At 38.6% G+C, this 576,716-nt stretch overlaps 9 protein-coding genes, 1 long non-coding RNA gene and 1 other non-coding gene across 13 annotated transcripts; 7 read left to right on the forward strand and 4 right to left on the reverse strand.

Annotated features, from left to right (window-relative positions):
• Nucleotides 1-21,316: 21,316 nt before the first annotated feature.
• LOC147602024 (uncharacterized) lies at nucleotides 21,317-21,857 on the reverse strand. Its single transcript, XR_015257568.1, has 2 exons — nucleotides 21,596-21,857; nucleotides 21,317-21,470 (listed from the first exon to the last, which is right to left on the reverse strand). It is a non-coding gene; the product is annotated as an uncharacterized LOC147602024 (long non-coding RNA).
• A 214-nt stretch (nucleotides 21,858-22,071) lies between these two features.
• On the forward strand, nucleotides 22,072-23,720 carry SNRPF (small nuclear ribonucleoprotein polypeptide F). The gene is made up of 4 exons (XM_086740070.1): nucleotides 22,072-22,201; nucleotides 22,350-22,475; nucleotides 22,651-22,715; nucleotides 23,588-23,720. The coding sequence occupies exons 1-4, from the start codon at nucleotides 22,199-22,201 to the stop codon at nucleotides 23,652-23,654; spliced, it is 261 nt and encodes an 86-aa protein (XP_086596196.1). The 5' UTR covers nucleotides 22,072-22,198; the 3' UTR covers nucleotides 23,655-23,720.
• A 5,121-nt stretch (nucleotides 23,721-28,841) lies between these two features.
• AMDHD1 (amidohydrolase domain containing 1) lies at nucleotides 28,842-40,449 on the forward strand. The gene is made up of 9 exons (XM_086740071.1): nucleotides 28,842-28,982; nucleotides 30,079-30,185; nucleotides 31,199-31,263; nucleotides 31,863-32,140; nucleotides 36,016-36,241; nucleotides 37,205-37,329; nucleotides 39,100-39,193; nucleotides 39,563-39,723; nucleotides 40,182-40,449. The coding sequence occupies exons 1-9, from the start codon at nucleotides 28,846-28,848 to the stop codon at nucleotides 40,294-40,296; spliced, it is 1,308 nt and encodes a 435-aa protein (XP_086596197.1). The 5' UTR covers nucleotides 28,842-28,845; the 3' UTR covers nucleotides 40,297-40,449.
• Nucleotides 40,450-43,210: 2,761 nt separating this feature from the next.
• Nucleotides 43,211-57,333, reverse strand: HAL (histidine ammonia-lyase). The gene is made up of 20 exons (XM_010116369.2): nucleotides 57,087-57,333; nucleotides 56,596-56,656; nucleotides 56,391-56,418; nucleotides 56,023-56,097; nucleotides 55,846-55,918; nucleotides 55,695-55,761; nucleotides 55,472-55,509; nucleotides 55,266-55,391; nucleotides 53,755-53,894; nucleotides 52,252-52,299; nucleotides 51,055-51,202; nucleotides 50,879-50,974; nucleotides 50,702-50,760; nucleotides 49,802-49,882; nucleotides 48,819-48,884; nucleotides 48,516-48,681; nucleotides 46,565-46,699; nucleotides 45,263-45,371; nucleotides 45,089-45,158; nucleotides 43,211-44,017 (listed from the first exon to the last, which is right to left on the reverse strand). Exons 1-20 carry the CDS (start codon nucleotides 57,331-57,333, stop codon nucleotides 43,868-43,870), a joined length of 1,983 nt encoding a protein of 660 aa, XP_010114671.1. The 3' UTR covers nucleotides 43,211-43,867.
• A 1,528-nt stretch (nucleotides 57,334-58,861) lies between these two features.
• LTA4H (leukotriene A4 hydrolase) lies at nucleotides 58,862-74,126 on the reverse strand. Its single transcript, XM_086740072.1, has 19 exons — nucleotides 73,943-74,126; nucleotides 72,661-72,791; nucleotides 70,416-70,536; nucleotides 69,761-69,829; nucleotides 68,878-68,982; nucleotides 67,722-67,774; nucleotides 67,011-67,083; nucleotides 66,561-66,701; nucleotides 66,339-66,362; nucleotides 65,246-65,316; nucleotides 65,021-65,132; nucleotides 63,904-64,048; nucleotides 63,722-63,825; nucleotides 63,285-63,355; nucleotides 62,673-62,727; nucleotides 61,700-61,795; nucleotides 61,088-61,170; nucleotides 59,705-59,809; nucleotides 58,862-59,384 (listed from the first exon to the last, which is right to left on the reverse strand). The coding sequence occupies exons 1-19, from the start codon at nucleotides 74,093-74,095 to the stop codon at nucleotides 59,264-59,266; spliced, it is 1,833 nt and encodes a 610-aa protein (XP_086596198.1). The 5' UTR covers nucleotides 74,096-74,126; the 3' UTR covers nucleotides 58,862-59,263.
• Nucleotides 74,127-74,407: 281 nt separating this feature from the next.
• On the forward strand, nucleotides 74,408-74,479 carry TRNAD-GUC (transfer RNA aspartic acid (anticodon GUC)). The gene has a single exon. It is a non-coding gene; the product is annotated as a tRNA-Asp (tRNA).
• Nucleotides 74,480-117,483: 43,004 nt separating this feature from the next.
• On the forward strand, nucleotides 117,484-156,921 carry ELK3 (ETS transcription factor ELK3). The gene is made up of 5 exons (XM_086750605.1): nucleotides 117,484-117,865; nucleotides 134,625-134,833; nucleotides 145,037-145,831; nucleotides 151,413-151,535; nucleotides 155,295-156,921. Exons 2-5 carry the CDS (start codon nucleotides 134,627-134,629, stop codon nucleotides 155,391-155,393), a joined length of 1,224 nt encoding a protein of 407 aa, XP_086606731.1. The 5' UTR covers nucleotides 117,484-117,865; nucleotides 134,625-134,626; the 3' UTR covers nucleotides 155,394-156,921.
• Nucleotides 156,922-160,940: 4,019 nt separating this feature from the next.
• Nucleotides 160,941-257,522, reverse strand: CDK17 (cyclin dependent kinase 17). 3 transcript variants are annotated; one of them, XM_086750619.1, is made up of 18 exons: nucleotides 257,432-257,522; nucleotides 219,504-219,652; nucleotides 214,859-214,897; nucleotides 204,357-204,521; nucleotides 197,811-197,944; nucleotides 181,081-181,206; nucleotides 177,052-177,108; nucleotides 175,296-175,410; nucleotides 174,682-174,776; nucleotides 172,602-172,664; nucleotides 169,341-169,464; nucleotides 168,228-168,348; nucleotides 167,587-167,684; nucleotides 167,211-167,316; nucleotides 166,358-166,400; nucleotides 165,068-165,158; nucleotides 164,759-164,836; nucleotides 160,941-164,340 (listed from the first exon to the last, which is right to left on the reverse strand). In XM_086750619.1, the coding sequence occupies exons 2-18, from the start codon at nucleotides 219,619-219,621 to the stop codon at nucleotides 164,303-164,305; spliced, it is 1,611 nt and encodes a 536-aa protein (XP_086606745.1). In that variant the 5' UTR covers nucleotides 219,622-219,652; nucleotides 257,432-257,522; the 3' UTR covers nucleotides 160,941-164,302. The 3 variants fall into 3 exon arrangements, with proteins under 3 accessions (XP_086606745.1, XP_086606753.1, XP_086606760.1); XM_086750627.1 differs by lacking the exon at nucleotides 214,859-214,897; XM_086750634.1 differs by lacking the exons at nucleotides 204,357-204,521; nucleotides 214,859-214,897.
• A 74-nt stretch (nucleotides 257,523-257,596) lies between these two features.
• LOC147602027 (uncharacterized) lies at nucleotides 257,597-268,782 on the forward strand. Its single transcript, XM_086741900.1, is given in 5 exon segments — nucleotides 257,597-257,812; nucleotides 260,873-261,021; nucleotides 263,473-263,612; nucleotides 268,424-268,732; nucleotides 268,735-268,782. Coding segments are annotated over 5 exon segments (816 nt in total). The 5' UTR covers nucleotides 257,597-257,642.
• A 13,296-nt stretch (nucleotides 268,783-282,078) lies between these two features.
• CFAP54 (cilia and flagella associated protein 54) lies at nucleotides 282,079-399,684 on the forward strand. The gene is made up of 69 exons (XM_086740073.1): nucleotides 282,079-282,275; nucleotides 287,796-287,901; nucleotides 292,054-292,200; nucleotides 294,331-294,502; nucleotides 296,374-296,432; nucleotides 297,824-297,967; nucleotides 298,391-298,504; nucleotides 298,592-298,693; nucleotides 304,585-304,789; nucleotides 305,870-305,938; nucleotides 307,013-307,125; nucleotides 307,242-307,410; nucleotides 308,053-308,138; nucleotides 310,162-310,296; nucleotides 311,003-311,153; nucleotides 311,763-311,818; nucleotides 312,813-312,941; nucleotides 313,632-313,776; nucleotides 314,597-314,674; nucleotides 315,488-315,609; nucleotides 318,971-319,144; nucleotides 323,089-323,181; nucleotides 325,408-325,593; nucleotides 326,593-326,735; nucleotides 329,240-329,387; nucleotides 330,360-330,515; nucleotides 332,130-332,252; nucleotides 334,208-334,345; nucleotides 335,735-335,831; nucleotides 339,345-339,434; nucleotides 340,525-340,651; nucleotides 341,521-341,632; nucleotides 344,954-345,102; nucleotides 346,685-346,915; nucleotides 347,283-347,416; nucleotides 348,935-349,116; nucleotides 349,813-350,040; nucleotides 350,236-350,459; nucleotides 350,556-350,691; nucleotides 352,379-352,493; nucleotides 353,509-353,661; nucleotides 354,183-354,380; nucleotides 355,266-355,353; nucleotides 355,812-356,018; nucleotides 357,601-357,667; nucleotides 359,794-359,976; nucleotides 362,141-362,227; nucleotides 363,251-363,373; nucleotides 364,092-364,145; nucleotides 365,551-365,767; nucleotides 366,118-366,212; nucleotides 367,758-367,927; nucleotides 372,682-372,784; nucleotides 374,241-374,379; nucleotides 375,305-375,462; nucleotides 375,658-375,843; nucleotides 377,119-377,245; nucleotides 380,507-380,662; nucleotides 381,142-381,250; nucleotides 383,704-383,809; nucleotides 384,592-384,684; nucleotides 385,216-385,357; nucleotides 387,428-387,628; nucleotides 388,829-389,037; nucleotides 393,056-393,241; nucleotides 394,604-394,710; nucleotides 395,441-395,630; nucleotides 396,982-397,059; nucleotides 399,565-399,684. Exons 1-69 carry the CDS (start codon nucleotides 282,079-282,081, stop codon nucleotides 399,682-399,684), a joined length of 9,537 nt encoding a protein of 3,178 aa, XP_086596199.1.
• A 5,136-nt stretch (nucleotides 399,685-404,820) lies between these two features.
• NEDD1 (NEDD1 gamma-tubulin ring complex targeting factor) lies at nucleotides 404,821-431,574 on the forward strand. The gene is made up of 15 exons (XM_086750647.1): nucleotides 404,821-404,997; nucleotides 406,137-406,280; nucleotides 408,018-408,112; nucleotides 409,736-409,852; nucleotides 410,969-411,109; nucleotides 418,465-418,694; nucleotides 419,703-419,904; nucleotides 421,264-421,450; nucleotides 424,388-424,519; nucleotides 424,715-424,762; nucleotides 425,228-425,451; nucleotides 425,740-425,896; nucleotides 426,681-426,837; nucleotides 429,171-429,237; nucleotides 429,900-431,574. Exons 2-15 carry the CDS (start codon nucleotides 406,145-406,147, stop codon nucleotides 430,002-430,004), a joined length of 1,998 nt encoding a protein of 665 aa, XP_086606773.1. The 5' UTR covers nucleotides 404,821-404,997; nucleotides 406,137-406,144; the 3' UTR covers nucleotides 430,005-431,574.
• The last annotated feature ends 145,142 nt before the right edge of the window (nucleotides 431,575-576,716 follow it).

Genomic DNA, 576,716 nt, shown 5'->3' on the forward strand with positions numbered 1-576,716 from the left:
TCAATGCCCTGCACTAACTTTAATAGTGTTTCTCTTGATGAACACAAAGACAAATATGACCAGACTGTCCCTCGGACAATCTTCCTGCAATACCTGGGCACGTATCTGGTTTGTCTTCCAGCCCTCCTGTGCAAGCAGATACCTCACACATCTGTGAAGACAGGCATATTTTCCAGTATGGGCTGGGAATGCTGCTCCCACATTTCCTTGGGTAGGTTCAGGCCAGCATCTCAAATTAAACTGAACTTAGCCCAACAAACGGCCTCACTTTCCCTTTCCCTTTTTTTTGAAAGGGATTTATTCTAGTGATAAATGAATTTAACAGGCAGGCAAAACCACAGATGGGCAAACATGACAGATTGATGTAGCCAGATGGAATCATGTTTGTTTTAATCCACAATCAGTAGGCACAGTAGCGACAGCCTTTTCATGTCGCTTTACAGGAATCAAGTGCTCTGAAACTTGATTGGAATTATGTCATGAGAAATAAATAGCCTGGATTGAGCCAGAGATAACGGAGGGTAATGATGGCGCAACGTTGCTTCAAGGGGAAAAATGCAACTAGAAGTTACTGAATGTAACAAATCCAAGGACTGAGAGGAATAAGCTGACCTGGGGGGGGTGTTTTGGCTGTCACTGAAACCCTAACAGCCAGCAGCAAAGGTCTCCACAGCCTTCAGGAACAGCAAACACAAAGCAGCATTGAAATAGTAAAAGATATTTCTTGGCAAGTGCTATTCATCTGCTGCTACAATTTCTGGCCTCCTGCTCCTCCTCCTGCCTCACCATCAGTGCCAGATGTGGACCCCACTGTCCATGGGCCATCTCCACTGCACACACCCGCTGCCTGGGGGCTTTCCGTCAACAAGCAGGGGCTTTGCATCAGGGCAAGGTTTTGCATCAGGGCAGAGTTTTGCTCACATGAACCCTTCTTTTGGTTTGCTCATCACTGGATTTGGAAAGAGGAATACGGTTCACTGACGAAGTTCTCCACTCTCTCCCCGCCGGCGCCTGTCATGCTTTTGTCACGAACAAGCCATAGTTGTTAGCGCTTTCCAAGAAAAGCAGCAGTGTTTTGCTAAAAGTGCCGGCTGGCAGCAGGTTGGCATTGGGTTTCTTTGTCAAAAGATGACAGAGCTTAGGTTTTCCAGGAGAAAGAAAAGTCTTATTGATATAATAATATCATGCCAGGCAGACAGCCCTGCTTGTGTAATCCGCTTTGAGCACAATGCCGTGTTGTGGCTCGAGCATTGTTTCCAGCTGAAAAGTGGCTGTGATTTGCCTGGTCAAGGACGTTATCCTGACTGACAGGTCTACAAAAGGAGACGGCATGTGTGGCGGGCTGAGAGGCTGGGGGAGTCCACCTGAGGGGTGAGGGTATGGAGCCGGGACGAGGGTGCAGGAGCTCTCCCATGTGGTTTGAAAAGGTTCTGGGGCATCCTGTGGTGCTAGTGGCATCCCATAGTGCTGGTGGCATCCCACGGTGATGGGCTCCTGCTTCCCTGGAGCAGCAAGGATTCAAAGCAAGGCTCATCAGATTAAGTAGTTTCTACCAAAAGGCGCATGGCCAGAGCAGAGGAGAAGGAGGAATCCACACTGAAAAAGCCTCAAGCCCAACCCTCCTTAATGGTGAAAGTTTGATACTTTACCAGAAATACGTAGATGTCTCTGTTTGGAAAGACTGAAGGTGGATGGTACCTGCCCCAACCAAGATTTTCCTCCTCTGCAGCAGTCAAGATGTTTCCACATAGGCTTTCTAAGGGGTTATTGCTGAAATCCTGGTATGCCAGGGAAATACCAAAGCTAGTTTACAACTGCAGTGGCAGACTTCCAATACTACTAAGACTTTCTTCTTCCTTTTCTTGCTTTCTCACCAGGCCTATAGAAGTACTCACCTTAGACACTGAAATGGCCCTTTGCTCTCAGAGCTATGACCCTTGAGAAATGTTGGGCATTTAAAGTGTTACTTGTTAATTGGTCATTGACAATTGCAAAGGCACTCAGGTTTTGGATGAGTACTTTCTTACTGAGGAGAAGTAAAAATGGAAATAACGAATTAATATTAGACTACTACATAGCAGTGGATCTGTCATTACACTCCAGCGCTAGCACACTGTGTTGTTCAAGCAGATGTCCTAGAAGTCACAGTAAACAATGGAAAACATGAGCAAAGCTATGCTGAATATGCACTAGTATATAAAATATATATATATATATATAAAAGACAGAGCTTTTTTATGTTCAAATTAAAATGTTCAAATTAAAATGTTCAAATTAAAACACATTGATAGTTTTTGCCTACCGAGTATTAGCAAACAACAAAACGACATTGATATTTCTAAATCCAACAGCATTATGTAATCAGAGGTAGAGAATTTGCAAAAAACTTAATTTTCACTTTGCATTTTAAAAAATATTTTTTTTTTCTGTTTACAGGCTATTGAAAAGCCAATCTTGCTGACACTCTCAAAATGTGTGATGAATGTGACAATGTTTCTTAACAGAGAGTTAAAAGATAGTACCATGTTGTAGGCAGGAATCTGCCTTTGGTTTAGAACTGTAAATTCCCCCTTTACCTTCTATCTCTTTTTGACTTTGGTACAATTCAGGGGAAATCAGAAGCATGTCATGACTTCAAGATGTTGACCTTGGGCTTGCTTTGGACCAGACATCAATTCTGAGGCAAAGATGATGATCCTTGTGGGCATTTCTGTCATCTGATGGGCTGAGCTTTGTGTTTGCAACATAGCTAGGGAGTTACGGAGTTGTTAAAACTTTGTAGCAGAAAGTCTGCTTCAAAGTTTTGCATGTATATGTACTAACCTTTCTCCAATTGTAGAGCATTTGTCATTGACAAAACCGTGTCTTCTATGTAAAGTGGTTTATTACAACCACTTGTATTGTAATGACCATCCCTAAACTGTCTGTAAAACCTTCTTTAGGCCTAAACTCAGCTATCAGCTGCAAAGCGATAATCAGGATCATACTGAAGTCTTACACAGCTTGTTGGCGGGTCTCACGCTAGCCATTTAAACAGAGGCTGAGTTTCACTCGAACGTGAGAAGTGTATAACAGCAACACGGCCAGATGAGAGCAGGGATCAGATGGATAAGCAGGACAAAGAACACAGGAAAGAAGAGAATTGTTCTCCTCTTTGGAGCTTGACATCCTCCCTCTAGCAAAAAACATTGCAGTATTTTACTGATGATAAATGAGCATCTGCACCAGCCCAGTCTGAAGCATCAGCATTTTCATTATGCATTCAGGGGACGGCACTAGGAGATGGCACTGCAGATGGCCAGCATATGTTCTGCAGCATCAAAGTCCTTCTCTGCCCTCTGGATAGAAATTTTGGGATTTAAATGCCAAGTCGTTCTGTGCTGGTCTTAAAAATCAGGCTGGATTTCCCTCTCTGCATGGAAAAATGGGTGTGAAGTGCTACACATGTAGTTAAACCAAACTCTGCTCCAGATGTTCAAAACTGACAAGCTAAGCATGGCCAGGACAGTAGTTGATTGCTGAGAGAAGTGCATCACCTGCAGCCTCTGAGACCACACCCAGCTAAGGCAGATAGTTCTTTGACAACTTTCCATCCAGTACTGACCAGGCCTGAACATGCTTAATTAGTGAGATCTGATGAGTGCTAAGCCTGAGGTTGTATTAGTCTTGCTTCTAAATTTGGACACGTGCTTTGAACTAGTAATACTGGAGTTAAAAGCATCATATAAACAGGATTAGACTTGGCTCACAAAACCTTGGCTTCTTCCTTGTTTGAGGGAATAAGAGACAGCAAGAAAGCACTCAGCAGAGCAGATGCTTCAGACAAAAATGGCTAGTAACTCTAAAAACACACCTTTCAACATCTCCCTCTGAGAGTGTAAGAACATGGTATGCCTGGGGTCCACGCTGGAGTCAGCCCTTTCAGGTGGGATGACGTGCCTGGGAGGGCAGTGGCACTCAGCAGCAGCAGGGAGGGAGTCTGCCTACGGCCCCTGCTGAGCACAGGCCTGGCCGTTCCATTCAGAAATATGTGCCCATGCGACGGCGTTGCACATTTGCAGTGACTGGAGCAGCCAGGGCTGTGGAGCAGGCTGGGAAGGTGCAGCATGGTCCAACCTCCCTGCTGAGAGGGAGGGCAGGAAATCCAGGGCCCATACGAGAGCTGGCAAAAGCCACCTGAGCACCACTTCCAGGTGGAAAACAAAGGAAATGTCTGGGGAAAAAAAAACCCATGGCTGCAACACAGCGCTCTGGCTGTTCCCTGGATACAGACCTTCTATTGCTGGACTTCAGAGATTACGGACCAGGCAACCATTGCCTCCAACCAGGGTACAGACACAACGCAGGGAGCACTGGAGGAAATAAAATACTGGAGCCTTCCACTCAGTGGTGTGGGGCAAGCATTTATCCAGGGATTTGCTGTCTCAGCAGGACTGCACAAAGAATACATGGAGCTTGAAATGTTTGAAAATATGTCAGGCAGCACTCAGACGCATGCACTGATGGATGTGCATAGCTTAGTGTGTTCTGTATATCTCAAACACAGTTTCATGAGAGAAATTCAAGCTTTCAGGAGAGGAGTGGCTTTCAAGAGTGTCCTTATATGTGTGAATTTAGCCTAGCACGTGAGAATGCAGATTCTGACCTGATCTCTTGACATTTCCCTATATAAGCACTAAATGATAATTTATCCTGCCTTCTGAATATGATCATGGATGCCTCCCAGTTTTGAAGCTCTAGGTGACATGGATACTCTTAGAAATGTATGTTCATATCATTCCTGTCCAGTTTCCAGCATCGAACTCCCTGAGCAGGGATCTCCCAAACTAGCCAGAATCCCTTCATTTGTATTTGTTTAAGAGAGAGTTAAATCCCCTTTATGTGCTATTTTGCCTTTTTTTTTCTTCTTCTTCTTCTTTATCTGCAGATGTTTTGGGGCTGGAGTAGAGTGCTTAGAAGAAATCTCCCAGCTGATGAACAAAAGACAGTATTTAATTTACTTACTTTCAAGTAATCCAGCCAAGCCACTCAGACATTTGTTGCCAAACAAGATCATCAAGGCTAAGAAGCTTGTATATACAATTCCTATTGTTCTGGTGAGTTATTTGCCTTGTACTTAGAGCAGCCTGAAAACTATTTCTCACTATATAATGAGAAAGAATTTTACACATGTATGGAGTTCTCCGTGCTTCAGTTTACAGATGTGATTTAGCAGTTCTTGCCTTCAGAAAGCTTGATGGAGAAATATCTGAGGTATCTAAAACATTGTAAGAGAGGTCAGAAATGACACTGAGAACTTAGGGCTGGCCGCTTTTCTGGACTCATTCAGCCTGGTGCAGTGAAAGAAGTGCTTTGACTCTGGGAAAGTGTGTTGAATAGGCTTGGAGGGAAGTGTACAAAAGCCAAAAACATCTCCTGGAGACTTTGAAAAACATCCTCTTTTTTATCTATATGTTTGGTTTCCCATTGAAAAGTAGTTTCAGTGGAACATATTGAAATAGCCTACTGTGGAGGCTTTCCAAACATTATTAAAACACATTTTATACATAGCCTCCGTATTATAAAGTGGGAAGACTCATCCCCTGAAACCATTTTTAGCTTGTCTTGTACACTTCCATACGAACACCCAGCCAGAAAGTGGAGCTGTTCACACACTAGGAAAAGTAACACTAGCTCCTTCCTTTGCCCCTAGGAAAACCAGATGAGCCGCTGTTTGTTGCATTCACAGAGGTGGTGGCCCTTAGCATCAGTCTCCTCTAAAGGATCCTTCTCCTCTGTGGATTCCTGCTACCTTGCTCCCCTCCAGACTCCTACATTTCACCAGGCTCTTTCGGTTTCAAATATTGGACTCCACCTCACTTGCCAATCTGTGGTCTGGATCATATTCAGGAGAATATTGCTGCAGATATTTTATTTGACATTTTAAGATGTGTGCATCACCGGGGGCTGCAACCAACGCAGCTCTGTTAGTGGCTCTGAGCTGCAACACTGAAATCTTTGCTCCTTTGGACTACGTCTCTTCTGGCTTTGTCAAGTTTTTCATTTCTTTTTTTTTTTTCTGTAGCCTTTTTGAGCCCCTTTCAAATTGGGTGCTGAAAACAGACTTGGAAGCAAACCACCTTTTTTCTACTTACAGCTGTACTGTTGGAAGGCGGGGCACCATCAGCTGGAGTCCATCCACATGCAAGTGCAGCAAGCACTTCAAACAACAGCCTTCACCAAGAGTGCAACCACTTTCAAGTTTGAAGGCAATTCAAAGACACACAGTCATCTCCAGGAAGATCAGTATTTTCCATCCTAGAAGAAATTTCCACACTCAAGAAGATTGCTATTTACAAAACACTTAAAGACAAATAAATCCAAGAGAATGTGCATTTTCACAGTCATACATTTTTTTTTCCTGCATGAGCATTAGCGCTTGAAGAAAGCTTCTTTTATATTAGTTTGGCAAGCCGGAGTTCCTTGAAAATAGGTAATAAAGCTTGTTCTCTGCTTTGTACTATGTGCTTAAAGGCAAGTCAGGAATATGAATCTGCTCCAGAAAAGGGGACACTGGTGTCATTGGTGAATCCCCAGGAAGGTTTCCAGAGGAAAGCCATTGCTGTCTCCCTCCCAAGACCATTTTACTCTGTGCAAAACCCCAGCTGCACTCCTGCCTACACCAACAATCATAATTCCTTCTTCACGAAATTAGAGTTTTTCCCTCTACGAACTGAGCCTTTCTGGTGGGAAGGACAACATAGTTCTGTGGTTTACCCCAACAGCAGCATCTGACTTTCCCTGCCTTTGACAAAACACACATCCACAGCCATTTCATTCCTCTCCTGTTTGAGTCTCTCATGAAGGACTGCATTTAGGGGATTTTTTTCACATCTTTCTCAAAGCAGTCTGGGAACAACATATGCCTTGTTTACTTAGCAGTATCTCACCACAGCCTTAGACCATGTCAGTCAGCCTTTTCATTTGGATTATTTTAGTTTCTTTTTCTTTCTTTGCACCTTTTTCCGTCAATAGCTACATTTTAGGCCAGCAGGTAGTGTCACCTTGATGTACGTCTGCTGGGCCTCTGTTTTTACAAAAAGTCAGTACCTCTGGCTCTCTGGACAGACTGCATGTTGTGAGAAGCAATGGAAAACCTAGATCAATATATTTGGCTTCCTCTTCCACATTTAGAGTTCCCAAAACTGAATGACTTCAATCCTGCCAGGTCATTTTACTCTCCACATTTATCTTTGAGCAATTTTTCCGCCTGCAACACAACCAAACTGAACATTTTCTACTAATGTTATTGACATGCTTCTCCCTTTCCAGTTCATTAATAAAGTCGTTAAAAACCTTCCACTGGCCTCCAGTATGATTTACTCTTTGTTGTTGCTTCCATGACTAAAGGGGACTATTAGCTTGTCTGGAATGTCTCCAGTGTGCCTGGAATATCTCTGTATCTTCATACTTTAAATCTTGCCTACAAAATAGGATGTTTAGAAGACAGAAACAACAAAATAACACAGTTTTAGACCACTGCATGTGGATTTATTCCTTCCCATTTCCTTCCCTTCTGAAACAGAAGTTGTTTCATTGTGATTTTACATCTCCCCAAAACTTCAGCCATACCTATGAGGCTTCCCTGACCACAATGCTTGAGTTTGAGAGTTCTGGCTCAGAAAAGTCTTCATTCTTATCTCCAAAGCAGCTGAGCTATGGGAACAGCACACTGTGATGATTCTTTTTATTTATTTACTTATTTATGGCCTGAATTGGTTTTTACTTTCTTTGCTGTCAAATTGGTTCTTGCTGACATTTGCTTTACAGTGACTGCCTCTACTCCCAGTAGATGATATTCTCCCAGTAGTGCTGAAAATTACTTTCCCTAGTGAAGTAATTTCTTATTTCTGCACTAAAATTTGTAGAAAATCCATTAAATTTTCATTGTCTACCAGTATGCAGCTACACAAAGAACTTATAAATCAACTGTTTTGCCCATTCGGATCCTGATAATTAAACTTGAAAACATCAGTTAGAGGAAATACAGTCCAGGCTTTCAGTTTCAGAGAAAATGGCCTCTGATAACACACAAGATATATTTAGCAAAGGCAGAATATGTGACCTCCTTTAAGATTCCCCATGTCTTGCTCCCATCCCGTTAGAAGCAAGGGCATCTCTTGCCTGTAGTGACAAGTTTACTCCACATTGTTCTTGTTCGTAGAATCATAGAATGGCTAGGGTTGGAAGGGACCTTCAAAGGTCATCAAGTCCAACCGCCCTGCAAGGACCAGGGACATCTCCAACTAGATCAGGTTGTTCAGAGCCTCATCCAACTGGGCCTTGAATGTTTCGACGGATGGGGCATCCACCACCTCCCTGGGCAACCTGTTCCAGTATTCTACCACTGTTATTGTAATTTTTTTTTCCTAATATCTAATCTAAATCTATCTCCCTCTATTTTGAAACCATTACCCCTAGTCCTGTGTGAAAATCTCTCCTTTGCAAGCATCACTCTCCAAGCTGAAGGTAAGGTAACAACACTCCACGACAGGCAGAAAAAAATGGCTCTTCATTGACAGCCCTCCACATCCCCTCCTGCTGAACCAGCCTGAGGAGCTTGTAGTTTGCTGTTTTTTCCACGACAGGCAGAAAAAAATGGCTCTTCATTGACAGCTCTCCACATCCCCTCCTGCTGAACCAGCCTGAGGAACTTGTAGTTTGCGGTTTTCACAGACCAGTTACACCCCAAGAGCATTTCTGCCAGACTCAGAAGTGTCCCCTCTACCAGTCCAGGGGAGTGGGCAGGATCTCACATGTAGTTCTCAAATGGGCCAAAAAATCACGGAGTAGTTCAGTGCACCTGGATTTTAAAAGACTGCAGAGGCCAGTGAAAAGCAATACTAAATAGAGTCTTCCTGGTTCTTTTCTTGATTTCTTTTCCCAGGCTGATACCTTGATCATGGTGTCCTGGTGAAGTCAAAGGAAGAAGAGAGACAGCACTACAGGAATCAGACCCAGGACCTCAGAACTGAACTGCTGCCTCGAGGGTGGATGACGTGTACATATGTGCCTAAGCGGAGGGCAGCCTCCCATCCCTCCGAGCAGCTGTAGTAGTATCATACAACTCTCTACTGGCTCCATTTTTCTCTTCAGCACTTCTGGCACTGCTGGTTTTTCTGTTTTTTCCCCTCTTGGGATTCTTCATGGAGCCACTCTTCACAGGCGCTCCTTTCTAAGGAAAAAAGTAACTTTTTTTGGGGGAAAAGATGGCTCTGAGAGGGTCTGACTGGTGTTGCCCCACATCATCCTGCTCCCTCTGCAGGGGTGGTGGCAATCCCTGGCAGGAACTGACCGTATCTCAGGCTAATGAGTTGTCAGAAACCCGTCCCCGTCCCTCGCCTCCCGGGCAGGTTATTATTATGAGGGCTGTCAGTGACGGGTGAGGATGGGGCAAGCAATCCATTTCTGCAGCCAGCGGGGAGCTGCGAATCTGTTCACAGGGGATCAGCGGGGTGCTGTGGGAACGGGCCTGCCCTGCAAGCATCCACCAAGGGCTACCATTCAAGAGAGTGCTGTGGGTTCATGGCGAGCGCAGCGAGTTTGCCTCTAATGAGTCAGCGGAGGGTGTTCTGCCTGCCTGAATGTCTTTAGTGTGGCAAAGCGGAGTGGACATTCCCATACAATAGTGGGCTTAAATTCAGCTTCTCACCGATGTCTAATTCATGGGCGGAACGGCTTTTGTAATACCTATAGAAGAGAAGTACAGTAGGTCATTTCACCAACTAATTGGAGTTGACAATCCCATATCTATCCATACCTCAGAGCCATTTGCATCTGGAAGGGATGCATTTTGTCTTCCCTCTTGTGGTCAGCCGCCAAGAAGGGAAAAAAATTATATGTATGGGTTTGTGCTTTAGACAGTCACAGGTTTGCAACAAAAACTGGTATATCCTGACAATGACTTTTACACTTCCTGAATGGCAGGTAGAGCATTAAGGGTTGTCTTTCTTGTCCATGTTCTCCACCATTTCAGTGATGATTCCTTTTCCCCACCCGCGGTCTGACATCTCTGCAAAGCACCCTCTTCATGTTTGCTGTGTGCCCCACACAGCAGAGCCTCAGTCTTGCATAATAAGTCTTCTAGGTGCCATCATAACATCAATAAAATAATGTGATGACGGTCAGAATAACAAAAAATGTCCCTGCTTTGCAAACGGGAGTTTCACAAGGCCACTTGCTGGACCAGTAGTAGGGGTAAGACAGGTCCCTGACCCCATGCCCATAATGACAGAGCGCATCAAAGCTTACACACGTCTTTTGGGCCATAGCATGAACTTCTGCTATCATCAGCACTTTATCCACTGGCCAGTTCAGATACAGCAGTTGCCTTTGAGTATACACCCAGATAGTATTAATTCTCCCATTTTAATTAGGCAGATAATACCTGAAAAAGAAAACTTTCCAAATTCTCTGTAGAAGCCAAATGGGCACTGCGGATTGCTGTGCTAGTTAAAACTGGACCTTCCCCTTTCTTCAGTAGACCATTTTGTCCTTAAAAACATCAGCCACAGAACTAAGTCCTATCCTCACCTAGGGCAGTATTTTGGAAGAATTAATTGTAGTTTGAGCTAGCTTGGGGGAATTTATATATCCTTTTCAACAAAAAAAACTGGCTTTGTCCATCTGTCATGCTAAAACCTCCAGGCTTTTTCAGTGCAACCCTCAATTCCATTAACAGTCTATGATGAAATCATGTAACTAGATTAATGGCTTCTTCCGTTCACTAAATGTTTATTCCACATGGGATCTGAAATGTAAAATTGGTAAATTGGGTAAATGATAAAATTGCCTGCTTGGTACTTTACACTGGGACTGAAGGAGACTGTAACATCACTTGGATGTGGACAAATAAATTTTATGCATCAATCCTATCGACTCAGAGGCAATTTAGTTGTTCTTGATTTGACATGGAATTTTTCCAAGATGCTTTAGAGCTAGGAAGCAGAAATATATTCAACAAATAGAACCAAGATGAGATAACTTGCCACGATTTTTTTCCTAAAAACGTTCATTAAGGATATTACTTTGCTTAGGATGAAAAACTTCACTATGTTTTCCTCTTTAAAAAAATGATCTGCTAGAAGTGTGGGAAATATGTTTTAAAAAATCCAGTAAATGGAGCACACGTCAGTAAAGACAGCTCAATTTCGTTACGGTGGTGTGATCACAAAAACATTTTCTACCATGCAACTTTTAATTAGTCTCGCAAAAAATTATTCTGCTTCACTTATACAGAGTACAGTAAATGGCTACGTCAATGCATAAGGAATGAAATAAATATGCTTTGTTCAAATGTGGTGACCTTTGGGAGACAAAGATGATAAGAGAATGAAGTTTCTTTCTGTTTCCCCTTGTATTTATCATGCAGCAAGTCAATGTTCCCTCATGAAATACAGTAATTATGATAAAATATAAACTGAAGTGAACTTCTTCACTTCACACTTCAACAATCTTCCAGCCATACAGACGCATTCATGCATGTATGGCTGTCATTTCCAATCCAGACAATTTTTGATAAGCTTTAGCTATTCTGAGGTGCTGCCAGTTTGAGTGACAACCTTGATACCTGCAACTAAATGGTTAATCTGTTCACCATTGTGAACGTAATCAGTGCTCTCAGACACAGCAGAATCCCACATTTTTCTGATGTCTGAAATAAAATGGTTGTTAGTAAATAATATAGAGTACAAATAAATATGTAGCACAGAAATATAGATTATTATGCATGGTATTGACTCTGTTGTTTTGTGGTACCACATATATATAATATACACATATGACTATTAAGCCAGAGAAAATATGGAAAGTAAAACATATTTTAAATGACATAAAATGGATTTGCCTTGGCTATAAATAGTAAAAAAAAAAATCATTACAAGAATATTTTACATGTACAATTCAAGTCTGAGTCATGTGTGCTCTGTGAATTTTTAGTATAATTTAGCATCCAGTTCCCATGGAACTCAGGGGCATTCTGCCCTTGAAAGCACAGTCATTACTTCCACCCTGCTGCTATTTAAACACACTTGGAGATGATGTGTACTTCCAAATGTGAATAAAGCAAAACCAGTGAAGGCAAAGGTTATGTAGGCAAAGGGAATTCACTTTCCCTCATTTGCTAAAGACACTACAGCTCCAATGAACGTGCTTAGCTTGCACCTTTTAGCCCATTACCTGAGGCTGGAGTCAATTTGGTAACATCAAAAAGGTTGTATTTTTCATTTGCATAAGCTATTATATACTCAGATATTTGCTCAGCATCAGAAACACTGGTCTGCAGTATTTTCCATCTATACTTAATTTACTGATGTTGACTATTCAGAGGGAAAAAAATCAATTTCATTCAGATTCACTTTTTCTGTTTCAGAATAAACTCCCTGAAATTCTGCCAAGTTTAGCACTGCAAGTAATGGACCCAAAAAGAAAACCTATTTGTATGAACAGTGAATTAGAGAAATGGCGATCAGGTACATATAACCTCAAAGATACCTCACAAAATACAGGTTCCTAAGTCTGGTAAGTGTTGCTCCCTAAACACCATAAAAAGTAAAGGTCATTGTCAATATGGCCTGTGGGAAAGTCCTAAAGGCCATTGTCAACATGGCCTTTAGGAAAGACCTAAATTCAACTAATTATTAAATGGTGAACAAGTATCACAGCAGCCAGCTTTGCAGTCACTCCTATCTTCTGGATGGGTCAAGTGTCTGCCGGTGTCTTCCAGTGGGACCTGGCATCCCAGTGCTGGGACAGAAGCATTGTCACCTGCCACCAGGACTGTGCTTCTCCTTGGACAGCTCAGGTCAGAGTGGTACGGGAATTGCCATCCACTTGACTCCAGCATGAATTATCTTGTTGAACACTTTATATTAAGTTATACCTCCATGAAAATTCTTGGGGTTCCAACATGATGGTACTGTGAATTAAACAAGACTGCTCAGCTGTAGGTTTGATGCCTGTTGTTAAATAAATCTTTAACTGTATCATTTAATCCTCTAGATCTCTTTTCCCAAAGCTAAAAAATGGTAAGAGCTTCTTCTTGAGCATTTAAAGGAAGAACCTACAAAACCACAGATGTGGTGAAGTGTTTTATGTCCAACTCACAGAAACATGTAAATCCATAAAGTGTCACAGGTATGAACTAGCCCTTTCCCCCTTCTAATTACATATCTTTTACAGTCTGTCAAAACAAGTACTTACTTGCCTTACGTGAAGCATCATAGGAAAGGAACATCAATATCAATCCATTGCCACCTACAACTGATCAAACAACCTTAAGGATAATTTTAGAAAGACAACTTTTGCCAGAAAATTAAACATTGTGCATGGATATGCTAAATCTTTGTTTATTGTGCAGCAAAAAAACCCCATGGTACAATAGTTTCATATCTAAGCTAGTGTTTATTATATAAAATCCATATTAAATGCATTTGTTTATTAAGCAAAGTTGGCAATGCTATCCTTAAGGTTTCACTATTTTCCATTCTAAGCTACCCTTTCTTAGCGGCTTATAACTTTGGCAGCCTTTAACTGTTTGTATAAACATTTATAGGAGGCAGATTTCTAGAAAAGCTTTCCTGGAAGCAGGAAATATCTGCACCAAGCTGATATTTTCCATGAAAATTTCAGCCAAGAAGATAATTTCCAAGAATGGTACTTGGGAAAAAAATAGGTTCCTTTTCCCTTATTTAAAAAAATAATACAATGTTTCTTCTGGAAAAACAATAATGAGCTTTGGAGCAAAGACTTGAGTGTTGCAATAAACGGTCTTTATTAAGGGTACACCTTTTGCTATGCCTGTGAAAATCTGCTGAAATGTGGCCACAGCCTAACCCTTGAACATACCCTAATCCTTCAAATTATCATAGTTGCACGTGCTGGTCAGAGCAAGCTGGCTCACACACCAGAATACATTTGTTGGCAGAGAGGCAGGCTTTTTTCAATTGTTTTTATTACCCAAACTAGCTTAAACATCTGCATTAAATATCCTCCATGGCAGCAAACAATATGGTTCAGTTGGAGACCACGGGGACAGGCTGTTCAGTAGGGCCTGTTGTGACAGGACTAGGGATAACGGTTTCAAAATAGAGTGAGATAGATTTAGATTAGATATTAGGAAAAAAAAATTTACAGTGAGGGTTGTAGAGCGCTGGCTCAGGTTGCCCAGAGAGGTGGTGGATGCCCCACCCCTGGAAACACTCAAAGCCAGGGCTCTGAGCAACCTGATCTAGTGGAAGATGTCCCTGCTCCTCGCAGGGGGGTTGGACTAAACGACCCTTGAGGGTCCCTTCCAACCCTAACATTCTATGATTCTATGGTCAAGGCCTGATCTTCTCTTCACTCACCTGGTCAGTACCTGCCCTTGCCAGTGTGTTTGTCACTGCATTCCTGGGCAGAAGAGTGGATCCTCTATTGACCATCTCTGGGTTCAGTTACAAGAACCCTTTCCGCTTACGTACTTGGCCCTTCCCACTACCTGTGGTGTAAACTGCCGCAGAGAAGACATTGCTCTGGAGAAGGAAGGCATCAAATGGAGGCAAACATCCATGCTATGCTGCTGAAGCCAGCCATGCCCCAGGACAGACATGCAATATTGGCTGCCAATAGAGCGTAAAAAACAGAAGAGGATCTGAAAGGAGCAGTGTGGCCATGGGGCCAGGTCACCTAGGACATGTAAGAAGCATCAGAAATTGTCAGTGCACCATTGGGAGCACTGAAACTGCTCATTGTGGTTCTCCAGGCTCTTGGTTCCCACGCAGGGAAGCCCATAGTACCTCAGCTGCCTCCTCAGAAACACCCGCTGGGCAAAAAGAGAGGCCAGCTGCCACCCTCTGTCCACTTTGGAAAAAAAAATTAACAGTTCTATAAGCGATCTAACAGAGTACTCAGCAAAATGAAGGCAGAAATGGTAAACTAAATAGCAATCTAAAGTGTTGCAGAAAGCACTTGTGACAAGGGAACACCAGCACATCAATGGCCTCCTGGCTAGAAACGAGGCAGCTAGAGCTGCTCTCCGTGAGCACTGTTGCTGTTGACACAACACACTGGAAACTTGACTGGCCAAAACTCCAACTTACTGAACTCTTAAAGCATTTTGAAGAAAGGCATTTCTGTGGTGACACACTGCACCCAGCACATACAGCTGGGCACTGCCCCAAGAAGTATGAGAGTCAGGGCACCAGTAATTTGGGAATGGTTGGCATAAAACCAGCATAAACAGCTACAGTCATGCTCTCTCTCCTGGATTTGTATCAGATGATGTATGCTGATCCATGGGATTTCAAGTTACTTTTGCCTGGAATATGCTGCAGTCTTCTGTGCTGTCGGCCTTGTGTGTCTGGTCCCAATTCACTGACCATTCCCGCAGTTAATTCCTGGTCCCTAAACCCCTTCCTACTTCAGGCAGGCTAAGCCTCTGGGGTTTGTGAGGTCTGAGAAAAGCTTGCCCACCTACGTAAGCCTGGACTTCTGCCTGTATCAGGCAGGCAATCAGATGCTCAGAGGTTCTGGTAGCTGACCAGAAACTGGCTGCATGAAAGCTTCTCCTCCAGTCTGCTCCATGGGAAAGGTTTGTACACGTACATTTGCCTTTACAGCAGACCTTGGACACTCCCTGGCTCTGGAGAGGCCTTCACAAAAGGACCACCAGTTTAGCGGAGAGGCAGAAGTCACTGTTCTCAGATGCAGGGCAGTGATCGCTGCCCCCCAGCTGGGACATGGGTCTTGGGCTCAGGTTCAAGTCAAACATGAAATGCAGACACCGCCTCTGGAATATTTTCAGAGCACAGGGGGTTGGGGATTTTTTCTGTCTGCAGCCCCTTCCTGGAAATTAGACTTTCTGGCTCAGCTGCCCCAGGATCTGCTCTGGCTCCTCTGGGAGACGTGCAAACAGCAAACTGCCCAGCAGACTTCGCAGAGACTCCAACCCCAAATCACTCTTCCCTTTGGCTATCACAAAACCAGACATATCTGGCCAAATTAATAAAACCACAGCACATTCACAGCCTCACAGTGTACTGGAGGGAGTTCAGGACAAATTTGTCCCTACAACTGCCAATGAGCCCTGATGACTCACTAGTTTCTTCAGGGCCTGGGCTCCTACTTCTCCGCCTCATCTCTCCAGAATAATGCTTGGGCTCAGAATGAGTTTTCTAAGAAGTTCAGGAATCCTGGATTTAGGTCCTCCTTTTAACCCAGCAGCGTTTCTCTCTTTTACTTTCTCCTCTACAGCTAGTTTCCTTCTGCTCTTTCTCTGAAACAGTGAGGGAACCTCTTGACCAATGTCTAATCTCTCTTGGACAGTGACTACCGGGTGACCCAGGTACACATCTGACTGTCCTCTTGCCTGAACATTCCTTCTTCTCCACTCCCTCCTCAAGATTCACTGTTAAAAATTACTTTCCTCTGTTTGTCAGGGTAACCGTTTGTCCAAGAGGGCTTCACGGTGAATAAAGGACTATTAAGGTTTAGAAACTGTTGTTAGGTTTGTATCACCACTGCTGGAATTTCAGCCATGGCTGGAAGCAGAAGGACAAGCGAAGAAGCAGACGAACTCCTCTGTTAAAATACAGCTTGCCACCTAACACAGAGAGCCTCCAACACCAGCCAGACTTTCTGAGCTCTGCTCAGACAGATTTCTTAAAACACCAACTCTTGAATCATTTTTGTGATTTGGAGCCAGCTATTAGTTTCCATTAAGATGTTTGTGTGAAAGCACAGTTTCCAAATTCCTTCTGCACAATGCTTGATCCTCCCCCTTTTTGACACACACAAGAATGCCATTTTATTATTTATACAGATCACTTTGTTTTCCTCGGCACATGATTTCAATTCCAATTCATTAATGTCAAGGCACAAAAGAAACAACAGCACATAAAGCAACAAAAGTTTGCCAAAATCAGAAGATAACAGCTGATAATTAAGGAAGTCCCATTATTTCCTGGCAAGGGAGCCTGTGTTTTCAGAGGGACATTCTTAAGGGCCTCCCATTAGTGTAGCTGCATAATTTACATGAATACTATTTGTACAAACAAATAAAGGTTTTCAATACGCATAAAAGGAGGCTTTAACATTCCCGTAATTTCTGTACAATACCCATCCCATGCCCCTTCTCGTTGGCACAGCGTGGCCTGGTGACAGGTTCACAGCGGAGCCACTCCAGCAAACCTCCTTGAGGAGAGGCAAAAAACTTTTGTGACTCCATCAAGACTTGGTCTTTTGTTAGCACATACCTACCACCCCCCAAATCTCATTTCATACCGACATCACTCTGTGTGCAAAGGGCATTGTGTTGATCTGAAACTGCACGCAAATCCTCCATTCGAGAGGCAACACTGCGTTCCCTTCTTCCCAGGATCACCCCTGCCTCTTGCACTGGGAGTCCTTGACAGTACGATCTCTGTGCATTGGGCAAGTCCACCCCAAACAGACTTCTGCGTCTCGCTTGTGTTTCCTCACGTTGGTACACCAGTCACCGCTGGGCATGCAGGGCTGATGGCAAGTCTCTCTTGGATTTTACGGTTCCCCTGTGCTCTTTTCTTCAGCTGGCTCCAAGCGTTCAGCAAGACCAAATATCTAGTCTAGACTACAGCCTTGCACCAAAATGTGAATGTGGCAGCAAGCGTAAAAAAGCACGTTAGTTGGATCCAACCTGAAACAGGTTAAGCAGTTTTGTGGCTCCTGGCACCTGGATTCTATATACCCATCTCTGCAGCACAGCTCCGCCTTGGGCCAGCTGATGATCCTAGGATATAAGAGAGAAATTAAAGACCTCTCTTCTTCTGGAGTCTGATGTCACCTACTGGATCATAAAATCACAGGATCATTTAGGTTGGAAAAGACCCTTAAGATCACCAAGTCCAACCGTTCACCTAACACTGCCAAGCTCACCACTAAACCACGTCCCTAAGCACCACGTCTACATGTCTTTTAAATACCTTCAGGGATCTCAGTCCTCATCCATGGTGAAGGTCAGTGGGGGACTAATATCCCCTCATTCATGGAGATTTGATCAAAGACGGTGTTATTAAAATGACAAATCATCAACAGAGAGAGTAAAGATGTTTTACTGTTAGAGATCCCTGTGAAAATACTGCTTGAAGATAAACTGTTTTATTCTGGCAAAGTCGCAGAAGGTCAGGATTATACCTGATGTGAGGGCTGTCGACAATCCACACAAACTGCCACAGTGGTTCCCAAGTCACCAAGAGCTGATAACTGATACAGGCTTTCTGAACATACAAAAATTTCGGATTTCTTATTGAAGATTTTTAGACAAAACTTCATCAGATATTTTCTACAGAAAATTTGTGGGAAAGAGTACATTTTCCATTACAGTATGATTTATAATGGCAAATCTTCTATTATGCCTACTACTGAAGGAAAAATAAATTTATTTCATGGCAAGATTTGGCCTTTGTCCTAGATCCTCTTCACGTTTGAGCTGCTATGGCAGCAAAACTCTCCAAGGGTGCACACAGCTTCAAAATCCTTCTAGGTCCCTAAGAGTCATAACCACTGCATCCCCGCGTAGTTAGAATAGAAAACTTGTCAGAAACCAACTCTTGGTCTCCACAAGGCTACTTAACAATTGGCTAGCTTAGACTGAGGCATCATATCACCCAATATTTTCAAGAAGCGGACACTGTGGTTTGGGAGTCTGGCAAGGGGGAGGAAGGAGGGCGGTACATCTTCACCTGGGACAGGTTTGTATGGGGAGAGCAGCAGGTTCTTACATGGCTTTGTCAATTAACGAAACCAACTGAACCAGAAGCTGAGGTTCACGCCTTGCACAGCAGGGCTAACTTCGTGTTGCTACACTGGATTTATTTTGATGCAAACCCGACCTTTGAACGTACTGTCTCCTGGTGGAGCTTCCTTTTTGTTAACTCAGCTCTCCCCACTCTTAATTCAGGGCTGTGCCTTCACAGCAGCTTCCTCTGATTGCAACCGGTGCCCATCTCATGGTGTCTTCGGTGTGATGGCAAAGTTGATGCTGCTACTACTCCAGTGGAGATGAACAGCGTGGTATCAGAAGTAATTTGGTTGACGTGGGAGAGCAGTGCTGCAGAGCAAAACCCCATTTACACTGGCGTATTGCTAGGAAAAGGCACAGGATGGTCACTAAATGATCAGCCCAGAAGCTGGAACACAGGGCAGCTCTGAAAGTTTCCTTAAAAAATGTGTTTATGGCAGGCAGAGCGGGGTTATTGCAGGGAGCTCCTGTCTCAGCAAACTTGGCTCAATCAGGAAACGTTTCTGGGCAGCTTAGCTTTCTCTCAGCAATGTGAGGGTGCAGGGGCTAGTCCTCTCTCCCTGGCATTATGGTGACATGGCACGTTAATGATGTCAGCGAGCATTTCCACTTACACAGATAACGCCATCTAATCAGTCCCTCCACCAGAAATGCTGCTGCCATTGGGGGTCCAGCTGCTTAATGTGTTTCCTTAGGAACAGAGTGCAGGCAGTCGTGCTAAATTCCCACCCCTCAGCTGTAAGAGAAAAATCCTATCCATCCACCCAAGATCTAAGGTTTGGATTAATCTATGACAAAAACTCTTTCCTGTTCATTTCCTGTTGAGCGGCAGCCCAAATACCATGACTCAAAGGGAGAAAAGAATGCAAACCATTACTTCCCCTATTACACAGGGAAATACAAAGAGGACAAAAGGTGAACTTCACCCCTGTGCTGAAGGTCAGGAGAAGACTCGTGTAAGTAAACTGTCTCTGAGTCAGAATGATTCAGTCAACAAGGTAAACAGCAAATTCCTCACAAGGGAAAAAAAAAAAACCCAAAAGCTAATTTGTTTCCTGATTAACCAAGTTATTCACTTAACTACATCAGATGTAGTCACGCATTCTGTGCTTTCCGTACTCCTGCCGCACGAAATCGCTGCAGACCCAGTCTACAGCTGAAAAGACTACTGATGTGTGAATTCATGCACCGATTATGAAACCAGAAGTCAAGCACTCTACACTGATATCTACTGACTTCTACACAGATATCTGTGACACTGGGAAATTCTGAGTTTTGCTAACTTTGTAACAACAGGACTGAAGTATTTACTCATCTGTCAGAGGAACAGTGTCTTAAAAGCTGACTGTAACTGCTCCTGTATTTCTTGGTAGACAAATAGTTGTCCAAACATTAGTAGGAGACATTGTGATCAAAACTGGTTCAATATGTAAAAATAAGAAGTGCTGTTTACAGATAACATAGCAAACCTGTTATATTGCCATTCACAGACATACATATTTATCCTCGGCAATTGTCAGCAAAGTGCAAAAATTACTCCCGCAGTATGATTTTATCCGGGACACTCACTCTAAGCTCATTGTGTTCTGACACGTTATACACATTATCACTTGAAATCAGCTATTCTTTACTCCAACTGGCATGGAAAAAATGCTACATATACCATTTTCTGTTGTGTTCATGTTTCCCTATATAGGCTCAACAAAGACTTCCTTACAGAAATCTTATAACTTAGTTACTCTTTCAGCTGGCTCATAGTCTTACTACCAGAAAGACTATTAGCATAATTTTGACCTTGTCTCTGTTGCCCATCCAATACACCTTAAAAGAAAAACACACTCATTTCTAATGATCACGAAAACAAGTATCTGAGCGCACTTCTGATACATGTCAGTTAAAAATAATTACAACTCTAACTCTTATTCACTCCTACCAGTCCGTAAAGGTATCGCAATCACTGTGCACGAGGACAGTCTGGATCTGGAAAAGACAGGTTGTTGAGTCAACAGCACTAAACACTCAGATTTAAGCAGGTGATGACAGTTTTGCTTTCAATACTAGGGCACTAGACTGACCTTTCAAAGGTAAAGTGCACAAAAAATCTAATAGTTCTGTTACAGAAAGGTTAGTTCCTGAGTGTATGTTTTCCACATTCAGCATCCAATACACTAAAGATGAAAGGAAGATGCTGTATGCAGGAACATAAATACACATTGTGGTGTGTGATGACTTTAGACATAGAGTAGATAGTAGTGTAGATGTGACAAATTAGTAAACGGCCCAAAGATTGATTCAACATGTTTGCCTGTCAAAGGTTGAGTCACAAATTACAGCTAGAGCAGGACCGATGTTTCACGAGTGCGAACAGGCTGATTCTTTCTACAGCCAAGAAAAACTCTGGCAGCTTCTTTGCCTGGGAGTCAAATGAGACGGAGTAGAGGACTAACACTTTGGCAAGGACATGGTTTACGTGTCTTATAAAAACTGAGGCTTTCTATCCATGCATGTGGAGGAACAAAAACGCATTGGTCTGCAAGCTTATTCTTAAACACGAATCGGAGTCGCCACACTTTCAATGCCTGCAAGGCTCACAGGTAACATCGGGAGAATTTGTCGGAAGTGTCCCGTTATGTGCCGCAGCCATCCAGCAAGTTAGGCACTGCCACCTCGTGGAGATCTACTTGCATAGAGAAAGACGGAAACAGCCACGCCGACCGCTGCCGAGCTGAACACGGTGCTCAAAGCTGGTAAATCTCGAGGTGAAAAGTACGCAACACGCTGCTGGGAGGGACACACACACACGCACAGACTCGACTGCTCTGAAGCCGTCCCCCCATCCCCGGCGGGGAAGGCAGCTGCTGCTCTGGCCCTCCGACTTTCAAGGTAAAATAAGCTTGCTGTCAGCCCGAGGGGGGTGAAATCGGCCCCTGCGGGCCTCTGGAGCGGCGAGGAGGTCACAAGCCAGCAGACAGAGAGGGAGGAATGGCCTTACGGGCTTGGGGTACACAGGAAGGAGCTCCCTACCCCCGACTTCACCACAGCCTGCACCAAGATGGCGGCCCCAGGCTACCAGAAGCCGTAGCGCAGCTCCGCCCTCATCCCGGAGAGCAGGAAGCACCCCACGGCGCTGACGATTGGTCGGCAAAGGGAGGCGGGCGGCCAGTCCGACCAATGAGAAAGGCCCGCTACGCCGCCGAGCCAATGAGCAGCACCGCTTTTTCCTTCGCGCGTGGGGGCGCCTCAGCCTATTGAAAGTGCGGAGGAGGGTGAGGGGTCAGAGGTGAGAGCGGCGCCCCCGGAAGTGGAAGCCGGAGCGGTGCTGCCTCCCATTCTCTCGCAGTCCGCGGCGCGCACGAGGGATTCCCGCGTGGGCCTGTGTCTCTCTCGGGCCGCTGCCGCGTCGCCATGGTGAGGGCGGTGCCTGCGGCGCGCGCGGGAAGGGGGCGCGGGGCGGGGAGCGGGCGGGCGGCGCGGCCGTTAACGGTGCGGCCGTTAACTGGGCGGCGGGGGCGGGGCGGCGGGCAGGCGGCGCTCACCGGCTGCTCTTCCCCGTCAGAGCCTGCCCCTCAACCCCAAGCCCTTCCTGAACGGGCTGACGGGGAAGCCGGTGATGGTGAAGCTGAAGTGGGGGATGGAGTACAAGGGCTACCTCGTCTCCGTCGACGGCTACATGAACATGCAGGTGAGGGCCGGGGTCGGCGGAGGAGGGGCGGGAGCTGACGAGGTTCCCTGTGAGGTGTCTGGGGGGGGGGGGGGGGGGGTTGTGCCGCCACTAAAGGATGAGCGGAGCGGGCTACGGGCTCTGCGAAGCTGCTTCTGTTACTGCCGTTTTCAGTGTTGCTGATTTTCTTCTCCAGCTTGCAAACACAGAGGAGTATATAGACGGTGCGTTGTCTGGACACCTGGGTGAAGTTTTGATAAGGTAATTACGGTATTTGTGGCAGAGACAGGGTTTCTTTAAATCTTCTTATCACTTGCGTTAAAGCTTGTGTTGCTGGATGGTGTGTTTCTCGTCTAAGATGCTAAGTGTTAATGTAACTCATGTGAAGGCTGTGAGATCCTATCTGAGGGGAGGAAAAACTAATTTTGAAATATTTGCAAAGAAGTATCAACGATCTCTTTTTCAGGTAACTAAATGCCATAGTTTTCCAGATTAATGTTTATAGAATTATTGTCCCTTGTGTTGGAAGGGACTTTTAAAACTATCTAGTCCAACCCCCTTGCAAGGAGCAGGGACATCTCCAACCAGATCAGGTTGCTCAGAGCCCTGTCCAGCCTGACCTTGAATGTTTCCAAGGATGGGGCATCTACCACCTCTCTGGGCAACCTGTTCCAGTGTTCCACCACCCTCAGTGTAAAAAATATCTTCCTTACGTCTAATCTAAATCTACCTCCTTCTAGTTTAAAACCATTATGCCTCGTCCTATCACAACAAGCCCTACAAAAGAATTTGTATCTAATTGTATCTGTTAATCTCTTGGCATTAGTAGAGTGTTTTGCCACTGAAAGCATTTTGCATGCTTGGAAATTAAACTTGACTATAACTGTTAGCCCAGGAAAAAAGATTTCTTGTACAGCATTGTCATCCAGTTACTGCTTTTATAAACTTGGTGTTTTTACAATTGTTGTGAACTTTGTGGAAAGCTATACAAGGTCAATAGCAGCAATTTGTTATGCGGTATCTGGCTGTTGCCAGGCTACACTCAAAGCAGGAAAATTCTTAAAAGTAGTGTATATAAGGGGTGGGAAATTAAAACATTTACAGTTAAGGCAACTCTTCATTTCTGTTTACAGGTGCAATAATGTTTTGTACATCAGAGGTGTGGAAGAAGAGGAAGAAGATGGAGAAATGAGAGAATAGGTGTTTTGTATATCTGGAAATAAACTTTTTTCTTTTTTTTTTTTTTTTTTCCTTGTTTTTCCATAATTTTGTAACGATGTGTTTACTTTTTTCCCCCCATTGTATTTTAATATGGGGAAAATCGACTCTTCAAAAGGTCTCTAATCTGTTATTGCATCCAGAAAACTAATGCTGGAGGAATAAGCAATTATTTAAATTTAAAACAGAAAATACTAGAATGAAAAGTAAATTTTTAAAAACAAATACTGCCACCCCACCCTCTTCCCCAAACTTTTTAAGTATTACCACCGTCAACAAATGCCTTTACTGTCAAGGGAAATACCAGAATTTAAGTGATTCCTGGAAGAAATTAAGTCTTCAAAGTTGTGCACTCCAGAAGAAAATAGCTGGTTCGTTAATATATCGGCTCAGTTTAGCATCAGCGTCAGTACTCTGCCGTCAGGTAGTTACATGGAATGCAGACTAGCCTATAATAGAAGGTAAAAAACGTTTCATCCTGTGTATGTGACTTTCTGGTGTCATTCTAAGCTGCATCTCTGAGTGGATGGAAGAAGCTGCAGGAATAGCCTTTTCTCCCTGTAACGATGATCATATGGGCTGTGGGATGAGCAACAGAAAACTATTCTGATGTGCCTGCTGCAAACTGCTGATGATTTGGTAATGATTCCTCCAACTCTCAATTGGTTAATTAAGAGGTCTGTCATAAAAAGAAAGTATTTCTTTGTTGTCAGGCATCTTGAATATTAAAAGTTTTTGGTAGGAACACAGTAACCATATTTTCAAATGTTTACTCTTAGACACTGAGGTTAACTGAATACCCCTGATCTATCAGCATTTCTTAATGAAAGGCCATTGCTTTGCCAGTGCCGCCAGTCTGGGGCTCCCTGTTTGAGGCTCTGGCGGAGCTAAGAATTGCTACCTGTAAGATGTGGCTTGGAGAGGCATTCTGCAAACCAGAACCTGGGCAGCCAAAGGTACATTTGGTGAACGTCCATTACAACCATTGTGTTACTTTGACCCTTCTCTGATCAGTGGTTGCTTACCATAACGCTGTCAAATACGGAAGTATTATCCCTGTTTTGCACATGGGGAAAATAGAATTCTTCCTTTATCCTTCTGTGATCTCAACAGCAGAGCTTTGAAAAAATTGCCGTGATCCTGGCCTGCCTTAGACATGGTTATAGGGTGGAAAAGGGAGAGGAAGGGACCCTTTTCTACTCTTTGCGGACTCCAGCCCCTTCCCTGACAGGCCTCGTACAGTCACATTGCACTGAAGCCTGAAATGCTACAGAAAAAAAGTTTTCCAGAAGCCTTCAACATGCCACAGGTTGTGTCATGAGCTTCCTTGGTTTGCATAAGGAGAGGAGCTATGTGATGATGAGCTAGTTAGGGAAGAAAACCAGGGTTGTGGCCAGCCTCCCATCTTGGGCTTGAACTCCTCCACAAAGCACTGAGTAGGAGCTTGGAGTAAACTACTCAAAGAGGAGGGTGATGGGTCCTGCTGCTGGCATCCTGCAGGCACCATGGGGTGCCAACTCCGCACCAGTCCCATCTCCGTGCATCACCACCACCAGCAGCAGTTCAATGCAAAGGTGTCTGAAACAAGGTTTTGATGTGAAGGACATCTATAAACTCCATCTCATACCTCAGCCTATTCACGAAAGAATTTATCTTTCAGGTTAAACAATATTATTTGTCACCTACAGGAAACCATCAGTGTTTTGAAGTATTTAAAGTGAAAGCCTCAGACAAGTCAGTCATGAGTGCAGTTTCACAAAAACTCAGCTAGTGCTGGTTGTTCAAGTAAATGACCCCACGGAAATCACTGCATGTAGATCTCAGCTCTGCTACCTGCCCACCAAATGTGGTAGGAGCTCCACAAATGCTCTGGTTTTCATTCATTCATTTCATACTGCAGTTCACAGTTTCTTCAGTAGCAGACTGTAGGAGCTGTAGTCTACAGATAGGCTTTGTGATAAACTATCATTTTTCTTCCTAGCAGTCTATTTAAAGGTGGGTATGGTTCCAAATTTTTTTTACTGTCCTCTGAAGGACAAACTGTGGAAAGAAATAAAATTGTGCGGACTGCTGTGTTTCTAACAGGCCCAGTAAAATCAGTAGTTTTCTGTGGAGGGACAGCATTCTAAACAAAGACCTTGTCCTTAAAACTTGTATCAAGATTAAGAAAGTCAAAATTCCGTGAAAATCTAGGCTGAGATTAATACGAAAGACCCCAGCCAGAACTAAGAAAACAAATATATTATTCTTCTGTCGTCTGTCTCCCTCTTTCAAAGACTGAGATCACCTGCCTTATAGTCTTGAATTTTCATTCTCAGTGGAAGTGTGGTCCTTTCACCCAGCTTCAAATTATTTTCAGGTTTTTTGTTGCATAGCTACAGGTTTTTTTTTAATATGTACATTCATTAGACTTGAAACTCAGAAAGATGCTTTTATTTTTGCATAGCACCAGGTGTGAAACACAGTGACTAAATAATACGTTGGTGTATAACTTCATAACCAATCAGTTCTTATGCCCTCACGCTGCAAAGATGGCTGCATGTGTTTATCTTTGCTACCATAAAGTGTTACGTTCATCTCAATGAGAGAACCCACATGGGTAAAGTTAGACAGACTTACACATGTGCTTAATTCAGATTTTGGTCCTAAGCAGTATGAAAAGAATTGCAATACAGGTGAAGGTAAGGTACTCTTGAGTGTATCAATGTAATTGGACCTGGTCCTTAGTTGGTACGGAGTAAGACCCATTAATACAAACAGATTTTTTCTTTCTTCTGCAGCAAGTCCAAAAGGCAGAAGAATTGCAGCCATTCCCTTATATTATGTATGTATTAAACATACAAATAAAAGGGCTCGTGATTTTACTTTTGAATTATAAGGTAGATAAATAATTAAAAAATAAAATGCTTTGATGTGTTTAAGTTGTTCAAATTGTTGTTAGGATAAAAGCAGTTGGAGACAAAGTAGTAGGACACTTCATCAGTAAAAGATTATACCCTGCAAAACTACTGACTAAATAGTCACATAGTCAACAAAAGCCTAGAAAGATATATAGAAAGACTTGAGACATGTAGTTTCAAGCTTATTTTTTTTGTATTATTCATTTGAATACAGGTTGTTTGCTGTTTATTTTTGACTTGGAAACCTTCCCATTCCTAGGAGTAGGCCAAAAAAAAAGAGTATACAACCTAGCTGAGGAGACTCTAAATTTTTATTGTTGCTAAGAGACAGGATGCTGCAGACTCCAATTGTCTTGTGCAGACAAGCTTTGGCTGCAAGGCCAGATGTTGGAATGATAGCAGTTCCTATGTCTGGGTGTGTCCACATCCTCACTCCTGACTGGACACAGGTGCACACAAGTTCTCCTTTCCCCCTTTGCTGTAGTTTTTGTGACAAGGAAACTTAAGTGTATAGGTTAGAAAGGTCCCACTATGCTCAGAGAGAACCATTCCTGCTGAATTAGGTCCCCTGGGGGAGATTGCAGTGTTCCCCAAAAAGGTTCCCCCGTCACGAGAGGGTTACAGGCTTTGCCGAAGAAGTTGTTAAACCAGAACCTGGCAACAGATGGAGGATTCATAAAGCTTGTCTGGGCAAATGCAATGTTTCCATGGCTTGAGAGACACAAATTTTTTCCAAATAGGAAAAAGAAAATGCAGAATTACTTCATTTTTACTTTTGCAAAAACTATTTGTAAATCTAATGTAAAACTCAATCTGATATGAGGGGAGCCAGGAGTACACAACAAACTTGCAATTTTGTTTGGGTCCATCCCACATTTCAAAGTCAGTGTCATCCATGTGATGCAATTTCTATGTTTGATCCTGAGGGTCCGGTAACCTCAGCTGCTTTTGTAAACAGGGAAATAGCATTCAGTAATTTCCACTAGTGATTAACTTTTCTTAAGACACGCACAATGTCTCCTTTCAGGACTTTTCATCATGGTATGTGTCTTATTGTAAGGGACAATTTATCAGAAGAAAAACCCTAACATACAAGTGTAACGAAAATGTACCTAATATTTGGATTAAGACTCATATCCAACCTTGGGTCTTCTGTATTTAATTACATGTTGTTTACAAGAAAAAACACTCTGAAGTAATCCTGACAGTCTGTTTGAAAAGATGTTCCTTGAGGAATAAGTGTATCGTACACTTACACAAAGCATCAGCAAGAAGAGATGAAATCTCTTAAATCAATAAGCAGAAATTCAATTGACCTTTTTACTTCTCTCTATTTTTACTATTTTTTCCTTCTCTATTCTTTCTGCTACCTTACTCTGTTTAATTTTTTAGTAAAATGAGTTATTTTCCAACCCAAACTGGCAAATGCAAGGAATTTAAAGTAACCAATGATAATAACATAAGTAAAATGAGCAGAGAATATTATCCCTCAAGCTGTTTTAGGAACTTTTTCAGTAGACAAAGACCCACCAACTCTTCTGTCCTTTGCTTTCTGACTCTCCCATCCCTAATTCTGTAGGGGGCAGCAGAATCACACAAACTTTCTGATTGTGGACTTCGATAAATTAACATCTGCCTGTCTGGATATCCAGTGCAGTGAGAGCTGTTACGGTCCCTCAGGAGCTGGTGCTGAGATGCTGGCAAGGTGATGGATGCTGGTGAGGTGATGGATGCTGGCAAGCTGATGGACGCCAGGGAGAGGGGACGTGGGCAGACAAATGCTCCCAATTCAGAAGTTCCTGTTGTCTTGGCAAAGGGAAATCTCGAGGTGGTGCAGTGTGGGCAGAGGGCTCTGGGAATCCCCAACTGGCAAAACCGGTGCTTTGGAGCTTATCATAAACCCACACAATGTATGGATGTCATCATGTCATCCCGGACCGCAGCAAGAACAGCATCGCTCGCCTAGAGCAGGCTGCTGCCAAATTCACTGTTAAAGCCCTGTAGCTTTTTCAGCCCAAATTTCTGTCGTCTGCCAAATATGCCAACTTGGAGAATTTCTCTGGCCTCTCCCTGGCTTTGCTTCTCACCTTGGTGTCTTCGCCCTCTGTTGGGAGGTTGGTTGGCAAAGACTGGCCTGAGCAGGGTGAGGGTCAGGGTCGGGTCAGGCTCAGCCTCAGGCCGGGCAGGAGGAGCCCTCTCCCGCACCGCCCCAGGGGACTTCGACCTCATCTCTGGCCACCCCCCGCCTGCCATTTTTCATGCTGCCCGCTGCCATGGCAGGTCGGTACCGGCTGCTCGTGGAGAACGCCGAGCAGCTGGTGCTGGTCTGCGGCCGGGGCGAGGAGTACCTGGGGCGGGAGGGCGCGGCCAGCCTGGCTGTGCTGCGGGACGCCAGCGTGGTGGTGGGGCGGTGAGTGCGGGTGGCGGCGGGGTGGGCTGGGGACTGGGCTGCCAGGCTGCCTGCGGCCGGTGCTTGCCTCTGGCTGTGTGGAAATGCGCCTTCGTGATTTTGGTTATTTCAGTCCATATCCTGATAACTTCTCTTCTCGTGCTCTGTTAGCACTTCCAGCCTGGTAAAGACAACTTCTAGCCCCGTGTTGATTATAACTGCTACCCTCTTCTGCTCCCACCTTTCTAGGAGAACTGACGTGAACTAACAGCAATCCTATAAATAATTGGTGTAATTAATGAAATCATTTAACATATATAATTACATCTCTTCTTTCCCATTTCTAAATGCTCTACCTGCTGTTTGCTTCTTAAAAATTCAGCCGTGTGGTGCAGAGGTACCTTCAGCGAGGTACCCATGATGACTCCTGGTTACTGGTCCAGTGGCTTGAAAAGAGCTGGAGAAAGACAAAGATGAAAGGGCAGAGGTGCCCTGTGCGCCCCAGGAAGCTCCTCTCATGTAGGTGAGGTGGAGCTCCATGCGTGGCTGGAGGGCATCCCACAGCTGCAGTGTAGGCTTCCCAGTACTATCCTTGAGCTCCACTGGGAGAATGTTGCTCTTGAACCAAAGATCAGCCCCAAAGAGGTTTATCCCTGTGGCTTCCAAGGGCACAAGGGTGTGATTCAGGTACAGGCAGTGAAAGTTGGAGATGACAGTTTGATTTCCCCGAGGAGAAGAGTGCAATGACAGTTTGATTTCCCCGAGAAGAATGCCAGGCAGATAGTTGCTGGTGGAATGCCGTGTATTTGCTGATCCACAAGAGAAAAATGATGTTATCTGGCAGAAATTAGAACAAAAGAGTATTATGCTATCATCTTGAAGGACCTAAGCAGAAGGCAAGGCAAGTGCTACGGCAAACAACTTGAAATATATGGCATTACCCCATCATTTTCTGTGCATCTCTAAGCTTATCAAGACACCTCCTCTGTGCATCTTCAGTCCTGCTGAAGATCCCTGCCTCTGCTTCCAGAGAGTTATTGCTCCAGGAGCTCTGTCAGTCAGCATTTGACTTTTAAACAGGCTTATGCTTCCTTTGTTTGTTGCCTGTTGTTTGCAGAGATGGTTGTATCGAAGCTGTGGGCCAGGCAGATGTTATTCGCAATCAGTTTGCAGGAGCAACATTTGAAAGAATAATTGACTGCACTGGGAAGTGTGTATTACCAGGTAGGTGTATTTTTTCATAATGATATAACGCCAAATGGTGGCAAGTGCTTAAGAGACAAAGTTAAATGTGTATTAAACATCCCTCCATCCTTTTTCCTCTGTATTCAGTACTGGTTTGATACTATCTTATGTCGAGGGGCAGAGTATCATATCTTCCTCATCAGGAGTGCTGCAAGGAGAAAATGTCAGCACTTGAGACGGCTTTTTGGGCTTCATGGTTGAGCTCTGTCTCCTCTTGCTTCGTCTTACCTCTGTTCCTCTGTATCATAGATAACAACAGTAACGTAGCTGGCTCGCCGAGTGGCTTTTCAGATTCATCTATGTTTTCCGTACCATTTCCACTCATCAGCTGTTCAGCTGTGGAGCTCAGCCTCTGTCCTGCCCGCAGCCTGTTGGAGGCAATAGGGCAGCACAGGATTTTGTGTCACATAATCTGCAACTTTACCTAACAAAAAAATAAACCTGGGCAAGTCTATTGCATGTTAAACTTTGTAAGTGCTGTTAGCACATGAGCTGTTAGACCTCTGTTTCGTTTACAGTGGCCTTGGGCATTCAGTAGTGTTGGTTTCACAGCTCACAGAAAAAGCTCCTGCTGGGGTAAGCGGATTATTGCTAGAGTAAGTGTCAGCGTACTAAGCCCAGCCTAAGCGCTTTGCTTTTTTTTAAAGAACACAGACTTAAAGTCTAATGAGCTATTTCAAAGTTTTTAGTTTATCACTTCTCCCACAGTTTGGAAACATCACCAAAACAACATGAGAAACTGAGCAACTGATGCGTTTACCTAGAGATATTTTGCATATGGTCTCAGCCAGTACATCTGAAATATTTGAAAGAAAATTAGTAGCCTTTGAAGAAAATTTTAGATTTTTGGCTGGTTGGATTTTTCTTTTTCTTTAACCAATGGAGGCTTCATAAGGGAGCTTCTGCTGTCCATTTCATTTGCTTGCATGTTCATAAGCTTTTCTCTTACACAGTGAAATAACCTGAGTGTACATGTACTTTGTTTTCTTTAGGCCTGGTAGATGCACATACACACCCAGTGTGGGCTGGTGATAGGGTTCATGAGTTTGCAATGAAGGTAATGGCATAAAATTACACAGCTGGATTTTTCTTCCTCTTTTTTTTTTTTTCTTTTAAATGCATAACTATTTCTACTTTCTAGTGACTACCATCTTTCATTTGTAGAAGAATACATAATTTCTGTCAGATAATCTAACTGAGGGAGGAGGGGTGATTTTTCAATACTGGTAGGCTGAGCAAGGAGTGTAACTGCAGCCTTTGCAGCCAGCCTTGACGTATCTTTGCATCAATTGAAGCAATACAGGAGTGTCGACTGCTATTACCATCTAAATCTTGATTTTTTTTTTTCTTTTTTTTTTTCCACATAAGTGAATTTTTGAGCTAGAGAAAGGTTTTTCCCTTGGGCTCAGGGGGAAGCAAGTCTTCAGGGTAATTCTCTTTATGTTACTTCTTACATAATTTCTCCATTTAAGCAGAGGGGTGAGAGAAGAGGAAGGGGAGGGAGGAGGAATTAAGCGAAATTTTGTCCCCCTTCTTTTTCTCTCTTACTGCAAAGAGACCTCAAAGCACTCTCCAGAATCGCTTGGAAAGAAAGTGCACATTTAATAGCTAATTGTATGAAGAGGGGTTGGTTTTTCTTTTCTTTCTTTCCTCAAGCTGGCAGGTGCATCCTATATGGAGATCCACCAGGCTGGGGGAGGAATACATTTTACAGTGGAACACACTCGGAAGGCCACAGAAGAGGAGCTGTTCAATACTTTCAAATGCCGACTCGAACGCATGCGCAGAGCAGGATCTACGTTGGTTGAATGCAAGAGTGGATATGGCTTAGAGTTAGAAACAGAGCTTAAAATGCTCAGGGTGATCGAAAGCGCCAAGCAATCCATGGATATTGGCATTTCTTCAACGTACTGTGGAGCTCATTCTGTGCCAAAGTAATATGACTTGATTTTTTTTGCGTTTGCTTTGCATTGAAAATTTGCTGTTGTTTTCAGAAAGGTTTCTTCTGCCCAGCTCTCCTAAAATACAACATATTTGAAACAATATCCAGTATTTACAGAAGGTTCTCCTAAATTTTAATTATTTAATAGCTACTAAATGCCAACATAAGCTTAGCACAGAATCCCTGCCTCCAGCTGGTGCTCGCACTGAGTGTAACGTGGATTATAGTTTCCTGTACAGAAGATTCTTCTGCTTGGGTTTGCTGCTACCCTTCAAGCTTAGTCTCTGCGATGAGGTTTTATTTTGACCAGCTAATAAAAAAAAAAAACCTGTATTTAATCCTTATATACCTCTGTAAACAAAGCTTAATTGTGCTTCCATACAGTGAAGAATTGCGTACATCTTGTAGGTATGAGATGAGTAGAAGGTTAAAGTAAATGTGCTTAATCACAACAATTTTGATGGCTAAAGTAGACATACCATAGCAAGCCTTTCTCACTTTGACATTTTTTTTCCCTGTGATGATTACCAGATTTCATTGTATGAAAGAATTAATGAGGAGTTTTAGCTAGGTAGGTGTGTGTGAAACATGTATTTTGATAGACTAAGCGGTAGGCTGCTGCAAAACGAGGCATGTGAGATGGAGGCAGGCCTAGCATCACAGGGATACTGTGGCAATATTTGAGAAATGTTCATTAAAAAAAAAAAAAAAGCATACTCAAAAAAAAAATCTACCTCTTCAACATTCAAGAAAACATGACCTAAAAAAAATTATTTACAATCTAATTGTTGTCTGTTTGGGGCAGGATGGGAAATTATCTTTTGTTAATGTAGCTGTTTGAAAGGAATCCTGTATCATCTTCATTAACTGGAAGATGGTTAAGAATAAAGTAGCTAAAAACTGCTGAAAACCCCAAATAGTTCTTTCAAGAAGTTATCTTAAAATTTGGAGGACTTAGTGGCAAAATAAAACTGTGGTTTTACTCCAAGCTATATGTATTTCTTAGCCCTTCCTTTCCTTTTCCCCTAAAAGCCTTGGGACGATTTTAGTAAATATCCCGATAAATAGTCTTTCCCACCAAAATATTTCAAGCATTTCTATAAACTAATAAAATAAATTCCAGTGTTTTTACAAATATATAAAATCTTACATTTCGGAAAGGCAGGTGTACTGTCTCACTCTTTGCATGGTTCTGTCCCCACTGATGCACAACAAGCGTAACAAAATATAGTTAGTGAGGATATGGTATTTTAAATAGGGAAAACATGTAGTTGGGCATTTGAGGAAATTTCCTAAAGGAAATACTGAATTATCTGTGTTTTCCAGTTTGAGTCTTTTTGAATCCTCTTCTGTTGTCATTCAAATGTTCCTATCTAGAACGTTTTGAATTTTCTTCTCTCTTCAAATTTAGTCTCTGCCTCAGGTTCTTCTTTTGACCAGGAATAATTCTGCAGTTCTTCCCTGATTCAAGGCCTGATGTTCAGAGCCGTGGTCCTCAGCCTTTGGCTGGCTCCTGAACATCTGGACCAGTAAAGTGCTGAGGGAAGCATCCTGCTTTGTTGAGCTCCAGTTTTAAGGTCTGAATTTCCTGTGGCTTCAGTAACAGTGGAGGATTGCAAGGGGAACATGTTGCCCACAGACTTGGGACAGGGAATTGTTCTTTGATATTATTTATGCAAATAAGATGGTGATCTTGTGGGTTCTAGAAGCTGTTAAACAGACATCTTCCAAGTCACTTAAGTTCGTGCCAGTTTTCTTTCATCTTTATATTTCATAAAACTGCCCTCGTAGTTCAGCTATGCATAAATCATACAAGCCAAAGAGTAAGATTGATTTGACTGTTTTTATTTAAATCTTCTTGATTTATGTAGGTCTTAAAATGTAATGCTGTTTTTTGTTGTGGGTACTTAATGGCAACTCTTGACTAGCCATTAGAAGCCTAATAATTTTCTGATTATTTTGGAATGATCATAGTCATGAAGATTTATTACTGCCAATCTGCTAACATTGAATCAATTTAAAATGATTCTATTTAATGTGAAATAAGAAAGCAATGTTATGCTTGTTCACAGAAAATGCTGCTTAGACCTCCACGTTGCCAAGTCTTGCAGTATGTGCATGTCTTGTAAAGCTTCAATATGTGGAGTCTTAAGAGGAGCCTACCTCCAGACTTGCCAGCACTGGTTATTCTTTTTTCTCACCTGGAAATTAGCTTCGGGCAGATATTGAGAACTCGCTACGTCTCTCTGTTCATAATTCTAGGTATACAGTAATTCAGTCTGATTTTCTGCTTCTAGAAGGCACCATTGACACATGATTCAAATTGACCTTGCTCTGCACCAGGGGCTGGATCAGATGAGCTCCAGAGGTCCTTACAAACACAGTTATTGTGTGGGACTATGATACAGAGCATTGGTAACAGGCCGTACTTACTGTGCCAAACGGTGCAGGCTGCTTTAATCTGAGAAAAATAAGGCTGCTCTGTTTATAGTGATCCTTGTTCCCACCCATTGCTTTTAAAATATATTTTGAGCCTTGGAACTTTCAGACTCAGAGTATCTCCAGTTCTTCAGGAAATGAACCTAAAAGGTTCACAGCAGAGGAGCAAAGAAATAACTGCTCTGTCATCCCTCCAGTCATCATTTTGAAACAAATTAATGATTTTGAGGATGTCTGATTCTAATTTCTTTTTTTTTTTTTTTTTAATTGGCAAAGCTTTGCTGGGCCCTTTTCATCTTTAGGAAGATATTTTCAAAGTCATTTCCTGAGCAGAAGTCTCTTGCATTAAAACAATGGCAGTTTTGCATTCTTGGGCATTATGTCCCCCCAAAAGTGAAACCACGACTTACATTTCCCTCTGTTTTGTCTTGGCTCTGGTCCTAATCTTTCAGTCCAAATTCCTCCAAAGGCTGCTGAGTAAAAGAGGGAAAGGCAGAGTGCCCGGCATGATAAAAGCCTGAGCAACCCCAACGACTGTTTCAGTGAGAGGTGAACAAAAGAAGAGCCATAAGCCAGGTTCTGCTCTGCTTTATAACCACACAACCTTGTTTATAAATCTGAGCAGAATTTGGCTTCTTGACTTTGCTGCCACTGTAAAACTCCTAACTCGCCCACACGTGGCACTCCTGTAGTGCCAGTCTGTGCGTGCCTTACAGTGCCTGGAATGAGGATTGAGATGTCACAGACATTTAGCTGCAGTACATCGCTTGTCTTTAGACCTTAAAATTGCAAAATATTAACTCAGCTGCAGATTTGGGGGTTGTTTGCTCTTTCAAAGGCATTTACTGATCTCTCCTGGGTTATCTTTCTGTAATAGGGGGTTTATAAATGGTTCTGGCTTTGACAAATCAAACCTCAGGAGGCCCCTCTGATTTAGAAACAGTTAGCTGTCACTCTGAATTATATAAAAGGAGGAGAGGTCAATTTAAAATAATGATTTGTGCTGCACATCGCTCTTGAGCTTTGATACTTGCATAAAAATATTGCATGAATACCAGTGAAAATATTTAAATAATAATTTGCGTATCTTAAATGTGTTTTAGAATATGGTATAAGTAGGTATGAATATATTAATAGGAAAGTAGAAGAATTTATTTTTTAAATTCTCATGTTTTGGTTAGCATCCAAGAAGGTAACATTATTAAAAATATCTAGTAATACAATCTAATATTTTTTGAATGGAAAGTAGTTGATGTTTGAGCATACATGAATTACAGTAGATTTAATTTTTTTTAATCTGAAGGTTATTTGAGTGATTTGTATTTGCATCATTTTCTAAATAATCTAGTAATTCGATGTGCAATTTGAATGTTTCCCAGACTTCAAGGATGTTATTCTTACGGGTCTGTAACATTTTCTTTTCATTAGAGGGAAAACTGCTGCTGAAGCCACAGATGACATTATCAATAACCATCTCCCTAAACTGAAAGAACTCAAACTGAGTGGTGAAATACATGTTAACAATATAGATGTGTTCTGTGAGAAGGGAGTCTTTGATCTGGAGTCTACTAGAAGAATTCTTCAAGCTGGAAAAGATATAGGGTTGCAGATTAACTTCCATGGTGATGAGCTCCATCCGATGAAATCTGCTGAGGTACGTCTTCTTAGCATTCACTTAAGCCATTTTTGCCCTTGCTTTGCTTTTGTGGGAGCTGAATCTTTGAAAGAATTGCAGTTTTCAAAACCAAGGTTTTCTTTTTTAAGACTTTATAAAATAGACCATTCATAGACATGTGTTTCTATCAGACGATAGAAAGTGCAGTCCTTGTGCAGCTTTGGAGTTAAGGACATGGGAGGAAGCCTTGACCTCTGGGACAAACATATGCTGACTAATGAAAGGTTGACTTTGCTTATCCTCCACATGGGATACAGATGGGGAAAGTGGATATCCGTGAACCCAGGAATGACAAAAACATGGTTTCTGTGCAACTTGAGCCATCTTTTTTTTTTCTTAAATGTCCTGTTAGCAGCAACAAGTCAAATGTGCAGTGAACACACTCACAAGGATGGGTTAGTCAAGAATAGGCTTCCAAATATCTGGATAAAGAAAGTAACTCTGAGACCATGTTTCACCCTCATTTAAACATTGCTTCCTTCCTGTGGGGTCTGCTCAAGTTATTCTCTGCTGTATTAAAAAAAAAAATGCAAAACAAACCAAAAACTCTATTGAGCATAAAGCCTTTTTGGTGCTTGACCATTGAGGGCAGCAGTTGCACTACTCTTTCTGCAAAGTGTCAGTTTTGTCAACTCTTTTCTGCTGGATACTTCGTGAACAGGACTTGATAATGGTTTTATCTGTAGCTATTCCTTAGTGCACTTTCAAAAAAGAACTTTCGCTCAGTGGGTGGTTAATACCTTTTTGTGATTAACTTTTCCTGCAGTAAACTAGCAAATATTTTGTCTCTGTATTTCATTTGTTCTTTCAAGCATTCTTTATGATTTTTCCTTTAGTCAATTTTACATTAATAGTGAATTGTCTCCTTCAGTCATTTGAAAACAACATTCCTTTACTGAATTAATTGAGAACAATGAGTAAATTTCTTGAAAATTTGCTTAGCTTGGAGCTGAACTAGGAGCCCGGGCTATCAGCCACCTGGAAGAAGTTAGTGATGAAGGTATCACTGCAATGGCAAGAGCTAAGTGTGCTGCTGTCCTTTTACCAACAACTGCCTACATGCTCAGGTAAGGCTGCTAGATTGGAGGAAAATTTTTGTAACAGCAAAACCATATTTGTGGTTTTAGGATCTTTCAATATAAAAGTGTAAGCTTGTGTCTGTGCCTTAAGGGTCAGGCTGGATCAGTGAAGACAATCACAAACAGAAAGAGCTGAATGAGCCTCCCCATATCTTGTTCCTGGTGGAGATCCTAAAAAATGAGGCAATAGCCTAGTTCTGAGAAGCTTTGCTGTAGATTTGGAGTGCTTCAGTCAACACTGGAATTTACCCATATGACAGGCTAAGGTGATAATCAGGCATTCATTTAAGAAGAAAACTGGACTGTTTTTTTTTTTTAATCCATTTAGACTTTGAAAACTGAATTGGCTTCCTTTCAGGTAAGTTATATCTGCAATATATGTATTTGCTCTCCTGCAGAAGATTTTGCTGGGAAGTGAACCTTCTGGTTATCTAAAGAGCTGAAAGACCGTGGGTAGCATTTTAAAAATCTCATCTGATTTTACTCACGCAACACTGACTAGAATCGCCTTGAGAACACTATTTTCCATGTGCAGATGTTCCAGATAAGCATAGATGGATCACCTGCTTACCCCTAATGCCAAAAATAAACCAACTAGATGATGAGGACCATGACCCAATAACACCTCCTGTGATGACAAGATCCCTGCGCTGATTTCGGTTTATTTTCACCAGCCCACTTTCCAAGGCATTGAGGCTTGTGCAATTGCCACCTGTGCTGACTTCTAGGTTCGTCCTTGTTTCTGTTTGTGGTTAGCTGTCTGTGTCCTGCACCAGTGCTTTTGAACCCACTGGCTGATTGCAACTACGTGCACCACAAGAATACAGGTCTCAGGAAGGACATGTGGCCCTACAAATTGATCCCCGGCAGGGAAGTAAAGGACACAACAGAGGTGCAGCGACCCGTGGAAAAGGCTGCGGCTGTAACTCACGCATTACTCCAGAGACTTCATGTGGTGGAAAGTTTATAACCTCAGGATGAGTCTAAGATGGAGATAATAACAAGCCATAGGAAATGAGGCCTTGTTTGTCCTGGTCTGTCTGGTGCACTATTTATTGAACATGGGCCTCGCAGTCTATGCACTCTAAAAATGAAGAAGTATAACAGATAACTTATTAAAAGAATGTTACGGGCTGAAAGCTGTACAATGTACGAGAAGTTGCTATGAGGTGATGTGGTACATCCTTTGCTGCCCTCCCTCAGCTCCTGCAGCACATAGTGAGGGCTCAGATCTCAAGAGGTCCTGCCCCTATACTGTCCCCTGGTTTTAAGAAAACCAGTAGTGGCCAGGACTTCACCTGTTGGCCAGGACTGGGCCAAAGAGTGCAGCTGGAGAGCTGCTTAATGGTAAGCACGCTGTCCTTTTAGCCTTTGCTAACTGTTGCTTGCAGTACTCCTAAGGAGCCTTTGAAGCTGTAAGGACTAGAAAATTACCTTTTTGATAAATGAAAATTTTCACCTTGTAAATCCTTAAGTGCTTGAGGTCAGGATAAATACCAGAATTTCAGTGGCCTGGAGCCTGATGCTTGATACTGGCTGGTGCCACACGCTGTTACTGCAAAAGCAGTGGATCACACTTCCCATTTCTGCTGTCCATAGGGTGACAGGTAGGGAGCCAAGAGGAGAATTTGCGCTTTGTCTCCAAAAGGGTTATTGTAACTGAATGCATGAATGTAGCCAAACCAGGTGATGACGTTTGCTCTTGTAAATCATCATGCAATAAGTGAGCTGTACTAACAAGTGTTTTTTTCCCACTAGACTGAAGCAACCTCAAGCTAGAAAAATGTTAGAAGAAGGAGTTATAGTTGCTCTTGGCAGTGACTTTAATCCTAATGCATACTGTTTTTCAATGGTAAGCTATTCCTAATACTTATGACACCACAAAATTGTGAAATCTCTTACCAGTACAACTTGTATACAGAACTTGTGCACTGAAACAGACTTTGTATCTACAGGGAGCTCTATGCCCAGCTTATGCTTATTTATGTGGGTTGGTACTTTTTGCCAGAAATTCTTGGAACCAGCTATTCTTCATATGCACTGAGAGGCTTCTAGAAAAGGCTCTCAAAGTTCCTGATTTTTAGAGTTGGCAAGATTTACATTATGCAGGATGACTCCTTCTGTTTCACAAGGAGGGATGGAAGGGCTTAGGGATTTGCGGCATGAACAGCTTTATTTGTGTTACTGGTAACTCCACTTTGCCACTTAACTTGCCTGCTAGCCCATGGTGATGCATCTGGCCTGCGTGAACATGAAGATGTCAATGAATGAAGCACTGGCAGCTGCCACCATTAATGCGGCTTATGCTCTGGGAAAATCGGATATGCATGGCTCCATAGAGTCTGGCAAGCAGGGGGATCTTGTTATCATAAATTCATCAAGGTTTGTTCTTTCATTGTTGTTTGAAATGTAATTTAGCAAAAGGGACTTTGTTTTTCACCATGTTGTGGGCAGAGGAGAGGTTAGTGAATTCCTCATGCTTTAGAGATTATTTTTGTCTGAGAAAAAGGGACACTGCTAGCATTTCAGACCCACTTTCATTCTTCTTAATCCAGTGGAAAATATAGCCTAAAACTTTTGGGGCTGATATTACAAGTAAGCTATGCCTAATTACAAATTATTTAAAGATGATACCTCTTTATTTTGTGGAAGGAATTATCTACTGATTTGTACATTAACTCACTGTGTTCATCCAACAACAGATCGACATGTAAAGATGCAATAGTGTTTTCTGATGGTTCAAGCAAATCTTTTATAATTGCCAGGTATACTAAGCACGTGACCTGCTTTTATGCAAGTCTGGATTTTCTTAACCATCTTGTTTTTTTTTTTTTTTTTAGGTGGGAGCACTTGATTTACCAGTTTGGGGGACATGAAGCTTTGATCGACTATGTTATAGTTAAAGGAAAAGTCGTCTATCAAAATGAGAGGTGTGGGACAATAAGCAGTTACTGAGAGAAGATAGTAATTTAAGAAGCTACTAATCAAATTAGCATGGAATATTTCAAACAAACAGACAAATCAGATTTGTATTTACTGGTAAATTACTTGCCTGCTCACCTTACCAGCCCTCTTATTCAAATAAACTTTACCAGGCATTACTCATCAGGTGCATCTTCATGTCTGTTGTCCTTCTCTCCACCGCATGAAAATAACTTCTAATTGTATCCATTTGAAATAAGAGAGTTTCCAAAAATGGTTTCCTATACAATTTTAATCTATAAAATTATTATATTTGATAATAACTCCAACAAACCACTGATGAATGAAGAAGTTTTAATCCAGGTAAGATTTACTGGGAAGTTAAGTAACTTGTAATGGAGGGCCAGGGGCTCAGGCACGTGGATTTGGAATGGCCCTTGGTGGTGCTGGGAGGCTACAGCATCTCAGGTCTGCTTGGTCTCAAACTGAGACAATACCAGGAACCACAGTTGTGGTAGGAAGCACAGTATCTTACCTCTCTGAAATACCAAGTCTCCTGGTTTCTGCAGATTTGAAACTCAGTGGGAGCCAGCAGCTGGGAGCCCAGCAGGGTGCTGCTTATCAGCTGATATGCAACATCTTGCCTTGCTAAGGATCTCACAGCGCCTTCAGTGCTATAGAGGCACAAGAAAAAGGAGGAGAGGGAAAGGCAGTCAGGTACACCACTCACTGGGCTGCTGGAAGTTGGAGTACATGGTAAGTTAGAGGTTGAATCAGGCCTACTGTCAGAAATTAGTGATGCCAAAACCTTACAGTTTCCTTCTAGAGGCAGTTAGCCCAGTGAGGTCTCGTGAGTACAGCCAACCTCTCAAAATTTCAGGTACCTTGAAATTTAAAAGAAGATCACATGCAGTATCATACAGGTGTTCCAAAAAAGACCTGTTTTCATTTATTCTAGACTGAATCTGCAGTAACACAAGACATAGTTGTTTATGGAAGTTTGAATGTGCTTCTGATGACAAATTGAGTATGAATTTAATGACTCCTATTCAGAGCAATGTCAAACCTTAAGATCCCATTTTTTTTAAAAAAAAAAATCTCTCTTTTTCTTTCAACTACTACTTTTTTTTTTTTTTTTTTTCTTCTGGGGCTTGTACCATCATTTGGAGATGTGGTATATAGTGAAAAGGACAATACAGCTCTAGAGTTCAAGCTGCTGCAGTGTTTAAGCAGAGAGTCTCTGAATGCACACTGACTGAAGATTTTCTTCAACTTTTCAAATGGATAGTGGCCACAGAAACAGAAGGGCTTAACTTTCTTAAGATGAAGTAATAAAACTACACTTGACAGGCATGAAGAACTTAGCATCAAAAATAATTAAAAGGGGCAACATAACCTGTGGGACAGAGAAGAGCTCTTTAGCAAACTAGACCCCTGAGGCAGGTCTCATGCTGATTAAGATACATTTGAAAGCCATCACCAGCATGTATGAGCTTTATTATGACCTTCTCATCTCCCTGAGCCTTGGGCTCATCTGTTAACAGCCAAAATATGTAAGCCACTCCATAGAGTATCTTTGTTCATGCTTTATTTGAGCCAGGCTAGCCAACTAAATCAGTTTTTAAAACAATTTAATGGCATTCCTGCCACTAGATGCATTTTCCTGCAAGCAGATGTTGCACCAGGGGTGGGTGTGAACATTTGTTTTTATAGAGCTATGTAATGGCATGGTCCATTCTGCCCAGGACAGCCTTCATAAATAACATTTATTCAGGCAGTTGGGGAAAGCTGTCAGGGTACAAGCATAGGCATTCTGAAATGCAGTGTGCAGGGGTGCTGTGCCCCTCGGCTTAGCGTAGGTCCAGTGCGAAGCTGAGGCCATCATGCTGTGGTGGGTGCTGGCCGTGCCTTGGTCCCAAGCAGCCAAAAGCAGAGGTCAGCAGGAAGCAATGCCCAGCGCCTTGTCTCTGAAGTGCCTAAGGCATTCAGGGGCCCAAGATTGCATAAAGAAAACCTCAAATATTCTCTTGCTGGACAGCAATAGGCATGCCTGGCCTGAAACAACTGACGTGAGGGGATTCTGCGCTCATATACAACCTCTGATGGGAACATGAAACTATGTGCTTGCCCAACCAGCTTGGCTGCATCCGGTACCCACTTGGGAGTATGCCCCAGGGCTGTAATTAGTGACAAGTTTACAGTCAGAGGATGTGGTTATACTTCAGCGGTGCAGCTGGCTTAAGTGGTTCCTGATGCCGGCTACGTGGTCCTGCCATTGCGCAGCTTGCAATGCCGTTACCACCACAGCTGTGCAGCTGCCAGGGGAGGCACACCGCACTGAAATGGAGGAAGATTTTGTTTGCTTGTTTTTAAGGTGGCTCACTTCAGTGATGATGTTCACTGTGCTGGCTCCTGCACTGGTCAGAAGCGGGATGTAGGGAACAGGACAGCAGGCGGGAACTTCTACTGGTTTTGCTGCTAAAGGAACGACGTTGTTTAGTCATAACATGAGGCTAAAGGCAAATGGTTGACCCTACAAGATAGAAGGCTGCCTGTCCATTCCCATACTTGATTTTAATTAATACCTGATTTTATACAAAATGGAGCAGTTTCAGGGGGAGATTGAGATATGCCTGCTACCGAGAGCCTCGAGCTGAAAAGGCAGGGACTTGCTTGGCACATGAAGGAGAGATGGAGACTGGAGATGCTGCAAATCAAGTGCAGAAGGAAGGAGCTGAACTGGTAGCTCACGCACCATGGGTAGGTCAGCAGATGCCAGGTAAGCCATGGGAGTGCAGATCTTGCACTGATCCACATCCACCACTCCTGCACCTCCTCCTCCTCCCCCTTTCCTGGTCCCTGTTCCGCCTGCCCTCCTTATTTCTAAACTAAGCTTTTGCTTTACATTTCCATCACCACACATGACAGGAAAAGAGATGGCTAGAGCTGTATGTGAAGCCTCAGTTTATTTATTGCAGGTGTAAGCCCACAGCTCTTAGAAAGCTGCATTAAGTGTAGTCCATCACCAGAATATATTTGATCTGCAGCAATGATCTCCATAGTACATTTTTATGTGTACAGATATTCTGCTTTGTGAAGCACCTGCTCTAAACACGCTCTTGTTATACAAGAACTTGTACCTCACATATGGTCTGCCAAAAATAAGATAATTAAGTGTAAAGATAATTTTACTTGTGGCAGAATGAAGGGGACCACAGCAGTTACCCAAAGCAAAAAAAAAAGTAAAGTGTGAATATCAAACCTAGGTTGTTTGGTATCACTGGCACAGATGAAAAGAAAACAAGTGAAGAGCTGACAAAACAAAGACAGGAGGCCCTGTATAAAACATCCACTGGTTTTAGCAGGAGTCTGAATATTTTGTGTTGGGAAGCTCAGAAAATTCAGCCAAAACCAGACTATCATGACAAAGCTGCCTTTTACACATAGAGGAAAGTAGTGAGCCATTTCTCTACAATCTGTAGGAGCTCCTGAGACAGTCAGGTCCTTTGGGTCACCTGGAGAAACCACGTTGATTTCTAGTAGAACGGCCAACCTTAGGCAAGGTCCTGGAAAGGATCTGCTCTGTACCAGAGGACCACAGCTCTTAAAGTTCATCCTGATGCTCATGGTCATGACCAACACCTGTATTCATTTCCAGTGATCCCAGGGAGAAGGCTGTTGGTGAAATTGGTCTTGATTCAGGGATGTGTTCTCTCCTGTACTTTTCAATGTAAGGTTTAGCCACTTCCCACACCTGTGAAACAAGAAAGCGAAGCAGCAGAGTCAGAAGCAAAACAAAAGGTCAGGTCAGGCATCAACATACAAGTTCGGGAAACTCTGTGGAAGAGTTGCTGGGATGGCGGCGAGAATGATTGACCTACATGGATAAGCTGTATGCAATCAGCAGAACCAGAGAGGCAGCCAGAGTAAGGTTTAGGGAAGAGCATGTGGACGGAGGACAGGAAAAGATACAGCTCTGGGGGGACAAGGTGAAAGGATTCAAGGTGAAAATATTGTGTCGTGTCTTGTTACCAGGTTAAAGCTCTATGTGCAACAGCTGGGAGAGGATCGCTGTAACTTACTAAAAAAAAAAATAACTTGGTCACGAAGGGGACAGGGAAGCAAAATGGCAGGTGGCATGGACAAAGAAAAAGGGAAGGGATGGCAGCTGGGATTTAAGGCAGAAAAGGGAAATGTTCTATAGTCTCCTTTGTCTCTCCTCCTGTAAGGGCTGCAGGGCAAACAGCCTTACAGAAGATGGACTGGGATTTTCTTCTCCCATCCGGTTACTCTCCATGATTCTGTTGTTACTTATATTTCACAAACAAATAAAATAGATGGATCACATAGCTGTACAAACACTTGGCCCAGATGAACATGTTTTGCCACTGCTATTGCCTCATCAATGTCCCGTTATTGCTTCCAGTGGTCCACCGTGCCCAAGGGCCTCAAAGCCTGAGGAGCACTCACTGCCCCAGAAACAAGGATCACCGCCTGGAGAGATCGCTGATTTCTCTAGAGATCTGCGGGCGTACAGGACCCTGCCCACAAATGGTTCAAAGCTGGCCCTATGTCTATGAAACCCCTGCCAGAATTAATAATGTAAGCTATTTATTACACAGGGCAACTTCAGGAATTGATTTCTAAATCTATCCCATTAAAACTAAGGAAAAACAAATCATAGAAAATCTGGTGGGTTTGCCCCAAGCAGAGAAGCACTTTTAGCCAGGCCAGCCCCTGAACGCATGGAGGGGTATTTCCAAAGCAGAGCTGCAGTGTGCTCTGCAGGACAGTCCTGCCACACGTGCCAAAAGTCAACACTCACCTTCTGCTCCACGAGCAGCCTGTGAGCTGCTTCAATATCCGGGGCCATGAAGCGATCCTTCATCCAAGGCCTGTAATGAGACACATTGCCAACATTGGCCAAACATTAACCACCACTGCCAGCAGCCGATCTCCATGTGGGTAACCTCTAGGGGAGGTATTTATCTGGTCTTACCTCACAACGGAGCGCACAAGGTCATAGACCTTCTCCAATGGGGTTGTTGTTCTCAGAGGGCGTAGGAATTCAATGCCCTGACAGGCCGCGAGCAGCTCAATAGCCAGAACTATGAAATCAAAACAGCAAAAAGGATTTTCGGCAGGTACAGCTCAAGGCAACCTGTCCCTTAAAAAGCCATCCTTGGTGTGTGTTCTGACTAATATGACATGGTTTCAGGTAACGTGAAAAGCCTGGTGGATCGACACACCCCAGAGAGGCAGCCCAGCAGCAGGATCATTTTATGGATGGCGCTGGGGGTAGTATCCAACATTTTAGCAAGCAGATTTTAGGTGGTCTGCCAGACAGACTTTTCAGTGTACCAGGAACTCCTGGTTACCACAGAGTCTTAAATCCATAAAAATATCTCTTCCAGGGAATCTTGAATACCCAAAGAAATGGGCATCAGAAAACATCTTTAGGGCTGAGAAGAAAAAAGGAGCCTGAGCTATAAAAGAAAGTTCTGCCCATCCCTGGAAACGTTCAAGGCCAGGCTGGATGAGGCTCTGAGCAACCTGATCTAGTCGGAGATGTCCCTACTCCTTGCACGGGGGTTGGACTAGATGACCTTTGAAGGTCCCTTCCAACCCTAACCATTCTATGATTCTATGAATCTTGCAAGACCCCACGTGAATGCACCAGTAAAACTAGAGCTTTGAAAGAGTCTTCTTTCTGGAGAAGTTTGCACCAAATCTGTCCACCTCACACTTGGTCACTATTGGCATTAGTTCCTCATTTTCATGAGCCAATTCACCCAAGGAACTGGATGAACCAACTGGATTTAGGACACACTGTTTCTCAGCATGTTGTTGAAACACGTGGTTTCTGAAACTCATTTCTCTGCACAGAAAAAAATGTATTTCTGTAAAACAAAATCTTCAGAGCACTCAAATGTATAAACTTAAGTGGGCAAGTGAATTCAGTATTTGTTTGCTGTGTATCACTCTGCTCTTCCACTAGCAGCTGAGATCTGTATCTAAGCAGATCATCTGCCAAATAAATAAATAAAAAGCAAAAGAGCAATCTGTCCTTGTATGCATGAGAGGAAAGTTTTGCTCAGTGTCCTGCAGTGCTGGATTTACCTCATTTCTGTTAGAAGATCCAAATGCTTGTAAAATATGTACTTAATATAATATGTTTAGATAGTTCTTCCAGATGCATTAACTCTTTTTTTTCTTAGAATATATCTAAAAAGAATGGCACTAATATCTTAATCTGGTTACACACAAAAGGTCTGTCTGGAAATGAGTGTTTTAATTTTACCTTGTTCCACGTGTTCAATAACTCTCAAAGCTTTTCTTGCAGCCCATCCTCCCATGGACACGTGATCCTCTGTAGCAGCACTGGTTGAGAGAGAATCCACAGAAGAGGGGTGGCACAAGGCTTTGTTCTCAGAAACTGCAAAAACCCAGTGCAATGAATGTAGGACAGAATGGGCACGAGACAGCAGCAGCAATGGCCAACCTGGAGCAGAGAGCCTGTCCACCACCTCAGATCGCAGCAGGGAATCCAACTGTTGCTCCTCTTTTGAGGGCACACAGATGTTTTACCTTGACTGAGTAATTTGTAATAAACAACTTCAAAACTATCATTGCCTTTGAAAACAGTAACCAATATCAGTCTCAGGTGCAAATGTTAACCAGTTATAGAAAGACTGCTCACTCCTCCCCCTCCCTGGAGTTGGGTTGCTCTGGCTCAAGGACCTGATGGAAACTGAAGAAAAAGAGTGGACAGCGTAACTGAAATACCATCCTGGGGATGGTCTTACCTGTTACTCCAAAGCAATTCTTTCTAAAGAGCATTGGTTCACTCTGGTTTTGGTCACAGATACTGCCCCTCCCCTGGTTTCAAGAGGAGAGCTAGAGATCAGCATCTGGTCTCTTCTCATCAGAGCTGAGGCATTTGCAAAACTTGCTCCAGGATGATGCAGGAGCACCATACAAATCCTCTCCCACCCTCCTCGCCTTGCTACAAGGCCATCCATGTCCCTCCTCTGGGGACCCACACTCCTGAGGGTGAGAGCGCTCCAGCTTTGAATGCCAGATGCAAGACCTGGAGTAAGTCTCTCAAGCTGCACCCAAAAGCGAGAGGAATTTGGCTGCAGGAAGAGCTGTTGGCACCATCGGACAACAATTCAAGGTTGAGAATTGCTCTTTGGAAGAGAAGAAATTAAGCCTGCATTCACAGTGCTTCTGCTATACATAGACCTTTTCTTTCTGAAGCCCAGCAGGACGCTGCGTTAATGCCATCGCCAAATTAGGGGCTTCAGAAAAGCAACAAGAGCAACAGAGAGGTGGTGACACCAATTGCAAATGGGCTGCAGTGACACAGGCCAGGGCCAGAGCCCAGCTGGCACGTTCAGGCAGGCAACAGCAGGTCCCACAGAGGCTGCATGTGGCTTCTGCAAACAGTTTGGTCTGGCAGGCACAGCGCTACCAGAGAGAGAGAGATGCATCCAGTGGCATTGCAAAATATGTGTAAATTTTTTGCGGCTTTATCTATTAACCCTGGGAGCAAACAACATTAGCCAGTACACAAACACCTTAGAAACCGGCAGAGTGACTTTAAAATTATGTGTATTATCATGTTAAAAAAAAAAAAAAAAAAAAAAAAAAAAAGAAAAAAAGCTCAGATTTCACTCTTAGATAAATTCCTGGCTATCTTTACCAGGGAAAGATGGCTTTAACCCATGGCCTCACGGTGTCAGCGCAGCAATGAGTTAGGAGGCAGGGCTGTTATTTTCATTCCCCACAGCAGAGACCACGAACACCCCAGAATCTCTCGCTCCAGACTGCAGAAGTGAGCTGTGGGACCTGAAGCCAAGCAACAGTTGAGGCCTGGAGCCACCCTAAACTCTACCCAGCCAAAAGGAAAAGACTACTTTTTTTCTGCAGGATGTTTATCTACACCTTTATCTGACATCCTCTGTTCCTTTGTCTGTTTGCATCTCTTATAATTTACCCTCTACTCATAACACGTTTATCTTTATGTTGGTTTGTACTTTCTTGAACCTATGAACTGTAATATCCCAGCGGCCAGCGGGTTTCTTGTTCCCTTCGTCATGAGTACGAGAGGAAAAAATGTACTAATGCTTATGGAGAAGAGATGGAAAACAGGAGTGAGATGCCTTCGTATCTACTATCACATTACAACTGCCTTGATATAAATTGGTCTTTCTAGCTTGTACTCTTGATTATGTCAGTCAAGCACTCACCCAGGGCAGCTGCTGTGCAGTGTGCGATCATGAAGCCAGAGTTCAGACCTCCTTCAGTGACTAAAAATGCAGGCAGTTCGCTGAGCGAGGGGTTGCAGAGCCTCTCTATTCTTCTTTCACTAATTGCAGCGAGTTCGTGCACACCAATTGCCAAATAGTCCAAAGCCTATAAAAGAAGATCTCATTAAACCAAATGACAGGGAAAACGAGCAACCAAAGAAAACCAAACCCGTTTGTTTTGGTTTTTTGTTTGTTTGTTTGTTTTGTTTTTTTTTTTTCTCCTTTCTCCAAATGCTTAATTACCTTTGCAGGATATTCACCATGAAAATTTCCTCCAGAAATGGTCTCTGCTCTTTCAGCAAACACCATCTTTAAGGAGAAGTTAAGGCATAAACATGAGCAAAATATGGTTTACATGACAGATATCTGTCAGTAACTGGAATATCTTAACTGAAGGAATATTTGTGCTAATAGGCTTTTGTTTGCAAGCACGTTATATTACATACACATATTCAGAAAATGAAGACTCAGTCTCAGTTGTCCAAACTTGTAGATACAGTTCAGACATGTATTTTTTTCAAACAGACTACATAAAATTAGGTCTTTGATTGAGAAGGGATGGAGGAGGAGGGCAGGAAACTATTAGGGGTGCAAAGAAACACATGTATTCAGATCCTAGTATAGTTTCTCCATTCCTTGGTAGATTCTCCCCAGGGTAGGCATAATTTTAGACAGGTTACAAGCAATAATGTTCATCTTCTATTGATGTGATATTACACACAGCAGCTCTATGCTGCTGAGGGGAACTCAGCCTTGCTCAGTGCCAGTGCAAGAACTGTGCACAGAGTTTACCAGGCTAAGCTGTGATGAGGCTTACCAGCCACAGGCGTTATGCCTGCCTTCCCTGACTGAGTGCGAAACTTGCTCTGGAGTGCAGGTTTCACTCATGCTGCACCACCAGATGTTTCACACAACAAGTCACCATCCGTCTAAGTCCATTTGGTTGCCAAGTTCCATCTATCTACATATTCAGTACAAGTGTATAATCTCATCTCGGAAACATTTAACATTTGCTAAACTGTATGCACACATGGTTTCCTTGGCCAGCACACACTTACACGCACCAGTGCAGACATGGGGAAGAGAGGAGAGGTTGCTGTTGCGAGCAGTAGTAGTTATTGACTGAAGCCAATTATGACTTTTTTTGCCTTCTATGCAAATAATTTTTAGGAGACAAAAAAAGACAAGCAAAATTTTACATAGAAATAAAGTCATCAAAAAGATACAGGATTGTCCGTGGCACTGTTGATTTCAGTCATCATGATGTCCTTCACAAAAGCAATTGTATCATTTACAACTCCGTGGACCTAAAACAAAAGCCATTAGCACCTGAGTTGAGTGTCTACACTTAGTTCATCTTCGGGATGCTGATCGAGCTGCAGGCGCTGTCTTTCCCATTATCCCAGTCTTTACCATCCACACCTGAAGATGGTATTGGATCTGCTCTTAAAAATCAGGAGCACCACTGTGGGACACTGCCTATCCTAGACACTTGAAAGACTTTATTTACTATTATTATGGCGATATTGCCGAAAGGGTGATCTGATACATCATTTTTTACTCGTTTGGGTTGATTTACCCTAAATGGAAGATAAGATACTTATTCAGTGGCGGAAGTGTTATTAGGGGAGAAGTAACCTTCCAAAGGCTCCACAGAAAACAAAATCTCGTTAATGAATTAACTTTCATTAATTCCACTGATTTAATAGCTTTGCTTAGGTTAAAACTCACAAAATCAAGTTCTCCCAGTATGTTTGAGATACTACAGGTAGACAAACAACCTGTCACTCTGGTTGCTTCTGTAAACACCTTTCTCCAATTCATGGTCTTAGCATCAGTGCAGAAGAAATGCCCTACAACGCATGCAACCACCTTCCCCCTGGTTCTGACACTTGGCCTCTCTCAGATCCGAACACAGCACTGTCAGATGCTGCCTGACGGGCACATGCATGGGATCAATGAATTACGTGTCTCCATTAATACTAATTTTGAAGTGAGGGATAAGAAAAATAAACCCGCTTTCCCTGATCAGTCAGACAGTGCATAAAAATTGACAGTATTTCTGAAATGGGAACTTCACCATTGTTTACCCAGTGCTATGAAAGGAAATAAAAGTCAGTTTTTACCTGAGGGCAGCAGCGCATTGTGTATGCATCCTGAACTCTGTCACAGAATCTATGGCTCTCTAGAAGGAACAAGGGAGGAAAAAAAACAAATATTCCTCACACAAAAGCATATGGATTACTGCTGAAAGACGCAGCCTGTCCTGGTAAACTAAGAGGGTGAAGGTTAAGATTGTTCACCTGCTATTTCTGATGGATGATGGTCAGAGTCTAGAAGGGACCTGAATCGAAACGCCACTTCAGCCTGCCCTCGATGTGGGCGCACTGCATGTATATCTAGTAAAACAAATTAGACTATTAGATTTTGCCTCTCTTGTCACCAGCTGTTAAGCAGACAGGAAAGGCACAGTACCCACCAGTGTCAAAGGCCCTTGTTGTACCCTTCAAGACTTCAAGTGTAAGGGCAGCGATTATGTCAGCTTGCCTAGCAATAGCACTGGCTCTTTCAACCGCTTCGCATCCCAGCGAGGTGATCATTTGTGTCCCATTGATGAGAGCCAGACCCTTCAGAGAGAGAGAGCATGCGTTAAACAAGTTCATGCCAGCTATTCCACACACTGCGACAATTCCCCATCTCTGTGACAATTCTCCTTCTCATGTGGATGAGTTAAAGACCTTTGCTCAGCTTCCTGGATTGTCTCAAAATAATAAAATGCACAGCTTGCCTGGATATCTTTGCTACATAAATTTTCAATGTTCATGACCCTACTAAGTCATCATAGACACCCTCGGAGCTCCAGTAGTTCCAAGCAAGAGGTTTATTTCATGTTATTTCAAGCTTAAGCAAGAAAAATACAGGAAATATTTATTCTTTCCCAGTTATTTGGAAGTGGAATGCTGTTTTTATTAATTTCTTCTTAAGTCATTAGTTAAATCAAATAAGTTATGAGCATGGGGGTGTGAAAACTACTCCTACTAAGAAATTGGAGAATTAAAACAGCATTAGAAGTTATAACTGCTTTAAAAGATTCATTCAGTTCAATTAAAAATATCCTCATGTTTGTTCTAAATGAACTTGAGGCCCATGGGAGCCTTCCATGTGCCTTTAGGAGACACTGGATTAAGTTTCTTGTTTCTGGGGGTGTTTTACCACTACTGAAGTCCCTTATCAGACAGCTCCACAGCCCTCAAATCTGTTGTGTTCCCAGGTAAACTTTAATACCTGGAGTGAGATTCATCTCGCCTACTTTTAATGACCTAGAAGTCAAGTCAGTCATCTGAGCTCCTGTTATGGTCGAAGTGCAAATAGGTATCTTGAAAGGGCTTCTCAGGCAGCTGTTTCAGCATGATATAAAGTGTTTTCTGAAGATGCCTGTCTCCCTCCACCGACCACAGAACCAATCTGAACATCAAGCTTGAGACTTGACATTTCAAGTCAAGTAGAGTGACACTAGGAGAGATGAATCCCACTCCTGATAATACTTCATTAATATCTTTCTGGAGCTTAACTTAAAATGTCTGTTAATTCATTTCATGCTTAAATTGTAAGTATAAAGCAACTAGTGATTGACTATGCCTGTTTTCCATCAGCTGGCATCATTATACTTTATTACCTCTTTTGGTTTCAAGGTAATTGGTCTCAGACCATGGGCTTCCAGGACCTGGAAGGAGTTTAATAACAAGGTAATTAATGAAAAACGTTTTTCAGTAATTCAGTCACCACATTTTTAAAATCTTAAATGTTTCCATAAATGAAAATATTAACAAATTCCTTAAGTGAAGGGAGAAGAGCAGCTTTATATCACAAGCACTTAAAATATTTTTTTCTGCTAGGTCAAAATAAAGGACAGTAATTTTGGGCTTCCAACCAGAAACCTCATTTCCCAGGCCCACTAAAAGAAGGTAGTAGGAGTACTGAAGCGAGATACTGTCCCAGCCCATTAACATCTACCGTGTGTTAGCTGATGGGAGAGAGGAATAGGAGAGAAGGCTGGAAACATCTTTGGGAGGTAGTTCTGCCTACACCCTGCCTCATAGCAGGTAGAAAATCTCCAATGACAGGAAGAGTCTTACTCAGTTTACTCTATATATGTATATTCCATAGGGCAATTGCTCTTGTGGGAAATGGAGGAATGGTATAACCTTGATTCTGATTAGAGGCCTCTCAACCTTTCCAACTGAAGAGGTAACACATCTCAGAGGTGTACAACTAACTTCTGGTCCTGAAGGTGCAGGACACACCGACCTGCTTCACCCCTACTCCTTTCCCTGTGTAGCTCTCAGTACTTCTCCAGCTTACAGTGACGGTATTCAATCCATGAATAGATCTGGTGTTCAAATATTCATGGATAGGAGTGATAGATGCAGCAGAACAAACTACCGTGGAAGACTTAGGAGGGGCAAGGCGTGGAGATTAATATGATCTACTAATACATGTATTGCTAATGTATTAGTTACAGAACTAATTAAAAAATTAATTAAAAACTAATTCCATTGTAAAGCTCCCATCTTGTAAAGGAGGATGCTATAAAGGTTCCTTGTAATCCTAAATTAATTTATCAAAAATGAAACATCCAAACCCGTGTTAACTCACTTAAATCCATTATAAAATCAGTAGAAGTTTTACTGGTAAGTTCCTGCCTTCAATAAATGTCCAGTTACTCTCAACATTTGAATTTTTTGAATTTCAGAGGTGATCTTGGGTTTGTTGGAATAGTGTTCACGTTTACGGAGCTGGGGACTTAGTAATATTCTTTCAAAGCTGGTATGACATCCTGTCCCTCTCTCCAGGTCCAAACTGATGTCACTGCAGTATCTCGTATTACGATACTACGGCATGGTATTTCTTTAGGACTTAATAACATACTGCATATTCATATCTGATTCAGTGACCTGTGGGTCAGTTATTCCATTCTCATGGATCCACCTTCCTCAAGGTAGAGGATGAGCTGCTAAAGGCAACCTAGTCCCAATCCAAACTGGTACAAAAAAAATCCTCAAATGTTTACATGTTATTCATTTGAGCAAAATCTCTTTCTCTCAAGGCTACATGCAATTTGGCAAATAAGCCAGCAAGCAGAAAAAAAACCCAAAACAATCAGCTGCACAAATCTTACGTATTTAGCATCAGCCCAGCCACTCTTTGGGGACCACATCTTTCCTTCTCCAATTAATCCTAGAGCAAGATGAGAGAGGGGGGCCAAGTCTCCGCTGGCTCCAACTGTCCCTTTCTCAGGGATATAAGGAAGACAGGATGCTAGAAAGAAAACAAAAAAAGACTCCTGTTAGAGCCTCCCCTTGATACACTCCTCCGAAAACAGAGAAGCCAGCACATGAACGTGGTCACAGCAACATCCTGCAATTGTGGTCAATGGCACCAACAGGACTACTCTTGTTGCAGACTGGGATTTGCCCCTGCTGGGAGGCCAGATGCAATTTATGAAGAAATCAATTCTCTTCTGCACTTAGTTTTGGAGTAGGGGGACACAGCTCAGGGTAATTGCATCTACAGCCACGCAGCCAGACAAGTAGAACATCAGCCCTTTCAGGGTGATCACCTGGTGTGGAAAAAGCTACCTCTTCATTTCTCACTCCACTAAACACTGGGTAACTCCTACAAACCATCTTTGAGCCTTCTTTCCCCCACCCCAGCCCTCTGTGCACTGAATGTGTGGAAATGAAGAAAGAGATTGGTCTGTTTCCTTTCTTTTGCGGAGTTAAACACTGAATCTCCTCATCCGCTGGAGGGTGCAACAGAGGGCAGCACTGCACAGAAGGTGCTCTTTGCTTGTCACAGCCGCACTGACATGCCTCACCAGAGGGACCATCAATGGACAGAAGCTAACAAACAGTACAGCTACCCATTTGCTTTCACTGTTGTGGCACCCAGCAAGGGCACCCGGCTTTCACTGCTTTGCCAGCCATGGCCACATCAGCTGCTGACCAGCCGTGTGCTTCTGCGTGGCTGCGTTGTAGGCCTTCCTCATGAACACTTGTGTAGGCCTCAGGGGGTCTACTCACAGAAGCAGGTGCTGCTTAAGAGGGTCTCCTTGACAAACACCAACACATGCAGTTTTCTACATGCTAATAGGCCCACCCAAAAATCCTGATGTCCCAAAAGATGGTGGCATAAGCGACAGGACAAAGGTTAGAGACGTGAGCCTTGGTAGAAGAGCTTGCCCAGAGTCAGTCAAGCTTAGTCTTGAACTAATTACTTGACCTCTCAGAGGCTCATTTCCCAAACTTCTGCTTGTTGCATCCCTTTCTCTCAGCCTTTCCTGTCACTTCCGCTCACACCTCATGTTCTTCAACAGTCTCTAGCCATGACCTTTTAGAGGATTGGTGTCCTGGTTTTACTTAGTGAGGGGAGGCTACGGTGGCAGCTTTTGTAAGAAACTGCTAGAAGTTGTTTCCCCTTTGTCCAGTGGACTCTGTTAGGCCTACGGCGGACCCGCTCACTAAATAAAACCATGACAATTGGTCACAGCCGAGCTTTGGTCCTGATCTGTCACAACTACCAAGTCAAAAGACCAACATCCATAACTCCATCCGTTGACCACCCTTTAATTCAACAGCTAAAAGAAAAAAAAGGGGGGGGGAGGGGAATTTTTTTAAAACATCTTTTTACCATTAAATGCTTCAATAACTTGCTGGAGCGTTTCTAGGGATATTCCACTGTATCCTTTGGCTAGAACATTGATCCTCAGCGCCAACAGCATGCGAGATCTCTCTGGGCTTAAAGGTTTCCCCACACCTGAAACAGTAACTGTCTTGGTTACTAACCCACTACCAACAGTGGCAGAAAAGGCAAAACACCAAGGGATTTCTTATTACCTGCAGAATGTGAACGAACCAAGTTCACTTGAAGCTCCCTATGGGAAAAAAAATATATGTAAAAACTCAAATAAGTCTTGTCAGGTTTTATTTTGCACAAAGCAAAGGGAAATACTGAAGCAACCCTCATCTAACCACAGAGTATAAGTGTACAGGGTGGAACTGCTCCCTGCTTTTCCTTTCCTGAAAAGAAGGGATGGAGAAAGCCACACACGCAACTTACCTCAGCTTACTGTTTGGGATGACAGTCCTGGCAAACTTCCCAAACCCCGTGGTGATTCCATAAACAACTGCAAGAAACATACACTGCTGGTTAAGGAGGGAACCTGATGAAGTTTTCTAGACAATTAGTAGTTAGAGGTAAAAATACTTACCCGTCTGTTCCTTTATGATCCTTTCAATCACTTCTCGTGATTGTTTGACTTTAGCTTTAGCTTCACGTGTGAGCTAAAACATGAGTAGTTTAAATATCAGTTTATCTATCATTATTGAATTTTAATTGTAGAAAAATAAACATGTAAATTTTAGCCACGTTTGTTCAGAATCTTTACCTTTATCTTGTAGAGTCCTTTTCCTAAATTGACCAAGTCTTCGGTTGTTAAGCTGTTGCCATCTAAAGAAATATACTACACCAAAGAACCACTGTTTAGTTTGAGACACATATGTGTATAAAGCTGCTTAATAATCAGAACAACAAAAAAAAAAACCCCAACAGTCAAAACTCAGCAATGACAGGAAGCTCACTCACACTAATTCTAAGACAGGAACTCGCTAACAAAAACATAAGCAGCACGTTATATTAGATTCCTAGACCGAGCCAATCTAACAGCCCCTGAATGCTGCAGTGGCTGAACTCTCAGCACGTTCTGGTGAACAGCAGGATTTGTTACCAATGTGTAAAATCATTGCCAATTCCTACCTGTTCAGGTTCTCGGTATTTGCTGTATCTGAAAGTTCTGTAAAGGAAAATAAAGGGCAGACAGGGTCTCACAGCTAGTGACCATTCGATTGCAGCTGGCAATGTGTTTTAAGAATGAAGAAACACTAAAAGAACAGGGAAACCTAGAAAATTATAAATCTGGAATTATAAAACATTCAAAGTAAAGTGCTCAAAAAAAGGATACAAATGAACTCCTTCTGGCTGAGATGGTATGAAATCTGGAGACATTATATCTCCTTCTATAACTAGAAGAAATATGCAGAATAAACAGAAACAGTATTAAATTGCATTCTACATAAAAATTGTTTTACATTACAATACACAGCATTAAGAATTCTAATTTACAGTTATCAACCCTGAACATACTTTTATGCTTCTAGGAAAATAACAAGGAAGTATGTATTTAAGACACACTAAGGCAAAAGCAGAACAGTCCAACCCAAGCATCTACTACATATATGACATCATATACAGATGAGGTACATAGAATCCTGTATGTTCTAAACCTTATATAGTTCTATTCCTAAGAACTAAATATTCTTAACACATTTTGGCATTTTTCCATAAAAATGGTAGACACTATCTCAGATGCAATTTTAGATAAACTAAGCCACGGTTTGCTGACTCAGATGCCAATGCAGTCACACCGCTAAGTTTGCTTGAGATTTTGCTTACCAACTTCAACAAATTCATTGTCCTCTAGAGCATCCTCCACTGTATCATCAAGATCCAGCAACCCAAGTCCCTTGCACCTCCGAATGTAAAATTTCACATCTTCCACCGAGGCGAATCCCCCGTTGTCGGGTTTGTTTTTCATGTACCGTCTCACAGCTTCCTTTCCCAGCCACCCGATTGTATTTGTGCAGTTGAGGCACGGCACTGCCAGCCATTCTCCTCGGACATGCACCGTGTATCTCGGCATGCTTCCTTTCCAAACTTGTCCCTTGACCAAGACGGGCCGCTGTGTACAGTGGCCTTACATTTACCACGCGAGGGCCTGAAGAGCAGTGTCTAGCTGGAATGCAGTGTTGCAATCAGATAGAAGCAAAAATCCGCCCTCAAAATCCCCACCTTTGTAAATAAGCGAGATCGATGTATTCAGCTGACTTCATCCAATCAAACCAAACCCACGGAGCACACCCTTTTCATGGAAAGACAACCCCCCCGCTATTACCACAGTAATTTTTTTTTTCAAAGAACACATCAGGAACACAGAAATGAAAGTGTAGGAGCTGGAGTTTATGTTGCAAGCATAGAAAAATAAATCAGTATAAGATGGAATGCAACTGTTCTAAAAACTTAAGGGTTTAACAAAAGTTAACAGAGTTGTCACCTGGCACTACATCACACTAATGAAAACCTTCATGAGGGACAGAGCTGGAAGAAGCATTTTATTATATTTATTAAAAACTGAGTGGCACAACATTCATAGGGAGAATTTAAACCGATTTTTGAGTCTCAGTCACCTAAGAGTTGATTTTTCTATCATTTTTATTTAAACTACTTTGACATACGTAGGTTAAAGCTGAATGGAAGAACTTGGGATGCCTTGAATCAATACAATCCAACAGGATATGTTCATGCCTTAATTTGTATTAGAGCTGCCAGCATGAAAAGATTAATCTCCTGCTAAAGTATGTAACTTAGTGCACTTGAAAGCTTATACAGATCAAAACTCAGACCAGAAAGAAATTGATTGACACACTCTACTCCCACTCTGTGCTATTATTACATCCAAACCTTTTGCCATGACCTGTAATTGGTTTCTTCCTCCTCTAAAATAGCATTTTTTTTTTCCTTTGTTACTCCTCCATATGAGGTTACCTCTATGTCAACAAATTTACGCTAACTGGTAATTTCTAGGAAAAGTCAGTCCAAAATACCACCTGTAGATGGCAGCATTCACAACAGTGTCACCTAAACCATCGACTGAAGTGCTGCAGCGATTACAGCAAACACAGCCCTCCCATTGTTTTTAACCTTATCTCGAAATTGTTTTATTAGTGTAAGTGGTAGTGCCCAGAACTGGTTAAAAACCGAAAATATTAAAAAATTCAAATGGGGGAAAAGACTTGGGCTTTAGTCTCCCCTGTAATAAATAGAAGTTTTGAAAATACATAGTGCGTTGAAATAATTTAAGTTACTAGAAGCATAGCAAGATATTAAATGTGAAATATGGTATTTCAGACAACTATTAGTGCACAGCTTAGGAACCAAGAGCAATAACTAAGTAAAACCATCATATCATGATTCACGTGAGGAACTGACTACCATAAAGTCATGACAAATATGGCTAGATGGAAATTCTGCTTTAACACCAGAATGGTCTGGTCCATTTAGGTTTTCATAGTCCTCCTGGACCCATAATAAAGATTTCTCCCACAACAAAGAGAAATAAAACAAAACTATTATTGCAGAACTTATCATACAGATCAATACATAGACACGTAGACAATGAAAAGATTTATTTTTCAGTCTTCAGATACTTGAAGTTTCAACCACATTACTAGAAAAAGAAAGCTGTGCACAAAGAGCCATACCATTCACCAATTTTCCACATTTTTAAATTCCATGACTGACAAATGACTACATCTCAGAACGGCTTTTTGTGTGTTCTAAAAATTGCTGGTAACAAAATCAGTCTCCCAGTTCCAGAGATTTAGCAATTTTGCTGTTTTACTTGGAAATGCAAAATAGAAAGTACTGAACTTGATTTGGAAAGTTCATTTTAAGCTAAATTAGTACCAAAGCAGCAGAGCATTTTACGGCATAATCAAGCACATCATCAGCATTTTGTGGAACCAGTCTCTTCCTTCAGCACGAAGAACATTTCAAAGAGATTAGTAAACTTGTCACTGATCTTGTTTCAAGTCTTTGCCCACAAGCATTGAAGTGACAGGGTGCATAGAGGCTCTATGCTCCAGAAATGTCTTGACAGCCAGATCTCGATACTTGTCAAAACTGTAAACATCTCTGTAAAAGGGGAAAAAAAAAAAAAAAAAGGACCATTACAAAAAATCTGAGAAAATAGTACAATGGGGATTTTCTCAAGGTTTTACTTTTCCCTTTAAAACCTCTCATTAAAGCGCATAGTGGGAGACAAAGCGTTCTTCTGTTAAAAAAAAAGTCAGGAAGTGGAAAGTGTCTCTGAAGATAAGTGTTTTCACAGTATACTGAAAATGCTGTATTGTATCACTTTGAAGTACAACAAATACATGTACAATGTATTATACATTCCATTGTAGTAAAAATGCCAAGAGCAAGAGGGCCTACAATTTCAAGAATACTTTTACCTGAACAAGGGTCGAGTAAACTTCATCCTGCCCTGATCTGTTGCCATTTTTAGAGCCAGAGGAATAGCTTCTTCCCACTTGGACTTCATGCAGAGGCGCAGCCATCTGGTGAGGGGGGGCGGGGAGTAAGAAAGAAAAGGTGCACTTTTATTTTCATTTGTGGTGGTTAGTTATTTTACGATTCTATTCCCATAAACTTCCACTTCCCATAAACACACTGGGCACCGCTGTATCATCATGGGAATGAGATTCTAGCTAAATTCAACATAAAATATTTAGTGTCTGACTAGCACGTTACAAAAGCAGACTTTTCTATAAAATAGGAAAAAATTGCTTTGAAGTTTCTCCAAAATAGTCTGTTTATTTTCTGCAGCTATGCGTTTCTTTTATATTACAGTAGTGTCTGGTTGCATCGCTCAGAATTAGAGCTGAATTATAAAGCACTTGTCCTACGTGATTAAAAAAAACCCAACAAAAAACCCAGACAAAGTGTCACCAGCAACTGGCATGTGCTTGTTTTGTTTTAAAAGTAAGAAGAAATTGATCTTGTTACAAGAAGTAGAAACTATACTGTATGTTTAAAATACTTAAGTTTTTAAAATAAGAAATAAAGAACTCTGAGTTAGTTAAGGCAGAATAACTCTCACTATTGCAAATGTATCCAAGCATGTAACAGTAGCAAAATATGCAATACTTCAGACACTTGTAAAGATTACTTCTGTCCTCAACAATACCTTTTTTTAACAAGTTACATGTGTAAACATAATGTGTAAATACAAAATAGAAGAAATTAGGATGGCATAAGAAGCAAGCAATTCATCTAGAAGCATTTCCGACTTGTTTAGAAACTTCCTTTGATATTTACTTTTTTTGATGAGTCAAAAGCTTTGTGATAGTGAGCACTAAAACATGACAAAAAAGTTTCCAAGCTATGTTGAGAAATAAAAAATAAAAACCAACCACTGGCACATCAGCAGAAAAACTGATTACATCAGTCCAGAAGACCTGGTCCTGACTAAATTTTAGGAAAGACTTTTCAAGGACATTTGATTCATAGAGAGGCTCACTATTGTATTAACCAATACCACTCCCAAAATAAGTTATCAGGTTCCTTTGCTAGCCTGACAGATGAAAATAAAGCACAGCTAATCCACTGCTCACTTCCAGTTCTTCTACTAGACTCTATTTACCCAATTCATAAGTAACAGAATACCACTCTGGTAAGCCTGCTTGCATGTGCATTTACAAAAAACCCACAAAAAAATCCTCAAAAAACTTACACCAGTTCTGTACAACAGTATGTCTCAGATTATCTATGAAGCAGGACACTTGGTTTTATGAAAGCATTTTTAAGATTAGAAAAATGCCCATACTAGAACAAACCTGAATCTTATTTCAGAATTGTTTATAGCATTGAAGTCATATACTTGCTGCATTCGTTGGACATGTGACAGTGGAAGAGGAGCCTGAAAAAGGAAATTGCATAGTCAGAATAAGCCAGAGGCACACTTCAAGCCACATACTTCAAAACCAAACAGGTTCATTCAAGAAGATTGATACTACAAAGGAACTAAGAGCTTACCATGACAAATATTTGTGTTTGCTCCTTTCACCCTCTCATAGTATTAGGGAAGGGGCAAGGAATAAACATTAGCAAATTCCCACATCCAGTACTACCGAAATATTCAAACCGAAGTATTTCCATTCTGTTCTATTTATAACTTATTTGCTATAACATCAAACAGAGACAAATTCAAGCACCTTATAGTTTTGTTTTTACTTTTCAATGCAAAATACTCTACATATTGCTTGTTAGCTGAAGAGTCAGCCATAATCAGGGAAGCACGGCTGAAGGTTTTAGTAACTATGTACAGTGATAGTACATTATTTTAGCACAACTCAAAAGGAAATGGACAATTTAATTCCCAAGCACACTTGGGCTTCTGTGTCTGCTTTTGTGAGATCACAGTCAAGCTACTCCAGGCATCCATTTACCTCCAGAAACAACAGTGCCAGGAACTCAACCAACTGGTGAGATGACATTTCCTTCAGGTCTTCTGAGCTGAATGAGTCCAAATCACTCTCTTTTGCCTAAAAGAGAACAGTTTCTAAAGTTTTTAATAGGTATTTCAAAGTACAATCAGGTGTAATTTTTTGTTTGGACATCTGTATTTACTATTGAGCCTTTCTACATTTAAAAAAATACTGATTTGTATTTGTGCAGGATGTTACAAGAAGGGGAAGGGAGGGACTTAAGCTACTGTCTGATGTTTGGTATTCTTCACTTTAATTTTCACTTGTTCTGTCTCCACTGATCTTTTCATCTCCACTGTCTTTCTGTTAAAGTTAAATGAAAAATCAAATAATTTTAAAAGTAACATTGAGAAGAAGAAAGTTAAAGATAACATACGAGTACAGTGAAAAGCCACAGAGCTAACAAAAGGAAGGTACGCTGAATTCTCTGTTAGTTGTACAAGTTTTACAGTTAAAATTATGAGAAAATTGTATGGTATTAGTTACTTACTGTTATGTATGTATTTCAGTTTTTTATGAGAAATGCATACTAGCTCCAGTATAATGCAGGGGAATTATTGCTAATGCAATATAATACAATATAATCAGCAATGTAAAGGTATCTCGGCATTGGTTTTTAAATCAAGCCATAATATCAAGGTTTCAAAAGGAATATTCTCAGCTTGGTTACTACCTACACGTAACAAAAAGCTGGTTCTGTGTGCGTGCCTTGTTAAAATACGTACTGCACTTCACGTACAGAAGTAATGGCAAATGCACAGACTCTATGATGAAAAGCTAGTCTACGAAACGCAAAATCCCTGGCAGCCATACTATCCCCATAAACACACTTTCTCTCAGCAAATGATAGTTTTCAGAAGAGAATGGGTCACTTCGTATAAAAGAGAATTAGCTTTTCAAGATACAGACACCTCAGTATTCTTTAACCACTCACTTTGATCCATCTTTGGCTCAAGGCAACACAAGCATTTGCTAGTGTCATATCATACCTGCCAAACATTAAAAACAAAGGATCACACTTTGGAAACACAAAAAGCTCCTGTAGTATTTTTACAAGAAATTGTTTTCAACATTTGTTCATTGTAGGCTCCAACTCAATATTGCAACACAATTTACAAAAGATCTATTATAATGAAATATACTTCAGTTTTAGTTAGAAGCACTTTGTGCATAGCTGACACTATCCCTTGGATACCATACACTCCTACAATGATTAATGCTTCTGAGCATATCTGCTTGTACATACATTATAGCTTATAGCTGAAAAGAGAACATTGTTGTAACAAGCTGTCAGAAATATTAATCTTTCCTGGCAACTTTAAAAGCAGAATGAATTTCCATTAGATTAAAAAGCTGAAAATAATGACAGCAACATTTTTTCCTCCTATATAGACCTATATAAATTTCTACATAGTACTAGGACATTTTCTAATAAAAGGTTTGTGGAAAGACTTTCACCTTGTTTAGAAACTGCTTTCATGACTGTTTGGAAAGTCATGTGCCATCTAGAGAAGGAAAAAGTGAACTATAAAAGAAGGCAGCTTACGTAGGCTTCGCTGGTGGCATTCCTGGAGCATGAAACCACGAGTTCCAATCAACTTTATCAAGAACATCTACCTACAAAGCAACACAAATTCTTATTCAATTTTAAATGTTATTTTTAGAGAAAAAAAATATCCTACAAACACTACGTGTAATCTTTTTTTTTCCTTTTTAACTTCCCTCCCAACTAACCTGGAGAATCCTACACAAATTACTTCAAAACAAAATATTCCATTCTAGGGAAGAAAAAAAAAAAAAAAAAAAAAAAAGCACCATAAAGCAAACCCATCTTTGTAAGATTCCAGACTACATCATATTAAGATCTTGAGAAAAAGAAGAGAAAGATAAAGGACTGGTCCTTAAAGAATGTAATTCCTGAGCTATGCCATAGTTTCACATAATTAAAAGGCTTCAAGCAATTAGTTTCAAATACTACCCAACCTTATCCTTGAAGTAGGAGTACAAGAACTTCTTCCAGTCCTCAGTTACTATGCTCTTATAAGCAAACTGCTGAATGTAAGCCTTCAGGAAGCCCATGAAGACATCTAACAGTTAGAAAACAAATGTTTTAGTGTTTGAAATTGAAATGGGAAAGTAATAAATTAAGTTTGACTAGCACTTACCTGGTCCTCCAAGAAGTTGTTCAAGGTAAAAGAGCAAAGCAAAGCCTTTCTCATATGGAACAGATGAATAGGCATCATCAGGATCTACTTCATTCAGATTAGGGACGAGGCTAGACACAGGATTTGTATCTCCGAGAGTATTTATCTGTGACAAAGACACAAAAAAATACATTTATCTAGGAAAACTTGCAAATCACTTGCAAATCACTACTAATCCTATTTATAAAGGTATAATCCATCCAAAACTAAGATAGAATGCTTTGAAATCAGACTTTCTCATTCTTTTTCCTGAAGTTCTGAATCTGCACAGAACATAGTTTAGTAAACTTTTTTTCTCATTTTATTTTATCAGTGTCTGACCATACATCAAACAGAAAGATGTTAGGATCAATCACCCTGTGCTGCAGCCATCTCAAAGCAGTTAATTACCGCCATGTCTGTTACAATCACGAGCACCTAGTAAACTATCTATGTTTATCCCCTTATTAACAAACTATTTAAACTACTTGATTTAAATAGGTGATATAAAGCATAAAATACAACAATGAAATATTCATAGTAAACCGGGTAAACTGCATCACCAAACTGAATAAGAGGAAGATGTACTGTCACAGGCTGGAAATCTGAAAACTAAAGTTTAACCATGCTATCTAAACTGAAAATTGAACAACTCTCCTAGACAGTAACAGACTAGAAATCTCCTCAACTACAATGCAGTACACAGGAGAAAAAGTAATCCGTTACTTGCATGGGGCACTGGAAATTCTGGTCATGCCTGCAGATCACTTCAACAAGCTTTCAGCTGCTTACTGGTATGCTAACAGGTAATACTGCAGTTTAGCCATACTCAGAAAAATCAAGAGAGTCTGTAAAGAAGTTCATCCTTATGGTACAGCTTAAAACAGTTCAGAAAACTTTATCTAATCTCTGAGTATATTAAGCTATGACCTTGAGAAGAGAACTTACACCTTGGAATCAAAGTTGCACATTCTCTCATAAGAAAGTGTTAGGATAACTGACTAGACAAGTCTTACTTGTGGGAAACACAAGTAATCAGCTTTATTTTATTTAGGTATATGCCTAAACATAAAGTTATTATAACTTTAAAAATATTTACCGTATTCTGCAGTTCCCTCCAACCTCCTAGGGCTTTAAAGTGCCTGAACTGCTCACCAAACAAGCGACCAGTAATCCTGCGTTCCAGGTATACAGTATGTCCCTCATTCAGCCTGGAAATACATTGATAAAGTCAGCACTAGGAGGATGGCAAAATGAATTTAGCTGGTCTCTTTACAGATTAATTTTAAAATATGATTTGCATTGCATTGAACATCACACCTACCAAAAATGCTCCCACGTTTTGTTTGTTACCAAGTTTCCTGTCCAGCTGTGAGAGATTTCATGAGCAATAACCTAAAACATGGAAAAAAAATGACACATCTACCATTTAGACTCCTCTGGAAAATCAACATCAAATTCCAGCAGAAAGAAAAAAATCTTAATGGGATCTCACTTACTGCACTATATTCCCAAAGCCAGTTAGCACTCACGGCTCTGTAAACTTATCCATATGAATTTTATTTAGAGGACTATCACTATCCTACTGAACCTTCTTCAGAAATAATTTTGGATGTGCAGCCTGCAACTCATAGAGCCACACTGATCAACAAAAATAATTCCTCTGGTAGCATGATGCAGATACTTGTTTATGAAATCGCATTTCAGAATACTGGATCCATGCCAAGTGACGGACTAGCACTACTTTCCCACCTAAGCAACTGCTGCAGTGCTAGGATGTTCTAAAATATCAAACAGGAAGAAAACAGTCACCCCTAGAAGGATAATAATGCATGATAAATTAAAAAGTATCCATGGCAAATATTTACGTATTCTCGGGATAAGACAATCATTCTTTTTTTTTTAGCAGTATATCAGTCTAGTAGAAAAACATATGAGATAAAATAGCATCCAGAGTACTCAGCTTCCCAGGAAAAAAGGAATTTACTCAAATTCTACTCATGATTTCCCCTTTAAAAGAAAACTGTACACAAGATGAGCTCCAGTGCACAGAGAAACAGAGAGGAGGAAATCCCCTACAAAAAATTTCAATGAGATCAATTCAGTTATGTGTTTTTAAACACATTTATACACAGGACAGGAAAAGAGCTACTGAGCAGCTAAATTCAGTCAGTCCCCTACACATAGGCACCAACGTTACTTTAATCTGCTTATTATACAAAACAGATATGTCTCCAGTTTTTCTGGAGTTCACTTAGAACTAAAACTCACTTTGTAAGATTTCTTGAGCTATTGCCTTAACTTTTAATTCTCCCAATTAACAAGGGACCAAGTTTTCCGATATCTTTTACAAAGGAAGTTAAGATGCAACCTCAAGTTTTGTTCTACTTGAAGACAGGAAACTACTTTGCACTTACGTTTGATAGAGATCGATCACCTGCCTGAAAAAAAAAGAAAGGCAGTTGTCAGTTCAAGTAAACTGCAAAATACACCACTTAATGCAGTTTCATGCATGATCTCTAACTCAAAAGGAGGCAGGAACATTTATAGCTCTTTCTAGGGGGAAGATTAATCGAATTTGTGGATTAATATTAAACAAGTCCTAAGGAAAAGTTGACTTTTGTCAGTGTTGCACTTACCAATAGTGTTGGAGTTACAAAAGTAAGACAAGGATTTTCCATACCACCATAAGGAAAAGAAGGTGGCAAGACTAACAAATCATACTGTCCCCATACATAGGGTCCTGCTAAATCTTCTGCTGTTTGCAGCATAACTTCAGCCTGAAACAAGAATTCACATTAGTCTCTAACATAACTTCTGACTACAAATACCAAACAAGTTATAAGCTATTTATCCCACACTTGATTCTCTTTCACCTTGGGATGTCCCACATGTAAAATGAGTACAAGACTGTATCAGTATTTAGGTTCAGTAGTAGTTTTGTGTTGTGATAGAAGAACATCATTTTTGGGTTTGGGAGGTAGAGAAAGGAGAGCTACAGATGAACAAAACACTGAACTACAGCCTGTTCCTTTTCAAAAACAATGTGAAACAGTTAGTTTACAAAACATTTTTTGTTAATTACTCACCTCAGCAAATTCATAGGCCGATTTATCCACTAGCTCCTTTTCAGCCCACACCAGTGTCCTTGGGCCAATCTTTCTGTTGAAAGTAAAAATGCCACTAAGACACCACGAACTGGAAATAATTCTACGGAAAACTAATCCAGACAGCATACATTTAAACGTGCTCATGAGTAGCCCATGTTGCTGAAGAAACTCATTAGAGAGTCTTCCTCTCTTTATCCTCTCCACTGTTACAGTAACACCAGAAAAAGCTTTAGAAAACAAACAAACCACACACTGTTCAGGACAAATAAATAGGAAACACATTTACAGATTTTTAAAATGCTGTAAAGTCCTCATATGGGCTAGATTAACACATCTTTGTGCAGACGAGCAACAAGGCTGAAGCTATCATTTTCTGCCTTTTGTACATGACAAGGCTTCTCTGTTACCAGAGGAAAAAGATACTATTCTCTGAGCTAGAAAAAAAGCCTTAGTGGTTCTAATCAATTCCAAACTCTTCATGGTATTTCTTTAACTTACAGTAAAAATATGTTCTATATAAAAAATGATGCAAGAGTGACTAAAGATATATGCAGTTTGATATAAATAAACAGGCTCGTTGAACCTCTAAGATGTTTTAAACCTAGAAATAAGACCAAGAAATACACAAAAAGGTAACTCTGAAGATTTATTATGATTATTAACATTTACACTTTGTGCAGATTCACTCACCTGCTTTCTAAAGCTCCAACTACTAAAGCAATCAAGTAACAAGGTATGGGAACCTAATGGAGAACATGAGAAAAAAAAAAACAAACAAACATATTGGTAATGTGAGCTATCAACAGCACTGACTGAAATAAAAACAAAGGTATGTAAGTAAAGAAGCGTGCACATTTCCTCCACAGCTTCCTGCTTTATGTCATAAAAAAGGCATTGCTTTTTCTCCCCAGATGATATTCCTTTGTCTACAAGACGTACTTGTACACTGCATACTGAAGAGCTCACAGATAAAGTAACAATTTTTTCTCTCTCTCCCCTCTTGCCTCTCTCAGGTTTCACATGGCAGCCAAATCAACCCAACAGCTGCTGCAGTTCAGAATAGGTTCCTCTCCTCTCTCCCTTAGTCACACAATTCCATCTCTCCTTGCACTCATGCAGTCCCTCAGCAGCCCAGATTACCTTACTGAACCAGTTTCTTTCTAAAACTTCTGTTAATTTTTATCTGCTTGTTCAGCAAAATGAACCAGGCTCACCAAGAGATGCCACAAGCATCAAAACTGTAACCCAAAAAACTGTGAGAACAAAAAAGTCAGGACAGTAAATTGAGACTGCCACCACAGGAGCAGTGGAATGATTAAACTAGCTGCACCACTTCATAAAACTTCATCCTGAAAATAGTAATCTTTAATTACCTGGAGATACTTTCCATAAAACCCAAAGTTTTCATCTTTAAAAAAAAATAAAAATAAACAAACAAAATTTTAAAATCTCTGTTGTCAGAATTTGCCTAACTTGAAATTAAAAATTGTTTCTAATGCTCGGCTTCATTGCTAAGTTCTCGGTGAGCTTAAAATTTGCAGAATCTGTTTTCCAAAACCCACTCCCATGTTATTCAAGTCCATGTATTATTTCCCAAGAATCAGTGCAGAAAGGGTTTTGACAGTACTAGCTTTGAGTATACTAAGCATTTTGAAAACTCAAATTTGGCTTTTCTGGGAATGCCAAAACACCCAGTAAACATCACCAACATACTGGTTGACTTTTCAGAGCTGGAGATTCATAATACCTCATATTTCTACAGTGGCAAAGACCCATCACAAGACTCCGAACTGCATGAGAGAGGAATAAGACCTCAGGCATCTGTTTACCAGCCTGGAGCACTTACGTTCTGACTGAAACAGTATATCTTTCGACTGCTGTCCTCCGGGTCAGGCATCTCTCCATCGCGGTTCGCGCTCATAAGAGCCACCAGCTCTTTAGGGACGGATATCTGAAAGGTTACCCGACTATGAGGAACTCGGTTGGCACACAGGGATTACACAATATACTAGAAGCAGCGATAGCAAAAAATGTAGCTCAGATTTGTTCTGTTGTTAAGTTCTCTCCATCAAGTAGAATATAAGGCACATAAAAAAATTTGCCTTACAGGCTGGCAATATTTAGTTAACCAGGATTACCTCTGAGAGAAGTTAAAAGTTTCACCTTGTTCAGACTACTGAATTGTAATGTCACATCGCACACCCCACTTTTTGCTTCCTTAAAACAACAGGACTATTCGTGTCAGGACTTTAAAGATCCCCTAACTACGTACCAGAATATATTACTTAAGGCATATGTGAAAGTCATCTCAAGTATTTTTACTTTACAGCACTCTTTGTTGTCTTACTGTCAGCTTTTCCTCATTTCAGAACATATTTATCTCCTACTACAGCACTTTTTTTTTTTTCCTTTGGAAATAAAGATACACGTGAATGAAAAAAGATATTATATATACAAAAGAAAACAGTAAAGCTAGAGAAGTGCCATGGGGAAGATAAGCAGCTTTTGGCTCTTACATTAAGCTAAAAGTCAATGTTCTCTGTTTTTATTTTAGGCTACATGCTGGCAGCTAAAAAAAAAAAAAAAAAAAAAAAAAAAAAAAAAATCACTCATTGTAGTAGCAGTTGTAGTAGTACTACAACTACTCGTTGTAGCAGTTGTAGTAGTACTACAACTACTCGTTGTAGCAGTTTTCTTTAGTTAGACACAGATGACTTAGGTTCACCTACCTCTGCATAGTAGGTTAGTTTCACAGCAGGTGTGTCTTGGCATGGAAAGATGGCTCTGCAGTGGGCGGCCTGAAAAGGGGGAAGGGGAAAAAAAAAATAGAAAAAAAAGCTAAAACATAACAATCTTTCTAATGTAGAGGACTAGAAATAAATCAAACTAATATAATATATTAGAAATCTATACAGCTCCTCCAGAGATTTCATTATCTACAAACCAATGCTTCCTAGCACTTATAGCAGCTTCCATAGTTAGGGGTTTTCTAAAATAATGGCAGGCAAGACAGATTGATAGCCACATACAGTGATTACAAAGGACTGCATGTTCTTCAACAAGAATACTGGAGAGTGTAAAGCAGTTCTGGAATTATCAAATTGCTGAGATTTTATTATATGTTTGCAATGTCCTGACTTATTAAGTGTTTTCATTTAGGACCTTTGACACACACAATTAGAAGTTATGGGCTACTGGACTTCTCCCTACTAGCCCTCCTCTCCAACTCTTTGTAAACTAGAGGGAATTTACAGTGTTATGTTAACAGCAAGTCTGAAAAAGAAAACAAACAAACAAAACAAAACAAAACCAAACAAAACAAAAACCAAACAAACAAAAACAAACAAACAAAACAAAAACAAACAAACAATTAATCCACTCAACCTGACACTGGCTGAAGAGAAATGGGTGTTTCTTTCCAGAAGTTTGCTCTGGAGTAAACCACTGGAGAGCTGACGACTTTGGAGAGCTTTCAAAAGAGATTTCGAGAATTGCTTCTTGTCCCCTGTGTGATAAAGAATACAGTCAGACTGTTTTGACACAACACCCGATCACTACTGAAATTCCTCTACAAGATTTCTGAAAACAAGTCTACAGCACTGTCTCAAAAGCACCAAAAATAAGAACAAGCAGCATATTAAAAACAACTTTTCCCTCTCAATTATGATAGTAAAAATTAGCTGTTTTCTTTTAATGTCCCAAGATGCTTCCATTACTGTTTTTACTAGCCAGAAACTTTTCATCTCCTCTCTTCAAGGAGAACATTGACTTTTTCTTTAAACTATTTGGACCAGCCACATACATATGGTTTTCTCACAACTATCTAACATTGTACACACAAGTATAAAAACATATGGTTTTCTCACAACTATCTAACATTGTACACACAAGTATAAAAAACCCACTGCAATAAGCAAACAAAAAAGTGTATAAAGCCTACATAAGAACATATATGCCTTAATAACACAGAACTTGTGTATTCTGCAAATAAATAAATTTAGATTTTGCAACTGATGTTATGTTCTGCAAGTATGATCCTTAAGCAGCAAAAATAATTACTGAAAACAGTAATCACTGGAAAACCCTACTAACAGTAGGGTTAACAAGAAAAATTAAAAATGCTCAGATTTTTTTCAGGGTTTCAGAACTGCTGTAAAGTAAAAACTAACAGCTCTGTGTAAGACAGGTACCAGCTTGGTAACAAGAAAACACACACCAATTTAAAACATTCATACTCTTATTTTTTTAAATTATATCAAAATCATCACTGACACCAAAAGTACACAGAAGTCCTTGCTTCTGTTATCTGAAAGTTCCAGGTTATGGAATTAACAACCCAACCATAAATCAGAACAAACTTCAGCTACGCAGAAGAGCTGGACCAGGTATACCTACCTGGTTTATAATCAGTATTCCAAAGTACACATTTGGCAAGAAAGGAGAAAATAATTTGTATTACCATAGTGCACACTGCTTACTGAACAGTCAGACTTTCAGCTGTAATTCCTGCCCTTTCCTATCAGTGTTTTATCGATACTTACGTGGGGGACTATACCTCGCACAAGATTTTAAGTTCTTAGGATCATGACCCATAACTCCCTCTTTGCAGCTTTTTTTTCTTACAAGAAAATCTAGTAATAAAATTTTTAAAAAGCTGAAAGTCAAACAAAAGAAAGAGGCCTATGTTTCTGCTGCAGCCTGTTTGTTCACATACTTCATTTGTTCAGTTTCATATCAGATCATAAGCATTTCCCCAGGAGGGACAGCTATTGTACAACATTCCTTTCTCTTCCACATTACGCGTGTTTCTAAATTGCACTAGTTCAGAGAACAATAACAACAAAAATTAGAAACCAGACATGAGTTTGTAGAGGTAGTACCCAGTTCTGAAAACAAAACAATAAGAAGCAACTTAGTGTACAATTCTATTCAAACAAGGGAACCTCCTTATACAATCACAGTTTTTAACTTTGGCACACAAGATATTATGAAGTTACAATACACAAAGCAAACTGCCAAAATTGTATTGTAATTTGTCAACAACTTTTTTATTTCATGCAACTTAAGAAGCAGATGATGGTTAGTTTATTCTTCATCACGGTGCCAAAACTCAAATTCCAGTTTTTAGGGACTTGGGCTTAGTGTAATCAGTACAATAAAAATGTTATTATTTGCAAACATGTTTCTCTCTAATCATAGCGGTAACCTGCAGTTCTACAGAAACGCAGGATCAGCCCTTGTACAAAAGAAAGGAAAAAAGGGTCCATAAGTGCCATACCGTAGCAATTCTGAACTTGACGAAATTCAGGCAGTTGAAGCAGAAAGAACATTACTGATAAGCAGCACTGGAAAAACTGTGATACTTTACAAATAATTTCACTACTTAGTTTGGCAAGTAATTTATGTAAGTAATGATATAAGACCTGGAAACAGGTACAAAGAGTCCCAGAGTTTTGGGTGTCTAATGAGAGCCTGATACTAAATTCATCTACAAGATCACATGCCAAATAAATGCAACACCTAATTTACAAATCCCTTTGCAAGCTTTACACAATGACCCTACAGGCAGACACGCAGCTTACACAGTGCATTTTGGAAACTACCTAAAGGAACAGGCAAAAGCATGTACCTTCTTAGTTCAAAAGGAAGTGTGATTTCCAGGGGGGTCCCCTTGAAACTGTGCTTTTCTCCAAAAGCATATTTTGCATCCTGTCCATTTACAGTCACTTTAAATACCTGTAGGTCTTTTGTATCCAAGACCTGTAATGAAGCAAATGTTACATACTTGTTAAATTGTGTAGCAATTAACTTAGCATTCATAAAAGCTTAAACACAAGTCCCTCATAAGAAAGAAGTAGTTACGCTTACTAAGTAAGACCAGAAAAACTGAGTAACTATGTTGAGTACTAGGATCCAGAATTTGAAGATCACAGCACTGAATTTAAAAAACTGGAGTGGAAAGAGGAAGAAAAGCAGATTCTGACCATTAAAGTGGAAACAGGAGTTTATCAAGTATACTAAAAAGGTAAAAGACTTCACAGGGCTGCTATGAAATAAGAAGAGAATGACAGAAGAGCCCCTGCCAAGGCTTCCATCCTGTAACTGGCCACTACGAATCAAGACTTCCACGCAACAGAAGTTGAATTAAACAATGCAGCACTCCCATACACAGCATGAGTAAAGCTTTGGTCTTTGTTATTAACAGGGTGGATTTTTTTTTTCCTAAAAAATAAGCGCCAATCACAAAAGCATTTTATGGAGCCAGCATGAAAAAAAAGCCCGCAAATCCCCAAATTCACTTTGCACATAAAGCAAAGCTGAAGAGCTTCATACGTTTATTTGCACAGCTAACCAAGAAAGGAGTTGGCATAGTAAAACACACACGTGAAAGGTTACACGCGTAGCTTTTCCATGGTTTATTCCCATCTTCTCGGCAGCTGGCTCTTCGCCATTTTCAGGGGAAAAACACTTATTTCTACCCTTCCCTTGCACAACGCTCCGGCTCTAGGCGCGACGAGCGGGTAAGCCTGGGCCTCCCGGGGGCTCCGAGGGCGCTGTTAGCCCGGGGGACGAGCACGCTGGGGCCGCAGCCGAGCCCGGCCAGCGCGGAGGCTGCAGCCGAGCAGGCGGCGGCGGGGGCGGAGGGGCCCGAGAGGGCGAGGAGGCCGCCAAAGGCGGCGGCGGCGGGAGGGTCGGCCAGAGCGGGACTACGGCCGAGGGGACAGAAGGCGGCCGAGGGGACAGAAGGCAGCTGAGGGTGGGAGGCAGCGGGAGGCAGGGTGCCCCTAAGCACGGCCGCCGGCACCCCGCCGCTCCGCCTCAGAGCGGGGGCTCCGGGGGCCACCCCTCACAGGCCGCCTCCAGCCCGAGGGTCGCGCCTACAGCTCAACCCCAACCCGCCCCGCCGTTACCAGGCAACGCAGCGCCTCGCGCTCGGCGCGGGCGGTAAAAGCCGCCGTCCCCCGCAGCGCCTGCGCGCCGAAGTCCGCCCGGCAGCGCAGGTAGAGGTGCCGCGTCAGGCAGCGGGAGGGCGAAGCGAAGGAGCAAGGATCCTCCGCCGCCATCGCTCCCGCGTGGTTTGCCCTGTGCCGCCCGCCCGCGGGCACGGCCGCAGCCGCCCCGCCCACCGCGGAGAGGAGTGGAGGAGGAGAGGGTGTGGTCCTGCCCGCAGTGGCTTCTGGGAGGTGTAGTTAGGCCTCACTGCGGAAAGGGCGAAGAGGGCGCAAGAAGAACTACGACTCTCGTGGTGCATTGCGGAAGGGGGCGGTGCGGAGCTCGCCGGGAAAAGTGATTGGCTGTGGGGGGCTGGCTTATCGCCGGGCTGTGAGCGAGGAAAAACCATCTGGCAGCTGTGGGGAGGCCTGTCATCGTACAATTCCTCGTTAGTATAGTGGTAAGTATCCCCGCCTGTCACGCGGGAGACCGGGGTTCGATTCCCCGACGGGGAGGTACAATTTTTTGTTTGTTTTTTTTTTGCTGGTCTGCGGCGTGGCCTCTAATCCCAGAGGCAAAAGGCTGCAGCCAGACAGCCGTTGGACGAGTACGGCGACTTTAAAACAGGAAGCGCAGAAGAAAAACACGTCCGGGGCCTGGCTGCCTACCTGTCCCAGGCCTGAGGTGGTCTGGGGGCCTGCGGGGCAGCTGCAGGGTGTTACAAACTCAGCTGCCTAACTGAGAGAACGTGCAGGGAAAGTGTTTCTATACTTAAATGGCTCAATTAAGCCTTCCAAAAGCATTCATCCTTTTTCTCAAACTAAGATGGGCCCCCATTAGCTTCACCAAAAGCTGTGAGGTAGAAACAACTGGAAGAGGGACAGGTGTAACAGACATGGCAGAAGAGGGAAGGTGGAAGGTCAAAGGCCGATCTCCTGGCCTGTAGGAAAGCAGCCCCTCATTTTAATCGTCAAAGCAAGAACTTTGGAGACCAGGAAGCCCTGAGGCTGCGCCAGGTCCTGGCCTGAGCCCGTGCTTCCAGCCAGCAGGCCAGTGCCATCTGCTGCACTAGTGAAGAGTCCATTGCAAAACAGCTGAGGACAAGAGGCCAAGGCATGGACCGTGAGGGGTGAGGTGTGTGAGTTGTGTGTGCCTGGTGTTCACTGCAGGAGGCCTATGGGGCCCCACTCTGGCCCCGGCTTTGTGCACTTGGGCAGTTTTGGTAAGGTGAATTTGATGCCCTAACCTGGGCATTGAAAGCAAATTATTCTCTACCATGAGCAACGTCGCATCAACGACACAAGGAGAGCAGCAAGTACTCAAGGACATACACAAGAAAAACTATCTTTATGTAGTAACAGCTAAGATCCAATTTGACAGCAAAGTTTGGCAACAAAGGGTGATTACTTTTGACAAAACATTGCCAGAAGCCACAGACATGTAATGTCAAATGCAGAACCTAACCTTTGTCACCCTTAGAAATGAGTTCCCGAAATGACACGTCTTCAGCCTGTGCGCACAGCCATGGGAGCAGCGCATCAGGAGCTACAGGGAGCTGCAAGCGCAGGAGGGATGTAAGGCTTGAGGTACAGTGCAAGACCAAGAGGTGTGTTCCATGGGGTCTCTAGCTGGTGGCAAAGCCCATAGACCTCCCAGGAGCATCCCACTGCCCCTGCTGTCCCATTTGGATGTGACCCTGACATGGGAATGTGAGGAACACATGAAGAAGAGGAGACGTGACTCGGAACACCATCCACAGTGACATCCTGGAGCTTTGTATAAACTGACTGGACAAGAACCACATGCAGACCAGCCCAGATAAACCCAGGCAGGAGAGGAAGGGAGTTTCAGTAGATCTGTTGCTACATGTGTTATAGAAAGAAGAAAGAATAACCCCAACATTTTTCCTTTTGCAATTTCTGAATTTCCTCCCATGCCCACTTCCCTTTCTCAAAATCCACATATATATGGCATCAGAAACACAAGGAAACTGATTTTGTTTAGTAAGCTGTTTATTTCAAAACAGAGGATGGCCCATAAAATATGATGTAAGAACCATTTAGCAGTTCATATGTGTTGGCATCCAGTCAGGCAATTTCAGCTGTCGTAAAACAATAAGGGATTAGAAAGGCAATTAATTCAAAACACAAATATACTGTCAGTGCTTTGCAGGCATAAAAAAAAGAGTCTTGCCAGCAACTCCATACCTGCTTAGTTGGGGTTCCTGTTTTCAGATTAACCTTTCACAGCACACAAGGAAACTACTTAAGAGGCAAAGTTTTGCCATATATGTGCAGCTCCTAGAGTCCTGGGAAGTCATTCTCATTTGTGCCTGGGCAAAGGTTAAAGCAAGAGGAACGAGGAGCTCAGAGCATTGAGCAGGATTTTACAAGGTCAGACTTTCTCCCTCTGCGGGGTACTTTGTTCTCACCTAAGTCTACCCCAGGTCAGCTCAACCTCTTTCCCCTCTCCTGCGGCACCAAATCCTTCCCACACAGCCCCACAGTGCTGTCGCACCCCACCTGGCACCACCTTGGACCACCGTGAGAATTCCAGTGTGGTCCAGTCTGGCTTCCCCATGGGTAAAGTCCACATGAGGCACAAGGTGAGGGAGCCCCAGCAGGAAGCCGCCTGCAGTGTTTGCAGAAGGAAAGTTTGAACGAGGGCTGGCACTAATGAAATTTGGAGGAGCAAACACTGCTGCATTGCTAGTAGAAATCTTGCCCTGATTTCTTCTTCAAATGCCTATTGAGTTATCCACATACAGCTTTCATCTGCATCTCTTTTGATGTTTCTAATCATCCCACTCACGTTGCCCTCACATATGTCTTATTATCCTCACCTTACCAAAAGCTCACGGGGAGCCAGTATCAGCCTTACGGCTCGGAGAGAAAGCTGTGGCCAAACCAGCAAGACAAGAGCGGGCTGGAAAGTAAACTACACTTGCAGCCTTGCTGCTCACACAGCGTGGTAGATAAGCAGCGCTAAAGGGAGATCTGGGCTGGAGGTTCAGCCTGAGCATGTTAACAGCAGCGTGTTAAAGCATCTTGTTTAAGCATGTTCAAGCACTGGGTACTGTGTAACTCTTGTGTATGCTCTCCTCTGCGTGTTGTATCCATATGTGTGTTTTACGTACGCTTAACTCTGGCAGACGTTTTAATTAACCTTTATCAAGGAGATTTTCGGAAGGCAAAAAATTACTTGCAAATGTTGGAAACTGCTTTGTGTCATTAGTAATGAGGAAATACAAACTTCTGAGCACTGACAATCTTGAAAGTTTTATGTTGTTTGTTACTCTAAGGGCAAGGAAAATAAGAGAAGACCCTCTTTTTAAGCTTAATAACTGTAGCAGTAAATTCACATTTTAAGTCTAGTTAAAAATAAGTTCTCAGCAATTGTTCTAGCCTGTCCCAATGGGGACATGTAAACAGAACAGCTACTGAAAATACGCTAATTGTGTTCTCAGTTGTAAGGAAACTAATCAATAAATAAGGGGATCAGATAAAGCAGAGTAAAAAAAATTGCTTTAAGAGCTCAGCAAGGGATAATAGCAGGAATAGACAATGCTCACAAGCTTTCTTGCAGGTCAGGAGATCCAACGTAAACATGATGAACTGATAATTTAGGAGGATACAAGCTCTCTACTCAACCTTGATTCTTCTACAGAGACTCCTGGTGCTAAACCTTTGGGCAGGTAAGGGGAGAGAAGAACGTGGTTACCCCTCAGAAGGCACTGAAACAATTTCCATCAGTGGCTGCTATAGGCTTCTATATTCCTACATGTGGTGAACCAGCTGATTGTATTAAAAAAAAAAAAAAGCATCCTGGAAGAATTTCATCTTCATTTGAGAAGTTTTAGGCTGTCATCATTAGTATCCACTAACTGCTGGCCCCAGGATCTCCAACAAGCTCTGCAGTCTTCTCCCTGCACTCAGGAGTCTGGCTGCTGGTGCCCTTGACCAGCTCCATGATGGTGGCAGCCTTGGATCAGCTCCTGGGAAAAGAGCTGTGTGAGGATGACAGCTGGGCTGTGGCTGTCGCTGGTTGCTGCCACTGTCCCTGTCCTGCTCGCCTTGTGCAGGTGCTGTGAGGCTGCACCCTTGTCAATGACAGCATGGCCCTGCCTGCCCCGCCAGCCCCTGGGGAGCAGCCCACTCCTACAACTCCCTGGCACACTAGCCATCGTGGAGCAGGATGCAGGGTCTGTGAGCACAGCGTGCCACCGAGAACTTGGTGGTGGAGTCCTTTCATTGAAAATTTTCAATCTCTTTACACAAGTTTCGGTCTTCAGGTGCTGCACAGTGCTCCAGCCCCACTTGGATCAGTGGAACAATGTTAATCTAAGCCAGATGGAACGCCGACCTACCCACCAATTAAAAAATACGCAGGCCACCATCAGGCATTCAATCCCAATGCATGCTGTGGTTTTACGACTCCTCCAGAGTAGCCTGGCATCTTTCCATGTGAGCTTATAATAAGGGTAAATGAGATGTCCACTTTTCTCCAGTAGCTCTTAGCGTATTGAGCACTTAATACTTGATCATAAGGATTTACAAGGAACTGTTTGGTTTTGTACATGAACAACCAGTTGTGGATCCAGTTTTCTGGGACAGATAGGGTGGAAAATATTTTAAAGCAATATCTTATTCATAGTTTTATTTTTGAGCAGCTTTAGAGCATCTATTCTATTTCTGTTTTTCTGAGACAGTTTCTCAGTCCTATCTTCCCTGTAGAAGCCAACAACCATTTCATATAGCTGTATTTCTACATGTCAGATGGTCTGTTAAATATAATTTCCATCAACCTTCTTTTCATTTGGAGGGAATCTGTTTTGTAATTTTTTCAGTTCCTCCTTTCTTCTGAATTTTAAAATATTTTTGCACAGTCTTTTTCTTTTTTAACTTGCATGTTGCTAGATATGCACATAGCTTACACCACCAGAATGATTTAGCCTCAGCTTTTAGATGCTATGTTTAAGGTATTATAGAGACCTGATGTTTAGAGTCACTCATATTATTTCAAAATTAAAGAATCCAAAAACCACAATACACATTTGAAAGCGTTAACCTACAATTTTGGGATACACTATTAAGTAACTAACTTTAAAATTGCCACTTGAATGGCCCGCATTTGCATTTCTACACAGTTATGATACAATTAGTTTTTACCACTTGAAGGTGTGCAGTGTTTTCTTCTCCAGAGGATGTTATTTAACTGTACACAGAGATCTAGCAACCTCAGGGCGTCATCATGACAGGCTCAGGTAAGGACAATTCCTGCCTCAAAACCAAAAATCCAGATGATGCACAATTAACTCTTTTCTTAATTTGATGCTAAATGTCTATTATATCACTTAGCCTGCTCAGGATTTCTTTTTTTCTCACACATTTTCTTTGTTAAACCTTTTAAAATCTCCTGGATGGCAACATTTCCTCTTTCTTGCCATGTTATTCACATTTACCAACAGTGGGTTGCAGCATCCTTCTCCATCTGAGAACCCTAGCGCATACAAAACTTTATTATACAGACAGAATTGCAGTATATGAAGAAATAATCTATGTTTTCTATGTATTGGCTTCATAGTCTTCTCAATTATCAATTTTAAAATGATGATTGAGTCCTTTCTGTTCCATAAGGTACCAAACAAACAAGCTCATACCAAATTTTAAGCATCCAAGAGTCGACACTTAAACAAAAGGGATGGTATATCTGTTTGACACAGACCATATTCATCAGCACTTTGTTTGAATAGGACACAGATGCTCATCTTCTTGCAGAATAAACCCCGTGATCACAAAAGGGATTTTTGGCTGTGTTGTTGAAGATGAGGTTTCATGTTTGTTTTCATAGGGTTCAGCTTTAAGTTGCCTTTTCCCCGGTGTTCAGGTTTTGACTGGGATGGAGCTATTTTTTTTCCCCAGTAACGGCTGTGTTTTGAATTTAATATGGGATTTGGTATGCGAAGAATGTTGATAATACACTGATGTTATTAGTTGTTGCTAAGAGATAAGGACTTTTCTTAGCTTCCCAGATTTCTCTAATGTGCAGGTGCAAGAAGCTGGGAGGGGTATGGCCAGTACAGTTGACCCAAACTGGACAAAGGAAGTATTCCATACCATAGATGTTATGTTCAGTATATAAATGGGGGTTGGCCAGTGGGCAGCCCCCTCTCTCTCTCGGGAAATCGCTGTTCCAAGATCGCTGCTTGGGATCATTCTGAGATCGCTCTCAGTTCTGTTCTGTGATCATTGCTTGGGAAGGGCTCAGTCGTCAGATCATCAGGCAGTGAGAAATTGTGCATTGTTAATTTTGTATATTCAATAATTATTATATTTTTTATTATAATTATTATTATATATTATTCTTATTATCTTTTCCTTTGCTGTCCTAGTAAACTGTCTTTATCTCAACCCATGAGTTTTCCTTTCTTTCAAATTCTCTTGCTGGATTCGAGTGAGCGAGTGGCTGCGTGGTACTTAGTTGCTGGCTGGAGTTAATTGACAACACCTGGAAATCAATACAAGCTGACCTCTGGATAAACCCGGGGTATTATTTTAGGGATAGGAGTGCTGTTGAGTTGTGCCTAGATCTGGTGCTGACTTTCACCAACAGATGCGCAGAAAAACATCCATTTCCTTCCACTTCCACATGAGGCAATGCCTTCTTGTCAGTGTAACATGGAGTAATTAGGCTGCTTTTGAGCTCATTGTGAGGCCAATAGCCTACAACTGTAGATCAGTAGGTTGGATTTCCCTTAGCTAGACTTGGTTTTTTAAAATTTAGATACGCTTCTCTGAGCTTTTTTTCTTTTTCTTTTTTTTTTTTTTTTGTGATGGTGCAGAGCTTTTGCATGTAATTAGCTGGATATTTGTCCCTCATTTCCAAGTTCAGAGCAAACCAGAGCAAGAACACAAGTAGAGATGAAATAATTTTGCAGGAAAATACCTTATTACCCAAAGGCTTCAGCAAAAAGCAGAAGTCTCACACATCTCAACTACAGATGTCTTTACTCAAGAATGGGAGCAGAAAATAAATATTTACTAAACAGCAAAAGCTTCTATTACCATTTCGGAAGAATAACTTAGTCGTGTGCTTTCCTCACAACAGTCAGTATCACAGTATCTCTCTGTATAATATTTGAGGTTGCAGAAGTCTGCGTGGTTTGCTACATTCACATCATCTACAGCATTCTCGTGTTAACACAGCACCAACCAATGGAAATTTTCACAAACCATTTGATTTGACATTTCTGCCTCCTCTTACATGTAGACTTGGAGTGTGATCTGAAGACTTGGCATTAGAACAATGTTTATATTACTACACATGCTTACGTGGTGTTGCCAATCTTGCCAAATTTCAAAGACTTTGAGTCTGGCACAGAAGAATCTCATGTTTTTAAGTTGGAATTTGCCTTTGTGATCCTTCTGCTAGGCTTTGCCTGGCAGCAGCATTGGCTTCAACTTGTAGAGGTCAAGCTGGGAAAATGGAATTATTCCATGCCAGTACTTAACAAACTCTGCTTTTTCACAATAAGCAGTGAAAGAGGTTTAATTAAGCAATACTTTATTATAGAGGAGAAAAAAAAAGGAGAAAGGAAGAAAAAGAATTTTCAAAAGAGGCAAAGAGAAATGCTTTCTCCAGAATCACTGGATGACAATGTGAGTCTTCATCACTGCTCAGTGAAGGGCTGTGAGGGTGTGAACAGCAACCGCTTGTCTGCAGTTTGTTGTCCTCTTATTTCCCAAACCCAAGTGCACCTTCAGTGATCCTCATTTAGGCTATGGGTTAACAAGTCCCCCCATTTACCCTGCAGTGATGAGCAGCTCCCTGCAATGCTCCTCATTAGTAATTTCTGTTTGCTATTCCTTTGCCCCAGAGATCTCAGCTCCTTTGCAGGAATACCCACAAAGCCCACACTGTGTTCTTGCCATAAAGGTAGGACTCCCTAAATAGATGTACTAGGAGACCTCCCCCTTTGTAATGGAGATATCCCAAGCCTGAGAACAACTGGAGACAATTACCACAGACGTCGTCAGCTTTTCACAACAGGCAGTAACGTTCATATTTCTCTCATAGTTGTTTTTGGCATGGCTATTTCATAAGGAAGAAGTGCCTTCCTGCCTCTCCCCCAACTTACTGTATAATGTGCAATATAACACGCAAACTGAGTAAGTCTGCTATTCAGGCGGCACTCTTTTCCCTAAAAACCTATGGAGCACCCCATCCATCCGGCTTTCCACACCTGTAGTGCTCTCAGCAGAGGGACTGATCTTCTGCTCTTGGCTCACCAGGCCAAGATGGCAAGTGATATTGCTACACCAGGATGCCTGTAGCCCTGCCCTTTCTGTGCAGGGATAGCTCCAAAACTGTGAAGCAGGACCTTCTTGGAAAAGACCACAAGCCCAGAGGAAAGGGCTCCTGTGCAGGTTTCTGCAGACCTGTTTTGGGCCATGAACTGCAGATCTTTCCCCCTCTTCCCATTGGCTTCCCTGCTGAAATAGGTGAGACACATCTCCAGCCGAAGGTAAGACCTTGGGGCTGCATCCTGATGTTGCTTGAGTTCAGATGGCCAAGGGTTTACTGAGATGATTTTTCATTGTACTCAGCACACAACCTGAAGAAAGGTCTTTGCTGAGTTGTCTGGGACCATGTTCAGCAGAGAAAAAGTTTCAAGAAAGCCCAAGAGATCAGAGCTGAAAATTCCAGCTGAACAAGAATAGCATTGAGGTACAGGCAGGCCCTCAGGTATGTTAAGAAATACTGCCTGTAGCTGGTGAGACTCCTCTGAATTGGAATCCTCTCATGCTGGGCACTCACCAGGATGCCTGCGCAAACACCGCACAGCCTGGACTGAAGAAATGGCATAAATGGCTGTCTTTAGCTGCTGTCAGGAGCTGCTGTCATTTTGTCTCAAATGGTCTTCCTAAGGGGAAATAATAAGTTTGAGAGACCTTTTCAGAAGACATGCTCAAATACATTTATTTTGTAAGTGCCTGACTTCTGCAGGTCTCTGGCTGAAGTCCTGGGCAGCCTATTTAGCTGTCTGGAATTTGGTTTCAGGCACTCCAGGGTGGCCCCTTCATACCTTTGGGAACTGGGATGTGTCAGAACCAGAGCTGAGACCTTCCTTCACTCGTGAGCCAGGAGAGCCAACAGTCAGCAACAAAGGATTTGAGCTTTTGTGAGGAATACAGCATGCACCCCAGCTCCCCAGACTGGCACCATTTACCCTCCTGGCCTCTGTTAGCCAGGGCTGGGCTGCAGGGAGCACCACATGGCACTGGCAGGGGACATCCCAGCCACCCTCCAAGGAGCCCACAGCCCCACTGAGCATTGGCCATACCCACGGAGGTGAGTCTCAGGAGCAGTGCAGACAGACCACGAGTAGTCTTGTGCCAAAACCAGGTATAACCCCTTAAAGCCTCCCCAGCATCCCTCCCCACCTGCTTTTCAGAAAGCACAGCACAAAGCCTTCTTAATGTCATTCCACTCCCAGAATATAAAAATGAATATTTCTACTGAGAGTCAATAGATTTTTCTTTTCGTGCTGGCTTTTTTTCCTTTTTTTTTTTCCTGGCTGATTCCCTTCATTAGGTTACCAGCACCTCCTGGCAGGGTAAATTGTACACCAATGTATGGGCTGCCAGAGGGAAACTAAAAGTCTACCAAACACTTCAGAGAAATGAACAAACAAACAGGCACAGATGTGCTGGGCAGCCCCCGTTTCCTCTGGGGCCACAACGTATGTCTTACCAAACAGAAATCCTGCATATGACCTTTCACACTGCACAGCCTCACTCCCAAAATTTATTAGAAGTAAGCAGCTACACCCAGTTTTGACTTTATTTTTGACTGCATTTATTGTATAATTGCACCCCATGCCTATTCCCAGCTGGCAGCAAACCTCAAACCACGGGGGAGAATCCCTGTGTACGCAGAGAGGTGCTGGAAGTTAAACTGCCTTTCTGGAACTCGCGCCTGCTGGCAGGTGAGATTTTCCAGCCACCTCTTCAGCTCATGGGGCACGCAGTGCTTGCCCATCCTACACTGCCAATATCCAACAGGATTCCCCCTACTCCCTGCTTTTCTTCCAGTTAAGCTCTGGAACACCCTGAGTGTCTGAGACAGTCCAATGAGGGAAGTATTCATCCAGTCTTGCTTTTAAATAAATACTTCCTACCAAACCCTAAAAAGGAGGAAGCAATATCGCCAGACAAATACAGAAAACAATGCAAGATGCTTGGCTGGACATAGTTATTTTTGTTGCTAAAATATGTAGCTGGACAATAGCCATGGCAGGCTTCAACCCAAGTAATACGAAACAGGTTGTATGTTTATGTGAAGACATTGATAAAAGCTTAGGGAATGCATTTTTAAACATTTTTTTAATATAGATGTCTATAAAATTGCAAGTGGTCTGGAGAAGATGAGCTGGTTATTTATTGTTCTTCATGAAAGGAGAACTAGAAGGCACCCAATGAAATTTTTGGCAAGCAGGCAAGCAAAAGAAAGCACTTTTAAAAATGTAGTTACATGAGTTAAGTGCAGCCATGTAAACTATGAAACTCATTGTCACAGGATGTTGTGAACACTGGGAGTATAAGCAGGATCAAAAGAGTTAAATTGTCATGAAGCCCACATCTGACAGTACCTTTAAAACATTTTTGAGTGGATGCAGCTTCCAACTCCTGAAACCTATAAAGTGCAGATTTCTATAACCTGGGAGGTTATACCACGGGAAAAATCACTCCATACTTCATCTTTCTTATGCTGTTCTCCTTAAACAGGGAGCAGATAGCTTCCTTTCTGAAAGGAAAGAAACCACTCTAGCTTCCTCCCCAGATGGGAGGAAGGTGGAAGGTAGGAAGAGAAGACTGTTACCACAGAGGGCTTGCACTTCGTTATGTCAGTGTTGCTTTCCCAGCAGTACAAAAGAGGTTGCCACATTGGAGAAACGAGTCTGCACGGTTTCAGGCCAAAATGAGGTTGTTGGCTGCTGTTAGCGTGACAGAGCAGTCGCCCATCAGCAAAGGTTACAAATATTTTTAATTCCACATTGTGACTCGCGTTCTGTCCTTTAGTCGCTTATTTGTGTTGCTAAGGAAATATTCGTTACAACAGGAAAATTTTACCTTGAATTTCCAAAGAATTCATGGTTTTTGAAGGTATTGAATTCATTGGAAAGACATTGCCGGTTGCAGTCTAGCAATTCATCCCCCTTCCCCAGCCACTCTGCTCAGGGGGCTGGAGCTCTCCCAGCCTTCAGGACTGGGGTCGGGCAGCAGTGCCAGGAGCCAAAGACTTAACAGCGTTTGCCTGAGGTTTTGTTAGGAAGCCAAGCTTGCATGGATCTAATCTGGCTGATCCAGACATTTTGGACATTGTTTCCAGTTGATGATGAAAACTTCTACGTAAAGAGTTACTTAACTCCATGAAAATTGCAGTGGGAATTGCTGGTCATCCCCATAATACAAATATTGCTGTAATTTCCAAAATCTGTTTTGCTAAGCAGATGACATTTGCTTTTCCTAATAGTGGTTTTGTACTAACAGTGTTTAACTCCCTGTAATAGGGTCTCATCTCATGTGGAAGCTGTAGAGCATTAAGGTACTTGAGACAGACAAGAGAGAACACTATTCAAGCAGTGTTTTCCTCAGGAAGCAAACCTAGCTGTGTTAACCCTGCTCATTTTGGGCCCTAGACTAGTGGCCTGTTGGATGAGTGCAGAAGATGTGAAGCCAAGTTGTACCACGTGCGGGCTGATTGCCCGTCCAGGGCAGCAGCAAAGGCTCAGTCCCAGCCACGAGTGGAGAATGATCCAAGAAGCAAGGCAAGCGAGGTACACTGAAAGCCAGGCAAGAGCCTTGCTCTGCAGTGTTGAAGCTGAATGTACCCAGAGTTTGAACTTCAATATTAAGAGCCTGAAACCAAAGCATTCCAGAAAGAGCAGAGCCTTTTGGGATCTGCCCATTCTCATCCAGTACCACTCTCTCTGTTCACTGCAGTAGCTTAGTTTGTTACCCAGAAAGATCCTCTTGCAGGAGTATCCTGGGAACCCTTAAATAAGAAATACTGGATTTGCATTATTAGACCAGACTCTCTAGACTTATGTCCTCAGAAATCTATTGCTGTGGAGTGGTGACACCTAATGGTTGGGACACAATGCAAGCCATGGATACAGCAGTGGTGCAAATGGAGTTGAAAGAAGTGTCACTCTTCTTGGCTATGGATATGTCTGGGTATTTTATATGACTTACACCTCCAACTGTGCAGAATTTTCATGCAATGTCTCCTTTTCAGTCTTCCCTATCTCAGTGTAATGTCTTATTAAGATTTGCTCATGGAGACTTCCGTTTCACATTCTGATAGTATCCTAGCCCTTTCCCCCTCCTGTGTTACCCCCTGCTCTGCCGACTCTGGCCTACCGTTTTTATTAAACATTGCAATTTGTAGCTTGTCTCAGAGCAGCTTGTTCAGATTAGACTTGCCTAGGGGCCAGTTTAAATTGCTCACATGACTTCTCGTAAGAAACATTACACACATGTTAAATTCATGAGCCAAAGTATGCTTGTGTGGCGCGCTCTCCATTTCCCCTTGCCCTTTCCAGGTGGCTTTTTCCCCATCTTTCCACACCTTTCCCACATTCCCCTTTGCCTCCCCCCACCCCCCTTCCATGCCTTTGTATGGAAACAAGCAGAATCTCTTCCCTGTACAACGAGATACAGCAATCCAGTCTGACTATTTAAATATTCAGGATTGGAATCTGTCCCTCTAAAACCCGTTTGTAGATAATCACAATATGGCATGCAAACATAGCTGAGATGTAGAAAGAGAGCAGAGGGAGCCATTCACATATCCAGTGCGTTAAGACACTAAAGAGGCATTTTTGCCTCTGGTTCTGGAAAGCACAAAGCAAGAGTGGTTGTTCCCACTTAAATTTTGTTTCAGATTGCCCTGTATAGCTCGCAATGCAGAGAATGGCTTTCTGCAGTCCTACTCTCAGTATGACCCAACGTGTCTTCCAGAGCTGGGAGAGCATCCCTAGAAGGTCACAAGCACCCACTTACAGCTCAGTTACTCTGCTATATCAGGAATACAGCTGTCTTCTGTCTTTGACTTCTTTGCTGGAAGGCTAGCAGGTGGTCAGTATGCTGGTGAGGGCAGACAGGTTGGTTTGGCTTGGAGGTGAGCATCTAAAAACCAGAATCACTCTCAGTGCGTCTGAGACTGGTCACAAATAGGGGGGTAACAAGCACCTATGCTTAGTCCAGCTACCGTGAGCTGAAGCAATGATGGTCACTAAAATTAATTAAAATAAGCAACTAGGAAAGCAAGAAAAATCCTACTAGTGCCTGCATTGAGGGGAAGGCTGTGACATTCGCCCTCTTTAGGTATCATGGAGGACAGCCATTATGAACCATATCTTCTCAACAAGAGGAAAATAATCTGCTAGAGTTCACAGCTCCTTAGATGCCAGATAGTTCAAATGTTAGGCACTGTTGGGCCTTCCTAGTTCCGCCTCACACAAAACTACTCCTCCTGCTTGTAGTTACTTAACAGATCCTGGCTAGCTCAAGCGCAAGTGGCAATACGGCAATGCAATTAAGCCAGTCGTCCTTTCCAGCTAGCAGAGCATGGGCAGGCTGTTTCCACAGCGGGGAGAACTGGCTGAAGGAATGACACAGCCACACTGTTTTCCCATCTGGATGTAATCATCTGAGCCGTTAGCGCTATATAAAACTGGATGGTAAGTCGGGATGGTAAATGGTTTAGAGGCTGGTCCTGAAGGACCATGTTTCCCTCCATGGACCTACATGGAAACTTAGATAATTGTCAGCATTTTTCCTGAAAGTCTATAAATGTGTGCCCAGGACATGAATCATTTTCAGCAGAAGGACCTCAGCTGTGCAGCACCATCCTCCCAGCAGTCTGCTGGACCTTACTGGCCTGCAGTAACACTTACCTAGCTGGTATCATGCCTTGATTTGCCATCTGATTCAGCTGCCCTAAGCAGGCTGGGAAGCTGCTGTTGTGCTTTTTGGTCCTGTGCTGGTTTTGGCTGGGATGGAGTTAATTTTCTTCTTAGTAGCTAGTATGGGGCTATGTTTTGGATTTGTGCTGAAAACAGTGTTGATAATACAGGGATGTGTTAGTTATTGCTGAGCAGTGCTTACATAGAGTCAAGGCCTTTTTTTGCCTCTCACACCACTCACCAGCACAGGGTGCACACAGTAGGCTGGGGGTGCACAAGAAGTTGGGAGGGGACACAGCTGGGACCCCAGCTGACCAAAGGGCTGTTATGTACCATATGACATCATGCTCATCATATAAAGCCAGGGGAAGAAGAACGAAGAGGGGGACCTTCGGAGCAACGGTGTTTGTCTTCCCAAGTTACCATCATGTGTGATGGAGCCCTGCTTTCCTGGAGATGGCTGAACAGCTGCCTGCCAATGGGTAGTAGTGAATGAATTCCTTGTTTTGCTTTGCTTGCATACGCGGCTTTTGCTTTACCTATTAAACTGTCTTTATCTCAATCCGTGAGTTTTCTCACTTTTACCCTTCTGATTCTTCCCCCTATCCCACCAGAGGGGAGTGAGTGATTCTCTGCCTGGTGCTTAGTTGACAGTTGGGGTTAAACCATGACAGATAATTTGGTCTAAAGCTCTTCCAAATTTAAAATTCAATTACAGGATCTTCCTGCCCCATTCCCAGGGCTGGAAGACCTCTGCCAGCCTCAGACCTAGACCTAGACCTAGACCTGTCAGCCCTCCTGTGCCCTGTACTCTCCTGCTCTTCCAGCCTTCTTGCTGACTTGGGGTATTTCACTTCAAGAAATGTAGTCCAGAAGAAATCTCCATCCTTCCTGCAACAGGCTGCCGTCTGTGTGGCACAGAACCGCAGGCTGATTGCCTTCACTCCACACCTCTTTTTGTTTCCCATGGCCTCTTCCTCCACAGACTTCCCTGTGATCTTTCCTGTAACCTCAGTGGGGCCTAATGCTTCCCTTTACTGAGCCACAGAGAAACATCCAACCCTTCTGAAAACTGTTCCCATAAATGACCTTAACGAATGACTACTCACTCCCCCGGCACCCCGACTCCTATTGCTTTCCACTGTAATGAGTGTCTCCTTTTAAATTAATTACTGGGAATTATGGAAAGCTCTTTTTCATACAACCAGCAAAGGACAAACATCTCCCAAAACAGCTCACTCTGAAAGCCAGGCCCTCTTGATTGAGGACGGCAAAGGTTCTTCCTAGAAATTTTTTCAGTGCTTGGTTACGCAGATATTTGAGTTAAAACAGTAAAGTCACAAGTGCTTTCCTTAGATCATATATGATGTCATCGGACAATGAGGACCCAGATATGCACTTAACTGCTGGCAGTAAATACCTACTTACTGTTAGTATGCCTTAAAAATATGTACTTATTTGCTTTGCTCGCACACTCCCCAGGGGTCCTGTGGTGCTTGGCCATGGCAGCAACAGCAGAGTGGTGGGCTGGAGCTGCTACACAGTAGGTAGAGAGCTACTAATAATAAAGGAGGGTAGCTTACCTTCTTCAGGGAAAACAATTCCAGTTAAGGCCCTTATAATTTTAATCTAAAACATACAAAACATACTCATCTGGAATGGGACATTGTTTATTAGGGAATAAAAATAAACAATAACTTAATGCAGCTGAGGCAGTAGAGCACATGCTTTCCTGGCATGCTTGGTTGTAAAAGCAATCTGTGTATTGCATTGCAATGTACTCAGAAACGTCTTTATTATTTATTGTTGGATTAATGATTCTTTATTTGGCCTACACAAAGCTACCACACAAAACTATACAGAGAAGACCAAATCCTCTTCTAATATAAATCACATTAGAAGGAGATAATTTCCATCTGATGACACTCTGCCCAGTGCAGCCTCGATCAAGACTTCCTGATGATAGCCATGTACCAAGTAGATGTGGTATTTTCTGGCTATATTTGGTGTTAGATAGTTGACTGTTTCATAGGAAATTGTGACTGCATTGGCAAAGCATCACAAAGAACTTTTAAAGGATTTAGATTTCCAGGTTATATGAAAAAGCTGACTGAGCATTCATAAATACAGTCAGTATCTATGTGGAAAGAAGGCAGTCTTCAATGAGCCATACATCTTGTACTAAAGTATAGGCAAAGATATTCTTAAAGTCTTTAGAGTGTTATTAGTAGATGCCTCTTTAATTTATGTTCATGAATATGGGCAAGGCAAGTTATTTTATTTAGATTTTTTGTTTACTGCATGACTATTGCACAAATTACAGAAAAAAACCCACCATACTTTTCCTTATGGACATCTCTCTGGAGCGACATACTATTATAATTTCCAATTCAGTACATACTGTTTTGTACATCAAAAAGATTTATATCCTAGTCACGTTTTTATTGGATATACTGACTTGGCTTTGATGCTGTGTTCTGTATAAAAAAAAAAAAAAGTATTTTGTATTTTGATGTCCTGATGGTGGCAGTAGGAGATTTTACAACAAAGTTTGCAGAAATCAATGATCCAGCAGTAAACAGCCTCATTATGTCTTCAAGAGGAAAAGCTGCCTAACACGTTGTACCATTACTTATTTTGTTCTCTCCATTGAACACAACCCAAGTGACACATTCTCATTTACGCATATCAGATAAATAACCAGGAATCATGAGCTCTTCAAGAAGCACTGATAGAAGTGAGCCTGAAATACAGAAATTTCCCTCGTAAAGTTTTCTTAAGAAGAGAAAGGAAGAAGTGTAAAGGAAGAGGAAAGCTGCAGACAGAGGCCCCTATCCATGCCCTTTGGATAGCAGAATACATCACGCAGCAACCATCTCCAGGAGCACTTCGCTGCCCGTGTCAGGGTATTCACCCTACCTTTCCCTGGGGAACGAAAGGAGGTTATATCCATGATGACCAGAGGCTGTCTGTTGGTGACAGCAGGTGAGCTGTCACCATACATGATTTGTACAGGAGGCAGGAGCAAACCTGCTGTGTTGCAGGCACGCAGCACTGAACAGCGATGTTTTCACCTGCTTCATAGCTTGCTGCAGCTGGGTAGTGTAAAATCAAGACCCTTTTCCCCTCTGTTTTCTCTTGCGTGCTCTGTGCTCTGGCACCATGTCTAACTTTGCTGACTTGTCCCCTGTCCCAGACATGGGATGACTGGGACATCCGTAGCCCGGACTGGGTCAGCCCCAGTGCCTGGGCTGGGGATTCCGAGCAGCACCAGTCCTGCTTGGAGGTAGGAGAGGAGACACACTGGGTCCTTCACCACCCAGGAGGCATCGCAAGGGTGGCTCTGAGCTGTGCTGGTGACCGTGGCAGTGTGAGGATCACAGGTAGCACGGGGCACCACAGTTGGGCATGGTGGGGACCTGTGGTCCCGGCATGCCACCAGCAAAGGCAAAGACTGTCTTGGTCCTGCAGACCTTATAGTGCCAATTTGTCCATAACACAATTGGATAAGGACTAAAAAGACAAAAAAACAGGAAAGCACGGGTACAAACATGCCACAAAGGGACATGAGTGGGTAGATGCACGGTCCCTGCCTCTGCTGCCCTCTCCTTTGTTTGCCTTGCTGCTGACACAGTGACCATGTTAACTAGGGGCAATTAATGAAAGACTTGAGCAGCTCAACAAGTCTGCCAGATTTTTTGTCCTTAAAAATTAAACAGCGGTAATTAAAAGTGGTAATAGGGCTTTAAGAGAGATTAAAAAAAAAAAAATCTTTCCACTGAACTGCCAGAGACTCCTTAAAAGTTATGTTACAGGAAATGAATGCCTGGAAGTGGAGCAGAATGGATATATTCACTACCCATATCGCAGAGACAGGCTCTGCTGCACAAATCCTTGGGAAGAGACGTTATGAGTGCCAATAGCCTGATCCTTATCCTGCACTTACCTTGGTGTGAAGGAGAAGCAGCTCCACGGGGAGCTCAGGGAGTTAAACCCACTCCAAAATTGATTTGCATGAGACCTGAATCACCCTGTCTTGTGCCCAACCCAGAATAGTGAACTGAGCTTGGTAAAATTGTTGCTATGACTGTTGTTAAAAAAGTGATCTCAAACAAAACTGCGATACTACTGAAAATTAAACAAAAAACTGTAGTAAGACCTTAATAACTGGGAAAATGTGCCAGCTATTGTTTCACAGACTGAAATCATAAACCTGTATTAAGGCTATCAGAAAATGAATTTGGAGCATTAAAAATTTATAAAGCCTTTTGAGTTCCTAGAAGGATCATTACTAGGCAACATATTGCTGTAGTTCCCGTCACAAGGCGCTGAGATGGTACAGACCTGGCTTCGCATCAGCTGAGCTCCCTCCACACTCACGGTGTGGAAGAGGGAGCCTACTGAACACTCCAGGGCCGTAAAGTGCTTTTGTGCGAGAAAATCTTTGCCACCGCGAGGAGCAGCAGGTCAGCAGGAACCTGCTGAGGCAGGCGGGGTGGGAGGACTGAGGTCTCCAGTGATCAGCATCCCTTGGGTTGAACCACAGACAGCCTGGTTACTTCCCACATTTGCTAATCAGTGTGGCTTTGACCTTCCCCTTAATGAGTGTTAGCATGCTTTCCCTCCATTTAGCAGGTTGAATCTGACTCAAAATGCTCCACGGGAAACACTTCAAATGAACAGGTTTCATAAAAATTCTTTGACTCTAAAATGGCTTAGTATTTCACAGGTACTGCGACTGACTTCGTTCCATGTGACTACCCCTTTTTTTGGTGCATGCAGTTTTCTCGTTTACTGCTGGGTGGTTTTGTGGCAAAAGCACTCAAGGGGCTCGCAGTCTCCTCAAGGCTCTGCCTTTCTCTTTCAGCCATAAACTGAATGTGACACTTTCTCTGTGACAGCTTCTGTAGTTTTGAATAGGGAAAATAATACACCACCTCTCAGAAGTATTAAAAAGCTCCATTCCTCTTATTTATGAAGTGCTTTGAGTTTTCAAGAGAAGGTACAATGAGCTGTAAATTGAAATTATTAGTAGTTATTACTTATGTGAGTAAAAAAGGATTTTTACTTGGCAGGTCTCAGATGAAGTGGAACAGTCACATCAAATATGTGCTGTGTTAGGAATAGATGGGTGAAAGGAAAACCAACACCTCAAACTGTTGGGATTCCTGCTGAATCCACACACAAAGGTACTGGCAGAGGTCAGCGTTAGGTCTAAGGCTCTGCTAAATGTGAGATTCGATTTACTAGGCTGTTGCTCTCTCAACAAGATTTATCGCCAAAAGGCTGTTTTATTTCTTATGTCCTTGTATACATTGCTTTTATGTTGTGTCGGTTGTTTAATTATTTGTGTGCATTCAGGAGCAGCAATATCATCTCTCTAACAGAAAAATGTTGCAGCTGGCAGTGGCTCTGGGCCAATAATACACAGGATGTTAGAGCAGTCCTGTGTTCTGTGTTCCTCTGCCCCAGCAGTCTGGATTATATTTTTGTAAATTTATTTGATCATGGCACTCATGAAAATTACAAATTAACATAAATAAGTAGGAGCTGACATGGTCTCAGTGTATCTCGCGTAATCTTTGCCACAGCCCTTCTGCTCGGCTCGGTCCTGACCTGCCACACTCCTTCCTTTCTTCAGGTTACGCTCCTTTCAAGACTGGTGCTGGTGGTGCACCATAGAAATTACAGATGCTAAGAGAACTGAAGAAGGATGACAAACTTTGTGCAGTTCGAGACTAGCATGAAACCCAGCCAAGTTCCCTATAATGAGAGGAATATGAAATAGTAATACTTCAGTGACCAACAATCAAGATTTTCATTAAAGCCCTGAGCATTTAAGAATACATTTAGCTACTTCCCTACTTTGCAATGCATTCCTGTGTTAGCTTAACCTCCCTCATTTGCACAAACCTATTGATTTTTTTTTTTTTGTTTATGCTTTAAATGAATAGTTACTCTTGAACGTGACTGTAAGATTTGGTCTTTGGATGAAGAGAGTGTTAGTGATTGAAGAGTGATAGATGGCAAAATGACGCTGAGAAACCTGCAGTACTGATTTCAGACACACATACATCACATCAGTCTTTGGTTTTCAACCACTTTAAAAATTGATTCACTTCTGCACTGGGAAAAATATTAGTCATCATCATGGACTTTGGCAATGCTGAAATAAAAGAATAACAAAAATTTAGCATCACATAGCAAACATCCATGCTCTACATTCGCTAAGATGACATCCCAAGTGTGCCCCAGGATGGAGGCAGGCAAACGTGAAGTTGCCTCAGTGAAGCCATTTAGAGGAGCAAATAATCACCTCACAGTGTGTAACTCCAGATGAAGCTCATGTAACTAACCAGAGGAAAACAGCCACTTGTTTGCTGAAGAGCTGTTCAGTAGGTTAGAGCAAGAGAGATCAATAAAATCAGCTTTTGCCTGCATGTTCATCATGAGAGCTTACAGGAAATTAAATGGAATTTAATGTAACACCATAATACCATACTGCCATTTAATTGCACGGTAATATATCACATAAAGCATTCCCCAAAGTTTAACTTGTTAGTTCATTTGGTTAATTGAACATTTAGCACTTCCTCCCATCTCCCAACCCTCTGTTCCCTCCTCTCGAAAAGAAAAAATTGATCGAGTCATTCATTATTGACTCCTGCTGCAAAGTAATTTGCTCTCCTTTCCAATGTCCATATCCAAGTGTCCTTAAAGAGAGTGAAAGAGAGAGAGAGACTTTTTAAAAGAATTCACAAGTGAAAAACCATAACACTTGCAGAGACCAGTACACTTCAGATTTTAACATTAGTCTCCATTTCTTTGACAAGCTAAACAAATCCATCACATCCGAGCATCCCCGCACTCAGAGCTCAGGCTCACCTTTGCTCCACAATTACTGTTCTAACGGTTTTAATGGTCAGGGCAGTTGGCTTAATCACATCCACCTTTCCAGCAGCTGGGGAGGAAGGTAGCCTTGCCGGCACATTCCCCGTGCAGGGCTATTACTGCCTTCTCCCGCCGAGGTGCGAGCCCACTCGAGCCACTGTGCTGGCCTGTGTCCCATCTGTGTTCCTGCTGGCACACCTTGGGCTGCTTCTACCCGTGCTCTTCGGTGCCAGGCAGCAGCTTTAAACTCCTTCAGCCCAGTCCTGAGAAGTCAGCAGATAAGTGACTTTCATTTGAAAATGAAAATTCTAGGGAAGTTTTTCTCACAATATTTTTTTTTATTAGAAGAGCAGAAAAGTTAGGAGGAATGAAGATTCATACAACTGGATTTCCCCAGACACTTCCCTCTTCTGCTGAGAAATTATGCTCAAACAAATTTTGAGGCTTTTTCATGGTTATTGCAGATTTCCAGATGTTTGATAGCTGTAATTGATTGTACAGCATTATCTCGGAGGTGGAACTTGGTCCCTACCATTAAGAAGATTTGACCATACTGTGGCAAGGTGCGGTCTGAGCATCTGCTGATGAGGATGAGACTTGCTGTTCTTCAGCTTGGGGTTCTCTTGGGCTCTGTCCCATCAATGTCACTACCTGCAAAAAGTCACAGCAGGGGACTCAGAGAACAGGATAATTCACTGCACAGTTCTGTACTGCACACTGCTGCACAAGATCAGTGCTTCCCAAATGTTGCCTCTTAACCCTTGTAAAGGTGGCCACATGGGAATCAGGTGGAAAACAGAAAGCATTGCAAAAAAATTAATGCAATACCATAAATTTTTTTTTGCAAATTGAACATAAGCCCTGTAAAGAATGTCCACTACTTTTTGTAACCCAAAATGCTCAACTAGCATAAGCAGCAGATCCTGGAGTTACAAACAAAATATTTCTAAAACCTGATCTGGGATTTTGCCTCAAATTTCTGCCTGCATAGCATTAAAAGTCTTATAAAATGGCAGAAAGAAGGACCCCACACAGAGGAACCATAACCAAAGCTGGTGGAGTGCTTGTTGCAGGTGGCAAGATGGGATAGTTGTGCAAGCTTCACAGAGCACAGTGTGCAAGCTGTCTGCTTTTGCGTGAGAGCATCGGTCCAGGTAGCACGTGAAGACAGGCTGGTTTATGAAAAAGACATTGCCATGTTGCTCCAGTGGTGGCTCGAGCTGTGAACAGCAACACTCTTTTCTTTTTTTTTTTCTTTTCCTTGAAAGACCACAATATGTCCTTACTGAAATGTAAAAATCTGTTGTAGCTTAGTTTTGGCCTCTCTTGGGAGCCTCGAAACAAGACAAATGTGACTGTTCTGTCCACACAAGGCAGAGCAAAACCACGCGACTGAAAAGCTGGAAGCTGTTCTTCCTGACCTCGGGGAGGAAACTCCAAGCTCCTTTTAGCTTTGTGCTGGTTTTCAGTTTTCTCAGTAAGCCGTTCACACCACATGGGAACTCCATCCAGGTGGCTCCAGGGAGGGGAGAGGAAGCAGTCACCAGCATCACTGCAGAGGCTGCTGAAGGAAGAACCTGTTACACCAGGTCCAGGGGAGCCTCTCCAGAACTAGGCAGGAGGAATAGCAGCCTGAGAAGCAAGTTCGTCTATTTTTCTCCTCTCCTCACCCACATCTCTAAACTTTAGAATATGCAATGAGATATTACTGCTTAACACTCCCTGTATACGCCCGAAGAGCTGCTTAAGAAACACTGAGTTGAAGAAATGAGTTTTGCCTTCATCAAAGGCACAAAGCCTGCAGTCATTCCTGTCTCTTACATGAGTAAGAGGTATGGTTTAATCCATTCTTCCTAATGGTGATAACATTGCTGCTCCAAGAGGATGCAAACGTTAAAGGAAGGTGCTGTCATGGAGAGAAAGGAGTGATCTGTCTCAGGAAGGACTTTCCCATCTGGACACTTGAGCTGGACTTTATCACATTTATTGGTGACCAGTGCTAAGATGAGCATCAGTGTGATGTGTCTGTGCTGCCTTGCTCAGCAAGAAGAGAACCAAGCAAGTCAAATTTGCATTGAAGGGAGCTTTTTCCCAGTGTACAAGTACAGGTACACCTACAACAAATTGCAGCTACCAGATGAATTGCTGGTGCTAAAGATGCTCTGACACTATGTCCAGAAGCACAACCTGCAGCCTATTACAGGGTTGTGATTTTCTCAGCAGCTACAAGGTGAAGATGAAGTTTTAGCAGTCTTGAACATTAGGATTATTCAGAAGCATTCAGAAGACTAAACAGGTCAAAACTTAATAAATACTTAGGTTATATGCACAATGTTTATCAAAATGACATTGATGCAGGCAGACATTATCAAGAACTGGGAGATGAGGCTGAATTTTTGTGCTGCTTATTCCAGAAAGATTGAATGAGGATGGCTAATTCCTGCCATTTCTCCTCACCTTGGAGCCTCTTGAAGAAGACCTATACCGAACACCCTGGAGACTTTCTGCAGGATGGGACTGGATGGAGATGACCTGGGAGAGGTCGCTCACCAGCGTTACAAGTGCTGCCTCTGCACCATGATCTGGCTAGTAGAAATCCAGCAGTGAGCAGGATGTGTTGGAGGCTGGGTTTAGCTACTGGCAGACCTCTTGATGGCAAAGCCCTTTCATAAGCAGCTGTAAATCAGAAAGGAAACAGATTTTAGTTGTCTCTGTAGGATAGGGCATTTAATACTTTCATTCTGTCTAGGTCTTATCTGTGCAAACTGGGTTTTTTTTCCCCAATGGGTAGACATCAAATCTAATCAGAAATGGCCTATTGCTGTCTTTGTTATCCTATTGGAATAAAATTTAGATGTTCAGAAAGTAATAGCCAATAAATATCATTATCTCTTTCCTGAGAGTAAAGTACTCAGAAGTAAGAGGATGAAATACATAGACTAAACCAAAGCTGATGGTTGGGAGCAAAGAAAAATTAAAAAGTTGGAGCATACCAATGTTCAGCTGCATTGGCTCATTTGTCAGAACCAGTGGCTCTCTGATATGAAAATGTCAGATTGAAGGGTTTGTAAATCACTGTTTAAAGGGTCTGTTTCTTCTGCACTGTGATGAACAGAACGCTGTGTAAACAACACCACATGTAAAAAGATTAAAATGCACAGTCACTTGAAGAGCTGTACCATTTCTGTGCATCAGCGTCATGGGAGCAATAGAAGGAAGATGTGTAGGAGTACAGATGGATAGAACAGAATATGCAGCAGAACAGCAGAATGACTTAGATGTGTTAAAAAAAAATGACTGACACACCAGCAATGGGCAAACACTAAGAAATGGTAAGACTAACAGTTCAGAAGCCTGAACTGCCTTCAAACATGAGCTGAGGATCCAGCTGCAGAGCCAATGGAGATGCTGACATGGCTTCTACCCTCACCAAATTAGCTTAGTGACTCAATAAAATGTTTCAGCTACCTTCAGCTGGCTCACCGGCCAGGAGGCTACACTGCCGCAGGCACTCACACCCACAAGTATCATGCGTGGAACGAAAAAAAAGCCCCGTTGGAAGAGCACTTACTGAATTTGACGGGTTGGCTGAGGCAGTTGTTCTGCTACTCCAAGGAGATGAATTCCTTGCATGCTAAGTTATTACTTTTTATGTTGTGCAGGAGGTGAATTATTCAGGATTAGGAAACAAACTACTGAAAAATGTTGCAGGTCTAAGTGCCTTTTCACAGTTATAACGTCCTAATTGTTCTTTGAAAGCTACTGGAGGGAGGGTCTCACCCACTGAATGTTGTGCCTAATCTAAAATGGCTCATGCTAACATTTCCTGTAGCTTGAAAACAAAATGAGGAGGGAAAAAAAAAATAAAAAAGAAAAAAGGTCAAGAGGAGAAATAAGGAAGAAGGAGAAAAATATAGAAGAAATTTGATTGTGTTTTTAATGAACCTTTGAATTGCTACTTTTGATGTTCACTTTTTGAGAAAAAAAGAAAATGGGGAAATGAGAAAGATTCTCTCATGCTATTTCTAACACATCTTATTGTCTCAGAAACCTACGCTGTATGCTGAGGATTCTGTGGGACAGATGTGCTAGAAAATAGAGATAATAATGTCTTTGCAGCAGAAGAGGTTAAGCCAAAGCCTATAAAAATCAACAAAAAACTCCTGGTGTTTTCAGTGGGCTTTGGATCAGGTGCAAAGTAGGTGATGAGGAACCATGGCTCTACTCCCTGCCCAGCTCTACCACAGGGTTCCAAAGTGACCCCACCAACTAATTTATGTTTTGTGCCTCAGTTTCCCTACTTTTCTGAGTCTTCTAAAGTGGCTACCCAAAGGCATAATCAGGCTTAATGGCTAATAAGGTGATTGAACAATCTTAGAAAGTGCTATAAGACTGCAAGGTACCCAGCAAATGTGTTCTTTTATGGCTGGTCAAACACTTAAAACTTAAGATATGGGGGGCTGGTGAACACAAGCATTAATAACAGATTCCCATAGACTAGGTTTTCTCCTGTGGGTCTACTTTGAACTTCACTCCTGTGTTTATTTAGCTGTGCGTATGTGTGTGCATGGCCCTGTGTGTAGCAAAGGGCCAGAAGGCCCGAGCCCCTCCCTGAGGAAGCTCTGACAGAGGATCTGTGCAAATGTGCTTCCCCTTCCTTTCACTCCCCAACCTTAAGGTCAGAGGATCTGGAAAATCCTCCTCCACCCTGTGACTTGATCTGACGATTGTAAGGGAACCGCGGTTCCCCCTCGCCTTCCGCTCCCCACCCTTCCCTCTTGCAGCCCGGTAACCCTTTAAAGCCTTCTCCAGATTGCTGCCTGTCGATCCTGGGCTCCGAGGAGGGACGTGGAGGTGTTGAATGCTTGTGTTTTCACAGCCTGAGCAGCCCTGAGCATCCCAGGTGGTAGGCTGTTTCTGTGACCCTCATGGGCCAAGGCAACACATGAAAACGGTGTCTCAAAGGGTGTTCAGGGGCATTGCTTCCTGCTTCCAGACAGACAAGAGGCAAGCCTGGAAAATGCATCAATTATTAGCTCAGTTGAAAAGAGTTAACTGCTTTTTTATTTATTTTTTTTTTTCATGTTTAATCTCAGATATTTGGATTCACGTCAGCCGAGTCAGGAATTCCTGTCTTTGGCTTCCAGTGGCGCTGTGGCATGAGGGGGCCCCATGGCGGCTGGTGGCACCATGGCCGGTGCTGGTGGCCAGCATAGACAGGAGCATTGGGACTGCGAGGATGCCGTTTCAGGGGTTCCATTCTGGGTGGATCTCTCCCATTGGAGCACTTTCCCACAGTTACTGGCACTGCCCTTAAATAACTGCTTTGGGGACTCTTAGAAAAGCCTTCAGGGAGCTCCGAGTGGAAATCACAGGAAAAGGGACAGTTGGCCAGAGGAGCACCGAACCAACCTTTGGAAAAATCACAAATCAGGCTTCTATGGGCTGCAGATTTCTTAGGAAAAAAAGCAACCCCCCCCCCCAGTATTTGGAGTTATTTTTATATGCCTTCCGGCTAATGAGCCTTTTAGTTGCACTGGGCTTTTCTCTGATTCTGTCAGAGCTAGAAAGTGGCTTTTTGCTTTCAATGGAAGGTGCAATTTCCACAAAGAGGAGCTGTGACAAACACACCAGCCGCAGGCAGACAGTAAAACCACGAGTGCGAGCCGCTGGCCGGCCATGGCCCAGAGGCCTGTACTGTCATTCAAGATGGAGACTGTCTCACCCAAATGGTGGCCGTGGGCTTGCTGAGGAGAGCAAGGCTGAGCCACAACCCAGTGTGGCCCTTCCCACCACCCGAAGCCAAGCGCTCTTGGGCACCATGGGGCTTTCAGATGGCAAATACCCTAGCAGTTGGGATTGGCTGCCATTTTTAACATAGCTCCAGCAAAACGGGGCACCCAGCTTGCCAGCAAAGGGGAGGGAGGCAGCAGCTGCAGCAGCCCCTCTCACGCCACAGCCCGCAGGGCTCATGTCCTGGCCCACAGCTGCCTGTCTGCAGGAAGAGACCTCGCGTTGGTGACGTTATCCTCAGCTGCCTGTTCAGGTCGCAGGTTCAACCCATCGGCCAGCCGGCCAGGATGGCTCTTCCTGCATGCCTGCCCTTGCAGGAGCCGGGGCAGGAAGGGACGCCAGGGCCAGGATGCCACCAGGCACAGCTTGGTGTGTGTCTGATGCCAGCCTTTGCACCTCCCTGGCTCATTTCAGCTAGCGAAGGACCAATCTCCTCTAGCACGGGACGGTGAAGGTGGCAGTGTCCCACCTGCTGCTCCTATTTGTGGGTGGGCAATTGACCCAGCACTTTCCAGAGACACTAAATGTGCTCCCAAACTCTAAAAGTCCACATGCAAACCCGATTATTTTGTATTAATGTAAATTATTTTTAAGGAACCACCTGGGACTATTAGCATTTGTTGCTTTTGTGCACAGTTGGACATTTCTGGTACCGTGTGTAGACTTTGCCTCCTTAAAAGGAGCAGAAGGTACTCCCCAAAGAGCAAATTCAACGTGCACCTCCATTTCTCCGCTCAGTCTAGACTGAACAAACATTTTAGGTTCTATCAGTGTTTGTGGACTGCAATTAAAAAAACTGAGAGAGATATATGTTCATCTAGTTCTTCTGTAGAGTGATTTATCACGGACATGCAGGCCAGGGACTGCACACTGCAGCAATGCGTCTGACCCACAGAATAAGTACTTACTAATATTAGCATTGACCCAGACAAATTGCACAGAGATGCCTGTGTAATTATGCCTCTTTGAAAGGCCTTTCAGTAAACATATATGTGTATAAAATGTCTTTCATTTAAAGAACACAAAGTCTGTTGGGTCTTACTCCACTCCATTTACACCGAGGCGCTATTAGCCTTCCGTGGAGGTGAAACTATACTGGGCTTCAGCCTGAGGAAAAACACAGGTGTTTGTGTCCTGCAACAAACCTTTCTGGGTGCCTACACTGGCATTTGTAGAGGTAATCACGGCATAAGTTACCATGGAGCCACAAACCTGGCTATAAATACATGCACAAATTTCACGTTTCCTGAAGCAGGAACTGCTATTTATTGTGTACAGCACCTGACACAATGCAGTCTTGAACTGGTTAGAGTTCCTGCGCTGTCCTGCAGTGAAATGGTAAATAAAATAGCAATAATGATGTTTTCTGCTTTCCTTCTGGATGGTGTTATTGCTGGGGTGTTTTTGTTTAGCGGGTCTAATTAGCAAACTTGCAGATTTGCTACTGAATGAAAAGGATTTGGAAGACGGTGTGTTTCTTCCATTTGTGAATCCCATCTACTTTAAAATAGGGCACAGGTTTCTTGAAATTTTGTAAGAAACAAAACCATGTTTTTTACAATAGTAATGAATTCTGTGCAGTGCAAAAGGTCATATAAAAAGCAGCAGGAGGACAGGATGCTGGGATAAAACACTGAGCAGATTTACTTCCTAAATTAACATTTTTTTTCTCTTTTTTTTTTCACTCTCTTTGGGACTGTGGAATAACAGCATCTTGTGCTGGACAAAGGAAATGAAAGAGCATTAAGTATAGGTGTACTGCAAACATGGTAGGCAAAATACTGGGATATTTCTGAAGAAAACCAACACAAGGACCAAAACAAGGAATGCAGATTTAAGTGGAAATATGCAATTCAGCTTATTAGCAACTTTACATTTTATTCATTGTCAAATGCATTGGGAAGATATTAAGTGGACAAGTATATGTAAAAGCTGTCAAATATGATCAACAAGAATGAAGTAATTGAATTTATGAGAAACTCATGTGCATCTACTCATGCAAGTATGAAGTAGGGTTATTATACCTGGCTATGTATTTCCTGATTCTGAAGAGACTGGACCAAATTCTTCTCTACCACAATTTCATCACATCTTCAGACTTTATTAAGCTCATATTTATCTAGTGTAAGCCTGAACATGTAAGCTTCAATAACACTTCAATCCAACAGATGTATGAAAGTTTGGTTTAATGTAAGGATCACAAATTCAAATGTCTGAGAGGTTTGGAAGAAGTTTCAATTAAAGACAGGTTTAGCCTGCTGTAGCAGCTAATGATTTGCTTGTACAAGGTGTCTGACACCAAGAAAAACCTACAGCAAGGCATAAAATTTCACAACATAGACTTTGAAAACCTTGCTAAGTTTACGAGAAATGCCCATACACGTTTGTCACTTTGCTGGATCCTTCTGAGGTCTCAGAGGGACCCTGAGCTCAGCTGCCCCAGGCCAGGAGGAGCGCTGAGATACGCTGGCAGTGAGACTTCTTCCCCAGCTCCTCATCCCCTTGGGGAAATGATGGTGATGGGAGTGACTTATCTCACTGTCCAGCTGTACCTTCTGGCCAATGCCAATGGGGGTCAGCACCACTCCTTGCCTTTCCCTGTCCTTCTGCGTGCCAAGGAGGTCTATAAAGCACAGTCATGACATCTCCGCCCATTCTTCTCTTGTAGCCTCTTTCTTCACAGGACTGTTTAAAATTTCTTGCCTTACTGTCACACTTGCTGGGCACACCCATTCATCCTCAGGTTCCTGTGGGATAAAAGGAGAATTAAGTTACCTGTTTTCTATTTTGGATAAGACTTTCAGAGCCCTTTCCTGTCACAAATCCCCAGGACCCTGCAGGGCTCTGCAAGGATAAGCTCTTGCAGGAGAGAGGAAGCAAAGAAGACTCCCATTGCAAAGACACTCCTTCCTTCTATCTCTCTGCATCTCTCTGCATGCATCCTCTGGGTTTTCATCTGCAGAATGGAAAAAGATAAGCTTTGCACCATTTTCCTTTCCAACAGGCACTGGAAGATTACCAAGAGGGCTGAGAGCTATGAAAAGGATAAATATTAAGAAAAAAGAGAAAAAGCCGCAAGATAGAGAAGTATATAAGCAAAAGGAAGAAAATGAAGAAATGAGACAGTGAAGAAGAGGAAAGTGCAGAAAAGAAATCATGATCCCAAGTATTTGTATAGCTGAGGCTTCCTCCTCCACGGTAATGTCCACTTCCTAGATGGAAATAACTGTTCAGGAGCATTTTGTGCTCAGAAACACTAATTTCATATAGAACCTGTTGAAAAGACAGTCTTTGAAACCTGTTGAAACCCAGTCTTCTGTGAAATGTGCTGGAAAAGCTATCTCCAAGTTATTATTCCAGGGGACAAGAAGAAAAAGTCAATACAGTGCGGTGGACTACATGCTTCCACGTTTTGCCTGGGATTGCTCCCCAAATACCTCCTACCGGGCTAACTTAAAACTTTGAAGATCTATGACCAGTGCATACAAATCGTATCCTCCTTTGTTTTTTCTTTATCATCTTCCTCCCAATCTTCCTCTTAGTTCTTTGGGTCAAAAGGACATAACTTCCTGTCTGCCTCCTAAAATCATAGTCTTTTTTTTTTTATTTTGAAACAAGAATGAGCTGAAGATTAATTCTATTTTGCAGATAGCTGAACATGAAAACAATTGAAATAAATAGGAACAGAATTTGAGTGCTTTTATAAAGGAAAAAAATGCAAGCAAAGTGATTCCCTCAGAATACTTGCAAAAAAGAAACAGATGTGAAAAAAATCTAAATGTGAACATAAAATAAAATCCAGACCTGTAAAACCTCCTCTTTTTTTTTTTGGCAAAGAAAGCCAGATTTATTGATATATCCTCAAAATATGGAAAGAACATATTTGAAAAAGTGAAAAATAAGCTGAAAATACAGCATCACAGGCCTGAAAAAAAATCAATGAAAAGAACAAAGTGAGTGAAGATTTGCAGAAGCCAAATAAATGCTGACATGATTTGAAGACAGCAAATAAAGTAATCCTAGCTAGCAAAAGAAAGTCTCTGCATCATAGCTGAAAGAAAATTGGAAAGATGACACTTCGAAAGATGATCTGTTATCTTCATCAAGAATTTCCTTCCTAAATTCTGACCCTAATGAGGCTGTAGTATAACATTTCTGCAGCTGATCATCATGCTACATAAAAGGATGCTTGTTTATTTTTTGTAAATCAGAGAATAAGGCTACTTTGAAGTTTCCAGCTATTAACATCACATACACTCCACTGCAACGTGTGGCTTGTTCCCAGGCTGAAAGGTTTAGAAAAATGTACAACTGATCTGCGAAGCATAAAATTCTTCCCAGTGAGATATATAAGTAAATCAATGTAACATACATAACATAAACTGGGTTTTTTTTTCTCACTGTTTTGAGGAAGAATGTAATAAAAGCCACACCTGAAAACCCACACAGAAAAAATGGGAGGTTAGAGGCTTCATCCTTATCTGTTGAACGCTTAGCACGCACAGCTACAATCCTTATTCCCACTAGCAAATTAATCCTCATTCTCACTGAGCTTTGATGTTCAAAATACAGAGTCACTCAAAAAATCCCAAGTATGTTTCTGACTGAAAACAGGGATTTGGTTGTTACCTGATTTTCTTCTTCACAATTTTAAGACATGTAAGATGTTACATACACACAGGTACAAAGTCTAATTCTTTGATGCATTTGGCTTAAAATATACAAGATGTCAACTGCCAAAATACTAGAAAGAAAACGTGACAATAATTTTGATTCTTTTTTGCAGATGTTTCATTGGTGTCATTGACCAAAAAAAAAAAAAAAAAAGGTGAGTGCTTTAATTATGACATCAGTCCGAAGACTTTCTGAAACTTCTTAAGCAATGATGACAGCCCAAAGTAGTCACTTCTAAACTTTTTTTTCAGTTCATATCTTACAGATCAATAATTTTCTGCAACCTCTAATGTTGGACCCAGTAGTGTACTGTAGTCTCATACAGTAGCACAATCAGTACAGAGCAGCCCTGTACATAAGCATTAACGTTAGTGAACACATAGAATTCCTGTTGGGTGTATAAGCCCACAAACAGCTAAATTTGAGTGTGTAACTCCTGACTTAAGATACTAGTATATACAGTGCAAACTGTCAGATATAGCTGAACACAGTTTAAATCCTTTCCCTTCCCTTCCCTTCCCTTCCCTTCCCTTCCCTTCCCTTCCCTTCCCTTCCCTTCCCTTCCCTTCCCTTCCCTTTTCCTCTTCTTTTCTAGAATGTGCTGTTTGCTTTACAGCTCTCTAGAGTAGACTTTTTTCATGCTGTATACAAGGAAGCTGGAGACATTAGATTAAATGGTTTTTGTGTCCTTTCCATCTTTGATCTTTTCTCTTCTATACCCTGGAAGAATCTCATCCTCATCTCACAGACAGATGAATCCTTGTCATGTCTAGACAGAATATTCAGTATAAGTCTTGCATGAAGTCACTCAAATAGCATATACCTGTTACAGAGTGACAGGGTGATTGATATCTTACCAGCAGAGACTGCCCACCCCTTACTAAGCAATTTAATTGAAAAGGTTAGCAGATAATGCCAGAAGCCCCAACTTTGACATCTGGGGCTTCACCTCCTCCTCATATAAGTACAAATACGTATTTTCCAGGCAGATGACCTCCTTTTGTCTCCAGACCCGAGAAGGGTGACAATACTGTAATTTGCAAATCACTGCAAGATAATATTCCCTTAAAGATATAAGATATTCTCACAGTTCAACAATGACCTTGAAACAGTTAAGTTCTCCATTCCTGAAGCAAAGGACCATTATCAATAACTGCTCCTCACTTCCCCACACCCTTGCCACAAGTCAAAGAACATTGTAGTTCCCTGTTTGACCCCACTCAACAGTCATGTAGAACTTTGAAGAGAAGTGATGAAACAACACTCATCTTGAAAAAAAAGGCACTGACTCTATTTTGGTACAGCTCCATGGAAATTAAGCAGTTTCGTGAGCAGAAAGCTCATTTAAAAGGACTGAAATGCTGTCATTCCAGATTTTCTTTGTGCCTAGAGGTGTCTAAACTGGCAGACCTACCTTAAAAGAAGCTGGCAAAGCTGCAGTGAGGCAAGACAGAGGTGATTCTTGCTGGGAGAAAGACAGGCATCATAGAAGTTGCTGTTTCCTCTGCTATACCACACATCCTCAAGGGCATCTGTTTCTAGATTATTAAATTAATCTTTAGCCTGTGACTCATTTTTGTTTCTTGACAAACATAAACTCCTTTGACAGCTGTTCTGCTCGACTGAGGAAAGTATCAGGCCCCAAAGGAAGGTTTTTGCATGTGGGAGAGAAATGGAAGTGGAGATTGTGGGACCTGCAGGGGCAGATGCAGCCCTGCTTTAAGTATGACTTACAGCCATGATTTAGTGATGTGGCCCTTGAGTGCATGGAGGTCTTGCAGACCATATTAATTGGGGAAGTACAGGGAAGAGGAAGGAAACCCTTTCAGCATCATGGTAAATGCCCAACTTGGTACCTCCCACAGGAGATGCAAGTCATGATTCTGGCTTCGCTGCTTTCAGAATTACACAGAGCACTCGTCTTTTTGATGTGTCTTTACCTCAATAAAATCCTCGTAGAAACACACGCATAGATCTTTTCTTTTTTAAATTTAATCAAATTATGAAACAGTTTTTCTGGGGTGAAGAAATAATTGTTTGGAGCTGCTTGTAATGAGGTTTAAACAAATAAACAAATCTGAAAATGCGGGCTCTGAAATGGTTGTTAAGCTTTCAAAAGGTTGTTCTTGCCTTCAGTAAAAAGTCTTTCACTAGAGCATCCCCCGTCTGCTTCCATGGAGCCCAGGTTTCCCTTGTGACACAACCGAGTGATAACTTAGTAATAAAAATATGCTGACATAAGCATCACATGAAACTAACCATCTATGTGTCTCATAACTCCACTTTTACTAATGCTGTGTTGGGTACAAAAAAAGTTTCCACTTGTCCTAGAGGAAGCAATGAGTTTACAGCCTCATGTACATAGGTAACTGGGGAAAGGAGTTCAGAAAGCCACTGGTTCAAAGCTGGATGGCTGGCTGTGCAACAGGAGAACCCTCTGAAGACTGAAACACACTGTTTACCAAGCTACTTGTTTATATTTTACTTGTTTATATTTTTTTTCTCTATAAAACTCAGCTGAGACTGTCTTATCTAATATAACTGATCAGAAGTGTAACTGATGAATTAGGGTAAAATACACATTTCTTTTGTTTTCATTGAGTTTTCACCTTGTTTTTAATAAATGTTTTTCTTGTTAAGATCACTAGCACATGTGCAATTTTACACTGATGCCCTCAAGGGAAGAAGACTCCTTCAATTTCTGGGGGAAGGTATTGAACAGTTTGCACTGCTTTTGAGGTTAATCCAGAGAGCAGAACAGAGAACCTTCTGAAATGTGGTTTCATGTGGCTATGATAGGCAAACCAAGATTATCAAGAGAATCAGAAAGACCAAAGAAGAAAGATATAATGAAGGAGACAGCAGATTGAAGACTGTTGAGTAATCTGTGTTTAACTGGCAGAACACTGGCCTCCAAGACAGTCCAGTCTTTCCTAGTAGCCTCTTGTACATGTTGGACAAGAGGAGAACAATTTATATCTCTGTGGAGCTGTGAAAAAACCCAAGTTGTTCCAGAAAGGAAGAGATCACGAAGTCTGGCTTCGTGTGGCTTTATATATTTTGACTGAGTTTTTTGGTGCCTAGTGAGTACAAACTCCAGTTGACTCTACTCACATGATTACGGCATTTACAGCATAACAATCATGTGGCCTCACTGGTGTCCATGACTTGTTGCATTCAGTTATACTTCCTCCTGATGTGGCATTAACAGGGTCTTCTTTCTAAGAGCTAATTTTCACAGAATTTTCATGGATCTTAAAGTAATGCTGGTTGGACCTTTGAGACCATTCCTGTCCATTTGGCTGCAATGGGAAAGCTGGGTTACCTGTTGGCAGGGGCAACTGGCAAACATATCAACGTGTGCAAATCTACAGTCACCCAGACATAAGTTCTCTCACCCGCACTCACATAGTGTGTGATTACAAAATGCTAATTTCTTTTAAAAAATGAGCTAAAGTGATTTCTGTCTCTTTGGGACTGGGAAGCCAGTATTTATTTCTGAAACACCAGCAAGGGTCTGCAATTGTTCATAATTAGCCCAATGAAAATTCAGAGTAACACCAATTATTTCAGTACGGTTCTGTTAATTTAGACTTGAGGGAGCCTAAGCAGAACAGGAATTGGAGTCAAATCCATTAACAACCGAAGCAGAATGCTCTAACACAATCATAAATATTTGCCACATGCAAAAGTATAGTTCCCACTGCTAACTGCAACCTTATGATTTGCTTAGAAAAAAAAATCACTCTCATCAATTTACAGTGTCATTGTATCAGTTTTAAACACAGGGGTTTTTTTTAGGGACCATTGTTTGTCACATGTTAGCCTTGTGCTAAATTAGTTATTGTTAAATAAATAATTTTTATAGAAATAAAGGTCAGGCAAGAGCATTACAATATAAATAGGGATGACAAATAAAATAAAGGTTAAACTGATGCATACTTCTTAATCAGTTTGGTAATCAGCAAAGGCACAAATTTTAAATAATGAATTTTGCTGGCTACATCCTTATTTTGTTCTTCATACTATTAATTTCCTAGAAGTCAAATCATTTCCCCTTATTCTGTTTGCCTGTTCTATTTAGCACAAAAAGAAAGATAAACAAGCCAATAAAATATATACATTTTCAGAAAAAGTGGAGGGGAAAATAAAAGACTGATAACTGTAAGAAACTTTTAGTTCAGCAGATCTTATCCATACAGAGGGAGGAGTTTTGTTCTGTATTATTTTAAAGGCAAATTTTAAAACATCTACTTCCTATTTGCCATGCATTTCAACAAATTATCTGAAATCTCTGTGTATTTTTAAGTCTCTGCCTTCTTACGCTACTGTAATTTGGTAGCCCTGTGGATCATTTATTATTTTACATACATTAACTTCATTTGAAATTAATAATAGCTTTGTTTTCTGATCTTCCCTGTCCACCAGACTGCAGAATGACTCTCTTGCCTCTTGACAACCATCAGGCCTTATTGCTATTGCTAGGGAAGAACTGCTAAATGATCTAAATTAGAAACATACATATATACATCTGCATTTATATGTGTGTAGGGTTATAAACCAGGCTTCCACATACAGAGGATCAGTACAACGGTAAAAGCCTTCGCTGTCCGCTCAGGAACATGGTCCATTAACATTAACTAAGCTTTTAGAGTCCTGTTCCTTTATTTTATTGTAAGTATTGACTTTTAGAATGTATTAAGACTGGAACTCAGATCAAAGGCCCTTACTAATTTCCTTATTTATGACTGGGAGTTAAGAAATTCCTGTACAATTCCCACAAGGATGCAGACAGAGTCTGGACAGACAGACAAGTGAAAAGTGGGAGCTAATGAATATTGCTCTGGTGTCAGACAGGTAAAGCACTCCCTCCTTCCTGTTAATTCAGTTGAAACAATGAAGAGAAAAACCCAACCCACCCTTGTCTTGTTTGGCTTAGACATGAACCCTTGATAAGACTCTGGAAAACAAGAAACTTTGTAATAGATTTTAGCTACCTTTGGCTAAGAAACTCATATGTCATAAAAATGTAAAAATAGTGGTGTGCTTCTGCAACCAATGCACACTTCAGCTTGATAGGTTGTAGATAACAGAAAAGGACCGAGATAAAGAATAATGTAACATTTTAACTTGAATATTACATACTTCACATTTCTCTACATAAAGGATATCCCAGCAGGAAGGAGAAAGGTGGAGCACAATCCCTGTAGCATTTCTGGTTCTGCATTGTACAAAACTGGTAGGGACACAGGAAGAGGATACGGAAGTTTCTACAGGAGAACGGAGAAAAGTTTAAACATAAACAGCATCCAAAAATTTACCAACAGTTTATAACATTTCCTTTTTCTCTTTAAATGTTTAAAGACAGTTACATTACCATATGGTTTACTATACATTTCTCTGTGTGTGTATTTTTGTAGTTTCTCTCACAATGAGATTTCAAAACAATTTTTAACATGAATTATGCAAGCTATGTTACATGGAGTAACATAAGCAATAATCTGTTTGGTATAGCACCCTCCTTTTAACAGAATGAGCAAGTGTCAGGCTAAGAAGTTTATGCTACAATCTGTGTTGGATTTTGAAAAAACTTGGTATTTAACCAAAGTCTTCCTGAAAACCACTTCCACAATAAACCCCTGATTGAAACCCGCTGAAGTAAAAAGAAGCTTGCCATAACCTCAACACCTTTTACACAAGGATGTAAGATCTTGCTTCAGCAAAGCTTAGGAACGTGCTTAAATCTGGCGTTGCATGCAGTAGAAATGTGGAGGAGAGGGTTATAGCCCAAGACTTGTCCTCTCACCTGGAGCAGCTGTGCTTCACTGGATGCCACAAATGGTGGCCTACAGCTACGTTAGCTGTTCCGGTAGGTTTGTGGTTGCTTGAATGTATTTTGTGTTAAGCACAAGATAAGAGCATATGGTTAACTCTTAAGAACTTGTTTAGTAAGTATTGCCTTGCACTTGTGTTTACGGTCCTTTGCTAAATCTAGTTATGAAGGAGCCTACAGTTTGTATTTTAAAAGCTTTCCATGTAAATATGCAATATTCGTATAACTGTAGTTTTGGCTACACATCAGCAATCTTCTCAGAACTGAAACTATCACTAGTATGTGATAAAAGGGTGTCAGATGGGCAAATGGGTATCAGCTTTGCAATGTGTATATTTAAGGTACAGGCAGGACAGCAGTCCTGATCTAATATAGAGAAAACCAGTATATGAAAGATGTATGGACTGGGAACTTTTGGAGGAATAAGACACAGTTTGCATTGCAAGCTTACATTGCTTGAGTTTTTAGAAGGATCAAAGTGCTGTTACTTTTAAATTACTTAATGTGAGTATGTCTATACTGAAAGCTTTTCATACTTGTAGTTCAAATGTATAGCAAAAAACTCTGAATAAAATCCCCTCATAGACAGCTGGAAAGCGATTCCCATTTCAGCTGTATAGAAGACAGAATGTGAATCTAAGGGATATCCATGTCTTCTAACTCTAAGCACCTAATATGGGTGGCTGAGTTCGCTGGGGATGCTTCCAGGATCCCTGCATAGTCGGCAGAGAGAAGCAGACACCTCTGGACCATTCATGGCAGGGTGCTAACTTACATACTTTGAATTGTTTTCTGAAGTCTCTCTCCGTTACCGTTCATCAAGAAAAATGAATGCACATGCACATGCAAGGTAAAGGTATTAAGACACATTCATTTTTTAACTTTTTTTTTGGTGTGTAATATGACTTGGAAAAATTATTTTCTAGCAAGCAAAAGGCAGTTACAATTGTGCAGTCATTTCCCATAAGAAACACATAATGCATGTACTTTACGGTCAGCACCAATGACTGGTTAAGGGGTTAGTTTTGACTTTTAAAAAAAAATGAAGATATTTTGAAGATTTTTTTTTCTTTTCCAAAGTGTCTTTTATATGAGGTTTATAATTATGGCTTTAGAGTAGAAGAACAGGGAGGGCGTTAAGAAAACATGGATTATTTTATCAGAAAATGCACATCACCAAGAACATGTGTAATTAACTTTGTAACTACAAACACGATAATACAATCATTGGAACACCATAATCAAATATACAGTATTTAGAAGAGAAAAAAATGCTGTCCTTTGCACCTAACTGAAAATTGTTAAGTAGGGATGTCTCCCAAAAGTGTGTGTCATACTGGGAAACACAAAAACTATAAGGTCACATGTTGAAGATAAAATCTGCACAATTTCATTTGTCATCTAAAAATCTTAGAATTACTGTGGGCTGAACAGAAGTGGCAGTGAGTTGCGCTCCATTTGACCAAAAGCATTTGAGAACAGTAAAAGCAGTTTAATTATATTCAGATGCTATGGTGATATTTGGCAGTAGAAATATCTTGGTTAAGTTATATTTAGAGATTAGGTTAGAATAAAATAGACAGATGGGAGACGGAGGGAAAAAAAAAAGAGAGACTGATAAGATGCAACTAAAGTTCTAGCTCAGACCTTTAATTAATTAGCCTGGAAAAGAAATTGCAGTAGAACAGATTGAAAGACTTAAGAGAAGGTCGGTGACCTCTGAAATATTTAATCTTTGCAGTTAGATTAGACCTCATGGCTATTCAAAGATTCTTGGAATCTTCCTTCACTGTTTTCATGGGCTGCTCATTTAGGTGCTATAGGCTCCTTTAACACACAGTGACGTGACATTCCTTAAATGACAAAAAATCATAGGCAATTACACTGCACACAGGAGGTAATTCCTTATAAATCTTTCACTAAGAAGGCAAACCTAATGAAATCGCACATGCAAGTGATGCTCGAAACATGTTGGGTCATGTGCTTTCTTCCACAACAACATTCAGGGAAAGCAAAACATTCAGGAAAGCAAAAATGTGCCAGAGGAAGAGGAGTGTAAAAGCAGTAATTTCCCCCAAACACTCCTTCCTGATCAAGCATCACAGCCTTCCGGGGGTGGGTAGGGGAGAAGAGGAAAACCTTGGGGTCTCCAAAACATAATTCCTGTAAGACTGAAGGCAGATTTCTAATTGCAACCCAGCAGTAATTTTCACTCCCAGTGCTGAGATCCTACCATCTGCACAGTATACTTGTTTCATGGTGTGAAGAAGCACTTAGCCCTTCTTCTGCCTCTGACAGGAAACATTTTAGGTTAAAACTTGTAGAATTTCTTTATTGTAGAAAATGTGGCATGAGGTTTTCAACCTTTTGATGATATCATGCAATTGTTTTTCCCACTGATCTGATCCAACTTTGAACAAGAGGTTTCTCAACAGTGAACACAGTTCTGTTGATGTCTGCCATCTAAAATCTTTTCTAAAGCTCACAGTTTTACTCTAGACGGCTCAGCAAAAAGCCCAGGAAGAAATAACACTTGTCAGGGAACAATGTGCAGCTGGATCTCTTGAGTTTCCATGGGTTTAGAGTCAGCGTTGCACCTTGGAGGCAGCACTGGCCAGTATTGCTGATGGGACTTTTCTTGCCAGTGAAGCTGCCTGCGAGGTGAGATAAAACTGAGGACCTGACCACTTTGTGAGTGTATGGATGCCCCCGGGACTTTTTGCAATAATGAAGTTGTTGGCCCTGCTGCCTGTGTTTGTCCAGCTACAGGAAAGTGTGAAAGAGAAAAGCCAAGCCTGCTAGAGGAACATTCATCAATATTGATGCAACATTTGCAAGGCATTTAAATAGTATGTTGTGAAGGGCAACCAAGAATCCTACATGAATTAGGCTGTCATTCCAACTCAGGTAATTAGTTTCTGTACACCCACCTTCCAAAATCCCCAGGAAATCCCCCTGTAACCTGGCAGGTGGTTATTCAAGCTAGAATTACTAGAAAATAAGAGAGAAGAATGGTTATGAGTGATTCTCCCACAGAACATATTTTGTTAGCTGTTGTAAAGGCAGACACAAATTTGAAGCCTCTTCACTACAGAGCCTGTAATCTAGAAAGAAATACAAAACGTTTAGAGAGGGTGAAACAATGTATACATTCATTAAATATATTCACAATTACAATAGTAAATGAAACAACAATTATTTCTAACAGCTTTCAACTTTGTTCTTGATAATTACACAATTATAAGCATCTATGTACATTTAAGGAAAATAGCGTACCGCAAAGTGACATTACAATTATTTAATTTAATTTAATCATTTAATTACAGTGGGACAAGAGCTTGGAGTGAAATTACACTAAAGCCTGGACCAAGACAGCTATGAACCTCAGTTTGAAGAGCTTGAAGAAATCTGGAGCACAGCAAATCCACCTTTTTTTTTTTTTTGTTTCCTTGTTTCAGATTGGTTAATTACAGCGGCCCATGAGATTTATGAACAGTTTAAAAAGACAGCAGAAACAATCTGAAAGGACAGACAAAGCCTGGTTTCTTAATTGATGTAATCTAAAAAAAATGAGGCAGAATTATAGTCACTATTCTTAGGAATGCTTTGGGGCAATTTTTCCAACAGAAGGACAGGTTTATAAAAACAGGCTCTTTTACAAACAGCACTATCCCTAGACAAACAGGACACAGAGACGTCCTGGGTGCATATGTTTGTTCAAGGATCGCCTAAACCCATCAGATTAGGGCTTTCAGCAGCAGTAACCTGCCTTACTGGTTGAAGGAGAGCTGTCTCTAGTTACTCTTAGTCCTTTAAGAGTGCGACAGCTGTTGTCTGGACCAACTCTGAGCAAGGGACAACAATTTCCAAAGCTAAACCCCCAAATCTTCACAGCTTGAGGACAGGACTCAGGCTTTATAATTAACAGTTGTAAAGGTAATATGCACTGATGAATGGATGTAAATTGAGACACAGAAGTTGACCAGTGACTCTACTATAAACATAACTAGTATTTTTATGACTATATAAACAAACAGGTTTTCTCAATGGAATTGCTTTTGCAGAAGAAAAAGGCTCCTACACAATACAAACCTCCAATTTTCCTCATTCATCATCTTGTATTTTCACATCAGATAATCCTTAAGGATAACTATAAGTCTAGATTAATTTAGGCAGACAGATATCACAGATGAGAGAGTTTTGGTAACTGTTCTGTAAAGCACAGTGTTTTTATCAAGCACATAGATGTAGTTTCCAAAAATATTTTCCTGATGACATCCATAGTGCTAGAACCAGTAGCCTTGGCCAAAAGCTCCCATTTTCTTCCACTTCCAGCAGAGCTTTCTGAATTCCTCATATTTCCAACATGTCCTGGTGGCTTTAATCCATTAAACAAGTTCTGCACGTTCTTCTCCAGTATCCATAGGGTAACATGAAGAGCCCTCATCCAGTGGCCATCCAATGTCCAGCATGGCAGCTTCATTTAGCTTTCTACCTCATTATCCAGACAAAAAAAAAAAGGACTGATGCTGTAAAAAAAAAAAAAAAAAAAAAATCTGGTGCTGTCAACCAAGTTACAGCATAACAAATAAAATAAACATTTTCATTTTAAAACATAGCATTATTTACTTTTTGTAAAAGAAAATAAGTTACATTGGTTTTGATAGTTTGTTCTCTCAGATCTCCACACCAATAACTGCTCAAGGCAACTCCAGAATATCTTTGTTTCGTCTCTTTTTCATAGAATCAATGAAAGATAAATATAGAAGATGAATGCTGGTACCCCCAGCTGTCAGTCCAACATTGCATATTGGTACCATAAAAGCTCCTCTGGCTGCCCTGGTTTTGCAAACCTCAGTCTTCAGTTCTAGTTCCCAAACAGAATTTGATTCCTGCATCCTAATAACTTAAACTAACACTTACAGCAAGGACTTCATCTACTGCGCATTTTAATCTAGGAAATATACTGTCTCAAGTTAAACATTTTAATCACAAGATGAGGATTTAGCAGACCTCATATCTGTATTCTAAAATTTAGAATGACTTCTGAAACTGAATTATTTAAGGAAAATAACAGTTACATAATTTGGTGCGCCAGTGTCGTGTTATTCTTGCTCCTCCATGGGTTGTTAGAAGATGAGAAGGAAGAAAGATGCCCCATCCTTGGAAACATTCAAGGCCAGGCTGGACAGGGCTCTGAGCAACCTGATCTGGGTGGAGATGTCCCTGCTCCTTGCAAGGGGGTTGGACTAGATGACCTTTAAAGGTCCCTTCCAACCCCAACTATTCGATGATTCTGTGATTCTAAGACACCGGCAATTTGCTTACTGCCAGCTGTTCAGACGCTATTGACTAATGCTTAGTGGCCAACTGTGATGATCTTTTCAATTCTATCAAAGCATGCTTTTGTTCCCAATGACATCGTAAGCAACAAGCCAAAAGAGTGACAGAAAATAACCATAGCTTCTGTGTCACTGCATGTCAAGAACATTTTGATCTGCAATTACTGTGCTGGAATGATAAATCTTGTGTGTGTTAAATAGCAGCGGAACATTGATTTTAAAGTATTATGCATTGAACATCACTGATGCACTGGGCAGACATAAGATAATGTCGCTCAGTCTGAGAATTTCCAAGTAAAGTTAGAAACAGTACAATGCAGATATATGAGATACACAAGAAAAGACGTAAAGGATGTAAACTCCAAATACCGGAAATGTGTCTCTCTTAATAAATCCAGACCAACAGTTTACACCTGAGGTCTATAGCTTGAGAGTCAAAACATAAAACCCAGTCGGCAAACCACCACTGGTGTTCCGCTGAGATACGATCCAGAGCTGGGAGATCCAGCTCAGATTTGACAACTTGGGTGCCCCTTGACTTTTAAGATGTCACTTCCTTCAATTTATGTCGCTGTGCAATGTTGCTGCGTTTCTGTATTTTGCTGTCAACGTGCGGTCCAGCTCGGGAAGGCGGCCAGGGCATCAAGTGAGCCACCAACCTCCATCGACCCCTGAGCCTCCGCTGACCCGAACTGGAGGTGCCCAGCCCCTCGCTCCTCTGTGACCTGAGCCCCCAGCTCGGTGGGGGCCTCGCCCAGGTCCCCTCGCCACCCACCGGGAGGGCGAAACGCCGCTCCTCAGCACCCTCTCCCTTGGCCCCCGGGGAAGAACGGGTCCCTTTTGGCCGAGGCACCTCGCTGGCCGCGGTGGGCCCAGCGCGGGGCTGGCGGGAAGCTCCTCCCCAGGGGTGTAGCACAGGAAGAGGTGGAGGTCGGGGGAGGCGGTGGAGCCGCCGGTGGAGTTACCGTTACCGCCCCCCCCCCTTTTTTTTTTTTTTTTTTTTTTACTATGTGCGTGTCTTATGCTAGAGCCATGCAGCACATCAGTGGCCAGAGCGAGGGGAGAGGGGAGGAAAAGCCTGTTTACACAGACTGCAAACCGCCTGGGGAATAATGCAGGAAAGGAAGTGAGCCGGCTCTCTGTCTGACTGCTCTGACTTCCTGCTCGCTCTCTCACACGGGCACACACACACACACACACACGCCCCGGCCGAAAAAAAAAAAAAAAAAAAAAAAAAAAGAAAAAAAAAAAGAAAAAAGGAGGAAAAAAAAAATCAGGATCTCGTTACAAGAGCAACAGAGCGGTTGCAGAAGACTGTCAGCATGGAGAAGCGGGGGATTTTACCCAGCTCCCTCTAAACTACCAGGAGAGAGCGGAAAAGTCCCTCAGGCTCTGGGTAGGTACAAGTGCTGCGGCGCCCGCCCCGACTCTTGCAAAGTTTCGGGGGGCTTCGGGGAGGGGAGGCCGGCTGCTGCTGCGGGGGCCGGCGCCCCCCGCCGCTGGTGGGGCAGTTGGGATGGGGAGGGGACGCGACGGGGCCAGCCGCGGGTGGGAGGTGAGGAGAGCCCGCGGGGAGCGGGGCTCGGAGCCCCACACGGGGCCGGGGGGTCCGGGGGTCCTGCTCCGGGGGTCGAGCCCGGCCAGGGCGGCAGTAACGAGCGGGGCAGCGGTTGGAGGGTACGGGGCGTTGGGGGCGGGAAGGGGCTCGCGCTGCCTCAGGGCCCCCCCCGCCCCTGCCCCGGTCGACGGTTGCCCTAGGGGCCCTGCCGTCCCCTCCGGGAGCTGCGGGTGTAGATGAGGGGACGTCCCCTCCGGGAGCTGCGGGTGTGTGGGGGGCGCGGGGGAAGGGGCCGGGGTGTGAGGAGAGGCAGGGCTGGGGAGGGGTCGCTGCCTGACAGGGCGCAGTGGGCCGGGGGGAACCCCGGGACCCCTCGCCGCCTCGCAGCCCCCTCGGCTGTGCTGGGTCGTATCGTTCCCCCCCGACCCTTCCCCGGTGGTGTCCGGCTGCCGGGGGCGGTAGGGCCTGCCCCGTACGAGCAGCATCGTGATAACGGCGTGCGGGGCGGCGGGGGCCGCGCTGGTGCCTGTCACGGTGGGGGGGGTTGGAGGGGGGGGAGCCGCGGGGTCCCCGGCGCCGCTGCGAGGCCGAGCGGGGCCGGGGCGGGGGGGCAGGGGGGAGGGAAGGGAAGGCTCCTGCAGAAACTGCAGAAGGGGCTTTAAAAAAAAAAAAAAAAAGTGTCGGGAGAGTTTCTGGCTTGTCTGGAAACAGCAAGACTAATTGCCATGCGCTTCCGGTTTGAAACTGGCAGCAGACAACATCTTGAAAATGAGTCACTGCAGCTCACAAAGAAACTCTGTGGTTTTCTCCCTCTCAGGTTTATATATTTGCTCCTTTTTACAGTTTTCTTTGTAGTCTTCTGCTTTCTCCCTGGCCCTCCCTGCTTTTCATAGCCATCCCCTGCCCCAAGACCCCTTGGCCAACGTGGATAGTTTCCACAACCAACCAAAAAAACACTTAAAATGTTTGTAAGAGAATGAAAAAAAAAAACAGGAGAGAGAGAAAAGGAGAGAAAGTGGAGAGTTGTTTTTGGATCTGGCCTTGCTGAAGGTTAGAGGGACTCTGATGCTGCAGGGGGAAAAAGTTCCCTGAATTTTCCACTGGCTGCAGGAAGAGAGCCCATTTAGTCATGGCTAAGTAATGTCTGCACACACACCAACTAATCTCATTAGGAGTTTCCGTTCCCTAACACAGGAGGGTTTTGTGAAGCCCTGTCAGCCTTTCTAACATTGCAGTTGAAAGGGAGAGAAGTTACATCTTTATTTACTTAGGGGTGTAGCGCTAAGACAAGTCTATACAATGCAGCATCTTTTCAGTCATGAGGACTCCAACTTCCAAAGTCAATGGTTTCATTTAATTTAAAGCAGAAGGTCATGGTTCATCTCATATTTTGCTCATACAGACTTTTAAATTATTTCACATTACATGTAATTTCTGCATAAATAGTTTCGTAGGGTGAAGTGCAGAAATGGGGTACGCAGAAGGCTGTGTTACGATAGGCATGTTCTGTGCATCTGTGACCATTGTGTGTAATTGCATGATTAAAAGACTCTTGTGCCAAGATACCGAGGTGATGGGCATGTCTGAAAAGCATATTCACTCACCTAACCTTGCTGTATTGGTGCTTTGTATATCTAATCTACAAGATATGTCTATTTTGTATGTATCACTTTTGATAGTAGTTTGTGTAATTATTTCGTGATGACTTATTTTCGTAGCTGTCATGAAAAAAGGCTGTGTTCAGAATTAGAAAGATTTTTGCCATGCCCCACTTGATGGTTAATATAAATTAGAAGTTAACATGTTTTTGAAAAAAAGTCTGGAGCAAACAAAGAAAATGGAGTCTTGCTTGCGAGTGGGTTTTAACTTAAAGACATGTCAAAAATGTGAATAAAATTGGAAGTAATAGGAAATTACACTTAGCTACTTACTTGAATTATCATGTGATAGCATTAAACTAGCAAAATTTGTGCAAAAACGTAGTAGTTCGATGGAGAAGTAATTGCAGCATACCACGTGTTTACCTTTGAAGATCTTCAGTGTTTCCTGGACTTCCTATGTCCAAGCCGCACAGAAAAGTTCTTCATTAACATCACTTTACAGAGGACTTTTATTAGTGGATTAGTGACACAGTCTCCAGCCACAGATGCCTCTTGATCTCCTAGTTGGGCAGAGAAGAATTTTTAGAATAGTATGTAAAACAGAAAATGCCTAATCTCTGTTTCAGCCAAATGCAGTCATCAGGTACTCAGAGCTATTTTCTGGTTTTGGAGTTTTATTTCTTTTGTAAAATTTTAAATTTCAGAGGGAGAGGTGCATTACTGGGCATAATGTTCAAAAATCTGTTGAATATATTATGGGACAGTTACTGTGGTGTACAACACTGAAACTCTTACTGAAGAGTGTTCCCTAGCTCTTATTGTCTCTCTTTGAAATATGAACATTAAATTGTCCACTTACTGCGGTAATATATTGCTGGAATTTCAGTGTGCCATCTGCTGAATCAGTGTAGATGAAGTGCACATTCATACGTACAGATATATACATAGAGTCTATCTACACTATATAAATTTCATGTATTGTATTCACTCAGCATAAGTAAAAACATCTTGATGTCCTCATAGAAATACAGATGTAGTAGTAGTAGTGTTCTGTATATTTTGAAAGAGTGAATGAGAAGTAATCCATAGATGTGTTAAAAATACAACAGTTCTGTTTGGAACAGGAAAAAAAATCCAAATATCAAATAGAGCCTGATGCTTTCCACTCAAATAATAAAATTACCTTTAAGGTGTTTTCACTGTAAGTATAATTTTTATTCTTTATGTTTTTTAATTTACAAAATATAAAAGTGTATGAGAAGAATATGTACTATCTGCTAGGGGATGAGATATTATTGTAACTGCTTATATCTTGTTTTTCCAAATCACCTCCATGAGTTGTTCCTAAAAAGAAAAAAAACCTACAGGCTTATATGCTTTCTGGCATCAGCAATTCCACCTAGACACAACAGCTGAAATAAGCAACACTCATCTCAGGGGGAGACACTCAGCTACGGCCTTCCTTGTAGCTGTGTTTATACGCATGTGCATGCTTTCATATGTAGAAAGAAATATCTATTTTGTTTTATTCATTAGCAGTTCTCACTGCTTACTGATTCACAATGGTTCTTTGCTCCTGTTACTTAATGTTATTTCACTGAACTTAAATCCTGAAAACAAATCAAGTATCTCACTCCAAAGACTGAAGTATTCCCCTTTGCTGTGCATGAAGTCCAGTCATGCAAACTTTACCACCTCGCTGTAATGCCCTTCTTGGGATGGAGGCCAGCTTCGGGGTGTGTTGTCATAGAGGTATTCTCATCAGAAGGTATTACAGCTCAAGTGACTTCATATAACTGAAGCTGAAAGCTACCTTAGTTTAAAAATCTGTTCTGGAGGACTTAGCACAGAATGAAAGTCATTTTGCAGGTTCACCAAGATGCGTGGAGCTTGTTGCTTGCTCTGAGGATCGGATGTTTACATGTAGGAAGATGATACTTACGGACACTGAGGTCCATCAACTGTTACAGAAAATACAAATCTTTGACTGTGGAATGCAATCACATGACAACACGCTGCTTCAGAAAATCAAAGGAAAGAAATAGATGCCCAAATAAAAAGTCATTTGGCTACTAAAGATAAAGGAGAGTAGGATAAGGCTGGGAGAACCAACATACAGTTATTTGTGATGCGTGTATTTATAACAAGTTATTTTAGCAGGCTTATCTTAGTGACATCGTATTGGTTTTTTATGTTCCTATATTTACAGTTATCTCTGTGAGTGATTCTCTGTCATAGTACCAAATAATCTAAGATGGCAAAGAACTGATAAATTAAGTAATACTTCCCACAAAGATATAACAGGTTAGACTCATTGTGCAATTCAGACTATTTATTGGGCCATGGTTTTGTTCTGATGGCAGCGGCTCGAACATGCAGCATGCCTGGACGCTGCTGCTTGAATCCATCTTAAGAGCAGTGACGCAGCCTGGGCCTGTTTCAAAGAGTGGTGTTGGTTTTGAGCTGCTGTGTATCTTTTGTAACCACACCCGATGGTTCAGGCAGCTGGCTGTCACTTACGGGCCTTTGAAAATGATGTTGTGCTGTGTATCCCCGGATTGATTCACCGTGACTTTCTCCTCGGTGTTTCCCACAGTGGGGAATCTCGCCGTCTTGAATCGTCAGACAGATGTTTACTTCATCTGTGGCTTATTAAATGAATCAACTAATATTCTGGAGGCTGTTGAGAGCTCTTGAAAGACTGAATAAGTCTGTGCGCATGTTGAAGTATTTTGTTGAATAATAATGATTAAAGAATTACGCACGATTTTGAGGAGAATGTCAAGGTGTAGGCACAGGAAGTCTGGCTCACTGCACTGCAAAATACAAGGCTGCGTGTATGGAAACAAAGCAGATGAAGCACAAAATACCTCTTATCTGTGCACTTCACAAAAACAAAATGCATCTTTGTCCTTAAAACGTTCTTTAACTCACTGTGGTTTTATATGCCAGTAATTATATCAGAATTCAAATTTTAAGGGTTTGCTGTTAAGAGTTGATTTTAATTCAAAAGCTCTTTGAAAGAGATGTGCTGCTTTTCTAAAACGAAAAACTAAAGAAAATACCTAACATAAGTATTTATATGCAGATATTGCTAAGGCACTACGTGCCAGCTAATTCAGTGCCAATTAATAATTGTATAGTCATTCTGCAGTTTTAATTTTGTGTGAATACTGTGGTAGTTTTTGCAGTACCAAAAAGTACCCTGGAATTGTTCATCTGCTTAGTCAGTGTAATTCATGGTCAGCATCTCACAGTGTAGTGAATAACTAAATATCTAAGTAATCATTTTAAACTTATATTACAGTTAAGAAATCGGGGGCAAATGTTTCCATACCCTAAGCAGATACAACTCAGCTGAAAATTATACTTTTTTACTCCTGTGGAGTTACAGTTACCAACACCATGTCTGATTTTGGCCTGTTTGCTGAAGTAGCATTGCTGTGGCTGCCTAGAGCAGCAGGGTTTGTCCTTTTCGTACTGGTGGATCCGTAATTATTTTAGAGGGGGTGTGCAGGTGCCTATGTTGCCGTAGAGCCTACTGTAGTAGTACTGTGGTGCTCTTGCCTCTTCTTCAGGAGGAATCCATTGACTCCTGCATGAATGGGCCATGTATTGAAAACTGCTCACCTGGATGATGACACCTATGAACTTTTGAGATAAATTGACACCCATGAACTTTTAAGATAAATATCAATCAATTAGGTAAAGAAAGGTTTCTAAAAACTGCTCTGTCTACATCTGAGTGGTTAGATACAGCTTAGAGTCTTCAGGAGAAGAATTTCTGTAGGAAGCCACAACCTTCTTAGTTTTGATCTTTTAAAGCACTTAGGCATGTATTTACTTTTGAATATGTCAGCACTTCTGTTAAGGTGCTGAGACTAATTGCATGTTGCAAACATTTAAGTGCTAGCTTAGACCTTGAATGTAACTAAGGCATTGGAGTAGCTCTTGCTTGCTCTGTGCAAGCGTCCTCCTAGTCTTCCACAGCTTTGCTCTAACTGTTGCAGCGTCAGGATGTACGGAGTGCGTGAAGGGTACTGCCCATTCCATGGCTTCCCCCAGACCCATTTCAGAGTCATTTCAATCACATATGTGTCTCTGCTTGCCAACTTACTATTCCATATTTGAAGATTCAGAATATAACTTTGATAATCTTTGCAAATACCTAGTACTACATGTTAATATATTTTTGGGTCTCATGCCAAGAACACTGTCTTAGTTTCTTCAGCTTTAAAGTGTATGATGTTTTTATTGTGTGGATCCGAACTTGAAGATCATTTAAGGTACTGGAGAGGAAGACTTAGATCTTACGTGTTGTCTTTTAGTTTTAGCTGTCATTAAGTTATGTAATGAGTAATTTGGTTGTAATTTTTATGATTCTTACCAGTCATTCAAAATCGGTAAAACCTTTCTAAGCACTAACCTAAGTATTAAATTCTGTTAATACAATTTTACAAGATGGGTCTTTCTCTGAGAATATTAGTGAACAAGCAAAGAAGTTTTTTGTACAACTGTGGAAGCATATTTTACACGAAGAGTAGACTTGGATTATATACTTCATCTGAAGAATCTAGATGTTTTTAATCAAATGTCCTTCTATAAGTTTCCCATCCTCATTTTGCGAACCAGCTAACAGTTCATCTGGAAAACAGATTTCTATTACACATCCATTTGCCTCTAATGTGGTGACAGCACCTCTTTACTGTATCTCTGTATATTTCTTCATCTTTTTTTATATGAAGAAAATTGATCAGATGCGTTTCAGTTTAAGCTTTTTGGGAAGGATGCTAATGAGTGTTATTGTTTTTAAACGTTTATATTGTGGTTATGTTGAGTGTTCTCTGTTGTATCAAGTCACAATACAGCACTAACAAAAAGTTTATAGACTCAGTACTGTATTATCTCTTCCCAGCAATTAACAGTAATTCATGAGAAGAAACAATCTTTAAAAAGCATTTAGAAAGTAAGAACAAATTCCCATTGCAGCTCTGTTAGTGAAATCTGGAGAAAGTTGACTACTTTCAGAGAGTTTCTTCCATGCTATACTAATATAGCTGAGATGGGAATGTGGGTTTAGATTCTAGATATAGACCTTTGTGAAGTCTGGTGACTCAGAGCAGACTCAGAGCAACTGGCGCGTGTGGTTAGTTTAGCAAACTGCGAGCATGGAATGAGGCTGGTGTAGAAAGTATGACTGCAGCACTCCTTCAGTACTGCTGCTTCAGAACTTACTGCAATGCAAATGCTTCCAAACCAGAGCGGTATTACGGCTGGATTAATTCCCTGGGAGTAGGGTACAATAAAACTGACTGTGCAAACTTGTCCAAATTGAGGAGAGGGGATGGAGTCTTTACTTTTTATTGAAACGTGGAATCTTATCCAGGGCTCAGCATGCAAATCAAAATAGTGGCTGTTGTGTATCCTGAGCAGCAGGGACACTAACAAACCAGTTGGTGTATTGATGTCACTTCTAAACATAGACAATCTAGGCACTTTATATACAGCAAGGTTTGCTGTAATCATTGAAATAATGTCTCATTTGTCTCTTCTTCATAGTTTGCAGCAGCTATGGGAATTAGTTTAAGTACACAGGGCACAGACAGTACAGGAGAGTAACAACCACATCTTCTGTTGGCTGAAATCTCGTGTATTTTGCGATACATTCTGTTGGATAGTCCAGTGTTTCGTGAACAATGTTGGGGGAAATGTGTAGGTGTGACCTTCAGGTTCTTGTACGTGTAGTAGGCAAGTGAATAATGTCAGAAGATAAGAATCTTTTAATTGAGTTTCAGTTTAGCTTAGCACATGATAAACATGTGTATCAAAACTTTGATTAGCACTGAGAAAGGAGAATAGCTGATTTTTGAGATTTTGACATGTAAAAGTGATTCTTCATTTAGGTTTTTACTGTGAGACCATTGCACACAGAAATAGTAGCATTTAAAGTGAAAAATACGAACCTTGACGAGCGCTGTGACTAGTTCCTCATGGCTAAGGAATGGCTAAGGAATTTACACTCTGGCTCACACTCCAAGAACTGTTGCAATAGTGCTGACGTTTTGGGAGGGAATTGTCCATGTGAAATGTCTCTGTATGTCAGTCAGTTACTGTCTGCTGAATTGGGTTACAACTTTTTCGGTATGATGCTATGACTTGACTCCCCTTGCAACATGAGAATATGCAAGTAACCCTGTATGTTATTTAATAGTTTAATGTCTCATTTTGCTAATCCAGCAAATTCTGAGAATTCAGTGTGCATAGGAAGGTGAGCCCTGACGGCCAGTGTAAGCTGCGATCATCTTGCTGTGCTTCAAGTCTCGCGGAAATTGCCAGCCTGAACAGAACTCCCAGGACTGCATTTCCTGTCCTTTTGGCCAGGTTCCTCTCCGCTCACAGTATTTAAAAGACCTGCTTGTTTATCTAAGTTTCTAGTCTAGGAAAAATCCGTTGAGAGGGGAAGATTAGTGTAAAAATCTGAATATGAAATGTATTAAAAGCTGCATTTTAGACAGTTGATAGTATTAATACACCATTTCAAACACGAGAGCTGCTAGCATAAGTTGCAAAGCATTCAGTCTGCTATCACAAAATTGGAAATTTTAGTACTTCAGTTAAAGAAGGGAGTACAGATAAGGAAAAAGCCTTTACAATTGGGAGTAGTCATTGCTTGGTATGTCAAGTAAACTTTCAGAATAACCGCTGTTCCTGAAGGCTGTATCCTCTGCCCTCTTCAGCTTTTTTTTTTCCATTTCCCTGTGTATTTTCTCTGAATTCATCAAAAGGACTATCAGAAATTTTATATAGGACAGTCAAACAATCATGATCTGTGTCCTACTGATGCTGGCAAAAACGTAAGAGAAAGTCATATGGGGAAAATAAACATATAGGGCTGGCTTTGAAAGCAGAAGTCCCTCGGATTGCAGTGCAGCGTATTGCCAGCGTGCCACAGATGTGCACCACATGAGCAGACAGAAAGCAGCGCGAGGAGTCTGCATTCATTTTAGGTCTGTCCCAAGGTGAATGGTTGGAGCCATTATGGATTTATATAGTTCTGTTTACGGCTAGCTTTGGAAATAAGTTGAGCAGGTTGTTTTTTAAGCCTTTCACAGGGAGACAAACAGCCATGTTCCCTCCTGCTTTTACTCCAGTTGGGTTAAAACTGTTTCTTGAACTGCATCCTTACGGAGAATCTGAAAACGCTTGTGTTTAAGAGGCGGTGTCATCACACCTCTCCTTGGCCGGCGACCAGTCCTTTGTTGTATTCATTTGAATGTTGCAGAACTTTCTTCCTTTGGACATCTGCCTCAGCCTTTCTCTGACTTAGTTAAAAAAAATTAAAAACTGCAAACATTGTATTATCAAATAGACCTACTGAAAGCATTACTGGATATGTATGTGTATGCTTTATTTTCTGCAGTGGAACTTGGTGTTATCCTATACTATTTTGCTAGATCTTGCTGCTGTCTCTTTTGTGTGGCTCTTAACCACGGGAGTCTTTATTTTTTCAAATGTGCTGGGCCAGAAGAGTGGGTATTCCTGCTTGAGAAGGAGACCTTTTAAATTATTAGTGAAAATAATCTTAAAAATTGTAATATAAAGTTAAGAGAAGACTATTATGCAGGAGCTGCAGAGTAGGGATACCTCATGTGACTCTGTTAAGTACATAGGCCAGCAAAACCCTCTGTGCTTTTTTGGCACGTCCTTAAACCAGTCTGAGTTTCTGTGGCAATATTACTGTAGTTTTGCAGTAAATCGGAACTCATGTACTGGGGCACTCTGTAACTTTTTCTAATGTTTCCACTGGGTGGTGCTGCAGGAATTCCTATTTTTTTTTTCACTTGAATCTGCATTTCCCAGAAAGACGCCTCTAAAATATAATAGGAGGAAGTCCTGATTTAGAAAGTTTTTGCAGTTTCAACACAATGGAAGAACTCAGAGGATGCTCTGGCAGGAAATGTCCTGGTTGCTGGATGTGGAAAAATTGCCAGCATTCTGTATCATACACACAGTCAGTTCCCTAAAGTGCCCTGCGTATGGATTGCACCAGTAGTTTGATTTATTACATTTAACAGAGAAAGTGCCACATCAAGTTAAAATGGGTATATTTACACACTTAGTTGCGAGCTTATTTTTTTAAGGTCAATTAAATTAGCAGTAAGATCTCCTTTGATGAGTATTTGAAAACTTTCTGAGTAAACAAATTGATATTTGTTTTTCCTCCTTTCTGGTAGAATGACTAACTTCTCACCAACCACATCCTATTTATCACCCTTGAAGCATCTCTGTTGAGAAATAAAGTGTGAGGACTGACTCAGATTTTTGCCCTGTCCTTTCAAATGTTTCTGAGCAAATATTTGGGCAAATTTGGCAGTTGTCTTTAACCTCTCATGATATACTCATTATTATACAGATGAATTTTCAGTGGAAAATGTTATGGCTGACTGATTTTTTTATTATTCTAGAAAAGTTTCTTTCCTTGGTCAGCACCCTTTTGCTTCAAATGCAAAACAAGCATGCCTCAATTTGTTATAGAGACTAAAATGTAAAAGAGAAAAATCAGCCTAGAGGATTTGTAAGCTGTTCAACTTTCCATACGGACATTCACTTCAGAACTATGTTAAAAATTTATATAGCTGAAACAGCTGGAGACTGCCTTATACTGTCTTTTTCTCTAAATACACTCTTTGATATTTGTCATTAGGGAATGGAGTTGTTTTGGTAATTTCCAACAAAAGTTTTTAAAAACTCACATAACTTTATTTTATAAGTATAAATATACTAATATAATTATTATGATTTAGCAAAATCTCGATTTCTAGTATGGAGAAACAGGGGTTAAAAAAACCAATGACAGAACAGGCAGGCTTTTTGACATGTTATTGCAGCAGTCACCTCAAGGGTTAAAATAAACCTGAGACACTTAGAAAAATAAAACCAGAGCTGCTATTACAAACTGGGACAGATGTAGGAGGCCAGGTTTCCTGTGGCCCATTTTCCAGTTTCCTGGCTGCAACCTGCAGAAATAAAGGAAGCTGAATGCTAACGTGAATGAGAAGCTAACAATGCCCCACGTCACGCTGCTCAGAGAAACGTGCTGTTGGCCAGAATTAGGCTACAAAAGCAGTAGATGGATGTACAAAAAAAAAAAAAAAACCACACATTTTCCAGAGCAGTTGAAAAAGAAAAAAAAAAAAAATCTAAAATCTGTTACAGAGAAATGCTGTATGTTTGCAAAAGCACACGCTTGCCTGTAAGGGAAATGTGAGGGAGGTGTGTGCCTGCTGTGGTGGGGCATACGAAAAGGAGCTGAATCTTTTGCAGCTGCTTTGGCTACAGAAGGAATCGGCAGTTTCTTCATACACTAAGGGAGATTAATTTCCCTGCCCTGACTCTGCCTCTTAATCCTTTTCATGTACATGTCTGATCACCATCTCTCTGTGACTGCCTATAGTGCATAAAGCTGGCTAACACCTTTTATGTCTCCTGATTTAATTGATTTCCAGGTGATTTTTTTCTGCCTCAGGGTTCCCCAGCTAGTCCGTCCCCATCATCTGCCCCTCCTTTGCCCCAAGTCCCACGATCTGGTTTATAGCTCAGAGTCCCAGATGTTCCTCTGCAGACCCTCTAAAGCAACAAGGGACTGGTTTTGATCCTAATGCCTGGAGGATTTCCTAGTTTTAGCCTTCAGAACTTGTTCATGTTGCTTGTCCAGAATATATATCTCTATTTTAGAGACTGGGGGGGAGCTAACATAAGAGTGGGGAGAAAATTCCAGGTAGGAAACCTTGAGTATGTGGGAGAACAGACGACAGGAATGCAGCTGTAATATAGATGTATGGAAGCTAAGGACCTCTGCAGAGGTCTGAATGCTACAGAGCTGCTTTCCAGCTTTCTGCCTTTTTCTTCAAGCTTTTCCTATGCAAGAGGCCTACAAAACTTAATGCCCCAAAGAGTATCCTACTTATCTCACAGTTCATGTCATAAATCTTTCTGATACTGAGCTTTTTATTTAGCTAGCTTTGTCTCTGAGCTTCCTCGTTTTCTACTGCTTGGATTTAAGATAACTTGCTTATTTGTTTTATTGTTTTATTTGCCTGGCAAGTTAGTGACTTTTTTTTTTTTTTGGACCTTAATACCACTTTACTGATGTTTTGTTGTATTGTGTGTATTGTCTTGGTAAAAAAGAATGGTAACACAGCTCATCAGCACATATATTCATACGTTTTAACTATTGCTAGTGTAACTTGCATAATGTTTTCCTAATGCTTGCTTGTGCTGGTAGAAGTCCATGCACTAAGGGGAGAGCCAGTGTTTGGCATTTGGGCCCCTCACCTAAGTGAAGAATTTGGGCACCTCCTTTACAGGAAAATCATCTCTTAGATGGGATGCTTGGCGCTGTGGGTATCTCTGTCTTCTTCTATTATTCTCTTCAGGGAGAGGCTGAGGGCTTACGGTGTTGCCTTTGCTGTTGCTCCAAGTTTAGGCATTTCTGTTAGTCCCTTAATTTAGTTGAAATGAATAGGGGCAGTAGTATCAGCACAGATCCTCTGAGTTGCATCCTTCCCACATCAGTCCCGAACTTAAAATTTGATGTGTGGAGATCATATTTTATCACACTGATTGTGCAGTTGGTAGGGTTTTGATGGGGGGTGCACATTAGAAAGAAAGTAAACTTAACATAGATGTGAGTGCTAGTGTGGTTACCTGTCACAGCTGCCTGAGAAATGACTTTCAGAAAACTCAGTCCTGAAGCAGCCTTTTGCTGTCTAACACAGCATTTCCAAGTATAATTCCTTCTAGCTATGCCAGTGATTATTTGCATCAGCAGTAGTGGAGCTGATCACAAAGTAAAATTATTAGGCTATTTAGGTCAGGCCAACCTAGCAAATTTTGTGATTTTTCTGTTTGTTTTTTTTTTTTTAAAACTATTTTTCTTCTAATCTATGTAATTCAGTATGTGGTTCCTTGTATTATTTATTGCCCACCATTCAAATCCTGAAGCACAGAAGTTACAGGAATATTTATTATTAGTGTTTAATATTAATAAAGCGTTTAATGAAATGTGAAACATATGCCCTGTAGGAAGTGACCACACCCGTATCTGTCAAATTAAGGCAAGACACTGAATTCCCTTTGAATCAGTAAAAATTCAAGAGAATAAGAAAATACGTAAATGAAATACGTTTCTGAAGATTTCCAACTCCTCACAATCATAATTTATAATAACTTTTAATACAGGCAGCACATTTTTTGTTAAATTACGTATCTTGTAATACATCTGTCATGTGATTTTTTTTCTCTACCACTCACATGAGACACAAGTTAAAGCTTAGTACACCGTAGGGCCATGTTGTCCTCTCCAGAGGATAGTTAATGCTTTGTGGAGCCCCAGAATAGTGCCCACAGAGAAAGGCAGCTTAATGCTCCCGTTAACCTGATTGGAAAAGAAGTATTTTGCATCAGTTTAAAAACCTTGTTGCTGCAGGATCTTGAATTTTTACTGTTCCCCTGCAAATCACATTTTAGAGAATGGAAATGAGATGCAAAGATTAACAGCAGTTAAGATGTTAGATCACCATATATGCTGAGCAGAAAGCTTTTGTGAAAGGTAGTTAAAGCTGTGAATATTCAGTGGAACTTAGACCTGAACGCCTCCAGTTGGATGCTTGGAAGAAAAGGACCATACAATTCATGATCAGCTGAAAGTGTTATTTGCATAATTTGTCTCATGTAGGAATCCTATACATACAGTTGTTGTAGAAGCAATATGGGAAGCTTTATACAGGAACTCAGTGGCAGATGGAGGGATGGAGGACAATGCTACATTGAGCTGTTTCAATCTAATTTCTGTCAGACTGGGGTCATATCCAGTAGAAGATTTATGCACGTACCAATTAAGCACATTGGCGTTGAATTCTGAGGTGCGCAGTCCTTTATAAAACCTGTTCAGAGCTATGTGCTAGGAGAGTTGATGGTAAGGCAAGCAGGGTGATGAGGAGCTGCCTAAATATAATCCCACCACAGCCATCTGCCCTGGATCTGGCACTTAAAGTGCCCCTCAGAGATTATGTGTCTCTTGGCTGGTTGAAGATCAAGAACTGAACCACTTTGAAAAAAGGTGACACTAACCTTTTATAGGATAATCTGATGGAAGTCACCTCTCCATAGTCACCGGGATAAATGGTGTGGAGTGTGTACTCCTGTAGGATGTTCTCACCCAGACTTGCGCTGTTCATGCATCTTACCTTACGCCTATGGCTAAGCCACCATGAGGCCCATACTCAGTAGGTAAAATGGAATAAAAAAATGCATTTCACAAACAATGAGCATCAGAAAACAGGTTCATAATGGAAAGTGTAGTGCAATGTTATCTGTAGGTTATTCGGTTAGTGTTCTTGGGCAGAGGTGAATGGGGATGGAGGAGACTGCAGAAAATATGCTTTACTGTCAGTTCAGTTCCACCTAAACTCTCTGAAGAGGCATAAATGCTGATGATCTGAAGGAAGATGTAATTTAAGGTCTGGACGAGACCTCTGAGATCTGCATCTGTGAGATATTGTACTGTTTTGGCTAATGGTGTGGTGATGGAGTTTGTATTGGTGCTGGTATAACTCTCTTCTGTCTTTCATGTCCTCAGCTGAAGTTCTGCTCACAGGTCTTTGTACCGTGGGACACCTGTACACTTCTTAATAAAATAGTTATAAGTTACTTCTAACTTTCCAGACCAAAAAAATTCTATTTGTCATTTCTTGTTCAGAAGAGTTGTATGATAGAAGCTGAAATTATGCAGAGTATCACTGTATAATAAGTGATGTACAGAAACAGATGTACATTTAAAGTAATATGGCTGTATATACTTATACATGTTTAGTGAATTAAATTGCAATATTCATAAATATTAATTTAAAAGTATGTACATGTGATGCCAGACTAGTAGAGATACTTTATTAGCTATGACATTATAGATAAAAAGTCCATTAAAGATGTTAATACTTGCACAGATGGTGTAGCTGAAAGGAACTTTTAAAGACTGTAAAGAGGGCATATAACTTTCAGGTGTACTTAATTCTAGCTATACATTTTTTTTCTTGCTTTACACTATGTGGAAAAGGATGATAAAAGTGATAAAAAATGCAACGATGCAAGTGAAAACCTTTGAAAGTGCCAAGTGGTCCATAAAGGCAGTTCTGTTTCAAGGACACTGAACAGACCTGGGAGCCTCTGCTGTCACTCAGCTGTGTAGTAACTGTGTTCCACAGCTGGGTGTCAGGGATAGGTATTTTTGTCCTTGTCGTTCAGACTGGATTCTCAGTTCGAGAAATGAGGCTTTTGCGGGGATAGTAAAATAGTAATTAATTCTGCAAACCCTTGTTTGGCCACTGTGCTTAGAAATTATTTTGGACGAAAACAGAGCTCCGAATTGTTTTTCTGTAAAACTATTGGCAACATTCTCTAGTATCTTTAACTTGCTTTTACACTAGTGAAGCTTCTGCAATTTATTTTCTTTTATACTGGTGAAGCTCCTGCAATGTGATTTCCTTAGTGCTGGGGCAGACCTTCCCTCAGCCGCCTGCTGTGTTGGTCCATGTGGGAGATATTTGGGAGGCTTGTGCCCTCTTGTGGTCAACACACCAAGGATGCCTGGCATATTCTGACCGTGTGCTCTATTAGGACACAAAGAGTAATATATTAGGAAACAGAATGAGCAGGAAAGTTAATAATCATCAGCTTGTTTAGAGAAAGACAAAAATATCCATTGTTACATGTACAAAGAGAAGTCATGTAATAATTAGCCCCATTAACACCGTAGTCAGTTAACCCAGTAATTCTGACATCTTTAAATCTGTGTTAGGCATAACCTGTCCAAATTAAGTATCAAAGAGGGCAAGAAAAAAAAAAAATCTGATACAGTGTTGACACGCTAAGGCTGGCAATGTTGTTGAAAGTGAGGCAAGAATCTCGTTTTCTAGTTTTGTAGTTTAAATAGTCAATTTTAGCTATATCTTTGTTACAATAATAATTGTCTTCAGAGGTAATGCTCTCAAGTTTTAAGTTGTGTATATGCCTGTGTTGAGTTGGAATATAGTCATTCTTAAGTTTATCCTTCTATTGCAGTGCCTGAAAAAAAAGTTTATTCTAGGGAGGCCTTAGCAGCACAGGCAGTTAGCAGAGAAAAAATATTCAAACAACATTTAGCAGAGAAAAAATATTCAAACAACCTGAGAAGTGAGACTTGGGCACTGGTAGAACTATTCCTACTTCTCAGTCGTACGTATGATAATGAAAGGAGAGATCCTTGTTAGAGAAAGGTTCAGGGTAAACATCACTTACTTTACTGTGCTTAAGTGTACTGAACTGTCAGCATTTCTGCGAAATAGATAATATCTTTTGAGCTCTTTGAATTAGCAAATAAAAGCAGCAAGAGCCATTTCAGGCCCTGGAAAAAAAAACAAAATAGCCATATGACACTGGGAAGGCAGGTGGGAAGGGGAAAGAGTGTGATTTCTGGTCCTCTAACCAAAGACAACTACTTTGGTCTTCCCTTTTCATCCTCTTCTTCACTGTGACATATCTGAATGAGTTCAGTATACTTTTCATGACAGTAAACAGCAGTTTTTCGGTGCATTTCATTGGATAGTTACATCAAGTCGCCCCCCGCCTCCATATTTTCCTTTGAAGGGTAGTTGCATACCTTGAATTGAAGATACCAACTGGAGATGACCCTGTACCGTGTGACCTATGTGAGCAATGCGTTTCTAAACACTTACTCTATTTTATGTATCCCTTCAGAAAATATCAGTGGGAGAAAATACTGAAACAGGAGTGCAAGACCTGTAGATGTTATGGATGTTTGGTTGTAGATGATATAGTAGCTTCCTTTCCTCAGTTACGTAGGATGGCTCCTGCATAGACCTTATTACTGAAATGAGCGTTGGGTGGAACATCTGCTCCCAAATGTTTTTCACACTGTTGCTCTCCTTTGTCCCTTGTAGGTATGGAGAGTGCAATCACACTGTGGCAGTTCCTTTTGCAGTTGCTGCTAGACCAGAAACATGAGCACCTGATTTGCTGGACGTCTAATGATGGCGAATTCAAGCTACTCAAGGCAGAAGAAGTGGCTAAGCTGTGGGGACTCAGAAAAAACAAAACTAATATGAATTATGACAAGCTGAGCCGAGCGCTCAGATACTATTATGACAAGGTAAATTTTGTTATTCTCATGCAGACTAAGAAAATAGAAGCACTGCCTTTTACTATTTCATCTGTATGTGGAAGCTATTCAAAAGTTCAGACAGTACAGTAGTATTGTATTGTACAACAGTGTTGAAGGCAATCACAGCAGAGGTAAGAGGGCATGTAAAAGATGCACAGGAAAACACTGCACATCCCATTCTTTGAGGAGGGGAGGTTTTGACCTAGGTTTACACTTATGGATGCTTTCATGTGTTTATGCATTTGGCTACCCAATATTTTCTGTAGCTTTTGACAACAATAAAGTAACTGTTGATAACGGAGAATTGTTTCATTATTACAGCCTGCACAGGATCTTCTGGAATGCAGGGAGGTGGTAGAAAGCAGTGATACTGCAATGCAGCAGGCAGAGTGGCAGCTTTATCAGCAGGTATCACCTATGCCAGAACAAGAAAAGGACAACCAACCAGCCCAACAGCATAGAGGGCAGGGTTGAGTTTTCACAGTTTTCATCAGACACATCTTTTGGAGCATATATCCTGTTGGTCAGTGTTTTAGCTGCTCTTGCCTGAGCTTTCAGGTGAATCTTTTCTACAGTTGTACTGAGTCCTAATTTATTAGCTGGAAATGCAACAATGAGACGCTCCTACAGTTATGACAGTGCAGTAATACCTCAGCAGGATCTCACTGTAACTATTCCGTTGCTAATGCTCAGTGTTTCTAAGAGTTTGGAAATTTTCCACTATGTCGTTTTAGGAAAAAGTCTGTATTAACTTCAACAGTAGTCTAGATTATATGTTACTATCATTTAATTAGCAGCAATATATATGAGAGAGCACTAATGTGATGTCTTACTGGATGGAGGTGCAGAATAAGAGTAGCAAACAGAGGGAAAAGCAGCTGGTCAGACAGTGTGTGTCTGAGCAGGGATGTGTTTGGGTCCATTTATCAAGATGGTAGTCTCATACTGAGCTCATCTCAGGTGAGGACTGCATCTGCTGTAGAATGTTAAATTTACTCCCACTTGGGAACTTATCTTCTGGGTATGTCAAGTAAAAATAGTGAAAATGTGCTTTGGTAGGGGTTTCTTCATCCAATTTTTCTGCCCTTGCAAGACCTACTGAATTTTGCCCCTTCTTCATGGATACATCTGTTGATGTTTGATGGAACTAAAAAGACCCAAGGAGCCAGCACAGTTTAGGCAGCAACCGTAAAACCGGGAAGCTGCAGTTATTTGTGCACTCACAGAAGCTGGTTACAGGCAGATAGTGTAGGCGTACACTTAGTGCAGAGCTGTTGGCTGTTGAGAGCTCCACTTTCAACCTCTTTATTTAAAACTGAGATCTGAAATAATAACATATTGAACCTAGTAATCTGGAATTATTTAGATCACTCAGTTTGCTTCTGATTTTAAGACATCATGAGCGTGACCACAATCTAGAAGAGGTCAGTAGAGGTTCCTGGTGGCTAGCACCTCTGAAAATAAAATTTCTGCAGTATAGGGGGAGTTCATAAGATCACTGTCACTCTCATGAAACAGTCCTTCACTTTGGCCTTCAGTCCTTGGGCTTATTCTTCAGTGTGAAGCAAGTTTGCAGCAGCACAACAGAAAATACAAAAATGAGAATGAGGAGTAACTGGGATATGTATTAGATTGCTGTAACAGAAAGATATTTGAAGGGAAAGTCTCAGATGTGTCAAGATACTAGAAGGAAAAAAATGTAGAACACAAATACAGAGGTGCTAAAATATCTTGCATATTCACCTTTCTCAGTTTTAGACTCCAGCAAATTCAAGGAGTTTCCAAATTGTTTCTCCAGCCTTTTTTTGATGAGCATTGTATTGTTTTTACTAATGAATATTAAATTTTTTCAGGATTAGTTCAGCTTAAATTGATTTTTTTTTAATAATATGTCTAAATTAATAGGTTTTACTATTTTCTGTAGTCTTGAAGATTAAATATTAAAAAGAAGGACTGTTACTGATTTTTTATATTAAAAAGGAAAACTTCATAGCCATGCTTAGTGGTCTGTTCTCTTCTTGATTTTCAGAAGAGGCAGTGAGATGAGATTATACAGTGAGTAACGCCAGTGTTCAGCACAGTTATGTCATCCTTGCTCCCTGCGCAAGGCAGAGGAAACTAGATATTGTTGCTGAACTGAGCTCGGAGTGCTGTTGTCATGTATTATTTGTGATGCACTAATTCTTGATGGGCACAGTGGGGCTTGGCGTTGTGCAGCCAGTGTAACATGGCAATCAGAAAACATGTTGAGTGCGAATAAACTGTGCACAATTTGATGGCCAGACTTTTCATTACTCAAATTGGAATTTGGAAGGATTCATCTTTCTCCTGTAAGAATTTTTTAGTTTCAGATTTAGAGCTGCGAGTTCTGCAATGAAATGCTTTTAGTATTTTATCCACCAGAAGTCAGATTTTCCCACTTAACATGTTTCAAAGGTGGCCTGACTGAGAAGGCACAAAAGGATTCAGAGAGGACGGTGCAGCGGCTGTTCCAGGCGCTTGGTGTGATGAATTCCCCTTCACAAAGTGCTAAAAAGGCTTCTGCTCAGCATGGGGAAGCTCACTTCATTATATGACTCCAGCCCCTCTGATTATAAACTTGACTGGGATAATGGAGACAGAATGCCTGCTGGTGAATGAACAGCGTATCCAGGCAGAGCCCAAATACACAGTTAGCGACTGAACAGACATTGCTTAAAAACAAGGGACAAGATATTTGTAGCACTTGTCTTTTGAAATCTCTCTGATCTCTTCAAATCAGTGGAATATAATGGCTCCTCACTTGAAGCTCCCTTTCTTCTTTTATCCCTTAACCTTTTTTTTTTTTTTTTTTTACCCTTGTACTGTTTTCAGTTGCCCTCCCCAGCACACACACACCTCTGTCATCTGTTTTGTTTCTGCTCATGCAGCATCTGCCACAAGAGTGGCTGTACTAGGGCTCTGGCTCAGGTGATTGCTTGCTGTTCTTACTGCTGCTTTCTTGGACTGTGTGTTCTCTTCTGTCTGCAAATTTTGTCTAGGTGAGAAGGATTTTGGCCATTTTTCCAGGAGTTCTGCAGCCCAGTGGAGGTTGTAGCTCCTAGACAGAAAGAAGGGTAAGCTCTTTCTTCCCCATGTATTGTGATCAGGGTTTGAACCCCAAACCAAAACCATGGTTGTTGCTATTTAAATTGAGGGAGTAACTCCTTTAGCAGAAAACAATGGGAGCTTCTCACTCTCTGTGTGGGTACAGTGTGTTTTGTCCTGTTGGTTCCCATACAGTGGAGAAAAGCAGATTATTAGGAGAGTGCAGAGAGACAGGGGAATGCTTGCAGGTTTTGAAGTGTGAGAGCTACCGGCATAAGATAGCAGATAATGAATCCTGGTAGGCTGGCAGGGAGTGGTCAGCAGGGGATTCAGTCCTAAACGCTTCCTTTGCCTTCAGTTCATTCTATGATGCATAGCAGAGAAAGGGAAGAATTCGAGGAGGGAAGGAAGGGCTCCTTGGCATTCTTCTTTCCCTTCTGCAAAACCAAAGGGGAAAGACTGGTGAGGTGAAAGAGCCTCTCTCAGACTATTGCACTCCTCTCCCCTGGACCATTCAGCAATTTGTGGGATAAACAAGAGCAGGCTACACCCTAGGGTAGCCTTAAGGAGACTTCTGAGATCCTTGTCCCCTCCCTTGCTGTTGGCAGTGATGGATATGTTGGCAGCTGGATGTGCTGGAGCAAACGGGATGCACACTGAGCAAATGGGATAAACATTGTCCTGCAGGCTGGGGAGCGGCAGCAGGAAAGGCAAGAGGCAGAACTCTGGACAAGACTTTGCTTGAGTTGTGGAATTATCAACAGGGACTTCTCTTCCTATAACCCAAATGATCTGGCAGCACGTGAGTTTGAGGCAAAGGGCAGTGACTTTAGAAATGATGGTGGCACGTGGGATGGGCCTTTCTTTCTTGGGCTGCCCTCTGCTGCTGCTGCATACAGCTGACAGTAACTGAGCTACTGTTTCATGGGTTGTCTTTCAAACTACTCACCGTGGAGAAATAAAAGCTGATCACTGGATAAATGGAGGTTTATGAGCTCTGCCGTTTTGCTTGAGGGGAACACTGGTTTGTTAAAATTCATCATCTGATTCATCTGAACTTAAAAGTAAATTAATTCTGGTACTGGAGAAAAAAGTAACACCATTAGGACAAGTTCCTTAGCCTGGCTTTGAAAGCAAGCTTGATGTGCTGTTGGGGCTGATGGCTAGGTTTATGTTAAATTCACATATAAAGCACCCCAGGAAATGTAGAGTGTGGCATGTCTTGATTGTAATTTGCTGTAATGATTCTGGTTGCTAAAGGTTTGTAGATAGGAAATGGAAAGTCTTCAGATTTTCTCGTTTGTTACCCCACTTCCCCTCCCCCCTTTTTATTTAGTGCATTTCCCCTGTTGCCTCAGCAGAGCAGCAGAACAGATGAGAGATAGCGCTGAGGAAAGGCATCCTGCACTTTCTCTACCTAGAGCTTGAGCAGCGTGTCCATCGTGTCACACTCTTCTGCCAGTCAGAAATCTCTTGTAATGTTTTCAAGCAAGGAAACCCTTCACATCTATTCCCGCACAGAGCACTTTGGTTTGAAGTGTAGAACTAAAATACCTTTGTAAGTAGGATTAGTAGATTTCTTTTCGCTTGAAGTTGCCCAGTTACTTTGTTTTTCTGATAGCTGTAATGACAGATACTTTTTGGAAGTCTCTAGAGACTTCAGGACTACTAAAGGTCCCCATGAATATTTCAAGATAACACCACAAGAGGGAAGCTGGTGAATTTTCCCCGTGAGCTTTTTATTTTTTTTCTGAGGGAAGGAGGGCGAATCAAGGAAATTACATGCAGATACCGACGTTAATAGGATGTAACAGTTGTTGAAGTCAAGCCCTCGGAAGTTAGGAAATGCAAGAATCACATTTCCCTGGGTAACCTTAATGCTTGCGTGAGTTATGCTGCATCTTTAATTACACAGTCACATACTGTTGCGATGAGCAGCTATTCAACATTTTTGCATCCTCTCTGAACAGTATTTGGCTCCAGGCTTTAGTCAGTGAGTGCTATTCAATCTGTCTTCTAAAGACAGAATAAATCATTTTCGTTTCAGTTAGTGGCTGCCCACTTGTTTGGATGAGTTGGCAGTATGATGTATAGTATGTAAATAGTATGAGATACTTAATGCCTGTTGCAGCGCAGTGGACAGAGCTTCTCAGGTGCTCTTAGAATTCAGGCGTGCCCATGGCATTCCCTCCCCTCCCATAACAGGTCAGACCCAGTAGCCTGGTTACTAGTTCCTGTTTTTAATGTCTAAGTGTAGGTAGCAGCATGGAAGAATTGTTTTGGGAAGACAGTCCCTTACTTGGTCTGCTTACAGAACTTTGGGATATAAAGTGATAATGGAAACTATTATTTTACTTTTGGGAAGGTCTTCTATTGAGTTACCTCAGGGGAAATAGAATATTACAATAAAACAATAGTGGTGTGATGGTGCTAGAGTACCAGCTGTACGTTTTGTAGTGCTACAGGTGAGAGGTGTTATAAAGAAAGACTTGAAGGAGCATTAGACAATAGCTTTACAGAGAGCTGGAAGGAGCTGCTTTCAAGAGTGATGTGTGGAATCAAGAAAGTGCTTGTCTGAAATGGCATAAAAGTGGTTGTTGAGTGCTGTCCATATGGAAGATGGGAGTGAAGAATTTGATACTCAGTAAGAGGTGATAGGTAGGGGAGAAAACCCAAGAAACCCCTCAAAAGGAGTGACAAATAGTTCATGTTTGGTGTGAGAGGAAAGGGATGCCCAGTGAACTGCAGCAGAGAGTGGAGAACCTGGCCAAAGGTGCCAGCCAGAGGAATGGCCTTTGCCTTCCAGATGGAGGTGGGTGAGGAAAGACTGAAATCCAGCAAAATGAGAGCCTTGCACGTCCAAAGGTCAGTACAGGAGCATGATGCAGTAGCACCTGCGCCTCCATCAAAAATTTAGCAAAATCTAGCTTCTATGCACACATTATAATAAGCGTAAGTGCATAAAATATGATGTTAACAGAATCTGCCTGCCTGCACATGCTGATGTGGACACACGTCCTGTTTTTTGGAGCAAACCATGCAGCCAGAGGTACCTCCTGCCAGCTTACGTACTTCAGATATTGGAGTGTGGGCAGCCCTTTCTCTGGGCAGGGTTCCCAATAACTGGAAGCAGCCCAGCTCCCTCCTCATACAGTCCTGTGAGGAACGCATAGCCTAAGTGTCCCTACACATGTTGCGTACCTCTGTACTCTTGGAGCCAGTGAACTGGCAACACATCCAAATGGGAGTTGAGTGCAGCAGCTACAACCCTGGTCCTTCTTCTTTGCCAAGCAGGGACGTTTAGTACCTACAGACAAGGTCATCCTGTTCTGACAAAAATTTTGAGATCTCAGGCACCCTGATTATAGGTTACTTCCTGGGAGGAGGAAAAAAGTCCCAATCTGTTCTTCCTGCCCCTGAGGCTTCTCATTAGTCTGAAGTTCAACTAGGAACTGGGTCCCATTTCCCAGCTCAGTCTCCCAAGTGGCTCCTGCAGCCAGCAAACTTGCTAGCTAACAGGTCTAAGCCAAGCCACTAAAATCCTTGTGTCACACTGGTAGCTCTGAATGGTTCAAACAGGGAGTAAGAGTCAGAGTTTATAAAAATAAAACACAAACACATGACAGAAGAAACAGTCTGAGATGCACCAATGCCCAGGGAAACTTCTGGGAAGAATAAAAAAATGGAAAGAAACCCCTAGGTCGTGTGTTGTTGAGATGAGAAAACAGCTACTGTGTATTTCAGGAGGGCTTCCAAAAGTAGTAGTGCATATGCATAGTTGACAGAAAAAAAAAATCCAAACACATCATAGCCTGGTTAAGCTGCAGGGGGAACAAGGCAACTGAGATTTTGGCATCTCATTCACAGCTGGTCTATGAAGGACAGGGGAGAGACCCATCCCTCCAGCTGGTGATTCAGAGCACTTTGGTAAGGCTGGTTTTGGAGGTGCTCTTAAAGGTTTTGGAGGTGCTCTGAAGTGATGTGGTGTGAATAAGCCTGAGCTCCCTGACACAGCTGATGCGCTAGAGCTGACATCAGGCAGTGCAGTACCCCGTTCGTACCAGCAGCTTCCAAAGCACTTTGCAGCGAGGGGTGGTCACATTTGCTGTAGTCACTGTTTTATAGACAGAGGAGGGGAAGTGTTAAGTGTTCGAGTGAGGAACAGTCAAGCCAATGGAAGAGGGGCATTCCCAACGCCCTCATTCTAAATGTCAGAGCACGCTGTCTCTTGATAAGAGATTTTTTTTTTTTTTAAGCTGTTGGACTGGAGCCCCTGGCCTGGTTGCCCGATTCTCCTCCCCAGCAGCTGCACTGGCTGGCAGCCACTGGCACTCATCACAAGCCTGCTCACCAGGGAATTTACCTAGAAAATTCAAACAACAACAACAAAAAAGGGTTAAATCTGCACATATACTTACTGTCCTGCTACCAAACAAGTGGCCTAGTCTCCCTGCAAACGCAGGCCTTAATATAAGGAAGCCTTCTTTGCCCTTTCAAACTGAGGGTGGAAAACGTTGCGGTCTTCTGTGGTCTGATCCATTGTCCACAGCTCAGAATGGTTCTGACAGATCACTAAGTTGATGGTAAAAATAAGCCGCTTTTTACCTTCACTGCAATTATTTGTAAAAAACCAAAAAAAATTAGAAAAGACAGTGGCATTTTGGAGGCAATTAATTAATTTGCATCCTTATTTTCTCTTACACATGAATGGGGATTTCCTCAGGCTCCACATTTAAGAGAAGCCTGCAAAGTGCTTGAGGGATCTGCGCTTGAATCCTTTTCATCTCCAGCCATCATTAGGTGGGCCTTTTCTGCAAGCTTATGGAGTCAGAGGAGCCACACTGAGAGACCTTCTTAAAATATAACTATATTTAATAATAACAGAGTAATTATAAACTCACCAGTCCGTTTGGTTGCTTTTTATAGCAATGTTCCCGTTTCAAGCCTGCACCAGTGTAAAAATGCCACCCTTAAATAAATTTAATCATTTTCTACTGAGAATCACATTTTACAAGTACGATTTCAGTTGCCAGTGCCTGATGTAACAATTACTCCAAGCTGCCAGGAGCAGAGGGGAGATATTATTTTGAATTAAAAAAAAAAAATATTAAAAAAAAGAAAACAGAATCCCGTTGGGATGTTTCTTCTCATATGTGAGTAGTTTGCAGGTTTTATCTTTTTCAAGATGAATGTAATATATTGAGTGCAGAAAAAGTTCATCCATCCAACATTTCACCTAATTAGTGAAAAAAAAAAATCTAGGCCAAGCCCAAAGCCATGGGACTTAAAGCTTGTGCATACTGAGTTCCTGTGGGCTAACTGTACGTCCTGAACTTTTGGAGGGCAAAAATAGTCATTGCAGGATCCCCCAGGTGGGTAGATATGTGTACAGTTCAGCATGCAAGAGGGCAGTTTTGTGCCCTCAGTCTGACCTTGCTGCATTTAGTTCTCCTCCTTGCTACAGATCCCTGTTATCAGTTTGGGAAACAACTTTCTCCGTGTGTGCCACAGCTCCTGACCTGTGAAGCAAAGCTACATCCCAGGGCTCTTTGTAGGATTAATTTTGTATTCAAGAAGGTGCCTGAATGAAATGCCAGGACATTCAGATAGATGAATTACAGAGTGCGGTAGCTCAGCTGAAAGACAGAAGAGGTTCCAGTACCCAAGTGCAGACTCTTCTTTCCCAAAATGACCCTGGCTTTTGTGACAAAAAAAAAGGTGTCGTGAGGGAACTGCAAGCTCTCAGCACTAGATACAGTTCATATATAAATAGGGAGGATATTTCTATTTCTTTTTCTTTCTTTTTTTTTTTTTTCATTTTCAATCAATTTAACAAATGTTTCCTCTACTGGTCTCAGAATCTGTGGTAGAATGAAAAATAAATCAGATTTTTAGGAGCATTGTAAATATTTACATTTCCATATGTAAAGCAAAGCAAATGTCTGTTTGCAGAGTATCAGCTGGAGGTGCAGCAGACGTGCTGCACTAAAGGGAACCTTCTTGGAATGGGTTTTTCAGAGGTGACTTAAAGACAAACTCTCCACCAGGGGCTTCAAGAAGAGAGAAATCACTATGGAAATCTCAGAAAGTATTGCTTCTTGTCTTCCACAGCGCTTGGCATAGGGTGGTAAATGTTCCAGTCCTTTTCCAGGCCTATGCCAAGCGCTGGTGCCATAAAGTGCCTCTGCAGAGGAGCTCACATCACGTCCTTGGGGATACCATGTGTTGTGTTAGAGCAAGCAGCACACCTGGGCTTGTAGTGGGAGAGCTAGGACTGGAAATGGGGCTTTCATGAAAGATTTCCATTTCCAAGGGAATCAGTTCTTTCCTTAAAAGGGACACTTTCATTATGGCAAATACAAAGGAAAAAATAAACAGTTCTACAAACCTTTGAGGGATTTGGGATTTTTTTTCAGTAATTCATTTAAATAACCAGTTTAGACTGATGAAAGACTTCTGCCTGCACCAGTGAGCATCCTGAGCCTGATGGAAACCTGGAGATAGCACAAGGGATGGAGCAGGACACAAGTACTTTTCCAACCCATGCAAGTGATTGCATTTGTCACAGATGTAGTTCATGACTGCTGAAAGGACAGTCACAGTCAGCCTAGGTCAATCCTTCTGCATGCGGTCAGGAAGAGAGGGTAAATGACTGGAGCAGAGAGGTCGAGGTGGTTTTGTCCCTTGCAGACATTCCAAGGGTATTTCATACTCAGGGTAGCTGCTGTCAGTTTGGGGAGGCAAAAATCAAGGAGTTTGCGTTTGTTTTGAAGTGCAAATGGTGCATGGCTGGAGTCTGCAAGGTGGCAGAGTTGTTTTTACTGGAAAGATAATATCTCCAAACTACCTCAGAGGAAGTGGGAAGAAAACAGCCCACCGCTAGATTTTCATCACCTAGTAAGAGTGACTTTTTTTAGGCACTGTGAGGAGCAGGGGTTGGTCTCCCTGGCTGAGCAGAGGAATGGGAATGAGCCCAGGATGAGCAGCGTTAGGAGCCCCACTGAAATGACCAGCTCAGCTTGAGGAGGGAGCAGTGCCCCCCTTCCCTTGTGAACCCCCTTATGTTTGCTGTACTCAGTGCCTCTGAAATGCTGATCTTTCTAGCATCTGCTTTTGTATTTGCAGAACATCATCAAGAAAGTGATTGGACAAAAATTTGTGTACAAGTTTGTCTCCTTTCCTGAGATTTTAAAAATGGATCCACATGCTGTGGAAATCAGCAGAGAGAGCCTTTTGCTGCAGGACAGCGACTGTAAGATGCCTTCCGAGAGCAGGGATCAGCACAAGCATAGCTTGTCAGCACTGAAAAGCACAAGCCGCAATGAATATATCCACTCTGGCCTGTACTCCTCTTTCACTATCAATTCTCTGCAGAACCAGCCAGACCCTTACAAGCCAATCAAAACAGAAAAACTGGAGGAGAAGTCAGAAGGAAACACACCAGTCGAAGAAGTTCGGACTGTTATAAGATTTGTGACAAACAAAACAGACAAACAAGTTATGAGGCCCGTGGTGTCGTTGCCTTCCACTTCCGAAGCAGCAGCTGCCTCTGCTTTTCTCAGCTCATCAGTATCAGCTAAAATATCTTCCTTAATGCTACCCAACAGTGCCAGCATTTCATCTCCGTCATCATCTTCCTCCAGGTCACCATCTCTGTCTCCCACCTCACCCCTCCCTGCAGAACACAGGAGCCTCTTCCTTGAGTCCAGTTACCATGACTCTGATTCCCTTGAGCCGCTGAACCTGTCCTCAGGCTCCAAGGCAAAATCTCCATCTCTTCCCCCAAAGGCTAAAAAACCCAAAGGCTTGGAAATCTCTGCCCCGCCTATGGTTCTCTCCGGCACCGATATCGGTTCCATCGCCCTCAACAGCCCTGCGCTTCCTTCGGGATCCCTGACTCCAGCTTTCTTCACTGCACAGGTGAGATCTGCCTGTCTCCTCTAACTCTATGGGTCTGTCATCATCCAATGGAAAAAAAAAACAAAACCAACCGTATGGGGAAGAGGGAAACATAGCAGAGTTCTGAACGAAGGGTGGAAAGTACGTTCCTCCTGGGGTTCCTACATGAGTGTGGGAAAAGCCATCACAGTTCATAGACTATGTAGAACGATAATGAGATGGGCAGCCCTTAGTTAAGAAGAGTTAATAATTTATCAGTTCAAACCAGCCTCTAGGTCTACAAAACAAGTACAAAAAACCCAAGAAGGTTTTTTTGTAGGGCACAACTTGAGCATGTGTATTGTGGGCTGCTTGGTTAGATTTGTATCCATTCAGAGAGTGTGACCTTTCTATTAGTATTTGAATATGGAGCGAATTAATTGGTTTCTAAGACAAGACTGTTGAGCCAGTTTCAATTTCCAAAGTTTTACAGATTCACGGGGTATTTGCCAGAGCTTCCGTTCAGCAGACACCTACTGAATAACCAGTAGGTTACTTGGTTCTTTTTAATCACATATTTGTGGTAATGTCAATGGTGAGTTCTCCTTTTCAAGCAAGTCCGTTAAAAAAGGTCTTAGCACTTCAGAGAAGAGGAAAATGACATAGATAATGACCTGATGTGTTCATTGGTGAGTTTTGTGTTATGCTATCGCTGCAAAACTAGAGAAAAAAATTCCAGACTAAAATGATCCCAATGGGGAACTCCCCCTAACACCCCCCCGGCTCCCAAAATAAAAGTTGATGCTGATACTAGCATTGAATGAAACAAACTGAACAGTAAATAAATAAATACAAAAACATGTGTTACAAGCTTTTATTTACATCCGGACTGTCTAGGGGGTCACATTGTGTCTGGAATCCCCTTTCTTCTTCCCTGTTGAAGGAGTTTTTGCACAGATGATGCCTGCAGCACAGTCACATGTTAGAGGTCTTTGAGCTGGGCAGCATCGTCTGCCTGCACGGCAGAAAGTCCTGGCAGAGGTGAGAGCATCGGCAGGTGCCCTCAGCCAGCACAGCACTTGCTTTTTTTAAGTTTTTCAGCTGGCTGCAGAGCCAGTTTGTGCAAAGCCATTGCAGTTCAGACACTCCTGTAGGACACTGAGATACGAGGCTGTGTCGCAAAGAAAGAGGATTTTGTGGGCCGTTATCTGTCAGTTTTGACATCGGAAAACCTTTAAGTGAAGTTCTGTTTGGCATGAAGAACAGAAGTGTGGCAAACCAAAATTGAGGTGCATTGACAGACTCTCGTAACCTCTAACTGTGGTATAACCACAGTAAGTATTTTGCTTGCAGGGAGCAAATCTGACAAATATATCAGAAGCCAAGCAAACACAATGACAGCCTGAGTTATTACAAGCTCGCTTTAATCTACTGCTGTCGAAAGCTCAGTGTGAACAGAGATTTATTTCTTCATTTTGTAATTATTTCTTGGAACACTTAATTTTCTCATTCCTCTATAAACTCATGTACTTACTACCCCTGAAAGACATAGAAGCGAATTAAGTAGATGATTGTGGCTCTCCTTTAGCAGGATGGTTAGCTAAGGCCATGGTGATTGTTATCTGACTTAATGGCATTACAAATCTTTTTTTACGGGTTGTCCTATCACAGAAGAGGCAGATGGCACCCGTGTAGGGTGGTCCCTGGGTCCATTTATTTAAACTTTTGGCTATACAGCAACACAACTTTTCCCCCTGTCTTTTAGCCTTCTATTTCCAGTGTGGATAAGAAGCACCCTGCATCCTAAATACTTGACCTGAATATAAAGTAAAAACTGTACAATAACTATGTTCAGCTAATTGTAAAACCACATTGCAAAATAACTAAAGCCATAATTTAGGCTGGAAATCTGCAGTTCATCCCATTCTCCTAGGAAGAACGTGCATCATCTCCTCAAACAATCTCTGATTTATGAGGTCCCAGTGGTAAACACCTCCTTCCATGGGGCAGGTCCAGAACAGGCTGTCTGACATCAGTGCCTGCTTCAAGAGAGATGCAGGTTCAGAGAAGGTCCTGCTGCCTGAGAGGATATTTCAGATGCTTTTCTGTCCTACCTGCTGGTCACAAAGAAGACCCTCAGGTGGAGCCCTGTGAAAGGGCACGTGGTATGCACAACCAGTTTCAGAATAGAAAAATGGGTTTGAAGATGTCAGTGCACACAGTACTATACTTTGGTAGAGAACTGTCAGCTTTCCATTTGGTTAGCTTCAAAGAGAGATATTTAGATTTTGGTCAGTACTTGCTTCTTTTACAGATTACTAATGCTTGTTATTTTTGTTGGCTCTCCCTTGGCCAATCTGGATGTATAATTTTGAGTCACTTTTTTTCTTCAGGCCTCTACTTTAGCATTTGTGCATGTACATTACCACATGCTCTTTCCATACAGACAAAGTAGTGTGCCTACCGCCAGCACGTGCGTGGTCTGTATTGTATCCACGTACACATGTGCCTAATGGCCTGGGAAGTAACGTACGTGTGACAGCACTTGTCTGTTATCTGACAGCTGGAAGTGAGGAGAAAGATTGTACTTACACACATTCTTTGTCGGAGAAGTCAGGAGCCATGAGCATCGTTGCTTAACATAATCCTCTCTGTGCAATTAATTATTTCTATTTAAACCGTTCCTATGCTTAGATTATAATGATGTTTTTTTTATGTAGGAACTTCCCACTGGGTTCCACATCTAATACCAGATGTACAGCTGCATGAGGGCAGAAAATGAAGTGACACATCAATTTCCGCATGTAATTTCAGGATGGCCTGTGCTGTGGTGTTGTTTAGATTTACATTTCCTTTGGGGGTTTTGATGCTTGGCTGATGGTGATACTGAGAACAAGCCTGGGAGGCCCCGTGCCCTTTTTGCATTAAATTTTAACAGATTTGGAGGCTTGCTTTGGCTGGCTCTTGGCTCGGGCAGAAGTTGCAGACATTAGTGCTCTGATCATCAGAGGAGGCGAGCTTTGCTTAGCACTGTTGTTAGGCGTGTTAACATGCTTCCAGGGATGAATGGAGGACAGCTCAGTTTCAAATCTCCTCTCTCTGAAGACTTGTTCTGCCTGTATCTAGGTAGGAATAAACACCTCCAAGTTTTCCTTATTATTTTCAAAAGACCCTCTCAAGAACTGTGTTTTCAGTTCTGGATGTCTGCCGCTTCTTACAGAAAAAACAAATGCGGCGTAGCTCAGTGGAGCTCTTAGCACGGTTGGCACAATACTGTGTCCTTAGCTGAATGTTGCTGGGTCTTGCTGCTTACATCTTTGGTTTTAAGGTTAGTAGGCTCTTCTGTAAGTAGATCTCAGTATTTATCCTGACCTAATTAGGTGTGTTCTTTGTCAGTCTGGTAAATCCCTGTCGAGAGCCTTCTGCCTGCGGAGCATCAGCTTGCAACGGCACAGGAAAGGCGCTTTCGCTGCTGCCATTTTCCTGCCCTGTGGAAGCACTGCAGTCCTGGGAAGAGGGTGCTAGTGAAGGAACCCATTCACAAGTGCCTGCTTGTCAAACATTTTTTCTCAGCTATCTTGACAAGAGCTGTCACTTGATCAGCTCAAGACAGACATTTTCTCCTCACCAGGCCTCCATCCACTCTTTGCCCTTTTTGATGTCATCCAAATACATCCCAGCCCTGACCTCCCTGGTGCTCCCGTGACCACTGTACCTGCAGTTTTACCGCATGAACACCAATCTCGAGGTTCTCCTAGTGCACAGCTTTATCCCACTGCAGCTCATGCTACACTAGCTGCCAGATTGCTCACCCCTTGGCTGGGCAACCTTCTATTCCATATTCCACCTTCTCAGTGCATCAAACCCAAGCTCCATCCTCCCTTTTCAAGCCTCTTCGCAACCTTCCTCTCCTCACCATTCACCTGGTTTCCCAGCATTAGCAGCCTTTAGATGTAATTGTGTTTTCCATGGAGTTTGGTATTTCTGATCCACCTTCTTCGGTACAAGGGAGATGGCAGTGTCTTTTCCTTTGCATGTCACCATGAATCCCAGTTCTGTTGAGGTGCCTTAGAGAAATCAGCCCCTTCAAGAGCAGCCAAGCTCTTTGTAATAAACAGCCTTTCAGACACCTTGGGACAGAATCACTGGGAGGACCTTAATATTTCCTGCTCCTTGTCTCTCCTGTCGCTTGTGCTGGTGTTAAACTAATTGTTTGACCCTGTTGTGAACTCCAGTGCGAGCACGTCAGAGCAGGTCTGTATTCCTCTGCATTTGCACAGAACCTCGAACATCACAGCTGATCTCTCAGGCACCGCTTTGCAAATAATACATCCATCATACCTGAAAATACTCGTGACCTGTGGTACCTGCGTTTCTGAGCCTGCTCACCGCAGAGTCCTAGCAACATGATGTGACAGCCCGTGGTGTAAGCGGGTGTTAAGTGACACCCCAGTTGCAATTGCAATACGTAGGAGTTTATATTTCTGGCCTGGTGGGAAGCTAGCAGGTGTTAGAAGGCACGACGTGCTGGTTACTAGGGGGAGATACTCCTCGTCTTCTGTCTTCTCTTTCTATATTTTAAACTCTGGACAAACTGATGCCCCAGTTCAGCAGAGCACTGAGGCCCTTGTCCTACACAGTGAAACATGTACTTACTTGCCAAGTGTGCATACGAATTCCATTAAGTGCTTTGCTAACTAGAACTGATTTTGATAACTGGCATCAAGATTACTGGTGAGATTAACTCATGTGAAACTGTCACATCACTTTAATGTTCTTTTTTTGGAAAAAGAAAAGTTATTCTGGAAACAGAGTAATTCATGTGACTCTTCCATTGAGTGGAGATTTGCATGTGCTGTAGCTCTGTCTCCTTTCCAACTGTGCTTTAGAATTGCTGAGAGCAATGCCAGCTCTCCTCGTGCGCCATGGCACTGGAAGGAGCCACCTCTAAGTTGGGAAAAGCCTTGGTTTCTTAGTTCTCACCATTTTAGTTCTATTTAAACAATTATCTGTGCTCTCTGCAGTCCCTCTGGGCACCCAAGCCTTACACCTGCCTCTCACTGCATCAGCCTGTGCACTGCCAGTTTCTTGAATCTTCTTCCATTTTGAGCAGGCACCATCAGAGGAGTAAATTTCAAAGGCCAGCAATGGCTCTTTTAGCTCCACATGCAACTGCATGAATGCTTCAAAAGCTGCAGTCAGTTCAAGCAATCACTGCCCTTCAAAAGGCAAAAAATTCTTCTGAAGGAGACCAGGCTGTGTTTACAGACATTGGGGCACGCATGGTGTTCTGTACAGTAGCATGAACATGGTTCAAATAAACAATAACTGCGCTTCTCCTTAAGCAAATCCCAATAGAAATGAAACCAGTTTGCCTCTGAAGGACTATTAAAGGTGCAGGTATCCAGTACAGGATTCAGGGCTGGATGGGCAGTTGCTGCTGGCCAGTACACTCAGCATGGTGTCTGTCTGAATGAACCACAGGGTCATTGGACAGGCTGGGTTGGAAGGGACCTCCAAGTGCAAGACGTCAGGAGTTGTGACTACTGAATGGAGCTGTAATTCCCAAGGCATGCATCATGGGGTGTTTTGGTTTTTTTTCTTCTTTTTTTTTGTCTTGCAGACCCCAAATGGATTATTGCTGACCCCAAGCCCGCTCCTGTCTAGCATTCATTTCTGGAGCAGCCTCAGTCCTGTTGCTCCTCTGAGTCCTGCCAGGCTGCAGGGACCAAACAGTCTGTTCCAGGTAGGTCTTTTCAATGCACAGGTTTCGTTTCTGAAAGCGCAGGTGTGGAAGAGACATCAGAGGAACATCTCCTTACATCAGTCTGGAGCTTCTCAAATAGTTTGAGACAACATGGCAGTTAATTGGCATTTTTAATGAGAGGTCTATTTACTTGTACCCTCTTTAAACCCTTGGCAGCATGGTCAGAACCTACAGGGCAGTGTCTACTGCAGCCAGCACACACATATTGCATGAAGGAAACAGAAATAAATGCTGGACCCCAGTAAGAGTAGGTAACTGCACCCTCAGAGCTTCAGGAAGAGAGTGCAAACCAGTCAGGAACCAGCCAGGAGAGTCGTGGAACATGGACTCTAGGAAAAGCAAGACCAGTTTGGGTCTCACACAGTAAGGTGGGTGTAGGTTTATCCTTCTGTCTTAATGAGCTACTTCTCACTCAGAAAGATGGGGCATAGTTGTGTTTACAATAAGGGTGCTCTGAACCCAAAGGCTCTATTTCCAGTTCTCCTGCAAATTGTCCATGTGTCCTCAACCAAGTTATGTCATACCTCTGAGCACGACCTCTTCATATGTAACAGGAGAAAGGCAGCGTTGTCTCCTCTCTCATGGGAGTGTAAAAATCTCCCAAGTATTACAGAGATGTGGTAAATGCAAAAGTTATTAAGTAAACCATGATGGCCACAGCACTCAACTGCAGCATTCGCTCAAGGCTTGGAAAGAGGATGATGAGGGTGGCATGAGCAGCTCCAGGTGTAGCTGCTGCAAAACAGATGAGTCAATAAATCACAGAAGAAATTATGCTGATCAGCTGATGGCCATCTGAGCAGCTGAAGAATGCAGGGACACCCCTGGCATGAGCTCCCCAACTGCTGTGGAGGGCCAGCACTAACCCAAGGAGGGGCCTGTTCCTAGACAGGGTCCCCATGTTAGTCTCTGACCCTTCAGGGAGACTGACTGCCCAATTCCTCAAGTGCTCTGCTCAGGTGTGGTCCTCATGAGGGTAGTAAGTCCTTCTACCTCCAGTGGGACAGCAGAGCATACAGTCCTTATTTGTGATTCAGATAAACTCATTTATCCCTATTGAACCTTAGTTTGGCATATCTGGTTAAATCCAGCCAGACGTTGCATTTGAGAGGGAAGCGTCTGAGCCAGGGCCTGGAATGAGCCTGTACAGACGCATGCTGGCCACCCTTTGCAGGAACTGAAAGTGAAGAGTGGCCTTGGCTCTCTCCCTCCTGAGAGACCCCAAGGGCCTTCTACAAATGATGCTTGATTCAAGCACAGGCCACAATGACAAGTCTGTAGCACGCGCGCAAAGCTTTATTTTAACAGCCAAATAGGAAATGGCAACCACAGCTGAAGCGTGGCCAACCCCACCGAGAACTGTTGGGTCAGCCTGTGTAGGTGTCGGGGCAGAGCTCTCCCCAGGCTGCTGCACCAGCCAGGCCATGCTCCACGCAGCTGGTCAGGGAATGAAGGAAAGAGCTGGAGCTGCTTCACAAGTTGCTTTTGTTTTCACCTAGTCCTTCTCACTGGAAGTTGAAAGAACATTTGTTCATTGTTGAAGGAGTCAAAATCCTGCCAGCAGCTAGAGGCCTGCCTGCCTCTGCCCCCATGCCTGCTGGCTTGTGTGGAGGAGAGATCAGGCTCCCATATTTCTTTTTCTTTTGGGTGTGTGCTGCTTTTCACACTAGCACTATGCTTGGCACTGCCTAGTTCTTTAGTACCAGTATTTGTGTAAGTACAAGGACCAGGATGGGATCCATCCGCATCCAGCCCAGGACAAGCCTATGGAAGAGTATGGTCCTTCCCTTGACGAACCAGGCAGAGCCTGTTCTGGCACTGCTGGACACAACTACGTGCATACTCCTTCACAAAGCATGTAGATGCTTGTTAACTGGTAAAAAAAATCCTCTCCTTCAATGCTTATAAGGTGAAAGCAACTCCCACACACCTATGCCTATACACCCTTACAGACTATGTAGAACATCACTGAAATGTGCAGTCTCCTTCCACACAATTTACCTTGACATATTGACCTAGCTGGAAAGTCTTCCCTTTGAAGCCACACCACTGTATAATTAACCTTATTTTGATGTTTCCTCATTAGTTTGAAATTACCACATAACTGGAATGGCAAGAGACTTGCACAGAATTGGTTAATTCAAGAAAATGCAGCCAAACTTAAAGACTACCAAGTTAGCTTGGATTAAGTGCTAACTAAACTCAGCATATCTTCTTGGTTACTACTGTCCAGACGGTAACACTGAGAGGGTGTAGTTAAGTCCCAGATCCTCATTGTATGGAGGCGTAGGAATAAAGAGCATCGTCTGGCCCCAGGGGCTACTGAGACAACAGGAAGAACAAGAGAGCTGGGTTGGGGTGGAGACCAGGGGAAGGATGAAATCATGATGTTAACATCATTTGCATCTCGGGCCATAGTGCCAGCGTGCCACCTGCCTCGACAGACACCAAAGATTAAACAACTCTCGTTTTGTTAGCTTCAGAAATCACATGAACCACATTGCAATTTCCATGTCTCTAGAAACCCAGACTGGAAAAGCAAGAGCTTGTAATTAAGTTCTGTGTTTTAATGAATCTTGGCGGAAATGATAAAGACATTTGCTGATGTTTGGGTTGGTGAAAAGAGAGCTATCAGCCAGTCCTGGCCATGGCAGGCGTGTGGTGCCAGCCCCCCGCCGCACGCTGCTGAGCCTGCGCTGCTCGGCTTGATTTTCAGCTGAACGTTGGAAGACAGATACCATTAACTAACATCTTAGTGGAAGAATAATCCTGTTACAAGCAGATTACGTGCACTTGTAGAGGTCGATTACACCACAGTTGGCTGTTGAAGGACTGATCTGATAAGGGGGCAAATACAGCAGACACACGAAGTCGGGAGCTCTGTTACTCATCTCTGTCTCCCTCAAGCCAACAGAAACCAAGTGCCAAGTGCTCGTGGAAATGGGCCTGGAGGCCAGATTGGTGTATACCACTGGGATAATTCCCACCTCATGCTGTAGCAAGTTTATTCCACCTACTTGCTTTGCTTTTTCTCAGATCAGATGTTAAGAACTAGTCAATACACATCACTGCAGGCAAGTTACAGTCAGGATGCTGCCATGAACTAGAAATATATGGCTTATGTATCAAATTAGTATTTTTTGCACAGTATTTCAGAAGTAGAATGTTAATACTAAATTACAATGTATTCTGCTTCATATCCTGAATAATCCAGTGCACCTAGTTTAGTTTCTTAGTGATTACAGAGGGAAACTAATTACTTGAGAGTAATTTTCCCCAGTTTTGTATTCACAATTGTACTTTTTCTGCCCTAAAACTACGTATCAGCTTTCACTTTTGCAAGCTCTTTCCTGCTTACCTTTTACAAAGGCCAGATGAAAAGATGGATTTTAATGAATATTTTGTAGATTGAAAAGCAATTTTGAGAGCAGAATGGATGGCAAAGATTGCTCTGTAGTATTCACTTTCCTAGGTTGATGATAGCTGTATTGTTACGTGAACTTCTATATAAAATAATTATATCAGTAGATTTATACATCCCCATACATTTAGGAATAGTTCAGGTTTCATCCTGTTTTACATTCACAGTGGCGGAGGCAGGGATTTGGTGTATATCTTCCTGTATAGAGATGACAGGTCTTGAAACCATCTGGGGTCAGTTGCTCATGCTAAATGCACAGGCTTCTGGGCTGAATGCTTTGAGAGAAAGAGTAATTTTTACTTTTTGGCCTCTTACAGTTTCCAACTCTGCTAAATGGTCACATACCAATGCCACTCCCCAATCTGGACAGAGCCTCTTCTCCAGTACTGCTTTCCCCAAACGCTCAGAAATCCTGATGACGCCTCATCACGCCAAGGACTTATTGGTGGATTTAACACTTCATTCCTATGGGCTAGTTTTTCCTGTGTCATGAGAAGGACATTGTGAAACCCTCTATTACTTTGGTTTGCACTTTTCATTACATGGATAATCTACTTTTATTATGTTAGCATTTTTAAACAGTGTTTATATATAAAAGTATATATAAATCTGTTTTGCATTAAATGAATTATAATTTTTTTATATCATAGCTCTCAAGTGTTGAACACTTCTGTTGTTGATGAAGTACTTTTCTTAATGGATTGCAACAATGTATCTAATAAGGATGTGAAGCTTCTTTTTAATCCCTTTTTCTGCATATTATGCATTGTGCTTGTGTAAACTATAACCGGCTGTGCCTTCTTTTGCATAATGTCATGTAAATGATTTTATATATTTTCTAGTATTAAGATAAAAAGTTGAAAGACAAAACTAGTATTGAACAGCCCTATGGTAGTATTTCAGTATTTTCTCCACAGATAGGCCATATGATGCTGTGTATTCATGTAACTTTGTATTAAGTGCTTTCAAATTGTATAAAAATAGCCTTACAATTTTTCTTCGCTGAAGTGAAAAACATAATCAACATTACAGTCAGGAGATGCATAGAGGAGTAACAAAGCCACACTTTGACATTTATGCCCAAATTATTCTGTGGAGTTGCAACAGGAACTGGGCTATGTATATTCATGAGACATTTCCAGCATTTGAGAATACTTTTGTAGAAAAGGAGATGTTCCTCAGAATTTATTTGGCATATACTTCTTACAAACTCTTAATGTTACAGCTGGAAAGACTGCAGGTAATCTCTGTCCTCCTAGGGAATGAGGATCGTTCCCGATAGAGAATTTCCAGGTGCTTTGTTCAGTCATGCCAAGTGCCTTCTACTATTTCCCTGGAAAGATTATTCTAGCTACTAAAACTCAGAAGGTCACACTTCCCCTTCCCCAAAGCTGGAAAAGCTACAGGACTGTAAATGAAAGCCTGGTGCTTGTAAAGAGGCATACTGTACATGTGGGATGTTTATGTGTAAACATCTGAATTCTGGATTAAAAAACAACACTGTGTTACTATATACTTGCAACTTGAACTTACTGGGTATGTCCTCCACCTTGAGGTGATGGTTTAGTCATCTAAATGTCAGGTTAGGATTAGGCTAGACTCCTTGGCACCACAGATTCTAATCTTGGCAGGGCTGATGCAAATCTTCAGTTTTCTGAGGTGGCTAAATTGGGTTGAATGCAGCTTTATCATGTACGTTTTCCAGATGAGACCTTCAAAAACCAAACCAAAATCAGAATCCTGTTTGCTACACGTCATTAGAGCTTCTACTTTGCTTTCTGGCCAAGTGTCTGGTCAAAAGTCCGTTCCTTTTGAAATGGATGCAGTGAGTTGTCTGCTGATTTTCTGTTTGGATGCATTTCAGTGATGATGTGTGTAGTTAATTGTAAAGTGCTTTTGGATCCTTCAATCTGAAAGGTGCTAAATAAACATTTTATTAATGCAGTTCTGATGTTGAAAAGCCATTTTTGGGGCAGAGGTAGTCTGACAAAAGGCAGCAGGAATTTTCCTCAGGCTCCTGAATTGCACAACAAAAATGACTCCTCAGTTTCACTCGCAGTAATTAACGGCATAAAAAGCTGCCATATCTGGATGACGTACCAGTGCTGATAAACAGAGCAATTAGGTGCAAGACTTAAGGAAAAAGAATGAAACACACAGGAAGTCATTCGCTGGATTCAGCATTTTAAGAGCTCCAAGACGTCCCACCCCGTGCAGTCAAAACTAGAAGAGAAACCTATGCAAAATTTATGAGTGAAGGGAAATTTTATACGAAGTAAAATCAGAATAGGTTGGAAGAAAGGGCAGCACATAACTGATGGGATTGACTAGGCTAGTGGAGATTAAATCAGCAGGGCTTGCAGGCCAAACATTTCTCTTTCAATGGATTCCCCCCAGGTACATGGAGTATTTTTCAGTAACTAAGTTACAGAGAGGCAATTATTCACACTCTAGAGCCAACTCTCATCTCATTTTTAAAGAAGCACGAATGCCTACTTCAGTAGGGTCCCGCCTTGTACCCTCCATTATCGCTAATGGGAGAACAAGGCAGAGAGATGAAGTGTTTCTCACTATGAGTTTAAGAAGTAGATACTCATGAAAATTTGGTCTTCGACTTAATAAGAAGTATTAAATACCACACTGCAAAAAAATCAGATGAGCACAAGAGGAGGAAGTGTGTGACAGAGAAGAAATTCTTAAAAGAAAAAGCACCCAGATTCTCATTGCTTTTTTCCTTCCAAGGTTTACTAAGGTAGATTTTTTTTTTTATTTTCACAAGGCTCAACACATGCACATCTCCTCTCCCACACTCCTGCCCCTTGAGTGGCTTTGTTTCTCTTTTAAAGATCACAGAAAATAGCAATTCTGGGGAAAAAAAAAAAAAAAGAAAAAAGAAAAAATCTATTTCAACAAATTACTGTAAGGATCTGAGAGAATCCAGTAAAACTTCAGTGAAGACACCCAGAAAGAGGAAAGTAGTGCTGTCTTCTCATTTTTGAGAGAATAAAAATGGCCTTCTTTTGCTAGTTGACTTTTCAATTAAAAAAAAAAAAAAAGGGTTTGTCAAAATGAAATCTGCCTTCCAAATTGGTCAATAATGTGGAAAAAAAAATTCTTCCTACTGGGAGGAATTTATACAAATGAAATCCAGCCTCTCAAGTCTAACACTTAGCTAAACACTAGATTGTTATGCCTTATGCTTCAAAGAAAATATTCTATTAGTAATTTTCTATTGAATTTTATTAACAGGTATTGTTTTAACTGTAGAGGAAAATCAAATAAATGTTTTTTTTTAAATAAATACTGTGAAAGCGTCAATATTTCTGTGGCATGGAGAGCTGCAAGCCAACACTCTCAGGGAACAAAACAGGAGTTACTCACTTTTCAGTATTCTTGTTAGTAATTGCAATTTGATCATACTTGAGGGATTTTTTTTTGACGGATTTACACTTTATTCATGCTTCAGCAACACAGAAGATTTTCAATACTATACGGGCTAGGTGCACGGTTAGGTTATTTTTGGCTTACCTTTCCGTTGTTTTTTCAGAAAAGTAAGTATTCAGGAGTAGAGCTACAGCTACTGGGTAGCTTTGCCAAGAGATTGCACACATCATCTGCCCTGGCACAGGTAAGTGGCTTCAGTTCTGAAGAAAAATTTCAAGGTGGGGAAAACAGTGATGGGTGATAACCAACTACAGAAAAAGAAAGATTTGACACACTTCCATTACGTCAACAAAGAACAATTTGTTTTGTCTAGAACTAGTCTCATCAGACAGGCACTTGCCGATCTGGAAATACCTACTAAAGAAGTAATGAAGTGCCAGCAAGATTACTGTGTAAAGGGGAGCCGGTCCTTTACACCAGACTACAGCACTTAATTTTAACAGAACGAGTCTCTGCATTAAGAGGCTGTGTGGTCTTGTGCCTACAGGAAGCATCTTCAGAAGCCATCATGACCACCAAATTGAGAACATGCACTGTAACTACGGGTAGTCTTTAACGTAAGGGCATCGCTGTTCCCTTGTGATCTTGAAACTGTATATCCTGTAGGATAAACATGGGTCACACAGATTTAAGAACACCTCTACCAAATAATCAGAAAACTACAACTGTTGAAATCCCTTTGAGCTCCAAACTGCTCTTACCAATTAATATGCAAGCACTCTGCCTACACAGATGGAGTGCAAACCTATTTCTTGAGGGCAAAGAGATTCAACAACATTAGTGAGGAGGAGTATAAATTTATTTAAATGAAAGAAGGAGAATGAACCTCAGGCAAGGACTCTGGAGCAATCAGCATCATGGCCCCTCTTGGGGGTGGTACTTGCAGAAAAGCATCCTAGAGGAGAGGACTCCAGGGTATGTTGGGTTTTTTCTTGAAAGATTCCCATCAGTTCATTTTGTGTTCATGCTGCAAGAAGTGCAAATGGATAAATGTAACCTTAATTATTCCTAACATAGCTCCAGGACAGCTGCCTCCTCCTGCAAATTAAGGAAAAGGACATGGAAGAGGGGAAAAAGTATTTGAAAAACAAGCTCAGGGTGTGCAAGAGGAGGAGCAGGCAGTGCTGATGCTGCCACGCGAGGCCTGAAGGGAGGTGATTCGCAAGAGCACATTGCACAGGGGATAGGGAAGAGCAATCTCCAGCAATGACATTTCCATCAGCAAGAAGATCCCACTGCAGCAACTGAAGGAACTTCATAGCTCTCTGGGGAAAAATGTGTTTCAAGGTACAGCATCTGAGCTGAACAAGACTCATATTTTGTTAGGAGGACCATAAAAGCAATCTGCTCAGGCAGATTGAACCGGGAAGATGCAGCCAGGACAATAAATTAAGCAGTTATTTACAACAGTAAGTATGAGCATATCTGTGCATTCACAGTTGGCTCAAAAACTACAGAACTTAAATGAGTTAAGGGATTTTAGAGCATGTGAAAATAATGAAAAATTGTAATGTAGACGTTTTTCCACTGGCATCAATCTTTCTCTTTCATTTAATGAGAGGCACAGTACAGCCCAGTGAAAAGATTAAAAAAAAGATTTAAAAAAAAAAAATCTAGAATAGCTAAACTCTAATCCCAGTTCTGACAACAAGCATTCCCACTGTGGCCTAGAACAAGAGCGCGTTTTATTGGCAACTGAACTCCACAGATGAAAAGGCTGTCTGGTACGAATCACAAAGCCCACGTATCTGCCTGGCTTTCATGCTTCTCAAAATCATTTTACCTGGACAGCCAGAGCTTACTCCACAATGTACTGATGAGCTAAACACTTGTACAGTGCTTCCTTTAAGTTTTATAATCTGTGCTTGCTATCTTGTCAGGCTCTTAAACTGGTCTGATATGGATGCTGGTGAGATACACGGATGTTGCTGACCTACGCACAGGCCAAACAGTAGCACTAAATCTCTAACAGCCCAGTCTGACATGCAGGAAAAAAGATTCTGTAGAAAGTAAGCATTTCAGTTCCTCCCAAAATTTAAGAAATTTCATAGAAATGTCACATTTGTTTCAAAGCCAAATATTACTAAGGGGAAAAAAGGCACTGAAAAGTGCTAACAAGGTGTACGAATGATGTCAACTCTGCCCCTTAGTGATCAGATAAAATGACCAAACGTCTGTGACCACACGTTATCACAGACAAGGTAAATTCTAAATTTTCTTCAGTGTCACTACAGGTTACAGCTGTGCATTTCCATACCCTAATTTGTTTGGATTTCTTTCAAGTCTGACCTTAATTCTGGGTATTTCTTGGGTTTATAATACTTAGCTTGGGCATGTGTACAACACACCTTTGATGTACTCTGTCCTCAATAACTGAATGTATTCTTAATTCCACCTTAACATTGCAAAACAGAAACAATGTACCTTTATTAAACCAACAAACTCGTGCAAACGACAAGCAAGCAGCTCAAAAAATGCTACCTTGCAGTTTTTCAAATGATTTGCAAATACAAAGTATGTTGATTCTTTAGTAATTGTTTATTTTAACTTTTATTGCCCAGTTCAGGGATACACTCTGGCTACTTAATGCTGTGGTAAAGCAGCACAAAAATAACACAGCTGTGTGGAGATGCATGTTCCACTAGAGCATTGCTGAGCAGCTGGTTTGCCCCTTCGATCTCCCTCCCCTTCCTGTCCTGTAAATCCCCATCCTCCACCCACCCACCACTCTCCCCTTCAACCTTCACCTGCATGCACACGCAGCCTCATCACCACCTGCCTCTTTCCTGTCTACAAGCCCACCGTATTCCTACACGCACCTATACACGCACCTTGGAACTCCTACCCTGGGGTAGATGGGATACACCAGGTATCTTCTAAAAATAACTATTTAAAATCAGCAACAACTTGCAGGCCATTTCTCATTAACTCATCTTCAGGCAAAGGCTGTCATACCGAATCTTGAAAGTCATCAATTTTTAGCAACTATCTGCTTGGTTTTCATCACAGTTGAGGTCCTCTCCCAAAAAGGCCAACACTCCCTGCAGTTCTTGGGGACAATGAAACAAGTCCATAGTGCCTGATGCTGTTAGACAGGAAGCAGAACACTGAATTGCACGAAAAGGATGTCAGAGAGATGCCCAGCAACTTCAGGCTCACTGACTACTGCCCCAAAGAGGAAGATGCCACAGAACTGTCTCTGCTGATGCAGGAATTTCTATTATAGACAATTAAAAAAAAAAAAAAAATCCAAAAGAAACTGACTTGACCATCGATTCCAGATTTCTTAAAAAATACATTCTTTAAAGCTACCTCTAATGAAGAAAGCCAATTCACTTGCAGGTCCTTAGAAAAAAATCTCTTTATAAACAGAGTGCTTTAATTTTACGGAAGATCTTTTCATACGTAACAAAAAACCCGAATTCCTACTTAAAATGGAAACCTCCTTTTGTTAGCTGCAGCTGATCCCTTTCTAAATTTATTAATGCACTTAATTTTACCAGTTAAACCTTTAAGTCCTTTACTCACCAGTGTCATGTTATAACTTGTTCTTTTATGACTTATAAAATATTACTGTTCTAGAAATGCTAAATCCCACATTTATCCACAGTGAACACTTACTCTCTATCGTCACTACTTCTGTAACAAAAGGAGACGTTTTTCTGAGACATCTTTCTTCAACACTGTCATGACTACAATGCATTTCCTACAAAGTCAATCAGTATAAAATCTAGATCAGATCCATCACAACTATAAAAAAATATATAGCAACTATTCCAGGACAAAGGTTTTTCAACAGTGCCAAATCTGCCTCCGACACACACATCACACTCCCACTGGTATCAGTGGGAGACCCACACACGTATGCAAGACACGTATTACGCTCCTCGACCTGGGCAAAACTTCTGATACCATGTGACACGCAGGATTTGCTTGCCAATAATTAGATTGTGGACCATGTTTATGACAAGATCCTGAATGGCCTCTGTCGTGGATGAGTCACATTACTTTTCACTGCCACTACGTCTGCGCTGCATGAATTAATAAGCGGCCAAAGTTAAAACTGATGACTCCCACAACACGCAGATCCAGCTAAACATTTGCAACAATGCCCCAAGAACTGCAAGTTCACTTAGTCTGTATTTTTAACAACACAGGGCCTTTGTTATTATAAATTTCAAAACAAAACCAAAGAATTCCACATAATATTTATACTTTCAAAAGTACAATATTAATACAGGTCGGTCAGTTAGAAATAACAGCAGTTTGTTAGGTCTACAAGATTTAACGTAAAACCGGTTTACAAATGCTGAAAAGCAGTAGTGGTCCAATAGTCACCATTACACATGAATTTCTCTCTTCCAGAAAATAAAAAAAAAAATCCCAATTCAAATTTACCAGTATCAATGAAATATTAATAAAACACCCCCAAACATGCCACAATCACTATTCACAAATAAAGTTAAAATGAAATATACAAAAATTCACTTAATACTGTTAAATAACAATAAACTACAAGATTTCCTGAACAGAAATGGTAGGACCCCTGAATGTTTTACAGTGAATGTCAGGAAAAATTAAGTTACCTATGACTATTTCCATGATATACCAGCCAAAGATTTACATGACCATTTCAAAATATACCAATAAAGATTTACAGTCTCTTTAAGATGCACTAAACAAATAGGTTCATAAAGGTGAACACAAATGCTTAAAAATACTGTAACCATCACCAAGGGTGTACTTATGATACTCACTGAGATGCATAAGCATAGTAGTAACAAGTTTACTATCTCTGGTAAACAGATAACATCTAAGATCTGAAAAACTCTCTAAGTTCCCATTGTAAAAGCTCTGTAGCATAGTGAGATCTTATCAAGTACAAACTTGCATCTTTCCAGTTGATTTCAAGTGAATAATGCACAAATGGGAGAGCAACAAGGTGGGAAAAGTGTGACATTATTCCCATGCTCCTGTAATTAGTTGTCCTGTTCCTCTGTAACGAAAAGATTCTGAATTTCAAAAGTAAGCCAGGGTCCAACGTATATGAATAATCTTTTTACTATTTGTATTTCTAAGTTAAAAACAAGGTAAAAAAGTCATTGCTTCTGCAGGCTTCATATGCACAACAATGTGCAAATATCTTATGCTGGAGTAAGCCTGACAAAATGTATCATCCAGTCTCCATGCTCTAATATATCAACAACTAACGTAGGATCTGAGAGCAAATAATAGTTACTGTTCACTTGTCTGAATCAACTTTCACACCATGTGCTTTTCAAAAACATAATATGCATTATAATTTTTCAACTATTTCAACACATACTTCCAATGTTAAATAAGGAACTAAGTGCCATGAACTTAGAGCATTAAAGATGGTTCACCTATAGCCAAGCAAAGCTATGTTTACATTCCAGGAAACACTGCAGTTTAAGAAATACAAAATAATCCCGCAGCAGTAGAACATTTTATAAAGAGAAACAGATGCATTCACATATTATAAAGCCATTGCAACTTCTTCAGGCATGGAACTGTTGTGTTAACTATACAGACAGTAGTTATTTAGCAGCAATGATTCCGCAATAAATAATGCACTGTGTTTCTCAGTCCTGCACAAAAATTGCAGCTACAGTTACATCAACGGCTGTAACCTACTGGCTCTAGTGGCAGAGGAGACCTTAAAACCAACTGTACAAAAAATTGTCACACTGTGACAACAAATATAAAAACATAATCTGCAGGTTGGAAATAAAAAGACTCCACTGTGAAGAGGACAGTGTAGACAAACTGCGATTCCAAGTCCACCAACAGAGAGCACTGCCTTCAGATCCGAGTCCTTGATTGATAGGATAGGCTTGGGCTTCACTCTGCATCACCTACTTTAAAAAAGCATGCTCTGCCTTCTGTTCTTCCCATGCCCTGCAACAGAACATGGACCATGGTAAGAAATAGAAGCATTTGCGCAACAGGGTATTCAGTTATTATCTATGTCTTCTGTCTTTCTATTTCAAGAGACTATCCTTTGTGCTTAAGCAACTATAAGGATCTTCCTTTGAACTGCACATTTTTTTTTCACTTTGTCACTGTTCACCCACACAGTAATGATTTGAAACTCCAAGACATTCTCATATCAGCAGTTCCTCCACCCATCCCTAGTAAAAACTACCTCCTTCTGTGCATTTAGCTTATATATATCTACAGGGATCTGAGCAAATCATTCCTGATATTTGTTCAAGTACATTCACACAAACCAATTTAACAAAGTATTTTTCAGTTCTGAATGTGTCTGGCAGACCATTCTGTTTGCAGAGATGAGAAAATATTACGCTTTCCATACCTGTCTCTGGGTAAGTGGAATTTCGAAAGCCAGGGTCTTTTTGCAACTGAATCTCTTTTAGACTGAATATTGAAACACCTGGAATGTAACAAAGAAATTAATTAATACCCAAACATAACTATGCTCTATTGAACAAAGTACTATTCTTAATTATACAGTCTAGATTAAAAAATGTCTCCTATTCCCAAATATTAAAGTCAATATATACCAGACTTCTTAAATAGATTAGACTTGAGAGTTTTTCCTTAAGCAATGAACTTAGCTTCAATGCACTATCTTAACAATACTCTGCTACTTTACTACTCTTACTTTCAGGCAAAGTGTGTATTCTTGTTCCAAGACTTCTGAAGTACGCGTGTTTCATGGCCTCTTCTGCTGAAATTCTCTTCTTTGATTCATACTATCAACATAAAAGGACACAAGCGTGTTGGTTTTCATTAAAAAACTCTTTGCATCAAGTGATTTAATCGAAGGAAGAAATAGCGTTCTACTTGCTCAATATTTCCTACCAACTCATTAGGACAAATTTGTTTTCATTACTTTTATGTTACCCATGAAAATCTAACATATGTTATCTAAATAACTATTAAACAACATATAACAAGATTGCTAAAGTAGTCAAAATAACTGCTGTAAACAGATGCAAGTCAAAAATAGACTTAATCTTTATTTATAGATGTAACAATGATTAGATGACAGACTTCTGTCTACATTATATTCTAATATTAAATTTCGGTGAAATGCTACTACACGAGATCACATAAGTTTTCGAATTCACTGGGCTATGCTGCAGTGTTTTGCAAAAAATGGAACTTTAGACAACACGTTCTTCCATGTGTGCTCAAATGTCTCCTGCTTGGCACACGTGGACATTTGGACAAAGATGCAGACATTTAAAAAGCTGTATACAGTAAGAATGAAGTCCAAACAAGGACTGCAAGTACTGTTCTGACACCATGTGTAAATAGTTTAAGCCCTGATGTAGAATTTAAACTACAGGCTGCAAAGTACTCCACTTTATTTATTTAGTAAGAATTTTTAACTATGTGCAGTTACAGTGCTTCTGCATCTACTCAAAAACTTAAGAGCTGGCTTTCCTTCTTGCTTCCAGCTCGTTTTTGATACAGATGAAAAGATTAAACCCACATACCACTTCACTGCTGAATACAGCTTGCAAGAACAAAGACTAATATTACACACCTTGGTAATCGCTTCTCTAGTAGTAAGCAAAACTCGCCGTCACAGAAATTCAGTATTTGTATATAAAAGTTCTGTTTTAATACTGTATTTCACAAGAGATTTAGTTTTTTGAGGGAACTGCTAACATAGAATCAATTCTATTTCTGCAAAAAGTAGTACGAGAAAAAAATTAACTTCTGGCAAAAATAAAAAACTAAACACCAGGTTTAAAATTCTTACAGTACGTATGCTTCCCAAAACTGTCATTCTTCCCAAATCTGTCATCCTCTACACTCGGTTGCATATTCCACTTCTGAGATAGATCTAATAGATACTATAGTTTTGAATACATTTTGTAAATAATATATTAAAACTCTAAACTTGCACTTTTATAAAGTAAAGCCACAAAATAAATCTTACTTGAAGGAACTTTGCTATCAATTCAATTCCTTCCGTGTCTAGCCTAAAAAGAAAAATATTTTTTTAAATTAAAATAGTTTTTGAACTACATTTACAAAAGCAAAACTGCAAAGGAATTGACATCATTAAATGAGATCAAACCTGAAGATTAAATTTAAACATAGATATCCTTTCACCTAAACAACTTTTCCGAAATATTGGTACTTGTATACACACAAGTACCGATATATCAAAACAAGACTTTGAAAAATACTGAGAACAGACAAATCCTGAGCTTTGGATTGTGATTTATTAGGTAGACCTGGATCATTCATTACAGCAAGAAAGAATTTTTTTTTTTTTTTTTTTTTTTAAAGCCTAACGCTACTCATCTACTAGAAGGACACAGTATTAGATGATATTCTTACGAGTCGATTAAAAATGTGGTTGTCTTTGTTATAAAATTTATTTATAATAACTGTACAGACCCTTCAAATTCCTCATAATGGTTTTAGAATGATTTCAAGAGATTGTTCAAGGAAACTTTGTCATTTTAACGATGGGCCTATTATATAACAGAAGAGAATCTGGGTTATTGAGGAAGTGCTGTGTGAATACTCCCATTACGCAGGCATTATTAATCAGAGTTTATAGCTCTATAGGTCATTACGGAGCTGCAGTACCTTGAATGATATTAGATATTAGTAATCACATAGTACCGGGATTATGCTTCGCATTACTATCTGCCCACAGTAACACAACTGATGTGTAGTCTTCCAGCACTTAGTAGCAGACTGTACTGGAAACACGTTCGCATTTACAAATACGCAAAGCCACACGGATGCACATTTTCTATTAATAAAACACAAAGTACCTTGGTGCATGGTTGATGAGGGGTTGTGGTTTATACTTAGGAAAGTTGTAGTTTCTAAATTCATCACTGGAAGAAATGCCTGGCCATGTTTCTTGACATGGAGTTCCTGCATTTAAAAAAAGCAACAAATTCAACTTAAAAAAATGTAAAGAAACAACTTTGACATAAATAGGCATTTAATCCTGTAATTTAAAGAGGAAAAAAAAAATAAAACAGTCAAAGAGTCTATGTTGTACAAACTCAGCTGTACCCTCACTCACCTTAATTACAATGTAATATAAAATATCACTGTTCATAGATAAAGATCTATAGTTCTTGTGGAAAAAGTGTTTAGAAGAACAAACATACAGCACTACTGCTAAAAGTATTCATTTACCCAGAAGTCTGAAAATTAAGTGCAGTTCATCTTCAACAGTCGAACCAGGAAAAAGAGGCCTTCCTGATGCCATTTCAAAAAATATGCATCCAACGCCCCTTTACAAAAACAGAGAAAAAGATAAATCAGAAACAATCCCACAATTGAAACTTTCAGCTCTCAAGGCCTTGTGCAATTTCTCTTCAATTAAAACATTATTAAATTAGTTGTTAGCCACATGCTGCTATGAACAACACTGTTTTGAAAGATATGTAGCAACAAGAGAACTGTCAAAGACTAACCAAAACCTATGTCATAGCTATACTATATCCTTTTCCTTCATATGTCAAACTTATCAACTGTATTGAAGTTCACAGTAAAACACATTACCATGTCATTAGCAGAACATGTTCGGGGTTTTTCCCTAACACTGTGGGCTTAATACCTGCTTACACTAGGCAACAAAAAGGTACTCTGCATTTTCAGAGAGAAATAAAAGCATCTTCCCTGTCTGCCAATCCTTTCTCTAAAAATCTAACTCAGTTGTAGCCTTCAATAATTCAGAGGATTAGTATTCAAATGCTACTACTACATAATAAAGAGTTGACATTTTTTTAACTTGACTGAGAATAAAAATTTAAATTAGACAAAGCTATACAAACCACATGTCAATTTGAGTTGAATACTCTGAAGATCCAAGGAGAACATCAGGTGGTCTGTACCATAACGTGACAACTTCATTGGAATAGGTCTTTGTAGGAACAGACTTTGCTCTAGCCAGTCCTTGATAAAAAGGGAAATAAAGAGTCATGTGCAGCTTGCTGAAATCTTTTTTTTTTGCATGGAATTGACAAAGAATTTTCAAGAGCTAAACTAGCCTTATTATACTTGCTAAATATCTTCCCAATTATGTTCATGAAAAAGCCCTAATAAATACATTTCTACAACTTGTGATTTGCCTCTCAGTGTTTACAATCAGCATTTTTAAGCACAGAGCGCAGGTAAACAGATCAAAACCTGGAGTAATTCTATACATTTAATTAAAACAACAAAGCATTAGATCAATATGACACCTCCCTCCTCTGAAAACCCTCCCACACTATTTCCATGAGAATTAGGTTGCAAGAGGCAGAAGGCAACGAATGAATAACAAAGTGATGGAAACAGACCAAATCAGTGTTGGATCAGCAGGGGTTTTCCTCCCTAACGTTGTCTGTTTGTCAGTAGTATTTTCAATAAAATCTAGATCTATTGTGTTCGTGTACTGAGCTACCTACTTTCGTTCACACACAAGGGGAAAAATCAGTGGCAGCACAACTTGCAAAGGACCTTCCTGACATAGAAGATAACAGGAAACTGTGAAGGCTCCACTCTACTGGAAATTCCAAAGGAACTTGGTGTATCAGTGATGGAGTAACACCTGACAATTTAGTTTATGTACAGACCTTTCTCTTTCCTGTCATGGTTACTTTGCTCTGAAGTGACTGTGAAGTATTAGGAAAAGCAACTTCAGCTCCACCTCAAGGATCTGACTAAGTGTCAATTCCAAAGGAAACTGTAACACTTCTTGCAAACCGCAAGTCAAGCCACAGTATTACCTATAAACCTATTACTTTGATTACTAATATCCTGTAAAAAAGGCTGACTTCCATTTTTCATCCGAGAACGCGCAAATTCACTACAGATTGATGTTCTCATCTTTCCTTTATAAGGAAAGATGCCTCTTTTTTGCTGAGTGAAGAAAATATTTGTTACAAAATAATTTCAGGCCATACCAAAGTCTGCAAGCTTCAGTTCTCCTTTCTCATTAATTAGTAGATTTTGTGGCTTCAGATCTCGATGTAATACCTTTCTCCTATGACAGTATGCCAAACCACGAAGAATCTGGTATAAAAATAGCTACAAAAGAGAACATTTATATAAATCAGACTACAAATAGTAATCTATAGACTACAAAACTAAACCAGCTCATTTGGGCACTGCAGAGTTAAATCCCTGTTATGTAAGCAGGACAAAAATACTTACCTAAAAAGGTATTTTTCGATATGAACACATTCTGAACATCTTCATTATTGTTTACAGATTTTAAATCCCCTTATGCTAATGCACTGCTTTAACATGATACTGGACAACAAAAATTTTAAGAGCAATTTGTTCTGCTTAACTGAAGAGAACCACAGAGCTGTCTGTTTTTAAGTAAGCATTTACCAGTGCTCTTCCACACACTAATGTCTTTAAAGGTAACTGTCTCTGACTATACTCAAGTTCCCTTCTGCCACAGAATCCCTTCTGAAAATGCAGCTAGCTCAGCATCCTTTCTACCAATTGTGCTAAACTACGTAAAGAACGTTTTGGCATGCTATTGGAAAAATATACTTGGATTCACAAGCTCACAAAACAGAGAGAAATGAGGAAATGAGGATTACTAAAACAGTCCAACTGCCTCTGCCATTTATATTAATTTCCTCACCTTGACACACACAGGTTTATTTTAGTCCTTTGGAACAGCAAGCCAAGCAAGCAACTTCAGTCATGCATATTCATACTGCATGAATATAGATGCAGAAGCAGTAAGGGATGAAGAAAGGTTTAGCAGAGGGCAGCCAAGCAAGTTTACTATATCACTGCATTAATATTTTGCAGTTCTGTATGTACAAAGCATCTGATCTTAAACATGGGACTTCTGGGTAGCTATTGCTGGCATTTACCACATAACAGTCCTCAGCCAGTACAGATGATCAAATGTACAATGAAAAAATATAGACTAACAGAAAGCAATGTTTACCAATGTAACAAATTCAGCATGTAACAGGACGTCTGAGGAGAAACACTAGAATGTTTTTATATGATCATTTTCTAACACATTAGTTTATTTTTGTACCAGGTAACACCACCAAATTCTTTTTCCTAAACTGGAAAAATACACAGCAGGTACAGTTTACATCCATCTGTTCGCAGTCTGCTTATGTGGGATTTATCTTTTCTAGATAAAGAGGAGTTACGATTGATTGATTTCTTTCTTTCTTTTATTTTTCGAAGAGCAGAATTAGAAGCAACAAGTTTTCTTCCATCTACTCATGTCCATACTGCTGCAGGAGTACTCAGTCCAAATAATATTATTAGGACTGCTATGCAAATTGATAGCCATCTCCAGTGTGCACTGTGACTGCAAGGATTACTCAAGAAGGCAGAGCAGATTATTCTACAGAAATCGTGGCTCTTCACCACAGCTGTCATGGATCCTTTTTGAAATGCAAAGGATGAGATGTATTAGCTCAAAATTTTGCTCGAAACAGTAATACCTGCAGAGATGACACACATCTTCATATTATATATGCTCATTTTCTTAAAACACAAAAAAAATAAAATTAGCTGAGGAATGTGAAGGGAATGATGACAGGGAGGTCTCTACAATGTTAATCATGACCCAACTCCCCCAGTTATAGTAAGGTAGGCACCTACAGCTACTACAGTTAAGCAGCTGTTCTGGTTTCCCAGTGTCAAAAACACTGACTGTACAAATGTGCTCTTCGTGCATAGCTTAAACCATAGGCAAACAAGGCAAAACAGTTCCTCTGCTTAGCTCAGATTACCTCAAGGAGATTCTGCTTGTTCTCTAACTGCACTTATTACAGGAGTCAGCCTCCCACTTACAGCTTTTATTTTTTTAAGCTTAAAGCACTACTTATTGATTTGTAGGTAATTAAAAACACAAGCGTAACTATGTTTTTTGTTGTCTCTCTGAAGTAGACACAAGTTAAAGAATTTCCCTTTGCAGACTCTCAAAGGAAGCAAAAGAGTAGGTTAAGGGCAGATGTCTTTCCCTAGAGATACTTATTGTATTGTCACAACAGAATAAAAGAAAAAGCTATCTATACAGAAACCAATATCTAGACTGAATTCCATATGCAATTCAACTAAGAACAGATTTCTCTACATGCAACTAAGCCAAAACCAAGGATGACAGCTCTACTGGAATGCATTCAAAACCCATCACTTCACAGTATTTAGTACACTGTTGTCAGTCACCTTTGTGCCATGTGCTACTGTACAAGAATAAAAGTAATTTTCCTACCACGCATGCACTCTCATGGTTTTGTTCTTTAAGAGCACAGCTTAAAGTTAATTTTTTTTTTAAGAAGAGTTTCTCAAACACATCTACTGTATAAATAACATCCCCTATATTAATTATATACAGCTTAATGAAGAGGTTTTAAAGGTACAGTCCAGCACAGGCTGCAACACAGCAGGGTGATACTGGTAACCCAGCCTCCTTAGACAACTTTAATTATTTCAAGTTCCGTTCGGAATCTTGTTTATAAAGCCATAAGTATTAAAGAACATAAACAGTTATTTTAGTTTTCCAAATCAAAATCTATTTGTTACGAGAGAAGGAACAGTTGAACCTGAGTTAGTTTCTGCAGGCCAGATTGGAAACCGAGTCACTTGACCTGGCCACAGCCATAGTTAAAAGCAACAAAAAATTAAACCTTAGAGAAAATAATTTCTGTTTTATTACTAATGGAAAGAGGAATATGTCTCATTCTTAAATATGTGTTATTAATTTCTTACTTGTGTGGCAGGCAGTGGCATTCAAATCCACATTCATCACTGAGGCTACATTATCCTCAGTGTACATATATAAATTTTGTCTCAGAATATACCAAACTACAGACTTGACTTAATAAATGAGTATGAAACAATGGAAAGACAAGATGAGGTCAAGAGAATTATGACTTTATTATTTTTAGGAAGTTTTAAAATATATAACTTCAAACAGAATGAAAACATATAAAGCTACATAATTTCCTGTTTTCAGTGCTTTAAACACTTAAAAGCCATCAAAACCAAAAAGAAAGACCCCATCTGACGTCAAATGTAGCTCAGCCAGACCCAAAAGTAAAAGAGGAAGTTAAGTTTCTTAATTTTTTTTTTTTTAAAAAGCCCTAAGCCACATATCTCCCAATTATTAAGTTATCTGAAAGTCTTAGAACAGAGAAAGCTGGGAGACAGTCACTGTCACTGAAAACACTCACCTTTACATTGTGCATACTCATGATGTTACCACAGTCATCCATGTACTGCTTCAGATCCTTGTCCTGTCAAAACACCATCATCACTGTTCAGTGAAATTGTGGACAACAGATTATGTGACAATTATTTATCGCTAGAACTGAAATAATTCATCAGAAAACTGAGTTTTCTGCAGAAGATGTTCAATGATAAAACCCAAACGTCTGAACATGCAGAAAACTCTGGCATTCCAGAAGATATAAATACCCATGTTTCCCAGCAAGCTGCATCATCTCAGGCAACATTATTTGTTATTGCCTTCTCCTCCATCTTGTGTGTGGCACAGTGTTTTGTGAAATTGCTATATTCTCCACTTACAGGGGAAGTGAAGAGTTTTTCTTCATCCCTTTTATTATGCTTACATATTCTAGCATATTATACAAAAAGACCATTAAGTAAAGCTTCAGTGAGAAAGCGAAAAGTCTACAATGCAAGAGGCAAGCAAGTCAGATATGTAATGGTGGACACCTGCTTGATCAAGTTTGTTACAAAAAGATGGCATGTGTTGTTTACTTTGAAGCATACTTTTTTCCTTAGCTAACTTGCAAGAGTTGCGTCCTAACAGAAAAATATCATTTCAATAACAGTGTTGTGGTTTTGTTTAGTGAGGGGGGGGCTAAGGTGGTAGCTTCTGTAGAAAACTGCTAGAAGTCGCTCCCCTTTGTTCAGTGGACTCAGCCGGGCCTAGGGCGGACCTGCTGCTGGCCAAGGCCGAGCCGATTGGTAGCAGAATGTCCCGTGATAACGCCTCTGCGATAACGTATTTAAGAAGGCGAAAACAAAAGAAAAAAAAAGGAGAAGAGAAGATGTGAAGAAGCTGAGCGGGGGCAGAGGCACAGAAGGGGAGGCGCGGGCCTCATGGGCCTTGCAGGCCTCACCCTCTGGCCTCTCGCCAGGTGGCTGACTGGGTCTGACTCGGCCCGGCCTGGCTGCAAGAAGTGGAGAGGAGATGAGATGGATAATGTGAAGAGATTCTGAGAGGCGTCTGCCTGCCTGTTGTGAAGAACTTTTCTCGTGAGAGGAACGGCTGCAGATGCCAAGGTCAGTTCAGAAGGAGGGGGAGGAGTAATGCGGCTCCTGGCCAAGATTCCCCTGCAGCCTGTGGTGACGACCATGGTGGAACAGGTTGTCCCCCTGCAGCCCATAGAGGTCCATGGAGGGGCAGAGATCCACTTGGAGCCCGTGAAGGACCCCACACCGGGGGAGGTGGATGCCTGAAGGTGGCTGTGGCCCATGGAGGGCCCGCTGGGACAGCTGTTCTGGAAGACTGCACCCCATGAAGAGATGACCCACGCCAGAGCAGTTTCAGGAAAGACTGTGGTGTATGGGTGGGACCCCACAACAGAGCAGGGGGAGGAGTGTGAGGAGTTCTTCCCCCAACTATGAAGCAGCGGCGTAAAACAATGCATGATGAACTGACCACAAACTCCAATCCCTCTTCCCCGCTTGTGCCGCTTGGCAGGGGGAAGGTAGTGGAGATAATGTTAAGCTTGGGAAGAGGGAGGGGTGGGGGGACGTTACCTTGTTCTCTGTCTCATTATCCTGCTGTTTGTAGTAATAAATGCATAGTTTTCCCCAAGTCGAGTCTGTTTTGCCTGTAATGGTAACTTTAAGGATTTTCTCCCTGTCCTTATCTCAAACCTCGAGCTGTTTTTCTTATATTATCTCCCCCTATTCTCTCAGAGGGTGGGGGGAATAAGAGAGAGACTGCGTAGTCTGGTCCCGATCGGGGCTGAACTATGACAAACAGTTTGACTATCCTTTTTTACAGTTAATGATTTTGGTACAAGCAGACATTTTGCTTGGGTGGATCATCACTACCTACTATTAATGAAACTCCAAAATGATCAGAAGAGTATTTACTAATTTACAGTAATTTAAGAACTGAATACACTTCTCTCATTTTTAGATGAATGATTCTAGATGCAGGAGAAAACTGTAACAGTTTCAGTATGTTTAAAAAGAGAGGAGAATTTTGTTATGACTGTGTTACTTAGAAACAACAAATCAAATGTAAAGCTTGCTAGTTGTTTAAGCACTTACCAGATACTCAAAAACAAGAGTCAATGACTTGTCTGTGTGCACAATATCGTGTAATGTAACAATATTTGCATGCTTCAGATCTTTTAATAATGACACTGCAAAAGATAATTTTAAGTATAAAATAAATAAATGCAAAACACAAGAGTAGTAAATCCATTTCTAGCAACTTCATACACACACTTTTTTTTTAATTAAAAAGTTATTTTTAAGAACACAATACTTGTACAGATTAAGTTAATAAGAAAGGTTTTTAATCAAAACACCAAACAGAAATTTGAGTAACAAATTGTAAACATTTCCTAAATTACACATTTCAGGCAGAAGTACTCATTTGGTAAAATGTATTCTGAATCCTTGAAAGTTACTCACTAATAATAGTCTAATTGAGCATAAAACCATCCATTTATAACGCTGCATTTGAGAACACAACCACCCCCTATAAAGCAAATAAATTTGAAACACTAACTCTTAGTATGTCTAGACTAAAATTTTCCCCATCAAAACAAATATCAATTCCATTCATCTTCCATGTAGCCAAGTACCAACAGCATTTTGGTCAAAAAGAAATACAGAAGTATCTGAAATTCTAAGAAGTGGGAAAAAAAAGTTATCACCTTCTCTTATGGCTGTGCACGGTGCTCCCTCTTCATGTTCCAGGCGGATTTCTTTCAGAGCTACCAGGTTCTCTGTCAATTTACTTCTCCCCTTATAAACTGTTGCATAAGTACCCTACAAAATGGAAAAAGAAGGAAGCTCAACAAAAGAACAATTTGTAAAAGATAAGTTAAAAAAGAAAATACAAACTTCTGAGGTTTGAATAGGTTTCATTTTGGATATAAACAGTTTCTACATTGTCTCCTTTTGATATATGTAAAACTACAAAAATATTTTGTAAGCACAGGTCTGAACACACAGAAGACACAAGAGACGTGCACGCTTAACAATTCTGAAAACTACGTGGAAAGCTATACGCCATGTAGCTACCAAAGCAGCCAGATCAGGTAGCATTAAGTTCACTGAGTTCACTGCTAGGATCATTTATATTCTTGAAAGTCTCTATTTGACTGAAACTAGCTCAGGTATCCCTACACCACTCTGCAGCTTTGTTTCCAAAGGCTGCAGATGTGCTCTTCCATTACTTTCACGAAAACATGTAACTCCTTTTGATAGCTTCTTGTCTTTGTTACATATTTAACAGGATAATTTTTGGGGAGGAGGGGGAGTCATCAAAGTTTCATTCTGGTTGAAGTAATGAACAGTGAATATTATGAAGTCTATCCTTCTCAATTTTTTTTTCCTTAGACAGTAAGAGATTCAAAACTCTCATGGCATGTTACACAAGGACAAGAAATTCTGACAAAACAGCAAGTAGGTACAACTAATCCCAGCAATTGCAAAAAGGAAGCAACAAAGTTACAGAAATTGCCCTAGGTTACAGTACATAACGTGGTGCTGTCCACTACACTTTGTAGGCAAGTGAGATAATGCACACCAGCAACTATGACTTGATAGCCACTAGATTAACATTCTTCCAAAGATACACAATGTTATGTCAGGTCTACTGATCCATCTAAAAAGGACTAGAGGCAAAACAAACAATAAATGCATCTGGAAATGAAAACGTTGCAAAGGGAACACTGGCTGCCATATTCACAGCAGAGATGTCAACTACCCCTGCTACCTTCTGCAACGTTCAGTGCGTCCCATTCCAGTGCTCCTTGTAATTTTTGATCTTGCTGGCAAACCTCAATCAAATTGGACAGGACTGACACCTGGTTCCTGCTGAATTCTACCGTTTGTCTGGAAGTCAGAGGCTGAGGGGCTGCAGAAAGCCGTATTGCTGCCCTCCCACAACAAAATGCAAACTCAGCGTTATGTACCCCACTTGGCAGCACCCCGGCTGGCTGCCCAGCTCAGGCATGCAGGCTTCTCTACCAGAACACGCACACCTACTGCCTGCTCCGTGCAAGCACTGGCTCCTTGTCCAGCATGAGTCCTCTCTAACACCCAGCTCACGGCAAAAGGACGCCAGACTTGACTAGTTTTATTATCAACAAAGCAATTTTGTCTATCTGCACACAAAGCCAGCCTACACAGAAGGTCACAGATCATTTGCTAATGCAGTCTTGTTCTTTCCCAGATCAGTGATGGTTCTTCTGCCCTTTTATTGGCGTATTATATAGACATAAAACATTTCTATGGTTGTGACATTGTTACACATGCTGAATACGTTTGATCTACTGAAAAGATAAATTAAATGGGTATTTTGAGGGATATCAAGATTTTCAGTTCACATTTAGGCAATTTTTTTTTTTTACACAAGACATTGTCATCAAAGCAGTAATAATTTCAAAAGAAAGCTATACATACCTCTCCAAGCTTTTCTAACTTGATATACGTTTCCATTTTTCCAAATCCAATTTCTGACTGCAATGAAAAGAAATGGAAAATCAATCACTAAACCTGAACACTTTATTTATACATCATTGTATCAGTAAGTTGAACTTTATTCAGAAAAATACCTGACAGCACTTGACCAAACACCACACAACTCCGCTATTTTGAAAACAATTTAGAATATTATGATACAAATGCATCCCAGCATCCAAGCCTAATGCTCAGCCTGCTGGCCAGCCTACTGTGTATCCTGGAAGGACTATGTACTGAGTTACACCTGGGCTGAAACTCCACTTCGCCCTACCTCCTACTTAAGTCTTCTCCACTTTTCCGATCTGATGACTACCAATGAGGTTGTTATAGCTTAAAGCACTGAAGTTATCTCAATCTATTCCATCCTTGCTCTTGCTTAGCATAACAATACGGTGCTGCTTCTTTCAAAATAACTTTCTCATTTGCTCTCTACCAATATATGTAACACCAAAATCTCAGCTCGAGTTTTCCTCTCCCATTCTGATCTCTCAATGCCTTCCAGCCCAAAAGTCTGCCAGTAAAATCCCTAAACATCATTCTTCCACAAGCTTCAGCTTTGTCTCAACAATTCACGTTTCACAGCTTATAACTTAAAGTCTCTGTGTACTTTACTTGGATCTATTCACCTTGTCTTTTTTTGTCACCAACTCAGCTCTGCAGTGCAAGCCAGGAGGGTTTGCCTGCCGAAATAACTCCTTCTTCTAAAGACTGTAAGATCATTACTCTTTTCCTGTTCAAATCCACTGCTCCTCTCATATTTAATAAGGCCATCTCTTACAGTTATTTTCATGTAAGGCCACTGTCAACAACACCAAAGCTTTATATTGTTCTTACAGTCTAAAGAATGCTGAAAGTAGGCATGTAAAACACATCAATTATTAAACCAATTTACAGAGTGCATATAGCCTGTATGCTTCAAAATCCATAGACTTCATGGGGTTTTGCTTTACAGACAATTGAACACACACTAAGACAAAAAAAGCCAGGTTTTCTCCCTAGCATCACCTACTCCTTCCACTTCTAAACATAGCTCTTCACTTGCTATTTCTTTCTAAGGAACGATACTTTGACCTTGGACTGGCTTCGGCACCTACGTCCACAAGTCTGAATAGGTTGATTTGCTTCTAAAATCCAATGGATATTAAAATTGTATATTAGTTCATGTTAACACAGCGTAACAAAAATACTGCCAGCTGTATTAAGATTTCACAACAATGCAATATGAAGGTACACTAAGAAAAGTTGGATTAGTACTTAACTTTCAGAAAACATGGATGAAAATACATCTGAAATAATAATCTTGTCTGAAATAATCACATCTTGTCTGCAAATATATTTGACATATATAGGAGAAAATTATGTTAACATAGTATTAAGAGTAGTTCTGTTTTAGTAAACTAGTGTTAGAATTGAAATGTTTTAAAACTGCATAAGGATACTTTAGCATCAAGCATATTTAGGAGCTTGTTGAAGCCAAGTTATTTATCCCAAAATAGAAGCAAAGTTGATGTTTGACAACGCTTATAACTCCAATGACATTTTAAATATGCCACTGATACAGGTGCTATGTTAGTAAACTAAATAATATGTTTCCAAAGTGCATTTTGACCTACTTAAATAAACAAACTTTGAAGTGAGTATTAGACGGTATTAGAATTAAAAAGATAGGCTGCTTAGTTTACAGGAGAAACTAAAGGAGAACTTGCAGCCATTGGCCTTGTTACTGCCAGACAATCTGGAATGTAAGTTAAAAGTCCAATTTCTAAGAAATCTTGATGCTATTCATCAAGACTAACAAACCCAAAATCTCTTCAGACAATAAAAATATACAGTATTTCCTACATACAGAGGATAGATATTCTTCAAGACTTGCCTTTCAATGTGTTTAATTTTTAATCACATTTCAGTTGTATACCACTCATAAGAAAAATGAATTTTTAGATTTCTCAAACTAAGGTCAATTTCCTTTTTCCTGCAAAACAATGTCTGATTTATTTTTTTTCTGCAATATATATCTGTCTGTTTTGACTTACACAGAAACATTGATGCATCATATTTACGGTCTCCTACTTCTAATGGCTGGTGCGTAAGAGTTACACCTACGCTACTGCGCATGCATGTACATGCATACACAAAATACAATTACCATTAAAGCTATTTTTTTTGGTTGCATTTCAAAGAAATATACTAGACCTAAAGTATAACAAGTCCTCACTTGATGTGTTTTATAGCTTTTTTCCTTTGATTCCTACAAAGCCTTGAAAAGAGGCATGCCTTTGAAGCAGAGCACAATATTCATATATTGTAATTAACAGTCTGCTAGCAGGCTTTCAATGACAATCTCAGAATAATGAGTCCTTGAATTTCTTTCTTTTTAAAGGTTAGTTTGAAATCATGACAGGACAATGCAGCAAATGCATGCCTGTATACCACAGCACTGCTGGCAGGTTTCATTTTGGACTTTTAAGCCCTGAAAGTGTTTTTACAAGGCAAAACAAACCAACCTTGTGACAGGAAGCTGATTTCATACACACACACACACACCATATTCATTAGAGGGCACTGTTTTTCTGTCTGTCTTCTAAAATGTAACAAGGAGAGAACTTCCACTGCTCTCAGGGCTCAACATTAAATGAGCACGGGAATTTAAGATACACAGGAAACTCCCCCCAGCCCCCAAATACTACATTCCACTGAAACTGTTCTACTGAAAAGGTACTTCCATCAGTGTCTGAAAGAAGTTTTGGGGAAGTCCATTCCTCAGTTCAATGCTACATCAGTAACTAAGTGGTTAATGAGTTACAAATTTCTCGTACAAATATTTAAGCTTGCTATATTATTATTACTTTCAGTGTTTTGATCCAATCTTTCCTTTTTTTTTAATATTGTTCTTGTAAAAGGCGACAGGCAGATCAGAGCTTTAGTCTAGCACATTAAATTTTGTTTTTCCAGGGGAAAAATACATGATAAAACTCAACCACTGCTTTGTTAGAGACATTATTAATTCACAAAGAATAAAATAAAGATATTTCACAGTTAATAAAACCAATTCACTACGTGTACTTTCGCATTTATTTTTCAGCAAATAAGTCATTAAATCAAGAAAACAAAGAATAATGTGGATTTCATAAGCCTATCCAGTTTTTCTCTGGAAACAATTTCTCGCAAATGCATTTGGTTAGGAAGTCAGTAATGTTCTAGCAATTCTTTAGGACTTTGATTAACATTAAGAAAACTAATAGATCAAATTATGATTGAAATGTAACAATTTTTGTAAAAAGAAGATAATTCTTTTTTTACTATTTCTTGGATGTGCATGTTTTATATGAGTGTCTAAGTTTTCTAGCACTTATTCTCTAACTACAGTTTAGGAATCCTCATTCTGAAATCTCCTTGGAAAGACTTATTTTTTAAAATAACCCAATAATCTAAAAAAAATATGTGAATTTATTCATTCATATTCCTAAGAACCCACATATGTGTTCCAAAAAAATAAAATAACAAAAATCTATCTTCTCAACAGCAATTCTGAGGAAGAAAATTTGTTATTTAATATGAAAAGAACAGTGAGGAGGACTCGCCTTCATATTATGCTGCTTTAGGACCTTCCTAGTATATCACATGAGAGCCCCAGCCTTGACCTAAGACTACGTGGCCTATTTGCTCAAACAGATCATCCCTGCTCTAAAAAGCAAAAGGATTTAAGTATGCACTTTGGGAGTCGAGTTTAGCCACTGATTTCAACGGGTCAAGACCTTCACTGAGAAATGACAGGGCCAAGTTTGCAGAAGAAAAATGAAAAAGTGTGAAATTCTTCAACGGATTTTGACAGGTGCACACTGAAGTTTAGGACATAAAAGCCAAGGTGTAAATGAAGTTCAATCATACCTGTGGTATACAGACACCTGCTTTAAATGGAATCTGAAGAACTGAGAGGTTGGTTTAGCATGGCAGATGAATTACACTTACTAGCGATGCTCTACGAGAACGTCGACTCATTGGCTGATCAAATGGTGGGCTGTTAATCTGCAACTTTTCAAGATAGCCATCAGGTATCCTGATGTCAGCAGGCAGGGACAAACGCTTGTTCAAATCCTGCAGTAAATAATATTAAAAAGAGATGGGTCCAGTATAACTCAGAATTTCCTGAAGTATCTTTTAACACTTCTAGTGTTACCATTACTACAGTGTTGCTATTTAAAATGGAAATATTTATATGAATGAAAAATAAGTAATTTCACAGAAATTGTTTTTAAAAATATTATCTTCTAATAGTACTTCAAACTGCTTAGATAAGAGGTTAAAAAATTTAGTGCTTTACAAACTCATTACATTTAACAAAAGGAATGAAATACTAAAATGTAATTAATTACACTGTGGATAGATGTACTGAGTTCACTTGAATACTTATGCATACCTGGAATACCAGAAACTGACAATTCGGAGGCTGGGAAACACATTTCTTTTCACATCGTAATTACATTAGAATAACAAGAGGTCTCCACAACTCAAAATAGATCACTCTCACTTTCTCTACTAAAAGTTACAAACTTGCTTCAACTTTCATTTTTTCCAGTCTTACAAATACTTTGTTATTAAGCCAAACTACTATAAATGTTAATACATTTTTCTATTTCAAGCTCTTTAGCATATGATCTTTAGAAAACCAAACTGCCATTACATAAATGCAGGTTTCCCTACATCAGATTCTGTTTTTCACCAGTAAATTTTTCCAACAACAGGTATAATTTCTAAGACAAGAGGAAAACAAAATTACTTCACCTTTCAATAAAAGTAAAAAAAAAAAAAAGGTTTTTTGAGGGGCAGCTTCACATTCTCATCATTTTTTTTTTATTTTTAATTTGGCTTTAATCTCAAACATGCCAGAAAATGAAATACCAAATATTCTCTTAAAGCAGCCAGTCACCACCACAGAGATACAAGGATAACATACCCAGACTCACAAAACAAAAAACTGAAGTAATTTCTAGAACAGCAGAAATTGTCTTTCAGTAAAGGTAGTTTATGCAAGTAAAGGAAAACCATGCTCAGGATCAAACTATATACTCCACCCCCATGGATTGTGCCCTGAAGCTAAGAGGACATTTCTGGAACCACCACTGCTTTCACACTTTTCTCCAGCAGAAGAGGGAATCTCCAGACTTCTGCTGGTGAACCTCAGATTTAATCAATACTGACCTGATGACAGTAAGCTCTTCCTGATGTTACCCTATGCTATCTTACCTACCACCTTCAGCTTTGAATTCTGGGCATCCTGAGCTAACCTAAACGCTGGCAGCTACAGCCCCATTCGGTTCCCCTCAGGCTTGGCCATGTGTTTCTACTCATGTCTTTGCAGCAGCTTTGAACTATTTCAGCATGCTAAATCATCGAGAAACTATCTCAGGCGAAGTGCACAGCTTCCTGCCAGCTTTATTCTCCAAACAGGTTCAGCATAAGGTCAGACAAGCTCAAAGCCTGAACACAGGGCAAGACAGGCAGTAGGGCAAGCCCGGGAAGCCGGCAGCTAAATTGGCTTAGGCTGCCAAAGAACTGGATCATCAGACTTTTCAGGACTTGAGATCTTGGTGGACAACTTGCTAAGCTTTCAATGTCGAAAACGTATCTGAACCATGTCTATGCATGATCTGTGCATGTAGCTGGAGAAACAGCTGAGCAAAAAATATAATTTAAAAACTTATACTAAAAAAGTGAATGTAATTTGGCAATTAGTTGCATTAGTTGAATTTCAGGACTGAAGTGCTAATATACATCCTCCAGATGACTGATCTACATGTTACTCACTACGGCCACTGGATACAGGCAGAAATTTTTTGAGATGCCAACAAAGATTTAACTTCTCTAGCTGACCCTCCTGTTTCCTTTTCGCTCCTCACACCACCTTAGGTACAGAGCACAAAGTCTGTTAGCTTCTACTTTGCTGCCCAGCATCAGCTTCTTTGCATAACTGGAAAAATCAGTGTCTGTATTTCTTTATTTGTTCAGAATTTTTAAACTGTCTTAAACAAAAGAAGTACTGTTCACATAATGGCACCTTTGACCAACATTTTAAAGTTCAATTAGAAGAAAACAAAAGGATCCCTGAGCTCTGGCAGCTTCCAATCTCTACTAATTTTCAACTTTAGTATTTAAAATTTTTCAAAACATTAGCAATTTTAAAACTGCCTGTGTGGTTATCAGGAAAGTGGAGAAACAAATTAATTATAATGGGAGTTAGCAGTAATCTCTAAAATAAAACAGTATTTTCCACTAAAGAATTTTCCTTCTTTTTGACAGCCTCTGCTAACGCCATTTTTGTAGTAGGCAACTCAAATTCAGTGAGGTTAGAGCCATCTGAAAAGAGAAATGCCTCTCCCCTACTGAAGAGGGCTTCAGATTATTAAAAATAAATAAATAAGTTCACCATATAATTTACTGGATTCTTCAGAAAATTCCAGTAGCTCATCAAAACAGATGAACTCCATGTTGCCTTAAAGAAAGCAGCTTTCTCATCTCACTACAGTGGGAAACCATGGAATTGCTGGAATAAGACAGGGATGGCAGAAAGAGGACTAGCATCAGTCTCCACTCTACCTTCCTATTGTAAATCCTGACCAACAGTGGGGCAATATCCTGATTTTCTTTCTCCCATTGCTCAAGAACATAAAGTAGAAATGTGACAAATTCCAGGCCAGCAGAATAAAAGATCATTGGGCTGAGCTCCTTCCTGAACACAGTAGATATCATCACTTTCCTACATACCCTTTGGCAAAACAGCTTTCTCCTACTCCCGTGTGTTAACTCTATGGCATAGAAACCTGCTGTAGTGCTCTCTTCTTAGTGTCCTGTAATGCTTTTTTGACAGTAAGTATTTTACAGATTTTGCATATGTATAGTGAAATCATGGACCACAACTCAAAGGCCTCATGCAATACCGAGTCGATTGTACCCCAGAGCTCTCCCATCTGTATGTTCTCTTCTCCCACAGCACTCATCCAAAGTGGTGCTTTACCCCTGGCTCCACAGCCTTGAAGAAGCATTTCCAACCATATAAAGTTGATGGGTATGCATAGGAAGAAGGAGGTAAAGGCAACCTTGAAGCTTTGATGGCAACTCCAAAACTATACCATTAACTGTGCACAGCATCTGCTATTAACAACCACATACCTTTTCAAATGGAGAGGAAGGGAAACAAAACAAGCCTAAGATGCTTTACAACTACTAAGGATTCATTATTTTGGAGTCCAGCTATTGTAAAAACTCTAGATAACAATATTTTAGGTACCAGAAAATATTATTATAAATATTTTGATTATAATATAATTAATAATTATAATTATTTTATAATTCTATTATAGAATTCTCCTTCCTTCATTCTCAAGAGCTCTGCCTATGCCATTTTTGCAATAAGCAATTGCAAATCCCTCCAAACTTACTTCAGAGATCCACATCACATCCTCAGTTCTAAACTGAGCTTAAGCAGCAAACTTACATTTGGTGCTACACAGTGCTCCACAGTGCATAATAGAGATAATGTTTGAATACAAGTACTTACTGATGCAAAGGCCAAAGTCTACTCCAGTTTGGGGCAAAACTACAAAAACAGTAGTCTACTTTAAGTGCAGAACAACCACCCTCATCCTCAACCACCCACAACATCTGTCTTTAAAAAAAGAAAAACAAAAAAACAACACAACAAAACCTGAGGGGAAATGTAGGAAGAAATTTTTTTTCAGTACTGTAATATCTGCTTTTAATATAATTTATGTACTTATATTTGTAATATAATGAACAATACATGACAGTAATAACTCTTTTTTTTTCTCCCCTCAAAAAAAAAAAAAAGAGTATTTAGTGCTGGAAGCCTAAATTTTTGTCCTGTTGTAAATAAAAGCAGAACACTATCCATTCTCCTTCACTTCTTAGAGATGAAGAACGTTTCTTTTCTGAGAGGAAAACATAATGATTTCATGGAAACTGCAACAGATACTTTATAGATTTTTCCTCCTAATGATCTACGCTACTACTCTCCTTGCAATACTAATGAATATTTGCTGTGTTGAAATGTCAAGCAAGCCAAGACTTCTTTTTAAAACCATGTATTAAAATAGTTCCCTACCAGTCAGAAGCCTTTTATGACACCAACATTTAAAAGATTATACATAAAATTACATATATAAAGTCTACTTTGTTTTACAATTATCCTTTACCTAACTGCCTAAAATAGGCAAAATTAAAGAAAGTCATTTAGACTGCAAACCCAAACACCTGAAAGACAGAAATTACATTTTGTTTGTGTATACCACCTTAATTCCTCCCAGTTTTTGCAATCACTGAAGCAACTACCTCTTGGGAAAAGAAAGCAATCATAATTAAATGCTATACAGCAACATGAAAGGGGATTCATTAGATGTGCATGAGAGAAATAAGCAGAATGTTTCCTAGTGGCTAAATAGAAAAATTGAAAAATAAATTACATCAGTTCGATACAGTTGAAAAACTGAGGTAATTTAACTGAGATTATGTTAAAAAGCAAAGCAAGAATAGTGCCATACACTAAGCAATTTTGAGCCTTGAGTGCTCAAGACCAGGCAGTTTGTTGAGGCTCAGGCAACATTTTAAGCTGACAGCAGTAAGAGACTTATTCTCTGCTGCAGGCTGACCCCGATGAATCCAGCTCAGCACTTGCTCCCTGCTGCCATGGGATGCAGAGAAGACGGAAGGCTGGTGAGGAAACTTGTGGGTGGAGGTGACAACAGTTTAATAAGGAAAGCAAAAGCTGCGTGCCCCAGCAGACTGAAAAAGGAATTGATTCACTGCTTCCCATCGGCAGGCAGATGTTGAGCCGCTTCCTGGAAAGCTGGACCTCAGTACGCCCGGTAGTGGCTAAGGAAGTGGAAGACAAATGCCATAGCTACAAATGTCCTCCCTTCCTCCTTCCCTCCAGCTTTTTTTTTTTTTTGCCAAGCACCACGTGAGATGGTACAGAATAGCCTTTTGGCCAGTTTTGGTCAGCTGCCAAGTCTTGGGGAAGCAAACCATTTCCCCACTGGTCCTGAACAGCCTTTAGAGAGAGGACATCCAGGCCGAAACGCTGGCCTCAGCATCTGAAGGCCAGAGTTGCATGTTAGACATAACCACCATCTCCAGTCCCTCATGCTGCTAGTGCAGCCACCCCATTGCTATCTCCCCATGGCTGCTTTAGTAGCAGCAAAACCTGCTCCTCCGAACCCCATGGCTTGCTGCCATTTTGGCATGCTGCTCCAGGCTGGAGTGTAAGCAACAGCAGAAAACAGAGATTTTTAAGAATTTCTAATTCTGTGGAATTCCACGAAACAATGAAAGAAACATCTTTGGGACAGAGGACTTTGTCCACACTAATTTCAATGACCAACCAAACGTATAATGACGTGTTAGCATTTCTCAGAAAAAAATAAAAGAAAAAAATTTAAACCAAGGAAAACAACTGAAACCAAGAAACCCTTTTTAATGGAAATTATTAGCAGGCTGTTAAAAATGCAGGCTGTTACAAGATCATGCTACAATGCTGTTTAAAGACATAATAATCAAGCATGTAAAATTAATGGCAGGACTGATTGTTTTCCCTATGCTCTTTAGTTTTTGAAACTTAAGATTTTGAGCTTGTCAACACTAGAGTTAAACTCCATTTTTAACATTAATTCATTTTGCATCCCTTTATGAATCTTTTCAATTTTTGTTTCATTTTTAAAGGTAGTAAATGACAGTAACTCGCTATGCTATCTTATGTATCCGTTTTTAAACATAACAGGTGTACAAGTGGTGTAGACAGACCCTCAACTATGCAGAGGGAATCTGGGTGAATTCCTTTGTAACTCTAACAAGCAAAGGTTTACTGGAATGCAAAACCTTTGCTTTCAGGGACAACAAAGTACTTCAGGTAAAATAAACTATCTTTTAGAAAATTAAAATGATAGCATTTTCTTTTATGTCACTTGATTTATTTTTCCAGTCACAATTCATAACATTTTCTAGTTTGATTCTTTCATGGTTATCTTCAGGGTCAACTTGCAAAAGAATACATCAGTGTTCAGTAACCGCAGTACTGTTAAATGCTCAAATGTCTACGATTAACTGTATGTTGCTTAATGAGCTATTTTTTGATCCAGTTCCAGACTACATTCTGGAGAACATATTCAGGCACCAGTTGCTTTGCTAGGGTAGCCAGAATGCTCATGGCATTTTCTCTCTCCTCTACATCTTAAGACCACATTTTCTATCTTCATGTGCAATGTTTATTCTCAGTCCTGCTTTATTACTGGCTGAGAAATGCATACTATTTTTATAATTTGCCTGAAACGAGAGTCACATTTGTCCTACTCTGCTTGATGGCAGATAAACATGTAACACTTAGACACTAATATCACTTTGTTTTCTGTGGAGATAAACTACGCTGACTTGTGCTTATCTTTACTATCTATTTCTAACGCTAGTTACAGCAAATGCTCTGAGAGGAGCTACACTTTGTCGAGCCTTTTCTTTTGCCTGGCTAGCATCCAACTGCATTGCTCTAACTCGATGTGTATGTTCTGTCTACCACTGACTACTTACATTTGGGCACAAGAAAAGGAGGCAGGAGTTTCAACTTAAATCCTGCAGGTCCTGTGAACTGAGTAATTCAACATTATAAGTAAACAAACATGTCCTCCAAATTTAAAAAAAAAAAAATTCTCCTGTTTTTCATACATACTTGGAAGTAAAAAACAAACATTCCAATATTTTTTATTTCTGGTCCCCTTTTGGATGGCCCAGGATAGGGGCTATCTATCCTCTTCTGATCTCCTGTTCTTCATAATACAAGCTTACAAGCTCCATGTAATATTTTTTAGTGCCACAGCGTGACACTTTTCAGGAAGTTTCATTCCTAGTCAACAGATCAATTTTCACTTCTTTTAAACTCTGTCAAGAAAGTATGTTTTTCCACATAATAAACCAGATGATAAACCCATTATCTGTGAATGCAACCCTGTTAACTTTTCACACTTTAAATTAGATATTAAAATCAACAACTTATGTTTTTCCTTAACTCATTATTTATTTTTTTTGCCAAGATGCACTACACACTTCAGTAAATTCCACTAAAATGAAACAAAGATGATTCTAACTCAGGATACTGAATGTTTGAACCATACCTGTTTAAAAAGCTCTAAAAAGAAGCAACTTGAAATAATAACACTTTTTAGTCTCTCTTCTGATGACTCAAGTCATTATATCTTTATTTACACAATACATTTAGACAATAAACACTAATATTTTGCACAAAACAGAATAACAACAACAATAATAAATTAATAACCAGAAAATTGACCTAGGGAAGGATTCATTGATGTGTTCCAAAGTCCAATCCTCACTATTCTACAAAAAGCAGAAAAAAAAACCCCTAAGACTACTTTTATTTTTATCCTTTAGCAAATGTGCAATTTATAGTCTGCTTATTTCTTGCTGGAGTAGCAACAATAAATCTTTCCCACATCTATTGGGCTACAAGTGCCATCGATCTTTCAACGGTTAGGCTATTTCAAGCTGCTACTGTGCTCACAACTGCAGCAAAAGAAGATAGATTCTGGCTTCTGCAGTGGAGCAGCAGCAGGGAAAAAAAATTAAAAAAAAAAAGACAATCCTGTAGTACCAAATGTCTCGTTCAGCAAAAACGGAAGGGAAACCGATGACAGCATCAGCCTCAGTCTAATGACAGCATCAGCCTCAGTTCACTATTCCCTGAATGTTTCATTTAGCTACTCTAACTGCAGGCTACCTCCAAACCCGGTATTTCATTGTCTGTAGCCAGATGTTTGGCCATCGCTTCTTGGAGGAGAAAAGGCTCTAAGCTAACGACGCAGTGATGCGGTGCAGAGAAAGTCAACTGGCAGGAAAACTATCCCTTCAAAACAAAGTGAGTAATTATCTGCTGATGCAAGTTTAGGAGTCAAGAGAAGAAAGCAGCTGGCTTCGTCAGGAGCAGGTAGTCAGTGGATGATGCAAACCATATTGCCAAGCTGCATCGTTATATACCAATCCTTACTGCTTTGGTTCTTCCCTTGATTGCTAAGTTACATTTCCAGACCAACCATTACTTAACGTACGTACTTACTATATGGCAGCAGCTCTCCACCTCTCCCTGAAATTTCAGCTTATCTTTCAGGAGTTAATATTGTTAAATTCCATCAACAAAATTTTGTTACAGCCTCACAAAGAAAAAGAATTGTTCTTCTAAGTCTACAGACATCAGTCTGACAGCACAAACAATTCACTATAGATAAAATGAAAATGCTTTGCTCTCTTGTGTAAGCATCGGTTTGAATTAGTCTTCTCACCAGTTTGAGCAAACACCAGCGAGACACATCAGCTGCAACCACAAGCTGTCCACTAATAAGTCACAGTGCTTTTGTTCACTGGAGAATGCTTAACAAGATCTAAAATGCTACACTGCATAACCCTCTACGCAACACAGTTCAACTTCACGGTATGCTTACTGAAAAAAAAAAATCCACTTCTTATAGCATATTTTAGATAAAAACGTGTATTATGTGCTACTTCATGGTACGCAAACAAATTAACTGAAAAACATTTGTTTACGCCAATGAGAATTTAAGCACTCTAATACACAACTTTACGTATCTGCACCTACTGTACTATTTTAATATGAAATACCACGTGGAGTTTTTTCTGAAGGCTGCCTTATCAAATTTCAATGCATTTTTCTCAAATGACAGAGTTAGCACAGTTGAAGCCAACTGGATCCTCTACAGAATTATGACACAAAACAGGACTGCTACAGGCAAAACCAAATAGAAAAAAATAACAACCTCAAACCAGAGAATATATTTATAGAGAATTTTGTTGTTTGGTTGCAGCCCTGTAGACCTTTTGCTTCAGACCTTGCTCGTCTTGAAGCAAAACACCAGCATACACATCCATCAAAAGAAACAAAGAAAACTATAGTATCCTCGCAGCATGCTATTCTAACATCTTTATAAATAAGCCTTGATTACTGTAACCAAAACCACTATTTTAACAGCTGGTATGATTTACCTATACCAGTTTTCCTACTGGGTACATAAAACCACCATCATTCCCCCACTCAACTGACAGATATAATTTCTTTCTGTTGCAGGAAGTGCATTTTTTTTTCCTACATTCTGTAGAATGGTTTACACCTGGATACTACATATTTCCTTTACACCTGAATGATGTTATTTTACTGAAAACATTAAATCACAATGAACCAATTATTATTCTGTTAAATCTGAGGAAAAGGTCACTGAAGAACCCTTTCTTCTGTTAGAAGCAATAACAAAAATATAATCTTAAGATCCATCTACTGTTGCCTCTCACTCCATAAATCCATGCTGGTTTTCAGCCAAGTTATTGAAATGCAGCACAATTTAAGAAAGTATCAGTTTTGAGCACGGAATCAGATGGCTTTTTATATTTGGGATAGAAACGACCCAAAATATAAAATTCATTCATCAATTAAATCAAGAGGGTTTTTTCCAATATGCTAATTAAAACAAGTACACAAAATATTTTCAGGGATTTTATCAAGAGATTGAGTCCACAGGCTATTTCAGACCCAGAAAAAACACCAGTTACCATAGATACTGCGTGTACAATCCCAACTGTTTCACCTTGGTTCGTAGGCGGCAGCGACAGGCAGGACTGTCCCACTGCCAAAGGTCAGAGAAGCTGTGGATGTCCCATCCCTGGAAGCGTTCAAGGCCAAGCTGGATGGGACTTTGAGCAACCTGGTTTAGTGGAAGATGTCCCTGCCTACGGCAAGGGAGTTGGAACTAGATGATCTTTGAGGACCGTTCCAACCCAAACCATTCTGTGATTCTATGTTACGTTTCTACATTCTCTATTTCTTCCCCAACATAAACATAGTTTGTCAGATTTGATGTTGAGATGCTAGGAAAAGACACGGAGCCAACTGTAATCAATGAAATATTGATATTGTTAAGAATACTAAGGTTTAATCTCTATTTTGGGAGATTAATCAACAAAGCAGGAACTTTACTGCCCGGAGTTCAAGAAAGTTATCGCCAGTATCTACAGAAGCTATGGCCACTCAAATAAAAATAAAAAAATAAAAAAAATTTTTTTTAAAAGTACATAAACCAGAATCGCAAGCAGATACCTTTGCTTTTATTTACTTGAGCACAATGAAAAACTTATAAAAAGAAATCTTAACTATCTTTTCACTGATGTTTGTAACAATTAGTATTTTCAAACCCACACAATCAGTATTTTAGTTCAATACACAGGATTTTTTCATATAAACAGTCAAAAATATGAATTCTGAATAATTTCTTATTCAAAACCCTTTTAACAAGAATTTTAATTTCATGGATATGCTGTTTAGATTACTGACTAGCTGAATAAAAACTGTTCTTTGGTTTTTGGGGGGTTTTTTGGTTTGTTTGTTTGTTTTTTAAAAAAAAAACCCACAGGCATTTTTTTATTTACTTCATATCTCCCAGCAGTTTTAAGGTGAAAGGTTGAAACTGTTCAGCACAAATACACTATTCAGAAACTGCATTCCAGGAGTTTCTATTCACAACCAATGAAATCAAACCAAACCAAACCAAAAACATGTGACACATAAAACTAGTTTTGAGAAATCTGAAAAAAGAAAAATAAAACTCAAATGTGAGATATCACTTTCTTTTCATCAAGTGTATAAATACACAGGAAATCTGTGACAAATTATGCCAGAAGTACTTCAAAATTCTTCTTGGGTGTTTTTTTTTTGTTTGTTTTGTTATTACTTTATTGCATCTCCGAGAGCTCGTAAGGAAGAATAAGAAAAATACCAATAACCATAAAAAGGTCATGTCTGACCTTTTTTTTTGTCTGGCTAAATTATCACCTAACAAGACATCTTGCTGTGACATTAGCCTCTTAACATAAACCCTGCTGAAATCCAGGGTCTTACGGCTGTCTGACTCAGTGGTAGGTGCTGTGCAGTAACACATACTAAGAAAGCAAGCTCTGTCTCATTTGCTACTACACCTTTCTGATTTTTAAACATGGATTTCTGTATGTTTTCATCAGTTTCTGTTACAGAGTAGCAGGAGAAACTGCCCAAAAGGAAAAGGCAGCCTAAGTTTAGTGGCTTACAATACGAATGAGGTGGACAGGAAGAGAAGTGGAAAAAATACCAAGAGAAACAAAACATAACATCTTATTGCACAAATGCAAGCTTGGACTCTTAAACTCTGTAATGTTCACTACTAACATGAACCTGTCACATCAACACAAAGATGCAAATACCAAATGGAAAGTCCCATGAAGAAATTGGCTAATCCAAAATAAACCAACTTCTTGAATATGGAAACTGGAAATCTGACCTTCCTGGACAGGACTTTGAGGGTGGAGTGCAGGGTATGAAACTGCATCCAAGTCCTGACTTCTCATCTCCTGGATTCCAGTGCTTACTAAAGATATGTTTTGTAGGTGGCTGAACACATTCAATATGATAGCAGACTACTCTTACACAGAACTTAAAAGGAAAACCAAGTTATGAAAAAGCAAAACCAAAAAATCCAGATATTCAATCCTTACAGAAAGGGTAATGCCTAGTGTAGTAACTTTTCTAAGGGAAGTAGCATTTGCAAGTGGAATGTAAGAACTTCAGCATCAGGATTACAAAGATTCCAAACAGAAGGGCAAAAAAAGCATCAATTGCTGATAACAGTTACCCCTAGAATATTTAGTAAAAGGCAGGTTAAAGAAGTCTGTCTGTTATCCAAGCTGAAATTATTTTTCTTGTTGCAGTTTCAGTTTTCTTCTGTAGAAGAAATGAAAGTCTGACAATGAAATAGAAAAGGAGGTCCACCAGTTTCATCAAAACCATACTAGCAATTTAGACCATGCACTTGTGTTTTCAGAAGAGGGATTCTGAAAACACGTGAACTTGAAAGCAGAAGTCTACAAAAATAATAGCATATTTTCTAGTGCAACCTTGCAAAAGGTTGAGACAGTGGCCAAACATGACTGAATCAACATAACGCACTGACGACTGAAAATCAAAGTCTTGATTGTATTCAGCTTCAATTTTTTTCTGTCAAGTACTGAAATCATCCGGTAGGTGACCACATGCTTAGATTCACAGAAGAGATGATCATAAGAAAAGCTATGCATTCTCAGGAGATGCAGAGAAGGAAATTACACAACATCCAGTAAATAAGGCAGAAAGAGTTACATGTATGGCTGCCAAGCACAGAAGGAAGGGCAAAGGAAGAACCTGTGCTCAGAGAAGGCACTGTGTAGTAACGCCTGCTGGGGATCCAAGGGAGCCTCCTGATCGGCAAGAGATGTAGGGCTGACACTCCATGCTCTCTTTGATACAGTGCTTCCTATGTCCAAAACTAATGACAGGAGAAAATACTGTACTTTCTCTTACTGAAAGCCTGGATCAGTACTGCAATCCAGTTTACTGTTCAAGAATTTAAACAATTTAAAGGAGCCAAAAGCACCCTATTTGCACATGTGGACGGGGACCTAAATCACATTCTACATTTGAAGTCTACAAACAGAACATCTTAGCACCACGTGAGATGAAACATCAAATATTTTGGGGGGGGTTTTCTCTGGAGAAGGTACGTTTGTCCAGCTAGATAAACAGCAGATCGAATTATTTGAGCTGTGTCAAGATCCCTGAAGCAGCCACACACCTGGTAAAGGGCAGAGCTCACAAAAAAACTTATTTCTTACCTAGGTTCTTTCTTTACAATGCACACATGACTACGGGGTCACTTCACAGCCTTTGTATTTCTCTTGCTTCAGCTAAAAGCACTAACCCTGCCGCTAATCCTCCCAGGGGAGAACTATAGCAGTGTGGTAGGAGAAGCCTGATCTGGAACACGCTCCTGTCACTAACGTGACAGTCAGATGGATAAGAACTGTTTCTCAGGATAAAATATCTGGGAAACAGGCTGGTGAACAGTGGGTTATGGCCCTCTGCCAGTTCACATGCGAAGACAGCTTACAGACCTTGGACTTCTGGGAAAGGGAAACAGATGTTTCAATTTGCACAGACTGTATCTCCCTATTTTTCATCCAACACAATTCTTAATGAAGCATTCACCATGCAGTGCACAGGCACAGGGCCCCCAGTGAACACTTACTGCTTGAGACATTAATTTATATTAATGCATTACTGCCCATGTCTCCTTTTCCAGCAAATCAAAGTGAAAATGCTTTAAGCTGTAACTCCATGATCTGGAGAAGTGTTTCTCATTACATGATGAAAGTATCTACACTTAAAATACAGACACACATGTATTCATTCTTAGGCTGCATTGCTTCTGGTGCTTGAAAAAAAAAATTATTTCATACACCTGTTTTGATAAATAGTTTTACTGATTTACTAAGTAATCACGGTAATATTAGCATGATGTTAGTAGACATTTTAATTAAAATCTAACAGCTCTTGGAAGCCAAATTCCTTGCATAACAGATGTTCACACCTACTGTCAGCATGGTTCCTGAATGAGGGGAAGGAAGGAGGAAAAAAAACAAAAAAAAAAGCAACTGCTTTATGGACCATTTGTAGCCTGCGCATTATAGACAAAATAAACTTTATCTAGGCAACACAATGAGATTCTGGTATGTTCTCTTTGTTTTCTAAGCATACGATAACAATGAACAATGATTAAAAAAAAAAAAATTCTAGTACCACAACTGCAGTGTTGTCAAATTCAGAAGCAAATGCACGTTGTCTCCCTGTCTGTAACAGTCATGCTGGCCTAAATTTTATGTCATCTGAGGGGGATGACAGATTGAAAGCTAGTATCTCCATGGCTGCTACTGTGGATGGAGTTTTCACCCCAGCAGATTTTTCACTGCACAGCAGGATTCTCTCTCATTGCATTTTCTCTACTTCATATCTAAACGGCTTCTATTTAGGTTACATTGCAGTATGATGATTTCCTATCTAAATCAGGTCAACTTAAGGTTATGAAATTTCAGCTTTCTATTGCTATGGAGATTCTCCTACAATAAACACATTTTCTAGTCCCATCTCTATTGTCTCTTTCGCACTTCTCTATCTTCCAGGATATCTTTATATGAAAATTTTAGAAAGATCAAGCTTTGTTTCCCAACAAAATCTTTCATATACTCTGGACAAGAGAATCTGTCTGCCGTTCGACAATACTTTTATTTATTTATTTATTATTTACAAGTTTATTTATAGTTCTGAATTATTTAACAATTACACAGAAAGCAGCTTTATTGTATGATTCACTGCAGTGGGGATGGATGCTAAGACTCAAAATGTGTATTCTAATGTACAAAACATCCCAGGAGTACTCATACTCAGCATTGGTAATTAGCACTTTGATTATAGTATGCATGCATTTAGCAAGCATTTAAAAAAAAATTGGTTGGTTGGTTTTTGGTTTTTTTGATGGGCCACTGATTTTCAGAATTCTAGAGGAAGTTCAAGCTGAGCATGAAAAATTTTGTTATATATGCAAAGCTCTTGCAAGTAAAAAGTACTGTTCCAGGGTTTCAGCTTTACCTGATTAGTTACCTTCAAAACAAATCAGGACTTCCATCAATTCAGCAGAGAGAAACAAACATATATAACCAAGAAATTACATACAAAAATATTCCAAATACAGTGAATACTTGGCCAAACTAAACACAATAGAAGAATATATCCATAGTGTGACAGGAACATTCATCTCAATGCAGAGGAATGAGTAATACTGCTTAACTGAGTTTATCCAACTTTGTATATGTAATCAAATACATTCTACAATGGATTTCAAGTGTGACTAAGGACTTCAGCAGAATACAGCAAAAATGTACTATCACACACATACTAATTTACTCTAACCTGTATGTATGGCATACAGCTAAATGACTATAAAGGGAATACGGCCTCAGGCTACCCAAAGATGTCTAGAGATGTCAGATCCCACAAAACATCAAAATAAAACTGAAAAAATATAAACTTACTTCAACACAAAGATTGTTTCTTTCTCTTTATATAATGCAATTACTATTGAACCAGCCAGCTCCATGGCACAAATCACCCAGGGCATATAGGGAAGATTTGGTACAAGAGGAAACCTTTATTTGATTATATCAAAGGCCAAAGAAGCAAGTGATCCCATTGCACAAACAGCAAAACCAGTAAGATTTGGATTTCTATGGATGTATGTCTTGAGACTCAACTTATATGTGGATACTGTGGTGTTTAATAAAGGCTGCATCCTTCGTAGCAGTGGATACATTTAGCAATCTCTCCTAATGCAGATCTTTTTTCACAGAAATTAATAGAAAATTAGCACGTGAGATTTCTATCCATCTGTCAAAACTGACAGAACATGACCCATGGGAAAAATCGGCAGCTGATGTGATCACTTAAGGCATTTTCACTTAGGAAACTAGAAAGTCAACTGAAAAGATTACAATTAGAAAAGTATTTTAACCAAAGCTACAAAGATTGTTATTGGTTTTTCCTCTGGAATGGACAAACAGGTAAAAACCTCACCTACTCTGCCACCAAGCACTTCTAAGAAGTAAACTTAAGTGAACCAAAAATATCTCTCAATCACACCATTCTTAAATTTCAGAAGTGAGAGTGTTTGCAGACACGAGCTTGAAACCCTATTGGAAAAGTCACCATATCAATACTGAAGCAATTCGAGGGAAACGTTACAAATCTCACAGAATATACATGAATACATTTGAAGACAATTCCCCCAAGGTGCTAGAAACTATATAAATAATTAATACAGCTAACTCACAAGTTCTTGGAATCATACCAGCATTACATGCTTGGAATCTTGGAATTCCAAGCATAACGGAATGCCTCACAAATAAAAAATTTCTGGCATGTACACTCTACTGTAACTTATCCAGATCTGTTTTCCCAATCTTGTATTTGATATCAGGCTTTGAATGAAGATTTAAAATCTTACAAACTATGCATACTGGTATATATGTGTAAAGCAGAACTAGAAAATTTTACATGCTTCTCTAACAAAGGCATCGTTATAACTGTAACTCTCATACACTCAAGAAACAGGGAAGTGTTCTGTTTTTCTTCACCAAGGGAAATGACAACAAAGCAAGCACACGGGTGGCTAGTACTCATAATAAGACTAATAAATAAAGGAAATTATGTGCACAGTTATTCATAAGGTACTTTTCCTCCTTTTGTTTACCATCCTGTAAAGTTCCGTTCATTAAAAAACAGGAAGAGAGGGAAAGGTTGAAGCAGTCAGGACTCTGGCTGCTGTAGCATTAGTTTTACAAAGATTATAAACTAGTCTTAAGTAAAAAATGTCTAAACACTGTATCTTCTTGAATATGCCCAGTGAATTGCACAGAACGTGATGAAAAGATATTCTAATGCTACATATTCTAATGCCACATTTAACAAATCCTTCCTAAAAATCCAAGTTTCAAAACATATTTAATTTTCAGAATTAACAGCTCATAAACAATGCAAGATAACCATTTTATTTCTGCGTAACAAATGGAGACAGAAATTTAAGTTATATTAAAATAATGGTCTCTGCACTAAATATATGTCAGAACAGTTACAGTCAAGTGAGAAGACAAGCACTTACAACGAACAATTAAAGCAACCCCCAACTCTCTTGTCAATATAAATGACTCTTATATGAAAAGTGAATTACCTCCATTGAGATTCGTCTGTGTATCCGATTTCTGAGACAAACTCCTGTGGGAGACTGAACTTCATCAGACGACGTTCCAGAAGCTTGGTCACTTTCCCCATCTGACCCCATTTTCAGATTTTCATGAACAATATCTTAAAAACAATCAAAAGAAGGGAAAACAGTTAATCATTATTCCACCAAACATCTCTCTTGTACAGATGGAAAACAACTGTAACATTACTGCGTACATGTTTTTATGTCAGTCAAAGACTTATCACATTCAGGACAATCTTGATATACTTTTTATGGCTCAGGAATCACAAAATGAATGGGATTACTTTACAGAAATTCTACACAAATCCTATCATTACTTTTCTTATTTGGTTTGCAGCAGAACTCATTCCTCCTAAACAGAAAACAGTCCAATCCCAATTTTAATTCCTACAAGTCACCTTCTCCTCATGGCTTCAGTTCCTGAACTCCCTTACTATCTCTTCTCTTTTTGCTGCTCTTGGATATAAAACACTACTGAGAATATTTCAGATAGTCTGATTTGAGTATCTCATGTTAGCTATCTAAATGTATCTTCAGAAAGCTTAAAAAAACCTGAGCGGTATTGGCATTATTTTCAGAAATGCCGAATACTGAAACTTCAGATATAAAAACCATTGGGGAGTGTGTGTGTGGAGGAAGGGGACATATTCTGACTGCCTAAATAGAGGCCTACAATGCAGAGGACCTGATATTTAGGAGCAATTAAGTGAAATTTGTGACCTTATGAAGGAATTTAGATAACAGACAGCCTAAGTTATATGATGTTGCAAGATCTTCATGTCAACTGAAAATGGTCTTTAAACACAATCCTGTAGATTCAGTCACACAAAATGGTTTATGTATACTATGTATATACATATACACTACTTTTAAGCATCACAGGATCTTCCAGACTTCAGAAGACAAACACCATAATGGATGAAGATCAAGGTGGTGTCATTAACAGCATAAACAACCAAATGACTTGCAAAATGACACACAATGGGAAATGGGTCATACAAGCAATTCACTACAAGTAATGCTCCATCATCACCTCTGAAATATTTGAACTCCAAATTACTACAGAGATTAAATACTTACATTTATAAAGGAGGTGCATCAAAAGACACCCATTTCCCTGCCCTCTCCTGATCCTTGGTATTAAGCATGATCTTGTAACAGGGTAAAAGAGAACCTGAGGAACAACTGAAAATCTCAGAACTCTACTCCTAAAAAAATGCTAATATTAGCAAAACATACAGAGCTCAATTCAGCCTTACCACCAACATACCTGAAAATATTTAACATTTGCACAGCATTACAGCAATTAAAAAATCAAAAGAGAAAAAGCAAATTTTATCCCTATCAACAGGCAAGGAAGTTGGATTTTCTAGGAAAAAAAGCCTTTAGGCCAACGTTTGGTTATCAGCACTGGCTTGTCTCACATAGAATCATGTAGACTTCAAAGGCTCAAATTCTTCCTCAGTACAAAGAATTTCCTTTTACAGAAAACAGAATGGATATAAAAAGATCTAACTTGTAAGGTATAGGTATTTTAACTGAAAGTACTGTAATTAAATACACAAACTGATCATGCATCTCGTGCATAAAGCAAATTTGCCATCATCAGTGTGGATCTAAATTGGATTTTGCTAAAAATCCACATTGCATCAGAATTTTCCCTGCAAGTCATGCTCAGCTTTGAACTGAATGAGAAAAAAAAGTAAGCTGCACTCCTTGCATAATAAGCAGCAATCTTCTAGTTTCAAACAACGTAAATACTCCTCAGTGCTTCTACAGGCATGGTAGTTTGAGACAGAGGAAAAGGTTTTCAGAAACTGGTCCCTAAAGATGAGCCTTAACCTTAAACTAAGCAAACAAAATGTGACTCTTTTTTGCCTAGTCTCTAGGAAATAACTCTTATTCTCTATAGTGACTTGATAGCTGTCTTGTTAAAAAATCTCTTACAAACTGTAAGAAATTATTTTTAGTAATATAAAAAGCATTACTGAAAACACTATTTGCAGCAAAGCTGTTATGCCAGCATTGTTGTATCTGATAAACAGCACACTCACCACATCTATTCTTTAATAAAGATTCTCTTCTAAAATACTTTAATGAGAGATCATGTAATCTATTTTAGCAACTACAGCTCTCAAGATTTGGTTTTTAAAATTAAATGTAAGAGCTACTGACAACTGTTCCCCAACCTATTTATCCTCATGTTAGTACAAGCCCATTGATTGGGCCCGAAAGTCTATTTTCTTTAGAGATGCTACACAAGCTAGACAATTATCTGGGCAAAGTCACAAAATAAGACTGACAAATGAATGAAGTATTGTATTTTAAGCCATGGAGCAATTACATCATTACTTTTTAGAAAAGACTGACACTTATCAAAGTAATCATGTGATTGATACTGTCATACTTTTTATCTTAAAATACAATGTTCAATTCACAAACGCAGATGTATTATGAAATTACTGTTAAAAAAAAAATGACACTTCAAAAGGCAATGCTCAGAACTACAGAGAGCATCCAAGTTGACAAAGATAATTCTTCTGCTAAACAGGTCATCTTCCAATAATACAGAACTAAGGACTGTTTCAAAAACCGGTGACATAAACCTATACATATGGGCAAGGAGATTCTGTACTTTATAAATCAGGAATGTGAAGACCAAGGGGGCCTGTACCACTGACGTAAAAAAATGTAGTATTTCAGACTTAAATAACATGATAGTCAGTCTATTTTGAATACTGCTGTGATATGATTAATTCTGGTAAGTCTGGATAAACTACATACCCATAACCAAAAGGGTTTAAGCAAGATACTGGTTGTAGCATCTGAAAATCTATCATTAAGTACATGCCTGAATTTCTGACGGGCTAAATACCCAACCGCTCCTATAAGAGTTTCAATATATTTTAATTATAATCTGAATAGGGACACTTTGAAGCTTTAAAAAAAAATCTTGACTGTGTTATCATGTAATACAAATGTGTCCTTTTACTTTATTCAATTAAAAAGGCATTAGTAGAGCCTTATGGTCATTATTTTAATAGCATAAACCTAGGAATAAGGCATTAACTTAGGCATTTTGATAATTTTACACAGGTGAATGATTATAATATTTGATTAAGCAACAACAAAAATCATGCAAGTATTTCCTTAATTTCACTAAGCTTTTCTGTAGGCAAGTTCACCTGCACCAAAGCCAGCTTGTATGGTTTTCAGCAGTTTTAATAGTACAATAATTTCTTGAATGGCTTTCACTGAATACCCAAGCCATCCTCTTACACTGATGTTTATTTTAATGTACTCTGCATATCTAATTAAATATCCAGTATAGCCATGTAATGAAAAGCTGTAGAAGACCACAATATAACAGGAAAACTATGGAAGGACATTTAAAAGAAAAGGCTGTCCTCATTTCAGCTGTGGTGAAAGCACTGCAGAAGAAACTCATACAGGGAACCTCCAGTGCAGCAAATGAGAACTCCTGCAAGTGAGCTAAAATAATATCCACTACCTAGTCAGTGCTGAGTCAGACTGCATGATCCTTCCATCTTATTTCAAATGATTACAAAAATGGTCATGTGACTTGCATATTGGATTCCTTCCAAGGTGCGCTTTTCCACAGCTTACTTTTCTATGAAGTGGCTAGATTTTACGGTTAGTTTCAGTAACAGCAACTCAGCTGAGGAAGGCAATAATGAGAAATTGCCTCTGTATTTAACTTTACCAATCTATGAATGCTGTATGGAAACATCATTCCTTTCAATTCCAATATTTATGACAAAGAAACAAAGCCTCTCCATAACTATATCAACACAATTGGCAAAAGCAGGACTAAACTCTCTCCTGGCTGCTACTGAGGTTCACCAGGAAGCTTAGCGTCAGCTCCGTGCTGGCATTACATATTCCAAGTGCCTCTCCACTGTTCCCAGGAATACAAATATGGAACAAGGAGAGCTAAGGTAGCTCTGCATTCAGCCAGGTCAGCTCCAAAAAGGATTTATTAGCTCTGGCTCCATCTGGACTGCAGTAGTTGAATGTTTCTACAGGTGCAAGACTTCAGAAGTTGTACAGATATATGTGAGCTGAAAAAAAAAAATCTCAGGTAGACCTTCATCTGCATCAGTGGCACGGCTGATTTACAATTTGGTCTGAGAGTCATCTACGTTATTTAAAAAAATCACGATAACTGAATACTAAATTAAAAACTACTACAAAATTTTAAACAAAGACACACTTTTTACAGATTAGTTCAGAATTTTTGTCTTTACAGAACATTTTACAAAACCTACAGCTAACAGATGCTTCCAAGTAGAAATTATTTCAAAAATATGTTAAGATTTTACACATTACCGCAACAGCAGGAGCTATGTTCAGTGCTCAGAAAACAAACAAAACTCCAAAACTCTTCTGGTCTTCTCAACCAATTTTTATATTGATAATCTCATTCAAAAGCAAGCAGCATGCAGATGCAGTTTTGGCAGGTCTCACTTTAATCTGTCTTTTAACCGAATAATCATCCTTTTACTGACATTATTATCACTATTTTATGACATTTCAAGGATATCTCTCTAATAGCATTTTCACAGCACTGGAATAGAAGAAAAAGTGGAAAGAAAAGAGGATGAATGAAGAAAGCAAAGAAAAAAAAAAGTCTCATGCAGTGTGGAATATTTGACTGTTTCATTTCTGATGTCATTATCGCAATGGAGAAAAACTCAGCATCCTGCTGAGTAATAACCATTCTCATATGGAAGGAACAAAAGGAGGAAAGATGTGAAAAAGGAGCAGAAAGAGCATTAGTAATTACACTTCTATAAGCTTGTACTTGTCTTATCTACCACTAGATAACAAGTAGTTTAAATTTTCATCAAATGAAGAAGTACAAAAAATGGCATCATTAACAGCATCACTGCATCCAAAACAAAACCAGGTTTTTAACATACACATGGGTAAACTTGGTAAATCTATTCCATACAACTTAAATGAAATAACAAATTATAGAGGAATCTGTAGCTATTGAAAACATGTTATTTTAACACTTCCTACAGACTAACGTATTAAAGTTGTGAGTGCTACTTAAACACATGATCACCTATAAAACTTGATCACCTGAAAAAAATCAAAACCAATGGCATTCTTCTGCAATACTTCTATATTAAGGTTTTTTCAGGTAAAAAAATAAAGCTTTGAGAAAACTGGAAAATAATTTTAAAAACCAAGAACTGTCTATGAATTTCCCTTTTGCAAAGCTTGTTTGAAGTTCAGAGTGAAATTTTGAAGATGAACAAGTTACTGGTAGATTTACATTTTAAAATGCTATAGAATGTTTTTAAAAGGCAACACACAAGAAGAACAGTGCAGAAGTACACATCTCTGCTGTTCCTGTACACAGGTTGTATGCATCTGATTTGACAAATAATCCATAAAAGACTAAATATTCCTAATCAGAGACTTATTCAGGGACACAATTATTTCTTTTTAGACTTAGTCTTCCTGTTAGATTCTTGGCAACTTAAGCAAAGCTTGGCTAGGTAAAAAAGAAAAAAAATGAAGTGTATGGGACTTGAGTGAAATCAGGAATTGATATAATAGCCAAAATGTGAACATTAAAACCTGTTTTCTTCTGTGGTAACAACAGCTGCTAAAGTCCATTCAATAGGACATAATTCTTTTTGCAGTTTGAATGGTAGCACAAACTGTAAAAAGGCAAGATTTTGAACATGACGGGTGATATCACAGCAGAGGAGGATATAAGTGGTTTGATTACTATCCTGAAGACTCATAGCTTATCTTGAAGGAGTTCAGTTTATCATATACGTCTAAAGGAGGGCAAAAGATTGAAAAATTCATAAAATTCTAATTAAACTGTGTCTTGCTCTCATTTTCTAGTATCAATTAATTAAGCATAATTTAAAATAACATAAAAACAGGGTAAAATATTAACGGTGACTGGAGGCAGCGACATGACAAATTACTTGAAGGAAGAGAAAAAAAAAATGTCGTAATTTATTTGCCTCACAGAACCACAAATAGAGCTGGAGACCACAACAAAAAGATAATTATAGTCAAGTGGCCTTAATTTACCACTGAATTTTTTTTTTCCTTCTAATAAGGAAAAGTCTGAGTAATGCACTAGTTCTTTCAAATTCCACACATAGGATTATTATCCTCTATTTTTACTATATTCAATTTATTGTAGTTCTCACCAATGCCTGACTGAAATAGATGCACAGGTTTCTTGCAAAGTATTAAGAAAGACTATTTTGCAACTTTTGTAAGTTTGCAAACTGTCAAAAATTCATGAGTGACTTCTGTGTGTTCTTGTAATCACTTTCTTCTCAAGAACCTTAAGAGACATTCAGTACCTTAAAAAGAAGTTTCTCTAACAACTCCAGAAAAAGATTACTGCATTCCCAGAGATTTATTAAAGCATTAGAATAACTGCATCTCTTGCTAAGGATCAAAACAGACACAGGAAAATGAACTTAAACAAACAATGTAGTAAATTACCTAATCTGCTCCCATTTCTGGGCATTGCCATGAAAGAGCCGAGGCTGCCCCCTATGACGCTATGTGGTCTCCGTAAAGGGGGCTTCTTGAAAGATCCTGTGTATTGGTGGAGAAATGAGTGCATGCTGTGAGACGTTGGAGGCCTGCCATTCTTCACAATAGGCTCTACAATTCACAAGGATCAAAATATTCATTCCCACAAGCAAGTAGGAGTGTCAGGAACATGCCAGAAGAAAAAAAAAAAAAAAAAAAAGAAAAAAGAAAAAAACAGTTACTAAACAGGAAATCACCACTCTGGAAAGATTCTCTTTCATACTAACACTAGACCGTAATACTACTGCCATTTCTCTATTAATCAATTAATACAAAACACAGCATTAAATATTACCCAAATTTCATTTTATTAAGTTCTGTCACTGCTGCTGGATCAGTAAATGATCTGAATATACAGTCTAAAAATGTGAATAAAACCAGAATATAGCTTTTAAAATCAGTATATTTTTTTTCTTCTGAATTAATGATTTGTCTTACTGCACAATGTTTCATCTTTACTATAATTTAAATAGGCCAGCTGTTAGATCAAGTCACATGATGAGCAAATTCAACTGCAAGCCTTTGGAAATATTCTCCCTCTCAAAATTCTTGAGGATCACTAGCAGCAAGGCCTTGCTACTGGAAGTCTTTAGAAGGAAACATACCTGTCTATACTCACCAGAGCTGTCATGCCATAATTCAGGTTATTAACGTAAAAGATATCAGAATAATTAGGTATACAATGAGCTACTCTGGCTTTCTACTAGATTGTGTCTCAAACAGTTAACTATACTTAGACTCAAACACAGGATTTTACGATTTTTCAAAAAACTATTATTAAGAAACGCTTTCTACAAAAGGTAAAACATTAGAAGTTTTAAAATCTGATATACAAATGTACACAGAAATTAAGTGTTTGTGTTCTCTCAGCACCCCGACTCAGCACACATGGACTAGCACTCAAGGATTGCTGTGGTACTGGAAGCAGTCTAACTCTAAACACACAGAGGCTTTTTAACCCCAAGTAGAACAGAACTCAGCTTACATTGATGATCACAAAACAGACACACCGGAACCACTGATCAAATAACTCATACAAGGAATTAAAAAAGAAATACTCTTACTACAGAAAATGCACCCAACAGTCAGAGTCACCTGGCACCCACACACAAGCACTGTCCCCACATGAGGAAAAAGACCACAATATTTTCACATTAGATTCAACTAGTTTTATTTTTCCATTATTTGATTTTTATTACCATTACAGATACGTGTTGTTTCCTATTATTTGGCAGACAGAAGAGCCAGCAGTTGTGCATGAAGCAACCACAGTGTGAGTGTTCTTCGATGTAGTGGCACCTCCCAAGACATTTCTGGAGCCACTGCTCCCAGGGTGTAACGAAGCTGGGATGTGCTCAGTGCTTTCCTCACATCCACTGGAACAGGGAGCAACCGGGGATGCTATTTCATCACCCTAAATTATATTCTAACATGCAGGGACCCCAAAATCTTGCTTTCCCTTCCAAAATAAGTTAAGAAGAATTATATCACGAGAACTTATTTTATGGAAAGCAGAATTTCAATAGTGAAGGAATATAAGAGTAAGAAATATCTAATAACCCAAGGAAAACAGGATCCTGACAGGAACTTCCCTCCCTCCCCACATGTACAAAAATCTTTTCGATACATTCCTATGATTGGTCTAAAGAAAAGCGACACAAGCACATAGACAGAACTACCCAAGGACAGTCAGTGACTTTAAACATAATTACGTGAGAAATTTTTGCATAAAAACATGAATAATGTATTAAGATAATAATAAAAAAAAAATCACTGCAACTCAGCCGCTGCACGGGAAAAAAAGAAAAGCTATTAAAATGCTTCAGGCAGAAAACAGAATATCAGCAGGATCCTGCCTATGTCCTTCAATTAGCATCCTTCATAAGCCCAGCTTCAAAGCGTGTGAATATGAGGAAAAATACACCAGACATGCAAGTATATGTTCATGGAGTATGATCAGTGTCTTCACCCTCAAAACTCTGCACATCGCTGTCCCAAATCCTTATTTCTGTTTCTAATACATTGAATCATCCCTTTTGATTTAAGAGTGGTATCAGCTTCCTTGTTCTGTGCCTTCAACAGCAGATTTATCTCCTAGGGCAACAGGCAGTAATTCCTTCCACATCAAATTTTTAATAGAATCTACTACTACTATCACAAGACAGAAAACACATAAGGTTCACATACAGCACAAATGCTGCTTTGATTTTTTTACATATTAGAATTTGCTTTCTGCTTTCTAATTTTCTTACTAATCTCTGATTTGAATTTGATCTAGCTTCCAGAGTAAAAACTTCATGCTGAGTTTCCACACAGTGCTGAACAAACAAATGGTAACTCTGAAAACCCAAATACCTGATGAGCAAATAGTTTGTTCTGTTGAAGCAGTCATCACTGGTTGTAACTTTGATGCTTGGCAGGTTTAGTTGCTACTTTGCATAATTTTGAAATTACTACTTTGTTTTTATTATTATATAGGCAATAAATAATGTATATTAAGCATGTAATTCTTCTTCATTTTACTTGTTCCAAAAACTAATTTTTAAGGGGGGAAAAAAAAAAAAAAAGAGCAAACTCATTTTTTTTTCTGGGAAAATCTCGGAAACAAAACTCTCCTACTTTTGACCAAGCCATGCTATACCAAGCAAAGCAGAATTCCCTCAGTTGGGATTTTTGAGAGGGTTAGGGTTTTGTGTGTTTTTGTTTTTTTTTTTTTTTCTTTTTTTTGGTCTTGGTTTGTTTTCTGGGTTTTTCTTAACTCCTAATAAAAACATCTAGGAAGAAAGTTCTCAAATTTTTTTTTTAGTGTGGAAATATATTGGGGAAATATATTTTTTTTTAAACCAAAACACTTAAATATTGTTTTACTGCTAAAAATCACTTTGCCACTAGTGTCAATGGCCTTACGCTTTGGAGGTTAACTTAAACCCTGAATAAAGTCCCAAAACAGACTGATGCTTGGTAACTGAAAATGTATGTCCCATGGCAAGATGACTCTCCACACACAAAACCACAAACTCTGCATCAAAGAAAACATTACTTTTTTCATCCTACTGAGACACTAAGGGTGCCAGGACACATCTCAAGTGGGGTCAGAGAAGCACCAAAGGCAGCACAAGGAAGGGGCAGGGCCACACATCTGGAAGCAAAACCCTGCTTGTGAGTGTGCCAGCACATCACCTCAGCCATCCTGGCACACCACACCCAGCTCTGTACATCCAGTCACTGAGGAGTCCAGTACCATTAAATGCACTGGTGTGTACACACCCATGTGGACTATGGCTGCATCCAGAGAGCTCAGAGTTGATAGCTTCCCTTGTATGTTATGGCTTTTGTCTACTCATGCTAAAACTTATCTATCCCAAGCACAAATACAGGCGGGGGGAGAATGGATCAAGAGCAGCCCTGAGGAGAAGGACTTGGGAGTGCTGGTCGACAAGAATCTCAACATGAGTCAGCAACGTGTGCCTGCAGCCCAGAAAGCCAACCACATCCTGGGCTGCATCAAAAGAAGCGTGGCCAGCTGGTCAAGGGAGGTGATTCTGCCCTTCTACTGCAATCTCGTGAGATCCCATCTGGAGTACTGCATCCAGCCCTGGAGCCTCCAACATAACAAGGACATGGACCTGTTGGAGTGAGTCCAGAGAAGGACCACGAGGCCCTCAGAGGGCTGGAGCACCTCTCCTATGAGGCAGTTGGGGTTGTTCAGTCTGGAGAAGAGAAGGCTCCGGGGAGACCTTATAGTGGTCTTCCAGTACCTAAAGGGTATAAGAAAGACGGGGAGAAACTCTTTAGCAGGATATGTTGTGATAGGACGAGGGGTAATGGTTTTAAGATAGGAGGAGGTAGATTCAGACTGGACATAAGGAAAAAAATTTTTACAATGAGGCTGGTGGAACCCTGGAACAGGTTGCCCAGAGAGGTGGTGGATGCCCCATCCCTGGAAAGATTCAAGGCCAGGTTGGATGGGGCGCTGAGCAACCTGATGCTGTTGGAGATGTCCCTACTCCTTGCAGGGGAGTTGGACTAGATGACCTTTAAAGGTCCCTTCCAAGCCAAACTATTCTATGATTCTATGACTCTGTAACTATGTAGCATGTAAAAAAGGCCAGAGTTTATGAACACTGCGATTCTGTGGTCTCTATGATTCTATGACTCTGAATTACTAAACAGACGAGTTTTACCTTCATTACTAACATGACAGTGTGATGAAGAGATATTATTTTAAAAATGTGTTTTCCTCATGGCACTGGACGATTTGCACATACTTTATAGTTTGAAACAAAATTCCTAAAATATCCTAACATATGAAAAGTTCAGCTAAATTATAAGGATGAGCACAGCTAACATTAATAAGCAAACAGCAAATGTACATAAAAGAAGACAGACAAATGGTTGACATAATAAGAACCAATTATACAGAAATAACTTTTACCATCATAGGAAACTATTACCTTCCTGCACTGTCGTAAGTACTGTTCTAAATTATGGAGCCCATTATAAAATTTAGCAACAATAATTTAGGTCATGTAGTAGGACAGGCATAACTACTGACAGACAATGAAATGAAGGTTACAAAAACTCTCAGATTACCAGTACACTTCTGACTAAGAGAAGTATTAACAGTACTTGCTAACAAATGTTTTTTAAAATCCTAGTTCACATTAATTTACAACTCCCACTGCCTGAAGATCCCTAAGTACTACTTCCAAGGTTACAATTTCATTTAGTTCACTAAAGAATTTATTTTTTTCAGGACTATTAATACATCCAATCACTACATTTAAAGGGTAATGCTGCCGTTTTTAAGGTGTGAATTTAGTGCCACTGCCTAGTCTTGAATAAGATGAGTCAAAACTGTAAAAGTGAAATTCTTTTACTACATACATCTATAAACTGCTGCTTATATTTTTTTTCTCTGTGATTACAGGTTTGGTTTGTCTTTTAAAATACATCTCCCTATAAAAAACTCACAAACATTCCTTATGTTAGTGTCACTTTACTTGGTAAATGTAACTCTGTAGTCACTCAAAGGCTTAGCTGACACGATGGAGTTGTTTCCAGAAGCACAGTAGGTATTTTCACAGTGCTATTGGCTCAATATTCAGCCACAGTTCAAACGAATGATAGAAATTAAGAGGGAAGTAGAAAAGGACCAGAAAATCTCCATGCCACTACGTAAGTGTACGGAACTACTGTGTTTTGACTACTATGCACAGCTCTGGTCTTCCCCTCTCAAACAGATAAAAACTTCAGAAGCATGATACAAGCCACAGACTTGTTTGTAGGAGGGCTGAAGAGGGCACCTTGGAATCAGTTGCATCCACCAGCTCCTCCAGTACAAGAGTGAGGGTCACCAAAAAAGCCAGCCATGGCAGGTTGCATACGGCACGTGGAAGCGGTTCTTCATATCACACAGTCTGTGGAAACTCCTCACCACAGGAAGTTATGACTAGCAAAAGCTTACAAGGCTCAAGGGGAGACTGAAGAAGAAATCTGCTCAGGGTTACTAACTGCACAGAGACTTGCCTAGCTCAGGAAGTCTATGAACTAGAAACTGGTAGAGTACACTGGGGAAATGCTGTTATATTTTAGGCTCTGATCTTAGTCTTGCCCTCAATTGTCATCCTCAGAGACTGGAGCACAGCCCAGCAGATCTCCAGCTGTTCTTACAGCGCAAGACTTCTGCAGCACCTGGGCAGTTCGCTCACGTTGGCTCCTGCTGGCACAACCATTCCAGCAAGGGCCTTATTTGTTATTTGTCTCTAGCTCTCTTTCCTCACTCTGCTCTATAATCTGCAATTCCAAACTGATAAAATTTATAAGTATGGAAAGTGAGCTGAAAGAGACACTTCTCAGTGGTTCTTTTTTGATTGTATTTGGTCAGTTGTTATTACATTCTTTTCTTATTTTGGCTAGAAAATCACTTAATCTTTGATTCATCTTTCAAGGAATGTAATCTGAATTCTTACATTTCTTACGCAACCTGCTAAGCTATCATGCAAATAGGTCTTTAAATGCAAAAAAAAAGTTAAACATTCTGAATGAGAACATTTATAAATATTATACTGATGTACAGCATAAACACACAGTTTTCTTTCCAATGACCCTGAACACTTCTTGAAATACAAATGCATTATTCTTTTTAAATTTTATATGTACACACATACACAGAAACACACACACTTCTTTTTAATGCCACATCCACATTATCTTGCCTAAGTGTGAACCTTCAGCAAGGTTTAAAATTGGGCAATGTATGGTGACTGTGCACTATTGTATTACTTGATTTTCACGTTTGGTGAGTGCTGAGCTGCCGGGTTATTTCATTTGGATCATTTTGTTGTATTTCTTGTATCTTGTCATTCAAACTTCTGTTATTATTGGCATAATGCAAAATAACTACAACAGTATTATTCAAAGAAAATACTGTTTAAAATACAACCAGTCTGGTTTACTAACCTTGTAAGAGTTGCTAGACTATGTTGCTGATCTGTTTTAGAATACACACATGTATTTTAAGAAAACGCAGTACCCAGTAAGGTACCACTGCTTTGCGAAGGTATCACTGCTTGCTAAGTTTAAAACAATGCCAACACCAATGCTAACAAACATACAAGAACAGAAAACAATTCAAATTAGTGCTGAAATCTTTCAGTTGTGAAGTGACAGAAATTTATGCTTGAACATAAGTGGAACGGATTTTTTTATTTCATAATTATGAGAACTGCCAGAGTCAAGTAGAACAATAGTGTATATAACCAAGAAGCTTTTCTGAGGATTTAGTTAAAACCAACTATTTTATGAGGTTATAAAGATGTCTCCTCTTTTTCTTTTCACTGCAATTTAAATTAACCACAAACCCTGACCTGAAATTACTTCCAAGTTAAGCAATTTTTCAATAAATCTCCAATGTTTCTTTTCCCTGTCCATCTATCTTAAAGAGCCACACTACCACTTTCTTTCCTGTGCTGGATTTACTTAACTGGATTTACTTAATCTGAGCTTCAGAGAGCCTGCAGAATTGCCTGGCATCTCTATGCAAGGCCTCAGCAACTGACATACTGTCACACATCAGTCAGTTCCTGGATTAAAGAAAGAAAGTGTTTTCATTGGGAATATAAATGCATTTTAAAATACATTTTATGAATATATAATACCACATATTCAACTACCTCTTTTTTCTCTTTTTATATCCCATGAGTATCTCTATTATGTGACAAAAAGACCAAGCTGACTTTCAGATTTCACTGCCTAAATTCTGGAATGATATTTGCTTCAGCTAGCTTTCATAAAGAATCAAAATCATCTGTCATACATGATGACATTTTCCCTTAAATCCAGCATCTCTGATAGAGCTCAATAAGTCTCCAAGAAAACGTATTCTTTAGTAATCACCATCCATTCTGGACATGGAAATCACACAAATCCAGAATTTTAATTTCATACAAATAAAGTACACAAGAGGAGGTTTTTCTAGCCAAAATAAGACAGATATCAGATACATAGCACTTATTATTTCTGATTTGGGTATGTAATAGGGATTGAATACAGGCATGCTCCTAAGTAAGGATAAACTTTTGTGTGACAGCAAGCCTACCACAATTCACTGCTGCTACCAAAAAGGTGGCTCAAGGTCCTCCCTCAGTAAAAAAGTAATTTTAATTTAGGTTTTTGAACTAGATCACCACAGGGCACGCAGTGTGAGGGTGCTGAGAGAAGGGTGCAGGCAGAATCTCACTCACCACTGTCAGCTGCAGCTTGACTTTGGACCAGTTCAGCTACTACAAAATCTCACTAAACATCCCAAGAATCAGCTACTGGTTTTTACAGGACAGGACTCTATGCAGTTTCCTTTCCACCCACCTTGACCTCATCCTTGCTCCAGAAAACATCGAAGGTTGTTTTTATTTGGTTTTTCTTTTCCATTTTCATAGAGAATGCAGAAGTGTCAAGACTCTACATATGTGAAATTAAATATTCATTTTCTAAATAGCCTTGCATTCATTAAGCTTGCAATGCATCACAATAACCTTTTAAAATTTTAAACTGTCTCAAATGCTACTGTTGTATAGCTTAATCATATTTTGGCATAATCTAGTACACATTCATTTAACTAATCTAAATGTACGCTCTATTAATGATTACTCAACTTTTACATGTCTATTGGCAATAAAGATTCATTTTTTTTTGGACTTGCAATACAAAATATTTTGAACAAATTGCTTCCCTGAAGAAGCTCCTGTCAAGAAGCCCTTTATTTCTTCAGAAATCGCAGAATGTAAGCAGGTGAATTCCCTACATTTTAGAGCTGGTATGCTGCACTGTACAATATTTAATTACACTGCCGTAAGGCTGTCAGACCCACTCAGTAAAATCACTTGATTCCAGGTGATGGCTCCTATAGAAGAAATACTTAAATAATCCAAAGCAGCAATAAGTTTGCTTTATCTGTACTCTCAGGTAGTTGCATTTGGAGCACTGTATAAAATACTGTACATTTATACATTTTTTAAATCACTCTAAAAATAGAGCAGCTACTCAATACCACTTAAAACTGTATTTATTCATCATAAGAGGAAACCTTCAAACTACGAACTATTACAATATTAAAAATATAGCAGAACCTCAATGGATTCCTCCCATTGCTCAAAATTAATCCATTTGAGTACAGCAGTCATGTCCAGAGCAAGTGTTCTTCACTTGTAAGACAGAGGGCAAAAAAATGTTAGTGGCATGTTTGAAGAAATATGGTCACAGAAACCTAAAGAAACACAGTATTCAAGTTTCCCCCAGATACTAAGCACCTTAATGATTAAAGTGGCATTGTAATGTCCAGTAAGCTTTTTTTTTTTTTTTTTTTTTAATTTGGGGACAAAAAGGACAGAAATTTTTGCAAGGAGTCTGTTTAAACTACAAAACCAAAGGATAATACACAAAGCAAAAATTGAGATCAGACATCTAAAACTACATCTAAAGACATCTAAAACTACAAAAAGCCTTTCAAAGCTGACTTCACATACAATGAGGTTTTGCCTTCAGTCTAGGTACCAAGACAAATAAGATCACAATCAAATGAAATATATTCAAAGCTGAAAAGTTGCCCTTGAGACTTATGTATTTCATACTGTTTAAAAGTTAACTCTCAAGACAGTACTTTCGGCCATCAGAACATGCATTGGAACATAAGCATGGTATTCCTGTACCTCCAATCATATATGCATCACACAGAACCAATTTCTAATCTTCCCTTTAAAAAGTATAACTCCAGGAGGCATCACATTACACCAAATCCAGAACACCGTTTCAGGTACAATTTACATCAATGCGAGTCAGCACTGTAGCCAAGACACAAGTATTCCTGGCCTCCATCCTTGTGTCCCCACATGCAACTACTCTGTAGCTCCCAAAGCAAACATCTGTGAGGCCACACTGCCAACCAACTCAGGAAGCAGAAGATCTGGCTCCTTTCTGCCCTACTTTCAGCAATAACCGTGTTGGCTAGTCACATGTATTTCACTTTTCTGTATCAAGTCCATCTGAATGCATTTGAGAACAAATCTGTACATATCCATCAGTGAGCCTACGGGAGCAGAAATTCGGTGTATTTACAGATTCCACTTCTCCATCTAAGCACCATGTTCTCCTGCCAAATCTGTGTTCTGCTTGTGAAGAAAAACACTTATAAGTGGACAATCCCCGCCTCCCTCCCCAAGACTACAGGTCCCTACTGCATGCTTTCAGGCACTGGATTTTCAGCTCATTTCACTTTATAAGCACTTCTACACATGAATAAAGCCTCCAGGTTTTGTGGGAAGAAGCAAATTAAAGCAGAAGAGAAGAAAGAACACTATGTTGCGCAGTGTACGTAGGATGGAAAAACCATACTGAGCAGTAATAACAAAATCTGATGGCACAGAAGGGTACATACATAACAACACTGTCAGTATGCTGTAAGGGACAGTACAAAGTTCAATATTTAGCTGTGACAACTGTCAGTTATTTGCAGTAATCTGTAGCTCTAGAATGAGCTCTAGCACTTGTGGGGATTTCTTCCCCCTCACCAGCACCCCCCACCCCAATATTTTTATGTTGATACTTTCCACCAGTATTAACAGAGAAATGTTATTGATTTATTACCAGTAAGTATTTCTGTGCTCATATTTTCAATTCAAGAACATTGTCTTGAAAATATGTTGCAACACATTGTTTTCCTTCCATACTCAAAGAATCACACATAGCAGATGGGAGTTTCTCAGCTGTACTGAAGATGATATGAAACGACTATAACTACAAAGACATTTGGATGTTCTGAGACAATATTGCGAAGCGTTAATTTTTATAAACATTCATTCCTCTTATCAGAGTAGCGACTAGTCATTAAGGCCTTAAACCTAAAAAACACTTACGCACTTTACTGTAGCTGATCCTTCCATTATTACTCACACCTGTAAAATTACAAAAAAATTATGCAAGTGTTTGTGAGACTGGATCCTGTGATCACATCACCAAGCTAAAACAGACCAAATGGAGATAAATATTACTCTAGAAATTAATGAAGCCATTTCTATCAGAATCTTGCTTGTTTTGGTTTAATATGTACGTGTGAATATATCTGTATATATCATAAAAATGAAAGCCTGGTAATATAAAATGGCTTTCCAAGTTACTTACATATTAATGCAAGAGCTGTGGACATATTTTTGAACATATCTTGTAATTATTCTTAAAAGCATGCTTGGAGTTTGTGATAATGTATTTTATCATATTAGACAATACGGTCACATTTTTTGCATTCATTAGAGAGCATATTCATAAGTATTTAAAGTATTTGCATAAATTTTACAGTTAATTGGACTTTAAATATGCATGATTTGGATGTTACTTCTAGCCAAATTTCATTAGTATGTCATTGGCAAGGAAAAATTTCAGAAGCAAATTTAGTTGTCAACTGCTACAAATTACCATTTAGTATTTTTAATATTAATCTGAATGCATATATTAAGGTAGAACCCAGAATTTAAAAAGCAAGCAGGCACATTGTTAGTGTGCTGGTGTGCTTGAATCAAGACAGAACGAAAAATAAACAGCAAATCCAACGAATTTGTTTTATATGTTGAAACATTAGAGACCACAAAAAGCTTCGGCACTTACATAAAAGAATAGCCCAAAGTATATGTCATACAGTCGACAGTTCATAAGGCTTCAGAGGTATATTAAGCATTTCACTGGTCTCTCTATTTTTATGGTTTATGCATCTGATTTAGTGATGCTTCCTCACCCAGAAGCCAATCATGATGAACATAATTTGTAAGGCAGATTCAATTATATATCGGCTTCTGGTGACTAAATAATTTGATGATGTTCTGAAAAAACCAAAACCAAAACTGTTGGTTATTCTACATTCAGTGCAGTAGCTCTGTGCTACTGCATCGAAAGATACGGGTTGATCCCTGCTAATCCCATTTTGCTGCTAATGGATGAGTGCTGCATACTGACTGTACTGACAGCACGCGATGAAGGAGGCTGTGTATGAAATGAGATTGCTTACCAAAAGTTAGTGGATTCAGTAGTAACAACGCACTGCAAAAAAATCAGAAGTTACATACCTATTTTTAGGTCTGTGAACTACAAATGGGACAATTTGTTCTGCATGAGGAGTACTATTCTTTAAAAGTAAATCTTTCAACAACCCACTCAAAGCTGGAGCTAATGACAAGGTGGGCCTCTGGATTGGAGCAGCCATTACTTGAAATCAGAGGTAATTGTTCTCGGAGAGGAACCATTTGGCACGGGGCTGAACAAGACAGGTTACTGCAAAAGGGTGACCATGAGGAAAGGTCCTTGGTACTATGTGCATGCGATCTACACCTGGAATCGCAGTGCTGAACCGGAACTTTATAATAGAGATTTTACAGAACATGTATGTGAAAATCAGAGAAATGGTGTGATTTTCTATGAACGTAGCCTATACAGCCTCTATAGTCCAGTAACACAGCTGTTTTCCAGGAATGAAAAAAGCTAGCATGTATAAAATTACACCCTTCAGTGAACACAGCCATCAGAATGGAATGACAGGAGACAAGATGAGTGATTTGCTAGGAAGAAAAAAAAATAAAGCAAACCAAAATTGGACAACAACAATGGAAGAAAATTCTGGTGTAAAGGCCTTCAGTGTTCTGGGTCTATCCTTGCCTTCTGGCAGGAGAAGAACAGTTGCAATGCCCTTCAACTCTCATTTCTCAAGTCGATGATGTAATAATGGTTGAAAATAAACCACATATGAAGAATAACTTTCTGAAGATTGTCTGTATCCCTGACTTTGATTCTCTGTAGATCAAGGTATTGGCTTCCCTTTGATTTACTAGACTGTGCTTTTTAAGTTCCTTTAAGAACAGATCCAAAGCCTGCAAACTGGGCACATTTGTGTTTCTCTGTTCCATAGGGTAAAGGAGCTGTTTGTTCTTCTTAAAAGCAAAACTAGGGAGATGGTTACTCCGGCCTTCCGAGACTGGAATAAAAGATCGCATCGCAATAAAAGATGCACTTTCAAAATCTTAATGCAGCTATCACTTTATAAACTATTCTTAAAGAGACCACATCCTCTCATGTGTCCCAGCTGGATATTTACAGTTAGAACAGGCTTCTTAGCACTCTGATTTTATAAAATGCCAAGGCAAACCTTTCTCGTTTAAGCACTCCTCTGTAAGTAATTTTTCAAAATAACGTCCACTGAACACATTTTTCCACACTATGTTCTCTACAAACTTAAAACAGTCAAGGAAACAGGTTCTCTCTTTCAGTCGTTCACCAAAAGAGAGAAGTCGTTTCCTGACTGTTTTTTCCAGCAATTGTTGTTGCCCAAACCCCGATTCCTATGGTCTGTCTGAAAGCTACTCCTTCCAAAATATCTTGATCTGTGGGAAAATTAGAGCCTCCTTCAGAAAAGCAGGACTAGCCGGTGTAGCAAGCATTTTCCAACCCTACTTTCTAAGAAAAGTAAGGTTGGAAAGGAAAAACAAAGGAAAACAAAAATCCACAAACTAGTATCCTGTTCATCTCTGAAAGATCAAAGATAGGACAGATACTAATAGATGCACTCTAGAAGAATCAGAAAAAGAAAGCAAGTGTCAGTAAAGCTTTTTAAAATGACATAACACAATGAGTTAAAGATCATGCATAGCAAAAGTACAGTTTATATTTATTATTCTTCCTCTTTCAAGAGGATCAACACCACCACAGTGTATCCAAAGGTACTCTACTAAGGCATTAACACCATTTTGCAAATCATAGCATCTATTAAATCACACAATATTAGCAAATAAGCTTCCTTTTGGCTAATGAAATAATGTGGAAAGCAAAATAAATAAAAGGAGCACTAAAAGCTAAATAGCGCATTTGTAATTAGAAACACTTTCTTGAATTGTATTTTTATCACTTCAAATATCTACCGAGAAGTCAAGTTTGCAAAAGTCTGGTGACAAGCATGCAGAAGACATCTAAGTATCGCTGTTCGAGGTAACTCTCAGATAAATATTACAAACTGCAAATAGATTCATACATGGTTTAAATGGCGTAACCTCATGCTTGTGTGTCCTGTGTCCCTTGAACTGGCACCCAAAACATGGTCCAGTTCAAAGTAAAATCTTTTATTCTTGCTGGATTCAGTTTTCAACTGACTCAATTCAGCAACTCAATTCACTACATTCACTGATGCTGGGGACAATTTTTCATGCTCATTTCCCAGCATGAAAGTAATATTCTTAGCACTTATTTGCATAATGAAATTATCTGTCAGAAGTATATACAGGTCTGAAAAAAAACTGCTTCAGTAACAAAGGCTAATACAAGTGGAACCATGTGGGACAACTGCTCAGTGTCTCAGAAAATACTTCGTTGGTATCAGTGCAAAATTACAATTATTGTTTCTGAGTAGACCTGTTGTATCAACACATAAACAGTTGTAATAAACATCATCTGTCAAACTATTGGGCATGGCCCACGATGAAAATCGGACAATAGCAATGAATATACCAGGGATTAAGGGTAAAAATAAAAAAACCATTAATAGCTTTGTTTTGCCAAAGGTAAATTCAGCTTTCAAAAGGACAGTATGGAACAGATTTTGGATGGGGTTTTAAAAGTCTGCAAAACAATTTCCATCGCCTCTACTGCTCAAATTTCGCAGTCCTGTCAGTTTTCAGTGGGAAAACACAGAATTATTTAATCGGTGGAAATTGGGGTGGTGGGAGTGGGAAATTCAGATCACTTGATACTTGAGAAAATCTTAGATGTCAGCAGAGCAAGAAATAACACCAATCAGCACAGAAGATGAAATATGACTTAAATGTTGCAGCCCAGGAAACAGAACAAAGCAACAAAATATCTTCCAGTCGTTATTACTGCAGATGGCATTCAAAAGCAGTATCATCATTAATGTGGACTTTATAGCAGCCAGTACATTTATGGGATCAGCCAAAGACTTGCATAAGACTACATAGGCAAGCTGGTTATCCTGAATGTTTCTAGTTGCTTTCACATTGCTGAAGAGAACTACTTTTCAAAAACACAAGCAGGTGACAGAATTCTCAGACTAGTGCACTGCATTACTAATGATAAGGTAAACAGTTTTAAGTGCTAATGGCACTTAAGCAATTACTACCAATCATATTACCAAATAATAACTTTGAGAAAAAATTCAGTTTGAAGCCATATGAAGTTGATGTGAGACCTACTGAACTCATACAATAATGGGTTTGCTTACTTGAAAGAGCATCTACGATCCTTGCTGCACACCACATTACAAATATTAATTTAGGTAGCTTTTGATAAATAGCTGTATAGCAGTTAAAAATCAAAACAAACCAAAACAATATGTAACAACATATCAACCTGTTAAAAAAACTAGGGTAGTAAAATATAAGATAAATCAAAAGAAAAGGTTAGTGAGGAAATCCATGCAATTGTGAAAACTGAAATAAAACCCAGCAACACTCACTTAAGTGGAGCCTGACAAAATTCTTACTTTTTCTGGAAAGTGAAAGATATGCTTACCGTTATCTTTGCTGCTGTTTTCTTCAATTGTCATTTGTTCTGCTAGCTCAGACAGCGATTCATCAATGGTCTGGCTTCCACGCAAGGTTAAGGAAAGTCTCCTCTTAAACTTTTTCATTCTATCAATATTAAGTCTGGCTTAAGTAAGCCTGAAAAAAGCAAAAAGTCAGAAAAAAATTAGTTCATCAGAAAATCAAATTTAATTACCTCACATAAAAACGCAAGAAGGCTTACAGAAATTTAGTCAATATGCAAGTTATCCTTAAAACAATATCCTTAAAGCAAGATTACTCTAATGGACTGAAGAAGAAAGTCTTGAGAAGTAAATGTCCATAAAATTTTGCAGTTTTTATTTGTTAGGGAAAAAAAAAAACCAAAAACCCACAACATAATTCGATGACTGATTTTACAATCTAACAATTGTAAAACAATTAGTCATCTGAAAACTTGATGAGTGTGCACTCTCGTCTCCTCTGAAGCCTCTTTCACCAAACCCGCTGAGGAAGAGGAGGCTGGAACCTTCTTTCTCTTTCAGTCTGTTTATTTACAGATAAGAGGTTACTGAACTTCTGTGTATTTTGCCCTTTTCACAAAAGGAGGAAGGGGACAACGCTAAAAGCCTTAAATACAACAGCAATTCTCAAATATGATCCCATCTAGGGAAACAGATAGCCAGGGCCTGATAACAACAGCTAAAATGGACATTTCTCTACGGTCAAGCAATAAAACTAAACTAGATAAAAAGCAGGAAGCACTTTCTCCATGGAAAGTAGTAAGCAAACAAGCAATAATAACAAAGGTCCAGGTCAATAAACATGTTGCCCCAAGTCTAAGACAGTAAGTGAACTTCGCAGTGTGCCATACTTTTGCCCTTACGTGACACGAAACACATTTCTGTCCTTTGTTACTCTGTATGGACAATTCAACCTAGATGTTATTTCACAGTAACTTACTCATCTGCTTACAGCCCCCAAGAGTCACATAGGCAGCGTTGAAGACAAGCACAGCATACTTTTAAGTCCGAGTCGTTCATATATTTTTTTCCTGCATCAGCCTCTTTGCACTCCAAAATGCATAATTCACATACAAAAACAACAAAAAAAGTTCCTCGATGTCCTCTTTTAAACAGAGAAATGCAAGTAGTAGTACGCTAAAGATCTACTTATATAACAACAAACTGTGAATATTATTACTTTTATATTAACATCGTCCCTTTAAAGATACACATTTCAACTGCGGAGGTTACTCTTTGTTTAGATGCTACATAATAAAAAGGAGAATGAATTGGTAGAACAAGTTGGAAGTGGTTGGTGGTAGCAGGAGAATGCATACATAGACTAAACCATCACAAGACTAGATTGCACGGGACAGTAAGTAAAACATAAGGGTGGATAAAAGACCACCTTTGGGAGTGGAGCCCCAACAATCACTGGCAAAGGAGCAGCTGCATTCAAGGGAAAAGAGGTGGATTACAAAACAGGATAACATCTTAAGACAACCACAGCTATTATAAAGAGAAATAGTCAGGCACTGGGTGCAGATATGTAGGAAATAAAAATAACTGCTGGAGATATAGTTAAGCCAGCAGTTTCTAAACTGCCCTTTTAATGTGTTGCTGCGTGTGCAATAAAGCCACACCTTAGTATGAACAATTTTGCTCTTGCTTACTCAAAAGCAGGATATTCTTATTGTTAAGAAACCGCATTCAGAGACTGTTCCAAGGGGAACATTTACTTTTCCTGTTCAGGATCTGCTTTAAAGACCTTACTTTAAACAGCTTTATTTCTGCGTTTATTTTAACTTTTCCAAAACGATGGCCTATGTTTGTCTTAAAAACCTAATCTTTTAAAAGGACTGGAAGGACACATTCTTTATATGTGGTTTTACTCAATTCTCCCGTTATGTTCTTGGAAACCTGCATCTTCCTACATGTATTAGTCTCCAAAAGGATACATGCAATTTTTGGCTATGTAATGCCCTAAAGTTACCTGACAGCACAGCAATTTCTTTCCAGTTTTCCACTTGGGCAGTAACTGAAAAAACAGATGACTTTATATGGAAACAGGCTGCTTCTGGCTTCTGATCTTGCAAATATTTAAGCTTATATAATTTTATAATCAAAAAGGTGGTCTACTGCTAAAGAATATTACATATACATTAACAGACAGATGGATTAGACAATACAACAGATATTCTAAATCTCAAGCTAATATAAAAGCAAATATTTTAACTATAGTTACAAAATTTCTCCTGTTAAAGGATGATTTAACGGAGTACTGAAGCACCATTTTTACTAAGATTCTGAATTAAGTTCAGAGTTTGGTTTTGAAAGAATTTAACAGTAAAAAGGGATCAGGAGTGGGAATCCATGTGTGAGTGTGTGCTTCCACCTACTGAAACATACTTCTTTTTTTTTTTTAAAGCAAAATATGCTCACTGAAATTAAATAAAATTTTCGTCCCTTAAAGTATCAGTATTCTTGCTAATTCAGATGTGTAAATATATATATATTGGAAAAAAAAAAAAAAAAAAGATAAACAGGAGTGGTGACCAGTATCTTGCACTTGCAAGTGTCCTAAGTTTTTGACTTGTTTAGTCTCACTTCTGGCCAAAGTTGTAAAATCTGCTAAATCTTGGTAGTTTGAGACAAGATCTCAGTGAACAGAGCTCTGAAAATACGATCTATACAAACCAAAGCCAACATTTGTTCTCTAAAACAACAGCAATTTCACAGAAAAGTAAATTTTAATTCAGTATAACAAAATTAAAGGGAAACTGTCTGATATTCATTTTCACTAGGTCCTAATAGATGCATACTTATTTTCTCCATTTCACAGTAAATCTTATTTAAATCCAAAATGGAGTTACTTGACTAGTAATATACATCTAGTGACTACGACTAGGAGTAAGTATTTCCCCAAATTCTACACAATTGTGAGAAGAATATGCACTGCTATTTTTATTTTTGAGCTTCAGAACAGATTCCAGGGCTTGACTGTTCTATTCTGCAAATTTATTTACTCTAAGTCTTATCCAAATCAAATATTTTAGATGTTATGGCAGATAAATGCATACACTTGAAGGCAACTATGCAAATTCTAGTCTGCAGACAGAATGAGGACAAGCAATCTGATACGATACCATCTGATACAACCCAGAAAAGCTGGCAGACACAGACTTGTTCAACCCTTATACTGACAAGAAATGAAGGAGATGACAATACATTAAAGGAACTGCTGCTTCTTACAAATGATCTCCAGTCCAACCCTGAAAAGTTTGTCTTCAAATGTAACACAAGTTAATCCTGGAAAACTATGCTAACATTTACCTTTTCTACACTTTTCTCTCCTTAAAATTTGCAGGTATCTTGAAAGTGAAAAAAGCAATGCATCAGACCTTTACACAGAATTCACATATACTGTGTGCTTAATCCTTGTAAGTATAAACAAATTCAATTAAAATTTTCAAAAGTAGTGAAGATATTTAATAGCTTAAAGTTCAGTCAGTTTATTTCAGAAGGGTCACAAACACCAAAAGCTCAGTAAGAGTTTGCTGATTCAAAGTCCTCTGAAGTCAACGGGAACCTGTCCTTCAACTCCACTAAGCTTCAGATCAGACTAAGTGCTGACTCTTCTGTTTCCAGATGTTATATTACACGAAGATGCATCTATATAGAGATTAAGCATTTTAAAATTACTTTTCCACTGTTTTTATAAGATGCTTTACAAGGCGGTAGGCGTTTTCCAAACATCTAAAGGCTGTTCTCATTCTAAAAAACTCATTATTTGAAGACGACAGCTAAAGGAAAGGATGGGAACAGAAACCCAACATAACAGCAGCAGGTGAACAACAGCGTGGACACAGCACGGCCGTTAAAGATGGGTTAACAAACTAAAACCACAGGCACAGGATGTCAAAGAAAGCAGATACCAGCATGGCCAGTCCTACACTGAAAGGGCCGAGTACTTGCCTGGTAGGCTCCATATGAGCTCCTAGGATAAGAGGAGGTACAAACGCACGTGTGAGACACTCAACCTGATTTTGTAAAATTGCTACAATGAAATGGGTATGTTTATACAGCAGTGTGCCAAACTGTGTAAAGATGGTTTAAAAAACGCAAAATAGTATGCTGTGGGAAAATTTTTAGAAGATCTGAAGATTCTGACAGAAGACTTACATTTTTTAGGATGTAAGATGGAAAATCAAGTGAAGTGTTATCGACTGAGTAATAAAAACAGTCCACACAACTGGAAACGTTAACAAGAATAATGACCTTCTCTCTCATATATATATATGTCCTCAGCATTACAGTTGTTAATGACTCTCAAAATCCATGGTGTCATTCACTGTATCATTGAAATCTGAAAAGATAATCATGTAACCTCCCACAAGCATTTTAATTACACCAGTCACAGGTCTGTTAAATATTCTCAAGCACACAACAAAGTATGTATCATTCATTTGTTTGGCTGCATTAATAATTTTAGACGTATCTAACTTAAGATACATCTTAAGTTTATGAAGGTGAGAATTCAAGTTTGTGCCAGAAAGAGAGGTCTGAAAGACTTGAGTATCACAAATAATATTAATTAAAAACAGAAACAGGAAACACCTGTCAAGGATATTGTACCCCTAACCTAAAAAGAAAGCCAGCTTTCCATAGTGTTTATATTTAGTAAACTGTTCTCAATGTACCTGAATTTAAAAAAAAAAAAAAAAAAAAAAGAAAAAAGCTATTGATCCCATAAGCAATCTATTAATTACACTAATGAGAAATATATGGATAATTTATCTAAGATAATAAGCCACCAGCTTACACTTGTAAAATTCACATCCAATACATAGGTACTTCCTTACAATCACAATTCTACTCCACAATAATGGATTATAAATATGGCATCTTACTCATTGATTCTGTTCTTTGTATTTGTTTCAACTCACACTTATTCACATTGGTGAAAAAAATTTCTACTGTATTTTTCCACACTCGGTGTTTAAATGACTGGCCAACTAGACTCTCTTGTCAGTAACAGAACTACTTAAAAAGTTATTATCTTTTATGGGGCATTAGGTCAAAAAACCGACACTGCACAGATATAAGCAACACCTGACAAACAAGGCCTTTGTAACTGATGACTGAAAAATAATTATGAAGTCAAGTATCACAGTCCACTTTGTCCTCTCAGTGAAAAAAGAGCAAAAGGATCCTTACAGCCTTTTTTCTTATGAATAAAACAATATTCAACACAGAATTAAACTTTTGAGGTGAAGCACATTTTTCCATACTTATAAATTCACAACTAAACAATCACTGAAAACTGGAAGTAAGAAAGTATTCACAACAAAGAGGCTCCTCCCAAAGTGAATAAGAGCATCTATATTCAGCTCTCAATCTAAATAAAAAAACTGGAAGAACCTCTGCAAACAGAGAAAATATATAGAAATTAGATTGTGAATACTTTTCTTTACTTTCACCCCTCAATCCCTTTGCCTTTAAAGAATAATGAAGTATAGAAATCAAAAGAAGGTTTTTTTAAAAAAAAAAATCCTCTAAGTTAAAAAATACATTGATCACTGCTACAGGCATATTTAACTATACTACTGGTACAGAATTTAAAAGAAAGCAAAACACCAGATCTGTCAAAAGGATCAAATCTTGCAATCCTTTTTTCATATCCTAAGCTTATCTTCTTTCTCTTGGACTCAAAAGTTTTACTCAGGTAATCAGAGCAAGTTTACATTCCTTAAAATGTACACATGTATTCACTCCCATATAGACACAAGCAATACCAAATAGCAAAATCAATAGAGACATTGTATTTGACAGATCTCCCTAGATTAGATAGATTGTACTGATGAATAGCTCCACGTTAATTATGAAAGGTTCTGCTCTCTCAACAGCCAAGTGAAAAAACACAGTGTGAGTCTGGTTAAATTGGCTGACATTTAAGCCAACAAAACAAATGAGCTGATTGGCCAAGCTTCTTGCGTTCGCTGTCAGACCCATAAACCGAAAGTCTTTCGGCAAAAATCCGAAGGCTACATAAATGTAGTGCACGTACTACCAATGAGCCATGGAACTTTCAATCTCAAAAGATATACTGAGCACTGGAAATCAAAAGCAGTATCTGTAATTTTACTACCTTTGATTAATAAACATAAAGCCTTAATACAGTTTCAGAATAAAAATGTTTTCAAAAGTTAGGCACACAAAGCTTGCTGGTCCCCAATACTGAGATCATTTTACTGACAGATGTACAATGTTGCAGTCATCACTTTTGGGACCACATTCCTCAGTCTTGCCAATGAGCCAGTCTTTGGAAGAAAACTGAGCAGAAAACCTCTTCTAGGCTCAAGAAGACAATATTAGCTCTAAGACTGAAAAGCACCTGCAGTCTTTTGAGAGCCTGAGCAATTTTGTCAATAAAAGGTATGGACTTTAAAAAACTAAAGGTTTGCTTTTTTTTTTCCCCCCCTCTGCCACAATTCAGGCACCAAATCCAATCTCTCAACCTCCAGTAGCTCTCAGCCCAGCACGACCTGTCCTGTAAGCATCTGAACTTCCATGACCAGAGTCTTCAACATTTGATTCTTGTTGTGCTCACAAAAGAAAAGTTCTATTTACAAGCCAAGACCCAAGGCAATGAAAAGCTTTCAACTTACTTCAATACTGTTGAATCAAGCACCAAGAGACACAACAAGTACAATACAGCAATACAAACTAAGATAAAAACTAAAGACACTTCTGATTTAGATAAACAAAGAACAGTGGTAAAAGTTTCTAAATAAAATAAAAAGAGATTTTGGATGACTTCTCTCAAAACAGAAATGAATTACTCTGGGGAAGCTGTTGGGAAAACCTCATCATGGCCTGCCTGGCAATTAACCACCAAGTGAGAGCTGTAACAGAGCTTATCCCAGGAAAAAAAAGCTTTGTAATTATTAAAACTACAGAAAAAAATTAAGACCATCATAAAAAAAAAAATAATGTTCTATGGTTAATTGGTACAATTGGTGTAAATTTACAGCTCACAACTATTCCTCCAAATGTCAAATTTTTGGGTTCGTTACTCGTTGAACCTCAGTACATGTTCTGTATAGTGCAAATGCAAAAAACCCCACCAAACAACCGAGCGAGAAAGGCCTTACATTAAAACCTATACGGTGAAAGTAAAACCTAACTCTTCTATAATTACTATATGCATGTATGATTAGACTTCTATGTGCATGCAGAAGGTAACTTTAAAAGAAAGAGGAGACACTATAAGCAGCATGGTATAGATCACGTTCTACAGTACTGACAACAGATATGTATATTTTTCCTATGAGTAAAATGCCACACAAGTTCTATGCACTGAAGGCATTATATTGAAATACAAACCAAGACATTAAAAAAAAACTTGTATGATCAAACAGTCTTTGGAGACTTATTTAATGCACAAGATGTAACTCTCTTCTGTATTCTGTATTTTTCTACAGATTTCTGGCAATAACAAGCTACGTTTCTATCACTATTTCTGAAACAACAGAGAGATGGAATATCTTGGCTACAACTAAGAAAAATTAGCTACTGACAGAAACAACAGCCCAAACAAGTTTCTTATAGTTGGATTGAGTACTTGTAATACTTCCACAGAGATATTTTAAAGACAATTCCAAAGTGGCAGTAAATAAACTTGTTCTCATAATAAACAATCTTTGAACTGCGGTTCAAAAGTTTGTTTGAATTAATGAACATCTTTTACCTAATCTTATAAATGGCTCTGATCCGATATTCTTAAATTCACAAATTTTCTATACTTCCCTTCTCCAATCCTGTAATTGGTACAACTTCAGAGCTTCCTCACCAACAGAAAATATCCGAACAATAGGTCAATTACAATTTTTTCTGCTGTATTAATTTTTACATAGCAGTCAAGATGTCCCAGCATGGGACCAATTTGTTCTGTTACAACATTCAGACAAATGTTGCTACATCTGTCTGAAGTGTTCACATTGCCATTTAATGGTCAACTGGATACGCACCCACGGATCATTTCCGTATCCATTGCCAAGGATACTAAACGCATAAGAAAGGCACCATCCCTGATGCAAATTATTATCTAGCTGATAATCTGCAAAAGAAGAGTTTTGACATGTGCGTGCCAAGCGGCTTCACGAATAGTTACGCTGGCAACAAAAGGTGGTGGCAATATGCCCTTCAAAGCAGAGAAGGAAGCATGAGCCTCCTTAAGCCGATTTAATACCTCCACAGAAGTAGAGCACTGATCACTAGTGCACATCAAACACAAGGTAAAACTGTCCTCAATGGGAGCAGTGTGATGCAACTGTTGTGTACCAGAAAAGTAGCCTGAAAAAACTGCAGCATTTTGCCTTATGCTTATTTAGCCTACCTAAACAAAAATTGAGATCTCAAACAAATGCAATCTGTGAGCAAAATAAAGGACAACAGCAAATGCTGTTAAGGAAAGATGATATAAAAACAAGAACACTGGATATGAAATAAAGTAAAAGCCTTTAGCACAAGTGCCCTCATCCTCTGCAACAGGTTCAGGCTATGACTATTCCCCGGGGGCAGGGGGACACACATCTTCATTTAAACATACAAAATAAGGCAACTGCCATGCATTGGGCTGTCACAACTGTCACTGTTGGCTCAAAACCAAGAACTCTACATGAAGACTAACAGATTTGGAGATTGAAGATCTTCCTGTATCACTGGATGCTCCTTTTCTTTGCCTGTGCAGATAATTCTTCCCTATGTGTCTTTCACACACAATCTTGCATATTGCCCTTCCTCCCAAGTAACTAAGACTGTCCAGACAAAAGTTCCCAAATTCTGAAACTAAGTAGAACAACTGAATTACAAATACGCAATTTGGGCTACTCTAGTTAATCAGTTTGAGAGGCTGCTCCCTCCCCAGACTGAGTAAACAGACTAGCACATCAAAGGACAGTACTCAAACTTTACATTATCTTCTCCTAGTATAAGCAATTCTCTATCTGAAGGTACCTAAGCAAGTTTTCTGGATCTTGAACAGAGACGGGAGGAAGATTAAGGAACAACAACAAAAAGGTTATACAGAACTGAGAGAGTGACAAGTCACCTAGACTCAGTGAAGAGGAGACAAATGGCAACCAGTAAAAGTGGAAAAATACATATCTGTAAGTGATAAATCAGTAAGACAGCATTAGTATGTAGGAAACCTGGGAAAGTAACAGCTACTAATGTCAATAATATTAAACCAGACATGGATAATTAGCAAACAAAACCTGAAAGACAAGTAATCTCCAGAATTTTTTTAACAGAATTAACAAGGGGAAGATAAGTGCGACTAATACCAGGCAAGCAACACCGATACTGTCAACAAAAGCAGGCACACACACAGAGCAAAGCAGAATTTCTCTAGGATCCTGCAAGCTACAGTTTAAAAGCAGAGTAAGGATAGTTGGATATTTTATTACAAAATCTCTGTAAACAAGCAACAAAGGGATCACACAATATGTACGCAACACTGTTCCCAAATACATATTTGTGCTGGGTAGACCCATTTGCTCCCTTTTGTTTCTCTGGCGGAAGAAAGAAGTGAATTTTTATGTTTGTCTTCAAAATAATTTCTTCTGAATTACAAACACAATCATCCTTCTGCTATTAGAGTCTAATGTTAGGCAGTCTCATCCTGCCAAGGACTAACTGTGGGCCAATCCCTTCCACAGCAAATTAATTCCCATTCTGGACCTTAATCACATTGCAAAGGCTGATACTACTATTGCTGGCAGTGACCTGGATAAAACTGCCAAACCGTAAGATCTGTCTCACAAACAGAAAATGTTTCATGAAAAGGTAAATTTAAATCACTGCCTCTAGAGAGACTCAACATTCCCTAAAGGATTTTACTTCAGCATCATTTAATATCATGGTCTAATATAGATCTGTATTGAAAATAAGTTCTTCACTCAGAGAACTACTGAAGCAGTTCTGCTGTAAAACTTACGGGAGGGGAGGGCCAAAAAAAAAAAAAAAAAAAAAGAAAAAAAAAAAGAGCCCTAGGTGTTAAAATAATGTCACCAGATGCGATAACCCTCAAAATACTTCTGTAGAGTTAGATTCATAGAATGGTTTGGATTGGAAGGGACCTTTAAAGGTCATCTAGTCTGAACCCCCCTGCAAGGAGCAGGGGCATTTTCAACCAGATCAGGTTGCTCAGAGCCCCATCCAACCTGGCCTTGAATGTTTCCAGGGATGGGGCATCTACCACTTCTCTGGGCAACCTGTTTCAGCGCCTCACCAGCCCCATTGTAAAAAATTTCTTCCTTATATCCAGTCTGAATCTAACTTCTTTAAGTTTAAAACCATTATCCCATGTCTTATCACTAAAGGGCAAACTGAGCTGCTCAAGGACATGTGGCACCCTTATTTCTCTACAGTGATAGAGTTGTCCAAGCTCATCTCCTTCCTCCCTGTCCCATTATATCCTTTCAGTAACTTGGTTTCCACAATGTTTTTTTTCTTTCTAGAATCTATGTGCTGGGATGAAGATACACATATTAGAAAATTCAGGTTAAAGCAGTATTAATATTCAAAATTAGTATGGAAAGTTTAAGGGCATCAATTGTTATCTTAGTAATTAATTTGGACATTTTATTTATTCTCACTTGCTATTTGGATTTTTGTTTCTTAACCTCCTTTGGGAAACTCTGCTCTACTATGCTGTCCTTCAGCCTTTGAGATACAAAGTCCAATCGATGTCATTTGTAATCTCAAAAAGTAAAAGATTACATTTTGACTGATATAACATAAGGCCTATTTCTTTAAAATTTTAGGATATGCTATTCTATCACCACAGTTCTGTTTCTGTGTCAAGTACTTGAGCTGTTCTTGAATTATCCGGTTCAACAGCCTTGGAAAACAGTATCCTTTTGCCAAAATAGTCTTTAAATGAAATTTATATGCATTCTAAGGGATGTTTCCATATGTCTTACCACACAAGTATGCTACTTTTCAACACACTCAAGTATGCTGAAGTGTACCAAGAAGAATCCTTCCTCTGTGGTTTATTTCCTTTTGATAACTGGGATCCATAAGCCCGAAATTAAACAGTTCAAAAAGGTTCTAGTTTTCACTTGTAGTACTTGTAATTCAGATCTACAGCTTTGCTTTCTTTAAAATTAGTCTACATTTCTGTTTAGTAAAAGGGAACTTGAGATAATATCTTCAAAAGGACTACTCATCTATGCCTCATTAGTAATTTGTAAAAGCACAAAATAATCAAGTACTATCATACTGAAATTTAAGTCATATATCTTGAATGCAGTTTCGACACAACATCTGGTAATCAGATCTGTCTGTGAAGTAAATAAAATGAGATGTTAAATTGTTTTTATTTTGAAATCCATGCTATATTTGCTTTCAAAGAGGTTTTTTTTTAAAATTAAATAACTTTTTAAAAACCCCCTTTAAGATTCTCCTTACACAATTATTTCACTCTTACATTCTGGTGAAAACTTCATAATAAAAATCTGCCAGACTGTTGCCATGAAGCGAGTCTTAACTCTGTGTTCAGTACTCCTTTATAACAAAGGCTTGAGAATGAAACTTTTCATCAGCTGAATGGTAAAACAGAATGGAAGAGGCTTTCACTGTTAGTATTTACTGTAGTAAACTATACGTTTACTTCACATAGAGACAAGATACACATACACAATTAGGTAACTTTGTGTTCAATAACAATAAGCAAACTTTGCGAGTAATGAAGAAACTGTAGTTTTAATGAAGGCCTAGTTATAGCATCCATACAACAGGGAAATAGAAGAGTGATTTATTTCTGTCTGCTGAACTATGCACGCTTCCTTCAGCTGAACTGTTCAGCAGTATTCTCATTTCTGATGATTTTAATCATATGAAAGAAACAGTCATATTGCAGTCCACTTGATATCTCACCTAAAAGTATATTTTATATTTATATAGCATAATAAACCTGCATCTTTTTCCTCCCAATGTGGTACATGTAATATAGGTGCTATCTCTACTAGTAATCCTATAGGCATTTCTTGCATGCAAATGAGTCACTGGAACAAGCCGTATTCTGACTGAATTTACTGGAATTGAGAGTAAATTTGAAGTTCTATTTCCAGATCTTGTTACTTTAAAAATTATTAAAGGAAGATATTTCACTTTAAAAAAAAAAAAAAAGTGACTCCATGAGAATAATCCAGCCAACTAATGTCTGACTGTAGTATTTTTTAATTGTCATTTCAAACAACTGGGACCATCTCACTGCTCCAACACCCTTTTCAGATATTCATATCTTCTATTCTCCACAGTCACTGAAACTTACAACACTATTCCTCCACTGTCCATCTCTGATCCAGGTATGTCCCTAGTAGAGGTCATAAGGAAAATTTTTTAAAGGTATTTTTAACAGGGTATTTAAATAAGCACTTATGACATAATCTGGGGGTTTTCTAGCTCTTCTAGATTATCTTCATTGCCTCACCAATTCAGTAGTTCAGGTTCTTCTTTTGTTATAATGCTATCATGACAACAGATTGTAAGATTCCTTGCCGAAGAAGGACTATAGATTGACACTCTCCTCTTTCCTTTAACTGGTCAAGCATGCATAAATTCGCCTTCTGCATAATAAAGAACCAACATTCTGTTTTTTTTTTTTTTTAATTTCCTTCCTTCTTCTACTGCAGTCAATAACTCCTTAGCTTGGAACTTCCTCAGGATCACCTTACCATATTTTCTCTGGTGCACACTAAACACAAGTGAGGCAATTTCAATAGCTCTAAGGAGGTTACTACAGATCCTATAGTCAGTTCTGTTAATTCTTAAGACTATCCCAACAGCTGTACTTTCCAGTTCTACTAATGTACTCTTATCAGAGAGGAGAGGCTCCAACAAATTACAGATGAAGAGCTCAGGACATCAACTGAATTATGAAAACCTAAAAGGAGAGAATAGAATCCACTACAGAACTAAAATAATGTCATAATATGTTAAGATGATGAATGTTTACAAAACTGTTTCAGAAATCAAGACAGCTTTGGTTCTTCACAATCTAGCTATCTCTGCTGTTGGAAGCAGGGTCCAAAATGTAGTTATGAACCATGAAGAAAGGAAAAAAAAACCACATATGAATTGTTATGTCATTATGAAATATTTCCCTTCTGAATTCATTAACTTCAGTCAGAAAAAAAGCTGTAGGAGAAACTTGATGATGGCAGCAAATGTCACAGGCACGAAGTGCCTTCTGTCTGACTAAAATTGTAGTAGAAGCATATTCACTTTTGCTTTACACAAAACACACTCAAGTTAATGAAAGCAAAGGTGGTGTTTCCAAGAATGAAGACTGAATTTGCTAAATTAAAGAGGAGTTGTTAAAAAAGGTCACTTTTCAGAGAAGTAACAAGTAAAAAATATGTATTACCCTGATATATTGTTACTGAAACCAAACAGACAGAAACTGATACCAAAATCTCACACAGAAATCTTTGAAGGCAGCAAGCAACCAAGTAAATATACAAGACCTGCACAGGTTATAAAGATCAAAACACAACCCTAACCTCATTGTGATGATTACTCTTTAACAGCTCAACCTGTACTTTGCTGTCCAGATTATAATTTATATAAAAGCTACTTCCATTGTCGGTTCAGCTTATTAAAGCATATGAGCTACTGAAGAGCAATTATGTTCTATCATCATGCAGTCCTAGGGGGGGGAAAAAAAAAAGTATCAGCTATTTTCATTGCTAGTATCCTACCAATATTTAAACATCTACTATAAAAGACTGATAGCAAATTACATGTCAGAAGCAGTACATACAAGCTTGCTCTTGTTAGGGAAGTTACTCCTGAATCTACAATTTAAAAAGTTACAACAGAACAATTTTTAACGATAAAAATAACATTGATGTTTCCACGATAAAGCAACTGGAGCCACTGGAGGATGAAGCTTGAGCAAGGAACTGCAATGGGCAATGAATGACAGACAGATACAAACTATGAAATGACAAGAGAGGAGAAACTGAACTAGAGAGGAGACTCAGAAGGTATTGAAAAGAAGCGAGAGAAAGGACTGGAGTAAGCTGTAAGCAACAATTTCTCTCACTCATAAAAAGGGAAAACAATGACAGAGACTTGATCTACATCTCAACACAGTAAATCGCCTGTTAGGACGTTTAATTACTAGATCAAAGCCCCACACGTTCACACAATGCAAAGCAACAGAGATCTCTGGCTTCTATACAAATCTGTTCAAAACATTTAGTAAGGGTACTTCTGTTCTGAATCTAGGCTGAACAGAGGATCAGCTGCGCTACCACAGCCACCACAAAGCTAAAAAGCATCTGAACAAGTCAACAGTGTTGTTATTTGCTTACGCTTGATCTGGATCAAGTTAGTACTGATGGGTGATCCTGCAGTCAGAGTAATGAACAAATTTGCTATTGCTAGAGCTGAATCTGTGTTCTGAAGTACAGGAACCCGCATAAAACTAGCTATACAGAGAGCTTTCCAGAGCAAAACAGCAACCAAAAAACCCTACAGCCCCCTAAACAATCTTATCCCAGGCATCAAAGAAACACGTGCTTTCAAGAAGTCCCAATTACAGGTTAATATTCTTACTTTGCATTTTGTTTAAATAAATGTTTTACTTGATTTCATTTTTTTTTAAATTTATTTCTACCATTGACCTAAATACTCTCCCACTGTAGATGTTAAAATTCCCACCAACTTCCAAGAGAACCATTAGGCCAATGTAAGACACGTCAGGGACTAAATGGCTTGCTTTAAATTTCATTTGCTAATGGAAGCTTTCCAAAATTTGAATCAGCTCAAGAGGGTTTATAGTAAAACAAGAAATTTTCTGTTTTCCAAACCTTCACTTGCCCAGTTCTCAAGTGTCTTCAAGAAAGTAAAGTTTAACAACCACACCTGTTATTCGACAGGACCACCTTGAAACTAAGGCTTTGTCTTGCATAGGAGCAAGAATTGAAGCATTCAGTCAAGTTACCACTCTCTTCTTTAACTAATGCCATAATTATTTATCACTTTGTACTTGTTTGCAAAATTAGTCAAATATCTATAAAGTGTCTAGTCTCAAGAAGCTGGTCTTTCAGCAATTACTCCTAAGAAGGCCACATAAGAGTAAGGACAAAGTTTGGGCTAGTCTGTAGTTGTGAAGTCTTCTTATAAAAATAATGCAAGGAAGGTTGAAGATCTATCTTTTGCTCTATCACAAAATATGCTAAGGATTTGCCACAACCAGTTAGTGAACCCTTAAGTGCCTATCGCAGATTTTAATCTTTAAAAGGGAATGAGACACAAGATCTCCAGAGCTTCAAAGATCTCTGGTTTCCTTTACTGTACACAGGAAGCCTTAAGTCAATGTAGTATTAGTATCTAAAAATCACTTGAACACTTAGTCAAAGGAATGATGCCTACTGATACCAGAGAAATTGGTCTAATTCCTCAGAGACACAAATACATTAAGCAAGCTCTCTTTTGGTACTCTCGTCCCTTATCTCATCCTCAAAGAATGTGGAAAGATAGAAGTGTGATGAAACCAGACGGGAGGCCATGAGGAACTCAAGTAAAGAATGAAGTCTCAGAACAGATTTATCAAAAGTCCTCAAAACCCAAAAAGGAATTCTGTTTTATTCAGAAATATGGTAATATTCAAAACGGTTTGTTAACAGAATTGTAACTCATCCCCTGCAGGTAAACTAACAATTTCTTTCCTCTTCAGAAACAGCAAAAGACACATGCTGTGATTTACGTGAAGATGCCACCATAAAAACAAATGACAGTAGAATAAGAAACAGAGCAGTACACCAGTCTAGCTAACATTTTGAATGAGTGTTGCAAAAAAAAAAATTACTATTTTTATTAAATCAGACATATCTTAAACCAAAGGCAAACCACTTAAAAGTTATTAGTTCAGTTTTTAAAGTTATGTATTCTACCGCTCCTGAATTATTTGCTCTAAAAAATTTTGAACTGTTCTAGTCTACGTTTTTAAAACTGTACTTCCTTGGCTGTAAAATTAGAGTAGTGCTTTCAACTGTGAAGTAGATCACTAGCCAGTCATTACTCTGCCATCTGTGTTCAGCCCTCAGCCTAGACAGCCAATTTAAACTTCATGCAGCTGAAACTATTCAAGTAAAAATACTGAAGTGTGCTATTATTTCTAATTATCTTCTACCCTGCATAGCAGTTCCTTAAATTTGAAATAGCTTAATAAAAAAAAAGAAAAGTTGAGATAAATATGTGACTCAGTCAATTTGACAGGGAAGTTTGATATTTTATATAATTCAGAGTTGTCACAATGCATATTCATGTTTGGTTTTGAAGCAATTACAACTAGAATTTCCAATAAACTACTAGCCTGCAACAATTCTTTTTAAATCCTTAAAATAAGAAAAATACACTAACATCTGTACCATAACACAGTCCTTAAGCCTAAGTATTAATGACAGAATTGATTTATTGAGAGCAAAAGATTCTTTACTATGAAAAACAATACACTAGTTAAAGGCTATATGGTGATCAGTGCTGATTCTTCTGTTCGTTTTCTCAGTGCTTAAGATTTTTTAAAAACTATTTAAACTGCTGTGAACAGCAAGAGACAAAACAAGACTGCTTGGGAATAAACACATTGTTATTGAAGGTACAGTCGCATAAAACATTTGCTGTGTCTGACTATATATAAGAGCAGGTATGGCTAAACAACAAGTATCTAATAGAATGGAAAAAAAATAGTGGTATAGATGCTTACATTAACCAGCTACTTGATGCTTTAATAGCTCAAGGTGGACACTCTCACCATTTTGCCCCAAATGGATGAATTTTACAAGAAAAATACTAACATTTAAAAAATCGTAACTTACTTGATTGTATTTGCATGGCTACTGTTGAAAAGTATGTAATAAAAATGCTACTTCTTGAAAGAAAATAACGTAAACACCATACCTATATACTAATCATCAAATAAAGATTTGCTCTGGACAAATGTACTTAGCAATCTTCAGTTCTCTGTGGGATTATTTAAGTCATGCAGTAGACAAACTGGGATTCAATGTTGGGATGAAAAGTTTTTAAAGAGTCAATGCAATTTTTCCTGAAAATTTTCAGGGCAATTTACCTTGCTACAGATTTAACTAAAAGCCTGACATCAAAGCATAGCATATGAACTGGTTTTAGAATCCATTGTTCCATCTTTTTCTCAATTATCTAATCTATTACTATGTTATCTTATGTAATAGTGTAATCAAATATTAAAGCTGTATTTAGAAGTTCACGTCTTGCTACTCTAACAATGGAAGGAAGTAAAGTCATTTTACAGTTGCTTCTGGTCTGATCCAGATTCTATTATGAGGGACACCACTCAGAAAAGCATTTTCAGAATCATGAGTATGCCTTAGAGGTAGTGGGATTTTTTTATGTGTGTTCATCTTTCTCTCTCCTTTTATTCTTTTCTTCTTCTTTTTTTTTTTTTAATGAAAACATTAAAAAAGGAAAATGTGAAAGCTCTTGCAAACTGCACGTAAGTTGAATCTGGCTCCGAAGTAAAAACAACACAAAACTCAGTAAATAGCCCTCAAACCTTTCAAGCAAAATAAGAAAGAGCACTGACAATGGATTTAGTTTCTCAACCCTCCATGATCTCTGCAGAATCAAGTCTTGTGCTCAAGATAAGACCATCTTGGTTTTTAACTGCATGTGTTTACAAAACCATATTAGAGTGCTTTTACAAAATCCACACCACTAAGGCAGCATAGTTTAAAAATATTCTCCTTATGTAAGTGTACTTTCATATGCATTTCTGCTCTTTAGTTTACTTGTCCTTGTGGGTCACAGCTTACTCTTGATTGCACTAGATATGTGAGACGTAAGTCCTGCTGCTCTGCTGCAGTTAACCTTTCTGCATGTAAAGAAATAGATACACACAGACAAATAAGCAAAGCCACAACGAAGATTTTAATTCTAAAGAACAAAATAGTAATTTGTGACTGAGGCTTCTACTGAAAGCATCAGAAATTACCTACTATAAGGCTGAAATCTTGACAAATACTTTTAGTAGTTTTTTTCCTCTTCTAGCATTGATTTTTAAAATTTCCACTTTCAAGATAGGTTAAAGTTTGTTTAAATATTGTCTAAATTTTTTATTACAAATGAAAATATCTGACCCTGCATGTTTACAATGAGAAATTGCCAAAAAAAAATTGAAAGAATTACAGATCTATTTTTAATGTTGAGAGATGCTGAGTAAATTACATAGGGAATCCTATCCTTTTCAGGATACATAAGAAATACATAAGAAATCATATAATTTTTCTGAAGTTCCCAAACGTGAGTCAAGTAAGTTACTGTGAAGAAAAGCTGAAGAAAAGCTGAAGAAATGAACAGGGACCATAGCAAAGATACATACAATCCAGTGTGCTGAAAAATAAAGATTAGGTCTGCTTTAGCTTTTCTAGCTAAACTCTGTAATTTGCACATCAATAGCAAATCTGAAGCATTGAATTAATTTCTTTATCAATCATCAAAATATTCTTCCCAAGTATCAACACTTATCTATCATATAAACTGGAGAATCAACACAAATGTATTGATTTTACACCTTAACAGTCCTAGAAGTCATCTGAATCTGAACAAATAAACTTTATACTCTTCACACTTAAAAATGCTTTACTTTTTCTTCCCACTCTATTTTTGATGAGTATGATCTGTCATTTCCATATGAACTTACATCTCAATCTTGTCATCAGACTGACAATATGAAAGTCAATTAACCCTCATGGTCATCATGCTTGTGGACACTTCTTGTCTAGGGCTAAATAAACAAGCTATTAAAGAAATAAAAGAAAAAAACAAAGGCAAAAGTGACTTCCCGAAAACCAATTACCTGACTTTCCAGATGGGGGGGGGGGGGGGGGGGGGGGGGCGGGGGGGACGACGACAAAAAGGAGGCTTGGTCTAAAGGCAAGAAGGCAGCAAGAAGTTGCAAGCAATTTTCTAGTTCAGAAGAATTGTCAGTAATGCCACACAACCTGTTTTATAACATAGCTCTTGCTGATGATTCAAACAGAGATCGTGACCACTTAAGCTCATACACTTCTCTGAACACACAAGGATGTTATAAGCTGTCTACCTCCACAAGAAAAAAAAAACCTACTAGTGTGACAAGAGCAGAGGGAAAGGAATATTACTAGGACTGTCAAATATTATTTCCCATAAAACATTTTATTATTACATCTTTCCGTACTGACAGTGACATATTTTTACTTTAGTTTTGAAAACTCGTAACATGACAACAGGTGCTGACAATCCAATAAAACATACGGTTTCCAAACAAGCTCCTGCCTCACACAGCCTCAAACATCTCAACTTTGGCACAGCATGGACTATTTTTATTCTGCGTATTTTCAAACTGTATAGCAAATTCTTGGGGTGAGGGAGAAACAAACATTCACTGATCACTTGCAATCACAGACTGAGAAACAGATTAATTGTCGAAAAACATTTAGTCCACTCACCAAACATTAAATAGAATATGGAAAAGGGAAAGGTTTTTAACCTGTAGGGAATAAAAAACTTCAAGTCACGGAGTGAGATGACTGGAAGACTTATTATAGTCTTATAACATTTTCCACAACCAATTCCAACAAACTGCTGCTGTCAGGAGCAGTATGCAAACCAATTACTTTACAGCCAGCTCAGGTAACGTCACTGCTGTGACTGCAGTGCACACACAAGCAGAGATAATGAACAAGATATGCAAGCCACCACATTAGAGTTGCGATAAGCTACTTCCTCTCATGGTTTTGTTTGAAGTATTGCTACCTATACCGTCCTTGCAATATGCCAAAGCACAAACAGAAGTGCAAGTTTTCACAGTTCAAGTTTTTACTAAGTTTTAGAAGTGCCTTGGTCTCTTGCTGTAAGGCAACCAAGGTATCAGGTGCAACTGCTTCTGAATTGCAGATAGCTTTCCACTTAGAAATGCCTTCATTAGATGTATAAGGTCAATGCATGCTAGATAGTCCAAGTACAAGCAGATGACCTATGTGGAAATATTCTCTGCCCAGCAACACTGGTATTGCCCGGCCCCCTAAAGATGTCACTCTCAAGGAAAAAAAAAAAAAAAAAAAAATATCTAACGAATTACTGTCTTACAGAATTAGAGATTAACCTGGTCTATTTCTTCTCAAATTTCTTTTAATTTTAGCCTCTAGCACTACCTAATTTTCTCTTTTTTTTTTTTTTTTTTTCCTCTGGGTGTAGGACGAAATCCCACCTTCTGCTGACAAAAGAGATGGTAGGAGGTAGCAATTACTGATGAACTAGCAAGACAAGCTCTTCATTATAAAGCAAGAATTTAAGAGAATCTGAATAAGGAGAGAAATACCCACACTTTCCTTCAGTGGCAATAAGGATGATATTTTGGACTCCCCAAGAGCTCTAACTATATTCCTAGACTGATGCTTCTGCCGTCACATATCTCACATGCTGGAAATTTGGATAAACAAGCACAAATGCTTGTACATGTATTCAGAGCATGTTTTCCAGGCTCATACCAATTAGTTCCTTCCCTTCTGTTTCCTATCACTTCAATAAAAACATTGGGAAAGATCCAAATAATGACATTTTGACAGCAAAAAAAAGCAAAGGCATTCAAACATCACCAAGGCAAATCTGAAACAAACTAAGCACGAAGGTATCTCTTTTCCCAACATCTAATTCCCCATGACATGCTTCCATGAACTCTAACCAGCTTCTTAACAAAGATCATACACTTCCCACATGCAGCATAAATTCTGTAGGTATAGATCAACTCTCTACCCAAGAATCAGTCTGCACCTGGAATAAGCTTGAAGAACTTTAAGAAGAAGACTAGGAAAAAAGTAAATATTGAACATAACCATATGCAGCTTGCATGCTGAGACACATACAAGATCCTGGACTCACACCGATACATTTATATGACATCTGATAAAGCGATACCTGAAGAGTGCCTTCTCCCTTCAACAGGGAACAAATTAACGTATTTGCACATTTAAGTTCTGAGCTGAAGTAACTAAATATACAACTACCTGAGAACCTGCTAGAAAAAGCTCTAAATTTTTAAATTGAAATATTTTTAATTAGCATGCAATTTACTACTTGTCCCATATTAGACACCAGAGAGAAAAAAAAATGCAGAGCTCATGTGCTGAATGTCACACAGAGTAAGGATGCCATAGAGATGAGACTAACTGAACTACATGAGCTGTCCTTTTTCCCACGTCCATCTTCCACAATTCTTGATCTCTCTAAGATAATAAAAATCTCTGTCATCCCATTAAAGAACCTATCCACAAGGTTAATAAAATGAACATTGATTTGCTTTTCAAGTATGTATTTATCATTAGATTTCTATGTTAAACATTCAAATCTGATTTACAAAGCAAAGAAAGGTTGGAATCAATGGTTTTTAAGCCTATTCTTGCTACCCATACTCTATGCATGTTGCACAAATATACCACAACAGAGTTACATAAACTAGGTATCCTGCTTCTTTCCAGACTAGGTTTGCTCTTGCTTATCATTCAAACACGACAGCATAGGAGATGGGTAAGAAAGCCAAGCAGAAGAGATTTTAGTTGATGGAAATTTCAGTATAAAGAAAATTAATCATTTAAAGGCTCATGTGTATCCCAGCAATATGATGTAAAATATCAAAATATAGCAGATCAAACTAAACTCTCTTATTTGGTAGGAGGAACACAGCCTTTGAGAGAAAAACCAAACTGGAATCTAAAGACTTTTAAACCAAGCTACATACATGTGGCATCCCAATGCAGCTGGTATAAGCAGAGGCCAAGTACACTTTTTAAGCCAAATGTGTTGATTTCTAACACTTGAAATATACTCTACATCTGGTATCATCTCTTTAAAACACACATTATTATATTTTCTTCACAGTAATACAGATCAAATTGAACATAAAAAAATAAGAGGAGGCAAAGAATCAAAACACAGACACTGCCTTTCATACTAGCAAGAAGCCTTTCTAAGCTTTCCATTCCCAGGCACCGCAAAATGACATCCAGTTGCAAGTACCATGCTGAACCCCTCGTACACAAACACTCAGTCTTCACAGTAAAATACAAGCAAGAGTAAGGATCAAAGCATTTCTATTACTATCAAAATAGTATTATTCTACTGCACTTCATGTTTTGCAAACCACCAGCAAAAATTCTTACTAAATGTGTTTCCTTAAGATAGGCCAACAAGCTCAAAAAGCAGCTTGTTTTGTTATGACTTACAGGATTGACATAATTTGTTTCACAATTTATTATGAAATTTGAGAAATTGTTCAAAATGTTTTCACTATCTATTAGCCTAACTGGCATTTAGTAAAACATGATAAGGATATGAGTGGTAAGTGTAAAATAAATGTTTCTTATTAATTAGGCTTGTAACGAGCAGGTTTCATGTGATCACTTAATTTATGACCAGTGTCAACATACCCTCTGCGAAAATTATCTAATTTAGTCAACAAGTCAACTAAAAGATCTAACCATCTCCCTTCATTATGTAAACACTAGACATACTTTGCAAAGCATCTTGGGAGCACAAATTGAAAACATACAATTTTTTGGAATGTACTTGTTTGATGAACAGCAGTTCAACACATTAACGTTTAGGTCAACAAGCATATACAGCAGATAGCTTCACAGCAAGTAACTGACATAAGAGAAAGAGATGATTAATCATGAACTCCTCTAAACGGCATTAAATTAAGCTACCACCCAGAGAGAAAAGCACTGTGTATTTACCACCCTGTTTACACTCCTATTCTGGGAATCCTCCTTTGGTGAAGTTTGCAGAGCAGGAAAGCTGCCCTGGAGCACCAGGCGATGGAAAGGGTGATCTTTCTACTCCTGCCTCATGACTACCACACTGCATGGAAAACACAGCATGTGAACAAGGCTAAAGCAAGTACAGTTAGTGTTCTGCATGGTCATTTCCAGTTTACCTTTTCAAAAGTCTATCTTCATTTTCAATCTTATGTACAGTGCAACAGGAGAGAAAAAGATTTTACTCAAGTTGGTTCAGCTTCAGAACAGCCTGGTACTGAACAGACACAAATGTATCCTGACTTTCTACAGAAAGACATTTACCAGTTCCACCAGAGCTGGCTTACAAGCAGTTTTTCCACTGGATCTGTAGAACACCAGAGGATAATGCCAGGCACAAATCCTCAGTTCAAGAACCCTTTTTACAGTACCAAAGCAAAGTTTTTGTTTGTACCTCACATTACAACTTCATGAACTAAAAATAAATGTCAGAATACCACACAGATTTACTAGCTTTTACATGGACAGGTAGAGTTTAACTAAGGAAATATCTTACCATAAAAGGACCCATCCATATTGGCATATAATCTAGTCAGTAATGACTTCTGGAGGTGACAGTACATATATTCACTTCAAAGCTTTTTTACTCGTAAACCGCAATTTCTTTTTATCCTTAAAACAGATATGACACAAAAAGGTGAAATACTCACCCTGCAAACGAATGTTCATTCCCATGTAGCTCACAATGTACTCAACTTAACCTCTTCCCTAGAGACAGAAACCTTCATCTTGGTACCAACATTAAGATTTTGTACAGTCTAAGTCTGCCAACTAGGAAGACTAATGACCAAGGTAGTGAGAATACAGACAGGAATGGGAACACAGAAATTTATCAAATATCACTCTTAGAAAGAAAGAAGAGGATTAATGCAACAATTTAAGATGCTTTTCTGAGCTTTGATGTAGAAAGCTAGTTTCATCATTAAAGAATGCACTCGTCAGAGCCACCCGAAAGAGAGCGATGGTGGCCACATCGCTCCCCCTGGCACAGCCAGGCTACGAAGAGCCTGCTATGCCCTCATCCCTGTCAGCCTCACATTGCCTGGGACAGGAACGCCATTCCCAGCTACCTGTATTCCTAGAGAGGCACTATCTTTTGTAAAAAAGCCTCAAACTTTGCTTTTAAATTAAAATTATTTCTGTTGATCTGCTTGTATAAATAAAAACACTTTGAAGCAACTGCTATTTTCATTAAATGATCCTAACTTACAGTGCATCATTTTGATAAACAGTGCCTCACATGCTGTAAATTCGGTTAATTTTAGCATTGTACATCATTCCACACAAAGAAAGTTCACTTCCCTCTTTAAAATAAACAACTTCGAATAATTACAAAGAGCTGTTCAAAAGCAACTTTCTCCTTTAACTCTACTAAAAGATTAATACCACAGTTTTGAGAAAAGGATGTCTACATTTGAGAAACAGTTTCACTATCAAAAAAGAACATTATTTTTAATTCATTTAGTGCTTGTACTGCACTTCCACTTCAGCATGACAAAGACTTCAATATTCTTTATTCACACAGTGGATTATTTCAAAAAGTGCTCCATGTATGGCCCATGCAGTCAAGACTAAGCACTAAGATATCGCTGATGACAGCATTTAGGTCTTAAGAGAATTCATTTACCCTATTGAGTGCTGCTAGACAATTCTGTGTAATGAGCAGTGAAAATACTGAATGAAGTATTTATGATTTACACAGTATAAATCATATTCTGATATGTCAACATGCATTTATAACATGCCCAACATACATTAACTAATCATGAAGTGCACAACAAAGGTAACTGCAGAAATTGCTTACCGAACATGCTCTTGCATATGTGAAGAAAATGTGGTTGTATTTCTTTACATCTCATTTGCTATATACAAATTTCCCCCACCCATAAAAATGGAATTTTACACCACTCCTCTCAATATATATGAATGTTTCACTAAAGAAACACTTGAAACTTTTGTTGCATGATTCAAGTAAAAATCGTTCCAAATACATCATAAGCAAGGTTTTCAATGGTCCAGAACAAACTAAATCTAAAGAAAGGTTACATTTATTAAAGTTAGTTCCAGATCTCTTAAACAAAATATACCAAGGTCCACAGTACAGAAAGCCTACTAATGCTTATTATAATCCTAAATACCTTCTGTTTTCTACAAGGTCATAATGTCCTTCTGTCCAACAGCTGGCTTTCTATTTCCTATGACTTTAATTAACATTTAACATAGATCATGTTCTCTCATATTTGTTCGAATTTAGAGTTAGACTCCACACCACTTAAAATAGAATTCAACATTTAAAAAAACTTCAATGCAAGAGACAGGCTGTCTCTAAGTAGTGTCTCAAAATGACACAGAATTAAAGCACTCTACAGGGCAATCTTCTATTGTTTTCAAACATAGCTTCCCCATTCTAGGAAATTATGTAAGGTAGAAGAAATACACATAATCAATTTTAAACTTGGTTTAAAATACCAAACATTCAGACGAAGACTTCAGCCTTCATCAATACTCTTAAAAGCATACAGGCCAACAGAGTTCCAAACAGGATCTATGAAAAAAAGAAATTAAAGCCCTGATTATATGTTGTGTTATACTGTAGAAAAATAAATAAATCTAAATATTTTATTATTGTGTATTGAAACATCAATATCCTTTCAAAATGACACTTTTAAAATAAATCAAACAAAAAATGAAGCCAGCAAAGTTACAGATCAGAAGCTGCAAGTTTCAATCTTTATTACAGCAACACAAATTCTTACAGCTAATCTCATGGAACTGAGTAAATAAATTTCTGCACTACATACATAGGAAAAATTGAAAAGAGCAAGGAAAATCTAGGCTGAGAATGAGATCCTATGGCTAACTTTGCCACCCAGTGATCTTGGATGCTTGAAGTAACATCAAAAACATCAGCTTTGCCATCTGATGAGCAAGGTAGATGAAAATCAATCTAAGGAGCCTTACAAAAAAAAAAAAAAAATCTAAAAATCTATTAACAAAATTCTAAAATTCAAATATTAACAATTTATACTAGCATTCAAATTACTAAAAGAGACAAGTACAAAAAACCCCCAACCAGATAAACTGCAAAGATTTAGTTATATAAAAATGTCCAACAACATAGCATGCCTCTTGTGATGTTCCGTGCTGACATTTTTTAGGAGACACGGCATCTTCCAAAATATTGATGGACAAAAAAGCTAAGAACACTGTATTGAAAATTAAGGAAGTTTAAACCTTATTAATGGAATTTCCAGCATTTAACTTTCAAACACTTAAAGTCTCAAGGTACTAAACAATAATAAAAAAAGAGAAGTAGTAAGGCATTTCATAGCATAATTCTGAGACAAGCACTCCATTCATGTGTACAGAGGTGCAGAAGTTAACAGTGTTTTACTGAAAGGCTGGCAACGAAAAATTGTGTCAAAACCACTGAAAAGATTAAACTAGTATCACTACAAGACAAAGCATTAGGACACCTGAAACATTTCTTAGCTTCAATTCAACCTTCTTTGTCATAAAACTTTTGATGCTGCAGAATATGTGAGAGAAATGCAATGAATAGCACCATCCAGTAATCACTTCTAACTTTTCTACAACATTGTATTATTCAGTCTACAGCATTTCATAACTGGAATTAAAAAAAAAAAAACAAACGTATATGTGGATACATCCCTATGGCCTACTAAAGTTCAAAACGTTTAATTATCCTTAGAACAGGATAATCAGCCTGTATCATGAATAATACCGTACGCAGCATCTCTCAAAGAAAACCTGCAGTACAAGGATCTAAGAGCAGATTTACATATGCTGTGTTTCAGTACATCAACACAGATGTCTGACTTTAGATCAAAATATTGTTGAAAGCACAGACAGCAAAGCCCTAAGACAACCCCTAGGCCTTCTTCTGGCTTAAAAACAAACCAAAACAAAATTTAAAAAACCACCAGATTCCCAATATTTCACAAGAACACACTCAAGTAACACCTGATCCTGGATGCAGTGTGCCAGCATACCATGCCCTGCTTGTGAAGTTCTCCTTTGGTCCAAACTGTGCACTCCTTCCCTCACTTCTGACACCTGAATTCATTCCCTTTGCTACCCAACAAAACCACTGCTAACCCTAAGGCTTAGTTCAAAAATACAGGAAAACTACTGATCTGAGGAGGGAAAAAGGACATTATTAAAAATAAAAGTTCACCTCTATACTGTAAAACACAGTGTAGCTTCTCTGTATTTCAGACTGCTTAATGAAAAAGCTTCCTAGACTGATAAAGAGCCATGACAACTCAAGCCAACAGGTATAGCATTCCCTACCGCCAAGAAGGAAAAGAAAGGCTTGTGTACGCTGTGGAAGGAGCTTTGTCAGGAGTTAAACAAGATGAAAGGACCATCACAGACATCTCCCACTTCTGCACAAAAGAGAACATGTTCTTTTTCCGAAGCCTCTTACTATCATAGAGAGATACATACTTTTAAATTAGAGCGTAACACAAATAATGTGGCAACTACCACAAATAACTCTGAAACTATATTAACTCATATAGACTTAACTCATATATCCTCTTTAAACCTCTGAATACAAGGGGAGAGAAAAAAAAAAATCTGTTCTGTCACTAGGATCCACTAACAGTTAAATATATTACCTTCAGGGTGTGGCTCTTCTCATAAAAGTGACTATACAGAAAAGGAATTTTCTCCGTCAACAATTTTGTTTCCTGTGCTTTATCAGAGGTTTGAGGTTTTTTTTTCCTTAAATGACAAAGATATTTTCTTTTTTTTTTCTTCTTTTTTAATAATCTACTACTGGAAGCTCCGTGTACCCAATGCAATTAAGCAAGAATATTCCCTGTAGAAGACAGTCAATGGGACTATTTTCCAAGTCTGTGTTTCAGGCCTGTCTGGAAGCAGTGAGGTTATGTATGTGCGAGTTCTGTCTGATGTACGACTGGAAAAGGCACCAGTGCAATTAATCAGACTGATATGTAAAGTATCAATGTAGTTTAAATAGTCCAGGATAGATTCATTTATATTGATATAAAAAGACTGAGAGTAGGATGCCACTCAGCCGCAGAAAAAGGGAAAGCTATCCTATTTTGTTAGTATAAAGCTGGCTTACCAGCACTTTATAGAAACACCATCTTCGCTTCTCCTCCAGTTGCTTCTTAGAAATGTTTACCAGAATCTATACCACTACGTTTCCAGACACTGTCAGGGTATTATTTCTGATAACATGTCTCTGCAGCTGACACTGTTAAGGCTGATTTTCAAAACATCCTAAGTACTTGCACCCTGAAAATCAGTATCTTAAAGAAGCCTCAAGTCAAGCAATTGAAAATTGACACAATCTATCCCCACATACTTCTTTAGCTAGTGATGCACTATTTTCCATGAAAACCCATCAATGTCACTACACAAAACCTGTTGCAGTTATATCCTAAAATAACATCTTCAACAGGTTACCTAAACTAGCATAAAACTTGGCAAATAATGTCAACCAACCCAAGGAAATAATTCTCAATATACAATTAAAATAGAGATTTTACATCCTATCTTCCAAGCAGAAACAAAAAAACCAAACTCTGAATTCAGATGCAATTTCAGTTACTAAGAGCATTTATGACATTCCAGTCATATAAAGATGTAAATTGACTACTAACTTTATGCAGTGTAACAGTGTTAAAAAGTCAACAATGAATATCAACTGCAAGTGTAGTATATGCTCAGATCTTCACTACACTTATTTTACCACTAAGCATATATATACCAAGAACTAAGTCGTCATAAGAAAAAAAAAAAGCAGATCATTTTTATTTGTCCTTGCAATCCTAGTTTCTGAAACTGCCATGACATAAAAAAATGAAAACACATCATTCAGCAACCTATTTCAATACTAAAATATACTATCACTACTACTCACACGACTGGAATTTTCATTAATGCTAAGCACCTGCAAGCAGAAATGAAGAATAATCTGCATGTTTTCTTGCTTACATATTAAAGACCCAATTGCATAAATTGCAGGAGAGGATTCACACTATTCATTTTCAGGCACCAGAGGCACTCAGGAGAAAGTTTCATACCAATTCTGGGGTCAATTAACAGTTTCCGACCACCAGTAAGAAAATGCTTTGCTCCAGCCACCCTCTCCTCCTTCTTCACCATCAACTGTGTAATTCCTGTCCTGTCTCTTCTCTCCAGTACTTTCCAGACAGTAGTGGAACCTATTCAGTTTACTGATGCAGCAAAAATTATTCTGAACCAAGTGCTTAATTCAGCTTAAACTGTCATGTTGTAATACAAAAACAATGACCATGATGGGCTCCCTCCAAGGTAAATGTGGCAAGAGAGGCAACTCTGTACTAACATACTTTGATTATTCTCTGAACCTGCTTCTTTCTACTGATTATAGATATGAGCATTTGGTGGGGGGAGCAGAAGCAAAACTCAAATCAGTCAATTTGGCACAATTCACATTTTAGATGTGAATACATTATTTGCTGGAAAAAAAAAATAATCCAAGTTTTATCTACCCACTCCTAGAAACAGATATGATTTCAGAGAATACAGATATTTTGTTAAGACATAGCTACAGGTGCAAATCATCACTGGCTATCCATTCATCTCCAAAATAACTTTTAACAATGACAAACAACTTATGACTTAAATCCCTCAGCTAACATCTACCTCTTCCACTACCAGAAATACTCATAAATACCAGGAAACTAAAACTCCTATTATGTAAGACCACCGAAACAAAAAAAAAAAAAAAAAAAAAAAAAAAAGCCCATGTTAAAGGAAGCAGGTTCAGAACACTTAGTTAACAACACTTTACATTTTATACACAAACTAAAACCAAACACATTTTAAAACACAGTAACTAAGATTACTACGAAAGCATATAAAATCCATACTTTCAGAACTCATAAACTACTTGGTATTGTTCATAAAAATACTAAAATTGCATAATTCAAAAAGAAAGCATATACCTATGGAGCAAACTAGTTACTACACACTATCATGTTGTTTGTCCTGTGCTGTCCAGAAAAAAAAAAAAAAAAAAGAATAAAAGAGTAAGCTTAATAACAAAAGGCTTTCTTCTGCCTAAATACATTTTTAAAGATTTATTTTGCTTTTAAGAATTATATTGAGAAGAATCAGAAACAAGTCACAATAAAATATTTAGGTTAACTGCATTCCCTGATAAACAACACAGTATTACAACCAGCAGGTTTAAAAATACTGTGACTTGTGCAAATGGGAACACTGTAAGCTGTTTATCTTGTTTAATCCTGAAGGTAAATAGCATAAGCTTTAAAATATTTTGCTTCTTTCCAATAATCTACTGAATCATTCTGGCAAAGTTAATGAAATACTATGGAGATTCTTAAATTTTTTTAATTGCCTCTGAATTGCTTTATCTGTGTATTGCACAGGACATTATCCTCAAGCACTCTCAGTGCAAAATTCAGTGATTTAAATCCAACTGTAGCTTCAAAGATCTCATCTTGTCTCACCTCAGGTGATCTCTCCTTCAGAAAAAAAACAAGGACCCTGGCACAACTCCCTTACTGGGTCCCTTTAAAATATAATCACTATAGTTATTAACTTATTTTTCTAATTGTTGCCTACTCCAAAATTTCTTTTGAACTCCTACCATAGCTTAATTTCAGTTTCTGTAGTTCAGTTTTTAAGTATTATTTTTGAGGAAAAAAAAAAATATTTTCAGCTTCCTTAACTTCTTTCCTCCAGTATCGAGAATTTCACACACACACACAAAATCCTATTCCCTTTCATAACTCCCACCTCAAAGATGTACCCGTATTTAAAACTAAGAATATATTTTATAAGATTTATCAGTAATTTTTTTCCCCACTGTCCCTTCTTATTCAACACCAGAACAAGTTTCTGAGCTGCTGTTTTACACATAATTTTTAAAAGACTTCACTACAGCATCTATGTTTGATGTATTTAGCAGTTGAGGACCTCCTTTCCTCTCTATACAACAGGAAGTTTCCCCTCCCATCTGCTCAGGATATTTTAAAAAATAAATAATTACAAACTGCTGTTTTTCCATTGATTCTGCAGGGAGTGATTATTACTTAAGTGTAAAAACAAAAGTAAAGTTGAACCCAAATGCCTACTTTAACCTCCATGGGTTCCCTGACAGTCACCAAATGGTCACAAGACACCTGCCAGTACAAAAGGCAGCAGCAGCGTGGGGATGAGAGCAGCAGCCAGCAAAGGGGAAAAACAACCGCGGCCTTAAGCAATAGTGCCAAAGTTATGCCAGTTTAAACTGTTTGTGGAGCAACAAAGTTATTCACAGGCAGCACCAGCCCAAGCTTCGTCTCCTGCAATCATACAGGAAGACTTAAGTTTTATATTTAGCTTTCAGAGCAAACATAAATAAGGTGAATTATGAAATAGTTTCACATTTTACAAGCAGACACCAAAACAATTTAGTAAGATATTTATGACAGAGCTTTAAGACTGAATAGCACTTAAGAAGGAAACAAGCCTCCTGCATATGTAACTACTCTGCTGCTGTTTATAACAGCCAGATCTTGAGAAAGAGAGAAAAAACAGAAGAGGTTGCCCTTGCAATAAATTAAGGACAGATTAAAAAATATGGCTTTTAATTTTCCCCAGGTAAACACAGATATGACCACAACTTTTTTGGCCTACACAGAATGTTTATCAAATTCAACTTTGTTTCAAAATATACAGAAAACTGGTGGAAATATAATAAAATGTTATCTATTATTTCATAACTAATTCTTCTCCTTCTGTACATTATTAATGAATTATTAATTATATTATTTATTAATAGCTTTTAAAAATAAAAGCCTTCCCTAAAGCCCACATACTGAATGCAGATCAATATTTAATACATTCTGTATTATATATAAGTAGCTATTCCAAAGTTTACAAAATAAATTCCAAACTAAAAGCTAATATTAATAGCTGCTTACATTTGAGCTGTTTTAATTCTGAAACATCATTAATTTATTTTAAAAGTGAATATACTGTATTCAATCTTTTAAAGCCTGACATAAAATGCCAGACCAAGTAAACAATCAAGAAACTGCCATTTTTCCAAGCATCCACCTTGCGCTAATGACCCGTTTTGCAGTATCTACTGTTTTCCCAATTTTCTGTGAGGTACAAAAATGATCGCCAATTTTCACTGGCGTTCTCTTTTTTAGTGGCAGTGCCCTACAGCAGACACTGAGCAGGTTTCAAAGCGCTTCACGATCGTACTTTGACGATGAGGAGTCCTCATCACATGCACTTACGTAACAGCAACTATTTATAGTTAACCACTTGATTCACATTATCCACTAGGTTTTAAACCATTTTGTATGTAGGCATTTGATCTATGATTTTCTTAATCAAAATGTCACATAAGAAACAAGCAAAAGGTTTCAGAGGAGCCTGTCTGCAATATCAACAATATTTTATCATACAAAGTTTGTAATCTTATCAAGAGAACCATAAGTTCATTTCACAAGATCAGACTTCTATAAATATACCCTGAACAATTATTTCCTTTACTTACACTCCTGCTCTGTCAATATCCATTACTATGCATATCACTAACTTTTAAAACCACTGAAAGAAACCTTAAGTTGTGCTAAAATTTCTGTAATTTCTCAGTGCTCTGAGACACACCAAAAAACACAACCAGCAATAACACTCCAGAAAGCACTCTATCAACTTTTACAATTCTTAGCATACAACTTCAGCGGCTGCTCTTTATCACCCTCAGGTTCTCTTAGGAAGGATCTCAAAGCATCACATACAATTATCATTCAGTTTACTTCTGAATATAGCAGTATTTAACGAAGATCAGTGTCTTCTGCAGATCACCAAATGCTAACATTTTTTTTTAGCATTTGTAACATGCTAATGGCTTTGTTAGAATTCATTTTCCTCCTAAAACACGCCCTGCCTTACTGGCATAGTCTGTGACAGCATGGGTTTTCCTCATCAAAGTCTTCAGCTTCCCTTGTCTATCATATTCACTTAATTCAACTTCTTTACAGTTTTGTAAACTGTCTTCTTTACTCCTACAGGCCACTGTAACTTTTTCAAACAGTTCTCTCTCAATTACAGACAACAGGTTTGCTGATAAGTAATAGGCTTTGATAATTCTTGGTAATCCGTATTTCCCAAAGATCTTTATTTTAGTGAACACCAATTAGCACTCATTACTGTAAACGACATTAAATGTTACCTTTAACGATTGCTGTATAAAAACATCTTGTACACATCTGAACAAAATGCAAGCAAATCAAGATACTTCCATATCAGTAAGGTAAGAGTAGGAAGTCAGAAATACTTGGAAAGAGACATTTCTGAAAGACGACTATGCAGTTCAGTATAAGCACAGCCACATGCCTGCAAAATGCCCTAATCCACTGAGCACAGAACAGAAAGTCACGATCCTGCCAACTTTAACACAAACTGAAAGCACGCAAGTATCCTTAGCGAAGCTGACAAAGCGCAGATGTTAAAAATCAGAGACCATCATGCAACTCTACCAAGCCCTGAAAACAGAAGCAGAGAAAGGAGTACAATTACGAGATAGAGATTATAATTAAATGAAACATGATTAGAGGGCACAGAGTAACACTCACTTATGCAAGATACCTAGCAAGTCCAACCTAAAATACAAAGACAAGCAAGAACTGTAGCTAGGACTGTAAATGAAAGACATGTAGTTTCTTTGTTCTGGCACAATAACACAGCCTTCTTCATTACAACACAGGCACAGCTAGTTGTTCCAGAGAAGATTAAAAAAAAAAAAAAAAAAAAAGGTCACAATCAAGACCTAAGATAAAACTGTTCTTCAGCTTGCTGTATTTTCAAGGTATATTCAAGCCAGCAAGCAGAAAATTGTCCTGAAATTCACAGAAGGCTTTGAGTGTTTATTTAACAATGTTATAAAGTAGGTATTTTCCCTTTTCTTAAAATCCTTATGTTTAATTCCGCCCCACATGAAGAATTACAACATGATCTAAGTTATTTCTTCTTCTGCTGCTGTATTTTTTAATGATGCTATTCACACATTTCTTTTTCCTCTCTTTATAACATCCATGCTTATATGTAGCATCCTGTCATAACCTGATGTACTCCATTGAAAAAGAATTCTAATCCTTTAAAAACACATACTAGACCAGAAAAGCCCAGATATGTCAGTAAAATACAGAGTTGTTATTTCCAGTATCAGTTCGTCTATGCTATTTTATAGTACAGTCAGACATAGGGTATAATGACCTCCGAGGAAGTGGCAAAAAACTTATCACCTGAAGACTGATGTATCAAAAGACAGCCTGATGTAACTTGCCTGATCTATGCATCTGTTAAGGTTATTATTTTCAATATAACCAGATCACAGAACTGAAGAACTGTGGTTTTTTTTTTTTCCTTAATGTTCTCATGCTCCAAGTTGGCAAACAAGCTCAAGTTCCAGTTTTGTTTATTCTTTGTGACTATCAACATCAGTGGTTAAATGTTCGAGGTTTAAACTGCTGTTTGTAGGTGTTCTAATTAGCCAGTTCTACTGAACTCTGGAGTTGACATCTCTCCTAAAGGGAGTCCAGGAAACCAACGACTCCGGAAGAATTGCCAATCCATCAGGTTAGTTCAGAGTGTGCACATATGAATTTGCATTAGATACAGAATTGTAACTATTTATTTGGCTAAACAAGCACTATCACTCTTCAGAGAGACAGCTGTCAAAAGTACATCACAACTCTTCACAAAATACACAGGAAAAATAAAGCATTCCACATGATTAATGGGCATTTCTGGGAATCTAGTATTTCTGGAGGAAGTAGTACCTGTTCTTCCGCACTTAGTGTGAAAAAACATTACTAGGCACCAAAAGGTATACACAGCAGGACAGAAAACGTTTATCGTTTTTTTAAAAAAAGCCCTAGACTTAAATTTCTTAGAGGTTTTTAATAAGTAAATTAAAACTATTGTCTAGTGATCAAAACATTTAAATATAAAATGCCTTTACTTCCAATAGCCAAGTAAGATAGTCTCTATATCAGCATGTGAGTAGGCACAAAAAAAAATTTCCAGTTCTTACACTCAGAAGGAAAAAGTCGTTGCTACCATTATGTGCATTACAAAACAGACAACGATCATTAGCAATACACTGGTTTCGTTTGTTCTTTAGAAGTGAAGCATAAGTGTTGCGTAAACATTTGGCATTTTAAAAGCATTTTTGCAAGCTAAAGTTGTGGACTAGTGTTTTATACCGAATTCTGAAGTGCCACTGATTACAGTGGTGTCCAGCTGCCTCAGCAGATACATATCCAGAGCTTGCTGTAAAAATAAGAAAAAGCAAGCATTAAAAAGCATGCAGCTGAGAACTTAAGAATTATAAGTAATATTCAGTGAGTTTACAAAAGGTGAGTTTATGTTAGAAAATCCTTCATATTATTGAGCTTAATTTTAGACATGATCTTGCCAATTTTCATACTGCACCAGATTACGCATTCAAAACCAACTAGTATTACATGCCTTCTTAAAAAACAGCTGATTAGCCCTTCTGGCCAACAAATAAAAGGTGATCAGCATGTGAAATATCAACAGCTTCCATTAAATGTTGGAGGATAAAGAGCAAATTCCCAGAAAGGTTTTAATGCAGACTGTTCACTGAATCAGTCTCCAACAAAGCCTTTCCTGATTGCACTTTTTAGGTTGGTCTACTCAAATATGTTGTACTGAACTAAAACTTATTAAAACAGTGAAACATTATTTTTTTCTTCTAGTAGCAGATAGTCATTTAAGAAATTAAAGGACTTGGTATGTTAGCTTATATATAATGTTTATATTCTGCATATTTCACTTTAAGAGCTGGATGCTGTAACAATAACACAGGCATACAAAACATCTTAACATCTATGTCATAAGCTGTATCGTATTTTCACACTGCAGTGCTGGGCAGAAATTGAAGCCAGAGCCATTCACACACAGCCTTGTTCTGGTTTTCAGTTATTCTCACCCTAATGATATTTGGAATTATAAATCAACTACACACTAGTGGCATTTTACATATTAAAATGATCAATTAATGCACTACATCCTTAGCCAAGCTTAGAATAAATGACTTGCCACTTTCAAACTATAATTTGCTTCAGACAACACAGGCTCCAATTTGCAAACTCTTTGGTATGGATGTAGGTAGACCCCGCCTACTGATTTGTGTAGAGCTCCATCCAGGTAAACACAGGGCTACACCACACAATATGCAAATACAAGGTATGAACACTATGTTATCCTTACTGAAGATTTTTGTAAGCCAGGCTCATTATTGTCAAAGCAGTATTTAAATAATGCCATCAAAAAAAAGATGCTTTCATCTTTCAGATTTCAGTGGCCCTTTCAATGCCAAGTTAACATTATAATGGTTTCTCTATGTTGGAGAAGTAAATTCAGCTTGTTCTTTCAAGTATAAATAATTTCTTAGGGAATTTTTCACTATTCATTTGAAACATGATTTCATGTTTTTATATATATGTTACTTTTATGTTAATTATTCAAAACAAATCTCTCTCATATCACTTACTGAAGTGCAGATATAAATAACGAGCTGTGTATAAGGATACAGAATTCCTACAACAAAGCAATATGGCTATTTCTTTAACATCTTAAGCACATAAAATAACAGATCACCTACTTCACTTTTACCCATTTTTAATATAAAAACAAACCCCAATTTGGTACTAAGTCTGATTTCATAAATATTTTCTTCTGCCCCACATCTTCCGAGTATTTAACCTTTCATCTTGTCTCCAGTTCCAATTAATACAATTTTAAAAGGTGGGGTGGGGGAGGGGAACGGCAGAATGTCAGATCAGGCTTCCTCATCTCATATCTATGCCATGACAGCTACAAGAAAGTTGCTGTTGATCTTCTGTTAAATTACCAAAAAAAAGAAATGCATATAAATTATTTACCAAAATTTAAAAAGGGAAGCAGATGCTTTTTAAATTATTCAGTTTGGATTACGATATACCTCAGCCCTGTTTCCCTCAAAACACCCATAATATTGTTAACCACCATTAGCAAAGTGCCAAAGACGGCAATGAGTTTAAAACAACTCCAGCCAGCTACCGAAATTGTTGCAGGAGAGACAAAGGGGATCAAGGTCAGCATTCTTCTAACACAGCGGCTAATCCACTTCTATGAACACGGTATCGGAACTGGTGGGCGTAGTGAATTTCCACGAAGTACATAATATACATAATATACCTAATGCCACCTAATTTCCCCTGTCCTTGCAAGAGAAGAACCATTTTGCTCGCACTGGACCCAAGCCATTACTTATCGGAGAGGAAGGGGAGGGAGAAGAGGAGTTCACAAAAGTTCAGGGTCAGCAAATGTTCACGTATCCTGTCATCCACGAAGCTGGGCACAAAACCTCTCATACCACGCACAGAAACCTACATATTTCGGGTGTGCGTGTGGGGGGAGCCCTGCAATAGGAGCGAATGTGTCATACGTGCGGAGGCTGCGAGAAGAGCTGTCAGGAGAAAGCGGCCTTGTTTGAAGGGAAGGGGGCGGTGGGGAAAGGACGGTTACGAACACAGGATCGCCAAAAAAAATCCACCAGCTGCAAGCCCCGGCTCACCCCTCGGGCCCGCCTTCCCTCGTTTTCCCCCGCAGAGGCGGCTTAGCCGCCCGGAGCTGCCCCGGCCGCCGTGGAGCCGCTCCCAGTCGCCAACGGGCAGTGGAAATCCCCCACAGCCCTCCTCGGCTCGGCTCGGCCCGGCCCTGCCCGGGGCCGTAGAGCGGCCCTGCCGGCCCCGGCCCCTCGAGCAGCCCCTCGGCCCTGCCCGCCCGAGTCCCCCTCACCTTCCCCCTTCCTCCGGGGCCGCGTTTCCACCTCACCCCCCCCCCCCACTACGTCCCACGGCAGACGCAGGCCAAGGGCCCCCTGCGGCCCCCGCGGGCCGGACCCGCACCCCGGGGCCCGGAGACAATGAGCAGCCACAACTCACCAGCAGCGCCGGAGCTCCTTGGGTCCGGGGGCGGTTCCTCTCCCCCTTCTCCTTCTCCCTCCTCCTCCGCCGCCCAGGAGCGGTATCCGGCCGCCGGTAGCCGAACCCCCCCCACCCCCCGCTCCCCTCACTGCCCCGAGAGCCGCCGCCGCCGCCGGGCCGCCGGCCGCGCTCCCTCCCTGAGGAAAGTCACTTTATTCCCCGCTCCAACATGGCTGCTTCCCCCGCCGCCGCAGCCTTCGCCTTGCCGCGGCTCCCTGCCGCCGCTGCCGCAGAGCGGCCGCAGCCTGTGCTCGGGAACCGCCCGCCCGGCCGCTGGCAGTGCCGAGAGCGGCCCGGGTGGCCTCGCGTCAGCCGGACCGGACCGCGGGGAAGGGGAGGGTAGAGCCGAGCCGAGCCGAGCCGAGCTGAGCTGGGCCGGGCTGCGCCTGTCCGCTGCGGGCTGACGCCTCCGCCCGCTCGCAGGAGGCTGGCTGGCGCTGAGACAGCCCCGCCGGCAGCCGGAGCGCAGGAGGGGCCGCGGCGGAGGCCCGGGCGCCGGCGACACCTAGCGGCCGCGCCGCCCCGCCGGAGCCGGTGGCTGCGCGGGGAGGGGAGCCGGGAGGCCGGGAATGGGGGGGCTGAGGGCGGAGCGCGGGGCCTGCGCCGCGGGGAATGCCCGAGGCGGGGGGAGCTCCCGCCGCAGCCCTTCCTGGCCGGCCCCCCTGGGTTGGGGGGAGCCCGCCGAGTAGGGCCGGGCGGAGGGGGCGCTGCGGCTGCCTCCTCAGCGGCCCTGCGCAGGCTCCGCCACCCGCGGGAGGAAGCGGATCTCCCGGCGGAGGCTGCCGAGGCCGTGGCCGACGCCGGCCGGCCCTGGGGTGTCCGCCAGCGACATCGGGGAGGGCAGCGCGGGAAGAGGCGTTTGCTCGCTGCTTGTGTTCCAGCTCCTGGCAGTGTTTGGGTTTGCGGGGTGATTTTTAACCCTCTGAGGTAGCGGGCATCCCCCTGCTTCCCCCCCCCGCCCCGGCTGCCAAGTCAGTAACTGAAGTTAAGGGAAGCTGTGTGGCTTTTTAGATCGATTTCTAACTCAGTAGCTACAAAAACATCCTTTCCATATTTATTCTTGCGGTATTTTCTTTCCTTTGTCTGCTGCATTCATGGTCCCCGTCTCCCTCGTGCCTAGTCTACCAGCGCCAACCGCGCTTCCTTCCTGTGCCTCGAACCTTTTTCCACGCAAAGGGATGCAGTTTGCATTCCCTCACTTCTCAGCCCTTTCCGTCCCTAAATTTCCTAACCTTTGTGTGCTACTGAGCAAGACCTAAAAGCTAAAAACTATTCTTATGACCCAGTTACTCTGCACTGAGGTGTTCTCATATTTCCACCACACAAAGAAACAAAATAGAACAAGAAAGCCAAATCTTAAGGGATTTTAGTGACATAGGCTTGAACTTCAAGTAGCAGGTACACTTAGGGCAGAATTTGACAATTTTTTTTTTTTTTTTTTTTTTTTGCTTTTGGACATCCACTGATCCTTGTTGCCTGCCTGCTTGCTCTCTCATACTTTGTCAGCCAAAGTTCAGCATCGCGACCACAGGCCCTTTCGTCAAAATGGGTTTCCCATCGCCGCACAGACCGGGGTTACTGACTGACTGTGCCAGGCCACGTCGCCAACTCACAGGTCTTGGCTTTGTCACGCTCCTGTTCATGCTGCGGGAGGCCAAAGCTCCATCGCTCTGCAGGCGGGTCTGCTGTGTCTACAGCAGAGACCGGAGTGTATTTTAATTTGCAGCAGCAAGCTCCTGATCTTGAGGAACTCCATGTGCAGGTTATTCTAGCCAGCCCTTCTCCACAATAGGGCCAAGTGGGAGCTGCGTTCGCAGGAGCAGTGCCAGCTGAAAATTCCCCTGCTTCAAGCTCCGTTGCACCCTTCCAGCAGCACAAGCGAACCAGAACGCAGATGAGTATGTTTCCCAGTAAACAGAAGTCACTTGCTTTTGCCTAAAAAAGGAGTGCAAAGCTGAAACCACTTCTTACATGCACACAAATTCACTTTGCTTGTGCTGATGTAGACTTCTGGTGAAATCAGTTTAGGGTAAAAAGCAGTAAGTATTACTCAGAAACAAACTTGCTGTTCATAGAGACAAAACATGATTACTGAGGGCTTTTTGAATGTTTTCAAGACGTAGGATAGCTACCTTACCTTTGCAAAACTTGTGGGATTTTTAATAACACAGAGAAAGCAGACATTCAAGCTTTGAACTTCCTGGTAATGCAAAGATATCCCTTACGAATCTGCTTTAAAGCTCAGGACCTACCAGTTCTTGCTAGACCTACCAGTTCTCCTAATCTTAGAATGCTAACAAGATGATGTGTGTTTTGTTTTATCTTATTAAAGTTGAAGGCTATTTTGGGTAAGTAATATCATTATAAATGATTGCGTGCAAGTTTGTTATTATATACATGATTTGTAAAACAAGTTCTTGAGACAGCGCAGCAGTGAGTGCATTTATTGCAGCACGTCCAAGTAAATTATGTTCCATAAATGAGGTATAGGGAGAAGGTGGGTTGGAAGTTTATGAAGCTGTGTTTTTGTTTTCAAGTATTAAAAATACCAGTAAAATATGCTTGGTTTACTTTATACATATTCATGTCTGCCATTGATACTTCTGTTATGACAAGAAAAGTAATTACGACAGACAAAAGAAGAAACTAAGAAATGAGCAGTTAGGATGAGTCACCTGAGAACTAAGGGGTCAACACCGATTGCGGTGCAATGAGAATATTTTAAGGTTTTCCACTTGTAATGGGGAGAATAAAGAATTGTTAAGAGGGAATAGCCTGTAACAGTATAACACTGGATATCCATTTGGTCTTTTTATCTATTGCTACGTGGTGCTCTCAGAGAAAGATTTTCACATCTGGGCAAAAAGACGGTACAGAAGCAAGATAGAGCAACAGACATAAGTTTGAAACGTAAGCACTGATTTTGATTAATTTATCCCATGAGTCTGGTTTTATAACTATAGCTATTGATTTGTTTTATTATTTAGTGGAATACGTAGCAATCAATCACATTTCCATCTAGCTAACCATGATTATTAATATTTTAAACTAGTTTTAAGATGGATTGGCTGGTGAGTGCAATAGGTTCTCTAAGCCAGCGAGAACAGAGTACGCCCAGGTTACATGGAATGAATTATCGCCTCTAGACAATCTGATGAAATCTACATCAGCCATTACAATATAAATCCAGCAGTAGGAATACAGTGCAGTCAGGGGACCAAGATTTCCTGCTTTGAATATGAATACACTGGCTTTGCCTCTGCCTCTTTATTGAACAGAAGAACATAGTTATTTTGTGACAGTAAAAGTATAGGAGTTAAATCACTGAGGTTCACATAATGGTAGATGGAAACCTGACAGAAACATATGTATTTTTAACGCAATGTATGTGGAAAGCAGTTACTTTCCTGCCAAGAACCAAGTTGAGGATTCTGTGTCGCAGCAGCAGGAGTCAGCAACCTCGCAGCCAGCCAGCAGTGTGGGAAAGCATTGTGCTCGACTACAAGGGATGTGTTCATTTGCAGGGGAAAGACTGAAAGTCTTGGCAGGTAATTAAAAGGGGAAATGATTTTCAAATACAATATTTTGTTTTGAAATGCAGTTGGTTTTTTCTCTATTGGATGCCAAAAATTTCTGAAGAATGCAATATCCTCTAACTAATTGTATCTGTGCTCTGAGAGAAGAAACAGAGCTATTGTTCTGCGCACAGCACGAGCTATTTATATGTTAGTCTGTGAGGCACTCCTTTCTGTAATGATTGTTTTCCACCTACACAAAACTCCAATCTGTTTAAAATAATCAAATTAAGGTAGTTTCTTGCTTTCTTATACAAAGCTGATATTCATATAAAGTATTTTCCAGGTTACGTGGATTTAGTGCAAAGTAATACTTGCAGGCCTCTAGGCTAAAAAGAAAAAAATTTCTCTAACGTCACTGGAAGGCCAAACCAAACCCCTTCCTCTTTGAATGAATGGAAGCAGGAAGTAGCAACAAGAAGGTGGTCACCCTTGCAAGAAACAAAGTTATATACTTGTGCTAACAAGAGCTGTAGCCATTTCTACCATGGTTTAAGTAACTGATAACTGGTCGTTGACTTAGTAGCACTGTATATTTCGAATAGGAACAGGGAAAGCTACTATTTGTTCTATTTTGTAAACCTTCCTGGTTTGGCAAGCAGGAAGGAGTTCCCAAAGTGCAAATAGTAGGTGTTTGTTACCTCCACTTGAGATTTGCATTTATGTAGCTATACTGGTGTTTGGAGACTGATCAACTGCTGGAGAAATTACCATTACTGGAAGGTCTCTGTCATCCTGTGCTTATCCCTTATCTTTTTATCACTTTTTAGCATATAAATATTTATTGTATATGACATGACATATACATATGACACACCATTGTCCACTCTTTTCTTCTTCCTATTCCTTTATGTTGCTTAACCTCTAAGTTCCCATATGTAACTTCACATCCTATCAAAATGCTGCTTAAATATTATTTCTCATTTTCTTACACATTGTGTAACTAAATTTTGAAGATTATTTATCATTCATGCAGACAATAATTTATATCTTTACAATATCTCAGTTGATGCTTTATTTGTATCTGGCATTTCTGGGACTTGGACATAGAAAGTATCTACCAGTTGTGCACATTTTTGGGGCATGGGGCATTGTTTTAGTGGAAAATGTAGTTTCTTCGCTTGATTTTTCTTGATTTTTAAATGTAGTTGGAGATTGCTCCAACTAATATAAATGAAGTCTTTCCATTGACTTCAGCAAAAGTCAGGTTAGTCCTTTTAGAAGGAAGTATAATAGCATGGAGAGAAACATTTATAGTACTTTTCTGCCCTGGTTTGCAAACAAATGGTTAGACACTCCTTTATTTCTCTGCTACTGCTCTGAAAGGCAGGACATCCTGCTTTTCATAAACCAAAGATATTAGGCCTACCCCAACAATTATCATACTCGGATAGGAAACGGTGAGGTATTTTCTGTAGATTGTTGAAAAATGAGGTTTCTGCAGTAGAAGATAGGTCACTTTAGCCTAATGAAAGAAAGATATTTTTGGTATTTTGATTACATTTTGTGTTGGAGACTAAAACCAGTGAAAAGAATTTGAGTGAAACAATGAAGATCTGCAGGTAATGAAAGCCAGTCACTTGTGTATGCACACATGTGCTGCTTCTCCTTTTCAAGTACCGTTCAGGGATACGCTTCTCCCTTTATGAAACAGAAATCTGAAATGGCAGGGGAAGAGGCTTCTATTCTTCTCCTCTGTTTCCTTCATGCAGGTTCAGCATCTCGGACAGAATAGCAAGCATCTCTTTCTTTTCTCCATTGCAAATAAATTGCTTCATAGAAATTTGCAGTCATTAACTCACTGAATTGATTAGAAATGCCATCAGTGAGTCTCAGAACATTTGTACCATTGCCAATTCAAAGTACTTAGTGGATTTGAAAATAAAGCACAAAATACATAGAGACTCCTGCAGTTACAAAATTATAGGTGTCAAACTTCTGATTTTTTTCCTTATTGTAATGGTTGCTCTCTCCAGAGAGTTCTAGGACTTAAGTGAAATTGCTTTCCGTCATGACAGCTGGTTACTTCCCCGTAATACTGTTACATAAAAATGAAGCTTGTTCTAGCAAAGATGGTATCTGTTCCAGTGAAGATGAAGCCAGATCATTCTCAAATTTATGTTTTTAAGGCCGGACAGGAAGGTGTGGAGAGACATGGGAATAAAAGAAGTGGGACTGGGGCTAAAATCCAATGTAGAGAATATGAAAAGTGTGAGAAAGGGAACATGAAAATGGGACTAGTATACGTAGTGGATATTGGAGATAAAATGAAGTACAGGAAATCTTGGGATAGAACGAAGTGGATTTGAGGGAAACATGGGCTGCTGTAGGGAAGAAGGAGTATTGCACACATTGTTCTGTGCGCTGCAAGTCAAGGGTGTACGATGTATAGTTCAGGTGCAGAGAATTGCTTATATATTCTAGAGATCCCTGTGCATGCTCAGATGAACTACATTTTGGACCTTTTTGTGCACTGGCAGCTGGCTGTCGGGACTGCTTTCAAATTGATAATGGTAGCTTTTGAGATGTCAGTGGGAGATAGTCTATGCAAAACAAGCACTAAGGTAAGAGAAGGGGGACAGAAGCAGAGCTGGGATGGATGAAAGAGAATGCAAGAGAAAAGATGTGGAGAAAGAATGCAGAAAATTAGGAGGTAAGTGGATGTAGGGCTTTACCTGGCCGTCTAGGCCGAAGGCTTTTTACTGACTTGTAATCTCAGCAACACCAACTATGCGGGGTAGATAGGTAGAATTAAGATGTTACTTCTTAATGCATTACTGCGCCGGCTAGTTTCCCTACCCTTCCGCTCAAAGTTGTTACACCCTGAGGGAGAGGAGACAGGAACCATCCCTGTTTCCCTGTATAGTGTGGCAATTAGCTTTAACCACTAGTGAGAACACTGAGGCAGGTGAGTCAGATGCCTACAGTTTCTTCTGCCGCACCTCCTACATGGACGGTGCCCTCTAGCAGATGGGAGGGACAAGGAGGTGTGGTCTGTAATTTGTTTTTTAAAGCAGCACAACCAGATCAGTCAGGCTTCTCTTAACTAAATTGTCATGTCCCATGAATCCTCCTGCTTCAGGCAGCCATGTGTATATTCATATGTTGGTTGTAGACTTGGAAGACTGCAACCAAGTGAGGGAGAAAAAAGAGTGGTATAAAAATGGAAGGTTATAGATGGCAGCTTCTACCTGCTCGTGGAAAGAAAAGCTTCTTCCTAGGTGCCCTTCAGAAACTTTACGTTTCTGCATGTGCATGTAAGGTTGGATTTTAGTCCTGGGCTGGCTTTTTTTTTATTGAGGGAAAAAAAAAAAAAGAGAGAGACAATTGATTAAGCTAATGTGTAACATATGGAATATTTCAGACACTGAAAATATCAAAGTGAATCTTCAAATGGGTTGAATAATTTCTACAGATGTAAAGATAAAAAAAAAGAAGAGGCCACTCATAAATTCCAGTTGGTTTAATTGTGGAATTCCACACTGATTTCTTTTTGTGTAGCTTCTTGTTAATTTACTTTGCCAAATAGTTGATTGATCAACTGAACTGTTCTCTAAGTCAAGCACAGCATTTTTCAAGGTCTGTTTCAGCACAGTATAAAATAATTAGAGCTATAAACAAGAAAGAAGCAGGAATGCCACAAACCCCCACGTATCTATTACTTGTCATCTGTAGAGTCTAGCTGTTACCACAGAAGCATGTTAAAATTAAATGCTGAGCTTTATTTAACATACTTATTTGTTCTCTCCTTCTTTGCCTTTACCATTCTTATTTCAAAGCTCTTTTGTACACTTCAAAAATGGCATATTCATGGTCATGTCGGTACTTATAATCCACAATAAATTGCTGTACAATTATACTTAGCTTTTAAAAACAAACCAAGGTTCAGTTGGAAGTTTTGTAGCCACTACATAGGTGGCATACAGTTAGTTACGTATTTTGCAAGACAGATGCTAATTTATATCAGTTTGTAGACCATGCAGAATTTAAGATAAATATCTACTAGAAATTAAAAGAAAAAAATAATAAAAAAGAGGCGGGAAGTATGTACTTGAAATTCGATATTAGTGTGATTTCATATCATTAGCATTCTCATGCAATATTTTGTTTTAAAAATTAATTTACCTTTTTTTTTTATAATTCATCAAAACAGTTTATTTTGCTCACCAATAAGCTCTCCATAGAAACAGTCGTATCTTAGTAACATACCAAGAATAGAGTTCAGGGAATACACTCTATCTGTGTATACTTCCCTTAAAGAGACATTTGTAGTTGTTACAGGGAAAACGAGAGTTGTATTTTCCGTAATTGGAGTGAGCACAGCACTGCAACACAACATGTCTTGGTGCTTCCTAGATTGATCACCTTACACATGAGATGCAGGTCACTTCTACCTGCATTATTCCTTGGCCTTCATAGGAGCATCTCATCAAAGATGTCAAGCTACTGTCCATTACAGCTGGGGGCTTTTTTTTTTTGTTTTATTTTAGTTGGATACTAGCAAATGAACTACATCAACACTTCATGCTTCTGGCCACTGTCAACTGAATGCAAAACTGGTTTGGCTGCTGCCCCAGATTTTTTTCCCAGTCTTTCTACATAGAAAAATGTTGAAAATCTTATCACTGGTGCCACCTCATGCGGACCTGTAGTTGCTCTTTTGGGCACTCCTCTTCCACCATGTCAGAGTCCAGCTGGACAACTCCAGATGACCTTTGCTTTACCAGCTCTCTTACTGTTTTGCCTCTCTCCTTTTTTCTCTCCTATGGTTGCTGTACAACAGCTGTTTGTCCTCTGGCACCTAACTTTGTTCTTTCTATTCCTCACCATGCTGAAATGAGGCAAGGGAACAATTACGATGACATTTGAGCTTCTCTGCAGCACTGTGTCGATATTTACACTGAGCTGATTATTAGCAAATTAAGCATATAACTACAGTGTAAAACCTACTTACTTTCACCAGTCCTTCAGGGGAACAGAAGCAGGAATAGTGGTGCAGGGGCTGTGTGTACCTTATGTGTTTGGCCTGGGCCTCAGCCTCAGATCGGTTGGGGGCCGTATTATTATTTTGTCCAGTTAGAAAGGAACAAGGCACACTTTTCATCTGATTCTTAGACTACTTTTTAGTTATTAATTTCTGCATCCCAGCTAAGAGTAATGTCTGCCTTGGCTGGTATTCTTCTCTGGTTCAAAATTACCCAAGCCATTTAACACTACTGTATAGTAGAGGGGGTTCTGACCCTAGCCCTCCACAGAGGCTTTTAAGATGTCAAGCAACAGAACATGCTATCCTAGGTTTTGATTATGGGAAAGAGTGGTTATCAGCCTTGGTTGCAGGCCCAGACTAATAGAGGGAATGAAGACAGAGTCAAGATATCTCTTGTCTCAGCATGCAGTTATTAAAAGAGCATATCTGCAGGCAAACAAGGGGCCTAGGAACCCGGGGAAACCAAGTAGATTTGAGAAGAAACTCTCCCCCTGTGTGGGGAGAATGAGACAGAGAGAAAGCATCTGCTGAAACATGGTTTTAAAAATTTTGTATTTATGTAGTTAATCAAAATTTGCAGCTCTAACAGGCAAACCTATTTCAAAATAAGGAATGAGGACACCGGGAGAGGTTTTTTTTTTGTTCCAGTGGAATGTTAAGGTATTATGAACTGCCAGAGATGTTTTAGAAGGCTCAGTGAGGATGAAAGAAGAGGAGGCTGCAATGTGAAAAAAAAAGCAGAAGAATTTTAGAAGCCATGGGGGCTTTTACACTCCTCTCTCACAACCTGTGTATGCCCACCCCACCCTAGAGACACTCTGCCCTCAGTTTTCTGTGGCTATGGCATCTTTGTGCTCAGGTCTCATGTAGTTGTCAGTCCTCACTCTACAGCCGGCATAGTTTTTCAGCAGCCACAATTTGCTTCCTTTACCTTCCACATGGATGGTAGTGGGGCAGGTCAGTGACATTTTCCTGGTGGTGAGAACTTATGTGGAAAAAGGAAGAAGACGTTCTGCCGAAAGCAGCTGATCTCCTCTCCTAGGCCCTGGCAGATTGCTGCCCTCAGCAGCTGTCAAAGGCTCTGTCTACAGTAGCAATTTGTTCCAAAGCAACAGTGCAGTTTGGAAGAAAATCCTGTCATTGTCTCCATTTACTGTGTGTGTTTCAGTTCTGAGCAGCTTTGGTGCATACAAACAATTCCTTAAGGAGGAAACGAAAACAGAAGCTCTGCTTCCAATCTGCTCCACGTGCACCCTAGTGCTAATGGGGACAGTAAGTTCCAAAATAGCATGTGAGCTGCATCGTCACAAGGCCCTCTAGCACATACCTAATACCTTTTCTCCTCAGAAAGCTTTGAAACACATGTGTAGCGGAGGTGTTTGACTCTGGGGACCAGACTGAATATAATCCAGAATAAACCTTCAAAACACATATAATGGAAAAATGAGGTGCCTCAGTATCAACTGTTTCATTCTACTGATCCAGTGCTAATGTGCTGAGCGACATTCTCATGAAAATACTGCCTACTTTGCCTGCACCTTGAGCTGGCTTTGGGATATGGCAAATCTAACATAAATATGTACCTAGAATGGTTCTTGTATCTGAAAGGGGGGGGGGGGGTGTACACCCAGTTTAATGATATATGTTAGCTTTTAAGACAGCTCTTTAATCGCTATTAATGTTGCTCATCTTAATTTGAATGAAGAGACACAGCAAAACCCACTGGCAATTGCAGTAGTATGCTGATACCGTAGCCAAGGATACAGGGAGAGCTGTGGAATTGTACCCCAGGATGGGAAAAGGCACATGGGCTGAAAACTCCACTGAGTAAGATGCCTGCCCACCAAGGGAAAAAAAAAAAAAAAAGAAAGACAGGCATAGCTGGGTGAATAACTATGACAATATAATTCTCTCCTAAACAGAAGCTACTACGTGCCTGCTACAAGGGTAGAAGAAACCAAACAATGTTTAAGCCAGAATGATGAATAGATTTAACAGTCAATACTTACTAATCCAATTACAAAATTATGTAAATGCTTAACTGTTGTATTGTCTGTTTCCCCCCCCCACTTTTCCTATGGTTTGCATTTATTTATGAGCTGCTTTATTTGCATAGCTCAGTGACAGCACTGTTCTAAGCTTCTGCAAGTACTCTGTGCTCTGTGCTGCTATTGTCACTTACAGTCAAGGTTTAGTTAAAGCTGCTCCCAGAAGCTGTAACATGTCCCCATCCCTCACATATCCTACTGTGAACTGAAAAGATGTTCTAAAAAAATGTTATGAAAGGGCATGCAAGATTACAAGGCACTTTTTGGTACGGAAAATTCTTGTATTCTTTAGGAAGCTGTAATTTGTACAGTTTAATCTTTTTTTTTCTTACCATGTCAGATAAACCTAGACATTCTGCTCTCAGATGATAGCACATTTGAAGATCTGAGAGAAACAGGGAGCTGCTGGAACATATTGCAGAAGCCTAAAGCACTTAGCAACAGAGAGAGTGTGGGATGCAGCGACAGAAGCCGGAATGTGGAAACAAGTGACATCGAGGCGGCTGTTTGGGAAAGAAGAGCTTTTACTTTGTTTATAATTTCAGTAATTCTAAAGAACTTCACAGTGTGGGAGGTCACTGCGGTCTTTGACTCTGCATATTTTCTTCTCTATGTGACTGTTTTTCAAACTCCTATGACAATTATTACCCAAAAAGTGCTAGATGTATTAATTTCCCTTTGTATTTCCTGTTTCTCTGAAAAAAACAGAGAAGTAAAATTAAGATATTTGTTCTGCTTTAGTTTATCGTGTTTGAACATACTTATGTGACGTGCGCTATGAAGAGATGCGTATCAGGAAATAGCTTGATTGCAGAGCTTGGTTCTCCACATACTAATGTAACTCTCTTTTGGCATACAGTGAAGCAGCATTCTGATTCTGTAATAAGTCCAGTCCTTAAAATAATAACATGTTCTGGAGTGATATAAGCATTCACCATGATGATTTTTAGTGCTTTGCACTAGGACATCCTGATAGTGTACACTAATGATGGATATCAAATAACTAGTAAAGAGAAGGTGGCTGAGGTGCTGACCAGGATAAATAAAGTTGAGATAAAGAAAAAATGTCTCCTCCATCAGAGTGAGTTTTAGAAGGGGATTCAGAAATCCATGTGTTTCTGAGCTCCACAGGTTCCACTGAGGTATAAATGATCTGGAGAACTGGAATTTTACTGAGCAATTGCTGGAAACTATTTTACTGAATGCGTATGCATCTGCAAATGCAAAAACCTCCCTTCCTCTGAACAGATATTGTGCACTTTAAATGGAGGGGCCGCACAGCTCTGGGTTGAAACAAAGGCCATAGGCTATACAAGATGCTTAAGGAATTCGGAAACCTTATCATAAATGTTACATTTTGTATTTGATGAGGGTTGAACTAGCCATTAGCTTCTATTCTCTTTTTCCTCTCTGTAAATCTCTCTTATGGTTTGCACTATTCAGTAATCTAATTGTGACCACTTTTCAGGTATTCTCTATTGAAAATAATAGTGAAAGGAAATGATAGAGATGTACTAAATTATTACAATAATAGAGGTGCTACAGAAATGCACAGCACAGAAAAAAAAAGCTTAATAAATTCCTATATAATAATGATGCCCAGGAAACTATTTGTATTGAAATCTAACAAATTTATCTATTCACTGAATAGTACAGTGTAGTACAGGCTACTGTTGATATTCTTTAACCCCACATGTGACTTGTCATTGAGTAACCAGCCTTTTGAAGGGAATTGGATTCAGCCTAACTAGTGATCAACTGTTTACTTCCAAAACGCTGCAGTAATTTCAGTTATTAAACTGCAGTAATAACCTCAAACGAAATGACAATTTTTTTTAGAAAGTAAAATAAAATGAAATTAAGTTTAAAAAGGGCACAAAATTAAGTCGCCAGACCAAAGCTGAGTTAAAAATCATAGAATCATGGAATAGTTTGTGTTGGAAGGGACTATGTTACCAAGAAAATTAATAAAGTACAGAGACATCCCTAGACTGTAAGAAAAGTGTATTGTAGACAAGGCATTATCAAATCATTTAGGCTACAACAAAGTGAACCTGAAGAGTCATCCCATGACACTTATGAACAGCAATCTCTTCAAGCCTTCCAAAACACACTGGGACAGCTCACCAATGAGGAGAAGATCATCTTGGCCTGAACCTCCCCGGCTCCCTCTGCTTAGGAACAACCCTGAAGAAATGCTCCACCACTTACACCCTCTGGGCAAAACACTTTCCTTGAGGAAGTTTCCCACACGTCCCTGTCTGCAAACTTCTCAGAGACTAAGCGCCAGACTGTCTCTCTACATTTTAATGTCTCTCTTCCATATTAATAGCTGCAGAGCCTCAGAGAGGAAGTAGCACCTGTTGAAGAAGTTTAAAGACGTGAAATTCCAGCACCATTGCTAAAATGTATGCCTTGACCTACTCCCACTTCATGTTTTCCTTTCTTCTTTCTTCTTCCGTTGCTCTCAGCTACTGCCTTTCCCTTCTCCTAAGGAAGACCATTATCTCATTATCTTAGATCTCTGCTCTACCCAGCATATATAATTGTCACCATCAACCCTAATTCTCTGACTCAGAAAGTGTAAGTCAGAGGCTTGAGGGAGCTCCACCTACTCTGTGGAGACCTGCCCGACTCCCTCACCTTCCTGTTCAGCACTCCCACTCTCCTCCTTCTATTCCAACTTCTTCTCAAAAAACCATCTCAGATAATGGAAACGGTAGGAGCCATAACATCAGCCTCCACCTTTGCCTCTGCTGAAAATCCTCATTTTTATTTTTAAATGGTGCAAAAGCTTTTCCAAAGACAAAAAAAAGAAACTCTTCAGGATGCTACTGATACCATATCCTTTGCAATAACAAATTAAGGCCCTTTTCCCCAGAAAATGAGCCTGGAACCCCCCGTTTTAATGTGTAAAAGCAGCCAGCATCATTATAATGCGGGAGCTGGTGTTAAGTACTACTAAGGGTTGCTGTTACCAAAGGGAAGTTTGCCTGATTTTACATCTGAGAAACTGAGGCCACAGCTAGCTTAATCTTGTTCCTTGCCCAAAAACCCAAACTGCAACAAACATATCTATGAAAGTGAAAATATCTCTTTTAGGAAGAATTCTGAAGAAGGTATTATTTGTTCTTTTTTTGTATATTTCCCTCTTCTGTCCAGACTCTCTCACTATTTACCTGAACAGCCTCTGGGGCTGTACTTGAGACACCTACTTCCATCAGTGTTCAAGGCATGATTTCTTTTCTGTTAAGGGAAAACTCTCTTCCCGAGACCCTACTCTTAAACATCATAAGCGCTCAGGATGCTGCAGCCTGTTTTCCTTTCCTTTCCTCTGTTATTCCTTGTGACTTCTCCCCTTCACCCCTTTGTTCTGTCTTTGACTCCTTGCCTAGTGCTTTCTGTGGATTTCTATATTCTTTCTGGGCTCCCTCCTTTTCTTCCCCCCAAAGACAATACCACTTGCATGCTCCTTTCTATCCCGTAGAACTACAACAGAAGTTGTACTATCATCTACTACAGTTCCTTCTCCCTGTATGCCAGATGCCACATCTTACAGCCCTTAGGCTTTCCAAGGCAAAACACAGTCTCATACTGCATTCCACTAGCAACAGTATCTCCCATCTTGTCATCTCCATGTTTTTATGTTCCCACATCCTTCATTTTGTGCACCTGTGGTACAATGAATACTGGCCATTAATGCACCCACACCATGCAAAGTAGCACCCTATCAGAAATACACAACACGATCCCAGATACACTAACTTCAGAGACAGACTGTTCTGGTACATCCTTCTGCTGTGATTACATTGTTTTGGTATTTCCACACAGCACAGCACTATGCCAAGCAGCTAAGCCTGTTTAGAGCTGGCTCAGATGCCACCTCTGATGTCAGATCAGGACTGGCAACAGAGTCGTCTGACCTCTCACTGAAACTGGGATTTGGCATTATGGCACTGGTCAACTCATTTCCTTTTCTTCTTACGCTTCCCTGGAAACACACCAATTTTCACTCTCCCTGAACTATCAGGCTCTGGTGAACTATAGATCATACAGGTGCTGAGAAGTCACAGAGAAGCAGCACATTCTTTGGGAGCGTGCATGTTGCTGAGTCAGTGCTAAGTGGGTATTGCCGGGATATCTGAAAGAACAGCAGGAGCAGTATTATAGTAGGATAGACGTTATTCTCAGACATGCTTCTTAGTATGTGTTTTAAGGAAATTATTATGGATTCTCTGGAAGAACCATGCACACCTGCAGCACACCTTATCTGGGGCAGGCTTTCTATTCTCAGTCCTTGCAAGTGATTGCAGTAAAACTGTGTGAACAGAGCCATCACGCTGAATCTTCCAGTCTATGACTGATCTGCTGCTTACCAACTGAGCTGCACAGACAAGGGGTCTGTGGGTTAGGGACAGCATTTACATGTTGATGGCCTATGGAGAGTAGCCTGGCAAAAATGGAGGCTCCTAGGAAAGTACATGATGCATTAAGTTTGTTATTTTAAGAAAGTAAACCACAGATCCAAAGAAAAGGATGCCGTAATTCCAGAGCTGGAGAACACATTTTGTAGCAGAGCTTAATGATGTCATCCTTTTTTTCTAAACTGAATCATGAGACAAACTACAAACCAGGGGCATAGGTCCTATTTGTAAACTTTAACCTTGAAACAGATACGATACCACATGCAATGCGCTGGCGTGTTTTGTTAGGTATTTATAATCCCTGCAGTTTTGTCATCTATGTTAATGGCACTGAGGAGACACTTTAGCTCTTTAAGACAGACAGAAGATGTAGTTCTGGGACAAGTAAGAAATACGTAACTTGTGGCATGAAGTTTGTAAGCAATTTCTCTCTCCTCTCTCTGCAAACAAAAGTGGAAGTAGCAGTGGTGTCTTCGAAGGCTTTTTCCTCAAGTATAGAAATTTCAAAAAGCAATTCTCCAGAAATGGCATAATTGTTTTTCATATTGCTTAAAAAATGTTTCCTAATTAACAAAGTAGGCTATGGATATATTTACAAGGAAAGCAGTGCAATCAGAGCAGATTTGTACTGTGAAACAATTAGTCCCAGGGATCAAATGTTCACATAATGCACATTTTGGGGGTTTTACTTTGAACTCGTTCTAGTCTGTTCCTAGAGAATGAATCTCCAGTACCAGTTAGAGGATGTCAGGTGTGCTCATGGAGTGCACATTTCAGCTTAGTTCCATTCAGAAGGAGTTCAGTCCGTGCACCCAAGATCACTCGGTGGCATAAAACAAGTGTGGGAGCTGGGGATGCTTCAGAAGTGCACCCTTGATCATAGCCAAATTGCTAATGTAGATGCACCCATAATCTCAGATCTACAAATTAGCTTGGGGTTTTTAAATTCATCTCTTGATACCTAGTGATTATGTTTCTGATGACTAAATTACATTTAAGTTACCTTTGTGCTAACTCAGATGGATGTATAATGCTTTATTTCAGTGAAGTTGTGTCTACCTTCTCTAAGGAATCAGTTTGTCAGTCTTATAATGGAATTATGCAGGTACAACATAACAACATTTGCTTCTTTGATGATAATCTATTAAGCAACTCTATTGTTAACAATACAGACAAAGGAGTAAAATCTAGCTCACTTTCTTTGGTTCTACAAAGGTAAATGCCGTGGTTTATTCTCTAAATGTAATAGATATACCAGAGTATACAAAGTAGATCCATTGAGTAAAAAATAGCCATTTTAATATATCCATACCTAATAGATGAAGAGCCGTATGTCCACTTCAAAGCATCTTAGCAACATTTTCAAAACTTGCTACCAAAGTTTCATCTACATTTGTGTAGCCAAGGTCTACGTGTTTTTCATTATTGCATCAATTAAATATGCTAAAGTGCCTAATAATTAAAGCTAATAATAAACTTCAATTAGTCTGCCTGTTAAGAGCTGTATGATTACAATTTTGTGGAAGGTCTTTCAGTCTGAGGAGAAAGGATTAAATTATCTCATTCTGATTGATAAAACAGTGTTTCCAAGTTACTCTACTGACATTTAATATCATTTAAATAAAGTATTATAAAACTCTAAAGTAGTTTTAAAGTAGACTAAATGTTGTTAACTATAAGCCCTAGCCAAAACTTCCACTAAAAAGACAATTTGAATAAAATCAAAACGGAGAAAAATGCTAGGCATTGAATAGAAATAATAATAATAATGCATAGCAAACAAGGCTGGGTCAGAAAAAGAAGAAGGTCATATAAAAATATCAGCTATTTGAAACCTAATGCAGTAAAAACTAGAAGTCACTTGCCACACGCATTATGAGATGCAGGATCAAACACCAGGAAGAGTAATTTTTTAAATATAATAAAGGCGTCACACTCCCATTAAGCATTTGCATACTACGATTCCTTTTGAAACTAATACTGAAAATAATGGTCTGCCCTTTAAAGTGTTAAGGGAAAAAAAAGGCTAAGGGAAAGCTTATTTCAACCATATTAGCTCTAACAGATCTACTTCTGCTCTCCAGCTTAATTTCTCTGGGCTTACATATCAGAGGCAATCGGTGGTTTACCAGCAAAAGAAGTCAGAATCCCTGCAGGAAACACCTGCATTTCTACCCGTTCTTGTTAGCAGCTGGTTGCAAGTCTGGGATTTTAATCTTCCTTCTAGCAACTATTTATTTTTCAATACTGTAGCTTTTCTTACAGCCCTACTAGGATTTAATTATCCAGTATCTGCATTTCTACAGACATACTGATAAACATAAGTCCTGTTTCTGGACAGTTTTTATTTCATAAAATACAATCAAGCAACAGCACTAATTGCTCTAAAAAGAAATTATTCTAATTTTTACTTAAACTGAATAAAGCCAACATGTCCATGTTCCACTGCTCTAGAAACTAGACAAATAATCTTCCGACATGTACGTAGAATGCAAAACAATTACTCGTTCTTAAACATTAATTTTCTAGAATTCTAAAGTAGTGAAATAAAAGCTCACAATTACACAATTACATCTATCATTATTAGAAATAATATATACCAAAAGCTCAGAATGGTATACATTATTAAAAAGAGTAACTTAGAAAGTACAATTAGATAGAAACATTTTTTAAAGTATTGCTGAAAAATATGAAATATCCAAATAACTATGTGAAGACAAAGATATTTCTTCTACTTCCTTGAATAAGCAAAGCTTAATAACCAACAAATAACTACTCTTCCACATTGTGTAATTTTCTACTGCTAATTTACAAGCTACTAAATCTCCTAGACCAAGGTCAGGCTATTGCCCAAAACAATTTCTGTCAGCTGCTTGAACAAACCTCAATCAGCAGATACTTTGACCTCAGAGTGAAATATTCTGGCAAGTCAGGGAGAAACTAATAGGAATGGAAAATGGAACCAATGATGCCAAAAAGTTTCAAAATTAATACTGTAATGCAATAAGAAATGGTCTAAACAGAAATGCATTGATCTAAAAATACTGGAGGTTATCACTAGGTTATTTTAGGTCTCCCTTTGTTTGTTGCCAGTGGTTAATTCCTAGAAGAGTCTATTTTGATCTTGTGAGTATTCCCAGACCAAATGCACAACAGAGAAAGTGTTACGATAAGGGTGCATGTGGCTACTCAGGAGTTATATATACAAACAATAGTGTTATTTCCCCAAGATGATTTCTAGTTACAGCATTTCTAGCAGCTCAGAATTACAACAGCAAATGTGCATCAGGAGACTATGAACAAAAATGCACTGTCATGTTTGGCTTCAAGAGAGATTTGGGAAGGTCTTCAGAATTAAGTTATTTCTTGGAATAGGCTGTACTTCCTCTCATTTAAAATTTGTCTTGAGAATCTTTATGAAATGAAGAAAATGCATGATGGTTTTAATCAAAACATGTAATTATTTTTTTTCCAAAATAAAATCTTAACTACTGGATGGCTAGCAATCAGCTAAAGCTGACCTTTTTGTGAGCATTCACACTCACATTAAAAAAAAAAAAAGTTACTTCTATATTATAACTTTGAAAGCTTACACTTCATCTTTAGAATATGGCACTGAAACCTTTCATATGATACAACCTAAACACAGTAACAACTGTCACCCTAAACGCGAAAACAGCTCTACAAGAACCTGGCAGTTGCACAGTTCTCAGTTGTTGTTGTTCTTTCTCATGTTGATTGCTCTTTTTTCTTCCTCTTACTACGTTGACACACTGGATCAGAAAGGAAGCTAACAGCCATTTTAAAGTAAAAACCTATCATTTTCCTTCTCTTAGCATTCACTTGCATTAAAACTGTCGCAGATTTGCATTTGGCATACCTTAAAAGCATTATCAATTGCTTATCAAATGATTCACAAGCTTCAGCTGCTTTGTTAATGCACGTTCCAGACTTCAGAGACTATTCCATTGCTTGATAAATTTTGTATACTGCTCAGTGACAGGAACAGTGCTGGAATATTTTACAAATATGTGTCGCCATATCAGTAAAGGACTCGATCTGCTGCTTTGAAAACTGTCTGTATTTTGTCCTAAATAAGTAATTTCCACCATGTTTTCACATTCCCCTACCTTTGCAGTCAGGCATGTACCTTCCTAATTCAGGACACGTTTCCTCATGCAACAGCAAAAATTACAAATGCTGTCAAGTCATGACAGTGTATCTCAGCTCCTTACTAACTTTTCCATTGAAAGGCAGCAGGTAGCCCTTAAATAAAGTTTGGAATCCACAAATTCTGTTTGAATGTAAAGGCAGATTTAAGTAAGGTGTCTGAGTCTAAAGACACTATTAGTAAGCCACAAGCAGCTCTACCAAACAGCCCTAAAACACAAAAGGCAGAAGGATGGGAAGAAAATTATGACAGTATGATCCCTCATAGCTACCCATAAAAGCCCTATATTCCCATATCTGTCTCATCAGTTTTGGGTATAGACAAGTGCCACAGATTGTGATAGCAATAAACTTGCATGTCTGCTGCACCTCTCTGCTTCCTGTGCAGTTAGTTATTTGAAAGGTACATTGATTCCAGCACGTGGGTTCCTTCTTGTAAGCTTAGTACAAGTTCTTCCTTTTTCTCCTCCCATTGGACAACTTCATCACATTTATAAAGTGTACTCCTGGCATTCAACAACTTAGTTCAGCTCTTCTAGCTATTGGACGGCTTTATAAGGACCTTCATCAGGCAACTTAGAGCTATTCTTCTGTATTGTATCTGATTCCCCTATACTATGTGAACAGCAAATGCTGTACTATGATCTAAGACCTTTTGTTTCCTTGACATTGTTTCCTTGCCTAACTCACAAACTGAAGTTCTCCGTAAGAATCAGCACAAGCCTGCCACCGCTTCTTTCTCTAGAGTTACTTCTGTTTTTGAAATCCAGTAATGCACTCCCACTCAAAGGGGGAGATCTGTGGATTCTCACTGCTACTTACAACCGGGCAGGCATAGCGCAAGTAGAGTAAATGCAGATAGAATCATAGAATGGTTTGGGTTGCAAGGGACCTTTAAAGATCATCTAGTCCAAACCTCCTGCAAGGAGCAGGGACATTTTCAACCAGATCAGGTTGCTCAGAGCCCCATCCAACCTGGCCTTGAATCTTTCCAGGGATTGGACGTCTACTACCTCTCTGGGCAACTTGTTCCAGTGTTCCACCACCATTATTGTAAAATTTCTTTTCCTTATGTCTAGTCTGAATCTACCTCCTTCTGTTTTAAAGCCATTACCCCTCATTCTTCCACAACAGGCCCTGATAAAGAGTTTCTCCCCATCTTTCCTGTAGGCCCCCTTTAGGTACTGAACAGCTGCTATAAAGTCTCCCTGGAGCCTTCTCTTCTCCAGGCTGAGCAGCCCCAACTCTCTCAGTCTGTCCTCATAGGAGAGGTGCTCCAGCCCTCTGATCATCTTCATGGCCCTCCAACAGGAGTCTGTTGGACTCCCTCCAACAGATCCACATTCTTCTTATGTTGGGGTCCCAGTTCTGAATCTGCGAGTCCATAAATATGTTAAACATTATTTTAAAGTCCTGTGTCTTCATTAGCCTATCAGCCTGAAGATGCTAAGTGGTGGTCCAGAATCACCTCAACTCAGACTTTTTTTCCTAAAAGTGTCAAGGAAGAGATAACATAAATTTAGCTCTATCACCTCTGGTGATTGTCAAGTTACCCTGCAGAAGTCTGGTAATACAGCATCCATGACTGCCTTTGTCTCTCAATATCAAACAGCAAAACCTGTAGGCATTATGATTCAAGTGTACATTTGCTACAGGCATCCTAGGAAGGGATCTGAACACGCATCTCAGAATTACTCACAGGAAACAAACTTTGATTGAAGGACTGAATTGGCAGACGTTACCTCAGCCCCCGTACCCTCATGCCACTGGCCACTCTTCCTGCCCAACTCTGCTGTGATCATACAGTGTTTCCTTGCTTTGTTTGCTCTTAGTAACCACTGCTGTTCACAAAAGTGGAACAGACACATGAGAAGTAACAGGCAGCTTGATGAGCTGGCAGCAAAGTTTTTCCCCTTTCCAACTCAAGCATACTCTTGACCCTATAGCCATGAGAGCAGACACTTCCTATATGGGTTTTTCCTAAGTTAACTCTTTGTAGGTCCTTCTGTTTCTGAAACAGCTTCCTCATATCTGAACTGGTGGTATTAAATCACCCCCATGACCCCTCTGCTTGGGTTAATGGATTTACCTAAATTCCATTTCTTGGGATCTTGTTTGTGCCAACTCATAATCTCACCTACTTTCTCCTTAATTTTACCATAATTCAGATTACTAATTGTTCACTTACCAAGGATGAATAAATTACTATCCTTCCAATCAACAAATCACTTTTTTTTTAGGGTGTAGGAACATATGTAATTCAAAGAATTGCTATAAACTTTCCAAGTCGTACAGGTACTGATATGTGTACTCTGTTTTTTGATGAAATTTTCCTATTACGGTTGCAACTTCAATAGCCATCACTCTCTTAAGTGTTTTGTATACACCAAGCTTTCCTCTGTAAACATCAGATTATGCACACTGTAGGCTCCTGAAAAAATCTGTATTCTTTCTGAAGTTCAGAAGTTCTATTCATTTAACTATAAGCCTTTTTTTACTTTTGGATCCATTAAATGTTCAACCCATTAACTCTTAGATGGAGACTACCTGCAGCGAAAATTTGAGGGTCCTCCAGAACAGTAAAATAGGAATCAATATTGTAAGCCTCCAAAATTGAAATAACATACCTGCCATCATGCTTGCTGGGGTGTAGTTTGTTGCTATGGTTCTCCATGGCTTTCCAGCCTGGGTGCTGAGAGGGTCAGAACTGCCCTCCTTACACTAAACCTCCACCTAGCAGGGAGTGTATACTTGGACCCTGTCGAGCTCTGAACCAGAAATTTTAGACTGAACACTCGTCATGAGCTGGCTGATCAGCTACGCCCTGGTTAACCTCCCAGTGGTTAAAGCTTTATCTTTACATAGTTCTGTAATCTCCCCCTTTGGGAAATGGCTATACTCCCTTTCTCTTATTGTTTTCTTTGACTCAGTTTGTTTCTGTGGCTGAAACACTAGTTCAAACTGCTAATGTTACATTCAGTTCGCCATCTGCTAGCCAAATATTAGAGATACGCAAAGTTTTACTCAGCAGTCTCATTACCAGATTCTCAAGTTCCCCTTGAAGCTTCTAGGCACTGCTGCTTTAAGTTCACATCTCTGCGTCCCTGTGGACGTGGAGATCAGCCCTTTGGGATACAGCACCACCTAGTGAAGCGAACCAGCCCGCATCCTCATAGGGACTGGAAATGGATGTCACCAGCAGCCTCACAGTGGCACAAGCCGCCTTTCACAAGCCGCCAGTGTTTATTAGTCATCTGGAATCCATCATAGGAGGCTCTTGGTTAGCGTGGCAAAGCACAGACAAAATCTTTAAATGTAGTGGTAATTGCTCTCCAAGCCAAGTTCTCGTATTTCAGTTGTCTTGTAAATTTTTTCTCTGTACTTAGTTATTTCTAAATCCCAGCATCAGCACCTTTGTGCAATGTCTTTTCATTCCAGTCTTCTTTTTCTACTGCCTCCTCTGAGGAACCCACTCCCACTGGCACCCAGCCCTTTGCTCCCACTGAAATGCATAGCCATTGTCACTGGAATTAACTCCATGCATACGAATTGCTTGTAATGATTCCTGCTAACACTTTCCCCACAGTCACACAATACCCGTTGGGCGATGGATCCACACAACTCCCAGCAGGTAACAATAGAAAAGCAGTGTGTAAAATGAGTCAGACACGTTAGTCATAAATGAATTACAATTTTTTTTGCATCTTCCCCATAGTATCTAAATGACTCCCACATCATTTCTCCAGCCTGGATAATGCAATATTTTCTGGTTCCCATAATTCAGCATGCTGATGCTACACCTCTCCGGCTGTTCAAAGAATAGTTTCTTTACTATTATCTATTAACTACTTGGATGCACTTTTCAGGTACTTCTTCGCTTTACCCTTCCCTATTGATCCTTTTCCATTCAATGTCAAGAAACTGCCTGCCTCCAGCTGGCCCTGGCTGCCAGGGTTCATTGCTCGCTCACCACATCTCTAGGCTTTCACTTTCAAGTTTTTAATTAAGCTGTCCCTTATGCTTATCATGAAAATGAACATTATGTAGGCAGTTTCCTTCCCTCTCAAACCCCTTTACCATAATTCCTATAAAGAACTTGAAAACACATGGGTTGCCTGTGGCTGCCTCCTATAACATTCATAAATCCAGCCTGGTTGTTTCCTTTTTTTTTTAAGTAGACAGATATAACTATTGAGAGGGTGTCCTGGTTTTGGCAAGGATCAAGTTAATTCTCCTCACAGTATCCGGTGTGTTTTGGATTTCGTATGTGAAGAATGTTGATAAACACACTGATGATACGAGTTGCTGCTAATGAGACCAAGGGCACTGTCCGGCTTTCCAGGTCTTACTAATGTGCAGATACAGGAAGCTGGGAGAAAGACAGTCAGAATAATTGATCCAAACTGGCCAAAGAGAGTATTCCATGCCGTAAACATCATGCTCAGTATATAAGTGAGGGTTGCCTGCGGAGGGGGCATCTTATCTCGTCTCTCTTGCTTGCTGGCATGTCTCTCTCTACTTTGCTGGCTCCCTTTCACTCCTTTCCTTGCTGCTCAGTTTCGTTTCTGTGATCACTGTTTGGGATGGGCTGTATCGGTCATTGGGACATTGTGTGGTAAGAAATCGTGCATTGTTCATTTTGTATATTTTAGTATCCCTATATTTTGTTATTATTGTAGCTTTCCTTTGCTGTTCTAATAAATTGTCTTCATCTCAACCCACGAGTTTTCCTTTCTTCCCAATTCTCTCCCCCATCCCACTGGGGAGGGGGTGGGTGAGCGAGAAACTGTGTGGTGACTTGGGCTAAACCACAACAAAGGGCTAGCACACTTTCTTCTTTTATCATGCAGTAGGCCTGCTCAGTGTTAGAATCAGTAAGTTGAAAATGACATCCCTGGGGAAGCATGTTATTGAGAAGCTGTCCCATAAAATACCTCCTGGCCTTGTCCAAGCTTCCTGCGGTGGCCATCCCACAGCAAATCAACACTGCCATGCATTCTGCTAGCAACGGTCCTGGCCGCTGCCATGGCACATGGTGCCTGTGAAGGATTTTCAACTACCTCTTGGCTGTATGTAGCCTTGGAGCGAGAAAAAGGCTCTGTCACCGGCTGGGGAGAGGTGTGAGGGCTCCCCACTCCGACTGTGTGAGACCCCTCCCTTGCCCCTCGGGTGCTACAACCTGTCCCCAGGCCGAGGGGAACCGGAGGCCCCTTCCCCATGCGGTGAAGGCAGATTTCATCCCTCCGCCGCCCCTCCTGCAGCGGGGGATTCGGCGCGGAGCTGCCAGGGCCGCAGCCGGGCCCCAGGGGCCTCCATGGCCCCCATGGCCGCCGCCCCTGCGCGCCCCGCGGGACCGTTGCCTGGCGACGGCCGCGCGTTCCCGCCGCGTCCAGGCCGGAGCATGGAGGAGCTCGCCGGGCCGCCGCTCCCCGCCTCGGTGCCCCGGCCCCCGCCGGCCACTTTCTTCGGGGCCGTGGGGCCGGGCAATCCGGTGGTAGACAGCTTCGAGGCCGAGCTGCGGGACGTCCTGGGCTTCCTGCGGCGGCTGAGAGCCGCGGGGGCGGCCAAGCCGCAGCAGCACGACCTGCACCGCCGCGGGTAGGAGCTGCGCCGCCGCCCCCGTCCCCGCGTCGCCACCCGCTCCGGGAGCCCCTTGCCGTTCCCGCCTGGCCCCGCCTCAAACCCTCCTTCCTCGACCGCTCCCCTCTTTCTTTCCTCTCTTCCTCCAGCCCCTTCCCCGCAGCCGCACCACGGGGCCTTTCCGCGCCGCTTCCCTGCGGCTCTCGGCCTGCGTCTCCCGGCCCCCTCTTCGCCCCTTCCCTCCTCCCCGGCCCCCTCTTCGCGCTGCAGGCCAAGGAGCCCTTTCCCTTCCCCCTGCCCTGGCCTGGGAGCTAGCCAGGAGGTTGTCCACCTGGGTCAGCATCTCCAGCAGTGTGGCAAAACACCCGCAATCTATTTTCCTTTTATTTTTTTTTATCTTTTAAATTAAAACCCCTCCAAAATCTAAACATCTCCTTTTTCAGCACTTCCTAGAAGTTAATGCTTTAGGGAAAAAGCACGAGGTGGTGTGGAAGTTGGCAGCACCACAGTTGGCTACATCAGAGCCGCCTGAGCTTTCTGACAGGAAAATCCCTTTCCCAGGGCTGGAGCAACTGGCAGCCCACCAGCATGTGCTGCTGCATGCGAGGGTGAATGCGTGTGGGTACATACGTGCCTTTAAAAGATGCGCTCGCTGTAGGGCCACACGAGGATAACACCACACAGCTCTTTTTGTGCATATGTCTATGTGTACGTTGGTATATTTTTATACACATAGATGCAGGCAGAGCATATGGTAAGTATAATTGTGCATATTTGTTTGCTCGCATACATGCATATCTGTGGGTATGCATAAATCTAGCTTTTGTAATGCAGTTGAGAGAGAGCAACTGGAATCAGGGTATGATTCATAGTGCATGCATATGTCTTGCACAGACTGTGCATTTCTCATGTAGCCCTCCCTACTGCATTTAGGCATATTATGAGATAAAAGTTCTACTGCTTCTTTTAAGGTAAGTGGTTGGTTTTCTATCGTTATTATCTGAGCAGTGTTCTATTCTAAATTTACACATCTTTAACATAAAAAAAAAAGTTTCTCAGGTCATCAAAATTTAATTCAAAAGCAGTAGAGGAGTTAGATTACAGGGTGGTTAGCTTGTTACTTATGTAGAGCTTCTACCCTTACATACAAGGTACTTTCCTAAATGTAGTCCACAAATTACCCTTTTCTAAAGGAACTGTACACATTTCCAGGAGGTACTCAGGTTCTGCAGCCTGGCATTTGGCTGCTCTGGAGATCTTTCCTTTTCTAAGCCATCTAGATTTCTAATTTGTACATATGGCATGTTCATCCTGAGGTCTAGGCCGAAATCTATGATGCAGACGTCAGTCTCCAGGTTTTTGCCTCTAGTGTTTTGAATCTAATTATACTGGCTTTTTATATTGCTTCAGCAGCCAATTTCAGTGCTTTGCTGATTTTAAGCCTTTCTGTAGCTTCAGACCTTTTTTTTTTTTGCTGTAGGTGATCTGTATTCTTACTTTGAAAATTAGGCCCCTTAGAGGAAGGAATGCCACTCAGCTGCTTCAAACACCACCAAAATTGTTTATAAGGAACCCATTCATTTTATCTTCTAGACATTCATTGTATCTTCTGGTTGGGAGCTGGGCATGCTGAAACTGATCTGTTTGCAAATGTCATGCCAAGTTATCAGTTTCTGTAAACCTTTCTGTAAGCCTTTCTTTACTTTACCCTCTGGAATACAGTAGCATCATTTGTCTTACTCAAACGGCTATTTTGTAGATGACCGAGTTATGTGTGTGACCTGTGTCCACACATAACTCACTTGGTTGGCATGAGAGCATTTTCTCATCCAAAGAATTCTGCAGTGTTCATCATGGAGATGAGAACTAGCACTATCTGGGTCTTGATCCTAGAAGTCACTGGTAGTGATGATCCATAGCAAAATGCCAAGGCATTGAGAATGTTGTGTAACATGAAGCTTCCAGTAGCTCTGCATCCTCTGGCATTCTTCATTTGTATAGAGGCAGTACGGAGGTAGAAGACTGGAATTCTGATTGTTAGCATATGTTCAGGCAGCTAGCAAAGTCATGAGTATTTATTTGTGACTCTGAAATTTCAAGATTGTTTCTCCCTTGCCTCTTGTTGTTTGATAACTCAAAATTGGAGTGTATGCTGCTTGCACAACCAGCCTTAGTCTAGTTGTTCCTAAGAATTTCTGAAGGTAATGGCTATTAGAGATGCTTTCCTAAGTGCTCTAAAGACTTCTTGCTGTGTCATTTCTCAAGCTACTTTCCTGGCATGGGTTGAGATCAAAGTGTTCTTTTTATTAGAGGAGCAAAAAAAACCAGCTTCCACATGGCAAGTATGTTAAGTTTAGACAAATAAAATTATCAGCTTTGTTCCTCCAACATTGTCAGCATTTGGTGTTGATAAGTCAAAAATAAGGCTGTAATCTAGGCATTTACAATATTCTGGTGTAAGAAAAAAATTACTGAAGACTTGTCCTGTACTAGAATTATGAATCTTTTCAGTCAGAAGAAGTAGCAATCAAAAGTAATTTTCCCTCAACTAAACAAGAAGTTGTTTTACCCCATTTCTCTTGACAACAGAGGCCACGTTGAACTATTGATTTTCTCTCATGTTGTGTGGCTTAGCCACCCTTGTTTAATAAGGCATCTTTTGATGAGTATCAGAGAATCCCTTACTACCTGTAGTAAAGATTTTTGGCCCAGAAGTGGGCCTTACCCTGTGCATAGTATTATGGGTTGACCTTAGGGAAAATTTTTTCATTATTCATAGAGTCATTGGAAATGAAGAAACTTCACCTCTGGGCTCTGACAGCCCAGTGTTTTTTTGATAATTCACTTGCTTAACTTGTTATTCTGGTATCCTACAGCCTGTTTAAAGGAAAGGCTGATGAGCTCTTTGGGAAGTGTCTTACTCTCCTCCTTTGTCTGTGTCAAACATGCCTGTGTCATGAACTCATTTGTAGTTAGTCGTGGCATTGTAGCAGATAGATAGAGTTTACCTTAATCTTCTCGTTGGAGTTGAAAGTCTAGTCAGATTTGTCACTGCTTTACTAAGCTAGTTTATTATAGATTTGTTAATGTTTTATTACATCTAAGAATCTAATTTGTTAATATGAGCATTCAAAACAACAACAAAAAAATGAAGATGACCTTGACTGAGGACTTTCAAGTTGATCAGTTTTAAAGAAGTTTATTAGTCTCACATTCCAGAGCTTTATCCACAGTCATTCTTTCTGTCAGTTACTTTACAGCCTTACAACATGATAATTACTGCTTTTCCCCTTCTTTCTCCCTCTGGCTCCTAGCAGTATCCATTAAACCTCTTGGACTCTGGAAGTCTTTTCCTAAGCTTCTTCCCTTCATAGCCCAAGGGAACTCTGCTCAGCTGCCTGACAGATTCCTTCACTTTGGAGCCTCTGCACTTTTTCCCTACTAACCAGACTTGTAGCCTTCTCTCAGTATAAGAAATCAGGAGCCATCCAGGCTATGAATTGTTTATGGATGGACCAGGAGGGACTCATTCCCTGTTTAGAAGGTGCTTTTCATTACACTGGGCTATGGTTTCTTTTAAAAACGTAGTGCCTTAGAACATTTTATTCAGATTGTTGCTGTTGGCCTAGTTTGCGCTGTTACTATATTTTTCCTTTAGGATACACCTGTAGAGTGTCCTACTTACTTCTTTGCTGCTTGCTTTCAAGAACTGAGCATTGTGCTGAGATGATACTTTTAAAAAAAGGATTATGACTGTTGTAATTCTTTGGTGTAAAGATAATTTTGACAAGTTTTTCATACAGCCATCTCTTTCATCTTGAAATGTGAAGGTGGCTTACAGCTTTCTGTGATGTTACTTATTGTGCTTTTTTATTGTGAGTCTTCTTATAAGCTGTAATGAAGAGCTTTCTGGGAGCCTGTAAGAATGGATTCCAAGTTCCTGAATGTCAGAAAACAGCTTAAGAAAGTGTCTTGCATTCTAGTGTACAATCACTGCCTTAAGAGATTGAAAAGTTCCAGCTACCTTACACTAGTTAAGCACAAGGTTTACATGTGAGAATTCAGCAAGAAGGTTATTTTAAAACATCAATTCCTCTCTCTTTAGTTGTTTTCCTTCCTCATAAATTGCTACCTATGAATAATTTAGCTGTTGTGGTATCACAAGGCACTCTTTGCTGAGGTTTCTGTACAAGTGATTTGTTAAGAGAATAAATGTAAGAGATGCCTGGCACTGTGAACACTGTCAATACTATTAATAATTCGGTAACAGGATGCTTTTCTGAAAAATCTCTGTGCTTATTATCAGTCTGTCTGATCAATTATTGTTTTGCAGTTTGAATATAGCTTTCTTAAGGAAGTCTAGGTGGGAAAGTTGTACACATGAAGGCACTAACCCATCAAACAGCAATCCGTAAGGACTATAATATTGCACGATGTAGTCAATTCCTCTGTAGAGGAGGCAAACTGCTTAGAGCCAGTTACTGTTTGTGAGAGGCTTGCTGGTTCAGGCAAATAATTAATTTGTTATACAGAGTCATCCTTGATGAGAACTGTGGCTAGAATAACAGGCAGAGGCAAAAGAAGAGCATTGCAACTATTGCCATAAAATCCTTTCTATTTTAGCAAATGTGTCACTTGCTTCTCTCTGAATCCTACCCTTTATGATGTAAAATTCCTGAACATTTCATGCCAAATGCAATTCATGCTAGAGGTTTTCTAACGACTTTCTTCTTTTGTGATTCATGGTATAGCTCTATATATCATGAGCTCTATAGCTCTATGTACAGTAGCTCTATGTAGCTCTCTTTTATTCCATGGCTGCCAGTTAGAATCATAGAATAGTTTGGATTGCAATGGACCTTTAAAGATCATCTAGTCCAAACCTCCTGCAAGGAGCAGGGACATCTTCCACTAGATCAGGTTGCTCAGAGCCCTGTCCAACCTGGCCTTGAATGTTTCCAGGGATAGAACATCCACCACCTCTCTGGGCAACTTGTTCCAGTGTTCCACCACACTCATTGTAAAAAATTAATTCCTTGAAACTTCCTAAGTTTGCTGCTAACTGACATGCATTGTTATTTTGGGATCTTTTTCTCCTGCTCTTAGCATTTGTAATATCTGGTCCAGTAATTGTTGTGAGCTGTAATCCATTGAGTTTCTTTAAAATATAAAATTGTTTCTTCAAACAGAACCTCTCAAATACTAGCTGGAAGGTGGGACAGATTTTCCACTTAAGACCATATTTGAACAGTGCAAGTAGATTAATATGAAGACATTTTGATGAGAATTTACACAGGAAAAACATTTGTCCTATTTTAAATGTGTGATAAAAACTGGTGACAGAAATGAAACCCAGAAATGTCCTTGGCTGCCTGTTAAATCCAGTTTTAATGATGACTTGTTTTGAAATACGTAGAGGTTCAAATAGATTTGGAAGAAAGGAGTTTTCATGATTTGAAACTTTCCTGATTTGTTTACTTGTTATGACAGGTCTACTGTCAGTTTAGTCTGAAACCTTTTCTCCTGTATCTTTTTCAGAGCAAATACTTTGTTTAATATTTGGATAAAATATAAGCCTCGACTGCCAGAGTGGTACTACAATGAAAAACTTGTGAAAGTTGGTGATTCCCTTGCTCAGATCAAAGTAAGTCATATGAAAACAGACAAGGCTCAATCACAATCTTTTTTTTGTTATTATGTTTCTATGCTACTTTAATTTTTAATCCTATTTTACTGAAAGCTATTTAGAAAGTAGCAAAAACTTTTACAAAAGAATTCCAAAGAGAGTTGGTGGTTTGTATCTCTTGCTTATTATTGTAAGATTGCCCTGATTTTTTGACATGTTTTCTATATCTCTATTTTCTATGCACCTGTTGCCTTTTCAAACACCTCAAAATCTTTATTTCATCTTTGTTTGATGTTTTAGCGTGGTAGAGCATAGTATCTGACTGTGCCTGTAGATGCTGTTTAAGTACAAATTGACAATGATGGAGCAGTGGTGGTCTGTTCCACTGAAATGTCAACTGAGTGCTCAGTTAACCACATGTGAATGTAAAGAATTGTCAGGAGAGGAACAGAGAACAAAAACCAGAGTGCAGTTACACATGATACAACTGTATGTACTGATGATGCTCCTGCATCTTGAATTCTATATGCGCTTCTGGTCTCCTCAAAAAAACATAAATCACAACTAAAAAAGATTCAGGAGCTAGATTTTTGAAGACTTTGAGAGTATTTGGAAGAAGTTTCACTGTGTGATAACTGTATTTTTATACTCTTACCTGGTCATCTGTTACTGGCTACTGTTGGAGATGGGATACTGTGCTAATTAACTATTGGTCTGACTCAATAAGGCTGGTTTTATGTTACTTTCTTATATAATGTCTTTTGTGTCTGCTGGGAAAAAAAAAACCCTCAAAGGTGTGCTACTTATTACCTCAGTGATGTTTGTGTCAGAAGATCGTGTCGTAAAATCTGAGGTTTTCAAGGGTAATTACTAAACAGCACTCAGAAGCAGCTCAAAAATGTACAAATGAAAGCTAGTTGCAAGTCATTCCTTTTTAGGATTGAAGAAGGGTGTGTGGTCCTGAGTGATACAGATATGAAGTAGAAATGCTGAAGGATTACGGAATTATAGGTTAATTTATTATGAATGCTCGGTACTTGAAAAGTTGCTTGGGAGAATACACTTAAAGTTTGGAGAGAATTAGCATAGTTTAGAGTAAGGGACAGCTGATAAACAGATGCTGTCTGCTTAGTGGTATTTTGTGTTTGTAGTGATCCATCAGTGGATTTTTCTGCTTTTTACCACAAACATATTAGAAGATATTTGTTTGGTCATAGTACTTTCCTAGCTTAAAACTTGGCTATTTAGTGTGTCTGTGTTATGAGACAGACAAGTATACATTGTAACTATACATTGTAACCTTTAGTCTTTCAGGCTTATTTCAGACATAGATTTTTGGTATTAGTCTTCTCAAAAAAGTTGATTGTAATACAAAAAATATATTTATAGCACAAAAGTTAGTGAAAGTCTATAATTTATTAGTAGAATTTTCCCATAGTTTTGGAAATGTTTATGTAACTTCTACTTAATTTTTGAACATAATAGGAATTAAAAAGTAGATTAAGCTAAGTTGGTATTTTTTTCAGAATGGGAATATTAAATTTTAGTTCCTCCCTCCTCACACTGGAAAGAAAAACAGATAACTGACATTTTGTTTAAATTGAAAATATTTTGTAAGAACAATCTATTGACTTTCGCATTTGGAAAGCAGTTAAATGCCAATTGTCACCCATACTCACCCTTTTTTACTCTCTGCAGCATGTGACACTATTAGAGTCCTTCTTTTCATCTAGAAGAGGGCATAAGTGGAAATGTGTCAAGATAGTTTGAGGGACCATCTTTTGGAGGAACACATCCAGTGAAACCGTTCTTCCACTATTATGTCCTTTGTTTATGGAATCCAGCAAGGATAAGTGCTATTTATGCTATTTATGGAAAGCAGATATATGTGGCTACTAGGTGAGCTCTTCCACAGAGCCAGGCAAAGATATGGGTATCACGCAGATGTTACAAAGTCTTGTATATCCTGCACTGCATCTGCTGTAACGGCTTAGGCAAAAGTGGCCTCCCTCCTGGATAAAGAACAGCGAGCTGAAGCTGAACTTCAGCAGCACTCGACTCTCACTGGTAGGCTAAAGAAGGCATATAGAAGCATCCATACCTGTGGAGCCACTATAATTGAAGGCATAGGCTCACGGTATAGGTTTAGGAATTCTCACATGAATTCTTAAGGAAGCTTGAATAATTACATTTGTTAATAGACCCTTCATTACTTAATTTAGTCCTTATGTTCAAGGTTCTTAATGACCTGGCCATAGATTGCCTAAAAATAGTCTAAAATTCTAAGTAAAGACTTCTGCTTGGAACTTCAGCCCTCTAGTGTAATGTAGTTTTCTACAGTAAAGGTAAAGTTATCAATGTCATTGAAAAAGCTGTTTTGCTGGCCGGCCTAAAACTTTGAAATGAGCTATCTTTGGAACTCCTGTTTTTAAGTGCATTTCTTTGACTTTACAAACTTAGTTTTCATGCTATGAATTTTTTTTGCTTGGAGAAAAAATGGAAGAAAAAACATGAGATGGATGTTAGTTACAAATTTTAATGCATTACTGGAAAGATGAGTGTGGTGTAACACCAAACTTTGTGACAGATGGGGTAGAGCCTATTCCATAAGTACCCCTCTTGACTCCTAGTTGAAAACTACTAATGGTTATTTTAAATTTTAATCTGCCTTTATACTTAATGATGCTTAGTCCTTAAAAATGAATTCATGAATACGAATAGTTAATGGTAAGCACCAACTTAACTTTCTGTCTTCCTACTATTTTTTTTAATACCTTCTCACTTTAGATTTCTTCTTATTACACATCTACTATGAATCTTTTAGGACACACCTAAATTCATTATGTCATATATCTGGAAATTAGCCCATTAATCATCATACTGATCAGTACTGACTCATTTTTTCCCCTCCCTTTCTGCCTGTATCTTGTATCCTCCTGTTATCTCTGGTCTTATACATACAGTTTAAACTGTTTAGGAGAGAAATTACCTTTTTGCTGTATATTAGTAACTAACTTAATGGGATTCTGATCCATGACTTCAGCTTCTAAGAGTTATCACATCCTGAACCTATGTATTAGATTACGCAAGTGACTGACTGCCAGTACTGGTCCATGGAAAGTAAAAGTTTCTGTGTATGGCTGCTGCTTTCACACAGCAAAGAAAACAATAAAGCCACGTGAGTTAGACTCCTCAGATGATTAAAAATTCAGGCTAAGTGTTATCATGGTGGTAGGAATTTTTATTGAAAAAAGTAGGTGCAAGGAAATGTTTCTTAATGTGATTAAACATTAAAGGATTAGCTTCTTTTTTTTCCCCTGAATTTATAATGACGGGTGTGTGTGTGTGTGTGCTAGAATTAGTGAAGTTGGTAGAGAAACCTCTAAATAGTCTTGCTGCAGGAAGTGGTGAAGGTGATTCAGTTAGTGGCACTTCCACGTCTGAGTCAGAGCTGAACCGTAGTCTCAGCATGATATTACAGTGGTTCGACATGCTGCTGGGGAGCTGTATTTTGAATGAGACATAAAGCTCAACATCCTGTTTGCTAACAGTTCTTAAAGACCAAGTGGCAACTTCTGGTCTATTAATGCTGGCTTCTTGGCCATATGTAAATTCCAGTTGTCACTTGTTTCATTCTTTTTTTAGTGCATCTTATTCTGAACTGTTTGATTGCTGATGTTAAGTCACTCTTCCTCTCTGCTTTTATTGAAAAAAAAAGGGCTTTGGCATAAAGGAAACAGGGGAGAGAGAAGTGATGATGTCTGTATACTGTTCATCAAGTTCTGTATTATGAAGCACATTTCTCAGAAGCGTAGTACAATTATCATTACTGTTGCAAACCTGCAGGACATTCCAGGAACCCTTTCAGTTTATGACATTAGCTCAGGATCATAGTTTACAATTGTTCTCTGATATGTCATATTTGTGATTAAAATAAACGGAAACTCCCAAACCACAAGCTCTTCTTTTAAGTACTTCAGCCTTTTATATGTTGAGTGTTCACATTAAAAATTACATTGCTGAATATTTGTATGAAACTTCAGTGTTTTACTTCTAGCTGCTCTTTCACATTGATACTTTTTTTTTAGACAAATATAATAAAAATAACATGTTTTATAGGAATAGAAATGTTACATGCAAACTATTAAAATAACATTATTAATTCTTCAGGAATATAAGTTGGCACTTCTACAGTGCTATGGAAGATACTTGCAGCAGTTCGTTTCTGTAGACCTTGATGATATCACAGATGATGTGCATCAATTTAAATCTACCTTTTTTCCAAATGGTTTCAGAGACAGAAATGCAGCACTTACGGTAGGTTATTTCTGGTGTTTTTTTTTGGTTTTTTTTTGTTTTTTTTTTTTTCTGTTGAAGACATTCACAGATTCAAAATAAATAACCTGTTTTATCCATGACAAATGCACTTCATATTAATTAAATACTAATATTAAATAATCTTTAATAATTTGTCTATATAGATTGTACTGAGATTTAATAGTCATATGTATGATATGAATATCCAGAGTTGGTGTACATTTTTAGGAGGATGTAAGTGCCTATGCTTTTGTTCCATAAGCCAACTACTATCAACTTAATGATAAAAAGGGAATTTTCTCTGAACAGGTTATTCTGTAACTGTCTACAGCAGGTTTTGCTCTGAAATAGTTGCTATTAACCACTGTTAGAATCAGGATATGGGCAAAATTTGATAACTATCCTGTAACTGTTGTAGAAAATTCTGTACCATGTGATCTAAGAACTGGTCAGACTGCAAGAGTATTAAAACATTATCTGTAATCTGTAGCATAAATGTGCAAAAATACTACATGTCAAAAGAGCTCATGTCATAGTAAAAAAAACAGGATTGCATTACTATCAATAGCTTACTTGCTCACTATGAAAAAAGAGGCAGAATGCTGAATAGTTTTGTAAGTGCTCTAAGCTCTGGGGAGCAGTGTGACCTCTAGAGTGTGTTAGCATCCTTTTGTGTTAATTGCTTATTGAGGTAGGGGCTTGCAATTTATCATTTGTTATCCATGGAAGAAAGTGTCTTAGTAGGTATTGAGGGAATGCTAAAAACATGTTAGGTTTTCTCTGAAGCAGTTCTTCGCTGAGAAGCTCTATTCAGTACATAGTGGATATTTGAAAATAAACTAAGGCAAGTTATTCTATGATTAAGAACAACAAAAGGAAATTGTAGGCATTGCCTGTGTATTGAGTTAATAAAGTTTGTATTCCTCTAGTCAGAATTACATTGTAAGTAGGTGTTTAGTGAGAAGAAAAAAGTGGTTTGCTTAAAAGCTAGAAGTAGATGTCATGATAGAAGAGATACTCTATATTATTTTTTTGTTTGTTTTTCAAACATAGTTCAGCTTCCCAGAGAGAATATGATCAAAGACTATGTTAATCCATTTTATTTTGGTTTTTTAAAAATGCTTTGTAAATAAATCTGAAGTTCCAGAGAAGGTTTCTCCTGTTTTCTATATGCTTACCTAGACCTTGAACCAATCATAGTGCCAGATACTGTCATGGGTCTATACTAAAATGCTCATTCTATAACTTGGCCTTTAGACACTGAGATATCCCTAATTTTTCAGATATAGAATCTAGTTTGACAATGATCTTTCCAATTGGAAATGGATAATGATAATGTGTCAAATGACTACATCTAAAGGCTTTATATGTACATTCTTTTTTGCCAGGTTTCTGCAGCTAGCTTTTTTTTTTTTTTTTTTTTTTTTTGCTATAACACTAAGTAAGTCACAGAAATGGAGTTCCAGGGCTTGAAATTTCCCATTTAAGTGAATTAACTGAAAAAAAAAAGCAAATATGATCAAGTTAGTAGGCTTCTGAGAGGTTGATAGTTACTGACTGGCTGTATCTCACTTAGCTCATTTTCTCACAAGTTGGTTTGTTCAGGTGATACTGTACTCCAGACAAGATTGGATCACATTATGTTAGGTGTTACAAGGAAGAGAAAGAACAATGCATCCATAGAAGAGAAAAGTCATGGATGAGAGAGAGAAAAAAATGTATCTGTGATAGAGATGGAGAAGTAAAGTACAGAAAAGTTAAGACATCCCTTAATTTACAGAGGACATCTACAGAGAAGCCAAGAATTAAAGCTAGATTCTTTGAATATCAGTTTAATGCCTGATTTATCCTTTCTCCCTACACCCCTTTCAGCAGCTCAAGTGCACTATGTGCATTTTCATCCTGTGATGCAGTGAAAACTGACTCAGGCTAATGGTACTTCGACCTTAAAGCTTTAGCACTTTCTCTGTATTCTAATTCTTGTTTCAATGTCACACTGATTTTTTTTTATTTCTGATGTGCATGATCTTTTAATACTCACAATTTTGTTGTACCTTGCTGATGTAAAAACTGACATATGCATCTTATTTATATATATATTAATTTTACGTATATTTCCATATGTTTTAGTTACATGCTTTGCAAGAGAGGAATGTTTGCATTTATCAGATGGTTTGCAGCAGTGACAGAAATCTCCAGAATCAAGAGTCCCTTCAGACTTGTTTCAATGTCTTGTCCTCATTACGACTTACTATGCAAGTGGCTCTACCTCAGGAGAATTTGTGCTGGATTATCTACAATGGTACCTCAGGCTTTCCATTTACATTTCTTTGCTAAGCAAACCTGTGGAGGGAAACTTTATACATATTCCTTCTGGTCAACCTAAGGGTTGTTAATACATCTCTAGTTAGTCTTCAGTGGTAGTAGGGTTGGTTTTTGGGTTATTTTTTCTTTTTCCCTAAAATAAGAGATTTTGAAATTGAAGTTTCTACATAGTGTGCCTTTTTCAGTTGGACAGTTGTGAAAGTAATAGCTTTTTTATCATAGCTGTGGTTACAGTGTACTAATAAAATGAAATCTGGCCATAATAAGGGCATGTTTTGAGTGAAACCTGATTAAAAAAAACTCATAAGATTTTTTATCAATAAAATGGTTGTGTTAATGGGTTTGTTTTTTTTTTAAAGAGGATTGCAGATATAAGAGTAGAAAATTATTGTCTGTCTATGACATTACATCTTTGCACTTTTAAAAAATGATCTTTAAGGCTGGAGTTAATAAAACTATTCTAAAAAATACCATATGACATGTAAGAACTTTAATATCTCTGTATATTATTTTAGTGTGCTACTTATAAATGCTTGAATTAGGAAAAAAGATGAGGAAAAAAGGCAGCTTCCATGAGCAAGATACACAGAGAATGATGTATCAAGATTTTAATTTCAAGAACCACAACAGTATACTTTTGCTTTGAAAGACAATGCTATTTAGTCAAGAGTCAAAAGACTGTTATTAATTTGTTCTATTATGGTCAATTGTTCCAATATAAATTGAGGACATAATGTAATTTTAATTTAATTTTGGAAAATTTACTTTCTTTGAGCTTTAATTGGTCAAAATTCTTATCCTTTTGTTTTGCTTGGACTGCCATTGCCCTCAGTCACAACTTTTGAGGTGTGGTTTTTGTTTGTCTGTTTCCATGAGAGAAGAATTAAAATTAAAATATACTCATGTGCCTTTCTTAAGTTCCACTACCTGTGTGTGGGACAGGTCTCTGTACCAAGCCTAGCCAATAATCTAAACTGATTAGGAGTAAATGTCAGGCGATAACTCAGATTTTTCTCAGTCCCTGAGCATCTTTCTGCAATTTCTGGCAGTAGATTTTCTGCTTCATTACACATTTGACTGATAAAAAAAAAACCCTCTTCCTAATGCTTGCTCAATTCTTGCTTATTGGGATAATAACACCCTTATAGATATGACAGTTGACATTGTGATGTCTACCGCTGCCACATGTGTCCCTTTCTGAACATTTGTACAGACAGAAGAATAGACTTTCCCCTCCCCAGAAATGCAATCAGCCCCCTTTTATACTTCTGGGGCTGATTTTTGAAAAGCGATTTTGTGACATAGCCTAAATTAAGCAAATTTTTGACAGGATTTTATTTGTAAGTCACTTTGATGCTTTTGAAAATTCTATTATCAATCAATTTTCTCCATTTCACTTATCACACTTAATATCACGTAATAGTGGTGTTGTCTGCTAGGACGGTGCCATGACAGACTAAAAGAATCATGTAAGGTAAGGTCTGTGAGGATAGGCAATGTCCTTTTTTTTTTTTTTTTTTAAGCGGCTGGCATTTGGGGATAAAAATAAGGTTTTTCTCTCTATCAGTTACTTAACTAAAATTTTATATAGTCTATTTTAAAGATTTAATTCTTTTATGATACAGCTTCATTGTGTAGGTATTTTTGAAGCTAATACCACCCAATAATTTAAGGGCTTGATCTTCTCTAATTTAAAAGTTGTTATAGAAATATTACTAGTTTATTTTTCAGCCTCTGGAAATAACAACACAGATATTAAGAAAAAGTTTTGGTTGGTTAGCACAACAAATTTCATGTAGGATTATAGAAATTACCTGTTCTTTACTTATTTTATTTTCTTTTTTGCAGGTACTAATCATATTTATACCATATGCAGACATTTGATGACTAGAGGTCAGTCTGCTAAGGTATGGCAAAATAAATAAAAACATTTGAAAAATGTGCAGAAGACTGGAAAATGCACCTATATTTTGCATAACACTGTACCCTGACATATCTATTTCATTGTCATTGCCAATACTAGCACTTTGTCACAAAGGAGTAAGATGTCTAGATTGTAAAATGGCCAGTTTCTAAGATCTCATGCCTTTATGACTCTGCTCCTTCCTCAGTTGTGGAATGGAGCCCAGCATAATGTCTTGCTGGTTTTTGAGATGGGATATGTTAGACTGTTCCAGAGGGCTCTGGATGCTTTTTTTTCGGGGGGGGGCAACTGTATCAAATCCCAAGAACTGGGCTTTTGTTTCATAAAATGTGGAAATGTACTGACACCTGGTGGCTAGGTTTTTACTTGTAAACTTTAACTTGTAACTTTTAACTTGATAAAAATGACCTGGCATTTCCCCTCTGCCCTTCTTAACTATGAATGTAATTTTTGTTTGCCTTAGTTCTCCTAAAACTTGAACAGAGTCTGATTCAGCCTAGGTCCAGTATATTTTTTATCTGTTCATTATATTACTCTTTCAGGAAAGATTTTTTCTCTTTGAACATCTTTCTTAAAATCAGAAGTGATTTAGCACCTCTTTTAATATATTCAAGCTTGTACTACACTGGAAACAGAGGAATTGATCCTAGACATTTCAGATTCTTTTAATTCAGACAAAAAGAAAACCTGTATATTGACTTAATTTAGGACTAAGGTTGTGCATATTTTCTTTGTACCTCAAGGAATAGCTGACCCAAAGAAAATATAAAGGGAATTTATTATTCAATCAATGTAGTAGGACCAATTAGAAAAATTAGACTGCTGCAATGCCTATGTTGGCCCTGAAGCTGAGAGGAACTAAACTATATATAATTGTGGAATTACACTATCGGCTCTTAATATTTGTAGCTTAATCTAAGTGCAGGCTGTCACCAAAGAAGGCAGACTCCACTGCATCCCAAATAAGCTTGCTGATCTAGTTGAAAACTAACTTAGGAAAAAATGATCACTAGAGCTGACACAAAGGAGAGGGAGAACTCAAGAGCCGATGAGAGAGAAGGACAGGACCTTTGTGTGGTGGCAAGGCTATAGTGATAGCCTCTCTATGTATATAGATATAATTGGCATAGTTAAGGTAGCTGGTAGGCTAAAATATAATGCTTAACCAGAGTTTCAGATGGGAAAAACCCAATAATATGCAGGAGGAATGCTATGTAGGCAATAAAACGTGTTAAAAGTTAATACAGTTTCTGTGATTTTTTTCCCCCTCTCTTAATTTGTCTTACCAGGTGAGGATAAATCTTCATATGTGTCCTTAGTATATTTATATAGCTTGAAATGCATTCATTTTAAAATTGGACTTCTTCCATACAGGTCCTGGAATATTTACTGTGGGCCAGTATATGTATGGAATCATCCATTCCGCTCTTATCTGTACATTATTTGACATGGAGAGCCACCCTATATACTGCAGTTTCTCAGTGTTATTTTGATTGTCAAGCCGGGATTCATGGAGAGGTATCCTGATTTACTATACATAACATTTCAGATGCAAGCAAATGGGAAATAAATATTTACTTAAATATTCCTGCTTATTATCAGATTGTATGTATTTAGAGTTCTGCCCATATTCCAAAATTTAACTACAAAGTCGAGGTGTATTTCCACATGTAAATGAGTAATCAATTCAAAGTTAAATGCGATAGTATTTTCTAATATAATCATAGTTCTAGGCTTCTAGTATTAAGTAGTAGCATGCATACATGCAAAAGGTGTTTTGCAAAGGTTTTCTTTTCCTTTTCAATTATTGCTTATGACCTGACTTTCATTTCAGCTCTTTGCAGTTGTCTGAATATAAGAATGATACAATTCTAAAATTGAATACCTACATACAGAATATGAAAACAAGAGTATAATTTTTTTTTTAAATACTTTGGACAGATATTTGCTCGCCGTGGTCTGATTAAAATTGATGAACTGAAGCAATTAGAAAATACCAGTTCTTCGCTGAAAAATTCGGAGACAAAAAAGATTTTTAAAGAGGCCACTCTAAAGGTATCATTCTGCATCTCATTATAAAGAGGTAGAGTAGTTACAGTCTCTACGGACAGAGCATGAAACACACTTCTTTCTTTGTGTCAGATGTCAGTAATGATTTTCAAGAGAGCAGTATATGAATCCAGAAGAAAGATGAAAAGCTGCTTTCAACCTAAGTTAAGAGTTAGCCTAAAAGAAGCACAAAATGTAAGTCTAGCATTTTGTATAATCCTTCTCTTTGTTTACTGTTTGCATGTAGTGAATATGTGATATATTTCGGCTTAATACACATGTTGCTATTCACAAAGAGACAGTTTTACTTTCAGTTTCATAGTTAATGTAATTTATTATTAAAACTCAGAACAATCTTGAAAGTAGGGAAGATGTAGCAATTGCTACTTCAGAAAATAGTGTTTTTTCTAGCATTTTTTTCCTCTAACAATTATGTTAGCAATACAAATAAGAGGAATCTTATTCAAATTCATACCAAGTGTGTGGGAGTCCTGAGTTTAGCCTGCTGTGTTAATTACTGTGAAGATAAAGGGGTACTTTGAAAAAAAGCTACCACGTTTTTAGTTTTTTTTGTACTTACATTGTAGAACTCTCTTAAGTCCTGAGAGATTGTTTTTGAAGGCCATTTATTTTTCTGCAAGATACCATAAATTAGAGAAAGGTATCCAGGATACAAAGTAGACTTCTAAGGAAGTAATGAATTTCCTCAAATTTCATTCTTTCCTTGTGTTCTTTACCACCAGTGTCAAAAATGAGTGATCCATTGGGATAAGAATCATAAACAATCAAAGAAAATTATTTTTTGTGTGAGTGCACTGTCCCTTTTTTGGTCAACATGCAGATTTTAGTACATCAAACTTAGCAGTTCAGTTTATCTTTATGCCATTATGCTACTATGTGGGTTTGTAATGGTTATGCATATTAGATTGTATAATCCATTTTTGGTCATAGGTTGATAGGTCTTTTGAATTCAAGACCTTTCCTAGATGCAGGACTGCATAGATAGAATATAAAGTTCACATTTTGATTTCACTGTGCCAAAGAGGATGCTTCTGTCTGAGTGGTTATTCCCTTTGTGATGGACAAATGGTTGTTCTGCTTTCTGTTTGCAATTGTGATTTAAATAAATGTAATTCCTGCAGTATTCCATAGGAAGCTTTCAGAGAGGAGTGAAAGTACTAATCAGCAAGCTCCCAAACTCATAGTCTTTTACTGAGTAATCTTGCCTACTCATTGGGATGCTGTGCACCTATGTAAGCAAAAGATTGTGATCTCTTTGCTCTGTGACACCCTCTTGTGCTAAAAAGCATGATTCTGTGGAATGTTGTTAGCTGATGGTGATATAAATATAGATAGTTTGGTTTTATGGAGTAAATTATTTTCTTTTGCAAATACTGCATTATGAAGAATTACTGTTATTGTAGTGTCGTAGGAGTAAAGATGTTATTTGCATGGGACTTCTGGAAGTCATTTACTCCAGCCTCTGACTTCAAGCATGACTTTTGCCAGCAAGAGATCAAATCAGCTGTGGCTTTGTCTTCAAAACCTTGAATGAAGGAGATTCCTTAGTCAATCTAGATAACCTCTTCTAGTACTGCACTACCCCCCTAAATAACATACTTTTCCTAATGTCCAATCTGCAAGTCATCCCTGATGCTTTCAGAGTCATTACCTGAACTGAAGTCCTGTAGTCCAGTCCCTCAAAGTTGAAACTGTGGCCATTGCCCCTTGTACTATCTCTTTCAACAAAGAAGAGTTTGGCTTCTTTGCCTTTAGAAGTCTTCAAGAAGTTGTGGGCAGCTATTATAACCTCTCAATATGCTGTTTATACTTCTCCTAGTGTAACCTAGTCTGCAGTTTGCCATCTTTGTGACAAGAGGAACCTGCTGGCTCAGGTTTAACAACCAGACCTTTTTTGGCAGTGCTGCTACTTCAAAAGTTGGTTTCCAGACTGTACAGATGCATTCCTCCCCAGATGCAGAGCTTGGCACTTCTCCTAGTAGAACTACTTCCTCAAGTTTCTTGAGGTCTCCTTGGACTGAAATTCCATAATCTTTTTATTCTCATGAGGTAGATATAGATCCATGACATATGTACCTCATAATATAATGGCAAAATTGAGGAATTTCTTTGCATTTTTTGAAAGACAAAAGGAAAGAGAAACTACAAAGTGACATCTTCTTTGCTACAGTTTATCGATGCTAGAAGAGAGTGAAACATTCAGAGCTGAACTGATAGGTTAAATCTGGAAAATTTTCACATAATTATCTAATTTATTCATAAAATACTTTGGGATAAGCTACGTGTAAAAAAACATGTACTGCACTAGGTACAGTAAAAGCCAAATAATTTGAATAAGAATGATGTATTTTCCATCTTAAATAATTGTTTAATATTGATGCCATTTTAATTTAATTATTACTTTGCCATTAGTCTATATTATGTTGGTTTTTTAAAAGAAAATTGGCTGTATTAGAAAGATTTATCAGAAGCAATTGAGATTGCTCATTTGATACTACTTGTGGTTAATAGTAAAACTATAATGAAGTTATATCAATATGTTGCAAATGTGATCTGATTGTATTGAATGTTTCTGTTATATGTTATTCATCAAAGCTTTTTAAAAGACTATCTGACACTTCCACTTTAAATCATTGACTTGAATCGTAATTAATATTAAACAGCTGCATAGACAGCACAATTGATCTGTTCCAAACCTCACTTATTGGAAATTTCCCATTATCCAAGATAGGGCCCAAACCTCAATGTGTTCAGATATTTGTGGTTTGCATATATAAAGGTACCGGTCAACTTTCTCAAGGTCAGTTGATTCTGGAAGACTTAAGTACTTCCGAATTATGATAATCTAAAAGTCGTGCTGAATAATTAGGGTATTAGGAACTCGGCATGCTTTCAAAAAGGGTGTTTGCTCATCAGGCACCCGTCATGTTACTATGAACCTATATCTGTCACATAGCAGCAATCTCATATATCTGATCTCCAGAAGCTTGAAAAATCTTCAGTAATTGATTTTGTTCTGCAGCATCTGCTTGACTTTCTGACAAAACTGAATACCTGAAATTAAAAGCAAATTGTTAGAAATTAGACTGTTCATAACTCCCCCACCAAAAGTATTTTGCTTCTAAAATGTGCTACAACAGTTTTCATTACCTAATTTAAGAAGAAATAGTATTGAATTTTCATATTTGCTTCTACATGCCTTTTGTAGTTTTATAAGATTTGTTGAATGATGTAAAATCTGAAAGCACTCTTTTAATAATTATTTCAGAATATTTTTTAGGTTTGTTAAGCATGAAGTAAATGCGAAAATATGGGACATTTATTTTTGCTTAATGTTTTGACTTTCAAAACAATTTCCTTTTTTAATTATAAAACATGTACGATGCAGTATAACAGGTGGAACTGTTATATTTAGAGCTCAGACCAGCTTGTTACAGAGCACATTATGCTTGCAGTAGCAAAGAATTAAAGCTCTTCCTTCTCTTCTGGTATGTATGCAATGGAATTTGGTTTTATACTTAAATCATCTTGAAAAATGGAAACAAGCTAATCTAATCTATTTTGTTTAAGTTAGCTTTCACTTAGAGGGTGCAATGTTTGTTTTCTAAACATGACAAGACAATGCTTATGCAAAAATATTATTAGTAGTAAATTACATGCCCATTCTGCTCTGCATTTTAACAAAAGTATTTAAACAAAACCTGTACTTTATGCTTAGCCTGTCCTGGAATATATGTGATGGATATTGCTTTCTGCTTGCATAGGTCTGATTCCTAGAGTGGGCTCATAAAAACAAATCTGCATTTTGGGGAAAAAGATGTATTGAATACAGCGACACAAAATATTAAAAAGAATTTATAGTTTGCATTGAAATTTTTTTAGTCTCCAAACATCATTATGAAGGTTTATTTTTAAAAATGTTGAAAATTTGTTTTGGAGTTATTTTGCTAGGAGAAAGGGCATCACAGAATCCAAAAGGGTTGAAGTTGGAAGGGACCTCTGGAGATCACCTGGTCCAACTCCCCTGCTCAACGTGGGCCACACAGAGCTGGCTGCCCAGAACTATGTCCAGTCAGCTTTTAGATATCTCCAAGGATGGAGACTCCACAACCTCTGTAGGCAACCTGTGCGAGTATTTGGTCACCCTCAAAGTAAAAAAGTGTTTCCTGATATTTAAAGGGAACCTCAGGCATTTCAGTTTGTGTCCATTGCCTCTGGTCCTGTCACTGGGCACCACTGAAAAGAGCCTGGTTCTGTATTCTTAGCACCTCCTTTCAGGTACACTGATGAGATCCCTGATGAGCCTTCTTTTCTCCAGGCTGAACAGTCCCAACTCTCACAGCCTTTCCTCATAGGGAAGATGCTCCAGTTCCTTAAACATCTTCAAGGCCCTTCATTGGACTCTCTCCAGTGTATCCATGTCTCTCTCATACTGGAGACTCCAGAGCTGGACACAGTATTCCAAGGTGTGGCCTCACTGGTAGAGGGGAAGGATCTCGTGCCTTGACCTGCTAGCAATACTTTGCCTAATGCAGCCCAGGGTGCTGTCAGACACCTTTGCTGCAAAGGCACATTGCTGGGTCGTGTTCCACTTGGTGTCCACCAGGACCCCCAAGTCCTTTTCTGCCAAGCTGCTTTCCAGGTGGGTGGCCCCCCACTGTGTACTGGTGCATGGGTTTGTTCCTTCCCAGGTGCAGAAATTTGCACTTCTCCCTGTTGAATGTTATGAGGTTCCTATCAACCTGTCGAGGTCCCTCTGGATGGCAGCATGACCCTCTGGCATATCAGCCACTCCTCCCAGTTTTGTATCACCTGCAAACTTGCTGAGGGTAATGGAAGACAATGTCAAAGGCCTTACTGAAGTTTAGTTAGACAATATCCACTGCTCTCCCCTCATCTACCAGGCAGGTAATTTCAACAAAGAAGTTTATCAAGTTGGTCAAGCATGACTTCCCCTTCATGAATCCATGCTGACCACTCTTGATAGTTTTGTGGTCCTTCAAGTGCCTGGAAATGGTTTCCAGGGTTAGCTGCTCCATCAGTATCCAGTATTAACTGCCTTTTGCTCTTGCTTTTACTCTACTCCCAGCAGAAGTAGTTCCTCTTTATTTGGAAAAGACAGATAGTTATAGTATTGATGAGGCTTACTCATTATGTAAGTTATTTGAAAACAAAAATAACCTGTTAGCTTTAAAACTGTAAATGCTGTCAGATATTGAACAGGTAGGTTTTTTTTTTTTTTTAATCAGGTACATATCTGAGCTTGTCTGTAAGTATTAATTTGGAAGCTACAATAAAGGATGTGGATCCAGCGAAGCGAGAAGGAAACTCCCAAATTTTTTTCTAGTTAAATATACCTAGAAACTGATCTAAAATGTTTTCATTTTGGAAAGTGCCAAATAAATAGAACTGAAATGTTATGGATTATGAGCAATGTTTTAAAGTACAGTATCTCTGATTTACTTTGTGTCTGGTAGAGGTTTGGTAATAATGTAAACAGAACACAAATTTTTAAAAATATTTTCTTACATAGATCTCTGATTTCTTAGCTGTCAATAGTGCAAATATATTTTTGTGTATTCCACCTTGTATTTTTATGTTATGCTGTTTGAAATGTGCAAGTGAAAGAATATTATAGTGTTTTGCTTTCACTGCAGTGCTGAGCATCCTCATCTTTCTCTGATTTTCTGCAAAGTGTGTAGAACTTAGCTCCTTATGGTCAAGTCTGTATCATTATAAGGAGAGATCTAAGTGGCTTTAAACTACATGGTCTTAATACTCTCACTCATAATTTCTATTGTATTGTTTCCTAAGTAAAATACCATGCAGCAGTGTGTGTGGTTGCTATGAAATTATGGCACTTCTTAAGTACTGTACCCTCTTAGCATGAGGCTTTGCTGTGCCTTTGAAGCATGAAATTAATAACAACTGTATTTTTTACAGTATATTATTTTCTCTTTTAAACATGTATTTACTTTCAAAAGATTAACTGTTTTGAAGGAAATCTTGCTTTATTGTAACTTGATTTAGATACTACAAGGCTTACATTACTTTTTCTTACCTAGTTGCCATTGCCTCGCACTACTACTGCACAACTGCTGACAGAAATGTTTGACAGTGCCGCAGCTCAGTTCCTTGCCATCCTGGAAGCTCTGTCTGATAGTAGCAGGCATGTCTTAGACCCTGCTCCACCTATTCCTGTTGAAATTGAAATTCGTGATGTCATTGCAGAGCTTTTTGTTGCAGGCCTGGAAATCCTCTCAGGTAACAGCATAAAGAAGCAAAAAAGAATGTTAGTGAGGAGCCCAGACCTCCATTTCATTATTTTTTTTTCTTTGCTATAAAAGAAAGAACTTGCCTGAAGGCATATATTTTAATTTATAACAATAGCACCTGTAAAAGCAGGCAATATTTCTTATCTTCATAAAATTTAAGATAAAAGTCTGGATTGATGTCTGTTGTCTATTATATCAGTAAAAATCTGCAATCATTTACGCATCTCTTTTCTCAATCCAATGGAGTTCACTTTCTTCAGCCTGTATGGTGCTGTGCCTTGCATTTGTGGCTAAAACAATGTTGACAATACACCAGCATTTTGGCTGTTGCTGAGTAGTGCTTGCATACATCAAGGCTAACTCTCCTCCCTTCAAAGGCCAGTAGACTGGGGGTGGGGAAGAGGCTGGGAGAGGACATAGCTGGGACAACTGACCCGAATTCACCCAATGGCTATTCCATACCATATGACATCATGCTCAGCAATAAAACCTGGGGCTAAGGGAGAGGATGGGGGGACATTACTGGTTATGGTGTTTGTCTTCCCAAAAAACTGCTACACCTCCTGAGGCCCTACCTTCCAGGTAGTGGCTGGATAGCTCCATCTATGGGAAATAGTTGCTTGCTCACACAGCTTTTGCTTTTCTTATTAAACTGTTTTTATCTCAACCCATGAGCTTTTCCATCTTATTTTCTCCCCCTGTCCTGTTGAGAAGGGGGAGGGAGCAAGCAGCAAGGTGGAGGTCTGGAAGCCAGGCAAGAGCAACCCATCATGGTGTTTCATTTAAAAAAAAAAAAAAAAAAAAATTCACTCAAAGTTAGATGTAAAAACTTGTGAGAGACGCTGCACTTGATGATTCCTTCTAAATCTTTTTTACTAGGCTCTGGACTGAATATAGACAAATGTATAGAAATATTTTGTTAATAAAATAATCTATAGAGACTGTACAATTCTGAATCATATTTTTTTTTTCATACGATTACTGGCTAACTAGAATATAACAAGTCAAATACAATATAAACTAATTTAACAAGTTATCTATATTAAAGGTGGAGCGAGCAGTACTGGTATTGAAGGAAGTAATTGCACTCATCATTTTGGTATAATTAATGCATCATCAACCCTTCTACAGTTGATACTAACAGGTAAAGAAGCTTTGAATTTTCAAAGAATTCTGTACCCAGTGATGTAAATGCTTGGTGAGCAGAATGCATTTTCACGTTAGCAGCAGTTCTATGCACAAAGAGACTGCAAAATGCTGTCATCTCTGAGTGAGATATGCTTGTTTATATATAGAATGTTAAGGCATTCAAAAGGGATTATATACAGATATCATTACGATTTTCTCACCACAAATATTACTTAAATAGCATATAGAATTACATGGACACTGTAATCACATACTGTTCAGCATAGCAGTTCATCTAGATATGTTAAGGTCCCTAAACATTCATTCAAAGGCCAGATTCTGCTATGATGTCCTGGTGCATTCTTATGGAAGAGAACTGGGATGTAGTAACGGTAGTACTGTCATAAGCTTGTTGAGATACTCGGGCCAATCATTGTGCTGCTTTGGAAAATAACAGCTGTTGATTACTAAGTTAATATTGCTAACATCTTTTAGCTGAATGACCACGTGCCCAGGTGATATGACTGTGGCATATTCTTAGGACTGCAGAACACTGCTGAATATATTAGCTAAGACACTAGCTTAGACTTCCAAGGACCAGGAAATCCCTTTCTGCCTCAGTACACTTTAAAGAGTGAGAAAATAGACTCTCTGTGTGTACATGCACATTTTCTGATACAGTAATGAGAAATGCTCACCTACCTTGCAAGAAATTGTTCATGCTTCTAGACATTTTTTAAACTAAATTTCTGTGAAGAAGGGTTGTTATGGAGTGATATCCAGATTTAAACTCTTTCTGCAACAGAAAGGACTAGGTCCTTAATATCCTCTACACAGATATGCTAATATCAATAACAGTACAGCCTCTTTGGAATGTAACAGGACATTGCAGATGCATCATTAAAGTAGTATATAATCTTACACATTACAGCAAAATGATAAAGCTATTGTGTCTTGTAGAGCTATTAAAAATCCTTCAATATTATGCTGACTATTCAAAACCATTGTATTTATCAATACCCAAATTATTGCTTAAATTGAACTTCTGAATATATATATATAAAACAAAATATTTTTGTCATCACTGCAGGAGAAAAGGGAGTGTCTGGAGATGCTGCTGTGAAATTTGTAAAATTAGCTTTCAGCTATGAGAAGTGGGATGTGTTTGATTCTGCTATTGAATTTGTTGTTAATTTTCTTCAGGTAATCCCAATGCTCTTTAGACATTCTTTACATAATCTTTTCCCATGAGGGTAAGGAAGATTATTCAAAGTACGTATTTTAAAGACAAATTTCTATTGGTTGTTTCTGTCAATTAGGCTCAAGATGATCCAACATGGAAGAAAGCTGAAATGGAACTCAAACTTATTAGGCTGATGCAACCTTTACTATTTCCAAGAAAAATTAAACATAGTTTTTCTGTTAGTGAAAATAATACCAAAGAAGTTAGTATGCCTCATGATTCTGAAAACAAGCAAACATTCAGAAGTGAGTGTTGTTCAGGTATAGCTGTGTTTGCATTTAAAATATTTTTGCAGCAAGAAATTTTGTTTATTATTTGAAAACTATTTAATATGTTGCATGCAGTATTCTATGACAAAACTAGCAATTGAGAAATGGCAGCCTACAGAATTTTGTCCAGTTTTCATTTGCCAAAACTTGACTTTATACCATTTCTCTTGAGTGTGAAATAGCATGTATGTTTAACATACATCATGTTATATGCAAATACGTAAAATGAATGGCTATTTTCAGACAGGTTTTCAGGGAAAAAAGTCAAACAGACATGCTTGACTTTCTTTTGTCCTTATATTTCATTTATGTAAAGTTTCCTTGCATTGAAGGAAGAAAAACTTGTTAAAGCAACTGTAATTTAATTGTATAACATTCCAAAAAACTGCAAATATCTTGAAAACTTTCAATTTCTAAAAATAACAACACTTATGTTTCACTGAAAATGAATAAACTTGGGAATATCTGTCCCTTTTGTATGTACTGTTTCTTAGAGTACATTATCTGCTGGCATAAATTGGTAAGTCAGTTAACTTAGATGTTTTCAAACATAGGCTTGTAACTAGAAATAACATCTTGCCTTTCCTTTTCTTCGTTTTTAATAAACATGGAATGTAGAGGGTTCCTTAAAGCATGGAGAGCCTTCTCATGATCTTATGATTTTGGCAACAACAGTGTTTTCCTGTGTCTCCACATCTGAGCAGGTATAATAAAATTAGAGACATTTCTTCTGAATGAATCACATACTCTTTAATGAATGCATATATTTTAAGACCAAAGGAATCAGTTGCACGATTGAAAACTACAAAAATGAAATAGCAAAAATTAAAAAATGTACCCATAAGATGTGATCAATTTGTGATTTAACAAAAAAAAATATTTGTTTCAATTTTTTTTTTAAAATTTACTGATGCTTTATACTCAGGCTACTTTAAAAATGTTTAATAGATATTAAATCCACTCAGAATATCATAGATTTAATTGCACATTTCAGCTAATCAAGCAAGACAAATTTTTTATGAGACATTTAGGTGGGCAAGTATGCTTAAGTGTAGAAAACATTTCCGCAGTATTTATAGAAATGGGAGCAGTGACCCTAAGGAATGATAATGCCTTTATAGTAGCTGTATGCCTGCAATTTAAGGTAAATTCTCACTGCAAACAAACAATCAAGAAGCAGCAACAACAAAACTAAAGAGAGTGGGGCTTTTGTGTGTTGAAGTTTGTACTACAGAATAATCCCATTATGTATCTGATGGTTTATTCCCGGAGCAAACACTTTTAGCTTACTTGCTCAAACTGAGACTTCACTTAATGTGCTACTGTGAGGGAAAAAAATTACAGGGCAGTGTCTCCACTAGCATTTACACAAAAAGAACTTGTGATGCAAAAGACTAATGAAAATTTTTCCTTAGAAAAAGTGTGTTCTGCTAACCTAACATGGCATATGTCTGGACTGCAAAATTAATTTTAGATATAATTCAAACATTGCCCCACTTTGAGTATAACTGGGATGCACACATTTTTTAGCTTTAGTGTAAAATTTTCAGGACAAATACCGTGCCTGTGAGGTAGTTACACCTTTAGGTAGCATGATTTGTCATTTTTTTACATGACTACTGTATTAGGGAGGCAGGTTACTTGGATTTAAACTCTTCTTGTTCTCCTATAGTTATCCACAGATCTCCTTGGTACCTAATCTGTCCGGGGAAGAAAGACAAATTCTCCCCTGATTAACAGTGAATTCACTGATTATGAAGTTACATGATATAGCTGAGCCAATCTAATAGCTTGCTGCCACCAAATGAGTGGCAAAAGCCATCTTGATTTACTTCTTTTTCAGTTTTTTTCTCCCCTCACTTCTCAATATCAATATTCCTGAAATGTTATGCTCATACAGATATGAGTGTACATATAGTGTGGACATAAGTAGGCTTGAGTTTCATTGCACCTGAGATACTAGTCCAACTCCAGTATAAATGGTGATAAAGATATGTACTGATCCTTGATCACTGTTCGGAATGTGTTTAACACAGTGTAGATGCACTCTATTGGCTTTTAAAATGTGTTAATTAGGAGGTTAACTGAATAGTTTTGAATTTGTTCGTTTTCTCTTCACAAGATGTAGATGTGTTTTAACATTTCTTTCAGTTGTTAGATACTCCACTACAACCTTTTTTTTCTAGTTGTTTAAATTGTCCTTCACTGCTCCCTCATCTAACATGCATCAACAACCCATGGAAGTACTCTGTCAATGCAAAATGAAATTTACTAATTTAGACCTTCTTCTACAAATATTTAAATACTGTAACAAAAAAAAAAGTAATAAAAAAACCTGTTAAATTACATTACTTAGTTTCCCGAGAATGTACTGACTATTACAACACTTCACAGATAATTAATTTGCTTGTCTCTCCCTTGTAATTTTCATCTCACTGCTTTCCTTGTCTCTTACTTCTAAGAGCTTAACAATAAAAAAAGAATTAAAAAAAACCCCACTCTAAAACCACTTGTATTGTTGGGAGAAGAAAAGCTTGGGTGGTCTACCAGAAATTACTTTATAAAAGTATTTCTTAAAGCTTTCAAAATGTTGTCCTCTTGTATAATAAAGTTAAATATTAAAATGGCTTATTTTCTTACTTTGAAAAATTCGGAGACTATTTATATACTAAGTGTTTTGAGAGTATACATACCTGTTTCTACAATTATATTGTTTTTTCTTTTCAGAATATCCAACCTGACAAAGAAATTCTTGTTCATGTAATAATGTTTCTGTGGCAGAAGTGTAAATTGGGACTTCAGCTAATCCAAACGAGTGGAAGTGACTACTTAAAGTACATCCACAAATACAGAGCTTGCCAAGTACTCCTTTATTATAATGTATTTCTCTTAATGTGAATGCAATGTGTTATAGTAAAGCCAAGATAATATATTGATATCCAGTCTAAGTACATTTTCTTATGGTAAAATGCAGATTCTTTGCTGAAAATGTGAATTGCTGCAGTCTTATGAAGGATAATTTACAGTAGTATCTCTGGGCTGCCAGTAGATGCTAACCAAACAGTTTCTGGAGGAGTTAATTTTGTGGCCCTGATCTCTATAGTAAAATTGTTCAGAGATTCACCAGAAGATAGTGTATGGTTACTTTGTGTGCTTAACAAGAGCATTCAGGCCTCTTTTATACTGTTTAAGTGCGAAGACATGGGGATAAATGAGAGGCAAATGATCAAATCTGCTGGAAGGCTTACCACAACATGACAAGGTATAAAAGTGCCCATTGAAAATTCATAAACTGTTCTAAAATATTAAAAAATAGTAATATTCTAAAACAAAAAAGTCTGCTACGTGAAGAAGTAGGGGCTTTGAAGCAGCATAAATTCAGCACCTTAGTCTTGCAGCATTCAAAAAAAGAAGCTAAATCCAAGAAAGGAGTTGTCCTGTGTTTATAAAACTTTTTAAACAATTTTGATTGCAAAACCCTGTCTACCTCTGTAGTACCTAAGTACCTTCCAAAAATTTGTTTGAACTCTGTCTTGATTATTTTTCTTTCTCCTCTGCCCATTTTTAGTGGGTTCATGTACTCTGGATAATAAGTGAAGTAATCCAGAAGAGCGGCATAGCAGACACTAACGCTGTAATGCTTGCAGAGGTAGCCTTACAGCTAACTGCAATATTGGAAAATGCAGCTGATTCTACAAGTAAATCTAAGAAAAAAGCAGGTAAAACTTTTTCAAGATTGGAACTTTTCTGAGTTGAAAACTTTGAGAAATATACATATTTAAAAGTTACTGTAAAGAGGTTGTTGAGAGTAGAATGATAACCTTTTGTATGCACAATTTCATCCATAATAGAGCTAATGCAAAGGATTTATGCCTTATTTCCTTACATTTTCAGTTCTACCAATGTAACCCCGTTTTGAATAACTTCTCTTATGACTCACCCTCCTCACAGGTCTTCTACAAGTCTCTTAGCCCCTTCAGAGTAGCCTCAGATTACTCATACGTTCTCAATATTGGCTAGGCAGGAGGCAGTATGTGCTGTGGCTCTTTTGGAGCATTCAAGTGCTGGTTGACTAGTGGCAGGCCAAAGAGAAGCAGGAAATATTGAGGTCATACTGAAGCTTTGGCTTTTATTGGGTCATTAATTTGGATCTCTTGCTTACACAGGTCTTGACTTTTGTATAGGAATTCAACTTACCTTTCATAATCAAGTACTGACAAATTGAGTTATTGCCAGACTCTTAAATAAGTAGTAGAGCTAATCAAATGGTACTAAAATTTTCTGAGTATACTTAATTTTTACTTTCTGATTTTCTCCCTATAAAAAAGGAAGAAGTGCCTCTCTCTCGCAAGATGAAACCTGTGATATGCCTGAAATACTGATGGTAATGTGTAATTCTTTTTCATTAATATAGTGTTTTTGAATAGCATAAGAATACTTATTTCTGCCTGATGCTTTTAATACAGTTTTGTATTTAGTTTTCTAAAGCTGGAATGTTTCACACAATCATGCTATTGCAGAGGGAAAAAAAAAGAGATTTTTTTTCAAATTATATAAAATTTGAAAATATTCCCATAGTCTTTTACAGTAATCTGTGATATGAAAGAAGTTCTGGTTGAAACTTTTTGTACAACATAACCATACTGGTTTCCACTGTACACTCTTTTTTTATGCCAATGTATAATACCAACTTTAAATGGTTTAATAGCGCATGTTTAAACATACAAAGATACAAACTTTAGTCCTTGCTTCATTTAGGGAAATATTTTGGATTGTGCTTTTGTTTGTTTTTGTAAGGGTGATGTGAAATAATGGAACATCTTGAATGTTCCTGCTTTGTTCAGTGTGTTCAGTGCGCAGCACTTTGCAGATGTGTCCAACCAAATAGTTCAAAATTACTTAGTAAAACACATTCGGAAGAAAAGACATACATTAGTCAGAGGATTCTGGAGTTTTGTCTATGACATGTCTTAATGCTTACACACATGGAGAAGCTTTAATTCAGTGACAGTCTACTTAAAAGTGTTGGTTTCTGAAAAATCAGTGTTTTCTTAACAGCATCTAATGGAACATTGAAAAACTGCTTGTGAAAAATACTGTGTTTGTCAACTCCTAAGTTCAGTTTCATTCTGTTATAAGCTAAATCTTTGAGTTAGTAAATTGTTTTTTTGAGAGCTGAAGGAAAATCAGTCCTAGATTTATTAAAATGACTTGAAATTTAAAACATTGATGCTAGTATATGAAAGCATGGGGAGCAATGCCTATGTAAATATTATTTGGCAGAACTTAAACTGCAACAGCTAAAAATGATAGCACTTTACTTTTGATACCTAATGGTGTTATCTAATAAAATGTGTTTCTATCTGTTTTCATTTCAGAAAAGTCCTACAGAACAATTACATGTTGCTTATGAAAGTCTTGAAAAAGCAATTAATAGAATGAACACATCTCACTCAATGACTCTTCTACCAGATGGGAAGTCAGTATTTGACAACTGCTGTACAAAGGTAAAGTCTACAAAAAGCTACACTGTAACAAAATCTATAAATATTATATTGGATTTTGATGACCCAAAACTCGTATTTTCTTCATACTTAGAAATCTTAGCATTATCAGATGTGCCTAATCACCCTGCCCCATGTGAGAAAAGAGTCAGAAATATCTATCTTTGTAGTAGAAATAACATTTTTCACTTTTAGTAATAAACTATAAACTCTTTTAGGTTTTCTTTGTCATATTTGTTTGGAAATGATTATAATTTGTAGTTTTCTCGTACAAAAAAAAAGCAGAAATCCTTTTCATATGTAGTGCTTGCAACAGTTTATTATTAAAATTAATTTTTGTTGTTGAGGGCAGTTCTGATTTTCTAAATATTAACAATCTACACCAATATGATCTTTGTTTTTTATGGACTGCTAACACAATATAACAAATTTTTCTGCAGATTCATATTTATTATTAATCCAATTTCCTATTGATTCTCAGGTTTTGTCTAGTTTTCTTTGCCTGTTATCCATGCTTTCTCTGTCTAACCATTTTCCTTCCTTCCATGCTTTCTTGAATGACTGCATATTACACAGATATGATGAACCTCTGTGTTTGTCAGTTTACTGAAATAATAATATCAAAGTCAAGATAAATGCAGTAAGCTAAGTAATAAGTTTGTGTTTGCTTAATTGCCACTTCCTATTTATTAGATGGACTCAAATGATCAGAATTTGAATTCTGTTTTGGGATGTAATGATAAGACAGGAACAGAGAATAGTTTTGTAGTGGATTTACACTTGGAGCTCATTCAGGCCCAACATCGAGTAGCTGTGAAACTTCTTAAAATGACACAAGGTAGGTTTCAGTAAAGCTAAATTATCTTCATAGCTTGATTAGAGTTCTCTGTGGATATATTTTGTAATACTAAGTAGTATCTGCTTTCAGAAGAGGAGCTGATGTCCAGCAGTTTGTATGCCACGTACAGACAGAAGTAATATACTGAATTTCCAGAATTTAGATTTACTGCATGATACTAGTTTCTAACCTCTATTCAATCAATGGGAGTTAAACTTTGCTAACAACTGCTGGATTTGATTCCTAGACAGTTTGTTGTGGTATTTCAGTTATAATATTAACTGTTACAGTGACAGTAAGGAAGAACTGGAGGATACTCTGCAGATATTTTTTTTTTCTGTAGTGCTAATTTTCTCTCTAGAGAATGACTTGAATATTTTATTCAATGTGCTTTGTAATCTGAATTTCTACTGTGAAGTTGTCCTTATCTCTTCCCAGTCATCAGATATCCCATGCTTGCCAAATGCCTTCTGAAAAAAAAACTCTACTTGGTCTTCCAGTCCTGATGTTTGTTTTTTTTTTTTTTTTAAATTAAAAACTAGTATTAGTTTTACACTGCAGAGCTCCCCTGTGTACTGCTGCATAATATCAAATAAGATGCCTCTTTTCCTGTGATGTTAGTATAACTGCTAAAGATGTTAGAGCATAAGGGTGGAATATATTTAGTGGCATGATCAGTCCAAGAAATTCTCCTTGAATCAAAGACAAGAACATGAGATGGAACAGAGCTTTACTACAAAGCTATATATTAACCCCTCTCACTAAAATTCTATCAATGGCTCTGTCAGAATGAGTAACTCAGGATTTCCTTCCCATGCAGCTGCTCAAAAGGATGATGGAAGTCTTAAGTCTAGCAAGTCTCATGTGAAGAATAGTCAAGATTTGCATTATTTAACAGGTAAAGCTTATTAATTAAGATTTTAGAATAATAGAATTGTTTAGGTTGGAAAAGACTTTCAAGATCATCAAGTCCAACCATTAACCTAGCACTGCCAAGTCCACCCTAAACCATGTCCCTAAGCACCACATCTACATGTCTTTTAAATACCTTCGGGGAAGGTGACTCAACCACTTCTCTGACCAGCCTGTTACAATGCTTGACAACCCTTTCAGTGAATAAATTTTTCCTTATATCCAATCTAAACCTCCCCTGACACAACTTGAGGCCATTTCCTCTCGTCCTATCACTTGTTACTTGGGACAAGAGACCAACAATAATCTTGCTACAACCTCTTTTCAGGCAGTTGTAGAGAGCGATAAGGTCTCCCTGAAGCCTCCTTTTCTCCAGAGTAAACAACCCCAGTTCCCTCAGCCGCTCCTTATAAGACTTGTGCTCTAGACCCTTCACCAGCTTCGTTGCCCTTCTTTGGACACACTCCAGCACCTCAATGTCTTTCTTGTAGTGAAGGGCTCAAAACTGAACATAGTATTCAAGGTGTGGCCTCACCAGTGCTCAGTACAGGGGGACAATTGTTTCCCTAGTCCTGGCCACTGTTTCTGATACAAGTTAGGATGCTGTTGGCCTTCTTGGCCACCTGGGCACACTGCTGGCTCATATTCAGCCAGTTATTGACCAATAACCCCAGGTCCTTTTCCGCTGGGCAGCTTTCCAGCAATATAGTGTATATTTAGTGTATATATAGAATATATTTAGAAGTATAATAAATTATTGGTGCTGTTTTATAAATGTTTTAAAATACCTATTTTACAGAGGCACTTATAATGAGAAAAATAAAAAAGAATAAGCTATCCAGAGCAATCTTTTTGATGCAAAAGGCTGTACAGAAGTTCCCTGAAGAGTTAACTATTTCTTCCCAAAGACAGCTGCTGGAGGTAATAACAAAAATTCTTATGATAGAAATTCTTTATCATTATCACAGTTTTTTGTGTTCTATATAATTAAGATTTAGGTTACTCCGTCTTACAAAAAGAAGAAAAATGGAAGGAACTTGAGGGACAGGGAGTATTTTTAGCTTCTGTTGTCAAATTTTCCTTGAGAAGTTTCATTACAATGAAAGAATAAATTGACTTAAAAAAAGGAAAGAGCACATCCTCGAATTTGTGCACACAGGAAACCTGAAAGAAGATATTATATTTCTTTCTACACTTAATCACCTAGAGTTTGCAGTTATGAACCTATGCATTGCCAAAATGTTATGCAGGTTTCTTTCTCCCCACTGCAGTCTTCAACATCCTTCTCTTTCCCAGATCTGTAAGTTGTCTTAGATTACTTTGGCTGGTGATGATTATGTGGACTTTATTTTATTCTTATTAAATAAAAAGTTAGAAGTTGGAGATTTTGGAATTTATTCAGGCTAAAATAATCTAAAAGTAGATTCTTCATGGGATCTCTCAAAGTCTTTTGAAATCAATGGGAGTCTTTCCATTGAACATTGTACCAGCATCTGTCCATGAAAATTGCCTTCTCCTCAGGGAGGTATAAAATTTCTTTAGAGCCTGTACAAGAGATAACAGAATCTGCAATTCTCAGTATATCATATGTGAAAAAGTGTTTTAAAAAAGAAGTTACCAGAGTTTTTCTTTTATGTGCTACAGATTTGGAAGCATGGTAATTAACACATGTATTTTTTATGTCAGAAGAATGCAATCACTGGATCAGAATAAACACACACTAAAAATCTCATATTTGTAAAAAAAAGTAGCATTTATGAATATGAGATTCATATATATAAGATATACATCTTATATTCATGAAGATTTAAAAGCAATTCCCAAGAAATGTGTGGTTATCACAAAAAAAAAGTTTGCAAAACCCTTATACTGACCTTCACTATATTTTAATTCTGTGCACTTTTCACAGAGAAAGATGTAGGTAAAAGAATATAATATATTTGCAGCCACTTGCCTGAAAATGTCAGAATTAACTTTGTCTTGACAAACTTAGGATGATCTTCTTTGATATTTGTACTATAATGAAATATTTAATGATATGCTCAATTAATTTTCTTCCTTGAGGTCGACAGTACTCGCTTCATGAACAGCAAATCCTTATTTTTATTTCCATGCTTCTGTGTAGAGGATTTTGCCTTTTTTATTATAGAACATCCAAGGGGTGTATATAGAATTACTTTTATCTTCTGGTGTTTTGTACTCAGCACAATATGATAAAAGTCTATTCTTATTTTGCTTCAAAATAGGAAAGCAAGTGGGTTTTTTGTTTTTTGTTTTTTGTTTTTTTTTTTGAGAAACATACAAATAATTTTTTTCTCATGCAATAAACCACTGGACAGGTATGGAAGCTTCTGAGTCATATATATATACTTATGTATATTACACTGCTTAACTACTTGAGCTACTGTGTACCCTTCATTTTTTTAAACTTCTCTCACAGTTATTTTATTCTTCCTTCCTGCACTATATGTCTAGTTGGACATCCAAATCTTTACAGAATTAGATACATTGGTAGTTCTTGTTGGCCAGCTGTAAAATTGAATTAATGTGATTAAACTAATACCACAGTGCAAGTCTGTGGCAGAGGCAGGGATAAAATATGGGTTTTTTGTAGTGACATTTGGCTTGCTCAACCAGAAGATGTTCTCCTCTTGCAACACTGCCACATTTATTATCTTCCAAGTTCTACAGTTAGTGAAGTACATGTCATATAGTACCTCTCAGTCACAACACTATCTTTATTCAACTTGGGAGCAGTTCCATCTTTGCACTAATAAGAAATATGTCCTCAGAGAAGAATGAGTCTGTGATTCTTTTAATTAAAAATTGTATCATAGTACAGCTTACCAAAAAGAAGTATAATTTTTAAGGAAGCAATGAATTTTCTAATTACTGATTGCAAAAGTTGAATGGTTGCGTGAGAGAAAGAGTCACTCCATATCTTGCTCTTTATCTTATATCTTTCCTTAAACATTTCTTACTAGGGTGGATACAACCGTAATCTAAAGGGGGAGGGAGTGGGGTGAAGTGAGGAGCTGTGCAAATGGTTAGCTGTGTGATGTAATCAAGGCTGTATTAAATCTTAACTTCTCATTTCACTATAAATCTGTGGCTAGTTTTTTGGTCATTTTTGAACATGAGATACAAGGCTTATTCAATCTGTGATATGATCCAGTACAGTTCTTATGGCCTTATAAATGTATGAGGACAGAAACAAGGAACTGTTAAGATTATAGGACTCTCACTGAATAACCAATAACTTGGGATTTTCTTTTTCAGTTTATCTTTCAGACTCAGTTCATCCTAAATCCTTGATCCAGTGTATGGTACTAAAAGGCTTCAAATAAAAACCCTAGTTGTAGGAGTATATTATCTCTCTTCTCCCAAAAGAATGTAATTTGTCCAATGAATGTAATTTGTTCAAGAATGTAATTTATCTTCAATCTCTTAATCTCTGGGAGCTGGCCCTTTTGGTTTTGATTTGCACTGGACAGCTGCCACAAGTAAAGATATAAAAGTACTAATTTGTAATATTAAATTTCCCAGTTAAGTTTCTCTTAGCCTGACAATGCAAACAAAATGAAGAAACATTGAATGAATTTGTCATTCATTCCAGTAAGAAAAAAAGGTACCCTGATCTCCAGCCAAATGGCCACATAGTCACTATGTGCAGGACACCTTCACATTTTTGGAAGACTCTAATAGACTGTTAGTGAGCTCCCAGCTCTTCCCGGCTAAGAAAGGGGAGTGGCTTAGCCCTACTTTTTCTGGGCTTGCATTCTCTTCCCTTTTCTTTATTTCTGGACTTTATTTCTTTCCTCTGTTTCTGGAGTACAGAAAATAAGTCTAACCACTTTCACATCTCCTTCAGAAATTCCACAGATTAGGTCTCCAGCTCTCTCCTAAGTAAGCGTTAATATCTTTTTTGTTTCTTGTTGGACCTAATCACTGGTTGACACGAATTGCTAATCAACATTATTTGTGATCACTTTCTTTTTTTCCTATAGGTTCTTCCAAAACTGGATATGCCTCAGCCCTGCTTCTTTCATATGCAACCCTGCATTCTCTTTATTGTACATTGTAAAATTAATCTGCAAATGTAGGGCTTACACAAAGTACTATTCATCCTAATTTAAGATGTAAGATGACATGAAAATCTATAAAAATTTTCTACATAGCAGTGACTTTTCATAAGATCATTTTGAAAACCATTTGTAAGTGTTAAATCTGTCTGATTGTTATGTTTTAGTAATTTTTATCTTTGTTTTAATTTAAATCACAGGAAGCACTAACTTTAATTGAGCAAGTTGAAGCTGAACAAACTGCATTGTATCACAGTCTCAAAGAAGCTATGAGCAGCAAGAAAAAAAGCAGGACTCCTCCTCCTCCTATATTACTTTCTAGATCACATTGCTCCATGACATTTAAACCAGCTCCATTCTTTTCAGATACTCAGGTAAAGTTTTCATGATGACTGTGTAAGAAATAACTAGACAATACACAAGACAGCAAAAGTTGTTTCAACAGTGCTATACCATAAGTTTTCTTTGTTGTTCTTGAGAAGATTATGTTATTCTGACTTAATGATGTATGCCTCTTTTTTTTTCTGTGACTCACTGTTTTGATCTTCACATTTGCATGAAACTTACTTCATCTCATGCATCATGATCCTTGGTGCTTCTGTCGTATAACATTTATTCTACTTGTCAAAAGCTAATTCTCTCGCTTAGGGGCTGACATATTCCAAGTTACCCTCTGAAGAGATACAAGGCTGTTGCATCATGTGATGTAAGAAAGTACCACACTGAAGCTTCTGTTAATGAAGTGCTGAAGTGCTGTAATTTGGGTGGAAAAATCTACCTTCTGTTGAACATGTAGAATCAGAGAACTACTTGGATCATAAGGGATTTTAGGAGAGGTCTCTAGTGCAACTGTCAGAGTAGGGTTGGCTGTGAGATTAGACCAGGTTGCTCAGGGCTTTATCCAGTCAGTTCTGAAAACCTCCAAGGATGGAGACTGAACGTCTTCTCTGAGCAACCTGTTCATGGGGAAGACTTTTTTTCCTTATGTACAGTTGGAATCTCTCTTGCTTCAATTTAGCACTTTTTTTTTTTTTTTTAAATCCTCCTACCATGCACTTACTGTGAAAAGCCTGGCTACAGCTTCTTCATCACTTGCTTGCAGGCACTCAGGGGCTCCTGGTAGGTCCCCTGAAGATATCTCTTCTCCAGGAAGAATAAGCCCACCTCTCTCAGCCTCTTCTCACAGGGCTAGTGCTCCAGCTCCTGACCATCTTGATGGTCCTCTGCTGTAATCACTCCAGTTGTTCAACATTTCTTATTAGAATGATGTGGGGCCAGGAGGGAAACTGGTGACTGGTATGTAGATGTAGTCTAAGGAGTGCTGAGCAAAGGGTGATAATCATGTTCCTCAACCTCCTAACTGTACTTCTGTTAATACAACTCAAGATACTTTTAGACTGCTTTGCTTCCATGACACGCTGCTGGTTCATGTTTAGCTTCCTGTCTAACATGACAGGAAGATCTTTTCAGTGTAGCCCATCAGTCTCCAGTCTATATCCTCGCAAGGGATTCTTCCTTCCAAGGTGCAAGACTTTGCATTTGTCCTTGTTAAATTTAATGAGGTTGCTGTTGGCCCATTCCTTGGGGTCTCTATGTCCCTCTGAATACCAATTCTGCCCTCAAGGCTGTCACTGTTACCCTCAGTTTGCCATCATCTGCAAACCTGTTGAGTGTGTGCTCACTTTTTAACTCAGGTCATTGCTAAAGATATTAAAAAAGACAGGTCCCAGGATAGTCCTCTGCATTGCTACACTTGTTACCACTCTCCAGGTAGAGTACAAACCAACTAGTCTCTGAATCTGACCTTCCAACCATTGTTTTACCCATTTATCTTTTCACACTCCCATACTGTATCATCCTAACTTGGATATAAAGATACTGGGAAACAGTGTTGAAAAAAGTGCTTTGCTAAGGTCCAGGTAAATGATATCTACTCTTTTTCCCTCCTCTGCAAATAATGTAATTTTGTCACAGAGGCCAATCATGGCGGTTAGCCATGATTTGTCCTTGGTAAATCCATGCTGACTGTTCCAAATCACCTTATTCTCATTCATACGTCCACAAAAGGTTCAAACAGGCTGAAGTATGAAAAATTCACTAGCTGAGGTTTCTTGAGAGAAAAAATTTAGTGATTTTCTAAATTTTTTTTCAAAATAACGATGTGTCTAAAACCAGTAAAAACTCAAATCTTATTAATACTGGTAAGATTGTTCCTGTGAACAGTTGTTTTATAACTTGCAGTTTTATGGCAGTTTGATTAGTGAATTTCAAATAAATTAATTATGGAAAAGTTCTTCCTTTTTATCTCTAAAGAACATAAAATTAAAATAATTCTTTAAAGTCTGATAGTTCATCTGTTTCAGTAAGTGTTAATACTTCATTTTGTTCGATACAGGAGAGTGACTGTAACACACTGGGCCACTAGATGGTGCAATGTGATTATTATTCTTATAATTTGAGCCCAGCTATTCTAGAAGAATTTTTTTTTTCTAAAGCTGTACATAGCTGTTAATAAGACATAAAAGGTATTTTTAATGAAGATCTTATTAACTTGAAATGGATACTTAGGATTTAATTAGACATATTTAGTTCTTGTACTAGAAGTCAAAGTATTTCTAAAATTTCCTGATCTTAAACTTGATCATTAGCTGAAAATAATCTTCTCTATTTCAATATCTCATTCTGAAGAACAGTCAGGATTCATTGCAAGACAAATCATGTGTATTACAAGAAAAAGGAACATTTTAGGTGTTCAGAATTTTTATATGTTGAAAAATGACCTCATTTGCCAAACCTCATGTCTGTTTAAATGTCTACTGAAAGTAAATAGCACATTTCTAGTAGAAGAAGTTTAGTGCAAGAGAACCTCCTCAGATGCATAACTAACTGAAATCCATCTGCTCAGTTCCGCAGAGATGAAATAAAAATTGGTTTCCATGTTTGATCTCACTGCATACGACTGAGCACTGATCCAGGAATGCGTGCTCACATTCTTCCTTGGTTAAAGATATTTAAAAGTGTAGATGACATGCTTAATGAGATTATCAGCAGCTTGATGGCATTAAAAAACTACTTATTTCAATAGCAGTTAAAAACATGGCCTATTTAGAATCATAGAATCATAGAATGGCTAGGGTTGGAAGGGACCTTCAAAGGTCATCAAGTCCAACCCCCCTGCAAGGAGCAGGGACATCCCTGACTAGATCAGGTTGCTCAGAGCCTCATCCAGCCTGGCCTTGAATGTTTCCAGGGATGGGGCCTCCACCACCTTTCTGGGCAACCTGTTCCAGTGTTCTATAACTCTCATCGTAAAAAAATTTTTCCTAATTTCTAATCTAAATCTACCCCCCTCTATTTTAAAATCATTACCCCTCGTCCTATCGCAACAGGCCCTACTAAACAGCCTTTCCCCATCTTTCCTGTAGGCCCCCTTGAGGTACTGGAAGACCGCTATCAGGTCTCCCCGGAGCCTCCTCTTCTGCAGGCTGAACAGCCCCAACTCTCTCAGCCTGTCCTCATAAGAGAGGTGCTCCAACCCTTTTATCATCTTCGTGGCCCTCCTCTGGACCTTCTCCAACTGGTCCATGTCCTTCTTGTGTTGGGGGCTCCAGAACTGGACACAGTACTGCAGGTGGGGTCTCACCAGGGCAGAGTAGAGGGGCAGAATCACCTCCCTCGACCTGCTGGCCATGACCCTCTTGATGCAGCCCAGGATGCGGTTGGCCTTCTGGGCCGCAAGGGCGCATTGGCTGCTCATGTTAAGCTTCTCATCCACCAGCACTCCCAAGTCCTTCTCCTCAGGGCTGCTCTCAATCCATTCCCCGCCCAGCCTGTACTTGTGCCTGGGATTGCCATGACCCAGGTGCAGGACCTTGCACTTGGCCTGGTTGAACTTCATATCTGCATTTCTGTTGCCTGCTTTTAAGGCTATGTCCTCCAGTAGTTTGCTGAATCAGAACCTGACATCAATTTTAGAAGAATACTTTTGCAAGGATCAAGTAAGGGGTCTAGATGACTTTAAATCTACAGGATGAACTATAGAGTTTATGCTTTGAGATAGATTTGAGGTATAGGGTAGCTCAAGGTAGGAAACAGGATAATGGAAAGTCATCTGCTTTTATTGCCATTGTAGTATATATCTAGTTCTCCAGCTAAATCCATTAGTTAATTTTTCTAGTGCAGTTAGACTATTCATTTTTATAACTAAGTGGTTTTTTTTTTTCCCAGAGACTTTTCACAAGATTAGTACATTCTACATTAGGCAAAAGTTGGAAATACTATTCTGTATCAACTTGTTTTTTTTTCATTTTCTTCAAAGGTTTCGTGGTACAGTCTATTGGGCTGTGTAGCAGAAGGAAGTAATATGAAAGTAAGATTAAATAACAATAAACTTCCAAATGCAGGAGAACAGGTAAGACAGGGGTAAAACTCCTTCAGGTCATTCTCTCTTTCTTTAAAAATACCCAACTTCCTAGATGTATATATCTGATATCTTTTTTTAAACCGGTAACTGATGAAGCTTTTGACAAACCTTTTGATCTTTATTTTAAGCGATTGAAATTTTGCTAGCCTGAAGGCATATCAAAACAAAAAAAAATTACTAGGAACCTTTTTTGAATAATGAGTTAAATGATTCAAAAGCTTCATGTTGGAGAAGTCTCTACCCCTTCTGTAATAACTCTGTTTTTTGAGAAACATCTAAGAAATACAAAAGGAAAATAAAGTATATGATATATTATAAAGTGTGTCCCAGATACTACTCGTTCCAGGGATTTAAAAAAAGAGAAATTCTAAACAGATACATAATTTAATACTTTTCTTAATTGTGCAACTTATCAGCTATTTCTTCTTAACAAGACCTTATCTTACTTAATTCTGTCAACATAATAACTCCTTCAATAGCCTTCATGTTCAGATATGATTGACTTCTATGTTCATGCTCTTTCATGCTGTGAACATGTAGTATGACAATCTCACACATCTTTGGTTAACTATGATCATGTGACTGTGTTGATACTCTTTTATATTGTTTCTAGATTACAATTTGATGTTTTAGTTTCTGAATTTTTTGGGTTTTTTTTTGTTTTGTGTTAGTGTAGTTTTTTTCCTTTGGATTACACTCTGATGTTTCTGCACGAACTGAGAGCTTTGTTTTTCACTCACTTATGCATGCTATTGCTTTGTCCACTTGAATGATTCATGCAAATACTCTTCAAGTTTTAAGAAAGGGGCAAAAAAGCTTCATAACATCCTCTTCAGCAAATTTTACTGTAGTCTCAGACCTAAGAGATCATTTTTAGATCTGTAAATCTTCTTAATGAAGAGAAAGAAAAGATAGTTTTCTGTTCTTTGCAGGGCAGGTAGGTCTCTGTTTTGCATTGTGACGGAAGAATGATCTTGGCCTCTTTCGGTCAACATTTTAAGCTTTCCTGGTTTTGTGAGCAAGGTCTATACTAACACTGATAGACTTGTCTTTGGTGATGGAGAGGAAATCTTTCCTTTGTGCCTCTTCCCTCTATCTCCTCCCCCAAAAGGAAGGCATATAAAAAGAGAAGATGTGTGTAGCTACTGGCGATGGAAGCTTTGATGTTATTCTTGATATTCTTAATATCAAATCCAGAGAATCAAGCTTCTTGTGATGTTCAGTGAGTTAGTTTCAATACACTATCCTGCTCCAGGTGAATTGACTGTTTCACTGGAGACTTTCACTGCACTGCTAGCTGTTCTTTCTGTGAACTTGGTGGTGGAATGATCTATCAACTTGTCAGCATGAGAAAAGTTTGCTCTAAGGGGATACTTCAGACTGTCTTACACTAATTTCTGGTCTGCTGGTTCAGAATTCAGCCCCAACTTTGAAGGAATTTCTCTGGCTCAGAGGTCTCCTTATGAAGGCCAGACACTATTTGAATAAGAGCACTATGCTGATGCTACATGAAGATGATCTTTTTTTCTCATGTTGTGCTTCAGTCACTGTGGCTGTTTGTTGTTTCAAGGACCTAAAACTTTCCTTTATGTAAGCTGTCCTGGTATGGAGGGGAAGGTGGAAAAGCATGTTAGGAGTGAGCCATTATGTTAAAGTGCAGGTGGACAATTACTTGAAGGAAAAACAAAGATCTTGAAAATATATTGTTTATATGCACATTCATAAGCTCCAAAGTCCTCTTAATGGTGTTGAGAGGACCTGAGACATCATCTGCCCATATTTAATACATGCATGTGGCATGTATGGAGGAGAGCCATATACTCTTCCTCTGGAAGTAGAGCTTAGGGCTAGCATATCTCCAGCTCAATGACTACAAGCTTGCACAATCACAGTGTGAAGGTGCAAATGGACAAAAATATCTTACAGAAACTCCAGGTCCTGATACTTCACTGTGCTCTTAGGTTATGTGCTGTGTATACTCAACTGCATTCCACAGAAAACTGAAGAAAACTTTTTTCCTCTGTCATTTCATTGTTTTCTCATTTTCTTCAAGAATCTAGTATTATGTAGAAACATGACATGTCTGTTAATTTAGGTTGTACTTTGATTGTATCCAAGACCATTTAATAATCTGTATAAGAATGAAAATTTGGAGTTTGAGATTTGTTTTTGATATTTACAGTGGATGTAACTAGAAAATATTTTTATTGATAGATACCAGCTGATGGGAAAAGCCTCTTGGAAATACAAGGCTTAGATTCCAATAAGAAATACATATTTGCAGTTGCCGCATATTCTTCTGATGGAAAACTAATTGGTGATGCCATTGGGGAAACAACTAAGCCAATTCTTGCTTATCCACCTCTTTCTACTACTACTGTTCGAGCCTATCTAACTCAGGTAGGGTTAGAGTCTTTGATAATAAAACACATAGTTAATTTGGTTGTAATTACTCGTTTTTACTGCTAGCTTTAATATTTCTTCTGGTAAAACCTTAAGACTTTCTTGTCAAAAGCTTGATAAGCACAAATCACAAATTTAACATAACAAATGTTATATTTGAGTAACTCAATTCTTAACTCAAGTTTTTTACAAATTCCAGTTTAAAAGGAAAGATGTCTCTCAGCTAGTTTTCTTATCCCCGTCCTATTTTTCAGTCTGCATTTAACTTCTTTCTTCTTTTTTATAATTTATTTTTGTGATTGAGACTGAGTGCTAGAAATCATCTTATTGGTCATTACAGTATGGGATGAAAAATGTGATTGAACTTAGTAGGTATCAGATCCAACCATTTTCATATTGAAATTATTTTTGTAGTGTCTTGTGGAAGACCATAAAGGCTCTGTCAGACCTTTATCATAATTTTCTGTATTCTTAATAAAAAAAAATTAAAACAGAGTGTGGCATGGAGAAAAGTGAAATTCTCTAGCCTTATAGATCAGATCATGGGGAACAGTTAGAAGATTTCCTAAAATCTTCCAGAGTAAGAGGTATCCACATGAATTTATGCCTATTTGTGCTGCTCCGTTTATATCCCATTGTCCAGTGCAGCAGGACATTCTACAGTACTAGCAAAAGCAAAATGAACCTAGATGAAATAATATGCCTTCAAAAACTGCAGCACAATACCTGTAAAGTATTCCACAAAGGGCTGTTAGATCCTTGGTTAACAGTAAAGAAACTCTTTTGCCTTCTCTGATGCTAATTCTGAAGGCAAACTAATATTAGTAGAATCAGATTGCTACTACATGTGTTTTATTCAAATATGTCAGAATATTGTAAATTTACATGTTGGGGGGAGTTTAAAAACCTTTCTTTATACTATAACCATATTTCCGTTGTTTATTTGATAAAAAAGGAAAATTGCTAATTTTTTTTTTTTTTTTTTTTTTTTTGTAGATAGCCTATCAGACTGGCAACTATACATTAGCCAGAGAAGCATTTTCACCAATGTGGGATTATTTCGTTTCAAACTCTTCCCCACTGCCTACCAATCCAGCTGTTATTTCTGCAAGTCATAATTTGACTGTATCTGAAAACAGGTAACGGGCAAACCTACTTAAAATTATAGTTAATTATAGATGTGCACATTTTATTTTAAAGAGTATCAGGTTGTGAATTTTGTTCAGACTCGTGATGTGAAAAACATTCTGAAAAAAAAAAAGGTGTGAAATGTGTTATAAAAATATAGTGGTTTATAATTAGCAGAGGATTTTTGTTATTTATGGAACTACTAGCATTTACACACCTAATTCTTCATAATGGTTGTTTTCTTAAGATAATTGGGAAACATTTATAAAGTGGCTGTTAATTCTGTGATGCATTTTCATATGCAAAATATGTAATGCACACTGGGTTCTTGACTTTCCAATTAAGGGAGCAGTGGAGTTCAGATATTGTGAAAATTTTGTCAAGAGCACAATCGAAAATAGGTAAATGCTTGCTTATTTTGTTTTGGGGCAGCTATATAAATCTGCCAATGGTCTTGAATATATTAAAGTGCTTTAGAAGAGATATTCAAAATTAATTCATTTATAAATAAATTTCAAATGTTCAACCATAATATTATAAGTTTTTCATGATGACAAAGCACAGCTAGAAACTTTGCAGTTACATTCACTGAAATTCAATAGATTGAAATGCGAAAATAAATCAAAACTTAATTAATTCCCAGATAAAAGAAGAGAGACTTGTATTAAATAATAGACTTTAAATACTAAAATAAAAAATAATAGTTTTAAATGTTAGTCAACTGGTTGTAAGTTGATAATGAATTAACATCCTATCTAACTGAACACAAATAATCATCTTGACTTAGGTGGAATTCTTTTTAGACTAATCCTTTCATAACAGAAGTTTGGGCATCTTGTGGAAGAAGTATGAAACGGTTTTGCAGCATCTGCATTTCAGTTTGACAGCCTGGCTTAGTCTTGAATCCATAATGACAAGAAGCAACATTGTTGCATATGTGTTAGTAGTTCCTGAATGTTTCAAGAATTAAGAAGATCTTTGGTTCAAGAAATAGCTATTAGGGGGATTTCCTAAAAGTTTTGTCAGAATAATTCCATTTCCACTTTACAAACAGAGTAACTGGTAATCAGCTATTAAGAGACATTTAACATAGCTAGTGTTTTCTCTGTTGTTTTGATATAGTTGCATCAGAGCCCGTGGTTTTCTCATGGCAATGCTGTTTGAATGCAAGCAAATAGTGTAGTCTTGTGTGTGCTGTGAATCCTGTTACAGGAGAAAATAATGTGGCTAAGTGTGCTTGTTATCTGGGGCTCAGCCAGACCACTGCTGTGTATCCTGCTTGTCCTTCAAGTGCCACCATGTGTCTGATAGCAGGCATACAAATTGACCAAAGGTCTTGATGTTACATGCCATAAGAGCATTTGGGATTTACAGGCAGCCTCTGGACTGCATTGATGCAGGCAGATAATCACTAGACATCCTATTTCATGTCTATGTGGATGTTTTAAATATATCCCTGGCCTAGGCAACAAAGGAGGAATGCAGGTCTGGTTTTTGTGCTTTTTTTTTGCACTTGTTTTTCATTACTCTTTTTTTTTTTCCTTATCAGGTTTGTTTGTTTTTTTTTTAAACATATGCAGCTCTAGAGATAACATTTGAATGAAGTGCCTTTCAGATAAATCAAATGCAGACAAAAAATTTTAAATGGCTGTGCAAAACAGTGTCAGAGATTTTGCTTTTCTCACAGTTATGTCCAAGCCTTTTTTTAAATTTTTTTTTTATTTTTTTTATTTTTTTACAATTAATATGGAAGATTCTCAAAGCTGCAGTATGAGACCTGAAATAAGGCAGTTTCAGTTTTACTGATCGGTAGCTGAGAAATTAGATGAACTAGCTTGAAAGTACATAGGACTTAAAGAGACAGTAGAGGGAGCTGGAAGGAAAGGAAACAACTTCTTGCAGCCGGAAGCCCTGTTGATCTCTTGATAATGTCAAGTATGTGAGTGTGTCTATTTGTTCTTCCTTCTTGAGTTCCAGTCTCTTTTAGGAAATAGAGTCGAGGAGAAGAAGGAATTTATTTCTTATCCTTCAAAATAACAGGATTTTTCCTGTAACAAAAATATTTTTTAAAATATAACAAGGATAAATGCCCCCTCACCCCCAGGAAAGAAAAAAAAAAAGAACAAAAAAGCAGGCAGAAGAACAGAGATTCTTTTGAGACCTCTAATACAACACATCAGTGATGAAAAGGTGTCTGTTACAAATACTTAGTAATGGACTTCACAATCGTATACGCCATTGTCAAAATACAGAAAAATAATGTGTAAATGTCTAATGTAGTAGAAGGTGGAAAACAAAGTGAAAACGTGTCTTTTCCCTTTAATTTATTTTTATGTTAGACAATTTTTTTCAGTTTTATGTATAAATCTTATTTCCAGAAGTAGCTACAGTAACCCTTTTTGTCCATAATTTTAAAATTAAGGACTATATTTTAATATAATGCAGTTTCAGGCATGCATCTGAATAATCATTAACATGCTTTTATGGTTCTTTTGCTTTTTTTTTTATTTTGTAGGTTACATTTTGAAGCTGTATCTCAGACTTCTCCTATTGCCTTGCACCTCTTTCTGAGGAATATATTTGCTATCTGTGACATTAATGTCATGGAAGGATCTCTCTTCTGTGATTCCATCTGTTTCAATGAGATACTTTATAAAGAACAAGTACGTGTGGCTTAAAATAATATACTGGAATTTACTTTACTTTTCATCAGCTTTATTTCATCATTGCAAGATAAATGTTGCAATGTACTAATCCTATTTACAGAATACTTAATTTTCTGTGAGTTATCTGGTCTTCCTTTCTGAAGTATTTTAGTAACTGTTGTTTTTTTTGTATCCTGGTGGAAAGATGGTTTCTGAATCAGTTGTGGCCTAATCCAAAACCTACTGATTCCAACTGAGGAAGGGTTTTCCTTTATTTCAGTCATGGTAGACTGTAATTTAAGAAAGTAGTATAACCAGTGTTATTTTTGTCCTACTAAGATGCACCTTGGATTTTCATTTTTAAACATTTCTGCTATTTAATGTATATATTTTCTTTAATATTGAACTTCTAACAGGGTTTCATGGTTTTAATATACTAAGGTTCTTCTATTTCAGACTGTCTTACAGTATAATGGCATGTTAATGACACAAACAACTTTCTTTTTTATTTGGATAGTCAAGCTTTGCCTCTTGTATTATTACATTCCTATTCCAGTCTTTTTTTTTGCAGACGTCTTTGCCTTGTAAAAATGTGAGCAGTCAGTTACTCAGTGACTTTACTGTATCTGCTCACACATGCAAGGACTGCAGCAGATAATAGGAAGGGAAAGGAAGGAATTGTTATCCCCCCTCCTTACCTACTCTAAGAGGTTAGCATGTGAAATTCCACTCCACACAGCTTGGGGATGTTAACCAGGTGTAAATGGTAAATTCAGAGGGCACAATTAGGTCAAGAACAATTGTTTAGAAGCATGAATAATGTTGCATTTGTTTATATACTTCTATCAATGTAAATTCATTTTTAAACTTTTAGTGTACTAGCTGCTTACACTGCTTTTTAAAAAGCAATAACATCTGTCTTCTTTCACTCTTAAATGATTTAAAACAACATGATTTATATATGAATCAAAATGTGTTTTTCTTTTACAGATTGCTAGATTAGCAGAATGCGAAAGAATGATTGTGGCAATTGAACTTAGCAGTTGGTTGAACGATGCAAGTTACACTCTGCAGTCTGTCGTACAATGTTATGGTCTCCTTGCTCCAATTATTTATCACCAAATTTCTTCATTTCCAGTAGTTCAGGTGAGAGCATTTTAAGACAAAGCAGCTGGCATCCAAGCCCTGCAGTTATAATGATTCAAATTAAACTTTTAATGGAGGGTACAGTGGGAGAGCTAAATGTCTAGGCTTTGAGTTCTTAGTAGTTGCTGAAAGAAAAGTCTTTTATGGTTTTATGTGTTCCAATTGCATATATGTTCAGTGTAAGCTGCACAGATTCTGCTCTCCGATATACTGAAGTAACTGCAGAATATTGATTGTTTCTTCAAGATGATTTGTTGGTATTTTTAAACTATAGTAAAACCTATGATGTAACTTCTACTTGAATGCTATTTCCAGATGGCAATTTTGAGGAAAGAAAGGCAGCATTTGCCTATGGCTTTTTTGGAATGTGTGCTTCATATACTGTTTTCTTTAAAAAGAAAGCTATTCGATGTTTTGATAATGAAGGCTTTAGTTCTCAGGTATGTGCTCCTTTCCAGAAGCAAGCACCTTCTCTTTGAAAACAGAGTACCTGAATCCTTTCCTGCCATTTCTGAAGCTACAGATGTGTTTTTTAAATTCAGTAAGGATATAGTAGAAACATGCAACTTTTTTCCCATAATTAGGTAGTTTTGTCAGGGAGCAGCAGTAAGACCATGTTCACTCTGTGAGGAAGGATGAGGTGACTGCTGTGCAGGCAAGGCATAGACTAGCAGCATCTGAACATGGCAGACAGAGCAGGTTGTTGGTAAGAGGATCCACTGAGAGTCCAGAGAAGGTGAAGTTACTGGGCTGGCCCAGGGTCCATCCAGGAAAAAAAGCTAGGGGCTGCAGGAGCTGGAGCCCAAGACTGGAGAAAAGGCTACAGCACAGGTCCAGGGTCCATCCAGGAGACAGAACTGAAGACCAGCACACCAATACTATAGCTGAAGTAGGGACTTAAGGCTTGTGTTGGAGGTTAATGGGCAGAAGACGTGAGAGGAAGCCCCAAGTGAGGCTGCTCAGAGTATGACTACTGGGGCATTAAGGGCCTTGGAATGTTTCTAGGAGTCTTTATATATATATAAAAGAATCTATTTACATACAGGGATAGCCTTTTGCTTAAGGAGTTGTTGGCTGTGATGACCTACTAAAAGCACAGCTAACCACTGGAAACAGCTTCTGTTTCAAATTTCCTGATTAACGGGAAAAATAATTTAGTTGCATGTTCTTTTCATGTCTGATAGACAGAAATGAGGGAAAGAAGTCTTTTATTTTTAAAGTATACCGGAAATATCTTTCTTTCATTTAAAACTCTGACCAGCTCAATATATTTTTAAGCAGTTCTCTCTAGGAGTGTGTAATCTCACTGAATTAAGCATTCTTTGATTTCATCTTAATTAAATCAGCAAAAATATCCATCATGTATCTGTAATTTAATATCTGTGATTTTATGTGAACATGTCATTTATGCCAAAGGGCTATGGTTGAAATCTTGACACCGTTACACTCAATGGAAATTTTATTATTGGCTTTTGTAGACCTAGCATTTCATCCTATGCTTTAGATTTTGAAGTATTTTTGAAGTTCATTGTCAAATACAATAGGCTGTACAGTGACACAGCCTTGTAAGTGTGTTGCAGATGCCACACTTGGTTTTAACCCTTGTATTTACAGATCCTCATTAAGTGCTTGGCTGTCCTTCAAGAAATTCCAAGTGTTGCTTTGCAGAGGAGGCAGGCAGGATGCTATGAGAGTATCCAGCACATGATAGCTTGTGCTTCATTTTATACAGCAAAGGTATCGTGTCTATTATTGTGCTTACAGCTTAGTTTAAGATACAGCTCTTGTCATTTAAAGAAAAGACAAAGCTTTATTAAGCTGGCCTTCAGAGTGCTGTCTTCAAGAACCAGTACTCTTAAATGGTAAAGATACAGAAATATTTATTAGTATATTAGTATATTTGTATCAGTGCATTTTATATAATAATGACATTTTGACTTTTTAATAGGATTGAGAATTTTCATTTGTTGAGAAAATAGACTGTAACTATTAGTACATGACATGAAATCTGTATTTTATATAATTGTATTTTTACATTTAAGGTAGTACTATTTTCAATAACATTTAAGTAGTATATAAACTTAAAAGTTTATTTACTGCAAATGGGACATAGTTTTAATCACATTAGCATATCTGGCTTATTTGCTAATTAGATACAAGAGACTTTATAATATTTAGTCCCACATGCTAGCATGAACATGAACACCTTGACTTTTAACCGTAATGTGTATCTATAGATCACATTTATGATTCAGATACTCAATCTATTCAGTGAGGTAGGGAGAAACATGGTACCAGTAGGATTTTTTTCCTCAGGTATAGAGACATGCTAGAGTTGAAGCACCCACCATGGTAAACGTATGATGCTGAAAATACCAGCTTTCCTCTAGCTTTGAGTACACCTCAGCTAAGATCTCATGCTGAGTTGTAGCTGATGCTTTGAGAGATTCCCCTGTGTTGGCAATCCCTCACCCTGGTCTTTATAGGAGCTGGATCTCTGATCTTACCTCAAGGGCGATGCCACAGCTGGCAGGGCAGCACCTGGCAGTCAGGTTCAAGTAGGAGTTCAGATCATCAGGTGAGTTTGTGGTGATAAGGCAGGTCTGAGCTGACGCTGGGAAGTCAATCTGCAGGTCAGGATCAGGTCTGGTGAGGGTAGCTAAGGTCAGACACAGCCTAGCAGGCTGGTCCATTGTGATGGGAGCTGTCTGAGGTCAAGCTGAGGAGTCAGTCCATAGGTCAGGTGTCTAGACCAGTGGATCCATTGCCAGGCCCTAGCATGGCTTGGAGCATGCTGGAGACCAGCATTCCTGTCACATAAGAGCTGGCAAGGACTCTAGGTTCAGGCCTGAGCTGAAAAGGAACTCCTGGTCCCATGGGAGGAGGGCCCAGGTGGAGGCTGTCAAGGCCAATAAACCCTATTAGGAACCTTGAAACCTTGATATAGTGTTTGTTTGTTTTTAGATTCCCCAGCTAAATTACTATCTGCTTGTACTGCTGATTCTTTTTTCCTTAGAGATAGCAGTTCAACAGAATAGCAAACAGAATGAATGAATTGCAAATGCTTCTGATTAATCCATGGTATATGGTTTTCTGTTGAGTTCCAGTCAGGCCACGTACTGTATTTATCCTAAAGGCATCTATACACTTATTTTGTATCCCAAAGACAAACATTCTAATGTGAAGTTACTGTGCATATAGTAGAAGCACTTTGGCCTTTAGAGCTTTATCTAAAGAAGATAAAGCCATCTAAAAAAATACCCTACACTGTTAATTTATAAATGTCATAATTTTAAAAATAAATTTCACCACTCCTTTCACTAATACAGCTGGGATTTTCAAATGTGCACTTGATAACAGAGAGGTAAATGAGGATCATTTAGTTACTCTTTATATTTTTTTTGATAGCAGTACTGCCTGAGAGCAGGGAGAATGTCAATCACACCAATAGATACTTCTGGTTAAATCTTTGTATCCTCTGAGGGATAGGTTAAGCAGAGGTGGAACACACAAATATCTGCAATTCCAATTATTTTACAGGTCTGTAGTCCTGTTTTTTTTATGAAAGAAAACTTAAATATTAATTTATTTTAATTTATAATATTCATGCATTTTGACAATTGTAAGTAGACAATAATGAAATATTACATGTTATGCAACCCAAAAATATGTAACAGATGATTCTTTAATAGGTTCTACGTTCATGGAAAGAATATGAACTAGCGGTAATTATTATTAACTACGGGAAAAAATTGTTGGGGTCCTCACCAACAACCTCACCCTGCCTGTCAGGAGATATGAAAACTGAAGAAACACTCACTAACAAGGAAGTTAAAGTAATTGCTCTGACTTTTACTTTTTCTTTTCTCTAAATACTGTATTCTATTATTGTAAAGACTCTGTTTATTAACATTTTGTTTCAGAAGTCACTGTATGTAATAAGAGTTTCCTTGTAGAATAAGAGTTTCCAAAGTATAGCTTAGAGGCTTCTATCCAATTGTAGCCGTCTTTGTTAAGACCAGTTGCAGATTACAGTGGGTACAGGGTCACATCTTGTTGAACTGGAGAGGGGTTAGCAATATTAAAGTTCAGAGCCTTGAAGATCCTGCACATATTTATACAAGCATCCCTAACTGATCTTCACATATAGTTTCCAAGAGTGCTTTATTAGACATAAAAAAAATAATTAAAGAATTGTGTAAGTAAAGAAGAGCAAAAATATCCTAAATAATATGGTAACTTAGCCTCTCATTTTGAGTAGCAGCTGCTTGAAACTGAGTTATAATAAAAGAGTAACTTTGGAATTGTGTAAACTGAAAAATATTTCTCAATGGAGGAAGAATATTAAACCTCAAAGACTTTAATATTTAAATTACAAAGAGATGCAGCAGGTTGTGAGAATTTCCTGCAACTTAGAATCAGATTAAAGTGTTGGTTGTCCACACTTTTCTGTCTGTTTTTTTCTTTAAATAATTTTAGAAGATATTTTAGTGGAGAGGAGATTTGAAAAAGAGGTAAGAAAGTAGGGATAATGAGAGAGGAAGAAAGGAAGCAGTGTGAGCATGAAACTGAGATATATTAAAAAGAGGGACAAAAAGTCAATCAGCTTACAGGGAAGGATTTCTGTAAGAAAATTTGTAGGACACTGATAGGATCTGGGCTAAAATTTTCTCCATTGTTTATTGCTGAGTTTGTGTTAGCGGCTTCCAGGTTCATATCAAAAAAGAGAAAGGAATCTAAGATTGTAGAAACAATATAATATCTTGAGCCAAGTAGGGCTGACCAAAAACTACATTTTCACCAAAGTGAAAAAAAAGGAAGAACTTTCTTTCCAGTGAACGATTTTCATTTCTGTAGGTAGTAGATAATCTACAAAAGATTATTTTTTTTTTCTGGAAAACAACAATATTTTGTCAAAAAATCTGTTTAAATATGTTGTAGTAGCATGTGGGAATTCCCTAAAAATGTATTTGGTGGCAGAGCAACTCCGCTCACTCCCTTGGAGATCAGTCAAGAATGAATCCTGGCCAGGTTTTTGTAGCAATAGTAAAAAAAAACAATGAACATCAATTTTATTTCACTTAACAAGAAAAATAAGACAATATTGATGAAATTATCAGATTTAGCAGACTTGGGGTCTAACCCGAACTGCACTATAGACTTGCTGGTTTTAGTTAGGTAAAAGCTAAGTTTTCATGACTAAGTATTGGATATTTCAGACCACTTCAGGAAAGACATCTCATTTAGCTGCAATGGAAAAAGCAACAGAAAATCTAAGTGTTCTTGAATCAAATCTCCTCAGACTGACAAATCCAGGTGGGTATACTATTAAAACACCTCTTACCTTTTTCTAAAGAATTTTCTATGATTTATGTCCTGGTTTCGGCTGGGATAGAGTTAATTTTCTTCCTAGTATCTTGTATAGTGCTGTGTTTTGAATTTAGTATGAGAATAATGTTGATAACACATTGACATTTTAGTTGTTGTTAAGTAGTGCTTACACTAAGTCAAGGACTTTTCAGCTTCTCATGTCCTGCCAGTGAGAAGACTGCAGGTACACAAGAAGCTGGGAGGGGGCACAGCCAGGACAGCTGACCCAAACTGGCCAAAGGGATAGTCCACACATATGGACATCATGCTCAGCATATAAACTGGGAGGAGTTGGCTGGGGGGTGGGGACCACTGCTCAGTGACTGGCTGGATGTCGGTGGGTGGGTGGTAAGTGGTTGCATCACTTGTTTTTCTTAGGTTTTGTTTCTCTCTCTTTTTATTGTTTTCCTTTTCATTACAATTTTTTTTTTTAATTTCAATCATTAAACTGTTCTTATCTCAACCCACAAGTTTTCTTACTATCACCATTCTTATTCTCTCTCATCCCACTAGGGCAGGGAGGGAGGGTGAGCAAGGACCGTGTGGTACTTAGTTGTCAACTGGGGATAAATCATGACAGTTTATTTGTAAAAAATATTTACCTAAGAAGTACTTTTATTTCATATATTTTCCATGATAAATCAACTAAAATAACAATTTCAGTTATATTATTTATACCTGGTAGTGATGTGTATAATAACTTTTATTAATATTTTTCATAATTTTCACCAAAACACTCATTCCTTCTTAGAAAGGAAAGGTAATTTTCGTTCTATTTTGCAAATATATATGTTCTCCCAATCTGTGTAAATTGAGTTCCACGTTATTTAGGTCTACTTTATCTTCCTAAATCAGAAAATGCAGTGGTGAAGACCATTGTCCATTTATAGCATGTTTTACTATCCTGCCAGTGCTAGTAGTAATGACCACTGCATGAAATTTTAGTAGAGAAATAGCTTCCTGATGAAAGGTAACAGAAATTCTCCTTTTTGTGAAGGAATTGCATGTGTACTAGCATTTAACTACCTTGTATCTCAGGAATGAATATATAAACTTTAAAATAACGTAGAGTCTGGATTAACCACAGGAATTTTCAGGCTAATATGTCTACCAAAGTTAGATGAATTAATAAGTAGGTCTTATGAAGGAAATTTTATTAGAAGTTAAAACACAGAGCCAGTACTAATATTTTTTTCCATTATATTTACATGGGATCTTGTACTCCATGGAGCCTGGATAAAATCGTAGAATAATTTAGGTTGGAAGGCATTTCTGGAAGGCATTTCTTCCAGCTCCCTGCTCAAAGCAGGTACAATTAGATCAGATTGCTCTGGAACATGTCCAGTCAAGTTTTGAATCTCTCTGAAGAAAGAGATTTTGCAACCTTTATGGGCAACTTGTTCCAATAGTTGACCATCTTCATGATTAAAAAGTGTTTCTTTATATCTATTTGTAATTTTCTGATTTCCAGCTTGTGTCTATTGCCTCTTGCGCCATCAGTGAGGACAGTCTGTCTCCACATTCTGTATTCCTCCTATTAGGTAGATGTAGACTCCTCTTAGCCTTCTCTTCTTAAGACTGAATAAACCAAATTCTCAGCCTCTTCTTGCTTTGTCATGCACTCTAGCTCATTATCATCTTGGTGGCCCTTCACTGGACTTACTCCAGTATGTCAGTGTCTTGTATTACAGTGTCCAAAACCAAACACAGTAATCTAGATGTGATCTCACAAGTGCCAAATAGAGGGGAATAATCACCTCCCTTGACCTGCTAGCTGTGTTGTTTCTAATATAGCCCTATATGCAACTGGTCTTTCCTGAAAGGGCATGCTGCTGACTCATGTTCTAGTTTTTGTCCATTATCTCTGTATATACATTTGTCTTAGCAGAGAAAGCATTTCTATAATAAATAGTATAAAAAGTGTGATGCAAAAATTCTATTCGTTTGTGTACTGATCCTTCCATTTTTTGCTGCTGACATTGATGCCTGCATTCCTGCAGAACAAGTTATAGAATGAATGAATTCTGTAAGTTAACTGAAAATTGCATTGATTAGTTGCTAAAATGATGTTCCATTCTTACTTAATAAAGAGGTAAGATCAGTTAGAGAAAAACAAATCTTCACTAAAATGGAAAACACTTTATGGCTGAAGTCTACTCTGTTACTGAAATAGCATATTCATCAATAAGTTTCACAACTTAAGACACAAATTGAAGACGACTCTTTGCTGAGGCCATGCAAAACAAATTATAAAGCTTACAGCTGTCCTTACAAATGCGTCTAAGTGATTTAGGACAATGTGCACTTAGCATTCCACTGATGATGGTCTAAGAGAAAAATGAAAAAGAGCTGAATCTGCCTCTTTCATAGGAAACTGAGAAAAACAAAATGTTTCATACACAAGGCAATTTAAATTCTGAAATTTCAAATGTTTTCACACTTAAAAATTTTTGGGAGGTATTATTCTTTGTGAAAATGCTCATTTGAAGCAATGTATTTTTGAACTTGCAAATAGAAAAGAGTACTAACAAAGGATGTGACTTGTCCTAAAAACAAAATAAAAAAAAATCTATTGTCCTGATGGCTGTCCTATTTAATTGGACATTATTTTCACTCAACAGACTTCAGCTGATTGCTGCCACTGGAGGGTGTAGCTATTGATCTACTATCACAACTAGTTGTTCCAGAGTGCATTTTTAACCTCGCTTCTTTCAGGGACTAGCTGCATTCATCTTTTTCAACCACAAAACTTGCCTAAGCACAAAATTTGTAGGTCATGTTTCTTTATTAAGGCAAAATAGCAACTAGCACATATAACATTGTTCTGGTGTTCATCAGCTGGTAACACAGTTGTGTTTAACTCTCAGAAGCCTGAATCCAAGTTATTGTTCTCCTATATATTATATATACTATTTACATCTCTATATTGTATATATTAGTCACATCTCTCTATAAATATATTATGTGTAGGATATAAATATTTATATTTGTATAAATATATTTGTAGAAACATTTAGGTGAAGAAAAAAGAATTTCTTTACCTACTTACGCTATCCATATACCAAGCATGTATGCAAGCAGTAGTCACTAGCAGCATCACGTGCTCAGTTCATGCTGTATATCTTTAAATTCCATTTTCAGACATGTCCTTACTGCACAGATGATTTGTATGGACCTTTGTTAGATCTCTGATGAACGCCAGACATCATGCTCATTAGTCTAGCAACTGGAAGTTCATCAGTCACATCTGTAAGCTCTTCATTATTTAAGTGGCACAGCTACTTATGTTAGAAGAAAAGAGCAAGCTTTTGAATTTCTCTCTGGATGACAGTGAGAGATTTAAAAGCACACCCTGTGCTAAAGAAGGATTTTTCTATCTTCAGTTACAATTCCAAGTACAGTTTCTATTGTACACTATCACTGCTTGTCATAATGGATTTGATTTGGTTATTGAAGTAGCTCCTGGATCAAAGCTTACAGGACAGGAAGATCCTTTGTTCCTCTACCCTGTAATTTCATGTTCGACACCAAACAGTGCTTATCAAGAAGGTAGGATAATTGGTGTTTATTTTCATTGTGAAGGTTTCTTTACTTTAGAGACTTGCCAGTATAGCAATCTGCTTCTTGCTTGGAATAAGCTCTTGGAAACTTTGTCTTCATTTTGTATTCATTTATACAAAATCAAGTAAAACATAGTTTAAAAAAAGTACTTAATTTAGTCACATTTAGAAGTGTATGAAATACTTGCAACAGATTATTTTAGATGTTCATGTTAAGTATATAAGATATTAATATTTTAAATAATTTTAATAATGTTTATTTTCTAATAAATTTGAAAATGAGCTCATTTTTTAAAGTTGTGTCAAGTTTTCAAAGATTATGTTGGCATGGAGTGTTCTTTTTAAATTGAGATACCTCATTTCCACATTAAATTATGTTACTGAAAGAGGATTTCACAAAAGTCTGCTTTTTTGAAATGGGATTTAAGATTCTGGTATGTGGCCTTTGCCACCACCTTATTTTTTTAAATACTAGTGTTCAAATAACTAGTTGAGTTGGAGCCAAACCTGTAAAATTAATATAGCTTTCAGATAGGATAAATATTTTTTTATTGATTATAAAAATATGAAGACAGCCAAGCAGTAAAAGCAGTTTGCAAACAATTAAAAAGCTACCTAAAACCTACACAACGCAGCTCCAGTGCTGCAACGAGAACTCTGTGATGCTTGTACACTAATATGACTGTCACTGAGAAGAGCAGCCTAAGTGAATACGATACAGTTACTTTGTTTATACTTGCTTTATTTTTTTTTTCAGGATTTTCAGGCATGTGTACAATCAGGCATGTTGAATATTGTTATATTTTTGCACAATATACTGCATGGTACAAAAATAGCGTTTGTTATTCTAGGGGTGTAAATAGAGTGAAATTGTGGTTCTGGATGGCTGGTCACAAGAAGTATTTAGCAACTCCTATTCTGTATCATTACTTCTCTGATTTTAGTATCAGTATGCCTTTTCCTCACCAGCATGCAATATGACATAAATATGTGCTTTAACAGATACATAGCTGTAATTATAGCTGAATTATAGCATAAATAAAAATAAAAATTGTTCATTATCTGTTACTATATTGCAGTGATGAAATTCCAACAGAAATCACGTTTTTTGGAGTTCTTTGTTCAACTCTTGCACAAAAGCCTGAATGAAGAGATATTTGAGTGCGTTTTGGAATGGGCAAGCAATGTGCAAGTTTACTTGAAAAGGTAGATCTCTATTACAGTAGTAGTGAAAAACCACTACTTTGGTTTACCAGTGTCACAGTTACAGCAGAAACTGTAAATTGTACCTAGTAGGAGTCCCATTTGCAGCCGTTTCTATGATTCCTAGTCTGCAGAAGTTCTATGAACACAGGATTATATAGCTACAGAAAATACTGTATTGTGACCTCGTTGTACATGGAAACTTGTCCCTTGGCTGTGTCTTTTCAAAACTCCTGTCTACTATCAGCAATTTTCAGGATTTTCCTTTTCATAGACACTACATGGTAATACGGCCATTTGCCAGATTATTACAAGGCAGTGGGATATCTTAGAAAAGTATGTTGGGTTAAATCAAGAGCAAACTGATCAGGGCCTACTGTAGTGTCTAAAAAAAATTCTATACTGAAAATATAAGTGGAACCAAATTGTAGACACTTACCTAAAAGTATCCCAAAGAAATTTAACTATAACTTTCTTTAAAAATGCACACCAGTATTTCTAAAATTTGAAAGGCAAATAATCAACAAAAAGGAGAGATATTGTAGGGAACAGGAACTGCTGTTAGAAAAGACCAAAAGAATTGGACATAAAGAAGTTCTTTGCAGAATTCCAGAGTAGAATTTGGGTAATGAAGCAAACTGTTCCATTTTATTAGGAGTCAGGAAGGTCAGATAGAATCTGATAAATTCAGATTTCTATAATAAATTTTGAAAGTGAACACTGCCTCTTTTTGAAGAAGGAAAGAAAAGCTGCTGAATTTGCAGCTCCCAATGAAATAGGAACTGCATGTGCTCTACCTGTTTGCAAAGATAACCCTTTAACTATGAAAGGACTTTAACATGATGATGATTTTAACATAATTTGTTTGTCAGGAGGAACGACCATCTTCTCTGTATAAATGGAATTTCAAAACAAGAAACAAGCTCTCCCACTCTACCAGAAAGCAAAGATAGACACACTAGAGGAGCAGTGGAGTTTCAGAAAGTGAGTTTTACTTTTAAGGAGTCATGTATGTTTTTACTGGGCAGGAATATAATAAGCACAAAAAAAAAATATTAAAAACTGTCTCATAAAAGCCTGAGCTAGAGACATGAATAATTATTAAAATTTGCAATACAAACTCTAGCCCTCAGCACACCTCTGAACTCCTAAAACCAGGAAGAGAAGTTGGCATGGGATTTATCTGAAGGACCAACAATTGTGAGGTATTTGTGCTGAGTCAGAGTATCGCATTCCAAAATCAATGAAAACTTGCCTTTCACCAGCTCCCTTTAGAAAAAATAATATGTTAATAGGGAATGCCTTGGGTACCATGACATTAAGTAAAGGAGATCAGTTTAGGCCTTTTTGTACAATATGTTGTATGTACACTTTTTAATGAGTAGTTGTTCATCATTAATTCCTTGTGCAGATACTCAAATTGCACAATAAAGACATTTTATTCAGAAATGTTTTAAAAGAAATTTTTGCTTTTATTGGAAGTAAGAATAATCTTAATGGAGCTGTATTGTTTTGGAAGAAGAGTTTTCTCCCTCATAACCCTCTAATAATGCTGTAATACTCTGCTAGTATCTGAGATAGTTTAGGAAAAGGGTTTTGTGTCTCAGTTTTTGCATTACCAAGTTTTACTATTTATAATACTAGGAAAAGAACTATCGTTATTTTTGAGATGAAAAACACTAGTATATGAAAGAAAATATTTGGGAACTTGGCTGGCTTCTTAGTATCAAGCATTTGACATATACCTTCCAGAAAAATTGTAAAGCTTTCTGGAATATTAAATATTTCTTTTGCTGTCTTATTTTGGCAATGAGTTGCAGAATTTATTTTTTTTTCTCATGGTTAGAGTTGGAAGGGACCCTCAAGGGTCATCTAGTCCAACTCCCTGCAAGGAGAAGGGACATCCCCAACTTGATCAGGTTGCTCAGAGCCCCGTCCAACCTGGCCTTGAATGTTTCCAGGGACGGGGCATCCACCACCTCTCTGGGCAACCTGTTCAGTGTTCTACAATCCTCAGTGTAAAAATTTTTTTCCTAATCCCTAATCTAAATCTATCTCTCTCTATTTTGAAACCATTACCTCTCGTCCTATCACAACAGGCCCTACTGAACAGTCTCTCCCTGTCTTTCCTGTAGGCCCCCTTGAGGTACTGGAAGACCACTATAAGGTCTCCCTGGAACCCCCTCTTCTCCAGGCTGAACAGCCCAAACTCTCTCAGTCTGTCCTCATAGGAAAGGTGCACCAGCCCTCTGATCATCTTCGTGGCCCTCCTCTGGACCGTCTCCAACTGGTCCATGTCCTTCTTATGTTGGGGGCTCCAGAACTGGACACAGTACTCCAGGTGGGGTCTCACCAGGGCAGAGTAGAGGGGGAGAATCACCTCCCTCGACCTGCTGGCCACGCTCCTCTTGATGCAGCCCAGGATGCAGTTGGCCTTCCTGGCTGCAGGTGCACATTGCTGGCTCATGTCGAGCTTCTCATCCACCATCATTCCCAAGTCCTTCTCCTCAGGGCTGGTCTCGATCCATTCTCCACCCAGCCTGTATTTCTGCCTGGGATTGCCATGACCCATGTGCCGGACCTTGCACTCGGCTTGGTTGAACTTCATGAGGTTTGAAGTTTGACACCTCTCCAGCCTGTCAAGGTCCCTCTGGATGGCATCCCTCCCCTCCAGCGTGTCAATCACACCATGCAGCTTGGTGTCATCGGCGAACTTGCTGAGGGTGCACTCTATCCCACTGTCCATGTCGCTGACAAAGATGTTGAACGCGGCCAGGCCCAACATGGACCCCTGAGGAATGCCACTCGTCACCGGTCTGTACATGGACATCAAGCCATTGACCACCACTCTCTGATTGTGGCCATCCAGCCAATTCCTTATCCACTGAGTGGTCCGTCCATCAAACCCATGCCTCTCCAGTTTAGAGAGAAGGATGTCATGCAGGACAGTGTCAAACGCCTTGCACAAGTCCAGGTAGATGATATCCGTTGCTCATCCTTTGTCCACCAATGTTGTCACCCCATCATAAAAGGCCATCAAATTAGTCAGGCACGATCTGCCCTTGGTGAAGCCATGTTGGCTGTCACCAACCACCTCCTTGCTCTCCATGTGCCTTAGCATGGTTTCCAGGAGAATCTGCTCCATGACCTTGCCAGGCACAGAGGTGAGGCTGACCGGCCTGTAGTTGCCCAGGTCCTCCTTGTTCCCCTTTTTAAAAATGGGGGTTATGTTCCCTCTCTTCCAGTCATCGGGGACCTCACCAGACCGCCACGACTTCTCAGATACAATGGCCAGTGGCTTGGCAACTTCATCCACCAGGATGGATGTCATCAGGTTCCATGGACTTGTGCACCTTCAAGTTCCTCAGATAGTCCCGAACCTGCTCTTTGAGTACAGTGGGTGGTTCTTCATCCTCGCAGTCCCTGCTTGTGCCTTCCACAGCTTGGGTGGTGAGACAAGAGCTCTTATCAGTGAAGACTGAGGCAAAAAAGTAATTGAGTACCTCAGCCTTCTCCATGTCCCGGGTAACCAGGTTGTCCGTTACCTTCCGGAGGGGGCCTCCATTCTCCCTGGACCGACATACCTATATATGACCGACATACCTATATAGGTATGTCACATGTCCCTGACATACCTATAGAAGCCTTTCTTGTTGTTTTTGGCATCCCTGGCCAGATTCAATTCTGTCAGGGCTTTAGCCTTCCTCACCTGATCCCTGGCCACTTGCACAGCCTCTCTGTAATCCTCCCAGGCTACCTGTCCTCACTTCTACCTTCTATAGGCTTTCTTCTTCACTTTCAGTTGGTCCAGGAGCTCCTTGCTCATCCACGCAGGCCTCCTGGCCTTTTTGCCCGACTTGTTCTTCAAAGGGATGCACCTCTGCTGAGCTTGGAGGAGGTGCTCCTTGAATATGGACCAACTTTCCTGGGCCACTCTTCCCTCCAGGGCCACCTCCCATGCCACTTTGCCCATCAGATCCCTGAAGAGGCTAAACTCTGCCCTTCTGAAGTCCAGGGCAGAGAGCTTGCTGCGTAGCTTCCTCGCTGCCCCATGAATCTTGAACTCCACCATGTCATGATCACTGCAGCCAAGGCTGCCCTTGAATTTCACATCCCCCACCAGTCCCTCCCTGTTGGTGAGAACAAGGTCATGCATGGCACCTCTCCTTGTTGGCTCCTCTATCCTCTACTTTCTGTTCTATTCCTGCGTAAGCCAAACTGCTGTACACCTCAAGTAATTGATAATGTAGGCATAAATAATTATTTGAAGTATATTTAAGATTTCCATGGAATATTTTTTTAAAGAGTATGGAGACCTCACCTTTAAAGAAACCAGAGGCATCAGCTTCGAAGAAACCAGGAAAAAAAGCCTCGAGTCCTACTCGAAAAAGACAGACTCTTAGACAGTATTTAATGAAACATCCAAACATAATGAAATCTCCAGAAGCAAAAAGGTAAATGAACCTAAGTTGTCAAGTTTATATAGAGAACCAAAATATTTTGACTGAAATTTAGTTTACAACTAAGTGTATGTTTTAAAACTTTTTTTCTATGAAAGGGATGAATTTGTGCACAATTCACTAACTCTTGTGTTTTATTTTGGTATAAAATTGGCTTCCACTCAAAAGAACAGAATCTATCTCATTTCTATTTCAGAGAATAACTGTTGAAGATTCTGAAGTCTTTGTATCAATAATCAAAAACAGTATTTCAGTTGTGTTAGCTTGAGCATGTTGATTCATCATGGTGGAAAAGCTATGTTAATCTGCACACTATAATGCTTTTCAAACTGTGTTGATGAGCTTACCTGTTAGAAATCTAATAAAGAATTTTTATTTGCTCCTGATGTTCAGGTAGCTTCAGAGTGATTTTTGTCATTCTTTTTTTAGTCTTTTTGCATTATCTGTTCTGTAGCTTTTGGAAAACTGTTTCTTGGTAGAAACAAATGAAAATTAATTCACCTCTTATTTTGGCAGATAATTGTATATATTGGGTTAACTCGCTAATAACAGTACCTTCTGACCTAAAACAATTTGTAGTATTCATTACCTGTTGCTTTGATCACTTATGCTTCCAGCAATTATCAAGTAGAAAACTAGAAATATCTGAATATAAGCCATCACATAACTGATTCTGGAAGTGTTTTAAATAAAGAACCTCAAAAAACTATTCCATACACTATCATCTAAATATTTACCTAAACTGTCCATTTTTCCTCCTTGACAGAGAAAACCCACCCTATTTAACATGATTTCCATCTTTCAGTGAAAGAGGGGATACTTAACTATCCTAGGCTTTTTTATTTTTCAGCTGCTCTTGTATCTTACACAATAATATTGCTGTAAAATATAACCCAGGTTGTACATGGTATACTGCTCTGCCCGCATTTTAAAGGTGGAAAACAGGCAGAAAAAAATAATTTAGATTGATGAAGGGATCGGTTTAGAGTTTATAAAAAAGAAAAAAAAAGATATTTGATTTGACTACAGCATTGTATGTGCGCCAGGTAATACAGAATTGTTTGACCTGGCAGAGAAAAAAAATCTATGTCTGGAAATTAAAGCCAGGCATCCACTTTTGAAATAAAATATTTTCTTCATATTGAGGATGATTAGCTATCAAAACACAACAATGAAAAGAATGATCCAAATTTACAGTGTAAGAGACCTTCCACCTCCTGAACAGACTATGTGAAGCACATTGTATTTGCTATAATCTGTTTGGATGATTCAGGTACAAATAACTTCAAACACAGAGCTAAACTTTTTGTAAGTACTAAGACAGATATCTCAGGGAAGTTGCTAAAATATAAGATAGGATTTAATGTGTGTTAAGTGCACTTAAAAAAGGAAAGCACAATTGCTTTTCTTGACTGCAGCAAAAATCCTTTTGCTATAAATACATCATATACTTCTGAGTTAGTACAAGTCTGTGGATATGCAATGGGATACTTCTGTGCATCTTTATGATTATTTTCTTTTCTAGAGCTTCAAGAAAACTGTTTCATTTTTTACTATCTCTTATATTTTGATTTAGGAAATGCAAGGAAGGATTGCAAAAAGTAGCTCGTCACACCTTAGTGGTACTGCTGAAACCAATTGTGAGTAATTACTTAAACCGAAAGAAGTTTCATCAAATATGTCTTGAAGAGATGCCCTGGAGGTCTCAGATGAATATCTATCTGGCAATTGCACACTACAATTTATTTAAAAAGAAACTGGAAGAGCAATATAACTTTGGAATTTGTGGTTCACAGCATCTGGACAGGTATATCTTAGCGCATTATCAATGATTGCTATTAATATAGATTATTGTGTTATTGCCATGAATGCAAACAGATTGAATTAATTTACTATGTAAAAAGTTTTGTTTTCCATCATATGGCAGGTGACATGCACATTTTTCATTGCTCACTTGTCTGATCAGATGAAAATTTTGAAATACATTGTACTGTGCTATTTTGGGTTCCCTATAACTTTTGGCTATGCTTCATTATTTCTGATTCCTAAAGCTGCTGGAAAGTAATCAAAACTCACTTTTGAGAAAATGAATTCTGTGCGTGTATGTAAAAAATCTTTTAAATATTATATCTGTGGTTTCATTTGTGCTTTCTTCTTTTTCTTCCATTCTGCAGGTACAATATTTTGGATCCTGAGATATTCTCATTAAGTAATTCTGGCACTGTAGTGCTGAGAGAAGATGTCGAGAACAACATAGCAGCAACTCCTCCTCTACTTAAAAAGTCAGGAATGACCGAAAACCAAACTTGTAAGAACTGTTAATGGGTGCACAACTGGAATCAGTTTCAACTTACTTTCTTTTAATTTCTATCCTGACCTTTGTCATTAGTTCTCCACATCATCTTTCAAAAAACACTTATGCCAATTTAAAGAGAAGATGTTTCTGGATTTCAGAAGTGTCCTCTGTATTTTCTATTTTTGGCATACATAATATCAAAGAAGTTGTAGTCCATAATGGGGCATTTATAATAACTCTGAGCATTGTTTATTGTATTGATTAAAATGTTACTTTTAATCAAGTGCTTATTCTTTATCCTCTACTTTAGTTACAAGTTTACAAATTCTAATAAATTAGTGATACTAGCTTTTGTTTTGCAGAAGCCATGCTGCCTAGACCTATCAGATTGATAATATTCTAGATTATTCTAAATGTAATGATAATTCTTATCAGTTTCCGTGATTGTTAATTGGTCTGTAGTTTCCTTTAGATTTCCTAACAGGTCAACAATTTCCTGGGTCATTCTGTAAGTCTTTCTTAAAATTATAGACTGAAGTGTATTATTATCTTTCAGTTTTTAAGTAGAATAATCCAGGTTTCTTTCTCCACTGCTTGATCCTCAGTGTTTTCCTGTGGCAGAAGATACCTCAGGGTCAATTTTTTATCTTCTACCATTTTAACTTCAATTCTCTGTCTTTCACATTTGACTATTCTATTATCGCAGCTATTTTCAATAACATCCTTTGAGGTTCCAACAGGAGCTGAAAGGAGCTGGAAGATTCCTTAGGCAAGAATCAACCAGCCTCTTTGCCTTTTCCAAGGAGGTGTGACAAAAAATAGCAGCTGAATTCACTGCTTCTGTTTGCAGCAGCTTACTTTTAGTTATACTCTTTTGTCTTGATGTTTACAAGTCACTGAGAACCGAGTCACTGAATGTTGCTGAAAACTAATGAAAATCCTGTTTACTACCTCCTAGCCTTTGCAGCAATTCTGAATGAAAGAATTTCATTAAGTGCGTAGTTTACTACAGAGTTCAAATACTGTTTAGCTTGAAATTAGCTTCTGCCTGAAACCTATAGCTCAGATATTATTGTATCCCACTACCATGAACATTTGTGTTTCCCCTTGGAGGATATTTGGTGTTGAAGAAAATAATGAAGCAATTATACATATACCACAGAATTTATAAAAAATCTTCCCTTCTCCTTTTAAGAGGCCTCCGATTCAGAAAGGTTCCTGGGAGCTTGCCACATGGTGATTTCTTCCTAAAACTTAACTTCTGTGAGCATTGTGTTTTGGCTTTGAGGCTGAAAACTATTTGGTACACATCATTATTTTGCTCAAACTTTTTTTTTATCCCTACTTCTTCCAATGCTTAAGTAAAAGCATCTTATATTTTAAATATCATAACCTTATAAATATGATAACCTTAACATTGGCATTTCCTAACATTTAAGTATTTAGCTGCCACGGGAAAATCCTAGCTGGCTGATTTTTTTTTTTTTGAGAACTTTAACTCATTTTTAACCAGTGAACTTTTTGTCTTAGGTACAGATAAATCTTCTGAGCACAGCATTAAACTGAGTGGAATAGATACTTCTCAAACTCAAACAACAAATGGTACAGAAATATCTGTCTCTCATTCCCTCAAAGAATACAGCCAGTTTCTGTCAAATACCATTTTATTGGAGCATTTTACAAAAATTTTTTTGCATCTAAGAAGAGCAGTGGTAAGATACAATTTCTTATTAAACATTTTATTTATTATTAAGCATTGCATTACAATACTTACTAATTTCTACATTAAAAAACCAAACATTTCAGAAACTTCAAAAAAACTTCAGTGTGAAAAAGCAATGACTTCTTATCTTCTTCAAAACATCCAAGTACAGTGTATGAAATGTCAGACATATCACCTATCATAATGTATATTTCTATCGAACATTTAATAATTTATATAAATGTTTTATTTTTCATTTAGTCTTTGGAACTTTCCTTCTCATATTTGTTAAATCTTTCTGAAATATTTGCAGACATACCTTTGCCTTTACAGGTCCTAGTGAATGCCGTAGTAGAATAAACACAAGGACAAAAAGGAACGGAAAGGAAATGCAGACTGACTACTCTTCCCATAAACACTTGTAAAACCAAATAAAAACACATGTATAGGCGGTGTGAATTAATTTTTATTTCTTGCTCTCACACCAAAAGCAACAATTAAATTCAATTATAAATTAGTGCTTCTATGAAAATTTCCAAATTAAGGTTCTATAATGCTTTATATAAGTTGAAATGTTGAATGGTCTGTTATTAAGGATGATCCATAGACTGTAATTTTGAAAGATACCTAGGCTTTGCAGTGAAAGAATGAAGCTTTAAATTTCTGTATTTCCAAAATATAATTCTGTTTTGAATTATATGCATAGGTTCTTGCTCACCGTGGTGGCCACTGGACGTTGCTTCAAAATGCTTGTCGAGAACTTTGGAACTATGTGCAAGAATTACAATTGATTGCTGATCATTCACATTCCCATATGGATGCATTTCCCATTACCACAGGTTTTCTTAGGAACACCATCTGGTTGCCATTTTATTTGGCATCAGATATGATCATTGATATGGTAACTGAACTACAAGCAAGCAGCTCTCTTAAGGTAAAAAATATTTTTATTAAGACAGCATACTCTTTGTTATCGCATCATCAGTAGAGATAAATTTCTTTCTCTTGCATTATATTCTGATATCTCCAAGTTACTCTCTGTAACAAGTTTTTAGAGAATCTTTGTAATTTGGTTTGTCCTAAAAACAAGTTTGAAAATAACAGGCAGAATAATGTTTCTTTACTGTAGATTGTGGATCCTGAAGGAGACTTCTGCATTCCCAGTTGTTTGGGAGGTATTATGGATGAGAATGGTGGTTCTAATCTCCATCCACAGTCTCCCCTGGATGATGTGAATGTGGTTGACTTGAAATGGATATGTAATCTGATTCTTAAAACAATAGAATTGTCATATCAAATGAAGAAGTGGGAAGCACTGGTACACATAGCTGTACAATTTAACATATTTACACAGTAAGTGACACCAACTCTAATAAAAACGAAAAAGCAACGCTATATAGTTAAATATACCATTATTATGCTTCATTACTATACTTCACTTTTTTTCAGTGAGAGATACACTGAACAAGTGAGTCCTCTGCTAGTGTATGCTCAGAGGCAGCTACTGGAAAGGATACAGCAACTCAGTGGCCCAGACAGCCATGAATCTCATCTCATAAAATCTCTGTCTGATAATGCACATAAGGTGAATCACGGATTTATTTTTTGGCACTGACTCTTAATGTGAACTAAATATGGAGAAGTACTTTCACTGATTAGATTAATATGGCTTTTCATAATGTTCACAAATAGTAAATTATAATAAATTAATGAACATAATTGATTGAAGTGCATGAAAAAGCTTAGATAACATGATTCCAGCAACAGCAGAGGTCTGGACTTGCTGACCTGGAGAACATTTCTTCCATGCATAATTTATCCATTCCATATTATGAGATTAAATCTAATTTCATGTTAGTTCTTGGTGCCGCTCTTTTAACCTGAAAACATTGATTTGGATATTGCACAATCTTTGTGATTAATTAAAATTAAATACAAAGAGATACTTTGTTTCTGCATTGGAACACTGCTCCTGAAGACCAAAATTACTCAAATTGAGTTAACCCAAACACTGACAATACCAATAAAAAACTTGAAAACTTGATCACCAATAAGAAACCCCTAAGCTGCTCAGCAAGTTCCTCATTAAAAGCTATGGCTTTATATATTTAGTAAACTGATGTTGCCACTTGGAAATTTTTCATGGAATTAGCTACAAAAAAGTAGGACTTTCCTTTTTTTAACCTAAGGTTTATTTCTAAGAAGTTTTGCTAAAGTCAATCGCATGATTGATATTTTTAATATATTTCTATTCCTAATATAAACACGGGACTTGAAGGAAAGGGAGGAAAGTGGGGTCTGGAAGTCCACACAGGTTTGTTCTGAACATGAACACGGGGTGCAGGAGCCACTGCCTTGCTTAGAGAGAGCATGTTGCTGCTCAAGGCTTGCAGGTACTCAGGAGGCACTCCTGGCTTGTGAAGAGCTGCTGAGGTGCTCTGACTTCTCTCTCTGTAAGGCTGTTTCCTGCAGACTTCACTCAAGCTCTGCTGTTCAGAACATGGTCCTTTGTTTAAAAAAAGGGTGGTGTGACAAACCACTACCTACTACCGTAATCTGACCAATGTGGAAAAGTAATCATAGTTTTGAAAGACAGCTTAGAGAATAAAGACTAATGTTAGTTAATAGTAATAAGGATTGTTCCAAAAAGACATAATCAAGTTAGAAATTTGGAGGGTTTGGCTATATTTCACAATGTAGAGCCATTCAGATTGTCTAGAAGTAGCTCTGAATTGTTTCTTTTGCTTCTGAAGTGGTGTAGTTACAATAGCAAACCAAAATGTATATGCTGGATTAGCCCTTTACAGAAGTCTGGAAGTTTGCTTCTGCAGCAGGGTTAGACTGCCTCTGTTACTTGCTTAGAGCTACTTTGTGTAAGCTTATGCAGCATTACATCATGCTTTACAGGCAGTGTGCTCTTTAGGCATACTTACAACAACAAGTTCTTTGCAAGCATGCATCTGTCCAGACAAATAAAGGTGGAATATTTGCTGAACATCAATGAGTTGCTCATGATTATGGCAAATACCAAATAAGATACAAGTTTAATTCATTAACATCTAAATATTTGTATGTTACATCCAATATTTAGGTGTTGCGAATTTTTCACCTCTTACTGACAAGGATACTAGTTATAGGTCACTGGTGTATTTGTAAATTAGTAATCTTTTATTTTGTCATATGACTGAATATTTAGATATGTAACTTTAAGCACCAAATATTGATCTTTCTGAATATTTTTCAATTATCATGAAACAAAACTTACTTTTTAGATGAGTTGCAGAAACTACATAAGGCAGAAATTACAGCTGCCTGTTGCCAATTCTGCTAGTGAACCGACATTTCGTGGAAGCTTTTTCTATCCTGAGATGAAAAATGATTACACAGGTCAGAGCACATTTCAGTACCATGAGTTCTCTTTTCTCCCAAATCCCTTCCTTTTTTTTCATACTGGATACTTCCTTTTGTTTTCCTCCTTATCGTAGGTCTTCCACTGCTCCTTTAATCTGTTTCTTTTAATATAAATTCAGTTTTGTCTTGAAATTTTTATTCTTGATATTTGGATGGACAGTAATGTTGTCAAGACCTTTCCAAATATATTCAGACTGTATCTGAAAGCAGAGGAAAGCAGTTGTCATCCAGATGCCAGATGACCTACAGTATGTTGAGTGAGCTTGCTGGTCTTGGGCCAGTTTTCCATTGGTATTGTTGGATATCCAGCAATATACCCAGAATTTTATGTCAACCTGCACTTTTATTAATAGAATCAATAGAAAAACTGAAGTGAAGTATAAGATGACAAAACATCTCTTTTACCCACAGTTGTTCTTTCCAGTCAGGATTAAAATGTTATAGTCATTAATTAAAGTTTGTAAAGCATAGTTCCTCAGGTCACAGAGATGTCAACGCATTGCACACAAGGCTTTGTGTGGAATTCAGCTGAAGATAGTCATTGAACAGTAACTAATGCTGTATATAAGAAGAGTAGATAATATTATGCATTCAGTGGGAAAAACATGCCAACTCGCAGGTTTGGTGCATAGAAACTATGGTAATTGTAGTAAATAGAATCAGCAGTTGTAGTAAAAGATTTGTTTCCAGAATTCAGAGCAGACAGCTGAGCTAAGGCATGCCCAGGGCAGATGGAGTTTAGGGAATATAGATGTCATGTGATGACCAAAATATAACACTGAAAATGATCGAAATGCTCGCAAGTGTCCCTTGTGGTTAATAATTTTGCTTTAATTCATAATCCAACTGGAAGTAAAGGTGACAATTACATTAATATATTTTAGTTTTGAAGCTGTGGAATTGTTCCAATATATGTTTTGCAGGCTGATTTACTAAAAATATATTCTTATGTAATGCAAAATTGTTCTCCATAATAATTCATTCCTTTTAGATCACAGTCAAGTGAAAGCCCTAGTTTATGTACCTCTTGATGTGAATGATACACTGACTTGTTTTAGAGAAACTCTACAAAAATCTAAATATCACAGCAGAGCACTAAGACACAGCAGAAAACTACTTTCACTATTTCTTGCACACACACAAGGTGAGTTATTTATTGAAGTATTTTTTACTTAATAAAGTGTATATGCAGTTAAAATAGTAAAGAGTGAAAGGAATAGATTTTTTTAAATTCAAGTATTTGTTGTTATTGACAATTAGAAAAACCATGGAATATAAAGTTATATACAAAGCTCTGTAAGCACAAGCTCTAAGCCTGATTTCCTATGATTTGTGTCTCATGGTTGGATGATAATTTTTTTTTCATGCAGCTGTGTCACTTGTCTGTCTGCAGCCAAACCTCTGTCAGAGGACTGATTGGCAGATCTTCTCAAGTTTATTTTCTCTAACAAAGCACGTATTTTCATTTGGTTGCACTGGCCAATGAGTTAAGTCCAATGAGTTTAATTAGCAGATAGACAGAATCATAGCATAGGAAACCAGACAAAAATAAGGTACAGAGGAATTGTACATTTGTTCAAGTAATGTGGTGTGGAAATATTTGTGGTGCTGGAAATAGTATAATATTTCTCCAAACTGATCACATAAATCACTTTTCTGGTCTAGAAAATGCTGGAAGAGCAATCAGCAGACATATACCTTCAAATAGAAGGCTGGAATTTAATGTGGGAGCTGAATTGATTTTTCTACCGACACCATATGACCTTTCTCAAGAAAAATTTAATATCCCCATTATGGTTGAGAGTAAACCAATACCACAGTCACAGCTTCCAGTAATTATCTCTTCCTATGAACAAACAATTGGTAATTTTTTTTCATAAATTTCTGTTTACAGCTAATATGTAATATCATTCTGCCTATCTGTGTTCATCTATGTTTATTCCAGTGTTATATTCCTCTGTTAGACAGCTATAACTGTCTGCAAGCTGGTTTCCAGAAATATACAACCTTTTTCTGTTGATTCAGAAAATCTGAGTTAGAGCCTAGACAAGCCACTAGCGGGTTCATAACCTCAATAGTTATCTCACCTTATGAAAAAGCATTACTTCGGTGCTGTTATACTGATGAATCCCAAATTAAAAATCTGCTGTAATGTTTGGCAGATTCATTTTACTTAAGTTGTCTCCTAGCAAACAGACCTTTCGGATTCTATGCATTTGAATATGAGACCTAATTGCTTGGTTTTCATCATTCTAGCATGGCTTTACATACAGTTACAGCTCAGCACTACTACCTTTCTTTGCTGTACAACAAAATAAGTGAAGTGTAGCAGGTCAACAGATGCCGTAAGTAATTTTATTTGAAGTAAGCTATCCAGAAATGAGTCAAGGACAGTGCTACTGTGCTCTGTGCAGGTAGTGTTGTTTAGAACGGGCAACGGCCCGCTTCCCAGTTTGTCTCTTGAAGAGGAAGTAACTTGAGAGGTCTGAAAAAACAGAAATACAAAAGCTTAGGTAAATAGGTCCATAAATACATCCTACTCTTGTTTGTAAAGTTAACAGAAATAAGAAATTGTATATTTGAAGGTAAAACATGAAAGCCCAAGAAATCTTTAAAAAAATATTTGTGCATAGAATTACATGTGAATGCGTGTCTACTTCTCATGCAAAATTTGTTCAAGATTCAGTAACTGATTTAATGATGTGACAATATTTTCTTTTTAATAATTGATTAAAAAAAAAAAAACAGGAATCCTTGAAATAAGCAACCAGAGAGACCTCAAGGTTCAGGCTCTACATGAACTTGGAAATCTTCACTTTTATGCTGGAAACAAAAGGTACATAGTTATTTGATTTAAAAAGAGCATGGTTTCTTTTTTTTTTAATTGGCATTCATATACACTTCAACTGTCTTGTAAGTTCTCGTGCTGTCCTCAAGTCCATATAGCTTCTTTAATCTAACTCACTATTAGCTATATGTTGAAAGGCTTTTTTTTTTTTCCTAGAAATTGTTTATTTTTCTTAGGTAGCAAATTGCAATTAAGCAAATTAATTAAGCATCTCTATGTGTTTTTAGGAAGTAATATATATTGCTTGACAATGTAATTTTAGTGTAAGTCCCAATAAGTCTGTTGACCAGGAATGGTATCTTTCTGTGTTGTAGAAAGGGTATTTCAGTCTTTGACTTAATCAGAATTAGTTATAACTCAAGCAATAAAGGTAAAATGAAGCAAGTCTTATCTTCCACTTTGGAAAATGTCAGGAATATGATGAGAACATTTTTTATGTGTTACAGAGCTGCTTTTAAATATTGGTGTCAAGCCCTTGATGAAACACTCAATATTGCTGATGCTCTTAACAACTGGCAAGAGTTAGGTTTTCCAAAAAATGCTACAGACTGCTTTGCAGTTGGGAGATCAACTGATATTAGTCAGAAATTTCTTACTCAGGCTGGAGTTTGGGGATGTTTACATGCAGCAGTCTTAGTGGCTAAGATAGCTCAGTAAGTATTTTATCTATATATGTATTTCTTTCATATTTTATACAAATTGCTCATCCAGGACAGTAGGCAGTTGAAAATAATTTAAAAACACTAACGAGTTGCTATCAAAAAAGACTGATCAAAGCAGAGAAATTTTTCCTTTCAAGGAGAAAGTTGCTCTTTCGGAGAATATTGTTTGTTCCCTTTTCTTGAGTGCTCGTCTTTGATCATAGTTGCAGATGTATACTATATGGAGAGATCACTGAAATAAAACAAAATGATAAGAACTCATAAGCGTGAAGATTTCACAGTCATATTGATTTTCAATTGAAATATCACATCTCCCAAGTCATTGCACATATTAAATATTAATGTATCTTAAGAGCAGATTTACTGCCTAAAGTACTCATTTTCTGGTGAATTACAACTAAATGAGATTTGAATCACTGTATTAAAGTCTACCATCAATAAATATTTCTGTCCAGTGCTATTTGCTGGTAAAATACTATGGATGTAATTCTGAACTGTTCCTCAATGTATCGTGCAATATAAAAATATACAACATATAAAATTTAGGAATATCTAAGCCAGGTCTAAATGACCTTAGAAGCATTATACCCGTGAAAGGGCATAGCTTCATCTAAGTAAACTGTCTTACCTGAGAAGCAAGCCATATTAATAGCACTGCAAAATATCTGTAAAACAAGGTAGCTTTGAAAGTATTAGCATGGGTATTTCAGGATGAAATGACATTGTCACACTCAGAATTAGTGCCCAAGAGGAAAAGGAGTGAGCTTAGGTTGATTCTAAACAACAGCTCTTCTAATTCTGAGCTGTGGTGCAGTCTTAGGTCCAATTAGGCAAGACCCAATCCCTAGTTGTTTTTACAAGTGCTTGTGGCACATATTTGCTGCACTATATACTATACCTTGACTGCTAATATGTCCATTCCAAATCCTTGCAGGGATCTGAATGGGGCTGTCTTCTTGGCTTCTCCTTCAGGTGGATCTTTTCTATTCAGACCTGGCTTGGACTGTTAAACATCTTTCCCTTGAGTTGCTTTTTCTAAAGCAACTTAGTCTCAGGCTGTAAAATGCAGATTAAAGGATACTAATATTGTACTAAAGATTTCTGTCATTGTAGATCAGAGGAGTACCCTGCTACCAGGATGGTTTAAAGCTCTAGTGAGATACTGTGTGGCATTAATTTAATCTAGCTAGACACCTACCATGTGAAAGTTCATGTGCTAGTTATCCTAGGCTTCCTTTATGGAAAGAAATACACTTTAAGGTGTGAGTTGCTTGACCTTTTTTATCTTTCTAGTTTTGTATGAGATGAATTTTGCACTCAGATTGTTTGTTTCTCTCCTTTAACTTTAAAGACAATCTAGGCAACTCCCTTTGTCTAGGTGTCTCTTTGGTCAAATGCTTCTTTATCTGCATGGCATGGCTGAGCACCTATCTACAGAACAGGCAGCTCTTTTCCAATATGGAAATATCTAGATTGTCTTAGTATCATTATTATTATACTAGATCAAAAAAAGAGTTTGAATAATTTATATTGATGGGCACATTCATATTTCCTATTATTTGTTGTACTTCAGGTATATGACAACATCAAAGATAAGATTAAGAACTAAATACTGCTGTTTTTCTGCTATACTTTTTAAGGTAAGAATACAATTTCAGTTAGAATTAATGAAGTTGACAAATTGCTTCTAAAATTTAAATCTCAGTAACCCTCTATTAAAATATTTCTCTTTTCAGTTTGATTGTAAAGGAAAACTGAGATCAGAGGTAGCTGACAATTTATGCACATTAGATTAGATGTTTTTATTCTCTGATTTTTAACATTATTTGTGTATTATAGCCCAAAAATTATCACTTCAGTAAGAGGCTAGTGTCTCAGAAATAATGAAATACAGAAAAGTGAAGATGGCTAAAATATTTGGCAGTCAAATAAATTTTTCTTCTTTTGAAGTGTTCTGCTCAGGAAGAGCTGGATGACATCAACAATAGCAGAGTGGTTTCTGTCACATTTTTACAGAGTCTTTGCAGATTGTCATAAATTTTCGACCAGGAGAACAGACTATTCAGAAGAAGTTTTTGAATCTTTTTTAGCATTGAAAGATATTGGTTTGTAATACTAAAATCTCAACTCTATAAGAAGTTTGCTCTAAAAATAGAGGATAGTCAAAATGATTCAGTTTCATTTACAAAGAAAATAAAATCATTAAAATTAAGTTTGCAAACTTTCAGAAACCAACTATAGAGGAAAAAAGGATTTCAGTTTGCTTTTAAAAGGAAGTGTTAAGATACCAGTAACAAAAGTGATACAGGAAAAAGAACTGCCAGTAATACTCCACTGAGATCAATGCTTACTCATCCCAGTGCAGCATCAGGAAGTTAGTTGGCTTCTTCCAAAACAAACCAATGACACTTTCTAACATCTTGGGCCAGAACTAGTTGTGACTGTACTAGTCCATGTTTAAAACCTTGTTAAGTTCAAAAAAGGGAGAAAAAGTTGAAGAAACAAAGGTAAAGGAGATTTTTGACTAGCACTGTAATTGCTAGTGGTACAAAGCTGAACAATTTCGATTCCTCCTTTTGACAGAAATAGTAGTAAGCATTTGTTCCAGTTGTATAATGGTAGGAATAATTGTGACTTTATCTGATATTAATTGGGATAGGAGCAGCTTGCAGGGTGAGTGTCTTGAAAAACATAATCAATTACTGTCACTGTACGTTGTGAAGCTGAAGCCCATAATTTTTTCCTTGACTTGGAAAGCTTTTATAATCTTATTTAAATTCCACCTCTGGTATAGGCTTTAGGCTTGTTAATATCTCAGATCTGAGTATGCAAATGCCTATTTCTGTAGCATATAATTGCTAATTACAACAAGATAAACACAATTGGGAAGGAATACCCAACATCAGAGACAATGTTAGTACTCCTCCCTTTTTAAAGGAGGAACATTTAAGTTATTTCCTAAAAGTTCACATCAGTTTTAAGTTACATGATTTAAGCTGCACTAGCTGACCTAGTTAAAGGCAGAACTAGGGTACAACTAACTTTTAACTGGCCTTGAAGTCAGCAGCTCTCCCAGAAACTATAGCTAAGGTGCTGGCAAGGCAAGGACTTAAGGCTAAGTAAAATCAAACTGGCTTTCTTGCCTTGTGGGGAAAAGAAAAAGATTTTTCTTCTGATGAAAGACATTTTCCATGAAACATCTTTGAACTGGTAAATATCTGTTTGAACATATCCACAGAATAATCTCAACAATTTTTTTCCTATGCATTTTCCTTGATTATGGAGATGTTTGAATAAATTATGAAGTTCTTTCTGTCTGTTGATCAGAGGCTTATCCTAAGGATTATCTAAGAAGTCTTTGTGAGAACCCCTAGTATTTTCCAGTGCTTAGAGATTTATTTGGGATGCTTTGACTTGGAATCTGAGAGAAATGTCATTGGTTCTTTAGGAAGATTTTTCATTATCTGGAGAGTACTTCCTGAGGAATCTTTCATTTTTTTTTTCTACACCTATATTATTTTTTCTTTTCCTTATTCTATGGAATACTGTCCTTAGACTATTTGCAGCCTTTTTCTTTTCCTCCGTCAAGTTCACAGAGTATTTTTTTCTAAAAAGATTTTTCATGGTGTTGCCTGAAAACAATTGGATAGTTAAGACATTGACTGCTATTTGTGAAGTCATTTATGAGTCTCAAGGGTTGGAGTTTTAAAGTGTTTCACTAATGCCTATACATTTTTCACAAATAGTTCATTATTATTACTTTCAGACCCTGTTTAGAGCTTCTCTTCCACATCCAACATCTGACTGTGACTTCGCACAATATGAAACAAATATGCTTATTCCTGGTATCGACTTGTTCTCTGATCGCTACCGAGCTGATATCTCTACTGTAGTTGCAAGTCTGAAGTTCCTTATGTTTGAACTACATTGTGCAAAACAAAATTTAATAGTAAGTATTATTTTTATACTCTGGAATTGAATATTAAGACATCAGATCTTATTTTTTTGGTGTGGGTGTACTTATAAGATACCTCAGAAGCTCTAGCAAAATACCTGTATGGTCAGGTTCTGTAGCACTGAGATAGAGGCAAGGTGTATCTTGCTGCCTATAATTTTCTGAATATACAGGGTACTTGTTTATTAAGGAAGATGACAATACATGGTCCACTTAGCTTAGGCATTTTAGAGGAAATTTCCTATTATATACAGTTTGAAATACGCTGTACTGAGAATTACTTTAAATGCAGTATGTCCAGAATGCTTTCAATAATTTTACTTTCACATTCGGTAAATAAAAGTCCCTTCTGTGTTTCTCCTTCTCATGTTTTCTTATTCCTCTGTATGGAGCGTTTTTACAGCTTCCCTCTTATTTTGATCATGTGCTTATTTCCTCCATTTAATGACTGACCACTTCCACCTTAATCCAACTTCTTTCAAAGGTGCGGTGCTGTACGTTGGAATAAATAGATTGAATTTCTTACTAGCACTGAAAAAGGTGCAATTCTATCTCTGTTCCTGTTTGGTTGTGTATACTCTAACAGATTTTTCATGTCAGGTGATTATTGTATACCTCTATAAATCAACTCTCTGCATGACAGAAAATTCCCCAGCAGAAAAAGTAGATAGTTTTCTGCTACTCTGATGACTTGAATCCATTTGTGTAAAGGTCCTGCAAGTGGATGAGCCAGTGCAATGGAAGAGAAAAGATCGCGTGGCTGGCGGCAGAAGAGTAAGAAAAGGTTAGGGGGTGGAGATGGAAGAGGAGTTAGAGAGGAGGAGGCAGCAAGATGTTACCTCTTTTTTGTCAGCAAGCCATTCATTGAATTGATTTCTTCTGGAACTTCAGGCTACGTGTCTGTCTTACCTCCTGTTGTTGCTTCTTCCCATCCTACTTTACTGGAGTTCACTTTGTTATTAAGCTTTGTCTAACTGCCCTCTATGGGAGATCAAGTGAGATCAAGGAGCAGACAGTTTCCTGGAGGCAGGGAAATTTAATTTGACTGCTTGCTTCACATGGCCATGCACATTTTTGATTCTTTCTGCACTTGCACTAGCAGAATATAGATCCGGGTCATAGATCATGGTCAAAGCAATTGCAGTTTCTGCAGGATGAGAGCTTAATTTCCACTGAATGCTTAATGTGTGGGAATGTTTTGGATGGTGGGGACTAAGCTGATTTGACAATTAAACAAAAACACATCAAGAATAAAGTTTTATGAAAAATAAGACTTCAAAGACTAATTTTGTTGAACTGCTTGAAATATCAATTGGAAACTGTCTAGGTACAATTAAAACATTTGCCTCAGGCATTTGTAATCCAAATTCAGAAGTAATAAGCTACTTTATGAAAAACTAAAAGTGCATTTGACAAGAAAGTAGCAATGCTATTAGCATTTTCCAAGCTCAGGGACATTTTAAAGTGAAGAAAAATGTACAATAATTAAATTTTGGAAGTTCTTTCCTTTTCAATAAACAAATAAATCTGTTAGGAAATAATCTGCTTTTTTTTCTGAAATATTATTATATTATTAACATTTTCTGAAATATTAAAACTCAATTTAAAAATGTTTTTTTTTGTTAGTTGCCCCTACAAAAACTTTCAATTTGAAATGAATGCAAATAAATTTGCCAGTAAGCCTCATCACCATCCAGTTTATTTTACCATTGCTATCATTTCACTTGGACAATTGCAGAACTTAACTGTATTTATTTTATAAAGCTCATAGAATTCTACTATTCTGTTACACTGAAAAAAATATGACATCAAAATGCAGACAGTTTTAGGAATCCTTTACATCAACATCTTTCCAGTAGGTTTACTCACTCATCGTATAGTAAAAAAACATTGAACACAGAATAATTTAGGGAACTTTTACTTTCTACATTGTGAATCATATATAAGATAGCATTAAGGGGTTAGCTTTAGCCAGCTGAAGAACTTTTTAACATGTTCATCCTTCATAGAATGTAAGAAAAGTAGTGGTGATATGTCAGTGAAAGCAGTACTCCTGTATTATCTGCATATTTGTGATTGATACATAATTGCAATGTACATTTCTATAATTGTACCCTTTATGACATTTATAACTAGATGACCTAATATTTTCATACAGATTTTACCATTGTTCACCTTATACCAATACTTTGTTTCTGAGATTTGTAAGGACCCAGCTAAATGTATTGAAGGAAGAATCTTCAAGGTAATTAAAGAAACGTTATTTTTATCACAGCATATTGTATTTCAAATAAACTTTTCATTTCTTTGTTAAATGTAGTCAATTTAATATTTCACCACATATCACTACCATGAAAAGTAATGCTTTAATGTTCAGCTGTTGCTTAGTGTTTCTCAGTACAACAGATTGTAGAATAGGACTACTTTCTAAATTGAATTATTATTTATATTCTTAATTTCAGTAAGATGTGGAGTTATATATACAGTTTTACTGTTAATGTCCTACATAGACTGTTAAGTACTTCCATAATTTCTTTCTACTCTCCATTTAACAAGCATTCTCCTTAAAGATATGGTAATAAGATTTTCCCTCTTAGATCCAGACTTTTTACTTGGTAATTTTTATCTTGTTCCACCATTCTTTTAAATGTTTTCTTAAGTGCAAAACATAAGTGATTTTTTGTTCACAATGTTCACTTCTGGATTTCTTACCAATATCATAGTGGAACTGGGTTGTCAGACTTCTGGGAACAGACTTTTGTAATTTCACTAATGTTTGCTTGTTGGTTTTGTTTTGGGTTTTTTTAATGCCTTGGTTCTTTTTAAAGGAATCTAACTTGTAGTAAGAGTCAAAGTATTATTGGTTTTAGATATTTTCAGGAAATGCTTATATGGGTTAGGGAGAGTAGCTGAGTACTACGAGACTAAGATGAGTAAAACCTATGAAACAGATGTTGATAAGGGGCTGATCTTGAACTTACACTCAAAGCTCTAGCCAGATGAATTAAGTTCATCTCCTTTGTCAGGAGCAAGTTTTTGAAGAATATGTTTCTAATTTTTTTTTTTCATTTTTGTTTTTAAAAGTGAAAGACTCATCTTTGATATTTCACTTATTAGAAAACATTTCTTTTCATTGAACAACATTCTCCACCAATGTACTATTCCAGTAGCCAAATATACTTGAAAATTACCTTTGAATACATTTTATTTTGAGCAAAAATAATAATTGAAAAGAATTTAAATAAAAGGCTCTGTTATTTTTTCACAGATTAAAGTACTTACAGATATAGGATTTTTTACAGAGGCCTTTCATGAACTGTCTTTGCTTAACTGTGGAGAGAGAATTCCATGGAAAATACCTACAGGATACAGAAAAATTGAACAAATGAAGGTAAACACTAGAAAAGTACAACATCAAACTGTAACATTCAATTCTTTTCATGAAACAGCACATACTCCATGTCTGCAAGTTATAACATATTCCTTAAAAATCCCTAAATTTCTTTCAATAGGCAGCTCAAATAGTAGGCAGTGAATGGCATTAATTTCTCTCACTGAATAGCAGGAACAAAAAAAAATTTTGAAACATATGTGCTGCCTGGTTTACGCAAGGAATAATGCAGATAATACTGTTGAAAAAATAATGTATAATTTCATATGTAGACATAAAAAATATGGATAAAGTTCTTGTCCCATTAGTGGCAAAATATTTGCAATCCATTCACAGATCTGTGTTCTGGTGAAAAGCAGAGGAGGCGTGTGATAATTCTGCAGTTAGATTTGGGATTCAAAAATGTAAAAATATAAAAGCAATTGGTGGTTGGTGTTTCTAGAGCTCCTAGAATTTGGAAAAGGATTTCTGTTGGTTTATGCTTTTTTCTCCCCTTGCTTCAAGTTGAAGAATCCTGGTGAATCGCATAGGAAGTGTAGGTATAGTTCTGGGTCTTGGGTTATGGTACAGAAATGTAAAGCCAAGTAACTGTTGGTGTTTTCAAAGCCCTCAGACTGTAGTTGGAAATGCACTACACTTGTCCACTGCTCTGCTAACTCGCTTATTTCATGCTCATATTGTAACACATTACTTATTTTTGGTTTTGTCCATTTTACAGGCCTTACAGAAATTTGACTCCTCAAAATCTCTCCTGACTGTTACAAATTTACAGGTAAAAAAAAACAAAACTGAAAAAGCTAAAAATTTTATGCTAGACATAAATATTTTTTTTCTCTGACATCAGTTAGAAATTATTTGGTAGAGAAAATATACTTGTTATTAGTAAAAACCAGTAAATAGAAAACATATTCTCCTCAACATTTTACCATTTCTTAAATTTTAAATGTTATGGTTGACCTTTCAAGGGAGAGGCAAGTACCATTATCACCATCTTTCAGACAGGAGACCTAATATGTACAAATCTGTGACTTGTCTGTGCAAAGCATATTAGTAGAATTACTCAGGTTTTGTCATGATATGTAAGGTATGGTGTTTATCCTGCTAAAATACCAAGAACATCAGTCATCTAGCCTTATAATTTCTGTCAATCAGAGCTGTCTTCATAGATTTGTCCTAATTCAGATTGGGATTGAAGTACATTTCTGGGGAAAAAAAAGAGGAGGGGGAGAGAATCTGTAAACCAGTTAATGAACAGTCATTTCTTATTTTGATTAAAGTTACATGTTCAACAATAAGTTCTTTTTTTTTGTTTTTCAGTTTTATTGATTTTCTTTCCTTTGCCTTGTCACAGATCCATTGTGCCAGTAGGTGTAAATGTTAGCAGAATGTGGAAAAGAAGCTGTATCATAAAAACAAACTGATAAAGTAGAAAAAAACCCACTTTTTCCTCCACTTTTCCCTCTTTTGTTTACAGTAAGCTTGTCTGTCTCCTACAGCAGTCGATATTAGAAGACAGAAATGAGATGTCTATCTTGACAGCTTTTGATCTCACTTGTTTCAGATTTATTTTGAAGTTGTGCTTCATCTAAAGCTTTTGATTTGAACACTTCGCATTTTATATGGGACTCTTATTGGTCTCCTTATGATTTTGCAAAGCTGTGTAGACTTTCAACTTTTAAATTTATTAATCTAAAGTGAGAATATTAAACTTGAGATAAAACAAGGATGCTATAATGAATAACAAAAAAGATTCTATGAAATATGCTAAAATGGTTTGGAAACAAGGTTTTTTTCCTTCCTTAATCTTTCTAGTTAGGGTGAATTGTAACAACAGACTTTGAGTTGAGATTTCTGAACTACAGATTTACCTACCTATATTTTGTGACCACCTTACCTCCAAAGGTGTTGTGGACAATGCAGAAAACTAGAACTCACACAGAGCAATAGCTGTAACTTCAGAAATGCACTTTCCTCTGAAAAACTGAGGCTGTAGCAAGTACTAAGGGGTGAATTAAGTTTAGAAAGGAAAACAGCAACTCATATGCTCATTAGCATATGACTAATATTATTCATGTTAATTGTTGATAAACAAAATTATTAATAGAAGCAGAATATGCCTTGAATAAGAATTTAAAATATGTCATTTCAAATAGTCCGAATTGTTAACTTTCTTGTAGGTACTGGAAGACATATTTAATTGGAATCTGTCTTTAACAGTGGTGCCACTGTGCAACGAACAAGTTATGAATAAACTAACCTTAGCTAAAATGCATTTCATCATTTGCCTTTCTGCCACAATAAATAATATACCTGAAAAAGTGGAAAAACACATCTATTCAGTTGATAACAATAGCTTGGAGGAGCCAAGCAGAATTACAACATCAAATGTAACAGGTAATTATAAGGGTGGTGGAAAAGTGCATTTATTCTACAACTTGTTTCAAGCATAGTTTTTTTCACTTTTAACTGCATATGCATTAATGTGTTATATTAGAAACAATATTAATATTAAATGTTGCTGGAAAAATTAGTTATTATTGAAAGAATAAGCATTAAGATTTTTCAAGGATTTTTAAGCTAATATCTCTAATATTATTCGAGCTGTATTCCATTCTTCCTCATGTATTTTGATATTGAAAGTCCCAATTACAAATAGAGAAAAAAGAGGCATATTCTTTAAATTACTGAAAATGCTTTGGTTCTGCTCCTGTTATCTTAAATTTCATTTGAATTGTATTTGACAGTTGATGCAGATGAGAATTCAGGACAAGAGGAACAAACATACACAATGGTGAAGCTCGTTGACTGTAAAGATGAATTAAATACAGCCAGGCTGAAGGTAATTTCGGTCTTTAAGAAAAAGGGCTTAAGAAACTGCAGCTTATTCCAAAAACATTTCTAATGCTTTCAATGTAATAGAAATTATGATGGGAGGATGGCCTGAATAAGGGGGCTAGAAATTTCGTTTCTAATCTGATTATAATCTTACTAGCCATACATGAAGTCTTCGTGGTTCAGTGTAGTTTTTCAAACCATCTGGCTTATTCTGTCTAAATGTCCATTGGAAATATTGTCACAATCAGATCTCAGTATGAATGTTTCAGCAACAAGGGTGAAGATTGAAAGGGATTTCAAGGATAAAATAATCTCCTTTTAGAGGCGGTGCCTGCAGAATATGTCAGAGACTCTTTGATGGGTTAGTATGCTCTAAACATAAATGGAAAACCATTCTCTACCATATGTGAAATGTCTCAATTTTTTCATATTCCTCTTTCTGATACTTTATTTTGGAGAAAACATACCACAGCTTATTAGCTTCTTTGAAGGGGCTTTTTGTTTGTTTAGTTTTGGGTTTTAGTTTTTGCTTTGTTTTGTTTAATTGTAAACTTCATGCTTGGCAGTTTCACGTCACTAAAGGACCAAAAGTTGGGGCTGGACATATTCTTCTTTCAGAGAGGTCTTCCACTTTGGAAGTATCTACTTTTGGCCATTGTTACAAATGAAGTAATGTACAAAATACATCCGGAGAAATGGAGGATGATTTTGTATGGCAATTGGTATATGCCACACACTATAAACTTGAAAGTTTTGGTAGAGCTTGACAATAACTTGAAAATAACTAAAATAGAAATGTTGAATTAATGTGAATGAGGCTTGTTTAAGAGGCATAATATATTCCATACCCTTCTGATTTTTCTTTAACCATTCTATTATTTTGATTTTTAAGTAAGCTCTGAATTCATTGAGGAACCTGGTCAAAAAAAGAAATTGGGCGATACAAACCTTTGAATTATTTTTATATCATGCCGAAAGCTCCACAGTTGAGATTTTATTTAAAACTATCTTTCTTTTAGATTTGGTTTTCACAGCTTCTTACAGCTTTATTTGTCAGAAAGACTGTAAATCATAGCTGAACTTTCAGGATAGATACTGCACTCAAGGATCTGTGAAAGTATAGCTAGAAAAGAATGTAATACTTCTTGCAACATCTTTACTACTTTATTTTAATATTGTACATTATTATTTAAAATTACTAAGCATAGTAAGAAGTATAGTATAAAATTAACAAGTATAGCTGTAAGATAAAGATAGGAATGAAAAAATATTAAGTAATATTGCTAAGCCGTAAAATATGTAGTTAATCATAAATTGTGATAGTACAGGCACAGTTAAGATGTTGCTACTTTCAACACATTGAATCTGTAAACCTGAAGAAAGCAAAATTAACCCCCTAGGCTATTTGTAGAAAAGGCATATTGTATTCAAGTTGGTTTATTTTAGGGTGCAGTGATAGCAGGCTGTAACAGAATAAAATACTTTTAAAGAATTTTTTAATTTCTTTCATTATTTTTTTTAAATCATACAATGCTATGTTCTTCTCTAGGGGATTTTATTGACAGAAGCTGAAGAAAGTCTTAGCCATCTTGTGCAGAACATAGAGGACAAATATGATGGGGAGATATCTCGCTGTTGTGCTGAAGATTTAGAGGCTCTTATTGAGGCCAAACTTCAGCTTGCTGCTATCTCTCAGCAAAGGCATCAAGCAGCTTTCAGGTAAGTAGTATTATGAACAACTTTATGTTGCACAGCCTTGACTAGAAAAGATTAAAAAAAAAAGCAGCAATTTTTTATTTGAATCATTTATGCCTACATTAATATTCTAAATCTTAGTAACCAGCCATAACTACCCCACTAGTATATCTACAAATATAAGTTTCACTGGTTTCATTTGTTATTATTTCTTTACTTCACTTTTTAAAAGATCATCAGTTATTGGCCTGTAATTTCTCTGTGAGGTGTTTTTCTGACAGTGTTATACAAAATAAAAGAAAAAGCTGCCATGTTCACTGTTTCTGTTTAAGTAAAAGTATGGATATGGTAGGTCATGTGTTTTTTATAATTTTAAAGTGTACAGCACAGCACTAATGTTATTTCTGAACTACTGAATTCTACTTTGTTTTAGAATGCCCTGTGTTACTGCCCTAAAAGAACATTTCCTCCTAATGTACTTATTGGTGTAAAATTGAAGTGGTAAAATATTTTTTTTAATTAATTTGATTAAAAAGCATTGATGTAACATTTAACATATTAGAATATATAATTTAGCAGGCATTAATTATATTGTTAGTGATAGTGTGCAAAATAGTGTTGTATTTGCATGATCTGTCGGATATTTTCTCCAAATTATAATTTCCAAATTCTGTGATTTTTTTGAGGTTCTGATTTCTTTTGGAGAACTTAATGAAATTACATTTGTGCTGTTCTTTGAATATATGAAGCATACAGAAATACATTAACTCTTTGTAGATGTTAAATTCTGAATATTGTTTTGATATTGTAGTTAGGAGGAGTCTTCTGTTTAGCATACCTCTAATTTTAAATTAATTTGTGTAAGAAGAATAATAGTTTAACAACAAATTTTTATTAGTGTCAAGCTTTTTTATCTAATTTTTTAATAGGTCAAAAAATCTTTGAGGATACTAATTGTTGACTAGAGACGCAGCACATAGAGATGTAGCACTGTCATTTGCCAGACTATATTGAGATTAGGCAGAATGTAATCAGTATTTGTAACTTCTGTGAAGTCTAATCTGACTAAACACATCAAAATTATTACAGTAAATCTTACATTATAGTGAACACCAAGTAAAAGCAAAATTAATATTTTTTTTTTCTTGGAATTCTGGTGGAGATTGCTGTAACACTCTCACTGATGAAGTGGTAGGTGATTCAGTTGGCCAACAGATAAACCAGTCTGAGTGTTTGGTTTTTTTTTTCCTTTTTACCCAATTAACAAAAAATAAATGTTTTCTTCTATGTCAAAAGCAAACTATCTTCCTTTTCCCAGCTGTCTTAGGTGAATAAACACAGCTCTAAATCAGACAGTCTTTAAATAGCACAATTCTTTTTTAGCTGCTATGGTACAGCAATAAAAAAAATAAAAATAACAAGGACAAGAGCTTTACAGTGCTGTAGAGGCTACTGAACCGGAAACAGTAAGAGTACTGCAGCATGGTCTTTCACCCAGGTTTGTTTATGTTATTTTAAAAGATAGAAATTTCCCAAAAATCCAGATATTAGGAGTGTATAAAATTATTAGTAATGTCATTAGTGAAGATGTGAAGTAAGAATTTGCAGGCTATTTGTGGACATTTCTCGTCATGAAATATTAATCTATTTCAGTGCCTTTTGAATTAGATTAATTTACCATAAGTTTGTCAAAGAGAAAACAGCAAATCACTGGACAGTGATCTCATGCTTTTGAGTGCTATGTGAATTTTACAAAATTATTTTATTAGTAACTAACAAGCAGTATGCAGACTTCTGGAATATCCTGTGCATAAACCCAGTTTAGCTTGACACTAGGCTTGGTAAAACCTCTATTAGTAGAGTTCTGACCCAATCTTTCTCATCCTGCTGAACAGGTTCCAGTATGCAAGCCATTTTCAGTGCAGGACCCTGTCCTAGAGTGCAGTTTCTCTCTTGGCTTATAACTTCTCTTAGACTGAAGAAACTTTTTTTAGAGTATCAGGGGTTCCAATGCATGTCAACCATTTTATGGATCATTTTTTTGGACTTTCAAATTTTTGATGGGTGTTTAATGGGCCTTATATATTGATAACTGTTGGATAGCAGGAAAAAAAAACCCCACCAACAAACAAAGCAAGAGTTTGGGTTTTTTTAACCTATTTTACAATTTTATTGCACTGCCATCCATGGAAACTGCTGATATATCTGCCTCAGATACAAATGAAACATGCCTTCAGACAGCTGAATGTTTCCTGTCTGCCAGCCTAGAGATCAAACTTTGCATGATATTACAGAAATTCATCATTTTTTTTTCCTTTGGTGAAATGACTTAGTGGTGAAATTGTTATAGTCAGCTGTACTTTCCTATTTTGATCATCTTGTCACTTTCTGATTCAGCTGATAAAAGGATGTGTATTTTGTCAAGGGAAATATATAGACACATCACTCTTGCTGACAGCAGAAGAGGGTCACAAAAATTTCATCAAGAGAAGCTTCTACATTACAGCCTCTGTCTTGCAAGAAATTTATGCCTTAGAATAAGTTTATGTATAGGACTAATTCCATTCATCTCAAAGACAGTACTTACATGGTGCCCTCCCAAAATATGTCAGGTTTCTAAATACCCAAATATGTGCTTGTCTGCTTATGTGAATATATTACTGCTTAAACCAGTACATATATGAAGTTTGGGCTTGTGGTCTACATTTTACTCATGAAATTTATATGTAAGCATGTAGGTAAAAATGGCCTAGTTTTCAGAATTGCTAAATGTTGACAACAGTTAACTGGAGGCAATGATGCTCAGGAAGCTAGGTTAATATTCCTTAAAAGCCTGTATATACTCTTGGGTGTGCAACCTTCTCCAGCGTATTTGAGAGACGTTAGCCATAGCATCTCAAGCACTGTTTTGAAAAATGTCAAATTTTGCTGTAATTTTAACTTTGCTGCCTAGTTTCGGAGGAAACTCTTCTTAATAAAAAGAAAGAAAAGCAGTTGGGATATTTCATTGCATTATCCTTACTGTCTCTTTTGCTTTTATAAGCAAATTGTTTTCTCTTTTCCATTGTTAGAGAGAAGGTTATCATCAAATTCAGCATTGATTTATTCTGGTTTCATTTTGTTGAATAAAACTGAGGTAAAGGGATGATGAAGGAGATTCATAAGGATTGAATTCTGAGAGGTGAAAGGCAAGATATTAACAGTTTTGGTTCTCATTGTTACTTTGGGGTCTATTTGTGCTGAATTGGTGTCATCCATCCAGTTCAGCATCACAAAACAGCAAGCAGGATAGAATCAGAAATGACAGGAAGACTTTAACTACCCTCTTATCTCTGGAGGTTATCCATCCTGTGGTTAGACACATGTTGGCAGAATAATGTGAGTAATTTCAGAGTAGTGCAGCTCATGTTCCGACTTCTTTGTGTATGAATCAGGAACTTTGCCTTTACAGCAATTACTCTAGAACTTCTCAAAAGCAATAAATTCACACAAAGCCTGAATCTGTCTTGCATTAAAATTCTTTGCAGAATTAAAAGAACTTAAAATATTCTTAAATTTTTTTTTTATTTTGCTTCATAGTAGCCACTCTTTATATAAAGAGTCTCTGTATGTAAAAAGACAGCATAAATAAGAATTTTTTTTATACATTTTTAACAATTAACCTGCTTAAAAATCTTTAAAAAGTGAGCTAGGTACTTTTTGATCATCAAGAAAATATGTTTCAGTGAGTAGAGAATAAGTAGAATTGTAAAAAAAAAACAAAAACAAACAACCCCCAAAATTTTTAGAGAAGAGGTAGAGATTTACAGATGTAGGGGAAAAACTACAATTAGAGATGAAAAACTAATACCATGAGTAGTGTGTTCTTTGGGCAACAAATCCTGTTGTCAAAAAGATGTTGGTTTTGCAAGTGTCTTCATATAATGAAAATAATAGTATTCATAAAGTGTGCTGTTACAGATACACATTTCTATAGATGTAATGAAAATTTAAAAGTGCATCTGAAAGCTTTAAAAAGACAGCATATAAAGGAAAAAAAACCCTACTAGTTAATATTTTAAGAAACCTGACAATATTTTGGGATCCCAACTCTGAATTTTTTGTAATGTGGAGTTGAATGCTGCACCAGTCCTAATAGTGCCTATATATTTCTGGATGCTATTTGGAGTGAAATCCAGAAAAGGATTTATGATTGAGGCCAGGGGCAGCAGACTCAATGTCATGTGATTGCGTGTGACGTTTTGCCAGGGTGGCACCTAGCTCAATTTTTAGTTGATGGTGTTTACTAAGATCCTGTAAGTATTTGGTCATGTGGATTTAACAGAAGCATTAACATATTTTCTGGAAATGCTTTAAGGAGGAAGGTGTTTTCTTACCTCTTTAGTTGTGGATGAGATACTGAACTCTCCTAATATATTTTGTAATTTTCTGTATTTTTACATCTTCTAAATTCTAAAAGCCCATCCCTGAAGACACACATATGTAACTGAAAGTTATAGCGGAGTTCTGTTTTGGTTGCTCCAACAGAATATGATATATCTTGGCTTATCCATAAGTACCAGGTTACATCTGTTATTGGCAAAACTTTTTCTCTTACTGCTGTTTTCTCACATTCATACTGCAATGCTTACAAATTCAGAATATACTCTGAGCGCAATTTTTTTTTTCTACTGAAGCAAAAATTGATAATGCAGTCAGAAATGAGGTATCTATTATAGTAAAAGCGTAAAATGGCAAAAATAATTACTATTTTAAAATAATGTTGTTCTGTATCACAGTGTTGCTTTGGCTTTCTCTGCAATTCGACTTCTCCAAGACGCAAAAATTTTTAGGACAGAAGTAACCTGTGTTCAAGAAGAAAAGGATGAAAGGGAGTGTTCGGTATGTGTGGATATTTGTTTTAAACTATTGTTTCTTAGTATATGAAGTCTTGTATTAAGTGTCAAGTGATTTTCAGAATACTAGAACATAGCAGTATTACATGGTTACCATTAACCTGGGGAGAAAATGATGTATGACATGCTTCTTTTACCTGCTTGCCTATAATATTTTCAGTATGTCTATAATCATAATTTTAATTTGCATGTGGTTAGGAATTACAGTTTTTATTTGTATACCCTTAAATGCTAGCATTGAGAATTGACTTTTGTTTTTTTAAAAAACCAAACAAATAGACAAAGTGGGAAAAAATAGCTATCAGGTGAAAATCTTGTATTATTCAGTTAAGGTATTTTAGGTCTTTTGATTGAAAACCTACTTCAGAGTATCCTCTTTCAAAGAGCCAAACAGACCAGTTCACATCATTGCTGTGTTCCAAATTTAGCAAGATTTCAGCTGACTTCTGTGGTCTAACACATAGGGATACTGACCTATACTTTGCAAAGCCAGTGTACAAAACCTATGGATCATAAAGCACACAGTCACTCTTGGTCGCACAGTAAGTAAAACTGACTCGCATGGACAGAGCAATTGAGTAGTGAGGCCAGACTTTGTACCGTACATAACGAGACCGGATTTTCATGGATGCAGTGTAATTATTCTCTGTCTGTGTTGCATATTAGCGTCTTCTGCACTTGCTCCTACATTTCCTTAGGACTGCCCTATAGCCAGTAACTAAGCTATGGCTATTTTTTTTTCCTCATGTGCATCAATGCAAATCATTCATTATGGGTTGGTTTTTTTTTTTTGTACAAGTAAAACACTGGTGGTGCCAGTGGAACAAATTTTTGTTCTGCTTGCTGGAACAAATTTTTAGAAGATGGACTATAGAATTTTAGTAATAGAAAGATAATATGAGAAGATGGCACAGGGAATTGAGCTGAGGTTTCTCCCAAGCACTTCCAGTACAATATTACACTAACATTTGTTTCTAATCACCAGAAACACTAAAAACTAGAAATGAAAAATTAAAAATTTATTTCTAATCACTAGTGAGGTACCAGAACTTGATGCTGGTCCTGTTCTACAGTAAGACTTCTATGTGCATTAGAATTTTGTGTTATGTTCCTGTTTGAGAGGAATAAAGTCTGAACTGTTACAATTATTCTCCATGACACATATATGAATTTATTTATGGACTCTTCCACAAAAGCTGATTTACTTTTAATTTGTTACAGTTCTTTTTTTTTTTCTATAGATTAAAAGTTAAATAATAAATGTACTCCTGTTATTAAAAAATATGTACCTACCCTTCAAATAAACTTTTGGTTATAATTATGTTATTATTTGTAATACATTAGTATTAATTTAATTTATTTTAGACTGATGCTGCCCTGTTGCTTTATTTGTAGTAGTTTACTCAGAAAGTAACATTCCTCTTGCTTTTGGTAATTATTAGGACTCTTACATTGAAGATGTTCAGCTACCTCACAGTACAACAGCACAAGATCATATGAATGTACATCTGTGGCTAAGGTGTCGTACAATGTTAGTGACTGCACTAGTAACACAGATACATGGCGTTGGTGATATAGAAGGTATTACCCTTTTTTGGTTTAAGCTTTTGGAGTGTAATGGGCAAGTTAGCCTATTTAGAGACAATTTTTATCCATAAATAAAAATATTAAAATTAATTCTGGGGCTGAGTAATTATTTGTATTAAATTTATCCAGTGCAATAAGGAAAATATATTTCTGAGTACAATCTCTCCCTAGAGCATCTAAACACAAAGCATTATATTAATGTTCATTTAATGAGCATTATCTTTTGATAAATCACTTGTATGTGAAAAAGTTTCAAATGTTCTAGTATAATGAAGTTAAATGCTTGTTTTAAAAAAACTCTATCGCTACATACTTTTAGTTTTAAAAGTCTCAGATTTTTTTTTCACTTTTTGTATCTCCAATAAATGAAATGTTCCTATATATCTCATAAAAATGTCCCAAATACTTTTTAAAAAAGAATTTAATTAAGATACTAGAAAATACATTTATTGCAGTTTGGTTATGAATAAAATGTTTTTAATTCCTTTTTTCTATGAACTTAGTATAAACTCTGATGCTCACTTAAGTATTAAAATCACAGTTGAGGCCTGTAGCCAAACTTTCATTTAATCTCTTTTGCATAATTTCAGTGAAGGCTGTTAAAATTTTGGAACGATAACTAAGATAAGATTTTTGAAAATGTAGAATATATTTCATGGGTGAGAATGACGTGATCTAAATATTTATGCTCTTGGCTTACGTATAAAGAATATATTTGAATCAACTTAAACCAAGTACAGTTTAAAAACCACTAAAAAATTAAATTAAACTTGGCACAGAATCAATGAAATGATAAATGGAATCTATAATGTCAGATTTTATGTAACTTTTAATGTGGAAGTGACTTCTTAAGAGTGGTAGAAGATACCATAAAGTATTTCTATTGTATTTTTATTATTCATATATTGTCTTCTTTTAGAAAATGATGTGGCTGAACGCAGAAGTGTGATAAAAGAAGTAATACATGAGGCAGAAGCCTTCGGTGATATTGAGACTCAGGCTGAAATGATGGTGCAAGCTGCTATTCTTGACCTCCAAGAAAAACGTCCCATGGCAGGCATTAAACTTCTTTTGCAGGTTTGAGCACAAAGCAGAAACTGTTCGCTTTTCTTTGATACATTTTTCATGTAGTCAGAACAGCTGATGTCAGCATTAAATAAGCTTGAAATAGTGCCTCTAAAATAGATTTTTTTTCACTTTGTGTGACTTGTCCTCATAAATAGACGGCAAAAGTAGTAACTACTTTGGTTTATGTTGTCTCTGTCCAAACAGAATATCATCAGTCTACTCCAAGAGGATACATTTATTTCCCCTCCAGCTTCTTTGACTCTTGTGAAAAGTATGCTTCTGCTGGCAGACATTCTAACACTGCAAACAGTGGAGGATACAGAACGTGGCTCTTCTACAGTGGAATCATTAAACGAGCTAGTTTTGGCACATGAGCTTACCATTAAAGCAGTGAGTATATGTTGGTGATTTACACAGCATTTGCAAATCCTTCCAACAATCTTAATTAGCTATTCTGGAAGCTAGTTTAACAATGTATTTAAAAGGGCTATTCCTATTAACCCATCTGTTCAATTTTCCCTAGATTACATAGTGTAAAGAAGTAATTAATTTTACCAAACTTATTTATGCATACTCATCATAAATACTCATGTATGTAGCCTGGTATTTTCACACAATTTAAAAATATTGAATACTTGCAAAATGTACATCCGTATGTGAAAACTGAAATAAGTAGCTTGACTTTTAAAGAGATGTGGAACACATATTTTCCCGTTTGAAATGAGGGATATGTTCATACTCAGTACCTCAGGGAAGATGTACATTTCATAAAATTCCCAACTTGTGAGCATTCAGATTTAAGAATTTAGCTTTGTATCTTCACTTAGAATAATTTGAATTAGAAAATTATATAAAGTAGCTTATTTTTTGTGATGTTTTAGATTGACAGATTTTTTCAATCAGTATGAAGAAATAATTTCCATGTAAAAATGTAAATATGAAATTTAAAAAAATCTAAAGGCATGAAATCTGTGGGAGGAATGTATAGTAATAAAACATTTACCTATTTGGTGATCCAAAAATAGATATGATCTTCTGCAGTCTCTACCCATTCTTGATACAGCTTATAAACAAAAGCTTTTGGATCAAATTATTCCCTTATATTTCCTAACACAGAAGTTTAATCCACTGAAATATTTGTTCCCTCAAATAATAAAGAATCATATGAATCACTTCAGACTGAGACTTCCACTTGTGAGACTTGCTAGCCTTCCAGAGACTTAACACTTTACAGCATGTCCCCATCACTTTATTTCCATGAATGAAAAGTCTGACAGGTCCATACATGTTATTTTCTTTTTCTTTTCTGGCATTTGTTGGATGTCAGATTTCTTTGTAGGAATGACAGTTTCCTTCTAGGGCTTAGGTTACTTGGGAGATCTGTTTCTTGAAGACTGATTTGAGGGATTTTGCTTTTAGAAACCAAGCCTAACATTAATAAATTTGATCAAGAGCTCATTGGCCAGACTCGTTCATTTGCTATGAAACTCCTCTCCAAAGGAGACAAGTACAAACTGAAGTAAAGGAGTTTGGGAGTATCAAGCCCTTTTGTAGTACTCTTTTACAAGACACATGTTAGGTTTTGCAATACCTAACTTAACTTTTCAAACTTTTATTTAATTTGCTGTCTGCAACTTGATTTTACAAAGCATACTCTTGTCATAGATTTTTGTTTGTGGAGAACCTATTGAATGGCAAATAGAAGACAGTACATTGACTTGCTTGGTCCTACCCACCAAAAATATCTACTTGCCACATATCAACTTGCTAGCCCAAGTCAAAATGAGAATTGGTAAGAAAACTGCAATTCATTATTTTTTTTTTATTTTTCAATAGTTTTCATTCATATTTTATGCACCACTAGATAAACTGATTCATCAGAAGTGAATGTAGTAAATCAAATGTCTTCATTATATAATTAAATATTTTGAAAATCAACTGTTTGGCTCCATGTAATGTGAACAAGCAAGGCACAATTCTTATGGAAACTATAATCAACAAAGGCTTAAATATTAATGTTATAACTTGATGAAAGTAAGGGGAACTTCAGGTATTTTTAAGTGGAAGTTAACAATCTGGCCAGGGATAGAAAAAGCAACAAGAAAAGCTTCTATAGGTATGTAGGGGACAAAAGAAAGTCCAAGGAGAATGTAGGCCCCCTCCGGAAGGAAACCAGTGTCCTGGTTACCCGGGACATAGAGAAGGCTGACGTACTCAATTACTTTTTTGCCTCAGTCTTCACCAATAAGGGCTCTTGTCTCACCACCTAAGCTGTGGAAGGCACAAGCAGGGACTGTGAGGATGAAGAACTGCCCACTGTACTCGAAGAGCAGGTTCAGGAACATCTGAGGGACTTGAAGGTGCACAAGTCCATGGGACCTGCTGAGATCCATTCGCAGGTCCTGAGGGAACTGGCGGATGAAGTTGCCAAGCCACTGGCCATTGTATCTGAGAAGTCGTGGCGGTCTGGTGAGGTCCCCAATGACTGGAAGAGAGGGAACATAACCCCCATTTTTAAAAAGGGGAACAAGGAGGACCTGGGCAACTACAGGCCGGTCAGCCTCACCTCTGTGCCTGGCAAGGTCATGGAGCAGTTTCTCCTGGAAACCATGCTAGGGCACATGGAGAGCAAGGAGGTGGTTGGTGACAGCCAACATGGCTTCACCAAGGGCAGATCGTGCCTGACTAATTTGATGGCCTTCTATGTCGGGGTCACAGCATCGATGGACAAGGGACGAACAACGGATACCATCTACCTGGACTTGTGCAAAGCTTTTGACACTGTCCTGCATGACATCCTTCTCTCTAAACTGGAGAGGCATGGGTTTGATGGACGGACCACTCGGTGGATAAGTTGGATGAGTTGGCTGGATGGCCGCACTCAGAGAGTGGTGGTCAATGGCTCAATGTCCATGTGGAGACTGGTCACGAGTGGCGTCCCTCAGGGGTCCATGTTGGGCCTGGCCGTGTTCAACATCTTTGTCAGCGACATGGACAGTGGGATAGAGTGCACCCTCAGCAAGTTCGACGATGACACCAAGTTGCGTGGTGTGGTTGACACGCTGGAGGGAAGGGATGCCATCCAGAGGGACCTTGACAGGCTGGAGAGGTGGGCCCGTGCCAACCTCATGAAGTTCAACCAGGCCAAGTGCAAGGTCCTGCACCTGGGTCGTGGCAATCCCAGGCACAAGTACAGGCTGGGTGGAGAATGGATTGAGAGCAGCCCTGAGGAGAAGGACTTGGGAGTGCTGGTGGACGAGAAGCTCAACATAAGCAGGCAATGCGCCTTTGCGGCCCGGAAAGCCAACTGCATTCTGGGCTGCATCAAGAGGGTCATGGCCAGCAGGTCGAGGGAGGTGATTCTCCCCCTCTACTCTGCTCTGGTGAGACCCCACCTGGAGTACTGCGTCCAGTTCTGGAGCCCCCAACATAAGAAGGACATGGACCAGCTGGAGAAGGTCCAGAGGAGGGCCACAAAGATGATAAGAGGGCTGGAGCACCTTTCCTGTGAGGACAGACTGAGAGAGTTTGGGCTGTTCAGCCTGGAGAAGAGAAGGCTCCGGGGAGACCTGATAGCAGTCTTTCAGTACCTCAAGGGGGCCTACAAGAAAGATGGAGAGAGGCTGGTCAGTAGGGCCTGTTGTGATAGGACGAGGGGTAATGGTTTTAAAATAGAGGGAGGTAGATTTAGACTGGATATTAGGAAAAAAATTTTTGCAATGTGAGTTGTAGAACACTGGCACAGGTTGCCCAGAGAGGTGGTGGAAGCCCCATCCCTGGAAACGTTCAAGGCCAGGCTGGATGAGGCTCTGAGCAACCTGATCAAGTTGGAGATGTCCCTGCTCCTTGCAGGGGGGTTGGACTAGATGACCTTTGAAGGTCCCGTCCAACTCTAACCATTTTATGATTCTATGATTCTATGAATACTTTTCTAACTTCTGTACAAAGCATTCATTCTATGAAAACTTCCTGTTTATGTTCCATCTCTCTGGAAGCAGTTATATTGGAATTAACTAATGATATTAAATTATATGGGATAATAGTGATAATTCTCTATCCCAATAAAATAAATAGCATCTGTTATTGTTGTCACTCTTTAATTTAACAGCTTTTCTTGATAACTTTTCTTTATATAGAAACTTGGAAATACCTGTAATAGAGGATAAACTTTAAGATCTCTCTGAAATTTGTTGCTGTATAGCAAATATAGGGAAAGGGATATTGTTTCCATATTCCTTCTGCTAAACTTAATTTGGTGTATATCTGACTTAGAGTGGACTAGAAAATCTAGAAATCTGTTGCTGCACTTTGTTTTACATTGTGGAGGAGCCTGGGTGTTCTGGATTTTTTTTTCAGGAAGATATGCTCCAGGAGAACATTGGTGTACCCCAGCCACTACTTTGTAGTCAGCCCTTTGGACTAGAATAGAGGTAGTCCAAAGTAAACACTCTGAAACGCATCTGCTGTGGCTGTCAGGTCTTCAACACCAGCTGATTTGCTCTACCGATCCACTCTTATTGTGCTCTACTGTTTGTCAGTGCAGGTGTGGTCAGACTCACTCATAGTAATGGCTGTGTTTGACCAGTTCCTGTTCCTGAATCCACATTTTTAGGAAAGGCTTATGAATACAGATAAATATTGGGAAGTACAGTATAAGAGGTATGCAATACATCAAAGCAGCCTTTAGAACTGGTTAGTACAAAAGGAATTTGAGAATTTGGAAATGCTTAAAGAGGTTTAGGTTTTGCCTACAACTGCCAGGTGAAATAAAGTTATGAAGTGGCTGACTGCTAGTCTTTCCAGATAGTTTGTGAAAGGGTTGACTTGTGTGATATTTGTAGCCTGAGCTTCTTTTGGATGGCCTAGGCATCATACAGTAGTGAAACAACATTACAGTTCTGTATATATATCCATTAATGACTTGGATTTTTGAGAACTGGATTGTAACAGTGAATACGTAACAGCATTTGTTCTAAGGAAGTTGCTTCTTTTTGCATAAATTGGTTTTCTATTAAATAATTTACTAAGAATTGTCTTTTTTTTTTTTCCTTAGGGCACACATTAGCTGAAAAAGTAGCTTGTACACCTGCAAGAGGCGATCCGTTGCAATGGCTACATGCTCTCAAACATTTAGAATCAGCGTTGAAGCTTTGCAGAGCATCTGCAACAAAAAAAATAGATATGGAAACTGAACTTCTTTTTCAGATAGGTAAATAAAACCCTGTTTGTACATCATGATTGCCTTCCTAGGCAATGTTACACGTGGCCTCTCTTAAAATTGAGACATTACTGGGCAGGCGGTGTAATCACTGGTACTGAGAAGATGCTGCCAACAGGATCTTCTGTTACAGCATGGGATGTGCACAGGCCTGAAGGCTGCATGGAATGTGCAGCACAGCACAACACAGAACAATCCTGTGCCTGTGCATTAACTCCTCCATGTACAATGGTCTTCTAGTTAAGATCACTATGAGTCATTATGATTCCAAAGTCTGATTATTTTAGCTACTCTATGAAGTAGTTTGCTATAGAAGTGTTGTGCATTACATTTTAAACAAACTGGAAAAGCTTACCAGGAAGAGAATAGATAATGCACTAAGTTGTTCACCTTTCCTGAAGGAAAAAACAGGTTGGGTCTTACAGAAAAAAAAAGATCTTGCAAATCTGCTTTCTATATTCCTTTCTTAGGTAAGGTAGAACGCCAGATAACTGAAGCAGGCCATAACAAGTCATCTCGACCTGTTGAAAACCTGTTGGAAGCTATAAAACTCAGCCAGCAACATGATCAAAAATTTGAGTAAGCAACTAGCTATATAACTTTCAAAATAATTTTAATCACACACGGATATGGTTTTTAGACAGTTTTCAGAGATTTGGTGTGGAACTTCTATTATGAAGCATCTTTACATTTTGGAGAGTTTTCTTCTATCACAGTATAGAAGAGCTACTGTATATTTATTATCTTATTTAAAACAAATGCTGAGAACATTTACAAGCATATTTTAGAGTATTCAAAGTTACAGCTTTCTATTCTATTTCCAAATTTGTACCCTCTCTGTCAACACCAGGAACAGACCTATCAATTAAACAGGGGTTTTATTCATATTTCAGAAGATGAGCTGTGGTCTGCCCCCTTCCAGATAATAGAAATCCAGCTTGAAAAGGTTAGCAGCCAGAAACAGTCAGAAGAACAGAAGCAGAAGCAGCACAGGAAATGTGTTTGTAACAGATATCAGGACAGTGACTTTGGCATTAGTTATCAGCACAGAAGATGCCTGAAGAGCTGAGCCAAGCCAGCCAATAAATTCTGTCAAGCAGCTCTGACACATTGGACTTTAGTTTTTTTTAGCTTCTTGACCAGTCTTAATGAATAATGTGCCATGTCTGGTTACAGACAGTGTAAAGGCAGCAATTTACCTTGATTGTTTGGGTATTCTGTTACTTCAGTTAATGAACCAGAACTCTGAACACAGAAGCAGTAGCATAGTAATAAACCTTTACATGCAGTCAGCATGATGGAAGATAGTACAGGAATGGACTGTGGTGATGTTTTGCAAGTTTAATTTGCTACACTCTTACTTAATTTGCTATCGTGCTGCCATCTTTCTAAAAGAATGTACAGCAACATCAATGGACCTTGGCTTCCTTATTTCGGAGAACTAAATATCCTGATCACCCTTATACAAGCCCTCTGATATCTATGGGATTGGTTAATTAAAGTTGTTTCTTGATGTCACAAATCCTTTTTTCTTAGCAAGACTGGAAAGTTAACTAAATTGTCACGGTCTAAGTGTAGAACTTGCCATCTTCCCACTTAGTTTGCCCTATCTTGAACTGTACAGCACTCTCTGACTTTTGTAATTTGCTTTGCACAAATCATACCAAAGCTGGAATTTATTGTACAATAAATTTCTGCCCTGCTACTCTACTCTAGTGAGACCCTACCTGGAGTACTGCGTCCAGTACAGAAAAACATGGACCAGTTGGACAGGGTCCAGAGGAGGGCCAAGAAGATGATAAGAGGGATGGAGCACCTCTCCTATGAGGACAGGCTGAGAGAGTTGGGGCTGTTCAGCCTGCAGAAGAGATGGCTCCGGGAAGACCTTATTGCAGCCTTTCAATACTTAAAGGGGGCTTATAAGAAAGATAGGGACAGACTTTTTAGCAGGGCCTGTTGTGATAGGACAAGGGGTAATGGTTTTAAATGAGAAGGAGGTAGATTCAGACTAGATATAAGGAAGTAATTTTTTACAATGTAGGTGATGAGACACTGGAACAGGTTTCCTGGAGAGGTGGTAGATGCCCCATCCCTGGAAACATTCAAAGCCAGATTGGATGGGGCTCTGAGCAAACTGATCTGGTTGGAGATGTCCCTGCTCCTTGCAGGGAGGCTGGATTAGATGACCTTTGAAGGTCCCTTCCAACCCAAACCATTCTATGATTCCATGATTCTGTTTTCAGACATAATGTCTGGTGCCATTAACTTTAAAACAACAATGGCTAAAACTTCTTAGAGTGTATTTCCTATGGCTGGAACCCACCCTTGAAAACACTTATCCAGATTAATCCAGTAGCCGAACAACTTTTTTTTTTGGCCTGGTTTATAATACTATGGTAAAAATACCTGAAAGGAGAAGGAAGTATAGGAGTAGACCAGGAACTGGCAAGCACAGTCTGTCTGAAGATGTAGAGTGTTCTGGTACAGAACTCAGAACTGAGAAGTTTCCTCAGCTAAGCCTGATGAAGAAATGAAAGACTGTTTTAGCCACTGTGGGTATTTTTGCTGATTCTTGGAAGACTTTGACTGAAGATGCATATGCAAATTCAGCCACCTATATTTCAGGGTAACCAGGACAATGGATATATGCCTGAATTGGAAGAAGGAAGAGGAACTCATATAGATTCTATACAGAAATATCACTTCCCTTGCAGAATTAACACTTTTCTTATTAAACATTTGCAATTTATTTGTGCAATATTTGTGCACATAATGCAAATTATGTTTGACATACTCTGAAATCAATGTGTTATTTGTTAAGCATACCACAGGAATGTTTTAGACTCACTAAGATTTTAAAATAGGATCACATTGCTTTCTGAAAGAAGATGCACATTAAGTAGATGATGAGGGCTGGATGAATGATTTCTTTGATGAGGCTGTCTGGTTAGTCTTATGCAGGACTCAGATGGTATAATTATAATGTTTACTTTGATAGTAACATTGATTGATCTGTGTGTTGTTTCTTACAGGTTAATAAGAAGATCATACCTTGAAATAGCACTATTATATTTGCATTTTGCTACAAATAATGAGGATGTGTCACAGACAAATAAGGTAGTGCCTTCCAAATCAAACGTATGTTTTCTGTCTTTCAGGTAGTGGCCTCTTCAAAGGAGGAAATATATTTCTATTAGAACATTGTGCACCTTGCCAGACTATTACTTACAGTGACTTGTATGTCATACTGATACTGAAAATCCTACTGGAATAATCACACAAAGAAATCATATAGTGCAGCAGTAGAATTTTATCTTGTTTTATGTTTTTTCTCATGTTTATTGCATTGAATGATAACATTTAAAATTATTTTTCTGTATAAAATAGGATGAAACAGAACCAACAGTGTTTTCATTTCTAATTATGTACTAATTAATTTGTACTTTTTTTTTTCAAAGAAAACATAACATTCAAACCTGGGTTTTAAGTGATAATATTTATACTTTACCAGATTTCAGTTTTTCAGTATAAATATAAGTGACAGCATGAGAAATATGAAAGGCTTTGACCATGTTAAAGCGGCTACAAGGTGTAGTTTCAAAGTGTAATGTGTAACATAAGAGAAAAGAGGTAATTAAGAATCCAGAAAATGGAAAATTATAGCAAAACTGTATACAGTAGTGACAGTAGTATGAGCTGTTCTAAGAAAATGTTTACAGGAGCAGCCAATTAGTATTGGATAATTTTTTTCAATTTTAGCGATTAATCCATGGATTTACAATCAATGCTGATTTTTACAATTTGGAAAAAAACCCCAAACCAACAGTAATTCTGCAAGTAGGAGGACTTTTTCTATATTTAAAATATATTTTACCATAATATATTTAGAATTCTAATTATGAACTGGTGTACAATCTTAGACCTCTTCTGGAGAACTCTCTTCTGCTGAGGATGCTCTGAAATCAGAAGACTACAAAGCACAAGCCTGGATTGCAGTAAGAGCAGCTACACAGGTTGGTGCAGTATTCTGATGAGGTAATTTTTTTGTTTTTTTTTTTTTTTAAATTTCATCTAATGCTACTTACACAAGCAAACAAGACAATGCAAACAAGATAAGAATTAAGGCTTCCTGAAATTTCTGGCATGGATCTTATTTGAGGAAATTAAAACGGACACTGTCTGAGCAGTGCATTTAATCTCTCTTGGACAGATCTGACTGTTTAGCTCAACTGTGATTCAGTGCAAATAAAACAGCACACTGCCTGATATGTGTGCACATGTGTTTGACATGTGGGTAGACATCAGTGGCATCCAGGTGAGGATATCTGATTTGAAATAACTTATGTAGTAATCAAGCTGTCAGCAGTAATGATTTATCTTAGTATGTACCATAAGTCAGACAGAAATATAATATTTTCCCGATTTTAAAAAATATAGTATGTTGAGTAGTTAATTTTTTATCATCATCTTGTGACTCTCAGATTTTAAAATCTATATAAGTATTGTAATAAATTGGTTCTAAATAGCATAAATATTATTTTTAGGTCAGTGAAGCTATGCTTGCTTCTCAGCTATTAGTTGGAATGAAGAGTGTTAAAGAACACACCTTAGAGGATACAGTGCAACAGAAAATTCCAGAATTTGCTTCCATGGATCTTCTTGCTTCGTACAGAGATTTCTTATCTGGTATTCCTTTATACCTACTAACATTAAGTAACTAATAAACTATATAGGCCATGCAATTTAGTAATATTTTTATTATCTAATTTTCATTTATGAAAAACTATAAGTCAAATTTGGAGAGTAAAAGCAAAATCCTTGTCCTGCACAGCAGTATAAAATATTGAGTAGACCTAATGGGTCTTTAAATATCAGCCTGTGCATGTGTTCAATAGATTATAAAAAACTGCATTGTTTGCATACTGTGGCTCAGAGAGACAAAGTGCACATACTGCCATACTTTTAGAAAAACAGATGGACCATTGTCACAGGACTTTCTCAGACTTCTAGAGTAGGTCTTGACCCTCCATCAGTCATCACTGCTTTCTTTCAAACACTGTTTTAGAACACATTTTTTTCCCTAAGTGTGTTGGCTTTTTCTTGGAGATTTTCAGTTTTTCTTCTGATTTTGCAAAGACATTTTGGTGGTGAATGGCTTGGTTCTCCTTGCTCTCTCCCCACCCAAAAAAAACCAAACCAAAACCCAAACATCAAAACCAACGAACTCAAACTCTGTTATCAGTTATCTGCCTGGGTACTATATTCTAAAAGTCAGTGAGTATAATAATAATAAAAAAAATTCACTGTCTTTCCAGTCTAATGGATTATCATTTAGAGATGCTTCCATTAGCTTGGTAGAACTTTGCCTTTGCCTGGTTTATTTCCAATTTCTGCATTTATTTTACAGCTAATGGAGCTGATGAAATTGAAGTTTTTGATTAAAAAAAAAAACAGTGAAACTAGGAATTCTGGGATAATGATTGCCAGATGTTACATAAACACTACGGCTTAATGTCTATATTTATTTTTAAAATGAAAACCATTAATTTAGTCATAAAATATTGGTTCAGTGGCTTAATTTCAATCATCCCAAGTGACTGACAAAGATTGAGTTGCTCTGCCTGATAGTTGCTGGCAAAGCTGAGAAATGTCTTCTTACTGTACAGTGTTTAAACATATGTGTTTTGATTGGTTTATGAAAACAAGTGTTGTATGCTAAGACTTTCCATCAATCTGATTGTTTTGTACTAGCTCCATTTGCTTATAATTACAAATCATTTTTCCTTTTAGCAAATACAGCAGGTGTTTCTCCTGATAGTTCTGTTAGGCAATATGAAGAAGAATAGAACATGTAGAAAAGCAATAGTAGGCCAAAATATATAAAGGTAAATTTAAATGGAAATGATCAGCACAGCATGCTAAATATTTTCTGTAAAATCATTAGCGAAACACATTGTTTAAGTTACATCTATAAACAATGTGGCCATTTAAACTAAATTCTGTTTTTACAATTGACATTGAAATATCAGGAATAATAGAGACATTCAGATTTTGTAGAAGCACACATAATTATTTTCTGGAAGTTTACTATTAGGAATTACTATAACATAATGTTTGTTCAATTTGGAATGAGAAACAGAGCAGAAGAATTGTGTAGGCTTTTGAGAAAGCCATGTACTAATACAGTGAAAAGAACCATTAAATATAAGCAGTCATATAGTGATAACTGTACTGATTTTTTTTTCCTCTTTTTGCATAACTTCTAGGCAGCACCAAAACCACATTTTTTTTTTTAGTCCATAGTCAGGAACACATTTAATATCTGAAAAGGACTGGATTGAACTATAAACATTTCAGAGTACCTAACTTTTCTGAATTCACGTCAATATAACTGGGAAGATCAACTGCTGTAGTTATGACTGATGACTCCTAGTATTGTTTCCATTTATAGGAATTGAAAAAAATTATTTTATATTTAAATTCAGAGAGAGAGAGAGAGCACCTTGCTCTCCTTTGCTTTTAGCTTCTTGCAAGGACCAGTCAGATTCCTGGCCATGATCTGAGAAATATTTTCTTTACTAGTTCAACTAATATTAAAGCAGAATAGAAAGAATTTTCCTCTTATGAAAAACATAACTAGGTTCACAAGTTACAGTTTTAGTTACAGATTAGTCAATTCCAACACAATGCAGCAATAGCTTTTCAATTGCAACCATTCACTTACTGTGTACTGTCAAATTGTTATTGGATTTGCAGATGGATACAATGTTGTCTCTGAAAGTCCCAAAGCATCTTCTACTGAAAACAAACAAATCATACAAGACAAGGAGAGCCAAAGTGAAGGAACAGAAAGTCATACCCCCAAGGCCAGCCAGAAGAAAGGGACAATAACATGGGTTCACTTAATTCGCTACCACAATTATTTAAAAAGACTTTGTAACACAAACCTTCTATTTGGTATGATTTTTTTTCTTCCTTCTAGAAAACTGCCATGGGTGAGATATTGTTCTTGGAGGTCAACAGTGTCAGATTCAAAGGCCCTCATCTCAGATAGTCTCATTTTGAGCTCCTTCAAATTATATAAATGCAAAAAAATCTGCACTGAAAACAAGATTTCTGTCAGTTTACAAGTGTTGTTTCATAATTATTCATAAGCCTTCATAATACCAGGAAAAGAATCCCTCAAATCTTAATTGCTATGACTATATCTGAAGCATTTAAAAAAATTCATAATCTATATTTATTTTTAGGTCTAAATACATCACACTTAAGTCACATCAGAAATAAATCCGTTCAGTTTGGGGGCCTGTTCCTGAGAATTGAGTGTAGCGTAGATGGGAAGGCTGAGCATTTTTAAATGTGTTTTGACCTAAACTCTAGATGTTATGTACATACTTAGTTCATTTCACTGTAAACAAAAGATGGTAATAGACAGGACCTTTCAAAAAGAATAATCAATTAATTTCAGGGTCCTACACTATGCATTTGTATCCAATGGTCAGCTGCTAGATACAAAAGATACACCTGATAGGTGAGAATAGAACTAGATTGTACAGATAGGTGCTGCCTAGAGTGAAACTTAGCAATTCTGAAAATAACAGTTTCAGAGATGGTTGAGTTTTTCCCTTGCAGCACCAAATTAAAGTAATCTACCTCACCAAGGAAGTATAAGGACAGTAAGGTTTCTACAAGTAGACAGATGTGTATCTCTGCTGTACTTACCAGTGATGGAGCCCAGGGAGTGACTTAGCTGGTCAGCCACTAGCTGTCAAAATTAGGGTCTTGAGAGCTCTTAGAGCTTCTTTTGACTGTACTGAACAAATATGTATTTTTTCTAGTGGGTACTTAGACACCTAGTGAACATACTGATGCTTGCACATCTAAATTTAAGTATTTAAACCTCCAAAGTGCACCTCTCATTTTATGCTACTTTATAATGTCTAGATAGAGCTTGTTTTGTTATCAGATCTCCAGTGAAAAATTGCAATACAAATAGCAGAACCTAGTAATATTTAAGGGCAACCAGCATAATTGTTGGAAATGCATTTATTTGATATTGGATTGATTTACATATTTGACTGTTTTCAACATTTAGTAGCTGTAGAAACTTTACTTTTTAATAGCAAATTATGATCTAAGAAAAATATCTTTTCAAAGATGCTCCTAACTCAGGACCTGGATCATTTTCTGCAAGAGATGGACACCTAAATTCTGTTTTTGACACAGGAATTGTTCTACGCATAGCAGAAATGCATTCCTTTCTTAAAAACCATTTGTTTGAATATTCAATGTGTTGTCTTGAGAATTTTCCAGAAGAGCTACATGATGTACAATTGTCACTTGGTAGGCCCGCCGATTCTTCAAAGGTACTTATTTTCTTACTGATGTTTCAAAAGTATGTATTATACTTGCATTTTATTTTGCTTACAATCTCGCTAGTTCCAATGGTGATATTTCTGAGAGCACTATAGAAGAATGAAATTCATTATGCAGAGGATCAGTGCAAACCCAAAATCCTGTGCAAGCAGTGAAGGACATTGTTAACTAAAGCAAATATCCTTCTGTTATTAATTCCTGCAAAAATTATCTCTGTCTATCTATCTATCCTATGGCCAGTATATTTAGACCGTAGAATATTAAGCAGAATGATATTTAAAAATATTTCATTATTAGTTAATTAAGTTGGCTGTGTTATTTGGTATGACTGAGGCTTTTAATCTTGTAGATCTCTGTTTCACACCAAAAATGTCCTGATGTTTGCTTTGTAATTTGTATGTACAAGCCTCTATACTGTTAATTTGGTCTATAATAAAAACATGAATTAAAAAAAATATATAATTTATATTTTATCAAAATTTGTTGAAGGCCTTCTGTGACAATTTTTTTAACTGATTATCAGCTGGCTAGAAAATAAATCTTTTCAAATCTCTGGCTTGCAAACAGCCTATTTGAGCTTTCAAATGTAGGCAGCTCAGATTATATTACTCAGAGAAATCTTGAATTGGAATTCTGGAGTCTATGCTGATAATAGCACAGATATTGACTGTTGAGTGGTAAAAGTCTTTGAAGATGCAACGTAAAAATAATTGTCTTCAAAGTTTCTCCATCCTACTTTTCACATTAATGATTATCCTAATACTAAAAAATTAAAATGACAGGTTACTCTCTATGGTTTAATTTTTACCTATAATATTCAATATTAGATGGAGACAGGAGAGCCTTGAGGAATAGGAACTTGTTATCTTATAAAAATTAATTAAAATATTTTTCAGAAAGTAGCTTTTCTAGAGTTGGTGAACTTTCTGCAGTGTTGGACAGCATATCATTACTCATTTCCCAACAAAGAGCTGACTGTCCCACTGAATAAATTGTAAATATATGGTATGTGACATTTACAACAGCCATCGTATATCAAAAATTATTTTACTCTGTCTGCTCTTCTTTTGACATAATTAGTATTACACTGTCCTAGTACAATAAGCTTCAGAGCTCACTGTCATGTTCGTGACAGATGCAAGCTGCATAATCATGTGTTAGTTTCACTGTTGTAGACAGCTAACAAGAATAAAGCTCTTACTTTTTTAAATTCTAAGCTTCATTGATTTTTATCACAACATTTTTATAAGGTTTAACTATTCAGAAGGCTGTAGAAGTTATTTTTAAAATGTTACTGTAATTTGATATTGGGATTTTTAACAGTACAAATAGATACAATTTTTGAAAGCATTATTTTTATGTACAAGGTTGTTTTGCTTACATGTGTCTTTGTAATTCTATTTTTGACTCTTGAAGTTTTTTTCAGCTCTGCTGAACAAAGAATCTGAATTATGTTAAGAAGGCTGTAATTAAAATTGTGTGCCCTGCTACATTTTCCACGCTTGTTTTTTGCCCACTCCATGATAGTATGTAGGACTGGAAACACTTAACTAAGACAGTTAAACAGATAAATATTTATGTGTGTAACACAGCAACGCTCCAGTTTGACAAGAACAGTTGTAATATCCTTCCTCAAAAAGATTCAATATGATATAAATAATAAAAGATACAGTTCAGTGAAAAAGAAAACATTATGCATTTTAGAAAGAAATATATATTGTAAAATGGACTTTTAGAATCACAGAACATTTTGGGTTGGAAGGGACCTTTAAAGGTCATCTAGTCCAACCCTCCTGCAAGGAGCAGGGACATCTCCAATCAGATCAGGTTGCTTAGAGCCTCGTCCACGCTGGTGTTGAATGTTTCCAGGGATGGGGCATCCACCACCTCTCTGGGCAATCTGTGCCAGTGTTCCACCACCCTCACTGTAAAAAATTTCTTCCTTATATCCGGTCTGAATCTACCTCCTTCTGTTTTAAAACCATTACCCCTTGTCCGATCACAACAGGCCCTGCTAAAAAGTTTCTCCCATCTTTAGCCCTCTTTATGTACTGAAAGATCGCTATAAGGTCTCCCCGGAGCCTTCTCTTCTCCAGGCTGAACAGCCCCAACTCCCTCAGCCTGTCCTCATAGAAGAGGTGCTCCAGCCCTCTGATCATCTTTGTGGCCTGCCTCTGGGCTTGCTCCAACAGGTCTACATCCTTCTTATGTTGGGGGATCCAGAGCTGGATGCAGTACTCCAGGTGGGGTCTCACAAGAGCAGAGTAGAGGGGCAAAATCACCTCCCTTAACCTGCTGGCCACGCTTCTTTGGATGCAGCCCAGGATGTGCTTGGCTTTCTGGGCTGCAAGCGGACATTGACAACTCATGTTGAGCTTCTCATCAACCAACACTCTCAAGTCCTTCTCCTCAGGGCTGCTCTTGATACATTCTTGCTCCAGCCTGTATTTGTGCCTGCGATTGCCCTGACCCTCGTGCAGAACCTTGCACTTGGCCTGGTTGAACTTCATGAGCTTCTTACAGGCCCACCTCTGCAGCCTGTCAAGGTCCCTCTGGATGGCACCCTTTCCCTCCAGCATGTTGAGTGTATCACACAGCTTGGCGTTGTTGACGAACTTGCTGAGGGTGCACTCAATCCCTCAGCTCTGGTTCAAAGGCACGGCATAAATTAGGTTTTTCCCACCTCCATAAATGTGTTTTCTCATAGTTTTGTTCCCTCTTCATGCTAGCAGGACAGTGGGTGATTCACTACCAAAACTAAAGTCTAAGATCCTGAATGCAGAAGATCCTTGTAGTAGGTGGGTGATTCATGCACACCTCATTGCATACTATGGGTTATGACCACTGTTACCACTGCCTCCGTGTTTAGAGTCTATGTGGCATGGATCATCTCCAGTTAGTTGTCCCATGCCACACTGAAGGTATATTCATATGCTTGAACGCACGCCTTCAGTATGCATGACTTCATCTTTATCCTCACTTCTACTATATTTTGATGTGGGATGGGAACTGGCTTTATGAAGCAAGATTATGTTACTGTGAAAAAAACACCTTCTACTCACCTGGATTTACTGCCATGTCAGTCACGAGCTGTATTTTCTGAAAACAAAGTGGGTAGAATTCTCCAGTTATTTTCAGTGATGAACACTGAAAATTAAAAAAGAACTAACTCCCCAGGCAGCTGTTTTCAGTGTGCACATTTTGGAATCAATTATGGAGACACCAATAAACTTTTCAAATAGTTTCAGCATTTCCCCGCAAATGCTACTGTTTGGCCTCCTCTGTTCTTTGCAGATCTGCATAACACTTTAAAAAGTAGAAATGGCATGGTACTGTTGAGCCTTTATATCAAATATCTTACAATTTTTAAAAAGGCTTTTACTCTTGAATTAATGCTGGTTGACAGGATTCCTCCACTGCTTCCCTGATGATGTCTAAACTGTAGCTCTTTGATGAATAGCCTGCTAATGTTCTGTAAATATTTTAGTAAATATGACATATGACAAATCCTCACAAATTAAGTGACTGAATTTTCAGTAGGTATTACCCTTTATTTGTTGCACAGCTAATGAGAAAACAAATAGGTAAACATAAATAAAGCATTAGTCTGGCACTCAGATTACTATTTTAATTATCAATATGTGCAACAGACAAATTAATTTTTCAGCATTGTATTTTCTATGGTCAGCATGTCAAATAATATCTTTTAGCAAAAAAACATAACTCTATAAGGAAGATAAGTCAAATGTAAGAATCATTGTTACTGTAGGTGTTTCTAGATCAGCCCAGAGATCCTTTGCATTACCTTTAGAAATGTCTCATCATGTGAACTTTGAAAAGCCTTAACTTGGTAAAATGGACACCTTTTAAAATTACCTGTTTATCTAAATAAGCATATATTTGTGCAGGAGTGAAAGTCATACCCACTCTAGCAGACACTAGATTGCAACAGATTTTGCATGTTATACTAGAAAAAAATCCAATTTAACATTTTATTTTGTGTTTCAGATGTCTCTTGAAGTTACTGGAATCACATCAGAGATATCACATGTGAGAACATCTTCTCTGGTTTCTGTCATCACAGAAGAGGACAGTCAGATGGAGAGAAGGGCAGCAAATGCTTCAAATAAGGAAATTAACATTCAGTGGTACATTCCTTCTCTGGCAAAGCCATCAAATGATACAGAGACTAAGGTATAACTACACCAAAGCGGGTCCTTAGGTACTGGAAAGAAATTAAGTCTCATTTCCAATGAATATTTTTGTTATGACTGATCAGCTTTTTAATTGAATTATACATACGCTGACTGGCAAGCTGGACAGCAGGGAGCTACATATTTACTGTGCCACAAACCTGCTATGCAGGACAAACAGAATTCCCTGACAGTTTTTTGATGGCAGGTCAAAAAAAAGACTTTGTTGATGATATAGAGCTGCCAGGCCATGTTATATTCATGGCTTTTGCAGATCCTTGTTGTCTTTAAGACCTCCACTCTGTTAAGTTCGGTTACTGCTGACCAACACATTGAAACAATACTGTTTGGTGTGAGGCTATCGGAAAAGGAAAGATACACATATACAGGGAAATGGGATTTTGTAAAACTCATTTCCCTAAGAAATCAGACTAAACATGAAAGATGAGAGAGATTGGAGGATTGCAGGAAAGCAAGAGACCAGGACATGGAATTTGTTTTATTTTTAAACAAGGGAACAACATGTAGGCAGAATTTCTGCTACTGCAATAGAAATCCATAATCTCTAATCTTTTTGGCATAGCAGATCACTGTCAAAATTTCTACCAGACCCTTTTCATCTCTATTAGTAAGCTGATAGAAGCCCTGTGAAGTTAGTGCAAATAATGCACTTTTCAATACAGTTTTGCAAATTATATTAGAGACCTTACAGATCACTAGAGATCTAGAGACAACTCTTGAAAATGACTAATATATAAATGCCATATTCTTGACATTCTCCATATAGTAAAAATATTCAGCTACCACTAGGAAAGATATTTTCAATTGTAATAGCAAATTAATTCAGTGAACGATGAGAACATTCTATTTCATTTTCTTGTGCTCTTATATTGATACAGCTTTATTAGATTGGCAAGTTATGTGCACTTCATGGATTTAAACCTAGTATGATGCCAGCCATGCAAAAGGCTGTGTAGCAAATGTAACTAATTATATAAACACTTTGGAAATTCAGTAAAAGCTCTCTGTTCAGCCTACATGAAGTTGGAACTTTGGATATGAGCATAAGTGGGATTGATTGACCAGGATCAGGACAAGACTTGGATTTTGATGGTGACTCTATAGGGTATAATTAATTTTGAAACCCGTATAAGTTATATCCATAATTAAATTGCTTTAAAACCTAACTGAGTATAGTACAAATTCATATGAGGCCACATTCCCTCCTTTTTCTGAAAGTCAGTTATTGAAGTCTTCATCAGTACACTGTATTTGATAGTTATTATAATCTAGTATCACTGAAATAGCTCAGGTCTGCTACACCACACTGCATTCTAGCTTACCTATTCCATCTCTTTCACAGGTTTTGCTGCTTTATGCTTATAATACAAAGCCTGTCAAGATTAGCAACATCAAGATTTTCAGTTCAATGTCTGTGTTTTCAGGCCACTTGTGGATTCCGTTGGCTAGGTAAATAATCACTGACTTTATCCTGTTATTTCATGCTATATTAAAGATCAGTCAAACATTCAGGATGAGAGAAAATAAAGTGCAAAATATCAAAGAGCTGTAAGTCTTTAAAAGCATATATTTTCCCTTTTCAAAGATTTTTCACTATAAAAACTGTAAGATGTTGTACACAGCGTTAAACCAAACCAAACATATGCCTTTTCAGTACATTAGCATTTTACTTTTGATTCTTAAAGAACTGAGTAACAGATGCTAATTATATTACACTGGCATAGCAACATAAGAAAACACTAGCAAATCTAAGAGGCAGTCCCAGTAGTTATTCCCATTCTCTCTCTAGATCACCTACTTTCTCCAAGTCATATTACAACTCTGAGCATGCAAGAATTTTTCTCAGTTGTAGCCCCAGGCTCAGCCCTTCATTTTACATCCTATGGCGTTTTTCATTATTTCTTCCTTGTCATTCATCTAGCCACAGAATTTTTGGAACTGCTGAGCAGGTGGAGGGGAAGGAATAATAGGCCAAGAAGAATTGCAGCCCCTGCCACCCAGGTTTCCACTTCCTTGAATGGAAAACTTGTTTTTGTAAAACTAGGAGATCAGTCTTGAAATGAGAGGAAACGTAGAACATAATCAATATGTAATAAAAGCTAAGTCAGTTTAATTATAAAATTGAAACAAAAAGTATTGTTTTATAACATCAATAATGAAAAATCTTGTGTTATTTCAGAATTATTTCTTTACGGGAGGAATTATCTAATCTGAAGCAGCAAGTTGAAAAGTTGATGCAAAGTTTTGAAAGCTTGTCTGCAGCTTCCGAACCTACAAGTTTTCTTGAACAAAGTGAAACCTTGGAAATAATGCCTTCAAAAAAATCAAAAATGAATGTTGCAAAAGTGCATCTTGATGAAAAAACTGAAGTAAGTGAGAACAGTTCTGCTCTTAAATATGTCTGACAGTCTTTTACTTAAGATGTCTGTTTTGGGGAAATAAATGACAGGTAACTTGGAAGGCAAACATAAAAGATTAAACTTCTCTCACTCCTTTCAAGAAATGTTGAAATATTTTCACTTTTAATTGAATATTTAACTTTTTCTTTTTCTTATATATTGCTTGTCACTTTACAAAACTATCAGACATCTTCAACCTTCCACTTGAAAATAAAGGCTACATCTTCAGGTACATAAATTTGAAAATTGATGCCTAATTTATAGTAATCTACATCTGAAAATGCTTGGCATAGTGTTAAATTAGCATGGTGATCAACCCAAAAGTGCTTTTTAAAAATCAGTTACACATCTTCAATGCAAAATGAGTAGTGATGGTTTCTGAAATAAGAACCTTCTAATAACGTTGTTGAGAAAGACTAAAACTGGCAGTGAATTTATTTTCATTTCCTCTATGCCACCTTCCTCTTTTCTTTTCATTAGCAAGGCTGAATATGATCTGCAACCAAATAACTCCCCCCACATACACATACAAAAGAGGTAATTTCAGAATTTTCCATGTGGTCTCTTTGAGATAATGTCATTGGAATAGAATGTTGCCACAGCATAAATGCTGCTTGATAAATGCCAAGGCAAAATAGACGTTTATTTTCAAAGTGGGAGACATTTATCATGTGACAGGATTCTTTTTATATCTATTATATGAAATGATTAATGATGTAGAGGCTGTCATTTTGTCTGATGGATGCTGTGAAACGGTGACAATTGTGCACTGTGCCATTATTATGAGGCTGTATTTTGACCAGCTTGGAGAACAAATGACGTTTTGGCCAATCACGGTGTTTTCAGGAGGCTAGACAGAGCTGTCCTTCAGTGGGTGTTTCTGATTACCTGAAGGGTTTTGCTCAAACTTTCATTAATATATGTCAGTAATTGGAAAAACAATGTTTGGAATACTAATAAGATTAATATGCCATGCATTATACATGTATAAATGTCATCCTGTCAGAGTGTTTGTTTGTAGTGTCTTCAGTAAACATAGCAAAAGTTTGCTCACTCACTGGATTTCGTACCAGAGCCAGGGGCAATTCTGCCTCAGTAGAAACTGCAAGGTTTGGGCACTTGTGTTTGTACAGCAAACACAACTATTTGTGTTGCAGAAAATTTATATTCATCAGCTAAGGTTTATTTTGCTGTGAATTCAATTAGAATAACCTAAAACTTGATTGTTCTGAAAAATTGTCTAAAGCTAAGCCATCTGTTAGCTTATCAGAGGAAACTGACAGTACAACATCAGTTTTTTTTTCTTGTTTTGTACCATTAGGAAATGGCTAAAAGGTGTTTATCTGAAGTCAAAGCACTGCTGACTGTTGTTCCAGCCCTGTCCTTGCCATTAACTGAGGTATGCCTTTTTTATTAACAGTAAAAATCTGTTTCCTAAAAGAAAACAATTGTTCAGTTAAACTGAAACATGGATTATACCACTAAGTGTCTTCCTAGTTTTTCCTCATACACTGTTGGGCTTTCTGGTTGGGTTTTATTTTTTCATCTTTACAAATAAAATACAAATGTGCATGATTACAAACTGAATATCTTCACTGTTCATTTGAATAATCTTCTTATACATACAAAAATGTATTTAAAATGAGTCTTACTCACAATGGGTTAATCTAGGTTATCCACCATTCTCTGGTCAATGTTTACACAGACTCCAGTGAATTTCCATGATGCAATTGCCAAATGCAATTTCCTTCAATTTCTGTGTTTTTACAGTTATTCAGGCTTTCCTTCTATTTTCTTTAGCTTTCTCTGCCTTGCCCATGACATGTCCTTACAGATAGCACTCTGTTCTTTTGTCCATGCTGTTGTATTCATCTTGGTACCCAGTGATAGTCAGTATCCCAGAGGAGACTGTGGGAATTGGCCCATAGCGGGCAGCAGCGCTGTTCAGTGTTCTCAGCAATCCGAGGGGGATCAGGAAAGGACCACACCCGCCAGGGCTCAAGGAACTCCAAGGAAGATTTTGGAATCCACTGTAACATATCACTCCCTTACTAATCCTCAGATATCTTGCCTTTAAGTATTCACAATGGAATGATAATGGATAAAGCATCCACTGTACTCTTCTTTTCCAGTCAGGTAGCTCTTCCTACCAGAAGAGTATCCTGAGTTTTATCCGGGAATAGTTTGGCTAGTGGCCTATTACAGAAGAGAGAATCTGTAATGCTGTTCTGTGCATCCTGCAGTCTGGTACCAAGGAGTACATACTTCTCTTTTATACATATTGCGCCATTCCTGCTACCCCTTGGTATCCATCCTGAAGGTCTCTCTCAAATGACTCCCAAATCTTCATATCACTCAATCTGGCTTTATCAATACATCAAAATACACACATATTCATTTTGCAATGCTATAGTTTTCACAGTCCCAATGAAATATCTTCCATGGTAGAGAGATCTGACAGATACCTAGGGAAAGGCACAGCCGAGCTTTCATAGAATCATGTGGACCTCCTGAACCTGTTTTAAATTCTTGTGAGTTCCTCTTTGCTTTGCCTGCTTCTATTTGTGTGTCTATGATGAAAGTGAGGAAGAAGATTTAGTGGTGTCCTTCCAGTAAGAATAATGCTAACAGCTCTGTTTTATTCTGGATAAATGCCACAACAAGCTAAAATGTTTCAACAGGTGGAACAACGGGCTTTTTGTCACAAAGTTTCAGATAGAGACTTCAAGCTAAGATGCCATTGCATATGGCAGATTTGATTGAGCAAGTGAAGCCTGAGCCTTAGAGATGCTGAGTATCTTCATTCTTCTCTGAAGGTGGCAAAACTTGTAGAGTGTTCAGCACTTCATTATGTATAGCATATTTCTAAGCAGTTTCCAAACTTTCAAACAAGTTGTATGAGTGCATTACCCAGTCTTCTTGGCTAGAGGTGGAAAGCTCAGAGTGGGACTACGTATACTGCAGGGCAATAGGTTTCCTTTGTATTCAGCCACGCAGGCACCAGGTACATTGCTTATGTGTAGTTTTACATTATTTTTCCCCACAACACACATTTTTGTTGCTCATCTTCTTGTGAATTAATTGGACAAAGACAGTTCTAATTTGTGGAATTTGTTTTCTCATTCTCCGAGCTGTCACACTAACTCCCATCATGTTTCCAGCTTCTCTTCTTTGATTTTCTTTTTTCTGTAGTGCGTCTTATGGTGCTTTTGATTTAGCACTGAATTATATTTCTAAGTGGAAAAGGTGCATTTTTATTGAATTATTCATTTAAAATTATTTGACTGTTCATGCTTTAAGAATAAAAATTGATCAGCCCACTTGTTTTTAAAGCTTTTTAATGAATACCTATGTTCTTGATGGAGATAATAAAGGATAGTGTTTGGGAGTTCCAATCCTAAATGTCAAAAGTAAATGGATAAATAAAATAATTGTATTTAAAAATAGCCTCCCTAAATAGCCTGTTCCAAGCTTGTCTTCCTTCAGTTAGTTTTTCTTAATATATAAATCAGCTAAATAGTTCTTCCCCGTGTCCAATGGACATAGAAACATGTTCATCATAGCCCTCTGTTTCACCTTTTACGTTAGCTCAGTTCTTTCAGATTATGAATTGTTCTTGCTGCTCTTGCCTGATATCTTCATTTTACCTACAGGTGATCAAGAGAAACTTTTTGAGCAAGACTGTTCATAGAAATTTCCTCCCCTTAATCCTGTTTTACCAGTTTCCCACAAGAGATGTCATTAACCACAAACTTATACTGAGGCAATGAGTATTTTTAACTTATTCACTGGGTGTAGGTCAGAAATCTGGCTTTAATATGGAGCTATTCTGTCTATATGTACTTTCGGGTACCTATAAGCTTAAAAAAGTTATTTATTTGGTATATTTTTCCTGTTTTTTCAGATCCCATTTGATGTTACTTTGCAATCAATAGCAAGTTTGGAAGATATGTTTGATCCTGCCAATGGATGTATAATAACCGAAGAAAGTCTTTTCAATTGGATCATTTCTCTGCTTCACTAAATTCTATTTTTGCAATAACTTCATCAATTGTTGAGTGCTATAGATTTAGACTTAAAGTTCTAGTGTTAATAAAACAACCTCATTAAACAAACCAGGATTTGGCTCCTACTGTGTTTTATAATTTTCATTTTTAGCTTATTTCTAATTAAGTAAAAATTAATAGTTAAAAAAATTAAAATACATTTTTAGGAATTAAATGTATTGAAAGTAGTTTCTTAATAAGAGGATTACAAAATTGATTTATTAAATAATCTATAATTAAGTGAGTTTATTGGGAGATAATTTCTTATTGTTTAGAAAAGCTGAATAGGCCTGTAGCCTTCTAACATCTGCTAATAGACACTACTTTTCCCCAAGTTTTATTCTCATCTGCAATTTTTTAATTGCTTTTGCAGTTATCAAAAGTTGGTTTTATTTCTGAGGTTGAGAATTTTTTTTTTTTGCTAGAAGTCATCACTGAGTTTGTTATTTTACCCTTCTATTTGGAAAACAGCATTTCAGACTTTTCTGTCTTTTGTTAAAGAAAAACACATCACAGGTTGTTGAGGGTGGGAATGATCATTCAGGTGCCTCCATAATTTCAAAGCATTTTTATGAAAAAAAATCCAGTGTAAAAAATAAAATGGTACTATATAGAAGATTTTTGGACATCATTCTAAAATGCTAACAAACCCTCTATTTACGTTGTCAATGTTGTAAATATTATTTTAAAGTGCTGAAGAAACTCTAATGAGTCCTAACACCAGCCACCTAAAGCAATATGCTTGTCCAGTGTTAGAGATGGGGAATTCGACACGAAAAAGTGAGTTAGTTGAACAAGGCGGCACAGGAGAGTGCTCAGGGCCCTTTGGCTTTGCTCACATCACAATGCTAGTTACAATCATTCATTTGTTTGCAACAAACAGCAAAAAACTCTGGACGTTTGGGCAGGAGGCCCTGTGAGACTTGTCCTACTACTAGCTATGTGTCGCCATGAAGATTCAGGAATAATAGTTACCATTCCTGGGTTCACTTGCTGTGAAAAATAAACAAGTGGGTTGAAACGCCAGCCCCTTTCACTTCAGTCAGGCTTTCCCTGTGCTGTAGCCTCATGATAAAACAATAAAATATTTTGAGCTATTTGGAAATTGCAGATTTACCTTGGCTTGTGCTTTTCAGAGAATGTTACTTAGTTGAGTGACGTTTCTTTTACGGAGGGGAAGAGAGAGAGAGAGAGGTAGAAGATTCAGCATAATGAGGATCCTAAATGTAACAGGAAGAAATGGGGTGAGGTTTTCTTTATTCTTATAAAAGAAAGAAGACTGGATGTATTTGTGTTATGTGTAGCTTTTTAAAAGTTGTGCTATCTTTTATTTTGCGTAGCCTTTTCTAGAAGGTGGTAGGTAGTAGGAAAATGAGAAGGATTATGGTACAATGATAAAAAGAAAGTAAAAACTGAGTAATTGATAGGGAAGGTATTTTTGCAAGACAATTTTAAAACTGAGTTAGAACGGTTATTTAACTCAGCTGCCTAATAGCCAGTTTGGAGGAGATATTCCTTAGCACTATTCTTTCAATTGAAAGAATTTATTGTTCTGCAGTTCTTCAAAAAGCAGGAGATAAAAATTGACATTATGCATTTTTCTTTTACAAGGAACAAGTAGAAAATTGCAGCTTTTTTTTTTTTTTTGGAAAAGCTATTCGGTCTTTCCTTGTGCTTTGTAAAAAGTATAAAACCTTTCTCTTTTTGGAGTCACCTTGAGGATTATCATAGAACTTTTACGCAGCTTAATTAATATTTGTAAAACACTCTATAGCATCAGGTGAAAACAGAAGTAAAGTTCTATTACAGACGAGGTGCTTCTTCAGTGCTGCCAGGCTGGACCTTGCTATAATTCCTATACTTGAAAGAGAAATATTAAATAAAATGCTTTACATAAGCATTTAAAATACATTACACAATCTAAGATATTTTTGTTGAAACAAAAATATTATCCTACCATCTCCTTTAACATAGCACAGGAAAATAATAATGCTGAAACACTGACCTCACCGTATCCATAGCAGCAGATTTTGCTCTCATAAACACAGAATTAAGTATTCAATGCAGGTTTCAGACGAAAACATTGGAGAAAACATTTTTCTTTCAGCATATAATTAAACTCCTTAGTTAAAATCTGCTTGTAAGGAAGGAAGCTCATATCTAAACATCTCCAGTAATTGCACAGAAAAAAAATATAAAGCTAATTGCAAAGTAAATTGCTTCTTGTTTTGTGTATTATAGTAGTTTGGATGGGTTTTTCCTTACCATTGAATGCAGACTAAAGCTTTCAATACATGAGACTAGAATAAATTTGTGTCAGCACCATGCTCAATTAAATTTCTATAGAAAACTTGTTTGTGTCACCGTCTCCAAAATGAAAAAGGAAGAGGGGAAAGGCACCTTCTTTGATTTCACAGTCTGAAGTGTAAGGGAGGGCCCTCCTGCTATGCGGAGGTCTGCCCTGTGATCTGCCCCATACAACACCGCTGAAGGGCTACTTACCCACTTGACAGCTTTGAACCACTGGCATGTTTACCAATTCTTTTCATATTTTAACTGAAATATTTCTCCATTCCACATACATGAAAGGAATGGATAGTGTTTCCCTATCTGATAAGCTGTGGAATGGGACAAGGGAAGACAGAGCGAGAACGGTGGGGTCATATTGAAAGGATTCTGAAATGAATGACATTTTATCTTCAGTGCATCCCCTGGATGAGGGACAAGAAGGATCCTACAGGGAACTAAAGACCAGTAAAAGGAGTTCTTGTTTTTTTTTTTTTTCAATTTCTTTGATATTGTCTGTTCTGTGAACTGAATGAAGCAAGTGTCCTGCAAACAAAACCAGTTCCTGGTCCTGTAATTAATAACTGCATCAAGAATGTGCCAGGGCTCAATTTGAAATCGAACAGGCAGCTTAACACTGACAGGTCTGAACGGGTTTTACAACACTTCCGTTTTCAAATACTGTTTCAATATAGTTTTAAGTTATATGGCTGCCTTGATAAAGAGTTGTATATTCAAGGCATTCACAGGATTTGTCTGATGCCTACAAATACCTAGCAACCTGAAATTCTTTCTGGTTAAATTAATTTTATGATGTGGAAATTAGTAATTTGACACAGATTTATTCATTTGTATGTGACTGGTTTCTAAATTCCACTACAGCTCCAACTCACGCTTATTTTTTGTTTGGCCTAAGTCTTTATCCAATTTTTTGGATGACATCAGTCTAAATAAATAATCCTAGCAATTAGCCTCACTGTGCCTCAGTTTCTTTGTCTGAAGATAACAGTAATCCCCTCATCAGTGAGGGATTTGAAGTTTTCTGCATCAACATTTGGAAAATATTTTCAGATCCTTGAAGGAACGAGGCAGGGAATTTAAGTTATTATTCAATTGAGACACAATGTAAAAGCGATAGTCATTTGTTTCCAAATCCCTTTTCAGTGAAACCCAAGAAGAAAGATTTTAAAGAGAATAATGATGAAACTAGAATTAATTGTTGGAATTACAGACTAATATGCTGAACTAATTAAGCCAGCAAAGAGTTCCATTTATGTTTGCCAAAGATTTTCTTTGAATTAAAGAGACTGAGTACATCATCAAATTAAAGAAGTGAAAATATGAAGCATAGGTTAATCTTTAAAATAGAATAGGTGAAAGGGTCCAGAGGCAAGTGCTAAAGTCAAATATTTACCACTGCAATTTAATTTTCCACTTTGAAACCCCAGAGATAATTAGAATTATTCTCATTTATCTCCCACGTCAGTATGATTAAGGATTCTACTTAATGTGCAGAGAAAAAAAAAAGTACACATTGAAGTGAACTGCACCAAAAATCTCAGTGTCACACAGTGGAAAACCACCTGTCTATACACAGTTAGGCTCCACGGTGAGAAGATAAAAAAGACAGGGGATATTGTTACAGGAAAGAAAAAGCTTTTGATTCTACATATTGAAGATACATAGAACAGAACAACGAGTATCGGCCTTAGAAGTGAAACATGGTTGGTTTAAAAGCAAATTAGGACAATAAAGTGGAGTGGGGGTAGAAGACTTGTTGGAATTCTGTAGGTTCCCTAACACTCAGACACCAGGGAACACAGATGATAGATGACATGGCTAATGATCGGTTAATGAGGATGAATTGATGCAATAAAGACATCATCCTCACTGCTGTAGGGAAATAACGATGGCATTTTGTATAACAGTGACACAAGTATCTTTCCTGATTCTGAGTTCACTTATACAGACTAGAAACGAAATGAACTTGGAAAATCAAAACTCCATCAGCAAAGGAAAGCAAACGGCGTATTTCAGATCTCCTGATTCTGAGGGCTGCACACAAGGTGAAGGCTCATTTGAAACCAGATCTCCAAGGAATCACTTAGTTTTGCTACAGTTTTCATGTCTAACACCCCTTTAAAGACAATCTTTTACTACATGGTTTTCCTCTTGGGTTTGGAAAGCAGAGGCTGTGAAAATACGTACTACCTTGGAGGAAATGCAGCTTTTATTTTAATTAGTAAAAATAAAAATAATCTCTCCTACAAAATTCATCAGGACCAGAGTTAACAGCCATATTCTAAGCCTGGATACGGATGCAACGGTTCTCCGTTACTTCATCAGTTACTGGAAGTAACCGTGAAGCGTGTAACGGGGTACAGACAGGTACGTTGTGAACAGAATTAAAAACAGACTTGAGTAGACACGCGGTTCAGGAACGCCTCGGGTCGGAATGCGTTTACTCGTTATTTATGATGCTCTGTCAGTGCCGAAGAAGGACCGGGCCGGCCGTGCCGGATGCTCCTCCGCCTGGGCACGGTGACCTCTCAAACCCCCAGCCTCGCCACGGCCCGCCACTACAGGACCCCCCTCAGACCATCAGGCTTCGGCCACGCCTCCCCCGGGGCGGCCGGGCCCCCGGGGGCCGTTTCAGGGCCGGTCGGTGCCTCCCGGCCCCACTGGCAGGAACGGCGCGCTCACCCTCCCGCCTCTTCGCCCCTTGCGGGCCACCGTAGGCGCCGGGGGAAGCGAAGGCGCGCGGGGGCTGTTGGGACGGGCTGTTAAGTTGGATGCGGCGCGGAAAGTCGGCTCCGCCAGGGCGGGCGCGCGGCAGGGCGGCGCTCATTGGCCGGGAGCGCGGACCGACCCCGTAGAGAACTGGGAGCAGAAGGGCCCGAGCCAATCGGGGCGTCCGGCGCCGGGCCCGATCCCCGAGGAGCCGCTGGGCGAGGCTGGGCCGGGAGGGGAAGGGAAGGGGCTCGGCCTGGGGCCCGCCCTGCCAGGTGGGCGACGGCGGCGGGGGGGGGGGGGGGGGGGGGGGGGTGGGCGTCCCGACGTGCCTCAGGGAGAGCGCGGAAGGCGGTGGCGGCCCGCAGCGGGGCCGCGCCTCGGCGGGAGCGGGAGCGGGAGCAGGGCCGGGGCCGGGCGGAGGCGATGCCGGGGGTGCGCGGAGCGGCTCCTCCCGCGGCCTCCGGGGCTGACGGTGTCGATCGGGGAGAGAAGCCCCGTGCGAGGCGAGAGAGGGGGCGAGGGAGGCAGGGCAACGGCCGAGCGGAGGCGGTTGTGGAGCTTCAGTTTCCTGAGTGATTTTGTCAGTGTTAGGCACCCTCTTAAGCATTCATGGCAGTGAGAATTAGTGGCCTAAAGCGATGTAGAAACGTCCCGGAAACTTGGCAAAAGGGTGGCTATCTTTTCAGGTGAAGGATGAGCTTACCTTTTGAGTCCTTGTTTGTTGCTAGTTTAAAATTAGGCAGAGTAAAAAAGCTGAGAATAAATTTTACAAACCTGGAATCGGTTAGCCTGGCTTTTGCTCTTAAAACGGTGTCCCTCAAAACAAATAGTAGCACATTGTCGTTGGTAGTCTTTTTGGTTTTTAGTATTATGTAAGCCGCCTTGAAAAGTGACTCATCGTTGCTCCTATTCTACCGTTAAAGGTTTAGTTTAAAGGATTCTGGGAGGTCTTCTGTAGGATGGTGATATGAACGCTGGAATAAGTCCTTTAGGTCCAAACTTCCATCCTTTCCCCGCAACAGGCGGTTTGATTCAAGCTTGTGTATCTCCATCTGCTGGTGAGAAGTGAGTCCTGGAAACAGTCATGGCTTCGTGTTGGGCAGCTGTAGGCTCTGTGGCGGTATAAGCGTCTTTTTAGCCGCTCGATACCATAGAAGGGGATGGCCTTTCCTTTGTGAAAAAGAAAGCATGCATTTCCTGCAAGAATTTAAGTAACAAAAGTGTGGAGTGTCTACTGCTTTCAGCAGTGTGTTCATCTAATTGTGTCTCTAGACAAATGTCCTGGTTATCAAGAAAACAATATTCAATGCATAGATAAAATTATTCTTGACTTGTGGAGAGGCCTGGTTTTTATTTTTACTTTATATATAATTTCTTTTCATTTTTTAACTTATTTTTCTTGCAAAAACAGGTGCAGCCATGCAAGAAGGCATACGTTTTGCTTCATCAGGGGATGATATTAAAATATGGGATTCCTCATCTCTAACTGTGGTGGAGCAGTTCAACCCACATACACCTACACATCCAGTCAGCTCACTGTGTTGGGCCAGCAATAGTATCCTTTACAGTTTCAGCCATAGTTTTGTGTATGTCCTGCAAAATTTCAGTGATTTTTTTTTTTTTAAGGTGTCTGTAAACAGGCCTAATGCAGTTTTGAAGTCTTACATAAAAAGATTTCTATACATTGTGAAGAAAATCTTGTGGTTCTCTGTGTTGAAGTGATTTACAAAATAAATTCGTGCTGGTAAATGCTTCTGAAGAAGTTTCTCTTCGTTTAGGAGGCTAACGCTTTTTTAAATGATGATTATATGCTTGAATTGCTGAACAACTGTAAAACTTACTCATTTGTTTCTTCAGTACACTTACCTCTTACTCTCTAGGCACTGGTTTTCTTTGTGCTGTTTGTAGCATTTACAGTGGAAGCATAAATGTGTTTGATGTGTAGGAAAACATCCATAGGATGGTGGTAAATTACACATGAAAATGGGTCTCGCCCATTTAGACATTTTGCCTCTGTCTTGGAAGCCTATTACAGGGTAACGATACGTGGTGCCAGGTGTTAGGTGAATATGTGAGGAATTTCCTGAGAACAGCATGCTGTCAGGTGAACAGCTTGCATGGCTGTCACAGGAAAAGGTGGTGATGTCTGATCTTGGTGTAAAAGAAGGACAGGATGTTGGCATATAACAATTAAGTTCTGCAAGTTCTGAATGTGCCTGTCCTCTAAGTCTGCAAATAAGTGGATGTATGAGAAAAAAGTTAAAACACTTGGAGCACAACTGAATGTTTTGGCTATGGAGCTTGCAGAGAAATCAAAGCATAGATATAATATTTATATATATATATATGTGCGTGTGTGTGTTGTTTAGTAAACTTTAGCTATACACCATCTGTCTTGTGTTTTCTTCCACATAGTCTCCTCTTCATCCCCCAAAACTGAAACAGTGAAGTACCTTACTCTATATGTTTTTGAATCTTTGTTGGTGTAAAGCATTGCTTTTGATTCTGTGCAATTCTGTAAGCTAAAATGTTGCCTTAAAATAATGAAATAAATAGGAAGCACTAATCCACCTACCAGTTCTCTGGTGTTAAATCCAGCCAATTAACCTGTGTTTTTAAATGAGCAAATATAAAATCACAGTGGGCGTTGGCCTGAAGACCTACAGAACACGGATCAAAATGATTACTCAATTAGTGTAGTGGGGCTGCAGAGGCAGTTTCCCTGCTCTGTAGTTCAATATTGAAGGCTTTTATTAGTCCTTTGAGCTACTTGGTGTCATAAAAGGTTCTTTTGGGGATTTTGTTTTACTTCCCTCAATACAGAGGGAGACAAATTAGCAAACATTCATTGTACTCCAGCAATTACGTGGTGAAGTAGTTTAACTTTTGTCTCAAACAAGGCTGTTCTTTAAATCCATAGTCTGCTAACAGCAATGAACATTCCCTTGAAGTGTAGTGATAAATAGAGCTCTTACTTGAGGGCGGTGGGGAAACAAAATCATAAACTAGATAAGCTGCCTTAGTGGTAAAGAGCTCTTAAGTAATATCTGCCAGATACTCCTCTCTGAAAGAAATGGCTCTGCCCTGTATTGGGAAGTAAGGGTTTTAGTTAACGCAAGAGCTTCTTAATGAAAGCTTAGAAAATAGCCTTATGTTTCTATTTCTAGGTCCCTTCAAGGTACAGTACTTTAGACTGTTTAACCAATCTGCCTTCTGTTCAGTAAGGGAAACTTAGTGTTGCTTTTATTAATGACCAGTATAATGCAGTTATGGTCCGTAACTTGCAACTAAGATAGATACCTGGCCACTGCTTCTGCTGCTGGTGATAAAATAGTTGTTTCCAGCTGTAAAAGCAAACCTGTTCCACTCTTTGAAATAGCTGAAGGAGTAAGTATGACTAACCCTGTTCTCTGTTTTTTGTTTTTTTTTTTTTTCCCCACTGCACCTTGTGTACTGTTTGTATCACATCTGTTCTGCATATTGTGATCAATTTAATTTTAGTATTGTGGGAGTTATGCCATGTATATAAAAAAAATTCATTGTATATTGTTAAATACATATAAAGAGTAGGGAGAATAGTGCTTCTAAAATAGTTCTACCAGTAGGAAAATATAAATGCAGTTATACTAGCATCTGGTGTTGATGGCTCTCTCTAGGGGCATTTGCTTGTTGAACCTCAATGTGATAGCCCGAGGCAGTCAGTGGTTCAAACTTTGCCTAATGTGTAGGTGAGGAACAGAGCTCAAGTTTGAACTTCATTCTCCTACTTGAATTGCCAATATTATGCATTCCTGTTAATTGTACATTGAAAAACGTAAGAGTCCACATAAAGGTTGTTCTTGGAGCGTACATGCGCTAGCATCTGGAAATATGTGAATCATAGAATGGTTTGGGTTGGAAGGGACCTTTAAAGGTCATCTAGTCCAACCCCCCTGCAAGGAGCAGGGACATCTCCAACTGGATCAGGTTGCTCAGAGCCCTGTCCAACCTGATCTTGAATGTTTCCAGGGAACTATTGTTATGGTTGGGAATTATTTTTTTTCCTGTTAAATGGAAGCATGACACTATAAACTTTTCAGGAAACTGGACTTAATTTTAGAAGAGTCTTTTGACAGGGTTACTTGAATGACTTGCTAGTATTCTAAACCACTCTAATTATTCTCCTTAGATAGCTATTGTAATGCTAATTTGAACTGGAAATTTTCTTAAAAGTGTTCAAACCAGGCTTTAGGTTGCTGAGGCAAATACTTTCAAAGGTGAGAGTATTTGTCCTGGAGATTTCAGTGAATCTAATCTGTACCTAATGCAATCATTTGCAATTTTACCATGTCAATAATTAGATGGACTTGTTTTTTCTTAATTCAAATCTCCAAAACTTAAAAGTGAATTTTCAGCATGATAGAACTGAATAGTAATTTGTCCTCGATGTAGGTCTATCATCAAGATTGACATTTTTTTTTCAAAAGCTAGGACTTCAGTGATTATTTTAAAAAGAATCACTTTACCAAAGTATGAGGTTTGCTGCTATAATATTCTTTGTGATGTTTAGGGAATGTGAAGTACGTGACTTAGACAACTTTTTGATTTTCTTCTAAGGAGTTTTTTTTTTTCTGAAGTTAGCATTTTCTTTTTAAAACTCAGTACCTGAATACAAGTCTATGATTGCACTTTAGAGAGCTATAATTTAAAGGAAAAATGAATACTGATGGAAAAGATGCTAAAAAAATTTGAAATGTGAATGGGAAAATGTGAGCATTTTAGAATTTATTAATTAATGTATTTAAATTTTAAAGTATATTAAACATATTTAAAATTTAGTCCAGTTTGGAGATGCGTTTTGATGGGAAATGACTGTAGTGCACCCATAGTTCCGTTGGTCAGTGGGACTATTTGTGTTAGTGAAGATGAAAACACACATCAATATACTTTCAAGTAGATTTGAGTAAATCCCTTAATTGTCTCTTAATTATCTTTAACATAGTGGTGTTTTTTTTTCCCCTTCTCCATCAGGCAAAACAGACATGTGTGAGCTTGAATTCTAGTTCTTCGTATATTGTGAGTGGAGGCCTTGATAACACAGTTAATATCTGGGACCTGAAATCCAGAAAGGTTTACCGTAGCCTTAAGGTAAGTTTGGCTGAGGCAGGACTGTAGCTTTCATGACTTCCGGGTTTTGCTGCCAACTGTAAAAATTATGCTTTAAGTCATGTATCTGTAGGATCACGTTCACAGGTAGGAGCTAGCACACATAGCAAGTATTTTGTTTAAGTTTCTTCTTTATGTGCTGTAAATAGCAAATTTAATTTAATAAGCACACTTAACTTGATGTATTCAGAGTACAATTCTACAATAATGTATGTTTAAAATTTTCAGAATAGGCTTGTTATCTTGCAAATTTGTATTGGTGTTCTCTGATGGGATTTTTTCCAAGGGCAGCATTTCAGATAATTACTGTTTCTGATGCGTCAAACAAGAGAACACTTTTGTGTTTGTAGAATACTGTAGTAGAACTAATGTTATTCAAGACATTACTGTCTTCTTATAACTGATCCAGTACGAATTCTGTAAAGCCTTATTATGATGCACAAAAGTTAGGATGATCTAGTATATTTCTATGATGCCTTCAGTAGATGATTTGCTCCTTTAAGTACTGGAATACTGTAAGGTCTCCCCGGAGCCGCCTTTTCTCCAGGCTGAACAGCCCCAACTCCCTCAGCCTGTCCTCATGAGAGAGGTGCTCCAGCCCTCTGATCATCTTCATGGCCCTTCTCTGGACCCTCTCCAACTGGTCCATGTCCTTCTTTTGCTGGGGACTCCAGAGGTGGATGCAGTACTCCAGGTGGGGTCTCACCAGGGCAGAGTAGAGGGGCAGAGTCACCTCCCTCAACCTGCTGGCTACGCTTCTGTTGATGCAGCCCAGGATACAGTTGGCTTTCTGAGCTGCAAGCACACATTGCTGGCTCATGTGCTGCTTGTTCACCAGCACTCCCAAATCCTAATTCATTAAAACAATCTTCTGAAAACAATCAGACAGTCGTTAAAATATAATGGCTGATCTACAGGATGTTGTGCTGCTGTTTTCTAGGGTATTCCATAATAACTCTTAAATAATCTTTTAAAATGTTACAGATGGTCAGGAAAAACCATCAAGCTGAAATGTTTCTCCAAAAGCACAGATGAGAAAGGAATGTGGTTATCCTGAATTTCTTTAGCCCATCTCTCTCTAAACTCTCTCCCGCACAGGATCATAAAGATGAAGTCACGTGTATTACATATAATTGGAATGATTGCTACATTGCTTCTGGATCTTTGAGTGGTGAAATTATCCTACACAGTGTTACCACCAATTTATCAAGTACTCCCTTTGGTTATGGCAGCCGTCAGGTGGGCTATGTGTATTAAGTTCCTTTCAGGTGTGAAGCTTTAATTCACAGTGTTTAGAAATTGCAAGTACATATGAAGAGCTTTTAAGTTTTGTTAATCTGCTTCCTTTTAATTTTTAAGAGTGTGCTTACAGAAAGAAAAAACCATGCCATTACGTGTATTCTGGTCTTAAATAGTAGTTAACATTATTTATACAAATTTTTCAAGTACCTTATATATGGGTAACAGCAAATTTTACTTTGTAGACTCTGATTCGTGAATAACAAACTTCTGCATGTCTTAGAACTGAACAAAAACCACTCAGCTTTACAAACCAAAGCAGGATTTCAATGCATTACTCAACGTATGTTCTTGCAAAGAACAAAGACCATGTAGTTTGGGTTCTGACTTATCCAAAGTAACCAGATTTACAACTAAACAGAGCCATCTGTAGAGTAGAGTGAATATAAGGCTACATTTGGAAATAATACATTTATTTCATCTGGAAATTAAAATTGCACAGCTGCTCAAAGAGAAAAGCAATGAGTTTTTTCTGTTATCTACTTACGTGTTTAGGTGAGACTTTGGATAACTAGTTTGAAGGAAAGCTGTGCAGAAGACAAACAGAAAGCGTGTGTACTGCTTAAGGGCCTTAAGGGCCACTGTAATTCCTTTTTGCAGACTCAAGATATTGCGGTATTAGTGGGAATCATTAGGGGAATTCCCTTGATATAAGGGCATCTACAGTAGTAAATGTGCTGTGTTGTCCCATCGGAAGTTCCAGTGTGCATTCTTAGTGTGAATGTTGTCTTAGGTACAGCTAAGTGTTTGTATTCTGGGCATTCTTTTATTTTTTTACTGAGTAATTTTTACAGAGGTAGGAGCTGCCTAGGGGGTGCAGAACTGTTACTTTGGTCCTAAAGCTGACCTTTAATGTCGCAGGGAATACTGAAGTTGTGATTTAGTAATTTTCTGTTACTGCAACAGCTTTTTCAGTCCTCAATTGCAGATAGAATGTGAAGTTAAATTTTTCTTCTGTCTAGCATGAACAATATCACTTGATGAAGAATCTCTTACGACTTCAGAGCATCACGAGAATTGTAGTATACTTTCCGTTGAAAGATCTCTGTTAAATTCAAACTATCTCCGCTCTTAGATGCGGAAGTGTCTTTGATCCATGACTAGTTGTATACTTATGTTGAGACAAAATTTTACTTCATACTTGGTTTGATCTTAAAAATCTGTCTATATAGTCAGTTCATTTTTCTGATTTGATTGTTATGATCTTATGAAAAATGTGGATGTAAGGCAGGAGTTACAGGGAGGTCCATGGCTGGATTACACAGCTGAGGTGAATATCCAGAGTGGGGACTATGCTGCTAGTTAATTGGAAAATGAAAAAATTCTTATGAGGATGATTTGCATCAGTCTGTTTGATATATTCAACTCTTTCCACCAAAAAGTGATTAGGAGCAAGTGATACAGTGAATAGCTATTTTGGTAGATGAAATGAAGAGGCCTACTGCAAAGCTGAGTGATCTTAAAGATGGATAAAGATATTTGAAGTGTTAAATCAAAGTAATTGCAAGAACAGAGCTACGATTCTGTACTATTTCTAAAGGGTCTATAACATTTTCTGAAGGGGGGGCAGTTATTTGATTGCACCCTTACTTTAAAATGGAATCGAGCTATAATTGTGTAATGAGATGGCTACTTGGATCTCCTAGTTTATCAGCTGATCTTATATCCTAAAAGTTATCTTTGCTCATATGTGCAAAAATAGCTTTATTTTTGGTTTTGGATTTTTACTTAGTGTTTGTAGAGAATTGCAGGATTAATTGTGCAGTAAAGCAAATATCTGAAGACTTGTGCAATTCTGTTAAATTTAAAAAGCCTTTACCTGATTTACAGTTTAGGGGCCCAGTTTTCTAAGAGTAAGCTTGAATAGGTACACAGTATATTGTCCTGCTTGATCCTGGCAGTAGTTGTCTGGCTTAGTGAGGGTCACCACTCCCTAGTAACTCTTTTTACAGTTGGGGAATGTGAGGTCAAACTAAGCTTATAAAATTTAGCTTGTCTGTGTTTGATGCAGCATGATGGAGTGTAGTTTCCTTGCCAGTTAATTTCTGATATTGTATAGTAGAATAGCCCAAGGTTGCAGTGCTTTCTGTGACTTTAAACAATTTTCTTTTCATATGTGTATTGGCTTATATTCTGGTAATTGATTTTGATTTAGAAACGCCTTTGTGCTTTATTAGAGTTGAGTTCGTGCACAGAGTTGTTTGCAGATCCCGTAATTTGTCTTTGCTGTTGGTATTCATTTAGACTACCAGATTCTTATCTGCTTGCTGTTGTGAGGATGAATTAAGGTTTGTTTCGAAACATAATGTTTGTTCGAGTCTTCACTGCCTGGTGCTGTTCTCCTAGCAACAGGATTTAGTTTAGTTGTTTGAACAGCTGTCTGATTGGTAAAGATGTGTGATGAGTTCTAGTCACTTCATATAGTGAAACAGCTTTAAAAGCTGAAGACTGTCAGCTACCTTTACATCTGCCTTCCCGCTTACAAGGCTCACTAAGGTATAAAGGAGATTAAGAAATCTTTAAATACGGTAATCAATGACGCTAGACTACTTTTATTTTAGTTTTGGGCTTTTCACTTGTTTTTTAGTGGTGAAAAACCCTAAGTGTGACTGGAACTCAGCAGTGGACCAACCGCTTTCTGAAGTGCACTGTTCTTCATTTAGCATGTGAAGCTTAAAGAGAAAATGTGTTTTTATTTTCTACAGGAAATCTATTCCAATCATAGCTAAAGCAAAAAGATGTATCTAGGGTTTTTTTTTTTTTTTTTTGTGCTACCCTGACTGATAAAATGTTACAAAGAGGACTTAATTGTCTTTCTGTAGCTTCAGTACCTTGTGCTGAGGTACTTGGTAGATCGGTGTGTGCAGAATTTCCAGAAATCATCAGGAGTTGTATTTGCAAAGATGTAGTGAAACTTGCTGCTCTTTTGTTTGTGTTTTTTTTTTTTTTTTTTCCTCCAGTCTTGACAGGTTAGTTCCAAAACATGACTCTTTCCAAATAAATGTGTCACTTCTAATAATCTTGACATTATTTAGGTATTAGTAACTAAAATTGTTAGAAAACAGATGCTCCCTTTCTGCTTCTATTCAGACATTTGAGTTTCAGCCAGTGAACAGCTATGCTGACTTAAAATAAAGCAAGTATCTTAAATATCCCCCTAGATCCAATTCAGATGAGATACTTAGACTTGCCTAGTCAGATTTTTTTCCCCTATGAAACATGTCCCGTACCTTTGTCGTTTGATTCTGTAGACGAAATTGTAATCTGTAAACATTCTCAGACTTCTTTTCACTAAAGTGCCAGTGTTTAACTTGTCTCCCACATCCTTAGCTCATTTTTTCTTGTGGCTAGTAAACCTTGCAGTTAAACCGTGTAAACCATATGGGTTGTGTGCCCTTTTTAGGCTTATGATTCCTACTGCTGTCAGTACAAAGGCCGAGGAACTGTATTGGGGCAGTTTTCATGTGGGCTGAGTTGGAGGCCCTAATATTCAAAATCTGAGTAACAGAACTCTTGTTTCTAAACCATAACTTAGGAAAAGGGAGAGGAAATTACAAATGGAAGTTCAGCTTCTTTGGGAAAAACTTGACTAGGAGCATACTTAAGTTCTGTGTAACTTCATCATACCACCCAAAAATCAACTTGTTTTTAAAGACTGATGAAGACTGACTATGTCTTAATTTCTTGTCACTAAGATAAACAAAGACATAAGAAAGTATAAGAAACAAGGAGACATGTATTGAAATTAAAACTAGATGATAGAAACTGATCTAGAATTGTCTGTGTGACAGCTCAAAAATATTTACAGAATTAGGATTCGCAGAGGTACAGAGGTATTAGAAGTAGGGAAGAAGTCTGGTAAAGAGAAAAGAAAGGAACTGAAGAAGGAAAAAATAAGTAACTATGGTTCTATGTTAAGTGTTAAATATTAAATTCAGTGACATAAAAGATAACATTTTCTCTGTGAACACACAGCTGTTCATGATGATTTTTTATTTTAACATTCTTTTTGATAATAAATGTAATCGGAGGGACAAGGTTGGAAAAGTAACTTGAGAATTACAACAAAAAGAGTACTATAAAGGAGATAAGTTTTAGTTTTAAGTGATTGCATTAGATTATCCTGGATCTGTCTCCTATGGTGAGAGTGGAAGTGTCCCTTCTGCCTTTTTCAGAACTTTGGTATTGAACACTTTCACTTATACAATGCAGGACTAAATAGCTCAAATGTCTGATCAAGGGTAATAGTTCTTCTGTTCCTGTACAAGGAGTCCCATTCCCTTGCAGCACTGGGTCACAAAAAAGATATTTTTCTGTGTATACTTGTCAGTTTTCATAGTGTCTATATGCGTTTTAACTTCGCTCCAGTGAACACTGGATAGCATGTTGGCTTTTTCTTTGTTTTGTTGCGAAGTTTGGTGTAGAGTGAGTCAATATTTTAAAGATAAAGACAGAATGCTACTTCATGAAGCTTGTTCTCATTCTAAAATACAGTTTTTAATTTGATTATGGATGAGGTGAGAAATGAGGAAAATGTAGCTAAGACTTGTAAGTCATGTTGATTGACCACTTGCATCTTAATACTTGATGCTTTCGCATATGACTTAATTGTCTGCTCTTTCTGACAGTGCTAAGCTTAAAGCTGTATTTTTTTCACCCAGATGTTTCTCAGTTGAAGTATTTTTTTTTTTAAGAGAACGTCAAATTAAGTGACTCACTTCTGAGAGGAGAAATGTTTTGGTTTTGTCTTGTCAAGCAGCCTTTCAGAAATGAGGTTCTTTCATGCCTCCAGCTGTCTGGGCAGGAGTTTGAAACTTGGATATGTAGCATACTGTCAGGGATGCCAATATGATGCATTTGACTTCATAAAAGCGTGCACAAATTTAAGGGCCTCTGTTCCTTGAGTTTGATCTAGTAATTGCATTGTTGCAAGTGAAGTTTGTTGCTAATCTAGTTCAGTGAAAGTGAGGTGTGAATAGGAGCTTCATTGGCAACCTGAAATGAGACTGTTAAGAAGCTCTGAGGAAACACCGTGACTTCAATGAGAAGTGGGGAACAGAGGGAATATGGAAAGATATGTATATGGAGACAATGGAGAACTTGCCTTGGGCCTGTGAGATTAGAAAGAAAAATTAGAAAAGGAAATGGGAGACTTGGTAGGATTGCAAGGGAGGTTTGAGGAGAGCTAGGATAGAGTAATCTCGGTGGGCAGGAGGACAGAGGAGGGAGAAAATGGAACATGAGCAGATGCCAGGGCAGTAAGGAAGGTATTTGGAGGTGAAGAATTGAGAGAGCTGTGAGGGCCAGGCATGTTTCCCATGTAGATCATGTATGTAATTGTAGCTGCTACTCCTGAGTCTCTCAGTGTTCTTTTTTTAAATGTAAATAAACTGAAAATTGCTGATAAAAATGTCTCCATTGTGTTCAGTAGAGGACTATATTAATTATAAACAGTCATCTTCTGTCTTATTTGAATATGCAGTTGAGGGTGCCACTTCTTTGTGGCTCAATTATGTGGCTTCCAGTGAGACATGCAATACAAGTGCTAGAAGTTATGTTGGAGGCATATGAACCAACATGTATCTTCATTAAAATGAAGTTAAAGAGAAAAATAGGATAAAATCCAGTACAGTGCATTTTAGTGTGTTTTACATTAGAAAAATATAATGGCTTTTTGAGAGCATTTTCAGACAAATAAAATGTAATAGCTCTCCGTTGTCTGGGCTTGAGTAAAAAGCACTTGATTCAGTGCCTTGTGAGAAAATAGTAGAGAGGATGGAGGTTAGAAAGGAACAGAGGATTGGTAAGAAGTTGGTTATAGGAAAGAAGACAGTAAGTGATATTGAAAAAAAGTATTTGTTTGGTTCATCAGTAGCTAATCTTGTTTAATATTTTCAGTAATGGTTATGATATGAGAAGTAGAGCTACAATGAGATGCAGCTGGAAAGTATTGCCCGTAAGAGAGGATTTCATCAGTATCCCGAAGGGATTGAAATAATAGACGTGGGAACAACTATGGCAGTATAGAAATCAAGGTACCAGTCTTAGGTCTCAACTGAGGCTTTTGGGAATTCCCTGGGAATTTGAAAATTCCCAAGGGAAAGAAGAACTCGGACTTCTTAATCATAAAATGGCAATGGGCAACCTACACAGATTGGATCACAAAAAGAAAATGCAATCTAGGCTGTGTCGGGATGAGTATTTACAGTACAAAATGGAGGAAGTGTTAGTGCCTTTGGAAAGGCAGTCGCACAATGTTTTGAGGATCATACAAGATTTTGTCCATATTCAAGAAAGATTCAAACTGGGAGAGCTGCAAAGAGACTGTGATGGTACTGAAAAACCAGTCTAAGGAGACTGAGTCTTGCTTTTTGTTTATGGCAAAATAAAGCCTGAAAGAAGGTGAGGTGGCTGTTTATTAGAACAGGGAAAAGCGGCACCAAGGAGTTAGGAAACAAGTTGAGTGTAAGGGCATTATTGTCACAGGAATGCACTTGTGCAAATGGGTCATAAATAAAATAAATCTGTAAACTGAGTATTGTAGTTTGCTTTTAGAGCAGTGAGGTTCTGAAACATCCTCTGAAGCAATATGATGGAAACAAAATACTTACCTGCCTCTGGAAGGCAAGTTAAATTCCTGTATGACATGATTCTGTGATAGCAGGACTGCTTGTGATAAACCAGGCATATTATCCTTTTCTGTGGTCTGAGCTCAGAGTGAAGTCTGTTCTTCCACAGGACCTCCATACTCACGTAACTCTGGAGTCTGTGTGTCTTATCAAATTGGCTTATATCCAAGTACTTAAAATCAGTGGAGGCGAATTAAATTTAACATTCTTGGCAGGAGACCGATCAGTGAAATAATGTAGCTTTTGACTCCTTTAATATTAGATGTGATGTGTGTGTTAGTTTTTTTTTTTGTAGTGTGTATGATGGCATGATACTTGCTGAAAAATCAAGAAACTCTTTTCTAGACTGTTTGTTTGGGTTTTTTTTTGTTTGGTTGTTTTTTTTTTTTTTTGCCCATGTCCTTCATTTTATTGATCAGCTCATATGGTACCCCATACTGGTACACAAAACAAATCAGTCTGCCCCCTGACAGCAAAAATGGCATTGTAATGTGAAGTGAACCTTTTTTTTTTTTTTTTTTATTTTATTTTTTAGAGTGGCCAGCCTTTATAAACTACTTTAACTTAATGTAACATCTGTATTCCTAATGTATTTGTGTGTTTAAAAAAGAATTTAATGTGGTATTTAATAGTGGTATTACAATTCATTTTTTGTCTGTTTTACAGCCTATTCGACACTTGAAATATTCATCCTTTAAGAAATCCTTGCTGGGCAGTGTTTCTGACAGTGGAAATGTAACTCTGTGGGATGTAAATAGCCAGAACCCATATCATAATTTTGAAAATACTCATAAAGCACCAGCTTCAGAAATCTGCTTTTCTCCAGTCAATAAGCTACTGCTTGTAACTGTAGGTTTGGATAAAAGAATTATTCTCTATGACACTTCAAGTAAAAAGTGAGTATATTAAAGACCTTTGATTTTATAGGATCCTGATTTGATTTTTATAAACTGAAAAAGCATGCTGAACTATGAAATATTTAATTCAGACCATGTTCAGAATGGTTGAAGTGGTTGGCATATTGTGACTGGAGAATCTGTCCCATAGTCCAGTTTGTTTTTTTAATTTAAAAAACAAACAAACCCAAACAATCAAAAAACCTAAGGTACGTGGGAACTAATTGAGGTGCTACATAAGTGACCACTCCCAAGTGCTTGGGCTTTTCCGTTAATACAGAGCAATTGGCTTCTGTGAGGGGCAGTGCAGCCTGTGAAGACCTGCAGCCACCTGAGCTTAGCCTGCCTGCTTCTAGTTCAAGATATAAGACCTAACTGTGGTTCACAGAGTGGCTGAGGTAGTGAGCCTTAAATTGGCAAGAGTACTCATTGAAAAAGCAGGAACTGTGGGGCATAGGTGATGGGACTGTGCAATAAGAGGGTAGGATGGCAAACAGTTTCATGGGACTTCGGTTCTAGTGTGGACAGTGCTTTCACTCTAGCTGAATAAAAGCAAGGGTAGTTCTACTACACCCCTCCTCTAGTTCGATGGGCTGTAATAGAAGAAGCCATACTAGGGCCTAAAATTCTTCCTAGAATTGTGGGAAGGTTAGAGTTGATAGGCTTGGGAAGCTAGAGGATGTATGTGGTATGATTGCTGCTGGAAATGATGATACTGGTAAATAATGTAGGTGTCAGAACTGCTGTTATGAGGGCAGTTTGTCCTGTCCTGGTGAAATTTTTTGTGTCATATGCAGTCTCCAATTTATTAAGCCTGAACACTTAGTATAAGCCTAATCCACTGTTCCTTAAGATATTTCACGGAATTTACTTGGCACTGGAGAAGTGGAGCTACTTGACCTGTAGCTGAATTATGAAAGCTATGGGGTTTTTTTAGGTACTGTTTTGAAAAGTCTTAACTTTTGAACTCTAAAAGGTTCTTTATCCTGTCCTTTCTCCTGCTTGAAGATTACTTACAACAATAGTAGCTGATTTTCCACTGACAACAGTAGACTTCATGCCTGATGGTACTACTTTGGCTATAGGATGTTCCCGGGGAAAAATCTGCCAGTATGACTTAAGACAATTGGCATCACCAGTGAAAACAGTTATTGCTCACAAAGGCTGTGTGAAATGCATACGTCTTCAGTTCAGTAGCACTGTTTCCAAGGTAAAAAAAACTTTCCTTTTTATTGTTCAATATGCAGATTAGTGAAAGCAAAGCATAAGTTTAAGTTCTAAAGAAATGCTAGCATTCAATTTCTAAATATTATAGATATCAATGAAAGTGGTTCATGCTGACATAGAACTAAGATTGAGCAGTTTAAGTGCCATTTTAGGGGGTTTTAATGTGGAATTCCCCCTATCCTAGCTTCAAAGTAGAAATGATTGAAAGTGTAGTCTTGCCTTTCCTGGTGTGAATATGCTGCTGTTGCAGATCAGTCTGTGGCACCTTAGATTAGTTTGTAGGCAGTAGCAGAAAAATATGTAATGGCCCCTCCGTTTAAGGGGAAGAGACAAAGCTGCCCATCTTGACGTATTTTGCATGGCCTTATATATGGCTTTTTGCAGGCACATATAAAAAGTGTAGAAGTTGATAAAATAATAGAGGAGGCTTAAGAGGTACTTCCAAGACTTAGTTAGGCTCTACTCTATCCAGAAACCCCAGGTCTATTCAGTGTAGTTGGAGAGAACCTTTGAAGTGCATTCTTTAGCACTTCTCTTCCAGCAAACTTGCTGCTAGTGGTTGATTATTCATGTACAATTTGGAGTCCCTAATAATGTAATCTCTTATTTTTCCTATGCCTAAGCCTAGGATCCAACCTAGCTTGTGCTAGGTCACTCTGTTAGTACTTGAAGTTCTGTTGCTATTCTTTTGCAGGTCCATAGATCATAGAATCATGGAATAATAGGGTGGGTTCGAAGGGACCTTTAAAGGTCATCTAGTCCAGCCATGCCCGCAAGGAGGAGGGACATCTCCAACCAGATCCAGTTGCTCAGAGCCCTGTCCAACCTGGCCTTGAATGTTTCCAGGGATGGGGCATCCACCGCCTCTCTGGCCAACCTCTTCCAGTGTCTTACCACTCATTGTAAAATCTACCTGCGTCTGTTTTAAAACCATTACCCCTTGTCCTATCACAACAGGCCCTACTGAACAGTCTCTCCCCATCTTTTCTGCAGGTCCTCTTTAGTTACTGGAAGGCTGCTGTAAGGTCTCCCCAGAGCCTTCTGTTCTCTAGACTGAAAAGCCCCAGCTTTCTCAGCCTTTCTTTGTAGGAGAGGTGCTCCAGCCCTCTGGTCATCCTCACGGCCCTACGTTTCCCATGTCCTTTGAAGTTATGTTAAGATGCTTGCTTGCTTTTTTTTTTTTTAATATATTTGTAAAGGCATATCTTCTAGGCAACATTTGCAACTTGAACTGAATTTTTTTTTTCTTAGTATTTTAAAAAAGAAAGAATATTGGCTTATATTTTTACTTTAGCTGAAGGAAAGACAACTTCTCTTAATTTGTTCTATTTTTTTTCTTCAGTCTAACCTTGCAGGTTCTTCAAATAAACCTGTATCCAAAAGAGTAGAAGTCAAAGCTGGTAGTGGTCTTGGGGGAATTCAAAATATTGGCATAAAAAATGTTGCCTCTCAAGCATCAGCAGCAGTTTCATCTCATCTGACATTGCCAAATGAGAATAAGGGAGGAGAGATTCTTCGGGAGAAAACAGGTAGTGCCTTCTTCCTACTCTTATAATAATATTTGGCATAATGTAGAAGGTAGAAAGAATATTCCGTGCCTTGACCATTACAGTATAAAAAATTTAACTGAGGGAAGAGCATTTGTTTGAAAGAACTGTGTGTATATGCATACACATCTGCACCTTCTTTTACCTCCCCTACTGCATTAGACATACTATGAGACTGTGGGGGGTGAATTGGGTTCTACTACAAGCTTTAAACACGTGAAGTCTAAAATTCTGGACCTGAAGTAAAAGTGTGTATTTAAAGTTTAAAGGAGAGAGCCTCACAGTGTCACCATAGATTTATCACTTGTGTTATGACTTCCTGTAGATTATCCTTCACGATGTATTTTCTGACACAATGTCTGTATGGAATACAGCTACTAATTGTTTGTAATTTTATTAATAAACAGAAGTAAGAGACCTCATCTAAAAAAAAAGGTCCAGACAGAACACAGGAAAAATAACCTAGTCCAAAAACCCAAGTGAGAACTGACAGTATTTTTGTGTGAGATGTGATTCCAATATCACATGTTAGGAAAGATGTTAAATATAGTCGCAAGTATGATTAGTTGTATAACTGTACTTGCTATTTATGCTTCTGAAATTAACAAGTTCTTTATAAGAATTCTGAGCATTATTCTAAGATTTTGCAACTGTCTGAAATGTACTTTAAAAATTTTATTTAATTCAGGAGTTCTAAAAATATGGTCAACTCAGTAACACTGTTAGTTTGATTCTTGAAAAAAAATTCCTCAAGCCATTTTAATGCAACAGCACTTTTCCCCTCCCTTTTTAAATAAGGAGAAATACATTTAGCAGCAGTAATTAGGCAGTAAGCCACTGTGGTCCATAGAGACACGTATTAATGACCTCCCTTGGGTATGCAGTGATGTACGAGATGAAGTAGAAGTGTTATGTACGTAAGAAGTGTTGCTAGTCAACATTACTGAATGGTGTGGAAAATTTTATTTCAGTTAAAATATGTGATTTATTATCTTTATTTGAAGATGTAATGGCTGCTATCCCTTAAATAGGACCTTGCATAATAAATACATGTTTTAAGAAAATAAAGGCTAACCAAGTAAAACAAATGTTTTTCATTAAATTGTATGTTCACTTTAGAAGTAAAGACCACTGTATACTTCAGCATATATGATCTTTAAACTTAAAAATGGGAATGAATGAGAGAGCACAAACTGCATTTCTTCTGTGGGTACTCTTCTAGACCCTGATTATGGGGCTTAACTTCAGAGAAATAAGGGCTATTCAGTGAAGTGATCCGAGAGCATATTTAAAACAAAACTCTCTCTGTTCATGTAACTTATAAATGGACTGAGGCTTTTTGTCACAGATATTTTTAAAGTACAAAAGTATAAACGAAGTCAGAAGTGATGAGAAGGTTGGATGTCCTTTGAGCTGGCTTCCCATAAACTTCTATTTAACAGATGTGCTCTGGTGTAGGTATTTACTACATTTAGACTACTGGGAATGGTAAAAATACACAAAGACATTTTGCCCTATTTTATATTACGCTTTTTCCACATAGATCCTCTATAGGTTCTGCCATACATTGATACTCCACTTCTAGTTTGATTTAGTATCCCAAGTGTTTACTTAACTAGCAAGTGCAATCCTATGAATGTGTCACAACTGACCCATCTGAAGGTGGGGAAATATTACTATATTAATACACTTAAAAGTGAAACCTTAAACCTGACTCAAGTTCCAGTTTATGTAAGTACTTGAACATGATTAATTGTAGTTATCCACACACTCACATTTGGATCTCTTGAACCAGTAATCCCCCATAGAGAAATAGCTACACATTTTATGAACAGTGGTTTGTTTGTTTATTTTTTTTTTTAAATTAAAGTAGATATTAAGTAAACCTTCTGTATGTATAGATCATTTATTTACAGGATATGTAATAAATATTTATTGCGCATAAATGTATATATTTGTGCAATACGTGAATATTTGTATTTACTTATGTATTGCACAGCACTAATGCTCATTGCATGATTTTAACTTATACAAACAAAATCTAGGCACTTTTAGAGTTAGGAGTTCAGTGAGGGCAGAATAACAGCTTGCTTACGAGTCCTGATTCAGTTTTCAAACATACTAAATTGTGAAAGTTACTTAGGTGGTTATCTTAGCAGCTCAATTCACTTCTCCATGTATGCCTCCTCTAAAAACTGCACTTTGAATAATTACTGGGGTTTTTTTGGACTTAAGATATGCTTCCATTCTGCAGACAGCTGTCCCTGCTACCATGCATACAAAAGCTAACTTTTTTCCTCTGGATTGGGTCAGGGATGGGGCTTAAGGGTGGAGTAGGAAGAGGTCTGGGAACAAGTTTCTTTTGTCTGCAACTGTAACTACGCTCCCATTTCCTAATATTAGAAATAAATGAGAATATCCTAATATCAGGTAAGCTTTAAAATAAATGTTTCGTAGAGCTTCCCTTAGGATGCTTCATGGCCAGAGTGAAGCAGATTTCTCTTCTTGGAGAATAAATTTAAATTTTGATCATCTGAATGTGATCACCTTCTTTGTGGAAGATGCATTCATTGGTTTTCTCTTCACCTGATACACCATGAAGTTGCTCCATCTGTCATGTAGACTTATCTGAAAATGAGTGCATTCTCCAGTTTGACAATTCTCCTTTTTAAAAAGAGGAAAGGAATCCAACTGTATCTTCTTTTTTTGTTAACAAGTATCTTAACTTTTACTTATAGTCACTTGCGATGACAGCCAAAATGAGGAAGTTTGAAGTTGACTCTAACTGTAATCTGTAGAAGGTTATAAAGTTCTTGCTGGAGTTACCAGACATCATGCTTGATGTGAGACTGTTTAGGAATAAGGTATGTTATATTTGGAAAATGTCAATTACTAACTGAATGCTATTGTCCTTTTAAGGCTTTCCCCATAGTTGCAGCTTGGATGTGATTCCATCTAAAGAAACAGATCATGGGAAAAGTGCTGATTTAAATAATTTTGACGATTTGGGTCGAAATAGTTTAGGAGATGTATTTTCTCCAGTCAGAGATGGTAAGTTGCTGATACTGAAATTTGAAAGCATCATTCATCTGCATATAGCATGACATCTTGACACTTTTGTGCTACCAACCATTGTACCTACTTGGTACGTTAATTTGTCTTTGATTATGAACTTGATGTAATGATAAGAATATTGATGTTGATTTCATTTGATAAACAATTTGTCTGTGTTCTCATACTTTGTAGATATTATTGCAAGTAAAGTGAATGAAGATCCTCAAGGAAAAGGAGATGGTAAACATACTTTCAGTGTATTTTTCTTTGTCTGTGGTAGGCCTTTGGGGGCATACACTAGTTATTACATGCTAATTTTGTTGTAGCATTGAAAAGAAACAAATGGTGAAAGCAGACATTGAAACAATGAACTTTTTCTGTAAATTGTCCGACACATTGAGATACTAAGGCGCAACACAGTGACAGGAAATCAAGAGTATGACCTTAAAGTTACTCTGTTTTTCCTTTATGCAACTTATAGTGATACATAGAGGCTTTTCATGCTTTATTACTTTCATAAGGGCAGTGACAGCATAAGTTGGATTTAAGGGTTTAGTTTTTATGGGGTGCATTTTTGGGTGGTTTTTTTTTTTTTTTTTTTTTGTTTTGTTTTGTGTGGGTGTGCAGGTATTTTAATTGTGGGTTTGATTTGGTATGTATGATGGTTTTTGGCCTGTGTGTTTCAGCCTTCCCTTTTCATTTTAGGTCTGGACTTTCAGTCCTACCTTTTTGGTTTGGATTTTCTCCCGCAGCTCACCACTGCCTTACCAGTAAAAAGAAACCCAGTGAGCAGTAGTGCACAAGGGGTACGGTCTAGCCCATTACATGCACTTGTGGGATCTCCAATTAAAGAGGAGGAAGAACATACAGGGACTGACACTAAGAAAATAAGTCTTGGAAAACAAGAATCTAAAGAAGCCTTAAAGCAGGTATACTTATACTAATTCTTGTTTTGAGTGGTCTTTTTAGAATCTTGACAGAATACTACTACTTCAAGGAAAATTCCGTAATGATGTCCCATCTAATCTTATTTTGCAACTGTGTTTGCACTATTGACACAAATATGTAATATGTTGTGCAGTTTAAGTGTGTTGGCCTTCAGCAATGCAAAGAAGCAAACTTAGTCAAACTTAGTCTTTGAGTGCAATTAGATAGTTGTAATAAGTAGAGTTCACCTTATTTTTAAAATTATTTTTTAATTTTTTTTTTATTGTCAGCTTTCAAAATCGAGCTCATCAAGCACAGAATCTGTAACTTTAAGTCCTCCACCATCATCCACTGCTGTAAAGGCTCCTGATACAAATGAAAGACTAATGAAGAATATTCAGGCCCAGCCTGCACATGATCTACCAGTAAATGGTACTACCTCAACAAGTAAGTTGATCATTTTGGCCCAGTTTTAGTCATAGTTGATTGTGAGCTGGTGTGAAACCTGATAAAATGGCATTAGCATTCAAACAGAACATCTGTTTGAGGGTCCAGAGGAGGGCCACAAAGATGATCAGAGGGCTGGAGCACCTCTCCTATGAGGACAGGCTGAGAGAGTTGGGGCTGTTCAGCCTGGAGAAGAGGAGGCTCCGGGGAGACCTGATAGCGGTCTTCCAATACCTCAAGGGGGCCTACAGGAAAGATGGGGAGAAGCTGTTCAGTAGGGCCTGTTGTGATAGAACAAGGGGTAATGGGTTTAAATTAGAAGGAGGTAGGTTTAGATTAGATATGAGAGAAAAATTTTTTACAATGAGAGTTGTAGAGCACTGGAACAGGTTGCCCAGAGAGGTGGTGGATGCCCCATCCCTGGAATCGTTCAAGGCCAGGCTGGATGAGGCTCTGAGCAACCTGATCTAGTCAGGGATGTCCCTGCTTCTTGCAGGGGGGTTGGACTAGATGACCGTTGAAGGTCCCTTCCAACTCTAACTATTCTATGATTCTATGATCTGATCTTGATTCTTTTGTAAATCCAGTTAGCCCTCCTAGAATATCTCTAGTTGCATCTGAAAAGACTCATTCTAAATACATATATATATTTTTTTTTCAGTAAGTAATATTTGTGATAAAATACTGAGAAGCCTCAAGACAAATAAAAAACTCTTACCCCATTATACTGATTTTCTTTCTGGTTTTTTTTTAATATTTATTTATTTTATTTTTAACTGTAAAGGTCCGAAGATAACATCACCTGTCACTGCTGGAGTTGCAAGTTCATTGTCAGAAAAAATAGTAGAAAGCATTGGGAGTAGCAGACCAAATGCACCTCTGACATCAATCCAAATAAACTTCATTCAGAATATGATACAAGAAACAATGGATGACTTCAGGTACTAGTATTCATGCAGAACATTGTTTTCAATGACGCATTTTCTTAGTAAGATGTTTTAGCTTTAACAATTTTCTACTTGTGTTAGAAAATGACACCATTAATAGCCTTGATATTGGAAATCTAGGTATGAAAGTTTATTTTTAATAGCTCTGATGACTAATTAGACTGATATCTCTGAGGACTGTTAATGCATGGCTTTGCTAACATGTTTTTAGAATGAGTGTGTGAGTACTTCTTGGATGGTAAATTTATCTGCATAACCAGGTCCTTACTGCTTTCTTGAAGCCTTGTGGTGATTTCTTTCCCTCCCCACTTATGCCCTGTTCTAGCAGGAGAAATTTCTTAAAGTTGACATTGTGGACAGTTTGTCCTGGACAGGTCACTTGTGTTATTGGCTTTGATTGTTTTTAGCTTGGCATGTGTAAGGTAAAATGCTACGTGTATATCTACTGATGAAGCTTTACATTAAAATACTGTCTGTGCCGTAAATGATGGTTGCTCTCAGATTACTTTGTGTTTGTGGATACCTAACATTCCACGTGTTGTGAAAGAAGTCAGTCAAATTAGCATAGATTTAGAGTGGAGTTTGAAGGAGAGAGAGCAGTTGAAAGAGTTGTATCTAGGGAATCACTTCCCAACCCATGTTTAAGATGAAGCAGGTTGACTGAGATAGTGGAGGGGAAAAGGATTGCTGGGCAGTGGAAGTATTACTGTCTTGATGACAAAATGCAATGCAAATGTAGCTTAGTAGGTCCGTGTGCTGTGGCTGTTCTGTATCTGCCAACAGAAAAATACATTCAATGTTATTAAATTTCTTTAATTAAGAACATAGAATAGTAAAACTCCCGTGGGATTTTTTTCGGTGATAGTCACGTATCTGATTAAAAAACTTAATTTTCATGTGACTTAAAATGCAGTCTATGCATTGCAGATATTCTTTAAAGTCTGTGTTCAGGGATCCCAGTGTTGGAAAGTAAGCTTGTCAGTCTTGTACTTCTAGTATCTGAGATCTGGAGCCTCAGAGATTGTGTTTCTCTTCAGACCTACACTTCATGGAGTGGCTGGAAGGCTCTGCTGGCCCCTTTCCCAGTTGTAAGTTGTGGATACATTCAAACTGAATGTAAAAGATTGTTTGTACTGAGGTCAGTAAGAGGGAAGGGAGCCATTGCAAGCTTCTCACTGATACAAATACCTTTCACCCTTTGGAATCTGAGGAAAGGATTTTTATCGCTTTTGGCTGAAATGCATTCCTCTTCAAATAATGGGGAAAAAACAAGCACCTTAGAAAGGAACCAGGAGGAATATTAAACTCATTTGGTTCCAAAAAGCTGCTTGTTTCTTGAACTTCCCGTCTTTGAGAGATAACCTACATCTTAGGGTTTCTAAGCTGCCAGCTGGCATCTGTGCTCGGTGTACTCAAGGAATATTGTTTGCCTCTAGTAGGAGTTCTGAAGCACAATAACCTGTGGAAATAGAAAGTGATGAATATATTCCCTTTGGGTTTGCTATAAGTTTTAGAAAAGGAGAATGAAATAAGATCTGTGTGTGTCTACTTAAGAAATGCCTTACTTTCTCAGGCCGTTGGTACCCAGAGCACAGCATTTGGTCTTGGACGATTGCACTGTCACGCGCTGTTCAGGAAAAGGTTGTGAGCTCACCTGCTTTTTTTGTGAGCTGTTCTCTTTGTTCTTCCTCAGCATCTGGAACACTTGTATTAGTGTAGTGTTCAGAGGGTATTTTCAAGCTTGGTTCTTCTAGTGTGGAGTACTTGTCCATGAATTGACAAATTCATGTCAATTCATGGACAACACTGGTAGTACTTCCTATGTAGGTTAACCTGGAGCATTCTGTGGGCTTGAGGATAATGTATCATTTATCGCAATTGATGTTTTGGGTCCTCTTACAAAAGAGTGCTGAAAGTGATGTACTGAAAAGTTTTATCTTCATTTACAGATAAATATCTTTCTCTGTGGTACTTGTGATTGAGGGATTGAAAATCAGCTTTGAGTGGTAAAAATGAGAGAAGATTACAGCTTATAAATGAAAAAACAATCTCAATATCACCACATATATATTTATATTTCTAAACAAAAAAGATCCTAACTCTTTTTGTACACTGAAGAAATGGTACTTAGGAAAGTCAATGGCATAACAGAAGTATTCCAGAAATACATGGTAGAAGAGTACATTTCATAGCTTAAGGGTTTTTAGACTCATGTTTCACGATGTTGTGAAGGTGAGGAAGTGTGGATTTCTGGGTGCTGAGGACCGAAGAGAATTACTGCTTCCTAAATAAAACTAAGCATTGTCCTTTTGCAATTCTTCCCCCAGAGAAGCATGCCATCGAGATATTGTGAATTTGCAAGTGGAGATGATCAAGCAGTTCCATATGCAGTTGGTATGTACAAAGAGCATGGTGAGAAATGTATTCAGTTTTACTTTTTATAATACCAAGGCATGCCAGCTTCTTCTCTCGAAACTGAAAATCAATCTTGCTTATTAAGAGCAAGAAAGAGAACTGAATCTGAAGAAAGGGGGAAACTATGGATTGGAATCTGTTAAACTGTTTTATGCTTGATAAGTAAAGGGAACATATGCATTGGGCAGGTATCATGAATTCCATATTTCAGGAGATAAAAAAAGACAAAAGGGAGACAACTCAGCTGTCCTTTGGAAAGGACCAATAGAAAGCTTCACTTACAGCTACTGCATTTATACTGAACTGTGTTCTGTGTTCTTTAGCTTTGCTTTTTTATTAATCTTTGTTCTTTTGATCTGCGTTAAAAAGGTCTTGCCTCAGTACTGAACATTTTAATGGAACCTGCATTAGTATATTCTCATTCTGAAGAAGTGCAAAATATCCTTTGATAAAATATTCGCTAATGTATTAATGATCACAATTATGTCAGCATACAAAAAATCGTACTTTTCTTATCAAAAGTTTTTAAAAACAGTATTATCTAGGTTATTTAATTTTCAAAAGGGGTATGAAAATGGATAGGATAAAATTGGAATAATTAACTTCATAGCTGCTGATTGGGACTTTTCCCTTTTCTCTAGAATGAAATGCATGCTTTACTTGAAAGATATTCTGTAAATGAAAGCCTAGTAGCTGAAATTGAGAGACTACGAGAGGAAAACAAAAGACTGAGGACTCACTTCTGAAAGATTTACACTGCTAATTTTATTAGCATGAACTCACTACAGGTGGTGTGTTGCTTATGACAGATCATCCATCATCACTGAAGTATTGTATGAAGACCTGCTATTATTTTGAACATGACTCTTTTCTTCTAAATAAATGGTGTAAGATACTATATGTAATTATAAAATTTGTAACAGATAAACACTGTATAAAGAATGTTTGCATACTCATACTAACCACCGTGAAATACATCCTTTTAACAGAAAAACTAAAAGGATAAGTACATTAACAAGTTTTTAGCAATATGTGAAGTGCCTTTTTATAAACAAAATCAAACCAGGACGGATGCCTTTTCTGTAAGAATTTTTTGATACAGCTACTTCTTTATCTACTTATTTTACTGCTGTGAGAAACAATCACCATAGCTTGCCTTTCAGATACTTTTACTGGAGAGGAAAAAAAAGGGAACAGAAAGCTCATCTCCTGCACGACATGAAGCCTTGTTTATAAGGAGCTGGAAAGTACAGTATTCAGTTAACTTTGTTCAACTGGCAACTCTTCTATCCTAAGTAAAACTAGAGCTTGACAATATTCCCAAATTCAGTGCCATGATCTATCTTACTATATTTATAAGTCTGAAATTTGTGCTTTTCTGCTGTGAACTTCGTTGTTGCAAATGCTACTTCAACTGCACTGTGAGATTTTTTGTTACAACTTTAGCTATGAAACTAGAATTCTTTTTATTTACATTTATTTTAATATTGTCATAGCTTTTCCAGTTTGAATGCAACTTTAGACTTCAAAATGTAAGTATACTCAGCCATTAATAATATAGCATTGTATAAATGCGGTCTTTGACTCAAGTCTTTGACTCAAACGTCTTCTGCGCCCTCTCCGCTTCCTTTTTATTTGTAGTGGACAACACTTAATATTGAACCGTTGTATTGCAGCTTTGAATCTTGTTGGGTAAGCATTATTGTAGCCTTTTTGAGATAGCTGCATACCAAATATAACTAGTATCTTAGTTGTAGGATAAATATAACAAACATTAAAGAGAAATCATCACTTCAGTAGCCTAATGGTATCATACTTGTGTGTCAACGTTTCTGAAATGAAGCACAGTATGAAATTCTGACTCTGCCGAAGTTCATAGGAGGTTTGGCTTGGCCTTTATTTGTGCCAAGAGATTAAATTAAATTAAAACTTAAATTTTAAACTAATTCAAAATTTAAAATTTTAAAATTAAAAACTTACCTGAAAGACTTCTACAAGTGCTTCTTGCTATTTAAATTGTTCTGGAGGCTTCTTAATTTTCCCACTAGTATTTGGTTGTTTCTTTTCACATAATTACTAAAACAAGGAAAGTCTGAGAATATGGTGACGTAATTAGTTACTACATCTAGTGTTTAAATTCATAATGGCACTCTTCTACTAAATGAGAAAGCCATAATATATAGCGTAACTTATTTTTATATGTTGTAAAACTAAACAAAAACCCCTATCTATACCTTTTCCCCATCTTTAACTTTTTTTTAAAAAAAGAGGCTGTTCCTCTTTTTTCGTGTTGGTTAATTAAAAATACAATCTTGTTAGCAAAATGAGAATGTTCAAGTAGTCTTTAATATTAGGGACAGGACGTATTTCTATATCACATAACTTCTTGCTGAAAAGTAAAGTAAGTTAATTTTTTTTTAACAAACAATCTAGAGAACTGTTTTTAATAAGTTTATAGGATGTGTAAACTTGACACATTGACCACACAGTTTGTGAAGACGATAGTAGGCAGCAAAAAAACTTACTGTTTTTCTACATGCTTTGCAGCGTTAATGAAGTAAACTTGCATATTTGCATCTCTTGATTTGTTCCCCAAGTGCTCTTGCTGGTATACCCAGATGACAGCAGGGAATTACACAAGTATCTTGGGTATTTGGCTTGTAGATAATTTGTTTTCTTGACTCAGAACTTTATAATGTTTTTCTTAATTCCCAAATGGAGGTGATTATAGCAAGAGTGATTAAAAGGAGACATTTTGGCCTTTTCTTAAAGATTTTTAGGGCTTTTTTCCATATCTCAGGATTACTGCAGTGCCAGTGGCTAGACATGCTGTACGGAGACCCAATATGCCTACCACTGTAGGAGTATATTTTTGCCTTGTACACAAATCTGATTTGTATGTTAAAATAAAGCTTGTTTTAACCTTTCTGGAAAAAAAAATGCTGTGGTGACCTACTTTATAAAGGGAATAATCTGTATTGTAATTGTTCTACCTCAGCAGACAAGAGCCTGAGCCAAAGAATATGCAGAGATCTACCTAAAATTCTTCAGTAACCTTTCTTCTGCCTCTGTGGTTTCACATAGACCATCAAATAATTTTCACAGAAATGTTCACATTACTGCATGTTTTTGGAGTAAAGAACAGAAGTACAGTTCCCCCTTCCAACTTGGAAACTGTTACAGTCATGACAAAGATCATGTTCACAGCTAAAAATAATGTTCAACCAGATGTTTTGGGTGGGGGGAATAATCTTGTCACTTAAGTTCCTGGTGAGCTGGAGATCCTGCATCTTCCTGATACTTAACTTATGGATGCTTGTGGCTGTGTGATCGTTATGAGTGTGTGTAAAGAGCTGCACCTTCTGGTCTGGTTCAGTATGGCCATTTTCGCATTACCTCTTGCGGTGCACCTGAGGGATGCTGATTAACAAGTTCTTGAAGAGTAAGAGATTCTGTTTATACTTTGTTTTTTCTTAAGCGTCATGTGTCAGGTACTGGCAAAGATAAGATACGAGGCTAGAGGAATAAAAATAAAAAAATCAGAAGTGTTTTCAAGATAAAGTGTGAAATTTAGCTGTGAGTCTGGGTGTCTCTCTGTAGACAAAGTACAGACGGTACCTCCGTTCTGATACTTCACGTTTGCGTACTTGTCTCTGGCACAGCTCTAGTACAAGGAAACATAACAGTGGAATCATCCTTGAAGATGATGTCAAAAGTCATTGTGAACGCATCTTTTTTTGTTCATTTTGGCAGTCCAAACAGTGATATATTTGGGACTAAGAGCCATGAGAAACAATCATTCAGGTGCGGACAATGATCTGTCATATCTAGTATTGTGTCTGCATCAGTTGCCAAAACACTTTCTGCTAAATAATAACTCTTGCTGAAGTTAGGCGTTCATATGAGATGTTATTTCTTCCTGTGGAAAGCTAGCCTAGGGTTAGAATGCATACCTAATGTTTTCAAAATAAACTGCCAGAAGCTTTTTTGGGCCAGTGCATATAATAAACTAGATTTTCAAAAGCATCTTTGAGATGGGGGTGATGACACAAGAAAAAATATTCTTAGTCCAGAAGGCACCTCACATTTGAGAGCAAGCTTCAAAACCTTCACCAAATCTGCAGAAACTTCCAGGCTATTCTTTCTTCACCTGGATTTAGACAACTGGTAACTAAAGGAAAGGTAAGAGAAGTGTAGACTGCTGATATTTATTAATTAGCCTCGTTGGTACTTTATAAATACTCAGACCTAAACTCAAGTAGAAGGTGTCATCCCTTCATTTGGACAAACTGTATCAGGACTGGACTTGTTTGGTGGAGCAACAACTGCCCTTTTTTTTTTTTTTTTTTTTTTTTTTGGACTGTGCCCATTTTGGAGCAGTTCTGGTCTCCAAATGCTGGTGCAGCATGAATAGTACTGCCCATGGTGTTTTGGGGCTCTACCATGTCGGGATTTTGTAAGTGTCTGGCTTGGGGCTCAAAAACTGGCTGATCAGTGCCCTAAGCCATCCACGCTGCATCATGTACTAGCACTAGCAGTTCTGAGAAGCACCTTCCTGGTTTTGTGTCATTTGCTGTCCCACATGGTCACTGGCCTAGCTGTAGACACGACTGCCTTTGGAGGGAGCTTAAAACTCTCATTCTACTTAAGAGGATCACCTGAAATCTGTTCTAGCTGTAGAAACTTCTGTTCTTATTAGCAGAATATTGTTCTCCCTTTGTTCTAACAGGTGTGACTTGCAGCACAAACGGTTGTGCTTTGGGCTCTGCATCTCTCTTGAGTTCATCACTTGTCCTCTCATTCCAGCTAAAAATACCAAGGCTCATGTAATTGAAAGTTATTATGGTTCCCATCCAATTTCTTACACTACAAAGTTCTGTCTCTGTATGGAAATTACTGACAGACAATGCTTTTTCAGCCTATTATTTTGCAAGAATGGTAATTCTGATTTATTCTTTTCATCCCTACTTGTCTTCTGAGTAATGGAGAAGGAAAGAAATTACACTGAGAAAAGGACAGATGAGAAAAGAACACAATTTCCTATATAGGTTATTTACATATGAGTGCCTTTACAGGTTATAAAAACACATACTAGCTAATACAGGGCAGAAGTGTTTCAGAATTCATTTTTAAAAATTAGTGCTATAAATAAATATTGGTGCTCAGTTATGTTACTATAGCACTGCTTCTCTGAATGGCTGAATACCCAGAGGTGTCCAGCTGGAGATATTTTTTATAGTTATGAATTCACAGAGGGTGAGCTGTGTTTTCTAAATAGCAAGTTCTTCATATTTTTTGTAAGGTCTCAGACTGGCCAATCAAAAATAAGGGCAAACAAAACCAATTAATCATTTTTTTGAAAGTTTTGGGCTAAGTAGATGGAGTAGTCCTCCTAATTTCATAGCTTCTAAACTCAGAAGCAGTTCTGAGTTTATGCTGTTCCAGTTCTCTAAACTACTTCTTTATCAGTCAAAATGCTGACGCCATTTGTTATCTAAGTATTCCTGAATATACAAAAGGGTGCAAGATCTATCTAATGCTTTAATGGTCAGCACTTTTGTCTGCTACTTACTGTCATCCACTCAAGTTTTAAATTTCCAATAGTACACAAGTGTCTGCAGGATTTGTCCTCTAGTGATTTTATTACTGAATTCTATCCTCTTGACAAGAAAAGTCAGCAAGTCTTAAAAATTAGGGCAAATTTAAATTAAATAGAGCCTGCGTCCTCATGCCACAATACACAAAATTCTTCCCATGCCACGTTGGCCTTACAGGAATCACATGTGGTGCTGGAGCTCGAACTCCCACTCTTCCCCCCAGTATGGGGAAGAAATGCCCCTGTGCTGTGTCTAAAGTATTAGTCCTTTGAGTCCGATGTCTCATCGGCTCCTCCAGCTGTGGGAAAGCCCCTGACTCCCTGCCTCTCAGCAAGGGCAGAAGCGATTACAAGTCTTCTTCCCCTCAGAGGCATTTGGCCCCACTCCTAGACCCCCTGTCTGGGACGGTGCACAGCAAAGTCTCATTCTGCCTGCACCCATGCCCTGTTGCAGGGCTTCCTTCCACAGGGATGTGCTCCACCAGATGTAGGTCACACCATTAATCGAGACTCGCTTCACATGCCATGTATGGGTGGGGCTCACAAATACCTACACAAATGCCATTGCTTGTTTCCATAGTAACTTTGATGCTTCCGAGTGGAAAAGACAAAAAAGCCAGGAACAACAGGAAAAGATGCAGGGATGCATGTCACTTCAGTGACATGTATTTGAGTTGCCCTGTGCTATTCTGAAGTGACAGAAAACCCAGCTGTGACAGACAATATTGCTCTTTCACGATGATACTACGATTTCTGTAATTGCCCATCCCATAGTTGATTTTGCTATTTATTTTGTTTAGTTTGGGGTTTTTTTAAAGGTTACTTTCTACATCAGCTGTTAGGCAAACGATGGCATTGGTGTGACTGCTGAGTGTCTCCACCTCTAAGTGCAATATAAGGGTCAGTGGTATCAATGCTTTGAAAGCTATGCCATGCTTTTTAGAAATACAGGAATTTATGTATAAAAACCACATGGGAGTACCATTGGGACCAGACAAGGGAATTGGTAGCTTGTCAGTATTTCAATCCCAACAATGACCAAAGCTTTTGTACTTGCAGAAATGACAAAAGCCTCTTCACCACCTAACAATCACCTTTGTCAAGAGGTCTTGCTAAGTGCAAGGTGAAGAAACCAAAATATTTCACATCTGGTCCTTAGATTTCACCGATGATTTGCTCTGCTTGTGACTTTTGCCTGTTTCCATCAGTTTAGTCCGCATATGTAGTATCAGAGTTATGAGGAAAAGTATTGATGGGACCATGGATGTTTGTCTTTATGAGAGATTCAGTGTTGATTACAACGCTGTCCGTCAGTTTAGCAGCTTCCTTTCTGGATGGAGGGTATGACCACAGGGAAGAGTCGACCTTTCAGATCACTGCATTGTGTGTATCTTGCCTTCCTTTCCCAGGAATCGGAGCTGGGCTCGAGAAACCTGACTGTACTTGTTGATCATAGATACAGCATCCTTAGGAAGGAGGGAGAAGGAGAGACAGACCTAATGATGACTGAGCAATTAACCTGGCTCACCTGCTAATCTCCTTTGAAGATGGGAACCTTGAAGCTGATCTGCAATTGAAGAGGAAACCCTAACTACTGGTGCAATGGTTCCTCTCCACTGATAGGCTTAAAAAAAAAAAAAAATCCCTCTAATGTCTGCCTTACACAGCAGATCACCTATTTAATGTTTTTCTACACTGAAGCTGCTTTTCTTGTCTTTGCTCTTCCTAGTAAATTGCTAGGTAGGAACCTAACCTAGGGACCACAAGGCTCAGCTAATAGAAGCCAGCTCCAGCTGCAGAGGAAAAGATGGAGACATTTCTTGTCACTGTTGCTGTGTGTTAAGAGCACCTAGGAATGAAAACAACTCTTGGAGGATTTACAGCCCTTGCCAGACACTGAGTCACAGCCCTGAGGATTCAATAACAGGAGCCATCCAGGTCCTTGAAATGCTTCTTTCAATAAGCATCCACTCCATCACACCAAGGCTAAGCGTAAACTAACTTTTCTATCTGTCCACTTACCTCAGCCACCTGTTGGGTTTTCCTCATAATGCCATGGCAAGCTCTGGGCTAGGAAGCTGTACAGTCAATACAGTGCTATTTCAGCATCAGGGGTCAAATTAATGTCCCTGAGGCTGCAATACCGTACGCAATTCAAGTCCAGAGGGGCTGTCTGAAGGCTTAAAAAAAAAAAACAAAACCCAAAGAAAATAAATTAGTACCTCCAGGGTTTTGTGGTGGGCACAGACATGGAAGAGGTGGAGGGAAGGACAGAGTTAAACTCGCCGGGGAGGAATGAGCAGGACCTCTGCTCAGCTTGGGGCCAGCAGCTCCAGGACTCGGGTGCCACAACACTCGAGTCCCGGCCTCGATGCAGAGCCCCCTCCGCCCGCGGCCCAGGCCTCCCTTCCCCGCCGGCCAGCTCCCGCGGCCGCACGGACAGAGCCCGCCCCGCCCCCGCCGGGGCAGGTGGAAGCCGCTCCCGGGGCGGCGGCGGGGGGAGGACAGGGGCCCGGGGAAGAGGGGGCCGGGGCCGGCGTGGGCGGCGGGAAGGCGGTGGTCTCCCCCGCTCCGCGCCCGTCAGGGGCAGCGTCCCGCCGGCGATGAGGGCGGGTGGGTGTCTGTGCAGCCTCTCCGCACCGAGCCGAGCCGGGGGCACCCTCACCGGTCGGACAGCAGCTGAGCCCCGCCTGGATTCGCTTCTGCCCCTCCCACGAAGATGCGTTACCTGTCAGTTACCCTCCCCCCACCATGGGTTATACGGAAACTATACGGAAAGAAGCTCGTGGGTCTCTAGCACACGGTTACACTTTCCCATTAGACCGCTCCCATCCCGGCCGCCTGGTTCCAAGGCGCTGGTACCGCTCTCCGCGGCCGGGCGGGCAGGCAGTACCTCCCGGGCCCCGCAGAGGGCAGGGCCGCCCCGCGCCTCGGCGCTCCCGCTGCCGCCGCCGCTGCCACTGCCACGCGCGTCCGAGCTCCCCCCGCGGCGGCTTCCGCCCCTCGGGTGAGTCCCCGTGTGTCCCCTCGCCCCCGCTCCACCCTGGGCCGGTGCGTACATTCCGGCCTCAGAGCCGGCTGCGACGGCGGGAGGGCGGGTTTGGAGCGCTGTGACACGAGTGGGGCGGTGGGAAGGGTGAGGGAGCGTGGCCCTCGGCCAGCCTAAATGCCGGGCGGTTTAATTCTTCCCTTCCGAAAATGGGCGAGGCACGGCACGGGGTTTGTGTAGCAGGTTAAGTCCTGTGGAAAGAAGCCTCTTAAATAAATTTTCCTTCCAGCACCTTACGCTGAGGAGAGCTGAAATACTTTAGTTTTCATTTTAGGGTTACATGAAAGCTATATCATGGTATGAAATGCGTTTCAAAGAACTTTAATGATGTTTTTTGGGGGGGTTGTTAAGTGTTCTTGATCATTAATCCATGACACGTTCACCAGGACGTATGTTTATTTTCTAGGGATGGGAGGAAGAAGTGAAAGACGAAATAGGATGCTGCCAGGTGATCTCTTTTGCCTTGGCTCATTTCCTTCCGCTATGAAAACAGTAAGCTTCCTAAAGCTAAGAGCAAGGAAAAAGTAGTTTAAACTGTTTTAGTGAGTATTTTTAACCTCTCTGATAGATAACCAGACCTTTGTCCCTGCTCCTTGCAGGGGAGTTGGACTAGATGACCTTTAAAGGTCCCTTCCAACCCAAACCATTCTATGTTTCTCAGTATTGTTGCATTTATGCAGCTCTAATAGGAGAGTGAGACTGTATGTGACCCTACAGTAAAAAATCCGGGTGATTTTCAACATTGTGGAGTACCCTGCTTCAGCTCATGGCTGCAGTGAATGGTTACGTAGTGGACCTCAAGCGGGTCAAATAGAAGGATTAGTCAGTGTTTCTGTTTCAATTCAGGTAGAGCAGGAACTAGAAGTAAAATTCTCCTCATTCATAAAAAGCACCCTAAGAACATGTCGTCTTTGTCATAAGTTCTTGGTAATTGTCGAATTCACTCTCATTTGTCAGAGAATTTATCTTAAGTCTTGAAATAGTCATAGGATGGGAGAACTATTCCCTGCTTAACTCGAGGTCTGACAGCTGTTGGAGAACAGCCATCCTTGTTAATGCCACATCTGTGCAAGGTAACCAAGAGAAAGTGCTAGACGTGACTCTGGGGTGGCTGGGCTGCATCAGCAGGCATGGCGGTGCATGTTCTGGTGGAACTGGGGCTCTGTATGGCTCAGTCCTTTCTTTTAAAGGAGTGGAAACCTGCAGTCTCATCTTCTCATTCCCTTTGACGTGGGTTTTGCAGGAACTGGAAGACAGCATCTCTCAACTCCAAAAGAAGTCTTGCTCTCAGAATCTATGCTGTCTTGGTGGCCACCATTGTGTGGCAGATATATATATATATATATAGAAAAAAAATACATATATATACCACACTATCTTCATGTGGTTTCTGGTCCTGTGAAGGTGCCCAGTGACAGAAAAGTCTTATTTAGTGCCTTCCAGAGCGTGGATAGAAAGCGTGGCAAATGGTTGCTCTGTATTGTCAGGATTTTAGTCCTTTGTGTACCTTGCAGGAGAGAGCAGGGGTCCGTCAGGTGCTTATGGGGTCTGGGTGGCAACTTTAGTGCTTAACCTTTTGGAATTAGATGCCTAAAGGGGCATTTAAGTACCTAACAGTCTGGGAGCTTTAGCATAGATTCATACACTTGTTTGCACTTGTTGGAAATTCAGGTCAGGCTATTCTTTATAAGTTAAAGGCATTACTGATGTGATAGGAAAAAAAAATCTACGGAGGTGATGATACCCAGAATAAGGCCAGATGACCTTAAAACTAATTATATAGGAAGAGAAATTGTGATCGAAATTGTTATTTGTGACCACAATTTAAGGTATCGATTGGATTCTGAGCTATCTTTGTATCTTTTAACAATAACAAAATTTCCTATCAGCCTCTTGTCAGTAGGAAAGGAAATAGAAGTGAAGGCAGCAGTGAGGTTTTAAAACCTCTCTCTCACTCGTTTCCACTCTTTTAGGCTTCAGTGCTTATTAGAGCACAGCAGAGCATGTCCTCAGAGCTGAATCACCTTTTTCTTGTTTTGCAGCAGTTTCAACTTGACAAGAGTTTTCTTCTGAGCCAGTGTTTATGTGTGAAATGGCTGTAGTGCAGGAAGAGAGAGGAAGTTTGCGTTCATTCCTGAAGACAGTGGGTTCTGTGGTCATTCACACCCTTCAGAGAAGTTAGTTGCATGGCTTTGTGGATGCCATAGGGGAGACTGGCTTCTCCTGGGGTAGTCTCTTTAGTTTCGATAGAATGCAACTGTGGGGGAGCTCTGGTCCTAGGGTGAAAAAAATCTCAGTAGGTGGTATAGGTATAACAAAGGTTCCTTTGTTTTTTATTGAGAGAAAGACTTCAAAACAAGCTTTGTGTTCTGTGAAGAGCCGAGAGGCAGAGAAGAGAGCAACATACCTAGGTAGCATGTTCAAGAGGTTCCTCACAGATGAGACTTGGGGTTGCTGTCTTATACCAGCACTCTGGGTAGGAGGAGTGTTCATGGTAGCAGCATAGGTATTCATAGGTATGACTCAAGGAGAAGTTTGATGGTTGATGCTTCCAGATGCTATGGAAGAGTCCAGGATAAGTGTTTGTGGGTGTATGTTCTCCATCTGTGTGCAGAAGCGTTTGCTGGTCAGAGATACGGTGATGCATACTTTCTAACATATTCTGGCTGGAGGGGGACCTTGGACACTGACAACTGAGTGTAGCATTTCAGACTTCATTTGGCCACCTTCCTAGCATGACTGGCTTCAGAAAAAGTATCCTTGACATCTGGAGAAGGGGATGGATGCTGAACTTGGCTGGCTAGCCTTACTGAGCCCCATCTCCAGCCAGTGAAGAGACATCACTTCTCTGGGGGCAAATGGGAGCATAAGTCTCCAGGGAAATGTTCTTGTCCATTGGGGACATAGCTGGAAGTCCAGGTAGATAGTTCGAGACCTCAAAGTTGGGTAGTACATATACATCCTTCCCTTCATCTGCAGTCATGTCCTGGTTCGTTTCGGATTTGCTGCCTGTCCCGAACATTGCTGTTTAGCAGTATGGCTAAAGGAATGAGAACAAGGAAAGAGCAGGATGCCTGTGAAGTCATGGAAGAGTAATTTTCACATGACTGAAAGACCTTTTCCAGCCTTTTTCTGATTCTTTCCTACAATCTATAGACTGTTTTTATCTTTCATTTGTATGTTAATGGTGATGGCCATTGGCATTTAAAACAGAAACAAGAAAACACCCACATGTCATATGACATGAAGCAAAAGCAATGATTCAGGGTTCGTATATTTTAATAATGTTGGTTAAAGTGGTGTATGTGCATATTTCTTTATAAGCTATTATGAATATTTATTTTTAAAATATTTTTCTTCATCCTAGCTACTTTACATTGACTTTTATTTTTTCTTCATTTATGACAGCCCTGATGTTAAGCTTCTGCTTTTATTTCTAGAAAATCTAGTAGAGTGCTGTTCTGTATATTCAGTATAATTTTGACTAATAGGCTGAAATAAAGCAATAGAAAACAGTGTCACAAATGTTTATAAAAGCAAAGTTTGTCAGTTTGGGAAAGAGGTACTGCTGCTTTACTCCATGTTTCTGAATTGTTAGGGTTAAGTCCTGGCTTAAGCACTGTGGTTTAGAGTAATACTCTGTTTCTGATGGTAGCTAGAATCTAGTGCCTCAGGGAGGCATGAGACATGGTGTTGTGAGTAATTACTGAATAACCAGCCCAGAAGGAAGGTTTTCCTTGGGCCTGTTGGACAAAGATGATTTGCTTTTTAAATTTTTCATTTTTTTTTTAATTTTATCTTCTACTTTAAAACAGTATAATGGAGAACGTTCCACATTCCACGTAAATGATTTTCTATTTTTACTCTTAACAGTGGTCTATAGGAGTTCAGTGATTTACCTAGCCCCTCCACCTCAAAACAAGATCTCAGTTTATGGTAGTTTCGTGGTGTGCATTTTCTGTTAAAACAGAGTAGAGTGGCATCTTTTTTACCTTCTCTGTAGCTTTTCTTGATGTATATTTCTAGTGTGTGCCCCCCCCCCCCCTTATTTGTTTCCATTTATTTTAGCCTTTTGTTGCTATGTAACGTGGGAGCAAGCTTAAAATGGTTTCAAGAGACCATTTCTTAATGTGAAGACTCTCCAGGGCTGTCAGAAATAGCTAACAATTAATGCAAGTACCGTTCTAATGCTTGTTTGGAGTCGAGTCACACTGATGCTTGTAGCATGAATTTGTAGCACAGGGAAAACAGGCGCCGCGTGCTTAGCGCTATACGGCTTCGGGTTTGAAGAACCATAAGGGAGATCTTAAGTGGGTGAAACCCAGGAGGAGGTAGTAAATAAAACAAGACTGAATGCTAATGGATGTTTGGTATGAGAGCATTAAGCTGAGTAATCTGAGGAGGTGTTGAAGCGGAGGAAAACAAAAACAAAGTCAAATGTATGCTTGAGACCATATGTGAAGGTTGATGGTTATTTGGTTTGAAATGTATGATGAAAGCAAGCAGAGATGAACCCGTGGTTGCAATTGAAAATGAAGCACCTAAAATGTGGCTGCGGCAAGACAGAATAACAAATCTCTAATTTCCTTAGGCTGTATGAGATAAACAACTCGTAAATAAATTTGAAACAAGTTAGGATTTTATCCTGTTTTAAGGAACAGTAGCTTTTAAAAGTGAAAATTATGTTCACTTTATTTCTTGATTGCTTAGCTGAAGACAAATGGCTGGGTTTTGCTGTCTGAGATCATAAAGCTGCATTATGTGAAGAGTTGGTTATCCTGAAATTAGGGGACAGACATAACCAACCAGTACAAAGCGTAAGAGTTTTATAGTCTGGGGATCACTGTGATAATGGAAATACTCAGGAAACTGCTTTAACTTCTAGACAGTGTTTTCAGAGAGAAGTATAGGCTCACTGCTGCAACAGTGGAAGCCATGAAAACCACCAAGGCTGAGATAGAAAACCTGCGAGTAATTTGGAGATCTTAATAGTCATGTGTGGTGATCCAGGCAAAGTGGATCACCACAGAGAATTTCAATTTCAAGTGGATTGTTACTTTACCTGCATACCTTCTAAGTAATAAAGCTGCAATTATTTGGACTAGAGCTCAGCTGAAGTAGATAGATCTATATCAGGGGAGGATTTGTTCTTCGGGTCTCCTGTTCTGTATTCATTAGAACAATTGGGAAACTGTCGTTTCCATAATATGATGCACTAGTTGTTTTGAGAGCTTATTCCCAAACAATGTGCTAATTGGCACTGAAATAGTGCGGTGCTTCTTGTGTCCCCTTGTGATTTGGAGTTACGGATGATCATATTTATTAGTGGCTTCAGAAATTAAACCGTTCATGCGTGTTTTAACTGTGCTTTGGTAAGGACTGAGTGGATAAATGCATCACATTTTGAAACACAGAGTTCAGAGAGATTGTTCTATGTTACAAGATCTCTGGGCAACTTAGACTTTCAGGGGAGCTTTCCTTGCAGGCTCTTGTACTCAAGTTTTTGGAGCATGAAGATTGGGTTGCAAAGATGTGATAGAAGGTACAATATATATCCTAGTCTAATTTTGCAGTAAAGTAGAAAAAAAATTTAGCAACTTCTAATTGAAAAGCAAAGTAGATACTTAGAAAGAGGAGTGCAGCATTTAAACAGATGCCTGGAACTTATGAACTGAGTTGCATTTCACATAGTTTTCCTGCATGTTCTGTTGCCAAGATGCTATGCTTTTATATTGACACTGCTTAACTACATTGTTGAATTTTGGAAGAGGAGCTGGAAAGAGTTTGGACTTTTTATAGCTTAGTAAAGGAGAGTGAGCACTTCAGCAGTTTGGAATTTAGATTGAAAATTTTAACTGGATGCTCCTGAGAAGCTCATCAGGGAGAGAAAATTGATTAAGACCTTCCCCCCTCCCCTCCTGCCCCCCCATTTAGGTTTCTGGAACAACTTGATTAGATGAACTACTCTGTTCTTAAGTTTTCAGATTTGCTCAGACTGTCTCCAGAGTAAGGAAGATGATATTGCGCTGGGTTTCATTTGGTCCACGTCAGTGATTTTCACGACGGTGAGAATGGGGGATGTGTTTTGTTTTCGAATTAAAGGTTACGTTTTGGTAAGGTCCCACACTCAAGGAGCGATTTCTCCAGCAATTTCTACAGTGAACGAAAGCCTAATGTGTGGTTGTGTGCCAAGACTGATGGTTGCGTTCCTGCTGCTGAAACTCTCCTGCCTCGGGACTCATGTCATCGCTGGGCTGACTCTAACATGAGGGTCATTGAAAGCATAAAACTGTTGGGTAATTAGATGTTTTACTGATGAATATTGACTCAATTATGCAATTTAACTATAATATCTGCAAATGGGAGTGAAGTGCAGAGTGAAAGAGGCATCGTAGGCCTGTATCTGTGAAACATGAATTAATTCGAATGATATAGAGAACATTGGAGACTTCTGCAGTATTTTACTGAGTGTTATATGTGCCTCATTTTAATTGCTTGATGCTATTCTGCCAAGCTGCATGAAATTAAATAAAAGGAAGCTTAAAATGGAACAAACAGGAACTGAAACAATAAGGTGGGTAAGATGCCTCTGGAGAGAATGGCGAGGGATTTGCAGTAATGTTTGAGACGTTATTAGATGTGAGAGTCCCCTCCGTGTGCTCCAGAAGCCTTGTTTTTCTCACACCCATATAAAACTGCATCATGGAGAGGAGTGAAGGTGGGAAAGGCTGTATGTATGAGCAGCAGGGGCTGAAAGCACAGGCTTTCAGAGTGGGATGCAGAATGAGTGTTCTGTTGTATATCTTCCTTCCTGTGGTGACTTTGGGTTGGATGGGACATAACCACAACAAAAAAGAAACAATAATTTGTGAATATCTGAGCCAACAAAGTCTGCTTTCCTATAGTATTGCTCTCCCTTGAGCTGTCCACCCAAGTTGATTTCCATCATCCCCCACTCCCCAGTTGCCCTTTTGCTTCAGTACCTCTCATTTTCCTCCAGTTCCCCACCATTACTTGCAGTCTTGCCGCACATCCCTGAAACCAGTGAGTGGTACTTCAGCTCTTCCCCCTTTTTGCAGTGGTGTAGATGGTTGAAACTCTGTCAGGCTCAGAATTTATTAGAGAAGCACCAACTGTCAGACTGCATGGTGTTTTCAGCCATCCTTAGTCCAGGAGGAAGGGCAGTTTTTTCTAACTTTGGTAGGCTGTGGGTAAATGCTTCATACTGTGCAAACATCACCAGCAATAAAGACTTGTCTGACTTCCCTGTTCCGTAAGGTGCAAGTGTTGCCATCATCCTTAGGTCTTCTTAAGCGGTTTCCTCTAGTGCTCCTTCACCTCTAGCCTTGCCAGCAGAAATGGAAACACTTGCATAGGCTAGTTATCGTCACACTTACTGTTACACTGCTAACTCTGTTTGAATGGGAGAAATTTGTCTCTTTATAAATGGAACTTTAGTATAAGCTGGAATTGCCTGCCTTGGCCCTTCTAAAACCTATGGGCTCTGCAGTGCCACGGTTTGGTCAAGGCAGTGTGTTCAGCATGCTGCCGTGATTTGGAGTACACAGAGAGAACCAGTTTGCTGGGTACCAGGCTGGCATATACTGTTCGTCAGTTTTCTGAACACAATTGTATGTTAAGCCTTATGTTTACATCTTAGTCAATGTGCCTCTTTTTTTTTTTTTTTTTCTTTTTTTCCTTCCACCTAGTACAATGGAGTTAGTGTTTCTGCTGACTGCAGCTCCCACTGGAGCTGACTGAGCTAGTATTTCTGTTCTGTAAGCCTCCTGTTTGTGGTTTCCATAAAGTTGAAAGTAGTTCTTGGTGCTGATCATAGTTTTTTTTTTTTCTGCCCTAAAATTTCATCCCAGTTTCATCTGTACCAGATAACCCTTCTTGAGTTTATCTAGTCTTTTTCAAAATTAAAAAGAGAGCTCTATCTGTGAAGTTTTCTTAATTCTAAATGGGCTCTGATATTTCTGCTAGAGTAAACATCTTTTGCTCTACATGTAGTCTACTTTCTGGAGTGAGTTTAATATGGAGCTGAAGGCATCAAAAACATTTGACTCATAGAACTGTAAAATGGGAATACTCTCTTTCTATCATGCCTTGCAAGCTCCCTCCTGGTAAGTTGTAGTAAACTCTTAAGCACTGGTATTGAAAGTTTTAATGCCAGCTGCCTTTTTGGTTTCTTGTGTCGTCAAAATGTTTAGGGTTCTCTTTGATAATCAATTTGTGGGGAAAAAACGTATTGTTTCATCACTTGCAAAAGCCCCTTCAACCACAGTGACATGGGCTTTGCAGGGCAGGTTTGGCAGAAGTCTGCTTTTTTAGAGGAAAATGGTTCTTTTGATACTTCTATGTAATTCTTGCCAAGTTTAGAAGTCTCTGAAAAATATGTGCCAGTAATAAAATTCTGAAAGCTTACCTGTCAACTCCGAGCAGTTAAACAGCGGATGTCCCATCCTTGCTGAGCAAGCAAGAATGTTGCATCCCAGGGTTACTGGGAGCTCAAACAGGCCTTCCTAAGCTGCTCCCTATTGCTGCAGGCCGAGGCTGAATTGCATCCTGAAACAGAAAAGGGAGCTTCTGTTTCCAAAGCACCAGGTGACCATCGGGTTTTCTAAATCCGGAAGAAATACAAGCCAGGCTGTGTCAGGAGGTAGGAAGAGGGAAGGAATGAGACGGTAGGGATTTGGGCATAGGCTCTGGTGACTCAGGGTGGGAAAGGGAGGGAGGTTGCCTTGGAAGATAGGAGCTCCACTGGAAGATGCTGTGGCTGCTCAGAAATGTGTCTCTGAACCTCTTTTTAGGTCCTCAACCTTCATCTCCCTCTGATTTCTATAACGAGCTGCACAAGCCTGGCAAAGGGATCTCTGTGAGAGCCTAAATTCTGTCTTTGGAGCAGAGGCTGAGTACCAGGTTTTGCACGTTGATTTCTGCCTCTCTGCATAACATCAGCACTGTCACTGCATTTGCACTTTGAGTTCTCTCATGCAGAGATAAGTGTCTGTTGGCACTGATACGGAGAGAGTGTTTATACTTTTTGTCTGGTAAAATGTTCGTGTGTACCTTATTTGAGCTCTGATTATATATATATTTACTCTGTTCTTGCATTGTTTTGGGAAAACATGTTATTAGTAGACGGGCACCTGAGACATGATTCAAGTAAGATGAAATTATCTAAAACAAGAATTATCTTGAGGATTTTTTTTTAATGTCTTTAAAGGGTTTTGATTCACATTTTATGTGATTGAGTTTGTAGTGTGGGTTTTACCAGTTCCTTACAGGAGGCAGCAAACACAAACAATGTGATCTAAATGCTCAGCCAGTCTAAACTCCAGCTGAACTGCCATGTCAGATACCAGTTTCACCGATGGCGCTTGTGGATCCTGCCGACTCGTTAAGCTCCACTGCTTTATCAACTGCTGCATCATTTCTAAGTATGTTTGGTAAAGCCTTGAGGCTTTGTCAGGGCTTCTGTCAGGAACCATATGTATACTGAACAGGTCACAGTCACAATCCCAGAGGGTTTGCCTTCTGAATTGGGAAAGGCACAGCAGATAAGTGGCACATATGAGTGGAGGGAAAAGAAGAGGCGAGAATGGGATGGCATGGTCGGATGTGGCTTGGTTTGGTGTTGAAGTTGGTGGGCAGGGCCACCTGTCACCAGGTTCAGTCTCTTCTAATATGGTCAGGCATGCTATATATTCCTCTACAGGTCAAGCTTCTCAGAAACAGCTTAGCTCCATCCCAGCATCACTCAAACAACTTCCCCTGGTTCCTCTTACTGCAAAGCTACTCTAGAACCAAACTCTTTAGCAGTCAAATCCCTGTAATTTTGAGTTTAAGTTTATTTGTGCCTATATTAACAAATGCCCACGTATTCCTCTTTGCCCTCCGATTTGAAGGATTGTTCTTTCTCATCTTGGCTTAGACAAATTGCAGTGTTTTTTTTTTATACGAAAAAGCAAGGCTTTTACCTCCTGAGCATCCTTTAGAGTAGAGTTGCTGCAAGAATGCCTCCATAGGTGCACCTGAAACACCTTTGAGCTCCCTAGCTGACAGACTGTCAGCAGCACGGTCACCACAGTGTAAAGGTCAGTGCCAAGTAACCAGGCTCATGCTCAAGAAGTTTCTTGGGTGGAATTTGCTGTTGGTGCTGTGCTGCCTGCTGCATCCGGGATTTTGAGGAGACTGAAGAATCCACATTCCTGACTTGGTTTTTGCATGGTAGGCTGATGAGAAGAATCATTCCTGCTGTCTGTAATTAAAGCACTCCGTGTGCCTGGATGATGTTGCTGATGGCATCCTGTTGCTGCCTGTGTCATACAGTGTTTGGTTTTTGTCTGCTTGCATTTGTCAAATGGCTTTAAGAGGATCCCAACCTGCTGAAGAAAGGGGGAGGCTGCTTCTTTGTAGGGAGCTATGGTCATGTGCAGACCGAGAAGCTTCTCTGTGAGCAGGGAAGGGTGTCTGTAGCTGAAGCAGAAAGAGACTGTAGAGGGGAGCACGGAGAGCAGCAGCCTCCAAGAGGACTCTGTGGAGTTTGTTAGGTATAGTCCCTTCTTACTTCTGTTGTCTTCCTTATTAAATTTGAGTATTCTAGGTTTTTTTTTTCTGATAGAACCTAGCTTTCTTGAGCTTGAAGTCCTAAGTCTGCTGCAGAAAACTTGTGGTCTTCTTTAGAAGGCTCAGTACAATGTGATCCACCTCAAAGCTCTGGCCCACCTCAGGGCCCTTCTCCAAAACAGTTCTGAAAGCATCGTCAGTTGCATTTGCCTGTTCTTGTGATGGTGCCATGCTGATAGTTTGTAATCGTCCTGCACTGTAGCAATTCTTACAGGCACTGCATCTTGTACTTTTAAACATTGTATTTTGTTCTTTGTCACGCTTTTCTTCCTTTCTGATGCGCAACTCCATGTCCTTGCAGACTAGTCTGAAGGAACTTCCTTAGAAAGGAGCTTTTTGCCTGGTACGTTCCACTTACTTATGTCTCCTTAAGTAGTTTATCAAATTTATACATCTTATACTTTTGCTGACTTTTTCCACTTTTTCCAGTTTAGCCTATGTAGTGCTTTGGCAAATGGTTTGTTAAAGTCCAGATAGATTATATTCACAACATTTTTTTTTTTTTGTGGGAATAAAATAGAAATTTGGACTAGTGTGACATGATCTGTCTTCTGTAATTCATTTGACTGCCTTTGTTTTCCATTCTTTCCTCAAGATTTCTGTGCTATCTGTAGATGACTGATCTGCCTGTACTACCAAAATGACTTTTTTCCCCTCTATCTTTCCTCTCAAGTATAGGCGCCATATTTGGTTTTCTTCAGTCATGTGGTACTCCCTCATTTGATGGATTTATTTAATATCCATGCTATCAGACTTGCAATTTCATGTACCAGTTCTTTCAGTGTTCTATGTTTAAGATTGTTCTGCCACCCAGACTTGACAGCAATAAACTCTTTGGATTTTGCTTCCATCTCTGTAATTTCTACCTCTGAGAACTCATTCTTATTAGCTATCATGTGTCTGGTCCACTGTTCAGCATCAGTTTGTTTTTTCGAAAATGAGTGGAGAGAGTAATTTGTTCTGCGAGCGATGCATACATCTCACCTGAGGTCTAACCTACTCAACTTAAGAACTTCATGCTTCTTTCATGTGTTGGGTAGTGGGGTTTCTTGGTGTTTTTTTTTTTGCTTTGTTTTTAATTAAAATGTGGCTAAAGGACTGTCTCATACTCTGTATTCTCTCTACAGTCTGTTTGGTTCATTTTCAGCAATAGTAACATGATCTGTGTATCTCATGAACTCTGAGGACATAGGTGCTTGTGAGTTTTAGGACAGCAGAAGAAATTCAGCAGTTACCCTCTTCACGTGTGAGATCTCTTTTTACTGTTTCTCCTTCACTTGAAGTAAGCACCCAGTTGGGGCTGGACCCTTCTCTTACAAGACTTTCTTCTTTTGGGGTAGAGGCTGATGTAATAGCTCTGGCACTGATTCCTTCAAAAAATTCAACTTCACTGCACACATATCATGGAGGGTCTCTGCTTTTTTAATGTATTTGTGGAAGTAAAGGAAGTGGTTGTGAGAGAGCCGAAGGATGATGTGGGTTGTCTTGCAAATAACAAAGAGGACAATGAGAGCAAGTGCGTGCACCTCTGTAACAAGTACGATGGACTGCAGCTAGGTCTTTTCATTAATCTGAAGCTACATACTTCTTTTAGTGTTGGGCCTTTTGTGACCTACTGAGGAAGGGGCCCAATATTTCTGAAATACTCCAGAGCAGCTCCATTGCCACAAAATAAAACTCAGAATTTTAAAGTGTTTCTGTGAAAGAATTTGAATGCATTGATCTATCTTTCTGTTTTTTTTTTTTAGAAGTCGAGCAATTAGAGGCTTTGCAGACTTTCAATGTCAGCTTTTTCTTTCTGAAGAAGGTTCACACACAAAGAATGATCTGATCTTGGTGTGGGTGCAGAAACAGTGTGCTTTTTCAAAAATTTTAGCCAGCTATAATTGCTCCGTGCCTAGGACCTAGCTATACAGCGAGTTCTGAATTAATCTAAACTGCACCAGTCTAATTCTGTGTGGGCAATTCATGGATGCTTTGTCACCTTCTGCAAGCAAATTAAAACTGCAAAGCAGCAGGGAGATGTTTTTAGTTTTCATCCGATGTTTCTGTGGAAACATAGGAATTAAGAAAAGGTACCTTGCTTAAAAGGGCACAGAAACAATTGCAAGTGGGATGCTGCAGTTGCTAGCTTTGCTCAAAAGTCCATGTCTGCTGCCGTGTGTAAGATGCGTTCACTGTGAACCCCACAAACTGTAGCACTCTAGAAGCTGAAGTGGTTAGTCACCTGAGAAAGAAGATGAAGGCTTTCCTGTACTAGTCTGATCATAAGTCAGCTCTCTAGCATGGTTTGGTGTTTTTAGCATCATGCAGTGTCTGCCAACTGCCCGTTCTCATCTTCCTGAGAGGGGCAGGGGAAGATACAGAACTAGAAGTCAGCAGTTACTTCTCACTGTGAAAGGAAGTTTGGGAAGTAAGAATAAGGAGATAGTGCTGAGTGGTGGGAGGAGTATGAACACATCTTGTGTCCTGGTGCAGGAGTACAGTTGGGTTCCAGCTATGAGTGTGTGATTGGCCTTGTGAAGAACCTGCTCAGTTCTGCCAGGGTTTGGTAGCTCCACTGCTGTGCAATTCAGACTGGACTATACTGTTCCCCAGTCATCTCAGCAGTACTATGGTTTCTAGATATTGCCTGACCTTGTGATCCCTGGTAGGGCCAGGTCGGGTCCACAAAGAGCTGCTTGGGTTTCCAGGGAGTTTTCCAGGTTAGAGTACTAGACCTGAAATGAATCCAGATTATCATGGTATGCTAATGCCGAGTTAGCTAGTCTTCCCAGAACTGGAGTGCTGAAGGATTCAGTGCAGATCCGCTCCTGTCTTTGCAGGCATCAGTAGAGGTCTGTTAGGGCCAAATCAAGACAGGAGATGAGTCCCTGTGAACCTGAGCTGACTCCACATGGATGGTGGTTTTGCTCGGAAAGCAAAGCGTTCTGCAGCTTCCTTACTAGGAGCCAGCAGAACTTAATGGGTTTTTTCCTTTTGTCACTATTGATGCAATCTGCTTTCTTTCTAGTTTCAGGATCATCTGAGAAAGCAAATCTAACTAGCTCCCTACTATTGCAGGTCCATTGTGCCCATTGACTGTCCCCTTGATCTCTGACTCTTCCTATTTCATATCAGATTTGTGTCTCCCGTTGTTCTGCTCTGTAATTGGAGATTGTTTTAGGATGTACACAAGTTTTACATTAGTGCTAAATGTAAGTATAAAGAAAAGATGATTTGTGGATGCAGAATGAATGCAGTTACTTGTTTTTGAGTATCAAAACATGGTCTCAGCCTGTAACACACACTAGAGGCATACCCTGTTAAGCATGAGTTGAAGTCCTTGCGAAATTTTTACATTTGTTTTCTTCTATTTTGTCCATATTGCCTCAGCTTCATGGGGACTGAATTTTAGCCACTATGCTTAGCCAAAACTATTGAAGCAAGGAGCTGTTCCTCTGGATGGTCAGACAAGTGAGAGAGAGCATGGTGAGCAATTGCCACTGCGGATGTTGCAGCACACATCATCTTTGTGCATACATCGTCAGAAATGGACTCTTCCTGTAAGAGCTCGCAGCTGAAAATGTTTCCTTTACAGGTGCCTGTAACTGTCTCTTGCTGTGAGGAAACAGAAGTGAAGCAACTGCAATTCTGTCAGTTTTAGAGACTTAAAGTATGGAGGACAGCTACTAGATTTTATAACCTGTGTAGTTGGGTGTTGTGGGGTTTTGGGTTTTTTTTCCCCTCCATTAGTAGGAGGAAATGGTGGAGCAGTTTTGTAAGCTCTACTAATGCTCAGTTTCTGGAGTTGATAAAAACCTTACCAGAAATCCTGCAGTTTAACTCTACAGGATTCAACAGAACTATGAGGTTGATTACATAAACAATATTTGAAAGGCTGGAGAGGATGACCAGCCATGTTTGCTCTCTTTCATTAAAGAAGAATCAACAGCAGGATGCAGAACTTCGTGTTTTGCAATTCAGAAGTTTCAGGCTGTGGTAACACATTAGAAGATCAAATTACATCAGATTTAAAAAAACCCAAACAAACAAAACCCACTCGAAACATATGGGAAGATAGTACTGTAGGATATTATAATTTCCTTTGTCTGAAAATATCAATTTGATATATAAATTGTATAATTTACAAATGAGAAGCTGCTGAGTTGTATTTATATTAGTGTGAGAATTTCATTTCTCTTCCAGTTTTGTTTACTGGAGGCCATCACAGTTTGTACAAGCAGCTATGTGTGTGCGTTAATGACTAACAGGGTGGCCATTACTGGTGTATATATATTGAATCTCTTAAAGCTATTAGTTTAAATGTTTTAGGCTTATTGTTAAAAATGTAGAATTAGATTCTCACTTAAATAACATAACCTCAAAGAAATAAAATATTTTAGAACACATTAGAATCTTACGGTGGCTTAAACTAAAACTGTGTTTGCAAACAAGTTGTTTTCTTTTTTAAAAAAATCTGATTAGCTGTTAGTTGAAATCTCTGCTCTGTAATGTTTGGATTGCCAGAGACCGCAGTGAATACCTCTTTCTGATGTAATTAAAATTGAAGAGGGGCATGCTTATGTTACATCTTCGAAAGCATGCAAGAGAGCCCCCTTCAGCAAGGGAAATGCTGTAGGCAAATGTAGTGCATATTGGTACAGGAACATGTTTTTTAACGCAGAAAGCTTTAGAGACCAAAGTTTGACAACAGCAGAGACGATACCTTAAATGAAAATTTCTTAGGCAAATGCACTAACCTAAAATCTATATAATTGATCACAACGTGAGCACAATAAAATAAAGGTTAAGAATCACAAAATCTCATCAGCCAAAAGCTCCGAGGTGGCTGGAGGGAAACGGGTTGTGTGGAGCGGAGTGGATAATTATTTGGATACCTGTGATCTCTCCAGCAGAAACTCTGTTCTGTGCTGCCACCGAGGTCAGCATTGTGTAGCCTTTTGCAGTCTTACTGCTGTAGATGCAGTTGAGAAGTCATGGTTATATTGTGAAGGTGACCAGGTTTTAAGTTCAGTAAACCATCCCCCCCATCCCTAAGAGCTAAACCAAAACGTTTTTCTTTCTGGTCCTATTTTGAGAGAGTGGATTCTGTTCTGCTCCTCCTCAACGTCCCCAGAGCTCTGCCTTGCTGTTGCTGTTTTCCTCTCTTGCCCCTCTTGAATCTGTAATTCCTCGTGGGTGATGTCACAATGGTTAACTTCTGCCTGAGATTTGAGACTCTGGGTGTACTGCTCAGTCTTGGTTTCTTTCCAAAAACTTTGTGGTGTTGTGCATGGATGCTGTTTGGCATTGCATTGAGTGGCCCTGGAAGGTTTTGAGGATGGGAGGGCTGCAGTGGTGAGAAGAGTTTGTGAGAAGAGGCCAGGGGCTTCCCCATGCTGGTCGTGGCCAGCACCAGTGGACCCACCACAGGACACAGCTGAGTGCATCAGCCACGGGTGTTGCACCTCTGTAAAAACCTATTTTAAAAAGGTGCAAAAAATGCCAAAGAGAGGAGGAGGGTAAAAAGTGTGACAAACAGCAGAGGGAAACAGGGGTCAGAGAAGAAGAAGAAGGAGGAGGAGAAGAAGATGCTTCATGGTGCCTGAGCAGATGCTCACTGGAGTCTGAGGAGGAGCCCACGCAGGAGACAATTTTTTTCCTGAAGGATAGCAGTCTTTGTGGAAAGCACCTGCCAGATCAGGGGAAAAGAGTGAGAGGGAAGGGGTGACAGAGAGGAACCACTGTGTACTGACCGTAATGCCCCTGTCCCCCTATTCCCCTTCCGCTGCTGGTGGTGGGGTCATGGAGTCTGGAGGAGTGAAGTTGAGTCTGGGAGGGAAGGGAGGAAGGGTATTGCTTTGATGTTTGTCTGTGTTTCTCTTGGCAATAAACTGAATTAATTTTCCCCATGTTGAATCTATCTGGCCTGTGAAGGTAATTGGTAAGCAATATCTCTGCCTTTGTCTCCACCCTTAAGCTTTCTCATCCTATTTTCTCCCCCTGTCCCACTGAGGAGGAGGAGTAAACAAGTGGCTGGGTGGGCATTTGGCTGTTTGCCAGGCTTAACCCACCACAAACATAAAGTTTGGGAGAAGGAGGCAGCTACTGGTCTGCCTTCTTACGGCAAGAAACTTTAGCTGTATAGTATACCTCTTGTTGCATGTTAGGAACAATTATTCTATGAAAAGCAACAGCAACAGAGATCTGGTTGGGTTCTTTAAAAATGATAGTATGAAATAGTCTTGTGCTGTTCTTAATTTAAATACATTTTAATTTTATCTGGAGTTTTGTGTCATCCATATTACCTCTTATCTTCTCCCATTTCTATGAGAAGTTGAGAATTTGGTCCTATGGCCAGGCAGGGCAGGGCTGTGGGGAGCTGGAGACCGGCCCCGCTGCTGCATCGCTGGGGCAGGGACTGAGGATCCCAGGGGGCTGAAATGGGGTCCTGGGACCTGAGCAGGGTGGGGGGAACCAGGGGGACTGGGTAGGGAGAGGCAGGGCTGGGGGTGCCCTTGGGGTCCTTACAAAGCCTGTCTGATATTTTGTTGATTTTTGTGACAAAAAGACTTATAGCATTTTAAAGGAAATCATTCTATTGTAAAGTTGCACTGACTTCAGTGAGCTTATGGATGGCATTAACTCTACAAGTATCTATTTGCATGATTTGGCCTTTGATTTTAAGAGGTATTTCTCAGAAGTTCAGTATCAAGCAGGATGAGACATTAGGGATGTTTGCAACATGAAACAGATGGCTGTTTCTTTGGAGGAAGCTAGTCAGAGAATTGCAACTGTGTCTAATTAGGCAGTTGACAGGTTGAGTCTCATCTTTTCTGAGCAGTCTGCAGAAAAATTTAAAACCCTAATCCTGGAAAGAGTTGATATAAGCATCATTTTGGCCATTCAAGTTGCTTCACTGAACTGAATAGGATGTTTCCAGGATTTGCATCTTTAGTCTGTAAAGATCTAGAGTAAGGTTTTCCAAGCTCAGGCATGTCAAAGCTCAGGGAGTCTTGGTTTCTGTTGACCTTCTCTCATACTGAAGGCCCTAAAGCCTCAATGCTGGGAAATAAGTAGACACTTACTTCATCCCCACAGACCTCAGCAGCCTAAGCCCACTTTGGTACTAGAACCTAGCCAGTGCACCGCAGTGGGCTGTTAAGTGTTCAGCTGTTGAAGTTCTACCCTTAATTACTGAATGTGCAGGTTTTTCAAAAGTATTTTTCTTTCTAGCAGGACTTTCAGAGGCACCAGGACAGGTCAGCTGTCTAACCACCAGGTATTTGAAAGGAGGATACACATTTCAATTACTAAAAATGCTTTTAATATCCACCGAGTGCCTCTACATCTTGTGAGCTCACTTAAAAATTTGAAATGAGATTAAGCCCAGGTAACTTCCAGCATTTTGGGGAGATTTGATTTTGATAAAGATCTTTGATAAACATCCCTGAAAATGTTTGTTGAAGCAGAAGAAGTGTTGCTTCAGTTTTGGGCAAGGGAAGGTGGTTTGCTTATAGCAGGAAGCAGTTACGGTATAGAAGGATGAGAAGTACATGAACTTGTCTTTTCTGTTCTTCTTTGCCTTTGAAAAGCTTAAGTGTATCCATTAAAATACATCAGGTTTTATCTTCCTCATTTTGAAGTCTATGAATTTAAAGTAGCGGCACTTAAACCTTTTGCTCCTAGTTTCAATTCTAGAAATACTTGTTTGAAGGGCTGCATACTTGTACCTCTTTCTCCTTGATGTTGCTGAGGACAGAATGACAGTAACGCTTAACATTTTCCATCCACATAAGGGAACTTCAGCATTTCTCTCTCTCATCCTATGGATGATCATAATGAGTAAAGTGGAGGTTGAGGTTTGCTGAATTATAATACATAGCTGTTTGATCTTGTATAAGTTTGTTGATCTGATTTGCAGTGGATCAAAAAAGGGCCATTTCTCATTATTTTGTGCTTTCCTAGACAACATACTTTGCTATAGTTGAAGTGTGCTGTTACTATGAGAAGTCTGGAGAAAGCCGTAGGTTTTCTTTCCTGTGAGCAGTATGTGTAAAATAAAAACAAGCCATTAAAATTAGCATGTGGTGGTATATATTCTAATCTAGATAGAGGTTTTGTTTTGAGTAGGTGCATTTCAAATTGTTTCTAAGAAGAGAAAAGCTTTTAATACATGGCTTCTGTTCATCTGTGTTGATTTTTTTTTTTGTTTTATTAACAGGTTGTTGCTTAACATTATAATTCATAGTTCAGTGATAGAAAGCTGCCAAATGTTCTGCAGTGCTTTCTACAGTTTAACAAAACAGAATTTAAGATACTGCTAAAGGGCTGGTATCTGTCTGTAGAGCAACTAGGGAAGAATTACTGCAGAGTTGTATCTCTTCAAAGTACCCAGCCTTCTTGGTGAAGTGCGGGGATATTTGATAAAATTATACATTTCTTCGCCTTACTTTTGTTTTTATAAATGTTTCTGTCTTGCTGCTTAGTTCTTCTAAATGTGAGATGTAGGAAATGGAACAGATGTTTGAATAACTACTTATCTAGCTCATGGAAGAAATGCGTAAAGTGGTATATTCATTGTTATAATGAAACTATCATTACATTTGCTTATGAGGTTTGAATTGGGTTCTTAACTGGAGCATGTTCAACAGGCAAAAAAAAAATTAAATGGCATAAAACATCATGTGATCTTCAGATAATGAAAAATATATCACTTAACAGTGTTTGCATTATTCAGAGTTATACACATACAAGTGTCTGCTCTAATCCCTTGCCGGTATGTTGTCTTGGTAACCAGCTACCTGCACACCTGCTCGGCTGCTGCAAGTGAGGGAAAATGGATGGTTATTGGCCACAAATATATTGAAATGGAATACAAAAATCTCACAGAATATTAATATTTAATAAGGCTGCGCCTTCTAACTTCAGTGTTTAGTCTCTAGCAGCAAGTTTTAGACCTGAACAAAAAGAGATTTGACATCATTTGTGTTGCTTCTTTCTGCAAAGCAGGAAGACATGAAATTCAGATTTGCACCTAAAGATCCTGTAACGCAAAGAAAGAGTATCCGCAGTGTGTGTACTAAAATAATATTGTGTTATGCTAGTGACAGCCTACTGAGTGAATGTTTTGGACTAATTCATAACTGTTGAGGAATTAATATTTTTTCAAAACAGTTCCTGCTTGTCACTGAGCTAAGTTGTCAGTTCTGTGCAGGTACTGACCTGAGAACCAGAAATTGAGGGGGAAGATAAAATAGGACTGGCCCTGAAAATACCTTCTGCTTTGCCTGAACTTCACTGGCAGATCTTTACCTTAACCTGAAATAATTTCTCCTGTTATAAATACAACCTTCTGCTGACTCCCAAGAACTAAACACTCGGACTTCAGGAGGTAGTAGAGAAGGTATAGAGGCCTGTGTGGGCTTTGTGTTCTTTAAACTCCAACTTTATGAGTAACTGCTAGAAAAATGGGATTTTAAACTTACTAGTATCTCATAAAGAGATTGAGAAAAATCTAAACAAAGCAAAAAGGTGAGTAAAATACCTAAACAGATGAGAATAGGTACCTGGTGCAGAATAGCAGGCAGAAATAAGCCAGAGAAACCATGGGATTGTGGTGTGTATGATGCTGTGTGCAAACTGACTGTACACCACTAAGAAATGTCTTCCTAGTGCACGGGCAGTAAGCTTGCACTTCCTGGCTGCTGTGGTTTTAATCCTTTGCTGATAGATGTATGTATGTATGTATACGTAGATGTACATAGTCACAGATGACAAAAAGTTACCATGCTGAAAAGGGCAACTCCTTGAAGATGCTTATGCAGATTACAGATTGTCTACTGGCTATGATAATGCATGACACTCCAGTATTTCCTAAGCTGAGGATGTTCTAGACATCCATTCATACGGTATTACATACAGTTCTGAAAGTACAGCGGAGGCCTGGGCAAGATTTTCGATCAAAGGACCACATTACTTTAGAAGGATTTCTCCTCGTAGTACAAAAGTGGGAGGCATTCATGCTTTTATTTATTCTTTCAGTTCTGTTCTAAAATATTAGGCATTAGGAAATAAAAAGTTATATGAGATTAGAAGTCTGGCTTTTTTTAAAGGCAGCCTGAACCTGTATTCACGTTAAGGTGCAAGTGGCTTGTTCTGGTAACTACCCTGGTGCTCCTTTAAAAATGCCCTTATGTTAGTTGGTTTTGTAATGCAAGGTCTTATATAAATTTATGGTAGAAAGAGTTGAACTGTGTGATCTGGTAAGGTAGAATTCAGCTTCCAAAAAAAAAAAAAACGTAGGAAATTTATTTTCTAAATTATGTGTAAACATCTTGCATTCAAAAGCTGGTTTTAATCTTTCTGTTCATATTTCACTAGCCTTGACAGCATGCTAGGTACTGCCCATGCAGAGGAAGACAATTTCATTGCCCTAATGTATAAATGCCATTGTTTTGGCCATGTGTCTTGTGCAAATGAATCATCCCAGGAAGAGTTTCAAACTTTAGCTATATTTACTCCTGTGCTTGCTTTTACAAGATCTGTCATCTAAGATTAACTGGATCTTTTTTTTTTTTTTTTTTTTTTTTTTTAGGATAGTGTGTGTGGGTATGCGTGTAATTTATATACATACACAAATATAAAAATGGAGTCCTGTAGATTTCACGTGGCCAAGGCTAGCTATTAAGTCTCTATGGATAAATCTAATGTTATTGTATTGGCAGTTCTGAAGGCTGGAGGTCATAATAGTTTTACATGAATTATGATTTTCTTTCCTTTCCTTTTGTAATTCTCTGATACTGTAGAAGTATACTTGTTCAGGTATACTGCTTTTGGCATTAGCGCGATAGGCTTGGACAAGTGAAAGGACAGTTTTGATTGTATTGTACTTTATGGGTTATGTAGTAACAACCCCAAAGATTTTGTTAACTTTCAGATTTACACCTTTGGATAAAAGTGGTTCTGCTTTCACAGGAATGTGAACTTAATAAAATGGCAACACAGCAGGAGCACTGGGTCTAGTGCTGCCTTTCCCAGTACAAGGCAGGGACTTACTGGTGTGAGTCCATCAAAGGGCCACGAAAACGATGAAAGAGCTTGGAGCATCTGACATACGAGGTGAGTCTGAGAGCACTGGGAGTGTTCATCCTGGAGAAGGGAAGCTCAGGGGGATCTTATCTGTGTGTGTAAGCATCTGATGTGGGGAGAGTAAAGAAGATGGAGCCAGGCACTTCTCAGGGGTGCCCAGTAACAGCATGAGAGGCAATGAGTACTAGCTGAAATACAGGAAATTCTGTTTGAATGCCATAAAAATTTATTATTTATGGTTGATTGAACACTGGACCGGGCTGCCTAGGGTCTTTGTGGCATCTCCATCCTTGGAAATATTCAAAACTTGACTGGATGTAGCCCCGAGCAATCTGCTTTAAGCAGGGTCTTTAGATGAGGTGACCTTCAGAAGTCCCTTCCAACGTGAATGATGTTGTTAAATTAGTCAGAAAGATATTGGTAATTGTTTGTATAAGTTCTGTTTACTCTTCCATCCTGTTGAAGCATAAGCAGTTTATCTGTGATGTTAATGAACTGATGGTGGTCACTGTTAATGTAACAACAGCATCCAAAGGTTCTGTTTAGAAACAAGCATGTACATTAAATTAATGCCTGTTTCCAAAATTTATTTGGATGATGTGCTTAAGCTCCAAGGTCCTTTCATTCCTAAAAGCTGAGTGTGTACTTGATTCATTGCTAGATAAGGGCTTAGGAAATCAGACTCTCCGGCACGCTGAAATGAATCCCCTCACACGCGCACCTGCAGATGTCTGTCAAACTCTCTTGGCTTTTGGAAATTCTAGTTATTCTCACCAGAGGACATTATCGGTTCTCTTCCGATAGCACTCTGTCTATCTGCTAGGTGAAGAAAGCAGGCAGGGTTTCGGAGACAGCCAGCCTCAAGATGGGTCTGAAGGTCTTTTTTTCCATATTCTGCTGAACTATTCCTGCCTGTATCTTTAATTAAAATGCAAAAGCTTTTAACAATGTTTGTCAATTATAAACTGTGGATGTCAAGAATCAGATCAAAGGGTAAACAGTGAAATAAAAGGGCAATATTTAAGAGCTGTATTTTCAGAACGAGCCTCTACATATGTTTCATCTCGAGCCTGTAATCATCAGCAGCTGCGAGGGAGAGGGGATGCGGACATTGTTATTTTAGTGTACAAATCTAGTTCTGAATAAACCCTTTCTTGCAGATGTGTTTCTGGGCACCAACAGAAGACCTCATTGTGAAGTGTTAGCACCATTTTATTATGCAGGATTGTCGTTGGCAGTGCACTGTGTAAAGGAGCAATTTGCTTGTGTAAGGGTAGAATAAAGTGCCTTCAAGTTAAATAAAACAACAACAACAACGAGAAGCCCAAAACAATGAAACAAAACCCAAGTCGTAACAAAAAGCAGAAGAACACTGTCAAGAATGCTGCTTATGACAGAAATTAAGTAATTTTGTGCTAAGACAAGTTAGGTGTGCAGCTTCAAGAGGAACGCGTATTTTCACTACAGTTCACTTTGAAATACCAGTGTAAATGTAGGCGTGACTAACAGGTCACTTCTACAGTAGGCAGCTTTGAAAAATTAAGATTAATTTGCTTCCCACGTCTCACTGCATTGCTGAGTATGACTTGCTGTGCAGTTTTGCTCAGGTTTTAGAACACATTGTGATTATCTGAGAATTTTGCTGGATCCATTTCTGGACTTCTGAGCATATAACCTCTAAAAGTAACTGTGGCAGTAAAAACACAGAGTCTATGGATGGTGTTCCAGAGACCTTTATTGTTAGTCAGCTTTAATCTTTTATAGTCTATCAAAATTACACGCGAAGTGCACACACTTAATCATCTAATTTGACTGGTAGCAATATACTGTTCACGTGCCTTATGCTTCATTTGGATTGGTTATAGTTTTTTGGTTGTCTTTACTGTTTTTGCCTTTGGTATTTCCTTATCTTGTCCTAGTTGCTGTTTTTTGTTATTGAGCAAGTGGTGTTCAAGGACATAGCCCAAATTCGTCAATGTCAAACAGCTGTGCTGCACTCTCTGCCTCCACAAGTAACTCCAGGTGCACTTTGGTGCAGAAGAGAACTTCTGAAGTGATGTATAATGAAGACAAGCGTATGGGCATTACTTTTGCTTCTTATTACATCTTTGATCTGTGATTGTTTCAGAAGCATGATGAAGGTATTAGTAATTTTTCGTAGGTTTTGTATATGCTGTGTAGTGACAGCTTTACCTGCAAAGAAGTTGCTAATCATGCTCTAAGCCTTCCAGAACCGTTTAAGTAAGTCTAAACTAGTGTTTAAACTTAAAATATATTTTAATTCATGCGATAATACTTCTATTAACCAAAATTCAAAGATGAAATTTGATGTCTGTGCATGAAAAATTGAGATGTGGGAAGGGGAGGAACAGTCTGTGTGGAATAATTTTGGTCAGCGGTTGCAGATGGTGATGCAGCTGCGAAGGTCATATTTGACAGAACCACCTCTGTACCTATTTTCCATTGGAGTAATTGATGTGAAGGAAGTGAGATTAGCCTTTAACTTTTGTATGATGTCAGCAGCATATTTAAGCATATATTAATGTTTCTTCCTGTTACCAAGGCATTAGAGAGAGAGATGGTAACTACCAAATTAAAGCAGTTTTTCAGTGGGGGCTGCACAGCAGCCGATTCCTGCACTGGGGCAGGTGCTGGAGCGACGTGTCCTGTTCGCTGTGTGGCCGTCCTCTGCTCCCTTCTGACTGAATGCTCCTCTGGCTTTGGGACCCGCCACCCCAAATCCAGACAAGTAAGGGTGAGGCTAGTTTGGATGTTATTAATCTCCTGGTCTAACGGATTGTCAGTGTATACGGATGAGGCTAGGATGTCTGATTCCTTCTTTATTTCCAGTGACTTAAATTTGACATTGCTGCCTGAAGAGTGTTTATTTTAAGGAGAAATGCTTTTGAATAAAGTTTGTTTTTCAAAGATGAGATCATGAGTAAAAATAGCACTGCAGCTGTTTTGCCACTGATTATACTGATAAGCTTTCTATATTTTCTTGGTCATCACTGTGGTAAATTTGTTAGGATTAAAAATGAAATTATCAGTACAATCTGTAAAAGAGAAAAAGACAGTTATGGGTTTGTTTGAAGCTGTGAGCAAAGCTTGACTGCAATGTTGGAGGTGAATAAGTTTTATACTGCTAGTTTTGGAAGATCTTTGTTTGGATTTTCAGACCAAGCTAGACTTAGATTTTAGTGGTGCGTCTTGAAACCACACAGCACAGATGAAGCCCTTATTAGTTGTCTGCTTATTTTACTGTAGTCGTATTCTTCACTGCACTGCTCCCCTCTCCCTGTCCATTTGGAAGACAGTTGGTATAAATCACTGGTCATATGAGGGAAGCAAAAATGGTATTTTCAAATGAGATTTAAATGTTTCAAAATGGTCATCATTTGTGGAAGCCCTGCACTTCATGTTACAAGGATATACTAAATTATAAATGTTAGTTATATTGATCTGATTTAGTATTTTTATGGAGTTGCAGTCTTTATTAGCAGACCTTGAGAAAGCATGGAAAAAAACCCCACTTTCAGATTAGCATATAGTTAAAATCTAATTAAGGCAATACCCATTATATAGGGTTATAATTTACAATTTAAAACAATTGCCTTGTAAATCAACTAAATATGCATTAAAACAAACCAAAAAAACCTCAGCAATTCTTGACCTTTTAAAATCGGAGTAATCAATCCAGGCTTGTTTTCTGCTTCGATGCATCCTGGCACCTCAAGTTTAAATGCCAAATGGTGTTTCTTTTCTCTCCTGTAGGTTTGAGGACATTCGTTGTAGAAATTAAACAGAATGACAGCTTGCTTTGTCTGATGGGTAGAGCTCTTGACTGTGCTGTTTTTACTTTCCTCCATAATAAGTCATTAATAGAAATTCACTGGCCTGCAGGGCAGAGTTAATTTGTTACAAATATTGGGCTGATGAAACAGGAATGGAATGCGGTAGAACAATAGAGAGGGATTTTTTGGATGTGGGCTCTTTTTGACTTGGTGATGTCAAACATTTGCCAATAAAGAAGTTCTGCCTTAACACAGTGACATTTCCTTGCTTTCAAGTAACTGTGCTGTGTTTTCAGCTGTATATTTGAACAAAGTGAAAATTTGGAGACTTTTTTCCTTATGTTTCTGTATTGCATAGTCAAATATTTCAATGCTATTCAAAATATTTTTGCATATGATTCAGTGTTTCATAAGAGTTGTTATTAGTCAAGTAATATTCTGAGAGTAAATATCTTTACTTACTTCAGGTTTGTTATTGTTGTTGTCTTCCGGTTAGAAAATGTGATTTTCTTTTTCAGGATTTAAATTACCCAGGTTTCACTCTTAAGGTGCTTTTTCCTCAATTTGAGTAGTCTAATACTATCATTTTCAAAACCAGAAAAAGCTCATAACAGGAATAATTTTTGAAAAAAAGGTAAAAGATGTAAATACCATAATGCAAAAATTGCAAAGCAAGACTAGGACCTATGGTAGTTTCAAAAGAAAGGTTATGCAGGTCTTACATGCAACAAGGAGGTTGTTCCAAACTTGTTCTCCTGATTGAGTAGTTAGTCTTTTAGATCCTACATTGTTTTTTAATAGGCTAAGTGAAAAATCCTAATTATTTTCTGAGTTGCTAAATTAATGTAAGCTGTAAGAGCTGCAGTGCTGATATACTGTAACTTAAATTGATATTCCATATAAGACTGCCATTTTTTAAAGATGGAGTCCTTATTTCTGTCATGCTGATGAGATAGGCATTTTTTTAACCTGGCTATGTTTAAAAATATAGATATATATTTTGTTGTTCTTGCTTGGAGAGTTGTAATTTTTCATCTCATGCTTCTATGAATTAAATACTTAAGATCTTTGAAAAACTTTTAATATACCTTAGAAAAAAGGTTTTATTTGTGATGTATGGTGAGAAAGCAAGTCTGATCTAAAATGGCAGACTGTGTGTCTATGCTTAGCACTCTGATTGTCTCGTATAAGAAGTTATACCGTATATGGTTATGCCATCTTCATTCCAAGCTGTATTCGTTGATAGGAAGTAGGAACGCAGTTGTAGTTTCTAGGCTGGTCTGTGAGGTAGAAATGTAATGTTATCTAAAATGAGATGCTAGTTCCTTGGATAAAGGCATAGACTGCCTATTGTAAAATTAAGGTTGAATTTTCTGCTTGTAGTCAGCATTTGACAGACTTTCCAGCCTTCCTAGAATGAAGATGGAATGGAAGAGAAGATCTGGTAGGAAATCCTTAGAACTGATGTTGATCCAGCTGAAGTTGATCCAATGCTGGTGAAAGCTTGTTGTAGAGCAGTTATTTGTGTTGTTTATAAAAGAAAGAAGCAATCTTGGTCTTTCAAACATAAATTTCAATTTCTGTAAAGCAGAAGTACCTGTTTTCAGGGGGAATAATTGTGAAGAAAAAATAATGCCTTCTTCGCAATACCAAAGATGTCCCTACCAATGGCAGAGGGTGTGGACTAGATGCCCTTTAAAGGTCCCTTCCAATCCAAACCATTCTAAGAAAATATATAAGCGAGGACATGGTACATACCAAGCTTTAGCTTAAATGGGAGATCACCAAAGTGCCTTTGTGAATGTTTGCAGTTAGCACTATCTTACACCTTTTGGCATCTCAACCTAAGGTGGGAACAAAAGGACAAATGAACAGTAAGTTTTACTTCAGGATGGCATAAGACAAAGCAAATTATGTAGCTTGATACTGGCTTGCATGTACATAAAGTTCCACTACACTATACACTTCAACCATAAGAGAAAATAAAAAGTTTCATTTCAAGAAGTACTCAGAGTGAGATGTTTAGAAAATACTTCTAGCACCAGAGTAACCTTTAGAAGTTTTGATAGCACTTGAAATATTCCCCTAACTCTGCCTTTATTGTTGCTTATTATAATCTGTGTTCTTGATAGTAATTCTGTAAGACAGAACCAGAAGATGACATGCCTTCCCACTGTTTGATATAAATCTCCTCTGATACAAAATGAGTTGAGCTGCAGTGAACTTAAATGCTAATGCTGAAGACATCAGGCAACCTGCTGTTCAGTATCAAAAAGTTTTAACTTTGGCTTACTCCCACATCTTCCTTGTTCCAGTATGAATTAAACTGGCACCTCACCATGAGTAACGACAAAGAGCGGTTCCTATTTGCAAACAATGAAATTCTATGATCAAAAGAGTTGCTGATAACAGGCATTGCACCAAGTCAGTGCATGCCATGTAGTGCAGGCTTCAGTCAGCTAATGAATAATCCCAGTCCTTCTTAAAAAAAGATATAAAAGTTATCAAATACTTTTGGCTGTATGGATGTGACATTCTGTTTTTAGGAGAAACAGTTAGTATTTTTCTTAGGTTCTTAATCTGTGTAATGTCAGAATGTATTCTATGTATAATACCAAATATTATATTACATAATTATTTTTGACAATACATATTCATCCTTTCATGAATTACTTTTCTTTTGAAAATAATGACCTTTCATTGATTAATAAGGTATCACAGCTTTCTTCCTTTCTCCACTCCATGAACTTTTATGTAATGAATTGATGTAAATTATAATTACTCTTTCATTTAAGCCTTTTAGAGGCTTAAATGGTCTGGGTTGTTCTCTTATTTTGATCTAATCAGCAGCAGAGAATTTTGATGTCTTTACCTTTCTGCTAGAAGTCTGATCCTACTGAATAATTCTGTTTCTTAAACTTTGCAGGATTTAGATGATTGGCTAATTGTGGGAGGATACATGAGACATGCTTCTTAGGTGGGGCAGGTGTAGCTCATCCATAGTGAGCTGCCTTGAGTCCCTTCTACCTGTGGAATGAGGGGATCTGATCTGAATCTGTTTCCTGAATAACTGAAAGAAAATGCTGAAATTGGGTGCTGCTTCCGGTGAGGAAGTTCAGGCCCCTTAATGGAGAAGGTGAAGATGGGCTAAGGAAACATGAATTTCTGCTTTGTATCCAATGGGATATTTTGCAATTCTTGATTTGAAGCTGTCATTTTCTTTTTTTTTACCTACACAAAGCAGGTATAGTCTGACCCTATAAAACATTGCCTGTTTGTATGCCCTCAGTCCATATTACTTTGTCCTTTTCATCACTGAGATACTAACTTTGTAGTAAGACTGAAGTCATTATATCTTAAATCCTCCATCCCCTCTTTCCCACAGCCTATTTTTCAGTCAGCAGTTGCTAAATCTCATCGTTTAGAGTCTATGGATTTATGTGCAGTTGTGTGTTGTGCAGAGCCTGTCGCATAATGATCATGTGCTCAAAGATAACACTCAATTCAAACTTTGAGCAGGATGAAGAAGGTCCATCTCTTCCAAGAAGGAGATTCTTTAAATGCATTGAGAATTCTCTTGTGTGCTTCTTGGTTGATTTGAAAGAGCTAGTTATAGTCCTGGGCTAAACTAGTTGCAAGGCTGATTTATTTGTCTTTCTGTTAATCATCTGATAGGGCCCTAGTTTTAGATTAAAATTATATTCTTGGTTTACATGGGGAGATTGAGAAATGGAAAATTTTGAAAGTATGAGAATCTCACAGTCTGTTCCTTTCATACTTTTCTTTGATTTTACACTAATGAGTTGCATTGACTATTTTTTTTTTTCCTATTATTTTGATTATAGTTCAGATTATAGTTCTCTGAAGGTGGTACTGCATCATGCATAGTTGTAATTTTAGGTGAGGTTTTCTGACATGTTGGTAGTTAGCTCCTAGCAAAAGTCTTAACTCGGGAAAAGAAGCTTTACTACTTGGTTCTGATTTTAATAGCTGCTATTGTGAAGTATTACGGAAAGGTTAAAAGAAACATAATTTCTCAGCCAAAACAGCAGTAAAGCACCTTGTTTTGTGATTGATAATTTCTTGCAAAGAAGTATGAAAAGTATTTGAGTGTCCTTTTGTGTTCTGAGTGTATTGCTATAAATTTTTTTTAAACAAAGATGAGTTTTATTGGTGAAATTTTAAATGTTTAAGTGTGTTACACATATAGACAGTATTTTGGACTGTTGGTGTCACAGTTTAAACAAATTACAGTAGTTACTGTGATTTAAGGAATTAATTTGAACAAATTGGTTTCTTTGGACTTTGTGGACCTGCTTTCAGCATATGGGATAATGCAGTTCAGCTTCGTGTTTTGTTGTTGCAAGCGTTTGGTTAACTTCTAATAAACTGCAATGAGAATGTGATGAAGAACAGGAAAAATATAATGTAAAGAAAAGGATCTATATGGTTTTCTAGATGCAGATATAAGAATTTTCTAATGTGTCTGCACAGATTAACAGATTGGATGGCTGGAAAGGAACTGTTGCCTAGTTTAGTTTCTCCTTTGATCTTGTCTACAAAATGGAAGGTACAGTAAACTTTTTGTTCTGTTAATAAATAATATTTTTGTGTCCTTTCTCTGGTGAAATTCAGTATTAGTTGTTAATGTGATAATGAAGCTATTTTAAAATAGTTTTCCTTCTGTTGGAATGGATGAATATATGATGCATATGAATATTCAAAATGTCGTATTGTCCTTCTGTTCATAACCTTTCTTTGGTCATTGGATCCTTGATCTGAATATATTTATTTATTTTTGAGGTGTTTGTAAAGAACACCTCCAGAGATTGTTAACGTTCGTCAGCTCTTGGAATGACAGCTCCAGTCACTATAGAAGACAAGTAATTTTCCCCTTGAAGAAAAGGGATGCTAATCTCCACCTACAGTAATATGTTTTGAGAAACATAATGCACTAAGAAAATGTACCAATTACATGGCTGAAAATTGCTTCCCTTCTGCAAGATAGACAATCATAACATTTTTGGACTTTTTTTTTTTTTTACTTATTTCATAACAGAACTCCCTCTTTTGCAAAGTAAAACTTAATGTTTCCGAGAGCAGATGAATGTTCTATCATCTATTGGAGCAGCGTTGTACTGCGGCATGGCATTTCAGATTTCTGTCCAGGTTATGACTCCTGCCCAGGCTCTATAACTAGAAAATAAATGGGCTCTGCTGTATTAAGAAAATGATTAACTAATAAGCCAGTATGGGACATGTATGCTCTTACGGAGCTGTGAGGGTTGTTCTTACACTGTTGCCTGTGATGGGCAACTTTTATTGGTGGGAAGCTGGTTTTTAGGTCTAGTTTTTTTTAACTGGCTTTCAGAAGTCCATTACTGATATCTACCTACAAGTAATGTAGCGATAGTAGGCGGAAAGTATAGGTATGTGCGTGTATATCTCAATATAATTATTTGCATGTACTAAATATACAAAGCCAAAAGAGTGAGGAAAAGCAATTATATTAATGAAGTTGCTTAATTGTGTATAATGACATTTTTAATTTACTGCAACCTACTGAAACTATCATTGACCTAATAAAGATTATGCCCTTTTGCTTCTATTGTTTCCTGTTGAAATCAGCAGGAGTATATTAAAACAAACTGCTTAATTGTTGAGAAATTATATTATTTGAGATGAAGAAGGAAAACAAAAACATGGTAATATAAAAATTGACTCTATTTAATAAGCAGTTAGACAAAACTATCTTTTTAAAGATGTTTTGTGCCACAGGCTTATGACATTAGCAAATGAGTCATATCAAGTCACTTTACTTGAAAAGATTTCTAACATTTCAGCTGGAAGCCATTCACAGTCGTGTCGTCTAAAAATAAAGAATTCTGTTGGTTTCATCCCCAGCCTCATGGGCCTCTTAAGGGGCAGAAAGATGTTCAGTAAATGGTCTTTAAGGGCAACGGGGAGAAAAGGCTTCATTACAGTTAATTCTAAAGACCTGTTCTGTGATTAACAAGTCATTAACCTACATGAACAGTAGTTCCTTCTCAGGGCAATTTTTGTTGTGGGACTAAGGGTAAACAGGATAGTTGGAGTTGTGTCTGGCCCCTTTCTGCTGTGCGCTTCCTCCCATCCCACCATTGTGCTTTCCTGGTGCTCAGACCAACCCGTGAAACATGTTCCTCCTTCGTCTGCCATCACTTCTGTAGCCTTGCCTCTTCTTCTGCTTCTGAGACCCCGCTTCATTAGCAGCACAGCTGTTAGCTGCTGTTGTGCTCTACAAGGGAGTTGACAAAAGGAACGACAGAGGTAGAAGGAGATGACAAAAGTTTTGTCTGAAGTTTGAGTCCTGTGCAGAGTTGCAGGAACAACAGACTCCTAGTAGGACATAATTGAGGCAATTAGGAAAAAAGTCATGCTAGCATAAAGGCTGGAACATCTGTTTAATGGTTTAGAAGAAGTTTAACGTTTGGCTTCACTAATGGCACTGAAACTTTTTATCATTAATGTTCACTAAAGAATGACTCACTCTCTGATGCCTAACGACTTTCTGAGAAGGACTCTTCCAGCTGGAGCTCTGCAACTGTTGCATTTGAAGTCATAACACTTCTGGAGAATTCCACAGGACAAAGCCTGTTTTGGGGCAGTTTGTTATGCATTTGACTAATCTGACTGCATCTGACTAATCCAGTTATATTTTTTGTTATTGGTCCTGATTATTGTCTGTATTATTACTGTGTGCTAGTGCATAACTCCGTCATAAGAACGGAAATGTCTCAAATGCTAAAGAAAAGTTTTATTTAAATTCTCTGGTACTTGGTTTATACATAGGGAAATACACAGCTGAAGTCAAGACTTTTTGTAAGGAGGGTTGCTGTATTAAGTGTAAGCCTGGCAATCCAATTAACTGTTTAACAATTTGAATATTTTTCCGAGAAGCACTCCTATTTTTTACCCCTCTTAGTGATTTTCATCATCCCTCTGTTATTTTTAAGCTAGCTGTATCTTTGGAAAAGTAATAAAAGGTTATTTCCTTTTAACTTGATTTGTATACTCATGGCTGTCACATTAATCTGGTGTTAGTATTAGATTTTAATAAAAGGCTACATAGCAAGAAGGAAGAAGCTTGCTGCTAGTATAGAATATTCCATATAATTTAGGGTTTTTTTATTTTTAATATTTATATTTCTGGTATATTGTGAATGATATTGAACTTTGCCAAACATCTTTTATAAAAAAAACAAACAAATGAAACCCCAAGTGCAGTAGTTACGTTGAGGCAATACTAAGGCAGTGACAAAAAAAAAAAGCTGAAAGGGTAAAAATCTGAAAAAAAACCCCAAACAAACAAATAAAAAAACCCCAAACTTTTTCCTGGCTTTGGTATTCAGAGAAAAGAAGAGAGTTTTAACAGTGAAGTTATGTTGCTTACTGGCAATTGCGTTTTCCATTTTAAGTTCTGATGAAGTTTTGCATATTTTGGGGAGTTAACATAAGACAGCATTTGAGAATAGATTTTGGAGACGTGTATTAGAATTCTCCTGGAAGGTTGATATAGGGCATACTTATATAATTAATTTTCACCACAGGCAGGCAGCTTCCTTCTCTGTGTAGAGGCAATCTGATATCCTTCCACTTCTTCGTAAATAAATTAATCAGTTCAGGTTGCTTCCTACCTAAACGGCTAAGATTTGGCTGGTCTCATGTCTAAGATGACAGGTACATCTTGTTGAGCAAGGCAATCGTAAGAAAGAATATGGCTGAGATGGTACTACTTTAAACAAACAGGCAATTCACATACGCTGTGCTCTTGCAGGGGAGAAGGATCTGGCTATTTGTAATTCCTGAAAGTTATTGCCATTGCCTTATTTGGCATCCATCATGCAAGCTGTTGTGCCTTTTTTTTCTAAATTACAATATCATAGTTTTAATGAAAACAAGGGCGAACCCTTCCTTCATTCCCAAAGAACTGTTAAAATCACTCTGTTCATATGTAAACTTCATTTAGTATCTACTGTTGGGGGAGGAGAAGAAGGAATGGACAGATAAGAAGAAATCCAGTTTTCTGTTGAATTTCCTGTGTCCATCAGCTAACAAATCCTCTAAAACCTACCAGTACTCGATGTTCAAACTTAACATGGCTCCTGAAGATCCATGTTTTAACAGTGGTTGATATACTGGCCACCTCAAGTTCCACTGAAGCCGATTGGTTTTGTGTATCAGAGCACCTCTGGAAATTGAGATAAGAGAACAACTAAATGTTCTCTACCATGTGTGGAGTTGTGAGCTTGTGATACCCTGAGACTGGAGACTTCAGTCAGCACAGAGGCTTCTTTCCTACTCTCCAAGCTGACCTTATTTTTTTTTTTTTTTTTTATAAAGACGTTTTCTATGGCGACAATGATCTAATACACGTTTACAAAAGGATGAGCTTGGACATGTGCTAAGATACACAACAGCCTACAAGTGAGAACAATGACTATTGCTATGAATTCCCAAAAATTTAGTTCATTATTAAGAAAATGAGATGGGGATCTATGTGTGCACGTCCTTATGCATACTCTCACTCTTTCTAGTTAGTGTGGTTTTTGTGGATACTTGTAAAATGTATTTATGCTTTTTCTGTTGGAAAAAATGTTTCTTTGATCTCTCTTATTGCTTGCAGGTTCTCATCACTGTATATACATTGGTTTCAGATCTTAGGAGAACTTGCTGTAATTTATTCTGCAGATGTAGTGTAGGGAAATAACACTAAGTCATAATTACGTACAGCTGTAACAAGCTCTACCTGTTTATAAAAGTCAATAGTAACAGCAAAGTCTAGGGCTATGACACATTTTTTATTTTTTTTTTTTACAGATTTAAAGTAATTTGAACAAGATTCCTTGGAATCTGGCTCCTTAGAAGCATCAAGGTTAAAAAACCCCAGCAAAACAACTAAGCTCTACTTTTCTTTCCTTTTATCTTTTTCCAACAACAAGAATAGAAGACAGATACTTTAGTTTTTCCAACATACTTTAATTGGAATTAAAATGCAATTGATTAGATTATTGAGAGAGATTTACTTTATAATTGTATTTTGAGTTTTGGAGGTCTTGATACTCTTTGAAAAATGACTACTGCTAATCTGTTCCACTTTCAATTGAAAATATTTCTGTCCACTTACGTTTGAGAGAGCACACCAAATGTAGTTTGTTTGCCTCTGAGCCTTAAAAGAAAAGTGGAATTCTTGTACATCGGGGAGGTGAGGGAGGGTGAAAGCATCACAGATACGGTTTATGTGTGTCCTTCCTTGGAGATTATAACCTCCTTTGGATTATCAGAGGCAGGTCCTGCTGTGGGGGGGACTCTGCATTTAAAGTCAGGATTCACATTTTCATTGCCCAGCTGGGCTTTCTGTTTCTGGATTTGCTGTTAAAATCTGGTTTGGTAGGTGAGCAAGAATGACACTGCTTATAGATTACTTTGAGTTATTGGTTGTTAGGATGGGAATGTGCCTTTTATCTCTTCTGGAAAACTGGACATGAGAGACAATGAAGTACTGTAAAAATGGCATAATAATGTTAAAGAAGTATATATCATGGATATCCTGATACCTAGTTCATGATTGATAGGATCATGGGGGAGAGGGGAGGAAAAAGCAGCAGTCTGCTGCCCGTATTTTTTAAAGATTTTTAAATGCCATACAAGATGTGCAAGAAATAAAGAGGAAGAATTGATATCCTTATTACGTAGTCAAAGTTATATGGTATAACAAATTTGGTGAAGTGATTCAGAGGCGTTAATATTTATATTGCCTAATTAATACAAGTAACGTTGGTTTATTAAGGTTGTACATGCTTGCTCTGAGGTCCAGACTGCAGTTGAATTTGAGTGTGGATGTCTATGAGTAATGATTAAAAGGGAAAAAAGGGATTTAATGGTGATCTTTCCTTGTAGCTACCATGATTATTGTAAATGACAGAGGACTAGAAAGACGAAGATTGCTGTTGTATGGACTTATCCTGATGAATGAGATTCTAAAGCATTTAGGGAAAGGGATGAAGTATTCATATTCAAGAAAACATCGAGGGAGGATGAATTTTCAGAAAGATAGAAGAAGGTATAAGAATGGAAGTGAAAGAGGAGAGTTGGAGAACTGCAGACAATTTACCTAACTTCAATTCAATAAAAGTGCTGGAGCTCACAATCTTTGTCAAATACTTAAAAAAACCAAACAACAGGGTGTCTTGATTGAGAGCAGCTCTTATCAAACCAGTGTATTTTAATTTTATAAAAGTGGCAGGCCTTGTAGATGTCAGAAAAGCTGTAGATGAGATGCATCTTGCCTTAAACACCTGTACACTTTTTTTTTTTTTTTTTGCATGCTGCACTTATAAGCAAGCAAAAGAAATACATGGTAGATGAAACAGCTGCAAGCTGAATCAACCAGTAGTTAGGAAACTGTATGGACTAATTGTGTGAAGCATCTGCTATTGAATGGGGGGCTGAATGTGTTTCTGGAGGGTTTAGTTTGAGTCTGCTCAGAATACTTGCTTACTTTGCAGGTGATCTTGAGGAAGAAGCAGCAAGAACTTTGAAAGACAGATTTGGATAAACATGCTGGAGCAATAGTCTATAAAAAGTTGGGTGAAATTTAGTAAGGAGCATTGCAGTGTGCTACACTTTGGAATAATTAACTGTACAAATACAAGGTGGAGGAATACCTCCTTAGACAAAACTGAAGATAAACTTGTAATAACTGTATTGGATACTATGCTAAATGTGAATCAACATTGTTCTGCCTTTAAAAAAAAAAAGGCAAAAAATATAAATAGCATTACATTATGTTATGTGTAATAGGATCTTGGGCGAACTGCTGTATCAAGTTTGGGGCACTGAAGTTCAAGAAAAATGAGATAAACAGCAGAATTGTGAAAGTAAGAATAATAGAGGGGAAAAAGGAGTGGTTAAAAGGCCTATTGAAACTAGGAGAAGCAGTGATTAAATTCCAATGAGAGAGATTTAGGTCAGCTGTTAGGAAAGGACTTTTGTGAAAGTGAGTGAGGGAAGTAACCTCATCTAATGCTGAGGGAGGGCTATGAGGTCTGTGCTGCTGGGAGTCTTAGTTGGAGAAGTTACATGGATGTCTAAAGCAGAAGTGATTTATCCTGCCGGGGCAGGGGCTGGATTAAATTACCTTTTGATATCTTTTTGTTTTCTGTAAAGTTTTCTTTAAAAAAAAAAAAAAAAGAAAGCACAAAACCAACATCTATGAGTCAACCAAAAATGTTATAGAGCAGTATTTCTCAGTAATATCCAGTGTGGCCTTTTAATATGAGATTGCTTCTGGGATTTCTCAATCATCTGTTTACCAATTACTATCATTATCTTGATTGCTTTTTCCTAGGGAAAAACAGAACAAAACCCCACCCTAAGTCATGAAGTTTCTTAAGGGAAGAGAAATGACAAAAATGTAATGCATTTTTTAAATTTAATTCATAAAATGGTTTGGGTTGGAAAGGGCCTTTAAAGGTCAAATAGTCCAACCTCTCTGCAAGAAGAAGGGACGTCTTCAACTAGATTAGGTTGCTCAGAGCCCGGTCCAACCTGGACTTGAATGTCTCCAGTGATCAAGCATCCACCATCTCTCTCAGCAACGTGTTCCAGTGCTTCACCACCCTCACTGTAAAAAATTTCTTCCCTATGTCTAGTCTAAATCTACCCTCTCTTAGTTTAAAACCATTACCCCTTGTCCTGTAGATACAGACTGTTAAAAAGTCCATCCCCATCTTTCTTGTAGACCTCCTTTAAGTATTGGAACGCCACAGTAAGGTCTCCCCAGAGCCCCCTCTTCTCCAGGCCGAACAGCCCCAATTCCCTCAGCCACCAAACAGTCCACCCATTGAAACCATATATCTCCAATTTGCAGAGAAGGATGTTGTGGGGGACCATGTCAAAGGCCTTACAGAAGTCTAGGTAGATGACATGCATTACTCTTCCCTTGTCCACTGATGTATTGACACCATCATAGAAGGCCGCTAGGTTGGTCAGGCAGGACTTGCCCTTGGTGAAGCCATACTGGCTGTGTTGAACCACCTCCCTGTTCTCCATGTGCCTCAGCATAGCTTCTAGGAGGATCTATTCCATGATCTTCCCAGGCACAGAGGTGAAGCTGATAGGTCGAGTCCAATTGCTGAGTCCTTTTCTTGGTCTTCCCTGCAGTGTGTCATACAGTGTTTGACTCTAGTCTTTCAGAAAGCAGTGGAAAATAACAATGTGTATAAGGTGTCAGTTTTCCATTATCTCTGTTGTTAACTGCGTATTCTGTTTATAGGGACTTGGTTCAAATATTTTATTATTCAGGAAGCAACACTTTAGCTCATTTACATGACAGGGAACGTTTTTTAAAAATCTTTTATGTTGAGTTACTATCAAGGCAGCAAAGCACTGGTAACTTTATTGCTGTTATCTAGCTTAATATTACTGATTTAATTTATTTATTTATTTTAACTATCTCCATATTGTTGAGATGTATATCACTGTGCCTAAGAAATTTTTTTTGGATATTCTTATATTGACATTCTTCGTATGTCTGCCTTTTTCAAATGGATGTGCATTAGGGGACTAAAGTTGTAAGTTTAAAAATGTTAGATGGTGCACAGCAGTGACATGAGCATTTTTCTGTCAAATGCATTCTTTTATCTAATTTGTTGCCTGCCTGCTTAAGGAAATGAGGCATATGCCATTACTCTGTCTATGTCTGTGCTCTAATAGCTTATAGGTCTTTTGGACAATTTAAAGCAAGATCTTAAAATTGTTGAGGTCTTAGAGGTTGTATGAAAATTGGTGTTGGCATGGACTGGAGACCCATTTTATGCTCCCATTGTGAAGGAGGAAGGGCGAGTTCTGCTCTTGTCACCTTTATTTTCAGTATGTATTTTTAGAAGGAGCTAGGTGCATCACTGTTTGGGAGAAAAGGGAATACAAGTACTGTGTTGAGGAGTCTAGGAATAAACCTGGATATATAGTACATGACTCTGGGAATGTTGAGAGGATATGGGCTATTACAATGACAGATGTTAAGAATATGAAGGAAAATGGAGGATTGGGAGGGACATAGGAAATGCCAGGCTAATGAGTTTAGCTGCTCAAAGAACAGTAAGTTTAAGGTTCTTTACTTGTTCTTCTGTTTGTGAAGTTGTTCCTTCTGTTGACTGAAATCTAGTCACAGATGACCAGACGTTGACTGCAAATGAATAAAAAAAACCCTACAGTAATGTTTATGAGCTTCTGATTATGCTTTGGCTGTACTGAAGAGACTTTCATAGTACAGTGTAGAAAATTTTGTGCCCTGCATTCCGTTTCCCTTCTGAAATTATTCCAGGAGGCTATAGCACTTCTGTGGTTGCAGAAGTGGTCCCATTTCTTCTAGCCTTTCCTTTAAGGAATGTTAGTAACCACTCACTCTTCTGTGACAAGCATTGAAGAACACCTGGGGAAAAAAAAAGTTAAGGTATATGTTTACAATCTCATCGCTCATGTGATGTGACTCATGACACTCATGTCCAGCCTTCCAAATCCACAGACAAAATTAAAACTAGAAATAAGATGTAACATGTTATTATCTATATACATCACATGGTATTAGGCAGATTGCACATCTGATCTCGCTGGCTAGCAACCCTTGTATTACGGCAATTTATATCCCTAAGAATATTTTGAGTGAAAATACCTATTCTTACAAAAATTATTTGGAGGAGAGAAGAGGTCTTGGTTGAAATAGAAGATCTGAGAGATATGTCTTGTATTTGCACATTTTTTCCTTTCGATGTATTAAGTATCAGCTGAGATATTTTAAAAGTAGTAACAAGTGATCTACATTTGAAGGAGTACCTATAATATTTTATACATCAGTATGTGAAGTGTTTAAACTTCTTTATATCATATATGACTTAACGGAACTTCGTTATAATAGGTACCTCATCTTTATCCAAGATTGTTACAGTTTTGCCAATTTACCAGATGGAGGAACAGATATGTAGATGTCTACTGCTATAGCCAGGATTATGGATTGTTACCTGCTCTGCAACTCATCTGAATCTTAAGTGGTTTTTATAGCTGTGTGCAGAAGTATTTGGGGCAAGAACTGAGCAAATGCTTAATGCTTATCAACTGGCTTAGCCTGAAACCGAAGAAATCCAACAATGTCAAAGCTTATATTGTTATATTTTTTCATCTAATTAAAATATGTGACTATTTTTTTTTTTTTAAATAAAAGACAAGGAGCAAGACTAGCATTTCAGAATGCTACCGTAACAAATTCCAGAATAACATAGCTCATCTGGAAAGTGTTGAACCCTCTGAATAAAAGCTGAAAATAATAAAATCTTTTGTTTGAGGAAGCTCTGAAGATCTACAAGACTGGATATTTCCATTCCACAGGAAGATGTCAATTCTGTCTGCCCTTTGGTGTGAATTACTCACCATATGCTGTCACTAACTTTCAAGTGTTCTCAAGGAGAATCATCTTACTGTTGCTCTTCATAGAGCAAACTGTCATAAAAGCATCTCCTCTGCAAAATGCGTAATTCATGCTTATTATTTCATGATTTACATAAAATGAAGTCAAGGACTCGAGTCCTTAAAGATATTTGCTTTCTAAACAAATCTAGGACCATGACTAAGATTATTAGCTGTTCAGATGATGAGCACCCATCAATCCTTGAGTCTTGGATGACATAAACCCACATTATCACCTTTTCACAATGCAATTCTAAGTGTTGGTGATGTTAAAAGACAGCACTCGCACTGGCGCAATAACAAATAATATAGTTGATCGGTAGTTCACAGATTGAAGGTAATTCACAGTAATTTTTTGTATCATTCAGGAATCTCATAGAATATGGTAGGCCTCTTTGTGTTCAACTTTCCCACTCACTACTTGAGACTTCACAGTAAAATTGAAATTGGTGAGACAAATGAAGCCTCATCTTTTATTCTGCTGCAGATTTTGTTGATTACCGTAAGGTTAATTAAATTGTGTAGCCACAGAAGCCAAATCCTAGGTAAACATTATCATCTCTATGCTGGGAGGATATGACCTCTGTTTACCTTCTTATTAAAATATCCATGAAATCTATTTCCTGTGATCATTATTCAGGATTTCAGAGAGCAAGTCTCCTCAAAGAATATGAGAAGGCCATAATCCAGTCATATCAAAAGTCTGATTCCTTGAACTCTGCCAACCTGAAGCAATAGTATGATATAATGAGGATTTTTTTTTTCTGTTTCTCTGTGTTCCAGTGTGAACCACCTAGCCTCAGTCAGCTATTTTCTCTTGTACTCCTTTTATGTTTTCATCGCTTCTAGAATAACTTGTTTCTACGAAGTGCTTATACTGGATCTCTACTCTGAATTTATTCCTGGAGAAGCCTTCATTTCTTTGTTGAATATTGAGGAGCCACAGGAAGTTATCTGCCTACATAAGGACCTAAGCTTCAGTGGTGTGAATATCCACCCTCTCTGGACACCAGACAAAACGTAAAATTTTTCAAGATGAGATTGTTAAACAAATAACTTTTTTTGCCTTTTATTTTTTTTTTGGTGTGCATGTGTGATTTTTGTTGATACCTTCATATTTTCAAGTAGTATCTGTACAGTAGTACTATAGTATCAACTTGATGCGAGGAGCAGAAGTACTGGTAATTATTTCCTATGATACTGTACTGAGAAATACTTGTTATCACATGTAGCTGAATGAGGTTTGTTGCAGACAGATGATGCAAATTGCCGGCAGGAGATTATGCAAAAACATGGCAAAGTTACTGCTGCGTTAAGTTGCTCCGACGTACCTGTGCTAAATGCCATGGTGGTTGTTGCAATCTCAATCGAAACCTGGTAATTAAGACCATGAGTGGTCCTTAATAAATTATTGTTAATGCTTTGGTTAGCTGATAACGCAATATTAAGCTAGAAGAACTTTTCAGCGACTTGCTAATCTCTGATTAAAAAAACCCAACAAGCTCTTACATGGAAGGGAAACATAGTCAACAACTAAATAAATCATTGGAAAGAGGATTCTTGGCTTCATTGATATGCTATAGTCAGGGAATTTATTATGTGAGCAATAACAATTTCATATGTAGTCCCTGAGGAACCATGATTGCTGAGGAGGCCTCAGCTTTATTTCCAGCTGTATGAAAACCTAGCAGGCAAAAGCATTTTGGACAGATAACAATAGGCCCAAAGTAAAATGATATACATCCTATAGGGAACTGGACCCATGATAATTGTGTAAAACTGCAGAATAAATCTGCCCTGTCAGTCAGGAAATACAGGTGAATCCAAAAGAACAGATCATGTAGCAAATTGGTACCATAGTCATGAGCACAACCATGTCTCTAGGCATCCAGCCTGGAGCGCAACTTCAATAGATCATGCTATCTCCCTTTGAGCAAACTTATAGCAAGCTTGAAGGCTGTTTGCATTTTGTGAAGATCTAAGTGTTCTTTAGCATTGTCTGGTTTTACTACATTTCAGGCTATTGGCCTGACCTTTATTCCTCAGTTGGCCTGTCATCTAGCATTTGAAATACATGAAATACAAGAATACTTGGTTCAGCTTTATATGGGGTGATTGCTTTGATCCTGGATCAAAGATACAAGAACAAAACAGTTTTAATTAAAATGTTGTGTATTTCAGAGATAGGTTGGTCGAGTTTTCCAGCTTGCCTGATTCTGTCAGATTGCAGAAGCAAAGTCTTGAAAGTTAATGTTCTTTTCTTCTCTTTTCCTGGACTGGTGTTTACAAGTGCTGAAAATTGTTCAAATTTTCAGTATGTGAAATGCAGCTTTGTTTGAACATATCCTAGGGGATGGAACTTGGAAAAGACTATGTTACTTAATGCCTAATTAAAGTCTTGTATTTTTTTGCTGCAGTGGAAAACTTCCAAGGTTTCTGAATTCTGAAGGTTGCAAGCAAAAGTTGAAGGACCAAGCCTTCGTAAAGTTTGGTCCTTTTCAAATCCCCCTCCCCAGCTTCCCTTATGAATTAAACAGTACAAACAGTCTGGTTGTTCTTTCTGTATGGGTTTTGGGTTGGTAGTTTTGTTTTTTTTTTTAATGTTTGGTTTTTGTGTGTATAGTATGCTGGGTTTTGGTTTGGTTTTTTTTTTTTTTGTTTGCTTGTTTGTTTGTTGTTTTTTTTTTTTTCCCCCCACGGTCCTGCTTCTTCTGGAAAGGGATGTTATGTTCCTTGGCATACAGCTTTTGTTTGTGCAAGAAACTTTCATGTCAATTGTCTTCATTAGAAAAAAGAGTGATGACTTTCTAGAAATAAGGTGTCCTGTCTGGAATACTAGGTACCACAGGTTAATGTCAGCCTCTGTCTACTATGTCAATGGCAGTAAGTTGCCAAATCAAATTGTATCTCAAGAACTAGAAGGTTTTTACTCCTATAAAGGTGAGGTGTTTGTAGCCATGGAACGGATAGAGGAAGATTGTGAGTTTGGTTTGGTATTTATCAGCTTCCAGTACACTCGGTCGGGGTAGAATTTCATGGGAAGAGTGTCTACAGTGAAAAGAAAACAATAGTCTTCACTGTAAGCCAGAAGGCAAGATTTGAGAATGACCGTTCCATACTTGCCTTATTACTCATATTCTTTCTCTGAACATAAGCTGTTTTCTGCTGGTTTAGATGGCCTCTTGGGCTGACCCAGGGAAGAATGTTGCCTGAATGATGTTTGGGAGGTTCATTACCTGTGCTGGGTCTGCTGTCTTGACCAGGACCTGATCTGGAGCACTGGATTTCAAGGGCATAGGACCCTGATAGATCACAGGGACATCATTGCTGCTGCTTTTCCTGGTCAGGCTGTAACTTGTCGTGAAATTGGGCTTCCAGTCTTTGTCATGTTGGCCTCTAGGAGTATGGCCACTTGAGCTGGATATTGATCCCTGTAACAATCAGGGCTGTATTACCATTGGGACCTTGTTGGTCTAACTTTAAGGTACCACCACTTACAAGGTACAGTGTGACTGCAGTCCAGGAGATTGTTAGCACTGAAGTCACCTCACATGTATTGGGTAGGTAGACCAATAGAGTGCTTTGGACTGGGCAGTGCATGCTTCCAGAGATAGGCCAGGTGGGTCCATTACATGGCTTCAGGTCTGTGTGCTTCTTTATTCAGACCAACAGCACTGTCGTTAAGTATGGAGCTGGTCATCTTAGCCTGTCTTTCTTTCCCATTCTGCCACAGTAGCAACCTCTTCAAATGAAATTGCTGTTATTACTCCACTCTAAGTCAGACAGAAATACTCTCCTAACCTCAGATAGGGTCACCTTCGTTGCAGACTGGTGGCTGCGCTCAGGCTGTGGGAGCTGTGCTTCCAGAAGCTGTCTTGGGGCATACTTGGTAGCTGTGCCTCTTGGAATCTGCAATTGCTCCACAGCACGTGTGCAGGAGTAACTGGAGGGTCTTTTCAGTGACTTCTCACATTGAAGATTGAGTAGCACAGAAAGTACTTGAAGAAATTGAATTCAAAATGGGAGAAAGACAAATGTCTCCCCTTTCATACTATTTCACCAAAGGAACAGTAAAAGTCAGTGGGACTTTATCTTAGGACATGGGTTCAAAGCTCCCATCTTCAAATGTCGTGGGTAATATTCAGCTTGTAGGAGGGACCCACCACCTGCATGGGCTTCTCCAGACAGGTTTTGCTTCTGAAGTAGGGGGTCTCTTATGACATCTTATGACACCGAAGTTGTTATTGCTGGGTTTGCTTTGATTGCCTTTTTTTTTTTTTTTTTTCCTGGCCTTCAACTTGTTGGTTTTTTTTTTTTTTTGTAGGGGTAAAGAATCTGAAGCTAAGTGATTATTTATTTGAATCTTGTTGTGTTTGTCAGTTATTGTGCAAAACAGAGTGTAGAACACTTGAGCATGAGGGCACAATTTTTCATTAACTATCTCAAGTCCAATGAATCTCCCTGGATAATACCTCTCCTTCCTGAGTTTGTGGGGAAGAAAAATAAGATAAATGTGCTTTCAATGATGTCAGTAGAAATATTTCAGAATTTAGAGGAAGAACAATTCTGACTTGGCTCTATACTTATTTCTTCTAGATTTGATTTTTTGCTTTGTTTTCTGTAGTGAAAGGAATCTTTAAGCTTTTCCCCTGTTCTTCTTTCTTCAACACCTTAATGAGCCTCCTCTCTCTCTCTGGGTATTTTCTTGGTAATACATATTTATTGTTAGTTTTACTTTTGAAATGGGATCACAGGTTTGGCAATATTGACTGAACACATTACTAAAAAACCTACAGTGGCACTAGGCTTTGTGTTCCACATTATGCAAGCAGTCTACAAAGATGACCAGTTAGCTGAAGCAACTGCGAAGTTTTCCTATAAGAGATTAAAAGGTTGCTTAAAAATATGTTTGTATGATAAAGAATTTCAAATCGGTGCAACCTCCTGGTCACGTATTATAATGGAAATAGGAGTCAGGATTGATCAGTAGGTTTCCATGCTCCTCTGCACCTCAACCGTTTTTATTTCCACCCTAACACATTTGAAGATCACTTTGAAGTTATGGTATCAAGGTGCATTTTGTTCCATTGGGTAACTTTTGGAGTAGACCAAGGCATGCAAAGATAAGTCATAAGCAAGAGTTGCTAAACTTTCATATTTGTTACCTTTTCCCCCTCTATTTGAATGATTTCATGGCACACTCTCAAAATATTAGCTGACTATTCTTTCTCTGTAAACAAGTGGGTAGATACAACTTCATAATATTCTTCCTTTTGTATGTAACAACGTATATAAAAATGTGCATTCAGACAAAATGTACTTGAATTTTCATTAAATTCAAAGATTTCTGTCTTTCTCCTAATAGTACTTCTTGTTAATGAGACAGATGAGTCTGCTTGGAGTCACAAATCTGTTTAGGAGCAGTGGGAAGTTTCAGACACAAAAGTAGCTCATTCTCAGTACTCAGCAGGCTACTGTACTTGTTTTTAACAACAGCTTTTTCAGAAAATCCTGCTTCATGCAGATATGAAGAAATAAAAAAAGAAGCATTGTTGGAACATGCGGGGAAAGGGCAATGTACATCCTTACGTCATTGCATACCCAAACCACCTATAGTTGTTGTGTTCCTATAATTTCAGTAATTCATCACAAGAGGAACCATTCATCTTGTACACTTTGTAGCTCCATGGTTTTTGTTGATCTGTTCTTCAACAATATAAATATAAATTAATGTCCTTCTAATGTGAGGATCATCCTCAGGGAAGAATGCTCCACATATAATCTTAAGTTTGAACAGCTATCTGAAAAGCTTTGATTAAACTGTGTGGGTGCTAGTATCTTTCAGAACCATCCTTTCAGGTCATTTACAGATTCAAGTAAGCATTGCATCAACTTGTGCTACATTCACATTGTCCAAGGTACCCTTTATGACTGTAAGAGAGAGGGGAAGTCAGCAGCCTGACTTGAGGGTAGTAGGGTTCTTGCTCTCTAGCACATGCAACTGTTTTTGCTAGTTTAAGAAGGGCTTTAACCTTGGAGGCTGAAGCCCAAAGAGAAGTGGAATGAGGGCCAGATAAGTACTTAAATGGCAGAATTGTAAGTGACCCTTTCAGACTTTCCCTGGTGGCACATCTGAAGTACCTGTGCAGAAATATACAGTGAATAGGAAGCAAAAAGGAGGAATAAGAATGTGTGCCATCACAGTACCTCTTTAGGGTCGCAGAAATGTGGTGTGGAATAGCTCACACAAAATGGTGTGCTGCAGTGGATGAGTACAGACTCTTTTGAAAGTACCAGCTGGTAAGGTGGGAGAAAGGCTTGTGCTCCACACCAAATAGTGGCTTGACTTTGCAGAGCCGGATTTGCTTTGGAAGGAGTAACAAGCTGGTCAAGATCAAAGGAGAGTCCAGCATGAATGCATCTCAGTGAGCATCTAATGCACACTGCCAGACTGAGAAAAGGAATTGTATGAAGCTTTCTTTAGAGAACTGGAGGGAGCTTGATTGAAAATAGTGTTTCTTGCAAGTGACTTTGACCTGTCAGCATCTGTTGGAAGAGTAACATGGTGTGGCACAAGCAATTGAGATATCTGGAATGTGTTGAGGATGTTTTTCAATGCAAATGCTGGCCCAGTCAGTCAAAGGACATGTCTACTGGATCTGCTGCTCATGAGTAAAGAGGACCTGGTGAAGAGTGTGAAGGCCTGTGGTAGCTCCAGCTACACAATCATGATTTGATAGGGTTTAAGATCATGAGGGAAGTGAGAAAGGTGAATAGCAAGATTAGAACCTTCAGAAGAGGTGACATGGCCTTCCATAATATCTTGGTGGCTACACTGATGAGATACTCTTTGGTTAGGAAGACTATAAGGTAGGTGGAAAACTGGCTTGACTGCTGGGCTTAAAGGCTTAGCGTCACTGGTCTGAACTCCAGCAGGTCACCAGTTATTGATGACCTAGTAGTTCCACAGAGCTCAATGCTGGTGCCAGTACTGCTTAATATCTTCATAATAACCTGTATGATTCTATGGCATGCAATCTCAGCAAGTTTGCCCTGTTACTCTTTTGAAGTGAGGTGTTCAATTTGCTGGAGCACAGGACTGCTACTCAGAGTGCTCTCAACAGGCTGAAGAAATAGGCCCAGCAAAGACAAATGCAAACCTTGCCTTCAGCAAAGGCAAATGCAAATTCCTGCAGTTAGGATGGAACAACTCTGTGCAACACTACACACTGAAGACTGCTTGGCTAGGAAGCAGCTTTGCAGAACACCAAAATGAAAAGGGAGCTGAAGCATAAGAAGCTGAGGGCTAGATTGGCTCAGTCAACAGAACAGAATAGTGAAGGGAAAGTCTGAGGGGAACTCTAGTTCCTGTCTTCAACTATCTAAAAGGAGATTGTAGAGAAGATGGAGCAAGACTCTTCTTGGAGGTGCTTGTTAAAAGGAGAAGAGGCAACAGCCAAAAGCTGCAGCAATGGAAGTTTGATCAGGAAAAACCCAAAAATTATGGTGGTCAACACTGGAAAAGGCTGTTAGATTATATACCTCCACTCTGGAGATGCTAAAAACTCAGTAAGGCCCTCAGTAAGTGGATCTAGCATCAGAGCCGGCCCTTTTTGAAATGAGGAGTTGTACCTTCCTGAAGTTTCTTTCAACACAAATTATTGTATGTTTCTAATATATTTCAGTTCATCAGTTGAGCCTTCTCCATCTAAGAAGTAGTAATTTGGGGTTTGGGGTTTTTTTGGTCCTTTCTGCTTCTTTCAGGAAGTTGGTTCATACAGATACACTATGTTAGGTCAAACCAGAGATGGGGTAAGCTCAGTTTTGTTGGTAGGCCATAGCAGATGCTTGGAGCAGAGTGAATATACACATGCCTGTATTTGTATTTCCCCAGGACAGTCTCTTAGCCCTCTGTGATTTGCAGCTCAGTGTTGTTGTGTGTTAGAGGAGAATGAGTATAATACAGTTTCATAGAAGTGCTCTACACAGACACTTTGTTCTTGTCATTCTTAATGCTTTGTCAACAGCTATAAATTTAGCATATCCAAAGAAAGGCAAAAAACAAGTTGTGACAGCAAAAGCATGGGTAAAATTTAGGACTGACATTTTTGCAGACACACAGTTCCTTTTAAAAACTGTAATCTGTTAAAGAAATTGAGAACATCGTATTTGTTAATCAGCATTGTGTTGTCACTCTCCATATTTATTATGAAACACATTTTTTATAACCATGAAATAAATTAGTAAATGAATAAATAAAAAAAGAATTTGGCTGTGGATGAGTAATCAAAGCAATTCAGCCAGCTGATCCATACCAGATGTCAGCAGATTTTTATTTTAAACTATGAGTAAGGCGTTCTGAAATTTATCTTTACTTTTCAGATACTCTAGGTGAATATTTCTACTTTTACTGCTTCTGCTTCTTTTGCCAAGGATCTGAATCAATGTTATAAAAATTGTAAAAGGAGCACAGAGGATTTCCATTTCTCTTGTGCTGGCATATTAACATGCACTTGAAGTGGGCACGGCCAGGGCTGGTGTGGAATCTGAGTTAAAGGACAGCATTGTCAGCCAATTTATTGCTCATTCCTGCATTGCTTAAAGACTTATGATTTTCTAACATGGAATAATAGGCATCTGAAAGTAATGACGACACCCTCTTCCAGAAAACATTCTGCTTCAGAAGAAGGGTTTGTAGTCAGAGTCTGCATTTTGAAGGTATTGGAGATGCTCTATTGTAGGCCTGTATGTCCAAAGACAATCGTTAAATAAGCATTACACTGCAAGTGAGGGCCAGCACAGAAAGCCACTTATCTTTTAGTTCTGCTCTTTTATTCTACATAGTATTTGTAGTACGAAAAAATAATTTTGTAGTCCTCAGAGTTGTTAATATACAATTGTCTTGTTCCTTCGTTTGTTACTTGTGCAGGTTTGAAAGCAGAATAAGGTAGAGACTTTGCTTTCACTGTTGCCTATGCTAAGATACAGTGAGCAAGTTGTGCTTTTCGGTAGATTTTTTTGTAAATCCTGTTAGTTGATACATCCGAGACAATACCACAGTCACAGTATTTTTCCTGGGCGTGCAGTGATTCCTGCTCTATCACAAAGTGCTTTAGGCATACACAGGGCTCTGGGGGCAAAAATGACAGGTCTTGTGCCAAAACGTGCAACTCTGTAAGCGTGCTTTGGGTGCTTTACCTCTGGTGATCAGAGATGCCCATCTGCAAAGGGGGAGCCTGCTGCCCGTGAGGTGCTTGCTGCACTGTCAGTGTTACCGAGGGCTTCAAGGTCTCCGCGCCTGCCTGGGAGTGAAGATAACTGGTTCAGTGGAGGGTGAGAATGGATGATAACAATACAAGTCCAGTGGCATTTAAGTGATGTTGAGTTTATCTCATTTTTCATGTACAACAAACAGGTGAAATTTAGCACTTTTTTTTTTTCTTCTTGTTTTTCCCTACCATTGTGCTGCGTGCTTAGGCATCACTCTCCCATGTTGGTTGTTGTATTTGACAGTGCTGGGAAGACTGATGCCCTATCTTTTTGAAAGGGTGTGCCAGAGGTTTGTCCAGCCTGTTTTGTACTTCCCTCACAGTGCCGCAGGGGTTTTGGCTGCCAGGCTCGCGACAAAAGGGTGCTTTTGGGCAGATGAAGCCACTCTTGAGGGATAACAGACCAAAAGACAGGGAGCAGTTGCAAAAGAGAGTTAAAGATGGTTATTAAATGCTAATAGTTCCTTCTGAGTGCTCTTGGAGAGCTGTACCACAGCTTATTTAATACAAAAGACCTCAATGATGAATAAAATTGGAAAATTGATTTTTTTAAAAATAAAAAATATCGAGGTGTTTCAGTCATTACTAACACTACAACTTGCAGTAGATCTTTACAACTTGCTGTAGAGCTTTGTGGGAAATGTTTGAAATGCCATGGAAGTGAGACTAATAGGCTCTCTGACAAAATTTTAAAGTACAGTTGGTGCAAGTGAAGGTGGTGAAGACTGGTATCTTTGAAGTTTAGTCTCAGAGAATTCAAGTTCTCCACTTTGTTTGCATCTCACTGTTTAGATTTAAAAAGAGATTAGTGCCAAATAGGGCTTGACTCAAACAGCCTGTCTACTTTCCATCTTACCAAAAAAATCACTTCCCAAATTAGTTGCTGGAGACTAGATAAAGCTTGGTGCATTCACAAAGGTACAGCTCTTGTTCTGCTGGTTTAGAGCAACAAAGGATTGCTTTCTGGGGAGCACACCTTCACTCTGCCTTAGCTGTCAAAACTTTTCACTCAGGAATTAATGATGGATAATGTTTTGCAGGTGTTGTCCTTTGTCTCTTTCCTGGTTTAATAAGGAACAGTCCCACTTCGTAAGTATAAATATTTTAGAAGACAATAGTGAAAGATTTTATTTTTAACTTTATTTTTTTTCCTTCCTAGATTTGTACATGCTGGCACCTGTAGCTGTACTGGGGAATTACTCAAGTGCCATGGTTCCTTCATATTGCGTTCCCTCTGGTAAGTGCTTCTGCATGGGCTTCCCACCTTGACATCCTTTTGGCCTGCAACTGGAGAACCAAGTACTTGAAAATTAAAGTTGGAGGTGCCAGATTTGTATGGATTTTAGTTTGGGGTTAATTTCTTAGCTGGTTACAGTACTGTATGTGCATTTTCAGCATTGCACAAATAATAATCGGCATGACTGTATTCTGAACTGAAACATCCCCATGGAAATAATCTCCCCAGCTCAGTTTAAAGTGTGTTGTGTTGGTTAAGACAATTTCCCTAATTATATTTTGTTTTCAAGAGCAATTTTGTGGTAAAAGTATACTGAGAACTTCTCTGCCTAAAAAGAGGACTTTTCTTCCTGAATTTTATTTGCATTTCTGTTTAGCTGTTCTGGATCTTGACATATGTTTTTAAGGAGGTAGAAGTCAGCATTGCTGCTTCAAAAAAATTTCAGTGAATATTTTTGTCATTCTGCATGCTTCTGAACAGACATCTGCATTAATAACTAAGGGCAGGCTGGCTCATGCATGAATTCAAGTTAATTAGTCAAGTAGAGGTTGCAGTTCTTGTTTTTATTCAGAAAATGGTATTTTTTACAAAGGGCAAAAATTTTATTTTGAAGCAGCAGTCAAGGTGTGGATAGATAGACTTTCTATGTGTGTATGTTTATACATCACAATTTACAAGTCATATGCAGCTCTCCCTTCTCCAAATGGATGTCTTGTGTTTGACATGAAGCCTTGCAATCCAAATATCCTCTTCTGAAATTCTTGGTACAGAACTATATTAAGTAGTAAAATTTAGGTTTTGTAATACTTTGCAAAACTAATCTTGTAAACATAAATTAGCTAAACATTGTTTTCAATAGCTTTTTAACAAGAGCTTATTCAGTTGAATGGTTTGTTAAATTTTGTGGCAGTTTTGAAATAAAAATATCCACTGCATTTTCGTAATTGATTATGGAAATTGCGTCTAACTTAACGTTGTGCTCGAAAGAAAACAAATCTAGAAGCAACAGCTCACCCTAAGCAATGGTCTGATGGAAACCAAACATTTTGAAAACAACTTAGTGTTATGGGAAGAGAAATTATGCTCAGCACTGTTCCTTTTGCCATGTTGACTGGCATCTGCTCTGTGGGGAGCAATTTGCCTGTCCTGCCAAGGAGAAAAAAGTATGGTAACACACTGGCAGCTGTTAACGGCAGTGACTCAGCTAGCAGAGAGATACGGAGAGAAAACACATCTATTCTACAAGCAGAATTCTATAAAGGCTCCTTTCCTTTTAGTTAGAGATCTTATTGTTTCCTGTCTTGAAGTGTTCAGAATTGGGAGACACAGAAAAAGATATTCTGCTACTGTTTTGTTGGGATCCTCTGTTTCTGAATCTGCGTGGTTATGGCAAGCACAGCTGAAGAGCAAGCTAGCTGACATCTAAGCAGAGCATATATTGACCACTGCTTTTCTTTCCTTCTGTATCGCTGCTTCACAGAAATATTGTTCTGCTGCATTGACTTGAGGGGAAAGATTTAAATATCACTTCATACCGTTCGTGTCTTTGACTGCAAGTTTTTGAAGTCAGTTGAATTGGTAGTTAACTCTTGCTAACTTTTATCTCTCTAACTTGTGTTTGTACACTGTGTGGCCATAATGAGGAGAAGGTGATAAGGCCATTGCCAAACAGACAGCATCTCCCTGCATTTAACAGAGCTAAGACTTGATTCTGCTGCTGCCTGCATTATTGTGTCATATTTCTTTGCCTTCCTCTCTTCCTGATCGTTCCTCTGTGGCCTGCCATGACTCAAGTGCTGCTAGTTGCTGTTAGTGCTCAGGATTTATGAGCTGACTTTCATAGCAGGTAGCACATTCCTGACAAGAATTAGATGGATGAAGTATCCTGGTTTGTCACTAGGTGCTGGTGTGGTCATGAAAAGCATGTGGTCGCATTGTACAGGCTGATTATTTCTCAAGAAGTCCGTTCACTAGCAAGGAAATACTGAAGAAATAATATTAACACTGGTGATTGTTCAATTAAACTTCAGAGAATGTATGACCCCCCTCATAAAAAAAAAAAGTACCCTTGAGCTAAATCCAGTGTTGCAGTAGAGGAAGAATTTTTATGGACTCCACTTTGAATTGTTGCTTATTTATGCCTGGCTAATCCTGGGCATTGCTTGAGCAATGTCAAAGGGAGCTTGACAGAAAACAGCTTTACTGTGTAGCTCTTAAAGTGATGATTTGATCAAGTGTTTTAGCCTATGTTAGATTCTTGATTAATTCCATGTTGTAACAAACTGGAAACTATTATTCTGGCTAATTATTTGTGTGTTTGCATATGTTTTTTATTTTTGTGACACAATAAAATAGACCATTTTCTGAGTATTTTGTAGAATGGCAGTGCAGAACATTATGACTCTATCTACTTGGCGAAATGTCTTGCTGAGATATAAATAGATTTCTAATGACTGTCAGGCTCTATGCCTAAGAAATTTCCTTGTAGATATCTCATTGCAGAACTAACATCATCAATAAAATAGCCAAAATATTTTGCAAATGCAGGAATATTTTTTACATCAGTAATTGCAAGGAAAATACCTACCATATGCATAATTTAAGGCTGATTTTAAAACTGTAATTTATCATAATTATCTACATATTATAATGGCAAAACACACTTAATTGCTTTTGACTGGACTGGTATTATGATGAGAAGGAAAGTTAACAGCAGATGGCCCTACTGTCAAAACTGTAGTCTCTTAACCCAAAATGAAGTAGCAGACTGAACATAACATGTTTCTGGCTCCTTCTTCTGATTTTCAGCAGTAAGTATAAACTAGCATTTGTTGGGGTTGTGAGTGTTTACAGAGCAATAGAAAAAGTCTTAGATGGGGACAAAAATAACAAAGGAATCTTGACTAGATAGTATTCCTCATCACATTATGACTTTCGAAGGGATATTAAGTTTGTTTTAAATATTGAACTGAACTGGAAAGCAATTTGTTTCCAGAATATCAAAATCTATTATAACATTGTTTTCTGCCCCTTTACCACCATATGTGTGTTTTCTATACAGCAATGAAAAAATGTCCTTAATCTTCTATACCTGTCTGACTGTGGACAAGTAAATTAGCAGTTGCAAAACCAGATAATTCTGCAGTGCTTCAAATAAGTTCAGCTTTGCTGCATCACTTGCAATATGCCTGAAGGATTTGTCTTATATTAATCACAATGTGCATGCACAGATGTGATGCTGTAAAAATCCTAGCATTTCCACTCACAGAATGCCTCAGAGAATTGAAGAATTTAAGATTACATTTGTACAAAGTTAAATTACAGAATGGGGGAAAGGATTTTTCTTTCTTTTTTTTTTTTTTAATGTCTAGCCAGAGAGAATCACAAGCAGGTGGTACATTATGCTGCTGGATGGTCAATGAAAGTAAATTAGCTGCTTCAGTTGATAGGAAAGAAATGCTGGTCTGATCAGCTTAAATAAAGGTGACATGTTATTTGTGAAATAATGTGAATACCAAAATGTGATTTAACCCCAAACTTTGTTTGTATATATGTATGTACATTTTGTGTGTGTTTCATATTATAGATTTTAAAACATTTAATCTTCTAGACTAAAATAATGAGTGAATTTATTAGAAAGCAGAACTCATTACAGGGAGAGATTTATTATTTGCTTTGTGTCAGAATAGATCTTGTTCAGATGTGCCTATCGATGGGACAATGTAATTTGTTCATTGTAGTAAAAATACGTGGAAGCAAAACAGTGGGGCAAAGATATTTTGCACTTAAACATTCTCCCCTTTCATAATACAAGCATAAGATAAAGATTTTAGAAGAGATGATATTGTTTTAAATGAATTAGTAGATGTGTTAGATCCAAATTAAATATTAAAACATAAATGGTCTAGTAAAAAACTGATTTAGAATATTGGTTAACACTGAGATGATGCATACTTTTATATGTTAATGTGGAATGTTTTTTTCAGTGTATCGTTATTGGGTATTGTTGTTTCTGAAAACTGGCAGCCAGTTATAGTCTATCTTATACCTGTTTCGGGAGGCAGTTAGTTTCCTAATGTTTACGTTTGTCCCTTAGGCTGTATAATCTAGACCCTTGTTTTAGCTACTGTAGATACACAGCATAGCAAAGTATTTTGTGGTGTTATGTAGGTACGCAGAGAGGATTTGCTCAGACTTTGTGTGCTCTTTCAAAGCCTAGAAGGACATACTTTGAAAAATTCACTACACATACTAATAAACTGTATGCAATAAGTATATAAATTTTGTCTAGCCTATTGTGTCATAGTAGACACAGAGATAGATACTCTTGGATACTCCTAAAATCAGTTGTACAAAAGCTTGTCATTAATTTCCCATTCTTTATTTTTCCTTGGAATTATCCTTGTCTTTGCAGGAGGCTCTCAAGTTATGTTTTCTTTGAACTTCTAGTAGTGTGATATTTTGCTTTTACCCCATGCTGGTCTTCTGAGCATCCTCTAAGAAGGTTTCTGTGATCCATACTGAAGTTCCAAGTTCAAATTAATTAAAATATCTCATTATTTAAATCTGATTCATGTACTGTTGAGGTTATTTGGGGGGCTTTAATGAATAAAGTTCAAATTAAAATGAAAAAACATAATGATTCACTTACCTCCTGCTAATATTTCCCTACATTCCCTTACAAAATATTAATGCAGTACATAGGGTTCTTGGAAATAGGTTGAAGAGCATAATCTTGTAAGAGTTTCTAAACCTTCACCTGCTAAGATATATTTTAAAATGGATATCTTATGCAGTTCTGGTAGAGAACCTTAGTTCTCATTCCTTCCATGCAGTTTTGCTGCACTCATTTACACTCTCCGAAACCTAAGCGAGAAGGTGAAATCCATTTGCAAAAATTCATTTATTTTGATGGTTTAAAATTTTGCCTATAATATTATTATTTTTCCCATGCTTTCATTTTTTATTACATTTTACATCTCTATTGAACTTATAATTAACTTTTATTTATTGTTCATCGTAACATTTTGCTCTCTCATGATAAAGACTATATTCCCTATATGCTTATGAGTCAGCAAAGGAGTGAATTGTGGAACATGTGGTAACTATCAAGGTTCCAAAAATCTTTCTGGAAAAAAACCCCTCATTTTTCGCTTGTACCAGGTTGACAATTGAATGCTTGAGGAGTGAAAGCAGAGCAGAAAATCAGGAAAGGAATGAAAGACTAGATGTAAAAATAGGTAACCATTCTGAATGTGACAATGTAATTATAGTAAAATTAAAATAGTAAGTAGGAAAGTAACTTAAAAATTATGATTTGATATTTTTAGTCCAGTAAAATGTTCTGACACGAGTTTAACAGTTTGATATTACAATGATGGCTTAGGTCTAGAGCAAAGGACTGGTGATCTCCATCAGTGTGCGTTTATAGGGAAGTCTTTCTTCTTTATGTAACTGATTAGAATTAAATATCCTTGTGTTTAGCTTCTTAAAGTATGTATAGTCACATTCTCTTTGTTTTAACCCTGAATAGTACTCAGCTTTCTTCCTCTATAGAATTACTCTTCTTGCATCACGTATGAAATAATGGTTTAGTTGTGAAAGAACTGCCTGTTTTTTACTGCTGCAAAACAATTAAGTTGGGTATTTTTTTCTAATGCTTACACCAGAAAACAAGTGTAGGGGAAAAATTAAAATAATATTTATTAAAAGCAATTCTTAAGTTCTTAAAGGCTCGGAAATCGGCACTATGGTGTTGCACGTGGCAGCAAGCCAGAGATTTTGGCAATACAGACACAACACAATGCCTCTAACATTTTTCTTTTTCCTGCTGGAACAGTAAGGCTCCGAATGCCTGCGTTGACAGGTAATGAGATCTAGTAAGGAAGGGGAAAACGGGTGAGTGAAAATGAAAGAATAAGGGAATATCCATATTCATTATTTAATCAAATAAAATTCTCTTGGAGAATTCTGGGAATACTCAGTCCTTGCTTCAAAAGCTTCTCTGTAATAACTGTAAACAAATTACCTTACGAATAACTTCTTAATCAGGGGAGTGTAGAGCTGTTCTCTACTTGATCTCTCCTTTTGGGTGGTCCCAGTCAGAGAGCAGCAGCCTTCCTCCTGATGGCTTGGCTTCAGAAAAGCTATACGGTATTATGCTGACAGCTGTAGACCTCTTTTTGTTAGGGATAACAAACATCCTGTGCTGAGGACAGCATCAAGCCCAGCTTGCAGTATGCCCAATTAGAGAAGCTAAAATCTCATTTGTTTCACCATGGGAGTCTCTGAAAGCACACCGTTTTGGCCTCATTACAGTATTTTTAACTTTACAAAAACAATTTCATTATGGAAATTAAAGGAGCTCATTTAGTCTTAGCATTTATGCTGAACTTAATAAATTCCACAAGTATATCAGCTGCCCTAGTGTGCAGGCTTTTTCTTCTTTTATCTCACTAAAAAGTTGTTTTAAAAATGATTTGCAGAGACTATTTCATAAAAGAATGTGCCATATTGATATACTGGTTATTTATTATTAAAATGAAGAAATTTCTGGACTCCATTGTGTGTCATTTTCCTTTGCTGAACATCCAAGCATCGACCAGCATTTCCTGTGCTGACATCCGTGTAAAAAGGGCAGTCAAGTCTGCAGTTTTCCTCCAGGTACTTGAGATATTTTTATATTTCTGATGTTCTAAAATATAGTTTTCCTCATATGAATCTTAAAATCTTTCATAGTTCAATACAAATGGCAAGAAGTAGAGTGGTGCTTTCCCAGGATTGCACTAAAATGTAAGGATCTTGGTTCAAAGTTGTGCAGGAAAATCCTACTGAGGATTTTAAATTGGTTAGAATAATAGAATTGTTTAAGTTGGAAAAGACCTTTAAGATCACCAAGGCCAACCATAAACCTAACACTGCCAAGTCGACCTCTAAACCGTGTCACTTAGCGCCACATCTACACGTCTGTTAAATATCTCCAGGGCTGGTGACTTAACCACTTCCCTGGGCAGCCTTTTCCAGTGCTTGACAATTCTTTTGGTGAAGCAATTTTTCCTAATATCCAATCTAAACCTCCCCTGGCACAACTTGAGGCCGTTTCCTTTTGTCCTATCACCTGTTACTTCGGAGACGAGAGTGATGATCACCTCGATACAATCTCCTTTCAGGCAATTGTAGAGAGTGATAAGGTCTCCTCTGAGCCTCCCTTCCTCCAGACTGAACAACCCCAGTTCCCTTATCCACTCCTCATAAAACTTCTGCTCTGGATCTATCGTCTGTATGTACCTTGAGAGACTGTTCGTGCTTTGCTAAAATGTGAAGAAGGGAAAAGGACAGCTACTTTCCCATAATGTGTTATGGGAAGAATAGAGAGGCTCACAAACATTTATATTGTCTAAAGATGTTTAATGATGAGAAAGGAGAGAGGCCACAGAGACCATTTTGTCAGTCAAAAGTATTTGCAAACAGTACTGAAAAATGAATAACCAATATAGGAAATAGTGCAAACTTGCTACTGAGTAAGTTATTTAATTAATTTGGTTTGTCATAAAATAGGGAGCTTAGAAGTACCATTGTTAGGTGATAGGCTGTGTTCTTGATTTTTCATAGTTTTTAACTACCCTTTTTTTTTGTTTTGAGTCTTTCCAACAGAAAGAAGAGAGCTAAATCTATGGTTATATTCTTATTAATGCCTTACCTTCATTAAAGTAGTAGTAGTAGTGTAGGACATGATTGACAGAAAATCCCAACCAATCCAAAGTCACGGGATCCAATACTCTACCTAAGATTGCTTTATTATAGCATTTCACAAATTAGGATATAACTTACATAAAATGAGCAGAGGTGAGGCAAGAGTTGTGAGGAGAGGTAGTTAAAGTATGTAACACTTTCAGGAGCAGAGTAGTTGTGTGTTTTTGAGTAGAGTGAGTGTATAAACCGGAATTTTAACTTGGGTGAAAAGTATGGGCAGAGTAGTTAGTGGAAAGGAGGATACATATGCATGCCTGTATCATGAGTATGCAAGCATGCTCAACGTATTTATGTGCCAAGCTGGTCACGTAATATTGCCAAACACGCCAGCAGGGACCTGTGGAGGGAGGCCAATATGAAAGCTTATCGCACGTGTGAACTGTGCAATATTGTCTGAGCACAATTTGGTCGAAGTACTATGAGCCTTCATGAAAATAATGATAAATATATCTTAATTAAATAGTCTTAATTAGGTATCCAGCTTGGAAGTAATGCAAGTTTGCATGTGTGACTAGTGCAGAAGCTCCCATCAGTTCTTTCCATTTTTTTTTCTCAAGCCAGCTTCTCAAACTATTTTGTGTTTTCTACTTTTTTCAAACTCAAGGTGTGGTAATAAAATGTACCCTTTGGGATGGAGAGGTATTTGGAAGAGTTCTTAATATGATTTTACTCAAGGCACTGTGCTGTACTTTACTACATAAGTCAGTGAAGAGCTGTCAGATGATAATGTCTTTTAGTCCCTAGCAATGTGGGCTAGGGATTGGATGCCTTGAAGTACAGGTGAGAAGGCTGTTTATCCCATTAACTACGTGTGAAATGCTTTACTCTCCCTGAAATGTTTCTTAAAGGTGAAATAAATCAATAAAAGGAGGTTGCCATAACTGTGCAGTTACTATATAGTTCTGAAAACAAACTAAATTGATTGTAAGCATCTGGTTTTATGTATTTTTCTCCCTTGGAATAGGTCCCAGTAGCTTGTTCTTTGTTAGAATGATCCCGTTTACTTAATAAGCTATAAATACGTTGAGCTCAAGTCAACAAAGGTGTTTTCAACATACACAGCATTATAAATAAACCAAATCTTTCCTTATGTCTCTTATGGGCAGCAGTAGGAAAAAGGTAATCAGTATCAGTGAGGCACCTGAGGCTTTTCTGTTCTCAGGTGCCAAATTCTTTTTTCTTGCTGCTGGTGCTGGCACTGTCACTACTGCTCCATCTTTTCTTGCCTTTCTAGGCAGGAGCTGGAAGGAAATAGGAGTGAATGAGACAGAGGCAAACTCATTCCGCTACTCTTCATCTTTCCTCTTCTGTCACTGGAGCTACCCCATCAGCTTCCTCAAATTCCCTAGCTTAAGATTTATTTAGACTGGTGAGAGGCATCTGCATCCAGCTTGACTAGCTGAGTCATTTTTCAGAGACGTATGTCTAGCTTGCTTCAAAAGTGTCTGGTGTTTAGCAGCCATAGTAATTTTTTCTCCTGTAGCTTGCTTTTCCAGTGAAGCTGTGGCATTTTCCATAGTCAAAGCATGTGCTATCTTTGTTTGTTTAACTAAAGTGAAGTAATGCAAAAGGCTGTGAGAACATTCTGTTTCCCTAAAAATGATTGTATTTCAGTTCTTCAAAGGTGTTTTGTTTTGTTTTGTTTGGTTTTTTTTTTCCTCCTGAAACTCCAGATCCTCATGTTATTCAGAGCTGAGATGGTGATTTTATCTTTTTGCTCTCCATTTTTGGCTCTTCAGCAATGTGATATGAAGTAGAAGCTGGTGCTTCTACCAACTCTTCAAAGTAGCGAGCATAAATGAAAATATTAAACCAGAGAATTGGTGCAAATGGTTAGCCTGCACTTGGCATGCACCAGGTATTCTCTTAAATTACAGATGCATAGTCTCAATCTCTCTTTGCTGCTTCTTTGGGGATACTAAAAACTTGACTGAACATGGCCCTAAGTGACCTGATGCAGCATAAAAGTTAGCTTGGCTTTGAGTGAGGACTTGGTCAAGATGACTTCCACAGGTCCCTTTCAACCCAAATTATGCTATGATTCAAAGTTTCAGCAGGCAAGGATGCTGGACATCCAGTTCCAGTGGCTGGTTTTACTGGAAGCATAATTCTTGACCAAAACTTGCTTTAAACAGCTGGGAGAAGCAAGGCCACAAATAAGCGGTGACTTGAAACCGATTCTGTGAGCTCCTCATGGTCCTGAGCTGGCATTGCCACCAAAAGCACAGCAGTGTACTATTCCTTTTTCTCTTCCTCTCTCTTTTTAATTACTTTTATTGCTCCTGCTCCTGCTTTTCTTTGCAGACAGCCCATATCCCTATCTGGGTAATGCACTAATCATTGTATAGCTTCATTGTGAACCGATCAGGCGACTGATCTAGATGAACAATGTATTTTTAATGGCTGAGTTTTAGTTGGATTGGGGGTTTTTTTTGAACTTCTGAGACAAAACTTGTCTGAACTGCAAAAATGTGTGAGGGCATGGATGTCTTGGGAACAAACTGGAGTGGGAAATTTGTCATATTTTGTGGTTTGTTTTTTTTTTTTTTTCTCTCTGTATAATAAAACAAGTAATACAAGCTGATGGTAGTCTTGGAGATTTTTATTTATTCATACAAATCTAAAAAAAAATGAGTTTCCTGTTGAGCCTGAATAATGGCAGTCTTCAGTCATTTGGTGTCCTCTGAGACTTACTTTTGTTCACTATGTCAAATGTCATTTTGTGTGTTGGAAAACATCAAGACTCCATCTTGGATAAACGGCATAAAAATGCAGTTTCTCTAGGTTTATTTTGAAGCCAATTAAACTGTAAAGCTGAAATAATACAATGTGCTTAAATTATAGATCAAGCAGTTGTGCAGATGTATCCTTGAACTGTATTCGGTCCATTTTATGCTATTATAAACTACTGAAACAGTATGTTTACTTCCTTTATAAATCAAGCAAATCTTGTTTTTATTGCAGAGAGTGGGAGGTGAGGTAATAGTGGAGTGGGAGGATAATTTAGAATAGAGGTACCTGCAACATGTGGATACAGTGCTCCAGAGTATTAGGATGTGTTATGTTCCTTTCGAAAAGTTGTTTGTGATGATGGTTAATAGCATCCCACAAGAGGAAGCAGGCTCTAAGTATGCTGAAATCCAGTGAAAGTTGACATCTAAAGTTCAGGATCATTTATATCAGATGAGAATCTTAATAGGAGAGCAATCAACAATTTTGCAGGAGCTCAGCCCATAATCCTTCAATTTCTTGAAAGACAGCGAGTGGTCTGACCTGACTGTTTTCTAGAAGAACTGTATATTTGGTAGTTATCAGAAACTGAAAGGGCAATAAAGTAGAAAAAGAGTTGGAGAAAAGATAGTGATTCTAGCTGGTAATGAGGCAATGTGTTCCAGCCAGAATTTCTTTTCCAAGTGGCATATAGCAAAATGAAGAAAAATGGAAAGTAAACATTTAACCTCCATCTTATTTTTCCTCTTAGTTAGGTCATCCCGTTGTGGTTTAATGGAGTTGCCATCCTTTGACTTAACTCTGTCTACTTAGTAAACAAGAGGCTCCACCAGTGCCAGTGTTTCTTCTGCATCAGTTATTTCGTCCTCATGAAAGCAAGCCACCTACTTGGAACAGATTCCTTAGTTATGCACACATGCATCTGATCTGATACAATAAATAACTGCTCTTCATAGAGTAATAGAATATATTTTTGTAGAGCAGAACAAGCTGCTGGTTTGGGTTGAGGGGTTATCAGCTGAAGGAAGCTTTGAAAATTTGAAAGGACAGATTTTGACAAAAGAGAGCAAATGAAAATAATAGAGCTCTGTCCCCTGAAAGAAGTCTCTTTGCAGGAAGGTTTTCATAGCAGTCTGGTAGGAAACCTACCTATCAAAACAAATACTGGCTTTTAAGAAACGGCTTCTAGAATCATCTCTGTCATTTTTACAATTGTTGCTTTTTCTATTTATGGTTTTCATTAAGGAGAAAAAGGTTAGCAGTGTTGCAGCAAAGTTCTTCTGGATTGAAATGTTGATGTCAAAATTGATGTGAGGTTTATCATGAGCATATATGTACACACACACCTATGTGTGTGTGTGTGTATGTATGTATATATATGTGACATGTGATGGCAGCATCAGTGAGTGCAGGAGTAATAAAAACTTGACTTTTAAAGAATTCTTGTGTTGATTCATCAGGTAGTTTTGAAGAAAATTGGAAAGGAGGACAGAATTACATGCTGACTGGCCAGATAGGCTCACAGTTGAAGTCATCTCATGAAAAAGTGATGTTAGAGATAATGAGCAGTGTGATGGTGTTTAGTTCTGTCAAATTTATTGTTTTCTTAAAACAAGAGCCTTTGCTTGGAGCAGGTGTGTTCATGAGCATATGGCTTTGGAAATGAATTGGAAAATGTTTACCTATTGTATCCTGCTTAGAGAAAATAGCTGCAACCTTTCCCCTTCATCCAGTCCTTGGCTGTGGTAGAGCTCTTCTTATGCTCCCCCGTCCAGCCATTGCAAGGTCAGCATCACTTAATGTCTGTTCTCTACCTACAGTTGTAGGAAATTGTTTCTGTTGTGGTTATGCACTTGACAGTTGGGCTGCTTATGCCAGCTTAATCACCTCTTTTTTTTCCTCATCATGACTGTTTTCATTGGTTATTACGTAAATAGATTAGTAGAAATCTGTCATGAAGCAGTGAACATATCCAAAACCAGTAAGTATCTACCAGATTTCCCACAATTATCCTGTGTGTATGCACTGACTTCAGAAAGATCTGTTCTTGGTGAGTCCTTTCCAAGCAGTAAGACACCTTACACCTTAATGTACATTGACAAGTTGAAACAATTTTACTATGTTGGTCTTTGATTAGGACACCCCAAAATATGTGAATTTCATATGATATGCAAGTTTAATTTGAGATGGAGTCTCAGCAGATCTAGTGGACTATCAGTGAAAGGACTTTGACCAAGAAATGTAACCATCTTTTGTACAAAAGACATTGAAATCTCTTGTCAATGGAAATAAACAAGTTCAATAGAAACTTTGACCCAAATGGATCATTAGTTGCAGCCTACAGATTCTTTTTCAAATCATTAACTGTGTCTCACAGGGGTCTTGCAAAGAAAGAAATGGAGGCTACTGCTTAATAAGTCTTTCTTTAAAATAGATCAGACAGCCTAGCTTCTTACAATTGGCCAATTTAGGAGTTAGAAAATGGTTTAATTTAACTCAACCACGAGGGCTTTGTAAATGAGTATATATGTATGTGTGTGCTACGTGCAACAGAAAAAATGTCAGATGTGTTATATACTTCATTTACTGTAAACTCTCAGCTGTCCTGCCTGTATTTTGCCCATTAATCTGTCATGGACTTTAACACTTCAGACATATTTCTAAACAGCCCAAAGAATTATCTTATTTTCTCTATCAAAATTAACTTGTCATATGAATAATTCTTTTCTTTTTTAACAACCTTGGATGAATTTATCTTAGTCTGTGTATTTTATTGTGCATGCACAGCCACACAAACATGAATACACTGTTACTCCCACCTCTTGTCAAATCCAGGGTCGTATTTTGTTCTGAGTTCATGATGAATTTCTGGTTGGTATCTCTTGGTCTACCAGGTTTTAAAAAGGAAAGATTTGTGCGCTCAGTATATATACACAAAGGTAGGTGTATTCTATAAATCAGTGCTTGATTTTTGTGTAAAACTTGACATTGATAGATTTACCTCATTAATTAAATAGGCAGCATTAAGGCATTGTTAGGAGAATTGCTATTTTTTACTCCCAAATAAATACTGATACAAATTTGTAATCCCATGTATTTTCCTGACTTCCTCAGGACTTTTTTAAAAATAAAATCCTTGAAAAAGCTACCATATTTCATTTTTTACCATAAAGCCACAGGTGACATTGACATAACCAAAGGAGAAATTAGGAAAAACATGACTTCTGTTACTGCTTAACTCACTGTATAGATCTGCAGGAGAACAAATCACACTTTGTTTTGGGAAAGCTATGAGGAGGAGATGTGTTCAGGGACATCCATCCCAGCTCTCATGGTGCTCGTGAAGGTTAACGCTTATTGTTAATGTAGACACTGGGGTCTTGGGGAAGGAAGAGGGATCTGGACTGGATGGGGATGTGGATCCTGTGACTGTGCTACCCCCTCCATTTGGGTAGTCAGCATAGTGTGGAGCTCTGCCCAGCCTCAGGGGTGTCGCTGGTGCTGTAGTTGCTATAGGACAACAGGGTGATGGAGGTCCCAAGGCTCCACGGGGCAGCGTCCACCCTTTCTTCTGTAGGTTGGGGCATGAGCAGATAGTAAGCCAGCTCTGGCAGCGCTAGTGCCAGCTTCTGAAGGCATCTGTGTGCAGGCTTCTGCGCAGAAGAGGAGCTACAGATAAGGTTTATTTTGGTGTACTGTTGCCTTTCTCTTTTCTTCTTTCTTATTTGCAGTCAAAATGGAAATTGTCTCACAGAAAGCAAGTTCTTCCACCCTAACGTGATATAAGAATGTCTGTAATGGGGGATCAGAACAAAAGGTGCAGGGCTTATGCTGTATCACCTCTCCAGGAGAGGCAAAGAGTAGATGTTTATATGGAAAAAATTAACAGAACATACTTCCAGTACTTTCCATTTCTTTACTCTCCTTTCTTCCAGCAATTGAATAAGTGGATATCTTTGTAACACTTTTGCCATGAGAAGAGAAGAAAAGAGAGCAGCTGAGGGGTTTGTTTGTTTATCTATTTAATATTAAGCTTTCTGATGGTTGAGTCATCAGTTCTTTGGGGCAGAGTTCCTCATGCTTTAATCTCATTTTGCAATTGTAGTTTGAGTATATATTAATAACAATAAAAGTGAGAACAAGAAAATTTAAATGCATACATTTCATTAGTTAATTTTCCTATTGAATTGTTAGATATTTTTCTCCCCTAGTTTTTTTAGAGCTGCCTATTTAAATTTAAATAGCGTAGTCTGGTCCTGATCGGGGCTGAACTACGACAGATGTTATTACTGATTGTTCAGTTGTGTAATTTTAACTCGCATTTATTTGATGCCTTTTGTATATTTTCCATTCTCACAGTTATTAAACATGATTTAAAATTATAGAGAATTATCAAACAATGACTGTTAGAAAGAGTGTAGAAGTCTTGCATTTTATCATTATTTTATATTTAGGCTTGAATTAACAGCAATATAAACCTGGAAATATTTTGACATTTGATTGTTTTTTCCTTTCTTGGCTGACTGAAGTGGTGCTTTGCTTTGAATGAAATTTCTGTGCAAGTCCCTGGTATTGTAGTTCTGGAAGCACTGGTCAATCTGAAAATGTTAAGAACCCTGTCAGGCATCTCTAGGTAGAATTTTATTCATTTTGGTGGTGACTGGAAGGGTAGATGAGTAGTAGCACCGTCAACTTAACTGTCTATTTACATCTGTAGAACCTAAACCAGTCAGTGGTTGCCTTGAACAAATGGTTACCTTCCAGCCTAAAAGCATCACCATCCCTTTTTGGTTTTAAAATGTTAACTCATATAATGATCTGCTTCTCAATCTGCAATAAAATAGTTATTTGGCACTGTGAGGAGATGATGCAGGAGTACATATGCCCTCACAGGGGATGAAAGTGGGGGCCAGGCTTCTGGCATGACAGATGGGATGGAAGACTGAATATGGACTGGATGGAGGAGGAAATGGGGAATAATGGGGATTTGGGATCCTCTCAGTACAGTAGGGAAAAGCAATGGTATATGTGGCTCGGAGGAAAAAGGTTGCTGAGTGGCCATCAGGAAGAAGAGAAAAAGTGTGTCCTGCGGAACACAGGAAAGCAGAGAAATCCTTGGGCACATGAAGTGACATCATCTAGTTTTATTTTAAGGAAAGAGTAGGACACAACATGGGAAATAAGGCTGGTGGACCATAACAGACTTCAAACTGGAATACTTCTGAAAAACAATTTATTGGCTTTTGAGACAATGTAGGTGGCTGAAGTAAACAAGTTTTGGCCATTTCTTAAAAACATGGATCTGGAAATCTCTTACTCTTTGGTGTAAAAATAGATGCTGCTGGTGAGATCCGGGTAGGGACTGCTGCTAGGCTCTTTATTGTCTGTCCTGTTTTTCCTGAAAGACTTGGTAAGAAGACTGGAAGATTTTTATCCAACTGGAACCTCAGTTGACTTGTTGTGACTCTTCCCTTAGGATCTGATGACATTGCTCAACTCCAGAATATTTTGTAGCCTTATTTGAAGCTGAGCTTTTTAACCTCTCTCAGCTCTTACAGAAGTCTTGTGGCTCTGGCTGGTATTTGAGGCACACAGCATTTTTGAGCACAGAGTTTGTCTGAAAGGAAGTAGATATTTCTACAATTCCTTGTATGTTAGAGCTTTGTAGTTATATTTTATTATGAAGTACAAGATCTTAACGCTTTGCATTTTTTCCCATCTGAAATCTGTCAGAAGCTAGACAGTTACTTTTTATTGATTCTCTACATCTTTTAAAACATCTGGTGGCCACCACAATTTTTTTTTTTTTAATTTTAGAAAATGCTTTAACCTGTACAAGATGCAGTAACTTTATGGAAAGTGTAATGTGTGAAGTCAGAGTTTACAAGGAAAGGGACACAGAAATATTTGATTCTTTTGGGGTTAAAATTGTGTCAGTGTCATTATAAAGGATCAGCAAACTTTAAAGAAATCTGTGTAGGCTCTTCCAAATCATTATAGTGTAACCTAAAATTTCTCTGTAGAATGTCTTTGTACTCTGAAGTTAAAAGGCGTAGTTGAAGCTTGCAGAAACGAATCAGTAAAACACTGTCACTCTAGATAATACTGGTGACTGTGTGTATGGGATCATTTTTAATGATCTATAGCTTGCAAATAGTTGGAAAATGTTCTCTTTTACTTCATTGAAAAGAACAGCTTGCAGCAGTGGATATATTTTACGGTTGCATCAAGTGTACAGTTACTGAGCAAGGATGGGAAGCTTGATAGTTTTACTTCTAGCATAGCTGGCCTCTGGAGGATTTTATTAAAGGAACTTTTTTTTTTAACAGCTGAATAGAAAAAAAATCTCTCATGAAATAGAGCAAACTCACTGTATTTCTAAGCAAATTCCTGCAAAACTTCAGGAAATTCTTCAAGAAATCAGTGTAGTTTAAGTTTCTATGCAGTGTTATTTGAGAGTACGGAGTACAGTTCCCTTTGTTCTAAACGCAATGTGAATTATCACACTGCTCTGTCTTTTGGTTTATGGATGCAATTTTCTTTCTTACCTGGTGTTAGTTGTGACTTGGGCATTAACCTGAACAGTTCCTTGTGTCCTCAGTCTTTACAGGCTGGTAAACAAATGTCATGGCACAAGGAAAGATTCTTCTGTCATGAGTGTAGAGCACTTGTCTTGTGGAAAACAAAAATGTCTTTTCCCTTATTTCATATATAAAAAAATCTTTCCGTAATATCCTAATGTATTTTAAAATACAGGGAATTGTGTACAGTATATCAAACCGAAGTGCAGAGTGTGGTAGACAATTAATCTTTTTTTGCTGAGCTTTTTTCATTGATACAGATTCCTATGACAGGATATCAAGGCCAGGTTGGACAGGGCTCTGAGCAACCTGATCTGGTTGGAGATGACCCTACGTGTTGCACAGGAATTGGACTAGATGACCTTTAAAGGTCCCTTCCAACCCTCAACCCTAACTATTCTGTGATTCTATGATATAGGAATAGTGTTAGATTAGGAATAGGGTTTTGATTTTGAAAACAAAACAACTCCTTCATCACCCCCCTGCTCCTCTCAACAAACAGCCTCCTCAAAACAAAATAAAAAAACCCCACTAAACCCTAAAACACACACAAAAAATTTGCTTATTTCAGTATTATATCTGGAGTATTTGTACAGGTGAAAAATGGTGAGTGTTGCGCAGCAATCAGTAGTTATGTACACTCAGGAGAATTTTTTTTTTTTCTGGAAAATGTAAATATGACAAGTTACTGGATAGAGACAAAGAAAAATATAATCATAATCATAGAATCATAGAATAGTAGAAAGGAACCTGAAATGGCTTATAGAGTAGAATCAAAAGAGCTTGACAATAAAATTTGAAAGTTAGTTTCAATTAAACTATCTTTTCAATTATTGAAACATCCTTTTTAGTTACTGAAAAGACTGAAATTCTGTAAATTATTGCTTTATAGTTCTGTCATACACGTGGGCACCTTCCTTAGGAAGCCCGCAAGTAATTGGAGCTCAGCGCCACTTCTCTTTAGCAGGGAAGAATGCAGGGGTAATTGCATCTCCTATACCAGAAGATTAAGTTTCAAGTGTAATATGAACCTGGAAATAACTGTTAGGAATTCTGTAGTTTTTGAAGTGTTTCTAGGTCATGATCTTTAAAAATACATTTTTTTTTATTTCTGAGAAAGGTTAATTTTCTCTCTTTCTGGATATTCTGTCCTATCCCTCTGTTGACCGAGGGATAGGACAGTGGTTTAACTAGTTTAACCCCAGTCAGCTATCAAGAACTACACAGCCACTCACTCCCCCTCCTCCTCCCCAGGGTATCAGGGAGATAATTGAGAAGAAAGAAAACTCGTGGGCTGAAATAAAGACAGTTTACTAGGATAGCAAAGAAATTTTTTTTTATATGTAGATAAGTATGGTAATAATAATAATAGGAATAACAGTAGGAATAATTAAAAAAATAACAAAATGAATGATGCACAATTTCTCACCCCCCGACAACCTGATGACCGATGCAGCCCATCCCAAGCAGCAATCATGGAATAAAAAAAAACCCTGAAAACAATCCCAAAATGATTCTGAACAGCGAAAGAAAAGCAAGACAGCTCACTGACCCACCCCCACTTATATACTAAGTGTGAGGTTTATGGCATGGAATACTGTCTTTGACCAGTCTGGGTCAACTGTACTGGCTATACCCCTCCTAGCTTCCTGCATCTGCAGTAGCGAAACTTGGGAAGCTGGAAAGTATCCTTGGTCTTTTTATCAACAACTGATAAGGTCAATGTATTATCAACATTCTTCACGTACCAAATTCATACTAAATCCAAAACACAGCAGCTACTGGGAAGAAAATTAGCTCAATTCCAGCTGAAATCAGGACACTCTCATACACTAATTCTTTGTTACTTCTTCCCCCAAGTTGTCCTTGAAGTGGTACTTCATAAATATTGAATATGTAATATTATGTCATAAGACCACAGACTCTGCCACTATAGGTGAACTCACAACTTGCTACTTTTTGAATTTAAACTGTGAAAAATCTTCTAAGAATGTTACATTACTGTGGCTTGTGAACTGCGGAAAGGATGTTGAGCGTGAGAGTCTACTTTCTGCTTATATTCTACAGTGTATGTCATATAGACTCTATTTATAGATACATATGTAGTGTAGTTTCCTGGAAACTCAGAAATGGTATCTAAACACAAGTATGTGGCAGAAGGCATTCTCTGCATGTCATCTGTACTTTGTACAAGTCTAATGCAAATAGGTAAGCTATAGTTCACAAACAGTCACTATTATTTCCAGATCTTCTGATTCCATATACTTCCCTCCAAACTAATGTATTGTAGCAATGTTACAAGCATTGCTAAGCTTTCATGTTAACATTTTGTACAGATAATTTTTTTTCTTTTAAAAGCTTGCTGGATTGTTTTCAATCTATTAACCAGCAGAAGAATTTTTAAAAATCTGTTCTATTTGCTCAGCTAAAGGATACATTCATGTTGACAGGGTCTACACTCCATTCCAGATAGTTTCTAGTTTAGCCATCCTTGAGGCAAGTGCAACTCCACTGTTCAATCCATTATCAAAAAAGGATGGCACCTCATGTATTTGAATGTTTATCTAATTTTTGACATGAAAAAAGACAGGCTAATTACTATTAGGATAATAAGCTGTACCTAACTGATGTAATTGATGTTAAAGATCGTGCAAACAGAAAGTGCTGCTTAAATGGTAGGATCCATCAGTGTCTATTGTAAAGGGTCAGCATATTCCCCTGGGCAATACTGTATCATCTGGAAATATTTGAAGAGATGATCATAATGAAGCCTCAGGAAGTTGGGAGGACTTTGTAATGTTAATAGCTTACTAGGTAAAATACCTCACTGAATCAGAACTGAGGTAACAAGTGTATTATCAGATGTTTGAGGGAGATAAATCTAATTTGCTGAATAGACATACTGAATCTACATACTGAATATATATCTTCTACTTTTATTCCTATTCAATGCATGGATAAAAGGGAGAAGCACTTTGAAGGGAGGTGTGGATAAGGCCTATGAAGTTCCTGTCCTTAGCCTGATTAACACATCTGTTTCATTTTTACTGGTGGAAAATGGTATAGCTGTTTTTTTTTGCATCCTCAAAGTCCCATCCTGATACCCTGTTCTCTGGCATAAACATATTACAAATATTTTGCTTTGGCCTTTTACATTTCCTTACTCCATATGTTAGATAACAGTTTTGTGTTCAGTCCTTATAAGGTTTTACAGTTTGAAATGCTGAATACCTGTTGAGCATTTCTCTCAAATATTGTCTTATGACAAAAGCTGATAAATCCTCTTCTTTTGGCAGTTCAGTTTTAGTTTGAAATGGAATGACTTGCAGCAGCATTATAGCAAACAGATAAGATGATACACTTCAGGTTAGAACCTGGATTTAGCTTGTTTCATTAGGGACAGGGATAGACATGTCAAAAAAAGACTTCAACTGCTGGGATAGGGGAACCATCCATCTTCCCGTGAAAAAGCCTTCATATGCCAGTTTATACTACAACAGGCAGCCTTCTCGTTCAGGGCGTTGGTACAGGTGAAGCAATTGGTAGGATTGTGGTGGTTTTATTGTTCCTGACAGTTATCCCATGCCACAGTGCAGGCTGTGTGAACGCAGTATGGAAGACAGTTCTGTAGAAAAAGACCTAGGCGTTATGCTGGACAAGCTGAACACCAGTCAGCAGTGCATGTGTGTTGTGAAAACCAGCTGCATATTGGGTTGTGATAGGATGAATGTAGACAGCAGGTTGAGGGAATTAATTTTTTTTGTCATCTTCTGTTGCTATTTGTTAGTCTGCAGCTGGAGTACCATGTCCAAATTTGGGCTCCCAGCACAAGAAAGCTGTTGTCCATAGAGAGTCCACTGTGGGGTCACCAAGATGCGTGCTGGAGAAATGATGTGTGAGGAGGGACTAAAGTATTTGTTCGGTCTGGAGAAGAGAAGGTTCATGGGTGATCTTAGTGCTATTTTCAGCTATCTAATGGGGAGGTTATAGAGAAGGCCTCTCTTGGGCTTGTGCAGTTAAAGAGCAAGAAGCAATGGGCACAAGTTACAAGAGAAATTTGATTAGCTATTAGAAGAAAGTAATTTTTTCACATATAATAACGTTTAAATGTTACAAAAGTGCCCAGAGAGGGCATAGCCATTAGTGGAAAGGCTCAAAGCTTATCCCTAACAGCATGATCAAACTTTGAAGTTAGATTCAGCAACAGGTTTGAAGGAGGGTTTGGGGCTAAATGACTTCTGGAGGCTACCTTCCAACCTACATTGTTCTGCAATTCTGTCAGTCACCTAGGCCACCAAATGTAGGAATGATTCTTAAGGATTTACCCAGCAAGCATTTCCGTGTCCCAGCCAGTGTGTCACGTGTCCCAAGTATGTCTCAAGCTCTTTTCTGTCAGTGGCTTCTGTGTTATCAACAGATGGGCAGCACGTTCTCACTGTAGGAACTAACAAACAAAACATCTGTGGTTGGGGTTCAATGTTTTTTTCTCCATTAGATGTATAGAATTTTCAGACTTAATATTTATCATGGGTAGGTAAACTTGTAAATCAAATAATTTATATAAAAATTATATATAGAATATTGTATGCCAAGTGCTTTTCAATTTGCAGTGGCGTAGGAGTAAATTCAGCTTCTTTATCATTGTGGAAAGCCCTTTTTTCTTTTTTCTTTTTTTTTTTCCCTCAAATGTAGTTCATACTCTTGCTTCTGACGTTTCTGTACCTGTCTTCTTCCAAAATATGACAAAAGAAGGATATATGGATATGAACAGAAAACATTTATTGTTTGATTACCTGATAGTCACCTTTTAGCTTCGTTCAGGCTTTCCTTTTCTTGGTAAAGACACTACTTTGTTCTACCTCTCTGAACTGGGTCTGTTGCATGTGCTTTCAGATCGATTGCAGATAGGAATAAAGAATCAATTGCTATCGTAATTTGTACAGGAATAAATATTAATAAATTCTTTTACTATCCCAATGTTAATCAGAGAGACAAGCCCTCACTATAATCTGACATACCGAAGTAGGTTTGAACTTTCTAGGCTAAATGAATTTAGAATGACTTTTTAAAAGTAAACAAAGTTCTTGAAGTGGTTTTTCTCCTTCCTCCACTCTTGTCCTTTCAGGGAAAGAGAAAAAAAATATTCCCAGCTGTCTTGATTAATTTTCCTTCTGCTTTTTTTTCTTTTCCCCCTGGGAAAGCTCGCAGCAATGGCTGAGCACGTCTGTGGGTTGATACAAAGCTTGCAGAATTGGTTTAACGGAGGGAAGCGACCTGTGCTTATTGGGAAAGACCTAATACGTGCCCTCAGTAATGCAAGCATGAACACAGTACTCATCATAGTCCTTGGAAAAATTAAGAACCCAAAATACAGCATCAGACATTTGCTGTCTTTACGCAAGTCTCTACTTTTCTTTGTCTGTCTTACCCATGCCTTTGTATAGAATCACAAAGAATTTGAAATATTTGCTATAAAATTAGAAATTTGTTTTGAAGAGTTTGGAGTCTGCATTCTGCAGGCATTTTCAGTAAAAACTGACCAGTGGGCTCACAACCCCTTATTTCTGCTGCCTTGACCTGGATGATGGCACAAATACCGGTAGACATTTGAACGGGCCGGGGGTGTTAAGGGTGCTGAGGACGAGGTGTGAGGGTGACCTGTGAGCGGGTGGGCACGGCTCTGTCGATAGGACTGGTGGGGCTGTGCTTTCTGTAACAGAAAGATTAACCGCTTCTGGAGTCTGAAATTGCCTGTAAAAGTGGGAACGTGCTTGGGAAGGAGCGGGGGGAGCCTTTTCCTTTCTAAACTCGCCAGAGACAGACGATGTGGCTGAACTGTCAATTGACTTTTAACAGCTGAAAATGCCTAATTTATCAAGCTGTTGCAATATTGACAGCTTCTTCTGTTTGTCTGTGCTGTTAGCCCTTCAGTGCTCGGCTTCTCCTCTTCGAGTCTCTTATGTTTTCTCTCACCATCTAATTTGTAATCTCTTCTAACTCCTGTATTCCCTGCTCTCTCCCTGCCCTGCATCCCTGTGCTAGTTGTCTCTGACATGGTGCCTGTGAATACCTGCCAGCTGGGCCACCTCAAGCCAGGAGACAAGATGTGACTTGGGTGGACAAGGTTTTTATTTTATAAATTATTGTTTTAATTTGCACACCTCTCTTTCTTTCACTTGTTCCTGTTTGCCACAAAGAAAGGCTGCAAGGTCTTTAAAGCAAACTCCCTGTTCCTGTTTTATGTCTGCCCAAAAGAAGCGTGGCTCGGGCTGCCAAGTGCTCTCCTAATGCCAGTGGTGAATCAGAAGTAGCACATCAAAGAGGTCTGGGGAAGGCTGTTCTCCACACCTGCTACACAGGGCTCATTACGAATCACAGCGTATTTTCCAGGTGCATACATTACCATCAGCCTGGCTCTCAAAGAGCCAAGTGAGGCTCCTGAAGGATGGCTGGTGCCAAACAAGTGGTTGCCCAGGAGGTATTTGGGTAATTCTGAGAGGCGTTGGGGAGCTGCATGGAGAGTGAGAGGTGCCTGCAGGAGATGCAGGAGGTACATCGCTGTGGTGTCTCCTGCTGCCGCTGAAGACTGCGAGTCGGGGAGCTGGTAGGTTTGGCACGGATAGCAAAACAGGAGGATGTTCCCTTTCCCAGGCATGCAGCTTGAGAGAGAATAAAAAGGAGGTAACATGTAATGGAGTTAGTTATACCTTTAATGTGGTCAGCAAGAATATATATCTAAAAGAAAGCAAGAATTAAAATGAGTGCCAAAGCCAGTGTTTACTGTGGACTTAAAAGGTCTGTGAAGTTTCTGTAGAATCTTGTAAAATTGTTGTATTGCAAGTAAGCAACAAAATCTAGCAAGATAGTTTAAAAAACTGCATCCTAAGCTAAACTATTTAAATGTGTGCGTAGAAAGACGTAACTGGAAATTCTGTTTATTCTGTGAACATAAAACCTTTGTTTCAGTACACCACCATCTGTCTGATGTACTCGTCTGCTTCAGTTGCAGTTAGAATTGCCAGGGAGCAGCAAGAGCTGGCTGATCCCTAAGGGATGGGGAGCCAAGGGTGATCCTGGTGCAGGCTGTGCCCTCACCCATGGGGCATGGTCCCAAGGGATCTGCACCCAGGACTGGGTGCTGGTGACAGGCTCCATTGACAGCCCCGGGCCTGGGGAGTGATCACTCTGGTCCAGGGTCCATCCAGGAGGCAGGGCCATAGACTGGCACAGCAGTGGTGTCGCTGGGGTGGGGATTGATGGCTCTGGGCTGAGCTGAAATGGGGTCTTGGGCCATGGGCGGAGTCAAGGGAGGCTGGTCAGGGACAATAAGACTGATCTATTGATGTTCAACAGGGCTCTGACAAGAATAAGTATCAATAATGTGTACGGGCATTAGATTTCTAAAGCTTGTTAGTGCTTCAGACAGTTGGTTTATACTCATGTGGCATCAGGTACTTCAAGTGGGCAAGCTGATTCTGCCGCTCCCTTTCACCACTCTGTACAGCCTTTTCTCTTCCAAAGTTCATCAGCCACCAGTCTCAATAGGCCTTTTAAAAATTGTTTTGCATACTTACTGTTTCCATATTTTGTCCCAAACATTTGTCACGTTGATTTTTTTTTTTTAGCTCCCCTCCCAGAACTCTGATTAGTGAACATGAACAGAAGTGACTTTGGTATTAATGATGCGATTATATACTACACTGAGTCCATTAATAAATTAATAATGCTGTGTCTTTTTTGTTTATAAATGAGGCTCACCAAGGGCTGTTTCAAATGAAAAATACCACTGATTGCTGATAATTTAATCTAGTGAGTTTTTATGCATGTAAGGCAAAGTCAATTAGCCCTAACTGAGAGACCTCTAACTCCCTACTAGATTTCAAGTTTAATGTAAATAATTTAGTTAAAAATAGCGACCTGGAAAAATGACCAAAAAAACTATTGCCAGAGTTCTTTGGTTTTGAAAGCCATTTTTAATAGTTACTTCTGTTTTGAAATGTGGCTGTCTTTATGCCTTCTTCTTGTCTGTCTGAAGAGAATGTTTTATTATTTGTATGTATTCCGAAATTTGAAATTTATTTGGATTTTGTTGACCTGTCCTAGCACCAAAATCTGGAATTCTCCCGTAATACAAGATAAAATGTCATTAGGCAGCACAATTTATCAACAAAAGCCTGTAAACTGCAAAGTTGTGCAAGCCTTTATTTTCTTCTTTCTTTGTCAGCTTTTTGCATTGTTGATTGATTTGCTGTAGTGCTGCTGTCAGTAGTTTACCAATAGCCTGGTAGGATCTCATGACAGGCATTCTGCCTTTTTAAAAACCATCTCATTGCTACAGTAAAGAATTTGAACCTCTAAATCAACCATCATAGCTGTTAGCCTTCTTTTATTATTATTAATGTGCTCTTGGGAAAGGAATATTGAACAATAATTAGGAGCAAGTAAAGTACTGGAATAAGCTTGAAAAGGTCAGTTTCTAGGCAAGAGGCCTTTTGTATGTTATCTTTATTTACTTTTATATTGTAATCATTAATATAGTAACATGCATGCATTTATATTTTCAAATGGTGTTTAAAATGCTGCTATAGATTAAACTCTTAAAAAATCAGTAATTATTTGCAAATCACACCTCAGCAGTATGGTTGATATTCAATTTAATTCTTAACTACTTTATTTTAATGTTGTTAGATTTTTTTGTTAAAAGTGGTAAAAAATAGTATGAATATTTTATCAGGTAATTATAGAGAACGTGATGTTTGTATTCTATAAATTCTGTTTTAAAAACGTAGATTAAATACAATTTTATTTTATGCCTAAGGAATTTTAGGTAAAGCAAGTGATGACAGAATTTGAAGGAAACTTTGGAAAAGTTGATACTTCATAGCAAGCCACTTCAGTATGTGCAGGAAATACTTCTGGAGGAAAACCTGTTTAAGCACAGGATGATACTGTGAGATATCAAATGTTTTTAATCTTGTGCAGGTATGTGTATTGTTATGATCAAGGACCAGGAAAGTTGATACAAAGCTGTAGGAATATTAAGTGATCATGTAAGATTTCGCTCTTTTTAGTCCTGAGTGGTAATAAAATAAAGAGCTAGCTTTGATATAAAAGCATTTGGTGCTTTATTGCTCTGTTTCTCTAATGGGCGTTCTTTAATGTGTTGTTCTACTGACAACTTGTATGCTAGAGGATCAGACAATATAAGATACTCTCAAATTTTTCACTATTGAATCTTAAAGGTAGATATTCCTTATTCCATATCTGCGTATGCATGTGTTATGAATGCCTGAGATACTAGTACTAGTATATTTGTAAGATACTTCAGAGGCTACACACTCCTCATGCATTCAACTCCCAGAGGTCATTGATGATCTCTGTGTATATGTGAAATAATGAAGTATAGAAGATATATCTGGTTTAGGCTTTTACAGTCTAATTATCCCATAAAGAAATTTGTAATTAAGTGGATTTTGTAAAATAATGGGGGGGAAAAAGGTTCCAGACGGAACCTGAGTTTAGAAGATGGTAGAGGAAAGTTATTCTTCAACGGAGCATTTTTTGGCAAAGTTCTTTGCTTTTTGTCAGTGTTTAAAATTTAAAAATGAGCCCAGAGAACATATTTAACAAGGTGAAGTAGAAGGCAAAGAACAGTTACCTGGGGTTTTTTAACTTTAAAAAGAAATATTAAAAAACCCAACAATATTAATTATAAAAATTTATATTTTCTGTCCCTGTGTCTCTTAAGTTGCACGCTTGTATTTGCATTATCCAGGTGATAGCTGATAGCACTTCTTGTTAGAAGATGGCAGCAAATATTGTTTATTAGCACTGCTTAGAATTGAGTAAACGCTTTCTGCTAGAATGTGACAATTGGAAAATATCGTACCATTACTAAGCTGAAGATGAAGCCAGTATTCTTCATTAACCATTTAACAGTAAATATAAATGCGACCGTATTAAGTATTATTTAGAGGTAGTGTGTATTCTTCACCTAATTTATGAATCATAGATAGATGCTAATGAGATTTCAGAAGGGATATTCTTTTTTATTAAACTCTTTGTACTCATTAGTATAATTTTGCCAGAATGCCAGAGAAGTCTCCTCTGCCAAAACTTTTAATTCAGCACAGTTTTTCTTTTCCAGCATCTAGCACATCACCTCAGGGAATCTGAGATAACTGTGTAAATTGAAACAGTAAGTCTAGAGGATGTAATTTTTCTTTAGGAGCCTAAGTGAGGGAGGTATGGGAAAAAAAAAATCTCTTGAACAGGTAACATTCTGGGAGGTCACTCTATAGTGACCTCTCTTTTTCTCTCTCTCCAGAGGGTAGTTCCTAGTGAAAATATTTCTTCCAGAATAGCCCATTTCTCTTGGATACATGGCTCTTTTTTGGGGGGGGTTTCGTTCTCATGGGTGACACGGAGAGACGAAACTGTGGTGGAGAAAATTAACAACAGTACTTCTTTTAATAAGCCAGAATTCATGGATGTTAGAGAAAAGCAGAGTAGAGTACATGAGTGCAGTGTTAACATATATGCATCCCACACCTGTCTTATACCGTAGATGTACACGGAGCAATTTGTTTACCACTTGCTCAGCCTTTGTAATTGAGCCAGGTGCTAACTGGTTTCTAGCCTGATACCCCTGTTCAGAATAAACCCTCTAAGCTTTTCTTTAATGGGCATGAACTGTTAAGGACTGTATCCATATAAGCAACCAGTCTGTTGGGATTATTCTTAATCCCCTATGTATGACTGTGTTTAAGGATAATACTCGGGTATTTGAAGTTTTATATTGTTCAGTAGTGCTTACTTTGTACTTCTTTGATAACCTTTTCAAGCAAAACCTTCCTGCTCAAGTTTTCTACTTTAATACAGTTACTGGCCATAATTATTTTTAAAGGGGCGTATTTAGCCTTCATTGATGTCAGTGAGATTGGACCTTAAATGAGTGGATTTTGTGTAATATATATTACATGAAATCTGCATGGTTACTTGTCATTTTAAAGTTTCCTATTGTCATCAATTTGAGGGAGTTACATTGCTTAGAGGCGCTGTGTGGGGATGATCCATGTTATCCCAAGTGATGCACTGGGATCTTACTTATATGTTAGTTACTTTTGTAGTAAATTGAAATGGCTCATGAGAGGTGCAATGGTTCGGTCTTTTAAGAACTACTTGTCTTCTGTCCAGAAACTTCAGAAGTCTTCATGTCCATTCAGCTGGGTAGTGGAAGTCTCTATTTTTTGCTGATACAAAGATACCCTTTGCAGACACAGAAGATCAGAAGACACAAGAGCATGTGGCAGCTGGGACACGTGTGTTTAGAAAAGCTGAGATTAGCAAAATTTTTTGATTGCAGCCAGCACTGTTGCACACTGCCTGTTCTAGACTATACTGGCCCTGTTTGTTTTTTTTCAGTGAAGGTCCTTGTCTCTGGGATATTTGTAGTTCGGAATTGTCTGAATCCGTGAGTGGGAAATGCAATGATACTTGCCCAATGCCTGAAGAAGATTGAATCAGTAGCTTTGAGCAGCACATACGATGTTGTATTAGAAGCTCAGTGATGAAAAAAACCCAAACAAATGCAAACAAACACATCCCCTTTCTTCCCCCTAAATTAAAACAAAACAAACCAAACCAAAACCAAAACCCAGCCAAGCTCTTTTGACTCCACAGTGGCCACCTACACAATCCCCTTTCCTCTCTGGCTGTCATGTTTGCTGTTTATTTTTCTACAAGGCTGTCTGCAGGTGGGGAGAGAGAAGCTGCATGTCTGGCAGCAGTTTCCATTTCCGGACTTCCTTAGCTCTCACCTAAGCCCAGCTGGTATTCAGACTGAGATGGGGGGGATTTTAACTGTCTGCTAGTGATGATGTTTGTTTGTTTGCTTTTAGTGGTTTGATTCTTGATGGAGACACCAATTGAGGTGACCCAAGCACGAGAACCTCAAGTCTTGCAAGTCACTTCTTACTTTGTCATTGAAGGAAGGTTATATTTAGCTTGTGAGTAGGACTACATGAAGCACTGCTGTGGTATTTTCCACAGTTCTGTTTATTCCAACAAGTCTGTTTATTTAGTAAAAATAAAGGTGTTGTATATATTGCATATACATTACGTATGCCTCCTGTGTACCAACCACAGGATATTTCAGGTCTTCAAAAATGTTTGCATTACAAAGATGTTTTTCAAGTCTGAAGGTATTTAAATGTCTTTTTAAAATGTTTCTGTTTTCTGTACCTTGGTATCCAAATTCATCCTGCATTCCTCCTTCCTTCACCAAGAAAGGATTTCACAGTGCCTCTAGTCAAATATCAGGAGGTGATGCACCACTCAAAATGTGCGAGGGAGATCTTTTACTAAAGGTCTATTGAAAAATACCTAGAGTAGCTGCAGGGAGGAAGAAGCAGTTTTGTCTCATTCTCACTGTTTTTCTTGACTTACGGAAATCTGGTTTGGAGAAATTCTGTTAAAAACCAGAAATGGCACATAAAGCCACAAAAATTCATGGTTCCCCCTTTACTGAAATATGCTCTGGATGTGAAAAGAATTTGAAGGCAGCTGCTTATGGGCAGGGCGAAGATGCCAACGGGGTCAGCCCAGAGCCTAGGTCATCAGCCAAATTTGTGGTTACAGGGGCGGTCCAAAAAAGGGTCACCTTTCATGTTTTTTTCTTGTTCTCCACTGAAATCTCAGATCTCCTTCTGAACAGAGCACTGCCCTTCCCTCTCCAGGTTGGCTCTGCATTGGCGCTGGGATTGATAAGCAGTTCTGAAAACTAGTTTTCTTGCTCAGATGCTCGACTGTGTATTTAAATACCTGATTTTAAACACCTATATTTAAAATACTACATTTAAAATGAAATTCATGTGAAAGGCATGAATGATGTTGGGGACAAGCCCACAGTAATCCTTTCTTAGGTGTTAATTCTGGAAGACATAAAGAGTGCATGCCTGCAGCGGGTTTTGAGGGCAGAAAACTCACAAAAGATGTTGTGTCTTAGAAGATTTTCCAACCACCAACTTTTCTAAATGCTTAAAAAATAGAACAAAAGCTATGTCTAACGAAAGCAAAAGCCCATCACTCTTCCTAACAGGCTTTTCTGTTTAATTTACAGTACATTAGAAAAAGGCTGGTCTGAAGCTCAGTAGTACCATCATTTTCCTCATGGTTGCCTTGTTTTGAGCATGTCTCAGTACAATGCAGGTAAAAAGAAATACTTTATTTTTGAAGCTTGTGGGAAAAATCTCCTTTTCCTTTTCTCCTCACCAGTTCCAGCAGAGTGAACTTGATATATTTTCCCAAGGAATTACATTCACTGAGAACTGTGGAGTTTACTCTGGAAGAACTTCAAAACATGTTTTCCTTCTTTTTCTCTCTCTAATGAAAAAAACCTCGCTTTTTTGTTCATAGGCGCTAAGGATCAAAGGGAGCCTTTTGTTAAAAAAGGAGGTTGTCCTGATGTTCTAACCAGATTTTTTTTTTCTCTTCCCTTGCTACTTACTGTGACGTTGGCTGGCTGCACCTTACCTATACCACTAGCTAAGAAATTACCGTTTTATACTTTTGCTGTAATGTGTTTATAGTCTTTGGAGTATTTTGGACTCCTTCAGACTCCAAATAAAACATTTATTTAAAATAACATTCACTATTCTCTTGCATTCCTTGAAGTATTACCAGATAAATCTAGCATTCTTTGGTCCTCTGTGTGTTTAGATTTCATTATATTGTAGTTAAAGTTGTATTATCCTTATTACATATTACCATACACTAGGAATTTCTCCTGTATTTGTTGCCTTGTACCTATCTCAAATTGTTTTAGCATAAATAGAAATATTGTCTTGTTTGTGCTCTTGATTCCTGGCCTTTTGACATTTAGTACCAATATAACATTGAATTTTCTTCATTTTTTCCCTACTGATTAAATTAATTTATCTTTATGCTGGGGCCTTTGGGAAGCAGCAAGATCTGTCTGCTTCACCAGTGAAAGTGGGCTGGGAATGGAGTGTGGTAGCAAGGCAGGTGGGGAGCAGTGACCTCCCCAAAAAGTAGCCAAGGTGCTGAGCCACCAGTCAGGTTGAAATTAGGTTTGGAGACGGTGGTTGGGGTCAGAGACTGTCTAGTGATTGCCCAGCGCTTTAATTCCTTATTTGTGTGACTTCCTAGCCACAGGATAATAGAAGGGCTGAGGTTGGAAGGGACCTCTGGAGGTCATCTGGTCCAACCCCACTGCTCAAGCAGGGCCATCTGTAGCAGGCTGCCCAGGACCATGTCCAGATGGCTTTTGAGTGCCTCCAAGGATGGAGACACAATGCATTTAAAAGCTGAATTGGATCCTGAATCATTGGCACCCAAGAGCTAATTATGCCACTTCCAGCTACCAGTATCTTGTAAGATACATGCATCTGTGTAGTTTTCTGTATTCAGTATAGGCCAAAAGTCCCCAGCCTCCCCTAACCACAGGTGGAAATGCTGAACAAGATGTGCAGTAGACAACACTGTATTTTATCTCTTTCTTGGGCTAATTATTTTTTAAATCTTCTTCTCTTTCTTAGCGTTAGGGTTAAAAGAGGTAATATCTGAGTGATTTCAACCTCCCATCCCCTGTTAGAGACCACTAAGGTAAGGTTTTATGTGCAGTGATGAGCTATCTGTGGATCTCATTTCTTCTTAGCTGAGCTTAGAAGCCAATATGATCAAAAAAAATATAAAATGTCAGCTTCATAGTATGACACTAACCTTGTGCATTGAATAAGCAGCTGCTTAATTCTTAGGAGACTATTAATAGGTACCGCACATTCCGCTGCGTGTTTCTGGTGTTTTCACTGTAGCTGATTAGAAACTGAAAAGAAATATTTGGTTACTTCTCTGTTAGAACAGATCCTGTTTGATCTGCATCATGTCTTTTTGACCATATGCAGTCTGTTCCTCATGCTGAGTTTTATTTCTGCTTACTGTCCATCTTACATTCCACACATCAGTCTTGTAACCCATGTGCTTTCTTTGAGTAGAGTGGTTGAAGGCATGTGTTAGATTTACCTTCTTCATTGGATATAATGGGTCTTTACATCATTGTTGAACTTGATGTTTAGTCTACTTCTGTTGTCAGACTATCTTTTTCTTGAAGACTTAACAAAATCAATATTTATGTCAGTAAGCGACAAAAATTAAACACCAAAACAAAGCCACTGAGCATGGTTCTAGGCACTGACTTGAGCACATTTCTTTATTCTCTTCCTTTCCAGCCTTCATCCAATCTTATGTATGGAATTAGTTGACTTAAAAATGAAAACAACAGGAATTAGAAGGAGAAAGTGAATGTGCACACATTTTGAGGAGGAAGATTTTAAATACACTTAGGTTTTCTTTTTATCTTTTTACTTTTAATCAGGAAATCTGTAAATAAATGAAAGCAATGAGTCACCAAAGTAAGCCCTAAAGAAACAAACCCAAAACAAAGTACATGCTAGGTGCTAGAAAGTAAGACTGGTTCAGAATTTTCCATGTTAAAAAGCTGTTTTCCTGGACTTTGTGGACGAGAAACCTTGATAATTCTGTGCTGTGAGATTGTGGAGTAACAGGGTATTAGGCTGGGAATTTAGCTGCCATGGAGTTTAAGTGCCATTTCTTGTCCTGTACTGTAGTATTTAACATTTGTAATCCTAGGCATATGTACCAGTTCTACCTAACAAATATGCTAGTTGAGTTCAGATTTTCCACAGCTGTGAAACCTTTATCACTTCAGCAGACTCAGATTTCCATAAAAATAATGATTATATCTCTTATAAAGCTAAACCTTTGGTAAGTGAGAATTATTTTTTGTTTTGTTTTGTTTTACTAGTTGTTCATGTCCAGAGAAAGCCTGGTATACTATGCTTCCCCCCCCTACCCTCCCCATTTCTTTTTTTCCTTTTTCTTTTTTTTTTTTTTCCCCTCCAAGTCAGATAGGGAATAGTGACATGACAAGACACCAAAAGCCTAGAAATTGTCAGGTGGAAGAATTAGGTCATCTTATGCTTCTTTGCTTTTCCTAGCATCAGTTTAATTCCAGTGCCTGAATGAATTTGGAAAAGATGGTGCTTTGTTAGAAGCTGAAACCCACCTGCGCCTTCCATTAATGTATGACTTGCAGTCTGAATGTCATAAAATTGAGATTTGAAATGAGATTTGAAATGCTTAAAAAAAAAAAAGGAAGAAGAAGAAGAAGAAAAACTTCAATTATTTTTCCTAAAGAAAACTCTTTGGGCAAAAGTCCAAGTTAAGAAAGCAAGCCAAAAAGCTAGACTTCTCATTTAGGAAATGTTTGCTAGATGAAGAATTGATATTCATTCAAACAAAACCATAATTTCTTTGGAGACAAGTTTGCTTTGGCAAATAAGTTTTTGTATTATGACAGTGAACTTCTTAAAAATGAAATGCTTCTCAGATGGCATTCTTATAAATATCTGGCAATGATTTATGAAGCTATTGTGGTGTTAGTTGTTATTTAACCAAAAACTAATCATAGAATCATAGAATCATAGAATGGTTAGGGTTGGAAGGGACCTTCAAAGGTCATCTAGTCCAACCCCCCTGCAAGGAGCAGGGACATCCCTGACTAGGTCAGGTTGCTCAGAGCCTCATCCAGCCTGGCCTTGAACGTTTCCAGAGATGGGGCCTCCACCACCTTTCTGGGCAACCTGTTCCAGTGTTCTATAACTTGCATCGTAAAAAATTTTTTCCTAATTTCTAATCTAAATCTACCCCCCTCTATTTTAAATATATAAATAATACTTGTCTAGCAGCGAAAGAAAGAATTTGCATTGATGGTCATGAATGCTGGTATAACTTTAAAATAGAAGAATGTTTGAATGGTTTTATTCCACACTGTTAAATGCAATCTTGATATCTTGTTTGTTTGTTTGTTTGTTTAATTATACTTAGATTAAATTCAAAACAGCCAGCTGATAGTAGCAGCTGGTAAATATTTACTGCTCATTTGCCAAATTCCTCAGAGCACAAATTTTTGCTTTTTCTGTGTCCTAATACTTAATGGATAAGAACTGATTCCTCAAAAATTGCACTGTAGGAAGTAGGGGGGTGGCAGGGAGCCAAGACATTTTTGATACTCCTCTTGCATATGAAAAATATATGTGGAATTTTTGGGAACATTCAAGAGCTGAATGCTGCATATGTTGAACATAAGGTATGTCTCTTGCAAATGCACCAAGATTTAAGCGAGCAGGTGACTATTATCACCTCTCTTAATGCAGTGTACCTGTGCCAATGTTTGCTATAGCTCTGTTTAGCACAGCTTCACCCGAAAGGCTCAGTATTTATGGAGAATTAGGAATATTGCAAGAGATGCGCAAGTTGGATTTGTGTACTGGAGCAGTAGGCTTCATACTACAGTGGAAGCCACCTGACATTTGCTTTAGAAAGTACAGAGGAAGGACATTTACTTTTTGAATCATACGTCAGTCGTTGAGTATGTGGATGTATCGGTTCTAGAGAAATGCGATGTCCGCTGGTAACCAGTAAAACATATTAGCTCTTCAGAAAGTAACAAGGAGTATGTTTTGTTCTGCTGTACAGCACAACTCCAAATATGCATGTGTCATGAAGAAAAAGTGTCTTTAGGAGCTATGTGGCCTAGACTGAACCATTTTAGAAGGGAATGTAAGTGATCATTAAAGACCAGTACACTATAAAACTCTAAGCATATGCAAAGGGATCTACGTACCAGTTCTCATTTTTTCCCCACAGAATAAATTTGATGTATGTAATTTAAGGGACAAGAAAATTTCTTCAAGCAGCTTGTAGTCTGCTTGGCTCCTAAACAGAAGAAATGTTTCATGAACTTGAAATCTATAAACTTTTAAAAAATAATAACTTCAAAGTAGTTGTTATTACTGCATCTATTTTTATTGCACCTTTTTATTGTTTATTGCATTTCTTCTGTGGGTTTTTTCACCTCCAGTTACTTTCTGAGCTGAGGATCAGCTTTGGGACTTGATTCAGTGTTTTTAATTAAAAAAATCCACTTATTTATATTCAAGTTAGTGATTACATGACTTGAATGAACTGAAAAATCTAGATAATCATCTGAAAAGTCTTAAGAGTGTTTCTCCTCTTACCTACAGTAATATTAGATGCTACTTTTAACACTGCTAGTTGACGATATAAAAGAATCTAGCCTCCTAAAAAAAGGGATCTTGAACTTCACAGTGTTTCTTGAAATTCAAGAGTGTGTTTTTAAGTGGGATAGATCATTTGCTATCTTATTAATATCAATTGAAGTTGTGCATTTAAAAAGAAAGGTAAACAATTCCCAGACATTACAGTATGATAAATAATGAACAGAGGGAACAACTGATCTCTCTTTCCTGTGATATTTTTCTCAGTAAGGCAAGCACAGGATATTTTGAATGATTCATGAACTCTTACATGGTAGTGACTGAGCCCAACCCTCTGTCTTGCAAACGTTTTTGGTTTCTGTTATGACATGCATCTCCTTTCATAACAAGATTGTTTGCTTTTGCCACAGCTCGCTTAATTCTGGATGAATCGAGCTATTTGTGAACTCAGAGGAATAGTCATAGGGAAATGAAGGGTTACTGCCTTGGCTTAATATTTCATAAAAGAGTGAATTGCATTGTGCCTCTGAGAACACGAAATTTCAGATCGTGCCTCTAAAGACACTTCTAGAAAGAAACTTCCACTGAAGCATTCGTTCAGAGTTTGGGTTTTTTTTTTTTTTTTTTTTTTTTTGTTTTCCCTTTTACTGTTTCTTTCATAGTCATATGTTGATGCTGATCCTGCTCTTGTGACTGGCACTTTAGTGCCTCAAGGCATTTGGGTACGGGTTGTAACACTAGTAAATTGCCACATACATGGAAATTGCCCATTTGCCACCAATACTGTATCAGAGAGGCAGCAGGAGGTCCTCACTTCCTTTCATATGTGCTCTAAAGTTAATGCTTTTATTAGCAAGGAACTGTGAAGAAGAATATCGGTTTTTATTCCCAGGCTACTTCGCTGTAAGCTTTGTTGTCAACTTTTGCAATGCTTTTTGGCACAGACTCTCAACATTCAGTGATACCCAATTAATTAGCCTCTGTTTAAAAACTAGTTTTGGAGTCAGGATACCATATTTCATGGCCTATCTGAATTAATGTTGCTTATAAACATAATGTTTTCATAAATACATATGCAAAATGTCAGCATGAAAAAACAGGAGTGTTGACTTGCCTGAAGTAAAGCACCTTTTGCTTAAGTATTAAATTCATGTTGTGCATTGAATTTTTAATGTTGTAGTTAGACAATACCCATGAGTTTATTTTTATAACCATGTTTTATTCTTTTGTATGTCTTTCTGAGAAAAAAAAGAAGGTTCTTTGAAATGATCATTTACCAGTGTTATACTTTAAATGTCTACAAAAAACCCCTCCAAACTTCCAATGACCTAAGTGAGTAATTTAAATTGCCTCAAGTTTTTATATAGCTTGTGTGATTTTACTGCTTCAGACAAGAAGTAGCAAATCAGAGGTCAACCTAAACCACTTAATCGACATAAAAACTATGATTAAGCAGTGGCTAATGATTCATGATACAAATTGTTTTCTCCTACGAAACTTGCATGTTTACTAGACAGGAAATATGTGATTATGTTCTACTAATTACTTTCCAGGTAGCAGAAAGAATATAATGCTAAGGAGAAAAAGTTAAGTTATTATATACTGTCATCTTCTGATGTATTTCCAGGTAGAGTTTGGATTTTAAACTGATAAAACAACTTATTTGCTATGTATATCATTGGGAGATTCGTAACAGAATTTAGCAGTACCTGGCTAATGGAGGGAAAAGGGACTTGCACTTGTAAAATACTGTTCTTAGCATGGCAAATCAGGAAATCACAGAAATCAGAAGGGAAATAGTAATAATTAGGAACAGTGAAGTGATACTTAATGCAGATAAAAACACACTAAAATATAAATTTTTCTGAAGATCCATCCTGAAAAAGAAGGAACAGTAGTGTAGCATAGAAAGAATATTACAGAGGAAAAAAAAAAGAAAATTGAAGACATAGGGAAGTCTCTTGTTAATGTAGGGCAAGGTGGAAACCTGGAGTAATAAATTTGTCTCCTACGTTTTTAAATCTTCCACGTAAATACTGGTTAAAGATTAAGACTAATTCATAATCAAATAATAATAAATTGGAGCATCATCACTTTTAAGTGCTTTGCACATGTGTATGTCTTCTAAGCAGAAGTTTTATGAGTATGTATGACAGGGTACTTCTTGCAAATAATAATAAAATTAACTCTATTGCTAGAAATATGATAAATTATTGTTAACATGGCACCTGGAGGTCTCTGGATATTACTGATGTAGAAAAAAAATTGTATCTAAGACATAAGATTTTGTTTAATATCGTGCAGGGTGAGAGTGTAGAGATTATGAAAATCCTTCCTTAAGTCTTAAAATGTTAGATGATCTGTAATCTGAAAGAATTGACATGCAATGAGAAGTAAGATGTGTAAGGACAGAAAAATCGTATCCTCTTGAAATTATTGGAAGAGTAATAAACAGGGATTTAGTATGCATAGTACCTTTCACAGACCTCCAGTGCTGTGCAGAATGGCAGATGCTGTACTGTCAATACAGAAAAGATAAGGAAAACAGCAGTTGTGCTTCGATGTTGGAGTACATGTTTATATGTCAGGGCATGGTCCCTTGTAATGTTTGGGCAAACACACTGCATAATTACCGTGTTATCCCACAAAAATATCAAAGCAGGTAAATACTAGGTTTCCTCTGTAAGCTGGTACTGCCAGCTTTGTGCAGCTGATGTTGATGTTTGTGTCCCTTCCTTTCTGATCTACCAATGCATGCATAATGTTCGAGTGTTATTACTTTTTGTCTTTGGCAAACAGTAGGCATTTATATGCAATTTATGGCTTCAGAGAGGTACCGAAGGCCATTTGGCAGCCAATATAATTTCATCCACATAAGTAGTGTCTTTCAGATAGCTGCAGAATAAACTACAGATCTCATCACTTGATTTGTTAACAGTGAACAGGCTGGCCCTGGACCTGTGCTATATGTCTCTGTCAACATGAGTCATGGCAAGTTTCTCACACAGTTCCAAGAGTGGCAATCTTTATTAGGTGGTGCTGTTGCTGTTTCTGAACAATGATGTGATTCCAGCCTGCTAGCCATCTTCTTGCACCAGGCTTGCAAGTTTTTGAAAACCAAGAGTCTTGAGTGGCTGAATCACAAAATAGGTGTTTCACTTTGCCTTGTCAATGTTTGTAATGGCACTACTGCCAGTGCCAGAGGATTATAACCTGCCTGGATTAAATGCTCTAAAACATCTCTTCCACCCTCCGTCATCATCTTTCCATGAGCTATAACAACACAAAGAGGAGGCATTTATCCACCGTAGTCTTAACATGGGTCCAGCAGAAACAAACAGAAGTAAGGAATCTGCCTAGGCAAAAATGCTCACTCTATACATGTCTGTGAGCTAAAAATGCCTCTACTCAAATAGAATAAGTAAGTTCTCTCTGAAAGCATTGTATGTCAAATCATTGGCTTGAATTAGTGAGGAGCTGATTGAGAGAGAGATCCCTAGGAATCCTAGCAACAGCTCTGTTACCTGAGGTAGCGGCTTGATGCAATTACACAGATGGGGGTTGAGTGCAGCTCTGCGATATATCTATTCATAGGTGAGCTGGCTAATTCTGGATGTTTATTCTCAGTTAAGTACATGTTCCTCTCCGAGTATAACATCTGTGCATCGTTTCCTTATCTGTAAATTAGGGATGTTAATACACGTTCCAAGGTTTGCAGCAAGTTTTTTTTGCGTGTTGCTTTCTTCTCAGTTGCTCAGAATTGTGGCAAGAGAGTTGGTTTAAATTTTAGTTCTTGTTCAAGATTATTATTATTTTTTTTTATAAAGTTGATGTTATTAATGTTTGGGTAAAGTCTACATGTCCCTTTGTATTTCAGCATTGCTGAACCTTGATAAATCAAAGGTTTTGTTTTCAAAAGGCTATATTTCTGTTATTTTCCTATATAGAAACAACCTCTTTGGGTCTTTTGGTATGATAACGAACACAATAAAATTGTAAACTTAATATTGCAAATTGATACTGGAGGAACACACAAAATTTAAATTATTTGAGAGTGTAGGTCTACCATATGAATGATGACAAACAAAAGCAACCTCTGCTCTTCTCTCCTCCTGCAAAACAGGTGGATGTTTGATTCCCAAAGCTTCCTGCAACTAGAAGCTCATTTACAACAGAAGCTCATTTTGTAACTCAGCTGTATGTTATTTAGGATACAAAGGCAAGATCTGTGCTTTATTTTAATGACAAACCAAAATAAAACCTAACTATAGAAATGCAAGCAAAGAAAAACCTATGTTAATGAAACACTAGGGCTTAAACATCGCAATCCAGAAATAACTCACATCCTATAGTGCAGAAATGATTTTCAATCTACTTTTCATATATTCCATTTCCATATGGAGCAATAGGAGCTTTATCTCTAGTAGGCCTCCTTGGGGAAAAAAAAAAGGGTGAGAGGGGGTACAAAAAGAAAAAAAAGCAGCAAACAACTGAGAGCGTTAATTTCTGAAAGAAGAGTGTGAAAGGTTTTTTCCCCCTAAATCTCTGGTTTTGCTGAACTTAAGGGAAATAAGTGCTTTAATATAGAAATGTTAAGAAAGAGTTTGAATATTCTAGAAACCTGAAAATGTAAAATAAAGATAAAGTAAGGCATGCATTGTAGCTGAAAGTTACTTAAATTTAGATGTACTTACATTTATTATTGTAGTAGTTATTAAGAAGCAGCAACAGAATAGATTCATACTGAGAGGATGAACATTTTGAATTAATTTATGAATCATAAGAGATTAGTTGATATCATTATACAATTGGTTGCAATTTTTCATTTCCTAGTGGTCTTTAACAACAAAGATTTTCTTCAAACTCTTCTTTATCATTTTATGATAATAGCAGAATATTACCATTTAGCTTTTGTTCTTCCTATTTTTGTTTTCCACTCCAATTTCTTTCCACTTTTCCAATAAAAAAAAACCCCAGAAAACAAAAGAATGACCTTCAAAGAAAGAATTGGCACTGTTTGCTTATTAACATTAGGGAGAGAAGTATTTTCCATTTTTAACAGTTGTAATACAAATAAGCCTTCAATTAGACAGTTCTCTCTTTTCTCATGGACCAGACAGATGAAATAAACTTTTCTTTTGTGAAATGAATGTGTATTGAAACCAGGAATAGTTTTCAAAGAAGTGTGCTACTTCTGCTGTAGTATTCCTTTCTATGTGTTTTCAGTCTCAAATTCAGGAAGAAGTGCTTTGTCTTTAAAGGGTACTAGGCTTTTGTTTTCGCATCTCGCAATGTTAGTATAAAGTGAATGATGAATCTTTTATAAAGGTTTTATATCCAACTGTAGTGATGAAGACAGTTTTGCCTCTGTAACGTGTCTACTGGTTTTCACTGTCTGTGCCTGGGCAAGGCTAGAGGATGAGGATCAGGCTTGGTTACGGGTTAAGGGGTGAACTCTGGGTGACTGCAGGTGAGGTAGTGGAATTCATTTTGTTTCCCCTAAGCTCCAGGTTGGTTCTTGTACTTCTTGTCAAACGCTGCACAGCACTGATGGTTTTGTCAGCAGCTTTTATGTTCTGGAGGCTTTTGCTCTTCGTTATTGATACTTCTGAAGACAGACTTTGAGCTATTTTGGGGTAGTAACAAAATGTTTGTACTGTTCTTCAGATGTTCATTTGCCAGAAATACACTGTCTGTCAAAAGCCTCTTTAGGACCCTAGATTCTTTCATTTTCACTGCCTGCCCAGCCTGATGCAGATAGGAAGCACATGAGAGTTTTGCTGTTAGATGGGCTACTATGTGAGAGAATACGAATTTTTGTCACATCCTGTTTGTCACCCAGGCGGATACCCGTAGCCCACTGCAGACAGCACTTGTGGTGTTACCCGAGTTCTCAGGGAATACCTACAGCCCAAAGCTGTAAAGGAAGCTATAAAAGAAGCAAATGATGACCGCTTGTTGCAAGAGTCTGTCAAGTATCTGATACCTCAATGACTATGTATGTGATAATGTCACAGCAGCCTGAGGATAAACTTGCTTTCGAATCTTGGAAGAGATTTTATTGTCAGCAGCTCCTAGCCAGGGGAGAAGGCAGCCAAGGGGAAGTCTGTTGGCCACTTTAAATACTGTTACTTCATCCTGTTCCTGGGGAGGCTGCAAGGTTGGCCAGATTTTAAATGTGACCTGCTCGATGTTGATACTAAGTTCTTGGAAGACTGTTAAAAAGTAGAGGTACTGATTCAGCTCCTTTAAGGGTCCAGTTTTTCCAGAGGTGCCAGCTGCTGAGAGCTCCAGGTGAGTGTTGGTGACCTTGGGCTTGCTGCAGGATGTAGCAGGTAATGGTCAGGTTTAGTGTGGGAAAGCTAGTAGTACTGAAAATGAGGACAGAGATGAGACACAGGCAGCCCATTTTAACTTCATTTGTGGCAAACTCATCACGAATACACCTATTGCTTTCAAATTATTACATATAAATGGATAATGTTTCAGAGTCTGCCAGAAGGGTGCATTTTGACAAAGATCTTACTGAAAGCTACTCAGCTTCTAATTGTTTTCCTATTTATGACTATTTCATTGCTAGATCTTCAGCTGGCAGGGAAATTGCTCAGGATTTTCAAATGTGCTTTCCTGACTCAGCTGAATGAATCCAACTTAATTACCTGCCACTGAGGCAGGGTGCTCGTCCTTTTCCTGTCCTGATGTCTGGTCTTGTATTTTCGATGACTATTTTTCTTGTGTGATGTAGTTTGCTGTTTGAGGGACCAAAACTGTTCAGGGATTGCAGTAGTGATATTAGGTTTTTTTATTATTATTATTTTATTTAAGCTGCTTAATTTGCCATGCCATGAAGAGATAAATGCCGGTGCCGAATGCACAATTAGCAATGGCAGCATGCAGTCATTAGACAAGCTTGGCTGAGTGGTCAAACTGCATGCATAGGTACCTTTTTGTCACTGAAGGGAGTTGTTAGGTATGTGATCAACACCACTGGTTTCTTAGGATAAAAAGCAAAATTCAGCTGTAATGATTATTGTACAAGGTGTGATCATTATCTTTCTTCTTTACTGGAGCAAAGGATTATATGTATGTGATACTGTGAGCTTCAGAATGTGTAAAACTAGAAATGAAGAAAGTAAGAAATACTTAATCAATTGGAGGCAGAAGTTTTTGTCACATATTGCAGATGTTTTCTTTTAGCTTATCTTGTTTTTCTCTGTCTTTTGTTGTTGACTTGCTGTTTTTTAACAGTTTTCATTTATCCAGCATTATCATCTTGCTATCCTAATATTCTCTTTTGCAGTTTATAATTATCAATCTGTTCCTGCGCTGCCTGGCTTTCCTGTCTCTGGACTAATTGACTTTTTATGATCTATTTCTATGTTGCTTTTTTCTACATGGTCTGCTTTTACTTCTCACCTGCTTACTTTCCCATACATCTAGTCATGTCTTAATGTGAATTCTAGTCTCTACCACCCCTCTTTTACTGACATAAACACTCTTCTATTTTACAATCAGAATTCATCACTGGTAGTTTCATTCTTTTTTAATCTCTGGCTAAAGTGTAGGGTTTTCTTTTTATTTGTTCAGGACTGCACTGAATTTCTTGACTGACAAAACACCAATTTTGGGTTGGCAGTGTATTTTAGCTAAAAAATATATATATATATATACAGAAGGAAGTTTTACTTTTCCGGAGGAAAGCAAGTACGTTGTGGGGGGCTTCTTGTGGAAAGCATCCAGTAACTGCTTCCAGCCTACTTAAATCAGAGAGGTGGTAATCACTTGCATTACTTGTTTGATTGTGGATCTTGCAAAATTATAGTGTAGTACCTTAAGGTAAGTGGACTCCAAACATTGTATTAAAATGTATTATTTCTATTGCACTTTCAAAGAAGTTGGAAGTGGAGTCAGATTTTGTTGTGCACAAGAGTTATCCTCCTAGTGCAACTTCAGTAAGCCAATGGGCGTTTATAGCAATACCTGTCCCTATCTCTTAGGCAGCACCTGCAGGGCAGTAAAAATGTGTCCCCAGGCATTGGTGCTGTCTGAAAAATATCCTCATCCAGGGTTTCAGTGGAAATCTTTCAGGAAAGGCAAGCAAAAAAGTCTATAACACTTATTTTGGTCACTTCACCAAATTAAAGTCATAACAATTTATTTCAACTGATAGTCATCAATGAAATCCTCATCACTGACAGCTTGCTGGGTTAAATGTGAGCAATGCTGGTTGATAATTAATTGTTTTCAACTCTTCCTGTGGGTGGTTTTGTTGTCTCCAAAGAGGTGAGATGAGGGCTGAGCTGCTGGTTGTGGAAGGCACCCTTAGAGAAGGCAGCACTTAGGGACTTCCCGCTTCACTGGGGCTGAGACTCCGACCCAGCCTGCGCCTGTGGGGCTAGTAGGGTGTGGGGGCAACGCGAGGGCTGGGTGGTACTTTGGCAGGGGACATTGGGTCCAACTTAGGATCCTACAGCATGGGATCACAACACAACTCTGTTGCAGCTCTTGCAAATGACTGTGGCAGTAACAGCTTTCAGCTGAACAATTCTGAATTTCTTCCCAATCCCTAAGTATGACTTCCTAAGATTATCTCTCTTTCAGCTTGATCTACTGATTTTCCTCTTAGGGTCTAGGTAGGCATTCATAATTCTCATTATAAACAAAACCAAGAGAAAAAATCACATTTTTTTCATAGCCAGGGAACATAATTTTCAAATATTCTTTATGCTACAGTCAGGAAGTTTGGTAATGTGCTTTAATTCCTACCTTTTCAGTGATAGATATTTGTCTTTTCCAGTGGAGTGTAGCTTCTCTTTCTGTGGTAAAGTGGTCTTTGCTGTATTAAATTTGACTATTGGTTGTCCTGAATCTTGGGCCAAAGGGATTTTGTGAAGATGGGGGAATACAAATCGATCTGTCTCTGGTAGGCTTTAAGCTAGAAGAAACTTCCCTGTAAACCCTCAAAAAAGTGAAGTAGAAGACAAAGTTATGAATAAGGCAGTGAAGGATGCACCATCAGGCAAATAATTTTATATCGGTGTAATTTTTCAGTGTCTATGTGCATCAATGAAAAATACTCTTATACAGAGTAAAACTTTAATGTTTTAGATGTAACAGTTTGTAAAACTTTTACTAGAAAATTTCTGAATTTCTAAACTCCTAAATTTCTCCTATGAGGAATGTGCTTTAAAATTGATTTCCCCTTTGAATGGGGACAGACTCTTGCTAAAAGATTCTGTGAGGAGGTACTGTTCTGTATTTTAGGAGAGGTATATTTTGTGCTGAGTAAAACTGGAGGAAAGTCAGAGTAATTTGTTATTTCAGCATGATGCTTTGAGTAAGCACAGGATATTGTGCTGTGCTGCAACTCTGTAATATAGTGCAGGAGAAAGCTGATAATCTTCCAGAGACTTTATTTTTGTTTATTTTGGCTTGCATAGTGTTCACTTGGAGCTTCCATTACCCCTTCACCGTTTTATGAGCACTGCGATCAAAATAACAATGACATTTGCAGGATGAATGCTTCACTTAAAATGTTCAAAGCAGCAGTGTTTTTACATGTCAGCAGTCTACTTAAGCACCCTACCTGAATGACTGAATAGCTAAGCAAAATGCAATCGCAGGAGCATTGTCAGAGCGATCAGGCTGTAATATTATCGAGCTGTTGTACTCCTGTTACCTTTCAGACAGTCGTCATTACTCAGCAGGAGCAAACTGTGGGGACTGTGTGAGAGTTGTGATAATCTGCTGAATTGCATTTTAATGTTTGCCAGATCATTTTGTTAACAGTGAAACTCTAATTCAAGTTTTATTCCGTTATTGCATATGTCCTGTGCCTTTATTCACTAACAATCTTTTGAAAATAAGAAAATTATCAGTATGGAGCTGTTAGTGCCAGGCTTACAGGGATGTTAGTAAGAAAATCAAAATCCTCTGGAGGTAGTTCTAGTCTTGGTGATATTTTTAAAGCTTAACATTTTGTCAGCTGTCTAAACTATTTGATTGAAGAAATTGCATTTGATAAAATTTAATGGCTTGGGAGTTGCTTTAGTAGTAATTAATCCCTCCTGCTTAAGCATTTTTCTAAACTCTAAGTCCATTTGCCTGCTTTAACAAGAGACATGTTATCAGTTTATTGGGGAAGTTCTGTTAAGTGTCCTTGATTTACATGCGTACTTGGAAGAACTTATCTTTAGAGACAATATTTTTTTAAATGGGAAAAGAAAGTAGGATTTACTTGCATGAAAAGAGCTCTTCTGTATTGTTTCTTCTCTCTGCACCATGTTTCCTTTTCAGATTGGTTGGAACAGTTTGAAGGGTAAACACTGAGGGCAAGACTAGTTCACTTCCAGTTTATATAAGCAAAAGGGTGCAAGCTGTAAATTGTAAAGTAATTTAATGGTGGTATTTATATAAAAACAAAATGTCATATGTTCAATAAAATTTTGAAGAGTTCTCCATGTAAGTCAACAGGAAAGCAATTTTCCTTCACTCCAGCTAATTTGTTCACAGGGAGCATACCTTCTGAATAAACAAGCAAATCTTATCAGTTTGTTTTAAAAATAATTTAAAAATTATTTTTAATATAGACGTGTGTAGGAATCTGGAGTTCTGAAAATAACACCACATATATTGTCTTAAATCAGAGAAGAGTCTGAGAAGCCATGTCATTAAGTCTCATGTCTCCTATCCAGATTGAAGTAGGTGGGGTGGAATTCCTTGAAAGTTTTCAAAATGTTCAGACTAACTGCTGGCAGTCTTTTAAACTCACAGAGTATCTTGAGTAAGAGGACATATTTGAATTCCATCTGACCCTTATGAGTCTTTATTCTAAATGAGGTTGTTTGCATATTCTGTGATAAAATAAAAGAGCCTGCTCCTGAACAAAACCTGACATACTTTGATGATGCACATCACTAGAAACATGACCTGTTTACTAAGCAGTTTTAAAATTATTCTTCCACAATTTACTGGAATTTGTGTCAGCTTTCGTGAACTAGTTTTGCTTCACCTTTTGTTGGATACCAAGGAAATGCTGCATTATGAAAACTTGCTAGGCTTATGGACCCATGCAGGCTTTCGGATACATCTGTATCTTTTCTTAAATTCTCACAGCATGGTTACAAATACTGTCTATTACCTATATAATATCTGCTGAATTCTTCCCTGTCATCAGTTCACTTGTTTTTTCACTGTCCCTTTCTTCAGCACACTAAACTGGCCATGTTACCATTGTAACACGTGTTTATTATGTGATAATTTGAGATATATATTGATAAGTTATGTGAAACATTAACTGAAACACCAGTTGCTTGAATGGATTGGACCAGTAGTCCTCATTCTCTATGTTAAAGTTTACCCTCAAAGGAAGGTATTAAACTTCCATAATGGAAAAATGAGCAATGGTACTATCTATTCCCTTTTGTTGCAATGTACTGGGGGCCTATATCCCCTACAGAGGTCTATGTAGCCTAATGACGCTGGTGATATTCTCATTTTTTTTCACTTATTCATATCATGTTGCTTTTCCATTTATAACCTGAAAAATCTTAATTTATTTTAAACTATCCTCAAATGTTAGAGTAAGTAATGCTTGCTTCTCTTTGGACTTTAAATACTTTTTATATTTCCCACCACTTATGTTTTACTTCTCAGAAGAAGGGGAAATGAGGACTCATAAAGAGTATGTACTATGGTGTAGATATCGTCGTAACAATATAGTTTAATTCTGTATCATAATCCTAATGAAAACTGGGCAGTATTTTTATTGACTATTGTTGTCAAACACATTTTTTGTTAATTCTAACTTCTTTTTTCCTTTAATACTTTTATAGCTTATTTAGGAGCCCATCAACATGCAGCATTGATTGAAATGCTCTTTTCTGCAGCTGTTGACAAGTGCTGTTGTCAAGTCAACTAGCTTTTTTTCTTAAATGTCTTCTACAGCTTTTCAGTGCCTCTTCTACTTTCACTAACCTAGATAACTATAAAGAGATTTTGCTGTATGGTTACTACTTGCCCCTAAACTCCATATATTACCTCTATTTGTTTTGAAATTTTCTCCCTTGTCTTGATATAGGCAGAGGGGGAGGGAGGTAATTATTGCAAAGTTAAAAATATGTATACCAGACACTAAATATTTATGCTCCAGTGTGAAGGAATGCCATATGCTTTCAGTAGGAAAGCTAAGTAGGAAAATGTATCTCTTCTTTTCAAGAGAGAACTGCTCTTCCTTCTGTAAGGGCAGTGAAGAAAAATGACACCTGGCAAATTGTCAGCAGTGGTTTTGTTAAAACTTACTGTACATTATGGCAGTGGAAGATAAGGAAAGCAGATTGTCTTCTTGACGTTTAACCATGGCTTTTGTAGAGGAAGTGAAGGTCAACAAGTTTTTCCCTGGAGGCTGTGTTCTGAGGCTTACGGGATGATTTCCTGATTGGTTTTGGTGATCGATTTTCAGATCTCTGATAAATGGTACAAAGATAATTAACATGATTAGAGTATTTAGTACATTACCTAGTATTACTCTAAGAATGACATGTTTTTCAAGTTATAAATTGTTTTCTTTTTCAAGATAAAAGAATTTGCTTTGTGTTTTTATATATTACATTGTCTTGGAATTATTTTATTACTATAATACTAAGTATCTCAATTTTTAGACTAACCTCTTACAATGTTAGAAGAAAAAGAAAGACCTCCTGCTTAAAGAGTTAAAAAATAAGAGGCAGCCATTTCGTACAGTAGGGGAAGGTAAGGAGGCAATGAGGTGATACTGCTGAGGATCATAGGCAGTAGTGATGAAATAATTTGTTTTAAATATGTTTTTAAAAAAGCTTTCGTAGATTAGCTTTACATTGTCAAGTCTTGTACTGGCTCAGGTTTCATCTTTCCTACCAGAGCTAACATAAAGCCAGCAGAAACTTGAGATTGTGTGATCTTCCCAAAGTGAGAAAAAGGAGATCGTGTGCTGAAATTTCATCTGGATCAAATGTGTGTTGTTGAGTGATCCTGTAGCGCAAGGATTTGTGATGTTGGTACATGAGTATGGCTATCTTTGGTTCTTTCATTGAGTTGCATGGTTCTGCCACAGGAGACCAGGAATGGGAGAGTTTTAAGAGAGAAAGTAGAAGAGGACAGGCTCCTGGCTCTGTAGATGTTTTTGAGGAAGTAGTTATCTGCTTCAAAATTTAAGAAATGTCTTGTATAGATGGTGTCCTGACCTGACCAGATATGGAAAGCTGCCATTTTGCAGTGAATGGCTTTGACAGTTAGGAACATGTCATTTTTTCATGTGTGTGTGATGTTGCTATTTATACTTTGTAATATATGGTTGTTTTGTGTGCTTTCTGATAATAATAGCTTGTTGAAGGCAAGAGTCTTTTATTTTTATTACTAAAAATGTTTTGCTCAATTTTTAATATCAAAGTGTTTTGAAGTCTTTATTTCTGTAAAGCTCTTTAAGCAAAATACTTTAAAGCAATTTTCATGCATATGTCACTGTCAGTATTTTTGTTTTGTAAGTTTTATTTCAGGTAGTAGATTTAGATGATAGTTTAAAACAAAGGAAAAAGAATGAAAAAGAAAATTAACAGCTTATGGGTTTCAGTTCCTTGGTTATTTTCTGTTCTATGATGGAATGTGGTTTTATTTTTACACATAGTGATAATTTAGTTTCCTTAAGTCTTCTACAGGGAACTTTGTCAAAGGCTGTTTGGAAACTCAAATTGATATCAATCCATTCTCCTTTCCCTGGTGTTTTGGTGAACTTTTCAAGAACCATTAAGGATAGGAATTACATTATTTGTCTCTAGACAAGATATCCTGCTTTGCTTCCAATAGATATATAACTTAACTTGAAGATTCCTAATACTTTCTTGTTATTTACCGAGTTTTCTACTTGATGTTGTAAATAGCCAGTTATTTGCTGTCCTTCTGTCGTAGTTTAGCCCCGCTTGGGACCAGGCTACACAGCCTCTCACTCACTCTCCTCACCCTCTGAGGGAATGGGGGAGACATAATATAACAGAAATGCATGAGGTCTGAAATAAGAAAGGAAGAGATCATTCAAGTTACCATTACAGGCAAAACAGACTCAACTTGGGGAAAAAACATTTCAATTTATTAATATCTAGTTATTAATTTATTAATTATCTAGTACAGATGCTAAATGGGGAGAGGTTATGTTATAAACATTTCATTTAGGATGAAGGAGATCTAATTTGGTTGTCCCTAAGAATCTTGGGTATTACTTTGGAAAAAGTGTCAAAATGAGGTAAAAGTCAGTGTCCCATTGCCTATTATGTCTTGACTATTGGCACTCTAACAGAATGCATGTTCTGTGAAGTGTATGTTTTCCCAATAAGTAATTCCGAGTTTAATTGATGTAATACAAACATTACTCCTACTTCAATCAAATGGCCACTGAATGGTGTGATCTGCTTTAGTTTTGTAATTGAGCTTATGTTGGAGCATCATGTGCCATCAGTAACTGATTGTGCCTTGGTCATTTCAAGCCTCTCTCTCTGAGGCGGAAGTTAGTTAGTTTTCCTTTTTTTTTTTTTCATTCTGGTGAAGTAACAACAGTTAATTAGCAAAAACCTCATTAAAGAAAAAGCTACATTTTACAAATATGAGCAAATAATGTAGTTTGGGTAGGATGTAAGATGTATACCTTTTTAATATGAGAATATGGTTTACAAGCTAGTTCAAATAAAGATATGTTTTAGTGTAATTGAAACACTATTTTCTGTTTCTGGCTTATAAAAAAGAACTGAATATATTTGGGGCTTTTTTTTAAGCTTTTGAAAAATACAGAAAGAAAGAAAACAAAACATAAGCTGTGAAATTGTGTTCCTCAGACCTCTCAAAGTCTGGGGAAATTAAAGGTCTTCCAGAAGGATTACAGGAATGCTATTACAATACAGTGCACCTGCAAGTCCAAAATCCAGGAGCTGGTTAGTTCATGACTTATCACATTTGGAGTGTGCCTTTTCTGCTAGGGTGAAGAAACATCAAATTCCCAAAGATGCCCTTAGTAGAAGTTGCAGAAGAGAGAGCTTGGAAGTCCCAAGTCTCTCCAAAACCTGAGCTTGTGTAGTCCTTTCAGCTTTGCATGCTTCTCGACTTGCTTGTCCGTGGTCAGGAAATGTGGAACCACTGACCACTGAGTTTAGCAGTGCAGGACTCTGGATGAAGAGCATATTCTGTAAACCCACTTAAGGGTAGAAAACTTCTGATTATCTTTGTTTTCGTCTTGTATTTTGGCTTTTGTCTTATTAAGTTCTAAGGTGACTTAAGCTGATTTGGTATGATTTGAAATATGTAATGTGAATTTCTAGGGAGCTAGTTTTAGCCATTGAGTTGGTTTTGTGACTACACAAACAATCTTCCCTGACTCTAAAGAAATTTTGCTGACTGTAGGTATTAATCACTTATCTGGAAGCCATATCTCATTTCATAAGGAGTTTTTCTGTTGGTGGTGCAGACCCTTATACTTGGTTTCAGAGACAGAAAAATTAAGTATAATACATATGCCGTGTATTGACTTGTGGCCTTGGTCTTTATCAACTGAGGTGCTGTGGCTGTTATGCTGTTTAAGTGAAAATAATATCTTGCGTCCAGTTTTAAGGGTACTGTTACAGAGTATTTGCCTTGCAATTATGCTGGAGCAACTCTGATCTGTTTCAGTGCTTGTAGCAAGCCAAAGCTACTGCAAAATTGTTTCACTGTTTATAGTTTCCTTGAGAAAAAAAAAGGCATTCTGAAGGGTGGTCTTTGATGAATTTAAATGTTTAAGATCTGGTGTATGTGAAGGTTTTAATAATAAATGAACTAGTCTGCTAGGGCTGACAGAGGAGGGGAGAAAGGCAATAATTAGTTACCGGGATAAGACGTTTGATGTTACACTGGAAGAAGTAACCTGTGTCTGACAGATGTGTTGCTTTAGGAGAGTGTGCCAGGTGCAAAGTCTGTCTTTCATCAAAATTTTACTTATTCTAATTTCCAATAAACATACTCATCAGAGGAAACAGAAATTCAGAGTTAATGTGAGGAAAAAATGAAGAGCAATGAGACTTTAACATGAAATTTTCCACTTGCAATATTCAGTTTAGAAATGGCCTTCACTGATTAGCTCTGAAGCAAGTGTGCTGGGATTTTTTCCTATTCTTTTTCTCCAGTATAAAATGTATATTTTTAAAATTATTTTTTAAGCCAATACAAAAAGGGGATCATACCTAAGTTGCAGGAAATAAAATTAAAAAAAAAGACCAATCCAGTAATCAAACTCTTCAAAATGATCTCTCTTTCCATGTCCCTTATGCTGTTTAGATTAAGAGCGATTGGATGTTGAATTTTGATTTCAGGATAACTAACTGGCAACTATAGTAAAGTATAGTTTTGTTTTGTTTTGCTTTTTTAAACCTATTGCTGGCTAACTAACATCCCTGTCACTGAGTCTGATCTATGCAAGTACATCCTTGCATGAACACAGAACTTTGCAGATCTAAACTGGTGGAAATTTGTCCAATATAGAGCAAATTACAGAATAAAGAGGTGTCCTAAAAACATTAAATCACTTGCAATAAATCTTGTAGTTAGCAGTATAAGTATGTGTGAAGTGTCTTGTAAATCTAGTAGTTGATTTAAACATCGTATCTGGAACTGGTTTATTTTCCTCATGAGTTTGGAGAAGCTTGTTTTTTCTGAGTATAAAATATACATATGGATTTTTTAGAGGGTATTTGTTTGATAACTTACCATAATTGGCAGTAATACAATGATTGCTCTCTACAGGATTCTAAGAGCAGGAAAATAATGATTAGAGACTGAATGTTTTTTTAAGGCACTTCAGATGGAGTTTTGTTGCAGACGGTAGACAGAAAAAACTCCATGTTTGGCATGCAAAAAGTAAGGGAATTTTTTTCTTAGTCTTGCAGTGGAATTTGATCTATTTGGTAAGCCATGACCATTAAGGTGAAAATCTGCTCCCTCCCTGAAACTGCCTTTACAGGCTGTCACTTTAGGAATCTCCAGGTTGCCTTGGAAGTTCGGAAACTTGTCCATGCAGTTAATCATATTAAGGGCTACAAGTACATGAGTTTAAGGATCTGTTTATTCTGACAGGTTACAACAAAATTACCCCTTCTTGTATCCTAATTTATTTTTTTTTTTTCCTGGTAGCAAAAGTGGTTCACTGAAATTTCTATCTTAACATTTTTCCGTATTTGAAATTGCTCTTACATGATTATCAGAGGGCTGGAGCACCTCTCCTATGAGGACAGGCTGAGAGAACTGGGGCTGTTCTGCCTGGAGAAAAGGGGGCTCCAAGGAGACCTTACAGCGGTCTTCCAGTACCAAAAGGGGGCTTATAAGAAAGATGGGGAGAAATTGTTCAGTAGGGCCTGTTGTGATAGGACAAGGGGTAATCGTTTCAAAATAGAGGGAGATAGATTTAGGTTAGATATAAGGAAAAAATCTTTTACACTGAGGGTGGCAGAACACTGGCACAGGTTGCCCAGAGAGGTGGTTGATTCCCCATCCCTGGAAACGTTCAAGGCCAGATTGGACGGGGCTCTGAGCAACCTGATCTTGTTGGAGATGTCCCTGCTCCTTGCAGAGGGGTTGGGCTAGATGACCTTTAAAGGTCCCTTCCAACCCAAGCCATTCTATGATTCTACATGACTTAACAATAACATATCTTGAACCCATGTTTATAAACACGAAGAAATATTACTCTATGGTATCAAGTATGCAATCAAGTTACAGTTGCTTAAAGTCACTTCAGTGAACAGTCTGTGCATGCACTGTTAGCATGCAGCAAATCTGTGGTAATTTGTCTGAGCGCATTGCTTTTGCACTAGAAACTCAGCTAAGTGCATGTAGCTTATAGTGGCTCAACTGGCTGGTGATAACCCATTCAGGCGTTCTGCTTGGTAGTGTTTCTTAACTCTTATGTCCTACCAGATTTCAATTAGAGTTGAGATCCTATGCATGCAGATAATTTTTATAAAAATAAAAGTTTGGCCTTTAAATCATTGAAGCCTGGTAATATTTATTAAAGGCATGCTAATTATCCTACAGAAATTGGGGTTATTATGTTGGCTCAATGAACAATACAGGTCAGGGAACTCAGAAATGAGATCCTGATACCAGTGTCTGCCAAATGGCAAGTTGGATTGCACCAAGTAACACTTGCTTAGCCCTTTGTTTCCCTTGGCAAAAGTCATTTTCAGGTATGGATATTCTGTGCCTTGTTTGTCTTGAGCTTCTGCTTGTACAATGAAATCTAGGACTCTGCTAGTTTTGATTCCACTGGAGATCATTAGGGCCTTTAGAGCCAGTACTGAACAAGAAAAATTGTAAATTTGAAAGGCCTGAGGAATTGCAGCACCCAGAACATTGCTCTTTGAGGGACAATTGCTTGGAACAGTTTTGTTCTGATAAACAAATGGGTAATTGGTCTCGTAGTGCTACAGTACTAATGAGCTATCAGTATCTGTGGGAAGTTTCAATGTACTTAGTATGGCCTGAGATACTGAGTCATAAGAACAATGATCTATATTTAATGCCCCTGACATTGGTAGAATATCCAAAAAAGGCTTATTATGGTTTGTGTTAGGAAACAGAGCACTCTGGTGCTTCAGTCCCTTCTGTGACCCCTGTGGGGGTCCCAGAACATGCAAAAGCATCATTGAAATAAAGTTCAGGGCACATCTAGATAAAACAATTTTTGCCTTTTGACAGACTACCTAAGCTACTGTGCAGATTTTGCTCCGCAAGAACTTGCTATTAAAAATGCATTTAGTAGGCTGAGACATATGGAAGCTATAATACATCTGGTCCCTAAAGCCAAATTGTGTATGAAGCACTATTGGTCTTTTTTTCATTCCTAAATGTTCTTTACTCTGGTAGATTAAATGGTTTGTAATGCTTCCCAATATGTTGACGTTCATGTAAATCAACACATAATCTATCAGCAGTGTATCCTTTTGTCTAGTGATATTTCTCCCTATCGATTTTGTATGGGATTGAATGCAGAATACTGGAGAAGCGATTACCTTAGTTACACCACGCTCGTAGTTTTAAAACATGAGATCATTTTGATGCATTTTATTTCTGGTTTAAAAAATCTATCCCCCAAAACAATAGCTGACAGTTGTCTTAATGAAGAGTTAAGACTGAGGATATGAGTACTTGCACAAGCGTAAAAGGTACCTGATGATGTATTATAATGTCCCCCAAGCAAAGCATTGCTAAGAAGTAAAAGGGAATCATATTGTGAAAGATAAACGTAAAAGACGTTAAAGAGAATCCACAAACGATATACGGATATATGTTTCCTCTCACCTGAGACAGTCTACTAAGTGACAGAAGATCCTGAGCACAGTGTAACACTGAATAATTGTACTATTTCTGTTCTCAGAAAAGATGATATTAATAATTACCTTAAATTTCAAAACTGTATTTTCACCTCTTGTCTAACTGTAGAAAGCAGACTTGAGGCTGTTTGGGACTGCAGTGGCATGTTCACCCTGCAGAAGAGAACATGGGCAGATCTCTTCTGAGCTAATAGTAACACTTAGCTTCAGACCTAAAATGCAGTAGGATGTGGCACGTGAGTTGTTTTTCACATCAGACATTCCCAGGGCTTCTGATGCAGAGATGTAAAATGTTTCTAAGCCCCCATGACACCGGCAGATTCAGACCTTGTTAAATATTTCTAGTGCTTGCCTACAGTGTCTGCTCAAGAGCAGATGTAGCACATTAGGGTCTGAGCTTGTCACGAGTCTAGGATCTTATTGACAACATGGGTTTCCATCTCTGAAAGAGGAGTTATTTAATTCACTTGTTAATTAAATCAAGGTTAATTAATTTAATGAAAAGGCTGTGGTTTGATGTTGTAAAATGTTCTGGCAGGATCAAATTGATGTTGCTGCTCCCTGATGCCCATTCTCACTGTCAGCCTTTCAGCTATACTGGCAGAAGTGCTGATGTGGTCAGTGCGGTGACTGAATTAAGGGACTGATCCAGCTGAAAAACAACCCAGTGAAATGAAACAAAGTCTTCCCCATCTTTTACTATTTCGTACGGCCAACAAGGCCAGCTCCCCCATCTTGTGTGTCCTCATGGAAAGTTAAGAAATTCTGAGCAGCTGGATCAAGCAGCAGGTGGAGATTTTTGGAGGAGGATTTTGTGATAACAGACCACAACTACACATGGCAGGGAGTGCAGAGCTTTATTCCTAGCTCTTCCACTGAATAGTTGAGTGATTTTGAATTTATCATTTTCCTGCTGTTTGTAATTCTTATAAAATTCTACTGAAAGCTGAAGGAAGTAATTTTTCATTGGAAGATGCTAGCTCAGAACAGTGCAAATGTTTCAGTTTTAACAGACTTTCGCCAGAGCATGTGCTTTGCTGCAGCCTGTGGTGGGCTACATGACAACTATGGTCTTGACTGTGCTCAGTGCCTGAAAGTCATCAGCACCTGGTCTTAATTACAGTCTCCCAAAGCCTGCCTCTCCCTACGATACATCAAGCAGCCTGAGAACCCTGAGAATTTTAGTTTTACCAAGAAGCTTCCAGAAATTCTGTGCCATCTCTCTTTCTCATCAGGGAGAGAAAGTTATATTAATGGGAGTCAAGGCAGTGTGATTGTCTGGGCAGAATAAATTTTTTCTTAAATCAGAGGTTTCTAGTATTCAGCTCACTAGAGAAGAGTTATTCATCCTGTGAATTATAGTCCTTTTAGGTCATCATTGGAACCCTTCCTTTCCCTTAGCTGACATTGACATGCCTTAGTTAGTCTCAGTACAATATATATTCCTTGTAAACATAATATTTTTTTTTTTTGCTCAGGAGATCCTTTGTAGTTTTCTATGATATTCCTCTAGCTAAATTGTTGTATTGGGGGATTATTTCATATTGTAAATAGATAACTGCAACTAGATTTGACAGACAAAATATTCTGTGTGCGGTATTAAAAAAAAAATGTTTGTTCAACATAATATTTTTTTCATTCTCTCTAATTTAGTGCATCTACACGCTGATTTGGTGAACTGCATGTGAAAGGAGGGATGTGAACAGTGTTTGCCTATATGGAGATCTTGGACTGTTGCCTTGTATTGACCTGGAGGTCACCCAGAATATGCTTATTCTGGACCAGAGCAATAAGATGGAGGTAACGAACCAAGGACCTGATCTCATGGCTGAAGTGTGTGATGTAGCCATAATGCCAGTGCTTGTTTCTTAGCTATGACATCCAGCTGAGAGGTAGCATCTGTTTGCGAAGTTTCTGTGGTCTGTCTCAGGGCAAGGTGAAACAAGCCCTACCTGCAGTTGAGCTGTTAGGATACCTGTCAAAGTTCTGAAGAAGACTAAAAACGCTAGTCCATTTGTACTGGGAGATTGTTCAAAAAGCTGCTCTTCATTATTTCTCAACTGTTTGTTGACCTTCCAACTGAGATCAGAGGTAGTATGGACCCATGGTACACAACAACAGGTCAAGTGTAAATAATAAGACTGATGCAATAGCAGTTTGCCATGAATGGAGAAGGCTGAGGTAAAGTATCTATTTGTGTAGTCCTGCTGAGAGATTTGCTTTGCATGTTGTTTGGAGCTTGTTTAGTTTGTTTACTAAAGAGCTAATACTTTGCTTACATGGATTTTAGTGGTTTTATATTTGAAAAGTCTTGTAGTAGGATTTTTGGGTTTTTATGCTAAGGGATGGTAGTAATGACTGACTGAATGCTGTCGTGGTCCATACTTAATTTATGTAACAGTTATCAGTTTAAACTTGAGGTTGACTAATTCCATTTGAGAACTGTAGGGTATGGGAAGTTCCTTTCTGCACAGAATGGTTTGTGTATAGCCTCTGGAAGGGCACAGATTCTTTGTGGAAAGTGTGGGGATAACTGCTCAGGCTGTTTTGTGCAATAATTGAAGCAGTGGTAGTTTATCATTGTGAGAAGAGAAAAAAAATGTGGATTTTTAAATATATGTTTTTATCCACACATAACTCAGAATTGACTTACTGTAAAAATGTCAAACTCACTTTATAATCTTAGTCTCGTCAACATTACCTTGGCTGTCCAGTGTTAGAGTGACCTTCCAATAATACATTCTGTGTGAGCCATTGAGCTTGATGTGTGGATTTTCAGCAGCTTTTTAAAAGTGAAAATACTTAATTATTTTTTTTTACTTGAGGCTTTGACCTATGCGGCCTGGTGATTTCTATGAGCTGCATTGCTTCTAATGTAAAGACCGTGCTATTTGTGAGACCTGGAACATACAAGTTATAGTTTTTGAAGCGAAGTGTGCAGCGAGTTTGTTTAATTCTTTTGGTTTTTAAGTTGCTCTGTGGTTGGAATCTTGGTTTCCATGACTCAGGGCTTCAAAACTTTCTGCATTCTTCTGGGTGAACAGGCTATTAGTGGATTAGGATAAAATTGTTCTTAACTTTCTGTACAACTAGAATGGACTTACAAGTTTAGCTTAGATCAATTGCTTTTCTGGCATCTTGCAGACTTCTTTTGCTTTCAGGTTTTTTTTTTTAGCTTCCCAGCCAACCTAGTAATATAGGCTCAAATCTTTCGGTGCATCTGAACTCACTTGCTGCTTCTAAAGTTGTCAAATTAGTGCTCTGTACTAAAGTGTCTCTGTAGTGCTTTTAAATTTAAGTGTTCGTCTGTAGCTATAAAAAAGCAATTTTGTGCCTGCCTATGCAAAAGGTGGGCAGAATTAATACTTCACTGATTGCTGTGAAAGGCTGGATAAAAAGCTTCTATTAGTTGTCCTCCTTGCCGTTTCACCTCTTCTCTGGCCATAGCTAACAACACACCTGCTGATCCTTTGGACGTAGGCTGAGATTACACAGAGTGACTGGAGTGATCTAATGGTTTGCTGCTTCTCAGGGTGGCTTTCATGCATCCTGGGTCTCTTACCAGGAATTTTGTCCTTGCTGGCACTGCTGCTCATCTGATCCCTGATGAATCACTTCAGTTCACTGCACTGTTAGAAAATTAAACTATGGAAAATAAGGCAAAAAAAAGTGAATTGCTTTCTCCTGATGTAACAGTCTGGACCAGCTTAATTGAGAGGACTGGGCCAAGAAGAGATCCTGACTGCGTTTCTGTGAGCTAAGGAGTATGAAAGAAGGATGGACCACCCCTGTCTGTGACTATGAGCTCTTTGATCAGCATTATAGTAAAGCCTTGCTCTTCCTCAGCAGATGCTTAAGATGGCTGATACATCAAGATGGGCTGGGGTGATGCTGACTATGTTTATCAAGTACTTAGGTTTGGCACAGCACTTGCAGTACTTCACTACCTGCCTGATTTTCTCTGATTGCAGATAACCAGACGTACAGCTGTGATTTCAGCACACAAAATCAGTATCTCCTCACACAGTGGGCTGGAGCCAAGAACTCTGTGCATATGCCTGTACAGTGAGAATATATTCTTTGGATGCAAACATGCCATGCCTTTGAGGGTAGCTAATAAAAACTGGCAGCAGTCTAAACTGCATTAGGCAGATTTTTAATGGTTTTCGCTCCCCTTGGTAAAAATCCAGAGTTCAGTAAAGTGACAGTGAAATATCGTTTGCGATTTCAGTAAATGAACAGTGGAATACTTCTTCCTACTGGGGAAAAAATGAAGCCAACATTTGAAATCTTTAAGCCAAAAAACTGTAAAACTGAAAGTGTTTTGCTTCTTATTATGTACCAAAGCCATGATCTAGTCTAGAACTCTCTGTCATTTTATTTCTCAGAAATACAGTTCAGAGGCACATCCTTATTTTCTAATACTTCAGTGTTATAATCTAGGTTTCAGAATTTTATATGTTTTTATCTTAACTGACATCAACTTTCATTTTATCTGCCTCCTTTAATAAAGAGACCAAAGACCAGTTATTTTATCAGCTCTGTGTAATCCTACCAGTAACTGCTCCAACAGTGTGACCTGCAGGCTGTCAACCAGGTGATCATCACTTAAATCTTTACCTCATTTTATCATAGGAGTTCAATCTACTGTATTTTGACATACTGCTGGTGTTAAACTGCTGGAATTGACCCTGTTCACTCCGTGGATTGAAACAGAGGTTTTTACTTCCCCGTCTGCAGCTCAACAATTCTGCTGTCTGTTCAGCATATGCTAGCACCATATGTGAGAAAGGGAGGTGTTAGCTTTTCCCTTTTCTCTGTGCGTAACCTGGGAAGCTGTGGGTGATGCCTTGCGTACGTGTGAGGAGTACCGACTACGATCCATGTGTGATCAGAGCAGCCTGAAGTTCTGTCCTGCAATCTCACAGTCGTATAGATGGCTAGTTAGGAGTCCTGTCCTGCTATCTTCTTCCTTGCTGAATGTTGTGTTTTAAAATAATGCATACATTCAAGGGTGTTTCTTTTTAAGTTCGTTAAACTGTTTCGAACTACAGTCTTATGTTAACTGCATGGTGCTCATTTATTTATACAGAAATGTCTGAGAAATCAATCAATAATGATTCAAAACAGACATCCTTCAGAATTCCTTTTTATCTTATGAAATATCATATATGGAGGTAGGGTAATAAAGGACATTTTTCTTTAACTGAGATGGCAGTGAGGAAGAGGGAATGATTTTTTTTTTTTTTTTGGGCCAGAGAGGGAGAAGGATGGTGGAAGGAATGAAGCTGCTTCAGCTGGTATTGCTGAAAGAAATGTCTGTCCCCTGCTCTGAGAGTCACTGAAGTACATCATCCATTTGCTTAGCAGGTTGCTGGTGCTTAATGTAGAAAGTTCACAAAGGTGTGAAAGGGCCATTACAGTCTCATCAGCAATGAAAGGCTATCACTCACTCACTGGGGGAAAGAGAGATTGGGCTTTTGAACTATCTGTTGGTCTTGAAATTCTTGTAACTCCATCCCAGCCTGATGCCACTGCTGGAGAAGCATGGGGCTTTTTAGTTTTGAATTTTTGGTTGACCAGTTGTCAAATACTTCAGATTTTTTTTTCTTTTTTTCTTAAGTAGAAGGCACATTTTCTGAGTAGGGGTTACTTCCCCTGCTTAGAAGCAGGTGGAAAATGAAAGTATGGCTTCTGACAGGAGAGACCAAAATCTAACGTGTCCTCATAGCGCAGAAGAGAACACTTAGGGAACGGGGCTGTCATTTGTGTGCATTTGTGCTTCTTTCTTCCCTTTGATTTTTGTGTGGGCTTTGAGGTGTAACCATGTGTTACATGTAAGACGTTTTTTGCTTTAGAGCTCACATAGCTTACCAAGGCATTAAAGTTAATGACTGATAAACTTTGTTTGTTATACAGTTCTTAATTCCAAGAGCTGCATAGATGCACTGTGGTTACTTTTTTAAAAAGTTAACTAAACTTACACAATCTAATAAGCAGGCAAACTACCTCAAGTATTACTGTTTAAATGTCTTTGGTATCCCTACACTACCAGGCTTAAGTGCAAATAATGGTTGGAAAAGTATATAGTAAAGCTTCTTTCAAATAGATCTTACAAATGATTTGACAAGAAAATCTCTCTCTCTGCACCATGGAAACTCTTGACTTCTGTTAGTGAAAGTTGTAAAATGATTATAATTATCTGGAACTTTTTGACTGTGCCATAAGAGAATGATAGCGTCACCTCACTAGTAATTTTATTTTCAAGCTGATGATGGACTTCACAGACAAGAATATATCCTTAGCATACAATGCGTGTAATGTAAACGTGCATGTGCACGTATCCGACTATCTCTTATAACACCTGAAATTTGAAGTAATTGAGAAATGTCTGTTTCATGTCTTGGCAAAAAATGCGTGTCTGTTCTCAAGGTAACTTAGATCCCAGTGAAAAGATTTTTATATTCTTAGCAATCCTTTACATTCATAAAAGTAAAAGAAAAAACTTAATAGAAATATTTCTGTGGGAGGGAACCATGACAAAAAGAAGATAGTTTTGATAAAAAAGATGATGGGTGTCTTTCTATGAGAGTATAGGAATGGGAGAAACTATGAAAGTCTAGAAAGAATGGTGCATCACAGCACAATGACTTTTTAAAATCTGTATTTTTCTTAAGTATTTTATATTTTTGAGTTTTGAGCAGGACCTGAACATGAAAGGACATGTCCCAGAGTGTTATACATTCTAAAGAATTCTTTGAATCATTGGTACTTCTGAAATTGTTGAAAGTTATGCTTGCTGAGGTTCTAATATGTTACATGTTTAACTTGTATGTTCTCTGCCTCTCCCATTACATCTGAAGCTAGGGAGGTTTGTGGGAAGCAGGTAATTATAGTGAGCCAAAACTGTTGCTGATCTATGTCTGTTAGGAGCTATCTAAAAGTCTTTGAAGTTGATGGAAAGATTCTCACTGGCTGTATCCTGTGGATCAGGTACTTTGCGAATTCTTCCTTTATTGTGTCATTTTGTATCTTTTACATAGTTAGTATTCTTCAGTAATTTATTGCCTGCTTACTTGCATCTGTTACTGGGCAAAGACTGTACTATTGGCACTTAAATGATAGTCTTTTTTTTCAGAATAGGTTGTTCTTCGATATAGGTGTGTTGGAATTCAAAAAGCTTTTGAAAATATGGTTTAATATGAGCCTTTGAAGTATCAGGAGGGACTTTATGCACTTTTTCTATAATGGTATAAATTATTTATTAGTAAACTGTAATAAAACTGCAGTCTTTAGGCTATAAAAATAATGCTTGTCATCTGCTGGTTCTGGAAAATTTTAACCATTAACTGTTTTTTGTTAGTGTTCTTCCACCACAAGAGAAGGTCATAAGTGTTATGAAGAAATGTGAGCTACAACTAAAACTCAAAAGAAGGAAAAAAAATAGGGAAAAAAAAAGCTTGGACAGCTGTCTTGCTGGATCCGGGATGATCCCTATAAGAATGTCCCTATGGCTCTTTTTTTTTTTTTTTTTTTTTTTTTTTTCTTTTCCCTCTCCCGTTACATGTGGGAGGATGTGATGTTCATATATGGTTCCTATGGTGCATGATCATGATTTGATTATCTCCCTTTCTCATTTCCATTTATTTTTTTCTCTACTTTGAAATTTGATTTTTTAGTCATTTATCGTTGTGTCTCTTGGTGGTGTGTTCTTTATCTCACTGTAGTTATTATTTCATTAATCTTCTGAGAGAGAATGAAAAATTTGTCAGTTTGAAAGAGTAAAAAGAAAAAAAAAAAGGTTCAATTTGGGGAGATACCCTGATGATCAAGGAGAGATGGGATCTGTGAACCGTGGAAGATAAGAACTCAAAAGACTATGAAATTCATAACCCTGCTGCATGTAGAATGAATAAGGTATCATTAGACACATCTACTTTCCAATCATAAACTAAAAGTACATTTTAGCAAATCATTGTTTGGTAAGTAAAGGACAATCTTAAAAGAAATAATCTACAATAAGATAAAGAGAAAGAGCTTAAAATATTTCTAAAGACAGTACATTTTATGCATTATAAATGGGTTCAAATGTCATATTTGTGATTCTGTAGAAGTGAACATCAACAGCATATCATTACTGCTATAGGTTTAGATCTTAAATTAATTTCTTGCAATTTAAAACATGTGCCTCATCATTCAGAATACTTTGCAAGCAACATGAAAAGCATCCTTTTGTAGATGTCAGTCTTCAACAAAGTGTTGTTTATGCCATGGATCAAATCTGCAACATTAAAATGCATTATAGACATATTACTGACTCTCATTATATGACAGAAGTGTGTCAGTGAAATTAACAGCAACAAAAATGACAAAGAGTTTCTTACCTCTTAGTTGGAAGGCAGCAGCTGTTTGAGTAATTCCACAGAGGGGTAACAATGACCAACTGACTTGCACGTTTTAAAGAAAAAATGATATAAAATCCTTTGAGGATGCCATATGTTCTGTGCTTTGAGGCAGGCTGCGTACAGTATCATAGCAATTAGACAGACTGGAGATTCTGCTAAAATTTTATCCAAAATGCCAGCGGAGAAGAATTTCTTGGGGCTTTTTAATTGCAAACAGACACATACCTATGCTCCTATTATTTATTACAAAATAAGTTAAAGCGCGGATTTTTTTTATTTTCAGTCCTTTCCCATAAAGAGCTATATATAAGTAAGTTGGTTTGGTGTGGGTTTTTTTTTTTTTTTTTTTTAAATTATGGTTGATTTTTTTTTTTAATTATGGTTATTATCCTTTTGCTTACAGACAGACTGTGATAATGTTGCTTAGAATAACATTAACTTTTGTCATTTGTGAATAAGGTATGAAGGATGCTAAGTATGCTAAAACAGCCTTGGTAATTGCCACTGGGAGCTGGACCATTTGGATGATTACTGGATCCGGCTATATCTATTCTGCAGTTTGGTATTGAACTTCTGCAGTTTGATGTAACTTCTTGACAGACCTATTCTGATTTAAGAAAGCCTGTATTGATTGCTTTCCCAAACTGGGCACATACAAATAATCCGTGCTGATTTTTTGGAGATGAGTTGCTCGCCGAACTTCGGCTAGCTAAAAGCGAAAGGCTTGTATCACAAAAGATATATTTGGAGCCATTAGGAAGCAGAAAGGCCTATTAGCTGTGAAACTGCTACAAAGATGTTTTCAGTCTGTGCAACACAGTCTCCAGAGACCTGCCAGGACGTATAACCCTCCGTTAACAAGCTGAGAGATGGTTTGTCTGTGGGTACCCATATATACTCTGAGCTACTATATCCATTTTGAAGCAAGGCCTTTTCTGCAGTGCAGGTCGTATTATTCCTTTGCCTAATAACTGACAGCGAGATCCACAGTGGCACTTGACTGTTTTTCCAGCGTCTTGGTTCTGTCTGGCAGTTCACAAAGAGCCTGTCTGACCCTCTAGGCATTTTGGCATTCAGCCTTTATTTTATTTAAAGCACGTTCCTTGTACATGTGCAAAAAAAAAGGTCCCCAGAGCTTTGTAACTCCTGCTCATGGTGCTTTCTAATGCCGTATTGCCGTATCGAGTACTGTGGTTCCCAGTACTTGTAGCCCCTGTCTCCTTCCTCCCTCTCCCCCCTGAGCCCTCATCCAGAAATGCATTGAATCCCCCAATTGATCTCTGCAGTCAATAGAATTATTTAGGTTTACTGTTGCTTGATGAAGTTAAGGACTAGGAAGAGAGCCGTATAACCAAAGGTTTGCTAAAGAGGCAGTGTAAAACTACAGGCATCCGGTGTTGAAGGGTGTAAGGTCTGGGATTTTGTGATCTGTCAGATCTAATATTGGGAAGAGCAGAGGAAGGAATGAAAGATCCCATGTTTGTCTGTGATACAATGAAAGAATATAAAACTTTGAATCAATGTTGACCATCCAAGCCCAAAGGCAGTATAATTTGAAGGGTTATTTATGTATTTGAGAATAAAAAGAAAAATTCTTTCCGCATGTTTTAGGTTTTGTTTTTATTTTCGGCCATCTTTTTTTCCCCCATAGAGACAGATATTTGAAGCTGTGAAGCTTGCCATCGCAGAACTAGTATTGATCAATACGAATTAGCATGTTAATCATAACTAAAGCGATCAGAAGTTTGTGGTGAATACAATTTTAAACATTCTTCTGTAGTTTATCATGCTTTTTCTGTTAAGTTGATGTACATGTACATATTTACATACACTTCAGAAGTGAAGTAAATAATGCTGTATTTAAAAGAAGATGTGTTCATGAATCCAGTTTGGTTTTGTTTTTTTTTTTTTTTTTTTAAAGAAGTATCAAGTAATGTTTATATTGTACAGTATAATAGTGTAATTTTCTGCATGACCTCAGTATTATACACCTAGATATTTACCTAGTATAAAGGGAGGAAAGAAAAGCTCCTTCCTTTATTTATATGTTAGAAGCTTCTACATTTTCTTTCCTGCCTCTCAGATGTGAGCATTGACATTTCTGGAAAAGCCACAGACTGTCAGTGACTGAGGACATGTGATGCTCTCTGGATCTGTCTCCATGGCTGTGGTATCAATTCTTCAGGGCTCCTAACAGCCAGTCAGGGTGAATCAAGAAATCTGCTATTAATGGCCGTTCCTTTGAAATGCCTTTGCTGCTACTGCAGCAAAAAAGACAGGGATATGGGCAGTCCTCAAGCGCCGGCATTACTATTGCCTGCTTTAATGAGCCATGGCAACCACGAGGAGAGGATCCTGGGGCATCTTAGCTCTGAGGGTGCCATCTGCCATGTCTCAGCCGAAAAAGCCCTCGTCTACCCATTCTAATGGGAAGGTGGCAGCAGGAGGTGTTTACTCTTGAGGAAGAATGCAGTCCTGGAGGGAAGGGAGAGAAATAAAGATCCTCACTTGGGTGGGGGTATTGTGAAGTGAGAGAATTGTTTGGCAAAGGGATTTATTTCCTTTTAAGGAAAGAATATTGCTGTTTGTCTCGATAATGTGATGGTGGACTGTCTCCTTCACTTTTTACTTAAGGTGTTATATGCTGTTGTCAGTCATTTTGTATCCTCAGAAAATTGCATGCAGCCACTTCTTACTCCGAGTCATAGAACCAAAGCAATGTAGGGCAATCTGGTAAAAAGGATTAAGTGTAGGTATTGTAATAGCTTCTTTGTTACACTTGAGAGGTCTTTCCTGCTGAAATTAAATTTAATTGAAGTTGCTGCCTGGATACCTCACAAGCACTGTACGTCAGACTGGGAGAAACAGCCTGCAGCGCTCTTGTTAAAGGCAGCATACAGGGAAGTTTTGACAGTAGTGTCAGTTCCAAGCCAGGACCTGGGAGTCATGATATTTTGGGAAAGAGATTTGTAAACAGCTACTGGCTAACTCTGAGTTCCCTGAGATCCTTGGCTTCAGCATTGTCTATGGTCGTGCTTGTAATTTAGAAAGCAAATAATAGCCCAGCATCCTTAAAAAGATGACTGATCTTTAAGAAACTAAGGAAGTAAGCATGTAAAACAGATTATTGTCTCCGATTTTATCAGGTGACCTACACAGAAGTGAGATTGTCTCATGAAGTAGCTGGAAGGGACCTTCCATAGCAAGTCTAATAAACCCAAGGGAGAAGTAGATGGTGACTGGTAACAGGAGTAGGGGACAGCGTGCAATGGGACACATGCACCGTGAAGTGCCATCTTACTCAGCATAACAGCAGTTCTGCTTCCAATGCTTCTTTAAAGGCTTTGCCCCATTGTCAGTAAAGTAAAATGAACATTTTAATGAATGAAATATAAAATTAATATAAAAATGCAAAAAGAGTAGAAAATGAATGTGAGCTATAATTTTCAGTATTGAGTATGTTATATCTATACACTCTTAAGTGGAAGTAAAGAGGAGTAGGCATAGTATGTGTGTAGTATTATTTAGGATGTTGTGATTTTCATTACAGTGTTAAATATGATCAGGGATATACAAGAGAGAAGATTTGAGGTCAACATTGTGGATCTTTGGATCTGTAAGATTCTTTTTTCTTAGGATTTTTAATACCTTGCACTACTTTACTGTTGTTACTCTGTACATCTGCTGCTTTAATTTCTATGGCAGTTTATACTGTATAGAAAAGCACTAACTGTTTTTGCTATTACAGTATGTTTGTTATTGACTTCATACATGCTTCTTTATATAAAACAAATTTAGATTTCATAATATATGAATAGGAAACTCAGTTCAAAAAAGCAAACTGATTAATAAATGGTCCAGTGTTTCAGCATTTATGGATACTGTTTTGTTTTATCTCACTGTGAATTGAGAGGTTATGTCAGGCAATTGAGAACAGAATGTAGTTCAAGTTCTTTTGTGCTGCTGAAATGTTTTTCAAGATGTAAAATATTTCAATTAAAAAGACAGCTGAAATCTTAGCTCTAATTTTCCTTGCTATATCAGATTTTTAAGTTGCAGTCTTTAACCATAACTATTCTTGTCTTTATATCAGGTGTCTATTTTACAAACCTATTTTTTTCATTAAAACTATTATTTTTTTAAATTTCCTTCTAGAGATTATGTTTACTTTACTGATCTCAGGAAGCAAAATATGTCAATACTAATTCCCTGACTACCTGCTCCTTGTTTGAAATTTAAACTAGATTAAGTTAGGATTTCTATAGCACAAGCTTAGAAGCAAAAGCCTACCACCAGACAGTCTGCTCACACATTAAGCATTACCTTATTTTTGCAGTGTAGCTGGACATGACTGATGTAAGAATTGATCAGGATTTTCTAAAATTTTTGTATAAATTAGAAGGTTTATTAAGGAATTTGGTGGTTTTTTAATAGATAAAACTGGTTAATTTATTATCAGATAATATGTACTTGAATTATTCCATACATATTTGTGCTTGGATGTCATATTTGAATTTCTCTCTCTCAGAACAATTATTTTTGAACTGTTCTTTTGTTGCAGGACAGGTAATCAGGGCACTTAACACTATAGATCATCCTATTTGTGTAATCTACCAAGGACCATGTCAAGCCTCTTTTCTCTCCCTGTCTAGATTGATCCTTTCCTCAGGTCACCCATCATCTTTCTTTCTCTTTGTATGTCTGAGAAACAAAAGGAGGCGGAGGGAAACCCCTCAAACAAAAGAAGAGTAAAAAGGCTGAAACTGAAGTGAGGGGGCAGGTGGAAGGGCAAAGTGAGTTTCCCTCAGATTCTGTCCTATGAGACTGTGAAAAAAAGCTGGAATAATCAGACAGGGCACTTGAGTGCCAAAAAAAGTGGTATCTAAATTTCAGGAAGTCTGGTTTTCCAAGAGTCTGTTCATCACATCATCTCCTTCCAAGCAGCAGGCTTCTTATCCTTGCGAGAGACCTGAACCTTATGTTTAGCTGCCTCCCTATCCGGACTTGCGTCCGACAGCAAATAAACAGCCGTGACCATATGCAGACCCTCACTATTATTTTTAGTGCACATCATTCCTTTAACAAGGATTGCTACTGGGTTTGTGGATGAAAGCCCAGCTACCCACATTCTGTCTTTTTGCTGGCTCTTTGTGTTTAGGGAGAGAACTGATTCTAAAGGAGGCAGCTCAGACATCAGAAAAAATGACAGTGGTGATAGAATTGCTTCAGCTGCATTGGAAAAGATCATTCTACTTTGTTTTGAAAGCTACAAGAACAAAGCACTCTCTCCCTGTAATAAGGCCTGTGGCTCCTTCATTCCTCTGCACATCATCACAGAAGGTCAGGCAAGACAACGCAGTGGTTACTTCTCTGGGTCTTTGATAGTTCTGTCACCTTGGTTTCTAGAAATTGATGAGTCTGGCAGCTCATTCATTTCTGGACACTTTAAAAGACACTGAACATTTGTTTCAGTGCCCTGTACTTCAAAATCCTAGGTGACTTTTGAAGGTGACTACAAGGAAGATGAGCAGAGATGCTTCATGCAGCAGAGTTTTTCAGCTGTTGCTTGCTTTAATAGCAAGACAACACTGACTTTTACATGAATTCTTTCCTTTTGCAGATGAGAAGACAGTGTAGCATTGCCAGCTCCTAGCTTCCTCTTGACCATTTGGAACTTCTTTTATTTCGAGCTAATAAGTCTGTATGCCCAAGATATTCTCCTTGCTAGTAGTCTTGCAATTAAAAAATAATTAGAAAATAAAAAGACAGGTTAATATCTCAAAGCTTGCAGGGTACTGCTTTTCATCCTGGAATACCAGTATGGGAGCCTTGCTTTGATTTCAAATTCCCAGGGAACTCTCCATTGAGAACACTCTGCAACTTTTTAAAGTAGCATAACAATTCCCATTTTCTTGTAGCTATGGATTGAGAAACTTCAGAGCTATAGTAATTTCTCTTTTCCTTGAGATTTTTTTTTTCCTTTTAAAAAATTTATTGAGTAGATTTACTTTTCTCAATCATTTTGGCCAAAATTTGCCCTGCCCATCTTCTTCTCTCCCTTCTATGCAAGTAACTTTTGCAACCAGATTTCTTTTGAAAGCTTTATCTCCTGCTTGGAAACTTTTTTGGTTAATGGTTACAGTAAAATCGACTCAGATTAGAGGTTACAGTACTGCTAGATAGTCGTGTGTGCAAAGGGAGGTTGAGAAGATGTTGCTACTGGAGATCCTTTGATAAAAGGCTAGATAGCCTTTGGCAGGGGAATGGACTGGTGTACGTAACCCTGCCCGGTGGCAAGGGAAGGATTGAGTGCACTCCCAGGACTCCTACCTGTGATTGCCTTGCCATTCTGTGGTTTTGCTCCATGTTGCTTGGGACCAGGCAAGGGTTTCCTGGGCTGTTGGCTTTTCTGCCAGCATAGTTCAATGTTACAATAATGAGGATTAAGCCTACATCTCTAAGTTATCAACTAAATGCTCCAAAGGCTCTTTATCAGTTTGACGAGGGTAGTAGCGTGGTGTGGACAGGATGGGCTTGTTGCTCAGTTGTTTTGTTTGACAAATTTATTCATATAGGTGTAGTTCCCAGCAAATTTTAAATCTCTTTAACGAAAGAGATGTGCTGGTGAGAGAGAGGGAAGGTGTGTGTGCATTAGGAAAATGATTGCACAACTGTTTTGCCTCTGTGCTCCCTGATAGATGGCACCATGTTGCTACCTCTCTGAACTGCTTGTCGTGGGGAGGGAGGAGAGCAGACTATGACAAACAACTAGCGGAAAGTAATTTTTCTTTGTGTCAGTAAAATTGAATAATAGAGCAGGATACAGAAGCATAGCAGAAGCTCCTTTTGTAAGTGGTCAGTTTCTAATGTGTATTTGTCATTTTAATTGAGTAACACCTTTTTTTCGACATTAACAAAAAACCAAAAGATTCTGACTATGTCTGGGAGAGGCATAGAGACAAACTGATTAATCTTAATCGTGTCCAGTGTGAAATATTTTATACATAGTCACTATGATCTCTACTCTGACTTTTTAATCTGAGGTCCTGGGAGTTGAATAGCAATTCTGACTGTGCTAGAATGCTTCTGCAAATCCTTATTGAGATATATTTTGTAGAGATTCCCTTTGAGCCCCTTCCTGCCAGACCTCTGCAAGTCTCTGACCTGCACAGTGTAACCTCTGAGCTACCTGTAGCAGATTCCAGCATTGTCTGCATTTATAATTGTGTAGTAAAAATGTAAGGAATGTGATTATGGACTCCCCTGATGGTGCAGGGCATGTGTCCTGTTTCCTTGAGTTTTGTAGATAAGGCTATGTCAATACAGCTTTGTTGTTTTTTGGATTTTATTTTTTTTTTGTTTGATTTGGTGTTTGTTTGGGTTTGAGAGGAGGGTTTGATTTGCTCTGGGTTTTTTTTTTTATTTGGTTGTTTTTTTTAAATAATGAAGAATTGAATAGCAGTATGGAAGCTACTTAATCTCTAGTTGATGATTCTGTGGAGGACAGAGCCTATAGTTTCTGAAGTTTATAACTTTGCTGGGAGCGTCCCAGTTTCCTCTGGTTATGTTGACCTAGGACCTACATGGGATCCTTGTAAATACAGTGTCATTTCTATTGGTACCTGCCAGGGATCTGTTTCTTGAGCATTCATTATCACCTGTTACATTAGCATTTAAGAAAGTTTACCAGGTGGGATTGAAGGAGGAAGGAAAATATGTAATTTGTTTCTTGGTCTATCTTGCCTTCTACAGGGGAAGCAGGGTCACGGATTTCGTTTCATTTAATCTGAATGCCAAAATCTGTGTCTTGGTGTGATAGTTAAGATACGTTAGCTTAGCTCTCCAGCTGACTACAGGGATACTTCTTCTCATACAATGAAGGAAAACAATTTTGTTCTTTTTCTAGGGCAGAAAAGGGAGATATAAACATTAGAAAGCCTGCAAAACAGATGGTGATTTAACTGGTAAAGTTATTACAGATAGGATGGCAGTCATTCAGACAGAAGATGTGCAAATCATAATAGCTTCTCAGGTGCATATGCATGATATGAGCTGTGTTACAGAGCAGGTCAAGCAATCAGTTTTACATTCATATCCTCAGCCTCAGTCGTTTTTTGTTAGATCACTCTCCTGTGAGCAGCTTGTTCCATGAGGGCATGGAAATTTATTCTCAAATGAAGAAGGTTTGTTTGGCAAAAGAGGCAGGAAATTCAGAACTGCTTTGACCTGTTTCTAGACGACCAAGATAAAATTACTTTTAGTCTAGCTGGGATATGGTAGTGACTTATTTAAAATACAAGTGGAGATTTTAACTTTAGGAAGGTAACAAAAATATTGCAGGTATTTTTATGTGAAAAAGAATATTCCCAATATTTCCCCACTGTTCTTTCATGTTTATAAAGTGGTTCTCAGTAGAAATACTCTAGTTCACTTTTTAAACTTTTATGTATAGGTATAGACCTACCTATTTTGTGATTCTTTGTAGAATATATTCATTAGTGAAAAGTCATATAGATGAGTCTTAAAGTTCTTTGAATAAAAAAAGAAAAAGAACATTTCCAAATATTGAACCAGTATAAATTGATGTACCATCATCTCCTTGAAAGTGCAGAAAGCCTGTGACAGGAACTTTGATATTTTGGACCATTCTTATTATCTCTTTGGAGTGTCAACATTCAAACTGTGTGATAAATGGCAATGTTATCAATTTTTGTGTTGATCACTTTCACAGAGATATTCAGCACCTGAGCTTATTTCTCAATCCTAGGTAATTTTTGAAGCACTATATCCTTCATCCCTTTTTTCTGTGCAACTGCCCAAATTTCCTCCTGCTACAATGACATTGATCATGCACTCTTAAAAAAAAAGTACTTATTTAATACAAAATGTAAAGCAGGTGTGATTATGAATTTTAATATAAAGTTCTGCCTCATTTGAAAAAAAAAGAGAAGATTAGCAGTTCTCACAGTGATGGAAGAAAAGTAAATTGAATTTAATATCAGGGAAAATTTTACTGTCTCACCAACTCGCATATGGTTCAATAAAATTTGTCAGGAGCTGTGGAAGTACTTCCAATCTGTCTTGTAAAGTACCACAACAATAGAAGACTGATGAAAAACTAAAGATTTGGCTGCAGGTGTCAGAGCAGGAACTCTTTAGCCAAGTTTAGAGTCAGAACTGACAGGTGGGAACGTTCTAGTTCCAATCTCTTTTTAAGTAGATGACAATCTGGAAAACCTGAGCAAGACTTAGATGTGGGGAGACATGTGCATGCCCCTGGTAGCAGGGGGCCTATTGCCAGTCCCTGGTAGCGTTTTTTTAATGCTTTTGGGTTTCACATACTGCAGACGTGTGGGAGTAGCATAACCAAGAACACCTTTCTTGCCTGTGAAGTGACTCTCTCATATTTCAGAAAGTTGAAAGAGCAGAGTGTTCAGGAGCTCCAGTAGCCTTGCTCATGCCATGGTGCCATGCAGGCTCCGAGATGTAATCACCCGCAGGGAGTGGAAGAGAAAGATGCACTAGAGGAGGTCTGGCGGAGTTAGCAAACTGTCTAGGGCTGTAATTCCAAACAAAATAGGTAACTGCAGAAGTGGCCATGCTGAAAAGAAATGACAAAGGAGATGTGACTAGGCTAGGCTTCCACTTACTTAAGTGTAAGTCAGCAGACTAGGCAAGTAAGTGGAAGTGAGCAAAGACAAAGTGGAAGATTAACTATTTCCCCCTCCCCCCCCCCCCCAAATTGAATAATTTCCATCCTAGACTTTGGAAAAGAGCTAGTACATGTTATTGTAGGACCAATAAAAAAGGTAGGTGTGGGTAAATCTATCATCTATGTTCTAAAAAGAAAAATCTAAACAAAGTCTCAGCAAGCCTCACATTTTACAGGAAATATAATTATTTAAGGCTTGAAGATAATGCAAAGTGGGATAAGTGCTGCAGGGGTCTACTAAAGGTGCATTATGCCAGGCAGAGAGTATATCTTTCTTTGCTAAAATTAATGAATTTCTAGACCAAAGAGGTGTGGTTGACATCATCTGTCTGTACTGGATATCTGGATATTAATAGTCAAAACTGTAAAACTGGAGATCAGTTTAAGTAAAGTATGTGATCAGCTAAATGAGAGACAGCACTGGTTAGTGCTGAATGAGAAAGTACTGGGTTGTGTAGGTGTCACTATTGGAGTTCCTGAAGGGTGAGTCTTGTGATCAGTCTTAAATTTTTCCTCAAGTAACTTGGACACTGAATGAAAGAGCAAGTTGATGAAATTTGCTGATGAGGAGGAAGAAAGAATTGGGTCAATTAGTCGATCACTGAATTACAAAGTCACTATTATTATACATCACTTGGATAGGGGAACGAAAAATCATAGGATGCACCCGAATTTGATTCTGTACAGAAAGAGGAAGTATTTGTCATTATTCAACAAAATGGAGAGGTATCTTTTAGAAGTGCTAATTGACAGTTTTGTTTACTTATCAGTAAATAAACTTTTAGCAGATTCAGAGGCAGAATATTTTTTTTTTTAATTCCAGGGAAAAGAACAGTTCATTTAATCTAAAAGATGAGACTGACACATGAACAAGTTGGTATAACCTGGATGTGATAAATTTGGAATAAACCTGGAAATTAGAAGCTTTCTGAAAACACAGTAGGGAAGTTTTACCTTCTGATCAGTGCAAGAGAGTGAAATAATTTGAAGATGGTGTTGGAAGAAAACTTTGTGAAAAAAATTATACAAAACAATAGCAGAGAACCTGGGCCACCAAGATTCATCACTCTGTTTAGGAAGCATGAAAACATGAACATGCTTGCAGAAGTTGAACTCTTTTCTTTCAAGAAAACTGGTAGTTTCTGTGTCCCTCTTCTGCTGGGATTATTTGGAAGGGAGAAGGAAAAGGAAGGGAAAGCTACTTTCATCCTTTTATTTTGGTCAGGATAGCTATGGTAATTGATTTGGGAATTGTCTGGAAGAAGTGGTTTGTTGAAGCGAATAAAGCATGTGCATGTAATGACTGCCTGCCGTGTTGACCCTGATTCTACTGAGAGCTGGAAAATGTAAATCTCTGCAGCTGGAGTTAGTGTCTTGGCCTCCTGAGCTGACGTAACTCAAGTAGTGGGACTGAGGTTGCAGGCTCACAGTTTGACCTTCTTTATGTTGCTGTGTAGTTGTTAGTGATGTAACTTCTATTAGATAAAACACAATTAGACAGTTATTATGAAGAAAACTATGTAACTGTCAGAAATAGCAGAACTAAACTTGCACAAGAATATTTGTCTGGCAACTCGCTACACCAATCACATACATAGCATGCTCCTTGTCTCATAAAACTCATCCACCTCAGCCTGGCCACCTTGGGGATGTCTGACCATACAGGGTCCCCAGGGATGCCTGGGACTGAACTTGCGTGGCCAGAGCTGATACCTGTAATACCCTGCCCCTCCCAGCCTGTGACAACTGCCGCTCCTCCTGGCAAGGAGGGGGAAAGCAGACATAATAAGTTTTCTATAGTTTTATATTGTTCTATGCATTACTGATTGCTCCTTCACATGGGCAATAAAAATCCACAATATTTCATATCTAGACAGCTATTTTGTAGTAATTAATGCATGTGTTTCGTTTTCTGTGACCTAAACTGCAACAGTTAAGCTCAGTGTGTAACAGATCCTTTTCTTGTGCCTGACAGAACCTGACAGGTATGCACAGAATACCTTAACTACTTTGCTGTACATGGAAATGAACCCAATAGTGCAGTAATGTGAGGAAAAAAAGGACAGGGAAAGTGTTTTGGGAGATTTTATCCTATATGCCTGTTGGTAGGAAGCAAGGATTGTTCTGCAAATTAAGCCAGCTACTGTTAGATATGACACGGTGCTGAATGGTTTGCGATGCGGGCTTGCGCACCGGCAGAACATTTTTCCTGTAGAATCAATTTGCGAGAACAGATCAGAGAGAATTGGAGAGAAACGGTACAAAGGGGAGACTAGGAGAAGGGTGGTGCAGATAAGGAGAGAAAAGGAACCAGAATATCAAAAGGATGGAAGGAAGAAGAGGATAAAGATAAGCAGGGATAAGGGATGTGCAAAGAGAGGCTGAAAAAAAGAGGAGAGGACATGAAGGGAGACAGGAAGACAGAGGAGGAGTGTGCATGAATGCCTGTAGGAGTTGCTGAGAAAAGGCTCATGTGCACAGCAGAAGCAGAGGAAGATGCAGATGGATGCGCTTCCTGGGGGAGGGGGAGAGGCAGTGAATACACACAGCAGGAGGGGGAGAGAGATGGATGGTAAACATGCATATAGGAGTGGCGGGGAGAAATAGTGGATGTACACAGCAGGGAGAGAGCAAGTGAGAGAGACACGCAGCAGATGCACGCAGTAGGGGACAGAAATGCATAGAATGGGGCGAGGGAGCAGCACAGGGAAAGTATCAAGAAGCCTCAACAAAATTGAACAATAAAATAATAAGAAATCATAAAATTCATGACATAAACATTTATCATTATTTAACACAGGAAATCAAGAGTCTTTGAAAAGAATTTAGATTAGTTAAAAATTTTATGCACTTCAAATGTTAATAGTTTTTTGTTTGGAATAAGACTATGCTTGACTTAATGAATTCCTCTTAGCATTCGCAGTGAGGCAGATGTCTGCTTTCTGTGTCTGACAGGGGACCCAATCCATTGCTTTTTGACGTCAATAGGACTGCAGCTTTTTCAAGGGCACGCATTTATCTTGTCAATGTGGTCTAATCAACCAGACTTGCTTCTCTGCTCTGGTCTCGCACAGGTGAGGAAGGTGAGTGGGAGCTGTTGTCACCTGGACTTTGTGAAATCTAACAGCTGTCAGATGCTCCTTGATGCTCTTATGCATGTTTGGACACAGATCCCTGTTAATCAGTGCAGGACACCGTTGAGGGGAGGCTGCTGTGATGTGCCTCTGTGTGGCTGGTGGAGGTATCTGTCACCAGCCCATTAACCCACTTAAAGGGGGCTTATGAGAAAGATGGGGAGAAACTCTTTAGCAGGACCTGTTGTGGTAGGACAAGGAGTAATGGTTTTAAAATAGAGGCAGGTAGATTCAAACTTGAAATTAGGAAATTTTTTTTTACAGTGAGGGTGACAGAACACTGGAACAGGTTTCCCAGAGAGGTGGTTGATGCCCCATCTCTGGAAACATTCAAGGCCAGGTTGGATGGGACTCTGAGCAACCGGATCTGGTTGGAGATGTCCCTGGTCCTTGCAGGGGGGGTTGGACTGGATGGCCTTTAAAGGTCCCTTCCAGCCCTAACTATTCTATGATTCTGTGATGATAAGTATAAAGCAGCATAAATAACAGAGCAGTCAAACTGTAAGATGGGTTAAGGGACAGTGTGTGGAGGATAATGTTTTGGGGTTTTTTTTCTTTTATTGGATTCCCAGTTTCTGTGGAAAATATACAAGAAAGTTCCAACAATTTTTATGAGCATAACATAAACCCCACTGGTATGCATATGGAGGGAACACTGCTGTTGGAGTGATTTTGTTGTTACAACTGTTCACAAAGTTGCTCCTTTGTGACTGAGCTGACAATTTAATAGACAATCTAAAAGGGAACAAAATAGCATGGGAAAAGTAACTCAAAGGGAGACACTTCTCACTTGTGAAGACACAATGTCAGTACAGAAAAGGCAAGAGAAACTGAAGGTTGAAGAAGCTGTTTCTCAACAAAACGGGGTTTCCTCAACAGGAGAGGGGGCTTCTGCGTGGAAGAAATGAGGTGTTACTGGAAAACTTGGCCTCTCAGAACTGTATTTGTGGATTGAATCACAGGAATATACTTAAGATGGGCGGCAATGTGGCCTGTTAGGGAAATCTCTCTCTTCTCCAAATGCTTTATACCCCCTAAGCAGCTTATTCCCATACGTGTGAGAAAGGCCCTGCATAGCGCCGATTCCAGGCTTTTGAAAGGAAAGTTGCCAGCATCCAAATTCGTGGGACAAAGGCAATGTATCCATGCAGGCCTGCACCTTTGATCAGGGAATGGGAATGTGAGACTTTTGTAGCTTCAGTGGAAAGTAGTATAATGACCATATTATTGTGAGGTAGAAACATTGTAGAACACATGCTCAAAAAGCAGTAAGTGCTGTTATTCATATCACCATTTTCCTCCCTTCTAAATTCTTACTTCTAAAAGCTCAGAGAGAAAAGATTTATTTTCTTCAAGTTTCATTTAATCTCTCTGAGCTTGCTGCTGTCCTCCTACAGTGTAGGGGGCCTCATGGAGTGCTGTGCTCTCTGGCCAAGCAGACTAAGCAAAAAGGAGAGAAGCCGGGTGAAGTAATGTGTTTCAAGAGAGAAGACTTATACATCAGAGACTCATGTCAAAATGGCAATACTATAGGCCATACTGAGAAATTAGGAAGTCCTAGAAGGGTCTCTGTCTCTTGTCCATATTTGGAAGGATCTCACTGCCTGTTTGCTTCTGCCATAGTGAAGTCTGTGTGTGATTTGACAAGCAATGTGGAAGAGTAGGGAGGGAGAGACTCCTGCCATGACAACTCAGCTTTTTGTACAAGTGGAACCTGAAATAAATACGGAGAAAAGTGGTAGGACCGATGTATTCAATTAGGTTTTAATTTGTCTGAAAGGGTAGTTCAGAGACAAGCTGGCCTTCCTGCTTCTGTGTGCATTGATACCTTCTCTGAGGGTCCATTAGTGCCCTTTGTATAAGTGCCTTATGCATTCATTGCCTGTAAACATACTTCCCTCAGTCTCCTCCTAGCTCAGCATTGTGTTTCCTCTCCTTTTTCTGAACTGGATGGGTCGGAGGATTTTGCCTAGATGCTGCTGGAGTGGGGAGAGGTTTGTTCTGAACTGCTCTCATGGCCATCTCCATCCTCAGAGGCTCTGTTCTCTGGTAGCATCAGCCCAGCCTTTTCTTGTTCTGTGCCCTCATGCTGTTTTGAATACAGCATGGCTTTGAGTCATTTGAGTGAACAAAACAAATGTTGACGAATAAGAGCTCTCCCTTGCGCATATGTGCAACCACATTTTCTGAACACTGCTGTGGTTGAGGCAGAGGGAGGAGCTCACACCATTCCTGTGGGCTCTGTGCAAAGCTACCTGCGACTGATGGGAAGACTTGTCTTCCAGCTGGGCCCAGTATATGTAAAAGACAAAATAATTGCTTTTGGAATACTAAAAATAGCTTAAGATATTCATATTGTCTCTTTCCATGTTCCCATAATAAGTTTTGTCTCTCTTCTTAGATGCTTTAAATTTCTACATGATGTTCAAAGGAAAAATCCTGTTAGTCCAGATATTTTAATAGGACTTGGAAAAAAAAATCTCCCTTGGCATTCCAATAATTCTCGTTTGTAACCAACGTCGGCCTGGGAAAGCAAGAATTATCTTGGGCAATTCAAGTGTGACAAGACAAGCTGAATTTTATTATCAGAAAGAAAGAAAAAAAAGTACTAAAATACAAGGGAATCAGTAAATGGTGGTGATGAGAAAATCCAGTAGATACAGCTTCAGTGAGCCTGTTGTAAAAGCAAAAGCTTAGCTGAGAGTTTCAGATGAGTGAGAGGTGATAACTCTGTGAAGCAAACAGAACCTGTGTATGAGTGCTGTGGTGCCAGGAGCACCATTTGGTTTGGGGTACCACGATTGCTCTGTAATTTTCTGTCGAAATCTTTGCTTTTCAATAACTGTTATTTTAATTTTTTTTTAAGATATGTCTATGTCTTAATAGCGCAACATGGTATATTGTGAAATATATTCTGTTGCATATGTAAGTAACACATCATAAAAAAAAGAATCTTGTTTATGAAGTGACTGCTCCGAACATTTAATTCTAGAGGGACAAGCTTTAGAAATACCTGTAAAATATTACAACCTTTCTGTTTTTCATCAGACACTCTATTGAAATTAATTTTACAGAATATCAAATTAGATGCTGTTTGTTTAACTACTTGAACTGTAAGGGTTACATGCCAGATAAAGAAAAGTGTTTTGAATATAAAATAGTTCAAAATTAAGTCATTTTAAAATGAGAATGAATGCTGTGAGAAAGGCTCAGTCCCTTTCAGCTCTGATTAGTGACTATGTGAGATTTAAAGGGGTAGACTTGAATATTAATGTGGTTGATGTGTCCTATCTTAAATCTACTCTAAAAAAAAATCAGAATTAGATGTGCAGCATAAATCACATCTAATTCTGTCATTTCATAACATGTTCTGGGTTTTTTTTTTTTTTTTTGAAGGAGTGCGTGTTGTTTGTTTTTACCTTCAGCATTAGCAGTGTTGTGATTTAAATTATCCTTCCTATTCAGATTAAATTAGAGGACATTATCTGGATGCTGATTGCAATTTTGCTCATTTTTGTTCAGGACCATGTAGTCTGCAGACACTGTAGGCCTTTTTTTTTCCTGTGGACAAGCAGAGGAAAAAACATTGAATCCTCACATGTGATGAAAGACTGGAGGGAAGAGACAGAGAGGAAGAGGGCAGAAAGAAAAATAGGTAGAGGAAGAGAACAGTGAAATACAGCTGAATTTCTGTGCATTTATGCAGCACAAACTGGAACTTATGCAGCAACGTGACAAAATGTCAATTATGACCATGTCACTGCTATGTAACTAAAAGTAAAGGCCTGCTCAGCTCCTCTGTTACTTCATATATAGCAATATATTGTATGCACAGTGTCTAGATTTCAGTTATATTAACGAGGCTGAATTTAGGTGGTGTCATAATTGCAAATATAAATATTGCAAATGAAAAAAAAAAAAAGTTTGTATGTGGTTTCAGACCTGTCTGACAATTCACATCTCACTTGGCAGTTGAAAGCAGTTAGAACATACCACACAATTTTTATTCTTAATAGGATTTTTTGATGTGTATTCATATCAGTCGATGATACAATATGCACAAAGTGTATCTCAGTGACCTTATTTTAAAATGTTGATTTGGATGTGGTTCTCCTCCCCCCATATTAATATTGACTACAGATTCTAAGAATTTTTCCCTATTCTGTTTTAATTTCTTCTCCACCTAATCATTATATTAAATCAGTAAGAGCCTTCCTTTGTGATGTCTTTGTGTCTTGGGGGTTGGCCTAGGAAAGCATGATGGCAGAATTCAAAGTATCATCTTTTTTCTTTGGTGGTTTTTTTTTTTTTTTTTGTCATAAGTCTTTAACAGAATGTGGAGAAAATCAGTATATTTGGAAAAAAAAATAAAATTAGACCTTTTTTTTTTGTTGTTCCTGTAAGATTTCTTTTAGAAAATGATTACTATGTTAACTTCCTGAAATACACTAAATGGGAAAAGAACATGTTTAAGCTCTAAGAATTTCTTGTAACCTGCATTGAATTGGAGTAGGATGATAGCAATAGAATATTGTTAATATTCCTCAATTAATTTCTTACGCCATATTATTGTTGTTGCATTATTAGTAAATTTCTTTTCTCTGGGGAGACAAAATACATTTTTGTACCAGTGAAGTATATTCATATGCTGGAACTTGCCAAAGGGGTCAGTCCAACTGAGAAGATGTAATGTACTGGTTTTGTATCTTAATTTAGTTTTTATTATTAAAAGTAAAAAAAAAAATGAAGGAACAGAAATTGATCTTGAACATATACTGACCAGTTAAAACATATTTAAAAAACAATTTCCCACCCCCTAGACCCTCACAATATAATCCTATTAGTCAGCAAAGAAAATCGTGACTGGGCAAATTGCCTCATTCCTCCTTGGAAAGTCAAGGGCCTTTGATGTCTAAGTAACATGTTTTATAATCTATCAAGACGCTATCAATTTAGTGTCCCGTTTTGACTGTATTGGGTTATTCATAGGAAAATGCAAGAAATATTTTATTGGATGACAATAAAGTAGTCTCTCTGTTGAGAGAAATTATTCCTGCCCAATTAATTGATACCTAATTGGCTTCTCTCTTGAAGGATACTCTTGATGATCTAGGGAAAAAAAAGAAAATGTTTGCTAGTCTTCCATTATCTAAAGGGGACTTATAAGAAAGATGAGGAGAAACTATTTAGCAGGACCTGTTGAAATAGGAAAAGGGGTAATGGTTTGAAAATAGAAGGAGGTAGATTCAAACTGGACGTAAGGAAAAAATTTTTTACAATCATAGCGGTGGAACACTGGAAGAGATTGCCCAGAGAGGTGGTAGATGCCCCATGGAAACATTCAAGGCCAGGTTGGACAGGGCTCTGAGCAACCTGATCTGGTTGGAGATGTCCCTGCTCCTTGCAGGGACATGACCTTTAAAGGTCCCTTCCAACCCTAACTATTCTTTGATTCTGTGAAGTTCCTGGCTTCTATGTCTTGTGACATTCAAGTCCTTAAACTAAATTTGTGTAATAAAAGCAAGTGTTTATTTTCAAGAAGCTAAAAATATGTTACTACATTTAAAAATTAGTTCTTTTGTGTGTGGTGAGAAGACTTAGCCGCTCACGTTTACTCTTCAGAGTGTGTATTTATTTATTTATTTATTTTTACATACAGAAACCCTAATTTAGAAGGCTCCTGACCAACTGTGAAGTCCAAAGTAGAGAGAGCAAAAGCTGCCATGTAGTTTGCTTTTTGCCATCAGTCAGCACAGGTCAGTTTTCTAATTACAGCGTCAAAAGTCAGGGATTCAGTGTAAGACGTAAGGAATGGGAATAAAGAAGTGAAATCACGTTACTATGCCTTTCTAAGTCAGTGATAGGAATTGCATTTGAAATGCTCAGTGTAATATTGCATCAACTGGTTTCACACAAAAATGTTGGAAAAAATACAGAAAAATCTGAACAGAAAAAACATTTTTAAAAGGAGAAATTAAAAGGCTGAAATTTCTTGTTTTCAAAAAGATTATTTTGATAGTTCTTGTTAGAATATTGGAATGGAATATTCAGTAAAACAGTAAGGTGATAAATTCCAAATATTTGAAAGTGTTATTCTGGAGGGCTCCTGGGGTATAGAACTGGAAAGAAATCAAATTAATTACATGAGATGTAGTGGGGGATAGACAACAGCTTTTCAGCTTTTGAAGAGTGAAACATAGTTCTCATTCACTTTGAATTTCAGACTATTTTTTGTTAAGTTCTCTATCAAGTGTTCTTAAGAAAAAAAAATGAAAAAGTGTACCTAGATAGCTTTCTATACAAGGGCAGGAACTTTTAAGCACCGAAGAGGTACATATGTGGGAAATGCTAGGTCGAGGTGAATACCAAGGTGATTGCTACAGAGGAGATGAGTAGGGACTAGCTGTTCATCATCCTCCATAAGAGCTAAGGGAATCCAGTGTAATTATGAGCTGATAGGCTTAGACGGGGGAAAAAAAACCCAGCAATTGCTGTACCTCCCTGCCCCCACCCCCAAACTACAGAATGTAAACTATGGAATGCATCTCTCTGCTATTTTTGGAAGGTTAAAAGTACAAACTGATTTAAAAAGAGACTGGAAAATCAACAGAGAACTGGCTAATGAGTAGCTATTAAAGACAATGGTGTGGAGGCAACCACCTGTGACTTGGGAACTATTATCCTCATTTATTTAATGGCAGGTATTTTGCACATTCCTTGATCTTAGCAGCTATGGAGATGGACTACATAGTAGGTGCTCTGATCTGCGGCTGCATTTTCTAGGTTCCTAATTTGCATATGGCTATATGTACAAAAATCCTTGCTTTAACATTTTTTTTCCAGAGCCTAACGAAGATCCAAAATCACTTGCTGTAGCGTATCCCTATAAGACACACTATAAGAGGGCTGGAGCACTTCTCCTATGAGGACAGGCTGAGAGAGCTGGAGCTGTTCTGCCTGGAGAACAGAAGGCTCTGGGGACACCTTATAGGGGCCTTCCAGTACCTAAAGAGAGCCTACAGGAAAGACAGGGAGAAACTATTTAGCAGGGTCTGTTGTGAAAGGACAAGGGGTAATGGTTTTAAAATAGAAGGAGGTAGATTCAAACTGGACATAAGGAAAATATTTTTTACAATGAGGGTGGTGGAACACTGGAACAGGTTGCCCAGAGAGGTGGTTGATGCCCCATCCCTGGAAACATTCAAGGCCAGATTGGATGGGACTCTGAACAACCTGATCTGGTTGGAGATGTCCCTGCTCTTTGCAGGGGGATTGGACTTACTTAGATGACCTTTAAAGGTCCCTTCCAGCCCTAACCATTCTATGATTCTGTAAGATACTCTGCATAAAATATAGGTTGCTGTGTGGTTTTTGATATCAGTTTTCTGCTTGATAAAGGTACATTGCAACATCAAAACCAAAGGTGATAGTGTTTTGCTGCTAAACTGGGTGGGTACAATAATATTAACAATTGTTCTTGCTCTGAAAAACACTTTAGGATGTGATGAGGAGGAATGTTTTGAAAAATCAGCTTTCTGTATCTCAGGCAACACTTACATTAAAGTTTCTAGTGGCGATTACACTGCTGTTGCATTCTGCCTAGCTACTGTTGATTGAATTACTGAGTGATGACTGAACCTCTGGAAGTGTTATAATGTATATACTGTTGGTGCATGACATGTCGTAGAAAGCAATATCCTTCTATATCCCAGTTCAGGACTGAGGAAATAAATGCACAGTGCAGTACTGAGTAATTACTCGCACTCTGATCATGCATCTATGTCTCTGCAATTTATTTAAACATAAACAACTCACTGGTTGTCTCCAACACTTCGGCTTTTCTCTTCAGAATTCTTTGGCAGAAGAATGCTTTCTCCTATCTTGCAAGTGTTTAGTTACTCGTCAACCTGTTATCATTTTTTGAGCGCCCAGCTGGGCAGCAGTCGGAAGGGAATCCTGTCGTTTGGGGGCCTCCTGCACATTGGGCTACAAATGAAAGAAATGTCATGTTAATCAGGCAATTCATATATAGATTCAAGGACAATGGTCTTTGAAAAAAACACATATTATAAGCATAACTATTATCAAGTGTAGAAACAATAAATAAATAAAAAAATCCTAGCATATGGATCTGAACTTTCAGAAAAACAGACCCGATTTGGAAATGTTGGTGAATTTATACTTTTAAAGAGTCTAAAAGCTTAAGGAGTCACCTGCTAGATACGCATAACAAATAACACAGCTGTCTGCTATGTGTGACTTCATTTTAGCAGCAGAGCCAAAGATTATGGTTTTGTCCACTTGTATCAGGAGAACACTTAGAGTGATGCTCAATTTTCAGCACATGCTTATATTTCATTGGTTTCTCTGAAAGTGAAGCATACGCCTATGTGGTTTGCTGAACAGTGGTGAACCCCAGGACACTTGAATGCTTTTGTGCGCTTAGGCCTAATCAAGAAGCGTAGCTGGAATGTAGGATGTTTCTAGCAGAGTCTAATATGTTGTTGGTTTGACAGATCTCAAATGCAACTTGTTTTTAGCACAGCAGTGTGTTTTCATTGGAGCAGCCTGCTTTGACCTGTAGAGCTTTATGCTTGTGCAAGGACTCTCTTGTATGCCTTTCCTTTAAAAAGAAAAACAAACAAGTTAAAAAACCCAAAACAACAACAACAAAAAACCCACCACTACTAAAACCCAAAAGAGAAAGAACAACTCCTGCATAATTCTTAAGGGAAGAGCTGTGCTTTGTTTCAAGGTTAAAAGTGAAAATTGAAACAAAGAAGGACCGGTTAATAGAATGTAGGATGTTCAGGTGAAATTAAGTCAAGTTTCATCTATGATGAAGAAGATATCTACTGTCTAGCAAGCACAATTTGAAGAAGACATAATAACTTATCTGTACCTAGGTTATTAGGATAAATCTGCAGATAAAGAGATGTGTATAATGGAAGCTTCAAAAGCTGCAGATCTGCTGTGATAAATGATTCAAAGTACAACACATTAGCTTAGATTTTAATGTTTGTAAAATGAATGAAACAATACATCTATATGCCAAAGTCATATTATCATAAATGTATTTGCCAAAATATAAGACATAAATTGCACTTAAATTTAGTAATCTTTGATGGTATGCTTGAGTGTATCTTTGTGATTAAATGTGAACAATTGCTCCTTTAAGGTAAAGGTCTGTGTACGTGTGATTAATCAGATTGAAATGACAGGGCGGACAGCTCATGCCATGCCTAGTTATCAGAATGATTGATTTTAGTCCATGCTGCTGGATGAAAAAATATCGGTTAATAACTACAGCTGCAAAACTCCTGATGTCACTGATAGCACAAATCATTTCTCACATTCTGTATTATCTGGCTCATTTGCAGATGCGGAGCATACAAACTGATCCATTGGAACGCAAAATTATAATGTACAGATTTATGCAAGAGGGATGACTGTGAAGTGTGTTGCATGAGTAGTGTAAGAAGCTGTTGTAGCTGTCATAGACACGTTATTTTCTTTGGTATGCATGGAGTTTTTGCTATCAGGCTTTTACCCTGCAGATTGTTTGTGCTGTACCTCTCTTCCTGCCTAAAATAGAAAATCAGTCACTGAACCTGGATGTTATTAAGTGTTCTTAGAATAGTTCTTAACTAACTTGATTGATTTGCACTTTCTGATGAAAGAACATTTGATTGTTTGTTGCAGGCTCTGAACAAACATGTTGTTCCAAAATCAACAAATAAAATTACAAATTGTATTACATCAATAGAATTGTTTACCATAGGTATATTTCTTGCCATATAATATTTATCTGTTTAGAGGGTATGTTTTTATTTTGAAAGATCTGAAGTTTATCTTCCTCAAACATTGTGTCTTATCTGCATTTTGCAGGGGTTAATGGGGCATTTGGATGTCTTATGGACCTCAGAGGAGGAGGGGGACAGCAATTAACCTTATGTGTTTGGTAGGATGCCCTGTTCTTGCATTCTCTCTATTTATTACTGCATGTGAGAGTCTGCCCTCTCTATTTGTACTCTTCCTTTTCTCCCTTTTCCCATCTGTTCAAGGTGCTTAGCACCCCAAGATGGAATAAGCTACTTTTCTTTTTTTTTCCCCCAACCTCTGTGCCCATAAACTGCAGAATGAACAGAGGGCTGTGAGAAGTGCAAATCCTTTTGTGCCAGTGTTAACTGCTTCTCCCTCTCCCCTAGTAATTCACTCCTTGTTGTTCTAAATCCAGACCCTTACCCAGCCTTTCTTTGCTACCTTTTCTTCTGTCATTCCCCAGTGGCATAGAACAACACATTTCATATACCTCCAAACACAAAAATATTTGAAGGTTCTTGTAGTCTCCTGTCTCCCCAAAATTCACAAATGCATCTGTTTTCAGGAAGCACATACAATGGTGGTCTGAAATGCTGGGGTTCTTGCTTTCTTGGAATGATAAAGTTGTCCTTTTTGCTTTCAGGCTTCTCCTTTCTGCTTCATAAGTTCTTAAACTTCAACAATATTTCTGTAAAAAAAAAAAACAAACCCCAGACTTGTTGAATGAGTCTGCTGTTTCATCATGCTGATGTTTAATTATGGCTGATACTCTGCGGAAGACCGGAGCGTGGTCATAGTGATACCAACTAGCCTCAATGTTTTATGGATGTAAATGATAGGGAAAAAATGTTAAGTTACAAGAAAGCAGAGATGATTCTTGCTTGGTAGGTTATTAAAGCATTACTGTCATTATTATTTGCTCTTATTTCTCCAGAGGACCTCGGTCTTGATTATGATTCCATTGCGGTAAGTGCCTCTATCAATCACAGGGAGATCAAGTCCTTGCCTGAAGATGTGCATATAAAGATACCCCATGCTGCAGTATGCCCTGAAGGAGCTTGATGGTAATTTCATAGATGCCAAATATATTAATGTGAGTTCAGGTACACTGGCATGTTTCTGAAGTCTGAGGTATTTCAAGATTAAAACTTTTATTTATTTATTTATTTATTTTAATTATTTCTGTCATTCTCTGAGGAATAACCATGATGCAGAAACAAAAGACTTTCGTGCCTTGCAGATCTGAACTGTGAATGGAACGATAACTTGGCATATATGATTATGACTTAATATAATAATTTTCATCATTGAAGAATTTTTAATAAATATCAACAACATAACTCTCAACAACATCTCTGTGGATATGGCCTTTCTATATGTTGAGAAGGGATTTGTGTGGGAATTCTGTGTTAGATGCTTTCATGAAAGGAATGGAAAACTGAGGGTGAATCCTTGCCACTAGTGCAGTTTGCTTAGGAATTTAATGAGGAATCATCCCTTAATCTAAAAGTCATAACATTTTAAATAACCAACTTCTAATATTCAGAATGGACCCGGTTACCCTCTAAGCAGCTAATAATTTTGTAATGCTGTTGGCCACAGATACCCATAAATTACCTTCCTTCGCTTTCATTTCACACAAATAATGAACATTGCATGAAGCTGCAAATGTGCTTCCATCTTTTTTTCAAGCGAAAGAGAGTTGACTTTAAGCATGCTCATGTATGTGTGGTGTTCCTGAATTCACTGATTTATTTGCAGATATGGCAGTGAGATCTGAGAAGATATGTTTAAAATACTGCCAGTTGGTTTTTTTTTGTGTGTGCAAGAAGAATCCCAGCCATGAAGGAGTCTGAACTAGGAGGAGGAGACAGGAGTTTTTGGCTGCACTCTTTTACTAACACGAGTAAGCTATTTCTTTGACCATAAGATTGAGTGAAGATGCACCAACTAAGGAATTTTAGATAGAAGGTCACAGTTTGGGATCAAGTACAGGACATACATACACATCTGCTCCATCTCCAGGCAGAGCTGCAGGACTCTTCATGTATAAATAAATAACCTGGTGTAAGACAGATTATGTTCCTTGGATATCAATCACTGGTAAATACCATGTTTCTACTTACGATGGAAGAATACTAAATGGAAACTCATGAAGATTTCAGATTGCCCTTATATTTACAGTCCCAGGGCTTGCTGCTGAGAATTATTGAATGTTTTTCCCTCTGAATATAGGCTGAAAGCTGCAGTGGGATACTCATTCCCACCTTGCCTCTTAGACTTTCAAATCAACATTAATCTTATTTCCTACAACCTGACCTCTGAATCACTGTAAATAATGCAGAAAGCTACCAGGTCTTCATCAGTAGGGCTCAGTGAGGAAACAAAACCTCAAACTCAGTCTTTCCTGATTCCATATCTGGCAAACAGTTTTGGACCAAGGTGTTCTGGGTATTGTGTGATTGCAGGGACTGAATGCGGTGGGGGAGAAGGGGAGGAAATATGACCAAAAAATATTGAAGTGTTGGAGTGCCTTCTAGTAGCTGCACGAAGAGAGGGCAATTGTTTCATCCCCCTTCCTTCTACCTGGCCATCAGCTCTTTTTCTGTCAACAGTCAGACATCCCCCATTTCCAGCTGCAAATAACACATCCCTCCATGTGCTGGCATCAA

Source organism: Chlamydotis macqueenii, chromosome 1 (assembly GCF_036417535.1).
Source record: "Chlamydotis macqueenii isolate bChlMac1 chromosome 1, bChlMac1.mat, whole genome shotgun sequence".
Lineage (NCBI taxonomy): Eukaryota > Metazoa > Chordata > Aves > Otidiformes > Otididae > Chlamydotis > Chlamydotis macqueenii.

Excerpts from the sequence above, each read along its gene's own strand:
- AMDHD1 (XM_086740071.1), top strand. The coding sequence starts at position 28,846 with ATGGCAGGTCGGTACCGGCTGCTCGTGGAGAACGCCGAGCAGCTGGTG. Across the intron at positions 28,983-30,078 it reads GCCAGCGTGGTGGTGGGGCG|AGATGGTTGTATCGAAGCTG; the intron begins GTGAGTGCGGGT and ends TGTTGTTTGCAG. Across the intron at positions 32,141-36,015 it reads GGAGCTCATTCTGTGCCAAA|AGGGAAAACTGCTGCTGAAG; the intron begins GTAATATGACTT and ends TCTTTTCATTAG.
- NEDD1 (XM_086750647.1), top strand. The coding sequence starts at position 406,145 with ATGCAAGAAGGCATACGTTTTGCTTCATCAGGGGATGATATTAAAATA. Across the intron at positions 421,451-424,387 it reads GATTCTTCGGGAGAAAACAG|GCTTTCCCCATAGTTGCAGC; the intron begins GTAGTGCCTTCT and ends TGTCCTTTTAAG. Across the intron at positions 425,452-425,739 it reads CTAAAGAAGCCTTAAAGCAG|CTTTCAAAATCGAGCTCATC; the intron begins GTATACTTATAC and ends TTTTATTGTCAG.
- CFAP54 (XM_086740073.1), top strand. The coding sequence starts at position 282,079 with ATGGAGGAGCTCGCCGGGCCGCCGCTCCCCGCCTCGGTGCCCCGGCCC. Across the intron at positions 325,594-326,592 it reads TTCGAGCCTATCTAACTCAG|ATAGCCTATCAGACTGGCAA; the intron begins GTAGGGTTAGAG and ends TTTTTTTTGTAG. Across the intron at positions 394,711-395,440 it reads TTGTGGATTCCGTTGGCTAG|AATTATTTCTTTACGGGAGG; the intron begins GTAAATAATCAC and ends GTGTTATTTCAG.
- SNRPF (XM_086740070.1), top strand. Across the intron at positions 22,476-22,650 it reads ACGGCTACATGAACATGCAG|CTTGCAAACACAGAGGAGTA; the intron begins GTGAGGGCCGGG and ends TTTCTTCTCCAG. Across the intron at positions 22,716-23,587 it reads CTGGGTGAAGTTTTGATAAG|GTGCAATAATGTTTTGTACA; the intron begins GTAATTACGGTA and ends TTCTGTTTACAG.
- LTA4H (XM_086740072.1), bottom strand. The coding sequence starts at position 74,095 with ATGGCGGCGGAGGATCCTTGCTCCTTCGCTTCGCCCTCCCGCTGCCTG. Across the intron at positions 67,084-67,721 it reads GTTGGAGCTTTAGAAAGCAG|AAAGATTGGCCCAAGGACAC; the intron begins GTGAGTGAATCT and ends TACTTTCAACAG. Across the intron at positions 63,356-63,721 it reads ACTCCTACTTCAAGGATAAG|GTAGATGTTCTTGATAAAGT; the intron begins GTTGGGTAGTAT and ends GTTGCTTTGTAG.
- CDK17 (XM_086750619.1), bottom strand. The coding sequence starts at position 219,621 with ATGAAAAAGTTTAAGAGGAGACTTTCCTTAACCTTGCGTGGAAGCCAG. Across the intron at positions 197,945-204,356 it reads CAGAAATGGGAGCAGATTAG|ATATTGTTCATGAAAATCTG; the intron begins GTAATTTACTAC and ends ATTGTTTTTAAG. Across the intron at positions 175,411-177,051 it reads AGTTAGAAAAGCTTGGAGAG|GGTACTTATGCAACAGTTTA; the intron begins GTATGTATAGCT and ends TCCATTTTGTAG.
- HAL (XM_010116369.2), bottom strand. The coding sequence starts at position 57,333 with ATGCCGAGATACACGGTGCATGTCCGAGGAGAATGGCTGGCAGTGCCG. Across the intron at positions 51,203-52,251 it reads TTACCTTGAAACCAAAAGAG|GGTCTGGCTCTCATCAATGG; the intron begins GTAATAAAGTAT and ends CTCTCTCTGAAG. Across the intron at positions 50,761-50,878 it reads TCATCCATCAGAAATAGCAG|AGAGCCATAGATTCTGTGAC; the intron begins GTGAACAATCTT and ends TGTTCCTTCTAG.
- ELK3 (XM_086750605.1), top strand. The coding sequence starts at position 134,627 with ATGGAGAGTGCAATCACACTGTGGCAGTTCCTTTTGCAGTTGCTGCTA. Across the intron at positions 134,834-145,036 it reads TCAGATACTATTATGACAAG|AACATCATCAAGAAAGTGAT; the intron begins GTAAATTTTGTT and ends TTGTATTTGCAG. Across the intron at positions 145,832-151,412 it reads CAGCTTTCTTCACTGCACAG|ACCCCAAATGGATTATTGCT; the intron begins GTGAGATCTGCC and ends TTTGTCTTGCAG.